The sequence below is a fragment of the Pleurodeles waltl genome, chromosome 4_1, assembly GCF_031143425.1.
Source record: "Pleurodeles waltl isolate 20211129_DDA chromosome 4_1, aPleWal1.hap1.20221129, whole genome shotgun sequence".
NCBI classification, from domain to species: domain Eukaryota; kingdom Metazoa; phylum Chordata; class Amphibia; order Caudata; family Salamandridae; genus Pleurodeles; species Pleurodeles waltl.
Window position 1 is genome coordinate 153395509 of NC_090442.1, and position 444001 is coordinate 153839509.

The 444001-nt window shown below is 44.3% G+C and overlaps 1 protein-coding gene across 1 annotated transcript; it reads left to right on the top strand.

Annotated features, from left to right (window-relative positions):
• The first annotated feature begins 97190 nt into the window (after positions 1-97190).
• LOC138287493 (solute carrier family 23 member 1-like) lies at positions 97191-390550 on the top strand. Its single transcript, XM_069227946.1, has 12 exons — positions 97191-97359; positions 228772-228939; positions 230239-230396; positions 290514-290673; positions 304339-304520; positions 323401-323521; positions 325452-325608; positions 343909-344162; positions 361730-361894; positions 367345-367453; positions 368712-368807; positions 389849-390550. Exons 1-12 carry the CDS (start codon positions 97282-97284, stop codon positions 390091-390093), a joined length of 1893 nt encoding a protein of 630 aa, XP_069084047.1. The 5' UTR covers positions 97191-97281; the 3' UTR covers positions 390094-390550.
• Positions 390551-444001: the final 53451 nt, after the last annotated feature.

Below are 444001 nucleotides of genomic sequence, written 5' to 3' on the forward strand. Positions count from 1 at the left end.
CACCGGTCTTAGTTGTGTGAGAGGAGCCATCTTCTGTTCTATTTGTAAGAGAAGACCAATTAATCATTTTCTGCCAACAGGTGACCAGTGTATCTTCACATTGCACCTGCCCACTGAAGAGTTCATGCAGCAGGCTTACTCACCAAAGTCTGAACCCTCGGCTTTTCCTATTTTTTTTCCTTTATCCAGGCATGCGCTGGATCTACAGATGGCCATTTGGCCTATTTAATCTGGAAGTTGTAGGAAATGGCCAGTGAAGACACAAGATGTCTACCAGATCATATGTAGAAGACCTCCTGCTGCATGGTTGTGGGTGGTTTCCAGGCTTCCAAGCATATACCGAAGGCAGAGCTCAAGAGTGTGGATGTGGTTGCATGTTCATTGTGGTCTGGAGTCATCCTCAGGAGGTGCACCTAAATGTATTTGACGGGTTAGACGTCCAGTGAATATTTCAGAGCATGTCTTTTACTAGATGTCTTAGTTGTGGACTTGCCCCTTTCTGCAGGGTCATCTCCAAACCTTATGCCTTCAAACTCCGGTTTTCTGAACCTGCATTTCTTGGCGTTTAGGACTCTGAACACTTTACCACTAATAACCAGTGCTAAGGTGCTTGTGCTCTCTCTTTTAAACATGCTAAAATTGGCTTGTAAGTCTTAGGTAAAGTGGTACTACATGTACCCAGGGCCTGTGAATGAAATGCTACTACTGGGTCTACAGATTGTTTCTCCCACTTAAATAGACCTTTTAAACATGTCTCAGGCCTGCCATTTCAGCGGTGTGTGTGTGTAGTTTTAAACTTTAATTTAGACCTGGCAAATTTAAACTGTGTGCTGGTACCAACCCTTCCTTTTTAATACACATAAGTCACCCCAAGGGCAGACCTTAAACAGTCCAAAGGGCAGGGTGCACTGTATTTAAAAAAACAAAAATGAACAAGTGCTTTTATGTTTTACGTGTCCTGGTAGTGGAAATACTCTAAAATTAGCTTTTCACTACTTTGAGGCCTTCCTTTCTTGTAGCATAATATTGGGTTACCTTATTACATTTAATAAGTTACAATTTCTAATGGGGAGCAGATAGTAAATATGAGTTTGATGTCTATGGAATTGTAATTCAAAACCCTATTTAATGGTAAAGTCCGATTTTAAGTCACAATTCCTGAAAATGCCACTTTTAGGAAGCTGGAATTTCCTTCTCCTGACCATTTGGTGCATGTAGCCTATTTCTGGGTGTAGTTGGCAGTTGGACTTTGATTATTCCTCCCAGCCAGCCACATAATAGAGTGATTGGGTGTGCCTGGATGGGCTATCAGCTGGCAGGATTGAGGGGACGGGGCTGAGCACAGCTGAGCACGGGCCCACTTGCATCTGAATCAGCTGTGCCCTGCCTTCACAAAGAGGGCTTGTCACACTTGTTCATGTAGCCAGCTTGGAGCCATGACAGGGGAGAGAGGGAACCTCAAAGGAAATGCTTGAGAAACTTCTACTTCAAAGTGGGCACAAGGTATAAATATTGGACCCTCGGACCCAACTCTTCAGTACACCTCTTCACCTATGTAAGACTCGTAAGGACTGCTGTGCTGCTCTGTCAGAAAGACGGCCACTCTGTTGCCCTGCTGCCTGAGGGAAGGGAAGGACTGGACAGCATCTTGTACCCAAGACTACCATAGTGACACCCAGGGCCAGTTGGCTGACTTCCTGATCAGAAGGCTTAGGGACAGAACAAGCTCCAAACATCTTGAACCCAGCACCTGGACGCAGTCTTCTGTGAGTCTTGCTCCCAAAGCGGTGCCACCCCAGTCCTGGACCCTTGGAAGTGGGCCTGACGTTGCTCTGCCAGCCCAGCTGTCATCCGGTGAGCAGAATCAACGCAGTGCAACGCATCTCCTTGCAGCTGTTCGGAACTGCAGCAGTGCGATTACCCCTCCCCAATGCTGGACTTTGCAGCCCACATACTCTTTGGAACCGTCACTGTGCAACACATCCTCGACACTCCACATCACAGCTCTGCACCTTCTTCAGAACCACCGGTGCACGATGCATCTTTGACACAGAACTTTGCATCGCAAGCCCCTCATCGACAGCCACAGTGTGTGATGCATCCTAAACAGGATCTGCAACGCTCTGCAAACCAAGAATTAAGGTACTTTGTTTAGCAGGCCTAACTTGGTCCCTGTATCTGGCCCTCGCTCCATCGCAATCAGACAAAACTTGTAACTTTGTCCCAATCCAGCACAACCAGATAACCACAGTTGGCGCTTTGTGCTTCTGGGCACTTTTTTTCTTAAAACCTTGAAATTGCATAGATCCAGTTCTACTGATTGGATTATTGTTTTGAGCTCAAATAATTTTACTGTTCACTTGTGTTGTTTTTTCACTTTATTACTGTTTGAAGTGCTGCATAAATATTTTTCCACATTTCCTCTAAGTTAAGCCTTTTTGTGCCAAGCTACTAGATGGTAAAGGCACGGATTTTCTTGTGTTTCACCCAGACAGAGATTGTGATTACTGCTTGAGTAGGGTTTCACCCCCCTCAACCAGTAATCCCATGTCCAACAGTCACCAGGCCGGCCAAGAACTGTTTTCCACAGGTAAGTGTCTTGCTGCCCAATGACTCCTTATGAGTGATTTCAGGTATCCCTTTGTGAATCAATATTGGGAGTGATGTGATGGGAGTTTCAAGGAGCAGTTCCCCTGACCTGACAATCTGTCCTTGACTTTCCAGTGCTTAACCCATAGCCCCATATTTAACCCCTGTGCTAAAATGACGCACGGGTGAGAGGAGGGGCTAAATAATGGTGCAAAGATTGCTTTGCACCATTATTTAACAGCTGGTCAGACCAGGCGTTAGGGGACCTGTGGAGCCTTTTTGATGGTTAAACACCATGGAATGGGTCTATAGCTGCCATCCTCAAGCCCTAGGAACAACCCCACCCACACCAGAGGGACACCGATGGATGGGGGACCCCATGCCAGGTAAGTAGTGGGAAGCTTGTTTTGTTGTTGTTTTTTTTGTTTAATTAAAGTGCAATCGGGGTCCCAACTTGGCGCCCCCTGCATGGCACATGGTGCAATGGCCATGCCTAGGGGACATTGGTCCCATGCGCTGGCCATTGGGGTGGTCGGCATGACTCCTGTCTGTTCTAAGGCAGGAGTCATGTGGTATGGATGCTTTTGTGTCAGAAAATGACACTAGACTGGTTAGAGGCATTTTTTTTGCCTCTAACCAGCCTAACATCATTTTTTGGTGCAAAACCCCCTTCTCCCATACCGCCACCCCCACCTGGCTAATGTCTTCTTTTTTTTGTTTTACGCTAGCCCACCCGTTGTGCCGGATTGCGGCATTCCATGAATTTGGCACCCGGCTGGTGCTCTGGAATGACGCAAGCCAGTGCTATACTTTTTGACACAAAACTGCGTTTGCGCAGTTTTGCGTCAAAAAGTATAAAAATGGGCCTTAGTGCATCAAGGCTCTGTATGATTTTCACTGAAGCAGACTTATTACTTGTTAGGCAAATTAGGTCTTATTGTCCTGTTTATTTCTCCTTAAGAATTCTGGTCTGGGGTATTCTGACTCGTATTTGTCCCCTTCAGTGAACAGCCTGTGGAAGAGATAGGGAGATCCGGAGATGAAAGGGTAGCTCATTCCATGTCTTGGAGAAAGGGAAGTGGAGCAGAGGTGTCTGGTGGGCTGGTGGAAGTTCAGGCGGTGATTCAAGTTGACGGGTCCGCAGTTGTGTTGGGCCTTGTATGCGTGGGTCAGGCATCCTTTCTGTACAGGGAGCCAGTGGAGTTCCCTGAGGTAGGGAATGATGTGGGTTTGTCTAGGGACATCCAGAATGAGTCTGGCTGCCATGTTCTCTATGGTCTGTAGTCATCGGGGGAGGTGAGCTGCGATACCTGCGTAGAGAGAGTTGCCTTAGTCCAGCCGGCAGGAGATGACGGCCCGGCTGATGTTGCGTCCTGATCTTTGCGGTATCCATTTGAATATGTTACAGAGAATGAAGAAACAGGAGGGGGAGACAAAGTTGAATTGTGTCATCATGGTTAGCATGTTGTCCAGAAAGATGCCTAGGTTCCTAACGTGGTCAGTGGGGGTAGGAGTTAGGTCCGAGTTCTGAGGGCCACCATTATGCATCCTGTGGGATGCTTTTGTTTCCTATGATCAGTACCTTTGTTTTGTCTATATTGAGCTTCAGGCAGTTGTCCTTCATCCAGCTGGTGACATCTGTCATGCAGTTGTGGAAGTCGGACTTGGTGATGGTGGTGTCTTCGGAGAGGATTAGTTGTGTGTCCTCGGCATAAGGTATGATGTTGATTCTTTGGGTTTTGATGATGCTGTCCAGAGGTGTCATATATGAGTTGAAGACGGTGGGGCTGAGCAAGGATCCTTGAGGTACTCCTCAGATGATTTCCTTGAGTTCGGAGGTGAAGGAGGGAAGGAAGACTTTTCGTTTCTTCCTGTGAGAAAAGAGGCGATCCACCTGAGAGTTGCTCCTTAAATGCCTATGTTGTGCAGCCTTGTGATGAGTTTGTGGTGGGAGACTGTATCGAAGGCTGTCAAGAGGTCTAGGAGGATCAGAGCCGCGCTCTCTCCTGGGTCAAGCAGGGCTCAGATGATGTTGGTGGCAGCAGTGAGGGCCGTCTCAGTGCTGTGGTTGCTGCGGAATCCAGATTGTGAGGCACTTTATTTCTGTTTTTCACATACGCTTTTGTTCTTACTGACATTGCTTATGAGCTTTCCTCAGTGCTGTTAAACTCTTCTGCTACCTAGGATTGTAGGTGAACATGAGGAAACTGGTGAGCTTGAATTATATATCTGCTTGCCTCTCTCCGAGGAACCAGCATTGACAAATGTCATCTTTGGACTGCAACTCTTTTTGTTGCAGTGCTGTAATGAAGAAAAGCCAAGAAAACATACATTTTTAAGGGATCTGAATTCAAAAATAAATTACAAATGACAATTTTTTGACACAAAACATACTGCTTTTTATGATTTGAAGCATCATTACATGATAACACTCAGAATGTTGGGCTGGGGCAGTTGCTCCAGATTGGGGGTAAAAATATTAAACGATCAACTGTTATCGCAGGCCTTAGCAGCTGAAACATGGGTTCTCTACACATGGAAGAAACATATGTAAGTCATATATTTCACACGAAAATAAGCCTCCAAAGTTAGCACAGTAAATAATGGAAACTGAACATATGTAAAGTTTTTTGTATTTCTTTATGATAATATGCAGGGCGTAAAGCAATTACCTAAAGGTACCTTTGCTCATTGCTCCTTATTCAGTTTCACAAGGTGTATTAGAATAGTATGTAGTCAAAACAGATCAAAACATTACCTCTGCTACTGATCGTGGAAGATACCACATGTTGTATGTTTCCATGGAGTCAGGCTTTACAATCATTGAATGAACAAAAAAAAATAGTTCACTCTTTTCAAAGATTAGGCAAGTGCATGGCTAGGAAACTAGGGGCACATATTTCCATTTATATTGCAAGTTACTCTGCTCGCCACTCATTCATAGGAGGAGGCATGCGATGAGTCAGATCTCTCACAGGACCCTGGAGGGCTATAGATGCATACTTCCGATGTATAACGAAGTGGAAGTCCACCTATTTGGGCCTTTCATCATTTTTGGATTTCAGTGCGCAAATATTGATCCCATACTATAGATGCGATCGACCAGTGGGCTTGTTTTTATTTGACAATGTCTTGCTTTCTGCCTTGCCCCATTTGTACACTTCTCTTAATCACAACTCATTTGTAGGTTCATGCACAGATTTCCAGGCCATGGCAATTCGTTGTTTGGCTTTCAGCAGGGCCAGATCGGTGAATCTAGTCACTAACCTCGCTATTTTAGTCATGGGTATTAGCCCCAGAATACAGTTCTCAGGAATCAATAAGCATGTATCTCTTGACGTTCACCAGCAATCACTTTCTAAAACCCGCTAAGGGTCTAACAGCCCCAAAACTGAGCCAGTGCCAAGTAGCATCTGCAATTAATGATGGATTCTGGGTAAATTATTTTTAATTTCATGGAAAGTAAGGCTCTATGAAACACCTTGTATTGGATTAATTTCAATCACGCATTTCTGGAGATATTCAAGAGGTATTCATGAATGTGCACCCTTTCCTTGTTGTTGAGTTGTCTTGTCAGGTCTGTCTCCCACCTCTCCCGCATCGCATCAAAACTAACTTTGGTTTGTTCAGTTATTGAACTGCACAGTATCATAGTGGCTGTCTGGCCTCTCCCTAGTTTCAACGTAATTTACAATGCCTTATGCCCTTCTGGCTCGGTAGCCCTGCCCTTCCAGAAATTTTTAACAGCTTGAGAGACAGTGCCACAGGGCAGAAACTGGCCTGCCTACAAGTTATGTGACTGACGCATTTCCTCAAAATCAATAAAGTATGTCTCCAAGGCTGATCACCCTAGAGCTTGCCCGTAATTCTAGTTTAGCATGCTTACTAATTTTTGGGAATTTTAGATAGAGTCAAGGGTCTGCAGTGCATAGGCCACCACAATCTTTGTTTTGGACAAGGATTTACTCCAGCAGTACTTTGCTGCTGCTAATTGACTATATTGACCTTGCCTCTCGGTATTTCATGTCAGGTATCATCCAACGTCCTCCTTATACATTTATGTTCCTCTAGCTGAGGGTCTGCATACCACCTGGCCACATATTCAAATTGAGAGGCTATATAGTAATTCTCATGGTTGAGGATGTTAAGACCAGCACAAGATTTTGGCAGCTGTAGCTGCTGTAGCGCTATTTTACACCACCCCACACGAGGTCAAGTAAGCAAAGCAATATGATAATTTTAGAGGTCTACTCTACCCATTGTAGACAATAGCAGTTTATTCCAAAATTGTATAGAAGCCTGATGATCTTACCCAAGTTTCCCTCTTTGATGTTGCATGTTCATGGTACGCCTGGGCACACAGATATTTAAATGTTCACCCACACCACTGTAATCAGAGTGCGGGCAGCAGGTTAAACTGCTCACCTGCTCCCAAACCATCCCCCACAACTCTCATCCACCCAGCGCAGGAATAGATAAGACTTGTATGAGTTTAAGATCCAAGACCATACTAAAGCGACCTTTATCTAAGAAGAGGGTCCAAGTTGACTCTTGGGTTCATAGAGAAGGACAGTGTCTGAATGTAGTGAAATTATATGGGTATGGCCATTACCCACTGTTAGAAATTGGGTAATTGGCAGCGGTATTGACCCCGTGAAGCACTAACCTGTTCATCCCACGGAGGCAATGCTGATCCAAGTTCCTTGTTCCCAACTCCACCTAGACGTTGCTTTCCTCCTACTTGCTTGTACGTGATCGACATGGGGATGTTTCGGGGGAAAGACGATGGATGAGAGAGAGAGAGAGCGAAACACGGATATTGCCTGGCAGGATGACTAGTGGTGGTCTACAAAGAGCAGATATCTCCTATGATGAATTCAACATTTAGTCAAATAACACTTTTCATGTAACCGATATACTAAAGGGTCCCCTTTCCCGCTTTTGGTGTCTCTCTCCTCTCTCTAGGGATCTTAAAGAAACAGTAAGGAACCTGCAACCAGATACAATGTTTAACCTTCTATACTATCTACATGTATTCCCACCTTGTTCCCAAGTCAGTGTGTCCCCACTGGAAGACCTACCTAAAGTGTTCCAGAAATTCAGTGTGCATCTTACTCGTTGGTTCTTGATGAGACTTTATGAAACACAGTCACACTCACAAGCATAGACATAACAGGCGATAAGGAATGAAAATTAATTCTTAAGTATTTAGATTTCTCAAACATTTAGGGATTAATCAGCGCAGCGTGTTAGTATCGAAAAGAACACAGTTCCGTGTTTTAATCACACTGAGAGCATAGGGTTAACATACTAAAGCTCACTTTCGTTTGTAATTGGTGTCATCACTGTTACATCACAGTGACAATTGAACATGAAAATAACAGACCTTTGATTCACGTTTCGAAACTAGCATGTGCCAAGCACTGAGTGTTCTTTATCATTGACAATGATTGGTATCATAAAAATGCTACATAAAACTCTATAAACTATAACAAACACATTCATAGTACATCGTTAAATTAACAACTTTCCAACATGCGCTCAAATCTGTACTGTCATTGCAAGCTAACAACAATGAGTGTTATTATTCGTCAGACAGCAAGTATTCAAGTAACCAAGGACACTGATAACTTCTAGTGCGCGCTACCTGTCTGAACATCTGGCAATCAACTATCAAAGGTAACCGGTAAGTAGCCTTTCAAGTGTGTGCAGCTCGTTACCGCCTTTTATGATGCTAATCTTCTTGAGCTATTCTTTTTTAGGATCGGCATCCGTGACGCTGGGCTTTGGAATAGACGATCCAGGAACAAGCGTGGAGGAGCAGAGAATCCCACTCTGCATCTGAGGACCTCTGACAGCAAGCAATCACCTCAAGATACCTGCTGTACTTGGCCACACCCAGTCATGAGGATGCCACAAGCGCAGGCAACAAGTTGACATATGCCCCAGATTCCTTCACAAGTTCTCAAACGAGCATTGGCTCAAGTAAACATTCCTCAAAGGCAACAACAATCATTGGCCAATGCAAGGGCAGGTGATTTGCTTACGGGCACACTTTACTAAACGCCGGATTTGGGTTCTGGAACATATTTGGGTTTACAGGCCCGCCACTGTCCGGCACTGTCCAAGTAGGGACCACAATCCTAGCCAGGGTAAGACAACGCAACCTAAATTATCCTGTGCTCACTCTCTGGTAGCTTGGCACAGATCAGGCAGGCTTAACCTAGAAGGCAATGTGTAAAGTATTTGTGAAGTAACTCATACAATAACAGTGAAAACACCACCAAAAAGACAACACCAGTTATAAAAATAGATAAAACAAAACAAAAACTAGAAACATTCATTACGTATATCCTAGAATATGCAATTTTAATGATTTAGGTGTAAATAATGCATAGAAGTACAAAGTAGGAACTGTGGTTATATGGTAGCGCTGGACCGGGACAAAGTCACAAGTTCAGGTTGACTGCGATGGAGCACAGGCCACTACAAGGACCCACTTGGGTCTGCTGAACACGGTACCTTAAATCCTGGTGCGCAGTCTGCATGGCATTGCTTTGTGAGGCTTCGCGTCCTCTGGCGTTGGTTCCAAGAAGCTGTGTGGCAAGGCTTTGTGAGGCTTGCCGTTGGTCCCAGGGAGCTGTTCGGCGAGGCTTGGCAGGGCTTGGCGTCTCTTTGTGTTGATCTGGTGAATTGTGCAGTGGGGCTTTGCAGAGTCTGGCGTCGCTGTGCATCAGTTCCAATGGGCTGCCATCGTCGCTGTGCAGTGAAGATTTGCACTGCCTGGCGTTGAGGATGGTAAAGGTGGAAGCTGCGTGGCAAGGCTTTCTGGGGCTTAGCTGCAGTTCTGATAAACACCACAGAAGGTAGAGAACCTTAGGCTCACATCCAAGTCGGGGCAGACTCACAGCCTGTAGAGTCCAGGTTCAAGTGGTTCAAGTATTTGATGTCCCTGTGACTTGGGAACAGGATGCAGCCTAACAAGCCCATGGAGATCACTTGTGGCAGCAGAGTCAGGGAGCAGCAGGGCAACAAGCAGAAAAGCAGTCCAGTTTAGTCCTTTGAGCAGCACAGCAGTCCTTCTGACAGAGTTCACTTGTAGGTCCAGAAGTGTCTGATTTGAGGGGATCACAGACCCAGTACATATACCTAAATGTGCCTTTGAAGTGGGAGAGAATTCAAAGAGTGATTATTAAGTGTACTAGTTCCCTTTCAGCTGTGGAGGGTTATCAGTCCTTTGTGTGGGGTCTGGCCATTACCCTTTGAAGTGTAAGCGTGAGCCCCTCCACTCTTTCTGCCCAGGAAGACCCATCAGTATGCAGATGTAGTTGAGTGTCCTGTGCTAATGGCTGGATGGAATGCACAAGGGGGCTGTCAGCCAGCACAGACCAATCATTGATTAGAAACAGGCTGTAACGCACATAGAGCTGTAAGGGCAGAGAAATGCCTACTTTCTGCAAGTGCCATTTCTAAACTAGTAATGTCAAATCTGACTGTACTAGTAAATAGGATTTATCATTACCATTCCAAAGATATGAAACATAAGGTAGCTACTCCTTTCTGATCAGAAATTCCAGCCTAAACGTATAATAAGGAATTCCCAATGCTGGCCTATGAGAGTGGTAGGTCTCACAGCAGTGAAAACGACTTTGGGAGGTTTTTTTTTACCACCAGGACAAGTAAAACTTAAAAGTACATGTCCTACCTTTTACTTAGGAAATGCTTAGGGCCTACCTTAGGGGTGACTTATATGTAATAAAAGAGGAGTTTAAGGCTTGGCAAGAAGTTTTCATTTTTTAAGTCTAAGTGGCAGTGGAACTGTACACACAGGCTCTGCAGTGGCAGGTCTGATACATGTTTAAAGGACTACTTAAATGGGTGGCACAATCAGTGCTGAAGGCCCACTGGTAGCATTTGATTCACAGGCCCTAGGTATACAGTATACCACTTTGCAAGGGACTTATAGATACATTAAATATGCCAGTTGTGTGTATACCAATGTTACCATGTTTAGGGGAGGAGCACATGCACTTTAGCATTGGTCATCAGTGGTAAAATCTCTGAGTTCTAAGGCCAACAAAAAGATACAGCAAAGAGATGAAGCAAGCAGGCAAATAATTTTGGGGAAAGACCACCCTAAGGCTGACATGTCTAACAGTGAAGCTTGTGGTCGAGAAGTCCAGACCTTTGGCCGTTACATTGCAGGAGATTGTAGAGGCTACTAAAGGGACGATTGCATCCAGATGGCTTTATCAGCTGTGACATCAGGAAACTGGAACACAATGACTCAGAAGTTGTCCCATTGCACTGTGGAGACCTGTTGTTGCTGCATCATGTCCATCACGAACTGGCTGTTGACACTCCCCAGATTAGTGATATCTGGCCAACTTCAACAGCAAGTACTGGACTTAGCTCACATCCCCTCCAAGGGGTGGTCAAAACAAAATAGAAGCTCAGATGTAAGGTGTGGTTCCCCGGACTTGATGACAAGGTAGAATGCCCATTGTGTCAGGCCGCCGATACAGAAGAGCCACCTATGCCTATCCTCATGGAAACCATTACTCCACCAGTGCTCAGCCAGTGCTGATTTTGGTAGCCTGTCTGGTGGCCAGCACATGCTGGTGGTATTCGATGACTTTTTGAAATATCTGGAGATTTAAATCCTTGAATCCATGACCGCCAGTCAGACCACACCTCGCCTGGAGAAGATTATGGCTACTCACGGGCTGCTGAGTGTGCTCCGCACAGATAACGGACCCATGTTTTCCAGTCAGAAATTTGGTGACTATCTGAAATCCAGAGGCATTTGTTACCGGATAATTACTTCATATGGCCACAGACGAATGGAGAGACTGAACAATTTATGCAAACTCTGACAAGAGTCCTGCAGATTGCACTAGACAATGACCACAATGTGGAGTGTGCCCTGTATGCATTTCTACAGGAATATAGGCTCACTTGAAATGCCATGACAAGAGTGAGTCTGAGCGCTCTGTGCATGAACAGGATGGTGGATGACACCATTCACCGTGTTGGAAAGCCATCAGCAGTCAGAGATGAGGTGGCCGATGCTTTGCACCAATGTAAGACACTGAATGACAAAATGTCAGTCAAGAGGAGAGCCTGGCAGAGACATCTACGGGTTGGCGATTTGGTACTTGTCAGATATCGGCATCCAGGGAGCAAATTTTGTTTCCCTTTTGAAATCAATCCATGGAAGGTCATTGATATTCGTGAGACACTGGTCACGGCCAAGAAAGTTGACGAGACCATCACCAGGAATATAGTCTTATTCAAATGCTACAAACAATCAGTTCACAGTGCTGATGATGACTTACGGTCTTCCCACGTGGAAGACTTGGGAGGCGATGATGATCTCCTGGAAAAGGCTACAAGGGACTCTCCCATACAATCCATGATGCAGCCAGAACAGGCTTCGGGATTGCCTGGTCCCCATGTAAATGGCACTAGAGTTAACTCAGGTGATGACTCAGCCACAGGGGTCTCGGGGCAAAGAGAATGACCGTGTAGATGGGTCTCCTCGACCGCGTCTTCTAGCTCCCGAAGATGGCACCAACCACACATCTCGTTAGAACCACGGCCACGTTCCCATGACGACATGAGAACGCTAACAGACGCCTCGGACCCGGACTTCCGGGTTCGGTGGAGAAAAGAGAGGACGGACTCCCGACAGTGTGAGGAGTTCCGGAAGTTGGAGAGAGAGAGAACGGAGGAGAAGACGCTGAACGCGAAGTGGAAGGTGCTGGGTCCAGGAGGAGCGCCGAACGCCGACCACAAGGACTCCCCGCAGGAAGGGAGAATCGAGAGACGCGAAGAGAATTCCCCAAAGAACCCAGAAACCAACGCCAGCGAGTCAAGCCACGGCCCTGGAGGGTCGTGGCTCAGCAAGGTACGGTCCTTTATAGGACTCCGCAACCCTTACTTATATAAAGGGGAGCAAGGAAAGGAAACCGGGCGCACGAGGGGAGGGCTGGGGTTGGGACAGGGAAAAGGGCACGGGGTTAGCACCGAGAGCACTGTTGGTCACGAAAGGGAAAGAGAGTGATAATATATGCCAACAGCACGTGTGACCCACACCCTCACAACTTGACACTTCCTTTCTACCCCTTTCCTCCAACCCAGAGTACCCTTTCCCTCCTTGCATGCCAATAACAACAGAACCCCACAACCAACTTACCTTTTGTCCTACCCTATGTTTTTCCTTTTTCGGTAACCTCGGGAGACAAGACGAGCTGACGTCCATCCAACCTTAAAGGAAGAGAGAAGAAGAGACGGTTAATATCAGACAAAGAAGACTCAATCAGATCTACAGTTACCGGAGTCCGTTCCCTTTTTCCCCTTTCGTCACTGGAACTGCACCATTACTCACATAAATAAATATCACTTACCTTATCTCCGTCTCCGAGTCCTCTGTACCGTCAGTAGCCTATCACAGACCGGAAAGGGAAAGACGAAAGGGAATGACGAGGTACCATCTCCGGCCCAATCCAGTTGGCTCCACAAGACTGAAAGGCTATGTGCTGATCTGAGGAGGGAGCTGGGGACAGGCCAGTTTTGAGTAGTTGCTTTTTGATGACATTCTTTGGCTAAATGTGTATGTGTGTTTTTATTTTTGTCCGAGTTATGTCACTTTGTTTTGTTGGGGTTAAGGAGGAATTGTATATTGTTTATGGGTAATTCCAACGTGTGTAGTGAGGGGTGTTTGTTAAGGAAGCCCTCATGTTTACAACAAATGGCTGCAGCCATCACTTGCCAGTAGTGAATTTTATTACAAGACCGGAGGCTCATATTACGCGTTCTTTTCTTACTTTAATAAAATATAGCAGCCAAGAAAAACTACATTCCCAGAAACCGTGGGGAAAAAAACTACCATATTACATCACAAAGGGAACAACCAATGGTCGAATATGAGCACAACTATCTTGACTGAGAGCAACAAGCCCTCTTTTCTTGCTGCTCAGATAAGTACTCTGCTCGCCATTTCTTATTCCTAATGTGTTTTTCTATAAGTGTATTGATATAGTTACATGTTTATGTGAATTAATTATGTTTCCTTACCGTTACGAGCCTTGCGCTCCTTTCAAACGTTTGTAACGCTTGTTTTTTCTTTTCTGAGGCATTCCACCTTGTTCAGTTGCCATCGCCGTGTGCTGCTCTCAACTCGCGCGTCCTTAGCGCTGGGCCTCAGGCTTATTTATTGCTCTCCTCAGTGCAAACACTCATTTTCATACGGATTTCATTGCTGTGTATTCCCTTAAGCTCTGGGGGCATTCTTAACCGGTTGCCTTTCATCAGTTGTTCTGCCCCGAACACGCCCAGCTCTTGGGATTCCCCTTCTCTGTTAACCCTTGCATGTCTGGTTTTTCATTGGGAACCTTTACTTCTGTTTTTTCCCTTGTTTGTAGTCCAGTTTTTGTATTAAGTTTCATTACAATTTGGGTTGAAATTATTTTTCCTTGTTATTTCAATATGTCTGGGGATGAACATGCTCAGTCTTTAAAAGATAATTTAAAGTAATTTATCAAAGACTCTGTTCAGCATGCAGTTTCAGTTTCTATGCTTGACATTTCCAAGAATTTAGAAGCCTCTTGTAGGAGGCTGGCCTGGCTTGTAGTGGGTACCAGAGGTACTTACACCTTGTGCCAGGTCCAGTTATCCCTTATCAGTGTAGAAGAGGTGTTTCTAGCAGCTTAGACTGATAGAAGGTAGCTATGGCAAAGCAGCTTAGGCTGAACTAGGAGACATGTAAAGCTCCTACTATACCGCTAGTGTCATATGCACAATATCATAAGAAAACACAATACACGGTTACTAAAAATAAAGGTACTTTATTTTTATGACAATATGCCAAAAGTATCTCAGTGAGTACCCTCAGTATGAGGATAAGTTATACACACAAGATATATATACACAAACCAAAATTAGGTAAGTAATAGCAAGAAAAGTAATGCAAACAGTGTAGAATTACAATAGATTGCAATAGGAGCACATAGGTATAGGGGCAACACAAACCATATACTCCAAAAGTGGAATGCGAACCACGAATGGACCCCAAACCTATGTGAGCTTGTAGAGGGTCGCTGGGACTGTAAGAAAACAGTGAGGGTTAGAAAAATAGCCCACCCCAAGACCCTGTAAAGTGCACCTACTACCCCCAGAGAGCACAGAAGTCGTGATAGGGGGATTCTGCAGGAAGAACAAACACCAGCAATGCAACAACAGTGGATTTCCGGACCTGAGTACCTGTAAGACAAGGGGACCAAGTCCAATAGTTGCGACAGTGTCGAGAGTGGGCAGGAGCCCAGGAAATGCCAGCTGAGGGTGCAAGGAAGCTGCCACCGGATGGAAGAAGCTTGGAGTTCTGCAAGAAAGAAGAGAGCTAGGGACTTCTCCTTTGGAAGACGGATGTCCCACGTCGCGATGAAGCTTGCAGAGGTGTTCCCACGCGGTAGAGGTTTTTGGGTTCTGCTGTGGCCCAGGAGGGACCAGGATGTCGCCGCTTAGAGGAGGAGACAGAGGGGGCGCCCAGCAACTCAGGGAGCCCTCACAGAAGCAGGCAGCACACGCAAAAGTACCTGAACAGGCACTTGGAAGGAAAGTGAACCGGAGTCCACGCAAAGTCACAAAAGGGAGTCTCACGACACCGGAGGACAACTCAGAAGGTTGTGCACTGCAGGAAGGAGTGTTGAGGACCCAGGCTTGGCTGTGCATAATACTCGCCTCCGTGTCTAATAAAATCTAGCCTTTCAGACACGAAGGCTAGGAAAATCTCAATTAATAAAGAGGCTCAGGGCTCGGATCTCGTGGTCAGAATAGCGCAGTACCATCTCAGGTGTCTATTATTTACCCTTGGGGGCAGGGGCACTGCTAATTGAGGCCTACACACAAGCTGGCATCAGTGAAGGTCTTAACACTCAAAAAGCCCCTAGAAGTTGGACTTCCCTGTCAAGCAACGCTATTTTGTAATTTAATGACAAGCAAGAGAAGCATTTATTTTGTTCCTACTCATGACTGCAAAGCTTTGCTAGCACAAGCTATAGGCTCCTGCAGTCAGCTTAACCCTTCATTTTCATCCTATGGTGAAAAGAAGTGTTTGCTCTACCTACAGCGTTGCAGCATGTTTTGTCTCTCACACTGAGTGGTGGTACGGAGGGCACCGGCCAGTATGGCAACTATGAAGAAGACCGTAGTGGATATGTTTCCCCTTTCTAATTTGCTGGATATGCTATCAATGGTGTCTGGTGTCAGGTCCTTTATTACTCGCAACCTTGCATCTGCATAGCATAAGATGCCCTCTCATACCCACCAGGTCTGATGTCCATCTTCTTTAGGGACACTCAACTCTCCAGAATTTCTGATATACTTGCAATGAGATGAGGCTCAATCTTGAACAGAGCAGTCAAACATTAACTCCACTGCCTCATTTTCCATTCTCACCTTTTCTGATGGACTTCCACAATTAATTTCCCTCACTTGGACCCAACCTCTTTGCTCACTCTTTTTACAATCTCCTCTTATTTCCCCCCACTTTTGCAGCACTTTGCAAAATGGTCTCGCCTGCCACATCTGTTGCAGATTGCTTTCTGTTCTGGACACTCTTAACTATCCATCCTGCCAAACCACAACAAAAGCTGTTGTCCTAGAATTGGGATGCTGGTGTCACTCCAGCTATCTCCTCAACAACACTGACATCAATTCCTCATTTTCTGTTCAACTCCTTTACACAGCATAACATGTGCTTCACGTGCTTAACAGTGGTTATGATATCATGTAGAAGTGGCTCATCCTTAATCCACAGTTGTTCCATAATCTTATGTGGCTTGCATAGCAGTACAGTTTGGTCTCTCATCTGTCCCACAGACAGAGCCCCACATTTGCAGGTGACTGAAAGCTTCCTTAGAACCAAAAGGTACTCCTCCATGGATCCATCATCCTTCTGCACCCTCCTACCAAAATGCAACCTCTAAAGAACAGTACTAACTCTAAGGAGATAGTGCAAATCATGTTTCTTCAGAACTTCAAATTCACTGAGCCCTCATGCCTCCTGCTGACCAAGAACGGGCAGATTTTCTAAGATGTCTTGTCCATTAACACCCAAGCAATCTGTCAAAAGGGCAAGTGGCCTTTCAGAGCCTACGTTGGCACCAGACACATGCATAATTAAGGAACACCTTCTTCCTCTTTCCCCAACACAGCATAGCTTCATCTGGGTGTGAAAGGAAGAAAGGAGGAGGTGTTCTGCTTGTCGGCTTCAAGTCTGTATTGGCTCAGCTTCTAAACAACTGAACTGAAAGTATCTTCAATAAACCTAAAAAGCAACTGTCTGAGAGATGGGAGCTAAATACAGAACTCCAGCCACCAGAACTTGCAATATGCAATCTAAAGGCTTGCTGAAGAAAACGCTAGTGAATTTCTCCCAGGCGACTTCGGGACTGTGGAATCCTCCAAAAGAGATGCTTTTGTAGTACTTATTGCATATGTTCGGTATGGTACACAGCGTTTGGTTAAAGTAGCATAAATACAGTCTCACAATACTCTAGGGTACAGTGATGAATAAAGCATGCAGCATGTCACAAGGCCTTACACATTAGCTTATCATGGTTAGGCTGCCAAGCAGGAGGGCACAACTACCCTGCAGTCGAGCAATGCTGTTATTGCATTCCGAGGTGATCCAGCTCCAGCTAACAGCACAAGGATAGTGCTTGGCACAGCCCCACTAAGGGTCAGTGCCTCACTGAGAACAGCTTGAAATATTGCAAATGCCGGGTCTGTACCGACGATTCACACAATAGTTCAAAGGAGATTCAAGCTGCAGTCTACAGACTAAAGGCGGACAGAAAAATCCTTTCACCATGTCCTGTCCTAGTCATGTGGTGGGTGTGAGCACTGTGTTACTCCGCAGGTTATAGGGATCTTTTGGGACCTAGAGATGCCCATGTGAACAAACTGGTATTGTTTGGAAAGAGGATGAAAACCAGAGAAGGAGATTGTTGGTGAATCCCTTTCAAGACTCCCGAATGAGTGTGAGGGTGGGGTGTTTAACTGAATTAGAGGTAGCTGGGAGGTCCAACAGTATGAGGAGGCAGGAGTCATCTTTGTCTGTGGTCAGGAAGGCATTTTCTAAAATGTGTATGGTAGTGGTACCTGTGTCACAGTGTAATCTGAAACCAGACTGATAGTCACACAAGAGATGGCTAACATTAATGTGATCTTGGAGTTGACCATAGACTACGTTAATGACCTTGCAGATGAATGGTAGGCGAGTAATGGGCTGGTAGTTGGAAAGGGCATCTTTCTAGGGGTCTAGTGTACACTAGTCTAGTGTAGGTTCTGTAGGAGAGGAAGGATCTTGCCTTTCCTGAGAGCTTCTGGGAAAATGCAGTGAGAGGGCACTGATTGGGGAGTAAGAGTGAGAGTGTCCCAGAGAGAATTTTATAGAGGGCAAGGATAAGACATCAAATCCATAAGAAGTGTTGGAAAGGTCTGTGAGACGGCTTTGAAGGATGACCACTGGGGATTATAAAAGAAGGATGGGAGGACAAGATGAAGCAGGATTAGTGTTGTGGGTGTGCTGTCTAATCTGTAATTTTGCACTGAAGTGAGATCACCTGCAGGGGAAGCTATGGGGAAGAGAAAGCAACATAGAGAGTGAGGAGCTGTGTAACATGGAATAGTAGAAAGTGAAGGGAGAAGCAGCACACGTGATACAGATAAAGAAAACACATGAACTCCCACAGAGTGCTTACAGTCAAAGCAAAAAGCAGTTCCTGATTGCAAGCAAGATCAGCAGTGGAAGGCCACACCATAGCCAATCAAAACCAAGGGTAAAAGAGCTGTGTTCCTGAGAAAGGCCAAACACTGGGGCATTACAACAGGGATGGTCCCTCTTCCATCAGCAAATCAATGCCATAATCCAAAGCCTGCCTCTCTCTCTCATGATGTGGCATAGCACAGAGGAGTAAGAGAGAGGCTTTGGACAAGGAAAAAGAGCTGAGGGTTCCCTCTATCTTTCTTGGTGGCCCATAATGCCACTTGTATACAGAGACGTATAGCCTAAGCTGCAGAAGGAGGTAGGGTGAGGCTTCTACAGTGACTGTCTCTCCATCTGAGGTACCAAAGGGAACAACGCATTTGCAAAGCCAAGGGAGGACTGGTGGCTGTAGAGGCTTCTCCTCCCTTTTCAGTCAAAGCTCCTGCTGTCCGTATTTATTGGTTACTAGATGGGGGCTACACACCTGGAAGCAACAGACAAACATGGACCAGAGGAGCTGTGAAAGAATGGATGGAGAGGTTTGAGAGAGCCACAGGGCTTTTAAACCCCTTTGTTTCCTTTAGGGTTTGCTTTTAAGTTAGGAGAGTGTGGTGCTATCTCTTTATAGCTGCAGCTGGCTATACCGGCCATTAAAATCCCACTCCCATGTGACTGGCTACCTTTCTACCATTAGTGAGTGAAAGTTTTTATAGTAAAATTGCCCTTCTGTCTCAGGGTATTATAGCCCCTTCCTTTCATTACAGGCCCTCACCTGCATCTTAAGATGCTGCCCGTGGTAGAAGGAGTTTTCTGACCGGCAAAGCCCCAAGCTGTGTGCTATAATAGTGTTATTTGTGGCCGTCATAGAAGGCCATTAGCAAGAATCAGTGCTGGACTGGCTCCCGGGCGTTTCGGTGGGCTGAGACAGTGGGAGCTGATTTCCCTGCCAATGGGGCCTGGTTTTGTTGCTGAGGACTTGCCGGCCATGTTCGTACTTTAAGCGCTTCGAAGTAAAAACTGCAAAAACAAATGGTTTTGAAGAGTGCCTAAAGTGTACTTTAAAACCATTTGTCTTTGCATTGTATATTTAAAAGTGCTGTAAGTAGGAATGTGGCCAGCAGGTCCCCAGCAACAAAACCATCCCCCACCGGCAGTGAAATTGGCCCCCACCCTGCCAGCCCATCAAAATGTCTGGTGCCCAGTGGGCCAGTCAGTCCCAGCTTATGATACACAGATCAAAATCTGATTATTCATTTCTTTGATGTAGCAACAGTGGGAAAAATGTGTTTTTCACTATTGTTACATTACCAGAGGAAGCAATTTCCCCCACCTCGCTGTGGTGTGTAGAGCGCCAAGCAAGGTGGCGGAGCAGCAATTGATGCTCTCCAAGCGGCGGCTCCTCCACTAGGGCGGAGGAGTGGCGACCCTCATCCCCGCCCCCCGCCAGCAGCTGCAGAACTTGGCTGGCTGACTCAGGATGACCAAACACACATGCGCACTGGGCTCTCTCTCCAACCCGGACTGTGTTGGCAGGTTGAAGAGAGCAGGCACAGGATCCCACTCTGCCTGGGAGCGCAAAGCCAAGGCCCTCAGGCCAATCTTCACACTGCTTTCATGCTACCAGCAGCATGAGAGCAGCGTGAGGATTGGCCTGGGGGCATGCTGGGAGTGTATGCCTGCCTGCAGTGCAGCAGAGAGTAGAAGAGCAGCGGTGCGGCGGGGTCAAGGTCATTTAAAAAAAAAAATGTTCTGCTTTGTTTCCGCCCCTGCCACTTTGTCCCGTCGCTACCTACGACCGTGCTCTCCCCTCTCTTCAACCAGCTCTCCTGGGTCTTCACAGAAATAATGGAAGCAGTCTTAAAACCCACACTGACAATGAAAAACATGCTGCACAGACCAGCTGCTCTAACAGAGTGGGAGAAGAGCAGTTTTGGGTAAGCTCAGGCAGGGAGGTCACAAAGGGCCAGATGTATCAAATGATTTTGCACTCGCAAACTGCGAAATCGGCCGTTTGCGAGTGCAAAATCGTGGTCTGCAATGCATCAAAGGCATTCGCAGACCACAAAATGAAAATCGCAAAAATTTTGATTTTCTGCGTTGCGACCTGGATTTTGCGAATCGCAATTTGCGATTCGCAAAATCCAGGTCGCAAGGCAATTCTGCAAAAAATCGCAAGTTGCGATTTTTCGCAGAATGGTATTTTGCACATGCAAAATACCATTGTCTGCAACCAGGTGGTAACCTGGTGCAAAATTTAAAAATGCAGTAAAACTGCATTTTTAAATTTAACATGTAAAGCACACATGCCCTTTTGGCATGTGTGTACTTTACATGGTAAAAAAAAAAAATTTAGGGTGCAGGAGAGGAGGCCTTAGGCCCCCAGCACCCTGGCCTTTTGCATTTCCCAAATTGCGATTTCTGTTTCAGAAATCGCAATTTAGGAAATGCAAAACATTTGCAGCTATGGGCCAACAGGTCCATAGCTGCGAATGTGGCCAGTATCGCAATTTGCGATTCGGTAATTGCATTTGCGATTTTTAAGAAATCGCAATTACCGAATCGCAAATGTGATACATGGCCCTTTGCGAGTCGAAAATAGCGATTTCTTAAAAATCGCAATTACCGAATCGCAATGGGCCAGATTCATACATCTGGCCCAAAGTGTGGTAGGAGTTTGAATCACGAGACCAGGTATTTTTATAATATATTTTTGGTGGGCAGAGGAATGAAGAGTAGGTGGGTGGCAGGACACTAATTTGTTTATGAATTTGACCGGAAGGTGGTAAGATAAATGTGGAGGAAGGTGGGATGGGTGGTAGGAGGCCAGGTATTGTTTAAATTGGGGTGGGAAAGCTATGATCTCTTTAGTTCCCCCATTACTTATGTGTAACTATTGAAAACAGAGGCTGGTGATTTAGGAGCGAAGTTAACATAAAATTGTAGATGGGTAAAAAGTGACTAGTGGGGATATTTTTCACCTCGGGCTTCTAAGTGACATCATTGCCAACTTCCGCTTTGCTCTTGTCACTCAGAACGAATCTGTGAAAAACATCTCCGTTATTCAGTGCCACCTAAGTGAATGGGAGCCTAAAATACCCATGTAGAATGCTGTCTTTAATTTTCTTATTACAGTCTAGTTCTGACATCACTAGTCGCCTGTAATTAGAATACAACTTACCTGCTCAATGGTAAACAAAATATTACAGTTAAGGTATGATAGAACAGTGTCTGCTGCCAAAGACAGCACACAATGTAGAACTCAAGTCAGGGAGTAGAATTACAATTGTTATTCAAACAAAGAAAACAGATGTAGCTCTTCTGAATAGTTTCCCTGAAATTAACAGTCATTAGCAGAAAGTACACTTTTATTGCAGTTTGTTTGTTTGTACATGAGTACAGTTAATTGTAGGAAAGAAGGAATTTCTGTGCACATTACAACAGGATAGGCTTGATTTAGAATTTGGTGGACGGGGTTGTTCCGTCTCAGATGTGACAGATATCCCCTCCATCGTATTACAATCCCTTTATAGGGGAATCGTAATACAGCAGACAGGATATCCGTCACATTTGTGACAGAGTAACCCGTCCACCAAACTCTAAATCAGGCCCTATGTGAACTATAGATACTTTTTTTTTTTAATAAACTTGCAATAAATTGTACATACAATGTGCTTGCAATAAGGTACCAGCAGTATGGGGCTGTACTTAATTTCACACAGCTAGATCTGCATTTATCCAATCATAATTGTTCATATAAATGTCCAAGAGACCAAGGCCCATATTTATACTTTTTTAGCGCCGCATTTGTGTCGTTTTTTGACGCAAAATCGTCGCAAACTTACAAAATACAATTGTATTTTGTATGTTTGCGCCGTTTTTGCGTCAAAAGGCGGCGCAAATGTGGTGCTAAAAAAGTATAAATACGGGCCCAAGAGTTTAAGCTTTTTGACAGGAGGATAATGTAGTGACCATGTAGGATAGGGAAAAATACCCTCTGCCTTTTGTTAAAAGGATATTGCAAGTTACATTGGCCACCCATGAATTCAGAAAGGCTATTGACCTTTGGCCTCTTTCTATGGCCACAAAACTTGTTAGTAAATTGCAATATCTTTATAATGTAGAACACAGAGAACATTATCCCATATATAAAGTCTACCAGCGTTTTATGGTAGAATACTTTACATTCATATGATCGTATATCACTTTGGTTATCTGGGCACCCTATCTGTATAGCTGGGCACAAATGATAAATATTCACTGAAACCTGAATACCACACACTATCAATTGTGTGCAAAATAGTTTTGTCATTAAAACTATATGCCTGTGCAAATTTAATGGGGATCCTGCTGATTTAAAAATCTTCATCCTATTTCCCTCTTACCTCTGCTGACTAAGATTTTTGAAAAATACATAAACCAGGAATTGATCAAGTTCATTACCACCCAGGACCTTCTAGACCCTTCTCAGAATGGTTGCAGGAGTGGTCATAGAACTGAATCGGCTTTGCTGGCTGCTGTAGATTCTGCTTGTTGCCAGGTGGATCAAGGTGGTTCAGCCATTCTGGTGATGTTGGATCTTTCAGCAGAATTTAGTGCTAACACTGAGCCAGGCATGGTTGAGAGATACTGCTTTGACTCACTGAGTCCTTTCTGATTAACAGGATCCAAACTGTTAGCTGTGGGAATTTCAGGGCACAATCATTCCAGCCCAGCATCCATGTGGGATTCCGCAGGGATCTTCTTTCAGTCCCACCCTGTTTAATTTATATGTTTCCCCCTTGGCCAAGCTGGTGCAGTCATTTGGGTTAGGCTAGGAGGACGACTCACAAATCATTGTTTCCATACCAGATGACATGCTGATGGTTGCAGAAAAGTTCAAATGTTGAATGACTGAAATCCTTAAACCCTTGAGAGAGAGGGGGAGGTTGTTAAGGCTACCATATGTCCTCCCAAGTCACAATATCACTATCATATCAGGTGTGATAGCTCATAAACATAGTAGACTGCTGCCTGGAGTGGGTTGACAGATCGAGGTTCCAAGAAGGGGTATAACAGGATTACTGTCCTCATAGAAGACAAGGGAAGCTTTTCCTTAAGGAAGAGGACATCTCACACACTTATTTGTGTCATGCTTCATCATCAGCGACCTCTCCCCACCCTGGTAGGATAATGCCACCAGGGAGGACCCAGATAGGAGGGAGTTCTTAAATAAAAGCTGATGGACAGAAGGGGGATCCAGACTCATTAAAAATACCTTGTGGACAACCGGTATTTCACATTTAATAGTGGTGTCCACAGGTATGTCTAAAAACAACATGTGGCATACTAATAGCAAAACATATTTTAGCAACACAAATACCACTCAAGGCCTACCTGAGTGATGGTACTGGTACAATAGCCCTAGATTATATGGGATTCCTGGTCTAGGAAGGTGATGGTGTCCTTGGTAGTCACACAGTTGTCACCTTGTGTGTGCATCTATGAGACACCGCTCGCAGCTGCTGGTTTTGACGACTGTGTGACTACAAAGGACACCGTCCCATTCCCAGACCAGGAGCCAGTATATCACCTTTAATAGTGGTGTCCACAGGTATGTCTAAAAACAAAGTGTGACTATTAAAGTTGCCTACAAGGTATTTTTCATGAATCTGGATCCCCCTTCTGTCCAGTAGCTTTTATTTCAAAATTCTCTGCTGTCTGGGTTTGCCAGAAGGTTGGGTCTGCCCTGGTGGCATCTTCCTACCAGGGTGGGGGAGAGGTTGCAGATGATGAAGCATGACACGAATAAGTGTGTGAGACATCCTGTTCCATAAGGAAAAGCTTCCCTTGAGTTCTGTTATGACAGTAATCCTGCTCCAACCCTACTTGAAACCTCGATCTGTAGACCCGCTCCAGGCAACAGTCTATTACGTTTATGAGCTACCATATCTGATGTGATAGTAAAACTTAATGCTGAGATTTTGATCTTTGGGGGAGCAGACTTCTGTTTGGTCACAACTTTGGTGGCGAGAGACATGGGGCCCCCTACCTCTTTCAGTTCTCCTGGCAAGAAACCTAGGGGGTGATCTTTGAAATTACCCTTACTTTTGACATTCATGTTAAGAGGACTGTGAGTTCTTGCTTCTTCCTTATTACAACTCTGAAAAAGTTATTTTCCTCTGTTAGAAATGGGGCCTCTAGTTGGCAGAGGTATACACCCTTGTCCAAGTAAGGACCATAATCCTAGTCAGGTTAAGTCACACACAATCCAAATTATCCTGTGCCCACCCTCTGGCAGCTCAGCACTGAGCAGTCAGGCTTAACTTAGAAGGCAATGTGTAAAGTATTTGTGCAATAAATCATACAGTAACACAGTAAAATCACCACAAAAATACACCACACAGGGTTAGAAAAATAGATAATATTTATCTAGTTAAAATAAGGTCAAAACGATAAAGATTCAATAAACACTAGTCGAAATATCACTTTTGCAAGTTTAAAAAGAGTCTTAAATCTTAGAAATCAACAGTTGTCTCTTGATTACACAAAGTACCTGGCTCGCGTCGAAAATAACATGCACGGAGACCGCAAAGGAGAAGATATATGGTGTGCGTCGGATTTTCTGACACGGCACAGGCAGTGCATCAGTTCTTTCCACGCTGCAAAGGGTTTGCGTCGTTTTTTTGGTGCGCAGTCTTGGTTCCTCACTGCGATGCAGGGATCTTTCTGACACCCAGGGACGATGCAGGGAAATCCTGGGTGTGCTGGAAGAAGGCAGAGGCATTGCTTCGATCCGGTAGGGCGATGCATCGAATTTTCTGTTGCACGGCAGGCGCTGCGTCGATTTTCCACTCTGGGAATCGGCTGTGTCATTCAGGTTCGGCTACGTGGCGATCCAGTAGGGCTGTGTGTCGAATTTCATGTTGCAAGGCAGGCGCTGCATTGAATTTCCACTCGGGAAGCCGGGCTGCGTCATTCTGGTTTGGCTGTGCATCGATTTCTCGGTCTCAAGGTAGGCTGTGTGTTGATGTTCGGCACACAAGGAGTTTCCTGAAGAGATGACGTCTTTTTGGCCTTGAGACTTCAGAAAAATGGAGGCAAGCTCAATCCAAGCCCTTTGAGAAAATTTCTCAGCAATGTCAGAGGTCATCAGGGCAGCAGTTCAACAGCAGGGCAGTGGTCCTTCTCAGCAAAGCAGTCCAGGTGAGTCCTTTGGGCAGCCAGGCAATTCCTCTTGACAGGATGCAGGTTCAGGTCCAGAAGAGTCTGAGTTGGTGGAGTCAGAGACCCAGTTTATATACCCAAAATGCCTTTGAAGTGGAGGAGACTTCATAGAGTGGTTTTGAAGTGCGCAAGTTCCCCTTTCAGTACAGGTCTGTCTGCCAGGGTCCCAGTGGGGTGTTTGCCAGTCCATTGTGTGAGGGCAGGACACTAGCCTTTGAAATGCAGTTGTCAGGACCTTCACCCTTCCAGCTCAGGAAGACCCATTCAGTATGCAGAAGAGTGCAGGTATGACTGAGTGTCCTGTGTTTATGGTTGTCTTGGTGAAATGCACAAGAAAGGTGTCAACCAGCCCGGGCGTTGATTGGAGACAGGCTGTAAGGCACAGATGGATTTTAAGTGCAAAAAAATGCTCACTTTCTAAAAAGCACATTTCTAAAATAGTAATAAAAAATCCAACCTCACCAATAAACAGACTTTTCTATTACCATTCTGGCCATACTAAATATGTATGTATGTTATATTTATAGAGCGCATTCTGGCTCACAAAGAGCATTGAAGCACTAAATATGACCTAGTTACCCTTTTCTGAACAGAATCTACCTCTCAAACAGTATATGGCGGCAGTCCTAATGCTATCCTATGAAAGGAGCAGACCTCACGGTAGTGGAAAACGAATGTAGGGGGTTTTCCCCTACCAGGACATATAAAACACACATATACATGTCCTGCCTTTTACCTACATAGCACCCTGCCCTATGGGTTATCAAGGGCCTACCTTAGGGATGACATATATAGAAAAAGGGGAGTTTAAGGCTTGGCAAGTACTTTTAAATACCAAGTTGAAGTGACAGTGAATCTGCACACACATGGCTTGCAATTGCAGGCCTGAGACATGGTTAAAGGGCTACTCATGTGGGTGGTACAATCAGTGCTGCAGGCGCACTAGTAGCATTTAATGTACAGGCCCTGGGCACATGTAGTGCACTTTACTAAGGGCTTAGAAGTAAATAAAATATGCCAATTGAGTATGAGCCAATTTTACCATGTTTTTAGGAAGAGAGCACATGCTGGTTAACAGTGGTAAAGTGTCTAGACTCCTAAAGCCAGGAAAAATGAGGTCAGAAAAAGAAGAGGAGGACGGCAAAGAGGCCATTTCCAACACCCTTCATACCAGTTGAACTTAGAGTGGCAGTGGTTATTGCACTAATTACATCACACTTTCACTATTGCAATGCCCTGTATTAAACATTAATTAGCAGGCCCATAGCCAGGAATATTTGGTTCGGGTGGCATGGCCTCTGTAATGACAACATCTAGAGGAGGTTCCAGACAGATTGTATTGTCTTAAAGTTTTTGAGAAAAATCTCGATATTAATATGATTCATTCACATTTTCAGTTCCCTGAGGATTTCTGGTGAAAATGTGTTTTGTTTTTTGTGTGCCTGGATGTCTGTAGATGTTTTGTTTTGTTTGAATATCTGCAGGTATGAATCGATTTTGCAGTTTCAAATCCAAAGTGTTGCAAATATCTGGTATTGCTATTACCCAGTTTAACCCCACTTGGATGATCCTCCTCAGAAGGATGAAAGACTCAACCAATGACCTGTATGTTGCAGCAGTCCAAAGGGGTCTCAATAGATACTTGTTTAAAGAAAGGAGAACAAAGACATGAGACTAGGGGCCAGATGTAGCAAAGTGTTTGCGAGTCGCAAACGGCTAAAAACGCCGTTTGCGAGGCGCAAAAGCCCCTCTGCTATGCAGAAATGCATTTTGCGAGTCGGATCCGACTCACAAAATGCATTTCCGACTCGCAAATAGGAAGGGGTGTTCTCTTCCTATTTGCGACTCGCAATGCTATTCAATTTCGCAGTTGCAAATGAAATCGCAGTTACCATCTACTTGAAGTGCACGGTAACCCAGTCGCAAACGGGAAGGGGTCCCCATGGGACCCCTTCCCCTTTGTGACTGGAAAAAAAAAAAAAATTCAGAGCAGGCAGTGGTCCAATGGACCACTGCCTGCCCTGAAAAAAAACGAAACTAAAGGTTTTGTTTTTTTTTCCAAATGCAGCTCGTTTTCCTTTAAGGAAAACGGGCTGCAGATGGAAAAAAAAACTGCTTTATTAAAAAGCAGTCACGGACATGGTGGTCTGCTGACTCCAGCAGGCCACCATCCCCGTGAGTGCCCATACTCGCAATGGGGTCGCAAACTGCGACCCACCTCATTAACATTAATGAGGTGGGTCTTTGCGACCCCATTGCGAGTTGCAGAAGGTGTCTGAGACACCTTTCTGCATAGCAAATTGTGTTGCACGGACTCGCAAATTGCAAGTCGCAATTTTCAACCTACCTACATCTGGCCCTAGCTGCTTTAGGGGGATGTTCTGCTGGCATATAGTATGAAAGATTAAAAACTCCAGGTATAGATTGTGTGGTATGTATGTTTTCGGTGATGACATTGGACCTCTACAGCACTACACAGATGAATCCTTAGATTTTACTCGTAAACATGCATCAGGGAAGTTAGGATAACACATATGTGTTCCCACCTTGCTGAATAGTTTATGTCATGGTTCCCATTAATATCCAAGCTTTAGCACTGCTGCCTTAGGCCACCTCTCACATGGCTGAGGCTCAAAGTCCATGACTTCAAACCTTCAAAATGAGTTAGGCCGAGTAAAGGCCAACGGGTCATTCAGGGATTAAAGTCTTGTTTTCAGAGGCGGTTGGGGAAATTTGAAAATGGTGGGGCGTAAACTTTCCAGTTACAGTACTGAGTGTCAGCAAATACATGAGATATTAATGCAACGCTTGTTCCTCAAGTGGTTCCCAGCTTTGTTATCTATTTGCATATCAGCCAGAAATGAATTGCAGTTGTTGCTATCAGGGTAGACAGAGGTCCTGCAAACAGCCTGAAACATCGGTGCAGAATCACAGGGGGGGGATGTCGGGTAACGGTCATAGAGCTGAGGAACCAGGCTCAGGTCCCAGTGCCTGCTCAACAGCCTGTAAATCCGGGCCAAATCACTTAATGTTATGCAAAAGCAGTATATAGAAGAGGGCTGCACATGTCTAGCACCTAGAAGGCCCTACATGCTACATACACATGCTGGCCAGGAAGCTAGTGCCTTCAAACAGCATTGCCTTTTTAGTGCATTCTGGGCACCCCCGTCCGCCGGTATTAGAAGCATGTGGCCTTATATTAATAAAAAATGGACTGCAGATTTTTTCTCCAGTGATCAAATTTTCTCATGGGATATGTAACAAACATAACTGAGGTTCCCTGAAAACTATAAATTCTCCTCCTGCACCCCCGCTTGAACAGCTCGCTTCTCTGTTCGTGTTCCTTCCATCTTTGTATTTACCTGCATAAGAATCTGAGCCGGTTCCCCAGTTTCAAAGGCCACATCTCTTCCTAAAGTTACCGTGCATTTGTTTACATCATGCGCAGGCCTCCGCTGATGTCAATTACGCCAGCTCTCTGACGTAGGCACATTGACTCAGTGCTGAGATTTCTGACTGGGATTTAAGGGGCATATTTATACTAACTCCATATTTATACTTTGGCGTTAGACCCGTCTAGCGCAAAGATCTTGGAGTTTGCGTCATTTTTTAGCGTGGACACCTTCCTTGCGTTAATGACATGCAAGGTAGGCGTTCCCTTCTAAAAAATGACTCCGAGGCATGTGCGCCGTATTTATACTCCCGGGGAAAAATGACGCCCGGGAGTGGCCGGGTCAAAAAAAATGACGTCCAGCCGCTTTGGCGTCATTTCTTAATGCCTGGTCAGGGCAGGCGTTAAGGGACCTGTGGGCTCGGAAGGAGCCCAGAGGTGCCCTCCCATGCCCCCAGGGACACCCCCTGCCACCCATGCCCACCCCAGGAGGACGCCCAAGGATGGAGGAACCCATCCCAGGGAACTTAAGGTAAGTTCAGGTAAGTATTTTTTATTTATTTTTTTGTGGCATAGGGGGGCCTGATTTGTGCCCCCCTACATGCCACTATGCCCAATGGCCATGCCCAGGGGACATAAGTCCCCTGGGCATGGCCATTGGGCAAGGGGGCATGACTCCTGTCTTTGCTAAGACAGGAGTCATGTCAATGGAGGGTGGGAGTCAAAGAAAATGGCGCTAATCGGGTTGAGGCAGATTTTTTGCCTCAGACCGACTTGCCCCATTCTTTGACGCCCAAGCTCAATTTTCCCCTACGCCTGCGCTGCCTGGTGTGGGTCATTTTTTTTTACGCACACCAGTCAGCTCCGCTGGCTAACGTCATTCCATAAATACGGCGCCCGCATGGCGCTTTGGAATGGCGTTAGCCGGTGTTAAATTTTTTGACACACAACTGCGTTGGCGCAGTTGTGCGCCAAAAAGTATAAATACGGCCCTTAGTGTTTTACTGTTTCCTCACAGATTTGCGGATCAAACAATGAACTCACCCACTGGTAGTTTCACTTAGATTGAAACCTATGATTTGCACAGCATGGCAATATGTCTAGAACAAGAATGTGGCCAGAGGCTCCTGAGACTCCCACATCTCACAGATACCTATAGCTTTGGATTCAAGGGGAGCGCCCTGAAGGGTGTGCCCCCCTCCCTACCCCGTCCCAACTGGGGCGGCCAGGGCGGGAGCGATGCCCTGTCCAGATTAGGAATTTTTGGTCTGCTTGTAGAACACAGTCCCGGATGCAGGCCAGTTAGTCCTCTGTCCATTTTACTGGACTTTACCTAAACTTTAATATTTCATTGCACATGACCAGCTTAAACCGCCAAATAGGCGGCCAGGGATCCCACTGCCCAAATTATAGGTACGCAGATATTTTGGGAGTTGTGGACTGGGGAGTGAGTCCGATCTCTGTTGTTGGCCTCACAATAATGAACTCTGTGCACAAACCCTCTTAGAAACGTCACGTTGTAGTTCCTGGACTACCTCGCGCACTGGGTGTCTATACTTTGCTCAGCCTGCGGAGATGGGGCTTTGTTTACAAAGTAAATAAGGTTAGGAAACTACTCACTAGAGACCCCCCCTCAGCTGGAGGAGCTGCTCACTCATGCCCCCACCCCCTACAGTTTTCCTCAGCAAGGTTATGTTCAGCGCTTCTCAGTATAGCTGAAAGTCAGAGTCTCGAGATGCCGCACTCCTCGTTGCATCCAAACCCAGACCACCGGGGGGCGAGAGTGAAGGCGGAGGGGAGAGAAGAGGGGAGGGGGGGCCACGCTTAGGGTGTTCACTTATCGGCCTCTGCCCCGGCCCCTCACTAGAATGGTGTTTTTCTGACCCCGCCCTAGGCCACGGTTTAAACGCCCAAGTGTGTGCATATTCTCTACTGCTGAACCTTCCCATCCCCATCAAAGTGATGCCACAGCCCTGGCATGTGCCCGCAGGACGAGGGCTCTCCTCGCTCGACACGTGCTCGCCAAGCCTACCACCACCCCCTCGCCCAATCCCCCACTATCTGTGCTGATTTATCACGAGCTAGCCTGCTCGAATTTCTTTCCCCTCCTCCTCATTTTTGGCAGGGCTTCGCCCCTCACCCTCTTGAAGCCCCCGCTCCTTTTCATGAACAGAAAGGACTTTAAAAAAGACCATAATCCGAGGCAAACACTTACAGATAACCTGGGAACTGGATGACAAGAAAGACGCGTCAAAATGAAATGTCTAAAAAGCTGCTGCATACAAAGCCGTGCCTGAAAATATAAGGCATGCAAAAAACTACGAATATGTAGGAAGGTATGAATGTGCTCAACCCATGAAGAATTTACAGGATAGAGTGCAATCATGTAACTAGTATTCTCTTTTTATTTTTACTTTCTTTCTTCAATAATATATGATGATGCACAGATTCCGAAGGCAAGTTTTTTTTTTAAAAAACCTTGATATGCTGTACCTTAAACAAATGTTATTTTTCTGTTGTGCATATCAGAGCTTTGGTAGGCCTTCCAGGGAGCCAAGAATTGCATACAGTAGGGTCTTCTTGGAGACCTCATATACGCGTCCTCCAATGTTGTCCAGTTAGGTACCAGACTGCAAAAGACACATTAAGAATGGCCAAGGACAAGGATTCAGAGAAGAGACTGCAAAAACAAACAAAAAAAACATCCAAGGACATTAAGAATGGACAAGGACAAGGAGACATAGGAGAGGCCAGCAAAATACACCCATCCAATGACATTAAAATGGTCAAAGACAATGAAACAGAAAAAAAAACAAGAAAAGAAGGGAATCGAGAGGAAGAAAGAGAGAGGGAGAGAGATGGGCAGGGACAAAAACAAGAGAAAAAAAGAGAATGATAGGTACTGATGAAGTCAGATAAAGACGGGAGATGAGAAAATAGACAGGGGTGAGAAAACAAGGATATAAAGGCAGGCAGAGAAAGAAGAAGAGGTAAGGGAAGACAAGTGGCAACGAGAACGCATGGAAAGCCAGAAAGAAGGTGGGATGGAGAGATAAATCAGGAGAGACATGGAACAACTGAGAGACAAAAATAAATAGATGAAATGAGAGAATGACAGCAATAGAGTTAAAGGAAGAGGCAGAAAAAGACAAGCAGACAGAGGTGAAAATAGGGAAAGACAGAGAAAGGTGTAAATGAGCAGGAAGAGAATGGGGATAGAGAAATACAGGAAAGCTAAAGGTCAAAAGACAGGGGTAGACAAAGAAAGACCAAGACAAGTTTAGACAGAGATGGTAAGAGAAAGAAAGACAGACAGAGACAAAGGACAAGAAGAGAAAGTCAATGCAGGGAAAGACCGGGAGAAACAGAAGAGGGGCACAGAGAGACAGAGTGTGAGAGAGGGAGGGAAAGAATGTGATATATGCTGCAACAGAAAGTGTGAGTGGGAGAGACAAAAAGATATACATGAAGAATGGTCAGAGCTAACCACAGAGAGAGACCGAGGAAGAAATAGGGAGAGAAACCAGTATCTGTTTCTATTTTATAATCTACCTATCTCTATCTGCTACTTCTGGTATTCATCTCTGTTTTTGTCTATATGTTTCTGTGTTGGCGTCTGTATCTATATCTAGCTATCTGTCTGTCTATCCATTACTATCTCTATATATCAACCTGTCTTCATCTATCTAAATTTGTTTACATACATACATAATGAATGCATACATGACTCATACTGACCCTGCTTGAGGCGGGAACATAATCGCTGCTAATTCTGATGCTAAAACTGCTGTTGTTTAATGTTAGAAATGGGGTCTTTGGTTGGCAGTCAGGTTACCCCCTGTCCAAGCAAGACGAGGGGCCTCTAGTCAGGGTAAGTCACACACAATCCAAATTATCCTGTGCCCACCCTCTGGTAGCTTAGCACTGAGCAGTCAGGCTTAACTTAGAAGGCAATGTGTAAAGTATTTGTGCAATAAATCATACAATACCACCATGTAGCACCACACAAATACACCACACAGTGTTTAGAGAAATATATAATATTTATCTGGTTAAATGCAGGTCAAAAACTCAAAGATGCAATAAGTAAGGAAAATGTCACTTACCCAGTGTACATCTGTTCGTGGCATGAGACGCTGCAGATTCACATGCTGTGCACATCCCGCCATCTAGTGTTGGGCTCGGAGTGTTACAAGTTGTTTTTCTTCGAAGAAGTCCTTTTTCGAGTCACAAGATTGAGGGACTCCTCCCCTTTCGGCTCCATTGCGCATGGGCGTCGACTCCATCTTAGATTGTTTTCCCCGCAGAGGGTGCCCATGCAATGGAGTAAATATGTATGTACATAATGTGTTTAAAAGGGATATATTTACAAATTTACAAATGTAGAAGTCTAATTTTTTCTCAACTTAAAACGGCTACAAGCTCCCGGGGAGGTGGGAGGGCGCGTGTGAATCTGCAGCGTCTCATGCGACGAACAGATGTACACTGGGTAAGTGACATTTTCCGTTCGATGGCATGTGTAGCTGCAGATACACATGCTGTGCATAGACTAGTAAGCAGTTATCTCCCCAAAAGCGGTGGTTCAGCCTGTAGGAGTTGAAGTTGTTTGAAATAAAGTCCGTAATACTGCTTGTCCTACTATGGCTTGCTGTGTTGTTAACACATCCACGCAGTAATGCTTGGTTAATGTATGAGGTGTAGACCATGTGGCTGCCTTACAGATTTCAGTCATTGGTATGTTTCCTAGAAAGGCCATGGTAGCACCTTTCTTTCTAGTTGAGTGTGCCTTTGGTGTAATAGGCAGTTCTCTTTTTGCTTTTATATAACAAGTTTGAATACATTTAACTATCCATCTGGCAATGCCTTGTTTGGATATTGGATTCCCTGTATGAGGTTTTTGGAATGCAACAAACAATTGTTTTGTTTTGCGAATTTGTTTTGTTCTATCTATGTAGTACATTAGTGCCCTTTTAATGTCTAATGTATGTAATGCTCTCTCAGCTACAGAATCTGGTTCTGGAAAGAATACTGGGAGTTCCACTGTTTGATTTACGTGGAACGGTGATATGACCTTAGGTAAGAATTTAGGATTTGTTCGTAGAACTACTTTATGTTTATGTATCTGAATAAAGGGTTCTTGTATAGTAAATGCTTGTATTTCACTTACTCTTCTGAGAGATGTGATAGCTATCCGAAATGCTACTTGCCATGTTAAGTACTGTATCTCACATGAGTGCATGGGTTCAAAAGGTGGACCCATAAGTCGTGTTAAGACAATGTTGAGATTCCACGAAGGAACTGGTGGTGTTCTTGGTGGGATAATTCTTTTGAGACCCTCCATAAATGCTTTTATGACTGGGACCCTGAATAATGAAGTTGAGTGCGTAATTTGCAGATAAGCTGAAATTGCTGTGAGATGTATTTTAATGGATGAAAAAGCTAACTTTGACTTTTGTAAGTGTAGTAGGTAGCTTACGATGTCATTAGCAGATGCGTGTAATGGTTGAATTTGATTATTATGGCAGTAATAAACAAACTTTTTCCACTTATTTGCATAGCAATGTCTTGTGGTTGGTTTTCTAGCTTGTTTTATGACCTCCATACATTCCTGTGTAAGGTCTAGATGCCCGAATTCTAAGACTTCAGGAGCCAAATTGCTAGATTCAGCGATGCTGGATTTGGGTGTCTGATCTGTTGTTTGTGTTGAGTTAACAGATCTGGTCTGTTTGGCAGTTTGATATGGGGCACTACTGAGAGGTCTAGTAGTGTTGTGTACCAAGGTTGTCATGCCCAAGTTGGTGCTATTAGTATGAGTTTGAGTTTGTTTTGACTCAATTTGTTTACTAGATATGGAAGGAGTGGGAGAGGGGGAAAAGCGTATGCAAATATCCCTGACCAACTCATCCATAACGCATTGCCCTGAGAGTGAGCCTGTGGGTACCTGGATGCGAAGTTTTGGCATTTTGCGTTTTCTTTTGTTGCAAATAGGTCTATTTGCGGTGTTCCCCACCTTTGGAAGTAAGTCTTTAGTATTTGTGGATGTATTTCCCATTCGTGGATCTGTTGGTGATCCAGAGAGAGATTGTCTGCTAACTGGTTTTGAATTCCAGGTATGAACTGCGCTATTAGACGAATGTGGTTGTAAATCGCCCAATGACATATTTTCTGTGCTAAGAGACACAACTGTGTCAAGTGTGTTCCTCCCTGTTTGTTCAGATAATACATCGTTGTCATGTTGTCTGTTTTGACAAGAATGTGTTTGTGGGTTATTATAGGTTGAAATGCTTTCAGCTCTAGAAATACTGCTAGTAGTTCTAAGTGATTTATGTGAAACTGTCTCTGCTGAGTGTCCCATTGTCCTTGGATGCTGTGTTGGTTGAGGTGTGCTCCCCACCCTATCATGGAGGCATCTGTCGTTATTACGTATTGAGGCACTGGGTCTTGGAAAGGCCGCCCTTGGTTTAAATTTATAGTGTTCCACCATTGAAGCGAGGTGTATGTTTGGCGGTCTATCAACACTAGATCTTGAAGTTGACCCTGTGCCTGTGACCATTGTGATGCTAGGCACTGTTGTAATGGCCGCATGTGCAGTCTTGCGTTTGGGACAATGGCTATGCATGAGGACATCATGCCTAGTAGTTTCATCACCATCTTGACTTGTATCTTTTGTTTTGGATACATGGCCTGTATTACCTTGTGAAATGCTTTTACCCTTTGCGGACTTGGAGTGGCAATCCCTTTTATTGTGTTGATTGTGGCCCCCAAATATTGCTGTGTTTGACACGGCTGAAGTTGTGACTTTGTGTAGTTGAGCGAGAAACCTAGTTTGTGGTGGGTTTCTATGACATACTTTGTGTGTTGTGAACACCGTCCTTGCATGTTGGTTTTGATTAACCATTCGTCTAGGTACGGGAACACATGTATTTGCTGCCTTCTGATATGAGCAGCTACTACTGGCAGGCATTTTGTAAAAACTCTTGGCGCAGTTGTTATCCCGAATGGCAACACCTTGAATTGGTAATGTACCCCTTGGAATACAAACCTTAAGTACTTTCTGTGTGAAGGATGTATCGGTATATAGAAGTATGCATCCTTTAGGTCTAGTGTTGTCATGTAGTCTTGTTGTTTGAGCAGTGGGATTACGTCCTGTAATGTCACCATGTGAAAGTGATCTGATTTGATGAAGGTATTTAATGTTCTGAGATCTAAAATGGGTCTTAGAGTCTTGTCCTTTTTGGGTATGAGAAAGTACAGAGAGTAAACTCCTGTTCCTTTTTGTTGAATTGGTACTAACTCTATTGCTCCCTTTTGTATCAACGCTTGGACCTCTAGTCCTAGAAGATCCATGTGTTGTTTTGACATATTGTGTGTTTTCAGTGGTACGTTTGGAGGGAATTTGAGAAATTCTATGCAATAACCATGCTGGATAATTGCTAGGACTCAAGTGTCTGTTGTTATTTCCTCCCAATGTTTGTAAAACTTGGTTAGCCTCCCCCCCACAGGTGTTAGGTGTTGGGGATTTGTGACGTGGAAGTCACTGCTTGTTTTGAGGAGTTTTGGGACTTTGGAAAACTTCCCTCTACTCTTTTGGAATTGTCCCCCTCTATATTGTCCCCGAAAACTTCCCCGCTGATATTGGCTCTGATAAGTGGGCCTTGTTTGTGAGGTTGTGGGTTCTGTAGTTTGTCCTCGAAACCCCCCTCTAAACTGCGTTTTGCGAAATGTGCCTCTGCTCTGTGGGGAGTAGAGTGCGCCCATGGCTTTGGCCGTATCAGTGTCTTTTTTAAGTTTTTCGATAGCAGTGTCCACCTCCGGCCCAAACAACTGCTGTCCGTTAAAAGGCATATTAAGCACGGCTTGTTGTATTTCCGGCTTGAATCCTGACGTACGCAACCATGCGTGTCTCCTTATGGTTACTGCTGTATTTACTGTCCTAGCAGCTGTATCTGCTGCATCCATTGCTGACCGTATCTGATTATTTGAGATACTTTGTCCTTCCTCCACCACTTGTTGTGCCCTCTTCTGGAACTCCTTGGGTAAGTGTTCAATGAAATGTTGCATTTCGTCCCAATGAGCCCTATCATATCTTGCCAGCAGTGCCTGTGAGTTGGCAATACGCCATTGGTTGGCAGCTTGTGCTGCAACCCTTTTCCCCGCAGCGTCGAACTTGCGACTCTCCTTGTCTGGAGGTGGTGCGTCTCCTGAGGTGTGAGAGTTTGCTCTTTTGCGAGCTGCCCCTACTGCCACAGAGTCTGGTGTTAATTGCTGCGTGATATATACAGGGTCTGTTGGCGGTGGCTTGTACTTTTTTTCTACTCTTGGAGTTATGGCCCTGCCCTTCACAGGCTCCTGAAACACCTGTTTGGAGTGTTTTAGCATTCCAGGTAGCATAGGTAAGCTTTGGTATTGGCTATGAGTCGAGGATAGTGTATTAAACAAAAAGTCATCCTCAATCGGTTCTGCGTGCAAGGTGATGTTATGAAATGCAGCTGCTCTTGACACCACCTGTGTATAAGCTGTACTGTCCTCAGGTGGCGACGGCCTAGCTGGGTAACAGTCTGGGCTGTTATCTGACACTGGTGCATCATAAAGATCCCATGCGTCAGGATCATCTTGACTCATTCCAGTATGAGTTGGGGATTGCATCAGTGGTGGAGTGGCTACCGGTGATGTGTGCGTTGATGGTGGTGGGGATGGTGGCGGTGTTGTTTGTTTTGCCACCTTTGCCTGTGGCTGATTGTCCTTTTCTTGAAAAGCAAGTCTTCTCTTCATCCTAATTGGGGGAAGAGTACTTATCTTCCCTGTGTCCTTTTGGATGTGGAGCCTTCTCTGAGTGTAGTCTGGCTCCATTGACTGTAGTTCTTGTCCGAACGTATGTCCTTGCATTTGGGAGGACAGTCCCTGTTCCTCTGTGTAGGAATCTGATTTCGGTTCCGAGGCTGGATGTTTCGGAATGGAAATCTTTTCGGTAGCCTTTTTCGGCTCCGACGACACCTTCTTTATTTTCGGCGTCCCGGTTTCTCGGTGCCGACTTGTTTTGGTGCCGCCCTCTCGGTGTCGAACTTGCTCGGTCCCGCCTTCTCGGGCTCGAGTTTGCTGTGTGCCGGTATCTCGACCGGAGTCGGATGACTTCGACACATGCATGCCCTTTTTCGGTGCCGATGGTCGGTCACCTATTTTTCGGGTTAAGCCATGGCCTGCTGGCGGTGGCGTCCCCTGGGCTTTTGTGGTCTTCTCGCGAGTTTTATGTGTGGACGTCTTACTCACGGTTTTAGGCGTCTCTTCGGGATCGAGCTCTTCCGAGTCCGAGTCCTGGATGGAGAAGGTTTCTTCTTCCTCTTCCAAGTGTCTTTGTCCTGTTGGCGCCGACGCCATTTGCAGTCTTCTTGCTCTTCGGTCTCTTAGTGTCTTCCTCGACCGAAACGCTCGACAGGCTTCACAAGTATCTTCCTTGTGTTCTGGAGACAAACACAAGTTACAGACCAGGTGCTGATCTGTATACGGATACTTGTTGTGGCATTTGGGGCAGAAGCGGAATGGGGTCCGTTCCATCAGCCTTGAAGAGACACGTGGTCGGGCCGACCAGGCCCCGACGGGGGAATCGAAAAAACCCCAAAGGGCCACCGGAGCTCTTCAAAAGTCGGTGTTGATCTGTTGTAACTAACCCGATACCGAGCGCAAAAAATACTGTCGAATTTTCTGAGATTCTAACTATCTTTCCGAACCGAAACACGGAGCGAAAAGGAACACGTCTGAACCCGATGGCGGAAAAAAAACAATCTAAGATGGAGTCGACGCCCATGTGCAATGGAGCCGAAAGGGGAGGAGTCCCTCGATCTCGTGACTCGAAAAAGGACTTCTTCGAAGAAAAACAACTTGTAACACTCCGAGCCCAACACTAGATGGCGGGATGTGCACAGCATGTGTATCTGCAGCTACACATGCCATCGAACATGTAGATATATCACTGAAAAGTGATATAAAGGGGGTGATTCTAACCCCGGCGGTCTTAGACCGCCGGGGCCAGGGTCGGCGGGAGCACCGCCGACAGACCGGCGGTGCCCCGCAGGGCATTCTGACCGCGGCGCTTTGGCCGCGGTCAGTGCAGGAAAACCGGCGGTCTCCCGCCGGTTTTCCGCTGCCCGTTGGAATCCTCCAAGGCGGCGCAGCTTGCTGCGCCGCCGAGGGGATTCCGACCACCCCTACCGCCATCCAGTTCCCGGCGGTCCGCCCGCCGGGAACCGGATGGCGGTAGGGGGGGTCGCGGGGCCCCTGGGGGCCCCTGCAGTGCCCATGCCGCTGGCATGGGCACTGCAGGGGCCCCCGTAAGAGGGCCCCTAAATGTATTTCACTGTCTGCTGGGCAGACAGTGAAATACGCGACGGGTGCAACTGCACCCGTCGCACAGCTTCCACTCCGCCGGCTCGATTCCGAGCCAGCTTCATCGTGGAAGCCTCTTTCCCGCTGGGCTGGCGGGCGGCCTGAAGGCAGCCGCCCGCCAGCCCAGCGGGAATGTCAGAATTACCGCCGCGGTCTTTCGACCGCGGAACGGTAACCTGACGGCGGGACTTTGGCGGGCGGCCTCCGCCGCCCGCCAAGGTCAGGATGAGGGCCAAAGTGTCTTAAGTCTTTTAAAAGCAAACAAAGTCTCTTTCAAGCACAAAGTACCTGGTTTGGGTGACAAATCACTGCAAAGGGCTGCAGAGGAGGAGAAGCGTGGAAACAAATGGGTGTGCATCGATGTCTCGGGCCGCACATGGCGATGCGTCGTTTAGTTTCCATGCAGGGACGGCTGTGTGTCGATTTCCGGCCCTCGGTTGTGGATCCTCTCCGGGTTGCGGGGTTTTCAGATGCCCTGGGGACGGTGCGTGGACTCCCTGCACTGGCAGGACGAAGTCACAGGAGCTGTGTCGATCCGGTGGGCTTTGCGTTTGAATTTTCTACCACACGGCAGGTGCTGCGTCGATTCCTCTCTGGAATTCGGGCTGCGTCGTTCCGGCTCGGCTATGCGTAGATCCAGTGGGCAGTGCATCGAATTTCCAGTCATTACGCTGGTGGTGCGTCGATCTTCTCATTACGAAGTCAGGCTGCGTCGCTCCGGTTCGGCGTGAGGTGAAATTTTCACCACGGTGCAGGCTGTGCGTCGTTTCTGGCAGGCTGTGCGTCCATTAAAATTAAATAGTCCAATTGGGTATGATCCAATGTTACCATGTTGAAAGGGAGAGAGCATATGCACTTTAGCACTGGTTAGCAGTGGTAAAGTGTGCAGAGTCTTAAAACCAGGAAAAACAGTGTCCAAAAAGGGGAGGGAGGCAGGCAAAAAGTTGGGATGACCACCTTAAGGCTGTCAGGTCTAACATTTAAATTGGAATTTTTTATTGGTTTTTAACTTTGTTTTGTTATCTTTTGCATTTTGCACTTTAGGGGGCAGCACAGGAGGTCCCTTGATCCTTGATTGTGTTTTCCTGCACCTTTTGGCCGTGTTCAGTGCCGGTGCTGCTCCCAAGACACCATCTTGGTTGGCAGTCTAGTTCTTGTCCTAAGCACTGCATTTCATAAGCCTGGGAACACGGACGTTCAGCAGGTGCATGCAGCAGGGTCGCCAAAGGCAAGCTCGTCTGTGCCTGTCTGCATCAAGACCCCTGGTCAAAATGTATCTTATTCCAAGACCCAACTGCTGGAACTCAACAATGGTAAGCCTGCAGCATGTAATATTTTTAATCTAGGCTATGATCTTGCTGCCTATCATTGCGATTATTGCCATTGGGCATGTCAGGTGAAACAAATCTCTCCTAAAGGCGAATCACAGGCTTACTGCTCTCCTCAACCTCTCGCTAAAAATATTAAAACAATAAATTGCATATTGTTAAATTCATGTTCCCTAATTAAACATGGGCATACATTTTCTATGTATGTTGAAGACATGAGCTGATAATAGCTCAGATCATGATCTGACCGAGGCTCTTCTCACCGGCTACTTCATTAGGAGACCAGACCACATTGACAAGTGGGGGTGGGCGGGCAGTGGTATTTCATGTTCAATTGGAAGTATTTTGAGAACCTGTTTTAACATCAGGGTGCAAGGCAGTGTCTTTTCGATGTAAATTACCTAATCAAACTTATTTCAAGTGCCTGCTAGTTTACAGGTCTCCTCGTTCAAAAGCATGTTTCTTAGAAAACTTGGGTGGCACACTTAAACCCTTTATGCAGCTCGCAAATTTGACCCTTCTAGGGAATTTTAACTTTCATCTACAGGGCGTGTTTGTTCGATATTCAAAACCGCTTCAGTCTCTCACAACAGGTTAACGCCCCTACCCACAAAACAGGCCATGTGCTGGATGGCATTTTCTCTAACAAACCAGATCTGAAGGTCAATGACATTGTCCCTAATTCTTGGTCAGACCATAAGATTGTCAATTTCAGTCTAGAGGCCACATCTTCTACTAATGCAGACACAACATAAGAGTCCAAGCCTGGAATAAAATCTCTGTTCCTGATCTGGTAGATACCCTTGGGGGATCATATTCTTAGTTTATAAAATATGGCAACCTCACAACAGGGACATACTCAGAGTGGTTAGAAGCGGCAATCACTTAACATGCCCCAGTGAAACCTATTAAGAATCACAGAAGAAGACCATATGCCCTCTGCTTCTCCCTAAAGCTCTAGGAGCTGAAAAGTAAATGCTATAGGCAAGAAAAAGTGTGGAGGAAGCAATATCAAGTTGAGGAAAAAACTAAATATAACAGTCTAATTCAAGAATAAAAAACCTGATTGTGTCCGAAAAAACTAAATACTTTTCCAAACAAATCTTTGCTGCTAAGAACTCCACTAGAGAACTGTTTAAAACTGTTGAGACATTGTCCAATATATCCTACAACCTTACCATATCCCCCTGACAGCTGTTTTGTAACCAACTTGCAGTCTTTTTCAAAAATAGGGTGTAGGGCATTTTTAACAATCTCAACACTAAGGACAGCCTGCTCAAGCTCTCCACTGATCAACATAATATAGCTCCTGGATCAAACACCTTGGAAAAAGTTCCTTTGCTCTGGGAGGAAAAAATGACAGAACTGGTTGGCCAGACAAAAGCTGGAGCCCCTTCAAATCCCTGCCCTCCTAAAATAATGGATGAGATTGCTGTAGCAATTTCACTGTCTCTCACTCAGCTACTTAATTCCATTCTGGAATCTAGAGCCTTCCCTTTAGAATGGGAAAAAAGCTTCTATTATCCCGTTATCTGGCTGCTACAAAAAGCAACACTTTACCCCAGGGAGGTGAAGAATTTCCGCCCCATATCTCGATTTCCTTTACCAGCTAAGGTCCTGGAAAAACACATGAACATCACTTTACCAAAATTTATGGAAGAGAACATTGTGTTGGACTCAATTTGGCTTCAGGACAAATCACAACACTGAGTCCACCTTAGTTGTGACTGCAGACCAAGTGAGAAATATTTTAGAGAGTGGGGGAAAGGCTGCTATGATCTTGTTAGACCTGTTGGCAGCCTTCGATACCGTTAACCATGAATCTTGATTGCGTGTTTGGCAGATATTGATATTTGAGGCTCAGCTTTGAAACTGCTCTGTTCCCTCCTTTCTCAGAGAGAACATTTAATGGCCATGGGTGATCTGGTTTCCAACTCCTCCACGTTACTTGTGGGGTTACTCAGGGCTCATCATTGAGCCCTACACTATTTAATTACTATGTGGCCCCCTGGAGGAAGCTATTTCGATCCTTTTGATTTGCTCCTGTTGCATATGTAGATGAAACACAGCTTATTGATTCCTTTTCAAACAATGCTGAAGAGATGCCTTGTCGTTTTAACAGTTGCATGAGTGACAGTTCAAAGGATGAATGCCTACAGTCTTATATTTAATTCAGCAAAAAACATGGTCCTTCTTTTTGGGAAAAAATTGCCATCCTAGGACCAATACTGGTGCCCACAAAAGCTAGGCTCTCTCCCCACACTAGTATCCACCTTAAAAAATCTGGGGATAATTTTCGACTCCAGACTGTCTTTTAGTGCACAGATAAATAAACTTACCTCCTCCTGCTTCTTATTATTATGCAAGATTAGTAAGATCTTTCTATACACACCTTTTGAACTACAAAAAGATCTAGTAACAGCACTTGCACTATATTTAGCTATTCATCCGCGCTCCTTGCAAAAATGTCACCAGAACGGTGCAGCGAGACTTCTGAAATTCCCAAGTTTCAGTCAGTTTCTGGAACTTTACAAGAACTTCACTGAATCGGATTCGAGGCTCTCCGCCTCGCCCACAAAGCCCTATATGGAGCTGTCCCAGATTACTTAAAGAAAAATCTAACATGGTACAATCCCAGCAGGTCACTACGATGTACTAACTCTCGAACAGTTAATATCCGGAAATGTAGGAGATCCAATTTTGGGGCAGAAGCTTTATCCACACCAAAGTCCATCTCTGGAACAACCTACCATTACAGCTAAGAGCTCAATCCAACTTTCTGACTTTCAGAATGTGCCTTAAAATGTGGCTGTTTTCCGGACCTTAAATTGAGAGGCAAAAATATTAGTTAATTTGCATGATTGCTTTAGTTAGCATGTTAACACTAGCGCCAAGACACCACTTGCCTTCACAGGCTTTCGAAAACACATCATTATCAATGATACATGCTTGGGTGATTTTATTTCAGAGAATGCAGTAATATAAAACCCCATATTTCCCACAGGGAACCAAGAAATATGAGAAATATTTCACAGTTCCTTTGAAATACATGTTTAATAGTGATAATGATAGACCTCGAACTACTCTCCAGAGCGTTACCACTGTGAGCATCACTAGAATTACAAGGCAATGCTTTCTAAACTGTATAGTTAACCCTGCGAATTATGCTGCCTATTTTGGCAGTATTATTTTTAACAATTTGAGCTAAAAACAATGGTTGTGGAATCTGCAAATCATGCAAAATTATGTGGCAAACATGGTAAATCTATAATTACGTGGTAAGAGCGGCAGCCGTATAGCTGCAAAAATCAACAGGCCCTTCCCATTCCCCATTGTTTTATTAACACTTGTAAACCCAAACATTTTAATTCCAACCACTGCCTCTTAGACAAATTTTGAATTAAACAGATTTCTCAAACCCAAAATACATGAGGGTTTACCTGTGTAATTTAATCCTTTATTGCCATTGCAGGGTTCTGGTGACATTTCCAAGCCACTCAACCTCAATCCCAATATTGGACCATATTACACATTTAACCTTAGGTGCACACACTGCACCAAACAGCAGAAATGCTCCATATCCCACAAGACAGATTTTGAAGATATTCTCCAGGGAGACACCTACATTCCTTATCTGCTAATACAATCTGTATTGCCAAATTTAGCAAGATAAGACAGGGCGGGTGTGCATTTATGGTTAGAGCAGCCCAGCCCTGGTAAAAGATTACTGCTTCTCTCAGATCATCAGCAGATTAACTGCGTTTTAGAAAAGCCTTGAAAACCTGGCTTTTTCGAAACTTCATTACTATTTGTGCAGCTGTTTCTTGATGCGATTGAGGCTGATAGCGCCATGATACCATTTTGGTGATAGTGCACTTTATAAATGTTTAAATTAAAAAATAAATACATCTGGAGCATTGCTGCTCTCCTCCTTTCATGCAGCGCCGCGCAGGAACTTTGCTTGCTGCCCTGTGTTGTGTGAAAGTTTAGTAAATGCGCCCCTAGGTATACATAAGCCACCATCTGCCCCAGCATCCGTGTTCTGGGCATAATTTGCCCTCAGATCCCAGGCCTGAAGGGACTGCAATCTTGGTCTATTACTATAGCTGGGAGCAGGAATACCGAAAGTTGACTGACTTCTATGTTTGATGTAATTTCCTTGCAGTCTTATCCAGTGCATGCACTGCAGTCTGAATCCAGTACTTAGTGCTTCAAGCACAGTCAGGAGGGTATGTCTCCAGCGTTTAAGGGCCAGCTCTGCTATACTCAGACCACCTTTTCTGTTTCTGAAGTACTCATCTGGAGTGTTGTTTCAAGTTATGGGGGGAACATATGGAGTTTTTGAACATTTCTGGAAATCACCTCAATGTTGTTTGCCTGGGGATCATCTCAAGTATTGTTTCAGGGCCCTGAAATGGTGTCTGGGGCGATGAATTGACAGATATTGAGCATAGACAATTGGGATATCATTGTGTATGGTGAATGATAGTTAAATGGATGGATACCTAATTGTCATGATTGCATTGGTTGTGACAGCCACATGGAAGGGACTATGGGCTGCTGGTGAAATAGCTTTTTCTCTCAGCACACACGAGGCTCCCTCTGCTCACCGTGGCTGTGTGGACACCACTTTGTTTTGGCATTTTTGTTTGCTTACTGTATGTCCTAGTGCCCCAAAGCGGCCGCAAGGTGACATGCTAGAAAAACAACTAATCAAAAAGAAATGATTATGGCCTGTGAAGGATCAGATGACTGATTAAAGCAGCCCTCATGGTACACAATGGCAAATGAAGATGCCATTTAGGGTGAGCAAATGTTGGGGGTTTGCTGGAATAGTGCCTTTTTTTTTATTACATCTGTCCTAGCATCCTGACACATTTTACTAAATGAAATACTTCTGCTTTTGTTAGGTAGCGAGGGCACAAGCATGACATGTCTCACATCAAACCCAACTGCATGTCCAGCATGATACGAAGATGGGTGTCCCTCTAACACAGCCCTGTCAAGTCTCCCCGGTCTATGTGTGACAAGCTGGTCCCGTCTAGGTTTTCCCTTTCCATCCCGTGGCTTCGAGTCTTGCTTATCCCAAAGACAAAACAAGGAATACAACCCACACAATGAAAAGAAAAACACTTACGAGGACCAGCTAGTCACACATCGACCCTGTAAGTATAGCAGCAATGCTACCATTGCTGCAAAAGAAGGGGTAAAAGCTGAGTATGTCAAACATTTAGGGGGTCATTCCGACCCTGGCGGGCGCTGCCCGCCGGGCGGAAACCACCCAAACACCGCACCGCGGTCAAATGACCGCGGCGGTGATTCCAACTTTCCCGCTGGGCCGCGGGCGATCTCAAGCAGATCGCCCGCCGGCCCAGCGGGAAAGCCCCTGCAAAGAGGAAGCCGGCTCCGAATGGAGCCGGCGGATTTGCAGGGGTGCGACTGGTGCAGTTGCACCCGTCGCGATTTTCAGTGTCTGCAAAGCAGACACTGAAAATCATTATGGGGCCCTGTTAGGGGGCCCCTGCACTGCCCATGCCAGAGGCATGGGCAGTGCAGGGGCCCCAAGGGGCCCCACGGCACCCGTTCCCGCCAGCCTCTTCCTGGAGGTGTAAACCGCCAGGAACAGGCTGGTGGGAAGGGGGTCGGAATCCCCATGGCGGCGCTGCAAGCAGCGCCGCCATGGAGGATTCCCTTGGGCAGGGGTAAACCGGCGGGAAACCGCCGGTTGCCCTTTTCTGACCGCGGCTTTACCGCCGCGGTCAGAATTGCCCATGAAGCACCGCCAGCCTGTTGGCGGTGCTTCCGCGGCCCTCTGACCTGGCGGTTTCAAACCGCCATGGTCAGAATGAGGGCCTTAGTCTTTTTAGACAATCCAATTGCAACAATGTTTTTGTTTCATGCAATGCTTACTAAGTGTGAGATTGCTGGTGAAGATGGAGGCATGTGAGCACACACCGAGCCAGATCAGGTACCACACTATTCCAGGCTCAGCAGATCCCCATAGCCCAGAGTCACTTACAGCCCCATATGTCTGCGCTGATATGAGCAATTTTATGGCAGAGCCCAACATTCCCATTTCATCTTTAGTGTTTGATCACCACAAAAACAACAGCAGTGGCAATAGCTATGGAGATATGTGATACCATAGTGCTCTAGTATTGACCATCTTTGTATTTCTATGCTAACACGAACTGACTGCCCTGGGTTTAGGTATGAAAGCCTGGCCACCCTACCATCACCAGAAATAAAAATGTGGTCTAAGCACCACTGAGAGAGACTAAAACAAGATTAGGACAGGTGCCCTCCCCATACTTGTGGACTTCTGAGCAACACGTCGAGCCCCAGCACTTATTCCTTACCAAATTAAGCACTGAATCCAGCAAATTTCTCATACTTTGAGTGGCTACACATGTATAGCTGTGCACAATCCATAATGGCTTCTGAGCACTTTGAAAATGGTGCTAATTTAACAAACAGCAGAGTAGGCCATAGTGGGACTAAACGTGGTTAACCAGCTCAGTTACACTACCTGACACTGCAGGTTAGTGGTGAGAAAGTAGGTGTGGGTGAGGCACTGAAAGTTCAAGCCAGATGAGTGCTGTAGCTCAGCTGCGGGTCCTATGGACCATCGTGCTCAAGACAAGACAACTTTTAATGTGGCTTCTGCTGGCCTTCTGCATTCAAAGCCCAGGCACCAAGATAAAAGTCAAAGTATTAACCTTTGCTGTAAAACAGGAGATAAAGAAATTCCTATCTAGAGACTAAATTGAACAATGTGAAACTACAAAGTATGGGTAAATCCCAGCTTCTTTTCTTGACCACATTGTGTGATCCTATGCAAAGATTTGTTTCAACGTGGCACCTTTATTTTTATCATCACATATGAGAACAGCTAAAAATTGGTGAGTTTAGGATGTGCACTGTACTAAAACCTATTATGTTTGATTTAATGGGCAATAATGTTGCTCCACAGATAATAAGAACATAGAACACACATCATGACTGACTTGACCAGTATTGTTAACTAATGGCACTGCTGTCTTTGAGTGGTACGAGAATGTTTATAAGATGAAGTTTAAAAAATATCAGTTTTAATAAATGCCTCTCAATGCAAGGATATAATCTGATATTTTGAGGGGAAACTCTTCTGCTTTCCAGAATTAGGACTTAACGACAAAGCGTAGTGGCATTGTCATAAGAAAAACAGATAGGCATGAGATTCCTATGTAACAAGGGAATTTGAAGTGATGACGCGTTGAGGGTCAAGTAAGAAGTACACATTTATTGTTAAAAAGAAACGGGAAGAACAGGTCCGATCATGGAATACACCAGGGCTCAACTGACTTCAGGAGACTGCACGTACTAGAACGTGGAATCTCCTTAGGTCAGCATCACGAGCATTCCAGCAAGGAAGCAAGACACACTACATATCCCCCTTCTTTTCCTACAACAAGAAAATAAAAACGCGAAAGAAAAAAAAAAAAAGAAGAGAAGGAAAAAAAAAAGAAAAAAAAAAGAAGAAATAATTAAACATGAAAATCAGAAACGTCAGCTAAGTATTCTAACACGTAATCCTTCAACCAACCAGGAGGCGTCACTTTCCTTTTCCTTTCTACAGAGTCACACTGAAGTGCACACTCAGATTAACTCACATTCCCATTCTCTGACTCGGCAATCGAGTCACTCACATCTTCCTCCTCACTCAAAACACAATCACCAAGAACTTGTGGAGACGGGGCGGCATCGTGACTCGTAACCTCATCTTCCAACCATTCAGCCCGTTCAGCCCTTCCCTTCTCATCTCTCTTACTGTTAGTGAGGACTTCACCCCATCCAGATCTCTGCCCATTCCTAAGTAAAACAATGCGCTTAAGATTCCACACCTTACCATCACTCAGTTTTACGGCATTATGCAAAACTTCCATAACACGTTCAGGCTCAAAGTACTTGCTCTCACCCTTCTTCACTCTATAAGGTTTCTTTACTCTAACCCAATCACCAACATTGATTTCAACAGGCTTAACATGATGGAGCTTGTCATAATAAGACTTCGATTTCTCAAGAGACCTATCCAAACAATCCCTTACACTCTCCACTGACCAATGTTGGATGCCTGTCTTAACCAACCAAGCAGGATTATGTTTGCGTCTCGGGCTTCTTCCCCTCATAATAATGAATGGGCTGAGTCCGGTAGTCACATTCTCAGTAATCCTATACACCCACACAGCTTTAAAAATGGCAATGTGCCAATCCTCTCCCCCATTCATAGCACCCTGAATTATACCTTTAATGACTCTATTGAACCTTTCTACAGTGCCATTTCCACTGGGATTGTACAGAGATGTGGTTTTATGTTCAATTCCCACCCTCCGAAAATACTTTTTTGCAGAATACGACATAAACTGTACACCATTATCCCTCAACAATTTAGAAGGAGTGCCTTCTGCAAGGAAAACCTTATCCAAAAACCACAAAACGCTTACAGTATCTGCTTTTTCTAAAATACAAATTTCTGGCCATTTGGAGAACAAATCAATGAGGACTATTACAAACTCTTGAGAGCTACCCACCGGACCTAAAAGATCGATGGCGACATATTCCCATGGTTGCCTGGGAACAAACGCTTGCTGCATAGGTGGTCTAAGGTTACACAAACTCTTGTCAGCAGAGGAACATACATGACAAGTTCTGACAAATCTTTCCACCGATTTGCCAACCCCTGGCCACCAAAACAACTCTTTATCCACGGACTTAGTTCTAACTATGCCAAAATGTCCCTCATGACATAATTCTAAGATTGCTTCCCTTATACCCGATGGAGGAATTATTCTGTCACCTCTCCAAAGAACATTATTTACAATAGTGAGTTTGTTCCTAACCTCCCAAAAACTTCTGCATTGTTCAGGTAACAGATCCTTCTTAGGCCATCCCTCTAAAACATATTTTTAAGCCGACTGTAAAGTATCGTCTACCTCCATTTCCTTCCACCAACTATCTTCATTAAGTTCAGGACTACCAGAATCGTGTTTAAGAGCCACACTCCATTCATATCACGGGTCATCAACACACCTCTCCAACAAATTAGGTAGTCTAGAAAAGCAATCCGCCATTACATTACTCTTGCCTGGTACGTACACAATGCGATAAATGTAATCCTTTAAGCGCATAGACAATCTTGAGATTCTAGCCGAAGCCCGTACACTCCCTTCACTTGTAAGAAGTTTAATTAAAGGTTTGTGGTGGCAGCAAATGGTTATGTCTTTTCCCCACACAAATGCTCGGAAGTGCTCTAAAGCCCAAGCACAGGCTAAGGCCTCCTTCTCTATAACAGAGTATTTCTCTTCTGGAGGAGACAACGATCTGGAAGCAAAAAGTATTATCTTTTCCTTACCATTACAATCTTTTTGAGACAACACAGCACCTAAGCCCTTATTACTTGCATCCGTGGTAACAAAAGTATCCAACTTAGGGTCAAAACTTTCCAAACATGCAGCCTTGCTTAACTCCCTTTTCACACTCTCAAACTCATGGTTGCATGCTTCATTCCACATGAATGGAGAGTTCTTTTTGAGCAAAGATCTTAAATTGTAAACCTTACTGGCAAAGTTCGGAATAAATTTGGCACAAAACTCCGCCATGCCCAAAAAAGATCTTACTTCATCCTTAGACACAGGAGGTGACACCCCAATTATAGCATTCACCAAAGAAGCCTTAGGTTTAACACCCTTACCACTTATCTCATGTCCCAAATACTCCACACTCCGCTTCGCAAATTTGCACTTACTCAGCTCCACTATCAACCCCTTGTCACCCAACACATCCAATACATGTTCCAACCGTTCATCATGCATGCCCTTATCCTTTCCAAAAATTAAAATGTCGTCTTGGAAGCACATAACTCCTTTGATTTTCCCAAAAAGTTTGTGCATAAGACGTTGAAAAACAGCTGCTGCAGATGCAAGACCGAAGGGCATCCTCTTGTATTGGAAGCATCCAAAGGGTGTGATGAAGGCTGTTAGTCTTTTGGAGTCCTCCGATGAGGGAATCTGATGATACGCAGATGACAAGACAATGGTAGAAAACCAGCAAGCTCCCTCAAGACTAGAAACCATTTTCGTAATTTTGGGTAGAGGAAACCGATCAATCAGAATATTATTATTTAAATATCTTAAGTTCACACATAAACGGATTTTTCCGTTACTACGCCGAGCTATAACTACAGGCGAAATCCATTCCGAACTTTCAATTGGCTCAATCACATCCATTGAAATTGATTTGTCCAGCTCCTTGGAAACTTCTTCTCTGATCATAATTGGTACAGCTCTGACTTTATGAATTTTTGGTACAGCTTCCCTCTTTAATATAATTTTATGCTCGAAACCGGTAAGTTTCCCCAAGCACTTATTAAAAACTTTTGGAAATTTAGTTTCCATCAAGGAGGTCAAAGAGCAGTCTTCATTCACCATTAAAACCTTTTCTTTACCATTTAGATCCAGAATCATCTGCAACTGTCCTTGATCCTTCCAACCTAGAACAGACGGCCCTTTTTTGGCCACATATAATTTACCTCTTGCGCTCCTGTTCTTGAATGAGAATACCAACCACCTAAAACCTAACAGGTTTATCTTTTCTCCTGTATAACTTTCTGGTTGAATGTCCGGCGGAGCAAGCTGCTTGCCAATTTTATCCACGAAAGACTCGTTCCACACATCCTCATTCACGGTTGTGAATGGTGAACCAGAGTCAGCATACATTGTAACAGGTACTCCACCAATTTCCATGTTACATATGGGTTTTTCCTTCTTGTTAACCTCCATTATATTAAGGATGAAATTCTTATCCTCATCCATCCCTCTGGGATCCGTTTCCTCCGTGTCACATTTTACAATATTTCCACCTTCGTATATACACTTAACTATTTTCTTTTTAGTTTTACAGACTTTTGCAAAATGGCCCACCACACCACATTTATTACACTTCAATTTTAACGCTGGACACGACTTGGAGTGAGCTAAGTGGTCTTTGTTATCACATCTGTAACATCTTCTTTCAGTTTCCCCGCTCTGTAAGGTTTTTCCAGGTTTGCGATTGGTCACTTTATAAAACGCCATCCTCATTTTTTCCAGTAGATTTTAGTTCGGATAAACATCTTTCAGAGATCTCTGCTTTCCTTACTATGTCTAAAATTTATTCTAGAGGAGAATCGCCATTTATCCAAAGTCTTTCTTGAATAGATTGATTGCTGCAATGCATGACAACTTGATCTCTAATAAGTTCGTCATGAATTGTCCCAAATTTACAGTCAAGGGCCAGTTTCTTTAAGTCTGCAACGTAATCATCCACCATCTCATTTTTTTCTTGTTTCCTTTGGAAAAACTTATAGCGGACAATTCCCATACAGACTTTCGGAGCAAAATACTTGTCGAGATCAAGCATTGCGGCATTAAAAGCACAAATATCGCCACTTACAGGGTTTTTGGGCATCTTACTATATGTTTTCAGACCCATAGGACCCAAAGAATGCAATAGAATCCTCTTTTTCTGTTCTGCAGACATCTTGTTATCTACGTCGATAGCGCCTAAATAATTTAGAAAATAGTCCTTCCATTCTTGCCATTTAATGGGTGGAGAATTACCCATGGCCCAAAATACTTGTGGAGGAACAATTGTAAAGCTGGCTTGTGCCATATCCGAGACAAATTATAAGGAACACAAGGTGTAAGTTTATAATACCAATTAACTAGAGATTTGTTCTTCCCTTCCCGGACCTGTTCAAAATTTATAGATGAAAACCTTCTCAATAGGAGAACAATGTACTTGCATTTCTTCCTTCTTCACAGTAAGAGAACAATGTACTTCTTTTTTTTGTTTTTTTTTGTTTTATCAATAAAGTCCAACTTCTTACTTTATTTCTTTTCTCATTATTATTCTTTTTTTTTTTTTCTTTTTTTTTATGAAAGTCCAAAAATAGCACTGCGGAAGTAACATCCATGCTGCCGTGTTTCCGTCTCCACTGACATATATGTGAGAGCCGCCTCCGTGCTCCGCGTATCCTTTTTCCTCTTTTTATTATTTTGTTTCGAAGGGCTAGCGTCTCCGTCAGTCTCCTTAGCGTGTTTGTTGCTAAGGAGACGCACGGCGGAAGCAGCGTCAGTTTTCCTGGGGGGGAAGATGCCCAGGGGATGCACGCGCAGTGTCCGTTGCTAAGAGACGCTTGCGCCCCGCTTGCACCCCACACAAACGGCCGGGCAGTCTAGAAAAAAAAAACTGAGGCAAAAAACAAAATACAAGAAAAAAGAAAAAACAAGTATATTTGCAGAAATGTCCCACAGCGGTAGTCAGGCGGCAGAACACGGTGAGGCAGCAACGCAAGAAAAAAAAAAGGACAACAAGAAAACGATCCGTAGGAACTGGACCATACAACAAAGGTTCGATGAAGCCGGTTTCCTCATCGCCAAATTGAAGTGATGACGCGTTGAAGGTCAAGTAAGAAGTACACATTTATTGTTAAGAAGAAACGGGAAGAACAGGTCCGATCAGGGAATACACCAGGGCTCAACTGACTTCAGGAGACTGCACGTACTAGAACGTGGAATCTCCTTAGGTCAGCATCACGAGCATTCCAGCAAGGAAGCAAGACACACTACAGAATTGCACAGTATGTAACTATATAATATGGGATCAATGCCGGCTTCCCTGTTTGAGCAAATTGTGTGATTCTCTGCAAATGTTTTATTTCCCTGTGATGTCTTTTTCTTCATTATCGCATATGAGAACACCTTCAAATATGTGAGTATAGGATGCGCACAGTACAAAAAACTCTTGTGTTTGATATTGCTCTATCTATACTCATATAGGGCATGCATGATAGCGGACTAGCCTCTTACTGTTTACTAATGGCATTATCATCATGGATGGGTCTGGAATTTCTTCAATTTGAAGTTTGAAAACTATCAGTTCTAAAAAGTGCTTCTCACTGCAGCGATTTAAATCTGATATTTAAAAGGTACAAGGTAAGTGCTTCCACTTGCCGGAATTAATAGGAATGTAAGCCAGGCCATTTATCTTTGATGTAAAATAGGAGAGAACGAGATTCCCATCTAATTGCTAATTTAAACTGCACAATTGGAAACTAAGACATCACAGCCTCCCTGCTTGAGAAATTGTGTGGTCCTAGGCAAATATTTTATTTCTCCTTAGCACTTTTTTCTTCATCGTCCCATATCAGAACACCTTCAAATATGTGAGTTTAGGATGTGCACATCCGCTTGTGCAAAAGTTTCTTATGTTTGATTCAACAGGCTGTGATGTTGCACCACATATAATAGGAATTTAGGGCATATTTTGGGCACAGATGGCAACTGACTTAACACTTAGGCCCTCATTACAACACTGGTGGTAAATGCCGCCTACCGCAGTGCTGACGGTCGCCAACATACCATGACCACGGCGGTATACCACTACGGGTATTATGACCCACACAGAGAAATCCGCCACTATACAGACACCCACACAAGTCCACCAGCCCAAAGGTCAGTGATAAACTGGCAGTACCAAAACCCACACCGTTACATCAACAGAAATACGCCCACAGCATCATGACCCACGAATCACTGCGGCGGACATTCAACCGCGGTAAACCATTGGCAGGACATACTGGCGCGCTCATAATACACACACACTAACAAAACAGCACCACATTGGACAATTCAAACTACACACACCTGACACACATACACACACCACACCCACACACCCACAACACTATAAAACACACACCCACATTACCCACAACCCTTTATGACCCAAAGAATTTGACAACTGAGAGACAGACAAGCCAGGAGCACCCACTGAATTAGAGCCACAGTACACCATCACCCATACACTGTCCACGCACCTCACAGCACACACCCCAACACGGCACCCCACACACCCTCACACATACCACTCACACTACACCCATGGCATCCCAAATACAACCCAGGTTCTCTGAGGAGTAGCTAAGGAGAAAATCATCCGGCTAGAGCCACAGCTATTCGGATCACAGGTGCAGCAGACATCCATTGCAAGGAAGGTGGGGCTATGGCGGAGAGTCGTGGACAGGGTCAACGCCGTGGGACAGCACCCCAGAACAAGGGATGACATCAGGAAGAGGTGGAGCGACCTACGGGGGAAGGTACGTTCCGTGGTTGCAAGACACCAGGTAGCTCTACAGAGGACTGGCGGTGGACTCCCACCTCCTCCCCCACAACTAACAACATGGGAGGAGCAAGTCTTGGCGATCATGTATCCTGAGGGCTTCGTAGGAGTAGCAGGAGGACTGGACTCTGGTAAGTCAAATCTTTACTACTATATCCCCCACCCTACCTGCATGCCATCACAAACTCCTACCCCTACCCTCACCCCCCTCACTCCACCACCTCACATATACCCCAATATCGCAACCCACCCATCCCAATACCAAGCCCTGCATGAAACACCAATGCATGGACACCCATCACAGACCTGCATGGACACCCATCACCACAGCACGCACACTAGTGACAATCACTTAGCCAAACCATGCACAACTCACACAAGCCAAAGCTGCCTTTCTAATAACAACCATGGAGGGAAACGTATCCATGCACAAGATTGCACAGGCAGATACAATAGCACTGAATTTACATCCTCACAGGACCCCCACTCAACGTCACCGGAGAGGAGGTGCCACCAACATCCAGTCCCCCCCCAGAAGAGGACCACAGTGATGACAGCACCTCTGCACGCCTGGATCACGATGACCAACCTGGCCCATCAGGGACCTCGGTTACCCTGCCACAGTCCCAACCCACCACAGAGCCTCCCCCCCTCAGGAAACACCAGCACAGCACCCACCCAGCGAGCCCATACCTCCGTCCCCAGGACACAACAATCAGCAGTGTGTCCACCACTACAGGGACCCCAGGCAACCCCACAAACCCAAGACAATCGGAGACCTGGGGTCAGTGGCAGTGAGCACACGGTTCAGGGAACAGAGGCACAGGACAACAGGGAGGCTGGGAGGACTGCTGTGTGACGGGGGAGGACAGGCCCAGGGAACCCACTCTCCATGAGGCACTTGCAGGGATCCTGGGAGCATACCGCCATTCCCAGGAGACCATGGGCCTGATACTGTACAAGTTGCAGGAGACCCAGCGGCTGCAGGAGGGACAGTACCTGGGGATCAGGGAGGACCTGAAACACATCCACACCACCCTGGTCACCATTGCAGGGGTGCTGGCTGACATGGCCAACACCATGAGGGAGGCAGTGGCACACCAACTGGCCCCTGACACTAGGCACACTGATGAACAGCCCTCCACCTCCGCCGGCGCTAGTGGACAGGAGGCCCAGCCACAGGACTCACAGGCCACCAGCACCCCTCCCCCTGCAGAAGGTGAACCACCCCGCAAACGTTCCCTGCGATCCAGACAGAAGCCAGAGACACTTGCCAAGACCCCTGCCAGGAAATGAGACTCTCCTGATTATCACTCTTGTGTCCCACTCCGTCACCCTGTCCACCTTGATATGCCATTGCCCCCCTTCCTATGTCCCCTTGGACAATGCACCTGATCTACAAACAGACTGGAACGATACCCTGGTCTTTCCTCCATCATCACCCCCATCCCATTGCACTTTCCCCCTATATGTTAGCACCTCAATAAACACCCTTTGAAAAAGTCCATTTGGAGTATGTCATGTATATCAAATATGTATTCTTTGAAGCAGGTACAAATATTGAAAATTAACTGCACATAGAATGAGCATAGATTAATGACCTGGATCTGGATCACACCAGGAGTATATGTTGATTCACCAACATCTGCAAAATGAATTGCCAGAGGGAACAGTAAGTGAGCATAGAAGTGGGAAATATCAGCATGCCATTGCCACACAGATTACAACCAAAGTCATTGAAATGTAAAGTTACACTGTCCTACCTGTGTGTTGTTGGAAGTATTGTCGTATAACTGATGTTCTGTTGTCCTCATCATCCTTATCCTCTGCCTCCTCCTCCTCACTGTCCACAGGGTCTACTGCTGCCACACGGGCATCTCCAGTCTCCTCCTCCTGCAGAAAAGGGACATGGCGATTGAGGGCCAGGTTGTGCAACATGGCACTACTATCTGGCAGACCTTCTTGGGTGAGTAGCACAGGGATCCTGTTAGATGGAGGCACCTGAACTGGCCTTCAGGAGGCCAAAGGTCCTTTCAATGATCATTCTGGTTCGCCAGGTGCCTCATTATGACTTTCTTCTGCCCTTGTCCTGGCATTCCTCACAAGGGTCAGGGGTCAGCAGCCATGATAGGTTTGGGTAACTAGAATCACCTGCAAATATTGAGGGACAACATTTAGCCACACACTATCCTATATGGCCCACATCATACCCACACACCAACATATACTAGGTGGGAACCATGGCTCACCTATTAGCCACACCCTGTGCCTCTGTAGTTGGGACATCACATTTGGGATGCTGCTATTCCTCAGGACAAAGGCATCATGCACCAACCCAGGATACTTAGCATTGACGTGGGAGATGTACTGGTCCACCAATCACGCCATCTGAACATTCACAGAGTGGAAACTCTTAGGATTCCAGAACACCTGTTCATTCTGCCGGGGGGGGGGGGGTCACAAATGCACTACGTGTACCATCAATCACCCCAAATATGTTGGGAATATGTTCCATTACATAAAACTCGGCCTTCACTGTGGCAAAATCCTCAACCGGGGGAAAACAATGTAGCTGCACATGTGTTTTATCAGGGCAGACAACACTTTTGTCAGCACTATTGAGAACATTGGCTGTGACATTCCTGCTGCCAAGCCCACTGTCACTTGGAAAGAACCAGTTGCCAGGAAATGGAGTACAGATAGCACTTGCGCAAGAGGGGGGATCCCTGTTGGGTGACAGATAGCAGATATCAGGTCAGGCTCCAATTGGGAACACAGCTCTGTGATTGTGGCCCTGTCAAGTATATAGGTGAGGATATTGTGCCTGTCCTCCAGTGTTGCCAAGTCCACCAGGGGTCTGTAAACGGGGTATGTCTCCATCTCCTGTTCATCCGCAGCGGTAGGTATCTAAGGGACACAAGGGTGAGGAGGCTGTCACAAACTGAACATTGGAGCCACAACAGGAATTTGAAATCTGTGAACTTGTAATGGGTCAGTGTGATTTGTCCAGTATGTGCCTATTTCTCCTGTGACGCAGCATGAATCCATAGGGCATCCACCTGTCCTGTGTGGAGGTACAGGTGGAAGTGAGGCAATTCCGCTGACGTTGTGCGCCATAGCGGGAGGCGGTCGGGGTCCGCCGTGCAACTCCTCATTGGTTAATATTGACCCTATGGGTTACAGTGGCCAATGGTGATCTACTCCGACGGAGACGGTATGCACCGCGGCGGACGTGACCACCATTTTCTATCTGATTCCTCACTTGCTACCTGACTTTCCATAGGAGAGGACCTACACTGCATGTGCTGCTGTGACCTGTGTCTGGAACCTAACATGGCCCGTGTGACCGGAGACAGGGCCCAAGCCTTCACTTCGGGGGAGTTGGAGAGACTGGTGGATAGGGTCCTACCCCAGAATGGACTGCTGTATGGGCCTCCAGACCAACAGGTGAGTACACTGTGGCCACGATGCATGTGGCATGAATGCATGGAGTTGTGTGTGTGAAGGCCTCGTGTAAGGAGGGGTGGGTGGAGGTCCTCTTTGCGGAGTAAACGTTGTGTGCTGGGCTATGTGTGTGCCAATGGTGATGGAAACTGGTGTGGTGGGCCATATGTGTGACTGGCTGGACTGTTTGTCTAATGGTGTTTTCCTCTGTGTATTGCCTCTGCAGGTCAGCGCACATCAAAAGAAGTGTATATGGCGTGCCATCGCCAAGGACGTGCGGACCCTGGGGGTCTATGGCAGGCGGAGCACCCACTGTCGCAAATGGTGGGAGGACCTGAGACACTGGGCACGGAAGACGGCGGAGGCCCATCTGGGGATGGCCTCCCAACGAGGAAGGGGTGCTCATCGAACCCTGACCCCCCCTGATGGCCAGCTTACTGGCGGTGGCCTATCCAGAGCTGGATGAGTGCTTGAGGGCATCACAGCAGCCACAAGGGGGTAAGTACAGTGGCTATCATTACAACTTACATCTGGTGGGGTGGTATCTGGGTGGTGTATGAGTGTTAGTGGGTGTGCCTAGGCCAGGCCTGACAATGTCAGCGCAGGTCCTCTGGTGGCTAGGGTTCTGACGGGATAATCCTGCCTACCTAGCTTGTAAGCATCCACTACTGGTCAGGGCTGCGTGGGTCCCAGGTGTGCTGCAGTTGGCGGTGTGTGCCCCTCCTCATGCCTTGGTGGCTAGCAATATCAGCGGTGGTGCAATGCTTAGTGCGTAGGCCAGTTCCCTGTGTGTGAGGGTGCTGTGTAGGTCAACGGTGGTATTGGTGCAGTCATTGACCCAGTGTATCCTTTGTCTCTCGCCCCCCTTTCTTCTTTTGTCATCCTGTCCTTATGTGCATTAGCATCATCTGGCGGAGGAGCAGAGGCGATAGATGGAGCTGCATCTTACAGGACCCAGGAGGCAGAGTCCACCGACGCTGAGGGCACCATTGGGACGGAGGGTGAGGGGAGCACCACAGCGGAGACTGGAGGGGACAATTCAGACACAGATACCTCCTCCGATGGAAGCTCCCTGGTAGTGGTGGACACTCCTGTGACCACCCCAGCTACAGGTACAGCCGCCACCCCCGTTCCAGCACCGCCCTCCCAGCAGCCCCTCACCGAGTTTCCCATGCCCGCTCACCCAGGAGGGTGGGCATCTCCTTCCCCCCAGGCACCTCAGGCCCTGCCCCAGTTAACCTTGCTGCCCTGAGTGAGGAGGCTATTGACCTCCTGAGATCCATCTCTGCAGGGCAGTCAACCATTGTGAATGCCATCCAGGGGATGGCAGCCCAGATGCAACAATCTAATGCATTCCTGGAGGGCATTCACAGTGGATTGGCAGCCCAACAGTGATCAATCCAGGCTCTGGCCTCCTCTCTGATGGCAGCCATTGTCCCTGTTTCTACTGTCCCCCCTCCAACTACCACTTCCCAGTCCCATTCCCGTCAACCCCAACCCATCCCAAGTACACAGCCAGATGAGAATGCACACAGGACAACACCCAAGAGTGTCACAGGCAAACACAAGCACAACACCATCCAGTTGCAGACACAACAACATCCTCTATTTCCACTGTCTCCCTCTCCTCCTCCTCCACCTCCCACCCAGTTACCTCCACACTTACACCTGCATGCACAACATCTTCATCCACTACAAGCATTATCACAACACCAAGCAGAACACACACCTCACTGGCAGACACCTCCACAACAGCCATGCACACGTCCCCTGTGTCCTCTCCCACTGTGTCTGTCCCCCCTCCTAAAGTACACAAAAGCAAGCACTCAGACACCCAACAGCCATCCACCTCACAATAGCATATAGCCCATGCACCTGCACCCAAATCCAGAAGACAAACAGCTCCAACAACTACTCCCTCATCCTCCACTCCCATTCCTTCTCCCTCTTCCCGCCCCAATGTCCCTAAGAAACTTTTCCTTTCCACCATTGACCTCTTCCCTACTCCTACCCCGTCCTGCATGTATTGTATTGTATTGTAATAGTATTTATATAGCGCTTACTACCCCTTACGAGGCGTCAAAGTACTTTTTGGCGAGTAGCACGCTACTCCGGAACCCAACAAGAATTAGTGATGGATTAGTATCGGGAAATATGAGTACAGTTTTAGTATTATTATGAGTTAATTTGAGCCGCGGATATGAGAGTTTGTTAGATTGACTGGAGTAATGAAGGGGTGGAGGAGGAAAGAAATCCAGAAGTGTTAATTGGGAGTATATCCCTCGTTTACTCATCCCAAAGGCTTGGGATGAGTAAAGGGGGATGGAGGAGGGAAGAGTCTGTGGAAGGGTTAGGGAGATCATAGTAGCAGGGTGAGATAAATTAGGGAGAATTTAGTAGGGTTGTTTGGGAGGTCATGGTAGTAGAGTGAGGTTTGGTGAGTTAGATGTGGAAGTGGAGGGAAGAGCTTAGACAGAGTTATTTAGGAGATGAAAGTAGTAGAATGGATTTGGGATGAGTCAGAGTGGGAATGGAGGATAGGTTGATAGCGACATGACATATGATGATGGGTAGATAAGTGTGATAAGATGAGAGCAGGGATTCATAGATATCTAGTATAACAACCCACCCAGGAGCCATTCAATGACCCACGAACATGCCAAGCACAGAACAGAATACACACATACATGCATATATATATATATATATATATGTATATATATATATATATATATATACATATATATATATATATATATACACACACACACACACATAAATACACACATGAATACGCACACATATATGTACATACAATACATAATTAGAACCATGGGTAAATATACTTAGTCAAACAGGTTTAAAGAGTGTGTGTGTATTTTATTGTTATGACATAGTAGCAATACATATTTTCTAAAGAACTATACATAACTAGAAATAGACACATAATCTGAAAAATTATTTATCAACATAGGCATAGCAGTCCATAGTTGTTTGAATATTGTGGTTATGAAGGAAAGAGCCAACTCTTGAGTACTTTTCTGAAGACAAGAAAGTTATCTGTGACTCTTATAGTTGGGGGTAATGAATTTCATAGTTTGGCTGGTTGAACGGAGAAGGATGTACCACCTATAGTCTTTTTCTTGTATGGTGGTGTTCTAAGGCGGGTTGCCAATCTTGAGCGGAGGTTTCTTTGTTGGATGTATTTGATTATTTTGTTTCTGATAAAAAGCAGTCCTTTTCCATGTATAGCTTTGTGGGTGATACAAAGCAGCTTGAAAGTGCATATTTTGGCAATGGGTAACCAGTTAGTGCTCTCAAGGCAGGGGAGATGTGGGCTTGCGGCTTTACATGTAATAGTAGCCTGGCTCCGGAGTTCTGAATTTGTTATAGTTTTTTCATAATAGATAGAGATGATCCATGGTAGAGGCCATTGGCATAATCCAGTTTGGATAGTACAAGCGAGATAGTAGCTTGCACCTTGTGTGGAAATCCGAAGTGGGGGAAGATGAGTCGTAGAGCCTTCAAGGTGATGAAGCTTGTTTGTGCTAATTTGTCCACTTGGGCTTTTATAGTTAACTTGGAATCCATGGTGATTCCAAGGTTTTTAACTTCCTTGGATAATTGAGGAGGTGGTCTGAGATCGTCAGGCCAGACGCACCGAGGGTCATAACTTTTCCAGTCACCACAAATGAGTATTTCTGTTTTGGAGGTATTTAGTTTGAGATGGCTCCAGGTCATCCACTGATCAACGGCTCTAAGGCAACTGAAGATTTCTGAGTTTTCAATGTTTTTGGGGCATTCTAATTTAAGTAGTATTTGTGTGTCATCTGCATAGTTGTAGCATGTGAGATGGAAATCATTGATCAGTTCTGGTAATGATATCATGTAGATGTTGAAAAGCAAAGGTGAGATGATTGATCCTTGGGGTACCCCTGCTTTTGTAAGGTAGGGTTTGGACAAGAAGGGGGGCAAGTAGATGATATTAGATCTTTTTTGAAGATAGGAAGTAATCCAGACGAGAGCAGTCCCTTGTATGCCGGCTTCGTGGAGTCTTTGAATTAGGGTGTCATGGTCAACCGTATCAAAGGCAGCCGAGAGTTCTATGTATGGCCAGGCTAGGAAGAACCCAGCCAAACACCTCAGCCACATAGTCCATGGGCCCAGTTCCATCTGCACCTACTAGTGGTGGAAAGGATTCCAGGCCACATATACTGAAGGGGAAGGAGCCTGCACCAGCCAGCCAAAAAGGGAAGGAGCCTGCACCAGCAGGCAAGAAGGGCAAGGAGCCTGCACCAGCAGCTGTCACAGAGCCCCCACCACCAACCGTGGTTGTGCAGCCATCCAGGGGTGCAGGGGCTGTGCAGGAGCCTCCCACCACCACCACCAGTACAACCACAGTGCAGACATTCAAGGGTGCAGGTGTTGTGCAGGAGCCTCCCTCCACCACCACAGTACAGCCATCCAAGGGTGCAGGGGCTGTGCAGGAGCCTCCCACCACCAGCACCAACACAGTGCAGCCGTCACCGCATGCGGACGCAATGTGATCCTGCCTCCATGGGCTGCTGTGCGGCCTGTCCACTCCAGAACCAGTGGTCAAGACACCCACTCTAGAGACTATGGCCTTGCACTGCCCAGGACCAAGCACAGGGCATGTTGCCCCCTCCAGAACCAGTGAGGAAGACACCCACTCGAGAGACTGTGGCCTATCCCTCCCCAGGACAGAGCAATGGGTATGTTGTCCCCTCCAGAACCAGTGGGCAAGGCACCCACCTGATAGACTGCGACCTTACGCTCCCCAGGACCAAGCACAGGGCATGGTGCCCCCTCCAAAACCAGTGGTCTTGTTTCAGCTCTGGGCTGAGGTGCCCCCCCACCCCCGAGGTACCTGCCTATTTGCCAACTGATGCCCCTGCAGTGTTCTCTCTGTATTGATGCAGGTAACAAATGGGGCCTTGGACTTTGCCATGTGGCCCACGCGAACTGAGGACTGGGCAATGTCCCTTTTTCTGTACATTTGTAGATATCTGTTACATTGGCTAAATTATTTTTATTATGTGTTGACCTTATTACAATCGCTTTAGTAAATTCGTGTTTTCCTGGCATTATTCAGCCAATTTAGGGGTATTAACTTGTTTTCTTGTGCATCTGATTGTGTGTATGGTGTGTGTATATGGGGTGTGTGTGGTGTGTGTGTGTGTGTGTCACTCTCTTTTTTCTCCCACCCTCCCTTGTGTGCTAGGCGGATGTGCTCACCGTCATCGTTTTTGACGGCGTTGGTGTTCGTGGTGGAGCAGAACGTAGAATATCATCGGAAATACATGCAGTTCGGATTTCATGGTGGTGTGGTTCTTCTATGTGTCTCCAATGGTGAGTCGTTTCACTTCTGAGCTCTGTTTATGCCAGGCTTTTGATGTTGTTGGTACCGCCCCGGAAAAGGTGGCAGATTGGCTTGTCATAATATGGTGGGAGGAACTTTGGCTTCTGCCTGGCTGTAGGCGGCTACCGCCGTGGTGCCTGTTTTGCCCGCCCTGGCAGTCAGTGTGGTACATTGGCTGTCTTTCTGAGATCTTTCCGCCATGGTCATAATTTGGCAGCAGTTACCGCCAGACTGTTGGTGGTATTACCGCCACTTTATCACCGACCGTCAGGGTCATAATGAGGACCTATATCTTTTCATCTAGACTCTCAATAATGACTGTAACTAGTACTGCCTTCTCCAGGTTTCCAGTTTATAAATTAAAGTAATTTTCAAGTTTCAATGTCCTCTTTCTGCTTTTCTCTCAGAAAATTGGATTCCTAGCGTTCTATTCTGCCACCACTTATATTTAATATATACGGCCCTCTCGCTCACCTCATCCAATCCAGTGGATTTAGTGTGATTCTCAGATTATCTTGAAAACTGAAGGTCAGGATGAGTCAGCTGCTTTATAGTTTTGCAACTGCTTAGCAGGAACAAAAAAATGTATCATTTGAAATTGAACAGGGACAAAACAGAAACTTCACGTCCCATAAAACCATCTTTCTGAGATGTACTTTTCTGGCCCTCTTGTTTGGGACCAAAACCCTTTTTAAGAAACCATATAAAAATACAGGGGTGATGACTGATTCTGACCAACTAATGGAGGAGGATGGCGCAATCTTAAAGTCATGTTATATCAATTACGCTCCCTTAGAAATGTTTCACAACTGTTTTCTCTTACTCAAATTGCAGATTGTTACTGCTTTTCAATCTGCCTACTACAATCCAGTATACTTTGTTATGCCCAACTTTCAATTTAAAAAAATATGTGTTCAAAATGTGGCTGTTAGATTGACCATATCCCCCTTACTCTCCAGTGCCCCCAATTTGGCAGCATTGTATTGGCTGCCTCTGAAACAGAGGATTGTGTACAAGTCAATGAGATTTGTACATAACCCCTTCTCATGCTTTGCAATCTCAGAATATGTTCTTGTTCTCATTCTCTAGGTTTCATCCTGCATCTATGGGCGGCCATGCCTTTTCAGTTACTGCGGTAAAGGAATAGAATTCTTTTCCTGGACACCTCAGGCTTATTTCTTATCTTTTTAAATTTAGGAAATCATTACATAACTAGTTTAATCTTTCTCTAGGACAGTTCTCCACTTAACAAATTGAATGCATAAATAAAAAAATGTATTTCTGCTTAAATTTGGAAAATACCTTAGCACCAGTTAGTAGTATTGAACATAAAACACTCAATTACGGTTCAATAATTTCTTCAAGTAACATGTATTGGTGTAAACTGTGTTTAGTAGACCTATTTCCATGATTCAGACACATACATACCATTTTTAAGATTGTATGGTGGAAATTATATTAATAACTTAATTTATAGTGCTTCATGCCACAGTTTTTTGGTTGAGCCCCAGACAGCACATGTGCGCATGAGCTCTTGCTTGTGAGATGTATTGTTTACAATAAAGGCTTGGAGCCCACCCATTGTTTATCATTCGTTAATTGTTCCTCTTCTTTACTGATTCCTAATTGGCCAGAGCATGTCAAGCATCACTTCCTTTCCTTTCTGTGGTACATGGACCAACCACAGATCGATTCAACTTAATTAGTGCATGCTTGCTGCTCACACTGTGATGGAAGTACTATTTCTTCTCCCCACCTCCCACTCCCCGATGCCTTAGTTGCTTCTTTCCTCTCCCACCCACCCCTTCTATGTGTTGCTGTCCCAGTCTGGGGCTCTCTCCCTCCTGTACACCTTCCTTGTTTTGGTTTCCCTGTACCCCTATCCTCTCGCTGCTCCCTCTGCCTCCCCCAAAACTCCCTCATGTTGCTTTCCCCCTCCCGTTGTTGCTGCTTCCACCCTCTTCCCCTGCACCTCCTTCCTCGTGCTTTTTTAACATATTGCACAGCAGCGCAGTGATGCATGGAATGCTGCAATTAATCTCTGCCACTGGTAATTATTCATGGCCACATCCAAGTCCACTGCTATTTTGCACACCATGCCACATCAGTTTGCAAATCAGTCTAGATCCTGTTCCAATAGGAACAGTCCACCCAAAACCACCAGTAGTTGAGAATAATTCAAATATTCCATCCATCACATTTTTGTGTACTTCAGTGTGAAGCTCTAAATGGGACAGGTATACCCTGACATGGGTCTCGTGCACACTGTGCCACTGGAACCAAGCTATATCCAACACAGGAGCCCTAGTAAAGGCGAAACCAGTCTTGGGTTCCTTGTGTTCTAGTTCAAGGAGGACTTGGTCTGGCAGTTCGGGCTGGACTTTTCCTAATCGAGCAGGGTCAAAACTAATAAAAATAAGCTTCTGTCCCCAGAAATAAATACTGGTGCATTGTCTGGCAAAGACCAGCAAAACATCAGCACTGCAAAAGCAGACCGACCTGCTGTGTGCCAAACTGCTCTGCTACACAGAAGGCTCTGGCCCGGCTCCGCCCATGCGACTCATCCTTTGCTTCTATTCGCTTGATATCTTTGGACCATGGGACCAACCATACTTCCCTCAAACACAGCCCTGGCAACCACTTATTCTAGGCCCCGATCCAGGTACCACGAGTCAGAGAGTTCGGCATCCAAACATGGATGAACTTTACTAGCAAAATGTCCTTAGCTGTTTACCTTAGGTTTCTGCATGGTCTGCATTGTTGCTTCAAGGTGAGTGCTTACCTGTCCAAGCTGTCAGGAACAAGTCGGTGAAGTAATCGAAATTTACACACCTTAAAATATTCCCTGCTTTGCAAGAAAACAATGGTAAAAAAAAAAAATGTTCCGTAAATCCTTGTTAATCCGAAAAAATGTTTCCTCCTTGGCCATATTCTACAGTGACAAACTTCAGTTCAATACTTCTTTTGAAAAGTTCTGATGCCTTTTGAAAGGTTTAATTCTGTTGTATTCAGTGGTTAAAACCAGACCTGCCAATTCACACAGGGCCATCATGTGACACACGATATTGGTTCCCTTTATACAGTCACCCGGTTGAGGAGCCAAATTCATATGGTGGCAGGGAAACGAGCTGAAAACCACTGTAAACAGTGGATTTCCAGCTTATTTTCAGATGCTTTGAACTGCTGATGTTCATTAAGAGGTGTGAAAAAACTCTCGGACATCGGCAAAAGCCACAGCAATTTTATTTCTTATTTTAGAAGAGGGTGTTTGGGAACTGGGCACAGGCAAACGTGTCTCGAAGGTGCTTCTCGGCACGAGCCCACGCTGTCTCCAGGACCCCGACCCATCCTCACATTGTGAAATGTTTCTTTTAGTTGGCAGGTCTGTAGCCTATAAAAAAGTATGTATACTGTGACCTTGCGAGTGGGGGCAGATTGGTGAGTATGGGAGTGGGACCACAGATATGACTGAAGAGAGCAAAATACTCTGCAACCCTTTTTTTGGCCTTTCCCCTTCTGCTAGATACATATAATACACAGACCTTAAATAAAAAATAAATGCAAGTTAAAGTAGTCAGTGGCAAATGCACTATTTTGAGTAAGAAAAGCTCATGGCTTAATGCGATCATGGCAGATGTCTGCGTGTGTGAACTGAATCCTGGTTGGTGCAGTGCGGAATGACATGTATTTATTTATAGTGCTACAAAGTCCGAGCCTGCGACTGAAAGCACTGTGCAAATCCTTATTTCAAAATTGTATCACACAAAGCGAAAGATATGCTACCACAAAACATCCAAAAAGATTGCTTTAAGATAAAACAAGCGCGAACCCTTTTTTATAAGTTTCCATTACCATGACCTACTCCAGAACTCAACCCTCTAACACCCTCACTTCACCACTCAAAAAGAATAAGTCTTTGTCACCATGAAGCCTCAAATGACTTCCTCATTTGAAGCCAAGCAGCCTTTACGTGTTCTGATAAACCAAGTGAATGCATTTGCCATTCTTTCAAGTAGCAGGCATCCTGGTGAGAAAGCTTGTTTCTTCATTCGCTGTCGGCCTCTCTCTAGCTGGCATCATAGTGTGGAAGCTTGTTCTGAATGTGAAAATGTGGATGACTAATTATTAGGGTCGAGCCTGCGTTGCATGCACTCGCGCATGCGTATCGCAGCCAAAACACTTTAGTTACTAGAAAAGGGCTCGGAGCCCTGTCGACGTCACGTCAGTGTCCTTCATTGGTTCGTGGGCTTGCCTAATAAAATCTGCTTGCTTTCATTAGTCCAAGGCACGCAGCGTCATGCTTTTTCTGGTGGCTAGCCATCCTCGAGCGCAGCGACCAAGTACAGAAAACATGCGAGGCTCGCTGTTTTCTGTCTGATCGTGGACTACTTTTTTCTCTATTTTCCACGTGATTTCGCTTGGCAGAAGTCGAGCGCTTTACACATTTAATTTTAACTTTTTTGGGTTACCTACATAAAAGCACTTTTGCCGATAGATGAAAAGTCGGGTTAGGAGTTTACAACGCGATCAGCTCTAACATGAGCAAACGCGAGACCCGTTGCATTGCAAATGCTTGTTTTTGAATACTGATTTGTATGATGAATATAGTTGTAACTGATGAAATAATAATGTTGCACATCTCCTGACTACGCTGTCGCTGCGGAAGCTAAAGATGATTTCATCTGCCTAACAAATTGGGTTAGTGCTACAATTACTTTGATGACTACCATCATTCTGAGTTGTCCAGTATATATTATCACTGGTCATGCCGTGCTGAATTAGCAGTTTTTGCTTATTTCCTATTCATAAAATGTGTCTAGAAACCGGCGAGCGAGCAACTTTTCCTTGTTCTACTAGGAATGCTGTCTATTTGATGACTCTCCTGTTCCATCTGAGACTATGTCAGTTTCTCTTAGGTTTTAGTTTTTTGGCTATGAATTGGGATTATGAATAATTTTGATTTCCAATTATGGACTCTGTATCTGAGCCTCAATGGCATTGCAGTTTTCCACACTGTTTACTTTGAGATTTTGTAACAAAACCCTTTAATTTTGTATTGATATAGAACTCAATTATTAAGTGGTCCAAGTCATTTATTATATTACCGTACTATTTGGCTGGCCCGGATGCCAAGGGGGGTGGTGACTCTTATCGCTAGATCAAGGGTGCTGGAGCTGAGCCGTCGGAGGTAAATTTAGGGGTGATTAAAATATTGGGGTGCAGCTAAAGATTTGGGTTAGGCTCCCACAATAATATAGGATTCCTTTTCATCTGGATGCCCCCCAAGGTCAGCATTAGATGTTCAGAAATAGTTTTTTTAAAACAGGCTGACAAACTGGTTTTATGGTATTATTTTAGCTTTGCAGCTAAAGGATCCAGGAATTGAGTCACACTTGTTGCTTTTCACTCTAAGGTGTTAGCACGGGGTAGCCATGGGTAGTAGCAGTCACCTCTTTCTTGATCTTTGCTATTCCTGGCACTGTACTTGCTACTCTTGGTTTCTGGAGTCATTGAGGCAGGAACAGAAAGTGTGCATGAGCCTTGTTTAATTTTGTTGTTGTCTTGATATGATAATGCTCGTGACGCCTCTTCAGGGATATAAAGAGCTATAAAAATGCAACTATAGTCACTTATTCTGCTCCAAGTACGGAGGATAGCAGTTAAAGAAAGAGGTCAACCTACAATATTGTGTGATGTCATTTTCCCTACCCTGGATTTGGGTTAATCAACATATATGGAAGTAAGAACAGGTTTTTCCTGTTGCTGTGTAGCAAACTAACTCAGTTTCCAAGGTAAGTTCCTTTCTTGTGTCCTTAACCCCTTCGCTGCCAGGCCTTTTCCCCCTCCTGTGCAGAGCCTTTTTTTGGCTATTTGGAGCAGTTTGCGCTTAGGCCCTCATAACATTTTGTTCACATAAGCTACCCATGCCAAATTTGCGTCCTTTTTTTCCAACATCCTAGGGATTCTAGAGGTACCCAGACTTTGTGGGTTCCCCAGAAGGAGGCCAAGAAATTAGCCAAAAAACAGTGAAAATTTCGTTTTTTTTAAAAAAATTGGAAAAATGGGCTGCAGAAGAAGGCTTGTGGTTTTTTCCCTGAAAAGGGCATCAACAAAGGGTTTGCGGTGATAAAATCACCAGCTTCCCAGCTTTCAGGAACAGGCAGACTTGAATCAGAAAACCCAATTTTTCAACACAATTTTGGCATTTTACGGGGACATACCCCATTTTTACGATTTTTTGTGCTTTCAGCCTCCTTCAAGTCAGTGACAGAAATGGGCATGAAACCAACGCTGGATCCCAGAAACCGCAACATTTTTGAAAAGCAGACAAAAATCTGAATTCAGCAAGGGGTAATTTGTGTAGATCCTACAAGGGTTTCCTACAGAAAATAACAACTGAAAAAGAAAAATATTGAAATTGAGGTGAAAAAAACATCAATTTTTCTCTACGTTTTACTCTGTAACTTTTTCCAGCAATGTCAGATTTTCGAAAGCAATATACCGTTATGTCTGCTGGACTCTTCTGGTTGCGGGGATATATAGGGCTTATAGGTTCATCAAGAACTCTAGGTACCCAGAGCCAATAAATGACCTGCACCCTGCAGTGGGTTTTCAATCTATGCCGGGTATACAGCAATTCATTTGCTGAAATATAAAGAGTAAAAAATAGCTATCAAGAAAACCTTTGTATTTCCAGAATGGGCACAAGATAAGGTGTTGAGAAGCAGTGGTTATTTGCACATCTCTGAATTCCGGGGTGCCCATACTAGCATGTGAATTACAGGGCATTTCTCAAATAGACGTCTTTTTTACACACTGTCTTACATTTGGAAGGAAAAAATGTAGAGAAAGACAAGGGGCAATAACACTTGTTCTGCTATTCTATGTTCCCCCAAGTCTCCCGATAAAAATGATACCTCACTTGTGTGGGTAGGCCTAGCGCCCGCGACAGGATATGCCCCAAAACACAACGTGGACACATCACAGAAAACAGAGGTGTTTTTTGCAAAGTGCCTGTAGCTCAGCCGCCACCTAGGGAAACCTACCAAACCTGTGCATTTCTGAAAACTAGAGACCTAGGGGAATCCAAGATGGGGTGACTTGTGTGGCTCGGACCAGGTTCTGTTACCCAGAATCCTTTGCAAACCTCAAAATTTTGCTAAAAAAACACATGTTCCTCACATTTCTGTGGCAGAAAGTTCTGGAATCTGAGAGGAGCCACGAATTTCCTTCCACCCAGCGTTCCCCCACGTCTCCCGATAAAAATGATACCTCACTTGTGTGGGTAGGCCTAGCGCCCGCGACAGGAAATGCCCCAAAGCGCAACGTGGACACATCCAAATTGGTGAAGGAAAACAGAGGTGTTTTTTGCAAAGTGCCTATCTGTAGATTTTGGCCTGTAGCTCAGCCGCCACCTAGGGAAACCTACCAAACCTGTGCATTTCTGAAAACTAGAGACCTAGGGGTATCCAAGATGGGGTGACTTGTGTGGCTCGGACCAGGTTCTGTTACCCAGAATCCTTTGCAAACCTCAAAATTTGGCTAAAAAAACACATGTTCCTCAAATTTCTGTGGCAGAAAGTTCTGAAATCTGAGAGGAGCCACGAATTTCCTTCCACCCAGCGTTCCCCCACGTCTCCCGATAAAAATGATACCTCACTTGTGTGGGTAGGCCTAGCGCCCGCGACAGGAAACGCCCCAAAGCGCAACGTGGACACAGCCAAATTGGTGAAGGAAAACAGAGGTGTTTTTTGCAAAGTGCCTACCTGTAGATTTTGGCCTGTAGCTCAGCCGCCACCTAGGGAAACCTACCAAAGCTGTGCATTTCTGAAAACTAGAGACCTAGGGGAATCCAAGATGGGGGGACTTGTGTGGCTCGGACCAGGTTCTGTTACCCAGAATCCTTTGCAAACCTCAAAATTTGGCTAAAAAAACACATGTTCCTCACATTTCTGTGGCAGAAAGTTCTGGAATATGAGAGGAGCCACGAATTTCCTTCCACCCAGCGTTCCCCCACGTCTCCCGATAAAAATGATACCTCACTTGTGTAGGTAGGCCTAGCGCCCGCGACAGGAAACGCCCCAAAGCGCAACGTGGACACAGCCAAATTGGTGAAGGAAAACAGAGGTGTTTTTTGCAAAGTGCCTACCTGTAGATTTTGGCCTGTAGCTCAGCCGCCACCTAGGGAAACCTACCAAACCTGTGCATTTCTGAAAACTAGAGACCTAGGGGAATCCAAGATGGGGTGACTTGTGTGGCTCGGACCAGGTTCTATTACCCAGAATCCTTTGCAAACCTCAAAATTTGGCTAAAAATACACATGTTCCTCACATTTCTGTGGCAGAAAGTTCTGGAATGTTAGAGGAGCCACGAATTTCCTTCCACCCAGCGTTCCCCCACGTCTCCCGATAAAAATGATACCTCACTTGTGTGGGTAGGCCTAGCGCCCGCGACAGGATACGCCCCAATGCGCAACGTGGACACATCACATTTTTTCATTGAAAACAGTGCCTACCTGTAGATTTTGGCCTCTAGCTCAGCCGGCACCTAGGGAAACCTACCAAACCTGTGCATTTCTGAAAACTAGAGACCTAGGGGAATCCAAGATGGGGTGACTTGTGTGGCTCGGACCAGGTTCTGTTACCCAGAATCCTTTGCAAACCTCAAATTCTGTCTAAAAAAACACATTCTCCACACATTTCGGTGACAGAAAGTTCTGGAATCTGAGTGGAGCCACAAATTTCCTTCCACCCAGCGTTCCCCCAAGTCTCCCGATAAAAATGATATCTCACTTGTGTGGGTGGGCCAGGTGCCTGCAACAGAATAAGGCCCAAAACTTGTAGAGATAGAGGGGATAGCACAGCAAGTTTATAAGGACATATTCTTTTATACATCTTTAGACTGACTCTGCTTTGGGGACCCACATAAGTGAGGTGTCATTTTACTTGGGAGGCTGAGGGGAACACTGGGGAGTAGGAATTTTGTGCTGGAGTGGTGATCCTACGAAGAAAAGTCAGGAAAATATGCTTTTTTAAGCACATTGAGGTTTACAGAGGAGTCTGGGTAAGAAAATGTTGGGGGATCCACGCAAGCCACACCTCCCTGGACTCCTTGGGGTGTCTAGGTTTATAAAATGTCTGGGTTTGGTAGGTTTCCCTAGATGAAGGCTGCACACAGGACCAAAAACATAGGTGCCCTCTCCCCCCCAAACACAGGTAGTTTTGTAATATATCGTTTTGATGTGCCCACATACGTCCGTGATGTGCCAAACACTAAAAGTTTGAAAAGAAACACAGTTAGGGTATGTGAAAAAGACCCCTCACCCACCAACCAAGTTGGTGGCATGCTTCATCATCGGGGTCCCACCTGAGGCACCTAGCGTGTCACAGGTGTGCTGCGACGCCTGATTACAGCGGAGCAGGTTTTGTCATTTTTACCACACATACTGGTTGGATTTGGCACGAGGGTGAGTGATGGTTCAGTGGATCAAATTTTACTAACAAGAGCTTTCACAAAAATGAAATGCACTGTTAGTAACTGAAAGGCAAAAAACTGAACCAATGACTCACAGCTCGTGAGCTGTAAAGCCGCGACAAGGCACCAACCGCTTTACAGTCCATTCACACAACTTTCATACATGACACACACAAGGCCATTCACACCGCCAGCCACGGGCCCAGCACATTACAACACTCACATCGACAGACAGAGCCACTCAAGGGCCCATCACTTACATACGCCCACATGCCTGATACAACAATCACACCAGCTGATGGGAGTGTGTGGACTGGTGTTTGGCTGGCAGTGTGTTGCAGTAGCCAACAGCAAGTCAATATGTACACTCTCAGCCAAGCCCCACTCCACCCACAATGGCATCATTTTTTTTTTTTTTTTTCAACAGAGGAACCCCTAACTAAGTAGAAAGAATTACAAAACTACAAACACAAAAGCTCTAACTAAGAACATGACAGAAATTCTAACCATGAAACTAAACACATGAAAATACAAAACAGACATGAGTTTACACTCATGGTTGTTCCCAGAAATTCTTCTGGGTGTGGTAATTCTTAAAACAAGCACCGACACACAGCCCAGGCTTTGAAGGACAATCTGGGCAGTACATTCGAGTCTCCCTCCGGATACCTCTTCGAAAACACACTCTACATTTCTTAGCTGGAAAGTCTTTTTTGGGTGTGGGAGGAATGTGCTCAGCAAAGTGGCGATCTTTCAATCTAGCCACATCCTCCACCACTGCTTCTCTAGGAACTCTGGCCTGTTCCACCACAATAAGGCTCTCTATCACTGACTCCTGAAATTTCACAAATGTCATCTTTGACTCTGGAGACCTATCCCTAAACACAATAAAAGCATTGAAGGTTGCTAAGTGGAAGAGGTGAAGTGCTAACTTCTTATACCAAACGTAAGACTTACGAATAGCAGTATAAGGTTCCAACCTCTGGTCAACTCTATCTACACCTCCCATGTGCTTATTATAATCTAAAATGCACACAGGTTTGCACACTTCAGCAACCTGGCCCCAAACAGTCACAGGGGAAGTACTCTCATCATGGATGGTACTTAGCATGTAGACATCCCTCTTGTCTGAAAATTTCAAAGCTAGCAGCTCCTCGTTCCGCAAGGCACAGCACTGTCCTCTCTCAAGATTTTTACAGACAAGCTCCCTTGGATAGCCTTTCCGGTTAGAACGGATTGTGCCACAAGCAACTGTGTCCACTCTAAACAATTCCTTGAACAATTGCACACCAGTGTAGAAGTTATCTACATACAAATGGTGACCTTTGTTGAACAGTCGTCTACCAAGATCCCACACAATTTTCTCAGTAACTCCGAAAGTGGGAGGACAACCAGGGGGGTCAATATTGGAATCCCTACCAGTGTACACACGGAAACTATACACATATCCTGTCCTACTTTCAGACAGCATATACAATTTAATTCCATATCGTGCCCTTTTGCTAGGAATGTACTGCCTAAAAACCAAACGACCCTTGAAGAGGACCAAAGACTCGTCCACACTTAACTCTTTGCCTGGAACATAGACCTCCGAAAACCGATCTACAAAATGATCAAGGACAGGCCTAATCTTAAAAAGACGGTCAGAATCTGGGTGATCTCGTGGCAAGGCTAATGCATTGTCAACAAAATGCAGCATCCTAAGAAGAAGCAAATACCGATTACGACTCATGGTCGCTGGAAATATAGCTGTTGCCATCAAGGGACTAGTAGACCAATAAGAAGCCAGTGACGGCTTCCTTATCAACCCCATCAAAAAAGTCAAACCCAAAAACTTTTTAACTCCTCCAAATTGGTGGGAATCCACTGGGCAGCTCTAGAGTGTGGCCTAAGTCTAGCAGCGTTGTCCCTCAAATGCTGCTCCGCATACAAATTAGTCTGCTCAACAATCTCTTCCAAAAACACATCATCCATGAATAACTCAAAGAAATTGATAGGCATAAAGTTCTCTGTATTGGCGTTACACCCCGGGAGACCAGTAAAGGCAGGCAACTCTGGCTGCTCCATGTTTGGGGCAACCCAGACATCAGGTCTTATAACGGGAAACCTTTCAGCCCCAGGTTGTTGCACTATTGGCACATCAATGTCCTCCTCTAAAACAGGCCCTTCATCTGCACTGAGTGTGGCTTCATCATCAGAAGATTCCCCTCCAAGAGAAACATCACAGCCAGAATCTCTGACTTCCTCCTCTGCCTCAGATGCAGAGTCTGTCTCATAGTCATGATCAGACTGTGACTCAAAAAGCATACCAACCACCTGCTGAGCGGTCATCCTGCGGCTAGCCATGATCTCTCCTGCTAAAATTAACTGGACAAATTCACCACCAACAACCAGCACTGTGTAAGACAAGTAACAAAGTGTAGCTTTGTTAGTAAGAGTTATAAACTCAAAAACTATACCGCTCACTTGCCTGAAAAAAGCTTGATTCACCAGCAACTACACAGCAATCACTAATGATATCTCACTAAAAATAAAGAAAGAAAGGCAAATTAGAAATAAGACAAAACAAATATCATTGTGCACAAACCTAAGGACAATTTCACACACAATCCTGCATTTAGTACACCCCCTACAAACATGTCATTCATGCATGGCAACAATACTCCTTTGGAGTAAATTGTTTTTACTTACCTAAAACATGCAACTGTGCAAACTGCAGGTCAACCACCGCCAAAACCGCAAGGAGCCACAGCAAATAAAGCAAAAGCTTTGAACTAGAACAAAAAGGAGGAAAACATTTTTTATCACAAATGCAAAGACTTCTTCAGTTGACAAACACCCCACCATCAAACATTTAGAAATTGGTGCCTAAGTGGATTCTGCCATAGTGGCAGATGGGCCTACTAATAAAATAGACCTGTCTACCCCAAGGAAGCCAGAAAATACCTTTAGTAGTGTGTCCCCATGGAGAGGGACCCTTGCCAAAGGGGACAGCCCTAAAAAAATAAAAAAATAAATAAAAACACACACAACACTATCCCTGGTGCCTAAGTGGCTTCTGCCCCCCTTGGGGGCAGGTGGGCCTAAGAAAATAGGCCCATCTGCCCCCAGGGGGTGTAGAAATGGGCAACAGGTCAATGCCCCCCTTGGGGGGGCGCCCCGTGACCAAGGGGACGCCCCCCCACAAAAATAAACAAATAAAAAAAAATCCCTGGCGTTCTAGTAGTTTCTGCCCCCCTTGGGGGCAGACCAGCCTAAAAATAATAGGCTGATCTGTCTCCAAGGGGTGCAGAAATGGCCTGGGTACATGTGCCCCCAAAGTGGGGAGCGACCCTTGCCCAAGGCCCCCCCATCCACTAACACACACACACACACACTATCCCTGGTGTCTAAGTGGCTTCTGCCCCCCTTGGGGGCAGGTGGGCCTAAGAAAATAGGCCCATCTGCCCCCAGGGGGTGTAGAAATGGGCAACAGGTCAATGCCCCCCTTGGGGGGGTGCCCCGTGACCAAGGGGACGCCCCCCACAAAAATAAACAAATAAAAAAAAAACCCTGGCGTTCTAGTGGTTTCTGCCCCCCTTGGGGGCAGACCAGCCTAAAAATAATAGGCTGATCTGTCTCCAAGGGGTGCAGAAATGGCCTGGGTACATGTGCTCCAAAGTGGGGGGCGACCCTTGCCCACGGCCCCCGCCCCCATCCACTAACACACACACACACACTATCCCTGGTGTCTAAGTGGCTTCTGCCCCCCTTGGGGGCAGGTGGGCCTACAAAAATAGGCCCATCTGCCCCCAGGGGGGGCAGAAATGGCCAACAGGTCAATGCTTCCCTTGGGGGGCACCCCGTGCCCAAGGGGACGCCCCCCCACAAAAATAAACACATAAAAAAAAATCCCTGGCGTTCTAGTGGTTTCTGCCCCCCTTGGGGCAGATCAGCCTAAAAATAATAGGCTGATCTGCCCTCAAGGGGGGCAGAAATGGCCCTAAAAGACATGCCCCCCAAAGGGGAGCGACCCTTGCCCAAGGGGGCGCCCCCCCCATCCACTACACACACAATCCCTGGTGCCTAAGTGGCTTCTGCCCCCCTTGGGGGCAGATGGACCTAAAAAAAATAGGCCGATTTGCCCCCAAGGGGGGCAGGAAAGGCCAACAGTTCTCTGCCCCCTTGGGGGGGGCGCCCCTTGCCCAAGGGGGCACCCCCCCACATAAATACACATAAAAATAAAAAACCCTGGTGATCTAGTGTTTTCTGCCCCCCTTGGGGGCAGATCTGGCTAAAAAGTAGCCAATCTGCCCTCAAGGGGGGCAGAAATGGCCCGAAAAGACATACCCCCCAAAGGGGAGCGACCCTTGCCCAAGGGGGCGCCCCCCCATCCACTACACACACAATCCCTGGTGCCTAAGTGGCTTCTGCCCCCCTTGGGGGCAGATGGACCTAAAAAAAATAGGCCGATCTGCCCCCAAGGAGGGCAGAAAAGACCAACAGTTCTCTGCCCCCTTGGGGGGGGCGCCCCTTGCCCAAGGGGGCACCCCCCCCACATAAATACACATAAAAATATACATCCCTGGTGATCTAGTGTTTTCTGCCCCCCTTGGGGGCAGATCTGGCTAAAAAGTAGCCAGATCTGCCCCCAAGGGGGGCAGAAATGGCCGTAACTAATTGCCCCCCAAAGGGGAGCGACCCTTGCCCAAGGGGCCGCTCCCCGCGTGCCAGAAACTGATAAGTAAACAAAACAAAAAAATCCCTGGTGTCTAGTGGGCATTCCTGCTGCCCGATCGCAATGCGATCGGGCAGCAGGAATGCTCAAAGAGACACCGGGGAAAAGGAAAAGCCTTTCCTTTTCCCCGGTGCCTCTTTAGCCCCAACCCCCCACCCACCGGGAAGAAATTCTTACCTCTTCTCTCGTCGCCGCACAGGAAGCAAATGGCTTCCTGTGCGGCGAGGATCCCATAATGAAGTCAGCGCGCGATCGCGTGCTGACGTCATTATGGGGGGGTGGGGGGGTCGGAAGGGGAAGGGCTTCCCCTTCCATCCCCGACTTTGGGGGGTGGGAGGGAAGCACACAGAGGGAGCGAGAGCGCTCCCTCTGGGCTGTGTGCCGAGGACGTAGTGGTTACGTCCTCGGCACAGCAGCACTGTGCCGCGGGACGTAACCACTACGTCCGCGGCACAGAAGGGGTTAAGCTCTCAACCACAGAACAATACACAAGTGACACAAATAAATATACTGCTGAAAAATGGTGTGCTCCCTGTCTGAAATCAACAGATTTAAACTACCCTTGGTACCATTGATCTAGTCTACAATCGAATTACTTAGACCCATGGTAAACATGCTCAAACTCGCACTATCAAACTTTACAAGTTTAGATGACGATCAATGTCTTAATTTATAAGTAATCCATTTAAAGATAATTTATGTTGCTTTAGTCCCAATGCCAATGCAATCCTTCTAAGATGTACCGTCCAGATTTCTACACTTCGAAACTGAACAAAGCGCACCCTGTTAGCAGGGCGAGGTACTCAGCCCGCGGCTCATATGGATCCCTACCAGGGCATAAATTCAGGGAGGTTGAAATAAACCCCAAATAAATAAATTCCTGACTTGGCTGTTGGGTTTAGGGGCCGTGAATCAGGTCTCTGTCTAGGCTTTCTCATCCTGTGCCAGGAATAATAGATAAAATATTGACCTTTGATGTAAAACAGGAGAGAGAGAGGGCGCGAGACAGAGCGATATACACCTTGTGGCTGAATTTCAAAATGTGAAACCAGATACCCCTGATTGCCCAAGTTGTGTAATCATATGCAGATATTTTATTTCACAGAACCTCCTTTTTGCTTGTTATCACATATGAGATCTCTTTAAAATACTTGAGTTCAGAATGTGCACAGTACAAACACCTCTTCTACTTGATTAAATAGACTACAATCAGTGCTTAATTTGAGCTGGTGGCAGCCGGTGGGGGGCACCCGCACTAATTTTTGTGGACCAGCGCTTATTTCTCATTTCCTGAGCCCGACAGAGGGGAAAAAGATGAAACTGAAAGACGGAGGACCAGAAATACAGAAAATCCATCACCCAGGGAGCAAGCAGAAACCTGTTATAGTGAGATAACGGGTCAGGAAGTGCCTGTCAGTGAATTAAAGAGGCCTGAGGTGGATTCAGGACCAGCCAACATTTATAGAGCCAGCCATAGGCTTCTGAGCAGCACTTTGCGCACCAGAACTTATTTCACAAATAAAGCACTGACTATAATGTTGGTTCATCTATAATAAGAATCTAGGGCATTTTTAGTGTTTACATGACTACTAATTTGCCTATTAGTTCAATAATGGCATTGTCGTTAGGGGGCGAATCATCAATGTTCCCAATTTTAAGTTGAAAAATACTTTTAATAAAGCTCTATATATGCAGTGTTATAATCTGCTCAGTTTGCCATATGTAGTTGCTGGAACACCCGCTTCTATTTTGTGGCTCGAGCTTAGTACAAAGGGTTGTCAGTCACTTGATAAAATTATTTGTAAAAGGCAAAGACTGGTAACGTGGCAACCCTTCCATCAAGGCTTCTCAAAGACAAGTGACGAAGAAGAATGAGTGCAGTGAATATACATGTAAAATGTCATCACAGGGCAAGGAGTCCAGGCAATTGTGTTGGACGTACCAGTAGTCATGAGTTCTCAGGGAGAACTACCTGACCTAGGTGGGACGGGCGGGGGCCAGGGGCATAGCTTTGGGGGGGGGGGATGTGGGAGTGACACCCCCAAATGAATTCTTGGCTTGGTAGTTGGGTTTGTGGGCCCTGAGTCAGGTCTGCTGAGTCTGTGTCAGTTTTACTTATTGTTGTCATTTCGCTAAGAGCTTTTCGCTTGTTCTATTTTTTGGAGCGCAAACTTATATGTGTATAGTAAATATATATAGTGACTGGTTTACCAAAAAAGCAGTACATCTGCACCCATAGTGATACTCCTTGAATGGTTGCAAATGTATTGCTTTTTGGAATTCACAATCATTGGCAGCAGGCTTGGCAAGCTGCGCCAGTCTCAAGGTCCCTTCATCCTACTGGCAACCAAACACCCACTAAAATGGGATGAATATTTGCAAATAGTATGACTTGTGGCAATCGCTCAAAGTAGCAGTCCAACCCATCACTTTTCACCCACTTTGGTGCTCTAGCAGAGAACCATCTAATGTAAATCAGTATTGATCCTGTCCCTCGTGGAAACACTCCATCCTGAACCTTGGTCATCTCACTCCTCCATCTTGCAGCCCACTGCTTTTTTAGTTGGGAAAGTTGAAACTCATATCCTCAGATTCTCACTAATTACCCTACACCTCTGATTACTACCCCTCTCCTGCCCTTGTAACCAGGGCCGGCTTTATGGCGGTGAGACTGGTTCAGCTGCAACTGCCACTGACTTTGATGGGGGATGCTGTTTAAAAACAACTTTTGGCTTCAATAACTCTGGTGATCAATTTTCTACTGGTGAGAGTTTACAATTTTGTCTAGTGGCAGATTTGGCTCATCATAAAACTGAGTGTGAGTAAACTATGAGTAGCACTATAAAAAAAAATGAAATGTTTGCCAGAGAGGGCTATGGTGAAATGAGGTGCACTGTTGGAGAGTGGTGGTGAGGGAATTCATGGAGAAGGAGGTGGGTGGAGGGGGGGGGCACCGGGCACCACCATCTCTTAAGCCAACCCTTCTTGCCTGGGACAAGGAATAGGGAGGGGTCACACGGACAACCTGCAAGCTCTTGCCGGTCGCTTGCCTCGCTCATCATTTGTAATCTGGGTAGAAGGAAAGAGAAGATGTGATTTGTTGGTCACTGTTGGTCCAGGTGACGCAGGAGCAGAGAAGAATTTAGGTCAGCACCATCTTGTGTGCACCCACTTTGCCCCGCGATTCCAGGACTTGACAATTCAGGGACCAACGCTAGCAGCCAGCTGCTCATTAGGGTAGAGGAGTGTCACCCCTGTACCAGAGGCTGCAAAACCTTTAAAAGAAAACGATAATAAACTTTGTTTATTATTGTTTTTTTTTTTTAAAGGGGCGTGGCCATGGGGTGACGAGCAGTGAGGGAGAGTGCACAGCACTCCCCCTCACTGCGCATGGATGTTTGGCCGGCCAAACACACATGCGCAGTATGCTTTCTACAGGCTCCCAGTCTGCCTGGGAGTGACCTGGCTAGGCGCTCCCAGCCAATCCTGATGCTGCTCTAAACAGCATCAGGATTGCCTGCAGGGCAGGCTGGGAGCTTGTGCCTGCCTGCAGCAGAAGAGCAGCGTGGGAGTGGATAAGGTTTTTTTTTTATTGAATAAATTTAATGTTTATTTCACCACCCCAACCCCCTGTGCGCCGCCCCACCCCTTCCACCCCCGCGAGCCGCTCCTGAGCACTAGCTGTGCAAATACCCACTCAACCATTCCCTGAGCTTTAGAGGATGAGACAGTTGGTCCAGTGAGTAGGTAGAGAGGATAGCAGGCCTCTTCACCATTACCTGTAGGGCAGCACTCAGGTGGCCAGCCAGCAATCTTCCTTCCGAAAGGACATTTCACACAGGTTGTGGGCAGTGGCGTAATGAAACTTGAGGGTCCCCCTCCTCACTGGACCCAGTCAGGGACCTGCCCCCGTGCACAGTGTACTGTGCTGAGGGGGCCCCTTGGAGTTTGCCCGAACTACGGTCGTGGGGGGAAGCTGCGGGGGCCTTTGTTACGCCACCATTGTAGGGCGACAGACTCACAGTTAACACAGAAGTGTAGGGCGTGGGACTCCAGCTCCCAGTTTCAAGGCATAGGTTACCCCCATTGTCACCCAGTGGTAGGAAGGGACGGGTCCTCCAGGGCTGGTGTTCCGTGAGGCAGAGGGTAGGGATGGCCCCGCAGGGATGCAGGCTCTCTTTCCTGGGTGGCCCGGGTAGAATGAAATATCAAAATGTAAAGTGGGCTATGTAGCACATCCAGCAACCATGTGGTGCACATAGATTTAAACAACTTGGATGTAGTGATAGAGCGGTCCGTACTAGTAATTTTACCTGTATTGGGACGCTCTTTAGGCCGATGAATCTTTTGGCTAAGTGGGACCCTCGGCACCCTTAATCAGTCAATTTCATTGAATCAATAATCAATAACGAACATAAGCAATACCCTGATCAACATAACACTTAACAATTAATCCAGAATACATTTCGGCGAACCCTGACCTTTCAGTCAGGAATAACCACACCAGTTTATTCAAAGTTAGTGAATTTATTTCCCTATATTAACAAAGCTAGCACAATATAGATGTGTCTCAACATCAAATGATAAACATAAATGAACATTAATAGCTGTCCATAACGACGAAACAGGTGCAATCTATGCAGCATTTGAATAACAAGGCATTCGATAATAGCAATGCAAATCACTAATACTATAATCTGTAATGAGCTAATTGCATACATTTAGTCAGCATAACAAGGTCTCAAATTGCATCGTGCGACAAAAGGAATCCTCATCTAACCTCAAATTAGCATCGGCATGTGGGACTTCATGCAAAAACAATTTAGCAACATTAATTTAGAAAAACTCCTAACTAGGGCTCTTATCAAAAATCAGCAGTTGGTTACCTAAAAGAGACACAATGCAATTGTACAATTTCCTTTCATATTTACCAATTACGATCAGCATTCAAGGAAGTCTTCGTCTCACAGGTACCGTTTCTCGATCAGCATGGGTACCGTTTCAATCAGCATGGGACGGGGCAAAGGGGCAGGGTGGACGGGGCAGTTGCCTCACGGCGGCAAGATAAACTACTACTTCATGCAAAGGGCATTTCAAAGTTAAAGTCTCTAGGGCAAGAATCATTAAAGTCTCTTTCTCTCGATTAGAGAAAGCATCAAAGTCTCTTTCAAAATGGCGTCGCAGCAAAGTGGGCCATAATAGCTGCAATGTCCTGCAAAATGGCGGGATGTCCAATAATGGCCACTTTCCTCTCGTGCACCTGGTTTTTATAGACAACAGTTCAAATCCAGTAGGGTCTTCCATTGGAGGGTTCATAGGTTAGCTTCAAATTGTCCAATCAAAAACGACAGTTCTCAAGCTTTTACTTAAGCATACATTATCCTTGGAGATGGGTACGCAAGTTGCAACATTTTATACCAATTAACTCACTTTCAGAGCTTCCATTGTCCGCACCTGCAGATTGACCTTGGAGTAAAGAGAAAATATGCCAGGCTGGCACGAAACCTTAAGATAAGCATGTGAACGATCTTAGTGGAAAAGTACAGCTTCAAGCAGAAATACACGTTTAATAGCACATTGGAAAAATACGAGCATCTAAACCGTGAGACCAGGCAACTAGGCCAAAACCTGCACTAAAGTTATGCTAAGCTAAAACATTTCAAGCAAGCAAATCGTAGCACACGTTTATGATTATGTCGGATTAGTGCAATTCTAATACATCACGTTATATAAAGCACGCTTATAAATGTTGGCGAACTACTCTAAGGGCACATTTTGTCCCCGTACAATCTTTATTAGTTCGGTTAAAGTCACACATGATTATTGCATACTACGTTTATGCGTCAATAAATGAAAACCTTCATTTTCTGCTTCATCAATCCCTCCTCTGATGACTACTTGTCATCACACAAAACCATGCCCACAAATTTTATTCCATTAAAATTTTGTCAGTTCTCTTTTCCTTTTAATTCCCCTAGTTTTTGCTTTATATTCTTCTGCCATTCTTTTCATCATTTTCTCTTCCTTCCTTCTTCTAATTCTTTCCATAATCATTATTATTCCCCTTTTTATTCCCCAAATTCCAAATATGCAAATTAGAACTATTATAATTCCCTCTATTATTTTTAGCAATATTCCATTCTAAATTCCCCCAATCCAATGTCCCACTGAAGCAAGTCCTTTTCCAACCTTCTCCCACACTCCTGGTTCTTTCAGTTCCTTCAAATCTGCACTCTCTTTTGTTAGATTAGCAAACATAGTTTTAATCTTCACACTGTTGTCTGGAATATACGTACAACAGTGTCGTGCACCAAGCATTTTGCAAACGCCGCCATCCTTTGCTAAAAGAATGTCTAAAGCAAGCCTATTTTGAAGAGTCAGAGCTCTTTCCGCTGCAAGTTCAGCATCTATCAGGATTATAGCACCTGAAAACTTTGTCAACATGTTATCCACTATAGTAGACAACTTTCTTATTTTGATGGAATTCAACACGACTCCCAATGAAGGAATCATGGCTCCAAATATATCTCCTACCACAGCAGCTGCGGTCTCTCTTTTCTGGATACGATGGGATCCAGATGTCTTTGAAATCATCGATAGGTCATCCAGTTGATAAACCTTTGGGAACACTATACCCAAATAACATCTCCCCCACCATCCCTTTGGAAGACGATAATAGGCATTATACCCACAAATGTAATATACACCTGGAATGACAGGGTCAAGTCCGTTCATCATGAATGTCCATTTGGCCTTAAAGATAAACGTATGTTTACACTCACTCGCTCCTACAAAAATGTTGTCATAATAAGATTCACCTCGATATATACAAAATTTCCCTACATGCCAAGCATCTAAAGCAATTCTCCCTTGTGTCTTTATTGCGGCAAAATCATAATTATCTACTGAAGTCCTCTTATGTAGCTCTTTTTCTAATTTCGCATTCATTTGTGCCCTTCTATCATCTGTGCGATCCAAAAAGCTTATTTCTACTGCAGAGAGCGAGCAGGTAAGGTTTTCCCTATGAGCGTGAGCCGTTTCAAAAGGTTGCATTGGCTCGAAAAATTCCCTCATTATTTTAGCATCCCAATCTTTAGCAATCTGGCTTAGCTGCGCTATTATAGGAACATATGCAAAGGTAACATCATAATTTGAATAAAAATACTGTATGTTAGTCTGACCATAAAACCTAGACATTACTATACTACATGTAATCCCATATGTAAGAGGCATGTGGTGATATGTCACCCCTTCCTTTACTGATGTCGGTATCTGTGTACACACATAACAATCTTTCGCATCCATAGTCTCAACATATTCTGTTAGCAAGCGATAGAAAACATTATACGAAAGTTCTTTCTTATCATGCAAGAGTCTCTCATCCAATTCTAGTCTTTTCAATGCGGTTAGTTCAGTGACAGTAACAGGAGCAAAAGTAGAAGCATCAATTTTCTCATTCTCACCCTTACCATGCATTCCAAGCACTATTGCCATTATTATTAGTACACATGCAATTACCAAGCCTATACACACATATTTACAATATTTCTTTCTACTGTTTTGCGTCATGATCTGTATAGAATCAGAGAGCTAGAAGCACCTATAAAAACTAATTAGCAATTCAGTTACAAGCTGAACGAGCGCAATGTTCACACAGTTTTCTTCAAGAGGCCAAGTCACTTATCGGTTAGCAGCATTTGTCTCAATTCGGCAATAACTCACTCTTTTTTTTTTTTTTCAGTTGACACGTTGTTTCAAATCGTGTTTAAGAGTCAATGAGGTTTTCAAAAGTCTTATCAGGTTAGCAAATGTCTCATCCGGTTTAGCAATGTCTCAGCTGGTTGTATCACGTTAAATTGTAGCAAGCAATGTCATTTATCACCCCTTCAATCAACAGAGTCCATAAAACTTTTCATTTCTATTGGTATCTCTTCTTCTTCGTTCTCGAGGCTTAGAGATACAAATTCGTCCGTCCAATCGTCATTGGCTACATATGCCCATTCAGGACCGGAATACCTTCTGTTCGGTATCCTTTTCCTTTTCAATTTTGCTTCTCTTTTCGATTCTGCTTCGCTGGTACTTTCCACTTTTGTCAAGTCTTTTTCTTCACTCGGGGATGGTACCGCGACAGTTACTTCTTTTCTTTTCTCTTTCACTTTTGGCCTTTCTCCGTCGTTCAAACTTTCTTCAGTCCTTTGTTTTATTGGTGATATGCTTAGCCTCCTCTTTGCACCGTGTCCATTTGATGGACCTGCGACCTGTGGAAGCTTGAACTTTTTCGTTCTGTTCTGCCTTGTCCCCTCCTTCTGGGGAATCAATCACGTTCTCCTTTCCTTTTCTGTATCGTCTGCTTCTGGGAAAGCCCTCCTCTGATCAGGCTCTCCTGCTTTTTCACCTTTCTCGAGCCCTTCGTCACCGTTACTTTCATCAGGCTCTTTATCGCTTTCAGCTGCTTCAGGTTCCTTGTCACCTTCAGCTGCTTCAGGCTCTTTGCTACCCTCAGCTGCTTCAGGCTCTTTGTCACCTTCAGCTGCTTCGTCGCTGTCTGAACTTTCTCCTTGGTCTTCCCCAAGTGAGTTAGTCTCTTCGTCCTCAGAGAATATCTCTCTCTCTTCCGTTTCTGCCTGTTCGCTTTCAGTTTTATTTTGCTCTGTCTCAGCACTCAGCACTGTTTTATCAGGCACTGGCAGTTTTAGCGCTTCAACTTCCTCATCTGTGGGACACAACACTTTCTTTGTGTGACTGGCGTGAATCCAGTTGGGAACCCCCGCACACTTCACAGCGGTAGTTGTCGTCAGAATCACTTGGAAAGGGCCTTTCCAACGGGGTTCCAAACACGACTTTCTCACGTGCTTCTTTACCACGACCCAGTCACCTGCTTTCAGTGCGTGTCCTGGACCTTGGATCGGTGGCAAGGTGGTCGCTTCCACCTGGTGAGAGAAAGAGCGAACCACGTCAGCCAGACCCTTGCAGTAGTCTAACACCATATCATCTGTAATATTCAAAAGCGCGTTTGCGGGAACTGCAGGAAGTCTCATAGCCCTGCCCATGAGAATTTCGTGCGGAGACAATCCAGTCTTTCTATCAGGGGTGTTTCTCATTGACATTAGCACCAAGGGCAATGCGTCAGGCCATTTCAAATTTGTCGATGCACATATTTTCACCATTCTTGATTTCAGTGTACCATTCATCTGCTCCACCAGTCCTGATGCTTCAGGGCGATAGCTACAATGCAGCTTTTGCTCAATGTTCAGCGCTTCGCAAAGTAACTTTATCACCTCGTTATTGAAGTGACTTCCCCTATCTGATTCTAAAGAGATCGGGAATCCGAAACGTGGTATTAACTCCCTCAACAATAGTTTTGCAACTGTAAGGCTGTCATTTCTACGTGTGGGGTATGCCTCAATCCAATGACTAAAAATGCACACAATCACCAACACATACTTCAATCCTCCATGCACAGGCATCTCAATGAAGTCCATCTGCATCCGACTAAACGGGCCACTGGCTCTGCCAATGTGGCTCGCGTTCACAACTGTTCCCTTTCCTGGGTTCATCTGCTGGCAAGTGACACATCGATGGCAAACTGCTTCTGCAGCTTGACGAAATCTGGGGTTAAACTAATCAGTTTTGAACAATCTTATCATGGCATCTCTCCCTAGGTGAGCTTGCCCATGATAGAACCGCGCAAGCTGTGATAAGAGACTATCTGGCAAAACAAATTTTCCCTCATTTGAAACCCATAACTCATCTGGTCTCTTTATACATTGTGATTTAATCCAGGAATCTCTTTCATCCTCCCTGACGTTATTCTGTAATGCTTTTAATTCATCTAATGTATCTACGACCTTCAAGGCAAATGCTTCAGCTGGTTCTAGTTCTGGCTCACTTATTGAATTCCATTCGTCCCTGAGTAATATACAGTTCAAGGCACAAAATCTTGCGACTTGATCCGCATATGCATTTCCCAGAGAAACATAGTCCTGTCCTTTGGTATGAGCACTACACTTTACCACTGCAACTTCGGCTGGCATTTGAATGGCGTGTAACAATTCCCTTATTCTCTCCCCGTTTTTCACTGGGGATCCTGAAGAAGTCAGGAAACCTCTCTGTGACCATAGTTGTCCAAAGTCGTGCACAATCCCAAACCCGTACTGACTATCAGTGTAAATGGTGACTTTCATCAATGCAGACAGTTGACATGCTCTTGTAAGGGCTACAAGTTCTGCTACTTGTGCAGAATAGACTCCTTGAAGCCAGCCCGCTTCCAAGACACCTGTTACAGTACATACAACATATCCTGCTTTCAAAATTCCCATCCCATCTCTTAGACATGAACAATCAACAAAAACAATTTGGTCATTTTCATCAAGCTTAGTATCCTTAATGTCAGGTCGAGGTTTTGTGCAAAATTCAGTCACCTGAAGGCAGTCATGCTCGACGTCTTCAGCGTTCTCAACTTCAGCATTTTCACCAGGAAGCAAGGTTGCTGGATTCAACGTAGTGCACCTTTTCAGCTGCACGTTCGGTGAGCCCAGAATTATCGTTTCATACCTTGTGAGTCTTGCTCCAGTCATGTGTTGCGTTCGGGAGCGAGTCAAAAGTATCTCAACTGAGTGAGGGACCATGACTGTTACTGGGTGTCCCATCACTATTCCTTCACTCTGAGTGAGGCTGATACCAACTGCTGCTACGGCGCGCAAACACCCTGGGAGTGCTGCTGCAACCGGATCCAAAGTAGCTGAAAAATACGCTACTGGTCTGTTTATGCCACCATGGGCTTGAGTCAAGACAGACAAAGAACATGCATCACGTTCATGACAAAACAGTGTGAAAGGCTTTGTGTAATCAGGCATACCTAAAGCTGGAGCCCTGCACATGCATTCTTTCAATTCAATAAAGGCATCCATCTCATCTCCTTTCAGCTCAATTTGATCCAAGGCATCCTTCTGGGTCAGTTTCAGTAAAGGTTTTGCTAGAGTTGAGAAGTTGGGAATCCACTGGCGACAGTAGCCCACCATTCCCAAAAACTTCCTCACCTCCCTCCTTGTCTTTGGTGGACTCATTTGAAGTACGGTTGTTATTCTTTCCTTCATTATTCTCCGTGACCCTTTCTCTATCTGGTGACCCAAGTATTTCACTTTCTTCTGACAGAACTGCAATTTGGAAGGAGACACCTTGTGTCCATTCCTTCCCAAATGGTTCAACAGAGCAATGGTATCGGCTGTGCAGCCACTTTCTGTCTTTGATGCAATCAGTAAGTCATCAATGTACTGTACTAGGGTTGACTCGAATGGCAACTCTAATGCTTCCAAATCTTTCTTTAGAATCTGATTGAAGATTGACGGTGACTCAGAGAACCCTTGAGGAATTCGACACCAACTGTACACTCTGTCTAGGAACTTAAAACAAAAGAGAAATTGGCTGTCCTCATGAAGAGGCACCGAGAAGAATGCTTGTGACAAGTCGATGACTGAGAACCACTCGGCATCGCAAGGGACTTGAAACATTATCACAGCTGGATTTGGTACGACAGGGCAACATTTAATTATGATGTCATTTATTTTCCTCAAGTCCTGCACAATTCGGACCTTTCCACTTGGCTTTATTAGTCCCATGATTGGTGAATTACATGGACTGCTTAACACTTCTTTCAGTACTCCCTGTTTTACAAATTCGTCAATGAGTTGGGCAACTTTCATGAGGGTGTCCTGTGCCATGTGGTATTGTGGGGTCTGGGGAAAGATCGCATTGGGCTTTACAGTCACTTTCACTGGTTCCACTCCTTTCATCAATCCCACCTCTTTCCCTGTCATATCCCACACTTCCTTTCCGACTGTCTCCCGTAATTCAGCTGGAATATCTTCTTCAGTTATCATCGGGAAAAGACAAATCAGAGGATAGTCTTCATCGACAGTTTCCATCTCATCCCCCTCTACACTGTCCTCTTCTTCCCCATCACTGCTCGTCTGAATTTTTATTCCCTCGTTCGAACACATAATCGAACATCCCAATTTGCACAATAGGTCTCTCCCTAATAGTGCTATCGGGCTTGAATCACATACCACAAATTTGTGTAACCCTTGATAGTTGCCAATGCTGACTGGTACCGGATCTGTTATTGGGTTTGTCAGGTGCCTGTTTGCTACTCCCACCACTTGAACTGTACTCCCTGAGAGTGGCAAATTTGGTACTTCACTGCTCTTAACTGTTGAACGTGTGGCTCCCGTGTCAACCAAGAATGAGACACGATGACCCATTACTCTTCCCTCTACGTACGGACCCTTTTGATCAACTTCCAAGGATGCTGCAAGCACACAATCTCCTTCCTCTCCTGAACTTTCACTCTCCCATACATTGTTTATTCCACTCTCACTGTGTAGTGGGAACTGTTGTACGGTGCCATTTGTACTCATTACCTGACCCGAGACCTGTGGAGGAACCATCACTTGCTGCTGACTCATTGGTGCCAAAGGTATTTGCATTTGCTGATTAGGTACCATGGGAAACTGCTGTTGTATTGGCTGCATTTGCGTCATCCGCATACGGGGCATCTGCATTTGCTGCGGTTGCATAGGTTGTAATCCCTGCAACTGATTTACGGTCTGAAAATTTGGGGTTGGACCTCTCATGTTCGGTCCCCTCATTGTCTGAAATGCATTGACATCGTTGTTTTGCTGACTGACACCTGCACCTTCCTGCACCACCATCGGGCACTCGCGTTTCCAATGACCGACAATTCCGCACACGTGACACGGCATCACCTTCTTCATTGCCTGCACACCATTCACAACAGTGTTCAAATCCGGACCATTATTCACAAAACCTCCTCTGCCTCTGCCTCTCGCCTGTGGCTGAAACGCCATGTTTCCCTGCAACTGCGGCTGCGGTTGCGGTACCTGCTGTTGGAACCCTTGCAACCCTTGCAAACCTTGCAGACCTGTCTGAGCTGCTTTAAGTTGCATCATCATCACCTTCTCTTTCAACCTTTTCTGTTTCACTTCAATTTCGTCGCTACAGTATTTCGCATAATTCAACACTTCATCAATCGGTTTCGACTGCCAGCAAATCAAATGCGACTTTATCATCTGACTTATTTCTGGTCTCAACCCTTCCACAAATCTAAACACAAAATGAAGCATGTCCTTCGCCTCTATCGTCTCCGTGCCACTGTAGTTCTTGAACGCCTTCAACAACCTCTCATAGTAACTATGAATCGACTCTTTAGCCTCTTGGGCTGTTCGATCGATCTTCTGCCAATCCACATTTTTCGCGGCAACTTTCGTATTCAAATGCTCAATCACCTTGTAGTACAAGCTCATCACCATAGGTGATGGTGCACCCGTATCCCTGTCTCTCTCTGGTTCACTTGTCGGCCAACCTACAGCTCTTTTGCAATCCTCCCACAAATCTGCCGGAACCACAATCTCAAAGAGAGTGTTCAGATCTTCCCAAAGACATTTTGCAAGCTTCACAAACCTATCAGTCTGTTGATACCATTCAATCGGTTTCTCTCTCAGTTTGGGAAAATCATCCGTAAAAGACTGAATGTCACTTCTGTGCCACGGTACATGTATTAATTTTCCCCCTGCTGTCTCCCTCATTGGTAACATGGTTACTGCCTCGCTACTCTGTGGTCTTTTCTCATTGTGCTCTGTAGCACGGTCCCTCCTCTTTTCCTTTCTCTTTACCCACCTGCTTTCCCACTTGTCTAAACACCTCCACACTTGTGCACTCTGCAACAGTTCTCTAAGGTGCGCCTTCATGCCTGCTGACCTCATGTGTTCAAAATCTGTGGTCCCAAAATCCAATCTATAGCTCCTGCTCAAGTGTTTTGTCTTGTCTATGTCAACCCCGTTTTTGTCAGCTATTTCCTGCAAACTTTTATGTACCTTATTCACTTCTTTCGTAATCCTTGGACATAGGTATCTCAGCTCTTCTTCCGAGTAGGACTCTAACCTATTCACACCCATGGTCCCTTCCACCAATTCTTGTGCTTCCATGTTCAACCTCATCCTGTTCATATAATCTTCTCCCTTCCCACTGTCTGAGCTTTGTGTGGAATTCAAACTGTTGAACCACTGTGTCAGCTGTTGCGCATTCAACCCCATCAGTGTAGCATTCACATCGACTGCCATTGATGGTTGCGGCAACTTTTCAGTGTTCGATGTTAGAGGTATTATCAGTGGGGGGCTCGACCTCACCAGTGTTGACTGAGCACATACGGGACTAAACTCCATCAAGGATCCGGATCCAGTTGGCTGAGCCACTATCGGAGTTATCCCTGGAGTGTTTTCTATGCACCTCCTTTCTGTCCCATTCTGCAGCATTGATCCCTGACCGCTCATACCTAAATTAGGCTGACTGTACAGAGGTACCGGTGGACCTACAGTAATGGGTAGCGATATCGCGTCTGGGTTCTGTCCATTTCCCATGTTCTGAGGCATGTTCATTCCCACATTATGGGTCATCATTGCCGGCATACCCATCTGGCTCCCCGTCATCTGAGCATGTGCTGTCCCCCCCTGCATCTGCTTTTGAGGCATCAAAAACGGTGTTGATTCGGCTTGTGCCAATGTCGAGTTGTGACCATTCTGTACTCCCATTACAGTCGGGTCTAGAACCATTCCCGTACTGTTGTCACTGCTGTAATACCTTGGGGCCTGCGGCTGATAATTTTCTGCTCTTTTCAACATGGGCACATCTGGATATATTCTCCTAACCTGCGGTATTTGCGGGGTGAACAGTAAACTCGGGTCCTTAGACCCCGATGATGCTCCTGAACTCTGAGTTTCACTGTTCTGTACCGGTGCCGGAGGGGCAGAACTGGTACTTGGACCTTGTCCACTCTCCGCATAAGGTGGTGGACGGTCGTTCAGCAATTGCATTATTAACTCCTCATCCTCTAACTCCTCTTCTCTTCTCAACTTTTCCTCGTCCTCTCTATCCTTGGAACACCTCCTGTTTGTCTTACAGGTAGCTTTCTTACCTGTCTCCTCTTCTTCCTTAGTAATTGCGGGAAACAATTTTATCCCCTGCAATACATCTGACCTCCACACCTTCTGTGCATTATTCCACCTAGCATCCGCTAGTGTCTTTTCTACCTTCCTTATCCTTGTTTCGAACTTATTTTTCTGTTGCTGTCTAGCCATTAATTCCCAAATCGCTAGAGCCTCAAACTGTGCTGGCCTTGGAGGTACCTTCATGTCGTACATTGTGAATCTCAAATTCTCTAGGATCCTTATATTGAATGTCCCATGGATCGGGAATGCTACGCTCCCATGTTTCTCTGTCAACTTGTGCCATTGCTTTAGCCAAAGGCACGGAGCTACCACTTTTTCCTCCATTACAATGTAAGCGGGTGTACCTTCAGGCGGCGTCTCCTCTCCTACGCTCGCTTTAATGTAAGACTCCCCCTTCATCGCACTCCTTAATGCTTTAAAAAATTTCATTTTCTCGTCTTTTTATTTCACAAAGTTTGTAATCAATAGGTGACTTTAATTCCCGGAATACTCTTCGCTTGCCTTTCCCCTTCCAATCGAGCCCCACGGACTGCGTCCAATCCGTGCGCGACCCTTCTCTGCAACCAACCTATCCCAGCGCGGCTCCTACTGACGTCACACTCACACACACTGCGGCTGACAAAGCCTCGCGGCTAGTCCTCCTTCACTCAGCTCTTTTCGTAACAACTTCTTGCATGTATCGCGAGCTACCAAAAATATAAAACAGATCTGTCGGTTTACTACAGGAAGGGTAACACAGTCGCTTCAGGACCTTAGGGACTTTTCACTAGCCTCGGCAGTTATTCCATCTTTCTCGGTCCCCACTTTCGCAAGCAAATCTGACCCGCAGACCTACTCTCAACTTGTCAATGATCTATTCTAGTGCACTTAGAATTTTGTCAAAGCCCGAAGTCGAAGTTTCTTTCATTCCCTTAACACACGTACCGACTCGTTGACCACGCCCGATCAACCTACTAAACCGCCCAGACCACAACATAAAACAACATACTCCGGAGTCTCTTGACCTCGCAGGGCCCGTCTCAACAACAACAACCACGTGGACCTTTTTATGCACGAAGCGCCACACGCACATGAAGTTCGACGACTTCCCTACTCTCACACTCGGAGTCGCACCTCCGCTATTTCTATGAAGTTCGACGACTTCTCTACTTCTACACTCGGAGTCGCACCTTTTCTAAAAAAAAGAAAAAAAAATCCTCGCAACCTTTTCACCCACTCTGCGGCAATAAGCTGTGCAAGCGCAAAACCCTAACTTCACTCATACCATCACTAGTACCGCCAACGCTGATTCCACACCTCCATTCTCTTCATTCGCAAGCTCCGAGATCCCGGGAAAGTCGCGGTGGATCTAGCCCATCATCATTTTCTCAATCAGTTTTATCCAAGAAAAATCTAATTCAACTTTTCGAGTGGGGTCTCAAAAGGCGTAACCGTTAATTCAACACCATGTACTTTAAGAGTACAGGGTCCCAAAAGGCGAAACCGTCTTCTGCTACCATCTACTGATAGAGCGGTCCGTACTAGTAATTTTACCTGTATTGGGACGCTCTTTAGGCCGATGAATCTTTTGGCTAAGTGGGACCCTCGGCACCCTTAATCAGTCAATTTCATTGAATCAATAATCAATAACGAACATAAGCAATACCCTGATCAACATAACACTTAACAATTAATCCAGAATACATTTCGGCGAACCCTGACCTTTCAGTCAGGAATAACCACACCAGTTTATTCAAAGTTAGTGAATTTATTTCCCTATATTAACAAAGCTAGCACAATATAGATGTGTCTCAATATCAAATGATAAACATAAATGAACATTAATAGCTGTCCATAACGACGAAACAGGTGCAATCTATGCAGCATTTGAATAACAAGGCATTCGATAATAGCAATGCAAATCACTAATACTATAATCTGTAATGAGCTAATTGCATACATTTAGTCAGCATAACAAGGTCTCAAATTGCATCGTGCGACAAAAGGAATCCTCATCTAACCTCAAATTAGCATCGGCATGTGGGACTTCATGCAAAAACAATTTAGCAACATTAATTTAGAAAAACTCCTAACTAGGGCTCTTATCAAAAATCAGCAGTTGGTTACCTAAAAGAGACACAATGCAATTGTACAATTTCCTTTCATATTTACCAATTACGATCAGCATTCAAGGAAGTCTTCGTCTCACAGGTACCGTTTCTCGATCAGCATGGGTACCGTTTCAATCAGCATGGGACGGGGCAAAGGGGCAGGGTGGACGGGGCAGTTGCCTCACGGCGGCAAGATAAACTACTACTTCATGCAAAGGGCATTTCAAAGTTAAAGTCTCTAGGGCAAGAATCATTAAAGTCTCTTTCTCTCGATTAGAGAAAGCATCAAAGTCTCTTTCAAAATGGCGTTGCAGCAAAGTGGGCCATAATAGCTGCAATGTCCTGCAAAATGGCGGGATGTCCAATAATGGCTACTTTCCTCTCGTGCACCTGGTTTTTATAGACAACAGTTCAAATCCAGTAGGGTCTTCCATTGGAGGGTTCATAGGTTAGCTTCAAATTGTCCAATCAAAAACGACAGTTCTCAAGCTTTTACTTAAGCATACATTATCCTTGGAGATGGGTACGCAAGTTGCAACATTTTATACCAATTAACTCACTTTCAGAGCTTCCATTGTCCGCACCTGCAGATTGACCTTGGAGTAAAGAGAAAATATGCCAGGCTGGCACGAAACCTTAAGATAAGCATGTGAACGATCTTAGTGGAAAAGTAAAGCTTCAAGCAGAAATACACGTTTAATAGCACATTGGAAAAATACGAGCATCTAAACCGTGAGACCAGGCAACTAGGCCAAAGCCTGCACTAAAGTTATGCTAAGCTAAAACATTTCAAGCAAGCAAATCGTAGCACACGTTTATGATTATGTCGGATTAGGGCAATTCTAATACATCACGTTATATAAAGCACGCTTATAAATGTTGGCGAACTACTCTAAGGGCACATTTTGTCCCCGTACAATCTTTATTAGTTCGGTTAAAGTCACACATGATTATTGCATACTACGTTTATGCGTCAATAAATGGAAACCTTCATTTTCTGCTTCATCAGTAGCTTAGGGTGAATGGTACAATTAGCTGCAGATACATGTTTCACGGTATGGTAAATTCTTCATTCTGTGCTTGTTGTAATTTGTGTTATATGATTTCCTTGCTGATATGTTTTGTGATACAATGAACCCAACCTGTGTGCATCCATAAATCTGTCAGGTGTAGCTGTCAAGCCTTACATTCAGCTGAGTTGCAGGGGGTGGGATACAGAACTGGGAGGCTCCTGGGCCTGTGCTCGTCAGACGTGGAACGGGCTGCAGATGGACTGTGTCTTCACTGCGCTTCAGACCTAATATTCATTTGACTCAAATTACTGATGGAGTGATAGTCACACAGCTTTTTTTCTGTTACTTCTCATAGTATAAAACAGAAATTAGGTGTGAAAAGCCTTAAGAAAACGAGCCTCTCAGTTGTAAGTTTGTTATGGTTTATCTAGGCCCCGCCCAACTTTCATCAGAGAGTGCAGAATTCTCATAATAAAAGATTTTTGCTGCAACTTCCCAAATGACCCCAAAAAGTGACAAGGCCATCACGTATGATCTGTGGAATAACTTCCTGAGCCTAAAACTATTTTAGGCACACGGTTGATCGAGGGCACTCTGCAGTGTGTGCCTTAAACTTCATTTTCCTCAGCAACAAGAATATTGTCATCACACATCGGTGTTTTAATTTAAAGGGGTTTATGCAAACTGCAAGGATGTGAGGTTATCCACTATCTGATCTGAGGACCTAACCGACTCAGTTTCACGCAGATACAGCCCTGCGTCTATAATATAATATCAAACCACAAGTGCTGGCTGGAAAGGGAATGAACCAGGGCAGGGCGAGCTCACCTCAGCCCTTCTCTTGTGCAACGCCCTGGCACCGGCCAAAACAATCAGGATTTCCTCCTTCAGGTGTACACCTGTGACTGAGGGCCCAGGTACAGAGCACCTCGATGACAAAACCCCTTTGTGCTCATTCACCCTGACAAAGTCCAAACCTGTGAGCGTCCAATAGTTAAGGGACAGAGTCAACCTCCGCCTCTCCGGGTTAGTTATTCACACATTTCGTTACGTTACAGGATTTCTTTCCCTGAAAAGCTCAAAGAGGCTTAAACAGCGCCTAGAGCTTGTGCCACCACGAAAGGCAGGGAAATCTCCCTAATGCGTTTCACATGAGGCAACTGATTGGATTTGGGAATCAGAGAGGCGGCCACTCGCTCGCCACTGCCAGAAGGAGCTCCCTGCAGCAGCCGTCAGAGCACTACAGCGCCGTGAGACAGCCCCACCTGCCATTCTGCCATGAGGGGCTCAGACGAAGCCATCCCTCTGCCAGGCAAGGACCACGGCTGCAACGGGCTCGACAACCCCAGCTTCACGGTGAGTGGCCTGTTGGCATCTGCCTGCAGGTAAAGGTTTTGGGAGCCTCCCCAGGAGGGAAAGACTAAAGTTATCAACGAACGTGACATCATTTAATGGCGTCTTAATCCGGTCCTGTCATTTTTTAGCCAGCAGTCCTTTTCATATCTTCCAAGTTTCCCAGCCCCATGCGTGAGTGATCGACCATTCCCCATATTTTCTTAGAATGCTGGGACCTACAACACTGGCTTTATAATGGCTTAAATAAGACTACAAGTCCCAGAATGCTTGGAAAAACTGCGACTGCCCTAATTAGCCACACCTGGACCCGGGAAATTTGGCAGCTATGACTGCATCCAAAGACTTGTAGACCCACATAGCGGGGACAGTGAAACTACAACTCGCACCATTCAAAGTCTGAAAATCCTGCACGGAATAAAGGTGCGGGAGCACGTTTATAAATACTTATTACAGAATTGTATGGCGCTGAAAAGATCAGGGGGTTACCACCTATATTTACCAGAATGGTCTAGAAATTAGTTGAAATGCACGGATTATAATATTAATACAAAGAGTGGATTGGAAGTCATGTAGTATATAATATTACATAGTGGTCTAGTTTCCCAGGTTCATGCGTGACTAGATAGGCAAGTCCGGTTATTTGCTCGGAATTCTGGGACTAGCACTCCTGGATTAATACTGGGCTAACTAAAACTACAAATCCCAGAATTCTATAGTAAAAAAACAGGACTGGCCTAACTAGTCCCGCAAGAACATGGGGAAACTTGGCAACTATGAGATTACTTGAAAGAGTGCATGGCAAAATGTTATTTACAGGTTACGGAAACCGTCAGAAGCCAAGTAGAGCCCATATGTTGTCTAATGTCGACTGTGAAATGTTCACCTGCGTTTAAGAGGCATCTTAGTCATGTACAACACCCTATGACAGTCCTGGCTCCAAAAGCACATTGCATGCTAGGACTTGTAGTTTCACTTCTAACACCATAAACAGGGACTCCACAATCCAAGCATTCAAAGTGCTGTTGGCTTTAAAGGCAGGACTAGTTGAAAGTGCAAAACATATGTATCCTCAGCTTATGCTCTTTAAGGATTGTCTCTTTGCAAATACTTACTTACCAAATCTCTTCAGTTTCCGAATTCCACGTCTGAGAAGTTCGCCAGGAAGTATTTTTTTTCACTTTGCACTTTGGTATTTGTAGTCCAGTTTGTTCATTGTAAATTCAGGGCCACACTGTAGAACGCTAAGGAAAAACCTTGACTGGATGAGCTACAAGCCATTGAAGCGTGAAACTCCAAAGCTCAGGTAGTTAGTTGGGCTTTATAACGGCAAAATAAACTACAGGTACCAGAATGCAAAGTGATTCGAGCTCCAGGGACTTAGCACAAACGGTAATTCACGGGATCGCTTCTAATATTGACCCCCTTGACATAGGGGTATTAGGTGGCAGAAGTCCACCGGTCACCAGACACCTTGAGATTTCGGGAGATAAGATTCAAAGGAGCAAATAACTCTAGATAACTTGAGTCAACATAAACCATTTTTCCTGCAAATGGGATCAACAAAGGGTTTGGAGTGCTAAGATCACCATCTTCCCAGCTTTCAAGAACAGGCAGACTTGAACCAGGAAACCACATTTTTCAGCAGTTTTGGCATTTTACTGGGACATATTATTTTTTGTGCTTTCAGCCTCCTTTCAGTTAGTGACAGAAATGGGTGTGAAACCAATGGTGGATCCTGGGCAGTTAAACATTTCTGAGAAGTGGACAAAATTCTGAATTTAGCAAGGGGTCATTTGTGTAGAACGTTCAAGGTTTTCCTATAGAAAATAACAGTTGAAATAAAAAAAATATTGAAATTGAGTTGAAAAAAACAGCCATTTATGTCTATGTTTTCTTCTGTAACTTTTTTCAACTATGGTAGATTTTTTTAAAGCAATATACCTTTTACATCTGCCGGACCCTTCTGGTTGCAGGGATATATAGGGCTTGTAGGTTCATCAAGAACCCAAGGTACCCAGAGCCAATAACTGAGCTGCACCTTGCATTGTATACCCAGTATACAGCAATTCATTTGGTAAAATATAAGGAGTGAAAAATAGGTATCAAGTAAACCTATATATTTCTGAAATGGGCACAAGATATGGAGTTTAGAAGCAGTGGTTATTTTCATATCTCTGAATTCGGGGGTACCCATACTACCATGTGAAATACAGGGCATTTCTCAAAATGATTTATTTCTTACACACTGTCTTACATTTGGAAGGCACAAATGTAGCGAACGACAGTGGGCAATAACACTTGTTCTTCTATTCTGTTTTCCTACAAGTTTGCTGATTTAAAATGGTACCTCGCTTGTGTGGGTAGACATAGTGCCCCCGAAAGGAAACTCCCCAAATTTGTCTAAAAAAAACACATTTTCTTCACATTTCAGCGATTCAAAGTTCTGTAATCTGAGGGGAGCCACAAACTTCCTTCTACCCAGCATTTCCCCAAGTCTCCAGATACAAATGGTACTTCACTTGTGTGAACAGGAAACGTCCCAAAACACAACATGGACACATCACATTTTTCCAATGTAAACCAAAGCGTTTTTTGCACAGTGCCCAGCTGTGGATTTTGACCTCTAGCACAGCCGGCACCTAGAAAAACATAGCAAACCTATACATTTTTTAAAAATAGATACCTAGGGGAATCCATGAAGGGGTGACTTGAGGGGCTCACACCAGATTCTGTCACCCAGAAACCTTTCCAAACCCCAGTATTTGCCTAAAAAAAAAAACAATTTCCTCATATTTCAATGATGCAAAGTTCTGGAATCTGAGGTGAGCCACAAACTCCCTTCTACCCAGCACTCCCTCAAGTCTCCTGATAAAAATGGTACCTCACTTTTGTGGGCAGACCTACTGCCCGTGAAAGGAAATGCCCCCAAAACACAACATGGACACATCACATTTGTCCAGTGAAACCGGATGCGTTTTTTGCAAAGTGCCTAGCTGTTGATTTTGGCCTCTAGATCAGCCGGCACCTTGGAAAACTTAGCAAATCTATAAATTTTTTAAAACTAGACACCTAGGGAAGTTTAGAATGGAGTGCCTTGTGGGGCTCTCTGCAGTTTCTGTTACCCAGAATCCTTTGCAAACCTCAAAATTTGGCTAAAAAACACATTTCAGTGTTGCAAAGTTTTGGAACCTGAGGGGAGCCACAAACATCCTTCCACCTAGCATACCCTCAAGTCTCCTGATAAAAGTTGTACCTCACTTGTGTGGGTAGGCCAGGTGCCTGCAACAGGGAAGAGCCCAAAACGTACTGGGGCGATAATGATACCTGAGGTGAGCGTACTAATTAGTCCTGGGATCTGGATCAATTTAGGGAAGCCTACTAAACCCAGACATTTCTGAAAACTAGACATGCAGGGAAGTCCACAGAGGTGTAGCTTATGTGGATTCCCCAAAAAATGTTTTGTTTTTACCCAGAATACCCTGTAAAGGTGAAACGTTGAATAGAAACACTTTTCCTTGCATTTCTGTGAAGTAAACTACAGAAATATGCATAGATCCACAAACATCTTACCACCTAGCGTTCCCCAACTTGTCCTGATAAAAACACTACCCCACTAGTGTGCCTGGGCCTAGTGCCTGTGACTGGAATGGATCACACAAGGGTCAATTGGAGTCCTTGCATGAGGACTACTGTTGACGCTGGAGTGATTAATTCCTGAAGCGGGCACTAGGCACAGTCTCACAAGTGGGGTAGTGTTTTTATCAGGACAAGTGGGGAAACACTGGGTGGTAGCAATTTTGTGGATCCCTGCACATTCCTGTAGTTTACGTGACAGCAAAGCAAGAAAAAATAGTGTTTTTAATCAACATGTCATCTTTGCAGGGTATTCTGGGTAAGAACATTTTGTGGAATCCACACAAGCCACACCTCCATGAACTGGCCCGGGAATCTAGTTTTCAGAAATGTCTTGATTTGGTAGGTTTCCTATATGGCCGCCGAGCCCAGGACCAAAGACAAAGAGGACTGCCTTACAAAGCCAGGCTGTTTTGTGATAGGTAATTTTGATGTCTCCACAATATGTTTTGGGCCTTTCCCTATTGCAGTCACTTGCCCACCCACACAAGTGAGGCAACATTTTTCTCTGTAGACTTAGGGGTAACACTGGGTAGTAGGAAATTTATGGCTGCCTCCAGATTCCCAGACTTTCACTCACAGAAATGCAAGGAAAATGTGTTTTTAAGCAAAGTTTGTGACTTGCAAGGGATTCTGGGTGAAGGAAAACTGGTTTGAGACACACAAGTCCTGCACCCTTGGACGCCCCTGGTACTAGTATGTTAAAGTTAATCTACCACTCACACTGGTTGGTTTTAGTACCTCCAGAAATTATGGTTTCAAAGCATGAATACTTATCAAAGTATCTGAATATTGAAACCAAGTCTTCTGAAGGTGAGCCATAAAGCCACTTAACGGCACCAACCGCTTTAGTGGGGTGGAACCAGGGGCCATATGTACGAACACTTTTTCCCATAGACACAGAATGGGTAAAAACCTTTGCTACATCTGGCCCCAGATGTGGTAACTTTGTGGGTATTTTCAAACCACACCAGGAAGTATTTTTATGGTATCTAACTTGCATCCAAAAAAAACAGTATTGACTAGGTAAGAAAGCAAGCCACCTGTCTAATTTTCACAAGATGAGTTTAGGAAGGGGTAATTCCAATTATAGTCCCACTTACATTTCTATGTTTTAATGCTCAAGTTCTACTCATTTGTGCATGAATTCTTTATTCCATAGATTATTCATTTGAGTTTTAGCTCCATTGTTTGCCTGACAGTGAAAGGATGTTCTTAAGGGGGGGATATTTTTGGAAACGTGCTTTCATTAAATATGGTACATAATGAGAATTGGGTTGGTTTTGGTAAACAAAATTAGGATAGGGTTACTAATGTGCTATGTTTTCCTTTTGGAGTTGGAGGGGTTTTGTAAAGCAGGAATTGCTTCCTTTGGGAGACCACTGAACACTCGGACCTTGGAAAGAAGTTTGTCTCTGATGAATAAGGCATAGTTGCCAAATTCCTGGGTTTAAAAATTACTCGTTGCTCCAGTACAGTTTTTTGATTGGCACTTCGAGGCTTATAGTCCTGGATTTATAATGGGATAAAGTAGACTATCAGTTCCAGAATGCAAAGAAAAAAACCTGGACTGGAGCAGTTCGGCATGCATGGGTCCAGGGCACTTTGGAGGTCTAATAAGAATCAACAAGAATTTCCATTTGGTGAATGACACTAGTGGCGTCATTTTGAAAGCTTCGTAGGGGGAGTGGGAGGGGCATGATATGCCATTCTATGCCCCTTTTAACATCACAGGAAGTGACAACACATCACCTTCCATGCCAACTCTTCCCATTGATCTTTAGGTCTTACTGCAGACAATGTCAGCTGTCTGTGTGACCTCATGTCACCACACAACACACACACATACAGAAAGGGGATTTGAGTCAACCTTTTTCACCAGTTGGCTTGTTTGGGTTAGGCCCTTCAGGCACTGGTTTGCTGGGCTGACCATCATGTTCTGGGATCAGCCTTTGGCACATTTCGGATGTGTACATTTTGCTGTTGGTAAAGTAGTCTATGAAATCAGACAGTTTCAAAATCATGTTCAATAATTGCATGTTTAAAAAGATCATGCAACATCACCTTCTTCTCAACCTCTGATAGTTTTATTTGTGCTCCATGTTGGTGCCGGAATTGGAGGCTCTCAGGAGTTGGAGGTGGGCAGGGAGTATTAAGGGCAGCTGCTGCTGATAGCACATCTCTGCCAAAGGTGCAACTCCCCTGATACAACTGCACACAATGGCTGCAACTTCTGGGCCTTACTTTGCCTCTTGATCCAATGTTTGTTACCTGCCAGGCATCAGAATACAGTAGCAAATATAAGTGTCTGCTTGGAGAGCTACTCACTCACGTGTAAGTTTATATCCTGAGAAGGGGAGTTGGCATACTAAATGAATGTCACTGGGCTCAGGCCCCCTTTTAGTATCTAATATCCCAGAAACCTCTGCTCTTCCATCATCAGCAGAGATACCAAACCATATGAGCCGCACAGCATGTTTGCCACCGCACAGTACAGTGAACTGGCTGGTAGTCTGATGTGCCCTTGAGATGGCACCCACATAAAAATGTGTAATGATGCGAGTAACTATGGGTACAGGCACGCTCATAAAGAAGAATACGTGTGCACTACATATGTATTCTCAAAATTGTAATGCAATAGGAGAAATGTATGCATTTCAACTTTATAAAGAAAACAAATAAAGGTGTACTTTTATATGACGATATCATATAGAAAAGAAAGATTTATGATAAAGAAAGAACAGTATGGTTCTATCATTATTATGGCTACAAATAACACGTCTTTCCCATGTACGTGATATATTTCTTTGCTTATGCCTCCACCAAAAGGGCACTTAGTGAAGCAGCTTTCTATGGATAAAGCACAGTTTTACCTTTTTGTTTTGAGGTAAGTTAAGATATGTATACGTAACTCTACTTAGGAGTCACAAAGAGTAAGCTGTACTCTGGGGACTCTTAGCAACAGCCTGTGGTACTGCAGGCTTGTGCTGCACTCTGGGGTCTCCTAGTAACAGCCTGTGGTACTGCAGGCTTGTGCTGCACTCTGGGGTCTCCTAGTAACAGCCTGTGGTACTGCAGGCTTGGGCAGCACTCTGGTGACTCCTAATAATAGCCTGTGATACTGCAGACTTGTGCTGCACTCTGGGGACTCCTAGTAACAGCCTGTGATACTGCAGGCTTGCACTGCACTCTGGAGTCTCCTAGTAACAGTCTGTGGCACTGCAGGCTTGTGCTGCACTCTGGGGACTCCTAGTAACAGCATGTGGCACTGCAGGCTTGTACTGCACTCTGGGGACTCCTAGTAACAGCCTGTGGCACTGCAGGCTTGTGCTACACTCTGGGGACTCCTAGTAACAGCCTGTGGCACTGCAGGCTTGTGCTGCACTCTGGGGACTCTGCAGGCCTGTGCTGCACTCTGGGGCCTCCTAGTAAAAGCTTGTGCACTGCAGGCTTGTGCTGCACTCTGGGGACTCCTAGTAACAGCCTGTGGCACTGCAGTCTTGTGCTGCACTCTGGGGTCTCCTAGTAACAGCCTGTGGCACTGCAGTCTTGTGCTGCACTCTGGGGTCTCCTAGTAACAGCCTGTGGCACTGCAGGCTTCTGCTGCACTCTGGTCTCCTAGTAACAGCCTGTGGTACTGCAGGCTTGCGCTGCACTCTGGGGACTCCTAGTAACAGCTTGTGGCACTGCAGGCGTGTGCTGCACTCTGGGGACTCCTAGTAACAGCCTGTGGCACTGCAGGCTTATGCTGCGCTCTGGGGTCTCCTAGTAACAGCATGTGGCACTGCAGGCTTGTGGTGCACTCTGGGGACTCCTAGTAACAGAATGTGGCACAGCAGGCTTTGGCTGCACACCCAGGAGTCCTAGTAACAGCTTGTGGCACTGCAGGCTTGTACTGCACTCTGGGGACGCCTAGTAACAGCCTGTGGTACTGCAGGCTTGTGCTGCACTCTGGGGACTCTGCAGGCTTGTGCTGCACTCTGGGGACTCTGCAGGCTTGTGCTGCACTCTGGGGACTCTGCAGGCTTGTGCTGCACTCTGGGGCCTCCTAGTAAAAGCTTGAGCACTGCAGGCTTGTGCTGCACTCTGGGGACTCCTAGTAACAGCCTGTGGCACTGCAGGCTTGTGCTGCACTCTGGGGTCTCCTAGTAACAGCCTGTGGCACTGCAGGCTTCTGCTGCACTCTGGGGTCTCCTAGTAACAGCCTGTGGTACTGCAGGCTTGCACTGCACTCTGGGGACTCCTAGTAACAGCTTGTGGCACTGCAGGCTTGAGCTGCACTCTGTGGACTCCTAGTAACAGCCTATGGCACTGCAGGCGTGTGCTGCACTCTGGGGACTCTGCAGGCTTGTGCTGCACTCTGGGGCCTCCTAGTAAAAGCTTGTGCACTGCAGGCTTGTGCTGCACTCTGGGGACTCCTAGTAACAGCCTGTAGCACTGCAGGCTTGTGCTGCACTCTGGGGACTCTGCAGGCTTGTGCTGCACTCTGGGGCCTCCTAGTAAAAGCTTGTGCACTGCAGGCTTGTGCTGCACTCTGGGTACTCCTAGTAACAGCCTGTGGCACTGCAGTCTTGTGCTGCACTCTGGGGTCTCCTAGTAACAGCCTGTGGCACTGCAGTCTTGTGCTGCACTCTGGGGTCTCCTAGTAACAGCCTGTGGCACTGCAGGCTTCTGCTGCACTCTGTGGTCTCCTAGTAACAGCCTGTGGTACTGCAGGCTTGCGCTGCACTCTGGGGACTCCTAGTAACAGCTTGTGGCACTGCAGGCGTGTGCTGCACTCTGGGGACTCCTAGTAACAGCCTGTGGCACTGCAGGCTTATGCTGCGCTCTGGGGTCTCCTAGTAACAGCATGTGGCACTGCAGGCTTGTGGTGCACTCTGGGGACTCCTAGTAACAGAATGTGGCACTGCAGGCTTGGGCTGCACACCCAGGAGTCCTAGTAACAGCTTGTGGCACTGCAGGCTTGTACTGCACTCTGGGGACTCCTAGTAACAGCCTGTGGTACTGCAGGCTTGTGCTGCACTCTGGGGACTCTGCAGGCTTGTGCTGCACTCTGGGGACTCTGCAGGCTTGTGCTGCACTCTGGGGCCTCCTAGTAAAAGCTTGTGCACTGCAGGCTTGTGCTGCACTCTGGGGGCTCCTAGTAACAGCCTGTGGCACTGCAGGCTTGTGCTGCACTCTGGGGTCTCCTAGTAACAGCCTGTGGCACTGCAGGCTTTTGCTGCACTCTGGGGTCTCCTAGTAACAGCCTGTGGTACTGCAGGCTTGCGCTGCACTCTGGGGACTCCTAGTAACAGCTTGTGGCACTGCAGGCTTGGGCTGCACTCTGTGGACTCCTATTAACAGCCTATGGCACTGCAGGCGTGTGCTGCACTCTGGGGACTCTGCAGGCTTGTGCTGCACTCTGGAGACCCCTAGTAACCGCCTGTGGCACTGCAGGCTTGTGCTGCACTCTGGGGGACTCTGCAGGCTTGTGCTGCACTCTGGGGACTCCTAGTAACAGCTTGTGCACTGCAGACTTGTGCTGCACTCTGGGGACTCCTAGTAACAGCCTGTGGCACTGCAGGCTTGTGCTACACTCTGGGGTCTCCTAGTAACAGCCTGTGGCACTGCAGGCTTGTGCTGCACTCTGGGGTCTCCTAGCAACAGCCTGTGGTACTGCAGGCTTGCGCTGCACTCTGGGGACTCCTAGTAACAGCCTGTGGCACTGCAGGCTTGGGCTGCACTTAGGGGACTCTGCAGGCTTGTGCTGCACTCCGGGGGCTCATAGTAACAGCCTGTGGCACTGCAGGCTTGGGCTGCACACCCAGGAGTCCCAGTAACTGCCTGTAGTACTGCAGGCATATATTACTCACAGCTGGGACACAGAGAGTCCACCTATGTTACTGCAGCCTTGTACTGCTCACTCCCAGGACACAATTAGAGTTGTATCTGAATTCACAGTAGTAGATTAAACTACATATTTAATCTGTGTTCTGGACCCTTTGCTTCAGAGGTTTCCCAAAAAAGGTCACTTGTAAAGCACTATATCGATCCATCCATCCATCATCATTAGTTAAGTAGAGAATGAGTGAGTCACTTTTATGTCTGACTGCAGACAGCATTTGCTTTAGCAAAGTCACCGTGGACATACCACAGACCCTGAGCCAGTCGTGGACCTTGCACCAACACACAGATTCTAAGACACAGACCAGTACCGAAGCACGTCCCTTGCACCCTGGTGCACATCCCTGCACCATGGTACAGAGCTCCTTACCCACGTACAAATCTCAGACCCAACCAAAGACCCTCCATGCAGACATCAACCTCAGAGTAAGACACAAGCTTTTCCCTCACACCTTGAATTCAGAAGCCGATTTTCACCCAGACACAGATGCATTACACCCTGGCACACATTCCTGCATATTGGCACAGGCACCCATGCACAGACACAAACCGGGTACCCAGAAATATATCTCAGACACAGGTTCAAATTCCACACTCGGGTATAGACTGTCACAACCAAATTCAGGCCTGTATAAACTCAGGTGTCTGACTAAAAAAAATAAATCGAACGTTTTTAATTTTTATTGCTCCAGATGGTATTACCTGCACTGCAAAGACTAGCTGGTGAGTTGTATATATTGTTTTCCTGGTACTTTGTGAAAATGCACATCCAGCCACTGGCATGAAAAATTAATCTACCAAGAACACAAATCTGTGTTTCATCTACTTGGAAGCTAAAGCACATGAGCTTCCAGATAGATGGAAAAACCAAAAAGTCTCCAGTTGGCTATCAGCCTTTTTGGCTTTATCAGTGTTTGTTTTTGTCATGATTTTTGTAAAACTTTATCATTGTGGAACTGCCATGCCTTTGCCAAAAAAAAAAATGATTGGCTGAAAACAGAAAAATGTTTTTGGTCTCAAAAAGCACACATTGTCACAGTAGTCCCTGGCTCTGAAGGGAAAGAGCAGAATGCCACCGCTCACAGTGAATGTAGCCAGTAGCTGAAGTGGGTTTACCCGCTGCCTCATGCTGTATGGTATAGTGCGTGAAAACAAAATGTGCATGGCACAACAACAAATCGGTGGTTGAAGAGAAATAGCTGAAAGTGTTTGCATGTATATATATACATACTGAAAAAACTGAGGTAAAAGTAATGTAGTAGTTAGGTCTGATTAAAAAAAAAAAAAAAAATCTGTTTTTGTTTAAAAAAATACTTAAGAAATTCACTGAAAAAACACAAAGGTTAAAGTAACGTTCTAGTTAGGTGAATATGTCAGTGACAACATTAACATTTTGAACTTTAAAAAAAAACACACAGAAATTCACTATAACTAACACCCTAACCATTCACTGCTTATGACTTCACATATTACATCACTTATGAAATGTTCTATGACATCATTTTAGACATCATTAAGGCCTTGTGAGCAAAACTCAAGCAGGCAGCCAACCCCACGCTGCAGTCTGCCTTTGCTGTGTGCAGCATAATGTTGGCCTTGGGGGGTCGCTGAGACCCAATCTGGATCAAAAAAATGAAAAAAGGGGAGGGGGGGTCATGCGACCCTCCCTAAGCCTCATTAGGCCCTTGGAACCCCATACCCTGGAGTAAAAATCTAAGGGGAGAGGGGCATGCAGCCTTATCAGGCCCTCGGGGACCCTGTTGTTTTTCATGATCCTGTGAGAGTCTTGCGGGATGGCAGCAAAAAGTGCTAGCTTTTGTTCTATTTCAGCCCTGGGGGGGGGGTGATCTCTTTGGATCTCACCCTGGGGGCCTAAGGGGACAGGGTATCCTTACCCTGCCCCCTTATATTGTTTTCAAACTTCAGGACTTTCAAGTCCCTGAATCCTGTAATGGCTACTAGCAATATTTTCATGACGTTGTTGGCAGCCATTCAGAGCGCTCGTTCCCGCGGAAGTCTGACTCTCATGGGAGCAAATTGGTTCAAGGCAAATAAAGCTCCCTGTGCCAAACAGAAGACTCTATCGCTGAATTGGCACTCCTGCAAGTCACTCGAGCCTCCCAACCTGGGACCCAACCGCCCAGATATACAAATATTGTTGACCCTTAATTTCTAAAAACCTAGTGAACGGATTTACACCAAATCACAAATAGCACAACCTGTGTACCAAAATCTAACGCATGCCAAATTTGGAAATTTGGGTAATTCCATTCAGCAGTTTTTGCTGTAGCCTTGTCCACAGACGTCTATGGAAAATGCATGGAGATTTTGTATTTTAGGACCCCCCCTTTTTTTTGGGGCCCCTGCTTGACGGACTACCCCGAAACGTTCCATGCACAAACTAGTCAAAAGTAGCAGCGCTTTGGAAAGTCTAGTTGAGATTTGTAAAACTGTGCCAAAGTTAATAACAACACAAAAATTTGTTTTTCTTGTTGAACAGTTCACCTAACTATAACTATATATTCACTGAAAAAGCAAAGGTTACAGTAAGATTATAGTTTGGTTCAGATTTTAGACACACAGAACCATAGAAATTCAGCAGTTGTAATTATCTCAAGAAACTATAATTCATGCCTTAAGGTAAATAGAACTCGTGCCTCGACCATGCAGTTTTCTCATCAATAATTTTTTTGCAAATGTTGCAGTGATATTATCAATAATGTCATAGAAGATATCATGACTGATGTATCATGTCAAGCAATTGGCAGTTCATGGCAAGGGCACGAGTTATAGTTTCTTGAGATAACTATAAATGCTGAATTTCTATAGTTTTGTGTGTGTAAATCTGAACCAAACTATAACAACTCTGTAACCTTTGGTTTTTAAGTGAATTTATAATGGTTTTTAATCCTGTTCCCTACCTAGAACATCCATGTAACCTTTGTTTTTTTCAGTGAATTTCTAGTTTTTTTTTTTTTAAACATAAAGTGATATTTAATTACCTTACAGGCATGCGTGGCAGGTCCTGCAGCCAACTCTCCCCCCCCCCCCCCCATGCAGCCAGTTCCACACTGTGAGTCTGTGAGTGGGTGTTTGAGTGTCATTATGGTTGTGTGACTGGGTGTGTGTGGTTGTGTGAGTGCATGAGTGGATGTGTAAGTGGGTGTATGAATGGCTCTGTGTCTGTGTGAGTGGGTGCATGAGTGGTTTTGTGGGTCTGTGAGTGGCTGTATGGGCACATATGTGTGAGTGTGTGTGTGTGTGTGCAGCTGTGTGGGTCTGTAACTGGGTGTGGTAGTCTTTTTTGAGTATGTGAGTGGGTGTATGAGTAGCTGTGTGAGTGGGTGTGTGAGCGGCTGTATGGTTGTGTGTGTGTTAGTGGCTGTGTGGTAGTGGTTTTGTGGGTCTGTGAGTGTGTGTGTGTGTGAATGGGAGTCCGCGTGGATCTACAGCTCTAGATATACATAACTCTTTTTTCTTTAATACCTCCAAAACTACTGAACAGATTTACACCAAATTACAAAAAGAGATCCTTCTGGACCAAGATCTAGCTTTCGGCCAAATTTGGTGTAATTCTGGTCAGCAGTCCGGGCTGTAGTTGTGTCTAAAATCCCTATGGGAAATTTCATTGGGGAAAATATGTTTTGGGAACCCTCCTTTTTTTATTAGCCCCCCTTGAATAAACCCACACTAAAACTTTCCAGACAGCAGCACAAATGAGTGGGAAGCTAGTTTTGAAAAAATTGTGAAGCTTCGTCAAACGGCACCAAAGTTATTGTCTATGGAAACTAGGTCCTAAATATAACTTTGTGTGTGTGTGTATATATATATATATATATATATATATATATATATATATATTTTATCTCAAAAGGTCTTGGCTGACGCCAGACCAAAAGAGACAAAACATGATCAACAATATATTTTCTCTGTAGGCTTGTAATCTACTTATACTCTAAAAAAAAAAAAAATACAAACAATGTGACCACTCTTTTTAAATGACTGTTTTTTAATCATTGAAACAGACTTTTCATACAAAGCAGAGCAAAGGCAGTAGGTCTGCGTTATTACTCAAAATAGAAATCAGACATTTGACTTTGCCAATGCTTGCTTTTTTTCTCTTTTCTTTACATCAATATATTGTGAGAATCGAGTGCAAACGGGTGCTTAAACGAGAGCAAGCCTGTTATTATTTTATTATTATTGTCTGTAGTCAGATCGAGTAAATCATGGGTTGCAAGCAGTTACGCAGGGGTGATGTCTGTTAGACACTAACTCATGCCCATGACTGACGGGGAGAGCTATCTCTCGTTTCCTCTTTTTTTAATTTTCCCTTTTTTAACTGAATGTCGTGCCATAATAATTGAATTACTAGAAGCGCGAACACATTCACGGAGGAAACGTGTATTTTTATCAGACGAGAGTCGTAAACACGAAGAACTTTAATTTGTACTGTGACAGCATAAAAATACTGGACAGCTTGAGCTGCCAGACACTTTGGTGTGAAAGGTGCGTTAGTGACCACATTCAGCTACTCGCTACTTTGCATTGATTAACGCCCTTGCCCAGGGTGTGGTTGATGAATAAGCGTCCTGATGGATGTTCCGCCTCAAGCGAAACTGTAAATTTCGACGTCAGTGCCCGGCGGTTCGACCACAGCTCTTGGCGCTTCGGTGCCTGACCTCAGCACACCGGCTGCCGAGTGGCGGCATTCCAAGAGTGACGCTTTCTGTCTTAGCTTTTTGGCCAACAGCACTTGGCACACTCGGGTTTTTAAACCGTTGAAATAGATTAAAAAACAGGTGTCCCCGCATGAAAAGTGCGGCTGTGTGCAAAGGCTGAATGGGGCCACCGCCCGAGAGCGCTGTGCAGAGGTGAGGGCGTTACCAGAGGCGCAACAACAGGGAACAGAAGAAACATAAATACAAACATGCGCTTGGGCACCGAAATTGCCCTTTTGGTTGTTTTACGCATCGGCGGTGCACGAAGCCTTGACTCTCTTAATGCACTCTGATGTATTTGGGACGAGTTGCAGAATGAGAAATTCCTACTGGACCACAGCGCCCGAGTCTTTTAGGGGTTGATGTACAATAGGTGAGTCGTGTTAATGCGTGCCCCCCACATACTTGTATAAGGTTCTTTTTTTACCATGCACGAGGCCCATGTATAGAGAGCTGGATGGACTTTATACCATGCCCCCGCATAGATACTAAGGTGGCCCTGTGTCATGATTAATGCAGTCAATCGGTCCTGGCTTTTTGCCAATAGACTTACAATGAAGGGGCAGAAGGAGCAAAAGTGCAGTTCCCAGAATGCAAAGCGCACTCCGGTTTTAAAGTTAGAATTGGCTGAAGTGGTGTGCATAACAAGGGGCTACTCGATTAGAACGTCCATCTAGAGAAGGGGGAGGATCTCCAACCTTTTCTGTAATAAGAGCTGCTTATGTTCAATGATAGTCCTCACGAACCCTGATAGAGCGTTCCGGCTTAATAATTTACCTGTATTTTGGACGCTCTTTTGGCCGATGAATCTTTTGGCTAAGTGGGACCCTCTCCACCCGAAATCAGTCAATTTAATCAAACCAATAATCAATAACGAACATAAGCAATGCCCTGATCAACATAACACTTAACAATTAATCCAGAATACATTTCGGCGAACCCTGACCTTTCAGTCAGGAATAACCACACCAGTTTATTCAAAGTTAGTGAATTTATTTCCCTATATTAACAAAGCTAGCACAATATAGATGTGTCTCAGCACCAAATGATAAACGTAAATGAACATTAATAGCTGTCCATAACGGCGAAACAGGTGCAATCTATGCAGCATTTGAATAACAAGGCATTCGATAATAGCAATGCAAATCACTAAAACTATAATCTGTAATGAGCTAATTGCATACATTTAGTCAGCATAACAAGGTCTCAAATTGCATGTGCAACAAAAGGAATCCTCATCTAACCTCAAATTAGCATCGGCATGTGGGACTTCATGCAAAAACAATTTAGCAACATTAATTTAGAGAAACTCCTAACTAGGGCTCTTATCAAAATCAGCAGTTGGTTACCTAAAAGGAACACAATGCAATTGTACAATTTCCTTTCATATTTACCAATTACAATCAGCATTCAAGGAAGTCTTCGTCTCACAGGTACCGTTTCTCGATCAGCATGGGACGGGGCAAAGGGGCAGGGGTGGACGGGGCAGTTGCCTCACGGCGGCAAGATAAACTACTACTTCATGCAAAGGGACAAATCAAAGTTAAAGTCTCTAGGATAAGAATCATTTAAAGTCTCTTTCTCTCGATTAGAGAAAGCATCAAAGTCTCTCAAAATGGCGTCGCAGCAAGGTGGGCCATAATAGCTGCAATGTCCTGCAAAATGGCGGGATGTCCAATAATGGCTGCAATGGCTGCAATGGCAACCTTCTTCTCGTGCACCTGGTTTAAATAGACAACAGTTCAAATCCAGTAGGGTCTTCCATTGGAGGGTTCATAGGTTGGCTTCAAATTGTCCAATCAAAAACAACAGTTCTCAAGCTTTTACTTAAGCATACATTATCCTTGGAGACGGGTACGCAAGTTGCAACATTTTATACCAATTAACTCATTTTCAGAGCTTCCATTGTCCGCACCTGCAGATTGACCTTGGAGCAAAGAGAAAAATGCCAGGCTGGCACGAAACCTTAAGATAAGCATGTGAACGATCTCAGTGGAAAAGTACAGCTTCAAGCAGAAATACACGTTTATTAGCACATTGGAAAAATACGAGCATCTAAATCGTGAGACCAGGCAACTAGGCCGAAGCCTCCACTAAAGTTATGCTAAGCTAAAACATTTCAAACAAGCAAATCATAGCACACATTTATGATTGTCGGATTAGTGCAATTCTAATACATCACGTTATATAAAGCACGCTTATAAATGTTGGCAAACTACTCTAAGGGCACATTTTGTCCCCGTACAATCTTTATTAGTTCGGTTAAAGTCACACATGATTATTGCAGCACTACGTTTATGCGCTAATAAATGTAAAACCTTTATTTCTGTGTCATCAATCCCTCCTCTGATGACTACTTGTCATCACACAAACTATTCCCACAAATTTTATTCCATTAAAATTCTGTCAGTTCTCTTTTCCTTTTAGTTCCCCTATTTTTCGCTTTGTATTCTTCTGCCATTCTTCTCATCATTTTCTCTTCCTTTCTTCTTTTAATTCTTTCCATAATCATTATTATTCCCCTTTTTATTCCCCAAATTCCAAATATGCAAATCAGTACTATTAAAATTCCCTGTATTATTTTTAGTAATATTCCATTCCAAATTCCCCTAATCCAATTTCCCACTGAAGCAATTCCTTTTCCAACCTTCTCCCACACTCCTGGTTCTTTCAATTCCTTCAAATCTGCACTCTCTTTTGTTAGATTAGCAAGCATAGTTTTAATTTTCACACTGTTGTCGGGAATATACGTGCAACAGTGGCGCGCACCAAGCATTTTGCAAACGCCGCCATCCTTTGCTAAAAGAATGTCTAAGGCAAGCCTGTTTTGAAGAGTCATAGCTCTTTCCGCTGCAAGTTCAGCATCTATCAGGATTATAGCACCTGAAAACTTTGTCAACATGTTATCCACTATAGTAGACAACTTTCTTATTTTGATGGAATTCAGCACAACTCCCAACGAAGGAATCATGGCTCCAAATATATCTCCTACCACAGCAGCTGCGGTCTCTCTTTTCTGGATACGATGGGATCCAGATGTCTTTTGAATCATCGATAGGTCATCCAGTTGATAAACCTTTGGGAACACTATACCCAAATAACATCTCCCCCACCATCCCTTTGGAAGACGATAATAGGCATTATACCCACAAATGTAATATACACCTGGAATGACAGGGTCAAGTCCGTTCATCATGAATGTCCATTTGGCCTTAAAGATAAACGTATGTTTACACTCACTCGCTCCTACGAAAATGTTATCATAATAAGATTCACCTCGATATATACAAAATTTCCCTACATGCCAAGCGTCTAAAGCTATTCTCCCTTGTGTCTTGATTGCGGCAAAATCATAATTATCTACTGAAGTCCTCTTACTTAGCTCTGTTTCTAATTTCGCATTCATTTGTGCCCTTCTATCATCTGTGCGATCTAAAAAGCTTATTTCTACTGCAGAGAGCGAGCAGGTAAGGTTTTCCCTATGAGCATGAGCCGTTTCAAAAGGTTGCATTGGCTCGAAAAACTCCCTCATTATTTTAGCATCCCAATCTTTAGCAATCTGGCTTAGCTGCGCTATTATAGGAACATATGCAAAGGTAACATCATAATTCGGGTAAAAATACTGTATGTTAGTTTGACCATAAAATCTAGACATTACTATACTACATGTAATCTCGTATGTAAGAGGCATGTGGTGATAAGTCACCCCTTCCTTTACTGATGTCGGTATCTGTGTACACACATAACAATCTTTCGCATCCATAGTCTCAACATATTCTGTTAGCAAGCGATAGAAAACATTATACGAAAGTTCTTTCTTATCATGCAAGTGTCTCTCATCTAATTCTAGTCTTTTCAATGCGGTTAGTTCAGTGACAGTAACAGGAGCAAAAGTAGAAGCATCAATTTTCTCTTTCTCACCCTTACCATGCATTCCAAGCACAATTGCCATTATTATTAGTACACATGCAATTACCAAGCCTACACACACATATTTACAATATTTCTTTCTACTGTTTTGCGTCATGATCTGTATAGAATCAGAGAGCTAGAAGCACCTATAAAGAAACTATTTAGCAATTCAGTTACAAAGCTGAACGAGCGCAATGTTCACACAGTCTTCTTCAAGAGGCCAGTCACTTATCGGTTAGCAGCATTTGTCTCAATTCGGCAATAACTCAGTCTTTTATCAGTTCAGCAAGTGTCTTATCCGGTTTAGCAATGTCTCAGCTGGTTGTATCACGTTAGATTGTAGCAAGCAATGTCACTTATCACCCTTTCAATCCACAGTGTCCATAAAACTTTTCTTTTCTATTGGTATCTCTTCTTCTTCGTTCTCGAGGCTTAGAGATACAAATTCGTCAGTCCAATCGTCATTTACTACATATGCCCATTCTGGACCGGAATATCTCCTGTTTGGTATCCTTTTCCTTTTCAATTTTGCTTCTCTTTTCGATTCTGCCTCACTAGTACTCTCCTCTTTGGCCAAATCTTTTCCTTCACTTGAGGATGGTACCACGACAGTCACTTCCTTTCTTTTCTCTTTCACCTTTGGCCTTTCTCCATCGTTCAAATTTCCTTTAGTCCTTTGTTTTATTGGTGATATACTTAGTCTCCTCTTTGCACCGTGTCCATTTGATGGACCTGCGATCTTTTCTGTGGAAGCTTGAACTTTTTCGTTCTGTTCTGCCTTGTCCCCTCCTTCTGGGGAATCAATCACGTTCTCTTTTTCTTTTTCTGTATCGTCTGCTTCTGGGAAAGCCCTCCTCTGATCAGGCTCTCCTGCTTTTTCACCTCTTTCGAGCCCTTCGTCACCGTTACTTTCTTCAGACTCTTTATCACTTTCAGCTGCTTCAGGCTCTTTGTCACCTTCAGCTGCTTCAGGCTCTTTGCTACCCTCAGCTGCTTCAGGCTCTTTGTCACCTTCAGCTGCTTCGTCGCTGTCTGAGGTTTCTCCTTGGTCTTCCCCAAGTGAGTCTGTTGCTTCGTCCTCAGAGAATATTTCTCTCTCTCCTGTTTCTGCCTGTTCGCTTTCAGTTCGGTTTTGCTCTGTCTCAGCGCTCAGCACTGTTTTATCAGGCACTGGCAGTTTTTCAGCGCTTCAACTTCCTCATCTGTGGGACACAACACTTTCTTTGTGTGACTGGCGTGAATCCAGTTGGGAACTCCCGCACACTTCACAGCGGTAGTTGTCGTCAGGATCACTTGGAAAGGGCCTTTCCAACGGGGTTCCAGACACGACTTTCTCACGTGCTTCTTTACCACGACCCAGTCACCTGCTTTCAGTGTGTGTCCTGGACCTTGGATCGGTGGCAAGGTGGTCGCTTCCACCTGGTGAGAGAAAGAGCGAACCACGTCAGCCAGACCTTTGCAGTAGTCTAACACCATATCATCTGTAATATTCAAAAGCGCGTTTGCGGGAACTGCAGGAAGTCTCATAGCCCTGCCCATGAGAATTTCGTGCGGAGACAATCCAGTCTTTCTATCAGGGGTGTTTCTCATTGACATTAGCACCAAGGGCAATGCGTCAGGCCATTTCAAATTTGTCGATGCACATATTTTCGCCATTCTTGATTTCAGTGTACCATTCATTTGCTCCACCAGTCCTGAGGCTTCAGGGCGATAGCTACAATGTAGTTTTTGCTCAATGTTCAGCGCTTCGCAAAGTAACTTTATCACCTCGTTATTGAAGTGACTTCCTCTATCTGATTCTAAAGAGATCGGGAATCCGAAACGTGGTATTAACTCCCTCAACAATAGTTTTGCAACTGTAAGGCTGTCATTTCTACGTGTGGGGTATGCTTCAATCCAGTGACTAAAAATGCACACAATCACCAACACATACTTCAGACCTCCATGCACAGGCATCTCAATGAAGTCCAGCTGCATCCTACTAAACGGGCCAGTGGCCCTGCCAATGTGGCTCGCGTTCACAACTGTTCCCTTCCCCGGGTTCATCTGCTGGCAAATGACACATCGATGGCAAACTGCTTCTGCAGCTTGACGAAATCTGGGGTTAAACCAATCAGTTTTGAACAATCTTATCATGGCATCTCTCCCTAGGTGAGCCTGCCCATGATAGAACCGCGCAAGCTGTGATAAGAGACTATTTGGCAAAACAAATTTTCCCTCATTTGAAACCCATAACTCATCTTGTCTCTTTATACATTGTGACTTAATCCAGGAATCTCTTTCATCCTCCCTGACATTATTCTGTAATGCTTTTAGTTCATCTATTGTATCTACGACCTTCAAGGCAAATGCTTCAGCTGGTTCGAGTTCTGGTTCACTTATCGAATTCCATTCATCTCTGAGTAATATACAGTTCAAGGCACAAAATCTTGCGACTTGATCCGCATATGCATTTCCCAGAGAAACATAGTCCTGTCCTTTTGTATGAGCACTACACTTTACCACTGCAACTTCGGCTGGCATTTGAATGGCGTGTAACAATTCCCTTATTCTCTCCCCGTTTTTCACTGGGGATCCTGAAGAAGTCAGGAAACCTCTCTGTGACCATAGTTGTCCAAAGTCGTGCACAATTCCAAACCCGTACTGACTATCAGTGTAAATGGTGACTTTCATCAATGCAGACAGTTGACATGCTCTTGTAAGGGCTACAAGCTCTGCTACTTGTGCAGAATAGACTCCTTGGAGCCAGGACGCTTCCAAGACACCTGTTACAGTACATACAGCATATCCTGCTTTCAAAATTCCCATCCCATCTCTTAGACATGAACCATCAACAAAAACAATTTGGTCATTTTCATCAAGCTTAGTATCCTTGATGTCAGGTCGAGGTTTTGTGCAAAATTCAGTCACCTGAAGGCAGTCATGCTCGACGTCTTCAGCGTTCTCAACTTCAGCATTTTCACCAGGAAGCAAGGTTGCTGGATTCAGCGTAGTGCACCTTTTCAGCTGCACATTCGGTGAGCCCAGAATTATCGTTTCATACCTTCTGAGACTCGCTCCAGTCATGTGTTGCGTTCGGGAGCGGGTCAAAAGTATCTCAACTGAGTGAGGGACCATGACTGTTACTGGGTGTCCCATCACTATTCCTTCACTCTGAGTGAGGCTGATACAAACTGCTGCTACGGCGCGCAAACACCCTGGAAGTGCTGCTGCGACCGGATCCAAAGTAGCTGAAAAATACGCTACTGGTCTGTTTATGCCACCATGGGCTTGAGTCAAGACAGACAAAGAACATGCATCACGTTCATGACAAAACAATGTGAAAGGCTTTGTGTAATCAGGCATACCTAAAGCTGGAGCCCTGCACATGCATTCCTTTAATTCCATAAAAGCATCCATCTCATCTCCTTTCAGCTCAATTTGATCCAAGGCATCCTTCTGGGTCAGCTTCAGTAAAGGCTTTGCTAGAGTTGAGAAGTTGGGAATCCACTGACGACAGTAGCTTACCATTCCCAAAAACTTCCTCACCTCCCTCCTTGTCTTTGGTGGACTCATTTGAAGTACACTTGTTATTCTTTCCTTCATTATTCTCCGTGACCCTTTCTCTATCTGGTGACCCAAGTATTTCACTTTCTTCTGACAGAACTGCAATTTGGAAGGAGACACCTTGTGTCCATTCCTTCCCAAATGGTTCAACAGAGCAATGGTATCGGCTGTGCAGCCACTTTCTGTCTTTGATGCAATCAGTAAGTCATCGATGTACTGTACTAGGGTTGACTCGAATGGCAATTCTAATGCTTCCAAGTCTTTCTTTAGGATCTGATTGAATATTGACGGTGACTCAGAAAACCCTTGAGGAATTCGACACCAACTGTACACTCTGTCTAAGAACTTGAAACAAAAGAGAAATTGGCTGTCCTCATGAAGAGGCACAGAAAAGAATGCTTGTGACAAGTCGATGACTGAGAACCACTCAGCATCGCAAGGGACTTGAAACATTATCACAGCTGGATTTGGTACGACAGGGCAACATTTAATTATGATGTCATTTATTTTCCTCAAGTCCTGTACAATTCGGACCTTTCCACTCGGCTTTATTAGTCCCATGATTGGTGAATTACATGGACTGCTTAACACTTCTTTCAGTACTCCCTGTTTTACAAATTCGTCAATGAGTTGGGCGACTTTCATGAGGGTATCTTGTGCCATGTGGTATTGTGGGGTCTGGGGAAAGGTTGCATTGGGCTTTACAGTCACTTTCACTGGTTCCACTCCTTTCATCAATCCCACCTCTTTCCCTGTCATATCCCACACTTCCTTTCCGACTGTTTCCCGTAATTCAGCTGGAATATCTTCTTCAGTTATCATCGGGAAAAGACAAATCAGAGGATACTCTTCATCGACAGTTTCCATCTCATCCCCCTCTACATTGTCCTCTTCTTCCCCATCACTGCTCGTCTGAATTTTAATTCCCTCGTTCGAACACATAATCGAACAACCCAATTTGCACAATAGGTCTCTCCCTAACAGTACTATCGGGCTTGAGTCACATACCTCAAATTTATGTAACCCTTGATAGTTACCAATGCTGACTGGTACCGGATCTGTAATTGGGTTTGTCAGGTGCCTGTTTGCTACTCCCACCACTTGAACTGTCCTTCCTGAGAGTGGCAAATTTGGTACTTCAATGCTCTTAAAAGTTGAACGTGTGGCTCCTGTGTCAACCAAGAATGAGACACGATGACCCATTACTCTTCCTTCCACGTACGGACCCTTTTGATCAACTTCTAAGGATGCTGCAAGCACACAATCTCCTTCCTCTCCTGAACTTTCACTCTCCCATACATTGTTTATTCCACTCTCACTGTGTAATGGGAACTGTTGTACGGTGCCATTTGTATTCATTACCTGACCCGAGACCTGTGGAGGAACCATCACTTGCTGCTGACTCATTGGTGCCAAAGGTATTTGCATTTGCTGATTAGGTACCATGGGAAACTGCTGTTGCATTGGCTGCATTTGCGTCATCTGCATACGGGGCATCTGCATCTGCTGCGGCTGCATGGGCTGTAATCCCTGTAGCTGATTTATGGTCTGAAAATTTGGGTTTGGACCTCTCATTTTCGGTCCCCTCATTGTCTGAAATGCATTGACATCATTGTTTTGCTGACCAACACCTGCACCTTCCTGCACCACCATCGGGCACTCGCGTTTCCAATGTCCGACAATTCCGCACGCGTGACACGGCATCACCTTTTTCAATGCCTGCACACCATTCGGAGTCACAACAGTGTTTAAATCCGGACCATTATTCACAAAACCTCCTCTGCCTCTCGCCTGTGGCTGAAACGTCATATTTCCCTGCAACTGCGGCTGCGGTTGCGGTACCTGTTGTTGGAACCCTTGCAAACCTTGCAGACCTGTCTGAGCTGCTTTAAGCTGCATCATCATCACTTTCTCTTTCAACTTTTTCTGTTTCACTTCAATTTCGTCGCTACAGTATTTCGCATAATTCAACACCTCATCAATAGGTTTCGACTGCCAACATATCAAATGCGACTTTATCATCTGACTTATCTCTGGTCTCAGCCCTTCCACAAATCTAAACACAAAATGAAGCATGTCCTTCGCCTCTATTGTTTCCGTGCCACTGTAGTTCTTGAACGCCTTCAACAACCTCTCATAGTAACTATGAATCGACTCTTTAACCTCTTGGGCGGTTCGATCGATCTTCTGCCAATCCACATTTTTCGCGGCAACCTTCGTCTTCAAATGCTCAATCACCTTATAGTACAAGCTCATCACCATAGGTGATGGTGCACCCGTATCCCTGTCTCTCTCCGGTTCACTTGTCGGCCAACCTACAGCTCTTTTGCAATCCTCCCACAAATCTGCCGGAACCACAATCTCAAAGAGAGTGTTCAGGTCTTCCCAGAGACATTTTGCAAGCTTCACAAACCTATCAGTCTGTTGATACCATTCAATCGGTTTCTCTCTCAGTTTGGGAAAATCATCCGTAAAAGACTGAATGTCGCTTCTATGCCATGGTACATGTATTAATTTTCCCCCTGCTGTCTCCCTCATTGGTAACATGGTTACTGCATCACTACTCTGTGGTCTTTTCTCGTTTAGCTCTTGGACACTGTCTTTCCTCTTTTCCTTTCTCCTTACCCATCTGCTTTCCCATTTGTCTAAGCACCTCCATACTTGTGCACTCTGCAACAATTCTCTAAGGTGCGCCTTCATGCCTGCTGACCTCATGTGTTCAAAATCTGTGGTCCCGAAATCCAACCTGTAGCTCCTGCTCAAGTGTTTTGTCTTGTCTATGTCAACCCCGTTTTTGTCAGCTATTTCCTGCAAGCTTTTATGTACCTTGTTCACTTCTCTCGTAATCCTGGGACATAGATATCTTAGCTCTTCTTCCGAGTAGGACTCTAACCTATTCACACCCATAGTCCCTTCCACCAATTCTTGTGCTTCCATGTTCAACCTGACCCTATTCAGATAATCTTCTCCCTTCCCACTGGCTGAGCTTTGTGTGGAATTCAGACTGTTGAACCACTGTGTCAGCTGTTGCGCATTCAACCCCATCAGTGTAGCATTCACATCGACTGCCATTGATGGTTGCGGCAACTTTTCAGTGTTCGATGTTAGAGGTATTATCAGTGGGGGGCTCGACCTCACCACTGTCGACTGAGCACATATGGGACTAAACTCCATCAAGGACCCAGATCCAGTTGGTTGAGCCGCTATCGGAGTTATCCCTGGAGTGTTTTCTATGCACCTCCTTTCTGTCCCACTCTGCAGCATTGATCCCTGACCGCTCATACCTAAGTTAGGCTGACTGTACAAAGGTACCGGTGGACCTACAGTAACGGGTAGTGATATCGCGTCTGGGTTTTGTCCATTTCCCATGTTCTGAGACATGTTCATTCCCACACTATGGGTCATCATTGCCGGCATGCCCATCTGACTCCCCGTCATCTGAGCATGTGCGTTTCCCCCCTGCATCAAAAACTGGGTTGATTCAGCTTGTGCCATCGTTGGGTTGTGACCATTCTGTCCTCCCATTACGGTTGGATTTAGAATCATTCCCGTACTGTTGTCACTGCTGTAGTACCTTGGGACCTGCGGCTGATAATTTTCTGCTGGTTTCAACATGGGCACATCTGGATATATTCTCCTAACCTGCGGTATCTGCGGGGTGAACAGTAAACTCGGGTCCTTAGATCCCGATGATGCTCCTGAACTCTGAGTTTCAGTGTTCTGTACCGGTGCCAGAGGGGCAGAACTGGTACTTGGACCTTGTCCACTCTCCGCATAAGGTGGTGGACGGTCGTTCAGCAATTGCATGATTAACTCCTCATCCTCTAACTCCTCTTCTCAACTTTTCCTCGTCCTCCCTATCCTTGGAACACTTCCTGTTTGTCTTACAGGTAGCTTTCTTACCTGTCTCCTCTTCTCCCTTAGTAATTGCGGGAAACAATTTTATCCCCTGCAATACATCTGACCTCCACACCTTCTGTGCATTATCCCACCTAGCGTCCGCTAGTGTCTTTTCTACCTTCCTAATCCTAGTCTCGAACTTATTTTGCTGCTGCTGTCTAGCCATTAGTTCCCAAATTGCTAGAGCCTCAAACTGTGCTGGCCTTGGAGGTACCTTCATGTCGTACATCGCGAATCTCAAATTCTCTAGTATCCTTATATTGAATGTCCCATGGATCGGGAACGCTACGCTCCCATGTTTCTCTGTCAGCTTGTGCCATTGTTTTAGCCAAAGACACGGAGCTACCCCTTTTTCCTCCATTACAATGTAAGCTGGTGTGCCTTCGGGCGGCGTCTCCTCTCCTACGCTCGCTTTAATGTAAGACTCCCCCTTCATCGCACTCCTTAATGCTTTAAAAAATTTCATTTTCTCGTCTTTTATTTCACAAAGTTTGTAATCAATAGGTGACTTTAATTCCCGGAATACTCTTCGCTTGCCTTTCCCCTTCCAATCGAGCCCCACGGACTGCGTCCAATCCGTGCGCGACCCTTCTCTACAACCAACCTATCCCAGCGCGGCTCCTAGTGACGTCACACTCACACACTCTGCGGCTGACAAAGCCTTGCGGCTAGTCCTCCTTCACTCAGCTCCTCTCGTAACAACTTCTTGCATGTATCGCGAGCTACCAAAAAAAATAATAATAAAACAGATCTGTCGGTTTACTACAGGAAGGGTAACACAATCGCTTCAGGACCTTAGGGATTTTTCACTAGCCTCGGCAGTTATTCCATCTTTCTCGGTCCCCACGTTCGCAAGCAAATCTGACCCGCAGACTGCTCTCAACTTGTCAGTGATCTATTCTAGTGCACTTTAGAATTTTGTCAAAGCCCGAAGTCGAAGTTTTCTTTCACTCCCTTAACACACGTACCGACTCGTTGACCACGCCCGATCAACCTACTAAACCGACCAGACCACAACATAAAACAAGTGTCTCATACACTTTTCAACATACTCCGGAGTCTCTTGACCTCGCAGGGCCCGTCTCAACAACAACAACCACGTGGACCTTTTTATGCACGAAGCGCCACATACACATGAAGTTCGACGACTTCCCTACTCTCACACTCGGAGTCGCACCTCTGCTATTTCTATGAAGTTCGACGACTTCCCTACTTCTACACTCGGAGTCGCACCTCCACTATCCTCTAAAATCCTCGCAACCTTTTTCACACAATCTGCGGCAATAAGCTGTGCAAGCGCAAAATCCTAACTTCACTCATACCATCACTAGTACCGCCAACGCCGATCTCACACCTCCATTCTCTTCATTCGCAAGCTCCGAGATCCCGGGAAAGTCGCGGTGGACCTAGCCCATCATCATTCTCTCAATCTGTTTTATCCAAGAAAAATCTAATTCAACTTCTCGAGTGGGGTCTCAAAGGGCGTAACCGTTAATTCAACACCATGTACTTTAACAGTACGGAGTCCCAAAAGGCGAAACCGTCCTCTGCTACCATCTACTGATAGAGCGTTCCGGCTTAATAATTTACCTGTATTTTGGACGCTCTTTTGGCCGATGAATCTTTTGGCTAAGTGGGACCCTCTCCACCCGAAATCAGTCAATTTAATCAAACCAATAATCAATAACGAACATAAGCAATGCCCTGATCAACATAACACTTAACAATTAATCCAGAATACATTTCGGCGAACCCTGACCTTTCAGTCAGGAATAACCACACCAGTTTATTCAAAGTTAGTGAATTTATTTCCCTATATTAACAAAGCTAGCACAATATAGATGTGTCTCAGCACCAAATGATAAACGTAAATGAACATTAATAGCTGTCCATAACAGCGAAACAGGTGCAATCTATGCAGCATTTGAATAACAAGGCATTCGATAATAGCAATGCAAATCACTAAAACTACAATCTGTAATGAGCTAATTGCATACATTTAGTCAGCATAACAAGGTCTCAAATTGCATCGTGCAACAAAAGGAATCCTCATCTAACCTCAAATTAGCATCGGCATGTGGGACTTCATGCAAAAACAATTTAGCAACATTAATTTAGAGAAACTCCTAACTAGGGCTCTTATCAAAATCAGCAGTTGGTTACCTAAAAGGAACACAATGCAATTGTACAAGTTCCTTTCATATTTACCAATTACAATCAGCATTCAAGGAAGTCTTCGTCTCACAGGTACCGTTTCTCGATCAGCATGGGACGGGGCAAAGGGGCAGGGGTGGACGGGGCAGTGGCCTCACGGCGGCAAGATAAACTACTACTTCATGCAAAGGGACAAATCAAAGTTAAAGTCTCTAGGGTAAGAATCATTTAAAGTCTCTTTCTCTCGATTAGAGAAAGCATCAAAGTCTCTCAAAATGGCGTCGCAGCAAGGTGGGCCATAATAGCTGCAATGTCCTGCAAAATGGCGGGATGTCCAATAATGGCTGCAATGGCTGCAATGGCAACCTTCTTCTCGTGCACCTGGTTTAAATAGACAACAGTTCAAATCCAGTAGGGTCTTCCATTGGAGGGTTCATAGGTTGGCTTCAAATTGTCCAATCAAAAACAACAGTTCTCAAGCTTTTACTTAAGCATACATTATCCTTGGAGACGGGTACGCAAGTTGCAACATTTTATACCAATTAACTCATTTTCAGAGCTTCCATTGTCCGCACCTGCAGATTGACCTTGGAGCAAAGAGAAAAATGCCAGGCTGGCACGAAACCTTAAGATAAGCATGTGAACGATCTCAGTGGAAAAGTACAGCTTCAAGCAGAAATACACATTTATTAGCACATTGGAAAAATACGAGCATCTAAATCGTGAGACCAGGCAACTAGGCCGAAGCCTCCATTAAAGTAATGCTAAGCTAAAACATTTCAAACAAGCAAATCATAGCACACATTTATGATTATGTCGGATTAGTGCAATTCTAATACATCACGTTATATAAAGCACGCTTATAAATGTTGGCAAACTACTCTAAGGGCACATTTTGTCCCCGTACAATCTTTATTAGTTCGGTTAAAGTCACACATGATTATTGCAGCACTACGTTTATGCGCTAATAAATGTAAAACCTTTATTTCTGCGTCATCAACCCCTAATAGTAATCACATGAGACAAGGTCACTTTAGTGGCCACCATATACAAGATTACCAGCAGAGATCACCTCAGTGCATCAGCCATGGTTCCCAGCATTAATGGAAAAAATGCTTTGTCGGTGTGGAACGCCTCTACATGGGTAACACATAACAGCCATAGCTTCAGTACCTCATCACCATGTTAATAATATTGGTATTAAGTCTCCACAACATAGTTTGATTTTAAGCACTCAAATATCAGCTTTAAATATATATTTGATATTCAACTTTCAGCTTATAAATTCTGAAAAAAAACACAATTTTATCTAGAGAACACAGTTTTGGTATGCGTATATTAATTCAACCAAGCAAAACCTTCTAATTTAGTTCACTGGGCTGAGAGGAGAACTGCATAAAGATAGCCGGAGAGCTACCACTAGCACACGAGGTACTCGTTCGAGAAGCCTGATCGAGAGCTTTTCCAAGACTCAGGACTGCCAGATGGTGGGATTCAGTATCACTGATATGTGTGTTTATTGCATATGTTCAGCGGCACCAAAGGGATCTCTAGGCGCTAAGAATGAAATATCATTGAACCACAATTACGTGGCAATAAGGATGTATCTTATGAAGTACTTCAACATTAGGCCTGCTGAGCTGTGGATGGACTTCTCTGGGCGAGGGCCAGCTTTAGAGGCTCTTCTGCAACGTGCAAAGTACAGGTTTGTATCCCTGACTGACTAGTTTTGTCCAGTCATGTGTAATAAAATGTCAGTAGGTAACAAATTACTGGGACTGTTGGTTTCTCCCCGACAAAGGTATACTCATGGATAACTGTTCAGTACTTCTTGTACGTTCATCATTTTGTGTAATCGATTGAGATAAACTAAGATCTGCAATGAGCCTACTAATTGTGTCATTTATTTTCATAATCTATTGTGGTCAGAGCACTGGATTATCTTTAGCCAAGGCTTTGGCTATCATAGCACCGACCATTTTTACCTCCAATACCAGCAGGGATGTCACTATCAATATTGCAGCAGGAATAGGGGCCTACGGCAACCGAGTGATGGCCATGTTGTACTGCACAACCAGTGATGAGAACCCATTTTCCTTGCTAGCATTATGGCTCCTGACATGTCAGCTCACCACTGCATGCCTAGGCCGTTTAATTCCTTAGTATTCACGAAGGTGCATGCTGGGAATGGCATTTCAGTAGTACTTTGGTATTCCGTGATATTTTTCAAAATTTAAAGAAACTTATAAATAAAGCACTACGTCAACAGATATCACAGAGTTAAAATGCCTTCTAACTTAAAAAATACTTACCCCGCTTACCTGTAGTGACTTTCCTATTTGCTGACCCAGTGCCTAGAGCCCTGGTTAGGCGAATCTCCTCGAATGCTCATTTATAACAGAAAATCATGTATGTAAATATGTGAGGCAGATGGACGATAATGGATACAAATATGTGTGCCTCAGGAGAAGCACTTTCAAATACTACTGGGTTGCTTGTGCCCCATTCATAGGGTTTGTTCAGACGGCATTTCAGGCAGGAGTATTTCAACTAAATTGCGACCAAGCGTTTCTGCCAAGTTTTCCAGGTCCATGCATGCTCAGTTGGTCCATTACTTTTTTAGATCGAAGCCCAACAGATGGCGCAGCTGGCTGGTTTGCTAAAGACATCTTGGGGACATTCTGAACGCTTCCCTAGGAAGGCATTCCGCCCGTTGCCTACCATTGGCTTTGTGTTTTGTAACTCAAAGTTGCTTGCTTTCTATTTGCTGACTTTGTTTTAGGCTGTCCAGCTTGAGTTAGTCCCTCCCATGGAGCATAGCCTGTTTACAGTACTCTTCCATGAGATCTCGCTTTCTAAAAACAGGCTTTTCAGTTTTGTTCTTATCTTGTCGCATTTGCTGTGCATTCAAAAACAGAGCTCAAATGTCCGGTTCTGTCCTCTGATGGTGTTGTAGGTCTACTTTTCTTTCTCTAACTTCAACACAATTATTTTAATACAATCAAAACAAATCAACACACTAGGTGATTCCATTGCCACACATTATAGATTGTATGCTGTAAGGAAATGCCTCTTTTGGCATATCACTTCCAATGTTTTGGACTGATACTGTAGGTTCTTCTACTCTGAGAGTGCACTGAGGCTCACTAACCAGACCTCATTGTCAGTGTTCTAACCCCATACAAAATGTATGTTGGATGGGCTACTCCCAAATGGCATAAGCTAACTTAATTATAAATCACTAGTATATGACACTAAGGGTACAGAGGGTATGTAAGACAGAATGCCCCTCCCCAAGCCTGCAGCACGGGCTGTGCCACCCTAGGAGTGACAAAGTAAAACATGGCTTCCAGCCTGCCACTGCAGCCTGGAAGAGCAGTTTTAAACTGCTAGTTCCACTTTGCAATGTAAACCAATTGCAAAGCCCCTGTTCCCTTAACAATATATGTAAATCTCCCCGAAGGAAGGCCCATGGAGCCCTGAGGCAGGGAGCTGTATATTATTAATAGGGCTCCTGGCTTTATGGTATTTATTTTTTGGACAATTCCGTCTGTATTTATCCATATTTATTTTTTGCTAATTTTGACTGTATTTATACATAGTTACTTTTGTGAAAAACAAAAGCTGAAATTAGCACATTTCCACATTTATTTAACCAATAAGTGTGCACTTATCCTTGAATGCCTGACCGGTTTCAGTGATACAAACACCTACAGGTGATAACTGAATGCACTTATATAGAAAAATTGCAAACCTTAGCATCAACTTTGTGCATATCTTTTGCTGGTTAACCCTAATTACAAAAAAAACTTTTTTAAACCTTTTACCTGTTAATCCTCACAGCAATTGGCCTGGCAGTCATGACTGATCACATTTAGATTGACTGATAAAACAGCCTAATTTCCATTTTTAGCCACATTTAAAAACAAATACAGAAAGGAAAATACATGTTTTTCTTTTGTATTTATCTGTAAAAATCAGTAAAAACGGAAAACAGGGACTTTTAATTATTAGGTGGGACGTACACTTTTAATATGTCCTAACAGCAAAAGTTCTAAATTGCTGTGGAAATTTAGTAGCCCCATTGGCTAACACAGGGGACTACTAAAATGGGTACTTCAAGGTATCACATTTGAAGTGCCATTATTGACGCGGATGACACTGCAGTCAACTTCAGTAATTGCATGTGGCAAAGTGGATGGGCACAAACTATCTGAAGCTCAATGGTGATAAGATGCAGGTGTTACTTTTCGGAAGCCAACATACTATCTAGAATAGAAACTGTTGGCCCGATACATTGGGTACTTTACCTAACCCAGCAGACTCAGCAAAATAATCTAGGTGTAATCCTGGATAGTGACTTTTCACTGGACCATCAGGACAACCGTACTGTGACAACTTGCTTTCGGATTATCAGAATGCTGAGGAAAGTATTTCTATTTATTTCCTGCCACCTCATAAACAAGTTGCTTTAGCGCTTGTCTCCTCTAGGATTGACTGCTGCAATGCGCTATATTTTGAGACGAACAAGACAGTCTAAGATGCACATAGTGCAGAAGGCAGTGGTCCGATTGACGTTGGACATCCCTAAAAGTCAGTCAGTCGCCAAAGGCTTACTTGAACTCCGCTGGCTTTCAATCAAAAAACACATTATGTTCAAAGCATTATGTATTGTACATAAAGCCCTAATAATGTGAGTCCTGATGGAATTACAACCATGTTTCAATTGTACATACAATCAAGAAATCTCTGCTTGGCAAATTATAAGAGAGTTGTTGTCCCCACAGTTCAGAAAAAGAGATGGGGAGGCAGAGCTTTCTCAGTCGCAGCAGCGAGGCTCTGGAACTCTTCCTCACCATCTTACATGTCTAAAGATGCACTCTCTTGTTAGGAAAGCATTAAAGACTTGGCTTTTTACCCTGTAGGGAAGCTTTAGAAATAACGGCAATCAGGGCCTAGCCTATAGCCGAGTTGTATGGCAGGACTAATTTCTTAGTGCCTTGATGCGTATGGGCATTTGTGCGCTCATAAAAATTTGCTTCATATCAAACCCAACTTGATGCCCAAGTCAAATTAATCTCACTTTTAAAGAAAAGCAACTTTTAGAAAGTTTACACAATGTTGCTCAGTTTGTCCAGTGGCCTCACACAGCTGCTGGCCACCGGACAGCCTTCTGACCTTAAAGGGACTGCACCTGCCACAATTTGGGCTAGCAAAGAGAGGACTGCCTGTGGCTCTTGGCTCGATCGAAAGTCGCTCCTGAGCCCCACATTAAAGAAGTGACTTCAAGGGTCAGTCACTGACGCCCCAGAACCAGCACCAGGGCCATCAAAGCTGAAGAAGCCCTATCTGTCAAGTTGGTAGCCACATTCCTCGAATCATTGCCAACCACCAAGGGCAACCCAAGAGACCGATCCTCACTGGCCAAAAGCTGCACTCCAGTCCGCTGGAGTGGTAGTGTCTTCTGAGGCCAAGTTAGTCTCCCACAAGGGACACTAGCTTCTACCAAAGTATAACACTGGACCCTCTATGTATGGCGATCAGTAGCCCAGCAGCAGCTGACTTCTACTGGCATAAGAGGACTTTGGGGGATTCCAAAGTCATTGGCTAAAGTTGCCTCACCTCATCTGTGGACTGAGGAATAACCGCATGGACACCACCATCGACCGCACGGCACCTAAGGACCAATCCATTCAAGTATATGATGGTTGTGATTTAAAGTGTGGAACTGGATGTGAGACTGCTTTGGTGACCAAGTAACTGTCCAAGTACTCCTTAGTGGCCCCTCTGGCCTTCTCCCACTTGATCTGGTCATCCCACTGGTGCTGAAGTAGTCAAACACAACTCTTTCAAACTTTTCAAATGTCTCTAAAGTTTGCAGTTACCATTGCTCGTTTGCTAAAAAGCTGAGATTTATGTTTTACTTTAAAATCTTTATCTCCAGTGCCCTCTTGTGGATTTTGCTCATCTTGGTGTCTAAAAATATAATCTATTTATATAATTTGCTATCTGATTTCTTTCATGCTCTATGACCTTATTTGGTTGTTTGGTGCTTTTAAATGCTTTAAACTAGTTCCTTTGTGTGAGCCTTGCTGTTCGAAGGCACAGCTACCCAGGTTTGATATAAAGGTTTTACAAACGAGCCTAACTAGACCCAAGACACTTTTGCAAGTGTGTTACATTGTAAGGTAGCACAACCACACCATATAATACCACAATCCTCACATACGTTTAGCAGTAAAACTGTATGCCTGTGCAAATGTAATGGTCATTCAAATTGAAAATGTGTTGTCTTTAGTGGCAGTTTGCTGCTACACCATGCATACTTCACGCTATGCCACTTCACTTTACACCATTCCACTCTGCCACTCTACTCTATGCCACAATACTTCACTTGATGCCATTTTACAACACACCACTCCACTTTGCGACACTCCACTCCAGTCCACTCTACAACACTCCACTCCACTCTGACACTTCACATCACACCATGCCACTCTACTCTACGTCACTCCCATCTATGACCCTCCACTCTACAACATGCCATTCCACTCTATGCCACTCACTCCACGATATGCCACTCCACTATACAACATGCACTCCACAACACACGTCTTCCCCTCTGATATGCCACTCTACTCTAAGACATGCCACGCCCCTCCACTCTATGCCCTTCCACTCTATTCCCCTCTACTCTGACACTCTACACTATGCCACTCCACTCTATGACACCCTACTCTGCTTGACATGCAACTCCACTCTACACCACTGTACTCTATGACAGGACACTATAGCCCACTCCATTCTAACACTTTACTACCCTCAACGCTACGCCACTCCACTCTACCCCTCTCCAATCCATGGCACTCTCCTCTATGCCACTCCATTCTACTCAACTCTATGACACTATACTCCTCTCAGCACACCTCCACTCCTCACCACTCCACTCTGCCACTCCACTCTACAACACTCTATGCCACTCCACTCTACAACACACTACTCCACTCTACTCCACTACTCCAGCCTGCATTCTATGCCACTTTACTCTGACACTCCAATCTACGACACTCTACTCCTCGTTATCACTCTGCAACACTCATCTCCACTCCACAAGACTATGCAACTCCCTCTACAGCATTCAACACCACTTTACTTCACTCTAATGTATGCCACCCTACTCTCCTCCACTTTATGCCACTCTATTCCTTGCCACTCTACAACACTCTATGCCACTCCACTCTGACACTCAGTTTGTGACAATCCACTCTGCGACACTCCACTCTGACACTCCACTCTACAACAGTTTACTACACTCTATGCCGCTGCACTCTACGACAATCTACTCCACTCTACAACACTCTACTCCACTCTACGCAACTCCCTCCATGCCACTCCACTTCATGACACTCTACGCTACAACATTCTAATCCACTCTACAACAGTCTAATCCACTCTATTCTACAACACTCTATGCCACTACAATCTACAACACTCTACTCTATTCTCCACCACTCTACAACACTCTACTCCCTGCACGACACTCCAAAGCACTCTACGATACTGCACTCCACCGTATGCCACTCCATTCTACGTCACTCCACTTTAAGATAATCTACTCCACCCTGACACTCTACTCTGACACTCTACTACACTGTACACAACTCCCTCTATGCCACTCCAAGTTACACCCCTCCACAACACTTAGCTCCAGTCTATGCCACTTCACAACACTCAACTCTACACTACTTCATGACACTCTACTTCACTTTACTGTTCTCCAGTCTGTGCCACTCCACAACATTCAATGCCACTCCATGACACTTAACAAAACTCACGCCCCTCTGCAACACTCCACTCTGCTCCACTCTTCACCACTCCATTCTATGACACTCCACTCAACTCCATTCTCCCCTACGCCCCTAACTTTTACCCATGGAGAAGAGCAGCCAAGCTAGTGTACAGCCTTACTAAAACACATTGGCACAGCCATTAGCTCTTGCATAGGTGAGATCTACTAGCTTTGTCAATGCCCATTTTCTTACGACAAAACCATGAATATAAGTCCCAGAATTCTGTGTTAAATAGGACTACAAGTTCCAGAATTCTAAGAAAATGGGGACTGGCCTAACTAGTCATCCCTGGACCTGGGACACTTGGCAGCGAAGGCCAAGATTAATTTATATATATTTGCTCCCAGCACTGGCCAAGTGAGCAATGTAAATAGCAATGGCGGCCGGCAGCTTTAGGAGGGAGGGGGCGGGAAGCGCACACACACACACACTCATTCTTTCACACACAGACATACACGCACATCCATTACCAACACTCATAACATTAAAACATGCACGCACGCACCAAACATTCATTCAAAAACATCACACACACTCATTCTTTTACGCATGCACATCCATTAACACTCATAACATTCAAACATGCACACACCAAAAATTCATTTTAAAACATCACACACACACACACTTACCTTCAGCCTCGAGGTCCCAGGAGGGTTGGGACTGCTGCCTTCCCTCATTGGCTGACCTTAGGTCAGCCAATGAGGGAAGGCAGCAGTCCCAACCTCGTCACAGAGTGGGATGGGGTCTGTGAGACTGCTGACCCCACCCCACTCTGTGACGAAGTGTCACTGATTGAAACTCGCCTTAAACTTGAAGCGCCCAGGGCAAGTGTCAATGGGTGACGCTTTCCTCGTCACCCAGGGGAGGGCCTCAAAGCACCTTTGCGGAGCCAAGAAGGTCACGCCCATAGAAGCTGTGAACTCCTCAGCCCAGCAAAGTTCAGCTCAGGCAGCCAGGAGTCTGCGCAAATCGCGCATGTCTCACACCTGGCTGTCAGAGCTGAGCATGAAGAGTGTCTGTCAGGCTGACCTTTGTTCAGCCTGGCAGACACTCTTCATGAGGGGCAAAAGGTGGGGGGGCGTGGCCCCTCCGCCCTAAAGGACGGGCCGCGCCTGGTAAATAGAATGCACTCTGGAGTTATCATCAGTAGCTGAGGATTTTGTTTTTCATCTATTTGAAAAAGCCACGGGCCTGTGGTAAAAGTATAGGGCTTGGGCATTAGTGTAGGTCCAAAAACTGAATTACAGCGAAAACACACTCTACGTAACACTAGGCAGGTAGGATCCTTCACGTGATAAGGCAATAATACTTTACCAAAGTCGTTTGGAAGACATCTGCATGGAGTAGAGTAATGCATTCTTGCAGAACTTTTCCTTGCAAGTTTGCCTTTAGCTGTGTTTTCTATTAACAATTGGTAAAGTGAAAAACTGTGTTAATCTTCTTGGGGAAAAAAATAAAAACAAACAATCCCTTGGCCTTTGAACTGTGCAGAAATAATTCCATAGGTAATGTTACTGTGTAACTGCATGCACAATATGTGGCGTGGAAGAAGTTAGAGGCATAGTTACTGGGAAATGCAAGTGCTGGAGTATGATTAACCCTAAGGAGTAAATAACTCCTACACAATACTAATCCAAGTGCCTTGAATGCTCTGGGGAAAGCAGTGACATGCGCATAGACCGGCTTCTGATGGGACATCCTTTCAGGTTCAAGAACAGGAGATTGTTTCCTGCTCTGAGAGGCCAAGTGGGAGTACCAGGAGCCTCCTTGAAGCGAGAACATCCGACATCTCATTTATTTATAAAATGCAAGTGGTCTTTGGAGGTTTGAGTCGGTTGGTAGAGAGCATAATAATGTATTTTATTTAGTTCTAAAGCACTGGTCTCTCTGAGGGTGACAAGGCGCTGGAAGCATTAGCTAGCCAGGCTGCAGCTAACAAATCTAGCATAGAAACTAAGGCTCTTAAGGCCTTTGTGAAGTTCACGTGATTCTCATTTTTTTTCATACGTGTAATGGAACAATCACACCCGACACTTCCTCCTCACCTGCTCTCGGGCTTTCCTCATCCCAGGAGCGCGGAAGAGCAGAAAGGCATGGGAGCCTAAGGGAACCGACACGGTTGTAAGGGGTTTGTAAATTAATAACAATGTATTGCATATACTGGCAGAGGGCTTTTGACCTAATTATCATAGGTACAAGGATTACAGATTTGCAGTGGTGTTGATACAAGATTAATGTTATATGGCAATAATTCCTGACCTTTGACTCCTGTGAACCCCCTGTGAATCACTACCGGAAGCAGGGGGCCCGCTTAAGCAATTTCTATGATTTGAAACTCAAGACAATACACAATAAGAAACACGCGTACATCAACAAATATACAAATACATAACATTTTATTTAATTCACAAACATATATACAAAAATCGAAACTTCAATTTATCAAAGTGACTCTCCAAATTCGGGGGAGCCGATGGTATGGTGGGGAGCCAGGATCATTGTGTGGCGTTCGCCCCGGGCCATCTTTGATGGAGGCGGGGCCACATTCTAGACACCCTGAAAGCACTAAAATGCTTCTGGGGCAAGTGGCAATCGCGGGCCAAGAGCCCTGCCTGTTAAAAGGGGCTGCAAGGTGGCGAGCATGTCTCTTAGTTTCCTGCTCACTGCCAGGACAGGTTGCTTAACTCCCATCACGCCCACACTAAGGGAGACGCCCGCCCCACACTACACCGTCCAGGGAGCCGAAAACACTACCCACGGCCCCTCCCCTATAGCCCCTCCAGGACCAGCCTGAGTGGAGTCCTTGTTTCATGTCCAACCCAGGAGTTTTATTGAGCCAGATGTATCAAAGTGTTTTGCGGTCACAAATGACCAAAAGGGCAGTTTGCAATCGTAAAAACTGCATTTTGGTATGTAACCAATCCAATTTGCGATTCGGTAACTTGCTACCGCATTGGAAATTGGATTTGCGACTACATACCGATTCGGTATTAGAAAGGGGCGTGTCAAGGGCGTCCCTTCCTAATACCAAATTGCAGAGGTATGTATGACTGTTTTCTGACCGTGAATGCGGGCGCAAAACAATCGCAGTTACCACCAATTTTAAATTGGTGATAACCCATTCGCAAAGGGGACGGGATCCCCGAGGGACCTCTTCCCCATTGTGAATGCATGCGAAAACATTTTTTGAGAGCAGGCAGTGGTCCCACGGACCACTGTCTACTCTTAAAAAATGAAAAGAAAACTTTTCATTTTTCTTTTTTAAATGCATCCCGTTTTTCTTAAAGGAAAACGGGCTGCATTTAAAAAAAAAAAAAAAAAAAAAAATGCTTTATTTAAAAGCAATCGCAGGCATGGTGGTCTGCTGAGCCCAGCAGGCCACCATCCCTGTGATTGTAGCCATTTGCAATGGGTCGCAAATTGCAACTTACCTCATGGACACTAATGAGTTAGGTCCATTTGCGAGCCCTTGCGGATCGCAGTATGAAACTCCTGTAGTTTCAGACATTCCAATAGCGATTACTTAATTGCAATTCGTAAAAAAATCACAATTAGGTAATCACTATTGGAAATCATGATACATCTGACCCATTATTTAGAACTCCCAGTGGCTGCTCCAGGGGGTGCCCAGAGGCTGTGCAGACTGCGGCAGATAGGGGGGTGACTTCAGCCATTCTCAACCTCCAGCACAGTTTGACCCCCCGCCCCCCGACCTTGCTGGGCTCTGATCAAGCAGGCTGAACTCAAGCCTAATTTGAGTTTGCCAGACGTGCGCTGGTATCGCAAAATGTTTTTTGAAGAGGCTGGTTTGCAAAGTGTTTAGAATTCCTCATCCTTCCCTTTCAGCAGTTCTGAGCCGTATGTTAATGAAGGCATAACTTTACACCCACAACGCGAGGTGTTTCACGTCTTTTACTGCAGGGTTTTGAAAGCAAACAATAGTTTGCCTGTTATGGCTCATCTGGGTGCTAGATGCGTTTGAAGGTTAAGTGGGAAACTAAGTGGAAACCTAGATACTTGTAAGAATTAACCAGTTCTAGAGTGTTGCCCTTTGCCCACCAGGTTAATTTGGGCTGCATTTTGTTTTATTTTCTCAAGAAGCATAATACCTTAGTTTTGCTAAAATTAAGTTCCAGCCGCAAGTTGTCAGTGTATCCCAGTAGATTGTCTATTAGGCGCTGCAGGACGGTTGGTGTTTTGCTGAGCAGTACAATGTTGTCTGAGTATTGCAGGCTTATAGGATGCCTCTGGCCCAGCCTGGGGGGTATCGCTTGAGACCTCGGCCACATGGCTGTCTAGGTCGGCCAGGTAGATGTTGAATAAAAGGGGGCCACAACGCACCCCTGTTTGAGGCCGTTGTTGGCTGGGATTCTTTGGGCTGTGCACGGCCTTCCATGATCTGGATTTGGACCCAAATGTTGCTGCAAAGATTTGTAATTGCGTCCACTAATTTCGGTGGCACCCCAAACCCATTCCTCCCCCTCCCGAGACGTTTTTCCCCACAGCTGTTCCCTGGAGACCTTGTCGAAGGCTGCCTTAAAATCGACAAAGCAGGTACAGAGTTTACTGGATTTAGCTGTAACTTGTGCTTCAAGCGGAATCACTGCTAGAAGTTTCGCAGTTGTGTTCATACCTTCTCAGAAGCCAGCCTGAGTTTTTGGCATGATGTGTGAACAGTCGACACAGTCCTCCAGATCAGTGAGCATACTGGAGGCATAAATCTTAGTTTTGACATTGATTAAGATGATTAATCTGTAGTTTGTGGGATTTGAGTGTTTGCCGGATTTATAGAATGGGTGTACTGTGCTGCCTCATCAGGAGTCCGGGACGGAGTTTAATAGTGTTTGAATAGTGCCTTTGGAAGGCTGTTGAGCCCTGGCGCTCCCTTGGACCTGAGCCATTCAAAGTCTGTGCGACCCGTGTGTGGTTCAAGCTGAGGTACTCGGCCTCTTCTAGTTGGGGCTTTTGGTGAAGGTGCCCATGGCACCGACTTGCGTTTTCTGAAGCTGGCTCGGGTCAGCCTGATTGTAGACTGTGTCTATGTGTGTGGCCCAGGCAGCCTCTGTGCTGCTGGTGTTATGATGCCAATGAGGGCCTTTTGCTAATTTGTTGATTTCCGCCCAGAAGGATTTAGAGTTTTTCCCGCTTGCTAGCATGAAGCAGTTTAATCCAGAGGCTAGTGGTGGAGTTGGATTTGGCTGCCCAAATGGCTTTTTTGTAGTCTTGTTCATTTTGAATAGTTTGAGCTTGGTTTCCTTGCTGAGTTGGCGACCCAATTGGAGAGTGTACCTGATCTCTTTGTTAAGTTGCCTTTTCATGCTCCACGGTTGAGGCGTAAACCATCGGGGCCCCAGTTTGGTGGCTCCCATTTTTTATGGGGGGTGGGGTTTGATTGAAAAGTCCTCCCAGACCCGAACAGGCAAGTTACTGGTGATAACACCCAAAGTTTCAAAGTAAAGTTTGATGAAGTCCATGATGCTGGCTATCATTTAATTTTTCCAAATGAGACACTTCGTGTTGCACAGCTAAGGGGATGAGAACAGATCTATCGCTTCTGGCACCAATAGGGGGAAAAACTCTAGGGCAAATGTTTCAGTGGAATCATTGCTCTCCAGTCTCGGTTTTGTGGTGAAGTTGGTGATACCCATGAATAATTTGGAGTGTACCAGAGTGGAATCTAGAGTGAAATTTGCCCTGCCTGTCAGTCTGGTAAACGCTGCTAGTTGGATCTGTGGGCTCCGCCCATTTACTGTATAAAGACACAGAGCTTCAAGTGCAGCGATGTACATTTTGCCAAAAGGATCTGATCTGGCCTGGTTACCAATTATAACCGGAACTTTGGATGAAGGCTAGAACTCTGAGCCTTGCAGCAAATTCATATTAAAGTCGCCTGACATATAGGCTTGTGGGTACGTAGCTTTAAGGGATTTGAGTAGGCTTGTCAAGCAGGGTCTTGATCTTTGAAAGATTGTGCTTCAGTGCTGAATTGATATATATGTTCAAGATCATTAATGTTGATTCTTCCTCTGGTTGTGGTGCCACAGAAAGTTTATCATATTGTAACCATGGTAAACCCAGGCCCATAGCCTCATGGACCCACAAGATGTCTGTGGTAATAAAGAGTGAGAGCCGTCCTTTTGCTCTGCCTGATTTAGATTTTTATTGCATTGATGTGTTATTCTTTGAAACCCACTATTGGAGTTGGGGTCTGCATGCAAGATTCTTGCAGCAGCAAGATGTCAAATGTTCGTAAGAAATGCAGGTCTTCTCTCCCACCTTGCTGCCGAGGCCGTTTACATTCCAGGAACAGATTATTAGGGGGTGGGCTCTGAGAAGAGCGCTGGAATATGTCACTCATGGAGATCTTATGAATATGCTGCTAGTGGGCTGTGCTGACTGCTGGGTGCCATGGCTTGTTCTCTGATGTGCTACTTGAGGTGTCAATGATCTTGTTATTTGTATCCCCTCGAAAGCTGCTGTTGGGTGTGCTGGGCCAATTGCCTACTTCAGCAGACCTTTCTCTTGCTGAATTGGCAAATGTAGGAGCAGAGGGCTTGGATAGCAAGCTAGTTTGGGTATCCTCATGTTGATTCTCCATTCTGCGAAATTGTCCCTGTACTGCCAGACTGGGACAGCAGTACCTTCATCCATCCAAGTTCTAATAATGATTTCATTGTCCTGTAGTTGGGGATTGGGCCTGAATTCGATCATTTCTATATTATTGGACCTAATGTGTTGCAGACCTTGTGGGGTTTTGAGCAGCCTTAAGACTACACTCTTATTTAAGATGTTGTGGTGACAGGATTTTGACCATGACTGTGGAGCTCATAGTCGGGCAAATGGACCCACTTCAGAATCCCAGAAGATAAATAGGGAAGTTGCTGTGTCTGTGAGAGGTACATGTGTGTGTTCTTGATGCACACTCATTGCAGGGTCTTATGGTATAATATTTCCACTTTGTGGCATGTCCATAGCTGACACAGCGGCTTCTCTGCAGTCCTCTGACCTCCGGAATATCGGATAAGGTGCACTAGCAGAGTAAATTTTGTAATCTGGGACGGAGTCTTGTTTTTTTATAGAGTTCTTGCAATTGATATTGTTTTGTGAGGTATTGGCAAATTTTGCCACATTTGCACCTCTGTTTTTCCCTGCTTTTCTTAAGCATTTTCATGAACGCTTAGAAAGTGAGAGGCATGGGCTTGTAGATGATGTGTCCAGAGGTTGCTGTTTCTGAGGAGATATCTGTTTGGATGGTGTGATGTCTGAGATGTTTGCTACTGACACCTCCATTAACAAGATTTATTTATTGTCAGTCTTGCTATGTTCCATGTGGTAGTCATGTAGAGGGTAAATGCCTAGCTCCCGTTGCTTTACTCTTGGAGTACCTGTACTCGCTGATAGACTGAGTATTGTGGAAAAGAAGAGGTTGAGTTTGAAAGACCTTGACTTCCTCCAGAAGTTCTGATAAGATTGTGGGGACAGTCACCAGGAGGTCCATGATCGCATTGGCATGTATGGTAGGTTGTGGCTGGATCTGGCTATACTTTTATGATCATGTTATTCAAAGCCTGCAATTTTCAATCAATTCCCGAACGTGAACTGCCAGGGTGTTTAAAAGGTCAACTTGGATGCTTAGAGGGATTGCGACAAGACGTTTAGGAGGATAAAGGGTACTAGATGCACTGTAGCATGGGATCAAATTGATGTGAGCAGTTAGCTGCACTTTATGAAGGCACAGAACCCTGATGCTGCTCCAATTCAGCACTTTTGGGTGGTTTTGGGGGCACATTCTCACATGGGGGAAGCCAGGAAGGGGTCATGTTGGGACTTTAACAAGAGTTCCTGTTCCGGAGCCCCAGGGATGAGCAAATGCAACCATTGCTGTTTCATTTGTGGCCTACCCTCACATCCAGAGTCCAAATGCTTTAAAAAGTCGAAGGAATGGCGTCCCAAAAAGCAGGATAGAACACCCCCTACTGGTCAAGGCCCACTCCCTGGTTAACTGGCAGGCAATGGTGATGCGGTTGAATGTTTACAGCAACATAAAGGTGGTACAGTCCTTGAACGAGGGATTTAAGAATGATTTCAGGATCCCAGCTGAAGGGTGAGTGGGGGTAAACTATTGCAGAAATCAGAAGTCGCTGCTTCTAATCCTAGCACTGCCAGGAATAAGATTTTGAAGCAAATGAACCTGGGGAGGGTGGCAGGTCTATCTGAGTCCACCCTGCTGGAGAATTTCATGTGTTTACCCTTAGGGGTGGTCCTGAAGAAATACACAGGGGAGTACCGCTTGATCCATAACTTGTTAACGCCTAGAGGTCAGTCGGTCAATAAGGCTATTGATGGGGCACTATGCTAAGTCAGGTACTCCTCACTAGATCAGGCGATTGCAAAGCTCCAGGAGCTGGAACCTGGGCCACTGTTAGCAAAGGTGGATATAACATCCGCCTTTAGATTGCTACTGGTTCGTCCTGATGATTTCTATTTATTGGGCTTCCAATTTGAGGGCGCTTTCTATTTTGAGAAATGTATGCTCATGGGCTGTTGGGTCTCCTGTGCTTACTTCAAGAAGGTTAGCTTTCTCTTGGAGTGGGAATTCCGGCAGGGATATGGTCACCAGTGAGTACTACATTATATGGATGATTTCCTTTTTCTGGATTCCCCAGACACAGTGGAATGTGGGAAGGTTTTAGAAGTTTTTTAGGATCTGACTGGAATCTTTGGGGTCCTGCTAGCACAGTCAAAGATGTGTAGGCCAGCTACAACAATTGAATTCTTTGGGATAGAATTGGATTCCAAGGCAGGAGCGTCTAGGCTTCCTCAGGTGACAGGCAAGGCGTTTATAAGGGCAATGGAGGAATGTTTGAGGGCCAAGAACGTGGCATTTCACTAGTTACAAATGGAAGGTTTGAGCTTTTTAAAACGTATTTTTATTTGTAATAGACAAAGCAATTTGTTAGACTCCACTAATTAATGAAGCTAAAATCACCAAATCAAATTCCCTCACAGTTACAGGGCATTTAAAATCTATCGATCTCTACTTTATTAATCTGCTAATATTATTTAATTTTCAAGGCATTTGTGGACCTCCTCCCTGGGTAAGCGGAATGGACCCCAGTTTATGAACCAATGTTCTATGTGTTTATTACTGTCTGGTGGCTTCTTACACAATATTCTGCCTCTGGAAATTAATCACTCATGGTGATACTGCAGTGGTCCAGGAGATCTTTTCTGTATCAGTTATTCTACCGCATTTGCCACAGCTTTGTTCACTATTAATGCACTATGTTCATCCATACCTGGTATGTTGTAGAGTGTGTCAGACACACAGCCATCATGCTGATCTCATATGAGGAGGAATTTTAGATCTTTCGGATAAAAAACATAAATTCCCTTAAGGTAGCCATCATAACGTTGTGGCACTTGGTGTGCATGCAGACAGGGTTGCAATATATTATTTTATCAGTTAAAGGAAGAGTCACTGAAACAATGAAATTCTGCTGTATTGTTCAATTAGTCATATATGTGCCACACAATAACCATCTCAACTCAAACAGCTAAAAAACACTGTGAGTGCTGCATAAGGATGCCGTAGGAAAGTGGAGTATTATGTAGTGAGACTGATTAGGCTTCACTATGTAATACTCTCACAATACCCCAAAGATGGTCCTTGTATTCACAATAATAAACCCTTAGCTCAGTCCTGGTAGAGTGGCAAGGAACAGTCAGACTTCACTAGGGGAATGTGTGTTAAGCATTTCTGAGTAGCAACACAAACAATAAGTAATTGACACGACTCGAAAGACATTCAACACCAATAAAAAAAGTAGAGCTTATTTTTATATTAGTTTAGACACCAAAGCGAAATAAATCAGATACATATAACCAGAGTTATGTGTTTTAGAGTGTAAGGAAATGCCTCCTTGGCATGGTTACCCCCTGACTTTTTGCCTTTGCTGATGCTATGTTTTGAATTGAAAGTGTGCTGAGGCCTGCTAACCAGGCCCCAGCACCAGTGTTCTTTCCCTAACCTGTACTTTTGTATCCACAATTGGCACACCCTGGCATCCAGGTAAGTCCCTTGTAACTGGTACCTCTGGTACCAAGGGCCCTGATGCCAGGGAAGGTCTCTAAGGGCTGCAGCATGTCTTATGCCACCCTGGAGACCCCTCACTCAGCACAGACACACTGCTTGCCAGCTTGTGTGTGCTGGTGAGAACAAAATAAGTAAGTCGACATGGCACTCCCCTCAGGGTGCCATGCCAGCCTCTCACTGCCTATGCAAGTATAGATAAGTCACCCCTCTAGCAGGCCTTACAGCCCTAAGGCAGGGTGCACTATACCATAGGTGAGGGCACCAGTGCATGAGCACTGTGCCCCTACAGTGTCTAAGCCAAACCTTAGACATTGTAAGTGCGGGGTAGCCATAAGAGTATATGGTCTGGGAGTTTGTCAAACACGAACTCCACAGCACCATAATGGCTACACTGAAAACTGGGAAGTTTGGTATCAAACATCTCAGCACAATAAATGCACACTGATGCCAGTGTACATTTTACTGTGAAATACACCCCAGAGGGCACCTTAGAGGTGCCCCCTGAAACCTTAACCGACTATCTGTGTAGGCTGACTGGTTCCAGCAGCCTGCCACAACCGAGACATGTTGCTGGCCCCAGGGGGAGAGTGCCTTTGTCACTCTGAGGCCAGTAACAAAGCCTGCACTGGGTGGAGATGCTAACACCTCCCCCAGGCAGGAGCTGTAACACCTGGCGGTGAGCCTCAAAGGCTCACCCCCTTTGTTCCAGCACCACAGGGCACTCCAGCTAGTGGAGTTGCCCGCCCCCTCCGGCCACCGCCCCACTTTTGGCGGCAAGGCCGGAGGAAATAATGAGAATAACAAGGAGGAGTCACTGGCCAGTCAGGACAGCCCCTAAGGTGTCCTGAGCTGAAGTGACTCTAACTTTTAGAAATCCTCCATCTTGCAGATGGAGTATTCCCCCAATAGGGATAGGATTGTGACCCCCTCCCCTTGGGAGGAGGCACAAAGAGGGTGTACCCACCCTCAGGGCTAGTAGCCATTGGCTACTAACCCCCCAGACCTAAACACGCCCTTAAATTTAGTATTTAAGGGCTCCCCTGAAACTAAGAATTTAGATTCCTGCAACTACAAGAAGAAGATGACTGCTGAGCTGAAAGACCCCTGTAGAAGAAGAAAAGAAGACACCAACTGCTTTGGCCCCAGACCTACCGGCCTGTCTCCTGCCTTCTAAAGAAACCTGCTCAAGCGACGCTTTCCCCAGGACCAGCGACCTCTGAATCCTCAGACGACTGCCCTGCTTCAAGAAAGACAAGAAACTCCCGAGGACAGCGGCCCTGCTCCAAAAAGACTGCAACTTTGTTACAGAGGAGCAGATTTAAAGACCCCTGCAAATCCCCGCAAGAAGTGTGAGACTTGCAACACTGCACCCGGCGACCCCGACTCGACTGGTGGAGAACCAACACCTCAGGGAGGACCCTCCGGTGACTCAGAGACCGTGAGTAACTAAAGTTGTCCCCCCTGAGCCCCCACAGCGACGCCTGCAGAGGGAATCCCGAGGCTCCCCCTGACCGCGACTGCCTGACTCTAAAATCCCGACGGCTGGAAAAGACCCTGCACCCGCAGCCCCCAGCACCTGAAGGAACGGAACTTCAGTGCAGGAGTGACCCCCAGGAGGCCCTCTCCCTTGCCCAGGTGGTGGCTACCCCGAGGAGCCCCCCCCCTTGGCTGCCTGCACCGCTGAGGAGACCCCTTGGTCTCCCATTGACTCCCATTGGAAACCCGACGCTTGTTTGCACACTGCACCCGGCCGCCCCCGCGCTGCTGAGGGTGTACTTTTTGTGTGGACTTGTGTCCCCCCCCGGTGCCCTACAAAACCCCCCTTGTCTGCCCTCCGAAGACGCGGGTAGTTACCTGCTGGCAGACTAGAACCGGGGCACCCCCTTCTCTCCATTGAAGCCTATGCGTTTTGGGCACCACTTTGAACTCTGCACCTGACCGGCCCTGAGCTGCTGGTGTGGTGACTTTGGGGTTGCTCTGAACCCCCAACGGTGGGCTACCTTGGACCCCAATCTTAACCCCGTAGGTGGTGTACTTACCTGCAAAAACTAACATTACTTTACCTCCCCAAGGAACTGTGAAAATTGCAGTGTCCACTTTTAAAACAGCTATTTGTGTTTTATGTGAAAAGTATATATGCTACTGTAATTATTCAAAGTTCCTAAAGTACTTACCTGGAATACCTTTCAAATGAGATATTACATGTAGAATTTGAACCTGTGGTTCTTAAAAGAAAAGATATTTTTCTATAACAAAACCTATTGGCTGGATTTGTCTCTGACTGTGTGTTCCTCATTTATTGCCTGTGTGTATGTACAACAAATGCTTAACACTACTCCTTTGATAAGCCTACTGCTCGACCACACTACCACAAAATAGAGCATCAGTATTATCTCTTTTTGCCACTATCTTACCTCTAAGGGGAACCCTTGGACTCTGTGCATGCTATTCCTTACTTTGAAATAGCACATACAGAGCCAACTTCCTACATAGAGTAAAAATAAAATCAGTACCTTTACAAGCTGTCAAACTTTACCATTGGGGAAAATCAATAATGACAATTGGTCACTTGCAGGGTGAGTTCAAAGGAATCCACTTAAGGTTATGCAGGTCCCAGGACCAAGCTTCAACAGTCGGACTAATTCTACCTGGCTCGTGGGGCCATGGTGCAGAGGTGTCCTGGCTGTCCTTGGTGCTGAATACGGGAGCCCTGGGTGGTGAAAAAGAACACTAGTTACACTCAGTCACTTGCAGGTCAAGTTCGGGGAAGCCCACTGAAGGTTAAGCTAGTGTGGGTCCCTGGCTCAGAATTCACCAGGCAGAACAGCTCTATCTAGCTCTGGAGTCTCGGGTGCAGTGGTGTGCTTGGCTATCCTTGATCCTTGGTGCTGAACCGGAGCTGCGGTTCCTGGTTTTACCACTGAGACAGTGCAGGTGATCAAGCAGATGCAAAACCTCAAAAACCGAGCTGTGGGTGCTGTTGGATGATGATGTTGTGGTGTGCCATCAAGATGCAGCGTCAAGTAATGGTGGTGATGACTGGACTGGCCACCAAAAAGCCTAAGCAGTGATAAGGTGGAGAAGAAGCTATCTCCCCTTCTGTAACTTGGCAGGGAGATGGCTACACTTCCCACAGTGCACTGGACCACTTGGGCGAACCCTTGGAGGGCCCGATGGCCAGTGCTTCTTTGGTTCTGGTAGGTGCTTTTTACCCATGGAGTGCAGGAGACTGTGCCACTAGCCGAAGGGAGTCTGGTCTTGCCTTTGGCTCACAAAGGGTTCCCTCTTGGTGGGGGAATCGGTCTTTGGTCTAGGACAAGCCATAGTCAAGCAGTTCCAGGAAGGTTGCCACGGGAACTCCTTCCCATCCAGGCCATTGTCCTGACTCCTGGGAGCATTCACACTTCTGCCCAAGGGGTCAGAATCGGATCTTGGTGGCTGCATCTGCGAGCTGGCAACAAAAGACAGGAAAACCGGGGCAACTCAGTGGGCAACCTCTAAGGTTGCCCCCTGGGTCCATGCCACATGACACAAGATTCATGTCAGGGGTGAGAAGGCACTTTGTTTGATACCAAACTTCGGGTTTGGCCAAGTGCCAGCCCACGCTATCCTATGGACCGCCTATCATTTATTATAGTAGCCTTTAATGGAAAAGGCCACTATAGGGACATATAAGCTTGCACGTATGTGTCCACACCTTGAATATACTGCATCCAGCCTTCTGGGCTCAGGAGGCCTTCTTTAAGGGTGGTTGGCATATATTAAAGAAAGTGCTTTGACTGTGCCACACATGATGTGGGCACTGTTGAGTTTGAGCAGTTTACACTGCTCCTGCAGTCTGCAGTGGCAAGCCTGCTGTCAGTAGTTTACTTGGGTCACAGAGGATGGCACGAACAGTGTTTCAGGCCCTGGTGACCCTTTTAACACCTATGTCGTGGGTACCACTGGTACCACATACTATGGACTCATAAGGGGGTTAAAGGCCTTGCCAGTTGGGGATACCAATTCACATATACCATTTTAGGGTGAGAGTACTGGCACTGGGGCCTGGTTAGCAGGCTCTAGTGCACTTTCAAAGTCATAACCAAAAGCATCTAGAGCAAAATGTGTGGGGGTGACCATCCAAAAATGTCACTTTCCTACAGATGCAATGAAGATCCTGTGTCGGGGTCAAAATATGAAAGTGGTTTACTTCTTTCAATGCGAGTCAAACATGGCTGTCAATGGCAACCAGTGGAGGTTAAAGGGGCATGGTTAAAGAGTCGGAAAGAATGACGCCCATATGTGGGACTTTAATTTGGATTTAGAAATATGTATATTTACATAAATGATATTATATACCTACAAATTATATTCTTACCTTGTATATTCTGTCCCGCAATATGTTTGACTTGATATTTTTTGACACCATATTCTTGTATCACAATATTATTTCCACAGCTTTTTGGTGGAACACCTTCAGATGGCATTTATGCAACATTTTAAAGAAACTGAACCTTAGTTGCTCCTTCCTCAGATTGTCTCCATGATGACTCAAGACAGTGGACCTCTCTTTATCTGTGAATCTCATTGGGAGTATCTCTTGCCCATGCCAAGTGAGTGACCCTGCAGTGTGAACAGGCAACATGATTTTAAAAGCCCGACAGTCACCCCCCCAAATTAACCCCAAGTGTACAGACAAATCCATGCAGGAGAAGATGGAAGATCTTAAGCAGAGGGTTCTAAAGCTGATCTTAGTGTGACAGTTGAATGTATCACCATATCTGTAAATGTTGTAAGACTTATTCAATTTGTAGATCCTCAACAATTTAAAGAGAAAACCAGATGCTAACTTCCGAACCATTGTGATGCCTACCAATGATCAGGCTGTCGAAAAACCATAGTTCTCTCCAGTCTTAAGTTTAGCATTTCTCCACAATGGTGCTTCAGTGTGTAAGTATGAGTGCATCTTAAGCAGCTTGTGTGCTGTTCTCAATACATGCAAAGTAGAGAATATGATAGCATTTTAGTGCCTCATATTGTTATGAGTCTCGGTGCCCATTCCTTCTTTCTCAGATAGGATGTTTATCAATTGTTAGCTGGATGTTACCCACAGTATGAAAAACATGGCATAGGTACACTGATCTATCTGATGAGTAATAGTAGTAAAAATGTGGTAACCACAAGTCACCAAATTTGCAGTGTGGTTTTGACATCCCAAGCATTAGTATTATTCCACAAGAACCTATTAATTGTAGATTCTAGCTCCCTCACTACGGACCTGGGGATCAACAATTCCAGCAGAGCAAAGATGCAATAGAATCTTGCCACCATATTCATTTTTACTGCTTGTATTCTCCCCCAGAGTGAAGTTCTCAGAAGTTCCTATCTCAAAAAGGAAGCCATTGTTTTTAGGGGATTTCTATCATCTTGAACTATGCCTTTCAATCCCTATTTAACCAATTCATAGAGGTATTTTCAAGTTATTTGAAACCCACTGGAAATGATATCCTTCTATCTTTACTCCTTTGTTGTAAGGACCTGTCCATGGCTCTTAACCGATACTTGAAAAAGGATGACATGTTGGGGATTACGGACAGCAGGGTTAGCATTGAGTAGGATGGGTCTGACAACGTGAGAATATCATCTGCATACAGGAACAGTTTCTGTTGGCTAGCTGCTGTCACTATCCCATCTATTCCACCACTCTGATGGATAACTGCTGCCAGAAGCTTAAAAGCTGTCAGGAATACTGATAATGGGCAGCCCTTTTAGAGTCTAGCCTGATGTGGAACAGGTTGCATAGAAATATCCATATTTGATCCTACTGGCCACTAATGCCTCATAAAGCCACCTCACTTTCCTCATGAATTCCATCCCTATACCAGCATTTTCACAGTATGTGATAAGCACCCCACCATAATCAGAGTGTGGGGAACCTACACTTGTAGAGAAAAACTGGTTTATGCTGAGGACGTCAATGACTAAATGTTGCTTTGTTTTTTTAGACAAAAGCAATTTATAAATGGAATCACCTATTAAAAGTCCTTAAAAAGTAAGCACAATTGTCCATGTGGTTCCTAATGTATTGCATCTCGTCCTGCCTCTGTGTGAGCTGAGTAAGCTTGTGTGCTGCAGAAGTTTGGCTGTAACTAGTGAAGCATGTGAAGTGTATTCAAGCATCCCTCATGGTTGGGAAGCGCTATATAACAGCCTCTATTTCCAGTGGTCACATCCATTACATGGTTAGCGCCCTATCATCCCCTGGACCGCATTCTAAAGATGGTAGCAGTATTTTGCTTTAGTTTCATGGTGGTCTTGCGAGCAGAGGTTTGAGCTATTTCTATATGCTTTGGGGCCAGACAGTGAAGTGCGCTTAATTAGGATGTCACAGTGAAAGAATCCACTTATGGAATACATTAAGGGAGTTATCGCAGCTCTCTGAACCATCACAGCAGTGTCAGACTGGGACACAAAATAGACCCAGGCACCAAAATAAAAGCAGCCACCATTAGTAAATTAAATAACTAAAAAAGAGGCCCATCTCTGCAAACTGGGGCAGTTTGAACTTGTAAAGACACGCTGTATAAGTATTTTGCAAGATATGGAAGACAGCATGGGTTTGAACTTGCTACAGGCTTGCTTTCATATTAGGCAAATTAATAGTAAACACTGGCCCAACAGAGCGTAATACGGCCCACAAACAGCCAAAACACCATCAGACCAGCCCATTGGGTGCCCCCTGATTGTCGTGTAGGCTAGCCGATCGGGCCGGCTTTTGGGACGAGCGAGCGGTGCGACCACACCGGGTGCTGACCTCGGGGGTGCTGTGTTTAGCAATAACTTCTGAAACCTGCGATTTAAAAGCACCTGCTGAAAAGTTCCTTGTGCGTTTAGCCTTAAAGAAACAGTTAAAATGTCAAGATACCTCTTGTGATTAATGTTCTTGCTAGAGAGAGATGGGAGTTTTGCCTATTGGCAGCTTAACATAAAGTAGCATAGAGGGTTATTATGCCTGCATCAAAAAACAGAACTATGGGGCATATTTACGAAAAGTGGCGCTGCACACAGTGAAACGCCATTTTTCTTTCACCCCTTAGCGCCCCCTAACGGCACCATCTGTGCGTCATTTTAAAAATTCGGTGCACCGTGGCGGTAGATAGGGGACTGGAGTCAGAATTTTTTACGCTAGTCCGGTGCTTTGCAGGATGAGCGTCAAAAATTTTGACGCTAATCTTGCAAAGCACCCAGAGGCCAAATGTAGCCGATGGAAGCCTCCTTTTAATTCCTGCTCGGAGCAGGTGTTAAATGTGCCGGAAACAATTGATGCAAAGAAAATCTAACAGATTTCTTTGCATCATTTTCTTGCCCCACCCCTAACGGGGGATGCCCTCTTTGCATACATTATGCCTGTTGTAGGCATAATGTTACGCAAAGGGTCACAAAGTGGTGCAATGCATGCATTGTGCCTCTTTGTAAACATGGTGCAGCATTTTTGGCCTTCTAACACCACATTAGTGTAAAAAAATGCCACAAATGTGGTGTTAGAATGACACTAGGGGGGCTGAAATATGCCCCATGGCAGTGCTTAATTTGTGCTTGTTGTTTCCGGTGCAGAGCACCTGCACTTATTTCTGAGGGCCGGCACTTATTTTTCTGCCTCAAGCATTTACTGCGAGAAAAAGACACATATGGGAAAGACAGAGGAAGAAAAAAATGAAAAAGCGTCACAATGGGGGAAAAAGCAGGAATCCGCAGGAGTGAGCTGAAGGGGCAGGGAGTGCCTGTAAATGGACTGAAGAGGCCCAAGATGGTTTCAGGATTACGCTTCCTCTGTATTCCGTGTTCAAACATTTAATTGCAGCAGCCGTCTGTTTAAGAAGAGGGCTTTGGGCACTGGCACCTTTTTATTTACAAATTAAGCACTGCCCTATGGGGCATATTTAAAAAAAAAAGTGGTGCTGCACGCAGTGCTGAGCCACTTTTCTTGCACCCTTTAGCACCCCCCTAACGCCACCATGTATGCGTCATATTTAAAATACAGCTCACCATGGCGGTAGTTAGGGGACTAGCATCAGAATTTTTTAAGCTAGTCCGGTGCTTTGCAGGATTAGCTTAAACAAATGTTGATGCTAATCCTGAAAAGCACCCAGAGGCCCATTGTAACCAACAGACGCCTCCTTTTAATGCCTGTTCTGAGCAGGTGTTAAAAGTGCCGGAAAAAAATGATGCAAAGAAATCTGTCAGATTTCTTTGCGCCATTTCTTTGGCCCTCCCTAATGGGGGAATGCCACCTTTGCATACAATATGCCTGGGACAGGCCTAATGTAGTGCAAAGGGATACAAAGTGGAGCTATGCATGCATTGCGCCACTTTGTAAATATGGCACGGTGTTTTTGGCCTTCTAATGCCACATTATAGAAAACAAAAATGACGCTAATGTGACGTTAGAATGGCACTAGGGGCTCTTAAATATGCCCCTATATTTTATGTGGCTAGTTGAGTGGATTAGTAAAGCCAGCCTTTACAAGTGCTTTAAAACACTTGTGCCCCTCATTTGGTCAGCTAGTAAAGACAGCTTTGAAAAAAAAAGACATAAAACATTTGAGCCAAGCGACAGTTCTCACATTCAAGCACACCTTAAAAACCCTTGAAGGTGGATGAAATGTGACTAATGCAGACAAACTGTTAAGGGATGGGATGAGTGCCATCAAGCTCTTCTTGCACATAGCCAGCTCAATTTGTTAGAACGGGTTTTTGTAAAGAAAACAGACACTCTTTCTGTCTCACTCTTTCGGCAATCAATAAAAAACACTTTTACTTGCAAAAAACAAGACCTATTGACTTTGCCAATGCTTACTAATATCAGGGCCGGCTTTTGGGCGGTGCGAGCGGTGCAACCGCACCGGGCGCTGACCTCATGGGGGCGCTGTGTTTAGCAATAACTTCTGAAACTTGCGATTTAAAAGCACCTGCTGAAAAGTTCCTTGTGCGTTTAGCCTCAAGAAACAATTAAAATGTAAAGATACCTCTTGTGATTAATGTTCCTGCTAGAGAGAGAGATGGAAATTTGCCTAGTGGCAGCTTTGGCTCAACATAAAGTAGCATAGAGGGTTAAAATGCCTGCTGCAAAAAACAGAACTATGGGGCACATTTAAGAAAAGTGGCGCTACACACAGTGCAGCGCCACTTTTCTTGCACTCCTTAGCGCCCCCCCTAATGCCACCATATGTGCGTCATATTTCAAATACAGTGCACCATGGGGGCAGTTAGGGGACTAGCATCAGAATTTTTTATGCTAGTCCAGCGCTTTCCAGGATTAGCATCAAATATTTTGCAAATCTAATCTTGTAAAGCACCCAGAGGCCCATTGTAACCAATGGAAGTCTCCTTTTAATGCCTGCTCTGAGCAGGCGTTAACAGTGCCGGAAAAAAATGACGCAAATAAATCTGACAGGCGCAGGCATAATGTAGCACAAAGGGTTACAAAGTGGCACAATGCATGCATTGCGCCTCTTTGTAAATATGGCGCAGCGTTTTTGGCCTTCTAATACCACATTAGTGTAAAAAAATGACACTAATGTGGCGTTAGAATGGCACTAGGGGCTCTTAATTATGCCTCTATGGCAGTGCTTAATTTGTGCTTGTTGTTTCTGGTGCGGGCACTGGCGCTTATTTTTCTGCCTCAAGCGTTTACTGAGAGAAAAAGCCACATATGGAAAAGACGGAGGAAAAGAAAAACAAAAAAGCTTCACAAAGGGGAAAAAGAAGAAATCCGCAAGAGTTAGCTGAAGGGGCAGGGAGTGCCTGTAGATGGATTGAAGAGGCCCGAGATGGCTTCAGGATTACGCTGCCTCTGTATTCAGTGTTCACACATTTAATTGCAGCAGCTGCGTGTTTAAGAGGCGGGCTTTTGGCACCGGCACTTTTATTTACAAATTAAGCACTGCCCTTTGGGGCATATTTGAAAAAAGTGTGCTGCGCTACTTTTCTTGCGCCTCTTAGCACCCCCCCCAAAATGCTACCATGTGTGGGTCATATTTAAAATACTGCGCGCCATGGTGGTAGTTAGGTGACTAGCGTCAGAATTTTTTACGCTAGTCTGGCACTTTGCAGGATTTGCATAAAAAAAATGTATGCTAATCCTGCAAAGCACCCAGAGGCCCATTGTAACCAACAGAAGCCTCATTTTAATGCCTGCTCTGAGCAGGCGATAAAAGTGCAGGAAAAAAAATGGCGCAAAGAAATCTGTCAGATTCCTTTGTGCCATTTTTTTGACCCCCTACCCCCAAGGGGGGAATGCCACCTTTGCATACATTATGCCTGACGCAGGCTTAATATAACGCAAAGGGATACAAAGTGGCACAATACATGCCTTGCCCCACTTTGTAAATATAGCACAGCATTTTTGGCCTTCTTACTCCACATTAGCCTAAAAAAAATGATGCTTATGTGGCGTTAGAATGGCGCTAGGGGCTCTTAAATATGCCCCTGTATTTTAAGTGGCTAGCTGAGTGGATTCGGAAAGCCAGCTTTTACAAGTGCTTTAAAACACATGAATATATGTGAAAGGTGATAGAGCGTTCCGTCCTAGTAAATTACCTGTATTTGGACGCTCTTGGGTCGATGAATCTTTTGACCAAGTGGGGCTCTCTTCACCCGAGATTAGTCAATTTAATCAAATCAATAATCAATAACGAACATAAGCAATGCCCTGATCAACATAACACTTCACAATTAATCCTGAAAACATTTCGGCGAACCATGACCTTTCGGCCATGAATAACCACACCAGTTCATTCAAAGTTAATGAATTTATTTCCCTATATTAACAAAGCTAGCACGATATAAATGTGTCTCAACACCAAATGATATATGTAAATGAACATTAATAGCTGTCCATAACGGCGAAAAAGATGCAATCTATGCAGCATTTGAATAACAATGCATTCGATAATAGCAACGCAAACCACTAAAACTATAATCTGTAATGGGCTAATTGCATACATTAGTCAGCATAACAAGGTCTTAAATTGCATCGTGCAACAAATGAATCCTCATCTAACCTCAAATTAGCATCTGCATGTGGGATTTCATGCAAAAAACAATTTAGCAACATTGATTTGGAAAACTCCTAACTAGGGCTCTTATCAAAAATCAGCAGTTGGTTACCTAAAAAGAAACACAATTGTACATTTTCCTTTCATATTTACCAAATTCAATCAGCATTCAAGGAAGTCTTCGTCTCACAGGTACCGGTTTCGATCATCATGGGACGGGGGCAAAGGGGGCAGGGTGGACGGGGCAATTGCCTCACAGCGGCAAGATAAAAGGACAAAACTACTACTTTATGCAAAGGGGCAAATCAAAGTTAAAGTCTCTAGGGTGAGAATTACTTAAAGTCTCTTTCTCTCGATTAGAGAAAGCATCAAAGTCTCATTCAAAATGGCGTCGAACATCAATTGGCATCGTAGAAGATGGCAAAATGACGAGGTCGGCAAGATGGGCCATAATGGCTGCAATGGGCAATAATGTCTAATGTCCTCAATGGGTGCAATGGGTAATGGCTGCTTTCTTTTTGTGCACCAGGTTTAAATAATCAACAGTTCAAATCCAGTAGGGTCTTCCATTGGAGGGTTCATAGGTTGGCTTCAAATTGTCCAATCAAAAACAACAATTCACAAGCTTCTACCTAGGCATACATTATCCTTGGAGTCGGGAACGTAAGTTGCAACATATTTTACCAATTAACTCACTTTCAGAGCTTCCATTGTCTGCACCTGCAGATTGACCTTGGAGCAAAGAAGAAGATGCCAGGCTGGCACGAAACCTTAAAGATAAGCATGTGAACCGATCTCACTGGAAAAGTACAGCTTCAAGCAAGAATACACGTTTTATTAGCACATTAGAAAAACACGAGCATCTAAACCGTGAGGCAAGGCAACTAGGCCGAAGCCTCCACTAAAGTTATGCTAAGTTAAAACATTTCAAACAAGCAAATCATGGCACACGTTTACGGTTATGTCAGATTAGTACAATTCTAATACATCACATTATATAAAGCACGCTTATAAATGTTGGCGAACTACTCTGAGGGCACATTTGTCCCCGTACAATCTTTATTAGTTCGGTTAAAGTCACACTTGATTATTGCAGCACTACGTTTATGCGCTAATAAATGTAAAACCTTCATTTCTGCGTCATCAATCCCTCCTCTGATGACTATTTGTCATCACACAAAACTATTCCCACAAATTTTATTCCATTAAAATTCTGTCAGTTCTCTTTGCCTTTTAGTTCCCCTTGTTCTTGCCTTGTATTCTTCTGCCATTCTTTTCATCATTTTCTCTTCTTTCCTCCTCTTAATTCTTGCCATGATCATTAGTATTCCCCTCTTTATTCCCCAAATCCCAAAGATGCAAATTAGTACTATTAGTATTCCCTGTATTATTTTTAGTAATATTCCATTCCAAATGCCACCAAGCCAATTTCCCACTGAAGCAACTCCCTTTCCAACCTTCTCCCAAACTCCTGGTTCTTTCAATTCCTTCAAGTCTGCACTCTCTTTTGTTAGATTTGCAAGCATTGTTTTAATCTTCACACTGTTGTCTGGTATATACGTGCAACAGTGACGCGCACCAAGCATTTTGCAAACGCCGCCATCCTTTGCTAAAAGAATGTCTAGGGCAAGCCTGTTTTGAAGAGTCATAGCTCTTTCTGCTGCAAGTTCAGCATCCATCAGGATTATAGCACCTGAAAACTTTGTCAACATGTTATCCACTATAGTAGACAACTTTCTTATTTTGATGGAATTCAACACAACTCCCAATGAAGGAATCATGGCTCCAAATATATCTCCTACCACAGCAGCTGCGGTCTCTCTTTTCTGGATACGATGAGATCCAGGCGTCTTTGGAATCACCGATAGGTCATCCAGTTGATAAACCTTTGGGAACACTATACCCAAATAACATCTCCCCCACCATCCCTTTGGAAGACGATAATAGGCATTATGCCCACAAATGTAATATACACCAGGTATGACAGGGTCAAGTCCGTTCAGCATGAATGTCCATTTGGCCCTAAAGATAAACGTATGTTTACATTCACTCGCTCCCACGAAAATGTTATCATAATAAGATTCACCACAATATATACAAAATTTCCCTACATGCCAAGCGTCTAAAGCTATTTTTCCTTGTGTTTTTATTGCGGCAAAAGCATAATTATCTACTGAAGTCCTCTTACTTAGCTCTTTTTCTAATTTCGCATTCATTTGTGCCCTTCTATCATCTGTGCGATCTAAAAAGCTTATTTCTACTGCAGAGAGCGAGCAGGTAAGGTTTTCCCTATGAGCGTGAGCTGTTTCAAAAGGTTGCATTGGCTCGAAAAAATTCCCTCATTATTTTAGCATCCCAATCTTTAGCAATCTGGCTTAGTTGCGTTATTATAGGAACATATGCAAAGGTAACATCATAATTTGAGTAAAAATACTGTATGTTAGTTTGACCATAAAATCTAGAAGTTACTAAACTACATGTAATCCCATATGTAAGAGGCATGTGGTGATAAGTCACCCCTTCCGTTACCGATGTCGGTATCTGTGTACACACATAACAATCTTTCGCATCCATAGTCTCAACATATTCTGTTAGTAGGCGATAGAAAACATTATACGAAAGTTCCTTCTTATCATGCAAGTGTCTCATCTAATTCTAGTCTTTTCAATGCGGTTAGTTCAGTGACAGTAACAGGAGCAGAAGTAGAAGCATCAATTTTCTCATTCTCACCCTTACCACGCGTTGCAAGCACTATTGCCATTATTATTAGTACACATGCAGTTATCAAGCCTATACACGCATATTTACAATATTTCACTCTACTGTTTTGTGTAGCATACTTAGTCATGATCTGTATAGAATCAGAGAGCTAGAAGCACTTATAAAGAAACGATTTAGCAATTAGTTACAAAGCTGAACGAGCGCAATGTTCACACAGTTTTCTTCAGGAGCCCAGTCACTTATCGGTTAGCAGCATTTGTCTCAATTCGGCAATAACTCAGTCTTCTATCAGTTAGCAACGTTGTCTCAAATCGGGTTTAAGAGTCAATCAGGTTATCAAAGTCTTATCAAGTTAGCAAATGTCTCATCCGGTTTAGCAATGTCTCAGCTAGTTGTATCACGTTAGATTATAGCAAGCAATGTCATTTATCACCTTTTCAATCAATAGTGTCCATAAAACTTTTCTTTTCTATTGGTATCTCTTCTTCTTCGTTCTCGAGGCTAAGAGATACAAATTCGTCGGTCCAATCGTCATTGACTACATATGCCCATTCTGGACCGGAATATCTCCTGTTTGGTATCCTTTTCCTTTTCAATTTTGCATCTCTCTTCGATTCTGCCTCACTGGTACTTTCCTCTTTGGCCAAGTCTTTTCCTTCACTCGATGTTGGTACCACGACAGACACTTCCTTTCTTTTCTCTTTCACTCTTGGCCCTTCACTGTCGTTCAATGTTTCTCTAGTTCTTAGTTTTACTGGTGATATACTTGGTCTTCTCTTTGCACTGTGTCCACTTGATGGACCTGCGATCTCTTCTGAGGAAGTTTGAACAGTTTCGTTCTGTTCTGCCTTGTCCCCTCCTTCTGGGGAGTCAATCAGGTTTTCCTTTTCTTTTTCTGTACCGTCTGCTTCTGGGAAAGCCCTCCTCTGATCAGGCTCTCCTGCTTCTTCACCTCTTTCGAGCCCTTTGTCACTGTTACTTTCTTCAGGCTCTTTGTCACTTTCAGCTGCTTCAGGCTCTTTGTTACCTTCAGCTGCTTCGTCGCTGTCTGAGGTTTCTCCTTGGTCTTCCCCAAGTGAATCGGTTGTTTCGTCCTCAGACAATATTTCTCTCTCCTCTATTTCTGCCTGTTCGCTTCTAGTTCTGTTTTGCTCTGTCTCAGCGCTCGGCACTTTGTTATCAGGTACTGGCAGTTTCAGCGCTTCAACTTCCTCATCTGTGGGACACAACACTTTCTTTGTATGACTGGCGTGGATCCAGTTGGGAACTCCCGCACACTTCACAGTGGTAGTGGTCGTCAGGATCACTTGGAAAGGGCCTTTCCAACGGGGTTCCAGACACGACTTCCTCACGTGCTTCTTTATCACGACCCAGTCACCTGCTTTCAGTGTGTGTCCTGGACCTTGGATCGGTGACAAGGTGGTTGCTTCCACCTGGTGAGAGAAAGAGCGAACCACGTCAGCCAGACCTTTGCAGTAGTCTAACACCATATCTGTAATATTCAAAAGCGCGTTTGCGGGAACTGCAGGAAGTCTCATGGCCCTGCCCATGAGAATTTCGTGCGGGGACAATCCAGTCTTTCTGTCAGGGGTGTTTCTCATTGACATTAACACCAAAGGCAATGCGTCAGGCCATTTCAAATTTGTCGATGCACGTATTTTCGCCATTCTTGATTTCAGTGTACCATTCATTTGTTCCACCAGTCCTGAGGCTTCAGGGCGATAGCTACAATGCAGTTTTTGCTCAATGTTCAGCGCTGCGCAAAGTAACTTTATCACCTCGTTATTGAAGTGACTTCCTCTATCTGATTCTAAAGAGATCGGGAATCCGAAACGTGGTATCAACTCCCTCAACAATAGTTTTGCAACTGTAAGGCTGTCATTTCTACGTGTGGGGTATGCTTCAATCCAGTGACTAAAAATGCACACAATCACCAACACATACTTCAGACCTCCATGCACAGGCATCTCAATAAAGTCCATCTGCATTCTGCTGAACGGGCCACTCGCCCTGCCAATGTGGCTCATGTTCACAACCGTTCCCTTTCCTGGGTTCATCTGCTGACAAATGACACAACGATGGCAAACTGCTTCTGCAACTTGATGGAATCTGGGGTTAAACCAATCAGTTTTGAACAATCTTATCATGGCATCTCTCCCTAGGTGAGCCTGCCCATGATAAAACCGCGCTAGCTGCGATAAGAGACTATTTGGTAAAACAAATTTTCCTTCATTTGAAACCCATAACTCATCTGGTCTCCTTGTACATTGTGACTTAATCCAGGAAACTCTTTCATCCTCCCTGACGCTATTCTGTAATGCTTTTAGTTCATCCATTGTATCCACGACCTTCAAGGCAAATGCTTCAGCTGGTTCGAGCTCTGGCTCACTTATCAAATTCCATTCATCCCTGAGCAATATACAGTTCAAGGCACAAAATCTTGCGACTTGATCCGCATATGCATTTCCCAGGGAAACATAGTCCTGTCCTTTTGTATGAGCACTACACTTTACCACTGCAATTTCAGCAGGCATCTGAATGGCGTGTAACAATTCCCTTATTCTCTCCCCGTTTTTAACTGGGGACCCTGAAGAGGTCAGGAAACCTCTCTGTGACCATAATTGCCCAAAGTCGTGCACAATTCCAAACCCGTACTGACTGTCAGTGTAAATGGTAACCTTCATCAATGTAGACAGTTGGCATGCTCTTGTAAGGGCTACAAGCTCTGCTACTTGTGCGGAATAGACTCCTTGAAGCCAGGACGCTTCTAAGACACCTGTTACAGTACATACAGCATATCCTGCTTTCAAAATTCCCAACCCATCTCTTAGACATGAACCATCAACAAAAATAATATGGTCATTGTAGGAAGTTGGCTCTGTATGTGCTATTTCAAAGTAAGGAATAGCATGCACAGAGTCCAAGGGTTCCCCTTAGAGGTAAAATAGTGGTAAAAATAGATAATTCCAATGCTCTATTTTGTGGTAGTGTGGTCGAGCAGTAGGCTTATCCAAGGAGTAGTGTTAAGCATTTGTTGTACATACACATAGACAATAAATGAGGTACACACACTCAGAGACAAATCCAGCCAATAGGTTTTTATATAGAAAAATATCTTTTCTTAGTTTATTTTAAGAACCACAGGTTCAAATTCTACATGTAATATCTCATTCGAAAGGTATTGCAGGTAAGTACTTTAGGAACTTCAAATCATCAAAATTGCATGTATACTTTTCAAGTTATTCACAAATAGCTGTTTTAAAAGTGGACACTTAGTGCAATTTTCACAGTTCCTAGGGGAGGTAAGTATTTGTTAGGTTAACCAGGTAAGTAAGACACTTACAGGGCTTAGTTCTTGGTCCAAGGTAGCCCACCGTTGGGGGTTCAGAGCAACCCCAAAGTCACCACACCAGCAGCTCAGGGCCGGTCAGGTGCAGAGTCCAAAGTGGTGCCCAAAACACATAGGCTAGAATGGAGAGAAGGGGGTGCCCCGGTTCCGGTCTGCTTGCAGGTAAGTACCCGCGTCTTCGGAGGGCAGACCAGGGGGGTTTTGTAGGGCACCGGGGGGGACACAAGCCCACACAGAAATTTCACCCTCAGCAGCGCGGGGGCGGCCGGGTGCAGTGTAGAAACAAGCGTCGGGTTTTCAATGGAAGTCAATGGGAGATCTCGGGATCTCTTCAGCGCTGCAGGCAGGCAAGGGGGGGGATTCCTCGGGGAAACCTCCACTTGGGCAAGGGAGAGGGACTCCTGGGGGTCACTTCTCCAGTGAAAGTCCGGTCCTTCAGGTCCTGGGGGCTGCGGGTGCAGGGTCTCTCCCAGGCGTCGGGACTTTAGGTTCAAAGAGTCGCGGTCAGGGGAAGCCTCGGGATTCCCTCTGCAGGCGGCGCTGTGGGGGCTCAGGGGGGACAGGTTTTGGTACTCACAGTCGTAGAGTAGTCCGGGGGTCCTCCCTGAGGTGTTGGATCGCCACCAGCCGAGTCGGGGTCGCCGGGTGCAGTGTTGCAAGTCTCACGCTTCTTGCGGGGAGCTTGCAGGGATCTTTAAAGCTGCTGGAAACAAAGTTGCAGCTTTTCTTGGAGCAGGTCCGCTGTCCTCGGGAGTTTCTTGTCTTTTCGAAGCAGGGGCAGTCCTCAGAGGATGTCGAGGTCGCTGGTCCCTTTGGAAGGCGTCGCTGGAGCAGGATCTTTGGAAGGCAGGAGACAGGCCGGTGAGTTTCTGGAGCCAAGGCAGTTGTCGTCTTCTGGTCTTCCTCTGCAGGGGTTTTCAGCTAGGCAGTCCTTCTTCTTGTAGTTGCAGGAATCTAATTTTCTAGGGTCCAGGGTAGCCCTTAAATACTAAATTTAAGGGCGTGTTTAGGTCTGGGGGGTTAGTAGCCAATGGCTACTAGCCCTGAGGGTGGGTACACCCTCTTTGTGCCTCCTCCCAAGGGGAGGGGGTCACAATCCTAACCCTATTGGGGGAATCCTCCATCTGCAAGATGGAGGATTTCTAAAAGTTAGAGTCACTTCAGCTCAGGACACCTTAGGGGCTGTCCTGACTGGCCAGTGACTCCTCCTTGTTATTCTCATTATTTCCTCCGGCCTTGCCGCCAAAAGTGGGGCCTGGCCGGAGGGGGCGGGCAACTCCACTAGCTGGAGTGTCCTGCTGGGTTGGCACAAAGGAGGTGAGCCTTTGAGGCTCACCGCCAGGTGTGACAACTCCTGCCTGGGGGAGGTGTTAGCATCTCCACCCAGTGCAGGCTTTGTTACTGGCCTCAGAGTGACAAAGGCACTCTCCCCATGGGGCCAGCAACATGTCTCGGTTTGTGGCAGGCTGCTAGAACTAGTCAGCCTACACAGATAGTCGGTTAAGTTTCAGGGGGCACCTCTAAGGTGCCCTCTGGGGTGTATTTTACAATAAAATGTACACTGGCATCAGTGTGCATTTATTGTGCTGAGAAGTTTGATACCAAACTTCCCAGTTTTCAGTGTAGCCATTATGGTGCTGTGGAGTTCGTGTTTGACAAACTCCCAGACCATATACTCTTATGGCTACCCTGCACTTACAATGTCTAAGGTTTTGTTTAGACACTGTAGGGGTACCATGCTCATGCACTGGTACCCTCACCTATGGTATAGTGCACCCTGCCTTAGGGCTGTAAGGCCTGCTAGAGGGGTGTCTTACCTATACTGCATAGGCAGTGAGAGGCTGGCATGGCACCCTGAGGGGAGTGCCATGTCGACTTACTCGTTTTGTCCTCACTAGCACACACAAGCTGGCAAGCAGTGTGTCTGTGCTGAGTGAGGGGTCTCCAGGGTGGCATAAGACATGCTGCAGCCCTTAGAGACCTTCCTTGGCATCAGGGCCCTTGGTACTAGAAGTACCAGTTACAAGGGACTTATCTGGATGCCAGGGTCTGCCAATTGTGGATACAAAAGTACAGGTTAGGGAAAGAACACTGGTGCTGGGGCCTGGTTAGCAGGCCTCAGCACACTTTCAATTGTAAACATAGCATCAGCAAAGGCAAAAAGTCAGGGGGCAACCATGCCAAGGAGGCATTTCCTTACAGTCATTTTCATCAAGCTTAGTATCCCTAATATCAGGTCGGGGTTTTGTGCAAAATTCAGTCACCTGAAGGCAGTCGTGCTCGACGTCTTCAGCGTTCTCAATTTCAGTATTTTCACTGGGAAGCAAGGTTGCTGGATTCAACGTAGTGCACCTTTTCAGCTGCACATTCGGTGAGCCCAGAATTATTGTTTCATACCTTGTGAGTCTTGCTCCAGTCATGTGTTGTGTTCGGGAGCGGGTCAAAAGTATCTCAACTGAGTGAGGGACCATGACTGTTAATGGGTGTCCCATCACTATTCCTTCACTCCGAGTGAGGCTGATACCAACTGCTGCTACGGCGCGCAAACACCCTGGCAGTGCTGCTGCGACCGGATCCAAAGTAGCTGAAAAATACGCTACTGGTCTGTTTATGCCACCATGGGCTTGGGTCAAGACAGACAAAGAACATGCATCACGTTCATGACAAAACAATGTGAAAGGCTTTGTGTAATCAGGCATACCTAAAGCTGGAGCCCTGCACATGCATTCTTTCAATTCAATAAAAGCATCCATCCCATCTCCTTTCAGCTCAATTTCATCCAAGGCATCCTTCTGGGTCAGTTTCAGTAAAGGCTTTGCTAGAGTTGAGAAGTTGGGAATCCACTGGCGACAGTAGCTCACCATCCCCAAAAACTTCCTCACCTCCCTCCTTGTCTTTGGTGGACTCATTTGAAGTACACTTGTTATTCTTTCCTTCATTATTCTCCGTGACCCTTTCTCTATTTGATGACCCAAGTATTTCACTTTCTTCTGACAGAACTGCAACTTTGAAGGAGACACCTTGTGTCCATTCCTTCCCAAATGGTTCAGTAGAGCAATGGTGTCGGCTGTGCAGCCACTTTCTGTCTTAGATGCAATCAGTAAGTCATCAATGTACTGTACTAGGGTTGACTCGAATGGCAATTCTAACGCTTCCAAGTCTTTCTTTAGAATCTGATTGAAAATTGACGGTGACTCAGAAAACCCTTGAGGAATTAGACACCAACTGTAAACTCTGTCTAAGAATTTGAAACAAAAGAGAAATTGGCTGTCCTCATGAAGAGGCACCGAAAAGAATGCTTGTGACAAGTCGATGACTGAGAACCACTCGGCATCGCAAGGGACTTGAAACATTATCACAGCTGGATTCGGTACTACAGGGCAGCATTTAATTATGATGTCATTTATTTTCCTCAAGTCCTGCACGATTCGGACCTTTCCACTCGGCTTTATTAGTCCCATGATTGGTGAATTACATGGACTGCTTAACACTTCTTTCAGTACTCCCTGTTTTACAAACTCGTCAATGAGTTGGGCGACTTTCATGAGGGTGTCTTGTGCCATGTGGTATTGTGGGGTCTGGGGAAAGGTTACATTGGGTTTTACGGTCACTTTCACTGGTTCCACTCCTTTCACCAATCCCACCTCTTTTCCTGTCATATCCCACACTTCCTTTCCGACTGTTTCCCGTAATTCAGCTGGAATATCTTCTTCAGTTATCATCGGAAAAAGGTTAATCAGAGGATATTCTTCATCGACAGTTTCCATCTCATCCCCTTCTACACTGTCCTCTTCTTCCCCATCACTGCTCGTCTGAATTCTAATTCCATTGTTCGAACACATAATCGAACATCCCAATTTGCACAATAGGTCTCTCCCTAACAGTGCTATCGGGCTTGAGTCACATACCACAAAATTATGTGACCCTTGATAGTTACCAATTCTGACTTGTACTGGATCTGTGATTGGGTTCGTCAGGTGCCTGTTTGCTACTCCCACTACTTGAACTGTTCTCCCTGAGAGTGGCAAATTTGGTACTTCAATGCTCCTAACAGTTGAACGTGTGGCTCCTGTGTCAACCAAGAATGAAACACGATGACCCATAACTCTTCCCTCCACATATGGACCCTTTTGATCAACTTCCAAGGATGCTGCAAGCACACAATTTCCCTCCTCATCTGAACTTTCACTCTCCCATACATTGTTTATTCCATTCTCACTGTGTAATGGGAACTGTTGTACTGTGCCATTTGTATTCATCACCTGACCCGAGACCTGTGGAGGAACCATCACTTGCTGCTGACTCACTGGTGCCAAAGGTATTTGCATTTGCTGATTAGGTACCATGGGAAACTGCTGTTGCATTGGCTGCATTTGCGTCATCTGCATACGGGGCATCTGCATCTGCTGCGGCTGCATGGGCTGTAATCCCTGCAGCTGATTTATGGTCTGAAAATTTGGGTTTGGACCTCTCATTTTCGGTCCCCTCATTGTCTGGAATGCATTGACATCATTGTTTTGCTGACCAACACCTGCACCTTCCTGCACCACCATCGGGCACTCGCGTTTCCAATGCCCGACGATTCTGCACACGTGACACGGCATCACCCTTTTCATTGCCTGCACACCATTCGGAATTGCAACAGTGTTCAAATCCGGACCATTACTCCCAAAGCCTCCTCTGCCTCTCGCCTGTGGCTGAAACACCATATTTCCCTGCGGCTGCGGTATCTGCTGTTGGAACCCTTGCAACCCTTGCAAACCTGTCTGAGCTGCTTTAAGTTGCATCACCATCACTTTCTCTTTCAACCTTTTCTGTTTCACTTCAATTTCGTCGCTACAGTATTTCGCATAATTCAACACCTCATCAATAGGTTTCGACTGCCAACAAATCAAATGCGTCTTTATCATCTGACTTATCTCTGGTCTCAGCCGTTCCACAAATCTAAACACAAAATGAAGCATGTCCTTCGCCTCTATTGTTTCCGTGCCACTGTAGTTCTTGAACGCCTTCAACAACCTCTCATAGTAACCATGAATCGACTCTTTAGCCTCTTGGGCAGTTCGATCAATCTTCTGCCAATCCACATTTTTCGCGGCAACCTTTGTCTTCAAATGCTCAATCACCTTATAGTACAAGCTCATTACCATAGGTGATGGTGCACCCGTATCCCTGTCTCTCTCTGGTTCACTTGTCTGCCAACCTACAGCCCTTTTGCAGTCTTCCCACAAGTCTGCCGGAACCACAATCTCAAAGAGGGTGTTCAGGTCTTCCCAAAGACATTTTGCAAGCTTCACAAACCTATCAGTCTGTTGATATCATTCAATCGGTTTCTCTCTCAGTTTGGGAAAATCATCCGTAAAAGACTGAATGTCGCTTCTGTGCCACGGTACATGTATTAATTTTCCCCCTGCTGTCTCCCTCATTGGTAGCATGGTTATTGCATCACTACTCTGTGGTCTTTTCTCCTTATGCTCTGGGACACTATCTTTCTTCTTTTCCTTTTTCTTTGCCCATCTACTTTCCCATTTGTCTAAGCACCTCCACACTTGTGCACTCTGCAGCAATTCTCTAAGGTGCGTTTTCATGCCTGCTGACCTCATGTGTTCAAAGTCTGTGGTCCCGAAATCCAATCTATAGCTCCTGCTCAAGTGTTTTGTCTTGTCTATCTCAACCCCGTTTTTGTCAGCTATTTCTTGCAACCTTCTATGTACCTTGTTCACTTCTCTCGTAATCCTAGGACATAGATACCTCAGCTCTTCTTCCGAGTAGGACTCTAACCTATTCAAACCCATAGTCCCTTCCACCAATTCTTCTGCTTCCATGTTCAACCTTACCCTATTCAGATAGTCTTCTCCCTTCCCACTGGCTGAGCTTTGTGTGGAATTCAGACTGTTGAACCACTGTGTCAGCTGTTGCGCATTCAACCCCATCAGTGTAGCATTCACATCGACTGCCATTGATGGTTGCGGCAACTTTTCAGTGTTCGATGATAGCGGTATCATCAGTGGGGGACTCGACCTCACCACTGTTGACTGAGCACATATGGGACTAAACTCCATCAAGGACCCAGATCCAGTTGGCAGAGCCGCTATCGGAGTTGTCTCTGGAGTGTTTTCTATGCACCTCCTTTCCGTCCCACTCTGCACCATTGATCCTTGACCGCTCATACCTAAGTTAGGCTGAATGTACAAAGGTACCGGTGGACCTACAGTAATGGGTAGGGATATCGCATCTGGGTTCTGTCCATTCCCCAGGTTCTGAGGCATGTTCATTCCCACACTATGGGTCATCATTGCCGGCATGCCCGTCTGACTCCCCGTCATCTGAGCATGTGCGGTTCCCCCCTGCATCTGCTTTTGAGGCATCAAAAACTGGGTTGATTCAGCTTGTGCCAATGTTGGGTTGCGACCATTCTGTACTCCCATTACGGTTGGATCTAGAATCATTCCCGTACTGTTGTCACTGCTGTAGTACCTTGGGACCTGCGGCTGATAATTTTCTGCTGTTTTCAATATAGGCACATCTGGATATATTCTCCTAACCTGCGGTATCTGCGGGGTGAACAGTAAACTCGGGTCCTTAGATCCCGATGGCGTTTCTGAATTCGGAGTTTCATTATTCTGTACCGGTGCCGGAGGGGCAGAACTGGTACTTGGACCTTGTTCACTCTCTGCATAAGGTGGTGGACGGTCGTTCAGCAATTGCATGATGAACTCCTCATCCTCTGACTCGTCTTCTCTCCTTAACTTTTCCTCGTCCTCTCTATCTTTGGAACACCTCCTGTTTGTCTTACAGGTAGCTTTCTTGCCTGTCGCCTCTTCTTCCTTAGCAATTGCGGGAAACAATTTTATCCCCTGCAATATATCTGACCTCCACACCTTCTGTGCATTATCCCACCTAGCGTCCGCTAGAGTCTTTTCTACCTTTCTTATCCTGGTCTCGAACTTCTTTTGCTGTTGCTGTCTAGCCATTAGTTCCCAAATCGCTAGAGTCTCAAACTGTGCTGGTCTTGGAGGTACCTTCATGTCGTACATCGCGAATCTCAAATTCTCTAGGATCCTTATATTGAATGTCCCATGGATCGGGAACGCTACGCTTCCATGTCTCTCTGTCAGCTTGTGCCATTGCTTTAGCCAAAGGCACGGAGCTACCCCCCTTTCCTCCATTACAATGTAAGCTGGTGTACCTTCGGGTGGCGTCTCCTCTCCTACGCTCGCTTTAATGTAAGACTCCCCCTTCATCGCACTCTTTAATGCTTTAAAAAATTTCATTTTCTCGTCTTTTATTTCACAAAGTTTGTAATCAATAAGTGACTTTAATTCCCGGAATACTCTTCGCTTGCCTTTCCCCTTCCAATCGAGCCCCACGGACTGCGTCCAATCCGTGCGCGACCCTTCTCTGCAACCAACCTATCCCAGCGCGGCTCCTAGTGACGTCACACTCACACACTCTGCGGCTGACAAAGCCTCGCGGCTTGTCCTCCTTCACTCAGCTCCTCTCGTAACAACTTCTGGCATGTATCGCGAGCAACCAAATAATACTAAAACAGATCTGTCGGTTTACTACAGGAAGGGTAACACAATCGCTTCAGGACCTTCGGGATTTTTCACTAGCCTCTGCAGTTATTCCATCTTTCTCGGTCCCCACTTTCGCAAGCAAATCCTGACCCGCAGACTCTGCTCTCAACTTGTCAATGATCTATTCTAGTGCACTTAGAATTTGTCAAAGCCCGAAGTCGAAGTTTTCTTTCACTCCCTTAACACACGTACCGACTCGTTGACCACGCCCGGTCAACTTATTAAACCGACCAGACCACAACATAAAACAAGTGTCTCATACACTTTTCAACATACTCCGGAGTCTCTTGACCTCGCAGGGCCCGTCTCAACAACAACAACCAAGTGGACCTTTTTCTGCACAAAGCGCCACATGCACATGAAGTTCGACGACTTCCCTACTCTCACACTCGGAGTCGCACCTCCGCTATTCTCTAAAATCCTCGCAACCTTTCCAAACAATCTGCGGCAATAAGCTGTGCAAGCGCAAAATCCTGACTTCACTCATACCGTCACTAGTACCGCCAACGCCGATTTCACACCTCCATTCTCTCCATTCGCAAGCTCCAAGATCCCGGGAAAGTCGCGGGGGACTTAGGGCATCATCATTCTCTCAATCTGTTTTACCCAAGAAAAATCTAATTCAACACCATATACTTCTCGAGTGGGGTCTCAAAGAGCGCAACCTTCAATTCAACACCATATACCTCTCGAGTGGGGTCCCAAAGGGCGAAACCTTCACCTCTCGAGTGGGGTCCAAAGGGCGAAACCGTTACCTCTCGAGTGGGGTCCCAAAGGGCGAAACCGTCCTCTGCTACCATCTACTGATAGAGCGTTCCGTCCTAGTAAATTACCTGTATTTGGACGCTCTTGGGTCGATGAATCTTTTGACCAAGTGGGGCTCTCTTCACCCGAGATTAGTCAATTTAATCAAATCAATAATCAATAACGAACATAAGCAATGCCCTGATCAACATAACACTTCACAATTAATCCTGAAAACATTTCGGCGAACCATGACCTTTCGGCCATGAATAACCACACCAGTTCATTCAAAGTTAATGAATTTATTTCCCTATATTAACAAAGCTAGCACGATATAAATGTGTCTCAACACCAAATGATATATGTAAATGAACATTAATAGCTGTCCATAACGGCGAAAAAGATGCAATCTATGCAGCATTTGAATAACAATGCATTCGATAATAGCAACGCAAACCACTAAAACTATAATCTGTAATGGGCTAATTGCATACATTAGTCAGCATAACAAGGTCTCAAATTGCATCGTGCAACAAATGAATCCTCATCTAACCTCAAATTAGCATCTGCATGTGGGATTTCATGCAAAAAACAATTTAGCAACATTGATTTGGAAAACTCCTAACTAGGGCTCTTATCAAAAATCAGCAGTTGGTTACCTAAAAAGAAACACAATGCAATTGTACATTTTCCTTTCATATTTACCAAATTCAATCAGCATTCAAGGAAGTCTTCGTCTCACAGGTACCGGTTTCGATCAGCATGTGACGGGGGCAAAGGGGGCAGGGTGGACGGGGCAATTGCCTCACAGCGGCAAGATAAAAGGACAAAACTACTACTTCATGCAAAGGGGCAAATCAAAGTTAAAGTCTCTAGGGTGAGAATTACTTAAAGTCTCTTTCTCTCGATTAGAGAAAGCATCAAAGTCTCATTCAAAATGGCGTCGAACATCAATTGGCATCGTAGAAGATGGCAAAATGACGAGGTCGGCAAGATGGGCCATAATGGCTGCAATGGGCAATAATGTCTAATGTCCTCAATGGGTGCAATGGGTAATGGCTGCTTTCTTCTTGTGCACCAGGTTTAAATAATCAACAGTTCAAATCCAGTAGGGTCTTCCATTGGAGGGTTCATAGGTTGGCTTCAAATTGTCCAATCAAAAACAACAATTCACAAGCTTCTACCTAGGCATACATTATCCTTGGAGTCGGGAACGTAAGTTGCAACATATTTTACCAATTAACTCACTTTCAGAGCTTCCATTGTCTGCACCTGCAGATTGACCTTGGAGCAAAGAAGAAGATGCCAGGCTGGAACGAAACCTTAAAGATAAGCATGTGAACCGATCTCACTGGAAAAGTACAGCTTCAAGCAAGAATACACGTTTTATTAGCACATTAGAAAAACACGAGCATCTAAACCGTGAGGCAAGGCAACTAGGCCGAAGCCTCCACTAAAGTTATGCTAAGTTAAAACATTTCAAACAAGCAAATCATGGCACACGGTTATGTCAGATTAGTACAATTCTAATACATCACGTTATATAAAGCACGCTTATAAATGTTGGCGAACTACTCTGAGGGCACATTTGTCCCCGTACAATCTTTATTAGTTCGGTTAAAGTCACACTTGATTATTGCAGCACTACGTTTATGCGCTAATAAATGTAAAACCTTCATTTCTGCGTCATCAAAGGGGAGCGATGGAGAGATGAGGGGCACATTTGCCAGGTGGTAGTGAGTGAAACCGAGGAGGAGGTCATGTGCTGGGGGGCGCCACAATAAACTGTTGCACAGGGCGCCACCAGTTCAAAAGCCGGCTCTGACTAATATTATGTTGATAGTCCAAAGGCTGCTAAGCTACCTCGAGTCCCGCTGATCCAACTACCCGGGGGCAATATTTTTTCCCCTGGTGCTGTCACACAACACAGTGTTCCAGTCTTGCCACTTGCATTGCACAGTTATGTATTTCGGAATGTAAACATGGCAATATGGCCGGTGGGACTGTGTGGTCCAGTGACGTCATCCGCAGCGCGAGGCCACGTGCAGCTTTGAACTTTGAGGGCAGGGGTAGAGATGGAGTCCCCGGGGCGGCGTGGAATCAATCCACGGTTGCTGCATGTGCTTTAATTTTTGTAATTAAGTTATGTCTGTCCGTTTCCTCCTTCGCAGTAATAGGTTTTAGTTTTCATTTTGCAGGGAGCTCGGTTCTGCGCTGCAATTAGGTATTGTTCCATTGAGAAGGGCGCGAGGCTAAAAAAAGGCAGCCTGCTGCCTCCTAGTGAAGATCAACTGTGTACGTCGTGAACGTAATGTATGTCTCTCGATGTAATCCCACAAACAGGCAGACAGCTGTGTCTTGTGCGAGCTAGTACCGTAAATTCATGACATGGTCCCCTGGCATTTTCAGGGCAGTGTGCTGTTTACTGCTGAGAAATTTATAGGAATACGTTGCCAACTGTATAGGCAACACCGAACTGCAGGCAATTGACTTATTTTAGTCCCTGCTTCCAAAGACTTTAAATTCTATTAACATTTGTCCAGTGACATCCTAATCCTTCAGGGCAGGACCTGTGATTTCGTATGACATGTAGCTTTTTAGCCCCCATTCTGCACTGATCAATGCTACTGGCCCAATGTCAGCGATGGCTGTGGTCTTTGACAGTGATGGGGCATAATTCTTGTCCTGAACTGTAGTCAGCTAGCTCGATGTCTTCTAGGGGAAGTTGGTTAACAGCCACCCCCCAATATATGTTTTTAACTTGTTCCAATAATGTGTTAAAAACAAGCATGTCTATACAAATACACAAAGGCTCTGAAAGGGCACTTATTAAATAGTAAGTTCCTTTTAAGGTGTGCCAAGCCAATGAAACCTGACACTCCTCAGAAATTAGCCCATTTTTTCTCAAAATGTGCTATGGGTCTTCGTTTACGTCAAAAAATAGTTACATTGTCCTAGGGCCAGCATTTTGTCATGGGTTTACCCATTTGCCACAGGTGCCCGCTTCTGCCAAAAATCCCATACAATATGCCAGTGCCATAATTTTGCCATTGATGCCATCCAAATACCGTAGGTTATCATTACGTCAGAGATTACCTGTAGTATATTGGTGCCAGTATTTTGTCATGGTTGCATCCATCCTATATGACAGTTATCCTCCCTTATGCCAGAGATTACCCAGATTGCCCCATAAACCTAGACTTTTGTCCAGTATGCCAGTGTCAGATGGTTTAAATGAGGTACTTGTTAATGACAAGAAAAATGTCTTCATGCTAGCATCAGCATTTTTCCATGGGTATCTGATACGCAAACTACATCAGTGCTGATATTTGGACATAGGTGCCCATTATGCTAAAAATTGCTTCCTGTCTGCCAGTACCATTATTTTCCCATGGGTGCCTCTAGGCCAGAGGTCTTCAATCTGGGGGTCGCGGAGTCCTGGAAAGGGGGTCGCGCATTCCCCCAGCCGATCCTTAATGCCTCAGCTGAACATTAATTTGAGTCTCCTGTGCTGTGAAAGCTGCACAGACAGCTAAGGAGACCTTCATCCCAGGGTGTCTGCTTCCTGAATGAAATGCAATTGTGCTCTAAGAGCTAATCTGCAAATGTGAAGGGTGCTTGGGAGCAGCTTTAAATGATTGAATCACAAAAAGCTTTGTGAGGACAAACATTTATTCTTTTAGACGTATTGCATATGCTCTGGTATTACTTAAATCTACATTTTGGAAGCACAGTTTTATCTCAAACCTTTTTGTAGTGGCCTATCTTATACTGTGTGTAATGTACGTTTAAAATAATGCCTTTCGTATTCACAGTGCTTTCTGTCACAGGCTGTGACCTCATCGCATTAAAAATACACAAGTCAATATTCTTAACTGCACTAACCAAGATTGAGTTCTGTCGCTCTCTGGTTACACACAGACCTCTACAGTGCATTAATTAATAGAGGTTTCATAGTGCACTACAGTGAATTTCCCAATGAGTAACAGCTTTCTTTTATTTATTTTTCATTTAAGCTGGCTGTTACTTTATATGTAGCTACCTGACTGTGAAAGACTTAAAAAAAAAACCATAGAGAATATTTTGGGTTTATTTATGAGAGACTTGCCCTGCTAGAGCATCATTTTATTTTTTTACGCTCCAGCGGCACAAGCCTCTCAATCATACCTATGAGGTGACGCAAAGCCACCCTGAGTGGCTTTGAATTGCCTTGTAGATATGGAGTAAGGCAAAGGAGTGCAAGCCACTGCATTTTTTTACTTTGCGTCAAGGAGGCGTTCCATGGGCGTTGTGGTGGGTGTTCCTATGCAACACAGATGGATTTTGACGCTGCCCTAGATTTTCAATATCACGTAAACTGTAGCAGTGCCAAAATCTTACACCACCCCAGAGTAGGCATAATGAGGAGAAATGTTTTAATTTCTCCTTGTTTTTTTCTCTTTCCATGTGTGTTGCATTCTGCCGCACATATAGAAAGAGGTGCAATGCCTCTCTGGATTGTTTTTGTGCAGGAAGGTCACCCTTCCAGCACAAATACAATCCTGCCTATGTTAGCGCTAGGTAACAATTGTGCACCAGTGCAGGGGGAAAGGACAGAAATGCACTGTATTTCATAAATACGGTCTGTTCCTGCCCTTTTATATTGGGGTAGGGCAGTTTAGCAACCAGACTTGCGGCGCTGCCCCACGTCAATTCCTCATAAATGAGGAGCTTTGTTTTTTAACTACACCCTTGACCACGCCCCCACACCCACTGACCTTTGGTTTGCTAAACACTGTTTAATATTATTTCCTCACTGTAAAAATGGTTTGCTGTGGGAAATGGGGACGTTTATTATTGTTGATGATAAGGAGCACCAGGTTCTAGAAACTTTTTATCAGGAGGGGTCCTTACACCTAACAATTTTGAAGAGGGGGTCCCGGCATCAAAAAGTTTGAAGACCTCTCTAATGCCAATGCCAGACTTGGAAGCATGACACGACCTTCACTTCCATGTTTACATCCAGTTACACATGCTCTTTGGCACTCACGTTTACTCTCACTCCCTCTTTCTCATTCATTCCCACTTCAACTCTTGCACTCACCTTTTTACTCACTTCCTCATTCTCACTCATTCATGTTCTCTCACTTACACTCACTCTTATTCACTTATTCTCTCACTCATTCAAAATTACTCCAGCTCACTGCCACTCTCATTTTCACTTTGTCTCCCTTACACTCATTCTTATTCATTCTCACTCGTTCGCAGTTATTCTTACACTCACCCTTTCCCAGTGTGACTTGCTCATTCTGTCACTTACTGTCACTCTCTCTGACTCCCTTTTCTCTCACAAATGCTCATAAATACATGCTCTCTCTCTCACACACACTCTCTACCCCCCCCCACAATCATTACTTTCTATTTACATCATCTGCCTGTACAGATCCTGCTGCAGCTCCTCGTGCTCTGTTAACCTTCGGGGCAGGCACACAGCTGAAGCAGGAACCTGCAAGCTTGAAGCTGTACACTCGTAGGTTCCAGGTAAGGCTTTAAGTGGGATGAAAAAAATAGAGAGTCTCTCAAAGGGGTGTGGCCAATGTAATTAAGGGTGTGGCTTAAAACACATCAGCTAAAAACCTATGCTTACCATAGTATGCCACCTGACTGGTATTTTGCTGCTTCTTTCTGCCACTGCATCCAGATGCATAATACAAGAAATAACATTACTCCTACAAAAATTCAGGACTATTGGCTTTGTCAGTCGGTGTTAGTTGCATAAGATAAATAACCAACAACAATGACTTTGTTGTATAAAATATTGAAAATGCTTCCGTTCTGAAATGATGAGTGTGTTCAAACTATAACGAGTCTCTTTGAAGTTCTTCATAGGCAGCGCAGGGTGGTCCTGCTGACCAGTTAAGATTATTTTTTCACTCTGATGGTGAGGGCAGTCGCGGCTCGTGCTTACTGAAAGGGGCAGTGCGCGTGCAAGCGGGGGGGGGGTGGGAGTTAATTAAATAAAAAATAACACATACCCATCGCTCCCGCGCAGCTCCTCTGCCTCCTACTGTCTCACTGGTGCTGCGGGCACAGGCTCCCAGCCTGCCCTGCGCCAATCCTGACTCTGCTTAGAGCAGCATCAGGATTGTCTGGGAGCGCCCTGGCTGGGTTCTCCCTGGCAGACTGGGAGCTTGTGCAGGCTCTCGGCAACCCAGGAACTGTGTTGCTGGGCTGGAGAGAGCCCTGTGCGCATGTGTGTTTGCCCGGCCCGAGACGGCTGGCCAAACACACATGCGCTCTGAGGGGGAGTGCAGAGCACTCCCCACTGCACGTCACCCCGTGGCTCCGCCTCCTTTCCCCCCCAAAAAGATCATAAACATAGTTTATGATTGTTTTTTGGGAAAAGGCTTGCAGCTGCTGCTGCAGGCGGTGGGGCTATGCTCCTCTGCCCCTATGGAGGAGCCGCTCCTCGGTGAGGGTAAAAATGGGGAGCCAGATGGGGACCCTTCCCAGCACCTGCTCTTTAGAACTGCTGGGTCTGAGCACCAGCAGAAACAAGCTCGCTTAAAGCCTGGGTTCCAGGTTTCATTTTCTTTTTTTTTCACCCCACCCATTCCTGACTCAATCGTGAGTTGGCAAGGGGTGTGGTGACCGACTGATTGGTTTGGAGAACTGCAGTATTTCACAAATGTGGAAACCCTGAGGAGTGTAGGGCTCCTGGTGCCAGGGCTGGGGCTTTGATATCCCTGGACAACCTGGTCTGGTGGTTGGTGCTGGTGTCTCTATGCAGTCACCCGATAGCTGTCACTTACGGCCTGAGGCTGATGGCTCTCACTTACAGCCTGAGTTGTCATTTTTTTAGATCCTATAATGTCATTTTTATTTCACTAATAGTCTACTAGAAACAGGGCAGAAAACAAGGATGGTGGAGCACTGCTGACCACCTCCTGCCTAATATGATTCAAAATACAGTATCCCAATGCACCGCTGCAGTTGACGCCAACGCTTTCTCCTACCTGGCAGACATCAGGACTTGTACACACAACCACCAGAAGAGCTCACGGGAACTCGCCCCTCTCCCCCAAAGGCCTGCAAAGAGCTCTTTATGCCAGGCCTAGCATAAAGGGCGGGCACCATCTTACCATGGATGACTGAATTAATGGCTTACCATCATAACGCCTAGGCCAGCAGTATACCTTCTGATAAGTAGGCACAGCATTCCTCCCTTTCTGTTTCCTTCTCTTTCCTTTCTCCGTGTCCCCTACTCCCCTATCATACTGTTCTTTTTAACCCAGTCCCAAGTGCCTCTATCTGAGGAAGCTACTGATGTGGGCATTGTTTGTATATTTCTTTCAAGATTCAACATTTTTGTGATGGCTTTTTTGTACAAAGGTCAAAATTGTTCAATGCTTGAATTGAACTGAAACCAAGCACACTCCATGTAAAAGGTCTTCTATGCTTATTTAACTGTCCAAATCGAAACAACTCATTGTAACAATATATGATTATTTTAGGTGTATGCTAAGCTGCCAGTATCATTTCAGTTCCTCAAACAGATGGTGATATTTCACTCGCTCACAATGTTTATGGGTATAATAATTCCTAGACTTTAAAATAGGTCTATTTCACTCTTATCTGTTGCTATCCAACACTCTGATTCTGATCTTTTGAGTCATAAAGCTTTATTTCACTGCTCGTGCGACCTAGTGAGGCACAATAGTCAATGCAAGATTACACAATAACGAATTACTCCAACAACTATATGATAACCCTGCTAAAATAGTTCAGTGCAGGTCATATGTGGTCACGTGTTTAAATGTTAACAAAACATACTGTGATATAGGGAAAGGGTTGAGCCAGTCCTCTGGTTGTATTGTTTTTTTTAACTGTTGTATATCATATTTAGATTTTAAAAGACATAATGCATTTAGTTGTATATTTAATTATTACCATTCTACGTAAGACATATTTTAAACCACGTTTTGCCTGGAACATTGGTCAAAACTGGAAATCATTACACAACAGAATTTTGTGCTCTTAAAAGTTACTGGGAAATTTATACAAATCATTTGTTTGAAAGCTCCTTAGAGTGACTTTGGTGAAAGCTGAAGGTAACTTAAATACATAGTTAGACGGCAGAATGAGAGGTTTGCCCAAGAATGTTTTACGAAAAACAAATGACACAAGGTGCATTATGGGGGAGGAGCTGTGGTAAAAACAGGACAGGAGTTCTGTATAACTTAGCAGTACATTTAATAACAGTAACTTGAGTTTTTTATCCTGCTGCATACTGCACCGCTAACAGATACAGCAGAGTTCAATCAGAAACGTTAATAGGGTAATGTATGGAAAATGGCTTCTGTTTCAGTTGCAGCTTGCGGGTGTTAGAAAGGGTGGTATGACGCATGGCGGATGGATAATACTACATTATTTATTTTTTAAATTGTGAAAAATAATAATTTACCTGCCTCGCTGCTGCAGCACTGCTGCTTTGTCTTCCTGGTTGCAGGAGGTGCAGGCACCCAGCCAGCCCTGCGACAAATCCTGACGCTGCTCAGAGCAGAGTTAGGATTGGCTGGAGGCGCCCAGCCAGGGCGCTCCTAGGTAGACTGGGAGCCTGTGACTGCTCTCTCCAGCCCGGCAACACAGTGCCGGGCTGGAGAGAGCACAGTGTGCATGCATGTTTGGCTTGCCCGAGCCGGCCAAACACGCATGCACGCTGAGAGGAGTGCACAGTGCACTCCCCTCGTCCCCATCATCCCCAATGTCCCCGTCCCTTTAACAATGAAACGATAATAAACAGTTTATTATTGTTTAGTTGTTAAAGGTATGCAGCGGCTGCTGCTGGGGGGGTGGGGGTAATGCTTCTCCACCATAACAGAGGAGCCGCCGCTGTTCAGTTTAAGCATTTCTGTCTATGCTGGAAAGTAAACACGACTCTTGGAACTTGCCGTTGTAGGGTGTGAGGGGAAGAAGCAGGGGATTGCTAGCGTCCTAGCAAAAACTTCTTGGTATAAGGCAGGTCATAGTCTGTGTGGACACTTCTAAAAGTGCAACTACATTTTAGTAAGTTAGGACTCCCACTTGTTATTATTGTTATACTTTTGGTGACCAATACCACCACTCATCAGGGTTGCCATACATTTATTAGGCTTCACCAACACTACTCAAAAGAGCTGCTGTGTTTTGTATGAGTAGAGGAAACCTTTTGAGGAGTGCTGCTACACTTCTCAGCTGTGCTGATACACTTTCCATAGGAAAGTGGCCATTTTGGCATGGTTGCCCCCCACTTTTTGCCTGGTATTGATTCTAACATGGCTAAATGTGTGCTGGGATGCTGCTAACCAGGTCCCAGCACCAGTGTTCTTTCCTTGAACTATATAGTTGTTTCCACAATTAACACAGCCCTGGCACACTGCTAAGTCACTTGTAAAAGGGACAAGTGATACCAAGGGCTCTGTGGCCAGAGAGGGTCCCTAAGGGGTGCAGCATGTATGTGCCACTCTAAGGAACCCATCACTAAACACATGCACACTGCCACTGCAGATTGTGTGTGTTGGTAGGGAGAAAAAGGTAAAGTCAACATGGCACCACTTCCAGGGTGCCATGGCCACAAACCACTGCCTGTGGCATAGATAAATCACCCCTGTAGCAGGCCTTACAGCCCTAAGGGAGGGTGCACTATACCACAGATGAGGGCATAGCTGCATGAGCAATATGCCCCCTCAGTGTCTAAGTCCATTCATAGGCATTGTAAGTGCTGTGTAGCCATATTAAGTACATGGGCTGGGAGTTTGCCATTACGAACTCCACATCTCCATGATGGCCCCACTTTTGGCGGCAGGTCCGGTGTGAAAATTGGGTAAAACAAGGAAGATAGACCACTGCAGCTACGTCCACCCCTAAGGTGTCCAGAGTTGAATTGACCCCCTCCTTGCAGAATCCTTCATCTTGTTTTGGAGGAGAGGGACCAATAGGGATTGGAATGTGCTCCCTTCCCCAAAGGGAGTGGGCACAGGAGGGGTGTAGCCACCCTCAGGGATAGTAGCCATTTGCTACTGCCCTCTGACCCCTGCAACACCCCTAAATCTAGTATTAGGAGTACCCCTGAACCTTACTCATCAGATTCCTGGCAACCTCAAGAAGAAAAGAAGGACTGAAAAGCTGACCCAGACATGAAGATTCCAGACGACAACTGACTTGGCCCCAACCCTACTGGTCTGTCTACAGCTTCAAGACTCCTGTTCCAAAAAGGCAATGCATCCTGCAGGACCAGCAACCTCTACAGACCCCCAGAGGACTGCCTGCTCAGCAGTGGACCAAGAACTCCGGAGGACAAAAGCCCTGTCTGGAAAAACCTCCAAAAAGGACTCTGGAACCGCCCCGGATCTGCAAGCCCTGCACCCAACATTCACTGCCCGAGTCTAGGTAGCCCACTGGTCCAGAGAAGGTCCCCAGGTGATTCTGACCTCGAGTCCATGCTTGGTTGATCCCTCCTGGCCAACACAACAATGCCTGCAGCCTGAACGCCCTGACCAGATCTGACGAAGAGTCCTGATGCCCAAGGGAACCCCTGCACCCGCAGCACCCTGCTTGTCCACCCTTTGGTTTCCCAGAACCGACGCCCTGGACCCTGCCTGCAGCATCTTTTGTGACCCCCAGGACACCACCCCCATTGAAAAGCATTGGGCGCCCAGCTCAGTCTTTGCAGCCTGCACCCAGCCGCCCCTGTGCCGCTGAGGGTGTGTGTTTGGTGTGGACCTCTGCCCCACCCCCTTTGCTGACCTAAATCCCCCAGGCCTGTGTTCTGGAACTGCTGGTATTTACCTGGAATCTGCTTTCTACCAAGCACGCCCAGTCCCCCTAGGATTCCTTTGAAATCCCACTGCCAACGTAGACCTCTGCACCCTGTGTTGCTAGTGGTGCACTTTCGGGGTCAACCTAAACTTTAACCTGTGGACATTTTAACCCCGCAAAGACTTGAATCGTAAGTTGTGTACTTACCTGTTAACTGTGCTAACACTTTTCCCCCCAGGACTCTGACTCCTATGAGAAATTGCACTGTCAACTTTTGAAATTGAGAAGTGTTACTTACTTTATCTGCAATAGTCAAGCAAAGGACATTTGATACATTTGCTTGATACCTATTTACAACTGTGCTTACCTGCAACAAAGATCTTCTGATTCTAGTAATAAAGTAACAAAACATATTTTTGCTATATAAAAACAGTTGGCCTGGAGTTGGTCATTGAGTGTGTGCCTCATTTCTTGACCATGTGTGTACAACAATTGCTCCGATAAGCCTAACTGATCGACCACACTACCACAAAAGAGAGCATTAGTATTATCTACTGAAGCCTCTGGGGAACCCCTGGACTCTGTGTGCACACTATACCTCCTTTTGTTATAGGACATACATAGCCAGCTTCCTACACATTCCATGAGAAGCTATACTTCTAGGGGAAATTTCCAATATCCAAATACACAGATGAATGAATCTCGTATAGGGATCTATGCTTGACCTTATTATCACAGCTTTGAATACCAGCTTATCCACTCAGCCATTCGTCATTGTGAGAACAATGAAATGTTTACCTTGGGGTATGGCTGTAATAAGCATCTGTTATCGGACAACAGTACTGTGTGACTACTTCGGATGGATTGGTGCTTTAAGAATGCACATCTCACCTTAAGCAGTTCTGCAATCTATGTATTGCAAGCAGTGAACAGAATTGCCTACTGATTTCATGCCCCTCATTGCTTTTTGGCATGTTCATGGCTCTGTCTTCAAGGCTTAGTCACCACGTCCCCAAGTCTAGTTTCCCTGTCTCCACATGTCTTTGTCAATGGTCAGGTTTAGACTGTGTTTTTACCCTCCTCTACCTATGTCCCAGTGCCCGAGTCCTAAAATCAGCAGAATTGGCGCCTACGTGAGTTGGATCCATAACCTTGAGACAGTGTCCCCCTGCCTGGCATATAGCCGGTGTCAGCAACACATTTTCAATGTCCCTGTTGCTGTATCATGTTCTCTTACCATTGCTCTAGTGTCACTGTTTTATAAATGCTCCTGGGTCAATGTTGGCATAGCAGTACTCAAGGCCATCGTGTCAATTTTAGTGCATAAATGTCCCCATGCCAGTGTCACCATGTCCGTATTCATACGCCTGAGTCAAAGGCAGTGTTGGGTGTCAGTGGCCTTGGGCCCCAGTGTTCCCGTGTCAGTGGCCCTATGAAGGCACCTCTTGTGAAAGTCAATATCCCCATGGCCATCTCAATGTGTACGTCTTCTCATGTTAGTCTCCTGGGATCCGCATGTCAGTGTCTCCTTGTCAATGTCTCTGTCTTAATATACCAATGTCTGTCTTTCTGTGAGCATCTTAGTGTCTACATGTTAATGATGCTGTAGCTTCTCTGGTGCCCCTGCACGAGCACCCCCATGTCAGTGACCCTATTGCTCTGTCATTATTAATACCTGTGTGTTAGTGACTCCACCCAACGCTCAGTGTTCCAATGTCAGTACCCTCATTTCAGTGTTCTCGTCCTAGTGTCCGTATCACTGAGCCACAGTTTCAGTGTGATTGTGTAACTTGCTCGGGTAGTGCTTACGCCAGTCCAAAGCGGCCTCAAAACGCTATCACTGAAAAGGAGAAGTAGGTACACGCACTGGCTGTAAAGGCCACTAACCTCGAGGTTGGAAAAGAGATGAACTGATGATAGATCAAAATATGCTTCCTGAGAGAAATTTTTAGAATAACAGAAAAACAAGATATAAAATTTTTTGATTAAGAAGAACGATTAATGTCAACTAGTGACAGCTGGTAAATGAATAAAGCCAGTTAATTTATGTGTACATTATACTTTGCAATGTTAATGTGTTATTATCCTCTTACAGGAAAGTAGTAATGGTCTACTTTGGAAATGTTTGCTTCATAATGAAGAGTTCTTAAACTTTACTTGCATTAATTAGTTTCAGGTGAATGATGTTTTAAAGGATTTTAAAACATTTGAACTACCAGGGAGTTTTCAGATATTAATATAGTCTGACCTCTTTAAGGTACCAGTGCTTAATTTGTGCTAGTGGTTCCAGGTGACGGGTATCAGCGCTCATTATTGGTGAGAGGGACTTCTTTTTTTTATCATCTGATTTTAACAGAGGGAGGGAAAGGCAAAGGAGAAAGCAAGAACGAAAAAGACAAAAAAACTTTGACCAAAGGAAGAAGCAGATGTGAAAAAAGAACCTACAAGAGGGAATTAAAGAAAGGAGTGGGGTGGTGGAACAAAAAGGCATGAAGCAGCACCAGTGGCAGGCCCCTTAAGAAAAACTATGGGCTTCTGCACTTTTGTTTCACAAATTAAGTACAGCAAAATAATAGATAGGACATTTATTTATTCGCCCCTCAAATTAAGCAGTAAGGATCATTTTCACACCTTATATTAAAGTATTTTTGACCCCAAGAAGAGATAGCAAAAGAGTAAATCAGTGTAAAGTACGTCTTATTTTCCAAATATTACAAATATGTTTTTCCCAAGTTGTGGGCCCTTGTCAACAGTCGTAGGGGGATATAAAGAAGCTGTGTCACACAAAACCCTGTGTAATGCTAGAAATGGGTGAGCCAACACATTAACAAAGCAAGCCAGAGCCGCGCCAACAGGTCTTGCTTGGCTCTTTTAGAGCCCGAGCATGATCCCTAAAAATCTTTGCTATGTAAATCTGATCGCAAACGTCTTCCCATCCCTACCTCTCTTTCTACTACTTCCATACCTTCTTATACATTAGTGGACAGGAACTTGTTACAACTGGTTGTATGATGGAACCACACATGCTGGAACCATGCATGCCTTTGATGAGGACGTTTCCTGTTACAACTCCCTTCTGAAGCAACATCTTATGTTATAGTTTGAGTAATGTCCCTGATTTAAAAGTTAAGCAAAGAGAATGCTTGGTGGAACTGAAAAAAACAAGGTTTTTCACTGGATTACGAGTAACACAGGGTCAAGTTAATGTAGGGATGAGGACATTTCTCCGGTTGGTTCTGGTCGCTAAAACACCACTGCAGATTGCGTTGTCGTCAGTTTCAGAGACCATTATGTCGCTGCTGCTCTCCTTTGCAGACTTCTCCCTGTTAGGGAAAATGGCCTGATAAAGTTCTTCCGATTGTGGAAGTTTTATAGGTTACTGAGTAATGGGTGTACTCACCATTATCCACTTCTCTCTGGTTCTTTAGCAGACTGTCTGTATTTACTGTCCCCGTATGGAACCATTTTTCTCCTCTGGAAGGGTCAGAAAATAATGATTGGCAGCCACAAGGGCACATTGAGGTAAAAGGAGGTGTAGAGGGGGCTATTAGTATTTAAGACCCTAGAAACTCCCTATTAAATTTATCAGGTGTTCAGCCATCCCCTGATGCCTCTTTTTTATCACATAATAGCATAAATTGGAATGTGTCAGGAATTAGTTCCAGATTAATGAACTCTCACTGGCTAACCTTTATTATAGATTTTGATGTCTACAGGAGACATGGACCCTTGATCCTTTTTTTATTGATGGTATTACCATGCTTTACATACCAGCTATACCACCCAACTCAGGCAGAGTGAAGGATGGGTTAGCCATTCTTATTTCAGTCCTCGGGTTCCCTGGTATATTCTTGACTCTCCACACTTCCAGCAGGTTTGTTCAAAGGTGCAGGATCCAGCAAGATCCTGATGGTTAATTACCATAGTAACAAGTTTAACCTAAGGAATTGTGATATCATATGATCACCAAGTCATGACTTAGCCAAAGAGGCTGCCAGGTCTAAACATGATTGGTCTTGGTTATGGATGGGTGGTTTTAATGTGTGAACATGTGAGTTTTTGTCTCTTCATGTTTGTGGGTAGCCAGCGTATTGGACTCTGGACAAAGCCATTTCTAACATAGGGCCTGATTTAGATCTTGGTGGAGGGAATACTCCATTACAAACGTGACGGATATCCCGTCTGCCATATTATTATCCCCATCATGTTTGTGATGGAGTATTCCCGTCTGCTGAGATCTAAATCAGGCCCATAGTCTGGTAGGTGATGTCCTCAAAGGCATTATGATAAAATATAATCTGTTTTTTGCAATGGACATGTGTGAATCATCAGTGGCCCTGAAATCACCTTTTATCGGCAAGGGAGCACCTCTGTTACTGATTAGCACACTGCAAACATGAAATGCTGTAGGTTTCTGGGTGGTGCCACACTGTGCCAGTGATTATAAACCCATTGTTCTGTCTTTCGGTTTGGGATTACTTTTCCCAGACAGACCACAGAGTTGAAGGGACCAGGAAGTCGAGGTTGTGCAAGAGAAAGGGGAATTATTGAAATGATCTAAACTGACCCAAAGTTACTGAAGATTTATTTAAAGCCTCTCGATCAGAAATTCACTCATGTCTCAGCAATTTAAACCCAAATTAATTGTGTGTTGTTTTGGTACAACCTGTTCAACTGCCATAAAAGCTAATGATAGGACCTGTAAGAGCTAGCAAGGCTTATCCCCATGGCAGGTTTGATAAAGCCTGTCATGCTTCTCATAATAAACTTAATGTTGCACTTAAAACCAAGCCCCAGAGTCTTCCACTAATTTGAGAATTTAGATTTGAGTATAAAAGACAACTGAATCAAAAAAGTCCTGCATTAAGGAAGATGCCTAGGATTCATTGGCATAAGTGGATGAGTGTCGAGATAATGCGCCCTTCCGGAAAGTAGTGAACGCACCGTATTTTAGGGATAGGATGGTGCCTACCCTACTCACTGTTGGTCCGCATGCTAAGTGGGAAGGACATTTTACAGAAGTATACTCTCAAACATATAATTTGGTGATTTTGTTATGGATAAAACTCCCACTTCACCTACTTTTCATGTTGGGGTAAAAGAAGCAATCATAAATAGCCCTGTTGGGAAGGCCCTGGGCCCCGGTGGTGTGCCAGTTCATCTCTTAAAAAGTACTGTTGATCTCTGGCTACCTATTTTTAATAATGTCCTTAGGGCAGCTGCCCCCTAAAATCCTGGTGTAAATCAATAATAGTGCCAATCTACAAGAAAGAGGACAAAGCGAACCCTGCTTGCTACAGACCAATTTCCTTACTTGATTTTATCATAAACATGGTAGCAAAGGTCATTTTAGCAAATTTGAAACTTGGGACCAAGATTACACTATTCTCTCTTAGGTCCAATTTGGTTTCCAACAAGGCTTTGTACCATAGAGCAGTATCTAAATCTGTATCTGCCAGTAGAGTAGTTCAGGTTGGTTCTCTACACTTGTTGTTTATGGACTTTTCAAGTGCATTTGACTTGGTGAACAGGTCCAAACTACGGCAAAAAATGTTAGAAATAGGAGTTGATGCACCAATTGTTTATTTTCTGGTCCAGTTGCACATCAACATGAATGTCTTTGTCTATTATGGGCAGGGGGGGTGAATGCACTACTTCTTTTAAGATCTGAAGTATGAAGAAGTTCCATATTTGAAAGTGCTTTCTTATGCAATTATGAAAAATAGGAGTTTTGGTGAAATAAAATATTTCTTTTAAGATCGTCAAAGGGAGTACACACTGGTATGTCCTGGCCCCTTTTGTTTTTACCTTGTATATTATTGAATTAAAGATTTTTTTAAAGGTTAAGGCTCATGCCCACTGACAGCAGTCCTTTATGGCAATGATGCTGTCCTTATGGCGCATACTGCGAACAGCCTGCAATCACAGATACTCATTTGTTCCTTTTATGGACAATTTGGATTTGCTGATCAACGTTACGAGATCTGTCATGATGGGAAAGGCCCACGATCACCCAAAACTATTTCATCATACTGATGGTGTCCTAGTTCGGCTTGTAAAAAACTTTTCAGCACCCTGGGCTTATCTTTGGTTTAAGCCTTAAATGGGAAAATTGTCATAATACCAGAAGATGCCATTTCGAGAAGGTAATTGAAAGTGTATTAGATTATAAATAACTTAGGCTCTAAACTGGTTAACGAGATGTTAGAGATTTACAAACCTGAATGCATCCCCATTACTAGCTTTGGGGCTGGAATTTGGGTGTATAGTCATGCTCGAAGGTTGCTCTCTTTATCTAAATCAACATCTTTTATCAGCCATACTGAGATTGGGCTAACTTATATTGAAGATTCGATATAGCTCTGCCCATTGACATTATTATTAAACATTTGGAGTAAAAACAACCATAAACCATAAACTTATTCTGTGTTGTCTTTTGCTAGACTATGGTCACCGCAAACCCTGTATAAAATAGAGCTTTGAAAAGATTGGTTTACCAGGTATTTTCTCCCCACCAGAAGCAGGAAATCTTTGCAACAAGGAAATGTTAAAATAACTTTTTCTGTGGAAATGTAATGAGAATAGGCTGTTCCTGGAGACAAACAAACCCACTGTTGGCACTTATATCCCACACGTCACTACAAATTTGATCGAACTGTATCTCAGATGTGCACCTAATGTCTATCATAGATATTTACTTACAAGCTTTTGTTTTAAAATTGTTTATTTTCTAGTAACATTCCCAGAAAATGAGCTTTGGAATGTTAGACTAGGTCCTTATCTTTGTGATAACAAGTATTTACAGTCTAAAATGCATTTTAGTATGTTCTGCAGTTTGTACAAGGTGCTGTGGAAAAGTTGTTTTATTACCTATATTTCTTTCAAACGATTTTTGATATCACAGAACTGCCTTCCGTGTTTTTTACAAAGATTATAATCTTATTTGATTTGTGCACCAATTGATAACTTTTTTACATTGCTCAATAAAAATAAGGAATCAATTGTCTTTACATAAAATGATTTTTGAAAATAGGACAAACTGCACCCATACCCTATGTCTTTTGCAGTTCTGAATCTTTGTAAATAGATGAATTGTTTTTTGTAGACTATTTTATGTCTTTTTTAGTTATGTCTTATGGCCAATATGAGCTCAATAAAGAATATTGACTGACTGACCTCTATGTAGTGATACAACAAACACCACATGAAATATGATAAAGTCTCTTCAAAATTAAAAAAGAGTGTGTGTCTGTAGACATAACATTGTAGCACTGCACTAAAAATTACTTCTTAGAAGTGATAGATTTTAAACATGAACTGAGAACCATTCCTGTCCACGTCCCCCACATTTGGGACAGTGCCACTGTTGAACTAAGAGGCAAGACAGTTGTCATGTGAACCCCGTATGTGGCCACGATTCTTCTATATAGAGCAACATTATAGTCTATTAAATCAAACACAATAGGTTTTTTTAAAGCTTTATTCCGAAGTTACATATTTGAAAGTGCTATCTTACGCAATTATGAAGAAAAAGGAGTTTTGGTGAAATAAAATATTTGCCCAAGATTGCACAATTTAAGCAGGGAAAATTATCCATGTTTCCTGGTTTCACTTTGTAAAACGTAGCCTCTAAATGGGTATCCATTTGCTTCTCTTTTTATGGTAAAGCTTTGTTTATACCCCTTTGTCCATTTTTCTGCAGGTTTTATATAGCACAAACTCAACCCGACGGTATTGAAGCACATTACATAAGCACCTGTTACATTACACCTGGTTACTCACATTCATTTTTTAGGGAGATTATGTGATTTGTCTAGAATCACAGAAATTTTATCTGACACCAGGACTTGAACCTGGTTCCTTAATTCCAAAGTCGTCAGCTCTGGCCTTAACATCACATCCTGGTTGAGGGTGGTAAACAGAAGTCACTTGAACTCTCGGCTCATTATAGCTCGAGGTTCCAACTAGACCTGAAGCTGAGTCAGAGCCTGGTCTTAGGTTGAGCCTGGCTCGATCTTTCAGTCGCTCAATGCTATACTGGCACTGCAAATTTAAAAGTCCCTACCTAGAAGCTGTCTAATTCCACATGCCTCACAAATGTTTTGCCTTTAGGAATGTGTTTTTAGGTTTTGCCTGCACAGCGCTTATGCTGTTGCAAAATCTTTTGTATTTGTATTTGAAACAAAAATCTTAAAGGGGCGTACAGTCCGCCCAGATGCTTACAGCCCGCCTATAGCTTTCCCATTACTTACCATTGGTAGGCTTCTCTGCGGTCACGCTCCTTTTCGTGCTTCTTATTGGTCAGTAGGAATACTCACGCCATCAGGCTGCACTTCCTCTCTTCCCCTTGAGTTTCAGCTGTTCTCTGGAGCCTGGATGAACTACTCTTTCCGGTTGGCGATGAGTGGCTGGCAATCAGTGTCCTTCCACACTGGCCATGCACTTCTGAGGTACTTCTTTTAAAAAAATATTCATTTCAACCCCTAACCCCATACAACTGCATGTGTTATGTCTTCATGCTGTTTGTTGCCCAAGTCCTCCCCAGCAACTCCTGCCCATCGCTGCTTGATTCCTCGACCTCCCTTGCAGTGGCGGCTACCACTGAAGAGGGGTGGCAGGCAGGGGGGAGTAAAAAGCTAGATTTTAAAAAAACGCTTACCTTTGGGGGAGGCACGTTCGTATCACCGATGTCCTCATCCTCTTCGTGGCTGCACCCAGGCTCCCAACCAATCATGACACTGCTGTCACCAGCATGACACAGCTTCGTGATTGGTCTGAGGGGCCTGCTTTGCTGCTCAGACAGGGAGTGGGAGCTGCTATATGTTCTCTACTCGGCTGTGCAATACAGCCGGGTAGAGAACATGCAAAGTGCGCATGTGTGTTTGGCAAGCCAAACAGACCTGCGCACTTTGTGCTGCAAGCCCCTTCATACAGGCCTCCTCTGCCCGCCTGCCTCCATCATAGCCCCACCCCGCATGTGCAGGAAAATTAAAATGATAATAACACGTTATTATTATTTTATTTTTCCTTTCCTCACACCCCAGTGGGGTGTCACTCCTCTGCCTTAGGGGAGGAGCCGCCCCTGCTCCCATGACTATCTACAGACCCCCTTCTCCCCTTGACCCTGCTTGAGCTTGTTTTCTTCTCCCACACTTGCAGGCACTTGCTTACCACCCTCACCTCTTGTTGCTTGCTCCATTCCATTCCCGCCCTCCTCCCACTGTTTGGCAACTTACTGACTCCTGTCTCCCTCCTGCTTGTGCTGTTGTTTGCCGAGTCCTTTCCACGTTGCTAGTTTTATTGGGTTTAGAATAATCTGCAATGTCGGCTGCACCCGTGTAGCGCAATCCTTCAAGTCGGGAAAAGGGGTAACAAGTAAGCAACGTGGTTCTGGGTTTCTTGCACTTGATTTGCTTCACGGAAATACTTGGATGAATTTAAGTGTGCTAAATAGTGCGCCCATTGGTACACTAGTAAAACCGTGTACAAGGACCTCTCCTGCAAGTTTTTCAGGAGTTACTCCTCCCCCGCACCCAAATGAGGGGGGTCACACGGTTGGAATGGAGCCATGCCCGTTTTCTTCGCCAGGCAGGCCCGCCCACGGCCTTGGTGGTTTCTTCTGCCTCCTTGGCGGTCTGGCACAGGGGGAAGAATTTACATTCATGACTCTGCAACTGGAGAACCGGGTTCGAATCTCAGCGTTGCCTCAACATGCCTGTGATTCCGGCCACATCTTTTGCAACATGTTATGAGCCTGTGCGCAGCATGTTTTTTGTTCGGGGAGGCATAGTGCTTTCATGCAACTGGTGAAAAGCAGCCAGGCTTCTTTTCACTATTACAGGGTTGTTATACAAGCTCCCTCTGAACTGGGTAAGAATGCCTGTTTACCAATGTTTGCCAGGGGTGGCTTCCGATATCGTCACTATGGGCCAGATGTAGCAAAGGGTTTTTCCCATTCTGTGTCAATGGGAAAATGTGTTCGTACATATGGCCCTATATATTTTATTAAACAGGAAACCAGTAGCTCACAGATAGACATGAGTGAAGATGCGAATCCATGCAGGTGCCTTCCCAGATCGTGCCATGGTGTTCCGGTAGATTGCTTGCAGTATGAGCTGCACTCTTTCGGCAGTCAGTGCAGCAATGCCAGGCCCTGCAGAGGAAGACGGTGGCATCGCACATGAAGGCTGCTGGGAGCGAATGACGAGGCATTTGGCTGACTTGTGGCACAAGGTGAGCAACCACTCCTCAGCCATGTGAAACGAATGAGGGCCCGTGGTTTCACCCTGTTGTGGTGTTCCTTCCCTAAGGCACTTAGCAAACCATTTCCCCGGAAAGATTGTTCAGTTTGCCACCGTGATACCGCTTTGTAGTCAAAAAGCTCCTTCCATGAAAAAAACAAACACATGGACAGTCGTTTTTTTAGTGTTAAGGGTGCTCAGTCACAAGCCTCAAACAGTTAACATAATCCAAGGAATGTTTGTGTTGTAGCTTCGTCACTCACTTCATATGTTTGTGTCAGCCTAATATGCAAAATACGGATTGACACTCCTAAGTATTCAAAACCCCACTCGCTTGTCCTGTCTGAGCAGAGACTCTCATAAAGTGTTTTGATCATCCGGGCTCACTGAAGTCTTCCTTTCCCACTGTAGAGGTCGATGACCCTTAACAGTGGAAGGTCATTGAGCCCAAGTCCAGTGGCAGTTATTATGAAAAAAACACAGTGAGTTTAGGCTCAAATTCCAAAGCTGTTAATCATGGTTCGTTATTATGACTGGCGTGACTGAGAGCTCTGGAATTAAAGCTGAAGGCAATGTGAGTTTCTCACAGTGCGTGTCAGTGGGCCCAAAAAACCTGAAAAATGTACTCTTCACCTTCTGCTTCTCGACATCGTCCAGTCAGCACAATGGCACTTCCTGGAGCCTCAGGCAGCTCTCCTCTCCAAATCCTGATGCTGCTTTCATGCTACAGATAAGCAGCACAGATGAGAGCAGCACCAGGATTGGCTAGAGCGGGCTGCCTCCACGCTCCAGAAGGCACAAGGAGCCTGTGCCTGCTCTCCACCCAGCTCTCTCAGACAGCTGAGTGGAGAGGTTTACACTGTGCATGTGAGGCTGGCCGGCTCAAGACAGCCACCAAACTGCCATGCGCAGTGTACACTGGGGGAGTGAGTGCCACTCCCCTGCTGCATGTCAGCACCAGTGCCCCGCCCCCAAACACTGCTCGGGCTGGGAGCAGTGAAACTTAAAATGGTAATTCAGTTTATTACCATTTTATTTTCCACATGTGCTGCACTGGCAGCAGGGGGACGATGCTCCTTTGCCCTAACGGGGGCCACCTCTGCTTTCCCACCACCTGACCACACAGACATTGTTTCAGTGGGCTGCTCACACTTAATAGACTGCCCTCTCTCCTGCGCCTTTGAAACGGCCTGCTGGAGCTTCCATGCCTTATTTTTTTATCAGCTCTCTTACCTTCCTCATTCATGGGAGCTGGATGGGACATTGCAGCAGAGCTGCTGACTTTGGAACCGAGAAACCAGCAGCGAGTCCCGGCATTGGCTCAGGATCCTGGGATTCTGGGCAAATAAATGAATCTCCGGTGTCTAGAAAATGAACGTGACCTTGTGTAAGGTAATTGGTGCTTTCAACCACACTGCACATCAGCCATGCTGCTGTACACCATAGCTTAAAAGGCATTGTCAAAGTTAAAATAATAGAACTATTTGGCTTTGTCAATGGTTTTGCATGGTTCAAAATTAAAAAAAAAGGTATGAAGCAGCCAGTGTTTACCACACCATTGCGCTTTTTTACTTTAACTTTCAGCCATGCTGCACAGCAGCCATGCTGCTGGACAACATGATGCTAAAAAAAAAAGGCGAAACCTATTGGCTTTGTCAATGCTTGTTCTTAATCTTTTCCAGGCTCTGTGAGGAAAGCCAATTGAACAATAATTATTTTCACTTCCAGGGCAAAGCTTGGCTTTCCACATTGTAACCATATTTTTTCATTCTAAAAAGTGACTTCACAGATCTAAAATTATCTAAAGTGGACTGCATCATAACCTTGTGACGGAATTATAGGGGGCACTGTACCAAACCCTTCCCTTCAGTAGGAAGATGTGCTAAACACCACCCATTGCTGGTGAAATTAATACCTATTGGGGTTGTAAGAAAAAAAAACGGAATGAGAGTTTCTAACATTGTCAGTAAGGTATTACTACTCTCTTTAGCGTTGCATTAGGTTCTAGCCTCACACTTATTTGCATCACGTGAGGAATTGACAGAATATGGGCTGCTTCCCATTATTCTTTGGCCTTAAGATTTTTGAAAACTCACTACTTTTTAGGTATTCCCAAAAGTACTTTCCTTGCATGCGGATGTCTGTAAAAATCATAGATTTTCATGAGTACTTATGGCCTTAATTAAGGTCTTACTCCAGCTTAAGGGAGAAATGAAAAATGCACCTCAACCTTTTTACCACTTGGAAAAAGATTTAATGTCCCCCGAAATTATAAGGGTGTTTGGGAAACATTCACACTCAATTTGCACACCTTCTCCAGTCTCTATAAGTGCCAAAAGCAGTTTGGAAAGTTGGCTACAAAAAGCCATAGAGAAGGCTTGTTAAACCCACAAAGATATGACTATCAGTGTTAACCCCATTGTCAATGTCCACTTCTTTACCCATTTGGAAAATCTTATATCTCCTTCCACATATTAAAAACAGTGGTGTCTACAATTGGGGTATATTTTTCGTACACATGGTTCAAAGTGTATAGTTGACTTTTGTGAACTGAGATTTGGGTAATACTATGGACACCTCCTACACCTACGATAAATCAATACAGCAAAATTCTGCTTATAATGGTAACAGTAAGGTTCTTAACCATTTCATGCGGAGGCAAAGGGCTAGGGGCGTGGCTTGGTCAGTAAGATGGGAGAGGTGTGAGGTTCAGATTTTCCAACAATCGGACTGGCGTATAACGTTAAAATACTTTGGACGACAAGCAGGGCACATGTGAGGGCCTTAAGGGACAGTGGAAAGGGAGAGGAATGAGGTTTGTTACGGGTAGTCAGTGAGAGAAAATACAATAATTTGTAAAATAATAAACATTTGTAAACATATTCAGTACAGAGAGAGGGAGAAAGTGTGTGTGCATTTGTCTGTGTGTGTGTAACTATCCAACAAACAAATCACCCTACCCAATTGATACCACCTGAACCCAACTATTATCCAGAAAATACATTTATTAGTGGGCATACCACCCCCAACACCTCCTCTGAAGCTACACCCCTACAGAGGGCCTTATTAGGAGTTGAGGTGTTGTTTATCACCCCTGATAACTATACCACGGGGTACATTATTTATCATGTGCAGTAAATAACACCTATTACAAGTATATGGGAAAAACATGGATTTTGGTGTTTAATCCACAAATTCTGCACGATACAGTAAAAACCGTATGTTTTGGCCTGTTAAATTTAGGCAGGTTTGACCTGCCGAAATGTAATGAAGGCTGAGTTATTTAACAAATTTGATAATTATCAGATGCTTTAAATAATTTCAAACTCACAATTCTGGCCGTTGTGTGAACAGGAGTTTATGCTTGAGTTGGAATATTACGAGAAACTCATAATCTGGCCCAAAGGGTCCAATATGGTTTTTGCCTGGGGTCTGCAAACAAAGATATGGAACCACATAAACACTATGAAACATGAAATGCATACCTCTATACCTAGGGGCCTAGACGCTGTAAGGACAAAGGCTGAAGAGAGCTGGTGAAGGAGCAGCCTAGGCCCAACCCTGAGAGAGATGCTGAGCATAACAATAAGATAAATATATGTAACGTTTTGTGCAGAGTTTCTTATCAACATAAAATACTTCAGTCATTCAATAAATATAAATTGCATGTGGCAGTGAAAGCTCAAGCTCTGGACGTATGAACAACTGGTACCCTGCTTCTTTCTTCTTCACCACATGTGTGGGAATTATGAGGGAACATCTTGCCGGTACCCGCCCCTTCACATACCCAGGGATGGGGAAACCCAGAGAGCCCTAAGACAGTTTATTTGTGAAGATGTGTAGGTGACCTCTTTAGTGAGCTCCTGGTGCTCTGCAAGACAGTTAAGCCTAGAAAAAAGTGTAAGGATTTAATAATTCACTGGTCTAGTAAAGAGAGTGGCCAAGAAAGTCTAGAAGCAAATACAAACCCGCACTCGAAACCCAAACATTGTCAAAACAAAAAAAACATTATGCCATTAACGTTCTGGTGTGGCGCCAGAATCTGAAATGACAACCCACCTGAGCTCAGAATATCTGAATTCTACCCTGCCACAAAAGTAAAGTGATGAAACTACAGATACTGAGTAAAAACTTTGGTGAGTTGACAAATGAGAGAAGAACTTAATCTAATTTAGGCGATACAAGCTCAGTGGAATATTTTGAGTGTGCTAAGATATTTAAAAATTTTTTTTTTCTTAATTGCTATGGATATGCGATAGTTCCTTCTATCTATCCAGAAGCCTCTGATCTGCATACATACTTAGATATATGTACATATTCTTTGACTATTAATGGATTGCAATCATGTCAGATATCATTGCTAGGACTCTTGTCAACAAGCACTTGTATATTAGAAATAAACTTAAATCTATTAATGAATCATAAATATTTTAATTGTGTAATCAAATTTCCATCTGTCCGAAGTTATGTGGTTTTCATGATATGCTGTGTATAAGTACGCGAGTGCTCAAAACAACTTAAGCCTAAGGGACATAAATGATGCTGATGGTGGCACGTGATTTCATTAGGAAGGGTTGTATGTCAGCTCCCTGATTCTTCTAGATCCCTTTACAGCATTTGACACCGTTGCCCATCCTATGTTACATGCTCCTGCAAGTAAGTTTTACATACTGGGCCTTAAAATGGACTTCATCATGAGGGAGATGCAGCTTGGGATCTCCATGAAAAGATTGTCTTTCAGCCCCTTGTTTAACGTTTATGTCCTTCTCCTTTGGTTTTTATAGCTATGCTCCCAACACCCAGAAACTGGGCCATCTTTGGGATCCTAAGGTGACACTCTTCTACAATCAAAAAGCACACACACACACACAAATGTGTTTATAATGAAAACTGGGGAGTGGCTAATAGATATAGGGATATAGAAAATTCAAGATCTAACAAAAATGCTGTCACTTAAAAATGTTTGCATTAGTTTCTTAGGAATTGAAAGCATTTGGTGGCCAACTAAAGAACAAAATGTGTGAACAGACTGTGTGATGAATATATTGTACACACCTTGTGATACTTCCCTGACTTAGGGCCTGATTAGAAGCTGGTGGTCCAAGGACCGCCAGTCTTGTGGTGACAGTCTGACCTCTGCAACTGTGGCGGTCTGACTGCCACCTTATGACCCTGGCGGGCGGACCTGCCATTGGACCACCATCTCCGCCCGGAACTTGCCTCCTGACGGGTTGATGGCGGCCAGAGTTGTAACTAGCTATTGCAGCTCTGAACTGAGCTCCGCCTGGCTCATTACATCTTCAGTTTCCACCAGCCTCTCAATGGCAGCGACCCTGCCATGGAAAGGCTGGTGGAAAGCCAGTGCCGGGGGCTGCTTTGCAAACAGTGCGCATTCCGATGGTGCTTGGGTGTTACGGTATTGGCCTCTGCTCCCTGAGGCCAATGCCGTAGCACTGTTCCCACTGGTCAGCCCAGGGGGAAAGCATATTACAATGTCCTAGTCTGTCAGCCTGGCAGGAACATTGTAATATGCTTGGGGGGATGTCACTGCCATGGCGGTAGCGTGCTCCCCGCGAGTTTGCCAGCCTTACAGTGGGACCACCAAACTCATAATGAGGCCCTTAATTCCTTGTCAACGGCTAATCATGGTTAATGGATGTTGAAATCCCCCATGCTATGAATCACACACCTTCAGGAGAGTGCTTTGTACTCGAGAGCAAAAGATATTCTTTAGTATAAATAAATAACAAGTGATTACAGTAAAGGTATGTAAACTGTGGGGGTAAGCAGGAATGAGGGCTTCCTAGATAAAACCTGAAAGCCAGTGACAATAAGGATGGCGGTAGAGAGTTTGGGTAAGAATCATATCAGATTATACTTAGGAAGACCATCTTATAGGAAATCCATATCAAGCCTAGGTATTTTAGATGGTGATGGGCAAGTTGATGTCAAATACACAATGCCCATTGTTTTTTTCTATTTATTTGTGTGATGCTCAGACATTTTGAACCTCAAAAGTGAAATCACACTAAAGAGATCTCCATTCAACACATCCCCTCTCAGCAAGGAATTAAAAATAGTTACATTGTGTAAGGATTGTGTAAGTAGCAAGGCAGGGCAGTTGAAGTGCACTTGTAAATCCAGTATCCATGGGAATGTGGCTAGGTGCATGCATGGAAGGATGCGATGAAACCATGCTCCACGTAAACCCATAACCTAGGGATGAGGATGGTGGTGTGAAATTAACATTGATTTTTTAGAGGACGGAAACATTGCAGAAGAAAATATCCTGTATGTTGTCCACAACTCCACACCGTGCCCTTACCTCTTCAGAGTTATTCACATCGACTACAATGCACCTGTTATATTCTTGATGCCGAGGACCACCAAACAATTCAGAAATGGTGCTGGAAACAGGGGCACACGTCCCTCAGACAAGGAATCCCAGATCCCCCTAGCAGAATGCTGGGGGAGAAGTGTCCAAGGATGGGCAGGGATGAGAAGGATGACAGGAGCGATAACATGAGCCAATCCTAAATTGATCTTTTCCCTCTTCTTTTTACACCTCCACCTGCTATCTTCAGTGGTACATTCCACCTTAGATTGTTCAGGTGTGAGCGTTCCAGATTGAACGTTTTGGTCGGATTGAGCTGATGGATCATTGTGTATGTCATGCTGTAATTTGTCACCTTTCTTCAAATATATTCACCCCATGCTTCCGAATCTGGTGGTCTGTACCTTCATTGTAACATCCACAATGGTACAAGAAACTAATATCTATCCAATTACTTAGTTACTGTTGGCCTTTAAAGGAGTGACCCGCCTGCATAGGTGTAACCAATCCAACTGTGTGCGTACAGTGAGCCTGTGTTAAGTAGCATATCCAGGTATATATTTGTGGGAGTGCAAGCCCATATTATGTGCATTCTCTAGCATCATCTTTTAGGTTAATTCCACTTATTTGTTTTACACACTGGCAACTCCATTTCCCTGGCAGTCTTTGTATCAGGTATATGGGTCTCAGAAGCCAGGATCCTAGTGCTGTAGCTGCATTGGACTTGTCACCTCAGTTCATATAGCCAGTTAACGTCACAGTGAGAGCGGAGAGTGAAAAATAGCTTGAGAGAGTGGATACTTGGACATTTTGATGGAGAGCCGCAGGCATGTCAGGGACTGAGGCTGTTGATAAATCAATTTGCAGAGAAACCTTCCAACTCTGAAGATCCCAGGGTAGTTGTTGCTGAAAGGACTACCTGGGGCCCAAAATACAAGGAGGTGCTTGACCAATGGGCTTAGGACCCAAGCGGGTAGAACCATTCTGTCAGTGAAATGACTGAAACCAGTATTTATAAAGCAACGATAGCTGCCAAAACGACATCTGGCAAAGAACCAGAGTACTAGGGCATTGGGACACTTAATCAAATGGAGATCAAGAGGTGAGGTTTTAGAAGCTTGTAGTATATAGACTATTTAGCTGCGAGTCTGTTTAATGGAAGAGAATTCCAGAGAATAGCCCAGGAATAAGAAGGCTCTTCCTCCTGCTTTTGTGAGTCAGATGGAATAAACTTTGAGTAGGGAGAGAGAAGATGATCATAGGACCTGCATATGAAATGAGATTTAGAAATCGACTTTTGGCAGAAAATGACTTGTGAACCATACACCTAGATCTCAAAATAACACACTGCCTAATGGGCAACCCGTGCAAGGCTGCAAGGTGAGGTTTGATGAGGTTAAGAAGCAAACAGGTGGCTGCATTCTACATCACCTATGGTCTCGAGGTCAGTGGAGCACTGGGTTGAGTGGCAATCCCTATGATTATAACATTGAAGGATCCAATCATGCAGCTTTGGCAAAATTGTGTCCTGGTGCTGACTGAAGGCTGACAGTAGGAAGGGCGGTTGAAAGGCAGAGTAATAGATGTCTGATTGATCCTGAGACCAAGAGTCGCACAGATGTTAGGAAGAGACTTATTACAGCTGACAGATATCCTACATTGAGAAAGGGTGCTCTCACAGCAAGGGCATTGATGTAATTGTTTATTTAAAGCCAGGCAGTAGGACCCTGGAACCATGATGACCCTCCGCAGGGGTCACTGCCTCCTTGAGGTGGGACAGGAAGTATGAGGGAAGGGGGGAAGGGCACAAAGCACTTGGACCACAAGAATGAAGACACCTAGGTCCTTATTACGACTTCGGCGGACAGAAAATACCTTCCCCCGAAGTCCTGCGGTCAGGTTGTCGCAAGTGCGGCCACCTTCCAGCAGGGCCCCATTACGAGTTTCTCACTGGGTGGAAATGTTGTTTTTGCCCGCTGCCCAGCGGGAAACAGCCCACAACATTGACGTCGGCTCATAATTGAGTTGGCGGCAATGCTGCGGTGCCTAGCACGACGGGGCTGGCCATTGGGGCCCCTGCACTGCCCATGCCAAGTGAATGGGCACTGCAGGGGCCCCCATGGCCCCCCCCAGCACCCTGTCTTGGCCAGCCTTTACATGGTGGTGCTACCGCCATGTAATTGCCGGCAGAGAAGGGACTCGTAATCCCCAAGGCAGCGCTGCCTGCAGGGGTGTCCTGGCGGATTAGGACTGCCAGCGCCTCCAGTGGAGGATAAATGGCGGTGCTGGTGGTCCAACCGTGGCAGTTGTGCCATGGTTGTAATGTGGCTGTCGGACTGCCACATAGGCGGCGGTCTGACCGCCACCGCAGCTCTGGCGGTCTTAAGACCGCAATGGTCTCAATGAGGCCCCTAGTGTTGCTGCTGCCCCTACAAGGCAGTTTATAATTAATTCCGGAATAAACTTATTGCATGGTTCATTCAAGTGAGAGGATGCCCTGACAGCAAGTGGGCTCTGAAATGGAATATCTCACTATTTTGAAAAAGTGAGAGTCTACCTAGGACCACTGGCTGTTGGTGAAATTTGAAAATGGTGAGGCGTAAAGTTTCCAGTTACAGCACTGAGTTTGAGCAAGAAAATTAAATATTAATGCAACGCTTGTCCCTAAGGTGGTCCTCCGTTTTGGTATGTATTTGTATACCAGCTGGAAATTAATTACAGTTGTCGCTATCAAGGTAGGCAGAGGTACTGCAAACAGCCTGAAACATTGGCGCAGAACCAGGCTCGAGTCCCAGTGCCTGCTCAAAAGCCTGTGAATCCGGGCCAAATCACTAAATGTTATGCAAAAGCAGTTATAGAAGAGAGCTGTGCGTGTCTAGCACCTAGAAGGCCCTACATGCTACACATGCCGACCAGGGAACTTGTGCCTTCAAACAGCATTGCCTTTTTGGTGCATTCTGGGCGCCCCCGTGCGCCTGTATTAGAAGCATGTAGCCTCATGTTGATTAAAAACTGACTGCACATTTTTCCCCCAGTGATCGAACCTTTTTATGGAATATGCAACAAGCATAACGGAGGTTCCTTGAAAACTACAAATTCTTCTCCTGCACCCCCTGCTTGAACAGCTTGCTTCTGTTCATGTTCCTTCCATCTTTGTATTTACCTCCATAAGAATCCGAGCCGGGTTCCACAGTTTCAAGGCCACATCTCTTCCTAAAATTGCTTACATCATGCACAGGCCTCCGCTGATGTCAGTTACGCCATCTCTCTCTCTTACACACATTGACCCAGTGCTGAGATTTCTGACTGGGATTTAAACTTGTGTTTGACTGTTTCCGCACAGATTTGTGGGCCAAACAACGTACCCTCCCTCACCCACCAGTAGTTTCACTTGGATTAAAATCTATGATTTGCACAGTGTGACGATGGGGGTTATTACAACTTTGGAGGAGGTGTTAATCTGTCCCAAAAGTGACAGTAAAGTGACGGATATACCACCAGCCGTATTACGAGTTCCATAAGATATAATGGACTCGTAATACGGCTGGTGGTATATCCGTCACTTTACTGTCACTTTTGGGACAGATTAACACCTCCTCCAAAGGTGTAATAACCCCCAATATGTCTAGATCAAGAGAATTAATCTACCCCTCCCCTAGAGGGAGAGAATCCTGAGACTCCCAAGTCTCACCGGTACCCATAGCCTTGGAATCAAACGGGGCACCCTGAGGGGTCTGCCTCCCCACCGCATCTACACCCCAACCTGGGCTGCCAGGGCCTGAGCGATGCACCTGTCCCGATTAGGCGTGCTGGTAGAACACAGTCCCGGATGCAGGCCAGTCCCCTGCCCGTTTTGCTGGACTTAACCTAATCTATAATACTGTATTGCACGTGACAAGCTTAAACTGCCAAATAGACGGCCCGGGACCCCACTGCCTAACTTATAGATACGCAGATGCATCGGGAAATTGGGGTCTGAGGGAGTGATTCCAATCTCTGTTGTTGGCCTCACAATAAACAACTCTGTCCACAAACCCTCTTAGAAACGTCATGTTGTAGTTCCTGGACTACCTCGTGCACTGGGTGTGTATACTTTGCTCAGCCTGCGGAGATGGGGCGTTGTTTACAAAGTAAATAACGTTAGGAAACTACTCACTAGAGATCCCCCTCAGCTGGAGGAGCTGCTCTCTCAAGCCTCCCTCCCCCCCCGTCCTCATCTACAGTTTTCCTCTGCAACGTTATGTTCAGCGCTTCTCCAGTACAGCTGAAAGTCAGAGTCACTGAATGATGCACTCATTGTTGCATCCAAACCAAAACCACCTGTGGGCGAGAGTGAAGGCGGGGGGTGGCACGCTTAGGGTGTTAACTTATCGGCCTCCGCCCAGGCCCCTCACTAGAATTGTGTTTTTCTGACCCCGCCCTAGGCCACAGTTTAAACGCCCAAATGTGTGTATAATCTCTACTGCTGAACCTTCCCATCCCCATCAAAGTGATGTCACAGCCCTGGCATGTGCCCGCAGGGCGAGGGCCCTCCTCGCTCGACACGTGCAGGGCTCGCCAAGCCTACCACTACCCCGTCGCCCAAACCCCCCACTATCTGTGCTGATTTATCACGAGCTAGGCTGCTTGAATTTTCTTCCGCAACGCTCCTCACACTCTTGAACTCCAGCCGCCCCTATCCAGGACGGCACCAACTGACCTATTCAGAGTACCAGTGGCATAACAAAGGCCCTTCAGCCTCCACAGTGCGGGGGAGGCGAATTAGGCAAGTTAAAAAGAACCCTAAGGCAAAATTGTTGCATGAAAGACCTTAAAATGCTATTTAATTATAAGCATTCTGATCTGGCTTCTAACTCCTTCTCAAATCTCAAGCAACCTTATCTTGACTCAAACCTAGATGTGGCCAAACAAAGAAAATATGAAAATATCTAAGATTTATACTGCTCTGCATACCACTGTGCCGATTCCAACCATCCTGGAATCCTTATATTGAAGGCAAGACATGAGCTATGAAGCTAGAAAGTAGAAACCATGAGCCACATCATCTGTATTTGTCTTAATTGTTATTGTTGACATTACAAAAACAATATCTTAAGGCTTTCTTCATTGAGGTAGAAACAAGGATTGCTAAAGAGGTGATAAAATATTGTTTTATGACATAATATCCAGCCTTTATTATTACATTATTAAATTTCTAGATTTTGTTTACATTAACTTGCAACAGGTTATTAAAGCCAGGTGATAGTCATGCTTTTTTCTATTTGTTTTTAAAATACCTTATCTGTTTTTAAGTATTTTTCTAAGTTATGTTGTTTCAAATTTGTTGTGGTCACTTGATTAAGACAATAGACTTACTTACCTAGTCATTTTTTTCATCTAATTTGACAGGTTTTCAACAATCTCAGAGGAAAACATTTTTTGTCATAAGATGGCCTCTGAGCTGATAAGAACGTTCCTTAATAAACCGGACGGTCAGTTTCAAATTGCCTGACACTCTTCAAAATCAAAGGACAAGTATAAAAAAATGTCATCACATACGAGCCAGGACATCTCCTTAAGCTAGGAAGAGGTGTGGTGTCTAGCCTCTAGGTATTAGGACATATTCAAGATGTGACCATTCATGCAATCAATATCAACACTCAACTTCCATTTCTCTGGAGAGTGGATGGATCATGAGTCCAGCTGCTCCATTTAGGACTATTTTAATGTCTGAAGGTGAGTGGTGACTCACAACAATAACATTGACCGTACATAAAATTCAGATACATTCTGATTTTATTGGTTAGAATTAAAATTACAATGTCTATTCTGTTTTATATCACTGTACAGTTTGTGGCAGTACTTGTTTGGCGGATGCCAGGAAACAACAAAGAGCAATGTCTACCACAAAAAAGTACTAGGTGAATGGGTATTTATTGTCCTAGAAGTACTTTAAGGTGCGGCTCCTCTGCTAAGGCAGATGAGCGTGGGCCCACCCTCATCCCCCCCGTCAGTAGCAGCAGCTGCAAAACTTTTACAAGAAAATGTTAACAAACTATGGGCCACTGGCAATTAAAGGGACCTAGAGGGAGTGCTGTGTACTCCCCTCAGTGCGCATGTATGTTTGGCCGGCCTTCTCCAACCCGGCACTGTGTTGTCAGGCTAAAGAGAGTAGGCAGAGACTCCCACTCTGCCTTTGAGCGCCCTGGCTTTGTGCTCCGACCAATCCGAACGCTGCTGACATGATGCCAGCAGCATGACAGTAACGTTCAGATTGGCCGCAGGGCAGGCTAGGGAGCCTGGGATTCAGGCAAGAATTTTTTTTTTTTATTAATTTTTCTCACCCTCAAACAACCCACCCCCCCCCCAACAACTCGCCCCTAAATGCGCCGTAAGCCGCTCCTGAGTACTATGTTGCTGCAGGGAGCATTGGCCAGCTGAATTTTTCCCGTCTGTTTCTCCAGTATACAAAAAATACATAAACCAATATAGAAGTGAACATTCTACGATTGAGGTTATTCAACTAGGTGCTTATAAACGAACCAAAGCATACAATGATTGTGGCTTGCCACTAGGTGGTAACTTGTCTCACTACGATTCCTACTTATTATTGTTGTAGCGTTGCCTGCTATTTCAATCCCTGTACATCTGTGATGAGTGCAGGTTCCAATATATGGGTTCTGGCACTATCTCCCATAGGAAGGAGTAAGACTGTGCCTCTTGTGAGAACAGCGTCAGATATTTTTCTGCTGTCAACCATGAGCAGCCGATGTTGAAAGAGAAGCAGAAGCGGATGTACCAAAGATAAGTATAGTTACTCCTGCTCCTGTTTCAGGGCTCAATGAAGTGAAAGTATTCATTCAAGAGGTGACTGTCTATGAAGCATACTCATCGTTTTCAGCCCATTACCAAACCCTCCTGCTCTGCATCTTCAGAGCTGTCGGAGTGCATTATGGGATGCCACAGGGCTTCTCCCTGATCCCACCCTCTCCCTGCTATCAATATCTATGTGCATCCTCTTTGAATCTTATTAAAGCTTTTGGAAGGAAAGATTTGTAGCACTCAGATAATACCCAGGTGATCATGCACAGGACAACTAGGCACCTGGCACTTTTTTTTAACCTGACATATGTTTGGCTGTGACCCAGCAATGGCTTGGGTATAACCAGGGCCACTGGAATTATATAGCAGAAGAAGTCCAGATTATGTAGCTGGGTTGAGTAAATTATGCAGCAAGAAATGGCAAATTATGTGGCATAACATGGCACATTTTGCAGTCATGTTACATCATTATTTCATCATTTTTAAACTTGGTAATACTCTCTGGTCATTGGTTGCAACTCATTAGTACAGTTTTAACACCCAAATATAGGAATAAGCAAAGAAAGTTGACCAGTCCGGCTTTGCACAGGGCCCTTCCCTGTGCAGCAACATGTTATTGCATATTTAATATATTTTGAAGTGTTTGAGCTATAAACATTTTTTTGTTAAAATTTGCAGGTTATGCAGCAGATGATGGATTATGTGACAAACGCAGCAAATGTATAATTATGCCAAAATCGTGGGAGGCGCACAATCGCATGATTCAGTGGCCCAGGGTTCTCCAAGTCCAATGCTAACAATAGTAATTCCTGCTTACTGATGTGCATTGTGTCATTTTGCTTTCTTTGGGGTATTTTGCACTGCACCACCTGCAAATGAAGAACAAGCCTAGGCAAAACTAAATAGAGCCCGGATGCCACCAGTAGGCTTCCCGCCCCAACACCCGCCAAACGTAAACTAACAAAGTCTTATTGTTTTTGGCATTGGAATAATTTTATTTACAAAAAGTCAATTCATTAAAATCATGACTCATAAAAACATGTCCTGTAAGTGAAAATTCAATCCTGTCATAAATCATAATAACGACACAACCAAGGATCCTCCCGCGCCCCGAACACCGTTGGACCACACAGGTGGACCGTACTTCACCTGTATCCTTGGGGGGGGGAGGGGCAGTTCCCAACACCTCACTGTCCCTTGTCCACGTGCTCAGGGTTCCGCCCCCACCCCAACACCAAGCTGCCATGGGGGTGCAACGGGGTGGCCAGGAGCGGGAGCCCCGTGCCCACCCCAGCGATCTGGGCACCCTAACCCCCAAGCTGGTGTGTACATCCGCCGGTTGATTCAGGACTGCAGGATCCTACCTTCGGTGTTATCCAGGGTACCCTGCCTTGGGTACCTCTCTGTTGCTTAGGGTGAATTTATTATCTCATCTCACGCCACAAGGGCTAACATGGGCCAAGAGGTCCTTCGCCCTCCACACCCCCAAACGAACCGTGGGAAAAAAGGCCTAACATCCTCAATGCCACGGTCTGTGCCCACATCCGAGAAATGCACCCTCTTCTTAGCATCTGTCAGTACCTTCAAACTGTCTGTGTAGGGTATTACCCGCACGCCCTGGACCAGGGGACTCCCATGGTAGACTTGCCTCTCCCACGTCCAGGTCTCACCTCCATACGGCAATGAGGTCCGGGAACAGAAGTCCCCCGCACCCCTTCACCTTCTGGGCGAGACGCTGCAGCTGAGTGACTCAGACCTCTGATCACCTGCTGCTGGGAATGCTGCGAAACTGATGCCGGCTGAGGCTTGCGGAGCGGTGGCACCTGGAAGCCGCTTGCCGGGCAAAGGAGTGACTGAGCACCCCTATCACATAACAAGTCCTGCTACTGAAATAAAAGAAACAAGCATGAGTATGTTGTACAGAAGTGAAGCATAAGCAAAGCAAAAATAGCTTCTGTTATTGCAGCCCAGACCAAATCTAACGCCAATAGCAGACTGGGGACCACAAGCCACTCTTTGTCGTTTCCCCTAAGGACCTACCGGCGTTTGCCGCTATAGCAGCTGCCCCTCTATGCAATGACAAACAAATAACCAGTTGGGCGCCCCCACAGCTCCTAAGGCTGCCGCCCTGCCTGAAGGGAACCAATACCGAACCAGACACCCTTCACCCAAGTGAAGGAAAACCTTGCTGAGGAAGTGCGCACTTCTCAAACAGGAAAAAAGGTGGCTGCATTTCCAAGTTCAACTTACACCACAACCAGGGTGCCTCGCTTGCCGCCACACTACAGAATTGAAAGTGTCATCTACACAGGACAACCTCAGCCCAAACGTTGTTCTTTCCATTAGGTCAAATGAGCCGCTGCTTGCCTTGGCCTCAGCAGAATGTAGCAGAAGCATCAGAGGTTATGGCTGGCATGGAACAGTCTGTTGCAACAGGCCTCCTAGTGAGCAGCAGCCCGGGGATTCTACCAACCGGGCGAGAGAGCCGGCCCGCCCGCCAGCTAAGGAGAGAAAGAGCAAGAGACATCCTGTGCTGGTCTCCGCAAGGGTTCGATATGCCCCCACGCCTGTCTTGCATTGGGCAGGGAAGGGGACCCGTGGCCCCGAGATGGGAGTGTCATGTGTACAATGTGCTTTGGCACATGAGATGTGAGTGCAGCACTGGTGGCGCACTGCAATGCACTTCAGCAAACCCAACACAGATGAAGCTCCGCCCTTGTATGGAACGAAGAGATAAGCCCTTGAATTACACACCTAGTAACATAAGGGCCAGCAACTGAAAAGGTATCACATTTGTATGAATATGCGGGGTCCACTATTCCCATTCACACAAAATCTCTGTGATGACTAGGTTCCTGGTGTGTAGCTTCTGATGCATGGGTAGTACAATGCAATTAAGTTGAGGATCCCATGACCTAAAGCTATAGTTTTAATTCTCCCCTTGTCAGAAGTATTTATTCAGTGTGGTATGGTGACAGAAACAATTCGTCAACGGTTTATTTTACAGACATAGAGAGATCATCCTGGCTTTTCTTTCTGTAGCGCTTCATACCTTTTTGTAAGTGCTTGTGTGATTTATGGACTCACGTTAGTTTGGTTACCGTAAAATTGGTACTCATTTCACCGACCTTGAAAGAGCGAACTTTTGTCAGACTGGAACTCTAATTTCAGGCTACCAAATGATTAGGTTTCACACTAGCCATAGGGGTGCCATGGGGTGGACAGGGGCGGGAGCCCCATGTCCACCTTAATTCAAACAGCTGAGGCAGTAAATTCGATCGTATTTAAGCTTTTTACACAGCGAAATTGGTACTCATTTCCCCGACCTTGAATGAGCGAACTTTTGTCAGACTGGAATTCTAATTTTTAGCTACCAAATGATTAGGTTTCCCACAAGCCATAGGGGTGCAACGGGGTGAACAGGGGCGGGAGTCCCGTGCCCACCTTAATTCAAACAGCTGAGGCAGTGACTTAGTTTGTATTTAAGCTTCTTACACAGCGATGCATCCAAACGGTCACGGAAGCTGTTTCCAAGAGCATCCGTGACTGGTTACCTATGATGTAAATATTGCGGCACAGCAAGGTGACAGGGAGCCCTCCCGAAATACTTCCTGCCAGACTTTTCTTAAGCGCTGGTAGCGCACGCCCTGGTTGTGCCTCCCAGTCACAGTGCACCATGCTGGTTAAGTTATCCCAGCTGCCAGAATACACCTTTGATCATGTACATGCATAGAATTCTTCTTTCTCCTGCACGGACTTTAAAAGCTTGAGACACTGTCCATAGCATAGTAGCACCAGGTCCGCCCAAATGTCGTGCGGTGAACCATGGTACCTTGGCACACTAAGATCACTTATAAGTAATGTGCCTTTAAAATATTACAGAAAATTGTTCCTGTGCCAAGTGTGTATTTGAAGTTAACAGTGCAATTGCTAAACTTGGCTGCTGAAACCTGACCCTGCAACGAGTTTAGAAGCAGGCTTCAGGTTTCCTTGTGTTGTGACAGGAACTTGATTATTTCTAAATAACAACATCGTTTTAACAGCGGCAAGAGGCCCAGTTTGCTCCTAACACTGTGCTCCTACCTATATTGTGCATGTTCAATACCGATACCTATAAAATTGCCAACTAATACAGACCCAGCACAGGCGTAGCAACCTGCAAGCCAGAGCCAAACCTCTGCTGCAGGAGCCCCTCTCACGTGCACATCGAGCCTACCAAGGAAGCTGCCTCGCACCTTCCCAAAATTAAAGCACAGAGCACTTTAGGCCATGGGGAGATCCAAACCCCTGCTTATGGATAGCCTAAGACACCAAAAGAGGTACCGCTACAGCGCAGAGAGAGTTAAATTAAAGTAGCAAAAGGAAAAAACAGCCTAAGCAACCTAAACACCATTGCGCGCACGCTGGTAGTGTTCCATGCCGATATCCGGCAATCACATGTTTTAGGCTTATGAACAACTCCCTCATCCCATCAGCATTGCTGCTAAGGTAGTTAACCCACTTGATTAAATGAAAACAATACAAGGTAGAGTGGGTGAGAGAACAATGTGATCAATGTATGAAGACTCTCTCTCCTGATTGCCAATTGAAGAGTGTGTGTTGAGAGTGAGTTTATTGTACTCATGTAGCTCCTAAACATCATATTATTTGTAGCAACATGACCGTACATGTGGAGATATAAACATACCCCCTGTATAAACCTTCCATATAGCACATTGTTAGCCTATGTGCTTATGCCTGCCTATGACACATCTATGCACATAGGCATGTGCACCCAAGAGATACGGGCGTGCCTCTGTTTGTGTGCATGTCCCTATTGATATATAAGGCGATGACCAGATGCCAATTGAACAACTGATCTCATGAAACTATTTAAAGTAAAGTAAACCAAGTTTGTGGTTCATTAGGTGGACCTTACAGCGAACAGCCGTAAATTTCCTCACTTCCCTGAGCAAATAAGGCTCTCAACAACATATGTAACATCGCTAAATTACAGTGTTCTTTTAAAACCCCAACAGGCCTTTCTCATCTATGAACCCAGGATCTGAAGCTACATTCGCGGGTCTCTTGGGTTCCGCTAACCCTGCTCCAATTTCAGTGTGGGTGGCACTCACCTCTTTAAGAGGACAACAACACCATGCAGCCCCAGCCCACTCTAGACTCGGATATGGTGTCAATAAGGGAATTTCTATTTAAGCCTAATTAAATCATGTCCGATAAAGGAAATACATGACAGGTAATTTGCACCACGTCCACAATGGCAGTAGCGGGGCTCCAGTGATATTTTTGAAATTCGATGTAATGTATATGCGCTAACGATCAGCGAAGCCGACCCAGGAACTGGGAAACCAGGCTCCAGTCACGACGCCAGCTAAACATTATGTGACTCGCCTTTAATCTTCCCTGGTCTTAGAATAATGATATTAATAATTTGATATTGCGCTATAATTAATACAAAATTGCATGCTAATGTGAGCAACCAGTGCAGCGAATCAAATTACTGCGGTATTTTCCGATTATTAACAGGCTGCCCTACTCATGTATACAATACCAAGGCCTAATCCACGGACGGAAGAGACCAATTGAACCACTGATTACTTTTTCCTGCTTATCCTGGAACTCGTGGCTAAAAGAGTCGCACCCCACCATGCGTGTAGTGTACACACCTGTATACCTCAATCCCGGTGCTGCAGATGCGATGAGCCCGGCCTAGAATGGGCACCTCTCCCGTCGGAAGCCGGATCCCTTCCAGGGAGAATCCGGTCAGAGGCTCAGGGGGCAGCCGTGGATGAAGCCTGAGGCTCTGGGAGAGGGAAGCCCACGAACAAGCGGCCTGGAAATGTCCATCCAGTCGTGCCAGGCCATCCTCTTGACGCCGATTCCGGTCGCGCCGCCCACGCCGCATCCACAAAAAGGCTGAGGCCTGGTCCGGGGGCACTTAAGTACCCCCAGTGGATGCGGCAAAGCAGACGGCGGCCGGAAGTGATGCGCGTGACCTCCCTCAAATTTGGTCTTCCGCCCTCTCACCTTGCGAGAGGGCGGAAGTGGCAGGCCAGCAAACGTAGGACCAGCGTCCAGGGCTCGGTCCTAAGCGCCGCGCCCCTCCAACTTGTCAGAGTGTGGCTTGAATGTGCATGCATAAAACTGTTTATCACATTAAGTCTGCCGATATTGGCTTTGCCAGTGGTGGGGAAAAAGTAGCATCAACAGATTACTTTCTGTGTATAATGGACATAGAATATAAATAACTGAATGTGAGAAACTTGTAATGTGATTTACTTTTTGGATTTAAATAGTCCCATGTGCTTTGTCATGGATGCACCTCCTGGGATTTGGAGCGATACACCAAAAAGTCAATAGCATGAGGTGAGAGAGTGATACTCCTGTGGGTGGAGCCAAAACCCACTCCTTGTGTACCTGAAAGAATTGATAATCCCATGGTTTGCAGGGAGGTGCGCTACCTAGGCTGATGTAATTAATTGGGGACATAGCATGTCCTTGACAAGGGATGGAATTTACTGTGGTACTCTGGCCTGCAAGATACTGCTACATGTTTGGGCTTTCAGGAAAATATCAGATGTGTGGCACTCTGGGAGGAAGAGATAGAGGGCCTGATTACAACTTTGGCAGAGGGGGTTAATCCGTCCCAAATGTGATGGATATCCCGCCCACCACATTACGAGTTCCATAGGATATAATGGACTCGTAATACGGCAGGCGGGATATCCGTCACATTTGGGACCAATTAACTCCCTCCGCCAAAGTTGTAATCCGGCCCTGTGTCATTAAGGACCAAATGATAGCTATTTAGTTGAGGCAGAAATGGTTGCCCCTTGCTTGTGATCTGCTGAAGGGATTATAATGCTTTGTTGGTTTCCGTGTGCTCCTCGCTTTGCCGCTGACACGTTGCTGACTCAGTCGATAACGAAGGTGCGGTAAAAGGTTGTAATTAGATTAAGGCTGGTGTGCCAGTTAGCACCTGCAGACTGGATTGTGGTCGGGATAGTAACCCACTCATTAGACGTCATCTCACGTCTGACGTTTGACGTCTGAGGAGCGAGACGCAAATCGGAAACTTTACAGTGTAATTTTGATTGAGCTGCGGGAGGCCACTGCGCATTACCCTTAGTAAACGTGGCCCGAGACATCCTATAACTCTCGTGGGACAAGCATCTCCCAGAAAAGGGCAAAATAACCATCTCCTCATTTAAAGTTTGGACTGACTCAGGTTGATTTTCCTTAAACTGAAGGACTATTGATATTTATTTTAAATTGTAATTCTTATTGAAGTTATCAGAAAAAAAACTATTGATAATTAGCAGGTGCAGCGGCACACGGAGAATCAGACGGGAAATAATTTTACAGCAGTGCAAAGCACGTGCCAGGGCCGTATTTGTTATGTTAGTATCAGATTAAAAAACACAATTTCTGCAGCCTGCGTGGTTTGGAGCTGTAATCTTCAGGTATTACTGTTCTCATGCTAAACGCACGCGCTTCCATGCGATATTCTCTCACTCAAGGCTGAGATTTGCAGGCGCATAATTTCACGAGAGCATTGAGCTCAGGGCTGCAGTGGGATCCGGGCCTAGCGGCGGGCACTATCCGTGAATGGATGTCCTGTTTGTATTCAGCGAATCTAGCCTCAGACAACGGAGGGCTAAAGACAAGTCCAGTCTCACCCGCCCTCCCACAGCCACCTTACTCTTCTCTCCTAGTTCACTACCGGTCTTTCTTTTGTTCTTTTATTTATGGTTTACTCCTTTCCTCTTATTGATTGTACCCTCTTTTCGCCTTTTTCTTCCTTCCTATCATGTTATTGTATTTTTTCTCTTTTGTTAATTATCGTTTATCTCTTGATTTCTTCCTTTTGTGTTTCTACTTTAGCCCTTTAAACCTTCCTTCCTTTTAGGGCCTCTGTCCTCTTTATCCCGTTCAGTTTCACTTTCTCTTCTCTTTCTTCCCTTTAATTCATACCATTTTCCTTCCACACGGCAACTCTTCCTCCCATTAATTAATCTTTTCTCCCTTTATTTCCTCTTTTACCTATTCTCCTCTCTTTTTACTTCTCTAGCTCCTCTTTTTCCACTTTAGCTTAGTTTCCCATTAAGTCTTCTTCCTCCTTTGATCTCTTCTTCCCATTAGAGGCCCTGCACTGTAGTTCCTTCCTTCGCCCTTAGGCTTCTCATTTGCCCCTTTAGATCCTCTTTCTACGCTTTACCTTTCAGGTTTATAGTTTCTACAAAAGTGTGAAAATGATTCTACAGACTTGTGGCATATTTGTGTAAAGTTTTGTTCTGCCTTTGTAGCTCTACCTTCACGGCCAAGCCTAGCCCTACTGCTGCCCCTCAGAGCAAAGCCAAACAACTTTTTTCCTTAAACAGCACAGCATGCTGTGTGTATTATGTCATATTTTCATGCTATGATGACGTCAGAAGTGAAAACTGCATGTAATTAATTAGCAGTGCATTCTTGGGGCATATCTTGAAAAAAGGTCTGCATAGAGCTGAGGTCTGCATTTGTGGGACCAGTGGTGTAACAAAACTTGAGGGGGCCTCCTGCAAAGTAAATGGAGGGGCCCCCTCCACCCATCTGGAGCCAGTCAGGTGCCCACCTGTTCACAGTGCAGGCTGTGCTGAGGGGGCCCCGACAGCTAGGGCTCCCCACACCACAGGGCCTGGCGGGGCTAGTGTTACACCACTGCATAAACCCAGTTCCAGCACACCTCTCCTATATAACGCATCTTCCACCTTTAGAAGATTATTGAGTAATAATGGTTATAGTACGGACCCTTTTGAAGGTGGTACCTTTTTCTCCCCTAAGCAGAATTGGCTCAGTGTTTTTTGACAGATATGTTTCACCTTTCTGGAGTGCCTCTGAACAATACTTCTGGCAGAGGTATCTAGCACGTTTGTGGAAAGCTTTGTGTAGCTCTGGAAGTTTGGAAGCTGAACAAGCTATTTCCGCTGGTTATCATCCGCACTCTGATGGGTAAACTATCACGTTGTTCGGGAGCAGGAATTCTCTCACACGTTACAAAAAAATATATCTCTCTTCTCCCCGACCAGGAAGGCTCATACCCACAAGAAGTTTACCTGCCCTTTGCACGGTTGTTTATCAGTTTTGTGATGCTGGGCTAGTTAAGCCACAATCTTGATATCTTATCGACAGCCGACGGAAGGTGAATGACTGACCCGTCCAGAGGTCAGGCCGGCATGCTTGTCAGGTACTCCTTATAAAACGTGTTATCTTTATGCCTGTGATGGTCGTTATTCCAGGAGACAGAGACAGTGAATTATCACAGGATTGCCAAAATGTAGAAACTTTGTTCGGGTGTAAAAATATGATGGAAGTGTTTTGGAGCAGTGAACGTGTGGCAGAAGAAGAGGGAGTACTTGACTCATATCTTTTGGTCGTGGAATCTTCTGATGGTGGCTTAGTATGTATGCATTGGTATTTATCCATCACTGACATAGTGCTATGCCGTAGAGCAGCGTACACCAGGGTAGGGGGGGCCTGGAAAGTTTTGAGATTGTTTCCATTTTAGTAGGGAATGGAGTGAGCAGCAGGAGTCTCTTCTCTAGTATCAGATGAGCCGTGGGAGCCGAGCGGCTCCTACTCATGGAGAGATGTGTCTTCAGCTATCTTCTTACTTGGGTGAGGTTTGTTTGCTTTTGTAGGGAATGTAATTACAAAGTCTCGTGACTACCAAGACGGGCCAAGAACCCTAGAGGCCATAGCCGTGGCCCACAACCCAAACCTGCATTAGAAGATACTGTGCAGGAACTCCCCAATGTGCTTTCATCCTTATCTGGGGAGAGAGATGCTAAACAAGAATAACAAATATGCTTAAGTCCATACTGGTACACTTGGAAACAATCGCCTTTGGCAGAGACCCATGAAGAAGATACTTAATTATAAGTAAGTAAGGATAATAAAGAATGAGGGCTGCTCTGAATCACTGACATATTCCATGGAAAAACTGTGAAATCCATTGTAAACAACGTTCTACAGTCCCATAGGTATCTAGAAGTTGCTTTCTCTGTTGGCTGTTGAGTTCTCTCCCAAAGACCCACCTTGCACAGAGGTCCTTGATAGCATAAATGTTTCTTTGTGAGGAACTCACCTTCTCGAGCTGTGAAGTCCACCTCATCAGATCAACAAGGGTCTCACATTTTAGGAAAGCCTGGGGGATTTTTTCACATAGGAAAATAGGTGATTGATTTTGGAGATCACGTCTTCTGTCTATGAGGGTGTTTTGTCCTCTGTGAGCTATAGAAAGTGCCATCGTTAGTGGGCCTAGCTGAAAGGCAGGAGGCTTCTGCCCGAGAAACGAGCAGAGCCTGGTGTGACTGACCGTGCACACAGGAAACTAATTAGATGGACACATTTGCTTTAGAGTGGCAGAGAATGTTTGAAATTAGACTTCAACAAATAGGTTGTGTGGCAGTCTGTTGGGTATTGGAGAACTGTTGAGTGGTGTGGTCCAACGGATCTTGGCTTTGCTGAATCTTATGTGGTGTCTTATGGGGGAGAGGCGGCTTCTAGATAATCTCTCTAGAAGATGGGGCAGGTCACTCAGTACCTGGGTAGTACAAAGGTAAACTGATTCGACTCACCAGCAGCCAGATTGCACAGGGCCTACCTAGTGCCATGCTGACTTTGCAGTTACTACTAAATCTGCTGTCCGACCGTAGTTATTGCAGCCCAGATTGCATGCTTCAAAGTAAACCTGTAAGTGGGACATACATTTCAGGTCACCAGTATAGAGCTACCAACCCCTTCGAGCAAGAACAGGTTCAGGTGAACCTCATTGACAATGGGGAGGGAGCTGCCTTTGACCAGTCACTCTGCTAGAATCGTTTACCTGAACTCAAAGTGGATTGAATCCTCCCTCACACCTACCCTCCATACTTCATTTTGTCCCACTTGTTTCTATGCATTCACCCTTGTGCAGGTGAGAGAATGCCTTATAGCTCAATAGCCAAAGTGGTAGAATCCAGTATATATCACACATGCCTCAGTCTTGGGTCAAAGTTGAAAAATTCTACCCAATACCCCTCTGTTTAGAGTGACAGTTGGCCACTTGCACCAGTCTGTTTCAGTGAGTTTAAGAACCTTCTCTGAGTGATTCCTGTTTTCCCTCAACCCGACTTTTAAGGATGACCTGTCTACTAGCCAGCAAGAGTCATATAGCTCCATCTAGCCAGAGAGATGCCTTGTGCTGGACTCCCCTGTACCACAGAAACTGTTTTACAATAACGACCACAATCAATAAATGAAGAATTCCATATAGATGACTATGTTGTATGCAAACTATACTCTCTAGACTTGGAGATCCAGATAGAGGAACATTGGATTCAAGTATGAACGTCTTGGGTTATGAGACATTTCTACAGAGAGTCCCATCTGAACCCTAAAATCAGTCTTGTAAGCACTCACCGCTGCTGTAGGATAGCTATGAGACAAAGGGAATATGGGAAAATGCAGGATAGACACCAGGATCGAGAATGAGAGGCTTCCAAAGCAAAACCCTGAGGAGAATTTTGGCAATTCAGGTTTGTGAGAAATTCCATCTGGATACTGGGTCCCATGTTACTTTTTCTGGGGTGGGAGGGGGGCACTGGAATATGACTCATTTTGTGTGCTGCGTGCTCCTAACCAGTACCAGCACAGACGCCCTGCTAAAATGATGACATCTTGGTTGTGGCCCTGCTAACATGAGACTGTGCTGCTACCCTGCCTGCCCCAGCCAAACACCAGAGAATAAGAAAATACCAAGTAGCCTATCTAAAAGCTACAATTAAACTGCAGGCCACATTGTCAATTTTGGGTTGTGCAGCATGATATCTGTACCTCAATTACAAACTATTATGTTCCAGCTTAGAAGGAGGCTTGTCTCAGGGCATAAACTAATTCTTAGCTTTCAGATGAAGTCTACTGAATGTTCATAAAGAGATGACATAGATACCAGCAAGCAACATATAAATACGTCTTTAAGATGCCCAACAAGACTTTCAAAATATAAATCAGAAAAAGTTAACATACATGGGCGTTGCTTGGTCATTAAGAGTGTGGGGTGGGACATCCAGATTTTCTGACAATCAGGCTGGCATATAATGTTTAAATACATTACAAGACAAGCAGGGTTCATGAGTGGGGCCCACGGGGCAGTGGAAAGGGTGAGGAATGCGGTTCGGCAGGAGTACTAAGAGAGAAAACAATATTCTGTAACATAACCAATATTTTGAGGACTTTCAAAACAGAGGGTGTGCGTGTGCGTTTTTGTCTGTGTGTAACAATTCCTGCTGAACTCCCATGGGACTACTCATAGTAGTAGTGATGTTATATTGCAAATTGGTACCTATTATATACTGTACAATATCCTTGCTTTTTAAAAAACAAAAAACTTTGTAAAATGGTATAAAAAATATGAAAATATGTGAATTTATGTCTTTTGGCTCTCCACCAATTGTAACATCCATTATTACAATGGCTACTTGACATTTAGCAGCAGGGTTGTTTATCAGGGAACTGTCAACCTGGGTGGGTGTTAAGTCTCGCAGAGCCACTGGTATTCTTTACTGAATACATTTTAGCTTCTATACAACTCCCTGTAAGTCAAATGACTGTGTCTTTGAAACTGATCTTGTTTCTTACTGGAAGCCACTGAATCTTCTACAGTAGTGGCTTGGCAGGGGTAAAACATAAAGTTAGAGAAACAGCCCTAGTGGCTTCATTTAGAGTAGCCTGATATCTATTAATTTTGTTCTTGCCAATACCTAAATACAGAGCATTGCCATAATCCAGCCTGGAACCAAAGATGGGAGTCACAGCAGTTTTCAAATAACAAAGGAAAAATAGGTCCTAAGTGGATATCTTGATGAATTTACACAAATGTTGACAGATAATTATCATATTTAGCTTACTCTAGGTGTTTTCAAGTTTGACAGATCTATAGGGGAAGAGGAGGTCACAGGTAAACGTGGGATCAAAAAAGTGTTCTTTTGATACTGCTCTATTATCCTTCAATGAGTGCACATTAAACATGGCCATGAAATTTGGCAAATATTTAGAATATTTAGTCTTCTATGGGTATGGCATGTTTTGCACAGATCCATCAACGGGGGCAAAAATGTTTTAATGTTCTTATATTTTTGGTTAAATTAATCTGTATGTCATTTGGCAGTCTATTAGCAAGTTAAGGCCATGGGTGGAAGCTTAGGTTTCACTCGGATTCAAACTAGCATTGAATTTGGCTGATAGCCATATGGCAATTCTTGGTTTAGTTTTGCAAAACTTTATTGTTTGAGAAGCTGCCAGACCATCATCAACTCTTAAAAAACAATTTTGCCTTTAGCCAATGCTTTATTTATCTAAAAAACAAAAGTACCCATTACCATAGTACTCCTTGGCACTGAAGAGAACTGCCCTTCAGTCACATGCTGAAGTGAGTTGACACATTGTCCCTTGATACATGCGGGAGTGTGGGGAAGAAAAATGTGAATGACACAATCACACATTAATGGATGATGTCTGGCTGAAAATCCCTAAAAGTAGCTATGTTATATGTACTTTTAGTAAAATCAAAAGGTCTTGTCTAACACAGACCTAAACAAATCAATCCATCTGGCATTGGCTGCCAACCTCTTGCCTTTGGAAAGGAGGGAGGAAGGAAGGGTCATTCACAGTATAAAATATTGGCTACTAACACTCACCTATGTCTAAATAAAAAAAAGTTGGAAGTGGCCTGCAAATTAAACAGGATAAAGTTTGGTTTTCTTCCTGGGCAATGTTTCTTGAAGTACCATTGATGAAACTAAGTCCAGGAAATAACAGCGGTCAGATAAACAAAGGCCACTGCAAAAGAAATTTACAACAGCACTGGAAAAAGATATGAACTAATAAAGCTAGAAAGGTCTCTTTGTTCACTTCAAATGCTTCCTGCTAGCACATTGACTAGATTGACCCACTGCCCCATGATGTATGCTATACTGAATGGAAGCAAAATGTGAATTACACAACAGCATACCAATGGATGAAGAGAGTTGGCTGAAAGTTTCTTTAAGTATATTATACATTATTTTAGCAAAATCAAAGGGCTTGGCTAAGGCCAGACCTAATAATGGTGGGGCAAAATTAAAGAGGGTGGGGGAAATTCATTGAGTTGCTAAAACGTTGGTACAGTTTCACAGATTTGCATGATATCTCTTACCATGTTTAGCTAATATGCAAATCCATTAGTTAATTGGAGTTGGAGGTGTCAAAAAATAGTGTTCATTTGCTGCTAACTTTGTGTTGTTTAATTAATTCATATGCAATTTTGCAGGCTGTTAGTAAGTTTAACACAACACAGTGACTTCTGGTTTCAGTGAGCTAAGAACAATTTTAAGGGGGTCACAAACCTTTAACTTGCTATTAATGTTGGTGTTGTTTTAATAGTTCTGTACAAAATATGGCAGTCACTTGGCATATTTAACTTATTTCTCATATGTTGTTTCATGCAGTTTCTTTAAGTGTGCATGATTTGGTGGGGTGCAAGGTTAAATGATTGTTTGCTAATAACCATGGCACCCTTTTGCTAATCCACTTAAACTTTGTTCAGAATGTATATGTCAAGTTAAGCCCAGTGTAGGGATGCTAGGTTGTATACAGATCTGACAAGGGGGATGGTCAAAATAACTTTGATTTGCTAATAACATTGACACCATTTGACAGATTTACATGAAAGTTGAGATACGAAAATATGGTTTAACTGGAAAACATCACGTGCAGTTGATGGCTGGCTGCATGATTAGCCACAAGGCGGGGTTGGGTCTGCAGTCAGATCCTGCTGCTTACAGCTGAAGGCCATGCAGAACAGGGGGAGGCTTCAAGATGATACAAAGACATTATCATTCACCCCCACATCTACCACTGCAGTGGCGGTCGGAGTATTAAAGTGTCTGTCTATGTTGGCGGTTTCCACCATGGTCGTGGTTCCTTTTGTTTTTTCGCCGGCCTGTTGGTGGTATTGCCGCTGCTTTTACACTGACCGCCAGGGTTGTAATGAGGGCCATAGTATCTTGGCTGGGTCCCTGGGGAGAAAACATAAATAAAATCACACATAAGGGGTCAGGGTACCGCTATTCGTAGAGCATATGGAGGTGTCTCTAAGGAATCCCTCATGGGTCAACAGCCAACAGGAAACCACGTTTACCTTTCCATCTGAAAACATAGTTAACATGTTCAAAACTAAAAATGAAAAAACTGAAATTCCCCAGTTATGGTTAGCTCAGCAAAGCATTGTTCATACTCCTGCAATGTAACCCATAACTCACACACCAGATGCAATGCCATGACCTTACAATCTTTAGGCGCACACACATTTTCAATTTCAACACATACACAGTGGGCCTGTTTACACATTTGGTGGGCTGCGGAGGCCGCTGCCAGGCTGCTGACCTCTCCTTCGCCCTATTAGGGTGTTCCCATCATGCTGACGGCTGGAACATCCACGGCTGAATTGATCTTGGCTTCTCATGGAGTTGAGGCCACTGCAGCCGCAAGCGGGGCCTGGAGCACACTGCTACTACTCTATGTAGGAGGGTTTGCCAGACATAGCAGTCACCCTGTCATACAGTTTACCACATTCTGCACCCAATTATAGAATTAATGGGTAAATAACTTTTTTCTAGATTCACGATTTTCTATAATTTGCAAATGTAGTAAAACGGTGCCTGTTTCTGCATATAAAATGATGGCCATGTGCTTGCAAATGTGTTTAAATTCGCAAATCCATTATTTAATACATGTATTATTTTTACTATTTTTCAAATTCTCTGTGATCCTATTCTAACCTCTCAGGTCATTATGCCTCCCCTTCTGTCTGTGATTTTTTTTTCTTCACAAAACCGAATTAGTGAAATTTGCTAAATTTGTAAATTTCAAGATGACTAAACAAAATTCTTCACAAATTTAAACGTGATTAATAAAGCTCACAATTACATAGCTCGCAAGTGTAAACAGCCAAGATATATATACATTTGAACTTTTCAGTGCCCCGACACATTTTTCAAACCTAGAATCTTAAAAACCACCAAACAGATTCAGACATTAAAAAAAAAAAAAAAACTCGCTTTCTTAGTGAAATTCTGCATTCTTATTGGAGAATACATTTTTCTACGAGAGCTTGAGTAATGAGTGTAACTTCTCACTATTTTCCCCCTCCATTGATCTGCACAATACATGCCAAACCTTAGCCACTTTCCGAGAGACTGAATATTCTACGCAGATATGTCAAACAGGTATTTTACATTGAAATTGAGAGTTACCAATGACTACAGAGTTGTTGTTCAAACTCGGTACTAAATATGCATATATACGTTTTTAGGGAAATGGTTAAAGTTAAGATTTTGTTCTTTAATTGTGGGTACAACCCTGCAGAGTAATGCTTCTTGTAATGTAGCGATTCTTGATGGAAATGTTATTAACACTTGCACATTGGACATGATGTAGTGGTTGTGATGTAATAGTGGAGCACCACACAAATCCATCAATGCACTGCCACTTTAAAGACAATAGTCCATGTTTGTCCTGTTGTAGAGAGTTTTACATAGTCATGGTGGTTAGGTGATGTGAGACAGAAAGGGCTTGGCTATCTCAGAGGTTCAGTCTTTTGTTATCAGCAACAATCAGTTAACTTAATGAGCAGGATAAGGCCTCCTTTGTAGAGTGCACCAAGGTAACCCTGAGGAATGTGGAGCGGAGAGGCCATTGAACTTACTAACTCAATACATTTTGGAAAGGTGACCAAAAGGAGAACTTGTGATACTGAGCACGCTTATCAGAGAAGATGAACGCTTATCGAACTAGTTGGCAGCGCGTACAACCTCGGCTTGTGACGGACCATCTGAAGCCTTGAACCCCTTTCAGGGACTGTGTTGTCTGTGTATCTCTTTGTATTTAAATTCACTTTCAGGAGATAAACAGAGCTGTATATGTAACAGGTTAACTGTGGTCGCCCTTGTTAAAGCACAACACATTTATAACTATCAGTCCTATTCCACGAAGGGTAAATAAGGGAATCAGTACCAAGGGCCACAGTTAAAGGCAGATATGGGAGCCACACCAATGCTTAAATTGTCAAAAAAGGCGCGGGGTTCAAAGGAGGAGCTGCCTAATGCCTGTGTTGATGGGTACTAAGGCTGCCTGGTCTTGTCTTGATCCCACCTCATGCCTCTTTCATCCAACCCCACATTTCTTGTCTTTTTAGCTCATTCTTGCAGATTATTTTTGAGTTGTGCTTTCTCTCATCATCACTCTTTGTTCATCTTTATCAATTTTCTGCCTTTTTATGTCTTGCTGTGGATGAAAATCAGATGATGAAAAACTAGTACCGGTCAATGACACTGATTAAGCACGGGGGCTGTTTCTTAGTAAACATCCATGGGGTGGGGGGTGTCTGACTTAATTGGCTAATTCTGTTTTATGATTTAAATGGGCTTCTCATGTTTGCCTGGGGACCCAGCCAAGTCCATACTGCTGACCTATTGCCTGTGACCCACATCACCCTTAACTTTGCTCTTGTTCTGTGGTCTTGTGTGGCCTAAGGTTTGGACCGGCCATGTGGGAAACCAATCGGAAACCAGAAGAAACGCTGGCATGCCGGAGGACAGTACTTGGTCTCATTGGGAAGGGGGGTGGTCATCTGTCCACATGCCCTGCAGACAGTTTCCATGTATGATTTTCCGCAGAATATTGCACTTGTAACAGACCAGTGTCTGATTACTTAATCTCTTAAATGAGGAGTTGTCTTTTTTTAATGCCTATTTACAACAGCAGCATACTGATTGAGGGTCAAAGATACCGAAACCTAGAGTAAGAGCTGCTTTTTTTTTTTCTTAGTAGAGGTTACCAATTTTTGGCAACAACTCGGAGGTGAATAGTAATCTCTCACCCTGCTATTTTTTTTTTTTTTTATCTAGGCGGGCCTGCAAAATGCATTGACACCCAGCTGACGATCTCTGCATACCTAGTACTTTCTCTTGAGGACTTTGCATTGATAACATTATGTTGGAAAATTGGTATTTTCAATAGCCATGTATTTCAGTTTTCTTTTGTGTGCATGTCCAGTTGTAAAGGTGGAGGACTGTATAGTAAATTGATATGTCAGTTCTCTAACAAAGAAAATTCAATTGTATAATGGCATACCGCTCCAGGATGTGGCATTTGTTGGAAAAAGGCCCTCCCTGAAGGATCACCCCCCCACTTTTTGCCTTCCTCCCCCTCTTTTCTGACCTTATTTTTTTTGTCTTTATGACTCTGGGCACTTTACCACTGCTACCCACTGGTAAAGTGCATGTGCTTTCTCCCCCAAAAATGGGAACATTGGCCCAATTGGCATATTTAATTTACTTGTAAGTCCCCAGTAAAGGGCACTGCACGTGCCCAGGGCCTGTAGATGAAATGCTACTAGTGGGCCTGCAGCACTGATATTTCACCCACATAAGTAGGTCCTTCACCATGTCTCAGGACTGCCATTGCTGTTTGTATGCTTATCCACTCCATCTCTTTGTGGTTTGTGGTCTTTGTCCTAAGACTGTATGTGCAGATGTAGCTCACCTGACACCATAATTGTTTCTGCTTTGTGTGCATTCAATATATGTGCTGGCACATCTTTCACATTCTCCAGCTCCTTCAGATAATTCAGCAGCTGCAGCCAGTGCTTTATGCGAGAGAGGAAAGATGGGGAGGAAAGCCAACAAGTGAGAAAGGAGGAAAGAGAAAGATGAGCGAGGAAGAAGGGAATGGGGAATGGGGATTGTCTGAAAGTTTTGCTTTTGATTACCGCTCCGCCTTTGGCATTGACCCAGAAAGTCTAGGGCCTCCAACCGGCCATGAATGACCAGTCAAGAGCACGCTGCAAAGCACAGTATCATAAATGGGACTTTTAATTTTTTCCGTAGGGTGACTCACTAATTCTGTTTTTTTTTTTGTTTGTTTTGGATTTCTATTTAAGGAGGGTTGTTTGCATTTATTGTTGGATTTGGGGTGTAAACGGGCTTGTTTTGGGCTTAATTTTTGGACATGGTGTTTAATTTAGGTGTCTTTGGGCACAGTGCGCAGGACGTTTTGTGTTGCAGGAATTGTACTTTTTACTTTTGCACCTAAATCTAATACCACACACTTGGAGTCCTTGCCTGAGGGTGTTTTTGCACTTACATAATTATGTGTGCCTGCAAGTGATTTTTCGGGTTCCTAAATGTGATTTCATTACCCAAACGAGTTTCCTCACTCTTGTTGATGTTACACGTTAATACATCTTTGTTTCTAATTGTGTTTCCACAATCGTACCTACTTTGCATCTAAATGTGGTTTTTCATTGAAAGAGATTTTGCCCATCAGTATTATTTGTGCTGCTGTATGAACCCCCAGTCGTGTTGGTGTTGCACCAAGGGTGGTCTGACACTTCAACGTGCTGTCAGCCAGTTGTGAGGACATACTGATGCCCAACCTTTTCACCTATTGTGACCTCTCATTATAGCATGTTCTACCTGCACTGAGTGCTTCCTCAGTGCTAAATATTGCTGTTGTTCCACACTAACCCTGCTTCTCCAGAGCAACAGTTTATGGTTGATGTTATGGTGGCAACCAAACCTAAAAGCAAGTGAGCTTCTCTATTAGATCTGACTCCAGGAAGCATGTAACAACACCTCAGAGTTCCCATTTTCCCTGGAATATCCAAAACTACCTTCAAAGACTCCTAACACCAAGGCTTGATGGTGAGCCTTGAAGCCACAATCAGAGGCAAATATCATGGTCTGAGGCCCCAATAAAACTGACATACTTTTTATTATTAGTTTCTCCCCCTCCTCGATCAATACATTGTGCATTTCTGCTTACTGTTATCAAAGACTGCAGCAATCCCTTGTTAGAAATAATACTATCGCTGGTTGTTACAACCAGAAATGTGAACGACATAGCACACAGTATGACCCCGTCTTCTTATACCAACCTCCATACCCCAGCCACTTGGATACACTGAAGGCCCCAAAGGTGTGAATCATGGCTAGAAAGTTAAGAAGCCTAGATTGCAACATCTCCCGCTTCAGTTTCTACACTCCTCACCATTCATCATAATGCCAGCAAAAGTTAAGATTGTTGGAACCATAACTCAGAACGAAGGTACTCACACTGCTACGAGCCAAAATACTGTCAAGGAACTAACCTGCGGCAATCCCAGTAGCCATCGCCTGAAATTGATACCACCTCCCTCGGCCAATCAATCTCCTTGTCCAGACCAGCTGCACTAAAACAACAGCCAATATCGTGTCTCTCCACTGAAGGGACTGATTGGTGAGTATTAATGACTGTAATATATGAGCAGAGTACAAATCTCCTTTATTAACTGTTAGACCTCAGACTGAAGCTGCAACACCTGCATGCCATACTTCAAAGTCAGCTAGCAATGCTATCTCTCCTTCCCACAAGCACTGTCCTCCCAGTGACGTATGCTTTGCGTTTACTGCGTTTGTGCCTCTATTGCATTTTATCTATTCATGTATTTGTGTGCACATTTTACATTTATAAATGTGTGCTGCATTTAGTGGTCATTGCACAAGTTTATATTTTCACATAACATTCTAGGTTTTACAATTAATCTCTTAAATGTAAACTCAGCAGCTCAACAAACGCCCTGATTCAGTTTCTCATTATGTCAATTACAAACACAAAATCTAAACCACTGAGGCTGAATATCTGGAACGAATGAATGAATGAATGATTTAACACTATTTGTAAAGGACAGCAAATACCCGAGAAGGGCGGCCTGGTGCAAAAGGATAAACAGGTAATCAGGTTGGATAAGCAAAAAGTCATGTTTACACTCCCCTCAAGGAGTGCAGGCTCCTTACAACGCCTGGTAAAGTGTTCCAAAGGTTGGCTGCAAGAAGAGAAAAAAACACCTGCCACACAGAACGCCACACTAAAGCACACAAAAAGTGATGGAACCAAGGGATACCTGGCTGATGAGCCCTTATCAGGTCGAAACTGGTCCAAGATAGCTCGTGTTCTGATTTGGTGAGGACCTGGTCTGGCTGTTGGGCTGGACTGTTCCCTTAAGGGGCAGGGTCAAGGTTGATTTGCATATGGCTGGGTCCAAGCTGACGTTGCATGGTGAGCAAAAGAAGGATGGGTTTGGATGCTACCTGAGCGATTACCAGTGGTTACATAAATTGCACGCCTTTCTCCCATCACCTTTTGTATGTTTGACCTAGATCAACTGCACAAGAGGTGAGGGACCTTGACAAAATTGGCTGAAAAATGTCACAAATTGTGCAGTAAAAGTAAAGCTGAAATTTGTGCCTGAAATAGACAGATCGAGTTTCCGTAATGGCTCAATGAACAATACATAGCGCTGCAAAAGAGACCTAGGGCCTGATTTAGTGTTTGGGGGACCCCGAAAAAGGTTCCCATGGTGGTGGAAGGATAAATGGGAGCCCTGCATTCAAAAAAGTTGCACTGATGAGGAATGGTTGGCAACTTCGCCTTGACAGAGATGGTACTCTGTCGCCGTTGCGACCGAGTCCCCTCTCTGCCAAAGCCTAAATTAAGCCCTTAGTGCTTACAGCAGTTCTTAAGGCCCTTAGATTACTGTCACAGTCCTGTTAGGGCTCCATTCTCCCTTTAACTGTCACCAATTCCCAGGCCCCTCTCCCTCCCAGCACGCAGATACCAAGAGTCCGTTAATCACCACATTCTCACAGCATCCACTCAACCTTCTACAGCATGCAAACTCAGCAAATGCATACAGATTCACCATGCCACTGCTGTAGTAAATTCTGTTAAAAGATCCCTCGATCCTCCTTGAAGTGATCACCATTCAGTAAGTCTATGTAGGGCTAGGAGAGACAATTTGCTGAAAAGTGAATCTAGCGAAATCCACAGTATCTCCTAATTAGCGGCACTGGGCAAAAATATCCAATCCTCAGTAAAACATATAAACGGATGGGTTTCTAACCTGAACTGGGAACTCTACAATGGTTCATGGAAGTAACACCTGCTGTTGAATTTTTGTGCTCCTTGTAGGGGATTTGAATCTGGCAAAAAGGTGGATTAATTTTGAGACTAACATCCATGAGGAGCAGATTAAAACAAAATATCATTATGTAGTTCTAAACACATTGCAGGCATGTAGGGGGTATATGGGGTGTTGCATCGAGGCAAGAAACTAGTTGAGCTCATTAATTCACTGTGCCTTGGGTGTCTTAAATTATGGTTATAAGTCTGGAGAAATCCTTTTAAAGACGTTTATATTTGCTTCACAATTCATGTGTATTTCACTCAATCATATGAGTGCATTCCACTCCTGGAAACTGGAATGAAGTGCCTTCTTAAATATCCGTTTCTTTTCAACACCTCAAATCTATGCTTTCGAATATGGAACATTTAGAGGTTCAAGGTTAAGACACGGGTTGTACACTTCTTTCCGCAGCAAGGTTTTGTGAGTTTTTTTTTATTTTATTTTTTTACTTCACTTCGAAAATTCTGACAATTACCGGTTTACAAGATACTTTTATATTTGGGAGAGATAATGTTCACTTTTACCGAATCCAGCCATACTGTATGCATATTTATTTCTTTTCTATACATAATGTCATTGAGGAGTAGTAAACCGATGCTGCAATCACAAGCTGAGTGCAAATGCATGTTCTGTGCTTTCTGGGTGCACGGTTTGCACCCCTTATGAATTTGGAGCCAGATAGTTTCTCTGAGGTATACTATATGCTAAATCAGTTTGCCAGTTTAAATAGGGTTACACGTAACATAAATTGCCAAGTTCATGGTTTCATGCGTATATGACAGTAAAAAAAAATCAAACTTCACACAACATATCCCTTTTAGTCACTTTCATCGCAGTCTGTCATGAAACACACCGTTCGCGATATGAATTGGTATTGGACACCTGTGTTGTATCTCATTTATTTGATTTCTTTCCTGAGAAATATCATCAGTTCGTTTTTTCATCACGTCGGGCGTGGAGTGTGCTCTATTGAAATGAATTAGGTGCAGCATTAGTGTGAAAAATAAAACTTAAGTTTTTAAATTTTGAGCAGATAGACTAAAATAAAGTAACGTTCTGCGACACAAATTAAACACATTTCCAACTGTGACAGCAAACAAATGTAATCATATGGAGTAACCTGTTACTTATTACTGTAACTCCATAACTATATTACCCAAACCCTTAACCATATATCCAGTCGCAGCTCACTTCCCTAATGAGGAGGGGGCGGGGCGGCACGCAGGGGATGGGAGGTTCCACGCAGGAGCGGATCTTAAAATGATTTTTTTAAAAAAAACTTACCAGCTCCTCGCGCACAGCTCCTCTCCTCCGTCTCCTCCCTCAGGCACAGGCCTCCAGCCTGCCCTGCGGCCTCTCCTGACGCTGCTCTGAGCAGGTCAGGATTGGCTGGGAGCGCCCTGGCTGGGAGCTCCCAGGCAGACTGGGAGCTAGTGCAGGCTCTCTCCAGCCCAGCAACTGAGTTGCTGGGCTGGAGCGAGCCTACAGTGCATGTGCGTTTGGCCGGCCCATGACGGCCATCCAAACACACATGCGCTCTGAGGGAAGTGCACTGTGCACTCTCCTCGGTGGTCGTCACCCAGTGGCCCCGCCCCTTTCACCACGAAGGGATAATAAACATAGTTTATTATCCCTTTTTGGTGAAAGGTTTGCAGGTTCTGCTGCTGGCGGGGGGCAACGCTCCTCCACCCATATGGAGGAGCCGCCCCTGCATATATCCTTAGTCATTTACCAAAATCCTTTAACTTTACCCATATCTTTATAATTTATCGTATAGTTGTATATTATAGTTACATATCATATTTATATACTATAGTATAATAAAGCGGTTCTTAACCTTTTAACTGCTGTGGACACCACTGAATCATTACTGGGATCCGGGGGCCCCCACTGAGTCATTATTGGAAGCCATGGACCCTGGCCTAAGCAATTCTATGATTTGAACTTCAAAACAATCGACAAAAATACCAAAACAAGTATACACTAAACCAAACAAATGCTTAAGTATTGAATATGTGGTGTAATTCACAATCACATTTGGAAAGGTTTAAAATGTTACATTTCTTTGCTTCCTTGGTTGTATATCCTGCATTAATTTTAATTTTGTAAAACAGTTGCGGACCCCGTGAACAGGCCTCGCGGACCTCCGGAGGTCCCCGGACCACAGGTTAAGAGCGACTGTTATAGTACATGGTTAACTATATAGCCTTAACCCTTCTACAGCAAACATTTAGCCCTTTACCCTTAACTGTAAACCCATGTCTTTCCAACCCAACTCCTTTCCCCTTCACCCCTAACCTATATACTCTATGTTCTACACCCCTAAACCTATACCTCTAATCCTATACCCATAACACTCATTGGTATATATGCCAGTAAATACTCCCAAAACCTTACCCTTTAACCCCTAATTCCATACCCTTAATCTCCATACTCTTCAATTCTTGCGCTTAACCCTTTAGCTCAGTACCCTAAATTCTTTAGCCGTTAAACCCAAGCCTTATTTACACTTGCCAACTCCATGGCTGCATTCTGCCTCAGACTTGGCAATTTCTCCAGTACCCTAAAATAGCAACGACGGCCCATGGGATTTTGCAGTCTTTCCCTGAGGCTCCCTTGGAATCTCGAATACTGGTGGCCATGTTTAATTTAAGGGGTGGCTGTAGATCGGTATTGCGCTTATACAGGGCCCTGAGGGAAGACCTACTGTCTGTCAAGTTTCCCTGCACACCAAATGGCATAACATACTGGGGACATCTGTATCAGCAAAGGAATGGGTCACCATACACAGGGGGCGGATCAATCATGACTACGTCCTCTAATGCCTGGTTTAAAGTGGCACAATTGAATGGTATACATCAGGTGTACCTGACCCCCCACTTCCCTACACTTCATTTACCCTATTAGATCCTTTTCCGGCCCCCAATGCAATCATATGGATGCAGATTTTACACACATGGTTTGGGGATGCCCACATCTAAGCGAGTATTGGAATAAGGTACTTACGTCCCTAAACATAACAAAGAGTTGGACCACCCCCAGAAACATAGGGCAATGTCTACCAGATCAGATTCTTGTTAAAAAGAAAAAGAAGATAAGCAGAAAATTCCTCCTTTTAGGGCTCACGCTGGCTAAACATAGAATTGATATCCAATGGCTATACCTGATGGCCGTGAAGTATGCTGAATGACTGAGACATGGTTGAATGGTTGAATGCGGAGGAATGGCACATGCGAAAGTCAAGTAGAGACAATAAACCGGAGAATGACCTGCAGACATGGGCTGAGATGCTCACTGATTTGCTAGATCCTCCAGATGCCTGTCCTCCATGAACTGTGACATGAAGGGAGTGGGATTCCTCCATAGGACTGGGGTGGGGGGGGGGGACTCAGGGTCACACCTAGGGGTAGATTGTAGTGGTTGAATTTGTTTTATGAAAATGCTATGTACGATTTCCCCTAAATAATAAGTAGGGACCGAGTACATGGAAGGGCGATCCAGAAGGAGGAAGGGAGGTTTTAAATGATTGTTGTTGTAATCCAATATGTCATTATAACAATGTCACATTGATTTCACTAATGCATCTTGATATCATACAAATGCCAATAAAAACATATACATAAAAAACAAGCCTTATACCCCAAACACTTACTCCTATACCATTAACTCCAACCCTGATAACCTACGCACCTAACCCCATTCTCTAAACCATTAACTGTATACCTCAAACACTTAATCCTGTGTACCACGCCCTTAGCTATATACTTTTAACCCTGCATCATTAACTTCAAGCCCTAACCTTGTACCCTATAACCTTATACCCTTAACCTCTAACGCTTTTTCCTTTCAGCTCTTTTTGACTGTCTTACTTCAATACATTTTGGGAGTAAATATTTTAGGGAGTGCTCCTTTTTCAAAGTATGTTTACGCCAATAATGTCCATATGCTGTGAGAAAAATGCTTCAAGTTTGAAGAGCCAGTATCTGGAGTTGAGGTTCATGTGTTGCCTCACATATCTATTCATTTCTCCAATACCTGACAGGTTTTTTCTTCTTCTTCCTATCAGATTGAAGATGGAAACCTTTACTGTGTGGTCACAGAGAGCAAGACAAAGAATGATCAGCCGATCAAAAATGGCAACATATCCTCTCACAAAAAGAATGACTCCAACAAACTTGCCTACTGTGTCACTGATGTACCACCGTGGTACCTGTGCATCCTTCTGGGTATTCAGGTGAGAAGGGTAGGAGGCAGTCGTGTGGACTGACAATCACCAGGTCAGACATAGCCTTTGGATTATCTGTCCAGTGCATGGGTCAGAAACGTGAGCATGCTTTCCCTGTTGTTTTCCAGAAGCCCTAGGTATCTGCTGCTAAGTTCTCCAGGGAAAGAACAGTAACAGATATATCACACCTAGCACTATTTAGTAGCAAGGACATGTAAACTCCCTTCTTCTTAATAAAACGACCAGGCTTGCCTTAAATTAAAACTCATGAATACATTTTGCTGTAGGAATGTGGGGCCCTGAAAAGTGTAGAGCCTGAGTCATAATTCTGTTTCTGCCCTCCCCCATCCATGTGATAGCCATGGGGATATGCAAGGTCTGGCCAGCACTAGGATGGGCTGTCGCCATGATAATGGTGTTTCTTCCCTTTTTTTAGGTGATAGTACATGGAGTTCAAAGGTGGTGGAGACGCGCAGTCTGCTTTCAGACATCCTAGGCAGGCCCCCAAAGTCTCTCGATCTGATTCTAGACACCCTCACTCTCCTTACACAGACCCCAAGCACACTCTCAGAAACCCCAAACTGACTCACAAGGACCTGCAGCAGGCCCTCTGTTCACTCCTTCGACACCTCCACCTGGACCTTAGGAACACCCACCTGACCCTCTGCATGCCTTTAGACTGTATCACAAGTATGTATATAGCCTCAATCAACTTTCTAAGACCCTTGTTGAGCCTTCAGACCTCTCCATCATGCCATAAGAAACTATCAGCGTGCTTTCAAAGACCCTCAGACTGTGTTAATGCACGTGGTGCTTAAACACTCTGGATCAGTCCACATAGATCTACGGTATGCTTCAGAGAATGCGCTCAAGAGACCCTTAGCTTGTGTTCATTCACAGCAAACTGGTACTCACCTTCCACCAGACAGTCCTTACAGACCATTAGGTTGCCCTCAGACTACCCTTAGTAGCACCTCAAAAGACCCTTGTTGAACTCTCAACCAGCCCCCTGAGCTCACCTCCTGATAAAACCAGCCGGCTTCAGAAAGCATTTTAGACACCCTCATCTTTGGTCCTTAGACACTTTTTCAGCTGGTCAGTATACACCCTGAGATATCTGGTCCTCTACTGGCCAAAAATTTCCTGGTATTAAGTGACTGGGAAGATAGGCAACCTTGCCTGCCCATCCTCAAGCTTCTTCACTGCAAACCAGGAGAGTTTACTTATGTCACAGGAGAACTGAAATTCCAAATTATTGATCTGTAAAAGTAGTATTCTCATACTGTGTGTTTTATCTCCGCTCACCAGCACTACCTGACTGCCTTGGGTGGAATTGTGGCCATTCCACTGATCCTGTCCAAAGGGCTGTGCCTGACACATGACCCACTGACTCAAAGCCACCTCATCAGCACCATCTTCTTCGTCTCTGGAATCTGTACCCTGCTTCAAGTCCTTTTCGGAGTCAGGTTAGTGAAGCTTTGAACCTTCTGAATTAAGATGCTTGTTTTAATCTGCACTGCCAAAATATGGACCATTTCCTTGACAGTCTAAACCCTCTCTTTTTCTAAATAAGACCCTCTCCTGGATGGATCCCAATCTTTGAAGTCATTTTTTTTGCAAATGATCAAGTTCTATTTGGAACAGATCCACAAACAATTTGGCATTTGAAAAAAAGGGTACACGAAGACAGGTTTACTTACATAGGTTCCAAAACATCCTATTATACAAAATGCATCACTTGGCGTAATTTACTGAATGTTAAAGAGAGTGATTGACTGGGAAAGAATGGGTGGCTGGGTGTTGTGTGACAGATAGTATGTTTATGATTCTAAACAGTTTCCATAGTTATGGTACCAGGGTATTGAATCTTTAGGCCCTCATTACAACTTTGGAGGTCTTTTTACAAGACCGCCAAAGCTGGGGGCGCTGAAAGACTGCCAGTGCTGGTGGTCTTAAGTCTGCCGCATTATGACAGCCATCAGCCAAAATCGTGTGGAAATCCGACAGCAGTCATGCTGGCGGTCAGAGGGAAAGAGGCAGTTCCGCTTCCAGCACCGCCACACCAAAAGGATGCCGCACGCCGAATTACGACTGATACTGATGGTGGGGTGCTGCCGATGGTGGAAGCGCCGGGACCTGTCCCCTCCCGGGCGACCTCCTTTATGGATGAGGTAAGTGATCGTCCGACAGGGAAGGGGGTGGGAGTGTATATGTGTGTGCGTGTGTGAGTATGTTTGTGTGTGAGTGTCGTGAATGTGGGGGGGTGGTGGGTGCATGTTTGTTGGTGAATGCAGATGGATGGGGTGAGTGTGTGTGTGTGGTGCAGAATGGGGCGGTATGGAGGGGGGCGTAAAAGGATGCATGCGGGTGAGGGAGGTGTGAATGTGGGTATGTGCTGGAGGGGGAAAGAGGGAGTGAATGCGTGCATGTGAGTGGTGTTTGGGGATGTTTGTCAGTGTGAATGGGTGTGTGCATGTTGCGTTTGCGTGGATAAGTGGGGTTGTGTTTGTATGTAGAAGTGAGTGAGTTATGCGTGCAGGTATGTGGAAGTGCGTGTGAGTGTATCATGGCAACAGAAATGCTTATTCCTGTTGCGAGGATGCAAGACTACCAGCTTTTTCTGGTGATGCGACTGCCAGAAAAATGCTACCGTCTCCTGCGTCGTAATACCGCTAGCGGTATTACGGCATCCGCCATGCTGGATGTGCTCACCTCCAGCCCGTCGGACCGCAGAAGAGCGGTAGGACGGGAGGAGTATCGGCGGTTTGGCTTCGGCCAAACTGCCAAACTCGTAATTTGGCGTTCTTCAGAGACCGCCACCGCGGCCCATGCGGTTTTCAGACTGCCAGGGTCGTAATGAGGGCCCAAGTCTGATTTGCATATGGCTAGTGTCGTTGAATAGGGGCAAACATTGATTGACAGAAATAAGGCCAGAGGCTGACATTAATTCAAGCCTTCCACCCATCACTACTCTTGTTTTTCTTAGAAAGATGCCCTAAGTGCAACTGGTATACCCAGAGGTATGCCAACCATTTCAATTGTTTCCACACTGATGAGGTCCAATAAAGATGAAACTGGTCTGGTGTTTCTTGTGTTCCCATTTAGTAGGAAAGGCAGATCTTCTATCGTAGTTGTTTTTCATTTGAGTTTCTTCTCACTGTCTGGTTATACATTTTATTCTGAACGTCAGGTATTCTTAGCTTATGACTACATTTTGCCCCATCCTGATGTGTTACTGGTATGCCGCAGTTTCATCTGGGTGCACTCTATCAACATTCACCGATCATTAACATGTGGTAAGGGAAAGGATGGGTGGCATCTATCCTATCTTCCATCAGCCAGCATCAGGGAGTCACAGACAAGGGCAGAAGTGCCAGGATTAAGATGACCTTACTTTATTCTCGTCCAAGGGAAGAGGAGATCACAGAAGACCTTGGGAGGTGGCAAAAAATTAACATCTGACAGTTTCGCAGATGAAGAAAATCCAGGAAAGATGTGTTTGAGTGGCACATTTTTTAAACAACTGGCGACGAATCTCGTGTACAGAAAATCATCATTCAACACCCTTCTGACCAAGCACCCCATCACGGGGTAGAGTGCAACCAGTCTGCGAAGTATTACACTATATTGCACGTTTTTGTGTACCTTTCAGGCAGGAACAGGACCAAGTCCGATTTACATATGGCTAGTGGCGTGGAATTGTTGGCAAAAATGGAAGGACAGAAATGAGGCCAATGGCTGAAATGAATTCAAGCCCCCCACTCATCACTTGTTTTTTTCAGAAAAAAATACTGGACATTAGTTTGTGTTTAGGTATTCTGGCAGCGGCACAAGCCGGTGTTAAATCCTAAGAATTCTTCATCAAATGATAGCATCCCTCTGATAGCTTCACTGATAATTAGGCAACAATTTAGACAATTGTCAAAAATCTTTTACTCATTTTGTATGTGTTTGCTGTATTAAAATGTATAGTTCAAAGGGCAATTTTCAGACTGGCCTTGCCCTAAAGATACTGCCCTGATTTTACAATGCAGCCCGATAGCAATCCTACTGTCACATGCCTACTTATGTCCTCTCTTGCTTCATCCCCTTAAGCTTCTACAATTATTTGCTAAGGCTTTATACATCAGTTACAATTCCTTTGGACTAGCCTAGACAAGCCTGTTGTGTGTAAGACACTCCCACAGGAGGTGCGGGCTGGCTGGTAAGGCATCTCTACAGGACCTCTCTGCAGCTGGTTGCCATGTTCCAGTCCTCTCAGCGGCTGCCTCCAGCGTTTGCTGGAGACTGCGTCTGAAATGGGACAAAGAGTAGGCTGGACAAAGAGCTGCCTTGTATTGCCAGACCCCTGAGCGGGGTAAGCAGTGATAAGCCGCTCCACGTTCAGGCTTGGTGCTGGGCCAGAGGATTTGCCTCACAATAGTTCTTTCTGTAGGTGGTCCAGACTTCCTGGATTTGCCCTGACAGTCCTATTTTTTTTTTTTTATACAGCCCACTTTTATTTTCAATTAATACATAGATGTCCTGGTTTCTGAGAAAGAGTGGGTGAGAGTTCTCATTAGTTATGGGATAAGTGAATGCTCACATGTTCATCAGCCCTTGTCTCACATCAGGGGCAGAAGCTGAAATCTTTAAAGAATCGCGTGCTGTGCTGCCTCGCCTCATTCGCACCGCAAAATAGGTTTTAAAGTTTTTTTTTACTTTCTGTTACTTGTAGTCTTCTTTTACCATTATAGATACAAGATCACAAGGGGAGTATGCTTTTTCAGGTGTGATATAAGTCAAATTGAAATCTTCACTCTTTCTTGTACTGTCCATTCTTTTTGAAATAGATGTCCACCGAATCTGAAATGCTGGTCTTTTGTCTTTTGTATAGGTAGTCTATTTTATACGTTTGTCGGATGTGGCAGTGTAGACCTCAGACCTTGTGGGTGAGTGCTTTCAATGGTCCCATCTCTGTCTATGGTCATCCCGTTTTTTAGTTCTTCAAATAAGGTCAATATATTGTTCAGTTTTCTGGTTGTCCTTCAGTGTTTTTCAGTCAAGTCCTAAAAAAAGAAGCGGGCGAGAACTAAACAAGTTAGGCAGTATACAAGTGACATCATGGTGCATGTCATCATCTTGCATGACATCACGGGGTGAGATCGCACATGGAAGCACAGGAAGTGTCATCATAAGAAGTGACATTGTACCTTAAGACCTCACACGTATGTTTTGCGGGTCTAATATGAGTACATTTTAGTGGATTACAATGTTTAATAAATGAGACATCATGTTGGGGTTGTGCTAAAAAAAAAAAAGTGACACAACCCCAATGCAAAATATGGGCCTCAACTTATGCATTTCTTTTTTAAAACCCTGTCACAAAGAAATTGGGAACAAGGAGAAATGTGGCAATAAATCTCTTCTGCTGAATTGGTTACAAAGTCTGCATTTTAAAATATCAAATGGGGTTAAGGAAGCTTCTACCTAGATGTTTGTGTGCCAACTAAATCTCAGGAAATTATTATAATGGTAAGATAACTCTAAAGGTTAATGCACTTGCTGAAGAGATCTGTTTTTGTCTAGTTCCAGATTTGAATCAAATTAGCATTAAGGGTTAAGTGTCTCCTGCAAAGCACATCAAGTAACATGCAGATGGCACATTTTATTTTATGTAGGTCAGTATGTGAGTTACTGCTTTTAACAGAGATCCTTTTGTTACTTGCAGTTCATAAATTGTAATCCTTCTAATATATCACAATGGGCTATGAAGGAGATGTGACTCCCTCTACCTTGTAACCCTGACTGTTGTATGTAAGAGGTCCTGTACATTGATTTACACACATATTATTTATTGTCGATGTACAATGTTTACACATAATGTAAAGTGCTCTGACATCCTGCATTGGGATGAGTAGCGCTATAAAACAAAATAGTGGTATTTAAATTGTTATTTATGTAAACACTAGGTGAGTCCAACAGACCTGACATTCTTACAGTTCGTGCATATATCTTACATCCAGGGATTATATAAAGTCAAAAGCGTGCCTCTCTTAAGTACTTGTGAAGTGACAAGCTGTGTGCCTTTTTCCCCTCCATTGCATTCAGCTGTGAGGCTCCTGATAACGCGTCCCAACTTTGGTATCTATTTAACATCTAAATTGATAGATCAATAACCTAATCAATATTCACAATAACTAAGCAATCAAACTGATCAACAACATTTATTAAGAATGAAAGCACACCATGACCTTTCAGCCATGAATAACCACACAAATCTAGTAAGATTTTGCATATTTATTTCCTATTAGTTACAATCTACTCGCATATTCATTAGTCTCAATATCAGTAAGCACATCAACAAAACTACGATATAGCAACTCGAATAAGACTTTATCAGAGCATAGATCATGAACATTAGGACAAAGCACGACGTCAACATGAATCAGTCTTTAGCAGAGTAGCATTAGTACATTATTCAACAAAGCAAAGGTTCAGTCATTTGTCTATTTGCACCCGATTTTAGTGAACTCCTTAACTAACCTCTAATTAGCATTAGCATGTTGGGCTTCATGCAAAATCATTTTGCAACATGAATTTGGAAAACATCTAACAATGGTCTCTATCAAAAGAGCAGTTGGTACCTAGAAAGAAAAGGCAAACAGACAATTACAATTTATCATCAGATAGTTACCCATCCAAATGGGGCGGCATACAGTGTCAGTCTTCGTCCTCAGGACATCAGTCGATTCACCATCAGCCAGAATAAGCAGGTAAGTCTCAGCAGGGTATAGCAAAAGACTCTTCCCTCATAAGGAGGAGAAGTGCAGTCAGGCAAAGGGTAAGGCAAGGATGGTTTAAAGTAAAGGACAAAGTCTCTCAGAAAGGCTAAGGGTGATGAAGAATGTCTCGATAATGGCAGGGTAACAATGGCAGGATAATGGCTGGTTTCTCCTGGTGTCACATTGTTATATCAAAGTTGTCGGACAAGTCCCTAATTTCCCATTGGGCAATATTTGGTGCATCGTTATCTCTGTCCAATAATCCGTCGCACATCTTACTAGAATTTTCACCTAAGACAGTTGTCATGCAATTCCCGTAATTGACGTTTCCAACGGGTACAATGTCAGGTAAGAAAAGTTACACTTGTCGCTCCAGTCAGTAGTTCCATTGTCTTTACCAGTTTAGGCTACCTTGCACCTGTTGCAAATTACACTGTTGCATTCGGCAAGAATGTCTCCTTGAGCAAGTCGGGTCCCATGAGAAAGAATTTACCACAGTTACACACATATCTCTAGCTTCTGGAAAAATACAGTGTCGTGTCCTTCAGGGAAAGCAGCACATTGCACGTTAAAAAACACAGTTAATATGAGACCAGGCAGCTAGGCCCAGACCCTTGCTAACTAAGGCCTAGTGAGTAATTTCGCAAAACCTTAATACATAACTCTTAGTGCTAATACAAAATCATACATGAATACATCATGAATTCATTATTAGTCATTTCCATTAGTCATTGTATACATTGGTGGCCACTCCCCGTGGGCACATTTCAAAGTATTACATTTATGCGGTTTCATTAGACATTACATCGCAAGCTTTTTCATTGTTAATATTGATTATAAAAGTCACACTCCAACACTCCCGATATTTCCCAGCCAGGATACTTTAAAAACAAGCATTTGCAATGCAATAGGTCTCGCATTTACTTGAGTTGGAGCTATTAGCATTATAAATGTATATTTCTTTTGCCCCATTAATTGGTCAACCGTGCCATATATTTTGGTGTACCTACTACTATCTGAGATGTGTGTTGTATGACGGCTCATCCAAATAAAGATGTGCTCCACTCTTGAATGTTGCTAGAAATCCCATTTATTCAGGTACAGGTAAAAGTACAGTAAGAGCCCAACAGCCAGCATCCCCTCATCATCTAGTCAGGTCCTAACCACTCTTTGATGTTAGAGTAGAACACCCCAGACTTGAGAATGTGGAACACTGGTCAAATTCTACATGCTACCAAATTATATATAGTATGAGGAAACGACAATGTGTTTATAACCAGGGCCATGAGAATAAAGTGGCATTGAAAGATCTAGTTAGATAGCTGGGTTGACTAACTAATGTGGCAAGCAAAGGCAAACTTGATCTCTAACCTAGATCTATTATAGTTTTGTCTTAATAATGTAGATTACACATGGTCTGAAGCTAAATATTTCTTTGTTTTCATTTCGATGATCTACTTGTGTGTGAAGACACCTAGATTTACAGTGCTTTAGTACAGTAGCTGAACATGTGACCCAGACAGACAGGCCAGGTAAGAAGCTGGGTTGACAGGATGCATGTACACTCAGAAATTCCTGATGAGGCCTCCATTTATGAAGAAAGTCAGGGGGCTGGGCTTGCTTTGAAGTCAAACTTTCTGGTGCACCTCTCATGATTTTCATTTGAGGGCCCCTTCTATCATGACTGAACTGTTCGAGCCCTGCAAAGTAGTGAATCACTGCATGAGAGAGGTAGACACCAGAAGCATAGTCTAATGGGTGGTCACTAGGATCCTAAAAAGTGTGACTGTCTCAATGTGCCACAGATGCTGATTGGTAGCTAGCAGAAGGGACGTTGTGAGGCTGAAAGGGAACAGTAGATGAATATGGGAATGCCAAGCATAGTAAAGAGTTAGAGGCTGTTTGCTATCTCACAAGCAGCCCACACTATGAAAAGTGTTTCTCACTAGGAGACATGATGTGCATTCCAGTCATGAAATACCATTGAATGGACATTTTCCCATGTCAGTGCCAAATAGATCTGTTGCCGAAGGAAGCAATGGGATAAAGTTGGAGACTGTATAGGGCCGATAGTGCCAATAAGTAGCTAAATAATTTCAGATCCCCACATGGTCCGGAGAAGTAATCTTTAGTATATTAGGGAACCCAGCCGGGGTCACAGGATACTGAGAATAGTGACTGAGTTCTCAACGAAGCACAGTGAGAGAATTCCAATGTTGGTGGCCATGTAAATAGCTTAAAACAGAAGAAAGAGCATAACATTTTTGATGGTAAAAAGCAAATGTATTTACTCTAAATGGCATTGTGATTCCCAACGGGAAACCGATCTGGGAGTGAAAGTACCCTTCCAGTACTTGAAAAGTGAAGAAAATACCAGTGCTAGGAAAGACTCGTTCAGGAAGTAACCCTGGAAGTGATACCAAATTTCAGGAGCCAAAGGGGAAAGAAGGTAAATAACTTGTCAGACGCACACACCTTGAAGTACAGAACACTGCTGGTGGAAAAGTGTGGGTAAAATAAAGCAAATTCATGTTTACATTGCACAGCATCACGTTTCTCTAGCTGCCTTACTCATAACCTGTTCTACAGTGTTGTTCCGCATGCTAATGTGAGGAAGTGAATGCCACACTTTGTAGAATCAAAAGTGTATTGATCAATCAATCAATCATAGCATTTGTAAAGCACAGCTCTATCACCCCTAAGGGTATCTGGGTGCTGAGGGTGCTGTGTCTCAGTCGAAAAGCCACATCTTGAGCCTCCTTCTGAAGTCTGCCAGTGAGGGAGCTGTTCGGAGGTGGAGGGGCAGGCTGCTCCAGGACTTGGCTGCTGTGTAGGAGAAGAAGCGGCCTCTGCTGTGACTGCAATGGATGCGGAGGTGTGTGCGAGGTTTAGCAAAGCAGAGCATAGTTGTCTTGTTGGCACATGGAAGCTCAGTCGATGGTTGATGTAGGACGGCCTTAGGTTCTGTAGAACCTGGTGTGCAAGTTTGAGGATTGCAAGGTGTTTCTTGTGTTCCCATTTAGTAGGGAAGGCAGATCTTCTATCGTAGTTGTTTTTCATTTGAGTTTCTTCTCACTGTCTGGTTGTACATTTTATTCTGAACGTCAGGTATTCTTAGCTTATGACTACATTTTGCACCATCCTGATGTGTTACTGGTATGCCGCAGTTTCATCTGGGTGCACTCTATCAACATTCACCCATCATTAACATGTGGTAAGGGAAAGGCTGGGTGGCATCTCTCCTACCTTCCATCAGCCAGCATCAGGGAGTCACAGACCAGGGCAGAAGTGCCAGGATTAAGATGACCTTTCTTTTTCTCCTCCAAGGGAAGAGGAGATCACAGAAGACCTTGGGAGGTGGCAAAAAATTCACATCTGACAGTTTCGCAGATGAAGAAAATCCAGGAAAGATGTGTTTGAGTGGCACATTTTTTAAACAACTGGCGACGAATCTCGTGTCCAGAAAATCATAATTCAACACTCTTCTGACCAAGCACCCCATCACGGGATAGAGTGCAGCCATTCTGCGAAGTATTACACTATATTACACTATATTGCACGTTTTGGTGTACCTTTCAGGCAGGAACAGGACCAAGTCTGACTTGCATATGGCTAGTGGTGTGGAATTGTTGGAAAAAATGGAAGGACAGAAATGAGGCCAATGGCTGAAATGAATTCAAGCCCTCCACTCAACACCTTTTTTTGTTTTTCTCAGAAACAAATACTGGCCATTAGTTTGTGTTTAGCTATTCTGGCAGTGGCACAGGCCATTGTTAAATCCTAAGAATTATTAATTAAATGATAGCATCCCTCTGATAGCTTCACTGATAATTAGGCAACAATTTAGACAATATCTTTTAATCATTTTGTATGTGTTTGCTGTATTAAAATGTATAATTCAAAGGGCAATTTTCAGACTGGCCTTGCCCTAAAGATACTGCCCTGACTTACAATGTAGCCCGATAGCAATCCTACTGTCACATGCCTACTTATGTCCTCTCTTGCTTCATCCCCTTAAGCTTCTACAATTATTTGCTAAGGCTTTATACATGAGTTACAATTCCTTTGGACTAGCCTAGACAAGCCTGTTGTTTGTAAGACACTCCCACAGGAGGTGCGGGCTGGCTGGTAAGGCATCTCTACAGGACCTCTCTGCAGCTGGTTGCCATGTTCCAGTCCTCTCAGCGGCTGCCTCCAGCGTTTGCTGGAGACTGCGTCTGAAATGGGACAAAGAGTAGGCTGGACAAAGAGCTGCCTTGTATTGCCAGACCCCTGAGCAGGGTAAGCAGTGATAAGCCGCTCCACGTTCAGGCTTGGTGCTGGGCCAGAGGATCTGCCTCACAATAGTTATTTCTGTAGGTGGTCCAGACTTCCTGGATTTGCCCTGACAGTCCTATTTTTTTTTTATACAGCCCACTTTTATTTTTAATTAATACATACAGTAGATGTCCTGGTTTCTGAGAAAGAGTGGGTGAGAGTTCTCATTAGTTATGGGATAAGTGAATGCTCACATGTTCATCAGCCCTTGTCTCACATCAGGGGCAGAAGCTGAAATCTTTAAAGAATCGCTTGCTGTGCTGCCTCTTCTCATTCGCACCGCACAATAGGTTTTAAAGTTTTTTTTTAACTTTCTGTTACTTGTAGTCTTCTTTTACCATTATAGATACAAGATCACAAGGGGAGTATGCTTTTTCATGTGTGATATAAGTCAAATTGAAATCTTCACTCTTTCTTGTACTGTCCATTCTTTTTTAAATAGATGTCGACAGAATCTGAAATGCTGGTCTTTTGTATAGGTAGTCTATTTTATAGGTTTGTCGGATGTGGCAGTGTAGACCTTAGACCTTGTTGGTGAGTGTTGTCAACAGTCCTATCTTTATGTCTGTGGCCATCCCGTTTTTTAGTTCTTCAAATAAGGTTAATATGTTGTTCAGTTTTCCGGTTGTCCTTCAGTGTTTTTCAGTCAAGTCCTAAAAAACAGAAGCGGACGGGAACTAAACAAGTTAGGCAGTATACAAGTGACATCATGGTGCATGTCATCACCTTGCGTGACATCACGGGGTGTGAGATCGCACATGGAAGCAAGGAAGTGTCATCACAAGAAGTGACATTGTATCTTAAGACCTCACACATATGTTTTGCAGGTCTAACATGAGTATGTTTGAGTGGATTACAATGTTTAATAAATGAGACAGCATGTTGGGGTTGTGCAAAAAAAAAGTGACACAACCCCAATGCAAAATCTGTGCCTCAATTTATACATGTATTTTGTAAAACCTTGTCACAAAGAAATTGGCAACAAGGAGAAATGTGGCAGCAAATATGCTCTGCTGAATTGGTTACAAAGTCTGCATTTTAAAATATCAAATGGGGTTAAGGAAGCTGCTACCTAGTTGTTTGTGTGCCAACTAAATCTCAGGAAATTATTATAAATGGTGAGATAACTATAAAGGTTAATGCACTTGCTGAAGGGATCTGTTTTTGTCTAGTTCCAGATTTGAATCAAATTAGCATAGAGGGTTAAGTGTCTCCTGCAAAGCACATCAAGCAACATGCAGATGGCACATTTCATTTTATTTTATGTAGTTCAGTATGTGAGTTACTGCTTTCAACAGAGATCCTTTTGTTACTTGCAGTTCATAAATTGTAATCCTTCTAATACATCACAATGAGCTATGAAGGAGATGTGACTCCCTACACCTTGTAATCCTGACTGTCGTATGTAACAGGTCCTGTACATTGATTTACACACACATTATTTATTGTCGATGTACAATGTTTACACATAATGTAAAGTGCTCTGACATCCTGCATTGGGATGAGTAGCGCTATAAAACAAAATAGTGGTATTTAAATTATTATTTATGTAAACACTAGGTGAGTCCAACAGACCTGACATTCTTACAGTTCATGCATATATCTTACATCCAGGGATTATATAAAGTCAAAAGCGTGCCTCTCTTAAGTACTTGTGAAATGACAAGCTGTGTGCCTTTTTCCCCTCCATTGCATTCAGCTGTGAGGCTCCCGATAGTTCCCAGCGAGGATACTCTAAAAACAAGCATTTGCAATGCAATAGGTCTCGCATTTACTTGAGTTGGAGCTATTAGCATTATAAATGTATAATTGGACTTCTTTTGCCACATTAATTGGTCAACCCTGCCATATATTTTGTTTTTTTCTGCCACATAATTCCAGTGGCCCTGGATATAACTAAAGGGCTATAAGGCCTACTGGAATATTCTTTCAAACAAGGCCCTTAAAAACAAAATGCTCCTAGATGGAAAACAAAAGTTCCATCCAAATGAAAGCTTACACATATATTGGATGATGGGATGAGTTATTATTTGGGGTCCCCACTAACCTAGTGTGGGGACCTAGAGTTGATCTAGATAGAAAGAGCACTTTGTGGGGAACACGTTTTGAAGGCGGTCCCAAAGTCCTAGGACCACCACAGGCTGAGTTATGAGCAAAAATTTTTGTAAAAGGAATGCCCTGCAAAGCATTTTGGGGCGAGCTTCCCGAGTATAGTGAATATTGTAGTATTGTCTCTCCTGGTGTGTCGAGAGAGCCGCTTTGATGATTTCAGTGTTATTTACGTAAAGCAATTATCAATTATAAGGGTTTTTGTAAAAGCTATGGAGCGTGAAGGGAAAAGCCAAAAGAAATGACTCTGATGAGTTAACAATGTGAACAATGTGACCAGTGCCTTAATACCGCGGATGGAGTTTGCACTGCTGTTGTGCGCTGTTCACACTCTGAGCACAATTGCTTCCATGGAGCACAAAGGGCAGCAACAAAAGAAAAAAATAGTTCACCCACGCTGAAGTGAAACAGCAATCATGCAATAATCCATGTAACAGGGTCAGTCTGCAAGGTGGTAACAAAATCGCCCCAAAGCGGGACAAGCATAAAGCATTTACCAAAGACATCAAGGGATTTTTGAAAGGCAGACCCACGAACGAGTGAAAATGATGCCAGTGAGACGGTGTGGTTAAAAGCCCACAGAATACTTACAATAGGTCAAACAGCGCTTGTGCCCTTGACCTAAAAAGGAGGCATGATGGCCCCTTAACTTTGGCTCTTGTTATGGGCCCAGCTGGAATCTGATTAACCCCCTCCCAACTCTCATGTTGCTGCTCTACAAATGAAAGCTTACAATGTGCAGGCGCTGCTGAATGTATCCCGGTGTCTGAAAATTACACAGGGACAAGTTTAGCATATTTCTGTGGTGTCCAACCTCATGGCAGGGTAGACTACGTCTACTCTGTGAAAATAGTGGGTAGACGGTGTCTAGCATAGTGTCCCCTCGACTTTTACGATGTATGTTACCCGTCACATGAACTGAGCTCTGCTGTACCTATAGGCAAAGAGTAGGAAAGACAGTGGGGCGTAGCTCTCAAATGGTGAAATTTCTTAGGAGTGGAAACATATTATCATATTTAATCAAAACACAACTTGATGTCACACAGACATTGGTATTGCTCTCAACACAGGAACTGACATTGTTAAATGATAAAATAATCAAAATTTAAGTAAAATTAAAAGAATGACATCAAAACCTCACTTAGGTGGAAGAAAGGCTAAAAAAATGTGGAGAAATACTCTGTATCCTAAGCTGCTCCTCCCACAAAATGACAAAGTCAGTAGGAGAGAGCATCCATAGGTGGTGCTGCTTCCTGAGGCTTCTGTGTCACCCAGAAACTGCTCTCCTCTAAGCAAAGGTCTGAACAGCAGTACCTGTAGAAATGTGGTTCTGGCCATTAACAGCAGATGTTCCATTTACTCTATTGTGAGTGAGAGTACAATCTGACCTCCAAATGTGTGAGTCTCACTCAAAATGGGTAAGACTTGAGATCTCTGAGTGGGGAAATTACCATTGGCCAAAAAATTAACATGCTACTACCTGAGATGTGTGTTGTATGACGGCTCATCCAAATAAAGATGTGCTCCACTCCTGAATGTTGCTAGAAATCCCATTTATTCAGGTGCAGGTAAAAGTACAGTAAGAGCCCAACAGCCAGCATCCCCTCATCATCTAGTCAGGTCCTAACCACTCTTTGCTGTTAGAGTAGAACACCCCAGACTTGAGAATGTGGAACACTGGTAAAATTCGACATGCTACCAAATTATATATAGTATAAAGACGCTACCAAATGATATATAGTATGAGGACACAACAATGTGTTTATAACCAGGGCCATAAGAATAAAGTGGCATTGAAAGATCTAGTTAGATAGCTGGGTTGACTAAATAATGTGGCAAGCAAAGGCAAACTTGATCTCTAACCTAGGTTTATTATGGTTTTGTCTTAATTATTTAGGTTACACCGGGTCTGAAGCTAAATATTTCTTTGTTTTCATTTCGATGATCTACTTGTGTGTGAAGGCACCTAGATTTACAGTGCTTTTGTAGAGCAACTGATCATGTGACCCAGATACACAGGCCAAGTAAGAAGCTGGGTTGACAGGATGCATGTACATTCAGAAATAACCGATAAGGCCTCCATTGAAGAAGAAAGTCAGGGGCTGGGCTTGCTTTGAAGTCAAACTTTCTGGTGCACCTCTCATGATTTGCATTTGAAGTCCCCTTCTATCATGACTGAACTGTTAGAGCCCTGCAAAGTAGTGAATCACTGCATGAGAGAGGTAGACACCAGAAGCATAGCCTAATGGGTGGCCTTCCAGGATCCTAATAAGTGTGACAGTCTCAATGCCCCACAGATGCTGACTGGTAACTAGCAGAAGGGACGTGGTAAGGCTGAAAGGAAATAGTAGATGAATATGGGTGCCACAAATGCCAAGCATAGTGCAGAGTTAGAGGCTGTTTGCTATCCCACAAGCAGCCCACACTATGAAAAGTGTTTCTCACTAGGAGACATGATGTGCATTCCAGTCGTGAAATACCATTGAATGGACATTTCCCCATGTCAGTGCCACAGAGATCAGTTGTCGAAGGAAGGAATGGGATAAAGCTGGAGACTGTATAGGGCATAGTGCCAATAAGTAGCTAAAGAATTTCAGTTCCCCACATGGTCCAGAGAATTAACCTTTAGTATATTAGGGAACCCAGCCCGGGTCACAGGATACTGAGAATAGTGACTGAGTTCTCAACGAAGCACAGTGAGAGAATTCCAATGTTGGTGGCCATGTAAATAGCTTAAAACAGAAGAAAGAGCATAACATTGTTTGATGGTAAAAAACAAACGTATTTGCTATTAAAATACTCTAAATGGCATTTTGATTCCAAATGGGAAACCGATCTGGGAGTGAAAGTACCCTTCCAGTACTTGAAAAGTGAAGAAAATAACAGTGCTAGGAAAGGCTCGTTCCGGAAGTAACCCTGGAGGTTATACCAAATTTCAGGAGCCAAAGTGGAAAGAAGGTAAATAACCTGTCAGACGCAGACGCCTTGAAGTACAGAACACTGCTGGTGGCAAAGTGTGGGTAAAATAAAGCAAATTTATGTTTACGTTGCACAGCATCACGTTTCTCTAGCTGCCTTACTCATAACCTGTTCTACAGTGTTGTTCGGCATGCTAATGTGAGGAAGTGAATGCCACACTTTGTAGAATCAAAAGTGTATTGATCAATCAATCATAGAATTTGTAAAGCACAGCTCTATCACCCCTAAGGGTATCCGGGTGCTGAGGGTGCTGTGTTTCAGTCGAAAAGCCACATCTTGAGCCTCCTTCTGAAGTCTGCCAGTGAGGGAGCTGTTCGGAGGTGGAGGGGCAGGCTGCTCCAGGACTTGGCTGCTGTGTAGGAGAAGAAGCGGCCTCTGCTGTGACTGCAATGGATGCGGAGGTGTGTGCGAGGTTTAGCAAGGCAGAGCATAGTTGTCTTGTTGGCACATAGAAGCTCAGTCGATGGTTGATGTAGGACGGCCTTAGGTTCTGGAGAACCTTGTATGCAATTTTGAGGATTTTTTTATTGGCTTCTCTTCTGAATGGGGAGTCAGTGGAGGTTCCTGAGGTGTGGGGTGATGCTTGAGCGCTTCAGGAGGTTGAGGATGAGTCTTGCTGTGGTGTTCTGTAGAGTCTGGAGTCTTTAAAGTAGCTGAGAAGCCACTCCAGCGTAGAGAGTGTTAGCGCGTCAGAGCCTTAATAAGTAAACTTACAAGGGGAGGCGATTAGGTCAATAAACCTTGGGCCGTGTCTGCAGACTTCCCAGTACGAAATATTTTCTTATCATCATCAATCAATAAATCAATAAACAATCAATAATGACAATCACTAATCAATAATCGAACACACCATGACCTTTCAGTCATGAATAACCACACCAGTTTAATTAAGTGTTAGGATATTTATTTCTCTATTTGTAACAATCTAATATCATGTCTGTTAATCTCAATAGCAATAAACCACATCAAAAGGCACTATTATTTGGCAATCAGAGCACAACTTAATGCATGGATTATACTCATTCAGAATTTAAGCACATCATTAATATGAATCAACTTAGCAGAGTTTCATTAGTACAGGAATCAACAAAGCAAAGAACTCAGTCATTTGTCTATTTGCATCAGATATTAGTGAACACCTTATCTAAACTCAAATTAGCATTAGCATGTTGGGCTTCATGCAAAACATTTTAGTGAACACAAATTTAGAAAACATCTAAACTAAGGCCTCTATCAAAATAGCAGTTGGTACCTAAAAAGAAAAGGCAAACAGACAATCACAATTTACATCGGATAGTTACCAGTCCAACAGATCAGCAAGCAGTCTCAGTCTTCGTCCTCAGGACATCAGTTCATCAGCATCAGGCAAAGTTAGGACGGGGCAAAGCCTTAAGATAGCATAACTAAGGAATGGATTACTTCCCTCAGACAGAGGAGAAGATAATATCAAGAAAATGGGCAGAGGATGGTTTGGGTGATGGGACGACTAAAACTTAGTAAATTAAAAGTGTCCGAAAGTAAATGTAGAATGGCAATGACAATTTTTTCCTTGGGTCAGGGGGTTAAGTCAAAACTGTCTAACTATTCCCTAATTCCTCATTGGTTAAAGTTTGGTGCATCCGTAGCTCTGTCCAATAATTTGCAAACACCTTGCTAGAATTTTTAACACCCATTTCACGGATTGGTCCATTTTATTGACGTCTTCAATGGTTGGAATGTCAGGTAACAAATGTTTCAGTTCGCACTCCAGTCAGTGTCTTCTCCTAGGAAAGCTAACCTTGCACCTGTTACGAATTACACTGTTGCATTTAGCAAGAACATCGCCTTGAGAAAGCCGGTTCTCATGAGAAAGAATTTACTACGGTTACACACACATGACTTCTGGAAAAGTACAGCTTCGTGTCCTTCAGGAAAAGCAGCACTCTACACGTTAGAAAATACAATTCAAATATGAGGCCAGGCAGCTAGGCCCAAGCCCTTGCTAAGTTAAACCTTTTATTAAATGAAGCAAATTCTTAACATATAACCTTAATTGTGATATGCTAATACAAATTTAAACATATTGCATAATAATTCATAATTAATAAGCTTTTCCATTAGTTTTCGTATATATTGGTAACCACTCCCCGTGGGCACATTTCAAATGTGTGCATTATTTTTTCTACGTTAAACACATTTTCTATGCAGCTTCTTCACACATTATATGCAAGCCATCAAATTAATATTTCTTTTAAACATACACTCCAACAATGCCTCCTCTGATGACTCTTGTCATCACACAAAACATTTCCCCCACAAATTTTACATCAGTTAAAATTCTGTCATTTCAATTTCTTCACGTATTGGCTTCCCCTTTGATTTTTCCCTGAACAAATTTTCCCTTTCTTTTTCTTCCCTTCTCTTTTTATTTTTCGCCTTATTTAATGTTATTCTTTTGCTAATTTTACATGCCACCCACAATCCAAATAGACAAGCATACTTCTAATCTCGTTACTATTATCTGGTATATATGCGCAACAATGATGCTCATTAAGCATTCTACAAACTCCGCCATTTTTCGCTAAAAGAATGTCTAAAGCAAGCCTGTTTTGAAGAGTCATAGCCCTCTCCGCAGCAAGTTCAGTATCCATTAGGAGTATAGCTCCTGAAAAATTTGTCAGCATGTTATCCACAATAGTAGACAGCTTTTGAATCTTTATTGAGTTCAAAATAACTCCCACTGAAGGAATTATCACCCCAAATATATCTCCCACTACACCAGCAGCGGTCTCTCTTTTCTGTCTAGTACGATGTAATTCAGACAATCTCGGAAACTTCTTTAAGTCATCAAGTTGGTATATCTTTGGGAAAACTAACCCCAAATAACATGTCCTATACCATCCCTTTGGAAGACGGTAATAAGCATTAAGACCACATATATAGTGAATCCCAGGAATCGACGGATCCTGTCCATTTAACATGAACGTCCACTTACACTGAAACAAAAACACATGCTTACATTCACTCATTCCCACAAACAGATTGTCATAATATGATTTCGGCCTAGATATACAAAGCTTCCCTACGTGTAATGCATCTAAAGCTAATTTTCCTTGTTCTCTTATTGCACCATAAGCTTCATTACTAGCAAAAGCTCGCTGCTGTAATCCTTTTTCTAATTTACCCTTTAATGCCCTCCTTCTGACATCTGTGTGATCTAAAAAGCTCTTCTCTACAGGTGTAAGCAAGCGTGTCAAATTATTGCAGTGAGCATAAGATGTACTAATTGTTAATGTCGGCTCAAAGAAGCCTTTAACTAACTTTATACTATAGTATCTAGCTACATCACTCAAATCCTCTATTATAGGCACATAAGAAAACACTAAATCATGATTAGAATAGAAGTACTGAATATCCTCCTGATTATAAAACCTTGTTAGTAACAGACTACAACTTATCCCATAGGTTAATGGCAAACTATGATAAGTAACCCCTTCCTGTACAGAAGTAGGAATCTGGGCACACACAAAGCAATCCTTCGCATCCTTAGTCTCAACATACTCACTCAGCAAGCGATAGAAAACATTAGAGGAAAGTTCCCCCTTTGCATTAGTTCCCTCATGTAAGTATCTCTCATCCAGTTCAAACCTCTGTCATACTCACAATCACAACCACAACCAAAATCACACACCCAATACCTAAACCAACACCCAAGTATTTACAACGCCTACTCCCTCTATTCTCCTGCCTAGTATTAGCCATGATCTGTAAAGATTCAGAAAGTGGAGCACGGTTAATTAGAATAGCAACAGAAGAGGATGGTTAATTTTTTTTCTCTTTCTTTCTGCAGCAAAGTCAAAACACGCAAAATCTTCTTTCAGCAATTATTTACAGCTTTCAATCTCACTCCCAGGATCCCTTGTCAATTCAGGTTAGCAGCTTGTCAAAATCGTTTTTCAAAAGTCAAGTTCAGGTTCTCAAAGTCTCATCCGGTAAAGTCTCAGTCTCTTTTCCTATCTCAATTCTAGCTCAGATCTTTACACCAATTCATTCTTTCAGCCAGATTCAGGTGCCAAAATATTGACCTGGGACTTCTCGATCAAAACAAAAAGACAAAAGCTCCTGTTGCCATTCAGATGTAGTTGCATACGCCCATTCAGGACCTGTGTACATTCTGTTTGCTATTTTCTTCCTTTTCAACTTCCGATCACCTTGCAACTCTCCTTCACTTAGATCTTCTCTCCTTGTTGTGTCTACTTCTTCCTCTATGGTGTCCTCGACAACCTCTTCTCTTCTCTTCACTTGTGACTCTGGCCACTTGTCTCCTTTCAGTATCTCTTTGGTCTTTGATCTTCCTTGTGGCAACCCTTCTTTCTCTCCTTGCTCTATGGTGTTTTCACTTGATGGACCTTTAATCTGTTCATGAGGAGTCTGGACACCTTGACTCTCTTCCACCTCAACTCCTTCGCCTTCTGTGTCTGTCAAGTGCTCTTGCTGATCTTCAGAATCGTCTGCTTCTGGGAGAGCCTCCTTCTGACTAGGCTTCCCTGCTGCCTCAATTGAGATAGGCTCACTGTCACCCCTCTGGATATCTTCTCCCTCGTCTCTTACTGGAGTGACCAAGCGGTCCTCAACGGGCTCTCCTTCTGTCTCAGTTCCCCTTCGATCTCTCTCCGGCCGTGAGACTTCCTTGTCAGTTGTTGGTACTTTCAACAACTCAACTTCCTCATCAGTTGGACACGTCACCTTTTTCATGTGACTGGCATGGATCCAGTTCGGAAGTCCTCAACACTTCACAGCTGTGGTAGTCGTTAGTATCACTTGGTAGGGTCCCTTCCAACGAGGCTCCAAGCAAGTCTTCCTTACGTGTTTCTTGATGACAACCCAATCACCAGCTTTCAGGTTGTGTGCTGGGTCATGAATCAGTGGCAGGGTAGTAGCTTCCACCTGGTGAGAAAAAGAGCGGACCACATCAGCCAGACCCTTGCAGTAGTCCAACACCATATCATCGTTGATATTCACAAGAGCATTCGCAGGCACTGCGGGCAGTCTCATAGCTCGACTCATGAGGATCTCATGCGGAGACAGTCCTGTCTTCTTGTTAGGTGTATTTCTCATTGACACTAACATTAAAGGTAATGCGTCAGGCCATTTCAAATTCGTAGCCGCACACATTTTCACCATTCTCGACTTCAGGGTACCATTCATCTGTTCCACTAGTCCTGATGCTTCAAGGCGGTAACTACAATGTAACTTCTACTCAATGTACAATAATGCACACAGTAATTTAACCACCCCATTGTTGAAGTGACTTCCGCTATCTGATTCTAAAGAGATCGGAAAACCGAAATGTGGTATCAGTTCCCTGAGCAGCAGTTTCGCTACTGTGAGGCTGTCATTCCTGCGTGTAGGGTATGCTTCAGTCCAGTTACTAAAGATACACACAATCACCAACACATACCTCAAACCTCCGCATACAGGCATCTCAATGAAATCCAATTGCATTCTACTAAATGGACCTCCAGCTCTTCCAATGTGGCTAAAATCCAGCACTGTCCCTTTCCCTGCGTTCATTGTTGGCAGATGACGCAACAATGGCAAATCACTTCAGCAACTTGTCTAAACTTTGGGTTAACCCAGTCAATCTTGAACAACCTGATCATGGCATCCCTCCCAATGTGTGCTTGGCCATGATAAAACCTTGCAAACTGTGACAAAAGACTGTTTGGCAAAACCATTTTCCCTTTGCCTGAAACCCACAAATCATCTGGTCTTTGTATGCATTGCATCCTAACCCAAGAACGCTTCTCATCTTTGCTAACACGGTCCTGCAGCAATTTCAACACTTCTAACGTGTCAATCACCCTCAACGCGTAACCTGTGCATGTCTCATTTTCTTTTTCAGGTAACAATTCCCATTGATCCTTGAACGATATACAGTTCAATGCGCAAAACCTTGCGACTTGATCTGCATATCCATTTCCCATTGAAACAAAGTCTTGTGACTTCAGGTGTGCACTGCATTTCACCACGGCAATCTCATGAGGTAACTGAATCGCGTGCAACAACTCCTTAATTCTCTCACCATTTTTCACTGGCAAACCACAAGAGGTCAAATAACCCTTCTGTGACCATAGTTGGCCAAAATCATGGACAATTCCAAATCCATAGCAACTGTCAGTATAGATAGTGACTCTCATCTGAGCAGACACATGGCAAGCCCTGGTAAGAGCTACCAATTCAGCTACTTGAGCGGAATGCACTCCTTGAAGCCAGGACGCTTCCAGGATACCAGAAATCGTGCATACCGCATATCCAGCTCTCAGCACTCCTACTGAGTCTCTCAAACATGAGCCATCAACAAAGATAATTTGGTCATGTTCTTCCAATTGGGTGTCTTTAATGTCAGGTCTTGGTTTGGTGCACATTTCCGTTACCTCAAGACAATCATGTTCAACATCTTCCAGATTTTCAACCTCTGTATTTTCACTTGGAAGCAAAGTTGCCAGGTTCAACACTGTACATCTCTTTAACGTTACATTTGGTGACCCCAATATAATCGTCTCATATTTGGTCAATCTTGCATTGGTCATGTGTTGCGTCTTTGGATGCGTCAGGAGAATTTCAACTGAGTGAGGGACCATGACTGTTAAAGAATGTCCCATCACTATGCCTTCACACTGTGTAAGGCTATGTCCAACTGCTGCTATTGCACACAGACAACCCGGTAAGGCTGCTGCAACTGGATCCAAAGTAGCTGAAAAATATGCTACTGGTCAAGTTACACCTCCATGGACCTGTGTCAAGACAGACAAAGAACATGCATCGCGTTCATTACAAAACAGAACAAAAGACTTTGTGTAATCAGGCATACCTAAAGCTGGAGCCCTGCACATGCTCTCCCTTAACTCAGTCAACGCTCTCATTTCCTTCTCTCCCAACACTACAGCATCCTGACTCTCTTTGGCCGTCAGCCCCTGCAATGGCTTAGAGATGACTGAGAAATTTGGGATCCACTGGCGACAGTAACCCACCATTCCTAGGAACATCCTAATATCTCTCTGTGTAGTCGGGGGATTCATCTGTAACACTGAAGTTATTCTTTCCGTGGATAACTTCCTCAACCCTTTCTCAATTTGATGACCCAAATACTTCACCTCTTTCTGACAGTATTGCAATTTCTTGGGGGACACCTTGTGTCCATTCTTCCCCAAGTGATTCAGTAAGGCAATAGAATCATACTTTCACTTGTCCCTTGTTTTGGATGCAATTAACAAATCATCAATGTACTGCACTAGAGTTGATTGGAAAGGCAGCTGCAATGACTCCAAATTCTTCTTCAGTATCTGGTTGAATATTGAAGGTGATTCCGAAAACCCTTGAGGAATTCGACCCCAACGGTAGACCTTGTCCAAGAATTTAAAACAGAAGAGAAATTGGCTGTCCTCATGCAGAGGCACAGGAAAGAACGCTTGGGACAGATCAATAACTGTGAACCATTCTGCGTCACATGGAATCTGAAACATAATCACAGCTGGATTTGGTACCACTGGGCAACATTTCACCACTATGTCATTGATCTTTCTCAAATCTTGGACAATCCGAACTTTCCCACAGGGCTTTCTCAGTCCCATTATTGGTGAATTACATGGACTGCTCAATACCTCCTTCAAGACTCCCTGTTTCACAAAATATGCAATGATTTGCGCAACCTTTATAAGGACATCTTGCGCCATATGATACTGCGGTATCTGGGGGAATACAGCGTTAGGCTTCACACTGACTTTAACTGGCTCTACTCCTTTTATCAGCCCATACTTCTTTCCCTGTCAAATCCCACACCTTTTCTTGAACTGTTCCCTGTAAGTCTGCAGGGAGATCAGCCATTGTGAACATCGGAAAGAAGTTAATCAGAGGGTATTCCTCATCCGTGGTCTCAACTTCAGGTTCTGAAACCTGTTCCTCCCCTTCATCGTCACTGTTTGTCTGGACCTCAATTCCATCAATGGAGCAGGTGATCGAACACCTCATCTTGCACAATAAATCTCTTCCCAGTAAGGATACGGGACTTGAATCGCAAACCCAAATCTGTGCAATCCTTGGAAAGTGCCAAGCTCAACTTGAACCGGATCTATTATTGGATTAGTCAGGAGTTGGTTTGCTACCCCTACTACTTTAACTGTTCATCCCGAAAGGGGCAGTTTCGGAACCTCTGTACTTCTGAACGTGGAGCTTGTAGCTCCTGTGTCAACTACAAATTAAAGCTTGTGACCCATAACCTTCCCCTGCACATAGGGTCCTCTCTGATCTTCCTCTAAGGATGCCGCAAGCCTGCACTCCTCTCCGTCTGAACTTTTATCCGACCATTCATCGTTTATTCCATTCTCACCACGCAATGGGCATAGCTGTACTGGGTTATTCTGACTCGTTCTTTGACCTGTGACCTGTTGAGGAAGCCTCACCTGTTGCTGTTCCATTGGGGCTAAAGGCACTTGCATTTGCTGTCTAGGTACCATGGGGACCTGCTGTTGCATTGGTTGTAACTGTATCGTCTGCATACGTGGCATCTGCACCTGCTGCACAGATTGAAACCCTTGAATCTGATTCACATTATTCAGAAAATTTAGATTTAGACCTCTCAATCTTGGTCCTCTCACATTTTGAAACGAACTGACATCATTGCTTTGTTGAACAACACCTTCCTGCACCATCATTGGGCGCTCCCGCTTCCAGTGTCCAACGACCCCGCAAGCATGACAAGGTAACAGTTTCTTCATTCCATGTGCGTCGTTTTGAACTACTACAGTGTTCAAGTCTGGACTGCGTTTCACAATACCTCCTCGTCCTCTACCTCTCACCTGCTACTGAAACATCCCATTTCCCTGTGGCTGCTGTTCCATTGGCTGTAGAAAACCTCCCTGCATCCCTGTCTGTGTTGCCTTTATTTGCATCACCATCACTTTCTCCTTCAACTTTCTCTGCTTCAACTCAATCTCATCACTACAGTACTTCGCATACTGCAACACCTCATCAATCGGATTTGCTTGCCAGCAAATCAAATGATTCCTAATCATCTGGCCAATCTCAGGTCTCAACCCTACCATCAACCAAGGTGGTTCATGTCCTTCGCCTCAATACCCTCTGTGCCACTGTAATGCTTGAACGCTTTCAACAACCTCTCATAATAGGCATTTATCGATTCCTTAACTTCCTGAGCCGTTCTATCAGTCCTCTGCCAATCAATGTTCTTAGGCGAAACTCTCGTTTTCAGAAACTCAATCACTTTATAATAATACTTCATCACATCAGGGGACGGTGCACCTGTGTGTTTGTCCCTTGTTGGTTCATCGTTCGGCCAATCTACTCTTCTTTTGCCCCAATCCACAAGTCAGCTGGAACTATTATCTCAATGAGAGTGTTCAAGTCTTCCCAAAGACACTTCGCAAGCTTCACAACCCTGTCCGTCTGCTGATACCACTCTATTGGTTTCTCCCTCAACCTGGGGAAATCATTCGTAAATGACAGAATATCATCTCTAGTCCAAGGTACATGGGCAAGAACCCCTCCGGTAGTCTCTCTCATTGGTAACATCTTTACCATGCTTGTATCCGGTAGTGCTTTAGCTGTCTGCTCTATGCAATCACTCTTCCTCTTGTCTCTTTTCTTTGCCCATCTGCCTTCCAACTTATCCAAGGCTCCCCAAACTTGTGCACTTTGCAGTATTTCTTTGAGGTGCGCTTTCATTCCAGTAGACCTCATGTGTTCAAAATCCTTTGGCTCGAAATCTAATCTGTAACTTCTCTTCAAATGTTTGGTATTCTCTAAGTCTATGCCGTATTTGTCTGCCACGCGGTGCACCTTGTTCACTTCTCTAGTTATCTTTGGGCACAAGTACCTCAATTCTGCTTCCGTGTATAACTCTAGCCTGTTCACACCCATGCTCCCTTCAATGAGTTCACTTGCTTCCATACCCAATCTCACATGGTTTAAGAACTCTTCTCCTTCCGTTCTCACTGCTGCTACAGGAGCAGTCTGTGGAGTATTAAGTCTGTCTAACCAGTCGGTCAGCTGTTGTGCAGTTAAACCTTGCAATGAGGTATTTCCAGTCTGTACTAAAGGTGTCTGGTGCATTCGCATTCGAGGTCTGCGGTGTCAGCAATCTCGAACCTGACTGTCTCATAGCATCTGGAGGAGCCCCAATCGGACTGAAATCTAACAAGGATCTGGATCCTTCAAACGTCGGTTCCGCTGGAATCATCCCTCGGTGCTTTCTGCTAACCCTCGTCTTGTCGTATTTAGTGTCATTACCCCTTGATCGCATACACTAGACTTCGCCTGCGCATACAATGGTACTGGTGGACCAACCGTAATAGGCAAAGATATGGCATCTGGTGTCTATCTATTTCCCAAAACCTGTGGACGACTAACTCCCATATTCTGGCTCATCACTGGCGACATGTCTGTCTGCGGTCCTGTGACCGAAGTGTATCTTGGGATCATTTGCGGCTGCACCTGGGGCAGTAAAAGCGGAGTTGGTTCAGTCTGAATCAACTTTGGTCTCGAGTATACCGGCTCTGTCGGTACCATCAGATTAGTGGTAGTCTCTAGAATGGGTAGCCTCTGAACCTGTGGTGGCTGCAACTGAGGCTGCATCACCTGTGCGGTGGGCACACCAAAACTACTCTTCATCGGAACTTGTGTCGGGACAGGACTAACCTGTGTCGGGTTCATTGTCGCCTTCTCTTGTATCAAACCTGCAGGACATGTACTGGTATTCGGTCCATTTTCTTCTGCCACATATGGTGGTGGACGATCATTCAGTAACTGAGTAAGGAATTCATCATCGTCTGAGCCATCTATCCCTATCGAGGACTTTCAAGCTTCTCTGTCTCTGGAAGGACTTCTGTGAGTTTTCCTCCTTTTGCCTTCACCCTCTTGAGCTATCGCTGGAAACAGCTTAACTCCGTCTAATGTCTCTCTTCTCCAAACTTTCTGTACACAATCCCATCTAGCCTCTGCTAGTGTCTTTTCTGCTCTCCTCATTCTCCTCTCAAATTTCTATTGCTGTTGCTGTCTTGCCATTAGCTCCCAGATTGCTAACGCCTCAAACTGTGCTGGCCTCGGAGGTGGCTTCAGATCATATAGCACCATCCGCAACTTTTCCAAAATCCTCAAATTGAACATTCCCTTTACAGGAAACGCTAAGCTCCCATTTTTCTCCGTCACTTTGCACCACTGCTTTAGCCAAAGATATGGCGCGACACCCTTTTCCTCCATTACAATATAAGCCGGTGTACCCTCTGGCGGTGCAACCTCCCCTACATTTGCGGTAATATCTACATCTCCTCTCAAAGCGCTCTTTAAAGCCTTGAAAAATGTCATCTCTTCGTCTTTTATTTTGTTCACAATCAAATCAGGAAGTGACTTTTATTCCCAGAATTCTCTTTGGCTGCCTTCTCAACCAATTGCCTCTCACGGAAGGCTGCCAATCCGTGCGCGACCTTTCTCACTAACCAACCTATTCCAGCGCGGCTCCAATGAGGTCACACTCACACGTACTGCGGCTGACAAAGTCTTGCAGCTTGTCTTCCCACTCTCAATTCACACAAAACGAATGCAATATATTGCGAGCACCAACCAAAATCAAACTCAAATTTGCCGGTTTACTACAGGAAGGGTAACACAATAGCTTCAGAACTTTACAGAGATTTCACTTAGCCTCGGCCGCTACTCTCTCCTTCTCAGATCCCGCACTCACAAGCCAAATTTGACCCGCAAATTCTACTCTCGACTTGTCAATGGATTATTGTTCTAGTGCACTTTAGAACTCACCAAATCTCCATCGAAGTTTTCATTCACTCACTTTTGACTCAAACTCGACTCGTCGACTTCACTATCGACCTATTAAACCACACAAATTAATACATAAACCAAGTGTCTCATACACTTATCAATATACTCCGGAGTCTTAGACCACGCAGGGTCCGTACATCATCAACAACCACGTGGACAATTTTTGAGCACAAAGCGCCACACTCACATGAAGTTCGCCGACTTCCCTACTCTCATAGTGTGGAGTACGCCCACTCCTGCTAAAACATCATCATCTGTCCTAAAATCCTCACAAACCTCACAATTCACCTGCGATTTGCAGAACATACTCAAACTCCCTTCAGCAAGCTCCGAGATTCAGGGAAAGTCATTTGGGACTTAAGGACACATCATCTCTCCAATTTGCATCATTGAAAAAGAAAAAACCCACAAAACCCAATTTATTTGGTACACCTTGGCTACCACCAAACCGTTTCACCTTGTACCATCCGTACCAGGACCTCAAAGGGCCAAATCCAACCGTATCTACCACAATTGTTGATCTTTCGTACTGGGGCCGCAAAGGGCCAAACCGTCCGCACTGCTACCAAAAACTGTTAGCGCATCAGAGCCTTAATAAGTAAACTTACAAGGGGAGGCAATTAGGTCGATAAACCTTTGGACCGCGTTTGGAGACTTCCCAGTACAAAATATTTTCTTATCATCATCAATCAATAAACAATCAATAATGACAATCACTAATCAATAAACAATCAATGAGAATCAGTAATCGAACACACCATGACCTTTCAGTCATGAATAACCACACCAGTTTAATTAAGTGTTAGGATATTTATTTCCCTATTTGTAACAATCTAATATCATGTCTGTTAATCTCAATAGCAATAAACCACATCAAAAGGCACTATTATTTGGCAATCAGAGCACAACTTAATCAATGCATGGATTATACTCATTCAGAATTTAAGCACATCATTAATATGAATCAACTTAGCAGAGTTTCATTAGTACAGGAATCAACAAAGCAAAGAACTCAGTCATTTGTCTATTTGCATCAGATATTAGTGAACACCTTAACTAACCTCAAATTAGCATGAGCATGTTGGGCTTCATGCAAAACATTTTAGTGAACACGAATTTAGAAAACATCTAAACTAAGGCCTCTATCAAAATAGCAGTTGGTACCTAGAAAGAAAAGGCAAACAGACAATCACAATTTGCATTGGATAGTTACCAATCCAACAGATCAGCAAGCAGCGCCAGTCTTCGTCATCAGGACATCAGTTCATCAGCATCAGGCAAAGTTAGGACGGGGCAAAGTCTTAAGATAGCATAACTAAGGAATGGATTACTTCCCTCAGATAGAGGAGAAGATACTATCAAGAAAATGGGCAGAGGATGGTTTGGGTGATAGGACGACTAAAACTTAGTAAATGAAAAGTGTCCAAAAGTAAATGTAGAATGGCAATGACAATTTTTTCCTTGGGTCAGGCGGTTAAGTCAAAACTGTCTATTCCCTGATTACTCATTTGATAAAGTTTGGTGCATCCGTATCTCTGTCCAATAATTTGCAAACACCTTACTAGAATTTTCCACAGTTCACAGTTCCCATGTCACGGATTGGTCCATTTTATTGACGTCTTCAAGGTTGGAATGTCAGGTAACAAATGTTTCAGTTCGCACTCCAGTCGGAGTCTTCATTGTCTTCTCCTAGGAAAGCTAACCTTGCACCTGTAACGAATTACACTTTTGCATTTAGCAAGAACATCGCCTTGAGCAAGCCGGTTCTCATGAGAGAGAATTTACTACGGTTACACACACATAACTTCTGGAAAAGTACAGCTTCGTGTCCTTCAGGAAAAGCAGCCATCTACACGTTAGAAAATACAATTCAAATATGAGGCCAGGCAGCTAGGCCCAAGCCCTTGCTAAGTTAAAGCTTTTATTAAATGAAGCAAACTCTTAACATATAACCTTAATTATGATATACTAATACAAATGTAAACAAATTGCATAATAATTCAGAATTAATAAGCTTTTCCATTAGTTTTCGTATACATTGGTAACCGCTCCCCGTGGGCACATTTCAAATGCGTGCATTATTTTTTCTACGTTAAACACATTTTCTATGCAGCTTCATCACACATTATATGCAAGCCGTCAAATTAATATTTCTTTTAAAACATACACTCCAACAAGAGCGTTGCCATAGTCTAGGCGGCTGGTGACCAGGGCGTGCATGACTATCTTTCTGGTGTCAGTAGGGATCAACCCATTTGTGCGGTATTCATCACAGGCACAACCGGCACCCCATTAATTGATACTGGTGCTTGAGTAAATATTATGGACATGAGACATTACCAGCACTGATGCTTGGCCACAGCTATGATGAATACACACTGAAATTTATGCTTATGGGAGACAGCAAACCCTAACATTGACCAGAGTTATTGAAGTAGCTATTCCCAACAGGGATGTTGAAGCCCAATCCCACTTCCACATCACTAAATGTTCTTGAAGAAACAAATATATGTATTTAGAGATCTTTTCAAAAATATTATCTCAAGCAGATATTAGTGGTCTCCCTGGTGGTTGGAGAGGATTTTTGTGCACCTTTGGTATCAAATAAAAAAAGTGGTATTTTCAGATGGTCGTCTCTTAAAAGAACATATTTGTCTTGATTCAAAAGTCCAACTTTTCTTCATCCAGTCAATTCAGAATAGTAGAGGATCTTGGCTTGACTGACCACCTCTCGGCTACTCCTGGTGTAACACATTGTATTTTTCAGTTGCTTGTAAGCTTTGGCTTTATACATTTCTAACTGCGAAGGACGATGTTGCCCCCTTATCTGAATTCCTAATTACCAGCTCCTTTTCAGCTTGCATCTTTCTCATCAAACAACTGTACTGTTTTTGTCAGGAGTTTTGACTTGTCTTTTGAATGTAGGTATGTGCAATTTTTTGATGTCATTGGTAATCAACTCATTAACCCCTTCGCTGCCAGGCCTTTTCCCCTCCTGTGCCAAGCCTTTTTTTTTCTATTTGGGGCAGTTCGCGCTTAGGCACTCATAACCTTTTCTCCACATAAGCTATCCATGCCAAATTTGCCTCCTTTTTTCCCAACATCCTAGGGATTCTAGAGGTACCCAGACTTTGTGGGTTCCCCTGAAGGAGACAAAGAAATTAGCCAAAATACAGCGAAAATTTCGTTTTTTTTCAAAACAATGGGAAAAAAAGGCTGCAGAAGAAGGCTTGTGCTTTTTCCCTGAAAATTGCATCAACAAAGAGTTTGTGGTGGTAAAATCACCATCTTCCCAGCTTTCAGGAACAGCCAGACTTGAATTAGAAAACCCAATTTTTCAACACAATTCTGACATTTTACTGGGACATACCCCATTTCTACAATTTTTTGTGCTTTCAGCCTCCTTCCAGTTAGTGACAGAAATGGGTGAGAAACCAATGCTGGATCCCGGAATGCTAAACATTTCTGAAAGGTAGACAAAATTCTGAATTCAGCAAGGGGTCATTTGTGTAGATCCTACAGACAATAACAGCTGAAATAAAAGAATATTGAAATGTAAGTGGAAAAAAAAACAGCCATTTTTCTCCACGTTTTACTCTAACTTTTTCCTGCGATGTCAGATTTTTGAAAGCAATATACTGTTACATCTGCTGGACTCTTCTAGTTGCGGGGATATATAGGGCTTGTAGGTTCATCAAGAACCCTAGGTACCCAGAGTCAATAAATGAGCTGCACCTTGCAATGGGTTTTCATTTTATACGGGGTATACAGCAATGAATTTGCTGAAATATAAAAAGTGAAAAATAGGTATCAAGAAAACCTTTGTATTTCCAAAATGGCCACAAGATAAGGTGTTGAGAAGCAGTGGTTATTTCACATCTCTGAATTCTGGGGTGCCCATACTAACATGTGAATTACAGAGCATTTCTCAAATAGACATTTTTTTACACACTGTTTTACATTTGGAAGGAAAAAATGTAGAGAAAGACAAGGGGCAATATCACTTGTTTTGCTATTCTGTGCTCCCCCAAGTCTTCCGATAAAAATGGTACCTCACTTGCGTGGGTAGGCCTAGCGCCCGCAACAGGAAATGCCCCAAAACACAACGTGGACACATCACATTTTCACAAAGAAAACAGAGCTGTTTTCTGCAAAGTGCCTAGCTGTGGATTTTGGCCTCTAGCTCAGCCAGCACCTAGGAGGGAAACCTAGCAAACTTGTGCAGTTTTGAAAACTAGACATGTAGGGGAATCCAAGATGGGGTGACTTGTGGGGCTCTGACCAGGTCCTGTTACCAAGACTCCTTTCCAAACCTCAAAATTCGGCCCAAACAAAACTTTTTCCTCTCATTTCGGTGACAGAAAGTGCTGGAATCTGAGAGGAGCCACAAATGTCCTTCCACCCAGCGTTCCCCCAAGTCTCCCGATAAAAATGGTACCTCACTTGTGTGGGTAGGCCTAGCGCCCGTGACAGAAAATGCCCCAAAACACAATGTGGACACATCACATTTTCACAAAGAAAACAGAGCTGTTTTTTGCAAAGTGCCTAGCTGTGGATTTTGATCTAGTTCAGCCGGCACCTAGGGAAACCTAGCAAACCTGCGCAGTTTTGAAAACTAGACACCTAGAGGAATCCAAGGTGGGGTGACTTGTGTTGCTCTGACCAGGTCCTGTTACCAAGAATCCTTTGCAAACCTCAGAATTTGGCCAAACAAAACTTTTTCCTCTCATTTCGGTGACAGAAAGTGCTGGAATCTGAGAGGAGCCACAAATGTCCTTCCACCCAGCGTTCCCCCAAGTCTCCCGATAAAAATGGTACCTCACTTGTGTGGGTAGGCCTAGCGCCCGTGACAGAAAATGCCCCAAAACACAATGTGGACACATCACATTTTCACAAAGAAAACAGAGCTGTTTTTTGCAAAGTGCCTAGCTGTGGATTTTGATCTAGTTCAGCCGGCACCTAGGGAAACCTAGCAAACCTGCGCAGTTTTGAAAACTAGACACCTAGAGGAATCCAAGGTGGGGTGACTTGTGTTGCTCTGACCAGGTCCTGTTACCAAGAATCCTTTGCAAACCTCAGAATTTGGCCCAAACAAAACTTTTTCCTCTCATTTCGGTGACAGAAAGTGCTGGAATCTGAGAGGAGCCACAAATGTCCTTCCACCCAGCGTTCCCCCAAGTCTCCCGATAAAAATGGTACCTCACTTGTGTGGGTAGGCCTAGCGCCCGTGACAGAAAATGCCCCAAAACACAATGTGGACACATCACATTTTCACAAAGAAAACAGAGCTGTTTTTTGCAAAGTGCCTAGCTGTGGATTTTGGCCTCTAGTTCAGCCGGCACCTAGGGAAACCTAGCAAACCTGCGCAGTTTTGAAAACTAGACACCTAGAGGAATCCAAGGTGGGGTGACTTGTGTTGCTCTGACCAGGTCCTGTTACCAAGAATCCTTTGCAAACCTCAGAATTTGGCCCAAACAAAACTTTTTCCTCTCATTTCGGTGACAGAAAGTGCTGGAATCTGGGAGGAGCCACAAATGTCCTTCAACCCAGCGTTCCCCCAAGTCTCCCGATAAAAATGGTACCTCACTTGTGTGGGTAGGCCTAGCGCCCGTGACAGAAAATGCCCCAAAACACAATGTGGACACATCACATTTTCACAAAGAAAACAGAGCTGTTTTTTGCAAAGTGCCTAGCTGTGGATTTTGGCCTCTAGTTCAGCCGGCACCTAGGGAAACCTAGCAAACCTGCGCAGTTTTGAAAACTAGACACCTAGAGGAATCCAAGGTGGGGTGACTTGTGTTGCTCTGACCAGGTCCTGTTACCAAGAATCCTTTGCAAACCTCAGAATTTGGCCAAAAAACACTTTTTCCTCTCATTTCGGTGAAAGTTCTGGAATCAGAGAGGAGCCCCAAATTCCCTTCCAACCAGCATTTCCCCAAGTCTCCCGATAAAAATGGTACCTCACTTGTGTGGGTAGGCCTACTGCCCGCGAAAGGAAATGCCCCAAAACACTATCTGGACAAATCAAAATTATCAAATACAAAACTACCTGTTTTTGCAGGGGGGCACCTGCGTTTTTGGTCCTGGGCTCAGCAGCCATCTAGGGAAACCTACCAAACGCAGACATTTTTTAAAACTAGACACCCGACGGAGTCCAGGGAGGTGTGATAGGATCCCCCAATGTTTTCTTACCCAGAATCCTCAGCAAACCTCACATTTATCTATAAAAATCATATTTTTCCCACATTTCTGTGTGGGATCACCGCACCGGGACAAATTTCATACCACCCAACGTTCCTCTCAGTCTCCTGGTAAAAATGATAACTCATTTGTGTAGGTGAGCCAAGTGCTTGTGACAGGGAAGAGCCAAAAATATGTCGAAATTGAGGAGGATTTTTAGGCTGACAAGTGCAGAGGAATTGTTATCGGTATAGATGAGACAATGCTCTGTGGTAGGAATTTTGTGGATTCCTGCAGATTCCAGAAGGTTCCATCACAAAAATGTGGGAAAAATGTGTGATTTCCAGCAAAGTTGGAGGTTTGCAGGGCATTGTGGGTAAGAAAATGGTGCGGGTGCATGTGAAACACACCACCCTGGAATCACCCTGATGTTTAGTTTTCAGATGTGTCTAGGTCTTGTGAATTTTTGTACATGGCAGCCTCCCAAAGTCCATAAAGTGCAGCCCTCACCATTCCAATTGGGACGATTTTGAGAGTTAGCCAAGCTCTCGTGGCCCAAATGTAAAACCAAAACCCAAAATAATCAAATGTCTTCTTGCTTGCTGTGGGATAAGATGTTTTAGTGTGCGGGGGAGAGCTGAAAGACTGTTACTCCCTTCAGTTGGGGTGGGGGCATAACCAGGCTCACCCCACTATTATTTTTTTTAATTCCCTGGCATCTAGTAGACTTTCTGCCCCCGGGGTGTTGATCAGGGGTAGTTGCCCCATCTGCCAACTGGTGGACAGAACAACATTGGCCCCATTTATTTGGGGTGGGGGTATGGCCATACCCCCTCCCTCTTATTTTGGGGAAAAAAATCAGTCTCTGGTGGGCTTTCTGCCCGCCCTTGGGGGCAGATGGGCCTTCCAAAAATAGGCCAATCTGCCCCCAAGGGGGGCAGATATGGCCAACAGTAATGTGCCCCCATGGGGAGCGACCCCTACCCAAGGGGCTGCCCCCCTGAAGAAAACACACTCATACACACATACCAATCCCTGGTGCCTAAGTGGTTTCAGCCCCCCCCTCCCCGCCAGGGGCAGATCGGCCTAATAGAAATACGCCGATCTGCCCCCAAAGGGAGCAGAAATGGCAAAAAATAAATTTGCCCCCCCCCGAGGGGAGCGATCCTTGCCTAAGGGGTCGCTCCCCCTGTGTGAAAATAGCACCAAAAAAAAAATTCCCGTTGCCTAGTGGTGTCTGATTGGCCAAACAAAAATCAGCCGATCTGCCCCCCTAAGGGGGGGGACAGAAATGGTCTAAATACAATTACCGCACCAGGGGAGTGACCCTTGCCTAAGGGGTCACTCCCCACCTCTAAAAAATAAAAAAAATAAAAACCCTTATGCCAATTTCCTTTTTACAATAAATCCCTGGTGTCTAGTGGCCATTTCAGAAGCCGGATCGCTTCACGATCCGGCTTCTGAAATGCTCTGAGAGACTTCAAAAGGGAAGGAAATTCCCTTTGCATTTCTCTTCCAATCATGCTGGAAGCTGAGCTTTCAGCGTGATGGGGAAGTGGCCTCTGATGAGGTCAGCGCGTGAATGCACGCTGACGTCATTAAACGTCAATGGGAGGGTTCGGGGGGGGTCAGGGTGGAAGGGGAAGGGCTTCCCCTTCCAACCAGCCTTGGGGGGGGTGGGAGGGAAGCCCACGGAGGAAGCTCTGAGCTCCAGGCCGAGGACGTAATGGTTATGTCCTCGGCACAGGAGCACTGTGCCGGTGGACGTAATCATTATGTCCCCGGCACAGAAGGGGTTAAGGACATCAAGTCCTGTGGTGTTATAGGAAGGAAGGTTGATGTTGTTTTCGTCTTACAAAAAGCAATGCCGATGTTGGTTTAAAAAGGGTACTGGCCTCTCCATATATGTCTAGTGGCATAGTGTCAATAATATTTTGCTCCATTAAAGGTTCCCTGGTGCCTAATGTTTCATTCCTGAGTTCCTTCAAGTCTTTCATAAGTTTGATATCTGAGGAGAATCCTTGATCAACATTAATATTCCGTTGTTTGCCTTTAAAAGATGAAATTTCATCAATTTGACTTTTCAAATGAATTTGAAAATATCAATATGAGTTTGGCTATAATTATGCGAACTCTCTGGGCAGTACGATAATCCCGACAACAAGATCTTTTCTTGCACCTTTGCCTAACACAATTTTAGAGAATTTATTGATTATGTTTGAGTAAACTCCAGTTATTTTCTCTTCCATTTCTGATTCTGATCTGGTTTTGTTGCAGCTGAGGATGTTTCATTGCTTGTGCTTCCTCCTTCTCCTCATTTGTCATTTTTGTATTTTTGACCCCATAGCCTGAGAGTTTCTCCAGCCTTAAAAATGTTATTCATCAATCATAGACAATTCCTTTTGCAACCAACCCTTGTTCTGGATCGATTTTGATTTCTGAACTCAAATCAGAATGTGTTTCAATAGATTTTTTCCCTGCAGCAACCAGTTCCCTTCAATTAGCCTGTGCCATTTTAGGTTGTCAAAACGGTGCACAAAATTAAAGATTTGGCCCTTTTCATAATCCATCTTATCTCTAAGGAACCTTCATGATTTTGTTGTTTGATAATTTCCTCTTGCTTTTTCAAGCGAATGATTATTTCCTCTCGATGCTTTTTGACAAACTCCTGCTCTTTGTCTTTATCAAGCTCATCACTCTATTTGCTTTTGCATGGCTGCTCTGTCAATTTCAGCACATTACTAGGATTCGAATCAAGCGGCTCAATGCCTCTAAATTGCTGTCAGCCCATTCTCTAACCATCTCTAGGTTCAGATCTTCAAAACTAAGGGCAATTAGTATTCTAAGGCCTCTCAATATGTGCCCCACACCTAAATGCTCCTGTAAGGATTTATGTTCCCACCATTGGGTTTGTTCAGTACGCATCAATTTTGCAAGCAGCTTTAGTTTATTTCTAGTGTCATTGCTATTAGAACCTGCTGTAACACCGCAAGATGTGCTTTCCATGTTTGAAATCAGCACTTCATCAAACAGTCTCTTCACTGCCACCTTTCATGCAACATGTTGTCAGACACTGAGTCAGGCGTTGTGCTAACCGGCTTCGTACGTGTGTTCCAAAATCAACAGCACAGCTGGTATACTGAGAATGGCTCCTCTCCCGCATGCACTCTCTTTCATGCAGAATTCTTGTTGATCAACGTGAGTCCATCAACTCACCACGATGCACAGAACATCAGGTGTTCCAGGCAAGGGGTTCAGCAGCCGCTTGCCATCGTTCCTCTTAAGGTGCTCTGCCAAAGTGGTTGAATGCCACTGTGCCTTGGGGAAGTCTGCGGTCTGATAGAGTCAACCACTCCATAATAACATCCAAGAACCCTATAATCTTCAAATCAAACACAAAGGACCAGGTGCAGACACCATGGTAATATTCTCAAAGTGAGTTATTCAATATTCATTCTTATTCTGCCCTAACACGTTTCCGCCGACTAAAGCTGCCTTAATCACACACATTGCAACACCATTTTGATCCCCTTAAAGTAACGTGCACATGATTTACAAAACTAAAGAAAATACTATATTAGTATGCTTGCCTAAATTAATACATATGCATTGGTGAATTTATATATATATTGATTATATACATGTAAACACACATATATGCCAATATATATATATATATATATATATATATATATATATATATATAATGGTTGCTTATATATATAATTTTCTTTTCACATTTGTAGACACTGACCACTTACTTGAAAGAAAATTGTGATTTTCTAAAAGAAAAGAAAACATTCAACATCAGACAGGAGAGTACCTATACTATAGCAGCCTTAGACATCCAGGTCTTGAATATCAATATTAATCACAGAGATGAATTACTGTTCAAACACTGTTGCATTTCTGGATTTAAAACTCAAAGTGAAAGATGATAAACTTGCAAGAGCACTAAACAGGAAAGAAACAGCTAGGAAGAGCATATTGCATGTTACTAGTTGTCCCCCAACAAAGGTCAAATGGTACATCTCTTTCTAAGGTTGAAAGGTTGACAAGCAATTGTAGTTCTGAGGAAATATTTGGCAGCTGTTGAAAAGAATAAAAAGTTTAAAATAATAATAAGTGAAGATATATTGTATAAACCTATGAGACCTAAACCACCTAAGTATATGGTACCCACTGATGAGTCTAGCAAGAATAAACTCAAAGCTTTCTTCAGTTAAGCCCAAGCAGTAAGAAAGATATTCTCTAGAAACTGAAAAGTGTGCAAAAATGAGAAACATGTCTCTAAATATTTAGGCAACACACATAGATTGATATTTAGAAAAAGCAAGAGTATGAGGGACTTACTAGTTAGAAGCTAATTCACAACACAAAATCTTTATAGTTGGCTTGGAACTGAATCAATAGGTTTTCACACCTGTAAATTGATGTAAGCAATGCAAATATTGCTCCAACTAGACAGAATACGATACTCTGTATGGCAACCTCTTTATAAAAGTTCAAATTGGTACGTTTGCATGTTTCCAGGTTTACTATGTATTGTGACTCTTGTATGTGTAATTCATGCTCATGGTTTCATTCTGCCTGGTGCTTTAATATTCTGTCAGTCCTCCTCATGAAGTGATATTGGGTATCTTTGATCGATGTGCTATTGCACACAATTAAAAGTTTGAGTTTCAGTTGTGGTAACAGCTGCCTAGTGAACAATCCAAACTGTCCAGTGCACTCAAGTCTATGCAGGAGGAAATATAACAAGTGAGCATATTTCACAAGAGTTTGTAGATGTTTAGAGTTTAGACAAGTACATGTAATTGAAAGCATAGAAACTATGTGCAGAATTCTGTTTTTCAGATTGCAATGAGTGAAAAAGATGATGTCAATTAGTATCCAATATATACAATATTTTTCCAGATGTAATATTGATTTCTGGTTTTGCTGATTCATATTTACCATATACTCTCATAGACAATAACTTGTTTCAGGAAAAGTTTAAAGGGAGGGGATATGTATTACAGCAGGCAGATGTTCAAGCAGAAGGGTATATAACAGGGATTCCATTCATCTCATATGTTTGTTAACGCTGCATATTTCTTTTAAAGGGCGTTGCACAGTAAAGAAAGAATATGCGGCAAAACAGGGATCCAATTTGTTGGTTTTGGGTGCATTAGAGAGATTTCAGAATGAAATTAGATCCCAATTCTGAAGAACAAGTTCTTTTGGTGGAAATATCTATGACTGGCAAGGAAGTGTGCTGGGAGCTCCCCGAACTATTCAAGGATAAACTAAGATATCCTGTCAATTTCCAACACCAAATCAAATTAAAAAACAATGCTGTACCAGTAGTACATAAGGCAAGACCCATCCCACACCTGATGCGAGAATCTCATAACGAAGAGATAAATAAGTTAATGTCACAATGGGTTATTAAACCAATTAAAAATTCTGTATGGATTGCTCCTATTGTGGTAACCAACAAGGTGGGAGGGAGAGGTAGCTGGTTGTGTGTAGATTTGAGAAATGGTAACACTAGCATATGGGTAGACAGATTCCCACTGCCCAGGATTAACATAATGCTAAATTTAATTGGAGAAGCAATGTTTTTTAGTGCAATTGATCGATCATCAGCATATCACCAGATCGAACTCCATCCTGATTCTAAACCTCTCCCCTCTTTCATTACTCCTTTTGGGGTTTTCAAATTTGTAGGATGCCGTTTTAAATAATGTCCGCTGCAGCTGTTTTCTCAAAAAATCATGCAGCAAGTTCTGGGAGGCTTCAGTAACATTTTGTGCATCAAAGAGGGCTTTATGGTACATGGCACATCGGAGGAAGAGCACAATGATTCATTGAGAAAAAATTTCAATGCACTTAAAGAGCAGGTTTGACAACTAGATTAGAAAAGTGCCAGGTAGGTGTAGGCTCAGTAGACTACTTAGGGCAGGCCTTCTCCAATGATGTTCTCAAGCCTAAAATCAACTTAATTGTTGCAGCCAAAGAAGCACCTCCACCTACATCCAAGGAAAAAAGTAAATCCTTTCTAGGACTAGCAGAGTACATGGCTAAATTTTCTAGAACTTTGCTGATTAAGATTCTCCCTTAAAGAACTTACTTAAAAAGGGGGTTTCGTTCAACTGGGAATTAGTTGTCAGAACTCTTTCAAACCAAATTAAACATGCAATAATAACAGCACCCTCTTTTTAGGTGTAATGTATAAGATCAATTTAACTACTGATACCAGTACAAAGGGTACATGGTTCCACACTAGCACAAATTGTTGATGGGAAGAAAAATGTTGTTTCTTTTGCTTCAAGAACCCTGAAAGAATCGGAACGTAATTACTCCACTACGTTTTACCTGTGGGGGTTGCCTTTTATGTTACGCACAAACAAAAAACCCTTACTTTCAGTTTTTTCCTCAAAAGTGATTGATTACACTGTACCCTGCATTGCCAAATGAGTTTTGGGTTTGGAGGGTTACACTTTTAAAATGGAATATGTACCGGTTAATCAGATTTTGGCAGCTGATTGCCCGTCCCAATTACCAAGGAAAGGCAATGAGTTGGCAGAGAGCAAGGCTGGTGAACCCATTTCTTTGGTTACTATACCTGGTATCTCGAAAGTTGGGTGGGAGGAATGCAGTAGGAATGATGAACTGTTAAAGCTAGTGAAGGAGAGGATTAGTAAAACGATGGCCTGAAAAACCTAGTTAGCTGTAGGAAGAAATTAAAAGATTCTGGTAGGTAAGACACGAATCAAGTGTAAATGACAATGTATTAATGAGAGGTGAAACGTTTGTACCACCCAAGTTACTATGGGACAGGATTGCTGATGTGGCTCATGAAGGGCACCTAGGGAGGACCATAAACAAAAGTAAAGCCTGAGCGAACCACTGGTGTCCAGGTATAGACACCATCATAGAGAACAAGTTGAGAGACTGTCCTGAGTGTTTCAGAGAGTGATAAAGACACCCACAGGATGGATCCATTTTCTTTGTTAGAAGTTCCAATTAAACCATGGGGCAAACTTGCATTAAATATTGTTGTCCCGCCCAAACAGTCTAGCTGGGCCCTGAAAATATATGCCAGTCCTGTTGAACTATCATTCATATCGGATAGTGATCACAGTGGTAAACCACATCACCATGCATAAGCTTGTCGATTTGCTAACTGATGGAAGGTATTTCCAGCACTCTTGTGACAGATAATGGAGTACAGTTTACCTCTGAAGGGTTTTCTCACTATCTATATCCATCATTGTAAAACAGCCTTGTATTGTTCCAGAACAAATGCCTCAATTGAACGTGTAAGTAGAATGATTAAGGCATTTATACAAATTGCTAGTATTTCAGGTGATGCAGTAGACAAATTTCTATAAAAAATGTTCGTGGTCATATACAGGTCCTAATGCTGTCACAGTTATTTCTCTATTTCTGTCATTAAAGTCTGTATTCTATGTGCCAAACTGCTATCTAACCAAGGAGAACCAACATTGGTACACAGAGAGAGTATGTGGTCAGATATACCAACGTCAAAGACATAGAAAAAAAGATATGCCAGCATTAAAATGAGTGAATGGAAAGGGGGAGATTTGGAAATTGTCAAACGTTTAGACCAGCCTAATGGGAGGGACAGCAACTCTTCCAGATCCTTAAAAACCCTGGAAGATGGAAGACTGTGGAGCATGTCCAATAGCTCTTGGTGGTGAAAATGTCCACTCTCATCCCATAACTGCCTCTACAGGAGTGCACTACTCGGTGTTTAAGAGATACAATAATGCCAATATGGCAGAAGGACTTTTTATTTGCTTAGACTTTGCATGGCCTTAGTTATTTATGTAAGGGATATGTGTTGTAATTTACTTAATAATTATAATGTATGTATTTCATGCTAATCCACCTACTGCCCTCAACAGCATTTTTCACTCCATTCCCTCTACCCCCTTTCCTAACTTCCTTTAGTGGTACACTTCACCCTGCTTTGACAGTTGGAGATTCTAACGATGGGGCTTGGAGGGTCATTTTCTCACAGCTCTGGTTCGTCAAATAAGAATCCTTTTTTACGTCAGACTGCAATCCAAATTCTTAATAGATACATGTTGTGTAATGTAGGGATGCAAGTTATCCACACTGTGTTACTTCTACTGCCATTTTGAGATTTCAAGATGACTGACATTGAGCACCAAAGCTAACTTGCATAGTGAATATAGAATGCAGATTTCCCACATCAAGGTGTGAATTAATTGCTGTTCTGCTTTATTTTGATGAGCAATGCTCTGCCATTAAGATCAGACTAAGAATGTTAGTGTCAGAAAGGGGCAAATTGTTTTCATTTTTGATGAACTGGTGGTGGAGAACAATGAGGTGAACCTTGGGAGAGGGCCCTGCTCTGATTCCACTGTGAAAAGGATGGAATGTGGTGCTCTTTCTACCTTTTCTATAAATTTGTCAGAGAGATTTTAGTTAACACTTTTTGTCTTTTTCAGCAAGGCTGATATGAGGTTGTGACAGGATCATCCATCTTTACTTCTTGTAAACTAGTATGATGACGCTGTTGTTCCATGTTAAAGAAAGGACTGTTCATGAAAGCACAACTTAAAAACAACTTAACAACCGGTAGAATGGGTATTAAAGGTACACTAATAGGAGCAATGCTAATACTGTTACTCCCCCTGCACCTATGCAAATGATTTTTATGCCACTGTGCAATAGCTGGAGGCAAAGGGGAATGGGCAAAGAGAGAGGGAAAAAGAGACAGCAGATATCTTCATCTCTTCTGTTCTTCCTACTAGTCTCAACCTGCACTGTAGAGGTGTGGTTATTTACACAAGCATATTTTTTTTGGTTTTGGAGAACAAGGATACAATTCACTTGTTCTACTATGCCACATGATGTGCTATGTGATAAGCTCTGTACAGCCCAATCTCTAAGGTTGCTGGCAACTCTATGATTTCCTAGAACTTGAAGGCAGAGATAATCTTTAGCATGTATGGTATGTACAGCTATCATATGGAGGTTGGAGCTCTGTGATGTGAATAAATCTTAACGAACACAGTTCATCGTTTGCAACATAAAGAATACATATTAAAAGTATGCTTTTGATTCTGACAGTATGCATTTACTCTTCCACCACTGGTAATACAAAATCAAGTGAAGTAATTAAAGTCTGTACCATAGAGTTTGTAACCCAAGAAGGATGACTCCAGTATAGAGTTTGTAATTCTATTCAGCATATAGTTCACGTTCTCCATCAAGATGACTTTGACATAAAGTTTGTGTTCCCAAACAGGATTACCCAAGCACTGACTTCATAATTCTAAACAAAATCACTCTTTTGTGAACAGTTCATGATTTCAGAGAAGATTATTTCAGTATAGAGTCCATATAATAGTCTCAATGCTTAGTCTCTAATGCTACCCAGCATACTTTTCTGTTCAATGCCCTGAATCACTCTGGTGTGAAGGCACAATAAAATCCATCTTCTGGCACCAAGGCAAGTGTTTTATTTGCAGCAACTAGTGTATTGATTGCCTAGAAAACAACATTAAGAAACACAAGGAATGTATCAAGGTGGCCACCACCATTGTAAATCTTGAGAGAGTCCCATGGTGCTCTGGGAAATTTAGTTTTCCTTAGTTCCCATTGCGTGCTTTGCGTAAGTTAAGAGTCACAACAGCGAAATTGTATTCCGAACATCGCCCCTTCAGGGAAGAATGTGAATACTATTGACGTATTGAGGTCTGTCTCTCCACTCGCACAGCATACATAGGTAAATGGGGACCATAGATCATGACAAAGGGTCCCCGCTATATGTGGGCAGTCTTTCAGCACCAGTTTAGTCTAGGCATAATTTTTTTATTCTTCAAGACGTTTCTGCTAAATTGATCTGATGCACCAAGAACCAGGATAGGATCTCTTCAGTTCTTTCTTGGTTGGCTAGACTTAGGGCCTCATTACAACCCTGGCAGTTGGTGATAATGTGGCGGTAATACCACCAACAGGCTGCCGGTAACTACTGCCAAATTATGACCATGGCGGAAAGATCTCCTAAAGACAGCCAATGTAGCACACCGACCGCCAGGGTGGAAACAACAGCCACCATGGCGGTAGCCACCTACAGCTAGGCGGAAGTCAATGGTCCGCCCACCATATTAAGACCCTGCAAACCGCCACCTTTTCGGGGCGGTACCAACAACATCAAATGCCTGGCGGAAACTGACCTCTGAAGTGAAAGGACTCACCTTTGGAGACACAGGGAAGAACCACGCCGCCATGGAACCAGAACTGCATGTCTTTCTGACGATATTCCACGTTCTGCTCCACCACGAACACCAACGCCGGCGAAGACGACGACAGTGAGTTCAGCCGTCTAGCACACAAGGGAGGGGGGAGGAAAATGAGAGTGGCACACATACGCACAAAACACACACCGCACACACACGCCATACACACAGCCAGATGCACAAGAAAAACAATTTATCCCCCTAAAACGACTAAATAATGCAAGGACAAAACGATTTTGCCAAAGTGTTTGTAATAAGAACAACACATTAGAAATAATAAGTTAGGCAATATAACAGATATATACAAATTTACAGAAAAAGGGACCCAGCCCAGTCCTCAATTTGCGTGGGCCACATGGCCACGGCCAAAGTCCAAGGCCCCACTTGTCACCTGCTTCAACATGGAAAGAACACTGCATGGGCATCAGTTGGTAAATAGGCAGGTGCCTCAGGGGGCGAGGGGGCAAACAAGACCACTGGTTCAGGAGGGGGCAGCATGCCCTGTGCTTGGGCCTGGGGAGTGCAAGGCCACAGTCTCTCTAGTGGGTGTCTTCCCCACTGGTTCTGGATGGGGCAACATGCCCTGTGCTTGGTCCTGGGGAGTGCAAGACCACAGTCTCTCTAGTGGGTGTCTTCCCCGCTAGTTCTGGATGGGGCAGCATGCCCTGTGCTTGGTCCTGGGGAGTGCAAGGCCACAGTCTCTCGAGTGGGTGTCTTGCCCACTGGTTCTGGAGGGGGCAGCCCCCACAGCAGCCCATGGAGCCAGGATTACTTGGCGTCCGCCGGCAGTGACGGATGCACAGTGGTGGTGGTGGTGCTGCTGGTGGTGGGGGGAGGCCCCTGCACATCCCCTGCACCCTCGGATGGCTGCACAGTGGTGGTGCTGCTGGTGGGGGAGGCTCCTGCACATCCCCTGCACCCTCGGACGGATGCACAACCATGGTTGGTGGTGGGGGCTCCGTCACAGTGGGAGAGGACACGGGGGACATGTGCATGGATGTTGTGGAGGTGTCTGCCAGTGAGGTGTGTGTTCTGCTTGGTGTGGTGATGCTGGTAGTGGATGATGATGTAGTGCATGCAAGTGTGAGTGTGGACGTGGCTGGGAGGGAGGTGGTGGAGGGGGAGGAGAGGGAGACAGTGGAAATAGTGGATGTTGTTGTCTATGAAACTGGATGGTGTTTGTGTGAGTGCCTGTGGGATAAAGTGTGGTGCTTGTGTTTGCCTGTTATACTCTTGGGTGTTGTCTTGTGTGCATGCTCGTCTGTATGTGTGCCTAGGATAGGTTGGGGTTGAGGGGAATGGGACTGGGCAGTGGAAGTTGGAGGGGGGATGGTAGAAACAGGGACAATGACTGCCATCAGAGAGGAGGCCAGAGCCTGAATCGATCTCTGTTGGGCTGCCAATCCAGTGTGAATGCCCTCCAGGAATGCATTAGATTGTTGCATCTGGGCTGCCAGACCCTGGATGGCATTCACAATGGTTGACTGCCCTACAGAGATGGATCTCAGGAGGTCAATAGCCTCCTCACTCAGGGCAGCAGGTCTCACTGGGGCAGGGCCTGAGGTGCCTGGGGCGAAGGAGATGCCCACCCTCCTGGGTGAGTGGGCACGGGCAACTCGATAAGGGGCTGCTGGGAGGGCGGTGCTGGTACGGGGTGGCGGCTGTACCTGTAGCTGGGGTGGTCACAGACGTGTCCGTCACCACCATAGAGCTCCCATCGGAGGAGGTATCTGTGTCTGAACTGTCCCCTCCAGTCTCCGCCGTGGATCTCCCCTCGCCCTCCGTCCCACTGGTGCCCTCGCCGTCGGTGGACTCTGCATCCTGGGTCCTGTGGGATGCAGCTCCCTCTGTCGCCGGTGCCTCTGCTCCTCCGCCAGATGATGCTAATGCACATAAGGACAGGATGACAAAACAAGAAAGGGGGGGGAGAGACAAAGGATACACTGAGTCAATGGCTGCACCAACACCACCGTTGGTGTACACAGCACACTCACACACAGGGAACAGCCCTACGCACTATGCATTGCACTACCAGTGATATTGCTAGCCACCAAGGCATGGGGAGGGGCACACACAGCCAAATGCAGCACACCTGGGACCCACGCAGCTCTGACCAGTAGTGGATGCCTAATAGCTAGGTAGCAGGATTATCCCTTCAGAACCCTAGCCATCAGGGGACCTACAGTGCAATGGCAGGCATGGCCTAGGGGCACCCACTGACACACAACCACCATCCGGATACCACCATACCATGCGTAAGTTGTAATGATGGGCTCTGTGCTCACCTCCTTGTGGCTGCTGTGAGGCCCTCAAGCACCCATCCAGCTCTTGATAGGCCAGCGCCAGTATGCGGGCCGTCAGGGGGGTCAGGGTTCGACGGGCACCCCTTCCTTGTTGGGAGGCCATCCCCAGCTGAGCCTACGCCATCTTCCGTGCCCAGCGTCTCAGGTCCTACCACCGTTTGCGACAGTGGGTGCTCCGCCTGACATAGACCCTCAGGGTCCGCAGATCTTTGGTGATGGCACGCCATATACACTTCTTTTGATGGGTGCTGACCTGCAAAGGCAATACACACAGGAAAATACCATTAGACAAACAGTCCTGCCTGTTACACATATGGCCCACCATACTCATTCCCATCACCATTTCTACACACATGGCCCAGCACACAACCTGTATGCAGCCAAGAGGACATCCACCCACACCCTTACACGAGGCCTTCACACACACAACTCCATGCATTCATACCACATGCCTCGTGCTCACAGTGTACTAACCTGTTGGTCTGGAGGCCCGTACAGCAGTCCATTCTGGTGTAGGACCCCATCCACCAGTCTCTCCAACTCCTCCGAAGTGAAGGCTGGGGCCCTTTCCCTGGTCACACGGGCCATGGTAGGTTCCAGACACAGGTCACAGCAGCACATGTAGTGTAGTTCCTCTCCTATGAAAGGTCAGGTAGCAAGTAAGGAATAGGGACCAATGTTAACCAATGAGGAGTTGCACAGTGGTTCCCGACCGCCTCCCGCAACGGTGCACAACGTCAGCAGATTTACCTCACTTCCACCTGTCCCTCCACACAGGACAGGCGGATGCCATTACAAGGTGGGGGGCAGGCCCTGGAATAATGCTGCGTCACAAGAGAAATTAGCACATACTGGACAAATCACATTGACCCATTACATGTTTACAGGATTCAAACTACTGTTGTAGCTACATTGTTCAGTTTGTGACCGGCCCTTCACTCTTTTGTCCCTTAGATTGTTACAGCTGCGGATGATTAGAAGATGGAGACATACCCCCGTGTACAGACCCCTGGTGGACTTGGCAACACTGGAGGACAGGCACATTATCCTCACCTATAGACTTGACAGGGCCACAATCACAGAGCTGTGTGCCCAGTTGGAACCTGACCTTATATCTGCTATCCGTCACCCCACTGGGATCCCCCCTCTTGTGCAAGTGCTATCAGTACTCCATTTCCTGGTAACTGGTTCTATCCAAGTGACAGTGGGCTTGGCAGCAGGAATGTCACAGCCAATGTTCTCAAACGTGCTGACAAGAGTGTTGTCTGCCCTGATAAAACACATGTGCAGCTACATTGTTTTCCCCCAGGTTGAGGATTTGGCCACTGTGAAGGCCGAGTTTTATGCAATGGGACATATCCACAACATAATTGGGGCAGTTGATGGTACACATATTGCATTTGCCCTCCTGCCCTCTCGAAGAATGAACAAGTGTTCAGGAATCGTCAGAGTTTCCAGTCCAAGAATGTTCAGATGGTGTGGTTGGCAGACCAGTACATCTCCCACGTCAATGCCAAGTATCCTGGGTCAGTGCATGATGCCTTTGTCCTGAGAAATAGCAGCATCCCACATGTGATGGCCCAACTACAGAGGCACAGGGTGTGACTAATAGGTGAGCCCTGGTTCCCACCCAGTATATGTTGGTGTATGGGTATGGTGTGGGCCATATAGGATAGTGTGTGGCTAAATGTTGTCCCACAATATTTGCAGATGACTCTGGTTACCCAAACCTATCATGGCTGCTGACCCCTGTGAGGAATGCCAGGACAAGGGCAGAAGAACGTTATAATGAGGCACATGGGCGAACCAGAAGGATTGGTGAGAGAACCTTTGGCCTCCTGAAGGCCAAGTGCCGGTGCCTCTGTCTAACAGGTGGTTCCCTGTGCTACTCACCAAAGCAGATCTGCCAGATAGTGGTGGCATGCTGCATGTTGCATAACCTGGCCCTCAGATGTCATGTCCCATTCCTGCAGGAGGAGGAGGCTAGAGATGCCTGTGTAGCAGCAGTAGACCCTGTGGACAGTGAGGATGAGGAGGCAGAGGATGAGGATGAGGACAACAGAACATATGTGATCCGACAATACTTCCAATGACACACAGGTAGGACAGTGTTAGTTCACATTTCAATGACTTTGGTTGTTATTTGTGTTGCAATGGCATGCTGATATTTTACACTTCTATGCCCACTTACTATTCCCTCCAGCAATTCATTTTGCAGATGTTGGTGATTTGACAAATACTCCTGGAGTGATTGCTACAACCAGCTACAGGTCATTAGTCAATGCTCATTCTCTGTACAGTTGATTTGCAATGTTTGTACCTGTATCAATGAATACATATTTGATATACATGACATGCTCCAAATGGATTTTTTTTAAAGGGTGTTTATTGAAGTGCAAATATATAGAGGGGCAAGTGCAATGGGATGGGGTGATGATGGAGGAAAGTCCAGGGTATTGTTCCAGTCTTTTTGTAGCACAGGTGCATTGTCCAAGGGGACATAGGAAGGGGAGCAATGGCAGTTCAAGGTGGACAGGGTGACTGAGAGGGACACAAAGGTGACAATCAGGAGAGTCACATTACCTGGCGGGGTTCTTGGCAATTGTCTCTGGCTTCTGTCTGGATCGCAGGGAACCTTTGTGGGGTGGTTTACCTTCTACAGGGGTAGGGGTGCTGGTGGTCTGAGAGTCCTGTGGCGGGGCCTCCTGGCCACCAGCGGCAGCGGAGGTGGAAGGCTGTTCAGATGTCTGGTTAGTGGCAGGGGCCCGCTGGTGTGAGACTGCCTCCCTCATAATGTTGGCCATGTCTGCCAGCACCCCTGCTATGGAGATCAGGGTGTTGTTAATGGCCTGCAAGTCCTCCCTGATCCCCTGGTACTGTCGCTCCTGCAGCCGCCTGTTCTCCTGCACATTGTCCAGGATCTGGCCCATCGTGTCCTGGGAATGTTGATAGGCTCCCAGGATCTCGTCGAGTGCTTCTTGGAGAGTCGGTTCCCTGGGCCTGTCCTCTCCCTGGCGCACAGCAGTCCTTCCAGTGTCCCTGTTGGCCTGTGCCTCTATCCCTTGAACGGTGTGCCCACTGCCACTGACCCCAGGTCCCTGATTGTCTTGGGGGCAAGGTGTGCCCTGGGGTCCCTGTAAAGGTGGACACACTGCTGATTGACGTGTCCTGGGGACAGAGGTGTGAGCACACTGGGTGGGTGCTGTGGTAGTGTTTCCAGATGGGGGAGGCTCTGTGGTGGTGTATGACTGGGCCTGGGTAACCAGCTGTCCAGTGGTCCCTGATGGGCCAGGTAGGTCATCCAGATCCTGAAGACCAGGGTTGCTGTCATCGCTGTGGGCCTCTTCAGTTGGGGGACTGGATAGTGGTGGCACCTCCTCTCTGCTGACATTGGCTGGGGTACCTGTGGTGATGTAAATGATGTGTTACGGTTTCTGTGTCTGACATATTGTACATCCGTGCCTTCCCCTCTATGGTTGGATTTGCCCTGCCAGCTTTCACTTGTGTCTGTTAGTGTATGGTGGGATAGTTAATTCTCTATGGTGTGCATGCTTTAGTGATAAGTGCCCATGCAGGGCTGTGAGGGGTGTCCATGCATTGATACAGCATGCAGGGCTTGGCATTGGGATGAGTGGGTTGTGATGGTGGGGTGTGTGGGATGTAGTGGAGTGATGGGGTCGAGGGTGAGGATATGTGATGGCATGCAGGTAGGGGTGACAATAGTAGAGAGTTGACTTACTAGAGTCCAGTCCTCCTCCAACTCTGGCCAGGCCCTCAGGATGCAGTATTGCCAAGACTTGCTCCTCCCATGCTATGAGTTGTGGAGGAGGAGGTGGGGGTCCACCGCCAGTCCTCTGGATAGCGAGCTGGTGTCTTGCTGCTATGGAACGTACCTTCCCCAATAGGCCATTCCACCTCTTCCTGATGTCATTCCTAGTTCACGATTCTCCGCCATAGCTCCATCTTCCTAACTATAGATATCTGCTGCACCTATTCTCCAAATAGCTGTGGCTCTACCCTGACAATTTCCTCCACCATGACCCTTAGCACCTCCTCTGTGAAACGGGAGTGTCTTTGTGGTGCCATGGGTGTTGTGTGATGTGTGTTGGTGAGGGTGTGTTGGGTAATGTCTTGGGGTGTGTGATGTGGAGTGCGTGAGTGGTGTATAGGTGTGCATAATGTGTGGCTCTAGTTGTGTCAGTGGTCTTGGTGTCCCTCTGCTGGCAATGGTTTGTAATCATAGAGGGTTGTGGGTAATGTGTGTGTGTGTTTTATAGTGGTGTGGGTGTGACGTGTGTATGAGAGTCAGGTGTGTGTTGTTTGAAGTGTCCATTGTGAGCGCAGCGGTATGTACCGCCAATGGTTTACCGCCGTTGAATGTCTGCCGTGGTGGTTTGTGGTTTGTGGGTCATATTGTGGTGGGCGTTATTCTGTTGGCGTAACTGTGTGGGTTTTGGTACCACCAGTTTATCACTGACCTTTGGGCTGGCAGATTTGTGTATGTGGCTGAATACTGACGGATTGGTGTGTGTGTGCCATAATATGGTGAACGGATATCTGCCACAGCGGCGGCTGTAAGTTGGTGGCCGTCAGCGTGGCTGTAAGTTTACCACCAATGTCATAATGAGGGCCTTAGTGTGGATGGCCCAAAATTAATGGCAAATTGTATGTCTACCCAAGCTGCAGAGTGGAAAGTAGACCTACAACGAGACACCTATATATGGCTGAAATATGGGCATTCTATTTGATGTAGACACTCTGGAGAAGCTCCTGCTCACCATACTCCAGAATGTTAAGCAGATTGTGTGTTTAGAAGTCATAGTCCAACTAGTTCCTGTTTACGGCATCTTTTACTTCCTATGAAATAGATCTTCATATTAGTTTTTAGAAGACTTAGGTGGTCAATACAACCCTGGCGGACGGTGTTAAAGCGGCGGTAAGACCGCAAACAGGCCGGCAGAAAATATTTTGGAATTATGACCGTGGCGGAGACAGCCACTTTAACACTCCGACCGCCATGGCAGTACAGACAAACAGCGCTGCGGTCACCGCCAACAGACAGGCGGGAGACAAAGTACCGCCCACAGTATCACAACCTACCAATCCGCCACCTTTTCCGGGGCGGATTCACCGTGGATAAAAACATGGCGGAAACAGCCATTTCAATTGGAAAACGCTCACCTCTACACACTCCACGAGGAAAGAGGACACCATGGAACCGGAACTCCAAATACTCCCTGCGATAGTCTTCCTGCTCCTGTACGATCATCATCAACGCCGGCGCCGAAGACAACGGTGAGTACTGCACCTACGACATAGGGGATGGGGGAGGCAAAAGTCAGGGACACAAACACGCAACACCCCCACCCCCACCCCAACCCTCACCCACTACAACACACACACCAATGCATATCCAAACATTACAGTAACAACCCCCAAACCCCATGGAAGAATGCAAAGACAAAATGAAATGAGTGCAACCATTGTAATATATCAAAAGTACAGTAAGCAAATATATACACATATAATTTCACATTCAACAAAATAGACATCACGATTAGCAGTCAGGTAATGCACCATTCAATGTCCGTGGACCACTGGGCCCAAAATGCATGGGCGAGGCCCACACACGATACCTGAGCAAAACGGAGAGAACACTGCTGGGGCATCAGATAGAAATACAACAGGCACCTCAGGGGGAAGCGAAGGGGGGGCACCTCGGCTGGATGACTGCACCACGCCAGATCCACGACGGGCTCCATGCCCATTGATGTATCCTATGGAGTGCAATGCCACAGTCTCTTAAGTCTTTACAGTGGGTGGGTTGTCCACTGTTCAATCCTGGGGAGTGCAAAGCCACAGTCTCTCAAGTCTCTACAGTGGGTGGGTTGCCCACTGTACCAACCTGGGGAGTGCAAAGCCACAGTCTCTCAGGTCTTTACAGTGGGTGGGTTGCCCACTGTTCAATCCTGGGGAGTGCAAAGCCACAGTCTCTCAAGTCTCTACAGTGGGTGGGTTGCCCACTGTACCATCCTGGGGAGTGCAAAGCCACAGTCTCTCAAGTCTATACAGTGGGTGGGTTGCCGACTGTACCATCCTGGGGAGTGCAAAGCCACAGTCTCTCAAGTCTATACAGTGGGTGGGTTGCCCACTGTTCAATCCTGGGGAGTGCAAAGCCACAGTCTCTCAAGTCTCTACAGTGGGTGGGTTGCCCACTGTACCATCCTGGGGAGTGCAAAGCCACAGTCTCTCAAGTGGATACCTTTCTCCACTGGTTCTGGAGGGGGACTGGTGCCCAGAGTGCCTTATCCTGCCAAGGACAGACGGAGTGGATGCATGTCTCCACTGGTTCTGGAGGGGGACTGGTGCCCAGAGTGCTTCATCCTGCCAAGGACAGACGGAGTGGATGCATGTCTCCACTGGTTGCGGAGGGGGACTGGTGCCCAGAGTGCATCACTCTCACCGTGACGGTCCCAGTTCCATCACTGCCCCTGCCGCACATGGGCTAGCGGTGCTTGCCATGGCGGTCTTTGCCCTGTTCAGCGGTGCTTGCCCTGCTCAGCGGTGCTTGACTTTGCTGTCTCTGACCTGTTCAGCGGTGCTTGCCATGGCGGTCTTTGCCCTGTTCAGCGGTGCTTGCCCTGCTCAGCGGTGCTTGACTTTGCTGTCTCTGACCTGTTCAGTGGTGCTTGCCATGGCGGTCTTTGCCCTGTCCAGCGGTGCTTGCCCTGTTCAGCGGTGCTTGACTTTGCTGTCTCTGACCTGTGCAGCGGTGTTTGCCATGGTGGCCCCTCATTGCCCAGCGGGGCTGTGGCTGCTGGGGCCCTCCTGGGCACTGACTCTGGCGGTGTCCTCCTGGCCAATGACGATGGGACTGCCCTCCTGGGCACTGACTCTGGTGGTGGCCTCCTGGCCACTGACGATGGGGCTGGCGGTGGCCTCCTGGGCAGCGGGGATGATGGGGGGTTCTCCGCTGTGCTGCTCTTCCCAGACTTTGGCGATTTCTTCTGCCCCTTCCCCACCTTGGGAGGAGTCACAGCTGAGTGGACACTCCCCCCGGGACCCCTGTGAGCGGCTTTGCCAGCTGGAGTCTTCCCCCTGTCCTGCCGGGCACTGTCCAACTTCTGGTGCTTCACAGGGGGGGGGACTGGCTGTGCTCTGGCTCCGTGTCACACTGGCTGCCCTGGTGCACTCCACATACCTCTAACAGGCACCACTGGTACCTGCGATTTTTTTTGGCTGAGGTGCTAGTACGGGACCTATGAATTGGAGGGGGGGGTGGTGGGAAAGAGGTCAAGGTTGCTCAGGAAAAGTTGCTTACGAACACTGGGACGGGTAGCTGGAGGGGGTCTCGGAGTGGAGGAAGAGGAGCTTGTTGTAGGAGGTGTAACTTTTGTTGATTTGGGTGCAGGTGCATGCACTGGAGGCTGTCGTGAGGTGGATGGATGTTGGGTGGGTGTGTGCCCGCGTTTGTGTACTTTGGGAAGGGGCGTCACAGACACACTGGGAGAGGACACGGGACGTGTAAATGGTAGTGGGGGTGGTGAGTGCAGGTGAGCGGGGTGTGGTGGTGGGTGTGCTGGTGCGGGACCTAGTGGCTGTAGTGGTAGTGCATGCAGGTGAGAGTGTAGACGACACTGGGAGGGAGGAGGGAGACGACGAGGAGGGGGACACAGTGGAGGCAGTGGATGTTGCTGTGTCTGTATGTGTGTGATGCTTGCGTGAGTGCCTGTGGGATGTGTGGTGCTTATGTTTGCCTGAGCTTCCCTTGTGTGTTGAGGTGTGTGCAGGCTGGGCTGATGGTGTGCTTGAGATAGGCAGAGGTACAGGGGATTGGGTCTGGGTGGAGGAAGTTGGAGGGGGAGGCTAGACACAGGGACAATGGCTGCCATCAGTGCTGAGGCCAGAGATTGCAGGGTTCGATGAAGGGCCGCCTGACCAGAATGAATGCCCTCCAGGAATGCATTTGTGTGTTGCAATTCCCTTTCTACACCCTGGATGGCATTTAAAATGGTAGACTGGCCAACAGTGAGTGGCCTGAGGAGGTCAATGGCCTCCTCACTGAGGGCAGCAGAGGTGACAGGGGCAGGGTCTGAGGTGCCTGGGGCGAAGGTGATGCCCACCCTCCTGGGTGAGCCGGCACGGGGCGGAGGCTGAGGGGCTGCTGGGAGGGCGGTGCTGGTGGGGGGGGTGGCGGCTGTACCTATAGAAGTGGGGGGCACAGATTTTGCCGCCACCACAAGGGAGCTCCCATCGGAGGACGAGTCCGTGTCGCTGGTTGCTGATCCTGTGACCGCCGTGGTGCTCCCCTCGCCCTCCGTCCCACTGGTGTATTCCGAGTCCATGGTGTGGCCCTCCATGGCCATGTGGGATGCAGCTCCCTCGTGCTCCGGTGCCACTGTACCTCCGCCTGATGATGCTGATGCACACAAGAACAGGGAGAGCACAAAAAGGGGGGGGGACGACAGAAGAAAGACAGGTTGAGGGCATGGCTTACCGCTACCGTTGGCGGACAATACAGACACAGCAGCCCCCTGCACTACGCAGCGCTGTTGGGCTCTACTGATGCAGTTCCTGGGATATGGCCTACATGGCTATGGTCGACATCTGCACACATAGATGACACAGGGGCATGTATACCTGTACTTGGCACTCTACAGAGGTGGGGTGGAGTGCCACATGGCCTGCATTACGGAGGGGCCTAGCCTACAGAACTCGCCCTGGCCTTGGGAAACCCACAGCCCTCCTCCCCCACCCAGACACCTTCACTGCGCGCAAAGTCAGCTGAGTGAGAATGTACTCACCCCCTTGTGTCTGCTGTGATGCCCTCAAGCGCCCATCCAACTCAGGGTAGGCCACCGCCAGGATCCGGAACATCAGGGGGGTCATGGTGCGACGGGCACCCCTCCCACGTTGGGAGGCCATCCCCAGCTGCGCCTCCGCCGGCTTCTTGCTCCAGCGGCGAATGTCCTCCCATCTTTTACGGCAGTGAGTACTCCGTCTCTGGTGGACCCCCAGGGTCCAGACGTCCTTGGCGATGGCACGCCAAATATCCTTCTTCTGGTAGGCGCTGACCTACATGACATGTACAGGGGAAGAAAATAAGTCATTACCAACTGCACTGTCAAAGTGAGTGGCCCACATCCTTACCCTTGCCATGTGGCACATGCATTCACAGTCCTTCATGCACGCATAACTCTGCCCCCTTCCTTCTTACAACCAGCCCTCTCCACCCAGGCATAGCCCATACAACATGCTCCCTGTGTACTCACCTGTTGGTCTGGAGGACTGTAGAGTAGCGTGTACTGGGGGCGGGCCCCGTCCACGAGCTTCTCCAACTCCTGTGCAGTGAAGGGAGGGGCCCTTTCCCCAGACGCACGAGACATTGTCTCTTCCAGCCCGAGGTCACAGCAGCACTTGCAGTGTAGGTCCTCTCCTGTCGAAGATCAGGTATCGAGTGATTGAACAGATAGAAAATGGCGGTCACGTCCGCGGCGGTGCGTATCATTACCGCTGGCGCACCTCGTCATTGGCTCCTGGGACCCATAGGGTCCAATGTTAACCAATGCAGCATTGCGCAGCGGTCTTCGACCGCCTACCGCGACGGTGTACAACGCCAGCGCAGTTACCTCACATCCCATTGTCCCAGTTTAGAGGTCAGGCAGCCACCATTTCAGGGGCCCCCATGGCTTCATTTTCAACTGCGTCACACATACCTAGGCCTGGACTCAACACACATACAGACTACTTTTTGGATTATGTTTCGTGTTCTGTGTAGACTGTGTGTACATACCTCTGAGTTGCTTGACTCTGTGGTCGCTGTTGTCCTTCCTAGGCACTGTCAGCTGGGACATGTGAGGAGATGGCGGAATCCTCCGGTGTACCGATCGCTGGTGGACCTGTTGACAATGGAGGAGCGACATTTAATCATCACCTATAGGTTTGACCGTGCCACAATCCAGGAACTGTGTACCCAGTTGGAGCCTGAATTGATGTCAGCTATCCGCCATCCCACAGGGATCCTCCCTCAAGTGCAGGTGCTGTCAGTGCTCCATTTCCTTGCAAGTGGGTCTTTTCAAACAACAGTGGCCATGGCATCAGGGATGTCCCAGCCTATGTTTTCCAACGTGTTGTCCAGAGTGTTGTCTGCCCTGCTGAAACACATGAGGAGCTACATCGTTTTCCCTCAGGTGGAGGATTTGGCTACAGTTAAAGGTGACTTCTATGCCCTTGGACATATCCCCAACATCATAGGTGCCCTTGATGGGACCCTTGTGGCTTTGGCCCCCCCCACAGGAGTGAACAGGTGTACAGGAACCGGAAGAGTTATCATTCCATGAATGTACAGATGGTATGTTTGGCAGACCAGTACATCTCCCAGGTAAATGCTATGTTCCCTGGCTCAGTGCATGACGCCTACATCCTGCGGAATAGCAGCATCCCTTATGTGATGGGTCAACTCCAGAGGCACCGGGTGTGACTATTAGGGGACTCTGGTTACCCCAACCTGTCATGGCTACTGACCCCAGTGAGGAATCCCAGGACCAGGGCAGAGGAACGCTACAATGAGGCCCATGGGCGGACTAGGAGGGTGATCGAACGCACCTTCGGCTTCCTGAAGGCCAGGTTCAGGTGCCTACATATGACAGGTGGATCCCTATTCTACTCACCAAGGAAGGTGTGCCAGATCATCATCGCCTGCTGTATGCTTCACAATCTTGCTTTGCGACGCCAGGTGCCTTTTCTGCAGGAGGATGGTCCAGATGATGGTGTTGTGGCAGCTGTGGAGCCTGTGGACAGTGATGAGGAGGAAGCAGAGGAAGAAGACATTGACAACAGGGACTCAGTCATCCAGCAATATTTCCAGTGACACACAGGTGAGAACACATTCTTGCCTACTACAAGTACTTTCACACTTCTACCTCTATCCTGTCTGTCAATTTCAGGCAGTATTTGGTAACTGAGTTGTACATTTCCATTATGGTTTCACAGGTGTGGTTACCAACGTGTGTCATCTGCTTACATTCTTCATGGACTTGTGATGTGTGACATAGGTATGTTGACATTACATTTGAGAACGGATTTTGTCACTGTCATAGCTAATACATATTTTCAAAATCACAGACTGACTCCAGATTGTTTTGTGCTTCAAGGGTGTTTATTGAAGTGCTAAATATTGGAGGGGGGTAAATTGGTGAGGGGTGATGGTGGAGGAATGTCCATGGCAGAATCCAGTCTATTAGTCTCACAGGTGCATTGCCCATATGGGCATAGGAAGTGGAGCTGGGGCAGTTCCAATATGGACAGGGTTACAAAGTGGGACAGTGGGTTTACAATCAGGGTGGTCTCATTTCTTGGCGGGGTCTTGCCATCGTGCTCTGTCCTGTTCCTGGATCTCAGGGACCGCTTGCGGGGTGGTTCTCCGTCTGCATGGGGGGGGGGGGGGCTGGTGTGGTGGTCCTGTGGCGGGGCGTCCTGTCCACTAGCGCCGGCGGAGGTGGTGGGCAGTTCATCGTCCATGCTAGTGTCAGGGGCCCCTTGGAGTGCCACGGTGTCCCTCATGGTGTTCAGTGTGTCCTTCAGCACCCCTACGATGGTGCCCAGGGCGGAGCTGATGGTTCTGAGTTCCTCCCTGAACCCCAAATACTGTTCCTCCTGCATGCGCTGGGTCTCCTGAAACTTGGCCAGGACCGTTGCCATCGTCTCCTGGGAGTGGTGGTATGCTCCCATGATGGAGGAGAGGGCCTCGTGGAGAGTGGGTTCCCTTGGCCTGTCCGCCCCCTGTCGCACAGCAGCCCTCCCAGTTCCCCTGTGTTCCTGTGCCTCCGTCCCCTGGACCGTGTGCCCACTACCACTGCCCCCAGGTCCCTGTTATTGTTGGGGTGGTGGGTTATCCTGGGTTTCCTGTAGTGGTGGACACACAGCTGATTGACGTGTCCTGGGTACGGAGGTATGGGCCCGCTGGGTGGGTGCTGTGCTGGTGTTACCAGAGGGTGGAAGGTCTGTGGTGGGCTGTGCCTGTGCGAGGGGAACCGACTGTCCCGAGGCGCACGATGGTCCGGCCTGGTTATCTGGATCCAGTTGCACAGAGCTGCTGTCATCACTGTGGGCCTCTTCTGTGGGTGGGGTAGAGATGTCTGGACCCTCCTGTCTGATGACGTTAGGTAGTGGTCCTGCAGGGGTGTAAAAGCATGATTATTGCATCTGTGTGTGTGTCATGGTGTGCAATGGGTGGGTGACCGTGTACCCCAGTGCTAGCATTCCAGTGTGGGGGCTTGTGTGATGATGGTTGGGGGGGTGTTATGGGTATGTGCAGTGGGCATGCTTTAGTGAGGGGTGTCCATGCTTTGTTGTGTCATGCAGGGCTTGGTGTTGGGATGTGTGGTTTGTGTAATTAGTACATTAGTGAGGAGTTGGAGTGATAGGGGAGGGGGTGAGGGTGGGGGTCTGTGATAGCATGCAGGTAGGGTGGGGGATATGATAGTTAAGATTTGACTTACCAGAGTCCATTCCTCCACCGACTCCTCCGAGGCCCTCAGGATGCATAATGGTCAAGACCTGCTCCTCCCATGTTGTTAGTTGTGGGGGAGGAGGTGGGGGTCCGCCGCCAGTCCGCTGTACCGCGATGTTGTGCCTGGAGACCACGGAACGCACCTTCCCCCGTATGTCGTTCCACCTCTTCCTGATGTCCTCCCGATTTCTTGGGTGCTGTCCCACTGCGTTGACCCTGTCGCCTATTCTTCGCCATAGCTCCATCTTCCTAGCTATCGAGGTGTGCTGCACCTGTGATCCAAATAGCTGTGGCTCTACCCGTATGATTTCCTCCACCATGACCCTGAGCTCCTCCTCGGAGAACCTGGGGTGTCTTTGCCGTGCCATGGGGTGGTGTAGGTGATGTGTGGGGTGGTGTATGTGGTGATGAGTGTGGTGATGTGTAGTGGTGTGTGGTGTTTTGTGCATGGATGTTGTGTGGGTGATGGTGTTGTGTGCCTCTGTATGTTGGGGTTGTCTATGCTGTGCAGTCTCTCTGGCCTTCGGCAATAATTGTGGTCGTAGGGGTTTGTGGGTTTTGTGGGTGTGTGTTTTATATTGTGTTGGGTGTGTGGGAGTGGTGTTTGTATGTGTATCAGGTGTGTGTATTTGGAATTGTCCAATGTGGCGGTGTTTTGGAGATGTGTGTGTATTTTGAGCGTGGCGGTGTGTACCGCCAATGGAATACCGCGTTTGAAAGACCGCCTCGTGGATTCGTGGCTCGTGATAGCATGGGCGTGTTTCTGTTGGCGTGACGGTGGAGGATTTGTTTTCGCCAGTTTATCACTGACCTTTGGTGTGGCGGACTTGTGTGGGTGTCTGAATTTCGGCGGGTTCCGAGATGTGGGTCATAATAGCTGTGGCGGAATTCCGCGGCCGCGGTGGTGTATTGGCAGTCTTCTGCACGGCGGTAAGCGGCTTTTACCGCCAATGTTGTAATGACCCCCTTAATTTTTACACAAGCCGACCATGAGTTTACTTATTAGGGGCGAGCGCAAAGAGCGCTGCCCCTCTTCTAATCTCTCTTTGGGGATTTTTAACTGCGCCCATGTTACGTCAGTCACTTTCATTGGTTCGTGGGCTTGCCTTTTAAAATCCGCTTATTTTTATTTGTGAAAGGCATGCATACGTCATGCCTTTTCCGGTGTTTAGTCCTTCTTAAGAGCACAGGTAAACTACTGGAAACATACGAGGCTCCATGTTGTCCGTATGGTTTCTGGACTACTTTTTCTCTTTATTTTGCAGCGCGATCGTGCTGTGTTTTAAAAAAAACGAGCGCGATCGCACTGTGTAAATTTCATTTAATGTGGCAAGAAAAGTCCGGTTAGGAGTTTACAACGCTAATAGCTCTAACTCGACGTAATGCGAGACCCGTTGCATTGGAAATGCTTGTTTTTTGTTTGCATTTGCTGCCCAAACAAGATAGGCCAAATATTCCTTTATGATGGATTTGGATGTCATTGTTTCTTCAAGAACAAATAACAAATGACGTCTATTGATTAGCAAAAAAATTACTGGAACCTTCATTTCATTCTTTACCCTACTCTTGGGGACACTGCCTCAGTGAAAATCATTTTCATTCATTTTGGCAAAGTGGCCAGTGCTAACATCCTTTTAAGGGATTTCTGAGAGGACATTTCAGTGTTATTTTGAGTGAGCCATAAAACAGTTTCAGAATCTTCCTTGTGAGTAAAGTGGATTATGATCAGTTTTACTCATTCACTATATTATAGTGTAAAACTAATGGCGCTGTGTCGTTTGGGATGGCCTATGTAATTTCATGAGTGAGTTCATGAGTAGTGCACGGGGGAACTTATAGTCGTGTTGTTCACCAAAACTGGAAAATTTCAACTTTTTGAAGATTTTGCATTTTAACCATAATATTCCTTCAACTTATGCATTGTGTAGGGAAATATGATATGAAATATCATCTCAACATACATATAAAATATGATATTGTTCAAATTGCTAAGGAACTCTTGTGGGGACTAAACATGTGTTACGTGCTGCATACATTTTAAGTCCTTTTGACGTTTTAGTCATTAAGATCTGATAAATTCAGATGATCTGCTATTGTATTGAGCACATTTGTCGCAAATACCAATACATGCAAATATAAAACTTTTTAAGAAATACATGTGATCTGTGGAAACAAAACACATGTGAAGACCATTTGATTTTTTTGGAGTTGGATGACATGACCAAGGACTTGCTTTGTTGCCAAAACTTTCACCCACTATTGCTGCTGGCTCTAGCCCATAACTCTTTACCTTAATCTTTTTCAGACTCCCAATCCTGCAAGGGGGCACCTTTGCCTTCTTGACTCCTACCCTTGCCATGCTCTCCCTACCAAAGTGGCAATGCCCGGAGTGGACGCAGAATGCTAGCCTGGTAAATGCCACATCACCGGAGTTTATTGAAGAGTGGCAGTCAAGGATTCGAGAGGTAATTTTTGTCATGGTTCTTTGGTCTATATTGTTTTATGGTGAACCTGTGAAATAGATTAGGGCATTAATGGTGTTGACATTACTATACAGTAGGTTTACTTGAAAGACCGCCTCCCGAATGATCATGCTTCATACGCGCAGGCTCTAGGACTAAGTACTCTATTTCAGCATTATCTGAGCAGGGGTGCAAGCAGAAATCAAATATGCCCAGCTACAGTAGAGACACCAGAGCTCATTGCTAAAGTAGGTGATTGCTCGTCCCTTACTAACATCTTAAGAAAGACGTTAGAGAAGGTCTGCTTCTCTTTTAAGTCCCAAGATATTGTTTGGAGCTAGGGAAATATTGGACAGACACTGAGGCTCAGGTGTAGACGTGGAGACAATGGAGTCTCATATGTACACCCGCTTGTCATCGAAAGTTGCCTTTGCTTGAGTTATTTACAGTCCACCGATGACACCAGTCACCTCCATGCAACTGACGTCAACCACCATAATACACAAGCACACAGTTTTAGACCAAACTTCACTCAACCTAATGCTCCTTTGCTAGCTACTGTTCGTAAGATGGGCTAGAAAGCTGACACCCTGCCCCAAAAAAACAATAAACCTGGCAAGGTGTTATTACCTGTTTTTAGAGGTTGAATTTGGCACTCTAACATGTTTTTTGCAAACCCTTAGGTTAACAAAAATAAACGTTGAACATTAACAGGTTGTCTGTTCTTAGCCTTTGCTTCTTATAGTAGGTTTTTGCGGTTTATTAGTCACTGTTTAATGTATATATTGTTTATAAACTTACCATGGGGGTACCCTGATCTCCTTGAGGATAAAGATGAGACTAGCTCAACATTTCAAAAATCAAAGAGAAAAAATAAATACATAAATCTAGGATTTGTAAAGCACTGCAAATCACCCATGAGGGTCTCAAGGCACTGAATTGTAGGTGCGGGAGACTGTGATCTGCCCAGAATTAAAGGATGTTAGCCAACGCTGAGACTTGAACCTGGTTCCTCCAGCTTCAAAGTCTGCAGTCGAGGCTGTTACGCCACAAAAACATTGTCAAATAATTTATTAGGAAAATAAATTGTTGGAATGATGTATGAAGCCCAAATTGCAATTTGGTAACGCGTTACCAAATTAGAGTTTGGGTTTATGACCAAATACCGATTCAGCAGCCCTTTCAAATACTGAATTGGGATGGTATGTGGTAGTGTTTTGTAACCGAATTCCAGTCACAAAACATTAGGAGATGGTAAACCATTTGCAAATTGGAAGGGGTCCCAAAAATAACTTTTCCGCTCTGTAAACGTTGAAAAAATTACATTTTAAAAGTAGCCAGTGGTCCTATGGACCACTGCCTACTCATAAAAAATAAAAATTACAATTGAATTTTTTTGGTTTGAAATGCATCCTCTTTTCCTTTAAGGAATGGGTTCAATTAAAATAAAAAATGTCTTTATTTAAAAGCAATCAGAGACATGGTGGTCTGCCTCCTAGTCTGCCTCCTAATGGGTCGCAATTTGCAGTCTACCTCATTAATATGCATGAGGTGGGTCAAATTGTGACCCAGTAGGAATCAGTTATTCACATATCAACCTATTAGTAGATTGATTGGTTCACAAATTTGCACTATGGTTGCAAAGCACTGGTCGCAAATTGCAACCTGTAATTTTGCGACCAGAGTTTAGTACATCTACCCCTTAGTTTCCTAAATCAAATAGAAAACAAACCAAAAAAGCTGCAAAGTAGGCTGAGATAAACCAAACATACAGGGATATGGAGGTTGGATAAAGACATTTTTGAAACAGAAAATAGTTTATACATTCCTACTGATTTATCAAATAAAAACATTACAGGCTTCCAAAAAATTAAACCGATTTGAAAATATAAAAGGCAGCACAAAAAACTACAAGAGATGGACACGCATGCTACAAAGACAATGCGAATGGATTGGAGAAATCCCAGACCAGACTTCTAATAAAAGGTGGATACGAGACAAGCAGCAGAGAGGCAAAGAGAGCATTGGGGCTTTGCAACCAACAGGAAAGGAGGCCACAGACGTGTGGCTGAGGCATGTGTACTAGCTGGCAAGTGGAAAGGAAGGTGGCTGCGTTGAGCTCTCTATTCGTACCAAATGTCTTCCTAATTTAATTCTATTTTTATTAAGAGAGATAAGTGCTATAGGTCAGTAATCATCGCAAAGCAGTTTTAAAACCGATGGATAGAAAAATATCTCGAGATTATATCAGTCAGTATCTGATAATACACTGCAAAAGTATTAGTAGAGGGAGAGTTAAGTATATGCCAATTGCACAGAAGAACAGCTAGCAGAGAGTGCAACATATAATGTTCAGCTGTTGCCCTAATTGGAGGTCTGTTTCACGGGAAGGCATGGGGTAAGCTAGAAGAGGTGCATAGAGTAATGTGATACATCATTGTCCATATTCAACACAGCATATTTGCATAGTTCAGTACTGGCACAATTTTAGATAAGTCAGTTGTCGTAAAAGCCTATGGCCTTAACATACTGGCTAACACACCAGACATGGGAAGGCGGTAGCATGGTTGTTTTAGGGTAAATCTCTGATTTAAAGATAATCTGGTAAAATAGAACACCTTTTCAAGGGTGGAATGATACGTCATAGGACCTATAAATTTGTTTTCAACAGAGAGCATTTGTACAGAGTAGGTGAGTTGCTGGGTTACTTGCAGCAGTATAAACTCAGAAAGCATTTCATAATGCATTTGGGTCCTGGCAGATGCCTATCTAGTGCACAGGTCCTGCCTGGTAGTTAGGAAGCACTCCATCATGAAGAGAAGAGGGATTGTTTACCCTCATAGGAGGCTCCTTCTAGAGGCAGACCTCTGGGACAATGGATAGTATGAGACCCAGAAGGAGTGTGATCTAACCTGAAATGAAATACTAAAAATATTTAGGCTAGTGGACCATGGATGTAAAAGTTTATGGATCAAATCTGTATATTAATTTCAAAGTATAAAACATTGCATACAAACCACGTCTCAGTAGGCTATTAGACTCATACTTAGCTTAGTTCATGCGAAACAATAAGAAAAAACAAGAAAGATTAAATACCAAATACAACAGCATTTCTCAGCGACTGGCCAATAGTACAGAAAGTAGGTAATCTCAGGCTCCTGTATAATATACAGGGAGTGCAGAATTATTAGGCAAGTTGTATTTTTGAGGATTAATTTTATTATTGAACAACAACCATGTTCTCAATGAACCCAAAAAACTCATTAATATCAAAGCTGAATATTTTTGGAAGTAGTTTTTAGTTTGTTTTTAGTTTTAGCTATGTTAGGGGGATATCTGTGTGTGCAGGTGACTATTACTGTGCATAATTATTAGGCAACTTAACAAAAAAAAATATATACCCATTTCAATTATTTATTATTACCAGTGAAACCAATATAACATCTCAACATTCACAAATATACATTTCTGACATTCAAAAACAAAACAAAAACAAATCAGTGACCAATATAGCCACCTTTCTTTGCAAGGACACTCAAAAGCCTGCCATCCATGGATTCTGTCAGTGTTTTGATCTGTTCACCATCAACATTGCGTGCAGCAGCAACCACAGCCTCCCAGACACTGTTCAGAGAGGTGTACTGTTTTCCCTCCTTGTAAATCTCACATTTGATGATGGACCACAGGTTCTCAATGGGGTTCAAATCAGGTGAACAAGGAGGCCATGTCATTAGATTTCCTTCTTTTATACCCTTTCTTGCCAGCCACGCTGTGGAGTACTTGGACGCGTGTGATGGAGCATTGTCCTGCATGAAAATCATGTTTTTCTTGAAGGATGCAGACTTCTTCCTGTACCACTGCTTGAAGAAGGTGTCTTCCAGGAACTGGCAGTAGGACTGGGAGTTGAGCTTGACTCCATCCTCAACCCAAAAAGGCCCCACAAGCTCATCTTTGATGATACCAGCCCAAACCAGTACTCCACCTCCACCTTGCTGGCGTCTGAGTCGGACTGGAGCTCTCTGCCCTTTACCAATCCAGCCACGGGCCCATCCATCTGGCCCATCAAGACTCACTCTCATTTCATCAGTCCATAAAACCTTAGAAAAATCAGTCTTGAGAAATTTCTTGGCCCAGTCTTGACGTTTCAGCTTGTGTGTCTTGTTCAGTGGTGGTCGTCTTTCAGCCTTTCTTACCTTGGCCATGTCTCTGAGTATTGCACACCTTGTGCTTTTGGGCACTCCAGTGATGTTGCAGCTCTGAAATATGGCCAAACTGGTGGCAAGTGGCATCGTGGCAGCTGCACGCTTGACTTTTCTCAGTTCATGGGCAGTTATTTTGCGCCTTGGTTTTTCCACACGCTTCTTGCGACCCTGTTGACTATTTTGAATGAAACGCTTGATTGTTCGATGATCACGCTTCAGAAGCTTTGCAATTTTAAGAGTGCTGCATCCCTCTGCAAGATATCTCACTATTTTTGACTTTTCTGAGCCTGTCAAGTCCTTCTTTTGACCCATTTTGCCAAAGGAAAGGAAGTTGCCTAATAATTATGCACACCTGATATAGGGTGTTGATGTCATTAGACCACAACCCTTCTCATTACAGAGATGCACATCACCTAATATGCTTAATTGGTAGTAAGCTTTCGAGCCTATACAGCTTGGAGTAAGACAACATGCATAAAGAGGATGATGTGGTCAAAATACTAATTTGCCTAATAATTCTGCACTCCCTGTAATCCTGGACATGTGTGGGTCTCCCCTTGAAAGTCCGCCCTCTGTACTCAAGTCAGATTCAGGACTCTCAAATAGGTAGGGCATGTCAATTCAGAAAACTCCCCAGATAGAATACGCAAGTACGGTTGCCATAGTTCTTTAAAGTCCTCGCTCCGATGCAGCGAGGCCAGGGACAGCTTTTCCATAGCTAGGATAAACCAGAGCCTATGTAACCATGAAGTCGTTGTCGGGATCTGCTCCAAGCCCCACCCAGAGAGCAGCAGTTGTACTGCACCGTTTAAAGCTAAAGCCATCTGTCGACCCCTCAGTGACCTCAAAGGGAAGGAGACAGGGTTGGGAAGGCCAAGCAAAATATATGCAGGGAATCGAGGAATCTGAGTATCAAAAGCCATGTCAACAGTGTCCAGTGTGTATTCCCAGTATCGGTGTAACTTGGGACAATGCCATAATAAATGTACAAGCGACCCTCCCCCCCACATCCCCTCCAACAAAGATTAGATTTAGTGTGATCACAGGCATGAATCCTGGTTGGGGTGTAATACCAGGAGGTGGTCACTTTATAAGCTGTCTCAGTACCTGCTGCATTATAAGCTGTGTGGTGTGCTCTGTAAAAAACACTCTCCCACTCATCCTCCGATAGCTCTCTCCCCAGCTCAGTCTCCCATCTCAGTTGACCCTTTGTCTTGGGCAGAGGGGCCTCCTCCCGCGAGAGGGCGTAGAGCTCAGAAACCACTCGCTTGTCATCCTTTTTCGTGAGCATCCATTTTTCAAAAGGTGTTAACAGCCTGTCAATTAACGCTCTATTGGCTGGTTGCAGGGCTCCATGTCGAATTTGATAGTACATCATCCTATCCGCCTCGGTCAAACCATATGTCTCCCTAAGCTGGTCAAAGGGTATAACTCCCTGCTCGTCGAATAAGTATCCCACCCTTTTACAACCCCCCTCATACCATCGACGTAACGCTTCCGGCTGTACTCCCGGGCCAAAATCCGGATTCGCAGCCAGGGGGGGTCATTGGGGACGGAAAGGTCGTCAGGCCACCTCTGCCAGCGACCCGGTCCCACACCCTCATCGAAACCTCAGTGACCGGGGATATGTACAGCCCCCGTGCTCTATGCCGACGCCTAAGCCAGGGTTCCTTCCATATGTGAGATCCGGCCACCGCCTGATCCATGAAGCACCAATGCTTCTTGGAGGACGAACGGCTCCATTCCAAGAGGAAGCACAATTGTGAGGCTTGAAAGTACTGTAGGAGGCAAGGGGCCGCCAACCCACCCTGCCGCTTTGGTCGATACAATACCTGTCAGGGTAGTCGCGCCGCCTTCCCTTCCCATATGAATCTTAGAACTGCCGATTGGAGGGTCGCTATCATTCGTGACGGACGCTCCAGAGGAAGCGCTTGAAACAAGTACAATATACGCGGCAAGATGGTCATCTTAACGGCTGACACTCTGCCCAGCCAGGACAATTTAAGCCTCCCCCATGTCTCTAGGTCGCGCTGCACCTCCCGGGTCAGTTTCGCGTAATTCAACGACACCGTGCGGACCACTGTGGAACCCAGCTCCACACCCAGGTATGGGAGCCCCGAGGGAGACCACATGAAATGGAATCGGGCCCTCAGATCCCGCTCATGCTCAGGACTGATAAACTTGCCCATAGCCTGCGATTTTAGCCTGTTAATTTGGAACCCCGAAACTCAACCAAATTCCTCTAAGACATCCATTAGCGCCGGCAGTGAGGTCATAGGCTCCGCCAAAGTAAGGATGACGTCATCCGCATATGATATGAGATGTTCGTCCCCTCCAAACCTCACATCACTAATCTGCGTGTTGTCACGGAGCCTCTGAGCCAAAGGTTCCATGTAAAGCGCGAACAGGAGGGGCGAGAGCGGGCAGCCCTGCCTAGTCCCCCTCTGGACCGCAAAAGGCAAGGAGAGCGTCCCATTAACCCTCACCGCCGCTCGAGGCGCCTGATAAATGCAGCGAATCCATGCCATAAAGCTCGGCCCCAGTCCAAAGCGCGAAAGCACCTGAAACAGGTACGGCCAGTAAACCCTGTCGAATGCCTTTTCGGCATCGATGGACAAAAAGAGCACCTCCCTACGAGAGCGCTCCGTCTTATCCAATAGGTGGAGCAATCTCTTGGTATTATTGCTACACTGCCTATGCGGTATAAACCCCGCCTGATCAGGATCCACCAGGCCCAGCATATAATAATTGAGGCGGTGTGCCAAGATACCAGTAAATAGTTTGGGATCGATATTCAGGAGGGAAATCGGCCTGTAAGAGGCGCACTCCTCCGGATCCTTCCCCGGCTTCCGGATGACCACGATAGTGGCATCCAACATGCTAGGCGTGAGGGTGCCTGTTTGACGAAAGGAGTTAAAGAGTCGCACCAGGACGGGTGCAAGTTCCACATAGAAGTTTTTTTTAAAAAGCGCAGAAAAACCATCAGGGCCAGGCGATTTCCCAATCTGCAGCCTAGCAATTGCAGATATAACCTCCTCTGCCCGTATAGGTTGGCCTAGCGAGTCTGCCTCTTGTGCTGTCAAGGAAGAGATAGCTATATCCTGTAAAAAGGATTCTGGTGTTGAGACGCTAGGCTCCACCGCCCTGTATAGGCCTTCATAGAATTCCGCGAAGGCCTCCGCTATTTGGTCGCTCGTATGAGCTTCTGCTCCGGATGTAAAATTTTAAAGAAGATATTGGACCACTCTGGAGGACTAGGTGACTCGAAGAGAACAGATGTCCTAAATATTCCCTCCGTTGATGTATCGTGGATGGTCTCAAAAGCCTTTCCCAAGTATCAAAATCTACAATTGCTTTCATTACTCACCAAAGTATGTCACATTGCTGGAGCTGGGTTCCAGCTGGAGAGTTAAGGGCCTCCTCGGGTGGCTCTTTGGTTGTGACAGGGAGGCGTAGCTCACAGAAGACCCGCTGGAAGATTGCAGAGGTCTACACAACACTCCAGTGACCAGAATAAGCACAGTACCATCTCCCTTATTGCTTCCAATGTACAAATTATTAAAATCATGATATGTAGTCTCCGTCTATTTGAAAATGAACATTGGACCAATGTAATGGTAACTGCACACACAAAGACGTGCCCTGAGACAAGTGGAACCCTGGTAAAAGTGTCTCTACCCTTCATCGCCTTAAGAGAAAACCCTCTAAATCCTCTATTCCACCTTCAGCACTCAAGGGGACCTGGCCAAGTGTCTGCCTAAGCTCACACGCACTGAGCATATCGGTCTCCTTTGCTTTTTTTTCCTCTGTATCCTCTAGACCGCTCATAACAAGGTGTGTTCCCCTCTAAGTCGTTAGTTACTTTGGAAATGTGAAGGAATCATGCCTATAACTATGTTGCAGAGAATGAAGCGGGCCACCAACAGAGAGGAAAGAGTAGAATAGTACCACATTGGCCATCTTAGATGAGGAGATTTCCCTCACATAGCAAGACTGGGTGTGCTTTTTTTAGCACTGTTTTTCTAGGTGTCTTGCCTTGTAGGCGAGCCCTAAAACGAGAAGCGAGAAAGGAGTACGAAGAACTAGGTGGGGCAGTAGCAGAAAGGTGAGAGGTGTACAAGTGGTCTCCCCATTCTGCAGGATTTAAATAAAATAATTCACCAGAGTGGCAGTGGCGAGTGTTGTGCAGGAGTGTTGAGCTGTGACGCATGTAAAATTAGCAAATAATTAGTAAAAAGTTGTGTAAATGGAAATGTCCCAGCCAAAGCAGGGCAGAATTTGCAAAGAGCAGAAGAAAGTGGTAAAATAATGCACTCTAATCAACACAGAAAACACATGGATGCAAAGCTTCATCTGGCAAAAAAATGCTGGACTACAACAAAGTTATCAAATAACAATAATTTTCAACTGTTTGGAAAATGTTTCTTTTCCCAATGTGAAAATCAACTTACTAATTCATTTAGGCAATTTCTGTCAAATAAATTAAATTATTAGTTTTGTTTTTCTCAGGAATAATATTTTCGTGAAATTAACACCAAAATATGACCACTGAAATGCTGTCAGTCTGCAGTATACATGGCCAGTGCAAGAAGTGCATTTTTAACAGTGCAGAAATTCAACATGCAGGGCTCCTTACAGGCACCTTTCATTGATGAATCTTGACTACTCACTCCTCAGCCTCCAGGCACACATGGTTACCGTAATAGTGTGGTGTTATCCCCTCTTAAAATACTTCCTTCAATGACAGATGTCACCTCCGGGTGGTAAGCGAGATGCTGTAGTATCTGCACCACAGAGGAATGGTTCTGGCGGTTGATCTAGGGAAGGTGTTTGACCCCCTGGGTTATTCTTTTCTGATAGATGTACTCAGACGTTTCAACCTGGGGGACTCACAAATGAAGTGGATTAAGCTTCTTTACCACTGCCAGGGTTAAAGCGGCAAACTGATTTCACTGATGTACTCCTTTAGCCGAGGAACTGGACACAGGTGGCCTTTTGTTAACCATGCTCTTTGCTCTTGCGATAGAGCCATTAGCAGAGTTCCTGAGACCAGGGAACAAGAGCAGGGGCGATCCCACTTGCAACAGACTCCATTTTGTCTCACTATATGCAGAAAACATGCTCTTGGACTTTGAAAACAGAAAAACTGGGTTAGTGTCCACAACTGAGTACCTCAAAAGATTTGGAAGTTTATTGGCACTGAGCCCCAACTGATCAAAAATACTGTTATCCTAAAGACTGATCCATGAATGAGTGGTTCAGAGACCTGGAGGCAACTATCAGGGGGTTTGTATGGACTGGTAAATGACACAGGGCAGCCCTTAAAATCATAAAACTGCAACTCCCACTGGCTGAAGGCCACATGGGCCTCCTGGACTTTGAGCGATACCACCTGCTGACACAAATACAGTGGCTGTCCAGATGGCTGGATGGTGGCCAACCTCAAGAGCTGGGTCAACGATGTGCTTCATTGGTCCGGGGTAGGCTAGTAGCCTACCTCATGGAGCCAGGTCTAGGAAAAGGCATGGAAAATCTCCTAATAGATATGGCATTGAGATGCTGGAATTAAATGTGTTTTTAAGGCAGCCAATAGTCAATAAATGCACCCACTGCTCCATTGGTGGGGTTCCCTATTTAATCTGTCTAAGCTGAAGCCTGCACTGTGTCTCCATGGATGGGGTCTGGGTTACTGATGCTTGGTGACCTATACAGGGAAGGATGACTTCTCACCCTAACTGAACTGGGTGATAAATCTGGTTTGCCACCCAGTCAGTTCCTGACTTGTACAAGGCTATCCCACAATGTCAGGTAAAGTTGGTGACCCTATGCCTCTGAGCAGGTAACACATGGGGTTTTTCACTTGCTATTCACAACTGTAAATGACCATAAATGTGGTTTTACAAATCACTGCTTAATATGCAAAAATCTCCTTTGATGCAGACTAAAACCAAGTGGGAAACTAACCCAGGTATGGCATTGTCTCCAAAGAATGGGAAAGGGCCGTACATCATGTTAAAAGAGTCTCTACGAATGTAAGATTCAAATACACTCAGTTTACCTACCTCCACATGACTTACATGTCCCCTAGGAGGCTAAACCTCAATGGGACTGTGCTAGATGTGGTCTTTGTGATGCTGACCAGTATCTCGTTATTTAGAGAGAGATCACAGTGTTACTGTGGAGGGGTGGCTACTGCGAGGAGAGTCTGCTAACACCTGAAACCTGTCTGATGGGCTTAATGGCCAAACTGAAGAACAGTTTTGCTGGCAATGGGTTTCTGGCCATAGTGCTGGCTAGGCTCTATATTGCTTTGCACCGGGGTTCTAGATCTTCTCCTCACATGCAGAGGTGCCACTCTGCCCTGAGTAGTTGGGATAACTCTGAAATATTGGCTTTCAGAGTGGAGTAGGAGAAGAATGTCTGCATTATACCAACAGCCCACTTGTGGGATCAAATCCTGCGAAGAGTTAAGAACCCAGATGACATTGATCCAACTGCCCTTGATTAGATGTTGACTACATATATGTTGTGTTGTATTGTGTTATGTTATGCAGATTTGTAGAATGCTCTATCACCCGTAACGGTATCCTGGTGCTCATCAGGCGTGAGTCTAGCCCCACCCAGAGTCTAGTGGGGCTACTTGGAAAGCCAGGTCTTGCGAAATTCAAGAGGTGAGTGGGCAGGCTCTGATGTACAGCAGGTGGTCATTCCATGATTTAAAAGCAATATAGGAGAAGGTTCAACCACAAGATCTGATTTTCCATATGTGGAGTTTGTGCAAGTAGTTATCTGGATTAGGCGGATGTGTCTGAAAGTCTTGTGAAAGCAGATGTGATTGTTGAGAGCCAGTGAAGTGTCTTGAACGTGTGGGTGAGGTGTTTGAATTGTGCTAGTTTGTGAATGATGAGCCAGTGGAGCTTCTTCGGGTGTGATGTGATGTGAGTGTGTTGTGGGAACTCGAGATTCATTCTGGCCCCATAGTTCTGAATGGTCTGCAGCCTTCTGGTGAGTAGTTTGTTGATCTCATCATAGAGGGGTTCCAGTAGTTCAGTTTGATTGAGACCAGGGCATGTGTGATGTTTTTGCAGGTGCTGACTGGGAGCCATTTGAAAATGTCCTTCTGCATCTTTAGGGTATGGAAACATGAGATGGTAATGGCATTGACTTGGGTAGTCATGTTGAGTTTGTTGTCACTGATGATCCCGGGGTTCTTGATGTGGTTGGTAGGGGTGGGTGTTGGTCCTTGCTCTATTGTCCACCAGGTGGAACCCCATGGTGATCATCTCTTCCCGAAGATCACAATTTCTGTCTTGTTGGTGTTTAACTTTAGACAGTTGATCTTCATCCAATAGGCAATTTCAGTCATGCAGGCTTTGATCCTGATCCAGGTACTGGGTGCCCTGTCCTTGAAGGAGAAAATGAGTTGTGCATCTTTGGAGAGGATGCTGATGTTGTGAGAGGGAATGATGCTGGATAGAGAGACCATGTATGCATTGAAGAGGGTTGGGTTCAGGGAGGATCCTTGTGTAACTCTGCAGATGAGGTCATGGGCATCCAAGGTGTATGGTGCCAGGCAGACTGACTGGGTCCCTCCAGTCAGGAATCAGCTGATCCATCGGAGTGTGTGTCCTTGGATAAAGGTGTTGTGTAGACTTTGGATGAGGATGAAGGAGAGACTGTGTCAAATGCTGCGAATGAAGGGCGTTTTGTCTTCTCTGTCCAGAATCATGCAAATGTCAGTACGGCTGCAATCAGGGCAGTTTCCTGGCTGTGGTTGAGTCTGAAACCAGACTGAGTGGTGTCAAGGTATTCGATGAGGTGCTTTTGATGATTTTCTCTAAAACCCTGGGAATAGTAGCAGGGAATTGATTCTGCAGTTGATGAGTGTTGAAGGGTCTGCAGAGGCTTTTTTGAGCAATGGGAGGACAGTTGGTTGTTCCTAAGCATCTTGGAAGGTAGCAGGAGAGTTGGAGGCATTCAGAATGAGTGTGAGGTTGGTGATGATGGGTTGCAGTCCACTGCAGTAGGCATGATGGGGTCAGGCGTCCAATAGTGTCCTTGAGTGGATGGACTTCTGGGGTGTTACAGACCACGTGGTTAGTGTTGGTTTTTTGGATAAGATTGGGAGGCGTTTGAAGAGGTAGGATGGGTCCGGTTGTGGGTTGAAGTTGCTGTGTGGGTTGTTCCCCACTAACATGATGACTTCAGCATTTGTTGCTTCCTCAAGCACTTCATAATTGCTCACATATATTGTGCCTACATGTGCCACTACAAGTTGGTTATTTGTTACAGTTGCTTATGATCCTAGTAAATAAAATCCATAGTTGACAACTTCCATATTCCTAAGGCCATCTCAGTACATAACTACCTGAGACCACTGATCAGACTTTTCACTGAATTATTGTGAACACGCTAATGTGTGAACTTCATTACATCTGATCATGTATTCACTGCAGTGTTGTGATGTACAATATAATAATAACAACAGAAATCAATAAAAAGATTTAAAAACAAATGATTGAAGTAGAGATGGAAAGTGGATACGGGTTGAAAGTGAGAGGTGGCTATTGTTTAGGAGACTTATTGGCATACAGGAATACAAGAGTAAAATGATAGAAAGGTGAAGCAAGGATAGAAGAATAGCAAGATGGTGCGTCTGAAGTACATGAAGAGTATGAAGTGAATATTGGAATGAGTTGGGTACATAATTTTGCAGGGTTTGCAGGAGAATACTGAATTGAATGAGCAGTATGAAAGGATGGAGTGCCAATTAGAACTGAGTGGCATATGGTTTGGGTACAGTAACAACAGGGCCTTCAGTTAAACAATGAGTTAACAAATAGCAGACACTTCAGGTTAAGATTTAGAGCTACATGGAGTGCAAGGGATTTCACAAATCACAAGGAAAGGATAGCAGTGGACCTTGTTTGGGAACAGAGAGCATAAATGTGTTCAAGTTGTTTTGGTTTGTAATTTGAATGTTCTTGTCCCCTTTCCATCTTCCTTTTTCTTATTTTCCACTTATACCGCTCTCTCATTTTCGAACTGCTCCCTTTGGCTCTTTTCCTTTCCTAAAATTGTGTTTCTACTACTCTTAATCTAATCCTGCCTTCATTCAACTCAATTTGTTGTTCTTCCTTTTTGCAATGAACCAACCCTTCTTTCCACTTCCCTCCTCATTCTCCCTTTCTCTATAATCCCTGTAATCGATTCCTATGCCATGCTGAAAACCCATCTTCCTTTATGCACTCCCTTTGACCTTTTTTGAATGATGCCTGTCATCATACATACTTTACCCCATGTATATTCCTCTTTTATTCCTACTGTTGCTTCGTGTTTTTCTTCTTATCTTCCCCTCCACCTTGTTTTTGTCTCTATCGCTTTGTCCTATTCCCTTTCAATCCCATACAATCTCTTTCCCACAATTTCCTCTCTTACATTCTTTCCGCTTCCCCATCCTTCCCAGATTCAAGGTGCCGTCATGGTTGCTTCCTGTTTCCAAATCTTCGTGGGATTCTCTGGTTTGATTGGACTCCTCATGCGCTTCATTGGACCATTGACAATCGCCCCAACCATCTGTCTCATTGCTTTGCCTCTCTTCGAGTCTGCAGGCAATGATGCCGGCTCACACTGGGGGATATCAGCCATGTAAGTTTTACTACTTCCCCCTTAAATCAATCAATCAATCAAACATTTGTAAAGCACGCTACTCACCCGCTAGGGTCTCAAGGCGCTGAGAGGGGGGGGAGGGAAGGACTGCTACTGCCCGAACAACCAGGTTTTGAGGCGTTTCCTGAAAGTCAGGAGCTCCTGGGTCTATCGAAGGTGGGCGGGGAGGGTGTTCCAAGTCTTGGCAGCGAGGTGGGAGAAGGATCCGCCGCCGGCTGTAGTTCGATGGATGCGAGGGACGGTGGCGAGGGCAATGTTGGCGGAACAGAGTTGGCGGGTGGTAGTGTGGAAGGTCAGTTGCTCGTTGAGGTAGGCCGGGCCTTAACCATCCTTTCCAGGTTCAAAGGACTATTGGGGTTGATTTTCTACTTTTTGCCTCCCAGAAATACACAAAAAGTGTGTACCTTGGTGGAAAATATTGCTCTAGAAGTCCATTATATATGTATAAATAGTGATTCCTCCTGACCAAACCCTAAAGGTGATAACATTGCAACTCTTATTATTTCTTCAAGCCACAAGAGGAAACCAAAACTATTAGCTATGTCTTTGACTAAAGAGAAGCACTTTGCACATAATTCGTATTGAATGATTTCTTTATTTATTAATTATAATTTTGTCTTTGTAAACAATATATGTGATAGCCCCAGTACTGCTATCTTTGCAGGTACCATTGTGTTTGTGTTGGGTTCATCTAATCTAACTGATATTGTTTGTGGGTATGTGAATTGCCTGAGTGACCATAACCATCTGTGTGGGGTTTATGTTTGGATTTAAGAGCAGCTAAACATATAGACTTTGTGAATGAAATAGATAATTAGGAGCAACTGAAGGATCGTCTAATAGGCAAGAATTGACCCTACTGTGTTTCTATCGACCTTGGTTACACAAAAGGTAAACAATTTTAAGACCTGTTTCGAGGAAGATGTGGGTTGTAGCAGGGTTAGCAGAGTTAGAATCTCCTTAGTTTAATTTGTAGTTCTATTAAGAACAGCCTTACCAGAGCTAGAGGCAAGTCAATGGATAAATATTGGGCATAATTTGATAGAACTTGTAGGTATGAACACAAAAGGTGGATGACTTCTTTACATGCAACTTCTAGGGATGTGGATGAGGAGCTCAGACTTATCCCAATTCTATTTGATGTGAAAGAGGTAGATGCTGCAGTAAAAAGCCAGATGCTGTCTCATTAGACATTTTTAAATGCAATATTGAACTGTGGGTATCGATTCCCTAGGACTGGATGAGATTTGCAACTAACACCAATAGTCCCTATTTATAAAACATGGAAGAGGACCAACCATCAATGCTATCAGCCCATTTCTCTTTTAGATTAATCTGTCAAGCTACTGGGGAGAATTTTACAAGAAAGACTGGACTCATGGGGTGGAAAATTCCATACTATCAGATGTACATTAGGGATTTAAGAATGTTTGGGCATGGTAGACCAAAGCCTAAACCTGAATCTGTATTTGGAAAATATAGTGGTTGAGTCTAAAAAGGCAATAGCAAGCGCACGCTCACGTTTAATATCTGGCAAAGCCTTCAATATTACACCTGGGTGAACACTCACCACGGATTTATATTGACCCGCTTTTGATTAAATCAAATTGGGGGCACCATATTGTGACCTTTCTGAGAAAGGATTAATGGCTGATGGACCACCCCATTCATGAGATGGATGTTTTGAACATGTCACAGTGCACTTTGTTTTTTTTACACATTCTACATAGTCCAATGGAAGCACTACTTGAAACAACTATTGTCCAAAATAATTTTCTAATGTAGATCTGCTCTAATATACTTGCATCAATTAGACTCTTGACTATTTGATTTACAGTTATTAGTTTTATCCAAAAAGCTATCAGGCTGAGGACATTCTTGAATCAACTATTTATTTAGCACATGCATTTGCTGTTAATGAAAATCATTTTATTTTTTAATGACTTTTCTTCCAACTAGAGCATGAGCTTGTAATTATTGTAGTTCACTACACAGTGGTAAATATCATACTTGCATTTTTTAAAACTGACATATACTTAACTTATGTTTTTATTGCATTTATCTTTCCTTTGCCACTAACTATTTAATCTCATCCAACATAACTATACCCCAAAGGCTAAGGGACCCTAATTTAGGATGCTACCTAAAAGAATTTTCTTTGTGCGAAAGAATTTTCAAGGTTCAATTCTCATTATTAAATGGGAGCTCCAATCTATGGGTCCGATTTAGAACTTGGCGGACAGGTTGCTCCATCACAACGGTGACTGGTATCCTGTCCTCCGAAATCTAAATCCCATAGGATAAAATTGGATTTAGATTTGGGCAGATGGGATATCCATCATCGTGGTGACGGAGTAACCTGTCCACTGAGTTCAAAATCAGGCCCTAAGGTTAAGGCAACCACCGTAGGTAGAAGTGGGGCTCTAAAGGTTAATTTGTGCTTGCAATAATGTATAGAATTAGAGATGGTTAACACTGAATAACGGGGATATTTTTTCACCAAGGGGTTCTGAGTGGCCTCAATAGAAAATGGCCTGAACTAACTTCCCACTGCCATACTGCCATAAGTTAGTGATGCATAATGAGAAGGTCATTCATTGCATTGCAGACAGAAGTACTTATATTATGTGTGAAAGGAATTACAGAACGTAGCCATCCTATTATATCAGTCCCTCTATATGATGGTTCATTGAACTAATGTATAGTATGAATAAATGTATTCACTAAAGGGATGTGTGTTTGATTCAATAGCCAGAGATCCAACTCCTGGTCGCTCCGCTCAGCCTCATTTCCTCAAGGTTGATCAAATGAGCACCACTGAGTTTCATACCACACTAAACCTATGATATTGTTCACTGTAAAGAAATGCCTCTTTTTGCATGATCACCCTCACGTTTTTGGATTGATGCTGCTGGTTTTTCGACTCTTAAGTTGTACTGAGTGCTGCCAAACAGGCCTTAGTGACACTGCTCTGACCCTCAAAATGTGTAAATCTAATTGGTTAACCCACAACTGGCATAAGTTAACTTACTAATAAGTCCTTAGTGTATTGTTCCAGGGGTACCTAGGGCTTGTAAGTTAAGTGTGCCTCATGGATGCAGCACTTAAGTTCCACCACAAGTGTGACATAGGGCAACTTTAGCAACACAAAAGGATGTGCTTTGTGCGCCCTAAGTGGCAGGGGTATGCCCAGACATGGGTCCCTTGCTTGCTGCGCCACTGGATTCAAGCTAGCCTGGCTGATGAAGGGTGATACCCTGAAACCGGTCCCAGGATGCTTGTTTCCTGTCCAGGGAGGACCTGGCCTAGCAGTTCGGGCTGGACTGTTCCCATGGGGAACAGGGTCAAGAATGATTTGCATATGGCTGGGTCCAAGCTGGGGTGACGTGGTGAGCAAAATAACGATGGATTAAACCCGGATCTGTGACTGGGGGTGAGTGTTTGAAAAGTTTCAGCACTCCGTCCATCATTTTATTTTGTTTTGTGATGTTGCTTTTTGCGCCCTAAGTGGCAGGGGTATGCCCAAACGTGGGTCCCTTGCTCGCTGCGCCACGGGATTCAAGCTAGCCTGGCTGATGTATGGTGATACCCTGAAACCGTTCCCAGGATGCTTGTTTCCTGTCCAGGGAGGACCTGGCCTAGCAGTTCGGGCTGGACTGTTCCCATGGGAAATAGGGTCAAGACTGATTTGCATATGGCTGGGTCCAAGCTAGGGTGACGTGGCGAGCAAAATAATGATGGATTAAACCCAGATCTGTGACTGGGGGTGAGTGTTTGAAAAGTTTCAACACTCCGTCCATCATTTTATTTTATTTTGTGATGTTGCTGCATATTAGAGCAACTGAACTTCAGAATGTGGGAGACTAAGTTCGTCCACTCTGCCAAAAACCCCCAGCCCAATTCCTGGCTAGCTTACACTGCCTCATCCACACCCCGAACCATGCTGGGGTAGAAGCTGATTGTGGCAATTTGAGCATGACACTCTGACTTCCAAGGAAGTCAGAGTATCAGATCTCACCCTTTCATTGTATTACTCATGCATGCCCAGGCAAAACACAAGAGAGATATGAGATATGTTTTCAATACATTTATTGAAACAATCGTAATCTTGCATAAAGAGAATGAGCTACAATAATTAGGCAGATTGTTAGAGTTTAAATGAGTCTTAATCCATAGGAATCAATGGTTGTATCTTTTGAGCACGAAATACCTGGAATGCGTCAAAAACTAAGATGATGGGGGCCACAGGGGAGGTGAGGCACCAAAAAAAAAAGCTTAGCGATGCGTTGGTTGCTTAATACACAGGGGAGGTGATGCGTCGAATATTTCCTTGCAGGAGAGGTGATGCGTCAGCTCCTTACTGGCACGGGAGGTGATACGTCGATTCTTTCCTCGCGGGAAAGGTGATTTCCGGACACGCAGCCTCAGTTCCTTACTGTAGTATGGGGTCAATGAAAAATTGACAGCCAAGTACGATGTGTGGAAAATCCAGACACACTGTGTTGATAGAGACGCACTGAAACAGGCACTGCATAAATTCTGCAGCCGTGAGACTGGTGCTGTATCGATTCTCCAGCAGCGGGACAGGTGCTGTGCTGATTTCTTTTTAGCCACGGTGCATCAGTGTGTAGATTTTCTCCTTCAGGTCACCATCTTACACTTCCGAAGGCCCCGGGACTGGAGTTGGCACCACTTGGCAAGTTAGGACTCTCTGCAAAGGAGCCCAGGCACTGACAGATGATGTCTTTGATGTCCCTGAGACTTCCTAACAGGAGGCAAGCTCAGTTCAAGCCCTTAGAGAAGTTTGGAAAGCAGGATGTGTAAAGCAAAGTCTAGTCTTTTCACTCTGAGGGCAGAAGCAGTAAGCAGCAGACGAGCACAACAAAGCAACAGCCAGAGTGACAGTCCCTCCTACAGCATTCTGCTTTTCTTCCTGGCAGAATGTCCTCAGTCCAGAAGTGTTCTAGCTTTGTGGGGTCAGAGGTCCAGTACTTATACCCATTTCTGCCTTTGAAGTAGGCAAGCTTCAAAGAGAAGTCTTTGTAGTGCACAAGACCCTGCTTTTCCTGCCCTGCCCCAGACACCCTCCGGGGGGGTTGGAGACTGCTTTGAGAGAGGATAGGCACATCCCTATTCAGGTGCAAGTGTCAGCTCCTCCCACCACTCTAACTCAGGAAGATCCATTAGCCTGGGTGCACTTGCCAGGTCGAAATAGCAGTTTAAAACCGCACACACAGACACTGCAGTGGCAGGTCTGAGCCATTTTTGCAGTCTACTCATGTGGGTGGCACAATCAGTGCCACAGGCCCACTGGTAGCATTTGATTTACAGGCCGTGGGCACACCCAGAGCACTATACTAGGGACCTGCTAATAAATCAAATAAGCCAATCATGGAGAAACCAATCCTCATAATGTTTTTTAGACCGAGAGCAAGCATATGCATTTTAGCACTGGTTAGCAGTGGTAAAGTGCCCAGAGTCCTAAATCCAACAAAAATAGGTCAGAAAAAAATTGAGGAAGAAGGCAAAAAGTATGGGGATAACCCTGCAAAAAGGGCCAGGTCCAACAAAGATGAAGGAATTCAAAGGAAGCAGCATTACAAACATGTTAAAGAGGATGAATAAACCACCCATAATAAATGAGTTCTAGATGTTCCTATATAACCCTATGACTATACTGAGAGCATAGCATAACATGTGTACCCTCAGCCATTGCCCGCTAGAAATGGATAAGCCTAAGCCCTATACCCGGAAACTGTGTCAAGAGTCAGCCCATAGTGTGGATGGCGACCCTCTTGGGAAGCTGGTAGATTAGCACCACCAGAGCTGCATGTCGAATACAGCATTCATCCCAGGACGGTTGAGGCTGGAGTGCCTTTCTGCCCGTCCAGGTTAGTGCACCATTCATATAATAAAAAGCCACTGTATCAGAACCATAGCTATGATGTAATACTATGGTAGAAGCTGTCTCCTAAATGGGCAACGCAAGTACCAGGATAATGTGTACTGTGTTCCTTTCCTTGAACAGAATATATGTTGATTAACAGAATATGCTGATGATATATCGAGAAAAGGCTAACTAAAACAAGCATCTCGCACAGTATATTCCTAGAATAATATTATGCAAGCAAATTGTGCAAAATGTCATGCAGGTAAAACATGTAAAAATGTGAAATATAATACAAAGCTAATATAGGGGACCAACGTGGGTCCAAGAGGGCATAATTATTCCCCAATGACGAGTATGGAGTTACACCATGACAACTCGGTAGTGCAAACTTCCTACTGTGACTGCTAAATATGATAGTTCAAGGTATCCAATGAATTGTTGCATTAAATCTAACTTGGTGCTCAAATCAAATTTTATTAAACTTTTGCACAAATGGCAGCTTCAGAAAGTTGCCACTTTGCTGCCTAGAGATGTCCAGTAGCCGTTTATGGTTGCAAACAAGTTGTTGTCCTCGAGACAGCTTCTGCTCCCCGGAGAGAAGTGTGAATGACTCTCAGGAAGGGAAACAAAGGATCTGCCTATAGTAGAGGCGTGATTTCCTCTTGGAAGAATGGCAAGATTGGATGTGAGCCCCAAAGGCGAGTTTCAAAGTGTAAGCCGTCTTTGAAGGGTAAATGGCAGTAAAATGCCAGAGTGACTGATTTTTTTGTTTTAGCAGACAGACTGGCATCTTGTACTGAGAGGAAGAAATTATTGTCAAACTGCTTCTTTCCAAGGGTGTGTAACCCCTAGTTAGCCACACCTTTTGGTTGGGCTGGTACCTCTACTCACCACAAGAATGGTTCTGCCAAGTTCAAAGTGGGCAGAGTTGTGCATTCAGGGGATAGTCGGATGCCACACTTTGCAGCAAGTCGTCATCCCGGGCAGAGGCGACCTGGTATCCTATTGGCTAGTTAGTTGTCACATTCCCCTGGGATTGTAGTGGACATAAAATTGGCACCTCCGGCGCTTATACCTGATATAACATCTGTATTGCAGAGAAAACTGAGGAAGGACTGTCCTGGACTCTGCAAAGAGAGCCTGCTCCAAAGCTGAACTGCACCTGCTGCATCCTAGGCTAGCAAAGAAAGGACTGTGCCTGTGGTGCCAAAGGAAAGTTGTCCCTGAGACCCAGACAGAGAAGGTGACTCCAAGAGTCAGTTAGCTTACTCCCTTTAACAGACATAAGAGCTGAGGAGCCTGCTCCTCTGAGCGCCCAAAGCCAAGAAGCCTAACCTCTGCTAGATGGCAAGGTGCAGCCTGGGAGACAGTGTCCTGACTTTCAAAAGTTGCACCTAGGTCCGCTGAGCTAGATTTTACAATCCACCGTGACTGGACAGTATACAAAATTATGTCATTATTACACAGTGAGGTTGCACAACCACACCATATAATAAACCACTTTCCTCACATTCATCACGAAAATCCTTAGGGTGAAAGTATGCTTTACTAATGAATGTCATCCTTGACATGACAAATACTATTATCTGAATTAGAGAACATAGCCTTACTTTTATTTCTATGGTACTGTAGACATTTTGCTACTATCTTATGCAATGCAGATTAAATGTTTCTATCATGTCTATAGTTCTATAGAAAATTAATGCAATACAATTTTTTTTTCATGGTGTAGCACCATAGCTGCTGATGGTGCACATGGGCTGAAGAAACAATGTGTGAGTGCCAGATATGCAGAAGTATGAAATGAGCCCTCTTGAAGTCAATTCACCCACCTATAGATGGGTGTCACCAATAATTCAAAATGGTTTCTAGCAAATAGTTGTCGATTGCTGGTTCAAATATTCCCCTAGTCTTACCCTCATCATGGAACATAGAATACACAAACTAAGGCGGTCATTATGAACACGGCGGTAAACACCACTGGCCGCCGTGTCGCTGGTGAACAGAAGACCGCCATTGGCGGTGAACAGGAACCCACCATATAATGAACCAAAAAGCTAACTCCGACAAAAACCACCAGTCTCCGCCAGGACCTTGTCGGGGGAAATGCTGGACCTTCCATCCCGCTGAGAACACCCACACCTCGCCCTCCAAATCATGATGCACAAATCACTTTGGCGGTCAGTGGAGGCCGACCGACCATTGGTGGTGCAGACCGCCACGGGCGGCAAGTGTACCCAACCGTAAGAACTGCACCCATTGGATAAGTTAGAAACCCACACACCTGACACACATCCACAACACCATAAAACACTCACAGACACGCCCCAAAATCCTTTGCAACGAAAGTAGGCCAACGAAAAGACAGATCACCAGAAGCAGACACCGAACGCCACAATCCACGATACTTACACCCAACCACACAAGAGCACCCTCACCGAGAACCACACCAGGCACCATTCACGACACTCACCATGGCACCCCCCAAACACCCATGCTTCACAGAAAGGGAGCTAAGGACCATGGTGGACAAGATCCTGAAGGTCGAGCCTCAACTATTCGGGGGCTCAGGTGCAGCACTCACCCATTGCCAGGAAGATGGAGCTATGGCAGACGCTTGTCAACAGGTTCATTGCAGTGGGACACCATCCACGCACCAGGGATGACATCCGCAAGAGATGGAACGACCTGCGGGGGGAAGGTCAGGGCCATGGCATCCAGGCACCACATTGCAGTCCAGAAGACTGGGGGAGGACCTCCACCAACACCACCCGACTACACTGACTGGGAGGAAAAGGTACTGGCCATCCTGCACCCTGAGGGACTCACTGGACTCATTGGAGGAATGGACTCGGGTAAGTCGTCTACATTTACCCTATATCCATCACACCTGTAATGCATGCACCATGCCACCCCTCCAACACCCACCAGGACCACTACCCCACCTAGCCCACAGGCACTGAATCCACTTCTCCTGCATGCCCACAAACCCACTTACAGGCCCACATCCCTCCCCCTGTGCACAGCCACCCACCCCTGCAAAGAAACACAATGACCTATAACACCCACAATGCACCTCCACATCCTAAGCTAAAAGCAATGTTAACCCCACTAAAGCATCCTGCATGGCCCCAAAGTGTGTAAGATGCACAAACCCGCCCAGGCCCCTACACCCCATCCGACCATGATGATGTACCAGACATGTCCATTTCCCCCAACAGGCACCACCACCCATGCCACACCCTTACGGACAAGACAAGGGAGACAGAGGCACCTCACAGGACACTGGGGATGGAACCCTGGACACTGATGAGCAGGCTGGCCCCTCACACAGTTCTGGACTGTCACCATCCAGCAGCCCCACCCAGGATACCACTGACACCCCTACCACCCAGCCAAGAACATCAGCCCAGGGCAACCATCCCCACACCTGTGTATCCAGGCCACAGACTGGTGGAACACAGGTACAGAGGCCACAGTCACCCCCTACCAACAGGCAGGAAGACATTGGCCCCAGTACAAGTGGTACCGCCAGACCTGTGCAGGGGACACAGGCACAGGGGGCTAGGCCCAGTGAGAGGGCATCACTGGCCCAGGGGGGAAGCCACAGGATGGATGCTGCAGCCCAGGATGTGATTTCGGATGTCCTGGGAGCCTACCACCATACCCAGGACAGATTGGCCCAGATAGTATCCACCCTAGAGCAGAGTCAGAGGATGCAACAAGCACACCACCAAGAGGCCATGGAGCAGTGGAAACTGCACAATGCCACAATGGCCAGCATAGCAGGTACGCTGCAGCAGCTTGTCCAAACACAGCCTGAGGCCCACACAGAACAGGAAGCCCCCACTACAGCACAGGAGACAGACCGGACAATAGAGCATCAGCAGCGACTTCACATGTACTACCCTCAGAGGAAACACAGGGGACATCCATCTCATCCCCTACAGGCCAACAACAGGTGCCCAAATGCACCCTCAGGCCAAGATATGGGACAGGAACACCTGCCAAGAACAAGGCCCCCTCTAAGAAGTGAAAAACATTTCCACAAACTATCCCACCCAATCAACCACCAAACAGTGCTACCAATAATTATAAACTCATGTAAGCATGGATAGACCTGCCAATACTGACAACAATGCTGCCACCATGTTGCCATTTTGGATAACCACCATTGACCCACTGCCATCACTGTAATTTTCACAATTTTATCCCTGCACCAAATAAAAACATATCACACCTGTTACAATGTACCCTGTCATGTGTGAACAAAGTGAGGTATAGATGCAACTGGTTGATAACTCCTTTATTTGTACCTGCGTAGCAGGAACTGCACCACTCGCCTTACATGTTGTTGTGCCTAAATATGTTCACTAAATTGTATACTGTCCTATGCAAACCTGGACACAGTGGCAATTATTATATTCCAACTCCCCCGAGATGACAAGACACACTGACAGTATGATGCACAGACACCAATCTCATCCAATTGTCCCACATAGTTACTGGAAGTAGAGTTGTATCAGTTGTGTCCTGGAATTTACATCTTCCCCTTCCTCATCATCCCCATCACTCTCGCCCCCTCTCTGAGGAAGCTGGTCTGGATATACAGCACCCTCCTCCTCCAAGAGGGGGATAGAATTTCTCACAGCCGCGTTGTACAGCATGCAGCAGGCCACCACTATTCTACACACCTTTTCAGGCCCATAGGCCAGGCAACCACCAGAGATATGTAGACAACGAAATCTAGCCTTCAGGAGACCTATTGTGCACTCTATCACCCTCCTAGTACATCCATGGGCCTCATTGTAATTCCTCTCTGCATCTGTTCCAGGATTCCTCACTGGTGTCAGGAGCCAATGCAAGTTGGGATAGCCAGAATCACCTAGAGAAAGGTTAACAACACAACTTAAAATGACAAGCCTCAGAGGCAGACAAGCTGTCTGTCTGCAAGGTGGCAATAAGTGACAGAAACACCTACCTATGATCCACCCCCTGTCCTCTTGTAGTTGTTCCATCTTGTGTGGCACACTACTGTTCCTCAGCACAAATGAATCATGGACTGAACCAGGGAACATGGCATTCACATGTGTGATGTACTGGTCTGCAGTACACACCAATTGGATGTTCATGGAGTGAAAGTTCTTCTGGTTTCTGTACACCTGTCACTTACTCTTGGGGGGATTATAGGTATGTGGGTGCCACTGATGGCACCTATCACATGGGGAATGTTGGCAAAGGCATAGAAGTCCGACTTGATGGCAGGGAGGTCAGTACTTTGGGGAAACCTCACATAGGACTGCAGGTGTCGTACAAATGCATTCAGGAATCTTGTCAGTATAATGCTAAACATTGGCTGTGAAAAACCAGCACCCATGCCCACTGTCTCTTGAAATGAGCCTGTGGCTAGGAAATGGAGTGCAGAAAGCACCTGCAGTTAAGTAGGGATGGCATGCTGATTACGATTTGCCGGAGTCAGTGCAGGATCCAGTAATGAACAAAGTTCAAGAATAGTTGCACAAGTGAGTCTGTAATTGATAATGATGTGACGCTCCACCATGGTCCGCAAATCCACAAGTGGTCTGTACACTGATGGGGCCCTTCCTCACCACAAGGGTCTGTACCTAGGAGGAGTTGAAAACATGTGTGAGGAACACACATACATCTGCACACATTGTTTTTCATGCAACACTGCTGGCATGATCATCGACGACACTAATGCATAATGTGTATGACATAACATCAATTTGACCACAATGATAGATCAGGGCTTGTCAGGTGAGGTAATGTGAATTGTCACATGCCTATGTGTGTTTTGGGAGTTTTATAAATACATAGTTTTTGCCAAAATGTCTGCCCCATGTAATCCACAACTGTAGTTGTTGAAGTGACCTCATACAGCTAGCGGTTGACGTAACAGCGTTAGGCGGTGTTTACCGCCATGCGCAAATTCACTGGTTAACATGGATGTCAATGGGGAATTCTAGCGTATCATGATCACGGCCGGCGGTGACGGTGCACACCGCTGCGGTGCGTACGCAAACTCATCACCCCAAATTCACTTGACTCCCTGATCTCGTGCAAACAGGTACTCCATTGAGTGTACTGCTGTGTCCTGCCTCTGGTAATGGAAGTGGCACGTGTTGCAGGAGAAAGGGCCCCGGCCTTCACCCAAGAAGAATTGGAGAGGCTTGTGGATGGGGTTCTGCCCCTGTACGCCAAGCTCTACGGACAACCAGAGGTACACGCGAGTAGAAGGATTGGGGGCCATGGATGTGTGTAATGGTTGGTGTTGGCAGCATACATGTGTGCACCTCTGACCCTGGATGGGTCAGGGTTCCTGACATGCTGTGTGTGTATGCGCTGTACATTGGTTTGTACTGTCCGTCCCATAGTGGACGTATAGCCAGCTGTATATGATTGGCCAGTGCCTGACCTTTGTGTTACATTTCTGTGTGTCCCTTTTAGGTAAGCGCCCACCAGAAGAGGGCACTTTGGCATGCCATAGCCAAGGAGGTGCGGACCCTGGGGGTCTACAACCGGCAGAGCACACACTGCAGGAAGAGCTGGGAAGACCTGCGGCGCTGGGAGCGAAAAATCTGCGAGGCCCAGCTGGGGAAGTCCTCCCAACGGGGAAGGGGTGCTCGTCGCGCACTGACCCCCCTTATGCTACGCATCCTGGCGGTGGCGTACCCAGACCTGGATGGGGGCTTGAAGGCTGCACAGCAGTCATAAGGGGGTGAGTACACATACCATATTTTTTACCCTTGATGCATGTGTGTGTGTGTGTGTGCATTTCGGTTTATGCTGCTTAGTTGCAGGGACTCTGACTGATGTCCATCTACATTATGGCCTCCGTGGGGAGTAGGGGTGTTTTGGTCAGGTCTCCTACACGTCGGGTCCTTTAGTTGTTTGGGGAATGGCTGTAGAGCAGGGTTCTGGGCACTATTCAGGGGCATAGCCATGGGTATAGCGGTAGGTGCTGCCTGTTGGAGGGTCTTCTGGGTGGGTGTATGTATGAACCACTATGTTAACTCCATTCAGCTATTTACATGTGTCTCCTCTTTTTTTGTCTCCCCATCCCTGTTCTCTTGTGTTGTCTGTCTACATCAGAATCATCTGGCAAGGGAGCTGAGGCACCGGTGAGTGGGGATGCAGTGGCCCACGGATCCTCGGAGGCAGAGTCGTCTGTCGCCAAGGGGACCAGTGGGTTGGAGGGCGAGGGGAGTACCACGGGGGAGGCAACTACCACTGGAGGTAGTGACTCCGATACCTCCTCTGATGGGGGCTCCCGGGCGGTGGCGAACCCTAGTGGGCCCACACTTACTGTGTCATCTTCCGCCACCCCCCATACCATCACCGCCCTCCCATTTGTTCCCCACGGAGTTGCCCCTGCCGGCTCACCCAGAAGGGTGGGCGTCTCCTTCGCCCCAGGCACCTATTCCCCTGCCCCAGTCAGCCCCGCTGCTCTCACCGGGAAGGCTATTGACCTCCTGAGAACCATCTCTGTAGGGCAGACAACCATCATCAATACCATCCAGGGGCTAGCATCAGAAATGTAGCAGACCAATGCCTATCTGGATGGCATTCACGGTGCCATGTCTGGCCTACAGAGATCTTTTCAGGCTCTGGCCTCGTCTTTGACGGCAGCCAGTGTCCCTGGTCATTCCGTTCCCCCTCCAACCTCCTCTACCCCTTCCAGCACACAACTCCCTTCACCTGTCCAAAGCACACAATCTGACACGCAGGCACACACCTCAACACACAAGAAGCACACTTCAAAACACAAGCACCACACCTCCCACCACAAGCATTCACACAGCCAACATACACATGCACACACAGCAACTTCCGCTTCCTCCTTTTTGCCCACCTCTTCCGCCTCCCTGTTTGTTCCCTCTACATACACCCCCCCAGGCACTGCACCTTAATTCACTGTTGCTGACACTATTCCTGCAATCACCACAATAGCACACATCCATACATGCACCCCAGACACCACACCTGCACTCACCACAGCTACTTTAGTTGACACATGCAGCACACGCACCAGACTTGCAGACACCCAAACAACATACATTCACACTGGCAGCCTGTCTTGTCCCACTGTGTCCACCCCCCTCCAAAAATACTCAAATGCACCAAAACACCCACCCATCACACATCCACCACACCTCAGCATACTGTCCAGTCACCTGCACCCACAACACGCACACCTACACCACTTACGACCACACCCTCTACCTCCACTCCCACGCCTTCCTCCAGGCCCAACCCAATTGCACCAAAGAAACTTTTCCTCTCCTGTGCTGACCTATTCCAACCCACTGGCCCACCGCGTCTCGTCCCTAAATTTGCACACCTCCTTGCCCGTTCCACTCCTTCCACGTCACAGCCCGCCCCTGTCCGCCCTTCACATTCCTGTGCCCGTTCCCCAGAGAGGAAGAAGCCCTGTGTTGAGCCTATTCCATCTGGCTCCACCCGGTCCAAGCACACTCCCCCACCTTCCAAGGCCAAACCCAAACCCCCTCCACCTTCTGAACGCAAATCCAAGCCCCACCCCGTTGTAAATCCCCACCGGAGCACTTGTGGGAGTCAGGTTGGGGGCCATTGTGGCCCATGGAACTTCGAGCACTAAGGACTGGCCATTGGCCTTATTTACAATTTGTTTGCTCAGTGAGCTGAATTAAATGTTTTTGTGTGGCCTGTGTTTTAGCGGGACACCCTGGATCCCTGGTCTCTCGTTTCATTGTTTGTGGGTGTGAGGCACATGTATGTACTTTGGACAGGTTGGATTTGCATTGTGTTGGGTAAGTCCCTCTTGCTGTGGGGTGTATGGGTTGTGCTGCTGTGAAGGGTTGTGGGAGCGTTGCAGGGTGGGTGGAGTGGGTGGGTATGTAACTGTGCCCTTTCTTCCCTTATTACGTAGGTTGCGGTTCTTACCGTCGTTGTCTTCGTCAGCGGTCTCGGTCGTGGAGGTATATGGCAAGGAGAAGGGCTGGCATGATCTGCAGCTCTCTATCCATGTCTGCTTGGGCGTGTTGTGTTAGCATCCGGTGAGTGTTTCCTTATATTTGGTTCGTTTCCGTCTGGCTTTGCGTGGCGATGTTTTCCACCCCGGAACTAACGGCGGTCTATTGGTTCATTATTTGATGGGCAGGTTTGGCCTTTCCGACTGACTGTGGGCCGGCTCTGCTGTCGTTGTCGGCACTCCTCTGCTGGCGGTGAGTGGTTTTCAGGATGCCTGTGTTTCAGTTGGTTCATTATTTGGCTGTCCGGAACACTCCTCTGTTGGCAGTTTTTACCGCCGCCGCCGGCAGGGCGGTGTTTACCTCCGTGTTCATTATGAGGGCCCAAATTTGTCTGAACAAAAAAATACGTAGACAATGCCCTTTCAATTAAGTGTTTCAAGGTGGATGATCTCAAGAAAGAATTCTTAATCCCCAACAAGGAATTCAACAATTTCTTAAAATTGCATAAGGCCATGATAAATGTATGCCATGAACTATGCACACTATACCTGATGCACACTCTGAGTTTGAAAGTTCCAATTAAAGAACTGTTAAGTGTCATAGGCAAGGATCAAGCAGGTGGATGAAAAAAACAAATCCCCTGAATCCAAACTGCTAGATATCATGCTAGCCATAGCTTAAAAAAATGTTGCAGCTTTTTGAGAGAATACTACTCTCTAATGGAGACTAAATGGTGGAATGTCCTATGCTTAGTTCATAACCTGAAAAAGTCGTAGCATTCTATAAGCATCCATCAATAAAAGTAATAACCTGCAATCTACCATTCAGCTGAACAACTGCAATATAATATTTCAGAAGAACTTGCATGTGGCTTTTCTATAGTGCTATCTAGCCAACAGGCAGTGGAGTGCTGCACCTGGCCAAAGACAGCCATTATGTTTGTGAATGAAAGGAGCAGTAGCTGGTTTATGAACTATTAATCCATTGTGATACAGTATTCACTAAAGAGGTGAATTTGCAACGATTTTCTAAATTGGAGCAACGTTGGGGTGGTCCTGATGGATGCAAGAATGTTGTGTCCCAATCTCGGTGCTTCAAAGAAAAAGGCCTGTTGACTTGTTTTTTTCTTGTTTACACTTCTTAGTCAGCTGTCTGAGGGTGATCCTGTCTGCAAAATAAGCACTGGTGCTGGTCCCGATGTCTTTGTGAATGATGCAGCTCGTTTATAAGCTGCTGCTGGCCAGCAAGTGAGTTCCATCACGATAGGGGTGAAATGATCCTATTTTTTAGGCCCCAAATGAGATGTGCTGCAGTGTTTAGGCTGCCTTTAAGTGATGGCAGTGTGGAGTTTGAAGGCCATAGACCATGGCATTACTACCATCCGGATGGAAGATTCCGAGGGCTTGAACCGCAGTTCTAAAGTCGCTTAACTTTCTGTAAGAAACTGTTTCACTTTCTTAGAAGAGAGAGCTGGTGCCAGGCTGTCTTTGTTTTTTTTTTTTGCTAATGTGTTCCTTCAGGGTGAGGGTGGTGTCTATAGTGTATCCAGATCGCTTCCATTCAGTGAAAGTTGGTGTTCGAATCTGTCAAGTCCGTGTCATTGACCCAGGTTTGTACTGTTTCTTGTGTTTTCTTATTGGTAAATAATAGGGAGTCTGTCTTTGTTGAGTGGAGCTTCAGTTTGGTGCTGGAGATCCAGGTCTGGATGATGTGTAGGCAGTGACTGAGGAGTTGAATGTCTGAAGCAGAGTAAGCTTTCAAGAAGAGTTGTATATAATCTGCACATTAATGCTTGGTGAGTGGAGCACCAAGCAGTTCCATGTAGAGGTTGAAGATGCCGGACAGCATGGAGCCATGGGGGGACTCCACAGGTGATAAGGATCTTTTGGGACTTCAAGGCTGGGACCTCAAGGTGTCCATGTGAGCAAACTGGTGTCGTTTGGAAAGGTGTGCATTTGAGGGTGGGATAGTTGACTGGATCGAGGCAGCTGAGAGGTTCAGCAATATTGGGTGCAGGGGTCATCTTCCACTGTTGTGAGGAGAGATTGTCATTGTAGAAGTCTCTTTGGTGTAGTATAATCTGAAGACAGGCTGGTAGTTGTGCAGTATATGGGCAGCATTAATTTGATCATGGAGTTTAATTCAATGATTTTGCTTGGGCAAGATAGATAAGTGATGAGCCTGTGGGAAAGTCATCAGGGTCTAGTGTCGGCTTATTTAAGGGTGGGGCCTTGAGTGTATCTCGAAAGCTTCTGCGAAGATGCCTTGAGTGATGTAGGCATTGGTGAGTAGGGCTGAAAAAGTGTTCCCAAGAGAGAGCTTTGTTTAAGGACAAGGGTAAGGAGTATCTTCAAAACTTGGCATTACACATTTCTGTGGGGTGAGTCACAGGTGGGTCAGACAATGGGTTGGTGCAAAGATTGATTGTCTTGGAAAGTGCTTTGCTTCTGTAGGTGGCCTAATTGATGGTGTTGGTATAGTAGTTTGGCTGATGCAATGAGCTGTCTGTGTGTCTCACAGAGGGATTTCTGTGTCACCGAGAGTTCTTTTTTTCTTCCATTTTCTTTCCTGTCTGTTGATGGATTATTTATTGTCAGCATGGCCTTTCAAGTGCTGAAGGCTTTGACTTGCATTTGTATGTTTTAATTGGGGTGTGGGTGCTCATATAGGTTTCCAAAATGTGTTAATGTTTGTTTAGAAGGGTAGACAGGGTGAGGGATGAGTTCAGGCTTCATGTTGTCTATGGAGAAATCTTGAAAGGATATGAAGGCTTGGTATTATCGTTTGCGTTGACCTCAGTTTGTTGATAGGGTATTGATCAGAGAGAGGTGGATTGCAAAGTAGTTGGTTGAGTCCAAGTGTATGGGTAGTTTGGATTGGATTGTGGTGATGTTGAGACCACATTGTCAATGTTGCCTTTGAAGAGCATTGATTGTGTTACAAACCACATTGAAAAATCAGTGATTACACTCTCTGATTGAATATTTCCAAGCTACCTTGTATTTAGTATAAGAGTACTCACATGCCATCTCATCCCTCTCAATCACCTTGCCATAGCATGACTTCTGTGTGTGATTACATTTACGAGGAATGATATGCGTTATTACTCACATTACTCCCACAAGGTCCAAATTATTTAATCCACAAAAGTAAACCGTTTTTTTGTGAGAAATTCCTAGATTCTCATTGGTACATAGTTGGTCCTACTGAAAATGTTTGCTTTCAGACTTATAAACCTTTTTTCGAGGTACAAAATCGTAAATTGGGCAAGCCTTGAAAATTGATGTAGCTGTACAGAGCTCCACAAACTCAGGGACTTGTCTGGGAGACCCCACTGTAGACCTAAACGTCCCACCCAAAAGCTTATGGCGAAACTCCTCTAAGATAAAACTATCAAGGTCACATCTTTTTCAGAAAAGTAGGAAGTGTTCATTGTTTCAATATTTAATTTTCAAATTTCGCACACGGGAATCATGTCCTACTGCTGTAAGGAAAAACATTATATATTTGAGTTGCAGGTTGGAGAAACATGTCCCTGTCTCCTGCACACCATCACTATTCTCTGTACAATTTCATAGGGGACCTGCACACTGATATTTGACTTCTCAGAGTGACAGACAGCCGGGAAATAAATAGAGCTGTCCATTTAAACAGAATATGTGTGTTTGGAGCATGGTTTGCAGGCCATATTACTGAATACGGTAAAAACCTCAGATGTACAGAGCAATATAGTTGGAGACTGGGCGACATTGTAAAAAGCTAGATTTACATAATTCTAAGCTGAATATGCTCTTTGTTCTCACCTCAGAGACGCATAATTGACCAATGCTATTCCTGTTCAATTACATGTTAATCTGATCTTTCTAATTTCTGATTTTACTGAAAATAAGTTAAATAAAAAATTTCAACAAAGTGAAACAGTCCACTATGACTTCCTATTTTAGCATTGACTGAATATTCCTACACTCCTTCCATCCGTGTTGTTTTTCTGTTTCAGGACCACTTTCCTAATCATCCTGTTTTCTCAGTATCTACGCAACGTGCCAGTGCCCATCCCAACATACAGCAAAACTAAGAAATGCCACTTCTCGATGGTCAACCTCTTTCAGATCTTCCCAGTGAGTGCCCTTTGAGTTAATACACACACTTTTTTGGGAGAGCAGCCTACATAGCACAGTCGTGGCTATGGCACCATATTGTATTTCATAGTGACATATCAAAGTGATCCGAGGCCTTAATAAAAGAAAGACGATTGACACATTCTTTATCAGTCTCTTAGTTTCTGGGTTTTGTAAGGATATACCTACTTTGACAATGTAGCGGTAGGCAATGCACTTAATTCAAATAATTTTGTAAGGCAGTATTTCAACGATATGATGTTGTACAAATGTAGCTGAGTGGGCTAGGAGTCGTTATGTTGAATTCGTAAAAAGAAAAAAAAACAATTCGACTTTGAGAACCTATCTAGATTTGAGCAGATATTGACCTGGGTGGAACTAGAGTGGCCGCAGTGATCCAACGGGGCACAAACCTGCTGAATCTGGGATCTGGTTTAAGGATTAGGCACAAACCTGCTGCATCTGGGATCTGATTTAAGGATTAGGTGCAGGATCATGGTAGGCTAAAGCATGCGATGTAATAAAGCACAAATATAGAATATGTACATGATGTTTGTAACTATAGAAGTAATGACACAAAACAGTTGGCCTTTTTATCTCGATGGTAGAATTGTTGCTTTTTTACACATTTTGTATGATAGTTATGTTCTCTTAAACACGTATGATTCTTTGTGCATTTTATGAAAGCACTTGATAAAAAATAATTGTATGTATTCACATTTATAACGCCCACCCCAGCCCAGAAGCAATGGGATTCTGTACACAGTGACTGGGAGGGATACAACACAGGGTGAAATGTGCAGCTATCCCATGTAGAGGTTGAGGGCACGAAACTGATTGTTTGTTTTTGCTACTGTCTTTCATCTCTTAATTTCAGTTTTTTTCTGAATATTGGAATTACCAATTGCAACCTCTAAATAGTTTCAAGAATCCCTTCGTGGAGCCACCAATGATTTGGATTATTTGAACAATGCATTATATTTGTGCCTCTTCGGTCTCCATCTCTGTTCCCAGTTTTGAAACATGAAAACAATAAATCACATTGGCCGGTCTCACAGATTAATCCAGACCTGGTGTTCTGTCTCTTTATTATAGGATGGCATGGATCTTCATAAGTGTAGGCGAGATTCCTTAAATATTCCAAGTTGAACATAGTCTCCTCAGCCTTCCCACACCCCTTCCATCGACCCCCTTCCCTTCTGAATTGAAACTAAAATTTTCTGGTATTTGCTGTGCTTATTAAATAAGAACAGGAACTTTTAAAAGTCAGTCTTTTTCTGGGGCAATTATATTTTACCCCTCAGGCGCATTCAGACTTAACATCTCATTAGAGTGGGCACCGCCAACGAAGGATTAGCGGAACATTGTCTATGAGTGAATGAGAAAGACTTGAATCTTTATCTATGTACAGTCCCTGGCCTCTTCAGAGGTCTGACAGCCTTTCAAGTTTCCCACATACATGCCCAGCTCTATTCTTCTAGGGTGATGCATTCTGCAGTGAAGGCATATTCTATTTGCATTGCTATGAAATCCCAGCTTTTGGATTGAAAGGAAGCTGTTCTTTATATTGAAGGAAAGTTCATGCCTGTAAATATAGGCAGCGGACTGTCTCCATCTCTAGTGGAATAACCTCAAATGGATAAGAGGAACTCCTGACTTCTGGTATTTTAATAAATGCTGTCTAGCTGCAGGATTTACCATTACAGATTGGGCTTCTTCTGTCCTCGTGTCTGTATTTGCCAAAATACAAAACTGTGACAAGTGTGGATGGTTTTTGCTGATGGAACTGGAGAAACATCAATAACTGACCTAAGCCATTGAGGCACCTTTATGGGAACAACCTTACTTGCCTGGTTTAAACTATGCTGAATCACTGATGAAAGTAAATAATACACTGTGCCCCTTGATTTCCTTCTTTTCCATTGGATAGGTCCTTCTCGGAATTGGCATCTCTTGGCTGGTATGCTTTGCCCTGACTGTTACCAATGCCTTTCCTTCAAGCCCGCAAAGTTATGGGTACTTGGCTCGAACAGATGTGAAAGGAGATGTCCTGTCTGAAGCTCCTTGGTTTCGTTTTCCATATCCAGGTACAAAATCAGTCTGTCTATCTAAATGTGCTTTCAAGGTCTATTCTCTACATTGTTCTCTGTGCAGCCTTGCACATTTTGTAATAAAGTAAAGTCTCCATATTAATTGGGTATTAGGTTTCGTAGAAGCAACAGGGCAGTTTCTCAAGGCACTGAATAATGTTGCAAAAAGTATTATAGTTTAACCAAGGTATTGCATGCTTCTGAGCTGAGTGGTGCCATTTACAGAATTTCTCACACATCCCTTAGGAAAGCTGCCTGGCTCGAAAAAGAAAACCACAGAGGTATATTCAAAGTTGAATATAAGGCCTGCACTCCAGACTTCTTGGTTCAAATTGTAGCACAAACATTCTCTACCATTCGAGCCAAGACAAACATATATTTTTCAGTTTGGAAATGAATTAATCCTCCTAGCTACCAACTCCTAGGCAGATGTCCTCACTATCTTCAGTCCCATCCTTTTGCTGTTTGCTCCCATTCAGCAGGAGTGACAGTCATTCAGGTGCCTTGTGCCCCATAGAAGACGAAAGCTTGGGCCCAAAGTAAAATCCTACCTTCCTTAGCAACAGAAAAAGCAGTCACTTTTATAATGTCCTCTGCAGTCACAGCAACACATAAACTGAAAGGTCCCTGGCATCCTATAGAAATATACACATGATTTAACCTGACACTTTTGTGTTTGTTTAACAATTTTATTAAGGTTTTCAAATGAAATAACAGCATGAAAGAGGTTAATGCAATTCTAATACAATGATGCTAATTTGAAAAACAACGTCAGGGTTCTGGTATTTGAAAATGTAGCGTGTATCAAAAACATTTGTGAAGTGTTTATGACCAAAATAATTCAAATATGTAATTTAAAATGTTTGATATTGATAGAAATGGACTGCACAAGAAAGACAGCTGAAAAGAGAGAAGGTGAAGTGTTTATGACCAAAATAATTCAAATATGTAATTTAACATTTTTAATATTGATAGAAATAGACTGCAGAAGAAAGACAGCTGAAAAAGAGAAAGGTAGAATAAAAGAAAGAAGGAAAAGCACGGTCAAATATAAAGAGTTTACCTATAAAATTATATATGTAGCTGAGGAAGAATTAAAAGAAGGATAACACAAATACATAAAATGGTATTAGAAAAATGACAGCACCAATGAAGTATTTTATGGAGGTATGAAAACTACTTCTTGAGAACAAGAAGGTTGGATACATATAGGTTTTCTTGATACAAAATAAGTTAATGGTAACCAAAAGATATCTCTTTTGATGAGGTTTTGGTTGGAAGATGTATGTTCATATTTTATAGTTGTCAGTTTGTTTAGTCTTGTCCAAAAGTGAAAGAGATGCAAAGAATACATTTTTGAAACGCAAGAGAAACATTCAATTTAAGAATGCAGTTCACTTGATAATATATTAGGTTCCAGAAATCAAACACTTTACCACAGGAAAGCAACAGAGGACATAAGACCTCTTTATTTTCATGACCTGACCAAAATAAACCGTCATCAATAGCAAAAATTTTATATGACTTCAATGGTGTGCATAGTAAAATAAAAAGTTACATCATACTATAAATGAAAAATAAGGATTGAGAGATTATGGTGCCTTTGGAAATTTTATAAATTTTCATCTAAATTTTATCCCACCAATCTCTAGACCAACATACAGAGAAATCTCTCTCTGATTGTGTTCTAATCGGAGATTTAATTCTTTGAGAAATACTTCAGTGAAGCTCTTTATAAATAAATTAAGCTTTCAATACATTTATAGCCCCAAAACAGAAATGTCATTTTGTAGGAAAAGCAGGCAAATTAGATATGGATAGAATATAAGAAGTACATGTATTTTATATAATAATTTTTAACTTAAACTACTGTAGCAAGCTTTGTTGGACAGATTAAAAAATTGTTCTAAGTCCATAGAATGAATAATTTTGCTATCTTTCAATAGGTAAAAATAATCCAAGAAAAGCCGTTCTTATATAAATATTTCAAAAAATACATGGGTTATTATGTTTTATAGGAGGCTTCGCACACCAGAAGGACTCATTGGCTATATTTCAATAATTTAAAAATCCAAAAGAGGCTTTTCTTGTCTAAATGTGTCCAAAAAATGAATTGGTTATTCATTTCTATAGGCTTACTACACCAACTCACAGAGGAGGTAACATTGTCAAAATTAGATACTTTACAAACTGTTCATTCTTATAGTAAATCCCAAGTCTTTTTAATTACTGGGTGTTTCTTTAATTTCAGTAAATTAATAATTTGGGTGCAGTAATAAATTACAAGAAAATTACGCAATCACCTTTTCCAAACTTTCCCCATCTTCAAGTTTTATTCTCAGTATAACTATTTAACACAAGGCTTGTCTAATAGGAGAAGCATGCTGATGAAGTCTAGAATTGGGAAATATGACACCATCTTCTGTTTTGAATTGCCACTTTACTCAGCACAATTCTAGGAGTTTCTTGCTGCATAAAATTCTTGGCAACATTGAATCTAATCTTTTAAAGCTATACACTTTGATCCTGAAAGGTGAAATCAATAATAAATATAACATATTAGGCACTAGCATCATTTTAGCTTAATCAAGCCATCCCCACAATGACAACAATCAAGGAAACCACATATTAATCGGTGGAGTGACTTTTTCTTTAATGGAGGTAAGATTAATTTTAATATTAGTGTTGGTTCCATAATGTATTTAGGGCTTCAGGGGAAGTTGGTGATTTTATCTATACAATCTAAATACAGACTATTAAGGGGTAAGACTTCTATGATATCAGAATTAGGTTTATAGTTTGAAGAGTGTCATAAAGCGTAATGTCCAATAAAAGAGTTTGTAAGGAGGATTCAAGACCTGACATGCATTGTAAAATATCATCAACATTGGTGGAGAGTTTGATATTTTCATCATTGAAAGGGATTCCTTAAATTTGAGAATTATTTCTAAGGTGTTTCTGGAAAGGTTCACAATATAACATAAACATTATGGGAAAAGTGCATAAACTTGCCTGGTTACATGCAGTATTAACATGAGATTTTAAATAATGAGTACTAAAATATGAGTGCTTCATCAAATGTTACAGCAACTAAGGGTTGTTGTAAAGAGGTTGCTTTAAACATAATGTTTGACACAACTCTAACTATGTCCGAAGATGTGCATCCCTTAACAAAAATGGATTGATAAGGATTAATTAAAAAAGCGGAATAAAATACTGTAGCCTTATAGCTCATATTTCAGCATATATCTTTCAGTTGCTATTTATCAATAATATTGCTCTAAAGTTTTAAAATATCAATAGTCATTTACATATAAAGTTAAAACGTTCAAGCAAAGTAGGAGCTAATACGTCAGAAAATTAGAAGGTGACATTTATTTCAAGTCCATTTGAACCCGGAGTGTCAGCTTTCTTGAAAGAGGGTATAATGTTTTTGACTTCCTCTAAAGTAATGTTGGGTTCTAAGGATTCTGTAATCAAGTTAACATTTATTTGTTGAAGAATGTTTGAGAAGTAATTTTCAGGTACAAATTAGGAAGCATGAGTATCTTCCATATTCAATTAATTTTAATAGTGCTCAAATGCTTTTGGGATGTCCTTATTAGAAACAGAATCAGTGTTATCAATCCCATTTGATATATTTTTAAAAATGTTACATTCTTTTTTAATTGTCAAATTAATTGTTTATATTTTTGCCAGCTTTATTTGCTACCCAGAAATATTTAGCTTCAGCCAAAAGAATATTACTGGTGCTTAATGTAACAATCATGTTTATTTCAGACTTTGTAGTGACTAGGTCAGACAGCATCTGAGAAGATGTAAACTATAAATGGCTTAAAGATCTGATTTCAGCTAACAAGCGTATGTACGGGGCATTTGTAGTAGACCTTTTTTTGCAATATATGAAATGACATATAGCTCTTAATTTAGCTTTATTTGAATGTCAATTATTAGCCATCATTAAGAATTGCTAAATAAATCATCAGGTAAAAGAGAATTATTTGATCATCAGCTCCTATTTGATTACCATACCCATTTGTGATGCATGCATGTTATCACAGGAGCATGGTTGGAAATTGATATAGATTCCATTTCTGATTTAAGGTTTGCAGTAGTAGATTTCTATAAAAAGGTTTAGTCAAGTTGTGATAAAGAACCATGTGGGGATGAGAAAAATGTATATTTTCTGGAACTAGGATTACGGCTTATTCATGAATCAGAAAGCACTCTAGAAACTGAAGGCACTCGTGTGATGTGGGACACATTTCTAGTTTTTCTTTGAAAGTAACAGATAAAAAACATTACAATACAGCAACCAGTGAAAATAAAATGTCAACCAAGGCCAGTTTTCATTTAATATTATTCCAGAAAGTCAGGGCATTGTGTAGTGGTCCATATAGTTTTAGGATGGTTAAATTAACTTTTTAATAAGGGCATTTTAGAGGTACTATCTACCATCATCGTCATGTTCCTGTGATATTACTTCAACATTTGTGGATTGGTGAAATAAAATTACACACTACTATTGTGATTAATAACTGTAAGTAAACATATTACACACTCATTGCTTGTTTAAAGAGATTTAAGTATTCATACATTGAGTGCTATTTGTGCATTTAGTTTGGATAAATGTGTTAAAACCTTTTGTCTTTTTACGGGGTTAGCTAGACCATTTACATTCCAAGACACTACATTAAACATAGTAGCAACTGAGGAATGCATGTATGTTCATTAAGACATCACTGAGTACTGTATAGGGGAGACTAGAAAGTCTCAGGTTGTGACATCAATTTCTTTTATCCTGCTCCTTCAATGCAGTAAATGTATACTGTAGTTTAGTGGCTCTGTTGGATTCATCCTCACCTCACTGATCATTTGTTGAACATTCATAACCGGTCTGTTCATAGCTACTCGTCTATCTTCGATCTGTTGCATCTTTTAATTTAGTATTTGCATTGCATTGCCGGTGGCCTGGTGGAACAATGAGTTGTGCTAGCATAAAAGAAGACGTGTTTTCAGCTATAAAATGAAACTTTATAAAATGTATAAAAATGATACAATTATATAAAATTAAGGTATCTCTAAAAACAGAAGAAATATTCGTATGGATGTATCTAAAGTTTGACCAAATGTAAGCATATTACCATATGGAGGCTGAAAAAACCCTGATCACAGAGAGGCCTGCATTGTATTTATACTTTGAACTTGGTATGATTAGATTTAGTAGGCACTGATGACTTTGTGGAAGTATGTTGTTCATATAGATGAAGGTCGGGCATGTAGAGATCTACTAAGAACACAAAGACTCAATAAAGTAGGCATATAGTGGTAATAAGTATAGGGACATTTCAATGAGAGAGGAAATGTATGACTTCCAAAAATAAAAATAGGCCAATTTATTTCAGAGATGGTGCACAAAATAATGATCAAAGTGAGCTGCTAGCTAAAAACAGTTTAAAACAAAAACCAGGGTACATCAGCAGGCCTGGACGAGCATTTGAATTAGGACAGCTTCTTTCTGTGTGGCAGCCCAAGCATATTCACATACACATGAAGATTATGCAGCACTGATAGTTTGATGCAGTAAAATTGACTTACCACATCTCAGAAAATTAGCATAAAGGCTTTCCAGACACTGCTTTAACTAATTATAGCATGTAGCTACCACAAATCACAGTGTATTACATCTTGTCAAGGCTTCTAAACAATATTTGTTTATGTAGTGTGAAAGTGATCTGAAAAAAAAAAAGAAAAGTTCAGATTTAACTTTGAAGTCTGAGAAATGGTGGTCACTGCATTCAGTGGAGTATACCATTAAACATCATCAAAGCACGGCATTTAATTTAGGGTGAATTAATATATATTTGTACATGCTTTCTGTGAAAACAACATTGTTAGAAATCATGGAAAGCACGTCAAGCTTTAGCAAGGCATGGAGTCATGTGTACTTAAGTCACAGCAGAATTCCTCCCATTTATTTGCACAAGTAATGCTTGGTTCTACAATGGATTTTTCCCTTGATGTCCTTGAAAACACTTGTGTGCAGCTACCACCTCGGGCACCAGACCTGGTCCCTAACCTGCCTCTTTTGTCAATATGTTTTCTATGTTCTGTTCACTAAAATACTAAAACATGTTCTCTACCTTTAACCAACCCTCAGCATCTGCTAGCTCATAATTCCACTATTGCCATCAAAACCCCTTACATACTTTGTGGTAGACCTATATTTAGAGAGAAACCTTAAACATGTTAAATAATGTATTTAATTGAGTTTCGAAATGTAACCATGATGCTTAGACCATTTTTATTTGGCTTGACAGTGCAGCTGTGGCCAGACCTTGTTTGGTTAAGAGAAAGCAGCCAACAAAAGCATTACTGTCAGAAGGGCGCAGGTTTTGTTTACATGCTGATTTTCTTGAGTGCAGCATTTGATTGGATAATAGACATGTGCATTCACTGAAAAGGGTACTTGTGTTGCACGTTGTGCTTTGTGACAAACATTATACTCAGTACAGCATGACTTAGTTGGTAATGGCACCAATTCAATCATCAAGAACAAAGTCTGATCCATTTATTATTTAAAGTGATTGCAAACATAGCTAGCCTGTAATACTTATTGTGAAAGGTTAAATCAGTTATGGATTTAAGGGTGGATTGTTATCTCACTGTGTTAAAGCACGTAGAGATTTTTTTTACATGCAATCCCAAAGATTATCACAGTTCGCAAATGTTTTGGTGTTGCTTACCTCTTGTGACATACCCTAGATATTGTGCATTGTGATAATTCTTGCTAGCCCTTCTTAGGAGTAGTGTATTCTGTCTAATGTAATTTTATATATGTGTAACATTATGACTGTATGCATAATTGTTGCCTTGCGGACTTGATTTGGTTATGCTGATAAGACAGTGATAAATGCAGTAGGTCTTATTGGTTAAAGGTTATGGCAAATGCTACTGTTCTTATCTGTCAGTAAGGTTAAAGCCCCCATTCATTCCCTCCTTTCAAGAGGCCACCACTTGCCCCTCCAACACCCAGGCCCTTCTGTACCCCTTATTCCTATTGTACCTGGGCTGGTCACACTTCTCAAGGGCCCTTTGGGACTTACAGGTTGCCGCCTGCAAGTGAGAGACTGGTGGAGCGGTGAGCCGGCATCAGCCAGAAGATCCCACAGTGCAGAGACAGCTACAGCGGTAAGTTCCCGGGTACCAGCGTCCACTGTGACCAGGGAAGAGAGAGGCTGCCTTAGCCTTCACATCTGCAGTCAGCTGGGAGCCCCTGACAGGCGGAGAGGGGGACCAGGCTGTGTTGATCCTGGGGGCCCGGGTGCACCTGAAGACCAACCAAGCTTTTAGAATAGCTAGGTATGGGACTATTTGAGGTCTATTTGCTGGGGCCACTGCTGTTGGATGCCGCTGTCTGGCCAACCTCAACCAGACAGGATTGAGGGAGTGTTTTCACCTTGTGGGTCTCCTTTTGCTCCCCCCCCCTACTGAAGATATAAATGCACGGGTGTTTGAGGAGTGGGGAGGGGCCTTGTCACCCAACCTACCTGAACCACAATTCCACCATCGGGCCCCCCACTGCTGGCGACTGCTGCCAACCCCACGGGAGTGGATCATTGCTGACTGGGTGCTTTGGGGGTCTTTTCTCCTGCACTTGATGGGTGCTCCTGTACTATCACTACTTGGGCCTGGCTCTCTGGTGGGAGTGGACTAGGGGTATGCCTTGCCCCCTGCCATCTGCAGGGGACCTTTGGGGGCAATGAACGCTGCATTGCGAGGGACTGCAAGTCCTAGGAGGCCTTTGTGTAGGCGAGGCCAGCATCTCGATAGTGCTATAAAGTGCCAACCAGTCACCCGCTGTGCAGGACACACCTGAGCAAAGACTGGGCCAAGGGCAGGCCTGCCTATGTCTGTCATTACCAGGAGGAGGCAGGACTGGGCCACACCCGCTTGGAACCGTTGGAGAGTTATGCATTACACAGTTAAGGTAGGACTTTCTATTTGGGTTCACCTGAATATTAGTGAAGTTTCATCCTGATGCTGGCCACAGGAAAAAGACAGTTACCTCATCCAAAGGGGGAAAAGAAACCTTAAACATGCTTGCTCCATCTATTACTATTTGTCCATCGTTCTGGGAGCAGTTGACTGAGTCTGGTTTGGTTGAGGAAAAAATTTATGCTGTTAGGCGCCTTTCCGTACATTCGCCAGCCAGAACTTTAGGAAGTCCTCCCTTACTAATCTCAGGACAGGTCCTCGTGTTGTTGCGACCCACCTAACAATTCTAACCCAAGAAGAGCTGCTTAGCATGGAAATGGCCTAATTAGTAACCTGTGTGTGGCTCTTAGTACTTCATTGGAGACTAATGAGATTATCACTGACCTCATCCCTCCAGCTATATTCACCTTCCTCAAAAAGAATTCAGAAAAATAAGCACTTACTTTCAAAACAGAAATAAATAAAAATGTTTAAACTGATGCCTATTAACAAATTGGGCTGCTCTTCCACTCCCAATGTTCAGTTTGCTGAAAGAATGAATTATTTTCCTGCAGACTGCTACATTTCATTATCAAGGAGCATTGTGAGGGGCTGTTTGTAAAGCTGCAGTCTATGTTAAAGGATATTTTATATTAAATTTTGTTGCAGTTCAGCCTCCTTCAGCTGAGGCTAACAGTTTTTCTGCCTCGTTAGTAGGTGGCTCACCCATTTAAGAGAGCCTTTTGGCATCATCCTGGGCCAAGTCCCACCTTTGCTTCCAAATAAGAGGGAGACATGGTTGAATTTGTCTCACAAGACAATCCATTGGATCAAGGCGATTTCATGATGGACAGGTGACTCTACAATGACGTGCTAACAGTGAGGAGAGTGTCATGGGTGGGGTGCGTACCAAAACTGTCAATTGGTGACTGTGGGCCTGAGTTAGATTTTGGCAGATGCGTTACTCCGTCACTACTGTGACTGATAGCCATCTGCTAAAATATAAATCCCATTGTATCATATGGGATATACATTTCGGTGGATGGGCTACCTGTCACCGTTGTGATGGAGAAACCTATTCTCCAAAATCTAAATCATGGCCTTTGTCGTTATTAATTTTATAAGGTCTCTGTGGAAAAATTGCTTGTCACCCTGAATCATTTGGCTGGTGCTCAAGGAAGAATAAGAGCATTTATGTTTGGGGTTCTTTTATAGGCCCGACCCTAGCAAGGGCCAGGAGGCCAATGGGATCACCCAGGATAGGGTACCTAATCTGGGTTTAAGCTGGGCCCACATCACCTCTTTAAGCAACTGATTCTCCCTGTTGGGAAATCTTCCAGGATATTGACGGACGCTGCTCGTCGTCCAAGTTCCCAGTTCTCACTGTGCCCCCGTCATGTCTAAGTCCTCAGTCTTTACACTCCACTCCATGGCCACAGAGGACCATTGCAGGCCCGTTAAGTAAAAATTAACTCAAGGGCCCCTTTGCACTGCGTGGACTCTAATTTGTTGTCTTGGAATATTGTAGGAATTCACTGTAAAATGAAGGCTAGGTTTCAGACATAAAAGATTGTGAAATAATCTGTCTCCAAGAGATCTGATCTACGGATCACTTCTATGTGGAAATCTTCCAATTAGGGGGGCCACACTATGTTTATCTTGGTTAAGCTTTCTTACCTCGAAGTAAAACCCTTTTGCTCTTCACCTTGGTTCCAAGTATTGATGTTGCCCGGAGTAGGCCCTGTTGTCTTGCTGGTCATTAGTTTTTACTTCAATTTATTTGATCACCGCTCCACAGAAGTTGTGGACCTGTTAGGTGACTTTGCTGCAAAATTTAACTTTAAACATAACCGATGTTGCAAGTTATGGGCAAGGAATTTCAATTGTACTTCTTATGCTTTTAATTGGTCTTCTATTTGCGGATTAGAAGATTTAAATGGCCAGTAGTTGGCCCATTTTAAGCACACAAAGTATGGGGACGCTTTGAATAAAAAGATTTTTAATTATCGATCTTTTTGCGAGTGAGTGTGGTTTTGCCCCTTCAAAGGCTCACTCATCTTTCACAGGGGGCAATACATATAGTACTATAGATGTCATACTGATTAAAAAAAATATATGTATTTTCTTAATATTGGAATTTAGAACCTCTGCAATTGCTTAAGTGATCACAATCCCCTTGCCCTCTAATTGAATACTAATTAGTACAAGGAGAGGGGAAATTCGGATGCGGTCCCTATTGCTTTGTTCTGAAAATAGGGGCCTTTGTATTAAATGGGACTCTATTGACCCGACAGAGTTTTTAGTGACCATAGTGTTTCCATATTTCACTCAGTTTCTCTAGCACTAACAGCAGAACCCAGGTCGACCACTCATCTAGCGGAGGGCTGATTTAAGACAACCTGCTGTAAAGCCCTAAATAGCGATCAAAAACTGGGAGAATGTTAAATGTTAAATCAGCCAAGAAGCTTTACAAAGCTACGCTCAGGGACAGGAAATCCAAACTGAGATGCTCAGCTTTGGCCGACCTTCTATTGGCAGTAAACGCCAGGGACTCTAGACTTTTCTGGGAGGTAGTAAATAGCCCCTTGTTCACCAAAGGGTCCTCATCAAGCATAGATTGCTTCATTCTATCTGAATCCTGGCTCTCTCGTTTCTCCCAAGTGTTTAAATCATTGAGTCTGCCCCCTGTAGAACAAGATGCTTGGGAACCATCAGGGCATGACAGGGAGCTGGTCCTTCAGGTTAGTAACATCATCAGGCTCAAGGGCGTTGCTGCAGCTATTAGTAGGAGCAAAGGTGGCAAGTCTCTAGATCTGGAGTCCCTTTGAATATTTTTAAAGAAAATATTGACCTCTGAAGCCCCTTGCTTTGATTTTTAGAGCACTGATTACTGAACCTCTAATACCTAAATGAAGAGAAGCAATCATTGTTCCAATCTTACAAAAAGGCGATAGAAATAGTCCAGCTTGTTACCGCCCAATATGTTTGTTGGATTCTACTGTGAAGATCTTAGGAAGGGTCCTTTTAGCAACAGTGGAGGATTGGGTCGTGATCCATAACATCTTTTCAAAGGTCCATTGTGGTTTTAGACTGGTACAGCAGAGCAATGTTTAAACTGTTCCCTTTTAATCGGCAGGTATGTTCAAGTAAAGAAAAGCGCTTTGCATTTAGCTTTTATGGTCTTGCGCTTTTGACACAGTGAACTGATGCAAATTATAGGACAGTTTAGAAAACCTTGGGGTTGAAAAAGCGTTCGTAACACTTTTACACCGCCTCCATTGGGATTCATGGTAAAATGTGTTTTTGTTGAAGTGAGGAATGCACATCACCTTTCGGCAGCTATCACTTTGTCCGCCAAGGATAGTTGTTAGCACAGTTTTTATTCTTAATTTATATAAATGGTCTTGCCGGGCACCTATTTCAGTAGGGACCAGATATTCTGAAGGTAACCAACCACTACATTCCTACACTTCTTCTCCTTTACAATTATCTGTGGGCTTAAAGGTACAAAAATGAAAGCTCATTATATTGAGGGATTGCATGTTACAAGAGTAGATAGTTTTAACTATTTAGACATCCCTTTTGATTTCCAACATAAATGGGGCCCTTTGACGCTGAGAGTACTCACATTTTCCAGAATGATTGAAGCAGTCTTCTGCTTTTCATCACAACTGGGCCATAGGACAGTGAAGGAGATGGTAACTCTGTGTCAAACTAAATGTACTTTGGTTGCTTTCTATGGGGCGGGAGTTTGGGGGTACTGCCATTGTGATAGTCTCCAAAAGTTACAAAATAGCTTCTTGCACAGATATATTAATTGTCTCGCTTGGGATGACTACTTCTTTCTGTCATTCTGAGGTAGGCTTGACTTATTTGGAAGACTTACTGGTGCTGGCTCCCTTCTTGCTGTGGGCAAAAAGCTGGTAATCACCCTATTGGGTCTTACTAAAAGCATTCTTCTAGATTGTTTGGGCCCGGACAAGATGGCTAATTTTCCCTGGTTAGCCTACGTCAAGATCACTTTTGCAAGACTGGGGATTCCAGATTTTTTTTTTTACTAACCCAGAATGCTTAGGTCCTGCCACCACAGCCCCAATAAGGCTTTCTTTTTATGACCAGCGTCATTCATTGCGCTTGATCAATGCCCTTCAGTTGTCCTCCTTGCAAGTTAACAGGCCGTATCCTCCAGTTATGAGCTGGAGTTTTATCTAACTTACACAGAGAATACTCAGTACAGTTTATACTTAAACAGGTTACTTCTGGGTTCTTTAAATTTTCTTTTAGCTTCCCCCCAGCAAGGAGATTGGTTTGAAAATCTTCCCAACTGCCTGTGTGACAACCGTTCAGCCCAAAGTACAGTTTGTTTTATGCTTTTTTACTATCTTTATCAGTTGGTGCAAACTCCTTTTTTAGTTCCAGTTTTACATCCTGCATCGTACAAAAAGGGCTACTAGCACTTCCAGCAGCTAGACTCGGTTTGCTGTGATTAGTGACTAATGGGACTAGTTTGCTGTGCTGTTATTATCTTCATTAGAGGGTCATTTATCATTAGAAAAGGATATTCTTAACTTGTTCCTGCCTTGACTTTATTATAATTATGCATTTGCACCTTACTATTCTAGTGATAAGTTCCTATGATGCTTCAAAGGGGATGTGATCTTTTTTAATTATGTACTTTGTGATTTTATGTTTTTTATATTAAGTTTTAAGTGTGATATTTTCTGTTTATTGATATTGGATTGACTGTATGAAAATGTTATGTAGTTTTTGCTGAATAAATGATGCAGGAAAAAATTATGTAGTAGGCAAGGGTTTTGCTGTTGACAACCCCCACTGATATAAATACATTTTTACTGTAATAATCCTTGGTAACTCTTCTTAGAAGAGGTTTATTCTGTTTTGCCAGATGTTATTTTGTATATATGTTTAATTTTATGACACTTTGCCTGATGGTTGCCAGGTTATGCTTAATACAGTAGGCCTGAACAATTCATGTAATAGGCTAATGGTAAAGGCTTGCTTGTTTCACTCGGAAAAGTTGTGTCAGATGCCACAGATGTGAGCTATTTATTATGAAAGATTATTAATAACTGTAGGCCTGGTCTATTTATTGTGAAAATCATATGTCATTTGTGGAAAGGGTATAGTAGACTCCTTCAGCAATAGACCCCGCTTTCTTGATTGCTCATTAAAGCCTTAGACCTATGCTCACTTGACTCCATTGAAATGTTTTGCCATATATATCCATGCTATCAATCCCTCATGATTCACTAGATACTTTCTACTTCTATTTCTTCTCTTCCCTCTATTTAGGGTATGTTTATTGAACACAATGCTGAAACGTAATGTATCCTAGAGACTCTGCTGATTCTTTACTGTGTTATTTCTATGATTCAGGGCTAGCATAATAAAAGGTTTTATGTTATACTTCATACTATGATATCTTTGTTGTTCTACTTTAAATATAACAAAACAATAAATAAATGGAAAATGCAAAAAAAAAATAAGCAATACACTTATAAGGGTCACTGTGTTAAAGGCTGTACACAGCTATTTTGCTGCAGGGACTCTAACAGATTACCACTCTAGGCAAAGGTTTTGGTGTTGGTCCCTGTTAGAAATTGGGTCTCTAGCTAGCAGATGTATGCACCGTGTCCAAGTAGAGGCCACAATACTGCTGAGGTTAAGTCAGTTACACACCATAAATTAGCCTGTGCTCACTATCTGGTAGCGTGGCACAGAGCAGGCAGTCTTCATGTAGGAGGCAATGTGTAAAGTATTTGTGAAACACTTAAATCCGTAACACAGTGAAAACACTACAAAAACTCAACAACAAGTTAGAAAAAATGATTATATTTTTATGAGTAAAACAAGACTGAAACAACAAAAATCATGTAAGTAGAAGTTGAGATATGACTTTTTATAAATAAATTAGAGTTAGAAGTATAAAGTGCCAATAGGGGCTATTTGGTCAAGCTAGACAGGGCAAAGTCAAGAGTAGAGGCCATTTACAGGGACCAACTTTGTCCCACTGAAAATGTACCTTGTATAGAGGGTTGTGTGGACGTCAAGGCATCTGGTGTGAGGAGCAGTGGGGCCGCTGCAACGATTCCGATTCGCGCAGTCAAGGATGTGTCAGTGGTGAACCCTTGACTTCAGAACATGAGGCAAGGCAGCAAGCCCTTGTAGTCACTCTGGGCTCAAGTGAGATTACAAACAGGGACACCGCCAGGAGGGTAGGTGAATCGGCCTACAGCAACTGCGGGATTCAGATTTTCTGTTCCGCTTCCTGACGTGTTACCTATGGAGCTCTATCCTGAGACTGGGGATGGGTGACCATTTTTGACGTAGCAGGTAGACTTAACGTAAGTGACTGCTCTTTACTTTTGACCTCCCTATTAGGGTTGGCATTAAATTATTGTTTGGAGAAGGTGTTATTTTTGTATTGGTCCTGATGAAGCGTCAATGGATCCGGCTGGACCACTAGACGCGAAACATGTAGACCCACGCAGTGAGGCACCAGAATTGGTTCGGTCCTCTCGTGTTCTTTGAGAGAGTAAGTGAGCATCATCACTCACCCTAATACTCTTTCCTGTGATTTTAACCTTGGTTCTCATCCTTTGTTTGCTGATTCAACTTATGATGTTCATCCAAGATGAGTAACCAATTTTAACCTCTTTTTCTCTCCCTATTGCTCAGGTATTGAGATCTAGGTAGTTCACCTATACATGACCTGGTTTTCTTTGCTACATTCAGAGCAATACGGTTAAGAGCCCCCTTCGGGGAGCCCGTCAGGCACTGCAGCACCGGCCTGACGAGGAGCTTTCCCGATGATGATGCTGGTCATCCAATGTGATGAATGAGGGTTCTCGCTCCTGTAGGGTTAGGCTTTATATATCATTTTCCCCCTTTTGGAACAGTGCACCGATACACTTGATTAGGATCATTATTGGGAGACCGTGCACTGGACCATTATTCTCCCGGTCCCTCCCCCCCCTCTCGATTTTATTATCAAGTGAGATGGGTCCAGTCCTTCCTCAGCAGAGCAGAGGGCGGCAGGCAAAAGGGCAGCACAGCAGAAAGGCAACTGCCAGTGGCAGTCCTTGTAGCAGCACATCATTCCTTCTTCCTGGCAGAGTTTTCACTGACCCAGAAGTGTACTGATTTGGTAGGGTGAAAGGTCCAGTGCTTATACCCAGCTGTGCCTTTGAAGTGTGGGGTGACTTAAAGATGGGCACCGAGGTCCTTTCTTCCTACCCTGTCTCCATACTCACTACAGGAGTTTAACATTCCTTTGTGTGGGAGCAGGGCACTGCCTATTCAGGTGTGGCAGCTCCTCCCTCCCATCCTGCCCAAGATGGCCCATCAACATGCAGATGGCCACTTAGTCACACCTACCCGTCCTTTGTGTGAGGCTGTCTAGAGGGAATGCAGGCAACCTGCTGTATCTCACCTCAGATGTGTCACCCCACCCCAGACATGTATTGGAGACAGACTGTAGGTGCACAGGACTGACAGCAGGTAAATGCTAATTTTCTAAAAGTGGATACAAAATCTGACTTTGCCATTAAAGAGGATTTGTCATCGCAATTCCATAGGTACTAAACATGACATGGCTACTCCTCAATTAGGAATTACAGTGTATTAAATTTAATAAGGAATCCCTAATGGTAATCCATGAGAGGGGAGGCCTCACAGTAGGGAAAAACAACTTTGGGAGATTTTTACTAGAAGGACATGTAAAGCGTAAAAGTATATGTCCCACCTTTCAGTTACATGGTATTCTCACATATGGGGTACCTAGGGTCTACTTTAGGGGTGACTTATATGTAATAAAAGTGCAGTGTAAGGCTCTGCAAGAGATTGTAAATTGCAAGTCAACGTGGCAGTGTACACTGCCCACACAGGCTCTGCAAAGGCAAGCCTGAATTTTTTTTAAGGCATACTTAGGTGGGTAGCACAAGGGGGGGCTGCAGTCCTATGAGTAGCATTTATTTACAGGCCTTGGGTACACGTAGTGCACTTTACTAGAGACTTATAAGTACATAAAATGTGCCAATTGTGGATAAGCCAATGTATTACGCAGCGAAGTGCATGCACTTTAGCACTGGTTGGGAGTGGTAAAGTGCTCAGAGTTCTAAAGCCAACAAAAACTGAGGTCAGAAAAAGAGGAGGAAGGAAAAAAAGTTTGGGATGACCCTTCAGAAAAGGACGTTTTCCAACAGTGACCCCGTCTGACAAACCCTTGTGGTTGAAGGTTTATGTTGTGATAGTGTAATAATCCTTGTTAGCACCATTTGAGAGGTGTTGCTATTGTTTTTCCAACTATAATTTTGTATGTAATGTGATTGTATTCCAGATAGTTGTCTGTTTATGCAAAATTCAATAGGCCTGAGCAGTTTATGGCAACAAGCAAATAATAAAGGCTAAGGGTTTCATTCCTTCATTGGGAAAAACTGTCCGGTGCCACGTGCCTGATCTGTTTATTATGAAAAGTTATGACACTGGCAGTAGGATTGACTTATTTATTGTGAAAACCAGTTAGGGTGTAAGAGTGTGTGAATAAGTATTGTACTCTGCTAAAGACCTTTGACGGGTAATTTGTGACAAGAAAGGAAACAGATCACCATGCTAGGCAAGGGTACTGGTGTTTGATACTCCCTTTCAAAACCCTGGGAGATGAAGATTTGCACTGTTAGAATCCATATTAGGCCCCTGATGGTTGATTTGTGAAAGCTTATGCTAAATACAACTATTTTGAGTTGGTTATGGTGATAAGCCAGTGACGAAAGCTACAGGTCTGTGTTTGCTCAATGGGAAAGGTTATGTTGGATGCCACAGGTCTGATCTGTTTATTATGTAAAGTTGGGAAAAAGAAAGCAGGCTTGGCATATTTATTGTAAAAATGTATTTGTTAAATATAAATTGTCTGTAAGGGATAATTGTTCTTACAGTGTTAACTGTTGTTGGAAGGCATTTTGTTATGTGGAATCGAACCATGGTACCCAAAGTTGTTAGTGTTATCAGCCCGCAGTGAAGTACCCTTGAAGTAGAAGAATTTCACTGTAATAGTCCTTATTGACCCGGCTTTGAAGGCACATACTGTTTGTACACTACAGGTTTCTATATTTGCAATTTTATGACAGCATGTCAGATGGTTGCCTTGTAGGAAAGATTGTGCACAATGTTGTAGGCCTGAGCTGGCTATGTGACAAGTCAATGATAAAGGCTAATACCAGGCTTGATTTACTAAGGAATGTTACGTATGATCCCATTGGTTGGATCTGTTTATTATCTAAAGTTATGACAAAGTGAGTAGAACTGACTTATTTATTGTGAAAAATATCTGTTAAAGCCAAGTCACCCTTAAAGGACGATAGTATTGCACTGATCTTGACCCAGATATTCTGTAACATGGACGCTCGCAGTTCATCCTTCTAGGCAAAGATCCTGGTGTTGGTTACCCCTTTGCCAAACCCCGGAGAAGAAGATTTTAACTGTTAAAGTCCATGTGAGGCCCCAATGAGGCCTGGTGGTTGCCAGTAGGAAAGCTTATGCTCAGTAAAGCAAGCCATACCTGGACAGTGCTCTGGCCCCTCGCTTGTTGCTGAAGCCCATCTGCAGTGCACAGCAACCCGCACGTCCTCTGCTTCTAAACCGGGCAGTCCTCTTGCAAGGGCATTGTTCATAGTATGCCATTGTTTGCCCTTCTAAGATGGCCATTATTTTGGACCTAAATGTGATGGCCAAGTTGGACCTTCAAAACAAAGAAACAATATCATTGCATGGAGGCCGCTTGCTGCTACGTTTATTTTACTTTTCTTATTGCAAGCACACTGTTTCTTGTTTTCTGCTTTTATTCTTCTAACTTATCTTGCACGTATTTGTTAAGCTTTGGTGTGTCTTTTACTGTTGATGGGTATGCGAGTGAATGTAAGATCGAGTTAGTTGATAGATGAATGAATGCATGAGTGCAAGGATGAGTGTCAGGCTGCATTAATGATGATGTAGTGAGTGCCTAACCTCACTAATGACTGTAAAGTTAATTATAAGCCAGACACAAGCAATGTTTGAAATGTGTATCTGTGTAACATGGACAACAATTAAGCTTTCACAAATGCTTATTGAGATTGCTTCCCCAATGTTTCAGAATGACAATACCTGGAGAGGAAATTCACAACCAGAAAAATAATCTACTGAGTGCATTGGAAGCCCTGATTTTGACTCTTTGCTGATCGCCTACCTATAATGCAATATTCATGCCCCTGCTATGGATAGCCAGCCGCCTAACAAAAATACTTTCCTTTATTCTGTTTCTAGGCCAGTGGGGGGTACCCACCATCAGCCTTGCTGGTGTGTTTGGCATTTTGGCTGGAGTGATTTCATCCATGGTGGAATCTGTCGGGGATTATCATGCCTGTGCCAGGCTGTCTGGGGCTCCGCCCCCTCCGAAGCATGCAATTAACCGAGGAATTGGTATAGAAGGTATTGGGTGCCTTCTAGCTGGAGCATGGGGGACTGGTAATGGGACTACCTCTTACAGCGAGAATGTTGGCGCTCTTGGGATCACCAAGGTAAGAGAAGCAATATCTTTTATGGTATGTGAATAAGCATGTAAACTTAACTAAACTACGTGCAGAGTTAAAAACATCAAATATAACATAGGGCCTCATTACAAGACTGGCAGTCCAAGGACCGCCAACCTTTTGGTGATGGTTTAGCTGCCGCAGCTGTTGTGGTCCCACTGCCACATTAAAACCCTGGCAGGCGAACCCGCCAGGATCATTGTTCTCGACGGGGTGACAGCAGTCCCAGTTGTAATCAGCCAGGGTGGCGCTGAACACAACTCACCTTAACACCAGCCTTTTTATGGCGGTCACCACGCCATGGAAAGGCTAGTGGTAAGGATGTGCTGGGGGCCCCTCTGCCCAGCACCCTTGGAATGCGCATTCCAAGGGTGCGTTGTGCTAGGATATTGACCTCGGCTCTTTTAAGGGAGCAGAGACCAATATCGTAGCACTGTTCACCAATTAGCCCAGCAGGAACGCATATTACAAGGTTCCTGCCAGTCAGCCCAGCAGGGCGGCAACGGCCTCCCCGCAGCTTTGGCAGTCTCGGAGTGGGCCCACCAAAGCCGCAGGCCCCCTCTTTCTTTCTGGCTCAAATTACTGGCTGCCACTGGTTTTTCATGCTGGTCTGTTCAGCCAGTGGATTCCTTGATTTTTTCATGCTTTGCCATTGCTTGGATGGGAGGTCCATAAAGCCCAAGGTAGTTTGAGACAGTTAAATGTTCCCATCTAGCTTCCCATACCAGAGCATAACACAACATAGTACAGGAGGCCACAACGTCCCACCCTAACATCACAAAGTATAGCACAGCATGACAAAACATGACGCAACAAATCCTATAATAATTCAGTAGAGCACCACATGACAAACATAACACACTCTAGGATAACCAAGAATCACACTACATTATACTGTAACTTAACATAACACATTGTGACACAATAAAAAACACAACACCATAACACACCAAAGATTGTCACAACTTAAACACCCTTATATCACACAGCATACCAAAGTACAATAAAAGGTAACAAAACACTCCATAGCAGTAACTGGCAAAACATCCCACAACACGCCATCAATAACAGAGCATACAGTAGCATGCCACAATATAACACAACATACAATAGCACAACATAAAACACCCTAGCATAGCACAACATGAAACTTTGATACATACCGTAACATAGCACAGCATAGTACAGCATGACACTGCATCACAGACCATAACCTAACGAGGCATAGCACAGATTGTACCAACACAAAAATAGCACAGTATGACACAACAGAGCACCACATTACATAAGAGACCATAACATAACACTGCCTAGCACAATATCCCACAGCACACCCTAATATAATAGCGCATTGCCCTACATGACACACTCTAACATGTATAGAATAGCACTGTATAACACATTACACAACACACCAAAAAATAACAATCAGTTTTGGAGGGGTTTTGTAGTTTGCAGAGCTGACTGTGTTTGAGTTGAGGTGTTACAAGACTGTTTATTTCTATTGGAGAATTTTGTGTGTAGCTAATAGTGAGAGGTGAGTGCTCCCCACAGGTAAGGTCAAGGGCCGTGTGTGCTGCCTCTTCAGGTGAGCTGAGAAGCTTACAATACCCTTCCAGGTGATAAGCTACTTCACATACCTGACACAACAGGTCCTCTTGAGAGCACCTTCTCTGGAAAAGTGAAAACTGGATCAGTCATAAATGAAGTGGTTTAGAAGAGGGTTGAATTGAAGGCTCAGAATTACTGAGCAAAAACAAAGGAGGAGTCAGTAAGTCATGAGGAGTCAGGATGAAGCTGCATATAGATTCGAACGTAAAGACTGGGTTGCCGTCACCATTTTTTCATTTTATTCATTTACTAGGTATTTGTTTGGCCCAGTCTGGCCAACAGGGGCATCACAGGAATTCAGATAGGATTTGGAATGCAGATTTTCCAAGTAAATTATGAAGGACAGTCTTAATTTTATTAAAGACACGGAGGCGAGTATTATGCTTTTCTTTTCTTGTTTTAATAGAATAGCAGCCACAGTCAAGAAAGCTTAAACCAATCCCAAGGGCAAGAGAACAAGCAGCCAATGGGAAAAAACAGAATATTCGATGCACCAATCAGAGACGGGCATCCATGCAAGGTATACCCATCTTGACCGCAAGCAGCCCTCTTTTCTTGTGCGAGAATAGTCATGAGAAATTATCAAACATTGGTAAAATACATGCAATAATACCAACAGTTAACACAAGGGAGAAAAAGTCTTGAATCCATTCCAAGTGAAAATCTTTAACAGTTCTGTCTAGAAAAAGAGGAGAACGATCCTTGGGAGAAACAGTCGCCATGAGGGAATTCCAGCCCCGAGAAACGTTGCAATGAAGTTTGTTAGGTCGAAGACGATGTTGCATTTTCTGAGACTAAGGGAGGGAAGAGAGAAATAAACACAATTAGAGAAATCCTAAGGTGGGATAATACTCGCCCCTTGTCTTTATTAAAATGAAGTCTTTCCTTCATAATTTACTTGGAAAATCTACATTTTATGACATGACCGGAGGCTCATATTATGCTTGTTTAAAGCATATCAATAACAACAGACGATGCTGTATTAATAGGTTTGCAATAGAAGGTGTGAACTATAGAATCATTAGACCAATCTGCCGATCTCTGAATGTCCTCTAACCGGGAACCTGCCCAAAAGGCTTTGGAAGCTATGGCCCCACAGGAAGAATCGGCTCCAAATTCGGAGGTATAGATACCCGCTATGGACATGACCCATTTAACCCATGGCGCTAGAGTGGGAGACGAAACGGGACTGTGGGGTTTTCGGAAGGATACAAGGAGTTGGGTTGAAAGGAAAAAGGATAAAAGACAGTAGAAATTTTAGTTTTAGTGCTTCTTGTAACATTGAAAAGAATACCATTAGGAGTGAAATGACGGACCAAAATATCTAAAGCCTTTACATCTGAAGTCGTTTTATTGAAATCAAACATAATAACGTTGTTAATTTAGCCAAAAGCATTTTGAGAGATAGTGAAACATTATCAGTCCAGGACAAAAACAACTGTAAAACGAGATTAACATCCCATAATTCACTGTATTTAGGATTAGGGGGGGGTTAGAAAACTTCACTCCTTTTAACAGAGGGGTATAAAATGGTGTTCACTGACAGGCTTGCCGTTGATGAAAGGGTGATTTATAGAGATGGCCGAACGATAGAGGTTGATTGTCCTATAGGATTTTACTGAACTGGCTTGAGATGCCAGAAAGTTGGCAATTAGAGAGATACCTGCGGAAAAGGAATTGCAAGATTTTCCCAAACACCAGCTAGGCCAAATGGACCAGGCTGATTTATATGCCTTCGTTGTGTCTGGAGCCCATGACTTGCTTATATAGCCTGAAGCTTCAGCCAAAATTCCTGGATAAGAAAAGGAAGACACGTTACCATACAGGCTGAAAGATGAAGTGTGTTGTTGAGGACAAGTTTGTGAGGAAGACCCTGAGGGTTGAGAAGAAGATCTGGAAAGGAGGGGAGAAGAATTGTGAAGTCCATTGCTAACTCTAGGAGGGGAGGGTACCAAACCTGTGATTGCCAGAAGGGAACCACCAAGATGGCTTTTTGTCGTCGCACTGGGGCGAGTACCCTGTTGATCATTAGAAAGAGAGAGAAGAGGTATATTGGATTTGTTTGTGAAGAGTATGAAGATCGTAACTCATTTAAAGGATGTCGTCCAGATAGATTATTAATCTGATACCCCAGGCTCTGAGATGAGCCACCACAGGTTTCATTATTTTGGTAAAACACCCTGGGGCTGATGAGAGACCAAAGGGAAGACAGGAGAATTGATAAGTTTGATTCTGCCATTGAACTTGTAAAAGATTTCTGTGTTGAAGATGAATAGGAATGGGGAGGTAAGCGTCTTGGAGGTCAAGACATACCATCCAATCTTTCTGAATTAAAGCATCTATGAGATGCAAAATAGTCTCCATTTTGAAGTGTTGATACACTACAAATTGGTTAAAATGTTTTAAATTTGACTGGTCTCATTTTCTTGTTCTTTTGAACCAGAAAGATAGAACTTAAGAACCCCGTTGGATGTTGCTGGGTTGTTTGAATTGCATGCTCGTGAAGGAGCATTTGAATTTCTTGTGAAATTAGAGAGGACATATGCGTGGAGAAAGTTAGGGGAAAGGGAAGAGACGTTTGAAAAGGTTTTTTGTAGAATTCTATGGAATAGCCCAGAACCGTATCTAGAACCCACGGATCTGAAGTGATGTTTTTCCATCTGTGGAGAAATATTTTAACACGAACCCCTACAGAAAGATGCCCAAAAGGGACTCTTACTAGTGGGGTGATGGGATCTGAAGTTCGGCTGATTTCAACCTCTGATGCCTCTTGTTCTTTGGGGGTAGAACTGTGGACGATATTCCTGTTGGGAAGCATTGAAGGAGCCTCTGTAGCCTTGAGATCTAACAAAGCGTCTGGTAAAACGACTCCTTCCTCTACTGCCCCTGGCAAAAACATGATTGCTGAATACTTTTTTAAGAGACTGTTGAGCCTTGTCCAGGGATGCAAATGTAGTGACGTACTTGCTGAGTTCCTTGATGAAGGAATCCTCAAACAGTAAACCATAAGCTTTAGGCCCTGGATCCCTAACGGCTAAATTGGCTAATTTCAAATCCAGCTTGAGAAGTAAGCCTTTGTGCCTCTCGTGTTCTATGGCTGAGTTCGCATTTCCTAAAAGACAGAAAGCTCGCTGGGCTCATAAAGATAATTCGTCTGGATCAATTGCGTTATTCTCCAGCCTTGCTATTTCAGCCATGTCAAATATGTGGGATAGAGGACCAACAATATCCAACATTTTGTCTTGGCAGACTGACCAAGCTCTGTCAACCCCTTGGCGGGGGTCTTTCCCAAATTTGGTAAAGAAAGTAATCATGGAAGGGTCAATGACAGGAGTGGAAGGTATATGTAAAGGTAAAGACCTGACTTGCTTGCAAGCGTAGTTTTGTGGTGATACAATCCCCCACATGGTCTGAGGGTAGCCACTCCATGGAATTAGGATGGTGTATCAGTTTGGGACGAACATGGGATTGCCCTCTGAGTTCAGAATAGTTTTGGAATCAAAAGGATCGACCAATGAGGAAAACTTTGTTTTTTAGGAAGGGGTCCAGACCAAAAATCAGAATTATGTGTGCCATTTGCATCATCATCTGAGTCAGAATCATCCAGATCATCATCTGTATCCTTTTTAGTGGAAATCACAATCTTTTGGGCAAGAGATAGTAAGTGTTTGGTTTTAAACTTACTTTTAATGCCCAAAATGTCCCCCCCCCCTGATTAGAAGACCTGTGAGGAACATCATCCTCTATCACTTGTGAGGCAGACTCACCATCCAAAAGCACAGAATTAGATTTACATTGAGTATTTTGAGAAGCCACTGTGGCTTTGAGCTTTCGGCTTACCCCCGCAGATAGGGCCAGGTTAGATTGTGATATAAAAGATGGTACAGTATTCTCTAATTGTTTAGAAACCTTGCTCATAGAGGCTGACACCGCCTTAGCCACAGAGAAGTGAATAAAATTATTCAAATTGTTTTTAAACTCCTCTTCATTGTCATTAGGTTCATTAAAAAACAAAGAGAAATCCATTTTGGTAAGTAAAGGGTTAAAAAAATAAGGGGAGTGGTATGGGAGGAGGTTTTCAGTCAAGGAAGGAGGAGCAAGCTATTGCAAAAGGTGAAGCGGGCGTGACAGGCTGAAGGAGGCCACGCCCTCCCAGGAAATGCCAACGACATATTCAAGAGGCTACAGAAGCGGAAGAGAAGCTCTAACGTCGAGGGCCGACTGAGGATTGCTGAGAAAATATCTCAGAAAGGCGGAAAACAATAAGTCCTGAGGGAATTGAAGGAGGCAGCGCGTCGCGCTGTGAATGAGGAAAAATTAGACAGCGCGTCGTTGAGAGATGCACGCGGACGCGGGGGCCGTTAAGCACCACAAGGTAACGGGTGGGGATGTGGGAGCCTGAAATTTCAAAATAACGTCGCGAACGCGACAAAGAATAAGGAAGCAACGAAATAAATACCACTAATATACATTAAAACAGTGAACACACGCTTTAAATATATGTATATATAGATAATATTTAGCGAGTAACAGAAAATATACTTATCTTGACTGCGAGCAGCAAGAAAAGAGGGTCGCTTGCGGTCAAGATGGGTATACAATGCATGGATGCCCGTCTCTGAAGGCCATTAGTACAAAGCCAGTTCCCCTGACCTCTACAGCAGCATGGGGTGAGAGGCAACAGGCAAAAGCCTGCCCTGACCCCACACCAGAAGGGTGCCATCTCATAAGGTGGACATTAAATGCATATGTCTAATGTCACTCCCACTCTTTTGCGCCCTTCTCTTCCTCATGATTGTGTCCTTCATGTTGCTGAAAGTTTCCGTACTCAAAGTGAATCACTCCATAGACTCCATTGCTCTCATTGTTCTCTCCTTTCACACTTCTTGTGAAGTGCTATGTCGACTCTGTGGCTAGGTCTATGCAATGCAAATACAATAAATAAACACATAATTAGATAAATAAATACATAAATAAATGTTATGAAGGCTAACAATTCTAGGCAACCCTTGTATTCTATTATTTTAGTATTACTAGACCTTCACAGTATTTAAAAGCAATAAAAAGGTATTAAAATTTATTTTTAGTACGACCAGACCTATAGAATGTATGTATAAATGAATAAGTTACTTACCTTCGGTAACGCTTTTTCTGGTGGATACATTAACTACCTGTGGATTCCTCACCTAAAGAATTCTCCCCCACGCGCCAGCTTCGACGGAAATTTTTCTTCTAGCTCTGCACGTCGACGATGACGTCTCAATTGCCTGACTCCACGCAACGCCGTATGAAGTCATCCAGGCAATAAGAAGCCCTCGTCGACGTGCACGTCAGTTATCACCATTTTTTACGTGCCTTTGAGTCGAACAGGTGAATATTGACCTTGAAAAGAACATCATCACATCAAGTGAAGTGAAAACGCAACATTTATTAAAATAAAAAGAAAAAGAAACTAACGGCAATAACCCTTTCATATGGAAACAAATATGCCAGTCAAGTTCATTCATGTTTCCTTGAACTATATAAATCAGAGAAAGAAATACATATATACATGCCATAACTATATACATGATCCAAGAATATATAAATATACAAGACAACGGTGCTCACCCACGGATTTCGTGGTAGGACCAGCCAGGCAACGGGGAGGTGGGTGGGACCGTGAGGAATCCACAGGTAGTTAATGTATCCACCAGAAAAAGCGTTACCAAAGGTAAGTAACTTATTCTCCTGATGGATACACCTACCTGTGGATTCCTCACCTAAAGAATAGAGTCCCAAAGCAGTACTACCTCCTGAATGGTCAAACCAAGAAATCCTGCAGCACTGAGCGTGCAAAATGGCTATCCCTCCTGACCTCAGAATCCAAACAATAATGTTTGACAAAAGTATGGAGGGATGCCCAAGTAGCAGCCTTGCAGATGTCAACCACAGGAACACCCCTAGCCAAAGCTGATGAAGCAGCCTTAACTCTGGTTGAATGAGCTCGAAGCCCCACAGGTGGTTCTTTCTTCACTAAGGAATAACAAAGATACAGAGAATGACCCACGTGGACCCGGTTCTATTGTGGACTGCTCTGCCTTTCCTCTTCCCCACGTATCCAACGAAGAGCTGATCGTCTTGCCTGAACTTCCTCGTCCTGTCGACAAAGAAGCTCAATGCTCTTTGTGGATCCAATCGGTGGAGCCTCTCTTCCCCCTTGGATGGATGAGGCGGAGAGTAAAAGGAAGAGAGAGTAATAGACTGCCCCAAGTGAAAGGGTGTAACAACCTTCGGGAGGAAAGCCGCCTTGGTCCTTAACACCACTTTGTCTCTAAAGAAAGAAAGGTATAGAGACTCTACACTAAGAGCCTCAAGCTCACTCACTCTCCTGGCCGATGTTAGGGCTACCAAAAATACAGTCTTTAAGACCAGCAAACGCAAAGAACAAGAGTGCATCGGCTCAAATGGCGATCCCATTAGGAATGTCAATACTAAATTAAGATCCCACTGTGGCATAACAAACGGAGTAGGTGGAAACCTATTAGTGAGACCCTTAACGAACTTCAAAACAAGTGGAGATTTAAACAAGGAGGGTTGATCTGGGAGGCACAGAAAAGCCGACAGTGCTGATAAATAGCCCTTAACTGTGGCAACTGCACAACCTTTCTGTGCCAAGGAAAGAGCAAACAATAATATGTCAGACAAGTGAGCCTTTAAGGGATTAATTTGGTTCTCTCCACACCAACCTACAAATCTAGCCCACCTGCTTCCATAGATCGATTTGGTGGAGTGTCGCCTGGCCGATAAAATAACATCCACCACTTCCGGCGGGAGAGAAAAAGCACTCAGATTGCCCCGTTTAATCTCCAGGCATGAAGGTGCAGACTCTGGAGGTGGGGGTGTAGAATCTGCCCCTGCGACTGCGAGAGGAGGTCTACCCTGTAAGGGAGACGGAGCGGAGGGCGCAGAGAGAGTTGGAGAAGGTCCGAATACCACACCCTTCTCAGTCAATTCGAGGCTATCAAGATGACCTGGGCCCGTCTTGGCGGATCTTCCTCAAAACTCGAGGAATTAGGGGTATGGGAGGAAACGCGTAAAGCAACTGACCCTTCCAGGACATCTGAAACGCGCCCCCCAAAGCTCCTTGCACCGGATACTGGAGGCTGCAAAACAACGGGGACTGCGCGTTCTCCTGAGTAGCTAACAGATCTATCCTCGGACACCCCCACATCTGGAAGATGTGAAGAACCAGATCCGGATGAAGACGGCACTCGTGGTCGACCGAGATGCATCGACTGAGAACATCCGCACGTACATTCAGAACCCCGGCCAAATGATTTGCTACCAAGCAAATCTTGTGGTCCTGAAGCCAGGACCAGAGTCGAAGAGCTTTCCTGCAGAGAAGATATGACCCCACTCCTCCCTGCTTGTTTATATACCACATCGCGGTAGTGTGGTCCTTCAGGACCTGGACTGACTGACCGCGAAGGGAAGGGAGAAAGGCCTTGAGTGCCAGATGTACAGCCCGCAACTCCAACAGATTGGTGTGAAACCTCTGTTCCACTGGAGACCAAAGGCCTTTGATCTCCAGGTCCCCCAGGTGAGCTCCCGACCCTAGAGTGGAAGCATCCGTTACAACTGTGGCCATTGGCGGAAGCAGCGAGAATGGCCTTCCTTGTGAGAGGTTGCCGACCGCAGCTCACCACTGAAGATCCACAGCAGTGTCTCTGAAGATCCTGATCGAATCCTCAAGATCTCCTTTGTGCTGAAACCACTGCCTGCGGACGCACCACTGAAGAGCCCTCATGTGCCAGTATGCATGAGTGACCAGCAGTATGCAAGAAGCAAAAAGACCGAGCAGACGTAGGACCTTGAGGACTGGAACTACCGCTCCATTTCGAAACATCGGAATCAACGCCTGAATGTCCTGAACCCGCTGGGGCGGAGGAAAAGCCCGATTCAATGTCGTGTCCAGTACTGCCTCTATGAACAGGAGGCGTTGTGAGGGCTCCAGGTGAGATTTGGGCACATTAATCGAAAAACCCAGGTCGAACAACAACTGAGTTGTCGACTGCAGTTGACGCCGCACGAGCCCTGGAGTCTTGGCTTTGATCAACCAATCGTCCAGATAGAGAAACACCGCTATTCCTCTTCTTCTGAGCTCTGCCGCAACCACCGCCATCACCTTTGTGAAGACTCGAGGTGCTGAAGTAAGACCAAACGGGAGGACCGCAAACTGATAATGCTGCGACCCCACCACAAACCGGAGATACTTCCTGTGCGATTTGAGGATCGGAATATGGAAGTACGCATCCTGCAAATTGACAGACACCATTCAATCTCCTTTGTTCAACGCCAAAAGAACCTGTGATAGGGTCAGCATCTTTAACTTTTCCTGCTTGAGGAACCAATTCAAAATCCTCAGGTCCAGGATTGGTCTCAACCGACCATCATTTTTGGGGATCAGGAAGTATCTTGAATAACAGCCCTGACCCCTCTCCTGATCCGGAACCAACTCCACTGCGCCCTTTGACAATAGGGATAACACCTCCTGTTGTAGTAACAGAAGATGGTCGTCCGAACAGAAGGATAGGCGGGGAGGGGAGGGAGGAGGGAACTCCCGAAAGGGAAGAGAATACCCCTTCTTCACAATGTCGATGACCCAAGAGTCTGATGTTATAAACTCCCACATGGGAAGAAATCGGGCAACTCTCCCCCTACCGGAGACACGTGAGCAGGGAGTGGTGGAGGAATAAGGCTGCTTTCCCTGCTGCACCCCTCCTGAGGAAGAGGCAGAGTGCTGCTGGGTGGCCCCTCTAGTACGTACTCTACCCCTGCCTCTGAAGGATCTGTAAGGCAGGGGTCCTGCAGATTGCTGTGGCGCCTGGAACCTGCCACGAAAGGAGGAGCCACGACCAAAACCTCTAAACTTTATAAAGGATCTAAAGGTAGAGGAAGTGGCTGCTTGAAGTCCCAACGACCTCGCTGTGGCTCTGCTCTCTTTGAAACATTCAAGTGCAGAGTCTGCTTTTGTCCCAAAGAGTTTTTCTCCGTCAAAAGGCAGGTCCAGGAGAGTAGCCTGCACATCTGAGGAGAAACCTGATGAACGCAGCCAAGCCTGACGCCTCATCACTATGGATGTACCCATAGCTCTTGCCACAGAGTCCGAGGTGTCCAACCCAGACTGAATCACCTGGGTCGCTACCGCCTGAGCGTCCGTTAATAGATGCAACACCTCCTGTGGCAATTCAGGATGACCCTTAGCCTCCTCCATAAGGGCATGAATATAACGCCCCAAAATGCAAGTTGCATTGGTCGACTTCAAGGCCACGCTGCACGAAGGAAAGGCCTTCTTTGCTGCCTGGTCCATCTTCTTAGACTCCCTGTCCGCAGGGGTCCCCGGGAACGAACCAGGAGCTGATCGAGAGGAGCACGATGCCTGAACAACCAAACTCTCCGGAGTCCGGGTCACCTGGAGCCGCACAATAGCGTCTCGCTACCGTCCTGTTGACGGCTGTTGAAGTCACTGGCTTCCTCCAGATATCTTTAATGGGGTCCAAGAGAGCCTCATTGAAGGTCAAGAGAGGCTCCGCCACTACATAAGCCGGATGCAGCACTTCAGTCAGAAGGTTTCTTTTCACCTCCACAGCAGGAAGAGGAAGGTCCAAAAAGTATGCAGCCTTCCTTATTACCACATGAAATTATGCAGCTTCCTCAGTATACTCCCCTGGGGAAGCCAAATCCCATTCAGGGGAAGTGTCAATGCCACTTGCCGTGTCCAAGCCTTGGAAATCACCTGAAGGCTCTAAAATCTCGCCTTCCTCCAAATGCTGTCTGCTGTATTCCTCTTCTTCCAGGAGGCGTAATGCTAATCTCCAGAAGGAAGAAATGGCATAAAGGGTGTCGGCTTGTAAGGAGCCGGAGCACCCAAGTTAAAAGCCAAAGGGCCTGACGGACCCGCATGTCCTCCAACAGGAGCCATGGTGGAAAAGATATTGAACATTGCATTTAAAAATGCAGCGGGATCCATACCCGGCGCCGGGCAGCCTGCGGAACCGGCGCCGGCATAGAGGCCAATGATGGACCAGGCATCTCCTGCTCCGGAGAAGCCGCCGGCTCCTGATGAGGCTCGACTTCAAACACCGACAAGGGTGAAGTCGGAGAAGCCGGAGTCATTGGAGGTGGAGGAGTGATGGTCGGGCTAACCTCCCATGTCGGTCGGCGCCAAGCTGACGGAGATCTGGATCTGGACCTGGATCGGCCCTTGCTCGATCGGCACCGAGACTCGTGACGACGCCGAGAGTCCCCGTAGCGTTGATGAGTCTTTGAAGATTTCAAAGAAGACTCTCTACAATGACGCCTTTCCTTCCTTTTCTTGGAACGGGCCAGGAATAATTTCGCCTCTCTCTCCTTAAGTGCCTTAGGGTTCATGAGTTGACACGAACCGCATGACTCGACCTCATGGTCGGAACTAAGGCACCATAAACAATTTTCATGGCGGTCAGTGACCGACATCCGACCCCCACACTGGTTACAAGGCTTAAAGCCAGATTTCTTGGCTGAGACATAGTAACACCGAAGTGCAACTGTAGCTCCCTGTTAGCCTCGAAGAAAAACCGTTAATCGAAGTTACAGAAAAAAGGGAACTGACGTCTGCACGTCGATGAGGGCTTATTATTGCCTGGATGACGTCATACGGCGTCGTGTGAAGTCGGGCAATTGTGGCGTCATTGTCGACGTGCAGAGCTAGAAGAAAAATTTCTGTTGAAGCTAGCGCGTGGAGGAGAATTCTTTAGGTGAGGAATCCACAGGTAGGTGTATCCATCAGAACCAATATTTACTTTTATCAACAAAAAATTGAGCCTTTACATGTCTTCCTTTGCATTTAAAAATGTTTCGTATCAGTTTCATAATTATGACGAAATGAAAGAGACAAAATAATTTGTCCATAAAGTATCTAAATGGTCAAATATGCTACAGGACCATGTACAGGAACGTAGTTTGGTCAGTAAAACTGGAGGGGCATGAGCTTTGTATTTTCATACATAGTATACAATGTTATAGTACATTATACAACAAGCAGGGTGCGTGAGAGGGTCCTAAGGGGCAGTGAAAATGGAGAAGAATGCAGATTGATAGGAGTACTAAGTGAGAGAAAAGACAATATTGTGTATAAAAAATTTAAAGAAAAAAGCAACATTATCCAGGACTTTCAAAACAACGAGGGAGAGTGTGTGAGCGTTTTTATCTGTGTGTAAGTAAAAACACCTGGATAAATCCAACAGGCACCGCACCATACCCGGTTGAAAGCACCTGTACCCAACTATTTATCAGAAGATACATTTATAAGGGGGTGTAACACTCCCACACCCCAGGCTACGCTCCTGACCATATTACATGTTACAAAGTCAGAAACTCAGCCATCATATGTGCAACTGCTGTCATTCAATGACTTACTCCTCTAAGGAAAAATTACTGCATTAAAAAATATATATAAATTTGATTTAAAAGCAATCACAGACATGGTGGTTTGCTGACTAGCAATCCAAATGAGTTGCAAACTACGTCCTACCTCATTAATATTCATGAGTTAGGTTAATTTGCAACCCACTAGGAATTGCTATTAAAAAGTACAAAGGTTTCCTACCTAAGAAATTGTCATTTCTTGATTGCAATTTGGTAAAAATTGCAATTTGGAAATCATAATTTCTAATTTTTGTACCAATGGCCTATAATAATATATACTCATTTCTGAACAAAAGGTGCCATCATTGTAAAATTGTAGTCAAAAATACCTAGTATAAACTTCCACACAAACACCTTTCACATTTTAATCTAGTCTGATGCATCTAATTTACATGTACATCGGTTTGCCATCAGGTCATCAACCTTGGCTATTGTGAGCTTGATGTTAGCTTATATAAGGCATCTGCCATTTTGCCCTGTCATACAAGATACATTTTTTCTTTAATCAGATACCATTTCATCCACTTTCTCTACATCTGCTGTAAGATCAAAATGTATTGCTCACATTTTCCGTGACAGCCGCACCATTCAGTTACCTTTCATTGCTGGATAACGGTCTGATATGTACTCAATGCATCTTTCTTGACTCACCACCTTCATCTGGCAGCACCTTTTAACCTTGTATCTGCACAAGTCTTAAAACTCTCCATTTCCTGCTATTTTTATATGATTTTCCCATGGTGACTGCTCATAGGATAGGTTCTGTCAACCTGTGGGTGCAGTCTGCTTTTTGGATGATTTAGCCAGGGTTAATCTTGTTGTGTGACTGGGCAGAAACAACAATGCTCCGCATCTCATGCCCCATTTCAGTGGGAATTACCACTACAACTAAAATCAAGATTGTCCATTTTAAGACGGTCTGGCGAATGTATCATGCATCAAGCAATATCCTAGGAAGAACTGCCCTGTTACCAAAGCATATCTGTTTTCTACACATGTATCTTTGGTATATGAATCCCTATTTATAGAAACTACATTTATCTGTTTGTATTTGTTAAGCAGATTCATGTGATAGGATAAAAGTTGTACCTAAAGCATGAGGATATTGTACTGAAGCAGCTGTTCCCTTTTCTTGCACTGCTAAACATTTGTATTAGGCTGTCTAATTGATGTATGGTACATTTTATGTTTGTTTTATTTTTTTAATTAAAATGACAGTATTTGTTAGAGCTGACAGCCTTTGGGTGGTCTTCCCCCAACGTTTTGCTTGCTTTATTTGCATTTTTGCTATTTCTTTTTATTGGCCTTAGGACTCTGAGCACATTACCACTGCTGACCGATGCTAAAGTTCATGTGCTCTCTCCCTAAACATGGTTTGATTGGTTTATACCTAATTGACATATTTAATATACTTATAAGTCCCTAGTAAAGTGCAGTAAATGACCTGTAAATTACATGCTATTAGTGGCCTGCAGCACCCACTTAAGTAGCACTTTAAAACATGTCACAGGCTTGCCACTGCAGTGTTGCTCTGCCATATCGACTTGGCATTTAAAACCTATTGCCAAGCCTTAAACTCTCCTTCTGTTACATATGCGTCTCCCCTAAGGTAGGCCCTAGGTAGCCCATAGGGCAGGCTGCTGTGTAATTTAAAGGAAGGACGTATACCTTTAAGTTTTACATGTCCTGGTAGTGAAAAACTCCCGAATTCATTGTTCACTACTGTGAAACCTACCCCTCTAATATGATAACATTGGGGAGTCCTTATTGCATCTAATAAGCTGTAATTACTGATTAGGAAGGCATTGACCCCTGTCACGTGTAGTACCTATGGAACTGGAATGATAAATCAGACTTTACCATTGAAGAGGATTTAATGTAACAATTTTGAAAATGCCACTTTTAGAAAGAAGGCAGTTTCCTGCTCTTAGCTCTGTGTGTCTACAACCTGTCTCCAATAAACATCTGCGGTACAGTGACGGCTGGGCTTAGGCATTCCTTCTAGACAGCTATGCTCAAAGGGGACTCAGGTGTGGCTGATGGACTATCAATATACTGATGTGGCATCCTGGGCAGGTTGGGAGGGAGGAGCTGGCTACACCTGAACAGGCTGAATATTGTGTGTCGTGCCCCCACACAAAGGACTGCATAAGTGACCCCCACGTAATGAGTCTGGAGCCAGGGCAGTAAGGGAGGATCACTGTGCCCTTGAAAGCCCTTCTTTAAAGTCTCCCCCATTTCAAAGGCACCAGTGGGTCTAAGATCTTGACTTCTGACCCTATCAACTTCTGGACCTGTTGATACTTTGCCAGGAAGAAGGACTGCTGTGCTGCTACAACAATTGCTTGCTGGATTCTTGCTCTTGAAGAACTGCTTTCTTGCTGTGATGACCTGCTGCCCTCCTTGCCTAGGTAAGAAGGACTGGTCCCACAACACTTGAACTCAGAACCAGAGTGACTCCAAGGGCTTGCCTTCTGTTCTTCTGAAGTCCTAGGGACACTCAGCTCAACACCCACAGCATCTGAACTCTGCCATCTGCGAGTCTTTCCCTGCCAAGTGGTGCCAATCCAGCTCTGGACCCTATGGTGTAGGTATAAAGTGCTGCTCCAGTCCAAAATCGATGCTGTTGTGCCACTCAGAGCCAGCTCATCTCCATCAACACTGATGCATTGCCACTGCTGCGAGGATCCAGGACACTGCATTACTGTTGATGCCAGAGCATCGCCGCTGTTGCAAGGATCAGGAACACCACTTTGCTAACTGCGCAACACATTGCCTCCTGGTGCATCCCCAGCTTTGCTTGGCTCAGAGCCGACGCATCGCCTACATCTTCAGGATAGATGCCAATGCATTGCCTCCTCTAATCCTCGTATCTTGTTCTCGATGACGCAACTCCAAACCAAGGTGCTATTTAAGCGGGTCAAGGTTGATCCCTGTATCCGACCCTGTCTCCATCATGGTCAGCCTAACGTTTCAAATTTGACTCAGTTTAGCGTGACCAGATAGCCTCGGTTGGTGCTTTATGCTTCTAAGCACTACAATTAAGTTTATTAAAAATTCATATTGCAACTTCTATTTATTGGATTTGTATGGTTTTGGTCTTGTTTTGTTCATTATTTCAAGCAGCTCTATTCTTCTAACTAAGTGTGGTATCTGTTTGTGTGGTGTTTTCACTGTTTTACTGCTTGAAGTATTGCACAAATACTTAACGCTTTGGCTCTTAAGTTATGCCTAACTTCTCTGTGCCAAGCTACAATGGGGTGAGAACAGGTTAATTTAGGGTGTTTTGGCTACTTACACCGACTAGGATTGTGGTTCCTGCTTGGACAGGGTGCATATCTTTATCAACCAGAAACCCAATTCTAATATTTTTCCATTTAAAAACAAATATGAACCTTGAATGAAGAACCCAATGTTTAAAAAAAACTAGAAATTAATGTAATTGTCAACAAGTTCCTACCATAATAAATAACTATGCATTCCATTCATTATCTTTACCTACCTTTTACCACAGGGATGGAGGACACCGTAATTCTTCCCTCATCTGCATTTTAGTTTTCTGTTCCTCACTTTTAGGTGTTTCTGACAGACAGCTCCAGCAGTCTTTTGGCTATTAGACCTACTGTAGCCAGTATGTATTTAAAGTGGACTTTGTTGTACCCTTTGCTCATTATTCGATGGCTTCCTTGTCTATCATGGGTCATTGTTCCTGAATTGATGGTTTTTGTCCCCATTCTTGTGTGTGTCCCACTAAGGAATAATTTTGTTTTTTTGTGTTTTGTTTGAATGAGTTGTATCCTGCCATTGCTGATGGGAAGGGACTATTTTGACCATTTCATTATTGTACTTTTGGGACTCCATTGGTATGCATTGCTTTAATTGATACTTTACCTGTTCCATACTTTCCAGCTTTGTTTTTCAGTTATCCTTTTTTACTTTTTGAGACGCTCCAATGGCAGCACACTGTTACCAGGCCCCTTCTATTTGCAAAGCCTTCCTCTTCACTCCTCCCCCCACCCCCACAGCACCACCCGGTACCCTTCCACTTACAATTTTTCTTTGTTATTTTGGTGAGGCCCCGCCAATTGGATACTGCTACTGGGAAAACCTGCAATCTAATCACTTGTTGTAATTCAACCATATTATTAGAGTAACTCTGCTTGATTTGTAATGACATTAAAAATGAAACTCCTTTGTCACTGGCGAAAAGAAGAATGAAGGGCATATTGGTTATTGTGCACCTGAATTTTTATGAAATGTTTTCTCAGATTAGCTATCTGTATATTGTTCACCATTTATTTTTAATACAATAAATTAAACCAATATGTCTTTACTAATTTTTCCTTAAAATTTATTTATGAAATAACACATCTGATTGACTTATTTTTCTTCATTAAAACCAGTTAATTTGAGAAATTATATATTCAAAGTATTTCTTTGTTTTCAGAGATTTGCTAAAATCTTTTCTCAATTTATTTCCCCACTCTTTGAAACAGGTGGGAAGTCGGATGGTAATAATCGCTGGTGGGATACTGATGCTTCTAATGGGCGTCTTTAGTAAGATTGGAGCTGTATTTGCCACAATTCCGACGCCTGTGATCGGAGGAATGTTTCTGGTGATGTTCGGCGTCATTGCTGCTGTTGGAATTTCTAATCTGCAGGTATATATTTGGGCTTAAGGTTTCACAGGTAATCAGTCAATATTTATAGTTGCACTGGTTTGTAGTAAATTGTGTGTGTGTGCTGTGTGTGTTGGAATGTTTGTAGGTATGCTCCCACAAATCACTGAAAAAAACAAAGGTTAAAACCTTATAATTAGGTGGGATAAAAAAATCAGTTTTTGTTAAAAAAACAATTTAAAAAAAAGTTTGAAATTCACTGAAAAAAAACCAAAGGTTAAACTAACATTATAGTCAGGTGAATATCTCAATGTTTGGAACTAAAAAAATATACAAATTCACTAGTTATATTTAGCAGTGATAACTTTAACGTTCGCCCTCATCATCCACTGCTGATGACCTTACATGTTACATCATCCATGACATGTTCTATGACATTGTTCATGATATCACTGGTGACATGATACAATGAGTGTGTTAGATTTATAAATTATGAAGTGGCAAATAACTATAATATTACTTCTCTACCAAATTGTGTCCAACTTGGGTCCAGCTAATGGGTGTGATGTTTATCAAACACATGCTGCTAATGCATCATAGGTATGTAGAGGTATTGAACATGTTATAAATCTTTGTATTGAAGAGTAATTCTGCGTGCAGATGACAGTGGACTATTTGTGTCCAGCATGTTTTACACAAGTGTTTTAGTTCTGCAGCAAAAGTTTCCAATAGTGCAAAGATTGTATATAGCTGATACTAAGTATTGTGAGCAGCCTAGAGTTTTTAAACAGAATAGACATAGCACGTCAAGTTCAACATAAGATAGAAGACTGTGTGAACCAGGTACTAACCCACGTACATGTGCTTGTTTAGCTTCAAAAGATGGGCTGTCTGTAAAGTTTTCACTACAGTATGAAGGCTGTAGGTAGCATAACTTTGGGTATTTTTTAATGAATAGTATCTCTTTGGAAAACTTTAGCATAGAATGAAAACTGTTCTTAGTAGGTATTTTTTAAATAATTTGTGGTGTATTTCCCATGAGAGTTTCATTGTCTGCAAACAGTGTCGTGCAGAGTAAAGTCTCTCCAGAGAGGCTGTTTACAGTACCCACTTTTTACTTTTGGTGACTGTGAAGGGTTTGATACAGGTAAAGGCTATCTGTAGTGGGGCATTAGTTATGTAACAGATGTTGAGTATCTGGAGGAACTTGGTGGTCTCTGAACAGCTGTATACAGATTGGACACAGTGTGCAGTAGGGGTCTATCTGTGGTTGATTTTTAATGTGAACTCTGCTACACCTGAAGCGTATAATATAGACCTCGGATTTGTATGTGTGATGGCATTAGTGATGCTTCATATTATTCTGAGCTATATTGTACTTGCTTTCAGACCTCTAATGCCATACTCTTTTATAGAGTAATGTGTGCAAATTTGGATGATGTCATCAATAATGTCATTTTAGATTCATCAGTGATGTCACAAATGATGTCATAGAACATGTCATAAATGATGTAATATGTGAGGTCCTAAGCAGTGCATGGCAGGGCGCAAATTATAGTTACCTTTGCTAAAAGATAACTGGTGAATTTCTAAGTTTTTTATTTTAGTCCAAAACATTTGTGTTCTCACCAAGATAGGATATTCACCTAACTATAATGTCACTTTAACCTTTTGTTTTTTTCAGTGAATTTCTATGTTGTTTTTTTAAAAATAAAAACAGATCGTTTTATCACACCTAACTATAATGTTATTTTAATCTCTGTTTTTTCAGTGAATTTTTAAAGTTTCTTTTAAACAAAATCAGATCTCTTCATCAGACCTGACTATAAAGTTACTCTAACCTTTGGTTCTTTCAGTGAATTTCTATGTTGTTTTTTAAAAACAAAAACAGATCTTTTTATCACACCTAACTATAATTTTACTTTAACATTTGTTTTTCTCAGTGAATTTTTTTTAACCTTTGGTTATTTCAGTGAGTTTCTATGGTTTTTTAACATGAAGTAATATTTTATTACCATACGTAAAGCCAACCATCCACCGCACACAGCCTTTGGTTGTGCGTGCTGTGGGGTTAGCTGCATGGCCTGACTTGCAGCCCGGCCATATGTCCATCTCTCCGCAGGCAGCCAACCCCATGCTGCTCATGGCCTTTGGCTGTGCGCAGTGGGTATTGGTCAAAGGGCTTGGCCCGCCATCAAGCTGTATGGCCAAACCCCAGCAGGCTGCCAACCCTATGTCAGGCACAGCCTTTGGCGTGTGGCGCATTGGGTTGGCCTTCCCAGCCCGGGACCTCATTCACCGGCGCCACAACATATATATTAAGGCAGGCAGCCCTTCTAAGCCTTAGAAGGCCCCAGGGACCCCATCCCTTGGGACAAAATACAATTAAACATGCAGCTCACCTCTCTGGGCCTTCTTGGGTTTCAGGGACCCGTCCCGGGACAAAATTCTAAGGAGAGGGGACATGCCGCCCAAGAAAAACTGCACATTACAGCATTTCTGACTTTGAAGGGAGCAATCATTCCCTGAACACAAAAAGGAAGAGAAAAAGTGAAGAACACTTAGCATGGTCTGAATATTGATTGTTGCCCTTGCTCACCACCAGACCACAGTCAGAAACCAGATACATCTACAATCCCAATGAGTTTGCGTTTAGCTGACACCACTAAAGTAAAATAGTACCGAAACCAGTAAAGTTGGAAATGCACCATCATAGTCCTGTTTCCAGTCTATAGTATCTTTTCAATCTCAGCATATTCCTCAGTTAAATCAGTCTAAATTGGCCATTAGTAGTCGGATTGGCTGCCAAGAGTCCTCATGGTAATGGTATAAATACATTTTAATGATTGCCAATATCTCTATATTTTTGGATCACAGGAGTGCCTGTTTATCATTGATACTGGCTACAGCTGCATTAAACACCCTCTCTGACAAGGTCCTGGCTGATGTGCAACTAAACAAGTTTAGGCATACAAATGTTTTCTTACTTTGCTGGCAAAGCAAGGGAGCATCAAACTGACCATCTAGCAGCAATTCTTTCACAGTGTAACTAATTGACAGTAAATCAACTATAATTCCTGTGTATGTAATGAATTAGCTGTCAGCCTTTGAAGATGGAAAACATATAAAGTGTACATAGCTGCAAAGTTCCCCAGGTCTAAGAATGATGTGCTGCTCCACTCCAGGTTTTTTTCTTGAGTTCTGGGACTTGTAGTGCTGATTTAGAATGGAATAAACAAGACTACAAGTCCCAGAAACAAGACTGCAAGTCCCTGAATTCAAAGGAAAAAACATGAATCTGAACAACACATCATGCATGGAATTGGGAAAGTTGGCAGGGATGACTGTAGCAGAATTTGTATCAAAATGATTAGTTATCATTTGAGTACGCTCTTCACTGATTGGATTTTTTTATGTAGATCAGAGAGTGTATTTTTACAGTCAAACAAGAATTTGATATTTCTAACACCAGTACAAAGGTAGTACCGGTAAAAGATAGCTGTGTATCAAGCCTGCTATTTAAATTTCCTTTAGAGCTCCTATACCAGTCAGTGAGGCTTTGGATATCATGTACGATTTTATTTCTTTTATTGAGACCTTGAATGAGGTTACCTGCTGCATTCTGAGCTTTAAGAGATAACAATACTAACCAAATTATGCATACATAGCCTTAGTCAATACAATCATTGACTGGAGATTATGTATATAACTCCTCCGTAAATCCTTATTATGCAATCAATTATTTTGTTTAACCTTTGAAGATGGAGAAATATGCTTTGTAGCAGAGTTTACCAAAAGATCACCATAGACAGATTATTGTCTTGTATTACCCACATGTTCCTTACAGACTCTGACTACAATGAAGGCGTTGTGCCCTTCAATGAATTATATAAAGCTATCTACACATGTAATGTAGGTCAGTAACCAAGATGGCTAAGCTTCTTTCTGAAATCTAGTACATCTTGAGACCTGTACTGCCTAGAGAGGACAGAGGGGAGAACACCAATATGCTACTGGACTGGAAACAACTTTATGGACTGGGTAGGCTGCTGGATCTACAGTCCATCCAGCCCCAAAAGCTTTCATTGTAAGGGTGTTCCCCACACTTTTCCTGTATCCACACACAGCTTACTGATGCAGAAAAATAACATTCCTGTGTCATCAGTATGTAATCCAACTGGCAGGCAATAGGGGTGACGGGACACATTGTTGATGTGAGCTGTGACTGAAATTCCACACTGCCTAAATAGAAACATCCACAAGAAGAAACACTTTTTCTCCTCAAGTAAAAATAGACTCACATTTGAGAATTTGGTCTGAACAGCAAGTGAAACCTTCAGAAAGAACAAGGCAACAACATATTTTTCATCCAGCTTTTACAGTGAACAAAGACCACTCCAGAAAGTTGTATAGTACGATCCCCAAAATTGCCAACCGGTTTAAAAGATCTTCCTAGTGCTCCACCAATTATCTGGCATTAAAGTTCTCTGCTGTAGGGCCCTTGAACACCCGTGACCTCAGGCGAGAGGGTCTACAGCAGGCTTGCAGGTCTCTTACAGGAGACTGTTTTTACAGTCCAGGGATAGGTACTGATCAGGCACAGATTCAGGCAAACAATTAAATTCTTCTGGTATTTCCAACTCCAGACAGAAATATTAACATTAATATTATCAGCAAGCAGAAGTCTTTGTCCTTCATCTATTTCTTCCTATGCAGACTTCAAAGAGCAGAGTGCTCTGAACAGGATTTTCAAGGGTGCCAGCTAGCATGCAAATAGTAGACATTTCTAAATTAATTCTGAGCTGCCCCTTGAGTGCTTCTCTAGCTTTGTCAGCAGCTTGATGTTGATAGCAGTGGCGTAGTGAAACTGGAAGGGGTCCCTCTGCACAGAACATGGAGGGGACCCCCCTGCGGGTACACTCAGGTCCAGTGCTGTGCTGAGGGGGCCTTCTGGAGCTCGGTGCCCCCCCCAAACCACTGGGGCTGTAGGGTCCTTTGTTACACCCCTGTGACAGATGTATCAAACAAGTCGGAGGAGAGCTCACCCTTAATCTCTCTATTGTTCAGGAAGCGTTTGAAGCGGGGAGGAGAAGATGACACTGTCAGGCCCATCAGCATAGCTTAACTAGTTCTAGTCCAAAGGTGTGATTAGCTCAATTTGCTCTTGGCTCGCTAAAGTATATAATATTCATTCCCCATAACTTTGGAAAAAATTGACATTTTAAATCATTTTTTTAAAGTTTTTAACGTGACTAGTTTTTGACATTGGCAAAGCCAGATCAGCTACAAATCATGACATGAGAGAGGGACAGTTTGGGAGGGCAACAAAAAAGTAAAATAAGAGGAACACAAAGAACATCTTTCTGGGCATTACCTTTGCATCACTGGGGGGAGGGGGATGTCTGTGCATGTGTGTGTGTGTCAGAATATCAGAATATGTATTTGTAGGTTAAGGGTATACCCAGTTTGGAAATAATGTTTTCCATCCTCAGTTTGCAGATATGAATTCCTCAAGAAATATATTTATTATTGGATTTTCCATTTTTTCTGGACTTACTATTCCCAACTGGGTCACCAAGAATACAAAACTCATGGAGACTGGTGAGTACAAATCTTCTTAGTGCTATATTTAGGGAACAAACATCTAGGCAGAGGAACAGATGAAAAGGACAGAACTTCATAGGAAGGTGCTCAAGAGATAACAAACATGTTATAACTAGCCCTGTTCATTTGCTAAAGCACCAACCCTTCTCTTTACTAATGTAATCACTGTGACAGGTGTGGGGTTTTGTAAATCAAATCTTTAAAAACATAATTTTAATTTATTATATTTAAAGGAATGAAATGTTTACTTTAAACTTAAGTGAATGCTATAGAATTGAAGAATGCCATAGCTTTTTTATTTTGTTTTACATTTAAATAAATTTAGTTTTCATTGATATTTAACATAAAATATTTATTTATTTAGTCTAATAAACGGTTTACATTTTCCCTATACTTTACCATAGGGAAATCTTCACCCCAGTGGGGAGGAATCTGCCTCCATGTGAAAAGTTAGTGGTAGTAACTTAACACTGTTAGCTTAATTGGGAATATAATATTAAATTAAGTTAAATATGATACATTAAAAGGAAATTATTTTTTAAAGATTTATTTTTTTTAAAGTCCCACCCAAAGTAAAATGTTTCTATATACCTATGTATTAGGAATTATAAAAAGTTATGTATATAAATATTTTAATTAATTTAGGTCTTTAATTTATAGTTATGGTTATTTTTAATTTTATACAGTTTATTAAACTATTTTACCATAAAAAATGTATTTATGATCTATATATATTTTGGTTAGCATTAAATTACATTTATATACATGTTTAAAAAGTTTAAATGAATCAATTTATTTTAACATTATTTGCTGTGGGGTTCTATTTGAAGTCCTTCCCAATATTTTCTAGGTGATGGTGTTGCAGTACCAATAGTTGGCCATGTGTGCTTCGGGATTTACTCCAAGGCTCTTTTTTAGCTGTAGTAAATTAGCACTCTTAAATGTGGCTTCACCTCTTGTTTCAGGGGGTGGAGACTTTGTAGTAAATTTACACTCGGAAATAGCCAATAATAATAGTAAATTTACTACAAAGTACAAGAGTAAATTTACAAGTTTGGATATATTTGTGTGTAAATTTACTTTTGTGAATAGACCTCTATGAGTCTGCAGTTTACTGCAGCAAGAAGTGCAAAATCTGAGTGACGACTACTCCTACATTCATTACTGGTAGGAATAATAACAAAGACATTTCTTAGATTTAGCTATGGTTCATCTCATGAGCTGTTTAACTACTTTTCTTTAACATGCTTTATAGGGATTGTCCAACTTGACCAAGTTATCCTCGTGCTACTCACTACTGGAATGTTTGTAGGAGGGTTCTTCGGTTTTATTCTGGACAACACCATTCCAGGTAATTCATTGCCATTGTTAATCTAGGATTTTCCATGCTTTCTGCACCTTTTGCACTTGTAGGACTATCACAAAACAACGGCTATTTCTGTGAAACATTCTTATTGCCTTCTCTCGTAAATGCCATATCCACTTGCAACTCTGCATCATAAAGTCTACAAAACAAATACACCACTCAGTTTTTCTGTTGAATCTGCAATAGCAGTGACTGATCAGCTAAGAGGATGGAAACGTGTTTTGGGTGTATTACTGATTATACCTGTGCATTTGAAATGGTATTTACAGATAAAGATAATTTGTTTGTGTTTGGAATTCATTCTTAGAACAGCTTCACAGTTAGGTTTTGATGGGAACTATGGGGCTATTTACATTTCAAATGAGAAACTCTATTTGCTCCTGAATTTTAAGTCAGGTGGCATTTGCCCATATGATGGCTGTCCTCTTGCAAACTGTGTGCTAATTACTAATTATATTATAAATCTGAAAACTATAACGTTAATGTGTTGGGCAGATGCCCAGGCTCCTCTTATAAGTGTTGCTTCTAAGTTCACAGGTGTACACTGATGTAGAGTGTTGCTCAAATGGAAATTTACCTTAAAAAACAAAAGACAAGAGGCATTTGGCAAAACAGGAACAGTTTGTTTAATCAAACATTATTGCCGGAAGAGCAGTTACAGAACCAGGGTCTGAGGACTGTCTCTTGTACATCAAATTGAAGCTGGTTTTTATACATTTATCTGGGTGTCATAAAACTACAAAATACATTCTTTTCTTGGTAAAAAATGCGAACATTTGTCACAGAGTCATGAATACAATCCCACATAGTGAACGCAGGTGGGCCTAGACACAATGTGGGCCAGCAAGTACGTGTCCAGATGTCTGGCCTGAGGGACGTGTGGTCCCTGGGTGTGCTGTTTGTACTGTGTCCTGAATGGCTATGTGCTCCAAACTACATGTGCATCTAACTTTATGGTGTGTTTGTTAATGCATACGGCCTTCTGCCCATATGTGCTTTATTGGGACCAAACTCCGGGGACCGTTGCTTCCTATCTGTAAGATCTGAGCTTAATTTCCTGGTTTGTGTGTTTGCCTGCCGGCTCAGTGTTACCTCACCTATGACCTGTCAGTCATTAACCTCAGGTCAGGTCTCAGAGCTTGCTTGACCATGTACCTACATCACGGGGTTGACAGAAAGTTCACGATGGGGGAATCTAATTGTGGTGATGCAACTTTGTTCGCGTATATAAATGTATAGCTGTGTGTATCAACACTGGTCAATCCAATATTAACAAGCGTATTAAATAATTTACTTTGAAAGCCACTTTGAAACATGTGGGAATCTAGTTCATGTTTGTAAGGGAAACTATTATATGTGTTTTTAGAATGCATTTATCCCTGTGAATATATGTGACACCTTAAATTCTGAGGTAACCTCTCACTCCCCATTCATGAGCTGGAAAGCTGTATATTTCTAAAAACTAGACACAATTCTGAATTCAGCAAAAAGTAATTTGTGTAGATTGCTCATGATTGTTCTAAAAATAACGATTGTAAGTAGAAATACTGATACTGATCCATGGCTCCATGTTCCAATTGCAATTGTTGGTCTAGAAGGGAAGAGCCTAATGTGCTTACCTCTGGTCCACATGATTCATTTTACATACACTTAATGTTGAACTGGTGAATAGTGCCGTGATACCTTGACCCATACACCAAAATTATCATTCAGGCACCAACACACAACTTTTCCTGAACAACTAGAATACATCAAGGTTGTACAATAAACTATTGAAAGTCAGCTAGATTAAACTAAGTGATCTATAAAGCGGCCTCAGTCTCAGTCAGAATTACAGGACACTCTCACTACATTTCACATGATGACTTGAGCCCCACACAAAGTCCCATGAGTTACCATTGAGAGAAAAAGCTTCTGTTGGTGGGACGCACTGAAGAAACCTTCTGAAGAGTGAGGGGTCTGTCTCCAATCCAGCTCCTCAGTACGAAGCATTTCAGAACCAAGAGCGGGCAGATTTTAAAAAGGTCGGTATCAAAGATGGCTGCCAATGCTTGCCAAGTCTCATAGTGGTTTGTTTTCCCATTAAACTTCAAGCAGCCACCTCCAATGGTCACCCCAGTTTGGACATCTCACAGCCTTCCTGGATTTCATTCATGGGCACGGACTATAGAGCGTAATATATTTGTAATACTGAAGGAGTTGAGGCAAGTGCAAGATAGGTATTTGTGACCTAGTTAAGGAACAACACGCAGAAAGAAATATACATTATGTAATCTCTGATTCCTTGTCCAATCCCATCTTCATGCCCATGTAACCATGACAACCACTCCAGACACCTTCAGGTGCCAATCAGTAGAAACATCACTCCATGAGAATTGTACCTGTGCCAAAATAGGATCCAAACTACCCTAATGCTCTTAACGTCATCCCTTGTGACTGTCTGGATGTGATTAATCTGAGATATATATTAGTTGATGGACCTCTCCAGCCCCCTGCTAAATGGATGTGCTAAAAGGCACTGCCAATTGCGATTGTTATGTTATCACGCAATAACTCCAGAGCAGCCTTATTTATCCAATCACCTGCAGGAAGTGTGTGACTGGAACCAAGTAGTCCCTTTTGAGCTCGATAAAAGTGTGCAGTTCATGATTTTGTCAACATCTCCCATCATATCAAATTCTTAAGGGGCGAACGGTAAAACACAGCAACAGCTGCAGAGAGGGGGGTCTCTGGGCACCATCGGGAAATGAATTCCAGTATGTAATTGCTTTGAGCAAAGTACCTGCCTGGCCGCAAGTTAACATATTCCATGAGAGTCGGTCAAATACTTGTTCAAAGAAGCTTACTTTCTGGTTGCCTTTGGCTACACACAACTGGGCGGAAAACCATGGCTGTGATTCAAAGAATAGTGCTCCAGATGCAGTAGGCCTAATCCTTGGTGTTTGTATGCCCATTTCAGAGAAATGCCGACTACAAGTACCTTGAGAAAAGGGGGTTGTAGTGAAAATGAAGTGCTCTAGAAATAATGTACCAACCTGAACAACCAGCCTCCTGGGATGACCCAACCCATCAATGAAATTGTGTTTCAGGAGCAGAGTATCCATGTAATAGATCGGAATTCCCAAACAGCAGAAAGTACCTGTTTCTGAACCTTAAGGTGTCCATGCTAATCTCTCCTGATGTCCCTCCTGGTGTATCGTCTACCTGGAGTTCCTTGCTGCAGTCCCAAAACTACGATTTTGCTAGTTCCTCTTGGCAGATAGACCAGTGGCTATAAACATAGGGTGAAAAGTATAAGAAAAACATGGCACCAACAACCAGTGCCCATACGTTAAGGTAAAAATCCCAAATCATCCTACTCGTCATGAGTCTGGCGGTACGGGTGATGTACAGTAGTCAAGCCCACTACTGCATGATGGATAGTAGCTATTCTAAAAAAAACTCTTGCTAGAGCCTGCAAACTCCACTGCAGTCACACAGGGCCACCTTCACATAGATGAGGTTATTTGATAAGGCCCTAGCTTTGTTTTTTTTCTTTACCATGCACCCTTCATGTAAAGCCTTTCCCCTTAAAGACTCGCAGCGATTTTAATTCTGATTCTAACAAGTCAAAACACTTCCAGTAGCGCCTCTCATGAAGAAACATTCCTTTTAGACACTGTATTTGTAACTATTTATATTTTTATTCATAGATATGTGCAATCCATTTAAATATATATATATTTATAAAACGCACAATTACCTGCAAACACATCCTTGTGCTGATAAATATATTAAATAGCTCTTTCTTCAATTCACCAGACCATAGTTTGAACAGTCGGGTCTTTACTGCTTTCATGACTGTTAACTAGCTTGTGGCTGCGCATAAGTTAAGAGGAAAAGAATTCCAGATTTAGCAACTTGAGAAGAGAGGATACAACCACCCTGGGGCACCTTTCTCACTTAAGGCCACATTAATAGGTGACGTGTGGCAGATCATTAAGCATGGACCAGCATGTGGCAAGTTAAACAGTCATCATGAAAGATAGGTCCTGATTATCCATTGCTTTGAGACCAGTACAGATACAGATAATGAACAAACATCATTAGCAGCTGGGCCGCCATGTTTTGTGAAAACTGGAGTTGATTAATAACATGCAGTGAGAGGCCCACGTGCAGGTCACTTACGTAATCAAGGCAGGAACCTATGTCAGAATGATGAACAGAACGATGAGTCAGCACGGGAAGGAAGTGTGCAGCCATCTTTAGAATTTTCAAGTGACTAAACCAAAATTGGTGGACATAAAAAAAAATAACTAAGCCGTGACCACTACTTCAGCTTCCTTTAAAAAAAATATATATTTCTTTATTGGCATCTGCATACATAGTCAGTCAGGCGATGATAGACAGTACACATTGATGATCAACAGACAAGTTAATGCTTGGGTACAATCTTCGCATTTGTGCAGCGCCTGTTCATAATAACACGTACAGTGAATTTTGCATCATATCTTCACAAAGCCAGTAGAATTTAACAATGGAATATGCCATAAACAGGGAAGCCACCCGACCATCCCAACTCTCTGAAAAGGCAACATTAAAGACCCCTTCGCCTGACCTCACATCTATGAACCCGTAGTAGTTCTGTGTTGTCAGAAGGGACCTTGGCGGCCAATGGAAGTGAAGGGATTGGCCTGTAGAAAGTTTTCCTCAACAGAGGGATCACACTTACCTCTTTGTGCTGAGAATGAGCGGTGGTGGTAGCATTTAAGGAATCAACAGGATTATATACCATAGGCGGGATACAGGGAATAGCTAGATGGAAGTTACGCATGGAGCTGAGATCCCCCGGACGGGCATGACTGCTTTCATGAGTTGAATGGAGCGGTCCAGGAAGCGAGGAGTAAATATGATCTGTGAGCTCTTTGCATCATAGGCAATCTTCTCTCCTGGAGGACAGTGGTGCTGGAACAATTTTCAGAGGGTTGATGCTTCCATCGATGTTCTTCACCGAAGGAATAGGGTTAGAAATGAAAAGATTACCAAAAAAGAACAAGTGTAGCAAATGAGACACACCCATTCCTCCGGAAGGTTGTGGGAGAGTAGTGCACGTCCAATGATGCATCACAATGTCTCTAATGTATCACCAAAGCGTGGTGTGGTGTGCTAATGCCACTTATGGAGAGCACATTTTACATTGAAATGGCCTCAAATGTGCATCAGGTGTGCAGTTTTATGGCACAACCTATGTGGCACACAAACTATAATGTGTAGCAATTGTATGTTTCTGCATATTTATCATTGGCGGGTCATTCAGGTAAAGTGACTCGGTTGATTTTGTTCATATTAAAATCTTTATTTCCATCATGCCTGAATTAGAAAAAAAACTAAGTGCCTCGTTTATACTTTCCTTGTTTCTGATGCGTTTTGAAATATTTGTAAAGTTAATTTACACGTGTTTAAATTGCTATTGTTAGAAAACATGTGACACTTCCTGTAGCCCAGCAAGATTGTCATTGGGTTCATTACAAAATGCCTTTACTTTCCAATCAAAGAAAAAGTAAACACCAATTAGAAGACATTGGGTGACACTTGACCTCTGAACTCACAGAAAAAGCCACAAGACAAACACAACATTTTAAACCATGTTTATTGCTCATTCTGTTTCTGAATTGCAGAAGGGTTATTTTGGGGGTTCTGCAGCAAACCAAGCACCCCTACTTCCACCTCTCCTTTTGGAGAATCCATAGAGTTTAACTGGTAAGAGAAAAAAGGAATCCGAAATAAACCATATTTCAGACACAGAGTAGGAAGAAAGAGATTCTCCCAGACTCTGAGACGGGGCTAGTATTCTTACACACCAGAAATAAGAGAACTATTTTACCATCCTGAAGATCTCACGGGTGAATAATGGTCAGAACTTCCTTCTGATGACTTGTGAAAGCGACGGGATATTTCATTTTATAGTGTTAAATAGAAACGAGGGGCTGTTCCAAAATGCCTTCAGGCAATCTGACTGTCAAATAACTATACGGATTTGTGTTTAAATGCACTTCTAAAACTGCAAATCGGTAAGTGCTGTATCATCCTCGGCACTTTGATGTGTATTACCCTGTTACTGATGCTCGGTTCTCCTGGTCAGTTGCGTGACAACCAGTAGCTTTGTCTTATAAACCCTAAATAAGTATTTTTACAAAAGTAGAACCAGTAGGCTTCTGCCTGCAAGAGCCAACGAAACAACATCTGTACTCAGACTCATTTACTTGGCAGACATTGTGAAACTAATTAATTGTATTCACATCGTAGCTTAGTCAGTAAAATGGGGACGGGGTAAACAAAAAAAACAGCATTGGGGACGGGGTAAACAAAAAAAACAGCATTGAGTGGGACACCAGCACAGACTCCCCAGAAATCCTGTTGCTGCTTTCATGCTACACCTAGGATGAAAGCAATGCCAGGATTAGTCTGAGCGGCTTGGATTGCCGCTCAAGACACAACCCTGGCATCTGTATAGTTTCTCCAGCCTGGATGTGTACACCAAAGTAAGAAACCTAAGTGCGCATGTGTGTTTGGCTGGCCTGAGATGTGTGTTGGGGCTCCTCCACCCCCTTTCATGACCAGCTCCGTCCCTCCCTGCACTGTTGGCTGAGCCAGCAAATGAAAAAAAAAACAATATTAAACTATTGTTTTATTTTTCATCTCCCGGCTCTTGGACAGGGGGGGACGCTCCTCCATCATTGCGGAGGAGCCACCCCTTTTACGTAGTGTAACACCCCAAACACATCCCCAGAAGCTACGCCCCTGACTGTATTCATGGATGTGTACTGCATACAACAGAAAATTAATCCCAATAAACGTAAATGTTGTACATCTATCTTAATCAATATTAAAAGCACATAAAAGGAGTGTTTACTTTTCAATGAGGCATTAAAACCACTGGGGTAAAGTTCATCCTGTGCTGAACAGGAAAAATATTTCTCTCCCTATGGTGTCAAGACATTAATGTGCCTCACACGTCTACTGCTGAGCTTGGGTCCCAATCCCTGAGCTAAGATCTAACTCAGAACTATCTCCTGAGATTCTAAGAGGGTCTACGAGCCACAGTGACCACTGTTTACCCAATGACGTATCACCAGCAGCTTTCCACATGCTATGATCCTGTGACCACTTTACATTCTAGGTGTGATACTGAGAGTGGAACGACAGCTAAGGCCTCTACAAACATTAATATCTTTCTTAAATGTAGGCTGCACTGAAGTTATGTGTTTTGCCATTCCATGAAGAGCTAAGCAGAGTATGTTTGATGCAAGTCCTCCCTCATCAGTAGGACAAAAGTCAGCTGCAAATCATAAATCTCCGTTTCATGCCCCTTATGTAATTCACATGGGCTTTTTAATTTCTTCTAATAAGATCTGAGGCTCTAAGGCTGCAACCTGGGCTTGGTCAAACAAGGATGCTCCACTCCAGAACAACCAATCCACCTTGATTCATGTGTGGTAGCGGCATTCACATACCTTGTCATACTATTTCTGTGAAAGGGCCTTGATCGAAGCCACAGGTTCTATCATCTCTCCATAATTGTCACCCATCCCTGCGATCATTGATGTTCTTCTAGGAGATTCAGTCCATCCCAGCCAAGCCAGCCAACACTTTGACCTTACTCTGTCCTCATTGTCCAGCTGTGGATTCCTGCTAGGTAAATCACCCCATGTGATCTAATGTCTGACTCTTTTTTTCTTGCAGCTGTAACCCAATTATTTGGTCACTGTGGAATGTCACAATGACTTCCCTAAAGCTGCCGTCCATATGTGTCATTGCACTGTGCACTTCAGCTACTACCCCAGATATACATCCTTGTCTGCTGCATATAACGCTTTTCATTCCTTCCATATGCCCCCCCTTTGTGCCTGAGATTTCCCAGCAGTGTTCTCTGTGAATGCCCCTCTAAATGCAGCATAGGCAAGCGTGAATGGGTTCAGGTGCTAAGTCAGTATTTATCGTGTAAGGGCTGACTCTTAGAGTACCAGTGATGGGATACTAGTTCTACACCATGCAGCCAAGTTAATATATGTGAATTGATTAACTGGCTCTGTTCCAGCGATATGTGTGTTTGCAGCATGTGTAATGAGGAGTAGACTGAATAGTCCATAGGCAAGTATTTTTTTGTGGCACGCATCCCACAGCATTATACCTTCAATTACCCCCTTACATGCCAAGTTCTTCGTTCAGCACAGGTGCAGTTTTCGCCCCATATCATCACCTGGCCGCAGAAGGGACGACGCTTAAACTATACCTTGGGAAGAACTGTATATGAACTGCATATGCACATTAGGAACATCTGTGTTTTCTAAGCAGAATTACTTAGGACAGCACATAAGGCAATAGGTGGAATGAGTGCATAAATCTCAGCTACTCATAATGATACTGGGCTGCATTCAAGTCAGTTGGTATATATGGCTCTCATAGAGAGCCTCTATCATGTATTTCAGTTTCCAAATCTCATGACCTGCTGCTATGACATAGCAACAGTTAAGAAAAAATACTGCTTACCCACGATTGTGATGTCATAAAGGTCTTCCAGGCCATACTGATAGGCCTCTCTGAGAGCCTGTCAGTGCAGCTTTGCTTGTCTTCTTCCCCCACCCCTCAACCTTTAGGATTGAGATACATAACAGAGGCCATGTTATGAATGGCTTCCCCATTACTCCTCTGTCACTACGAGGCAATTGAAAGCAGGGGGAGATGATTTTGGTGGCCATGCATAGCATACAATGATAGATGGGTAAAAGGTGAATTACAGGGATGTTTTCACCTCATGATTCTGAGTGATGTCATAGAACACTTGAGCTTCGCTCTCCTTTTCTATTTGACATCACTCTGAGCTCCTCAATAAAAACATTCCTATCGTTCACTGTTACCCAGCTATAGTTCTATATATATTTGTGCTCTTCTGTGCCCACACGTGGGTCCCAAGCTTGGTGCATGATTAGGACTTCCACTGGTCCTCTCTGATGAGGACCAACCAAACAGATATCAGTCTTTTGTTCCTGTGCAGAAGGGACATGCTCTGACAGTTCAGACTGGACTGTACCTATTCAAGCTAAGGTTGGTTGCTGAAGTGGTACAATGATTGCAACAAAAAGGGACTGGTAATCTAGCCCAGAGTAATTATCAGTCACAGACATTAATTCTGTTATCTGTTTTCCAGAAAGTTGGTACCTAGGGAATAAGACACTGGATGAAGAGCACAACTTGAGACTTTCATCTTGTGTCTGGTTTAGCGTGTCCCTTCCTATTGAGAGGTGTCTGCAGTAGAACTGAAACATGCTGTATGGGCATCAGGTCTTCTATTTTAGGAAGTGTTTGCCTTTTCTCAGTTCCCTGAGTGCCCCTGACAACCTAGGAGTTCACCATGTAATCTGCATCTATCATTAGCAGACTCAAAAAGAGTGGACTCATACCCTAATCCCCCCCACCAACCTTCTTTCATTTCAGATTGTTGCCTGGCAGATTGCTTAGACTAGTGCTGCCCATCAAGAAATGTGCCAACTTTGCAGTAAAGCTTTGAACTCTGTGGGGAAAATAAATCAGCCATCACCCCTGCATTGCCCTATGCTCCCCTTTATTGTAGGGCTAAATTTGTGAAATATTCACCCAAGTATTTAAAATAAACTTCTTCTCTAAACCATAGGCAGTATGTTAACCCTCCACCACTCTCACTTACGCAGAGTGCAGAGGAGATATAGTGCTAACCAATGATCATTTAATAAGGGGTACAGACCACAGGCCCACAGGCAGTTCAGAAAGAAACACTCAAATAAAAGATGGGCGATTCCATCACAAAGCACTATCCTTGGGTGTGAAAACCATCCACAGCCACTCTACATCAGACCAGCACCCTTTAGGGGGATCGTAGTATTTCTTAAACAAACAATGCTTTCTGCCAATTGCATGCCTGCGCATGCACCAACACTCATACCCATGCATGGCTCAAATTGTCTGGATTGGTTTTATTAAAGAAAACTCCTTCCAAGATAGTAACTGATGTACACACATGTTGTGATGCACACGTGTCATGCTAAGGGGGTCATTCCGAATCTGGCGGTCTTGCGACTGCCAGACTCAGGGTGGCTGTCGGGCCGCCGTGGTAGTGGTGGTCCAATCCGCCACATTCTGACCGAGGCTTAGTCTCCGCGGTCAAACCGACGACACTGCCAGGCTGCAGTCAGCCTGCAGCCTGGTGGTACCGGCATTTGTAATCCGCCAGGGCAGCACTGCTCTCTGGATTACGAGTCCCATTCTGCCAGCCTTTCCATGGCGGTTTACACTGGCGTAGAAAAGTTGGCGGAATGGGGGTGCCCAGGGCCCCCTGGGGATCCCTGCACTTGGCATGGGCAGTGCAGGGGCCCCCATGCACAGTCCCGTCACGCATTTCACTGTCCGAATTACAGGCAGTGAAATGCGCGACGGTGTTGCCGCACCCGCTGCACCACCACATTGCCGCTGGCTCGATTCCGCCTGCCGCCCATGTAGTAAACTTGGAATAGGGCCGTGGTGTCCTGGCAGCACTAGCGGTCAGGTGGCGGGTTGAGTTTGGCGGGCGATCTCTGGCAAAGTAGAATGTTTTGGCTTCTCCAGGGCATGTTCTTGAGCTTCACGGGCTGTAGTAGCCCAGCTGCAAAAACCACAGCCCCAGCATCAGAATGCATTATGCATTAGAATGCACACCATTGTTTGCATATTTGACAGCACTGTTTGACACCACCCCTTTGTGCGCCCCCATTTACCCCATGAACAGTGCTTGGTTTGTAAATTAAAGAGTGCTGGTGCCCAAAGCTCTGCTCAGAAGCTCGCAGCCTGTGCAATGAAAGGAGCACCCCGAATAACAAAGCTGTGTAGCCTTCAGTTCCACTCATGCCTCTTTAACCTACTACCAGACTCTTCCTCCCCCTTTATCTCCCTCTTGCAGGTTCATGTTTTCTCAATTTGTCAGTGGCGGCTGGTGACATTTGAAAGTAGTGGGGGGTAAAAGTTGGATATGACTTTTATGTAGCAAGTGAGTGAGCAAGCTTAATGGACAAACGTGGGGTCCAAGGCAAGTCCTCCACCCAAGAATTGTTTTTAAAAGGATTGACAAATGGTGCATTTGAGAGCAAATTAATTTAGTGAGAAACAAAGATGTATAAAGCAGTGGGAACTTATAGTCTTAAAATACTAAACACATTATGAACTGCCCTATATCTTACTGCATTAATATGTTCAACAGTTACTTTAATGTGCAAATTGTACAGAGTGATAACTTCAGGCCTTTAACGTGTGTGCTTGCCTAGTGTCTTGCACTGCATGCAGCATCACCTTTGGAAGAAAATGTTCTAACCGGGCATGAGGAAGCACCCACAGCTGCTGGCTGCAATCAATCATATATAAATATGTGCAGACAGGTCTTTAAGTGAGATGAAAAATGTGGAGCTCTTTAAAAGGGAACATGAAAAATACATTTCTGTGATTCCAATAGTGTGCCACCTGGCCTGTATTTTGGTTTCTCTCTGGGATGTTATTGAATCCAGAAATATAACACAACAACTGACATGCACCTAAAACCTGTCCGTACTATTGGCTTTGTCAATGGTTGTTACCTATTTAAGATAAATGAGTAACAACAATGATTAGTTATAAATAATTAACATTGGGGATGTTTCAATCCTGAAATTGTGAGACTGTCAATTAAATATTATTAAGGCTTATGGAAAGAGTATGGCCTTCAATTACGTGTGCTTTACGTTAGTTTTGTATGACCTTTTTCTCTTCACGCCTCATCCATCTGCACATTTTCAACCTCCTCTCTTTCCTCTTCAGCACCTTGTTTTCCCTCTACCCTGAACGCACTCCCTCGCATCTCCCTTATTTTACCACCCCAAACATACACTGCACTCATTCACATTTAAACACTTTATTTTATTTTGCTTTTGCCTTAAATATGTTGACCTTTACACACCCCTTCACACACATCTACACTGAATTTAATTTGCAGCTGAAATACATGACCTTTGTTCTGTGTGCTCTACAGAGACCCCAACCCACTGTCAGCTACTTTGCTTTGCCTTCAGCACCAGCGCTCTTAATCAAAGCCCCTCATAAACACCAGGCACGAGTCAAAGTATGCACTATGCAAGAGTAATACAATGCACAGAAACACAGCATGATGAAACAGCTGACTCTCTCGGGGAATGCAACATAAAGTAAAAGATGTGAAATAAGAGGAACTAAATGGCTGACACACCGTACACGCATTTTAGCATTCATTGTTCGCATATCAATCCATGTTTGTGGCATTAAGGGCATGAAGACAGGGTCAGTTTTAACTCCGTACAGCAGATAAATGCCTTTACTTTAAGCACATATTTTTCCGTTTGCGCTTAACTCCGATATTTGGTTCCATTTTGCAAGGGAGCAAGAACCCTGCTCATCGTTTGGAACAGTTTCTTGAGGAACAAATACAGCAGCTTCAGTTCTAAAGGAGCCAGCGACCTGCAGCCACTGCCTGGAGTGTAAGATGGGGATGTTAGCGTGATAAGGGGTATCAGTACAATAAAAATAACACAAGATCAGCCTTATAACACTTACTGTTACCGAAGACAATGCACTAAATCACACATGCTTGCATCCACTCCTACTGCGTGACAAATGTGGAAAAGATGGGATCTATGCCTGTTAATGACAGATGGCTGCCCTCACACGGGGATGAAGACTCCCAAATCATGACACTAAATCGTCACTGGCCTATAGTGGATACTGCCATAGACGACAATGGAAATGAAGAGCTTCAGAGCAGTCAGCCCTGCGTCTTGCGGCACAGTGTAGAAAGTTGATTTACTGCCTGGCTTCCGTCTCATGCTTCAAAGTGAGGTGGGGCAGCCTGGGACAGCCCAGACTTAAATGCATTGATTTGTTGAGAGATACGATATGATCGTATCTCTAAATAAATCAATCTATTTAATATTTTATATATGAATATGTAGGAATTTCAGCCCCTCAGCCCTAAAAGAGAAACCACCCCTGCCATTTGTAATGGGTTTTAAGAGTTTCTTTCCTCCTGCTTTCGATTCATGTGTTTCCCCTTCTTTAGCAATTGATAAATGCCTGATACTGAAAAATAAGTGCTGGTTTTCAAATTATGTGCTGGTGCCCCCCAAAGGCAACCACTCCTCAAATTAGGCACTGACCTTAGATTTGCAGGAACAAAGTTTTGTAAACATGGGTGGCAAATGCCATGTGCCTGCCATGCAGTCACCATCCTCTGGCCTAAAAGCAGTGATGTGACACACGCCCGCACCTCCTGCGTTTTAGGGTTGCCCCTCAACCCTTTAGGGGAGTCCATTTAGCCCATGACCAATGGATATCTGTGAGATGTAGGAGACTAAGGGAACCCTCTGCACATTCTGCAGGGGGGCCCCATCATTTTGTGTTACACCACAGGCTAAATGTGAGAGGAGCCGCCAATTCTTTTTTTAGCGAGTTAGGAGGCAAATGTGAATATGCACTAGGATTATTGTGTTGCTGCAAATCTAAACATGCACTAAGGTTTTATGAGCAAGGGTGCAAATGCAACCCTATGGTCTAATTTACACATCACATCATTGCATGCACTTAATATTTTTAAGAGCAAACAGTAACATGCATGCATGGCTACCAAATGATAGTGGAAATTGAAACATGTACTAAGGACTACTGAGTGGTATGGCAAATATAACATGAACTTAAAATTAATGAATGATGGCGCGAATCTGAGTAACCAAGGGAAAACCTACCTCTGTCACTTACATGCACATACAACAATTATAACACTGCTATATTTAGCTAGTCACATTTTCTATAATCGTAACACAATCATTTTGGTAAAAATTAATAATCTACTACTAGTGCAATCTATCATTTTTTAATTCCACCTAAAACAACAAAACAACCAAAAAGTTAAGAAATGATTACATTTTATCTATCTAAAGCAAACCATTGATTAAAAAAACATTAGCAACATCCGTTGACTTTGTTAATTCTTGATTTAATTAATGGTGTTTGTGAACCGGTAGTTCAGTGCGTTTCCACCTCGGAACAATTTGGGCTTCGCATTTTCTGTAAATAAGAGTTTCACCTCCATATAGCAGCTTTAATTTTTAGTAAATACATACTTGATCTGCAAACAGCTTGTTCCTTTGAGTACTCATATTTACTCCAGCCACACCGTTAAATTCTGCCTCATATGTCTAAGTATCACCATCACATACCAAGAGTACCCACCTTGAGTCAGGAGCGTTTACCGAATGTAGGTTTGCTCTCTTTGTGCCACATGTACAAAAGTTTTTAGCGGTCGCTAAGTAGTGACAGCTAAATAGCCATTTGACATGTACCAACCCTATTTTGCAATTCGGTAACCAATTACCGAACTGCAAAAAAATGTTTGCTAGTCGGTATTAGGAAGGGGCATGTTAAGGGTGTCCCTTCCTAATAGCGAGTTGCAGGGGCATGTATGAATGTTTTGCGGCTGGAATGCGGTAACAAAACATTAATCTTTTACTGACTCCGTGAAGGAGTGGTCATCTATTCGCAAAAGGTAAGGGGTACACAAGGGACCCCTTGCCTTATGTGAATGTGGACACCAACATTTTTTAAGAGCATTTTTAAGAGCATTTGTGCCTGCTCTTAAAAAATGAAAAGAACACTTTTCATTTTTAATTTTAAAATGCATCCCATTTTCCTTTGAGGAAAATGGGCTGCCTTTTTTTGTTTTTTTTAAATGCTTTAATTAACCCTTTCGCTGCCAGGCCTTTTCCCCCTCAGATGCCAAGCCTTTTTTTGGCTGTTTGGGGCAGTTCACGCTTACACCCTCATAATGTTTTGTCCACATAAGCTACCCATGTCAAATCTGCGTCCTTGTTTTCAAACATCCAAGGGATTCCAGAGATACCCATACTTTGTGGGTTCCTCTGAAGGAGACCAAGAAATTAGCCAAAATACAGCGAAAATTTCATTTAAAAAAAAAAATGGGACAAAAGGGCTGCAGAAGAAGGCTTGTGGTTGTTTCCCTCAAAATGGCATCAACAAAGGGTTTGTGGTTCTAAAATCATCATCTTCCCAGTTTTCAGGAACAGGTAGACTTGAATCAGAAAACCAAATTTTTCAACACAATTTTGGCATTTTACTGGGACATACCCCATTTTTACTATGTTTGTGCTTTCAGCCTCCTTCCAGTAACTGACAGAAATGGGTGTGAAACCAATTCTGGATCCGGGGCAGCTAAACATTTCTGAAAAGTAGACAAAAGTCTGAATTCAGCAAGGGGTCATTTGTGTAGATCCTACAAGTGCTTCCTACAGAAAATAACAGCTGAAATAAAAAAATATTGAAATTGAGGTGAAAAATACAGCCATTTTTCTTCCACGTTTTATTCTGTAACTTTTTCCTGCGATGTCAGATTTCTGAAAGCAATATACTGTTCCGTCTGCTGGACTCTTCAGGTTGCGGGGATATATAGGGCTTGTAGGTTCATCAAGAACCCTAGGTACCCAGAGCCAAAAAATGAGCTGCACCTTGCAATGGGTTTTCATTCTATACCGGGTATACAGCAATTAATCTGCTGAAATATACAGAGTGAAAAATAGGTATCAGGAAAACCTTTGTATTTTTAAAATGGGCACAAAATAAGGTGTTGAGAAGCAGTGGTTATTTGCACATCTCTGAATTCCGGGGTACCCATACTAGCATGTGAATTGCAGGGCATTTCTCAAATAGAAGTCTTTTTTACACACTGTCTTACATTTAGAAGGAAAAAATGTAGAAAAAGACAAGGGGGAATAACACTTGTTTTGCTATTCTGTGTTCCCCCAAGCCACTCTATAAAAATGGTACCTCACTTGCGTGGGTAGGCCTAATGCTCGCGACAGGAAACCCAACATATACACATCACATTTTTACATGGAAATATGACATGTTTTTTGCAAAGTGCCTAGCTGTAGATTTTGGCCTCTAGCTCAGCCGGCACCTAGGGAAACCTATCAAACCTGCAATTTTTTTTAAACTAGACACCACGGGGAATCCAAGATGGGATTACTTGTGGGGCTCTCACCAGGTTATGTTACCCAGAATCCTTTGCAAACCTCAAAATTTGTCCAAAAAATACAAACACTTTTTCCTCTCATTTTGGTGACAGAAAGTTCTGGAATCTGAGAGGAGACAAAAATATCCTTCCGCCCAGCATTCCCCCAAGTCTCCTGATAAAAATGGTACCTCACTTGTGTGGGTAGGCCTAGTGTGCGCGAAAGAAAATGCCCCAAAACACTATCTGGACACATCAAAATGATCAAATACAAAACTACCTGGAGGAGGATCACCTGCGTTTTTGGTCCTGGGCTCAGCAGCCATCGAGGGAAACCTAGCTGTAGGTGGGCCAGGTGCCTGTGACAGGGAAGAGCCAAAAACATGTTGAAATTGAGGGGGAACCAATGCAGGCCCAAAAGGGCAGTTTGAAAGAAAAACATTTTTAGGCTGATAAGTGCAGCAGAATTTCTATTGTTATAGTTGAGACAATGTTGGGTGGCAGGAATTTTGTGGATTCCTGCAGATTCCGGAAGGTTCCATCACACAAATGTGGGAAAAAAGTGTGATTTTCAGCAAAGTTGGAGGTTTGCAGGGCATAGTGGGTAAGAAAATGGTGCGGGGTGCATGTGAATCACACCACCCTGGAATAAACAAGATGTCCAGTTTTCAGATGTGTCTAGGTCTTGTGGATTTTTCTACATGGCAGCGTCCCAAAGTCAAAAAAAGTGCAGCCCTCACCGTTCCAAGTGGGACGATTTGGAGAGTTACCAAGCTCTCATGGCCCAAATGTAAAACGAAAACCCAAAATAATCAAATGTCCTCTTGCTTGCCATGGGATAAGATGTTTTAGTGTGTGGGGGGAGATCTGAAAGACTGTTACCCCCTTCAGTTGGGGTGGAAGCATAACCAGGCCCATACTGGTTGGTAGCCACCACCCCACTATTTTTTAAATTTTTTTATTCCATGGCATCTAGTAGACTTTCTGCCCCCCCAGGGTGGGCATCGGTGGTAATTGCCCCATCTGCCCACTGGTGGGCATAACAACTTTGGCCAATTTATTTGGGGTGGGGGTATGGCCATACCACCACATTCTTATTTTGAAAAAAAAATCTTCCCTGGTCTCTGGTGGGCTTTCTGCCCCCCTTGGGGGCAGATGGACCTTCCAAAAATAGGCCGTTCTGCCCCAAAGGGGGCAGATATGGCCAACAGTAATTTGCCCCCAGGGGGAGCGACCCTTGTCCAAGGGGCTGCCCCCCAAACAAAACACACACATACACACACACGAATCTCTGGTGCCTAGTGGTATCTGCCCCCTGGGGGTTAGATTGGCCTAACAAAAATAGGCTGATCTGCCCCCAAGGGGGACAGAAAGGGCCTAAATACAATTTGCCCCACTGGGGAGCGACCCTTGCCTAAGGGGTCACTCCCCATACATAAAAACATAAAGTAAATAAAAAAATATATATACCTGGTGTCTAGAGGTTTCTGCCCCCCCCCCCCGGAGGCAGATCGGCATAATTACATTAGGCCAATCTGCCTCCAGGGAGGACAGAAAAGGCAGAAAAATATTTTGCCCCCCCCTAGAGAGCCGCCCTAGCCCGAGGGGCTGCTCCCCTTATACGTTAGTATTAAAAAAAAATCCCTGGTGTCTAGTGGTTTCTGCCCCCCCGGGGGCAGATCGGCCTCATATAATTAGGCTGGTCTGCCCCCGGGGGGACATAAATGGCCTAAAAATAATTTGCCCCCCCAGGGAGCAACCCTTGCCTTATATATATATATATCCCTGGTGTCTAGGGGTTTTCTGCCCCCCCCCAGGGGGCAGATTAGCGTAATTATATTAGGGCGATCTGCTGCCGGGGGGGCAGAAATGGCCTACAAATATTTCACCCCCCCCGGGGAGGGGACCTAGCCCAAGGGGCCGATCCTCTCATTCAACAGCAACAACAACAAAAAGTTCCCTGGTGTCTAGTGGGCATTTCTGCGGGCCGATCGCATCGCGATCACGCAGCAGAAATGCTTGCAGACACATGAAAGGAAAGGAAAGTCTTTTCCTTTCCTTTCATGCCTCTGCTGGCTCCCTCCTCCCGAACGGAAGAGAAATGCTTTTGTATTTCTCTTCCGCATCGCGCTGGAATCATGCTTCCAGCGCAATGGGAGGTGAACTCTGATGAGGTCAGCACGCAATCGCATGCTGATGCCATCAGACGTCACTGGGGAGGCTCAGGGGGGAGGGTCGGGTGGAAGGGGAAGCGATTCCCCTTCCAGCCCTGACCTTGGGGGGAGGGAGGACGGCCCTAGGGGAGAGCGCTAGCGCCTCCCCCGAGGGCCGTACACGGACATAATGGTTACATCCGTGGTGCCTGAAAGGCGCCGCCACAGACGTAACCATTACATCCGTGGCATACAAAGGGTTAAAAAGCAATCACGGACATGGTGGTCTGCTGACCCCAGCAGGCCACCATCCCAGTGAGTGCAGCCCATTCCCAATGCGTTACAAATTCAGCCTGCCTCATGAATATTGATGAGGTAGGTCCCTTGCAACTCATTTGGGAATCACAAACAGTGTCTAGGAGATTGTACATCGTGTTTTGTGAGTTCCTAATTGCAAGGGGCAAAAAGTCACAATTAGGAACTTGTAAAATGTAGCATAGTACATGTGGCACCTTATGCCCAAGAAAGGCTAACTTAAACCAAGGTTGGCCATTATATGTAGAACTGGTCAACATATTCATAGGCATTTTTTTAGCCAAGGCAAGCTATCGGGATTAGTCATGGCTTTGCCTAGAAAGCAAGTCAGATATGATTTCCATACGCCTGGTTCACCCAGAAATGAGGAATAGTGACCATGATGACAAGGACACCTACAACATGGTGGCAAGGACACTTTTAAACCAGGAAGCCACCTAAGGATATGAGATATTGTGCATATTTTTCAGAATTGGTAAACTAGTTCAAGAAAAATATTTTTCTCATTAATTCTGCTGTGTTTACACCATTGAAGTCAACGTTTCAAATTCTAGTGTCTTGCAGGTCTCTTAGACAAATATAAGATATGGTAAGATATGGAAGCTCAGGGCTAGGCAGCAAACAGAGTGGATTAAGTGCCTTCCTTCCAGTAGGGTGAATAAGGAGGTCTGTAAACAACTAATAGCGTTGGAGGGAAACGATATAAATATTAGCAATTTATCTGTGCATATTTATTAAATGTAGAGGATAATATTGACTGAATTCTCATTTGTTTTGATTGGTAAGGTACATTGACAAGCGATATTTGGAGTCGGTTTACCATATGACCATATGAAATTGACCGCTATATACATGTGTCCTTATTAAATTTTTCAAAACCACATTATATCCTTCCAATGAATGCCTTTTAGCCAGGGAGAATTCCATATGTCCTTAATTTCCTAAGAGCTGAACCCATGTATCATCTGAGATACATGAAACTCCTGAAATGGAAGGTTTCAGAATTGTCTTTAATAAAAAAAATATTGATATGGATAACGTTTTGTTAAAGAATATCAGACATGGCCACTGACCCCGCCAGGATGTACACTAACAGCAGCAACAACTAAGCAGTGTTTCCCTACTAGCCAGCGCCCTGAAGTTACTAGAGGCAACACACAACACTATACAAAAAGCCTTAATACATAAATATGATCAGCAGTGTATATTATTTTCTCAAAACAGACTTCAAAGTGCATGAGGAAATATAATAGGGTCTTCAAGGAAGTTGGACTAGCAGATCAAACAAATGCTGTTTGGTCACTAGCACATATAAGGCCTTTAATTAATGGAACAATAGCAATCTTGAGAGCAGTGGTAACCTGTAGAATGCATTTACTAGACTTCGCACTAGTTTATTAGCAAATACATACTTTTCTAGGAAATACAGCCTTTCCACTTTGAATACATTCTACTGCTATTTGGGCTGTTAGGAGATTCTGTTAACTAGGTTTCCTTCTCTGGCCCTTGGCATATCACATGTTAGACCTGCAGTGCATTAGTAGCGATTTATAGACTGAGAGGAGGGGAAATTCTCATGTATGAGGTTCATTGTCTCAAGAATGGTAGGATGAGGGGGTGGGTAATTTTGGGCCCACAGGTCCTGGTCTTACTAACTATGATGCTATGCTGGCTTTTGTATGGTAGAATTAGGATTGATATCAGACGAAACATAGCAGAAAAAGAAACTCTTCCAAAACATGAAGGTTTCATTAAACTCAGTACCTCCCACCTAAGCTCGGAGACGTTCTGAGGTGTTTCCCTTTACATGAAAGCATGAGGGAAAGCAAGTGTACGTGAAATTAGGAAAACATGATGAGATATATTATTTGCATATTTATGTTCATTTGACACACACTTTACTAACTGTAATAAGTACTTTGGGACTAGGAGGAGAGCTTCCACTTTTGTTGTGTTTCCTAAGTGGGTATGACAAGAAGTGTCCCTTAAGTGAATTCAGAACTTCTGATTTATTTTGTGTAGAGTGTAATAAATGTTTTTAAAAACGAATAAAACGAATTGTTTATATATATATATATATATATATATATATATATATACATATACATTTATAAGCGCACACACACACACACACACACACAGTAGCAAAGATGTACCAGGTCTTAATTAATGGAAACCTGCACAGAGGCTTCTTTTTGACTGTTAACTCGCAGAACATGGAAAACAAATCTTCATTTCATGCAACATAATGTGTCTTGAATTATAAGAAAGTATTGGAAGATAATATTGTGGATTGAAACTTTAGAATATAGTGTCACTGACTCACATGGCAGCATAATGTCAATTGCAGTTCTTACTCAGATGAATGTAGATTTTTAAAGAATGCTGTTTTATTAGTGGGGCTTCTATGTATGTCTGTAAGATTGCTAAAAAACATATTTAGTATTTTGGTATTAATGTGCTAATAATGCATGTTTGCCTTCTATTAGGCACACAAGAGGAGCGAGGGATACTGGCGTGGAAGGAGGCCCACGAGGATGATTCTGCTGACATCCTGGATACTGATGAAGTCTACAACCTTCCCTTTGGCATTGGCACCAGGTTCTGCACAGGATCTTGGACTCGGTACCTCCCGTTTTGTCCCAAACCCAAGAAGCAAGACTCCAGTAGCACCATTCAGCAGGAGGACAGCCATGACAAATCAAAGGACAATGAAATAGAGACCAAACACTGAATCACAGGGCATCAACAGTGACAATCAGCCCAACAGATTGACTTTGCCTCTGAGATGCTGTAGTGAATGCATCCGACACAAAAGTTGATCACACAGAAAACTGGATTCTATCCAGTATTGGTGTTACGGACTCCATGTGAGCGATGGCTCAGTTGTCAGCATAATGTCAATAACGAAGTAGCTTGCACTGATATCTAGCACTTACTAAATCGGTCCTGAAATATTTTCAAAATTAGCTGTTGAAATGGTAGGATAAAGGATGTGTGTTAGCCTGGTAACCAGATTCCCGAATAGCTCCTTTTCTACAGATTTTCATCTGAGTTTGTTGTTAACAGTGCATTCTAGCATACTGAGTCCAAAGAACTTGTAAAGTTGTGAGTGGCTCAAAGCCAGGTGAAGCTGCTTCCATAAATGACAAGTGGAACAGAGGAGAATTAAATTGTGTTTTGTATACACAAATAATTCAGTATTTTGCCTTCCTCTGTGTTTTCCTGTTGAATATCTTTAACGTCAAGCATGCCAAGATAGGATGGTAAGAGCTAAGGAAGATATCCTGTTGGAAAATGGCCGTCACTGAGGGATCACCCCCAACTTTTTGCCTTCCTCCTCCTCTTTTTCTGACCTTGTTTTTGTTGGCTTTAGGACTCTGGGAACTTTACCACTGCAAACCGGTGCTAAAGTGCATGTGCTCTCTCCTTAAAACATACATTGGCTCATACCCAATTAGCTTATTTAATTTACTTGTAAGTCCCTAGAAATGTGCACTAGATGTGCCCAGGGCCTGTAAAATAAATGCCACTAGGTGGCCTGTAGCACTGATTGTGCCACCCACATAAGTAGCTCATTAACCATGTCTCAGGCCTGCCATTGTAAGGCCTGTGTGTGCAGTTTCACTGCCACTTTGTATTGGAATTTAAAACTACTTGCCAAGCCTTAAACTCCCCTTTTTCTACATATAAGTCACCCCTATGGTAGGCCCCTAGGTAATGTTAGCGCATCAGAGCCTTGATAAGTAAACTTACAAGGGGACGCGTTTAGGTCGCCGAACCTTTGGACCACATTCGGGGACTTCCCAGTACGAGATGTCTTTTTGGCATCACAAATCAATAGATCAATAAACCAATCAATAATCTCAATAACTAATAAGCAACACAATCAATAACATTTAGTAAGAATCAATGAGTTGAAAACACCATGACCTTTCAGTCATGAATAACCACACCAATTTATTTAAGTGTTAGGAGATTTATTTCCCTATTACTTACAATCTACTGTCATTTCAGTTAATCTCATTAGCAATTCATCTCATTAGTAACTCTTCAGATTTGCAATTAGAATGCAATTAATCAGTGCATAGAGAATATTCACTCAGTATTAACACGTCATTAATAAGAAGCAACTTAGCAAAGCCTCAGTAGTACATGATTCAACAAAGCAAGAACTCAGTCATTTGTCTATATGCGTAGGACATTTGTGAACACCTTAACTAACCTCTAATTAGCATTAGCATGTTGGGCTTCATGCAAAACGTTTTAGCAAACACGAATTTGGAAAACATCTAAACTGTGGCCTCTGTCAAAAGAGCAGTTGGTACCTAGAAAGAAAAGGCAAACAGACAATTACAATTTGCATCAGATAGTTACCAATCCAACAGATCAGCAAACAGCGTCAGTCTTAGTCTGCAGGACATCAGTCGATTCACCCTCAGCAGAGATATGACGGGGCAAAGTCTTGATATAGCTTAGCTAAGGAATAGGATCTTCTCTCGTATGGAGGAGAAGTAAGTATCAAGTAAGAACGGGGAGAGGATGGTTTAAAGTAATAAGACAAAGCAAAAGAGTTAAAGTCTCTGGAAGGTAAGTGGAGTCTCAAAGTTTCTGCGCCTCTGAACCAGTCTTCTCCTTCGGTCCCTCCGTTAAATCAAAACTGCCTAATTTGCCCTTAACTCCTCATTGGATAATAATTGGTGCATCGTTATCTCTGTCCAATAATCCTTCATGCATTTTGCCAGAATTTTCCACAAACCATAGTTCTCATGTCGAGCATTGGTCCATGTTATTGACGTCTTCATCGGTTGGAATGTCAGGTAAGAAAAGTTACACTTTACGCTCCAGTCAGTGTCTCCATTGTTTTCTCCTACTCTAGTTAACATGCACCTGTTACAAATTACACTATTCAAGCTAGCTTGGCTGATGAAGGGTGATACCATGAAATCGGTCCCAGGATGCTTGTTTCTGGTTCAAGGAGGACCTGGCCTAGCAGTTCGGGCTGGACTGTTCCCATGGGGAACAGGGTCAAGACTGATTTGCACATGGCTGGGTCCAAACTGGAATGGCATGGCAGGCAAAAAAAAAAAAACTGATTGATTAAACCCAGGTCTGTGATAGGGGTGAATGTTTGATTTGTTCTCCATTCCGTCCATCATCTGTTGTTTTTGCAATTTTTAGAAAGTGGGCATTTCTCTGCACTTACTGTCTTCTGTGCCTTACAGCCTGTCTCCAATCCATGCCTTGTCTGTGCTGGTTGATAGCTCTCCTTGTGCATTCCACCCAGACAGCCATAATCACAGGACACTCAGTTGCATCTGCAGTCATCTGCCTACTGATGGGTCTCCATGGGCAGGAAGAGTGGAGGGGCTATCACTTACATTTTAAAGGCCAGTGGCCTGCCGTCACCCAAAGGACTCATAATCCACCCCCCACAGGGCGCCTGGCAGACAGGGCAGGGTCAAAAGGGGAACTTGTGCACTTCAAAAACACTCTTTTTCCTCCACTTCAAAGGCAGTTTTGGGTGTGTATATATACTGGGTCTGTGACCCTCCAAAATCAGACACTTCTGAACCTACAACTGGACTCTGTCAGAGGGACTGCCTGGCTGCCCATAGGACTCACCTGGACTACTTTGCTGAGAAGGACTGATCTCCTGCTGTTGCCCTTCTGGCCCCTGACCCTGCTAGAAGGACTCTGCCTTCCTCCGCAAGTGCTTTCCAAGGGCTTGGATTGAGCTTGCCTCCTGTTCTGAAGTCTCAGGGCTACAAAGACTTCACCAAAGAGAAGAAATTCCCTGTGTGTTGGACAATCGACCCCACGCCAGCAGAGATCAATGCAGCACCTGCCTCGCAGCTGAAAAATCACTGCATTGACTACTGGATTGATGCAGCGCCTGCTCCTTCCCACCAGTGCGTCAAGGATTTTCAGCGCATTGCCCTGGGTGTCAAAATATTCCTGCATCGCAGTGAGGAACCAAGGCTGTGCTCCTGGAAATCGACGCATCACCTTGCAGCATGGAAAGAAACAAGGCATCATCTGTGCCACACCAGAAAATCCAATGCATCACTTTATTTTTCAACACATCTTCTCCTCTGTGGCCTCCATGCGTCATTATTTTTTATGTATCCCAGGTAATGTCTGTTAAAAGGATACAACCACAGATTCGTAAGGATTAAGACTCATTTAAATTCTTAAAAGTAATATCTTGACTTGTGCATATTGGATTTTTGTTGTTTTGGTGTCATATTTTGCAGATAAATATGATATATTTTCCTAAACTGGTGTGGAGTACTTTGTGTGTTGTTTTCACTGTGTTACTGTATGAGTTATTGCACAAATACTTTACACATTGCCTTCTAAGTTATGCCTGTCTGCTCTGCCAGAGGGTGAGCACAGGTTAATTGAGGCTGTGTATTGACTTACCCTGACTAGGATTGTGGTCCCTACTTGAACAAAGGTGTGCACCCCTGCCATCTGGAGACCTAATGTGTAACACTTGTGATCAGTTGTGAGGATAGGACTTGTGTTTGTGCAGTGCCTCACAGTGACTTGGTGTACACTGCTACCCACATTTAAAGACCATTACAGTTGGTTTCTTCTTCTTCTCTCCATTGGTCATTTTTCCAAATGTTATTCCTAACTTTCCTTCATAAACGTTGGTCTTTTTTTGTTGCACCTGCGATATCTTAACAGATTGGAAATGGATTCCAACTTCCCAGCAGACTACAATGAGATAGACCTTGTCCCCATTGAAGCGCTCAGTAAGGCCAACTAGAGACCCCATTTCTAACATATCCCACCAGATAATCCCACAAAAGGAGAGCATTGAATTGCCTCTGACATAAAGCAAGGGTTTAATAAAAATAGGACTTATTCAAAAAGTACAACACAGTCATGGAAAGATAAAATTAAATCTATTTTGTCAGCCTACCAGTACTGGGAAAGACCCACCTGTTTTGCAGTCTTCTTTGATCGCACAACTGCATGAGAAGCCTACTCTTCATCCCAACTATCAACCTATCTCCAGCCCTTCCTTTATAGGAGAGGTTATGTGAAAATTCATTCAGACTAGCAGACTTCATTCTCATTTCAAAGTATTAAATCCTAGGTCTTCCACCTAGATTTCCACACTGGACATGAACAGAGTTGGGCCTAGTTTTTACTTGAGGACTCCTACTGACTCAGGGCCTGATTTAGAGTTTGGCAGATGGGGTTACGCCATCACAAATGTGACGAATATCCTGTCCGCCACAGTACAATTTCCATAGGACATAATGGAATCGTAAAACAGCAAACGGGACAGAGTAACTCCATCCGCCAAACTCTAAATCAGGCCCCAGGTGTTTTTTTCAGCTCATGTCATTCTTGACATATCTATGTCCTTTGAAATACTTGGCCACACCTTTCTGTCAGACAGACTTAAGTCCTATTCTGGCATCTAGAGGCTCATTGAATTTTCACCATCCCCTGTAGCACATGGTGAGCTATTGTGAAAGTTCTAATCTTCTATAATCTTTTTTATTTTTTTTTATTTTTTTTATTTCCTTCAAACTGTCACAGCCAATAGTCATTTACATTACTTCAAGAAAGAGACAATAAAAAACACAGTGATTAATTAATGTCAGATACAATAAATTCATATCTGAAGTAACCTCAATATTTTTATATTTATGTAGTTTACTGAAAATATATTTTTTCTATTTGGCATATTTTTTAGCTTTCTGTAGTCCTGTAATATGGGATCGAGCTACTAGCATTGCAATGATCCTGCTTCATTTTCTTCTTGCAAGACCTATCCATAAATGTCTTGACCATCCTAATAGTACTAGAGTTGTGTCTGGAATCAGTAATTTGCCCATTCAGTTGCTTAGGAAAACAAAACTAGAAGTTCAATATTGCTTCAGTCGTGGGCTTGTCATCATCGCATGAGTCCAGGTCTTTTCGCCTGAGCTTCTATGGCTGACTGGAAATGCTTGGCATTTGCTTATGTAGGAATTCATGGGTATAATATATGAGCCATTGAGCAAATAATTGCATTTTTTTAAATTTGTCCCTCTTCCCCCCACGCAGCATGTTTATTATGATCACAAGCTTCTCAACAAATTTTAAAATTCATGCAAATGTCTCTTTAAATGTTCCATTTATCAATTCGCTTACTAAACAGTGCCTCTTGTGTATTCATGTTGCAGGAATATCTAGCCAATTGGCAAATCTCTGAGATCTATGATTTTCTGCCTACTCTATACCTTTTAATTTCTCTGACAGATAATCTACGCAGAACCACAGTGATCAGGATATAGGTAAATGGAACCATCCCTCATGGGCTTCAATCTTGGGGACTACCTGTTCCCATGTAATAAGATTGCCATTTAATCCAACTATCTATTTTTCCCAAACTTTATTTGATCCAATCTTCCATCAACCATGTGGCCTGTGGTTTGCGTGCTTTGTGGGTAATCCCTCTCTCCCATCTAGCTGAACCCTCTACCTGACATCTAAAATTATTTCAAATTCAACTGGTGCATATAGACAAACAACATACATATTTTAAGGACACCTTGCCAAACTTAAGAATGCTTCTCTCCCCCACTTGCCCCTGTTCCATTCAACAACTGCAGCTTTATTTGTCTTTCTACAGTCGCTGTGCCTTTTCCCTACACAACTTTTACTACTTTGATTTGTGACGTATGACTCTAAGTAGAGGATGCCTCCTCACTCTCCCACTTCCTCTGCCCTATTTGTAGCCACAAAAAACTTTTAAAAATCCAAAGCATTCAGTCCCAGGAACTACTGTATCTGAGCCATCCAGCTGCATAGCAACACTTCCTGGCGACCTCCCAGGAGCACGCAACATGGCAGTTGAGACGGAGAATCGCTCCGCCCTGGCTGCAGGGTGAGGAGATGGTCTCTGGATAGGACCTTAGGTCTCAATAGCACCGCTAACAACGAGGGCCCTCTGTACTTCAAAGCCCCCAACTGGGAGAGCTCCAACCCCAAAGCAGCAAGCCGCTGGCAGTGCGTCTGAGGGTCTGGTGACGTGACCGGTGGAGGAGGTGAACAGCATCTGGGTTAGGGGCTTTCAGCATCAATGGGACTGTGCATGTCTCTCCCTCTCTGGCCCACCCTGAAGGACGTAAAACTCTACCTGGGGGGTGAACCCCGTGGCTTTGGGTCCTCGTTCCTATTTTCTCTTGTTCCCTGCCTGCACCAGAAGAAAAAGGCCTGTGGGTGAACTGGCACAAATTACCTACACTAATACTTTCTTTGCTGGGGGTTTTCATTATTTGCTACATGCAGCAACTAAGAACTCACTGACCTAAAAACCCATAGTCTGTCAAAACAAACCAGGATCTGTGGCACAGCTGAAGAGGAAGGAGGCTACCTAGCCCAAATATGGAAGCGCTATGCTACAGGTCAAGAGACATAGAACTGCTCAGCCCAACAGGCTTGATATTATGCGTTCAGGAGCGAGGCCATTGGGGGAAGTGCAGACTCCATGGCCAGGCTTGGATTGGAGGAGGTTCAGACCCATCACTCAAGGATTTACTCCAGGCGATTTGGGGCACTCAATACACAATGGAGCATAGCAATGACACTGTGGCAATTGACATCGTTCTTATAAGGCCAGAGTGACTTCATTGCAAACACTCAGAGTCTGTTGCTGCCCTGAAGGAAGAAGCTCAACACTTACAGCAGACTTCCCCATGTCGTCCTGCCAGAGCTGAGGATGCAGAGAGGAGGTCCAGGTGGAGCAGTGTGCACTCGGTAGGCCCTCGCTGAAAAGAGGGGCATTACCCCGAGCGCTTTCTCTAAGTGTTTAGCAGGACGGTGGTCTGCCCTGAAGACCTCTCTGACCACTTCATGATTGAAAGGGTGGACAGTATGCCCGTGGCCCCCTAGACCAGAGTGAGGTCTAGGCCAGCCATTGCCAAGGTCCTCAACTACTGGCCAATGCCCTCTTTACAGCTGCACATCAGAACAACCCACTAACCGATGAAAATAGCAGACATGCCGTTCCTGGACTATACGAGGCGGTGCAGGCGAAGCGGCAATCCTTTGACAGGGTAAAAGTGGAACTACTGAAATCGAATGTCCAATACCTGATGTTATTTCCAGTGAAATGGAGGATTCTGGCAGAGGGAAAATCGTGGAATTTCACATCGCCAGCCTGGTGGCTGAAGGGATGGCACTCCGTGGAGAGTAATAGACAGGCGGGCGACCAATCCCCACTATAATCCATGGAGCCAGGTATCCCATCTCCGATGCAAGAGGGAGAGGAACCACTGCAACAAGATGAGGAGGATGAACCCCAGAAAACGTGGCCTGTGACCCAAGAGCTGCAGACCAGAATTGTTAGGACAACTCAAAGGTGGGAGATAGCCTTCTATTTGGGGCCTTGGAGCTAATGTGTTTTTAATTTCTCAATTGTTTTCTCTTTTTGTAGGTCACAAGAGGACTAAGAGAACTGCAGATATCGCACTAACATAGATGTGCTAGGTTAAAACGTTGTACAGGGGAGTATGACAGTACCTCAGGTGTTGGATGAGTAGGCTATTTCAAGCCTGCAGCATGAGGCGGTGGATGGGGGACTAACAGCTGGGCGGATTTTGTTTTTTTGGCATCTCCGAGTGCGTTTATGCAGAAGAACATTATTAGGATGGCTGGGGGACAGGGGATCTACATACACATTCACTCTCACCAGGATGGCTGGTCAGCAAAGGCAGATCCATAGGATTTTAATGTGGAATGTTAATGGACTGGGACATAAATTGAAGAGGTGGACGGTGGTCAGGTTTATTTTTAGGCAGAATCCATACCTGATCCTTTTACAGGAGACACCTAGTGGGGAACAACTTCTGATTCATAGGTACGGTCCAATACAGGGTTGAGACCCATTCCTGATTCACTTCTGGTTCACGAGGGGTGGGTATTCTGGCACGCAGATTGCTCCCATGTTCAGTTAGGTGAACTGGACAGGGAGTGATGTTACACAACAATCCTAGGGGAGTGGAATGGGAAAAGTATAATGGTGGTGTACCAGTAATTTCCACTAGGCTTGCAGTCGGTCATGTTGGAATGAATGGGGACATGGATGACACATGCCCCACACAGGGCTCTTGATCATGCAAGTGGACTTAAACCTGATGATGCGCTATGACCGAGATAGAATCCCAACATCTAATCTCCTGGGATGACATGACAGGAGAATACAACACTTTGTGAGGGCTTTTGGACTTTTAGATCTCTGGAGGACACACAGAAATATTCATATGTAGCAACTCTCACTCTCTAGATTTGACTACCTTTTCACCCCAATATTACTGGCGAGTATATATGGGAACACACATTTTCTGCTGCGAGGAATTTCAGACCATTCACACTCATGACCACACTAAAATCCACAAGCATCCAAGGGCGGCTAGATCCATGGATACTACGTGACTGGGACAATAGGACCTAAATTGGGCAAATCACTGATCAATACTTTTAAGAGAATTCTGGGTCGGTGGCCTCAGGAGCGACCCTTAGGAAAGCATACACAGTGGTCATTAGGAGCAATTTATAGTAATTGAGACTGACAGATGTGGAGAAAAGAACACAGTGGTGCAGGAGATGGAAAGGGACCTGGGCCAGTGGGATGGGAACTACACACAGGACCCGAGAATGGGACTGTCCTACCAACTTGAGCTCTTGGGAAAGGCGACAGTTAATACAAGAGAACACAGAAGCATTATTTTGAGCAAAGCAGCACAAGTTATGTGAGCCAGGCAACAAAGCCAGCAAATTACTGGCCTGGCTGGCACACAGGGAGGTGGGCCAAATATGGTTTAGAAATGTAATGATAGGTACCGGAAACTTGTTAGAATTATATTTCACAAGCTTTTGCCACGCATCTAGAGCACCTTTACCAGGCTAAACTGCTGTTCTCTCCAATGGAAGTGGAGACATTTGTAAAAGATCTTCCTACCACCATTCTGTCCAAAGACCATGCTGCTCTGCTACATATAAGAAGTGAAAGAGGTCCAAGATGCCATATAATGCATTTAGGGAGGACACCAAGATGCAATGCCTGTGGAATTCTTTAAATCCATGGCGTGAGGGGATCGGGGGCCACTCACACAGCTATTCTATGAAGCCAGGAGAGAGGAAGCCTTGCCTAGAGACCTTAGGATGACCAACATTTTCCTTATTCATAAAAAAAGGCAGACTCCAGGAGGATTGCTCCTCATATTGACCTAGATTGTTGTTGAATGTTGAGGCCAAGATACTGGTCAAAGTTTTGGCTAATCTCTTATATCAAGTAATTGATAAGCTTTGTAAATACAAACCAATCTTGGTTCATGCCCCATAGACTGACCTGGCACAACCTGTGGAGCCTGTATGGGGTCCTGGAACAGGTAGACAAACATCCAGCAATTGGTGATGGTGCTTGCTCTGGATGCAGAGAAGGCATTTGGTTCACTGGAGTGGCCTTATATCTTGGCAGTAATGGGGGTTCGCCCAGAATTCCGGTTGTGGGTCAAAATATTATATACCACCCCAACGGCAAAAGTGCAGGTGGGCATTCTCACTCACTTTCTGGCAGCCTCTGGTGACCTGGGAGGGTGGTAATAGTGGCCCAAAGACAGGTCCACATACCTAATGGTCGGTATCACCAAGGGCCGCGCAGTCTGCGGAGGACCATGGACGGATGCTGTCCACAGGAGAAAACTCCCACTGTCAACACTGGGAATGGCCGTACTTTATACAATTATCTCACTGCCAAAATTCCTTCATATGTTGCATAACACACCTTATGAGGTTCCAAACTCCGTTTTCCAAGAGGTCAGTAGTGTGAGAAGTGTGAGAAGTCTACTGTAGGCATTCCTAGGGTAGCGCTACATACGCTGATGAGGTCTCCCCAGGAGGGGGGATTAACCTTAGCCAATTTCAAACTACATTACTGTGCCTTCCAGGTCCTGACTGAAAATTATTGAGCATTTGCTTCCTTACAGGAACCCTCCCTTCAGGCAGACAGAAGGGCCATGATGTCTTTGGGTATCCCAGGAAACTATATTGTGAGGGGACTGTAGGCCATGGACAGACCTGGATGGCTACAGCTATCACATTCTGGACAAATACCAATCAGGCACTAGGATGGCAGGGGAAAAATTACAGTGGAATCACTTCAGTGGGATTCGGCCCTGATGCGGACCTGACTAGACTGAGGGGCTTTCAAAAGTAGGGCCTCCTAGGCATATCTAAATTAGGGGTCATATGGGGCCATAAAGGCCTGCTACCATTTGACGGACTTCAAAATGAGCTAACAGGCACCCAGTGATTTTGTTATATAGAACTTAAACCTGCAAACTCGTGCCCTAAGGTAACTATAACTTCCGTCAAAATTAATGCAACATGGTGCAGTGTGCAGCTTTTATAAAGTTGCTGCTTTGTTGCCTTCAATCTCCTGTGCCCTTAATGGTTACTCAAGGAGCTTGAACCCAAGACAGCTTTCTGCCCTCCTAGAGAGATGTGCTAACAACTCCCAGGAAAGAAGACAATAAGGGTCTGCACTGGAGAAAGGAATTACCTCTCTCCTGCAGGAGTGCTGGCCCAAAAAACACGCTTCAGAGCTGAAGCCGCCTTTGAAGAACAAATAGAGAACACTTGAGAGAGGTGCTGCCCCACTGTTTAGGTAGATTAGCTGACACCAGGAAAGAAGAGGGGAAACATGTTGTCAAACCAATTTTTCAGGGCCATGTAGACTCCTTGGTAGCAACAACTCTGGGTTGGATTAGGGAACTCCACACGTCAAGAGAGGAGTCCTGCCATGTTGGAAGTGGCCAGAATGGTGTATCTTGGGATAGCCAGATGCCAAAATTCACAGGAAGTGATGATGAGGTGGGAGGGAACCTAGTAGCCCATTGCCTATCAACTGCATCCTACCCTAAGGGCATCTTCTGGGCATAAAAGGCCCCCCCTTGGCACCCTGACCTCAGATCTCATCTGGACTGGAAGAAGGACCGTCATGCTGCTGAGAGGATCCGGCAAAGAGCGGCTGCACCAGAGTGGACTGCAGCTTCTAAACCCTCTCTGCCTGCTGTGTCCAGCTTCTGGAGAAGTCGTATCCATAACCCAGACAAAGCAAGAGACTCCAAAGGTCATTTGGCTGACCTCCTGTTCGCAGCGTAGGGTCACAACAGCTGATGAAGTCTGCTGGGGCGAGTTGGTAGCCAAAATCTTCAGGACGCTGCTTCTCATCACCATGCAGGACCAGGACCCGACGCACAAAGTTGCATCCAAGTTCGCTGAACCTGGGATAGTTGTGGGAGTGCAGCTTGGTCACCTAGAAGGTGAGTTACCGTCCAGGAAAGTATTCCGCTGTGACAGTGACACTGGGCAACTGGACTTCTGCCAGGACTGAGAGGACTTCAAGGGTCTTCACCTGTGTGGCCAGGATCACCTCACCAAGCTCGTGGACCTAGGAGTAGTCACAAAAAGACCCCTTTTGGCCACATTGTATCTACAGCATCCTTGAGCATCTTCAGCATCCTGTATCCCTTGCTTTAAGACCACTTCCATAGCAACCGATAACAAAGGATAAAAGTACTTGGAACTCCCAGAAGACTGCCCCTACCTTTGCGGTAACTGTTTCTGTGGACCTTGCTGGTCCCCCTGACTGGTTCTCTGCCATATTTGGTTGCCCAAAGTAACTTTAAGAAATGGGATTACTACTTACCTTAACTTTATCCTCAAAATGTTTTCAAGTGTCAAATTCGTTGAGTTTGCCAATGCTTGTGCATATTTTACTGTACCTTGTAAATTCTATATCTCCAAAACTCTCCAATGCCTCTTTTTAGTTGTGGTGTCTAATAATACATAAATATACTACGGACTATTCATTATAAATTGGTGTTGGTTTTCTTGAGTCTCTCATAAATGTCTTCTTCAATTGTTTTGGTGCTAGTTAAATGCTTTACACTTGTTCCTTATGTAAGCCTGGCTGTTCAGAGCAACAGCTACCCAGGGTTCAGTTAGAAGGTTTAACAACCAAAACTTACTTGTCCTAATGGGGTTGGTAAATGTCTTACACGGTGAGTTCACACAACCACATCATATAATACACCCCACTTCCTCACAGCGGCATACGTGTGAACTTCCTCAGGACCTTGATGATATATGCAGATAGTCTATGCATCATCGTAGACAACTTGCAACATGGACTATCTCTGTTATCTGGTCACCATTCATTCACAATCTTCTTGTAAATATGTAGGTGCTACCTTGGAGAATGTTACCCAGGAGACATTTTGTACAAGATAGAGCACCAGCTATATAATCTAAGCAGCCAATGGTTGTAGAAATTGATTCCCATGGTTTCCTATTTGCATCCAGCTGGACTGTGCATCCTTTGCAAGGTCTAGATCCTATTTTTAGAGCGTCCCGTGAGCTGAATGAGTCCAGTAATCTAAAAGAGTCTGGTGATCTGCAAACTGGAGTAAATTAACCACAATCTAAAAATAGCCACAATTATTACTTTCCTCTCCGGAGCTAACCTATTAAATAAAAGTAAAAAGTGTCCTGCTGATCTGACGGTCATGTCCGTGATGTCCCTGTGTATACTCGCTTACTCGTGTTTCATATAAAATACCAAGAATAAAAATAAATTACAAGGCTAAAACATACTTTACATGCAGATTTCTGATTAGACTTAAAAATTGCAATGGATTCTGACATTCTTAATCTCCTCGGGCTTTATTTTTTTAGCTAGATGCTTACAGTTGCACCTTGTTTTAGAAGCGTTTGGCATTTTCTGGTGCTGGATTCTTGCAATCTTGTTTTGGAAGAGTGCATTATTTTCTGTTGCTGGAGTATTGTAGTTTTGTTATGGAAGTCAGTCATTTTCTGTTACTGGAGTCTTGCAGTTTTGTTTTGGAAGAGTGCATTATTTTCTGTTACTGGAGTCTTGCAGTTTTGTTTTGGAAGAGTGCATTATTTTCTGTTGCTGGAGTATTGTAGTTTTGTATGAAAGTCAGTCATTTTCTGGTACTGGTTCGTTTTGTAGTACTAGAGTCTTTTAGTCTTGTTTTTTTTAAGAGTCTGTCATTTCTGGTACTGGAGTCTTTAGTCTTGTTCTTTCAGTCTTGTTTTGGAAGAGCTTGTTGTTTTCTGGTACTGGAGTCCTGTAGCCATGGTTCAGAATCTAATACATTTTCTGTAGCACATATGTGAGATAACTCCATTAGACTTTAAAGCTTAGGTCTGGGTGGTTGATCTCTCAATTTCCTAATAAAACAAACCAATAGAGTCTCCTAGAATTTTAATAGTCACTTTCAAAGAATTGATCAGAGACCTCTTTCTTTCGTGCGTTTTCAATTCTTGTGATTGGTCATTTCCCTATTTTCCCTATATGCCAGGGAATGCTCCTTTCCTTTCTCTGGTTGCAAATATTCCAAGTCCAATTGAACGTTTTATTGTGCAAGCACAATATTGCTTAAGTCCCTTTTTTGTGCAAATTTCATATAATTGTTCTTTTTAGGTAGTTATGCTTTTTGTGTAATGTTGAGTGCAGGAGCCGAACATGGATTAAGGGGAATCAAATCAAATCAAATCATAAACATTTATAAAGCGCGCTACTCACCCGTGCGGGTCTCAAGGCGCTAGGGGGATGGGGTTACTGCTGCTCGCAGAGCCAGGTCTTGAGTTGCCTCCGGAATGCGGAGTGGTCCTGGGTGGTCCTGAGGTTGGTGGGGAGGGAATTCCATGTCTTGGCCGCCAGGTAGGAGAAGGACCTCCCACCCGCCGTGGTGCGGCGGCGAGAGCGAGGTTGGCGGAGCGAAGTTGACGGGTGGGTGTGTAGAAACTGAGGCAGCGGTTGAGGTATTCGGGTCCCTTGTTGTGGAGGGCTTTGTGTGCGTGGGTGAGGAGTCGGAAGGTGATCCTTTTGTTTTCGGGAAGCCAGTGCAGGTGTCTCAGGTAGATGGAGATGTGGCTGTTGCGGGGTATGTCGAGGATGAGGCGGGCGGAGGCGTTTTGAATTCGCTGCAGACGTTTCTGGAGTTAAGCGGTGGTTCCTGCGTATAGGGTGTTGCCGTAGTCCAGGCGGCTCGTGACGAGGGCGTGGGTCACGGTCTTTCTGGTGTCGGCGGGGATCCAACGGAAGATCTTTCGGAGCATGCGGAGGGTGAGGAAGCAGGATGATAGGGCGTTGACTTGTTTGGTCATGGTGAGAAGTGGGTCCAGGATGAAGCCGCGGTTGCGAGCGTGGTCTGAGGGTGTTGGTGCGGTGCCAAGGGCCGTGGCCCACCAGGAGTCGTCCCAGGCAGTCGGGGTGTTTCCGAGGATGAGGACTTCCGTTTTGTCTGAGTTCAGTTTCAGGCGGCTGAGTTTCATCCAATCTGCGACGTCTTTCATTCCATATTGCAGGTTGGTCTTGGCGCTGGTGGGGTCCTTGGTGAGGGAAAGTATCAGCTGAGTGTCGTCGGCGTAGGAGGTGATGATGCTGTGTTTGCGTACGATGTCGGCGAGGGGGCTCATGTAGACATTGAAGAGAGTCGGGCTGAGTGAGGAGCTTTGTGGGATGCCGCAGATGATCTCGGTGGGGTCTGAGCGGAAAGGTGAGAGGTAGACTCTTTGGGAGCGGTTGGAGAGGAAGGAGGTGATCCAGTCCAGGGCCTGTCCTTGGATCCCGGTGGAGCGGAGGCGGGTTATTAGGGTGCGGTGGCAGACGGTGTTGAAGGAAGCCGAGATGTCGAGGAGGATGAGGGCGACTGTTTCTCCGTTGTCCATCAGGGTTCTGATGTCGTCTGTGACTGAGATGAGGGCGGTTTCTGTGCTGTCATTGGCTCGGAATCTGGACTGAGAGGGGTCGAGTAGGTTGTTGTCTTCAAGGAAGTTGGTAAGTTGCTTGTTGACGGCCTTCTCTATGACTTTGGCAGGGAAGGGGAGGAGCAAGATGGGGCGGAAGTTCTTTAGGTCGCTTGGGTCCGCCGCAGGTTTCTTCAGTAGGGCGTTGACTTTGGCGTGTTTCCAGCTCTCTGGGAAGGTGGCAGAAGAAAAAGAGCTGTTGATGATGGTCTGGAGATGCGAGGCGATGATGTCGTCGGCTTTGTCGAAGATGAAGTGTGGGCAGGGGTCCGATGGGGCACCGGAGTGGATGGAGTTCATGGTGGCTTTGGTCTCTTCCGTGTTGATGTGAGTCCAGGCGTTGAGGGTGATGGCTGCGGTTGTAGGTTCTGTGGTGTTTGGCTGAGTTTGGTGTCCGAAGCTGTCGTGTAGGTCAGTGATCTTACGATGGAAGAAGGTGGCGAGGGAGTTGCAGAGGTCTTGTGAGGGCGTGATTGCGTTGGCGTTAGGATTGGAGAGCTCTTTGACGATGTTGAAGAGTTCTCTGCTGTTGTGACTGTTTTTGTCCAGTCTGTCTGTGAAGGAATTTCTTTTGGCGGCGCGGATCAGTCGGTGGTGGTCGCAGGTAGCGTTCTTGAGGGCAGTCATGTTATCTGCGGTGTGGTCCTTGCGCCAGGCTTTCTCGAGGGTGCAGCAGGATTTTTTTTATTCCTTGAGGGCATCAGTGAACCAGAGAGGTTTTTTGGTGTTGGTCTGTCTTGGGAGGCGTCTGAGGGGAGCGAGGTTGTCTGCGCAGTTGGTAATCCAATGCGTGAGGCTGAGGGCTGCAACGTTGGGGTCGGTGGAGAAGGTGGGTTGGTTGTCGCTGGGAGTAGAGAGAAGCTGTTCCGCGGGGATTTTGTTCCACTGCCGGCGCGGGATGGGTTGAGTGCGGAGGTGGCGAGTCTCGCGTCGGAAGGTGAAGTGGACACATCTGTGGTTGGTCCAGTGTATAGCAGAGGAGTGGCTGAAGGATACGTGGTTGCTGGCGGAGAAGATGGGGTCGAGCATGTGTCCGACGATGTGGGTGGGAGTGTTCACCAGTTGCTTGAGACCGAGGTTGGCGAGGTTGGCGAGCAGGGCGGTGGTGTTGGGGTCGTTGTTCTGTTCCAGGTGGAAGTTGAAGTCACTGAGGAGGATGTAGTCCGGCGAGGCAAGGGCGTGCGGGGAGATGAAGTCAGTGATAGAGTCGCTGAAGAGGGCGTGTGGTCCAGGGGGTCGGTAGATGAGAGTTCCTCTGAGGGTGGTCCTGGGGTCAGTGTGGATCTGGAAGTCCAGGTGTTCGGCGGCGACGGGGGTGTCTTCGGTGGAGGTGGTGACGTTGATGGAGTCCTTGAAGACGATGGCGATTCCTCCCCCTACTTGGTTGGTGCGGTCTCTCATGGAAATCTTGTAGCCGTCGGGGATGGCTATGGCGATGTCGGGGGCCGAGGAGGTGTTCATCCAGGTCTCAGTGATGAAGGCGACGTCCGGTGCGGTGGAGTCCAGGAGGTCCCAAAGTTCAACGGCGTGCTTGTGGACGGAGCGTGCGTTGATCAGGATGCATTTGAGGTGGTTGTTGGCGCGTGGGCTGACGGGCGTGGTGGTTTCGTGGTGGAAGGTGAGTTTGCACGTGTGACATACGAAGGGTCCGTGGGTACGTTTCGGGTTGGCTTGGAAGCAGGTGCTGGAGCGCCCCGGGTTGAGGGCGTGGAGGGTGATGGGGTCATAGCGGTGCTGCGGGGTTTGGGAGTGCTGGGGGCCAGGGGTTGTGGCGCTGGGCGCGGTCCAGGCGCGGACGGGCGCAGACGTGCTTGCCTTGGGCGCGCCCGCTGCGCACGGCTGCCATAAGAGGGAGGAGGGGGGGTCAGCTGGGGGTGGGGGGTGGGAGTGGGGCGACGAATGGGAGCAGGGGGGGCGGGGGCGAGCAGGAGGTGGCGGCGGGAAAGCGGAGGGTGGGGGGTCAGGTAGAGGGGAGAAAAGATAGGGGAGGGGGGATTAAAGGTGGAGAGGAGAAGGAAAGAAAGATAGGAAGATAGGGGAGGGGGGGTTACAGAGGTGGAGGGGAGTAAGGGGACTACAAAACATGTTGTTTGTCACAACCCATAGATATTTTCCAATCAAACCACCCTTCCACCAGCATCTCACATAACTTTTATACGTGTTGCAAACCAAGGTGTAGTTTACACACAGGCAATTGGTAAAATGCAGCTCACAGAATTTTTACAAAAATTAGGCAAATTCCATATGAAAAAAATTCCAGTCTGGCACACACCAATAAAACATCCTACTCCATATTTGCAACTTCTACACTGTTTAGATATGAGAACAGAAGTTCCAAGCCTCCTAGAAGTCTCCATGTGTGTCCCAGATGATCACCTGGAATTACGAACGTCTCACAATCTACTGATCCCCTGTCAACAAAACCTTCTGACTTCCCTTTTTCAGCAGATGGTGTACAGAGCTGTTACTTGGCCTCAAAAACACGCCAAAAGCACCTGTGATTATCTTCTCAAAATGTAAAACCAACAATTCCCTAGTCAAATTGATATCTGTATTAATATGCTCTTCTCCTTCAGCCTTTGTACTCTCGCGTTGAGTACTTACCCCTTGATGTTTGGGCAGACCAAAATAATTTTCAGTCGTTCTTCCATAAAAAGCAATGTTTTCCAAGAATCTTTTCATTGCTGCTGAGGGTTGATATGTGCTCACCAACAGACACCAAGCATGGTGTCATCTAAAGATTTATCATAGGACATTCTGTGGAAACTCTCATCTCTCCTTTGAACCCTGAACATGGTCCTTGAGGTACTACCCAAGTAGAGTATTGTAGTTAAGAAACAGAGCCCTCAACATTTTGATTGACCTGCATTGGATGAATTTGATCACCTGCACCCCAGATTACAGTCACACAGATTTCTTTGTATGCATTGCTTCAGGTTTTAGAGCTTATTCAACATGCATGTGCTATCTTCTTGGTCTTCTTCATCTCAGACTCAGAGAGTGAGATTTGGAGGTGGGATGGGAAAAATGTGGAGTAGAAACACTGCCAGGTGATTCGCTGAGCATAGAACTTTTATCAATCCTGCCAATAAAGCTTAGAGGAAAATGTGAGGTTTCTTCACCAATCAAAACCTTAAATACCTGAACTTGAGTTATGAAACGCCCTTTTGAAAGCTCATTTAGAAGAGGGGATGCCTGGTTGCAAGCATAATGGCCAGCATCCACCAAAGATCTCCTGTTCTATGTGCTTATCTCTTGGTAATATAGGTGATCACATCTGCCCTCTTGCCATGTCTCCATTGGTAAGACATTTTGTCATGGCTTGATGGACCTGAGTGGTGCAGGGCATGCCCTGTGGCAGAAGGATTAATTGCTGAAATGACCTCCACACTCTTGCAGAAAATGTTATCATGATGCTCATATGAGACAACCCATCTTCCACCACCCAAGATGGCTGTTGCTGCTACTTCTGTCCCGTTCACCAACAATGGGCGTGGAGTGCCCAGTATCCTGAGTCTTCTACTTTTCACAGCCTACACGGATGGTCCGAGGTATTCACTGCCACCTCTGCCTGAGCTGCTTTATCTTAATCTATTCCTGCCTTGCAGTTGCAAAGAAATGAGTGCAGGTGTCCTCATGGTGTGTTTCAAACTTGTATATGTAAGTGTATTTAACAGTATGGTCATTTGAGACAGAGAATTACTGGAGGTACCTTTAATTTTAAAATGGCGGCAATCTAGGGCTGACCACCTTTGTGTATTTGAGCGTTTTGTGCTCATCTTGGAATTGGAGGTTGTTGGAAATTGGGTTTTTGATTGAGGGAATGAGAATCCTTCTCAAGCAACAGCCACAATCTTATTCAAAGAAAACCATAAAAGTCACTAAATTAACCTGTGCTTAACCCTCTCGTAGCTTGGCACACACAAAAAAGTCAGGATTAATTTAGAGGCAATGTGTTAAGTATTTATGCAGCACTCAAACAGCAATAAAGTGAAAATGCAACATAAGAACAATCCCACATCAAGTTAGAAAAATAGAGTAAAAATGTAATAAATTATTTGACAACAGAACACCAAAGCAAAAATCAAGTCAGTAGAACCAGAGATATGCTGTTTCAAAGATTTAGGTTCATAATCCACCAAAAAGAACCACTCATGGTTATCTGGTTGTGCTAGACTGAGGGAAAGTCACAAGTTCAAGCCAACCATGATGGAGCATGAGCCGGATACATGGACCAGGTTACTACTCCTAAAAAAGTTACCTTCCCAAAGTCAGGTGTGAGGAGTCCAGTTCGCGGTAGAGAACGCTGCAAGGATAGCATTGCAGATGGTCATTGCTGTAGTGCGAAGATCCTGTCAGGAAATACAGATGGTCAATGCTGGAGTTTCATATTGGCAGTCACCACAAGCTGTCGTCACTGTAGAGCAAAGTGCAGATCTCACATTACTGACCATGGCTGTAGCTCAAAGAATCAGGTTCACTGAAACTTCAGATTGGCAGTCATTGTGGGCAGCAAGATCTCGTCCCAAATGGGTCTGTTTGCAATCATGAAGAGGCCAAAACTTTAGGATTTCTCCTTTGTCCTCAGAGGAGTACACACTGAAGCCAGCTAAGGGACCAGGACCTGAGGAGGCACCACTTGGGGAGCACAGACTCACTCTAGCAGAGGCCATCAGAGCTCAGACAGGTCCAAGCAGATCCAGAGTAGCAGGTTAGCTGGGCAGTTGCAGGTAGGTCTATGGAGCTTGTTGTATCCCTGCGGCTCAAAACAGAAGGACAGCCACTTGGTGCTTATAGTTGCTCTTCCTGAGACATAGGGAACATAAAGTCTCCTTTCTCAAACAGCAGGGCAGTCCTCTGGCAGCAAGGCATTCCTTCTTCTGTAGTATCTGCAGGTAGAGGAGCGTACTGAAGAGTAGGACTGAGGGTCCTATTATTATAGCTGGCGCCATCTTTGAAGCAGAATTTCCTTCCTCCGTGCCCAGGCTCCAAATGGTCTGGGATCACAAAAGGCTAGTATGAAGCTCTTTGTGTGTGTGCTAATGCAGCATCTTTAAAATGTAAGTAGGGCAGGGGACAGCTCCACCCCTCCATCCTGGTAGGATAGCCAATTCTGCCAACATCTAGTCTCCCTTTTGCTACACTGTCCTGGAGGAATACACAAAGGCCAACTGCCAGTCACACCTAGTCATGTGACCAAGGACACAGGCTGCAGGCACCAAATGGTTAGGACAAGAAAATGTCAACTGTCTAAAAGTGGCATTTTCAGAATTGTAACTCAAAATCTGAGTCTGCCATTAAAGAGGTTTTTAAATTACAAGTGGCCAAACATGGCATTTCTACATGTCCCCAAACATAATGTATCACTTATTAAATGTAATAAGGTGACTCAATATTATCCTATGGGAGAGGTAGGCCCCACAGTAATGAAAAATCTGTTTTTCACTACCAGGACATGTGGAACTTTTTAAATACAACGCACCCTGCCCTGTAGGCTGTTTAGGGCCGCCTACCTTTGGACTGACGTATATGTACTTAAAAGGGAGATTTAGGCCTGGTAAAAGGTTTGTTTTGTCATGTCAAAATGGCAGTTTAAAACTGCACACAGGCTTCAATGGCAGGCCTGCAACATGTTCTAAAGGGCTACTTAAATGGGTGGCACAGTAAGTGCTGTGGGCTCACCAGTAGCATTTAATGCCATGAGTACATGTAGTACGCCTTTATAAGGAATGTATAATTAAATTAAGTAAATGAAATGTGCCAGTTGGGCGTAAGCCAATTTTATCATGTTTAGGGAGTGAGCACAGCACTTTAGCAGTGGTTACCAGTGGTAAAGAGCACAGAGTCCAATAGCCAACAAAACCGAATTTCAGTAAAAAGGAGAGAAATAGGCAAACATTTGGGGGAGAGACCATTCTAAGGTTGACAAGTCTTACAGAGGTGGAGTTATTCTTGGGAGCCATCTTGTGATTCCAGTGATCAAGAACATTTGACGGACTTTCTGTTTGATTTGGAGTTCTCGTTTATTGGTATCTTCTGGAACATTGCTGGCAATAGCTTCTAAGTTATAACCAAGCAAAGTCTATGAAAATCTTAGTAAGGACCATAGTTTTCAAAACAAGTTCCTCATCAAGTTGGGATTATGTTGCCTTAGCAGGGTCAGCAGGCCACCGAATCTATAATCTCATTTTAATAAAGTATTTTTTTTAAACGCAGCTCGCTTTCCCTCAAGTAAAAGAAAAGGCTCCGTTTACAAACGAAGGAAGTTTGTTTGAGAGTTGGCAGCGGTCCCCACTGAAAACCCGCCAGAAATCTTTCTTTTCAACATTCACAAACGGGGTTTCAAGATTACCCCTTTCCCTTTGTGAATGTGTTACCACCTCAACTCAGGAGTCAGTAATATTTCAATGGTTTGCGACTGGATTACTGTCACCAAACATTGATACATACAATAATAAATCACTTCTTAGAAGGGACATCTAAAATATAGCCATTCCAAGTAGCAGTTCGTTATGCCTTTCTACCCATTTTGTGATTCAGTAAAATGTTGGATTTAAAGATGCTATTTTGCAATCACAAACGGCAGGCTTTTTCTATATCAGACCCCAGTGAATATGAACAGAAAGAACCTCGAGCTGGAAGACAGGAATAGATGTGACAAGTTGTGATTCTTTGAGGACCCAGAAAATGGTGAATGGATGATGTGTTCGCTACATGCTACTTGCCAGATCTACTCGTTTTTAGAATTCTTTCTGTTTGTAAAATTCCAGAGGCCTCATATGGTACACTCTGCAAAACCCCAGAAAGAGGGACTCATTATGCCCCATTATTGCCTGATTCTATTACATCAACAGGCTAGTCAATCCATGTTGGCCACTCAGAAATATGAGACATAAAATATCAGGAACATAAAATTAATTTCCCAGCTGATTTTTTAGAGGACACAAATCTAAGGCAGAAAATGTTGCTTTAGTTATGGCCATTCCTCAAGAACTGGGAAGTTCATTTTGGTGTCTTTGCACCAGCGCCAATGACAGTCACTGTAGATGGCAAGACTGAAGAAAGTGATAACGCGTCCCAATCTAGATAATTTATTCACTCTGGGACTCGTTTTAGGCCGATGAATCTTTTGACCCTGATTGAAGACACCTTAAGACGAGATAACTAATAAACATGTCAATCAATGGGTCAATAACCCCATCAATATTCACAATAGCAAGTCAATCAAATTAATCAATAACATCAATAAGAATTGAAACACACCATGACCTTTCAGTCATGAATAACCACACAGAATTTAGTAAGATTTATGATATTTATTCCCTAATGATTACACTTCTACTAGTTAGTTTATTAGTCTCAATACCAGAAAACACATCAACAATGTCACAATATGGCAACGCGAATAAGATTTAATCAAAGCAAAGATCATAAACATTAGAACAAAGCACGACGTCAACATGGATTAATTTTAGCAGATTATCATTAGTGCATTATTCAACAAAGCATAGATTCAGTCATTTGTCTATTTGCATCCGTTCAGTGAACTCCTTATCTAACCTCAAATTAGCATTAGCATGTTGGGCTTCATGCAAAACAATTTAACAACACAAATTTAGAAAACATCTAACTATGGTCTCTATCAAAAGAGCAGTTGGTACCTAGAAAGGAAAGGCAAACAGACAATTACAATTTCATCATCATATAGTTACCCTCCCTAATGAGTCAGCATACAGTCAGTCCTCGTCCTCAGGAGATCAGTTGATTCGCCATCAGCCAGGAAAGACTGCAAAGTTCAGCAGGACAGGTAATAAGGGACACTTTCCTCATAAGGAGGAAATGTATGAATCAGGCAAGACAAAGGTAAGGACGGTTTGAAGAGTTAGGCGGCAAAGTCTATAAAACAGAGTGATAAGGTGGCTAAGAAAACCACAAAGAATGGCACGTAATGGCAGTGGCAAAAGGTGGCTTGGAATGGCAAGAATAATGGCCCCTAATAATGGCTGATTTCTCCTTATGTCACGAGATTATATCAATCTTGTTGTACAGCCCCCTAATTTCCAATTGGGCAAATTTTGGTGCATTATTATCTCCCTCCAATTATTAGCTCGTCGCCTCATTCGGATTGTTACTTTAGAACAGTTCTTACGTAGTTTATCAGCTCCTGTAATTGACGTCTCAAATGGGTAGAATGTCAGGTACAACTTCTTGTTCTCGCGGTCTCAGTCTGTAGTCCCATTGTCTATACTAGTTCAGGCGACCTTGTACCTGTTGCAAATTTACACTGTTGCATTCGGCAAGAATGTCTCCTTGAGCAAGTCCAGTCTCATGAGAAAGAATTTACTACAGTTACACACTTCTTCTTTCTTCTGGAAAAGTACGGTTACATGTCCTTCAGCAAGTCAGCACATTACACGTTAGAAAAGCACATTTAATATGAATCCGAGGCCCCGACCCATGCTAACTAAGGCCTAGCGATTAATTTAGCAAAAACCTTAACATATAACTCTTATTGCTAATACAGAATCATACATTAGTACATCAATACTTCATCATTAGTCAATTTCATTTATCACTGTATACATTGGTGGCCACTCCCCGTGGGCACATTTCACATACACATGTTTAGTAAAAGCACACTAACACATTTTCTATGCGGCATCGTTATACATTAATTCGCAAACATTTCATGTTAATTTGATTACAAAACTACACTCCAACAAAAGTAATGAGCTTGAACATTTTGTGGATTCACTTGAAGCCTCAGCATTGGACACTTCCACAGGCATTGTCTGGGGGGTGTCAGTATTGGATGCCCCAGTGCTGAAAGTTGTGATGACAAAATAACACAAAGGTACAACAAAACACACCCCTAAGATTCTGGGCTGACAGAGATAGGCTTCCTTGAGGTGATATGCCACTAGAGACAAATCCAGGTCTACCTTAAAAGACAGCAGCAAATCGCTCTAGGGCTTTACTTATTGTTCTCTCTCTGATATTTTGGCCTATTAAACAATGGGGGAACATTTACTAATGTATCAACGCACTGCCTTGCCCTGGGGGAGTAAGCAACGCAGAGCTATATTTACTAAGACTGCTGTCTCTTCCCTTGCACTAGAACATAAATAGGCTGCCGCGTGCCCCCCACACTCCTTTGCACCATAGTGCAAAGTTGTATGTGCAATTCCTTGGGCCGGTTTTGTGCTAGAAGGGAGTTCTCACAGTACAAAAACCTATGTTTAGACAAACTTTAAAATATTTCACACTGGATTGGAGGAAAAGGAGAGAGAGGGCAGAATTCACTCCAAATAGACACTATGGGCCTGATTCTAACTTTGGAGGACGGTGTTAAACCGTCCCAAAAGTGGCGGATATACCACCTACCGTATTACGAGTCCATTATATCCTATGGAACTCGTAATACGGTAGGTGGTATATCCGCCACTTTTGGGACGGTTTAACACCGTCCTCCAAAGTTAGAATCAGGCCCTATTACTCTAGCAGCGTCCACCATGTCTGATAACCAACCGCGTGCTGCGAGGGTCTTGCAGTTGTGGCTGCAGGGGCCGCATAGCCAGCCCACTCTCTTGGCAGCCGCAGTGGGAACCGAGTATGAAATATAGGGGGACAACAGAAGAGTAGAAAGATGGCCCTGCATATACCACCTCCATCCCCCCAATCGCTGTTCACTCTGCCACGTGGAGCCTCGGGAGGAATGGTACAGAGGAAATCTTGCCAGGAGAGGCCCATGAAACCCCTACAAGACCGGGAATCACATGCAGGAAAAATAGCTGATGCCTAATACCCTGAGACAAGATATCAGGAGTGATACACAGGAGATAGATTGTGGCCCTCACCCTGGGGGATACGGAAAGTGGGTGGTGCCCATTGTTAACGCCTTTTCCGTATATACAGATCGTGAACAATAAATGCGGTTTGTGATAATATTTTCATAATGAATATAGTTCTAACCGATGAACTGTTAACATTTTACTTGAAACAAATTGAAAATGAGACTTAAAAGTTGGTATAATAATAAAATGTAGTTGTGCCACACATTGCGTATGCTCCATTTTATTAAAATGGCTGCAGTTCCTGATGGTTTGCTTACTTTGCTCCTGCTTATTTCCTCTCCCAGTTGATGTCCCTTTGAAAGCCTTTTCTCTCCTACAGTTTCTGTGGAACTCAGAGCAACATGACGTAATCAGCTGTTTCTGTAGAAAGCGTGTATTGTGAATAAAAGCTCCACCATTGTCTGGATATAGCATTCTGAAGAACACTTCCACTGGAAGTTCTGGATGGCATCTTGCAAGCACATTAGTATGTTGGTCTTTGTTAGAGACAGTTTCATATACTGTATTTTACCCCGGATTTCTGTTGCTGTAGAAGTTACTGGAAGATTTTGATTATCCTAAGAAGTGGGTAAGTGTTTTAGATTAAGGTTGTGGCGATCCATTTTCTGATTTGTCTAAAATGTACTGATGATCATGCTATTCTGAATCTGCAAATCGTTCCCAACTGATCAAGCATACAATGTACATAAAAACCACTGGTTTTAGGTAGTTTGGGGTGACTAAAATCTTCCTCTTGGAATTCTGTCTTTTTGAACCAGACTTTTCTTTCCTTTCTAAACTCTGTCCAGTTGATGGGTGAATTCCTAATTTTTCTTTAGAAATGCTGTGTGGCTTCTTGATGGATAATGGAAACTATCAATGATTTCTGATTCTGTACCTTTGTAGTTGTGACTTCACAGCAACTGTATTATCATTTCTGTTTTGACTATTGAAATTCTGTAATACAACGTTTAACTTTTTACTGATATTGGCGGTGTTGGCAGGTGACTGCCGTATTACGGTGTTGGTGGTGTGCTACACTAGAGACCGCCGGAGTCCCGCCAACACCGCCAGCCATCTGCCAACTGCCTTGACGGTGGCTGAGGAAAAGCTGATGTCACAGGGCGGTATAGGCAAGAGTATCACCGTGCACATTACGATGTGCTGTTCCCCCAAGCTGACCATGGCGAGAGAGACCACCTGCTATGAGATGGCGGAATTGAAGGAAATGGGGTACCTGCTCCCCTATTTGCTTTTTTTCCCTTCAGTCTCCAACATGGGCCCCTTCCTCCAGGACCCCACTTCACGGCTGCATCTTCACCCTTGAAAAAAAAAAAAAAAATTACAGGTAAGTACAATTCGCATTTTCCTGCCATTTACTGGACAGGGCATATATGGCCCAGTCACCAGAAATGGAATGGTACATGCACAACGTATTTTTACATATGTTTCATGCATAAGTGTACCTTTTGGTCATAATGTTCACAGCTGCATGGACACAAATGTAAAAATATTCCTTGTATTGCGGATTGCGTCCCCGCCAGGCTACCGCCATCAGGTACACCACAGCTGGGCTAGTGGTAACATTGAAATATGGTGGGCGAGAGACCGTTGACTTGGCAGTAATTTTGGGACCACCCCTTTGGCCGTCTGGCGGTTCAACTGCCAAAGTCGTAATCAGGCCCTCAGATCTTGAGTGGTCCTAGTCACTATTTTTGATTACCATGCTGATTGGTTGGGCCTGACGTCGGTAAGGGGTGTCTCCTAAAGCTAGGTAAGAGTACTGTAGCTGAATTGCCTGAGGTACATTCTGGATGAATTCAAATGTGGGGGTTCAGTAAATTATTGGGGTTTGGGCTCATACAAATGTGGTAGCAGAGTTTGTTGCATAAGAGCACCTCCTTACTTCTGAGGTGCCTAAGAAAGTTTTCCTGCGTTTCTTGGGGTTGTTATTGCCTAATCCAATGAAGAAAGGAGTTTTTGGAACTTTGCCAAAGTGTGGTGTTGCAGAGACTCCTAAGAAGTGACAGGCTGAGCGTTCCTGTACAATCTGGAGTGTAGGTATGAATAGGGAGAATCGATTTGGCGGATGTGTGTTGAAGTGTATTCATGAGAAATGGCCTTTTGGTTCTGCTGTGAGTTGTTTCGATACTTGATGATGATAGTGGGTTCAGTCCATGTAATGATCACTGTTGTGTTGATGTATTATTATTCATATTTGTAAACACATTTGGAGATTTAATGGTTTATTGTTGGTTTGCTTATCCGATTCGTCAAAATTCAAGACCTTGTGATATTAATATTACTTGTCTGTAATTGTGGTGTGTAGAGCGAGGCGCTGCTTACACATCGATAGGGATTCTGATTTAACAAATTTCTTTTTCTAGGCTGTGTGTTTAATTTGGTCTATGAACTTTTGTTCTTGTGCATGGAACAAGCACACTAACTAGAGTGGTTTGCCACTGGACGGGAATCTTCCTAGAGTAAATGTGGGTCTAATTGGCACTCTTGTTTTATGCTTTTTTTATTCGAAGATTTGCATTTGTTTATGGAGTTTGAGGTTCTGAATGATTTGTCTTACTTATACTTGACTTTCCTTTCTAGGTTAAACAAATAAGGCATTTATTTAGTTATCTGAATTTGAGAAGGTTTTGTAATTGTTTTAATTTTTACAGATAAAGCACACTGTAATTTGGTAATTAGTCAGAGAGCTAGTTCTGGTGAGAAGACATCATCACAAACTAGGCTCTAAATGGTAGGTTACTGACAGAGGCGCACTGTGATAGCTTGACCTTAACAGAGCCGCGCTGGAATTGATAATTGTTCTTTGTTGTGTTTCAGAGTTGATTTTTTTGGGTTGTTTTGAGTCGAAAGAAGTATGGGAAGTTGAATGACAAAGCCTGAGGTTACCAAAACACCTAGAGAGGATCAGAAATTACCTGCAGGTGGCCTTTGAGAGATTGAGTACCATAAATGTACCTGGTTTTGAGAATGGCATGAACTTTTACAATTTCCATTATAGGGTACCTTTAATGTAAAAAAGGTAGATTTCCCAAGATAAACCATGTATGATATGAAATCATCACCCAGACCTACACAGTTTAAGGCGTCTAATAAATGGGATCACATGCCGACATAGAAGGACAGAAAGTAGGTATAAGATTTTGACTAGGCAGGAGTCAAAAGAGTGAGTGTATTCCTTTTCTGAGTGGTTAATAAAACATTTACAAGAAACCTAGTAGAGTTGAAAATCCTGAGAAAGATGGGGTTAATGGTTTCATATCTGCATTCATGAATGATTTCAGGTCAGAAATCAGTAATCACATTCAAAAGAGTGAGTTGTTTTGGCAGTCAAGAGGTATAGACGAGATCTTGATGTTGGCAAATAAAAGTAGTGATCACTTCGAAACAAAACAGAAAGAGCTTAAAGAGAAACTGATGACTGCTCAGAAAAACAAGTTTGAGAAAGGATCTAGGAATCAAATGAGTTCAAATATGAATGTTGTGCAAAATGGAGTGAATGGAATGAATCAGATACAGATGCAAAATGGTGGTAGAGGTGATGGAATAAATGCAAGTGTCAAATTGATTTTTTTTTAAAGGAATACAGCCTGTCACCTATGGAATGATCAGGCACTGAAAGAGGTAATGTCGTCAAAATCCTAACCAGATTCAGGGAAATGTAGAGAAAATTTCATGGGTGCAGAGAACTAATGTGATGGTTCCTAATGTGTAAAATGCAGAACAGGGTGTGCAAACTCAGAAATCATTTTGTGAGCCAATGCCAACCGCTCCAGTGAGAAACAAAATGCCCCTAAAGTAGTGTATCAGCAGAATAAATGTTTTCTGAGTGATGAAGTGGCAGAGAGCAGTTCACAATGACGGTGCCTGAGAAGAATGCGGATTGCATTCTTGTAGCAGTCCTACAGGTAAACAAGAGTGGTCCATATTTGGTAAAGAAGTCACTTGCAACCCTGTTTCATTTTTTGATTGATACGCAGCCTTCCTATTCTACTGTTCGTTCTGTGGGAGTCCCAAACTTCCCCTCTCAGGAAAAGAAGTAATAAGAATAAGCAATAAATAAATTGGTAATCAGGTCAAAGCAGATAATCCAGTTAAAACTGTCAAAATGGAAAATGAACATTAGTTTATCTTCAGTGATTTAAGTCCTGTGAATATACTGGCAAGGGATTTACGTGTGTAAGATGAATTGTTTAATATATTGTATACTGGATGGTACTGCAACTGAAACAGGAGACGAGAACTCAGTGTTTAAAATTAAAAAAAATCAGAATTGAAGGATGAATTGTTCCGAGTGTTAACTAAAGAAGATCTACCTCTAGATTTAAGACTCGCTGTCAAAGATGAGGTATGGGATTTTTTGGGTAAAGAGATTGGGTTGATTAAAAGGGAAAAGACAGTTATAATCAAGATTAAACCTAATGCAACATTTCCAAGAACTAAGCAATACAGGTTAACAAAAGAGGCAGAGGAAACAATGACACCCATAATTAAAACAAATATTGAGCAGATAATACTCTGGAAGGTGCTTGGTAGTCCTTCTAACTCTCCTGTGATGGGAATTAGAAAGCCGAATGGTAAATGGAGAATCGCACAAGATCTCCATAAGAACAACAAAAATGTTGTTCCATATTGTCCAGTGGTAACGAATCCAGCAGTGATTCTGTTCCAGATCCCATCAGAAGCAGAATGGTATACAGTCATGTACTTATGCCAAGCGTTCTTCTCAATTCTTGTTCATGAGGCATTGCAGTTCCTCTTTGTGTTCCAAATTTGTTTAACAAAGAACGTGTGTGGTGTAGATTTCCATAAAGGTATACTGAAAGCCCTTCAGTGTTTTTACATATCCTGAAGAAGGATGTAGAACATTTGAAATTACCATATTATTTGGTATTGATGACCGACTGCTCGCGTCAAAGACAAAATATGATTGTAAGCTTGATAGAAGTGCTTCATTGAATCATCTATCTGATAGTGGACATAAGGTCCCCCCGACTACGATGCAATATTGTGAAAAGGAAGTCATTTAACTTGTACACCATATTGAAAAAGATGTGAGGAAATTCTTAAAAGAACACATATCTGCTTATCTGATAATGAGTCAGCCACCCAGAGGGAGTTTTAGATTTTTCTTGGAATTGTTGGGTACTGTCACCAGTCCATTCCTGGCATCCTTGGCGTGGTTTCCCCTAACCTTTTGCCTGTACACCTCCTGTTTTTGCTGACCTTCGGATTTTGTGCACTTTACCACAGCTAGCCAGTGCTAAAGTGTTTGCGCTCTTTCCCAAAAACATGGTAGCAATGGCATATGTCCAATTGGCACACTTAATTGACTTATAAGACCCTAGTGAAGGGCACTACATGTGCCAAGGGCCTGTAAATTAACATATACAAGTGGGCATGCAACACTGTGTCACCCACTTAGGTAGCCCTTTTACCAAGGCTCAGGCTTACTATTGCATAGCCTGTGTGAGCGGTTTTGAACTGCTATTACGACCTGGCAAAATAAACCTTTTGCCATGCCCAAACCTTCTTTTTTAATACATATGTCATTCCTGGGGTAGGCCCTAGATGGCTCGGAGGGCAGGGTGCAATGTATTTATGAAAATATTATCACGTACTTTTTAGTTTAAATGTTCTGGTGGTAAGAAAACTCTTAAATTAGTTTTTCACCACTGCAAGGCCTATCTCTCCCATAGGCTAACATTGGAATGGCCTAATTACACTTTATAAGCTTAATTTCCAACTGGGAAGAGATAACCCCTTCAAGTTTTGTGTGTCTGGAATCACAATTTAAAAATCCTACTTAAGAGTGAAATCGGATTTCACATTCACATTACGAAAATGTAACTTTTAGAAAGTTGACATTTTCCTGCCTTGGCCATTTGGTGCCTGCAGCCTGTCTTTGGTCACATGACTGGGTGTAGCTAGCAGTTGGGCTTTGTGTATTCCCCCTAGACAGTCACACACAATGGGAGCTTAGGTGTGACTTGATGGGCCATCCTGGGCAGGATGAGAGGGAGGAGCTGGACACAGCCTCACTTACACCTTAATAGGCTGTGTCCTGCACCCACACAAAGGGCTGCATACCCCTTGGAGCCAGGACAGGTAGGGCAAGACGTCTGTGCACTTCAAAGACATGCCTCTGATGTCTCCCCCCACATCAAAGGCACCACTGGATATAAGAACAGGACCCCAGACACCACCACTTCAGTACACGTTTGGACCTGTGGATACTCTGCCAGAAAGAAGGACTGGTGTGCTGCTGAAGGACTGACATTCTGCTGAACTAGACTCCTTCTGTGCTGACCTGTGCCCGTTGCCCTCTTGTCTGTGAGTGAGAAGAACTTAACCTGCATCTCTCCAACCGATAACCCGGAGTGACTCCAAGGGCTAATTGGCTGGCCTCCTGACCTGAAGTCTTAGGGACACAAAAGACTTTTAACCACCCTGCCTCTGCACCTGGACTCCGCCATAAGTGAGTCTCCCCTGCCAAATTGTGCCACCCCAGTCCCGGGCCTTTGTAAGTGGGCCTAAGGTGCTTTCCAGTGCAACCTATCTTCTGTGCTGAGTGGCGCATCCCCACACATCTCCTCAGCTAAGCGGCACATCCTCAAGCAGAACCGAGGCATCATCACTGCTGCATTGATTGGACCTGCTACAGAAGACTTGCATCGCCTTCGCATCCTGGCTTTATGCATCGCCCTTAGAACCTCTGCTGCATAATGTTCCCCCATGGCAGGTCTTCGCATCCCTTGTCGACAGCAGCCTCGACGAAGACGCCAAAGCTCCACATCACAATTTAATCAGACCCGGTGCATCATCTCAGCTGCGCAATGCATCCCCGACACGACCTTTGCATCTCAACCCCCATCAAAAGGATCCTCAACATCTACGCAACAGGACCTTATACTGCATCTCGGAACCTACGCATCTCATCAGCTGTGCGGCGCATCTTTGCCTCAGATCCATGCAACGCTCCGCAACTAGGATTTAAGGTACTTTTGTTCAGTGGGCCTAACTGGGTTCCTGTAGACAGGCCAGCGCTCCATCATGGTTGGCCTGAACTTTTGACTTTGTCCCAGTCCAGCACAACCAGATATGCCGAGTTGGTGCTATTCTAAAGTTTATTCTTTAAAAATTCATAACCCAAATTCTACTGATTGGATTTTTGTTGTTTTGGTCTAATATTATTTATTAAATTAAGTTCTATTCTTCTAACCTGGTGTGGGATTCGTTTTGTGTGGTGTTTTCACCTTTTGAAGTGTTTTACAAATACTTTACACATTGCCTTCAAGTTAAGCCTGACTGTTCTATGCCAAGCCGCCAGATAGTGAGCACAGGTTAATATGGGGTTCGCTTGTGCTTTATCCTCACAAAGATTGTGTTTGCTACTTGACCAGGGTTCACACCCCAGTCAACCAGCAGCCCAATTTCTCACAATTCCTAACTTACCTTAATTGCCAAGTCCTTAGTGAGATTGGCATGAAGTGATGTCAAAAATGTGGTACCATTTGATGAGGAATGTATTGATGTGTTATAGAAAATGAAAGGGAGTTATTGTTATGCCTCCACACTTGGAATACCTGATTACAATTTGATGCTTTTCTTGTTTTGTCATGAAAAGAATGGATGTGCACTTTCAATTTTTATACAAAAGCATGGAGGGTTAATGGAGGCAGGACACAGCCTATTCAAGTGTAAGTGGGGCTGTGCCCAGCTCCTCCGTCCCATCCTGCCAGTGATGGCCAATCCAGGCACACCTAAGCTTACTAGTGTGTGTGGCTATCTAACAGGAATACACAGAGCTCAACTGTCATATACACCCAGTCATGTGACCCAAGTACAGGCTACAGGCACTAAGGGCCTCATTTTGAGTTTGGCAGATGGGAAAGCCCATGCACTAAACTCCTGACAGGGTGGCGCCACCTTCATGAAGGCAAAATGTTTGGAGGAAGACCACGCTAAGGCTGATAGGTCTAAACATGGCCAAGTAGTATACATTACAAAAAGGGTTGATTGTGCGGAGATATGAAGGAGAAAGAAGAGATGAGAAAATTGATTCAGTGCAAAATGTAAATAATGTTAGTTGTTTCTTTATGGATTCAATGCAAAATTCTTTTAGTGAGTTGAGAAACTTGCTGGAAAATGAAAAAATAAAATGGGATAAGTTAGACTATAAACATTATTATCAGGATTTGTATGACAATGCAGAACAGAAGTATATACTGCCTGACTGAACACTGCACCCAATGTATATGTATTTGCATAATAAAACACATGCATGAATGGATAGTTTGATTAGAACTTTTAAGAAGTATTGTGAAAACACATAATTTTGAAGCGTTGCTGAAGATTATTGCAGTAGATGCTAAATGTGCCATTTAAATAACCAGGGCAAAAGAACAGTTACAGTCATGAACCATGTTGGCAAATCAGAAAGCCCATTTACTGACATAAGGCTCCAAGTCTTCACCCAGTTGAAGTAGGTCCAACTTCATCTTTTATAATTAAAGTCATTATCTTCTCAATCTTAGACAATTGAAGTCATGATCTTTCCTTATTTATCCAGAATCATTGTCATGTCTGCCATTTGATACAGATGTTGTCTGACCTTATTTTTTCAAGAACTGTGAAAGCATCAATTCATTCTATTAATGACACTGATGCAATACCTGATGTGACCTACGTATGGTTCAAAAGTCTAATTTTCACCATGTCAAGGTTAAATAGGAACATATACAGACACATATCCAAAATAATGTATAACCAAATAGTGTAGTCTGAATTGACGTTCTTTTACCTCAAATGTTCATAAGGAAACATAATGCATGTCAGACATTCCTAAAATTATGTCAGAGAAGATTTACTATATAAAGACTCCTACTTGACCACTTGCCAGGAGAGGTCTTTAGCCCAGACTATTGTCTGAGATATTGCCAGAGACAGTCTCGCTTGAAGTATGCACACCTCAAAATTCACAGATTCAACATCTTGTCTGTAGCTGATAAAGCTGAGTTTTGGAGGAAGATTGTGGTGTGTGTTTGCCCTTTGCAGGGACCACTGTCTTCATGCCTCTGCTAGTTAGGCTTTGCTGTCAACAAGGTATGCAATGCTTTCCTTCTCCCTCAGAAACTCTGGACTGCAAGTTGTTCTGCCTTCAGTGCTCTCTTAGAGTAGAGCATAGAAGTAAGTATTAGGGTGTTAGGTTCTAGATTACATTTTAACCATGTTAGAAATGTTAATTATATTCTCGCTATTTATAACATGTCTTTTTGCTGTTTTAATAATATTCTGTGAAGTACTGTTAGAGGTACTGAGAAACAAATTATTTGTGTAGTAATAAATACTTTTTACTTAAAGGTGTTCATTCTTAGTACAGTGTGCGTGATACTGTGAATAACTAAATAAGGTTTGTTACTGTTACAACAATGCCACTAATCCCTTCCTGAGAGATTGTTAGTAACCCAAAAGTAATATCTCTGTTTCAATCACACATTGGATAGTGTTTTGTGGGGCCACAATAACCTCTTTCACATTCATCATTGGTGCGTTCAACCAAGTTCACCCATGTCACCCATGGGTGGAAAAGCTCACCTTGTAGAGCTACGCCAAAGTCGTCGCTTACGCAACAGTTGGCGCCAATATGGGAAGATGTATCTTATGATTACGCCTTGAGTAGTTTTTTTCACTTTTCACACAAACCTGAACCATGGTTACATCATTACAGAGACGTCCATAGTAATCCTGGTTACCTCCTACTGGGGATAAGGTCACACATATTGCCATAGGTTGGTCAATCTTGGCTCACAAAAGCTTACTCCCCATTCTGTGGGTTTTCTAATTCTTTGATTTCAACTTTCAATTGAATCCATACGTTCTGGAGGCACCTATTATGACTGGGGCCAATTACAGGGAAGAAATTATTGAGCATCTCAAAGCTCAAGGTGTCCCCGACTTTGGCAGTTACATTTAAAATGGCTGCGCATCCAGCACATGCCTTTGAGACGTTTTACTCATGGGTGTTCAAGCCTATTGATGCTTCCCTAGGCCAGATTCAGGGATACAGTGGTAGATCCGCCATTACCAGGATTTGGACAGCCCTTTAACCTACCAAAAACACCAGAACTGTTTTGGTGGTCAGTTGCCACATACACACAGAAATGAAAGTTTAGGGCCTCTCAGCAACGAAGGGACTATATGGCCAGTTTTGGCTTAAAGAAAATGTTGCAAAGATGCAAGCGGTGCTAAAGATATAGGAAAGCAAAAAACAGCTTTCTCTAAAAAAACTAGGTCCTAACTATAGCTACCTGTGGCGACCACCACTAGGTAATATCATAGTCATTGTGCCAAGAAATACCTATAAAGGTTTACGAAGGGACAAGTAGAGCACTTTGAATGGATGGCCCTCCGATCACGCCAGGACAATGGTATAAATTCTGGTAATATGTTCAGTCTGGCTTATATTGGAACTATGTCTATGGTATGGGCAATCAGGGGTAGTTCCAGTAAATTCAATGCTGCTAGAGAGCAAAATTGATATCATCCTATAGTTAGAAGTGAAACAATACTACAATCTGCTAGTATCCTTTTGGGTATTGATTTCATCAAGAGGGATCATAATTTGTGCTGCCTTCACCTAAAAATATCCTTGCAGCATGTACATTTTTGTCCAGAGCTAATTTGCATCAGAGGATCATGTATGTCATCTGGAGATCAGGTTGAAAAAGATTCAGCTCCAAGAAAAGTGACTTACAAAGTGAGCCAAAGAAACCGTTCATAGTATCAGTCATGTCAGCACCAAGACCTCCATCAGTACTAAAAGTGTGCATGGCTCCTTCCCACAAGATGCCATTCATGACAAGTGTTCCCACCAGCACACAAAAGAAGCATTGGCATTTAGGTTATTGATATATTTTCTACACCAAGTATAACGGATCCTCCATTCCCCTGCTCTTAGTGCAATCTCTGTCTAGCTCAAATGTAGGTGTGTTTCAACTCTATAAAAACAACTACACCGCTGTTTTATTGGCATTGCTTATACAGCCAAATGCTGGTATTTGAAGTAATCTCCAGAAGCCAGTTTCCCTTAGTTCAATCACTTTATTCAGGAACCAGCTACATAGGTGAAGCTCCCTCGCCTGCTCTCCATCAACTGTCCCCTTCCCAGCTTCCCCATCATTCCATCATGACCGAGGCTATGACATCATGGTTACAGTAACTATGCAGGCTGAGGCTGACATAACCCACCATATTATAACATATCCCCTTTCTTTACACAACAAATAAATATTCTACACAACCCCTTTTTTCTCTCTTGAAACGGTCTATTATTTCTGTAACTGAGGGCTATGTTAAATCAATAAATGAATGGGTTTGCCAGAGGTGCAGCTCTTAACTTGTGATATGTTTTTCTTTGTTGAAGGTGCTTGAAATATTAAAGGGCTAAATTGTACCTTACAGTACATCTAAGATTGAGTGGGGCTTAAGGCAATTTGGGAGACGTTGAAAGGAGATTTGATTTGAATACCATTCTCCTTCATTAAACATCAGAGGGTAGTGATCTGTGTGCTGTTTAGGTACAGTGCCCAGAAGGTAGAATAATGGGTCGCAAATCTCTGTGTATAACACCAGGTGGTATGTCTGAACCACACACGTGTTTTGTGGCAAGGAAGGACTATTTCATTTTTCATTCAAAAATATATTTGATGTAAAACTAAACCTGCAGAATAATATTCTTATATAGTTTAGGTATTTCAGGACACAGGAATTATGTGATAAATTGGCATCACATGAGCTCCATGGCTTTGCTTTGATTGTTCTGAAGAAACTGAATGTTCCCCCAGAGTCAGGGCCTCATTTATAAGCCCATTGTGCCACCGCTGCATCTTTTTTTTACGCAGCGCTAGCAGTGCACTACACTGCTCCATATTTACAATCTGACTCATTGCCCAATGCGTCAGTTTGTAAACCCCGGTGTCACATTATACCTGCGCTAGGTATTATGTATGCAGTGTAGGCGTTCCAACGGATAAAACAAAATAGAACTTCAGCATTGAAATTTACAACTTTTCACTGCATCAAAATTTTACTGCCTGCTCAGACCAGGCATAAATTGCTGGAGTTGCGTCAGTTTAACAATACAACTCCAGCAATGCGTCAGTGTAGCACTAACAGATGTTTCAGAATTTGTGATGAGAATGTGTACCATTGAGCTCTGTATTGTAAATGCAATGCATCCATAGCATCGTTAGGGGATGTGCGGCAGGGGGCAAGAAATCTGACGCATTGATGCATTAGTTTCTTGTAAATGAGGCCCTCTGTTTTTTATGGCGGGAATAATGTATGTAGATAAGGTACCGGGGTCGCTGGGTAGTCTCCTGCATATCAAAAAATGCTATTACATCCTCCCAAAAGGCGTTTGTGTCCACTGTTTCAGCCCATAAGCACCTTTTGTTGCTTTTTGGAGATGTCATCTGCAAGGCAGCCATTTTGCAGCAAAATGCAACACACATGGAAAGAGGAAAAAATGAGGAGAAATGAAAACATTTCTCCTCATTATGCCTGTGTAAGGTTTTGGCACTGCTCAAGTTTACGTGACAACGCTGATAGATAGGCTCCTTTTTTTGTTATCTCTTTTCTACAAACTTACCTTTTTCAACCTTTTTCCAGAGTGTGATGACCATCTCTTCACGCACAACCCTTCTACAATATATTGGCAATGAGTTTCTTGAACCTTTCCACCTTGGAGAAGCCCACAGTCTATCTGCAGTTCTATGGACAGAACAACAGTCTCATTTATGAACATAACATTCAAGAGCTTAGTTAAATCTTGCATAGAATGTTATGTATTCTGATAAAAGATGGGATGATGGTTTCCAGAGATAAACGAAAACTCTTAACTGACTATGTAGATTCACCGTTGAGCTCCCATTTCTCAGTCTATGAACCTGCTTGTGCTTTCCACTCTCAGGATAAGTTCTTGGTCTCATTTCCCATGTTTCATCCTATGCCTATGGGCAGCCATGCCTTTTCTGAAGTGGAACTCTCTTCCTGTACTTCTCAGACTTGTTTCTGATCTTTTTAAATTTAAATACACAACTATATTCATCTTACTCTAGGCCTGTTTTCCACTTTTTGTTACTTGCCCCCAGGGTGAACATTTCACTCAATTAAACATTTAACAAATTAACAATTTGAATATAAGTATAAATAAGGCCTGTAGTTTTGTGCATGAAATCCTGACTTACAGTCCAATATTTTCTTTAAATAACATTTGTACGTGTAAACAATGTTTATAGACCTTTTCACATGCTCAAGTCACACACATGGGGGCATATTCAGGAGCACCTAGCGCCTCCTTGCGCCCCATTAGCGTAATTTTGTTTACGCTAATGTGGCCCAACGTGGGCAAAATCCCTGCACCCTGATTACAAAGTGGCGCAATGCATGCACTGTAACACTTTGTAACCCTTTGCGCTACGTTATGCCTGTTCCAGGCATGATGTATGCAAAGGGGGCATTACCCCGGTAGGGGCGCCCAAAAAATTGCACAAAGAAATCTAAGCAGGTGTTAAAAGGAGGCTCCCATTAATTTCAATGGGTCTCTGGGAGCTTTGCAGAATAAGCGTCAGAATTTTTTACGCCAATCCTGCAAAGCTCTGGATTAGCATAAAAAATTATGACACTAGTCCCCTAACTATTGCCATGGTGCACAGCATTTTAAATACAGCACTCACATGGTGGCGTTAGGCGGAGCGCTAAGGGGGCGTAAGAAAAGTGGCACTCCACTGTGCGCAGCGCCACTTTTCTTAAATATGCCCCGTAGTATTCTTTAATATTGTATGGTAGAAATGATAATAATAATATCTTAACACATAGTGCTTCATTTCACAGTTTTTGTCATATGATAGCGCCTCAGTAACAGGAGTTGCCACTACCCAACTTTCCTGATGAAGGCGGCAGTATCTTAGGCTGTTACTAGAAGTCCTTGTATTTAAACACGTCATTGCTGGAGTATCTAAGGTCGTTGCTAGAGGTCCCTAGAGAGTCAACCACCAATGTCAGAATAGAAGAAAACTCTGAACAGAGAAGTTGCTTTGTATGTCTCCATTTGTTGTAAGTAGGAACAAACAATGATAAAACACTGACTATGCATTTCTTTTGAGTATGCCAGATGATATAGATGTTGTAGCTTCAACATATATATTGGCATATTCACTTTGACAAGTCGTTTTTGCTTGTTTTCTAGACCCTAAATAGATATGCAAGTGCTCAGGTATGATGGTGAATGGGAGTGATGATGTGGGGCTGCACTGATGATGTGGAGCGATGACAGGCGAGCAAATTAGCAGGAGGGGCTAGAAAGCTTGGATGAGGAGCAAAGACAAGGAGTGAGGAAAAGTGTTGCGGGACATTAGGACCCTGCAGGCAGAGTTCTCCCCAAGCCCACAGCCTGGACACTGGACACCACTTCATTACCAAGGGACTGGATAGGAAGTGAGGGAAGGAGTAGAGTATCCCAGGTTTTGGAAGAGGTGGGACAGCTTTGGTGGAGACAGGCTCCCCCTGTAGTAGAGAAACAACAGAGAGGGTTTCAATAATAACTAATAGACTAGTAACACATCGATATCTCTGTGCTCATTTACCCGCAGAGCCTGATATCTGGGCACTACGACATGGTAATGAAGGGAAAGAAATCCAGAAGAGATCATCTACCTGATGGCAGCACTAGCAAGCAATTGCTCTGACCAGCAAAGAACCACAGCCTTCATCTGTTGAAGTGAGAAGGTCAGTGCTTAGTTTGAGCCTGTGTTTTCCGGTGCTCAGCACCTGCACTTAATTGTCATCACCAGAATTTATGAAAGCCTGCCACATGGTGGTGCTGTTTGTCCAAGTTAGAGATGAGCACAATAACAGCTGTTTAATAATTCAATATGCTTTAAAAAGACTAAAACCGGCCACCCAGGCCTTCTTATAGCTTTGGGGGCCTAGAACAGTCTAAATTGGCATACTTGTAGGAGTGTGAAGATTTTTAGTTGTGTGGATACTGTTATTGGCTGCACTATAGTGGCATTTGGTGGTGAAAGCTACAATGGCTTCCTCTCGAGGGCCCTGGGACTTATTTTGTTACACATTAAACACTTGAGCAGGTACAGAAAAACTTGTGTTTGAGCTTAGCTAGGGGCGGACACTCATCTCAAGCCCTTTACATAGTAAGGTGGTGGCAGAAGAACATCACCCAACCCCAGAGAATAAATATGCAGTAGAACACCAGTGAGCTCCTATAGAGGTGCTGAGAGACCACATTGTTTCCACCAGCAGTCTCCCTGCACCAGCACTACCCCATACAATCACAGTGTTACAGGAACTCACAAAGACACAGCACCTGGTAGTGAGGAAGGGTAGTGCAAACCTGAAAGACAGGACAAGCCCTGCAACACTAAGGAGATGTCCTGTTGTACTGTGTGGGCAGCGTGGAAGCTGACATGAGCGCATGTGTGTTGAGGTCCCCAAAAATAACAAGTGGCAGCCATCAATAAAGGCTCTCAACTGTCCCATGTTTAAAGTGTCTATTACTATTTACTAACAGTTTCAGTAGTAGGTAGAAAACCTGCTACACAGGGAGGGGAGCCTGTAAATTGTGTACCGAAATGTGTGAAGATATCACTCTTGTAATCTTTTTTGTCCTATGTCCAAATTGGCATGGTTGAAATGAATAAAACCTCACTTCCTGAACATGGGTATTAGACATTACCTCATAGCAGCCCGAATGTTTCAATCTGATACAAGTATTCCCATAGTTTTTTACCTTAAGTAAATTTCTTCTTGCTGTGTAGTACATAAGAAAGAGACAGGGACCTCTTTTATGACTGATAACATAATTTGATTTTATACATGGCCTATGATCTGCATTATTTGCACATGACTGCCATTATCACACGTTTATCTTTACTAAAAGGATTATCTATTTGTATTATTATATTTTATGCATTTTATGGGGTTGTTTCCCCGAAATAACCATATTTGATAATGATGATGAGTATCACAGTGCAAATGTCTACCTCTGCGGTTTATTAAAGATTATAACTTAACTAACACCAAAACCAATCTATGAGATTCATTGTAGTGACTACAAGTTTTAGCACAGTGTAGTAAAAATCCACCCTTAAAGGCATATTGCTTTTCATATATGTTTTTCAAATTAAATAAATATTGCCTTTGATTTAGCTTTTCATAACGATCAGTTCTGATCAGTTGCTTGTTACAATTACCAGCGCAGACCTACTTTATAGAGCATAAGCTTTCTTGAAAGGCAAAAGTTGCAATACAAAGACTATTTTTCAGTGGAAGCGCACACCTCCTGTCCAATCAAAACTTGTACGCAAGAAGATCAACTTGTTGGCATACGCAGTGGCGTAGCGTGGGTTGTCAGAACCCGGGGCAAGGCAAGTAATTTGCGCCCCCTAACCCGTGGATTTTAGCACTCGAGTCTCTTCCAAGATGTTGCGCCCGGTGCGGCCGGCCCCCCCTGCACCCACCACGCTACGCCACTGGGCATACGTCCCTTTCTTCAGACTGCTTCTTGAATCTCTTTTCTGGTGATCACATAAGCTATGGTGACATCTCTGGCGTCAAGTCAAACCTAAAAAATAAATTGCATATCCCTACATCACATTCTGTCGGTGACATGGAAGACCTTAGACAGCTACTTGATATCCTTTCAGTCAGACTCAAATTCTGCACTACCTTTAACCATTACTAGAGGGCCCATAGGTTTCACCATTACCCCTCAATGCCAAGATCCCAGAGAATTATTAGCAGAACTTATGCCCTTGAATAGCTCCTATTTCTGAAATTGTAAAGGACTTTTGAACATAAAACACATGTAGAGTGTATGGATTCAACATATAAATGTGCATATTTGCTTACGAAAGGCTAAGTAGTTTTGCTTATTTGCTTATTCTCTAAATATCAAAATGTTGGGCAATGATAGTGAAGATCATTATTGAGGCTTTTATTCGTCGCTTGTAGTTATAAACTTTTTATGCACCCTAAAAGGAACAGAAATGTTGTTATAATCTAGACTGTGAAGGGGCATGCGAGATGGGTAGGATTATGTTAATCTGATAAATGGGTAAATGAATGAGTAGCAATGGGAGGTAGCGCATGAATGGAAGTGAGGAAGAGAAACAAGGGAATGAATGGAATCAATGAAAGGAGTTGGAAGGATGATGGAAAGCAAGCAACACTAGAGTGAGCAAGGCACATGGAGTGAGCACTACATGAAGTCCTAACTAATTACCTAATGGAGCAGTGATGGGATAATGTAATGAATGAATATGAATGACTACTGTTATTTGGGAGCCTCTGTAAATGCATTAATAGAGATAAGATCCTGAAAAATGGACGAGAAGACCATGGGCCAGATGCAGGAAACACTTTGCGACTCGCAAACGGCAAAATTTGCCGTTTGCGACTCGCAAATGCGTGTTTCCCCTGCAGAAATGCATTTTGCGAGTCGGGACCGACTCGCAAAATGCATTTCCGAATCGCAAATAGGAAGGGGTGTTCCCTTCCTATTTGCGATTCGCAGTGGAATGCGATTCCATTTGCGACCAATGGAGTCGCAGTTACCATCCACTTGAAGTGGATGGTAACCCACTTGCAAACGGGAAGGCGTCCCCTTCCCCTTTGTGAATGGGCCCAAAACAATTTTTTCAGGGCAGGTAGTGGTCCAAGGGACCACTACCTGCCCTGAAAAAATACCGAAACTAAAGGTTTCGTTTTTTGTTTTTTTTAAGTGCAGCTCGTTTTCCTTTAAGGAAAATGGGCTATACTTTAAAAAAAAAAAAAACTGCTTTATTTAAAAGCAGTCACGAACATGGAGGTCTGCTGACTACAGCAGGCCTCCATTCACAATTTGCTACCCACCTCATTAATATTAATGAGGTGGGTCTTTGCGACCCCATAGCGACTCGCAGACGGTGTCTGAGACACCGTTCTGCATTGCAAATTGCGACTTGCAATTTGCGAGTCGCTCCGACTCGCAAATTGCAAGTCGCAATTTGCAATAATGCTACATCTGGCCCCATGTCCCTATGAATGTCTCTACTGAGGCTCCCAAATACCTTTGGTCACTAGTGAAAATCTTCTTGCTCAGTCTGCCAGTATGCTTGAAAGTGTAATATGGAAAAAAGATAATGTTTGAATTGTGTTATTACTGTATTGTCACTGCCCTGATGAAGCAAGTCATTCTTGGGAAAAACGTGTTGGCAAGTCAAAGGCTTGGGCATAAATGTGTAAGTCATATGCACTAATGTTGAAGCAAGGATGCAATACTGAATTTTGTAATAAGAATGTCATTAAACAAGAGGGATCACAGACGTTAAGAAGGCTCTGCGTTCATTTGTTTTCCACTTGCGGGATGCCAAAATTAGTTGATAATATATACGTGAATTTGTGTGGAGTCTCTGGGAGCACTCCACATAAGCAGAGGGACATCACAAATAGCTCTATCCATGTTTGTGGCATGTTGTGACTTTTGAGGCATCAGAAAGTGTTTATTCCAGCTGCCACCATGTTATAGTGTTAAGCTGAACTAGACTTGGCAACATTGTGCAGCTTTTAGCTCTTTGCTGAGGTGGCCCTGTTGCCAGGGGTGTTTTCTGAGCATTACTGACAGGCAGGGATGAGTCTGAGACCACCCAATAAGCAAAAATTGAAAGGACAGAGGTGGGGTTTTCGGTGACTGGGGTTATTTTGGCAAGCTGGGAAGAGTAGTTGCAGCATAACATGAAGAGGCCTGCGATACCCAGGACAGAAGGCCTACGACCAGAAGACTGGTCTTGGAGAAGGCTGGAAGAGCAGACCCTGGTAAAAACCCAGGTCAAGTAGCAGAGTAGGTTTGAAGGAAGATCCAGGAGAGGGTGATCTGGGAAAGCAGACAGAGCAACTGGCAAGGCTACAGGTAGTGGGGAAAGAGAAGGTGATCAGGTACACCTGAGAGCAGATCTCAGAGCAAGGGAGGGAGGTGGACTTGTCGTAGGGTTATAGGTCAACCAGGATGCCAGACCCATGAATAGTGGATCAGAAAGAGGCGCCCCAGCAGTAGCAGACAACGCTGTGGAAAGCTTTGCAAAGCCTTTGTAACCTGTGCGCCATTATCTAAATAGGGCCCCTAATTTGTAAAACAGGCGCCCAGTTTTTTTTCTTCAGTGCACAGCCGGTTCTGCTGAATGCTGGAGTTGTCGAATACCAGGGCTGCCTCTTGCTCCCACCACCAGACCCCCTGTAACGTTCTCTCTCTTGTGCAGGTTCGTTATCCTCTCTGCTTTCACCCTTTATCACTGCTGCCTACCTGTCCCTCCCTCCTTCCTTCTCCCTCCCTCCTTCCTTCTCCCTCCCTCCTTCCTTCTCCCTAGTTCTGGGTCAAAGTCTAATGATACAAAATAAGCAGCTGTCCCCAAAAATAAGTACTGGTGCGCCTCCCCATTCCCTGCTACAAAGAAAGCTCCACTCTGGCGCTGCTTGGTCCATGCGACTCAACCTTTGCTTCTGTCCGCTTGATACCTTCAGATTATGAGACCAAGCCTACTCCCCTCAAACACAGCCCTGGTGGACACTTCTAGGCTCCCTCCAGCTGCTCGGAGTCAGAAAGCTCAGCAATCCAAACATTTATGGATGATTTTCACAGGCAAAATGTTATCGCCGGAGGAGGACCTCAGCTTTCTGCTTGGCATTGCATTGTTGCTTCAAAGTAGCGTTGGGCAAGCTAGGTTGGAGTCTGAAGCCTGGCACTGGCTCAGCTCGAGATCTTGTTTATACCTCGAATTCATAACGAGCAGAGCTTTCATGTGGCTTCTGCCTGCCACCCTCCCTCTACGCTAGATGTGGCGTTACGTCAGAGCTGCTGATTTTTGGGAAAGCAGGTTCGAATCTCGGCATCAACTCAATATCCTGTGATGGTGGGCTAATCACTTATTCTCCCTATGCCTAAAAATAAATGAATGTGACCTGGTATAATGTAACTGGGTTCATGTAAAGCACTCCAATACCTTTAGTTGAGTTTGCGCTATGTAAAAACTGCAGAAATAGGCACAAAAAAGTTAAGACAAAGCATTAACTTAAAAAAGGGAAACAAATAACCATTAAGTGAATGATTTAAAACCTGGATAAAATCATGGCTTTGCTGTTTAAATTGCATGATCTTGGGCAAATATTTTATTTCATGAAAATTCATTTTTTCTATATATTCGATGATAAAAGTGCTTTCTAAGAATGAATCCAGGCCACATGCAGGGTTCACATGACAACTGTCTTGCCTCTTAATTCACTAATGGCACTGGCGCCGGGGCTGGGCCGGGGGACAGAAAGTTCTAAGTTTATGTTCACAAACTAAAATTTTTAACATGTACTTCTCAGTGCTGTATTATAATGTGACATATTATTGTCAGAGCGTCCACGTGTTAAAGAAATACACTTTTATAATTTTGAGGAGACTTTATCATATAATACGTGATGGTTTGTTGTATGATTTACATAGCAAACATTTTCTGGGCACAGCTCGTGCACGGGCTCTAACAGCCAATCCAGACATTTGGCTCCGCTCTCCCTATAAATTTGTCTGCTCGCCCACCTAAAGATTGGTTCAGGAGGCATCCATACGTGGGAGGTCCACTACGCTTGTCAAGAGTGGAATTGACCAGTGCTTAATTTGAGCCTGTGGTTGCCGGTGGGGGGCACCAGCACTTAATTTTGGGGGCCGGCACTTATTTATTTGTAGCAGGTATTTATTGCGCACAAGAGACACATATGGGAAAGACGGAAAAAGAGAAAGACGGAAAAGCATCACAAAGGGAGAAAGCAGAAAGCTACAAAGTGATCTGAAGGGGCAGGGAGCGGCTGTAAATGGATTAAAGCAGCCCGAGATTACGCAGCCTCAGTATTCTGTGCTCAAATGTTTAATTGCAGCAGCCACAAGTTTCATGTGGAAAGCTTTGGGCACCGGCATGTTTTTATTTACAAATTAAGCATTGCAACTGACCTGCAGATGGACTGTACCTTCATTGTGCTTCAGACGGAATAGGCTTTTGAATCAGATCACTGATGGAGATCAGTAGCAGTGACAGTACCACTTTACACTAATTCTTGTTACTCCTCATATTAGAAAACAGAAATTAGATGTGCAAGGCCTAAAGGACACGACCGTCCCAGTTATACGTATATTGTGATTTATATGGACTTTGCACACTTTGCATCCAGGTAGCTGCATTAGAGTGTATGGGCTTCTGATAAATGAGTGACAGGAGCATCCGTGCACGATTTGTGGAATAACTACCTGCCCTAAAACTGTTTACTAGTGTTCTGATTCTAAGGCACATGGTCAGGGCAGTCTTTAGCACTGGTGGCTCCCAGTGCGACAATTTTTTTGGTCGTCCACATCAAATTCCCTCCCTACCACCTGATAAAAGTGCCTCTCATCTCTCCATAGCTCCCCTCTCACATATGTTTAATTTGTTATAAAGCGCTCGTAAAGGCTGGCTTTACTAATCCACTCAGCCATCCAAATAAAATACAGATCTGTTCTTTGCAGCAGCTATATTAACCCTCTGCACTACTTTTTAACGTAATCTCTCTCTCTCTATCAGGAACATTAATCACAAGCGTTATCCTGACTATTTTTATTGCTTCCTGAAAGCTGGACACACAAGGAACTCTGCAGCAGGTGCTTTTAAATCGTGAGGTTTTGCTCAACACCGCCCCCCCCCCTCCCAACCCAGTGCCCTCCTTCCAAGTTTGCTCCCAGTGCGACTGCACCAGTTGCACTGCCCTAAAGCCGGCCGGCACATGGTTGATGCAGACAATCTACAGTGTGCGCCTTGCATTTCATTTTCCTCACAACAGGTACATTGTCATCACACATTAGTGTACTCCGCTCATCTCTGCGTAGAGTTGTAAGTTAACACAAGGTTTTTCCAAAGTGCAAGGAAGTCAAGTTGTCCCCTTTCTGATCTGAGGTCCAAACCGACTCCTACATTTCCCGTTTCACGCAGATGGAGCGCTGCTTTTATAATACAATATCAAAGCACAAATACTCGACTGGAGCAGGGAAGTAAAGCAGGGCTGGGCGAGGTCACCTGAAACCCTGCACAGCAACAGATCAGTGATGGCGACTTCGCATGCCCCCTGTGCATAGGGCGGCCGACGGTCCGTAAATTCATCTTAATGATATAATGAAATAATGTCCCTTATTGATTTGTTAACCGACACCATTTGTTGTAATGTCAGCACTGATCCACTGCTTGGAGTTCGGCACTCAGAGCCAGGAGCTGGCCCCGAGCCCCCTGAAGTCCTGCAGTGTCTGCAGCGTGTAACTGGAGGCGAGAGGGTCTGTCGGCTGGAGCTGCCGACTTCAGGATTGTGGGACCCGGCTCAAGTGCGCTCTCAGCTCAACAGCCTGTGATCCTGGGCAAATCGCTCCTTAAAAATGAAAAGTGAATCCGACCTTGTGTCCCCCAACATCCCTGCAGGGGTGCGCCATATACAACACTGAGAGGCCTTTTGTCGGTTTCCCATTTAGGGAATCAGCAGGCCTGTGCTGCGGTCCCATCTATGCTGTGCTGGTCCTGTACCCCGGAAACAGAGGAGAGTGAGGAACACTTCACGAGTGAATGTTAGCACTTCTGGGGAGTTATTTCATTGGGTTAATGGGGGAGAAAACTATTTAAAGGGAGATAAAACTGCCTTTGTGCGAAACTTCCACTGTCCATAATGTGCGCTTTCTCTTTGTCCAGTTTACTCTGGATAGGATTAACCTTGTTAGTATCCACCACAGCACTCAGTCACGCACACACACATGCAGTTCGTTGGGGAGAAGTGAAAACCTCACGTCTCTTGTCAAATAGCACCGACGGCAACAGAAAGATATTTTCAGCTGAACAGGATTTGAAAAGCTCTAGTTTGCTGCCTGCCTGTTTTCTTCTTTTATCATCTTAGTTTTCCATTTTATTTTCATTTTTTTACTGTGTATCCGTCATGTAAAGAATAGAATAGTGTTTATTTTATTAGTTAATAAAATCCATAAAATGCTTCGTCTCCATAAAATCGCCCAAAACATAATTAATACAGTAAGTAACGAAGGACGTAATCAGTGCAATAAACACATTAACCCCTCTTAAATCCATTTACAAATATAAAACCTAATTAAAATTGTGATAAAGCACACAGTCACACGGTTACCCACCCTGCACCGTTCATACCTATTTACCTCCCATAAAGCTGTTTTCAGGCATATAAAAGGTAATTAAAGTCACGATAAAATGTGGGTTAACTCCCCCAGCATTCTTCGCATCGGCTTAACTTGTGGGGTCGCCGAACCTTAGATCAAGTTTTTGGGCATGTTTTGGGAGCCAATCGTGAATTCCTAGTATCAGGGTATCAAAAAGACATTTGATATTTAAAAGTTGCTAGTTTAAGTTAAACGCACAGTTGACTAAGAAAGGTGCAGTACGATCCTGCTGATTAGATGGTAAATAAACAAAACTTGACAGCAAATTGATCTCCTAACCCGATTTCCCTAGAGGGATTCTGCTCCATTGTTTGTGAGCTATTGGGTCTGGCTTTTGGTTTTCTGATCAGCAGCCTTGGTATCCTGGGGGCAGAGTATTAAAGGCGTCTAATACTTAAATTTGCTAATTTAGGATTAAAGTGCAATTTAGGCCAAAAAGAGCATAACCTTCCTTCTGCCAGGTGACTGGTTACTAATTAGGTGTTGGATAGTTACCTCTTAACCATGGTATGCGCATCCTGGTTCAATTCCTTTGAAGGTTCTATGCCCTAAATAGTTATCCGCTTGCCGGAGTCCCTAAGTTCTTAAAGGTCTTATAGGGGCAGTAAAGGAAATAAAATTTTCCCGAAATTGGACTAGCCTAATGTCCAGTATTTCATTTCTTGGATCGAGTGCTTCGATTAGGGCTTGTCTATATGTTCTGATCCCTAAGTCATTAGATTCTTTCTTCAACATTTTTCTTCTTTGAATAGTCAAAGCTGGGCAAATGCAGACCACATGCCCTAAAGTTTCCACTGCAAGATGACATAAGCAGCATCCCTGATTAGATCTTTGTGACTCATTCTTCCATTTTGGCATGAGGTCTAGCGTTGGCATATTGCCTAGCCTTAGCCTTAGAAAGCGTTGTTTAATTTTCAATTAATAAGGAGCGGCCATCAATGGTGACTCTTTATATGTTTTATATGAGCTAAGAACCAACCAACCGTGGGACCATTTAGCCAGTTGCTCCCAGTCTTCTAGCCAGCTATGTTGTTTCCTTGTTTCATTCACTACTTTCTTAAATGCTGGGCTAGACAGCATCTGGTCCCATGAATCAGCTAGATCCAAATGCTTTAAGCTTCTTTCCAAATACTTTTTATAGTTTTTATTGCCCATTTCAAGGTTGATTTCCTGCCATACTAAATTACCCAGGGTCCCTTTTGGCAACGTTTAGTAAAAGCCACAGGTCTAGCTAATGGCTTCTTTACTAGCATGATCCTTGGCTGGTGATGCCGATGCAGGTACCTGGAAAACACGCTGTAGGTTTTTACCAAGAGTTTATCCAGGAGAGCTTCCTCCACCCCCTCATCATTTCAGGTCCATATGCAAGGGTTGGTAGTAATTTTGCTCCCATTACTGCTGTTAGAGGTTTAAGGCTATGTCCGTGGATGGTGTTTGCTAGGGTTCCAAAGGCATGAATGAGTGCTTGTGCTTTGTTTTTTATCATTTCCCTGTGACACACAAAATTGCCTCTTGCGTCTATCATGAACCCTAAATACCTATAAGAGACCTCTTCCTCTATTATCTTACCATTCAAATGCCATTTACGTTAGTTAGAGGGTCTACGGTTGAGGCCAATCATTTTTGTTTTACTCTGGTTTATTTCCAATTAATTTGTTCTTGTATAGGCTCCTAGATTATTCATCAATGTTTGCATACCAATTCTGGTGTTGTTAAGCAGCATCAGGTCATCCGCATATAGCAGGTTGGATAATTGATGACCTCCAAGGGTGGGTGGTTGGGCAGACTAGCTATTTAGCATTGTGGAGAGGTCAGCGATGTGAAGAGTAAAGAGAATTGGTGCTAAAACGTTGCCTTGTTTTAAACCAACTGTTGTTTTGACTGCCCTAGATAGATATGAGCATCCCTAAGTTTAACCTTCACCCATGTCTCAGAGCAAGTAGTCTAATAGCATTTAAAATGGTTGAGGGCAGCCCCCATTGCTGTAATTTTGCCCACAAATTGCAATGAGGTACACAGTCAAAAGCAGCTTTAAAGTCAACAAAACACAAATATAAAGGGGTTCCTTTTGCCTTTGCTCTATTGATGATTAGACCCAGTGCCATGAGATTCGTTATTGTACCCTGGATCTTAATAAAACCAGTTTGATTTATGGAAAGTATGTCATTATGCACTGCCCATGACTCTAAATGCTGCAGCAAACATACAGAAAAATATTTAAGGTCCATATCTAGGATGGCAATTAATCTATAATTACTTGGGGAGGCGGCCTTCCCTCCCTTATATATGGGATTAATTATTGGACCCTTCACCTTGCCGGGACAATTCCGGTTGACAAGACATGGTTAAACGTTGCAGCCAGGAAATCTGCCCATCTTTTCGTTGCCTGGTTAAACAGTGCTTGCGGTAGTCCATTAGGGCCAGGTGCACAGTCAGGTCGCGATCTCCCAATGATCTTTCTCTGATGCCATGATTAACAAGGTGGTCAAGACATCGAATTCCTGGATATCCTTCTCCCACTGAGCTGGCACAACTCCCCTGGTAGGGATTTCCCTAAAATGTGACTTTAAGTGATTAATCCAGGCTTCCTCTGTTATGTTAGCATTGTGGGCTGCTTTTGGGTGTTTTTCAATAGAGGTAATCAGTTTCCAGATACGTTTTGAGTCTGATAGTCCTGACGCGTAGTGCAGCTTGGCCCATGGTGTTTCCTGCTGGAGATTTTGGAAGTACCATATTTAGGAGCTTCCCTTGCTCTAGAAGGGTACTTAATAATGTTCCATCCTTGGGAGATTTGCGCAATTGCCTCAGCAGCCTACCTACAGCTGCTTTCCTTATGAGGACTGTGCGTGGCATATGTACACCGTTAAGATATCTCAATTGGGCTCCCTTTTTTGTTTTTTTCGAGAGGCCTTGATTTGTAAGATCCTTAACGAAGGTCTCCCAAACTGTTATCAAATTTGTGGATCCTGTGACCATGGACTCCTGTCTGGGCAGTGCCTCTTCTACTTGACTTTTGATAGAATTGGATGACCATTTCAATCGCTTAAGATTTTCAGTGCCAATCTCCCCTTTAAGGCATACCACTTTCTCCGGCTTACACACTGTGGATCATATCTTCATTACCTGTGGTTTATGGTCGCTTTCCGCACTGTACAAGATTCTGAAATCACTCACAAACCTATAAAGTGAAGGATTAACCAGTGTGTAATCTAGATATGATATCATCTTTCCGGAGGATCTTGTCCATGCAGGGTTAATATCGGCCGGATTCCGACCATTTAGCGTGAATAGGCGAACGGTCTCACAAGTCTTCTCTCTGATCTTGTCTTTCTTTGTCATGTAAAGGGCAGTTATCTTTTCACACACATAGCATATTTTCATTTACGTTGAACATGTTCTAATATTACTTTGATGTTTATATTTGAGATGGTTGGATGGATGAACAGATGGATGGATGAATGGGTAGGTGGATGGATGGAAAGGCTTATGAATCAGTAGGTGAATGAGTAGGTGGATTGATTGATAGAAAGATCCATGGATGAGTATGTGGATGGATTGATGGATAGAAAATGGGTGAATGAATGGAAAGGATGTAGATAAATTGATGGATGAATAGATGGCTGCCTTAGAAGATAGATAGACCTTTGTGGGTGGATGAATGGAAAGATGGTTGCGTGGAAGGAAAAGATGGATAGATCTTGAAATGTGCATGGATGGATGGGTGAACTGGTAATATGAACAGATGGATGGATGGATGGGTGAATTGGTGATAGGATCAAACTCTAGGTGAACACTGTACATATTTTGAGAAATATAGTATTAACTACTCTCCTGTGTCTCGTTGCTACCTGAGTTGGGCTACCTGAGTTGCAGATTGCAGTATTAGCTGGAGACCATTCTTATTATTCTTATTCTTAACTGGAGATCAAGGCGTGAACTTTGATGTAAAACAAAACTGCTGCTACTCACTGGTAAAAAAAGAAGGCGCCAGTGCTCACTGAGGCTCAGAGCCTCATTTACAAGCCCCCTGCGCCGCCACCGCATCCTATTTTTTTGTTACACAGTGGCAGCGCTAGCAGTGGTACCTTTATTTTGGGACCATTAGTAGCGGCCTTGTTATATAACAGGAGTGTTCTTACAAGACATGCAGCTCTATTCTTATCAATAGATGTTATATTTCATTAGAAGCGGTAACATAGGCGCTCTTCTTCTCTCAGAGAAGCAGGCTTCTAGCTGCTAGGAACTCCCTTAGTTTCTCCAAAAAGTTCAGGTGATGTCCCCTCACCTCTGAAAGGATGGCTCTCACGCAGACGCCAGCCCTAGTCACACTGGAGCTCCATGGAGCACCCCCTTTCTTGATCAATGGCACAGAAAAAATGTGTGGTGATTTGGGGTTCCATTTGTGTTCTCATTTTCCATGCAAGGGATGTAAATCCACTGTCTAGGGTCCTGGAACCTGTTTGGAGTGGTTTCTTTTCAAATGTAATTTTTGTCTGCTGCACAGACACAGCTTCTGTGCAGTGATGGCTGTTACAGCAGATGCTGAGGATCCTGACTCCAAGCAGAAGTTTCCAAAACATGGTCTCAATTAAATGTGAAGACTGCACCTGGCTGTCCCTAGTCTTCCTGCTGCAGCAATCGGGGACAGACAAGAAGGTAGGCCTTTGCAAGGAACGGCCTCACCTTTAACAGGATGTGCTGACCCGTCTTTCTCCCCTACCATCCACCAACAGGCACTGCACGGGAAAATCTCATCAGCAGCCCCTAGCTGAAGGACTTTATTGAATTTCTAAGGGTAGCCCTGTCTTCAGCCTCCCGCCCTGCGGTGTCTAGGCCTCCACCTTTCATCTACTGAAATACAGTCAATATATTTTCACTGTGGGAGGAAACTGTATCCACCTCCATCTTGTGCCATCCTAAACCAGGGCCATCCAAAAGAACCTATGGGTCCCAGCACTTATACTCGCAACGCACACAGTGACCGTGTCATGCATGAGCCACACATACAATATATACACACACAAGCACTCAACAAGTACATGCAATGTGGGTGCAAGGGTCTAGGGGTCAAAATGAAGTGGAACTTTATACAAATGTGGTCAGCAGACAGACAATAGGTCTGATCAGGACTACTAATTCACACACTCAGTACTCCTGCTTTGTGTGGTTAACCCATCATACTTAACCCTCGTACACTGTCCAGTCTGGCAGCACAACGGGTGCACCATTATGGCATAGAACAGTTTCTGAACCTGAGCATGTCGATGGACAGGCCTAGGGCACAGCTCATGGGCCAGATTCACGTGTCTGCAGGGTGAGCAGGATGTCAGGATAACAGCTTCACGTACAGTTGGGCAACCCAGGCTGTGGTTCTATTGGTATACTATTTATAATGATATTTATCTCTCTCCCCTGCTCTCTTTCTCCCTCTCTCTCATGAGCTGCATGTCCACATCCATGAACACATCACTGATTTGGTAAAATGACAGAGTTTTGTGCGGCAATGGTCCCTTATTTCAACTTAGTGTCAATATCAGTTCACAGTTTTCAAGTTTTAAACAACTGCAGTAGCATATGGATATGCCTGTACAAGAAGAACATGAGCCTAATTTGACGTGTATTTGATTCAGACCTATATTTATTCACTT

Bases quoted from the DNA above. Each gene is read 5' to 3' on its own strand.
- LOC138287493 (XM_069227946.1), top strand. From the start codon at position 97,282: ATGAGGGGCTCAGACGAAGCCATCCCTCTGCCAGGCAAGGACCACGGC. The intron at 230,397-290,513 runs GTTAGTGAAGCT...AATCTTTTTCAG, and splicing joins CAAGTCCTTTTCGGAGTCAG to ACTCCCAATCCTGCAAGGGG. The intron at 323,522-325,451 runs GTGAGTGCCCTT...TCCATTGGATAG, and splicing joins ACCTCTTTCAGATCTTCCCA to GTCCTTCTCGGAATTGGCAT.